Below are 538,434 nucleotides of genomic sequence, written 5' to 3' on the forward strand. Positions count from 1 at the left end.
TTATACATACTGTCTTTCACCTTTTAAATCGATAAGACGAAAAATGTACCCTAGTTCGTGATTTCTGTTTTGTATTGATTGAAAAATCTCGTAAAACAAGATATTCTGACATCCCTTTTCGATGTTGGGGGGGAGGGGGGGGGGGTAAGGGGGAAGCTTTTCCGCGCTTCCTCCTAAATTGGGGTTAACACAACAACCAAACAGCCATACTAACCGAAAATTATCTTTTATTTGTAACCTTTTGATTTAATTAAGTCACCAATTTCTTGAAATAAGTTACAAAGCGGGTTCTACGATAACGTGTGTAGATAGTTTTAGAAAGGATTGATACGTTGTTAACATGCAACGTGTTTTGAGAAATACCCTAGACTTTCGTGTTCATTTCTGTCGGTGATGTCAAGCGTCTGCTTACTCCAGTCGTTGGACCGCCTTCGACTTGCGTGATATAATTTTTTTGCTTTCTTCTGGACAAATTATGATTGTTTAAAAAAACATTAAATGTACATTAGTAGCCAAAAAAATAATAAAATAGATTGGTGTCCCTAACAAACAATTAGTTACCTACTTTAGTTATCATTTTTAAAGTGTAGCGACAATTTTTTAAATAACCTGGTTTTCACTAGGACCCAAACGCAAAACAAGTGAAAATCGGTCAAAAGTAAGTAATTAAGAACCAGTTATTTAGAACATTAGTAATTATTTTTCAAGCGGATCTCATTTGCAAAAGATTGTGAAGGCTAACAAAATATATCACATAAGTCGTTTCGCCAATGTTGAAACGGCTATACGATGCTAAATCACACCAGAGTCCCTAAATGCGTTTCCCTTAGCAAGAACCATATATATGCAAACACCGTTCATTACAACTTAATTCACACTATTACACCAATCAGTTGTAGTGCGCCTCATTCCCGAGCATCCAAAGGGTTATGATACCCGTGAAGGTTTGCAAGCTTCCTTGTAAGCCGTTCCCCTCATATTGCACCCGGTCCGTGCGAGCTCCACTCGATTTATGGAACAGACGACGTGACGAATATCAACTGACTTCTTGGATGGAAGCGCCCTCGACTTCCTTCGACCTGAATGAAAAAAAAATAAAAATATGTTTTATTGAAATATGTATTACAGTGGAGCCCCGTTAGCCTGACCCTTGCGTTGAACAAGAAACATAGGCGATTCCAGCTATAAGTGCGCTCGCTCGTTTTCATTCAGAAATGCCTAGGCCCTTGCGGTGAACAAGAAACATAGGCGATTCCAGCTATAAGTGCGCTCGCTCGTTTTCATTCAGAAATGCCTAGGCCCTTGCGGTGAACAAGAAACACAGGCGATTCAAGCTATAAGTGCGCGCGCTCGTTTTCATTCAGAAATGCCTAGGCCCTTGCGGTGAACAAGAAACATAGGCGATTCCAGCTATAAGTGCGCTCGCTCGTTTTCATTCAGAAATGCCTAGGCCCTTGCGGTGAACAAGAAACATAGGCGATTCAAGCTATAAGTGCGCGCGCTCGTTTTCATTCAGAAATGCCTGGGCCGACTACCACAACCGCCAGAATGCAGCGCGCGAGTTTGTATAGTTTGTTTAATTGCTGATTTAGACAGCATGATTTAGTTGTATGCAACTTGCCTGCAACACCGCCACAATTTGAGTTGCAGAGTGTAAATCAGCCTAATACTCCGCTACGACGTTCAGCTTTAAAAGTCGTAGTGTGTAATTTACAAATCAGCCTTAACAAACCTACCATAGTAACCGACATGCCGTGCGCGCGTGCATAATAACTCGAAACTCCTACTGTCTTCAAGTTCCCTAGAGACTAATTTTCAGTCATGTCTACTCATATCACTCGAACTCCACATCAATTTGATCTGCTTTCCGTTTCTTGATGGAGAGGGGTACTTATGGTGACTAGGTATTTTCTCTTATGGGAAGCCGTAGGGGTTATCTATATTCTCCTAACATAGATTATGGAGTTTCGTGTACTTGTCTGGTGAGGCGGCAGGGTCTTGCTTCAGCCCCGTGATCAGACCCATGAGCTGAGAGATGTCCACTTGGTCTGGTGCCTCGCCCGCAGCCTGCACAATACACAATACACAACCAATCAATACCCACTAAAATCCTGTTTGACAGGTTACACCACAGACACGAAACAACCAAGCAAACGTGCTTGAATTGTTTACATCGTTACACAAAACACGATTGACATCCAAGCAACTAATTTACATGAAAAGCCGGATTGATATGTACTACCAAACAATGAGTCACAAATAAAGTTTTGGCATTTGTTGACTTACCCTTTTGTTCTCTGCATCCTTGGCTACCTTGCTAGCAAATTCATTTAACTGAAAAAAGAATAAGATTTTTTCAAACAGGAGCCCCTGCAAAATACCCATTAATCAGTCCAATCTTTTGTCTGTCAGTCTTCGGCAGGTTCCTTGAAAGCAGGTTAGCGCTGACACACGGATAAATACGGCTATCTTGAGATTTGATGGGATAAAAAAAAGCATTCATCCCTGGGTTAGCGTGAACCTGCCCGGTTTGGTTTGTCTAGCTCTGTCTGTCAAGTGCCAATCTGCCACACATCTCGGGACAAAAACCTACCCTTTTCTGCATAAGTACGGCCTGTCTGGTACACTGCCCTAGGAAATCTGAGCTCTCTTTCGTTCGCGGGTCCTCTTCACCAAACTGGCAACAAAGACATCATGAAACACATTCAAATTAGCAGGAATATGTTTAGTGGCCATACAACGGCACACAATGGCAACAAACGTCTTCGGGGAAAAGTGAGACAATATGCGCTAACCTGAGCTCAGTAAAATCAATAAACCCCTTAAATGATCCAAGTTCGAATACAACTCGACCTCTCACAAAATTTATCGGACATTCAAATTGTGACAAACCAGTCTTTAAACAAAAAATACGTATGGTACCACTATAGATAGCTACTATAAAATAAGTCACGATGTAGATAATCCAGGATTTTAATAACCTATATATATTTCATACAAAGCTTTTTAAAGCTTTAAAATTAAAATTTCTTCCTCCAATAAGACTGACCTTATCCTTATACACCGAGTAGGCAGACTTCTCATTCATCAGAGCGGCTCGGAAGTCGTTGACGCACGCCTTAGCACGGGCAAGGAGATGATAGCTGTAAGGAAGTCAATGTGTTAATTTGAGAAGCTCACCAGTCGGTCAAACCAAAAACACAAAGCTCCATCCAAACAGTAAAACATAGCCCAGCATTTGCTGGCAACGCTAGGCTCGGTTGACAACAACATAATAAGAAAATGATGGGAACAAATTCACTGTACCTCCCACCATATGTCAAAACAGTACCAACATTGCCGGGTCCAGTAGTGCACAAATTTAAAAATAAATTCACTTTTAAAATATGATATAAAAATACTTAAAACAACATAAGATGAAATGGAGATACACCTACCTCATTGCGGTTTGTGTGCTGTTGTTTCCGTGATACCTAAAACGATACAGACACTACGTTCAATTCAAAGGCGTGGAACAGTGAGATTTGCAAACAGTCAACTCAACAAGTCTCAGCGCCTGAATTCTCTCTTGTGATTCGTCAGATGTCTACAAACATCCCACACATATTTTGGGTGTTACGGTTTTATAGGGAACGCTGTAAAATGTCAGAGGCACTTACTTCAGTTGGACGTTAAGTGCTTTCTCCATGAACTTCTCAGAGATCTTGAATTCTCGCTGTCCATGCAAGATGAGTCCGATGTTGCTCTGTGTGCACAGATAAAAAAAAGTCAACTAATGGGCACCTTAAAGAATGTCGATCACCCACTCCTTTGTTATTGTTTATCATTTAATTTTAATTTAATTTTTTTAATTTAATGACTTTGCCCACGGAGAAAAAAAAATACACATACATAATACGTTATACATGAGAAACAGAACATAAATACATACAATAACGAAAGGGCAGGGTATCCGCCACAGCTAGGCCAATTACGGCGGACCCGAGTTTAAAATGTGTAAAAGTTACAAGGTCACAAAAACTAAATTAGAAACAACATGAAATTTGGTGCGTTAGCACCCTGGCCCGATTGCAAGTGAGGCAGACAGATTTCCATGAGCGCGGATCCTCTGGATCGTAAGTTATCGAAAGAGCATTTAAGTAGTAATTTAATAAAGCGCGCTTGAAAGAAGCATGGTCAGAGTAGCTAGAACTATTTAACAAATTAGTGAGAGTGTTCCATATTCTTGTACAACGGTTTAAATATGATTTTTGAAAAGCAGAAGTTTTGCATTTGCGAGCGAAGAATTGTGGTGCGCTTGAGTTTGTAGATGATCTAGTAGGACGGACTGAGCGAACTTTGGGAACAATTGATGGATTAATATTGACAAGCCCATTTATGATTTTATAAAAGTATGACATGTCCAAATATTCGTGCCAATACGATAGTGGCAATAATTTAAGTTGAATAAGTCTTTCTTTGTATGTTTGGCTGCATCTAAATGGGAGTCCTAACATGTACTTGCTAGCTCGTCTTTGGATTCTTTCAACTCGTCTAATCAGGTCCTTTGTCTGCGGTGCCCACAGTTGTGTTGCGTATCCTAGGTGAGGACGTACTAGGGCGAGATACATCGATCTTCTTATGTTGGTTTTCTTTATGGATCTTGAGTGTCTTCTAACGAACCCCAGCGTCCTGTTGGCCTTACTACATGCCTCGTCAACTTGCTTAGTCCAAGAGAGGTCGTCTGACATCCAGACGCCGAGATCCTTCTCCGTCTCAGTGCAGGCTAAAGGCAAACCGCCAAGCGAATATGTTTTGAGAACTGGTTTACGCTTTCGCGAAACCCGCATGACTTTGCTCTTTGTTTGATTAAATGTCATGCCTGTCGATGCCGCCCAGCCATTTAGACTGTTCAGGTCAGCTTGTAACACATCCGTGTCGTCCGCCGAGTTGATAACATTAAAGACCTTAGTGTCGTCTGCAAATGTCGCAACACTGCATGAGCAAACTGAATCTGGCAAGTCATTTGCGAAGAGGACGAACAGTATAGGACCGAGAATTGACCCTTGCGGGACGCCGGAAGTCACAGGTTGACATGTTGAGACCCCCCCTGGAATAGCTACGCGTTGGCTCCGATTGGTGATATATGATGTAAACCACTTCAACAGATTTCCGCCAAAACCATATTGGACTAGTTTCCGTGTTAGCATACGGTGGCTTACTCTATCGAAAGCCTTTGACATATCAAGGTATACAACATCAATTTGGTTCCCATTGTCTAAGTGAGAGCCAATAGTGTCAAGGACTTCCACCAGCTGGGTGACACAAGAGCGGCCTGCAATAAACCCATGTTGACACCTCTGGATGAGGCAGTGCACCCTCTCTCTTATCTTATTAAATACACAACGTTCCATAATTTTCGACACAACAGACAAGAGTGATATCGGTCTGTAATTTTCAACTTGTTGAGCAGAGTCTTTCTTGTAAACAGGAACGATATGAGCAATTTTCCATTCAGAAGGAAATTTGCCAAGCTTGATAGACTTATTGAAAATCTGACAAAGAGAGGGAGCAATCACAGCCGCGGTCTCCTTTAGTAATCTGACGGGGATGTTATCTGGTCCAGAAGCTTTACTGGCGTCCAGCCCCCTGATAACCGATAATATATCATTTATATCGAATGAAATATTAGATAGCTCGGGTACAGGGGGTGCACAATGTTCCGGGTCAGTGTTTAGGTCTTGAAGAGAATCTTTTAAAAACACTGAAGCAAAGTATTTATTAAATAAATTTGCAATTGCTTCCGGATCATCAGCTGTGGTTCTTAGTGGCGTGGGGTCCTGGGAACCAGTGGGTGGATTTACGGTTGTCATTGAAAATACAGCGGTTTATTCGCAAGGAAACTTCAAAATAACAATCTTCGAATGAAATCTGAAATGTTATTGACGATATTTGATTGAAAATATCTTTGTTACTTGCTTGAATTGGCCGATAGAAATGGATGCTTTGTGTGACTCGCCATTGAGCGAGAGCATAAAAATGGCGGCGTGATTGGCTTTCTTTAAAAAGTCTTAGCCTAGCAAGTACGAAGCCTAGAAAAGCATCTGCTTTCATCGGCTGATTTGGGAAAGCGTAAAAAATTCGATTGAACTTTGTAAACGCAGAATAAACGTTTTTTTTTTAGATATTTCGGGATCTCGTAATATTAATTTGCTTTTCAATGTTGAATATAAACCATAACAAAGGGGTTAGTTGATAGGGTTATAGTCTGTTTGTTGAACTTCAATAAGGCTTAAATCTGCAGTCAAATGTTAGCCAACACTCCTTCACTCCCAATACAGGCTGATAGTGGTGCTGGGGCCGTCCCATATAACCTTGCTTGAATTCTAGCAAAAGTTTGAGCAGGGTATTTTACACGAAATTTTGCAAAACAAGCTATTTATTTACACTTGCGATGAGTAAATAAATAGAGCCTGACATGAGAGAAAATAATAATGAAACACTCAAAGCATCTAAAGGTTTTACTGTACTTACATCAAACGTCGACATGTCTGGGTGTCCCTCCCCAAAGACTAGCAGGGCAAGGTAGCGTGCACGGTACATCAGCTTCAGGGCGACCGACGCCAGCCCTGCACTGTGACAGTACAGAGCAAGGTGCACCTGGGATCACATGTACGTGTCAGATAATGGTAGAAAGGAAGCAAGTCAAAAGGAGGGAAATGAATCAACGGAGGGTGGAGTATGGAGATCAATCCACTTTAATTATTGAAATAATTGTTTGCCTTTCTAAAAACAGAGTTATTCCGCTAGTTGAAAGGAAAACTGTATTTCTGGAAATCAGAGGAAAGAGATATTCGATTGGAGTAGACGTTATCATGTTAACACACCTATTAACACCATAACACCATGTGATAACACATTAACACCATAACACCATGTGATAACACCAATTTCAAGACTGTCGTGTGAGAGTCTATGTATTTAAACCCATAATTCATCACACGTAAATGACAAAATCTCCATCTTCAAAAAACACATAAGTTTTGAAACCTGGATAAATAAAGCAATCACATTTTGTTTATTCATAGTTAATACATGGATTTTAAGTGTACCCTCTCAAATTAGTGTACAGACTGTAATGGCCCTGATTTGCTTTACTTACAAAAGCAATGATGGTCTCCGGGTGGTCAACTCCCAACACTCGCTCACAGACAAGCACTGCCTTCTTCTGGTACCCAACAGCCTAGAATTGATAGCATAATCAACACCTGAACATCTCAATAATTGTATCAGGCAGTCTACTTATGAAACAGGCTATGTTGTCAACAACACAATTATTTTACCATAGTTGTTAACATGTAGTAAACATGAAATCTAAATAGTTATGGCAGCTGTTTTACTCACGAAACGTCCTATTCATTGTCTTAAACTTGTTCTAACCTGTGCAGCATCATCAGCGAGGTAATGAACTCTTGCAATTGCCCTTCAACACAATAACAACAATGAGCTTATTCATCAATAATTTTACTAGTCCCCTTTGCATGCCCAGATTTTATATCTATTAGGTTTTCAAGCCATGAGCACATGAGCAGGATGGAGTGTTTGGATTACAGTCTGACCTTATCAGGTGTTTTGTGGGCAGTTGCCCATGTAACTTTGGCAAGTAAAAAAAATGTCTCGGCGGTAGACTTGATGGAACAAGTACAGGATATATAGATGCTTTGCAAGCTATGAGCAACATGGAAGAGGTTTTTTTTACTCTAGATTTTCCTGCCAAAACAGGAGAGATGCATAGACTTGGTGGTTCATGCCATGAGCAACAAGGAGGGGTGCAAGCCAGGATTAAAGGCTGACTTTAGCAGGTTGTTGCCTACCTGTAGCAAGTTGCAATGTCTGGGTGGAGCGGTCCATACACTTGGTGGAACAGATTCAAAGACTCCAGCATCAACTCATGTGCTTCACCAAGGAATCCTGATCAATTCAACACATTTGAATTAATAAAACATGGGTTATAGAATGTCATCCAAGGCCTTTAGCTCTGGTAGATCAGTTGGTTGATCAAACTCCAGACATTCTCAAACTGCTTCAACGAGGTAACAAGTACAAAACTATAAGCCAATCCAGGCATGCCCCAAGGATTTGCTAAGATAGGTGCATAGTCACTGAGTGCAAACTTAAAAGTGTGAAAGATTAGTTGATAAATAGTACTATTTTGTACAACTTAGTGAAAACAGTTGAACTGGAGCACTACTATTTTCTAAAATAGTTGGACCGTGACTTTGGCTTTCTTTTGTCTCAGAGTTTCGGTTGAGCGGCCACACTACATATTTTGTGACGGAAATTGACAATTCACTATTTAGTAATTGTACAAACTAGTGCAATTTAGTTTTACCAATTTTTCAAGCTTTTACTGTTTGCACCCTAGGTATCATTATGGAAAAAGGAAACCATTTGACGACCCTCCAATAAGAAATAATTCACTTAAAGGGGAGTAGGGACTTGCACATCCTTCGCACTTCACTAGGTATGACATGCATGTAATCAACATATTCCCACATGAAATAGGTCTGATGAACCCAAAGCAAAGTGTCTATTAATCAATACAATTCTTTCATAGGACTGAATGCAGGGGAAAAATCGATACAATTACTTTTCTTGCTTTCTTACCAGCCTGTAGTCTTTGTTGAGCTGCCTCAAACACTGCCGCAGCATCAAATGTCTATTGAGAACAGGAAAGCAAATGTATTTGCGCATGCCTTATATAGATTTATCTCTTTGACATGTTAGCATCATGACGCCATTTTAAACTCACGCTCTTAGGCACATTCTTATGCTTAGGCACAATAAATGATCTATTTCCATCGGCTAATTCAAGCAACCAAGAAAATATTGTTACTCAAGTAACAGACTTCAATTAAGAATAGTTATTTCAAAGTATTCTTGCAATTAAACTGCTTTTTTTCAAATGTACACAATAACAAATGACTGGCTGACTTAAATCTACTAAATTTCTGTACACAGATCAATTCATACCTTGGGGTTGGTGTGTTTAACAACAGGGCATAAGTTCATGATGTCCTCATCCCTGAATGTGGCATGTTTCTTGCTTTCAAAGTCGTACTCACGGAGGAGAATCTGAATACCTATGGACAGAAAAAACCTTAACACACTTGTATACTGATGATTAGGCATTTCATGTGTATTTCAAGGAATCACTAAGGCATTCTTTACACTATATATGAAGAAGCTATCAACAAACAGCAGAAATGCCGTGGCTTTTGTCCACCATTCACTCAACAAAGAACAAACTGTTTTCAACAGGAGACCACAACATTCTCTGGAGGACTACTACAAACGTACACTATCACTATTTCATAGCCAACATAAATTCAATTATCTGCACTAAGGTGGTATGATGTCACGATGCTTACCATTTCTGATACAGAACGAACGAAGAACTGATATCCTCTGTATTGAGTACCTCTCAAAGACTCCATCACAGTTGTCTCTGAAAAGTACCATGATAATGATACAATGTTTAGTATAAGCATGAGCAGCAAGTCTGCTTAGATAATTAATATGTTTCAAGGTGAATGTAACCACACCCCATGGGTAATCCACTATTTATATGTCTAAGGTTAGATAATGACCACAAGTGTTCTATAGGATTTAAGACATGGATTAAAGCTGCATTATCACCAGTTTACTTCCAGTCGCTTACGCAATAATCTCTGATGATTTTTAACGGAAAACACAAAAAGTATTTCAAAATATTGAAAGCAATGTGTCTATTGCAAGTGATTGATAATTTAGAGCAAATGGCTGTTAAATATCTAAGATTCTAATAGATTCTTTTGTCTTTTAATGAGGTTTCCATTGGACTATGTAATTGCTAACTACATTTCCACTAATTCCCTATTGTTGAATGCCCCCTCTGTTTGACATAATGGAGGGCACTGATTGCTTGCATTGCAGTGTTCATTTTCAAACTAAAGAAAGGGGGCCTACCCTTCAATCTGGTATGCAAAATTAGTGTTCACATCTTCAATGATGGTCTTCCAGAGCTCCTCGGGTGTCAGTGTTGCCCACGCTGTAATATTAGCTAAGAATTCCAAAGAAAAGGTTGCAGATTTAGCTGAGAAAATAGTCGTTGTAATACATACATACACTACAACAAACCAAAATAACTGCAGAAATAGGGCTCAAGTAGTCCCTGTGAGCCACAGCAGTTAATCAATAAGTACCTCCGTTGGCATGTACATGTTTTGACTTCTTCTTGCTTTTCTTCTTCTTGCTTACAACCTGATAACAAAGATGATGTGTTAACAAAGCCGTAGTTTTGAAATGCCTAAGTAGTGGTGAATCTAGTATATTTAATATGGGATTCCAAAAAACAGTTGAGGGGGGGGGGGGGGGGTGGGGATTTTTCTTCTGTTTAGAGCAGTATCCCTAAAAATAGGTTGGTCTATGCCTAGATTTATGGATGAGAAGTTTCCAACCCATAATGCTTTCTATTTTAAGCTACCAAGAAGACTTTTTTTTTAAATGCTTAGAGATTAAGATAAAGGCAAATCATCCACACTGGGTTTAGATTCACTTTCCCTAACCTCTTCAATTGGAAGTTGTGGTTGTGGTGTAGAATATGAGCTCTGCAAGGAAATGAAGAGGGAAAAAGGTCATTAGTACACTATAAATAATAAATACTGTTAAACAATTTTGTACACAATGTACAGTGGAAATTCTATATAACAATACTCAGTATAGTGATATCCTTGGTCCCCATAACCAAAACATATATGGGGAATCATCTCAATTTTTAACGATTTTCTGAAAATATAAAGATGAAGTTGTTTCCTCTGATAAAAAAATGTAGCGAAGTTCTGATACAACTATTTTTTTCCTGAATTTTAAACTCACCAACTGTATACATGTTGCACTTCCAAAAAATTGTGCTAAGCAAATCAGGCCTTCAATGACATTGATTCCACAATGCAAAGCTTTTATCAACCTACAGACGAAACTCACCAGCAAACAGTTAAGAAAGTGGCTGACAGCTGTCGACAAGGTGCGTAAAGATGCTGCAGAAACAAGCAATTTGGGATTTTTAATCCATTCTGACTAATTCGATAAGTTTCAGTCTAAATCAGCTTGTTCCATGGGTGTCCATAAGTGAAATGTGCTTGTCTCCAGGCGAGCTTTATATTTACTGTTTAAAAGTCAAACTTTATAAGCAACAATGAAAGAGCCATAACATTTCATTCAAGAATGGCAGAAAGCTGTTGGAGTTAGATTTGTTAGCAAAGTGCCTATTTGACAGAACTGCACCTACCCCCTTGCATGTGTACTCGGAACAGCTGTTTGGCTGTGCGTATGATCATTTCACTAATGCATAGTTTCTGCAAGAGATGAAATAGTAAATAATCAAACAAAAATAATCTGATTCCATACAGCCTATAGTTTTGAAATGATATTTGTTGTAGCACAGACCTACAGGACAAAAAGTGAGTAGGAAGATGGTTATTGTCTAAGTATTTAGGTTCATGGTTCTCACTATTTGATGCAAGCAGAAACATAAGTTCAACACAAGTGAGAATCACTTAAGCATAATCACAAGAAAATCAAGCACTTGTGTCCTCTGTGTGTTCCAGTAAGAATCAGAAAATAACGTGTGTAGTGCTTGCTTTGGGCTGATTTGGAATTTCCAAGTACTCCACTACCCCTGCAGCCATACTCACATGGACGTGCTCTAGATCACTCCTAGTAGACACAATGGCAGCTACTGTGCCGAGGTATCGAAGGTTGATTCCCCTGAAATCAAAACCAATGATTTACTATCATTCGACAATGTCTTGATTTGATTTGTAGAATGTATATTAAACATACAGTAACATAAATGTAACTCAACAAAATGGTCTCTGATGATTCAAGAATTCTACTCATGATCAAAATGCTTTGCTTATATAAAGAAATGATTATGACATTGTAGCTGAGCAATTAGGAGTCAAATAAACCAGTGATAATATGATTGGCACACAATACTATTAAGCAAACTGGTTGACAGCATACTGTATTTTACTGTTTGAAAACATTAGGACTCTGGCGGCGAAATAGTCCTAGAAATGCTTGAGTTACCTGCTGTGCATGATTTCAGTGAGCTGTGAGCCATCTAAAGGGGTCTGGGTTAGAGAGATAAAGTCTTCAATCTGTGGGTCAAAAAAAAAAAAAAAAGCAGCGGTTAGTCTATACAAATAATTGTTTTTTTGGCAATGGCCATCACTGTACAGTACTATGATATTCATTATTACTGAGTCCCATTATAAAGAGATCAATAAAGACATACCATCTTAATGACAACAGTATCAATGAGGAAATTTGAAGCATCCTTCACAAGCTGTTTATCAACTAACATAGTCTCCTCCTGCAAGAAGCATAAGCACTGATGTGAGTGCACGGAAAGGATTTCATCAAGAATACCAGGACTAGTACAGCATCTTAGGTCATTCCAACCTGACAGGTTCACTCACCTCAGAAGATGAATGCGTAACACCTGGAGTGTGCACATCTGGGTTAAATTTTACTTCGAATTCTGTAAGAGTAAGAGGATTTTTCCATCCCTTAAATTAGTACGTTATAGTATTGGTAGCATCACACCAAGAATAGACACTGGCACAGCCCATAAGGCATATAAGAGGAAATGCTTTGGGGAATAGGAGATGTCACTGATAAATTACCTGTTTCTGACAATGAACCAACAGCTTTAGCAGCAGCTCTGAAAGCTTCCAGAGATGTATCCTTGCCTGTGTGATGGAAAGCAAAAGACACAAAAAATCTTAAGGAGGCCTAAGGACATGTGAACGATAAAACAGTAGTTGTTTCATACCTAACAAAGAGGCAGTCGCTTTGTTTTCTGATGTGTCAGTCTTGTTTGTTTTGCCAGCTGTGTTGCCACCATTTTCCTGTGGTGCCTTAGCTTCACCTTCACTCTTTATGGCTGCATCCTCCCCATTTGTTTCTGCCTGCTGCTCAGCCTTCTCCTCTGTCTTGCTTGTCAGGCATTCTTTTGCTTTCTCTTCTGCTGTTTCTTCATTCTCTTTTGTGCTCTTCTCTCCATTTTCCTTTGCCTTTTCTTCACTTGAACTCTGGAAACAGCAACACCAAAATGCCTGTTATTACCTTGTGGACTATGGAATGATGAGTAAATCCCTCTTCTCTCTTATAATCTTGATAACTATCTAATCATTATGAGTATGATGTCAGTGATTGTATGTACCTACCTGTGCTTGTTTTTGCTTTGCAGACTGCACATGCATTGCAATAAGCTTGAGAAATAACACATAACAGTATCTGAAAAGAAAAAATTGTTAGTAAGTACTGTAGTAAGAGCAGAAAAACCCTTAAGAGAACATTGAACTGTTGGGAATTTCTATTGTCATTGTCTCTATTGAGAACCAAAAGTGGACTTTCGGCCATTGTAGGGGGTGCATTCGCACCCCCTGCACCCCCCCCTGGGTACGGGCCTGATATTGTAACTACTACAAATTTCTCTTTAGTTTCTCTATCAGCAATTTCTCTATTTTCTCTAAGCATGCACACTCCTGCCACATGCATGTGATGTCTTTGCATAAGCTCAATGTTATGATAACCTCTTTTAGCCGCCCCAGGGAAGAGTAATTTAAACATTTAGCAAAGTGCAGCAAACATTATGAAATACTTTATAAGCAGCATACAGAAATAATTTCTCTGGCTGTATGCTCGAAACAATCCACTCTTTCATACAATTAAATGGTTAAAAAAAACTATTGAACTATACTCACGTCAAGAAAGATTCAACAAGTTCTGGCCGAAGACAACAGAGTTTATGCTTGAAACTTCGTGGATAAACTGATTTGGGGTCCTTTTCTTCAGCTGCAAAAGAAAAAAAGGTATAATTAATATTAGAAAAGAGTAATTTGTTAATGACAGGTAGGTGAGCAAAATAAGTCAATACAGTAGATCTCATGGATAAGGTGCATGGGCCATGTAGGGACATATGGACCTGATATTTTTTTCCCATTTTTTATAGCAAATAAGATGATGAAGATATTTGTTTGTTATTTTGAGAAAATATTAAATAACAAAAAAAAAATGATTCTGAGCCGGTCAGGGTTAGGTCAGGGTTCTACAGCCAACTGATGAAAGAGAGCATGAGTATATACAGTAGCACTGTAGCTGTCTAGTAAACTGTTTTATTTGCTAACAACTTACAGCCCAGGAAGTTGACATCAGGAGGAAAAGTCCTGAAAAGGTCAAGGATGTAATGTCTTCCATCAGCACCAATGATACCCTGGTAAGGACAGAAACAATGCATCACATGCCTGACAACAAAATCACATTTTTACAACTTTGAGTGGGAGAGGGGAGAATTTTGAGCCTGATAAAAAAGGTCATGATTGGAAGATTGATTGTGGGAGGGAGAAAAGTCAAGAAGCCAGCCATGCTCCACCAAATGAACTGAAAATTTCTTGACCTGGCTCCCACTTAATGTGCAACTTGTGAACAGACACAAACCTTGCACTCCACTGAAGAGCAGAGGATGACATCTGTGCCATCAGAGTTTGTCACCCTGTAGAGGACAGCAGAAACTCTTATTGGTTCAATAGTGGCATCCTGTCCGCTTGTCAAAGGGTTGCCAACTTTGATGTCCATGTTAATTAAAATGTACACATTCCGCTCAGCTAACTTTTGATTAGCTTAATTTTGAGTATGTGGCAGCATTATCACTTGTCAAACTAAAATGGATTATATTTTTACTTACTTGTGGGGTCGTATTCTTAAAGTCTTCCCAGCTGCTTCAAGCTGTCAGAAATGTAAGGCATATATTAGTTTGTTTCTAGAACAATCCCAATGATAGCTCTTTCGAGTTACTTAAAAAAATGTCCCATTTCTAAGAGCCATACTTACCAGTTCTAGGAATTTATCATGTGTAGCTGTAGTCTTGCCAGAATCAATAGAACCATAAACCACAGACTGCTCCTGTTCCCTTTGAAGAATTCCAGGAATAATGGACTGGGCGATGACCCTGTATCCTCTGTAGTCTACCAAGACAGTGCCAAGGGTGAACAATCCCTAAGAAACCATGATAATCACTTGGTCAGATTAATAAGCATAAAATAAGTTTATCAGAATAAAGGACCAGGTGATGATTCTGTATCCTCTATAGTCTACCAAAGACAGCGTAGAGGGTGAACAAGCTCTAAGTTGCAAAGAAAATTGTTAAACCAGAAAATTGCACAGGATGAACGCTCTATGTCCTTGGCTAGTAGACTGAAGGCAATGAGAGGCAATGATGACCAACAAAAGAACTGAGCAATTACAATGACAATGTATATCTTTTTTTCAGCTCTGTATAAAAATGTATAGTTTGCTGTACCTTGACATCAGCCCGATTATATGCAACTACACCCATCAAATCGCCATTCTGAAAGATGGGAAACATGCAGCTGTTAGTCGATAGTAGTACCCCCTTGAAAATTGGTATCTCGCAAATGCTCTCACCGTTGCGGCATGGGCTGCATCATCACCTAGACATGACAATAACAACATAGAGTTACGCTTCAATAAAGAACTTATAACAACACAGGCCTTGGTTAAAAACATCTATAAACAGGGCTTCTGAAATTTTTTTTGTTTGAAATTATGCGCAAAATTTTGGAAAATTATGCACCAAATATCGCAAATTATGCGCCAATTATGTGAATTGTGCAATACTTTGTAAGATAAAAGTGCTTCAATTAAACTTGCAAATCAGTGAGTCATAATGCAACAAGACTTCGATGTTTGCTGTTAAGCATGCATTAAAAACGATTCTTCTACTTTTAACTTGTGTTGCTGCTAAAAGATGCATGTCGAGAACAGATTTGCATCAATGATCCACTACAACGTTACAAGCTGAACAAAATAGAAGATCATGTTCAGCATGAAACTTTCCAGGATATTGGCTTGCCCACTCTTGAGGTGTTACTTTACATTTCTTTGTTTGATTCTTGGAATTATTGGGTGTCCTTGTTACAAAAGAATCCATTTTCGAAGCGAAAACACAAGAAGGAAAGATGTTTCCCGCAAAAAAATCAAAGTGAGGTGCTATTTTCTTTCCAAAGCTGTGATTATATTGTGGTTATATTTCTCCCAATAATGGCGCGTGGTACATAACAAACTAGAGCACAGGCACCAGTGAATGCCTGGTTGTTTTGCGAAGTTCAATCTTGTTTACAATAAAGCACTGTTAAAACACCAGCTTTTTGCTGCAAAAATGTACGATATTTACTGGGAAAAAAGTCCATGTCTCTCTCAAGGTATGAAAATACATAGTTTTTATTAATTGTTTTGTCTAATTTTTCACAAATTATGCACCATTATGCGCTTTTTCAGAATTGTGCAAATTATGTGCTTAGAGTGAAATTATGCACTATCGCATCAGCGCATAATCCCAGAAGCCCTGTAAAAATACAGTATAACCTTGTTAATAAACTGAAGTAAGACAAATTAGGCTCATATGTAATTATGATTCACCTCCTAGCTCATTGTAGTGATCTCTGCTGTCAAAAGCAAAGCTGAAAAAGATGTTGTTCCATAAAAACATCCTTTTCCTGGGGAAGAAAATCTCCAATAAATAACATGAATTAAAGTTTTTCACTCCACAGCAGACTTCTTCATGCAATAGAAACATTCCATTTGGATAAATTTAACACAACCATGTGGTATATATGGCTATTGGTTGCTTACTTTTCATCTTCTCCAGGATTGATTGCCATCACGTTTCCATCCACAACCGCCATGGCACCCTTGGTAGCCGCTGACACAAAATCACTTGTAATCTGGAAATGTCAAGTCAATGGAAGTTTTCCTTATGAGTAATGACCACAATCATCCCTAGCAAAATTTAGCACCCTTGTGGTAAATTACACATACTACATGTCATAAATATTTAGAAATATTTAGTTTTGACTGTTTACTTTTCTCCGAGACTATATGTTTATTTATTCACATAAGTTTGAATGTCTACATAAACAGCTAATTGCGTTAATCAATGAGCAATAGCAGGCGGCTGTGATGAGTTTTGCCTCAGTGTGTACATATAAATGGTATGGTACCAAGCAAGTTCAAGCAACAAATGGATGAAACCCAAAAAAGACTACTACAAGCAAAAGTCAGATAACAAATTCTTTTGAAATTTACAGAAGTCTAAAGAAGACTACAGAATACTTTGATAAACATTGGGAAGTAAAAATTAAAAGAAGGGGTGATGGAAAAGCATATATAACCACGGTTCAAAATAACCCTGCAAAAAAGCCTGCATACTCAAAATATTAAAAGGGGATACAGAAAAAAGAGCCGTCAAAGACCAGAAAACAGCTTGCTATCGCCGGCTGATGACCAAGATTTCAAATCCATGAAAATACTTTGTAAACTGCATTTCATAATATGCACAGTACCTTGAAGATAGCCCTATCTCTGAGCAATCTCTGTTGAATGTTATCCCTAGGAAGCTCCCTTGCAGACTGAAGTTCCTCATTCCAGTCACGCAACTACAAATTTGGGGTGAAGACAGACTTCAATTAGTGCATAGTGGTAGGTACTTCAAAAGCAACAAGACAAAAAAGGAAATAGAGAAGTGATTCATTTGTAATTTAGGCAAAAGAAAAATCTTATGGTTCCTAGAGTTGAACAGCAAACAAATTAAAGACATTTTAAACACTTTTAAGACCGTTAAAGATGTAATAATATGATGAATGAACGCAGTTTTGATATTGTGTATTTCCGTGATTTATTGCCTTTTTGATTCTGGTCTCAATGCTTTTGGCTATGCTATCTGATCTAGTAATCACATGAGAGTTCAAGCTGTCAATAAATTGGGTTCTGTGACCAAGGGTCAGGTACAGCCGATATTGTCACAAAAGAACTATAATTTCAAAATTAAAGACTAATTTAAACTTGCACGAACATAAAACTTCATTAATAACAACCTCCTCCCCCCCAACAAAAAAAATCAAGCTAAAAATTCAAAAATATTTATCTGGAATTAAAAAAAGACCATTATCAATCATCCCAATTCAAGATGTCTTTAGGTTAAATCTCACCTGGCCAGGCATATGTTCCTCATATCCAATCCTGACAGCGGCAGCTAAATACAGAGATGATTGGCATGTCAGGTTGTGAAAAGACGGGGCATTGGAAGGATCAATAAATAACACTCACCATCTTCAGCTCTAAGAGTATCTGCAGTATGCTCAACTTTTGGTATCACCCAGGGAAACACTAAAATGGAATCAAATTAATTCAACAAACTTTGAATGCACCAATTTTGGAGTTAACTTTGGGAAATGATCAGAATAAACACAAGAAACAGGTGAAAAGAGAAGTGATTACCTTGGAACGGGGTTGGGATGACCTCAAGCGGGTGCCTTTTCAGACTAAAAAAAATACTTTAATGTCAATTAAACACACACTCATACCTGTCAACCTCCGGAAATCTCAAGGCTTAAGCATTTTTGGGGGGGACGGGTCGGGTATATTCATTTTTTATGGGGGAGGGGTGGGTTTAACCTTGCAGGTGTTTGCCGTATAGTATCTGAGGGTGTTAGATAAATTGAGCTACACAAGGAATTATTGTTTCAAATATTTTAATAGAATAATTTTCTATAGAATCATTTTTCTGAAGCAATAAAAATCACTAAAAAGCGGAAGATTTGGTGCTTAACACGGGAGAGCGGGAGAAGGGGTCCAAAATCTTGAGACTCCTGCCTAATGCGGGAGAGTTGACAGGTTTGAAAACTAGCTACGGTACATCCATCCTGCTACCATCATACTATGGTACATGGAAAACTATATTCTATTTCCTAAATGTAAATTTTTTTGTTAAGAAAACATGGGCCTTCTGGAGCAGAAGAATCATATGCAGGTCGGACTCACCTTGTCTTCTGCAGTAGGACAAAGTTCTTCCTGAACAAGGGGCTGAGCTGTGGAAGAATCAGTAGCTTTAGAAATTGTACTGGAAACTCATCTCGGCAGTATTCCACTGAGTTAGAAGCTGCACAGCTGCATAATAATGTTTAGATTTGTTGAATGGCTTGGACTATAAAGCCTTGTTTTCATGATCGCAGTTAACATAAACCAGCATAGTACAGGCTAGACAAGTTATTATATATACTGTGATATAGTATGTAGTCCACTGACCTGATTTAACAGTCCAACCAGAGTATGTGATCGGCAAGGTTCCCCATGTGGCTGAGGGTTGAATACCCCGTCACGCGTCCTAGTGGGTGTCAAACAAAGTGATAAGTCGGTTGTCTAGAGTTTAAAAAAAGGAAAAACAGAAAAAAAAAACTGATATAGCAAAGCTCAGTACAAGGTATTTTTAGGTGTTCAATGAGCACAACAATACTGATGTGTAAGTACAGTGTTTCTATGAGGATGACAAGAGCTTATTTAATACTGCACATTTCTTTGCTTTTGTTTGTGCTTAATCTTTAAACGATCTAAGCAGAATCTTTCCATTCTTAGCAGAAAATAACCAAGAAACAAGTCACGATGGCCTGATCTGCGAATTCCGCGTAGCTGTGCAAGCTGTTGCGAAATCAAATACACAAGAAGTAAGAGAACAAGACAGCCTAAAATTTGTACTTTGGGATGTTTTGATGCCGATTTTTTGTTATACAGATTTTTTTTATAGATTTATACCTATCCACATAAAATTTGAAAGGATAAAAGAATGGACTATTTTCTAAGTTCCTAGTCTAGCCCGCAAGCCAGAGTTTTTTACAGCGCAATTACCGATTTTATGTGTTACTTAACTTACTAACAATAAATTATGGGCTAGGCTAGGATATTAGATTCTTTTTGCAGATCATGATTACGTCCATTTTGAGAGGTTTTGTTTAAATCCCTGTTTGACTTTGCATTTCTCCCAGAAAAACAGTTGTTGCTTTAGTGATCAAGATGATGGGCAACTTATAAAGGCGTTGCTTTATATGTTGACTTCGTTGTATGGAACGTGGTAAGCACTTAACATTTAATGAACATCTTTTATAATTTTTCAAAAATGAACCCTGAGAAGGAAAGGAACAATGCCGAGCATACATTTGTCAGTAAGCTTCGTTTCATTCATAACTGTGATTCCACTGTGAGCCAAAGTAGGATCAGACAATAACTCACTTGTTAATAAAGAATCCAGATGTTGATGCAGTGATGTTAACATGTGTGTCTTCTAGGGTTACAACATCTATATACAGCAAATCACCTACAAACAACATATGGAATTTTGTCAAACCAAATTCAGACATACAGACAGATTCTCTTGCTACTGTAATAGGAGGAAGATTCTAAGAGTTGATGCTATGTTGTGTCCAATGTAACATCATACAAAATACTGATCACATGAGCCTTGTCAGAACTGGCAGAGGGTGAGAGGGGGGTGTGCGCAGTCATAGGTGTTAGAAGTGGACCATTTCTCTGATCCATTGTTTTTGTGTTTTTTTTTAATTTCAGTTACTGTAATCATTTTATTCATTTATTCAGTATTCATTTTTTTCATAGCCCATACCTGCAAGCTTCCTGTATCCTGGAGGTGGATTCCAGTTGCTGGGGGAGAGGGTCTTGAGGCACTTCGGGACCTTGGGCTCTGAGTTGCGCGGATAGAGAGGCTCAAGCAGAGGGAGCAGCTCATCCGACCCAAACACCTGCAAGGGCGGAGTACAGTCCTCTGTCGACACAGTGCCTTGATTACCCTTGGCCTTGACTGCCTCTTCTGTTAAAGTGAAACATTACAGGTGAACAGGGGTTTGGTTATGAACCAGAAAGAGCTAAAGAAAGAAATGGCAGAAAACTATTTCAAAGAAGCTCATTTCATATTTCGTAAGGCATAGAATTCCTGTAAGTACTTAGTGAGTAATAGCAAACAAAATATCAAATGTGAGATGCTTTTCACAGTTTATAATGAAAGCATTTATCTACACTTGTCTACCTTTTTTCACACACACCCCACTTAAAACATTGTGATTTTTTCTCTCTCCCTTTTTATGTTGTTCCGGCGGTGACAAATCATAATTTTGAGCATTCTCTACTAGTATGTGAAGAAAATTAATTCACATTTTTCAAAACTTTAATGACATAGTCAAATTATCCTACAGTAAATCAAAACACTGTTAAGTTGACTTGAATGAAATCTCACCTTCTACATCTATTCCAGTCACAGCAGACAGGAATGACAGAGACAGATTATCTATAGCAGAGTAGGCACTAGCTTGAAAGGTTGTGCTTAGCAAGTCCTTTAGCCTCCTGAAGTGAATCCGAGCTTCTCTTACTGTGTACGGCTCTGGAAAAAATAAATAAGCAGCAGCAATTGTAATGCTAAATCAACTTTAACCCATAATGATGCTTCTTCCAAAAACTTAACATGTAGGAGCTGCATTTTATTTTTTTAAATTACTATAATGAACAAGCAACAAAGTAAAACACAATTATAGTCAGACAACAAACCTAAAAAAAATAATGCAACATATAATATGGTTTGGTCTCAGAGCTTCATACAGTAAAGAGTGCATTGTACTCTAGCATTGTAGTATTAATCAAAATGTTGTATTAAGGAGAGTTTAATTTATAATTTTTTTGTAGGAAACCTCTTGCTGTACAAACCTTCAACAACTTTGATAGTTGCATTATCAGTAAGTCCCTCAATGAGATGAAGTTCTGCAAAATCATCCAGTCGGGTTCCATCAAGTAGCAGAGCAAAGCAGGTTCTAAAGCAGCTCTCCGGCCGATCCAGAACGATCTGTCGCATATCCTGGACATTATCTTGCAGTGAGAACTGAAAACACAAAAAAAGCACAAACAAAAACACATAAGAAAAGATATAACCTTGATTACTGTAAACGCTTCAAGAGGGGGGGTTGCTTTAGTAGAGAGGAGGTGCTAAAAATCCTATGTCAGCTACACCTTTGTTATTTGAAGAAAAATTATTAATAAATCACAAAGAAACCACCATTGGATTGAAATCTCATTTACCAAATTCAATTTAAAACATCATGACTATAGAAAAGAGCGCTTTCTTGCACAATGGATAACAAAATGGAGACCTGACAGAGGCCCTTAATTTCCTTTTCCTGTTTTTAAACAACAGAAATTTGTAACTCTTTTAAAGGCTCAGATGCTATAAGAGGGGGGCTTAAAAGCCAGATTCTTGGATAAAAAGTTGACCCAAGCAGCATCGGCAGTCTCATTTCTCACTTTACTGTTGTAGAAATACGAACTCTGTATTTATCAAGCACTAAACTTTGTGAGATAATAAGCCTTACATTTATTGACAATGAACAACTATACTACCTTATGTTATTGTTTATACAATGTGTTTTGTACTTCAACACATATTTCAATTTATGCACATTTTAGCGACCAACCAAGCCACTAACTGTGACTTTTGCACTCATGGTTGACTGTGCATGAATTTTGAAACTTTTTCAGAAAACACACAAAATACCAAAACTCCTAAGATTTTTTTCTCCATACTAATCAAGGATATATGAAATAGCTATACATATACACTGTATATGTTCTGTTTTACAAGAAACTGTCTTTGAAAAATCTCAAACCAAAAGTTTTCAAGACAATCTTATTCGTGCCAATGAATGGTGATAATGAAATTTGGGGCGGTCTACTTCCTTTTACAGGAACATCAGGTTAAAAGAAAGCTTTTTTGGTAGACAGAGTTAATTAGACGAAACACAAAAATAATATGAAGATATAGATAAAGTAATAAGGTAATAATTAGCATAATAAACTATTTATTTGCTGCCTGAGAGAAAAACAAATAAAAATAAAAAATCCAAAGGAAACCAGCATTTATCACTTTAATTCAACACTTTGATTTTATAGATACAGGTATGGTTATTTATTTTGCTTGGAAATATTCATTGCCATAGAAATGCATTGCTAGCAACCTATTATGTCTTGGGCAATGTAACTATTTTTTACTTATTATTTTTGAAAATCTAAACAGAAAAAGCGCTAGAGCATGACAGTACAATCCAAAATAAATAGACACATATCTATCAGAGCTTATCATCTTCTGCATCCGTTTAACCACATAAGTAATGCAAGAGTATTTCAATTTTATGTCAACCAAACTTTACAGAGCTCCTCTGAACAAGTGGCAAAGGACTCATTTCACATCTGACTTTACTTTGTTTTTTGAGAGATTAAATCATACTTGATATTAATCATTCATGTTGAACAATTACAGAAGTACATGTGAATGCTGTGAAAGCTTAAAAGTAAGTTGTGCCTTAGATTTGCACTGCAAAAAATATTTACATAATATTTAACTTATAAAACTGAGTGCTGGTGCTAGATTTAGCATGCTTTGGAAACACTGGGGAGATTTAGAAAATAAAGGAAAATATTTACAAAATAATGGAAGAGGGATTAATGCAAATATAAACAAAACGGTTATTATTATGAATATGCTATTTACATTTCTATCAATAAACACTTACTGTCGCTTGCACGGGTTCGCTAGTACCGGGAATCAAAAATTGCAGAGTCACAGTACCCAGAGGAATGTTTTGAGAATCATCTTTGTTTTCAGCGTTCTCCTCAGACTCTGCAAGACAACAATGACGGCAGGAGGTCAAAGCATTGCAAGCTTATATCTAAAATACAATAAATCATTAAAACACAATCACTTAAATAGCCATCATGGTAGCAAAAAATCCTACCGGGAAATTTGAGACAAAGACACAAAGACAACCAACACCGTAGCGTAATAACAAACCAATAATACGTAATTAAATTTTATTGTCAAGGTAAATAAATGACGTACTTTTGGTGTCCTGTTCCGTTGGTGTTTGCTTTTCGTCGGTTTTCGTCGCCTCTTGGATTTCGGATTCAGATCTTTCCTGCGCTAGTTTACGCAAATGTGGACAGACAAGTTCTGGGTCTGCTCCGTTGGAATCAGCCACTGGCATTTTGAGAAATAGCCACTAAGATTCCTCAAAATATCTGCGAACATGCACAGCAATACCACAAAGGTTAAAAGGAATTGTAAAAAATCCGACGTAACGCGCAAGCTAAATCAGGCGCAAGAACTGGAGGAATGGGCTTTGCGTCATTACCGAATAATGATTAACACTACAGCGAAAATATCTAAATTCTGTCAATGAAAAAGTGCGCTTTCCGGTTGTGAGTAAATACCTTTCTTCCATGGCAATGCACATGAGATCGGGTATTATAGAAAAAGAGAAATATCTGATAATAACCGGCAAAATGTTAAGCGCACGACACGTGGAAAACGTAACGATATATTTCATCAATTGCAGCTCGCAGCTGAATTGTAGCAAACCACTCGCATTACCTGCCCTGATTGACTGACCTTAGTTTGATTTTTGCGTATAAGGACCTAGTTGTCAATGTGATGTCCTTATTTTGGATTCGTAAGGCAGGAAGGACAGATTATGGATCCGAGATTATTAGGCCGCCGGTCACCTCACTTTACCACCATTCACGTGGATGGCTTTGCTTCGTTACGCAATGCAGCTGTTCAGCGGTAATACATCAGCTGGTATGCGTAACACAGGGGCCCCACAAGAGGCGTGTTTTTTTCTCGGCCGCCAAGCAGGCTAGAGAATGTTTAGCTGTGATTTTCGTTTTCTCTCTCTATTTTATGGATTCAAAAAGAAAGGACTATTTAGATTGGATCAGGTTGGTACAGAAATTTATTCAGTGCACTGCACCGTAGTTTATTGTTTTTTTTTCTTTTTGTAAGGGGAGGGGTACAGCGCGAAACGAGCGCGAGTGTAGCATAAAATTATCACCATAGCGCGATCATGTACAGGCACCCTCCTTCAGCCTACAGGTCTAAATTAATGCTTTTCAAATTATTTGCTTCCTTAATCCTTACCCGCCCTCGCAACCCTAAACACACACTCCACCCCTTCAAATCCGTTCCGGGGCACAAGCGTGAAGCCTTGAGAGACCATTCAAGCAAATCCTCCTCTTCTCATGTTACAGGAATTTGAATCCAATCGCTTCTAACTGATCACAACAACGTTGTAAATCAAAGAAAAAAGATTTTTTTAAATGACGGACGCAACACCCTATTAGGGCTGACAGGTTCATTATGATTCATTAATATATCACTGAGAACTTGTTTTGTTCTCTCTTATTTTTTTACCTTGCCACAGTTTATAACTTCTGTAAAAAAAAGGATGGCAAAAATTGTGCGCGTGGTCTTTGGGATCTTCTTGTTTTCGTCATTTACAGGTGAGTGTTACTATGTATGGAAAACTCTTGCTGCTGTCTTTTTTATATGTTGTGCTCGTTTGGAATGATAAATTATAATGGTGAAACTTTTTCTCGTGTTGGTGCGGTGTGAAATCCACCTGTACCCTAACAGGTCTTCGCGTGCGCTGTAAAAGCTGTGTTATGTCTACTATATATTTAAATGATCGACATAAATAAAATTATATACTTCTTTAGAAGCTTACAAGAAGTGAGACGCGATAGTTTCAGAGAGAAAAAAAGAACTTCTAAACGCATATGCTGATGTGCTTCTAAAAAAGAAGCTGCCCATTGTTGCTGAACTGCACGGGCAATAGGATTGTACCACCAGCCGTTCCGTCAGGTGTATCAAACTAGCTTATCTGCTTATGAGTTCAAAATCAAATAGAATAACACTGATTTCCCCCATTCACTTATAGCCCTAATCTATAACTATCTTCACTTATAATTATAAAGCAGGAATCAACGGAAAATGATCGACATCGGCTCCACCAGGTCCTAGAACACTACACCATTTATTAACGTTTCGAGCCTTTACACACTAACAAACTCCAAGCACTACATTTGACCTTATATGCTGTCAGATTTTCTCGAATTACTCTAACTTGATTCCCTCAAATTCAAAGGGGATAATTTAAATCTACTAACATCTAACAAACATTTTCTTTAGGTTTTATTGAAAGAGCAGAGGCTCGGCCGAGACGACATAAATTCCAACTATACCAAACGTCACAAAGCCCCATCCCTCATATCATATCTGAAAACAATTCCCACAACACCTCCCCGCAAGGGAAAGTGTCACATCTTAGGGTCGAGACGGGAATGTCACGTGGTTTACACTTTAGACCGACTCCCCAGCGGTCGGGAGAGGAGCTTGCAGTCAAGAAATCCGATACGAGGTTATCATCGTCTTCCGAGCAACGCATGCGCACTGAGGAAACCAAGATGGCAGGGTTGCGGAGCACTCTGACACTCAATAAACGAGCAGAAGCTGATATAGAAACTTATGACCAACAAGCACATGATCCAATTATACGTCCTGTAAAAATCGAAGCGGAGCCACCCATGCGCCGAAGTGCAGAAAGCACATGGGAGATCCTGGCCGAGAAGACGCGCCCGCAAGACATGGAGTCAGAGGAGAATCTCATTAGCTCAAAGGAGCACATAGGCGAAAGTAGCTTATCACAAAGCCCCTGGTACAAAAGATCTGTGAAAGAAAAACAAAAAGACAAAACAGGGACGATAGATGTCGCAAAACGTGAAAGCTCAGAAGATTATAGCAATTACGATGATTTCCAAGAAAGCAATTCCAAAAAATCGGACTACGGCGATGGCGACGAGGACGAGATGTCTCTGTACACGGGGAGGCATTCCGAGCCAGCCTCGGATGACAAGATGCTTAAAAATCTCCTAGATCAGGGCGACGGGACCTTGGCATTTGGTACGCCACAGGAAGCCAAAGAAGAAGATCACCTGATTAAAGAGATCGAGGACATGTCCCGTCAGAGCGCCAAACTCCCCAAGGGCCTCCACCTGCCATATACGAACGGTCCCCTCGATACACCAGGCACGAGTTTTTCCAATATGGACGTGTCTATAGGAGGAATACCCGGGCAAGATGATTCTGAGACTATCACTAAGTATGCAGGGGATAAAGGGGAAAACGACCCTTCATATTTAAAGCGGGACTCTATTTTGGGGCACTATTGGGAGTCTAGGAATAGGGATATTGTCCCAAGACAGGAGATTGCCAATCCTGGTGAGAGATTTCCTGCAATTGAGCGCTTTCCTTCAATAGAACCTCCTCAACTCGAACAGTTTAGACGTCTTCCGATGTTTCCCGCCATACCGCCAGTCTTCCAGCCCGTGGGCGCCCCCTTCCGAGAACCCCAAACCCTCGACGAGGCCCCACCCTTAGATGAGCCCCCTCCGATGTCCGAATACCTTCCGGTGGACGAGCCCGCGCCGATATCAGAGCTTCCGTCCATTCGGGAGATCCCGCCAATACAAGAGCCTACCCACGCAACTCCAAAGCGACTGGACCCTAAGGAGACGTTTGGCAACAAAAAGTCCAAACTTAAGCCGAAAAATTGAAGAAGAAGAACAACAGAAAACGAGCGTACTCACACCTCTTCCAAATAACTAGATCATAAGAAGACGTCTAGCAAAAAGACTTCCAAACGCTGTTATATATGATGTTATATGATATAAATTCCGAAATAGATGCTAGAATAACATATTAGAATAACATGGATCTTACATTCGCTACATATGCTTACATGGATATAAATCAGAGAAATGACTGAGAATGACTAGATAAACACTAGTGACTTGACAGTAAGTGATTGCAGGGCAAGAGTTTTACGTCACCACAAAAGCACCACAAAAATGCAAGCCGCTGTAGCGGGTTGACCAACCGGTTTTGCAGGTTGAGCCTCAACCGGTTGCGGCGGGTTGAGAACATTCAAGCTCCTATAGTATACTATGGTCCCCAAGCCGCTGTAGCGGGTTGACCAACCAGTTAAAAGCTAACCCGCAGTAACGGGTTGAGGCTCAACCCCTGCTATAAGCTATACAGTGGGTTGGCTTCTAACCGGTTGGTCAACCCGCTACAGCGGCTTGCTTTTTTGCCATTTTTATTCTCACCCTCGCCGTCATATTTCGTCTTTTACATGTCTACCTCACCTTCATACCCCCTTTTCTTACTCAAAAATCACCAGATTTTACATCTAACAAAATATGAATACTTCCAACCCGATCCGTGGTCAACAAGAGAGCTCCCTCTGACGCACAAGATACCCGCCGGAAAAAAAAACTAGTGGAACAAAGGTGCACAAAACAAACTCGAGTTTTATAACGGACGCGTGCAACATTCGCGTTTTGAGATGGATGTAAAACCGAACATATTGATGATGATGCAATTCCAGTATTGGTGATATGATCCTGAGGTGATGATAAAACAAGAGGGAAATGGGCTTACGAAACTTCATCTACGACAAGCAGATAGCTATATTTGTAAACTTATTATTGATCCTCGTACAACAATACATGAATTAATAGCTAAGCTACTTATATCACACATAGATACATAGTGTCGTTGGGTAGTTCGACTTTTCGAGTCCACACGGCGTTATGGCACTTATTCCTAGGATTTGCCTGTGTTTTTTAGAGCACCGGCGCCCGCACCATATCCGTATCCTTTCGGTCCAAACTCTTTCCCGTAGCAGGAGTTGCAATATATCGTACCTGAACGAAAAAAGAAAAAAAAACAGTATCAAGTCAATATCTTAATGAAAAGTTTTCAAGGGTTGTAAGTGGAGAAGTTCTACTCAATGATCCAGGCGGCAAAATGAATGCGAACAGCATTCAGGGCATCGCAATTCTTTGGAGCCTGGGTGACTCCTGGGTGGCTGGGTGACGAATAACAGAATAGTGTAGGGGCGGTGGAATGGTCCAAAAAGAAGGGACCAGAAAGTGTGTGTGTGTGTGAGGGGGGAAGGGAGAAGAGAAGCGCCCCCTGCCCCTCACTGTCCGCCCCCCTGCAGTGTCTGTGCTTTTAACTCTGTTTCCTGTTTCGATTAATAATAATAATAATAATAATAATAATAATAATAATAATAATAATAATAATAATAATAATAATAATAATAATAATAATAATAATAATAATAATAATAATGATGATGATGATGATGATGATGATGATGATGATGATGATGATGATGATGATGATGATGATGATGATAATAATAATAATAATAGTTTATTTCAACTACCACTATCGCAGGTGATACTGAATTAGGTAACGAACGGTTACAAACTCATTAAGCCTAGAGGTCATTCCTTGAAATGTATCAGTTCTCTGTGTACCCGATCTCAGAGAGTAGCCATGGCTTATTGTATCGCCTCTAGAAAAAACATAGCTCAGAGGAGGAGACGTTCTAGCTTTGATCGCAAATGAGCGACATAGGCAATCCCGGCGTTCAGCAAGGGACCCTAGTCCAGAGCTGTGAAGGGCGGTGATATACTCGACCTGCGGGAAGATGATGCGCATCGCCCTCCTCTAAACTGTTTCAAGCATGTCTGAAAGATAGGCAGGAAGCCCAGCCCATACGGGCGCGGCATATTCAAGGACAGATCTAATTAGTGAACAGTATATGCGCACCAGATCATTGGGCTGGACACCAGCCTTCTTAATTAAGTGATCGTAGCGCATAAAGGCGTTTGTTTGCCTTCTAATGATAAAGTCGACATGCACATTCCACGTGAGGTCGCTACTTATATAAACCCCAAGAATCTTATAGCTGTCCACTTTCTTTACAGGAGCTCCAAAAATGTTCAATTGGACCGGGCTAGCTGGAATATACTGCAGGAAATTTATCTCTAGCTCCCTATATTTCTTAGGATTTAAACGCATACCACGACTTTCAGCAAAGGAACTAACATCATTCACGGCGTATTGCAAATAGCTAGGACTGCAACGTGGTACTACTTCGAAGACGGTCGTATCATCTACATACTTCAGTCGCGTAGGCCAATTTGAAACTAGCCGATTAACTAAGATCGCGAATAGTATGTGAGCTAGTTTGGTCCCCTGGGGGATTCCCCCATTAGGGCGCACGGGCGAAGACAATTAACTGCCAATTCTAACATATTGTGGCCTGTTGCTAAGGAAGGAGCATAACCATCTAATTAAGACAGGGTGGACATTTAGAAAGCGCAGCTCATTCAGCAAGGAGTAGTGATCAACCAAATCAAACCCCTTGCTGAAATCAGCAAAGGAAATCCTAATGAAATTCCCACCCCTGTCATGTGCAGCTAAGATAACATGTAGCATGTACACTAAGGCGTGCGTCGTACTTTTTCCACTAACTGAGAACTGCTTAAAGTCAAGTTTAACTAAGACATCAGCTGTAAGCAACTTCAGAGTAAACTCCTCATGGATCTTGGCTAATGGAGACGTCAGTGTTATTGGTCTGAGATCCTCTTTGACTTCCTTGGGGGGCGAGATCTTCGGCACAGGAGTCACAATGGAGTGCTTGAGGCGCTCAGGGACTTAACCTTCGATCAAAGAGCTGTTATATAGGTCGGCGGTGACAGGGGCCAACTCGAAGGCAAATTCCTTCCAGATACGGGACGGAATCAGGTCAGGGCCAGGAGATTTCTTTGCTTTGATTGAACGGAGGGCTGCAAAGGCTCGGTGTTCAGTGACGAGGAATTAAATCCTCTCTCAAATCCCCTTTCTACAACAACTAATAATTGCAATCCTAAACTATGTTCCGTAGTCAGACATGTATTTCAAGCTACATTTAGACTCCCCAAAACTCTCCAAGCAGCATAAATAAACCCTTTGAAGATCCTTTCTTCTAACAGCCTGCTAAAAAGGGTACATGCGTGAAGAGATCACGTGACCTTTCTGGGTGCCAAATTAAAAACAAAATAATCAAATAAAAAAATCAGAAATGACTGCGCCAGTCACACAAGAGAACGACTTAAAAATAAAATCTTAAAATGAGAATAATCCATTTTGACAAAGAATCGTTATGGCTGATTCGTAAGCGCTGAATGAGTTGCTTTTTGTTGCTGTTATTTTGCCGCTAAAAGCCTGGGGCCGGTTCCTGAAAAGCCGATTTGCGCTAACCCAGGGTTAAATTAACCCTAACCCACGATTAAATTTTTACCCCCAGATTAGTTCCGTTCCCGAAACGCTGGTTAGCGCTAACTCTGGGTCAGTTTGAAGGTAAAATCTAACCCTGCTCGCGAGGTGGGTTAACTCGCTAACCCACTGTTTAGTTGGCGTAACACAGGCCTCCCAAACTTTGTAGTAGAACTAAAGCTTCATAAAATAAAGTTGTCGACAAAAAAGACGTTGCACAAAACAATGTGGGGATCAAATGTCCTAACATTTCGGTTTATTATGTGACCTTCGTTGCGATGCTGACTTTAAAATTGTGCTGGGACAGACAGAAAGTTACATGAAATTTATACTTGAAATGAATCTGTCTCGCTAGTGTCACGCACCAACTCGAATCCTGCAAATGACACTTTTTTGGCCATGAAATGGAGGTAATTACAGGTGATGTAGAGGTGTTTTGGGGATTTTCTACGAAAATAAAATCACCAAAGGTAAATTTAAGTTGCTTTCTGTTGATATACTGGGTACCCTGTGTGAATTTTACTCCTCAAACCAGTTTTTCACTCGTTTAATCCAGGGTTAGTAATTCGGGGGATTACTTGGCTTTCGGGAACGGTGAGTTATCCGTCGGTTAGCTAACCTACGATTAGCGAATTTTAACCCGGGATTAGGCGCTGATCGGCCTTTCAGGAACCGGCCCCTGAGCTCGCGCTAGTTTTCAACCCAAACAGTCACGTGATCTCTTAGCGCAAATCCGCTATTGCTTTGCGATCGTCGTCAGGACGGTAAAAAGGACCCCAATTATTTTTTTCTCTCATCTTACCACCCCTGTCGGCTACAGTAGTGCTGTCCAAGGATTTGTTACAAGTGGTACATGTAAAGCATCTTTTGTGGAAGGTCATCCCGAGCAGTGCCTGTCCCTCGGCCGAGTACACGGTCTTGTCACACTTGGGGCACTTAGGCCCACCACCGTACTTTGAAGACATGCTACAGTAAATAGAAAAAATATGAGTTACACTTTAAAGAAGGCCAATTACGCCGCCATTCTACTATGGAAAGAAAGAGGATTTTAACAAATTGCAGCAAGAGACTCTTGGTTGCAGTGAAAGCATTCAGAAGCTGTATGAGGGCTTGGCCTCTCATCCCGCATCTCTGTGAAGATTTCATAGCTCCCGCTTTTGGGTTTGAAATCGGCGTCAATGCGTCAGACTTTTGAGAATATTTCACCATTCTCTGTCATCCGCGTTCTGAAATAGGACTTTAGTCGTCGCGTGGCACTGAACGACATAACAATATGTTTGGAAATCATCTGTAGACTACCATGATTAAGAAAATTATAGTTTTTATCCTCATCATATATATAACAGTCCAGTGACTGCAGGAATAGGCTGCGTACCCCCCTGGGACATGATCGGATATTGTGTCCAAGTTTCTCCCTGCTCGCGCAACTCTTCGCAAATTCCAGGCAAATTCGCGAGACTTTTACCACAAACGAACCATAAAGAATCAGAGAGGACTCTCTTCCTCTTTCTTTGTTGGGGAAAGTTTTCTCTCGAAGGACTAAATACCTTTCTGCGCCACAATTCCCCTTAAAAACACACGAGGCTAATACAGTGATTTAAACTAGCTTTATTCATGAAACAGTGAAGACACAATTTCAAATTATATTTTAATGGCCCGAAGGATCACGAGTGACTGATTCTTCGCCTGTGCTTTTAACAAACCGAGTACAGGCTTACCATCCTGAGGTTGTGTGTGAGAGGAGTTTTAGGGGATGAAGTATGGCTATTTTTTTTAAAGCCAATATTTCGAAAGCCCCCTAAAACTCCTCTCAAACCACCCCAAGACCTTCACATTTGTACTGTTTATTGATAAAGGGAGATAAAACAAGACATTTCTCATTCACTCTGACTTTATTCAGGCTGGTAAAAAAGGGTTTGGATCAACCGAACGAAAACGGAAATGACTTTTTACGTTTCACGCACCGAAAAATATTTTTAAATCGTTAAATCACGTTTCACGTCGAAATGGACGATTTCACGTTCCCGTAGGGTGAAAAATGGCCAAATCTCGTTACACGAAAATTCTCTTTACCACCCTGTTAATTGTAGGGCAATTTTGCCTCAGGAACCAGATTTTATCGGACGGATAGCTATCCACCGCTAACCAAATTCACCCTACGGATAACTCCAATCGGTTATTTGGCCTTTCAGGGGCCGGCCCCTGGGCGTCTTTCACTCCTCTTTCTTTCTCGCGCGCTCCCTGTGTGCCCGAACTCCGCGACGCCCTGTGGGTCCCCGAGAATGGTAGAGTGGTCAGATAAGGGCTTATAATCTGTACTACGTGATGTACTTTTTGTGTACCACGTGACTTATTTTTATTCTACTCCCCGAAAGTTTTACCAGACGGCGTTCCACTTGCGCGCGACGACTTGGCTCGCAAAATTCGGGTTTTAATCAGTTGAATCTCTTTCGGTGATGGAAGCGTCAGACCTTGATCTCATTTTCCAAGGCCATCAGAGGCCCGAGCTTGGACAAAACGGATTGCAGTATGCTCCCGCTCAATACCGAGAGCCACACAATGCATCTATTTCCATCGGATAATTTTAAGAGAGTAACCAATATATATATTTTCAATTAAATTATAATAGAAAACGTATCAGCGTTCATCCGCAGATTGTTATTTTAAAAATTCCTTGCCAATTAACCGTAGAATTTTCAATTCTACATAAAAATACAAAGGAATGGTTGGTCGAAATTCTAGCCCCTTGCAAACAAAGCCAGCATCGCTGGAGAGACTCTTATAATATTATGTACACCATGTTACCATGTTATGACTGGCTCAAACTTTTATTGCGCTTGCGCATTGCCTAAGAATACAGTTATTTAATATGGATATGTGTTCTTAAGTATTATTATTTTGTTCTCATATCTGAACGTGAGAGAACAAGCTAAAGGGCTGGTTTCGATAAAATCGCACACGATCGCAACTAATATGTGACCGTACTTCGCAACCCTCGCATCTCAATCGCAAAGTGGTTTCCATACGCTCGTACATGACTGCACTCGATCGCAGGGTGTGTTTCCATATAAATCGTGTGATCATACCGGATTCTATGCAAGTGATTCATATGCTAAATCTGCAATGCAAACATCCTTAGGCGACATGCTGAGAACACAATTTTAGAAGTATAGAAAGCGTAACAAGAAAGAAAAGAACGACAAAGTTTGCCTTCTTCTCGAGTAGCCTATGAGCCGTTCTTCATTTCCTCTGTGCAGCGGCAGTTATTAAAAATTATAAGCAATGAGGAAATTATCCTTTTTATAAAATAGAATAAACTAGGTCATCCCGTACATAAATGGCAAAAGAACATGACAGGGGGTCTCAAGTTCTAGAAAATTCAGAAAATGTCTTTTTAGATTGCATCGATAGTCGAATAGAATCACTTTAAAACAACCTCCCTTGTAATAAGAACGTTCTAGGTCTAGCTAGACATCTACCAAAAAGATACACAGAATTTCCCATACAACTCCTGACAACTCCTGACAACTTGAAGTTTCAAGGGAAGGGAAAGTAGATCGAGTTTTCAGGAGTTTGAGTTAACGAGGGTGTACACATTACTTCTTGTTAGCAGGATATTCAACTTATCAATGGTAATAAAAGTATAACGAGGGTGAACACATTACTTCTTGTTAGCAGGATATTCAACTTATCAATGGTAATAAAAGTAATACTGATTTTAAAGGCTCTATTTACATGACTGCTTTTGCGTCCAGATTCCAACTCTTAAGAGTAAATATTGCAAGTTTATTAGCTTATTAGACGCTTATTAAAGTTGATTGATGTTTCCAAGAAAGAGGAAATATCTCTTTAAAAACAAGTATTGTGTATTGAAGTACACAGTCGTATCTTACCTTTCAAACGATAAGCCCGATCTGATTGCTACAGCTTGCTCGGCGTCTACATGAGAACTGACGGGGAATGTAGCCTGCTAATTTTAAAAGCACCATCGCCTCTATGTTATAACCCCCATATATGGCTTTTCAATCAGCATTTTTACCTTGTAAGCATAACAGCCACGCTTGGTATAACTTGTTATTCAGTGGCATCAGTGTGTGATTTGACCAGCAGGGTACCTCTAATAAAAACATAATTAGAAACACAACAAAGAAGATAATAGATGGAGCTCATCGGGAGCACAGTGTTGAAGTAGGATGCAGAAACCATAGTCACGCCCAGGACTTAAGTCTCGATTATATAATCTTCAGTCAAATTCTATTGGTGAAACCTTGGCTAGTGGACGACACCATAAGGACCATAAAATATTGTATGCCCCTATATCGAGCTCAACTGTATGAATTAACTTTGAGACCATCAGCAAAAGCCATAAAATATTATGTCTTCTTTTTCGAGTTATTCAACTGTAAATATAATTCAGGCAGACAGGGTAAGAGGAGGAAGTGGCGGAGCCGTAAAACAACACGCTTTGACACTAAATAAAAAAAAGTATCATTTTTATTGAAACAGCTACGAAAATACAGTATAGCTAATGTGATAAAGAGTCCTTTTATCTTTCGTGAAATCGTATAGTCTTTCAAAGACCTAGTATAGAGCATTGCGAGTCAGCAACGCGGATATCCTTGCATTTTTCGAAAATACAAGGCTGTGATAATCTACAGCAACCAAATTTGGCATGGTGAATAATAGGAAGATATAGGAGGAAAGAGGATCTGCACAGTCTGTTGCCATGGAATCAAATGTGCATATATTTGCATATAAATAAGAAAAAAAATCTCATGCGCACCCAAAAAAGCCCTCCCCCCTCAAAAGTCAAATTGTTGGCCCCTAAGTTAATACAAATCTAGCTGTGGTTTCGCTAGATAAAGAGATAAACAGTGCAAATCTCCTAAATACATCCATGCGCGTTATAAGCTAGATGCTAAGGTGATTTCAAGTTAAAATCCCATAAAATCCTTTGCAATCTGTCACGACTGCAAGATCTATCATGGGTTTCAAAAGCGTGAACCTGGACGATCAGAGTAAAGCTTTTAACTCGCGAATCTTTTTCCTTGCTTGATTTGAAGAACCCAAGCTGATATTTGGCTGAAGCTATTTATTTGCGACTCTTTTTCCTTCCCTGATTTGAAGAACCCAAGCTGATATTTGGCTGAAGCTATTTATTTGCGAATCTTTTTCCTTGTTTAATTTGAAGAACCCAAGCTGATATTTGGCTGAAGCTATTTATTTGCGACTCTTTTTCCTTCCATGATTTGAAGAATCCGAGCTGATATTTGGCTAAAGCTATTTATTTGCGACTCTTTTTCCTTCCATGATTTGAAGAACCCAAGCTGATATTTGGCTGAAGCTATTTATTTGCGACTCTTTTTTCTTGCTTGATGTGAAGAACCCGAACTGATATTTGGCTTAAGAGTTGTTATCACCCTGGTGGGACGCATATCTTCAAGAACATTTGTCCCTTAGAGTAATGCCTCAATTTCTTGACCTCATTTATGATTTTTTTTTTAGCTTGTGGATACTTCTCACGGCCGGTACAGGCCGGTTGAGGGGGCAACAGGTTAACACAAAATAGTATTCCTCTTATACACAATCTTTCTACAAAAATTTCGTTAAAACCCTTTATTACATACAAATAAATTTACATAGATCTGCAGTGTTGGTACAAAAGACGAGGACACTTGATTACAAGGATTGGAATTCTTGGTTTGCAGCAGGGCAGCACTGGCCGCCATGTTTGGGCTAATCAAGAGAATGTACATTTTTCCTTGTCGGGTTCTCCACCATTGCAAGCAAGTATATTGCTGGTTGATATTCAAATGTGGCAAACGAATTGTCAATATCTGTAGTTTCGAGTACACTTTGACCCAAGTAGTTCCTTATTTGATAAAAAATAGCTGTAAACATTGATTGTAAAAATCAACCCACCTCAAAAAATGGCGGACGAGAAATATTATGGATATAAGTTAAAGAAATGTTCTGATGCTAAGATTGGTAAGTATATATACGAAATCAAGCAAAAACAAATTCTAAAGAAATGTATTTCTCTAGACTAGTATCCAAAATTCTGTTGAACGTAGTCATTTCCACGGATCCAATTCCCAATTCACAAATACAGTTTAGAGACTAAAATTTGGGTTCTTGTGAAAATGAATTCTAAAATTAGACGTCTCATTAGAGCTCAGAGCGACGAATGTTTCGAGTTCGAAGTCACCCAAGGAGGGGTGAGTTCCTTCTGACAACCTGCATATTCAGGTGCCAATGGCTTCTCGATATTTGCTTCAAGTGTGTTTATGTCTTATAGGAAGTAGTCTGCAGATGGCTTCTTGGCGATCGAGGGCGTCCCTCGTACATCTTGGGGTGCGGCTTCAAATATCGTGAATTCCCTTTTCAGGTGTTCGTCAAGTTCCAGGATTGCTGCCACATTGCCGCATCTGCAACAGAATAGATAAAAGGTAACCTCACTAACCTCATTATCTGAACTGCTTGTGTTGATTTTATTTAATAACATTGACAGCTTTTGCGGCTGAATTACAGGTAGGGTCAGGTATAATAAATAATATAATAAATAATTTAATAAATAAATAAAAAATTCCTTATAATAATTTGGCATATTTGGCCGTGAAAAATTGTTGGAACCTGTAAGTAGCTTTCTTTAGAATGTACACTACATTCCTTGACACAAACCCTGTCTTTTATTAGCGGATACAGTGGATTGGCCTTCATGTAAGTAGGAAACGCTTGCACGTACTTTCCCGAAGATAGGTTCATAACAAGCTCAATCTGATGACAACTACAAGACACAAGTAACTCAACAACAGAAATTTAAAATCATGTTTTATATTTAAAAAGTATGCTGTTGAAAATTTGAAGAACACGAAAAAGTGTAAGTGTCACAAACACTTTTTCGTGTTCTTCAAATTTTCAACAGCATACTGACTTAGTTGTTGTTTCTGTGAAAATGTGGCTCAACAAGGGTTAATGGGAGTATTAGTTACCTGTAACAGTAGTTAGGAGCTGACCAGACAGTAAGAACAGTCTCGTTAAAGTGCCATTTGTAGCCTTCCATAACAAGTTGATGAGCTCGGCAAATCAGGTCAATGTCATTGGCTGCATTGTACTGAAAATCAAGCAACGCGTAAACAATCTCACAATCCCATTCGATAAAAAAGAATAAGTAATATGTCTGGTTGTTTACAATTTTGATTTATTTTAACGACTTTTTTGCGATATTGTAGACCAGTTCGCGAAGTTTCATGATGAACTGCCTATATTCTATGTTTGCTGATGGTACAATGGCAAGATTTTCAATTTCTTGCATCCTAAAATCTTACCTGAGCTACTACATCACTGCCGAACAGGTAACCTGCGCCTCTTGGACTAACGCCCCACCCCTGGATGTCTGCAGAGAAAATAAAAATAGTAAAAAAAAAACAGGTTGTAAGGCACACTTAAGCAACAAAAGTACAGGAAAATCTGGTTAATGTAAACCTCTATACTGAAAAGGTATAAACTTCAACTTCAGGCATGCTCTGATAAGATGAGTTATTATTTTTTTAGTTGTTCCCCCTACTCTGTGAAATATGCGAGAACGAAAAGCTACTGTAAATTCGCCAAACTTCCATCAGAAACTAAATTGAAGGAGAATGAGGACAAAGTCAATGTCAATCTAAAAAAAACACCTGAGTCTGTCTTCAAAAATGGCCAAACATTTGAGGTTTGTCTAAGAGATCCAGCCTACAGTAAGACAACTACTCTTGTTATGTATGGCAGCCATACTTACAGTATGCCTATCAGGCCCGCACCCAGGATTTTTCATGGGGGGGGGGGGGGGTGTGCAAAATCCTAAAAAGTGGACATAATTTTTCTGGGGGGGGGGGGGGGAGGGAATGAGTTCTCAGATAAAGATCTGACCATCCCCGAAAGAACAAAAAGGGATTTTTCTATGTGTTTGCAGTATCTCCATGGGACATTTATTGTCAGATCTGGCTACATACCAGAGTGATCTAGCTTATGCTTTATAGTTTTGTCTATAAATAGCAAGTCCATTGGAAACTGAAAGTGGACCCTCGCAGTTGTGGGGGGTGCGTTCGCACCCCCCCTGGGTAAGGGCCTGCTTATCACCTACAGTTGTACAATATTACTGTATTTACAGCGTGACCAGTAAAACCATGAACACCAGAGATACCTATTGAATATTTGTTCAGCCCAATCACTCATGAGATATTTTGAGGGTCAATTAAAGGTGTGTCAACCAGTTTCAGTGTCACTTGTTTTACCTTCAGGGTCAGACCATAACAGGTCACACATAGGGCCATCATGGGGGACCTCCTGTTTTCTGTCAATGCTGCGAATCTGAAAAAAATAACAGAAAAAAAAATTAGTGCAGTTTATCAGTTGGCTTGGGTGCCACCATCATGCCCATGGGGCTGGTCAGAACAAATCTTGTTCTAAACCCTCCCCATAGTATACAAAACATGACTATTTCTTATTCTTCTCTAACTTATTCTTATAGTCTATGCTTTTGTTGTTAAGATGACCATCTTGTCCCATTTTTCATTTTAGTGTTCATTTTGTTACTATGTTTTTCTGTGTATGTGTTTGTCTGTTAGTACTTCAATTTTGTATTTTTTTTATTTACTTTGATTTTCTGACCTTATCCACTCAGATTAGTTCATTTAGTTAGATAAGATTGTCGCTCTTACCTGGTCCAAAGTGCTTATTGATGGCGATAGACCACCATGTACACAGAAGACCTAAAATATAAACAACATGGTGTAAATACAAAAACATTAACAAACTCACATCCTAACAACATCACTCACTCTGTTGTCAATAATGGCCGATAAGCTGAGGTAGTCAAAGATTTCTGCACAGTATCTCCACACTGTTATTGAGCCATACTTCTTTAGACATTCATCATAAAACCCATAAACCTGTAGGGGAACATAAAATATGTAATAAGCAGTTAAGCATTTTACTAACTTATTAAATCATATTTGTTAATATCTAAGTTTTTTTTACCTGTGTAATTTGTCTGCTTTCATGATTTCCCCTAATAAGAGTTATTCTGTCTGGATAACGAACCTATTCACAAACGAAATCTGTTAAATTAATTTACTTTACAAGTGCACAAAAGATGACAGATCAATAACAACAGGAAAAAATAGGGAACAGGTTACAGACAGACCGATGGACATACAGCCTTACCTTAAGTGCTAACAGAAGTAAAAATGTTTCAACGCTGTAAAAACCTCTATCTACAAAATCGCCCATAAAGAGGTAATTTGTGTCTGGAACATCGCCTCCAACCTTAAACAAAAAAAAAAACACCATGGTGACACAGCAAACAAACACAATATGCACTTGTATAATGCTGTATACTGTACCTTAAAAAGTTCCTTTAAATCATAGAATTGCCCATGTATATCCCCACAGACCTGTGAAATACAATAACAAGGTATGTTTTAAACTGAAACATACAAAATGTACAATTGCACTCTTTGACTTCTCTCATGCCAAAAAGTAATTGCAATTTCATGAGCAGATGAATGAGGTGACATAATCACAAGAACCAATTGTCTAGTCATTCTTCAGTTTTGGTTGAACCAACTACAATAAAGAGATAGCTGCCAAATGATAATAGGGTAACTTTTTAGTGTAAAAATTCCCCCCAAATCCCTTTAGCTCGACATCCAGTTATTTAGTGACACAGATTTTGTTTGTTCAACCACTGAATTCTATTGTTTTTTCCTAAGAAAAAAAACTCACACAAAGATGTAAGAAAAAGAAATGTAACATCTGTAACAAGATGCTCCCTGGTGTGGCATTGTGAGGGAAATGCCACTGAAAAAACATAAGATCATGGTACCTATGGTACCTCACCGATGGTAAGATTTACGCTAAAATATCTCACATACTAAACACAGTTGAATCTTAGGTTTTACAGCTAGAAAACACTGACTATTAAACATAATAATTTGACCTAGATAATGAAATTTTGATGGTTAAGTCCGAGAGAAAACAATGGTTAGTAAGAAGTGTTGTGAAAACCCTATTATCAGCTGCTCTTACCTATTTTGGACACTCTGGCCCTATTATTATATAGCAAATTTTTTCGCAAAAAATAACAGGAAAATCATGCTTCATTTTCACTAAAATACAGCAGGCAATAATTGTTGACAAATGTGCTTTGCAAAAAGTCACAATAGAATTTAGTTTGAGACTTGTTCCCCGCTGTAGAAAACTATTTGAAACACATGCATCACGTACATGTTACAAACTGCACAGCAAAATGTGCTTTTGCATGGCAATCGCTCAAATATATGTTCAGTGTTTGGTGCCTTCAGGAACAGCAGTCAAACAGCATCCTGGGGAACCAACAACAAAATGGCGGATTCACCCAGCGACTTTCATTATTATCAGTGAATCTTGGATTTATTTACAGCCTCTTTTCCTCGCCTATCCAAGTCGAAGAGAGGATTTCAATCGCCATTTTGTGGTGCATCAAGAGTAAATTATTTCTAGTTTTGCAAAATAATAAACACTCGTAAAATACTTTTGAAAACATGTTTTCGGCATCTTTTCCTATTGTTCGAGATATTTATGATTTGTTTCGAGTGTCAGATAATAGGGCACTGTCTGATATAATAGGTACCACTACCTACACTAAAGTGTTTGGTGCTTACTCTTTAGTTTTATCAATTTTAATCTAAACATTTTGGATACATAATATAGTTATAAATCCCCTTTGAGCCACCCTGAATTCAACCTATCCTACTATAAAAACTGGAAGCAATTAAGCAAGCCAATCAAAGGTTGCTATGTAAGTAAATTCTTATATAATAAACTTACTGTAACTGGTGAGTCTACTCTTTGTACATTACTTTCTTCAACTAGGATTTCTCTGCAAACAACAAGGAACAACATAAAATACCATATATGTGTTAACATGGGTTATAGTGTGTTATGGCCTGGTTAAACATTGAAAGATGTTTATCACACATTGAATTAAACTTTGGCCTGAGCATGTTTGACGAGTTGGAAAAAATGTCAAAACATTTTGATAAAACACGAGAGAGCACACTTTTTCCCATTATGAATATGCGAGAGATCAAAGTGGTGCTTGTCCAGCTCTGATTTGATAAGAGAATGAAGCGTGCATAATATTTTGTTTAATGGCTGGCTTAACATCTGGATGTATTCTGGAAGCCAATAGAGTGCCTTTTTAGAGGAGCTAAACGGACAACATGCATATGTCAGATGACAGGAGCAAAAAATGGCAAAGTTCAAATTGTAAGGTCGTGTTAGCTTATATTCGCTTGATTTTTTGCATAGATGTTTTTTTTTGTAATATAAAACAAAATAAGCTTTAGTATTTTTTTTGGTAGATAATCTATTCTTGTGATATTGCAATTTTAATACTTTTGATTTTTCCGAAACTGCCAAATTTGGGCGAAATTGTTACTTTTTTCATGATCTATGACAACTATGCTCAATCATATCTCAAGAACAGATCATCTTCCAAAAAATACTAAAGCTTATTTTGTTTTATATTATGCAAGGAACCTCTAGGCAAAATATTAACAAAATGTAAGCTAACACAACCTTACAATTTTAATTTTGTCATTTTTTGCTCCTGTCAATGTCAGATGTGTGCTATAATATGTTATAATGTGTAAGTGGGTTACAGTATAGTGTTTATAGTTGTTAGAATGCCATGATGTGCTATTTTGTGCTCTAATGTGTTATAACATATAAGAATGTGCTATAATGTGGCCACTAAGATAATTAGTAGTAAGAAATTTACTCTATCAGTTTTAATTGATAATGGAGAAAACATAATGTAACAGTATTTTAATAAGTACCTGGCTTTTGCACATAGCTGTTTCACTTCCTTTTCTGTGATCAGTTCGCAGTTCCTGAGCTTTTCAATTTGTCTATAATCAGAAAAAATAATTCATTAGTCCCAATATTTAGTACTATGTTATGTAACAGTTAGTAGTAACTTATACTTCAAATTTCAGTTAACTTTTTTGTTGCTTTGATTGACTGTAACCCGTGTAAACGAAGAATTCACAGGGGCTAGTGATGGGTCCTTCGCCAAGACTAAACCAATAACCTTATACAACAACTGTCATCATTTTTCGTTTTACTCCGTTAACTTAAACCCCCGCTAACTCAAACTAATTTTCGTCTAATTTCAGATGTCGATTTGAAAGACTGGTTTGGACAACTTAAGAAAAGCTTAAACTCAAAATAAAAAGAAGATTCCATCTAAATTCCCATGTGAAAAACAGCAAACAACATACCTGTCCAAGTCGCTACAGTCCGCCATTGGTGAATTTATCCTAGTAATTTAGCAAACCACATGAATGCGTTAGTAACTTGACCAAACAAACTCTGAATTTTGGGAATCGCAAAGATGCGGTCAACTAATTTCACGTGGAAAAGAACCACGTTTCACGTCAATTCGAATAATTAAGAAGTAGACTTACTGTAATATTCTGTATTATTCTTCAGTACTATTAAGTTGTACAGTAAGGGCGTTATTTAGGCGTAAATAGTTCGCAATCTCTGCACGTTACATATAAAGCCAGGCAGCCATGATACTTCCTGTTCGCACATGCGTACTACCACCGACTACGTGCTCCCGCCATCTGCACGTGACGTCATCGGGAAAGTTTTGCATATTTTCAGGACAGAGGGAAGATAATACTTTTCTTGTAATAACATTTATTTTATATGTTTTACATGATTCTACATCCAATAGGACTTTTAGGGTCATATTTGTAATTTTCTTGATAGAAGAAAATATAATAAATTATTTAATCGAAATTTCAAATATGTGGGGTCCCTGTCTATATTATGTACCGCGCGGAGACAAAGTATCCTTGTTCGAAATGTATCGCGCGCCCAAAGACACAAATACAGTCGCTCACTGACCTAGACGCGGTCTTACGATGATTTAAGGCACGGATCTTTCGTAGTAAAATTGTGTGTTTATCTTGTGTCTGTGCACTGGTGGAAGTTGAGTGTTGTTCAAAATGGAGAGCAAAAGTTACACGATCCATGGAGTGAAAATCGATTTTCCTTGCCAGGCTTATCCAACTCAGCTATGCATGATGGATAAGGTAGATCCCGATCTTATTCTCTAGTACTACTGATTTCTCTCTAACTTAGATGACCTTCCGTAACACATACAGATAATGCGAGGTCTAGAGGGGCAGAAGAACTGTTTACTCGAGAGTCCTACCGGCAGCGGGAAAAGTCTTGCATTGCTTTGCTCCTGTCTCGCTTGGCAAGCGGCCGAGTACGGTAGGTTTTTTCAATAGAAGATACCGTAAAAGCTCTAACAATGCCCCAGGGGCTAGCGCACAAGCAGCTTGTAGGTAAATCAGGCCTTATAAACAAAAAGGGAATAGAGAAAGGTGGACAGAAGGTTCGATGGGTCAGTCATAAATTCATTAATTCGGTGTTAACCCATTGAACCCTCAATAGAAAACTGGGTGGCAATCTCACAACGAAATAAACGTAAATGGGTAATTTTGGGGCCGGAGTTGACAAATCTAAAAAGCTATACAATGTAGAGATGATGTAATTTCTTAAGTGTATTTGTTTTACAGAAAGGATAGCCAAACTAGAAGAAGAACAAAATGAAAAACCAGGTAAGTGTGTAAAGATAACTATGTACATAATAACAAAATACCATCCCATTTTTAATAATATTCTTACGCTACAGGCCCTAATGATTGCTGTGAGGTCACACCCACTCTTTCAATGGATTTACCAGAGACAACCATGGGCCTCACATCCTCCAGCTCTCCAGAGATGCATCATCCACAGATGGAAGAAGATGGGCCAAGTGAGATTACTATAGAACCTGCCGCTGATGATGATGATGACACAGATGATGACTTCAAGCCTCCTCTCAAGCGCTTCCGCACCCCTGGACCTATTCAGGTAACTATCATAATTTGGGATAAAAAGAGGAAATACAGTAGATGCACAAACAATTTAAATTAGTAGGAAATGCACATAACGGAAAGTTAGACTTGCTAGGCTTGTGTTCACAACTGCGGTTTGAGGGTTAAATTGGGTAAAATTCCAACTGAAACAATGTCCCATTCTCTACTCGGTCAGTGTTTAACTGAATGCTCCTTCCGTTATCGTTGTTGATGTTGTTTTGATAAATACTGTGCCAATCTTGCAGCCTGTTTCAAAACTAAGTGAAAGAAAAAGTCAAAGTTCTGGTAAAAAGGAACAAATGGACTGTGACCCTCCAAAATGGAACATGGAATTGACAAGAAATGACAGCTCCTCCAGTGAAACAAGCAAAGAGGCATGCTCTGATGATGTTAAGAAAAGCAAGGGGACACAAGCGCAAGAGAAGTAAGTCAGATCTGCTGAATAAATAGCTACATGTACTAGTGTTGAATGTTTTTAACATAGACTGTGCCTTTTAATAACCATTAAACATCTTGGTATCTCTTGGAGGAATAGACACCACCTTCCTTTTATGACTGTTAATCCTTAGAATTACAGAACTATCACCCCAAAGTACCCTCACCCTGATTACAGTTGAGCACATACAGTAAGCCCTACTCAGAGAACGATGGCCCTGTATAAGAAATGTTTGTCTTTTGAAGCAAGAAAGTCATGCAGGGGGGAATATTCTCGTCCAAATTATACAACTTTGGGTTGGCATAATATGGATGTGGATGATTTATCCACAAACATTTTATGCCCACCCAAAGTTACCGTATGTGTACTGAAGTTTACTTCTCCTGGCCACTGAACTCATACAGTGTGTTTGGTTTCATGTGATCAGGGTGCCAAAGATCTTTTATGGCACTAGAACACATAAGCAAGTGAGCCAGATGACAAGAGAGCTCAGCAAGACAGCATACAAACATGCCAGAATGTGTATCCTCTCCAGCCGAGAGCACTCCTGCATCCATCCACGTGTCTCGCAGAACAAGAACAAAAATGATGAATGCAAGAAGCTCAGAGATAACTCAGAGGTAATTTCTCAGGGACCAGTAGATGCTTGAATGACGGAAGAGAAAACACCATTAAATATAAATAACTCTTTCCATCTAAATGTGTGTATTGGCATCTGAAGATGATGTGATGGTGATTTTTATCATGAGAATGGTGATAGAGCTGGTGATGATGATGGTGATTTTTATCATGAGAATGGTGATAGGGCTAGTGGTGATGATGATTAATAGTAATAGTGGTGATGGAGGAAGTGAGATAATGATGATGAAAAATTATGGTGATAGCGCCATATATTTCATATTCTTTGGTTTCCAGGGTGAGTCATGCAGATATTATCACAAGGAAAGTGCAATTGGGTCTCAGTCTCAAATAAAGCACTTTGGCCTTGTTCAAGCTTGGGACATAGAGGATCTTACAAGGCTTGGAAAAAAGCTAAAGGTAAATACTTCTTTTTTTTTGTCCTACTTGTGACAAATGCGGATGAAAAACCCACACATATAAATAATTGTTTGTTTTACAGGCTTGCCCATACTATGGGGCCAGAGGGCTGATGAAAGATGCAGACATTATCTTCTGCCCATACAACTATCTTATTGACCCCAAAATACGAAAACAGGTACATAATATGAATGTTGTCGTCATTGGGGACCTATGAGGAAGACCTATAGGGAAATAGACATTAATAACTTGTTTTTTTAAACTTAATTTGTTGTTTTGTTCCCTAGATGGAGATAGATTTAAAAGATCAGATTGTGATTCTTGATGAAGCTCATAACGTGGAGGACTCCGCCCGAGATTCAGCCAGCCTGACACTTAGCATGACAGAGTTACAGGAGACACTGGATGACCTTGATAAACTAGGTAATGTTACGATGGCAACCTTGATAAACTAGGTATTGTTACCATGGCAACCTTGATAAACTAGGTATTGTTACCATGGCAACCTTGATAAACTAAGTATTGTTACCATGGTGGTCATTAAGAGGCACATTTTAATAATTAATGATTTACTGGGTTTTTTTTCAGTTTCCATGGGAATAATGCCTGATCATCACAGACCATTACACATTATGGTAAGTTGCTTTACATCAGCTATCCATGGTGCTATGTAGTATTGCTATGTAATATCACTTTTTAGAACATAAGAGGATTTCATATTGCTAATAAGTTTTTTTGTTGTTGTTGTATAGGTTGCCAGTATTATGAACTGGGTACATCATAATGAGGATAACATGACTGGAAGGGAGTTTGAAAGAGCTTGCAAGATCCTCTCTGGAAATGAAATCATCAAAGAACTGGAGGGGATTCAACTGACTGCTGCAACCATTCAGCTCTACCAGGTAATACAACATTGACATAAGATTTACCAGGTAATACAACATTGACATAAGATTTACCAGGTAATACAACATTGACATAAGATTTACCAGGTAATACAACATTGACATAAGATTTACCAGGTAATACAACATTGACATGAGATTTACCAGGTAATACAACATTGACATGAGATTTACCAGGTAATACAACATTGACATAAGATTTACCAGGTAATACAACATTGACATGAGATTTACCAGGTAATACAACATTGACATAAGATTTACCAGGTAATACAACATTGACATGAGATTTACCAGGTAATACAACATTGACATAAGATTTACCAGGTAATACAACATTGACATAAGATTTACCAGGTAATACAACATTGACATAAGATTTTCCAGGTAATACAACATTTACATAAGATTTACCAGGTAATACAACAATGAAATGAGCTCTACCAGGTAATACAAAGTGGCGTTGAGATTTACAAGGTATACAACATTGACATGAGATTTAACAGATAATACAACATTGACATGAGCTCTACCAGTTAATACAACATTGACATGAGATTTACCAGGTAATACAACATTGACATGAAATTTACCAGGTACTGCAGTACAGCATTGACATAGGCTCTACCAGTTAATACACTATTGACATGAGATTTACCAGGTAATACAACATTGACATGAAATTTACCAGGTACTGCAGTACAGCATTGACATAGGCTCTACCAGTTAATACAACATTGACATGAGATTTACCAGGTAATACAACATTAACATGAAATTTACCAGGTATTGTAGTGCAGCATTGACATGGGCTCTACCAGTTAATACAACATTGACATAAGATTTACCAGGTAATACAACATTGACATGAGATTTACCAGGTAATACAACATTGACATGAAATTTACCAGGTACTGCAGTACAGCATTGACATAGGCTCTACCAGTTAATACAACATTGACATGAGATTTACCAGGTAATACAACATTAACATGAAATTTACCAGGTATTGTAGTGCAGCATTGACATGGGCTCTACCAGTTAATACAACATTGACATGAGCTCTACCAGGTAATACAACATTGACATGAGATTTTCAAGGTAATACAACATTGACATGATATTTACAAGGTAATACAACATTGACATGATATTTACAAGATAATACAACATTGACATGAGGTTTACCAGGTAATACAACATTGACATGAGATTTACAAGGTAATACAACATTGACATGTGCTCTACCAGGTAATACAACATTGACATGAGATTTTCAAAGTAATACAACATTGACATGATATTTTCAAGGTAATACAACATTGACATGATATTTACAAGATAATACAACATTGACATGAGGTTTACCAGGTAATACAACATTGACATGAAATTCACCAGGTATTGTAGTACAGCATTGACATGGGCTCTACCAGTTAATACAACATTGACATGAACTCTACCAGGTAATACAACATTGACATGAGATTTTCAAAGTAATACAACATTGACATGAGGTTTACCAGGTATTGTAGTACAGCATTGACATGGGCTCTACCAGTTAATACAACATTGACATGAGATTTACGAGATAATACAACATTGACATGAGCTCTACCAGGTAATACAACAATGACATGAGCCTTACCAGGTAACAAAACATTGACATCAGGTTTACCAGGTAATACAGCAATAACATGAGCTCTACCAGGTAATACAACATTAGCTCTTCCAGGTAATACAACATTGACATGAATACAACAGAACACTTTTAATCCTGTTTTTGTCTCATTTTAGGGACATTTCCAGACTGCTTCAGACCCACAAAGGTAAAGATAATATACTAGCGTAAAACATCAGGTTAAAAGCCTTCTGATACTTTTTTGTTTCCAACTGGTTTCCAATAATTTAAGGTCATTTTTGAATTTTGAAATCAGTCTTTGCTGTTTGTATTGCTTTGAGTTATTTGGGTATCATTTCAGCTTAAAAGCCAACCTTGCCATTAAATTGTGTAAATAAAATTGATGCAAGGGGCAGGTCTTATTCCATTTTGATGAAATGTGCATTGCAGTGGTGCAAGTAATGTGTTGTCTCACTGTTTTCCACCAGGACTCAAGAGTTTAATCTTTCCATGACATCACACACAATCACCGTCCTAGAGGGGCTGTTTCTCATGTTCCAGTACTTGTTCAGTAATGGTCAGAAGTATGTAGGGGATTACAGGTATGTCCCTCCCTTAACTTGTGGATATGGATGGGAGAAGTCAGTTCCTTCACCTGTGACCTGTTTTGCAGTGGTTAGAATTATATTGGATAAATAGTGGATTATGGCCATCCTATCATTTTCCAATTTGTGACAAAAGAAATACATTCCAAACTTGTTATTATGGTAAATTTCTGTGTTTATGTACTGGTACCATTTATCCTTTAAAGGGTCACAATTTTAAAGACTGCAGAAACTGTGCGGGATAATAACTTGGTGAGTCAATTGCAATAATGCCCTAATCTATATCCCTAGTTTGAAATAATTTTAACCTACAACCTATAATCTACTAATACTATGTTATGTTGGAGATACAAGTCTATGTGTTTAAAGCAGCTTTGCTGGTCCCTGTTGTCCTGACTAAATCTCCTTTTCTCTGAAAACAGCCAGGAGGATGGAGGAGATCAGGCGCTAGTGAGTACAGCAACTTGTACAGTAGAACTACTAGTCACTGTACATAAATAAATCTTTTAAGTATTTTACTTACGCAACTGGTGACTGAAATTTGACATTGATTTTCGCTAGGTTTCCGCAAGGAATGGACCTACTCTCTGAATTTTTGGTGCTTCAACCCTGCTGTGGTAGGATAAAAATATTTATTCATTTCATGGTCCATTACAATGACTCTCTGCAAGGCAGGTAAAAAAGAGTCCAGTTCAGTGTTCTATGCCCTGTTTGGAAAAAGTCAACCTATAACAACTAGTTTTAAGTGGTGATCACTACATACAGTAAATGTATGTAACAAATAATATTTCTGCTGCTTCCTATCATACTTTTCATACCAGGCAAATAAAAACCAGGTAGAAACCCCAGGAAAAAGAGAATCCTGCAATGGGCACACTCTATTTAAACTTATTTTCTCATTACTAATTGCATTCCAGGTGTTCTCTGAAGTTGGTGCAACCACCCGTTCCATCATCTTGACATCTGGGACACTGTCTCCCATGGGTTCATTCGCCTCTGAGCTTGGTGTGGACTTCCCCATCAAGCTTGAGGCTAACCATGTGATTGCAGACTCACAGGTAAGAGATATGTCACACTAGTGGCTCATCCATCTTGCCTTACATTACAAACTGTCACCCACTGATTTGTGTTACTGCTGTGCTGCAGGTGTGGGTAGGCACATTGTCTGTTGGCCCTACTGGATCTATTGTTAATGCCACTTACAAACATACAGAGGTACAGTAACCAGCTCAGTTATCACCATCTTCATTATTTGCCGTCATCATCCCCATCTACTACTATCTACCAGCTTTACTGTGATCGGTACTGTAAGGATATCTACCTGCTCTCTTACCACCACTAGATCACTATTATATCTCCAACTATGTTGTTTTTCATAGTTTTCACATTCCTAGACCTGTTTCATTGACACTCTTGCCATGAGTGTTACGATCACCTCAGCCTTTGCTTCCACATTTATCATTTTGTTCCCTTTGTCTTGGGGCAGACCTTCTCATTCCAAGATGAAATAGGAAGAATCATTCATAGTGTCTGCCAGGTGAGTAAAACTTCTGGTATCATTTTGGTTGCCATGCACTCCACAAGGATGCATATCCTGGTCTAACTGGCAACTGACAGAGATCATCGCATTGAATTTGACAAACAATGTCTGCTTGCTCATTTCTGTCTGTTTTCAGAATGTCCCACATGGTGTTTTGGTGTTCTTTCCTTCATACAGTATGATGGAGAAACTCTGCAAGCGCTGGCAGGTATGCTAGGTCAGGTCACTTGCATCAATTAAATGGCTGGTCCATGATGATGTTTCTCTTTTCCAGTCCACGGGTCTGTGGCGGCAGTTGTTGCAGCTCAAGGTGGTGGTCAAAGAGCCTCGCAGTGGTGGAAAATCAGGTGAGACCCCCTCCACCCTCTCTTTCATACCCTGCAACCCTCCCCATCCTCCCTCCCTGCAACTCCCTGCAACCCCCTTCACCCTCCCTACAACCCTCTTCACCCTTTGTGCATCCCTTCCCCAACCCTCCCTTTATCCCTCCACCCTCCCTCAATGCAACTCTACCCACACTCCCTGCATCTCCCTCCACCCTTCGTGCATCCCTTTCCCAACCCTCCCTTTATCCCCCCACCCTCCCTCAATGCAACCCTATCCACACTCCCTGCATCCCCCTCCACCCTTCGTGCATCCCTTTCCCAACCCTCCCTTTATCCCTCCACCCTCCCTCAATGCAACCCTATCCACACTCCCTGCATCCCCCTCCACCCTTCGTGCATCCCTTCCCCAACCCTCCCTTTATCCCTCCACCCTCCCGCAATGCAACCCTATCCACACTCCCTGCATCCCCCTCCACCCTTCGTGCATCCCTTCCCCAACCCTCCCTTTATCCCTCCACCCTCCCGCAATGCAACCCTATCCACACTCACTGCATCCCCCTCCACCCTTCGTGCATCCCTTCCCCAACCCTCCCTTTATCCCTCCACCCTCCTTCACTGCAACCCTATCCACACTCCCTGCATCCCTTTCCCAAACCTCTCTTTATCCCTCCACCCTCCCTCAATGCAACCCTATCCACACTCCCTGCAACCCCCTCACTACAAGCCCTCCACCTTTTTTTCAACAAGTTTCTTCACCCTCCCAGCAACCTCCACCACTCCCCTTCTTTCTGGATATATATTGGCATCCTCTATTGGGAATGGCAGAGATGAAGCCATGTGGCTACCCACTCACTACTGCCTCAGGAATGGGTCCCCCATATTGTCTCAATGCGTTATTAGGGGATGCCCTGTTGGTAAATATAGTCAATTAAGCTCTAGTTTGACCATTTTGGGTGATAATATCAATGTTCTTGTTTCAGTCTGTAAGTGCTCATCGTAAATTATATTACCTCTTTCCACAGAATTTGACAGCACCATGCATGAATTCTATAAAGCCATCCGGTTGAGTGAAGGCTCTGAGGAAGTTGAACAAGGTATATTCGTTACTTGCTGTCTTGCATGTCATGTCATGTTTTGCTTCTTCTTCTTTTTGTATGTTGTTGTCAGTGTGAATAAACATTTGTTGTTGTTGTTGAGAGCTTGTGCTGGTGGGAGAGAGAGGGGGCCCTGATGACTTTGTTATGTTTGCTGTGTTTGGGAGAGGGTTTCCCTTGATACAGTAATAGGATTATAGGGTTGATATCACCATTACTTGCTGCGTTACATAAAACTTTTGCTTTACCCCTTCAGATTCTGATGACTCAGATAGTGAGGAGAGTGGGAATGGAGCCCTGTTTTTAGCTGTTTGTCGTGGCAAAGTCAGTGAGGGGCTGGACTTTGCTGATAATAATGCAAGAGCCGTTATCACAGTAGGTTATCGTACATTTCACCAGCATCATAAAGTAATTAGTTATAGAGACAATTTCATTTTGTTTATCCTTTCTATTTTTTTTAAATTTGACAGGTTGGAATTCCTTTCCCAAACACAAAAGATATCCAGGTAAGAACTAAGTCTTGGTTAGACACTGATTATTTGGATGTTTTGATATCATTGATGGCAGTGCCCTGCATCTAACATCCCATTAAACCCTGCTATTACTAACATGGCTCAAAATTTTACATAAACTGTAGCCATCAACATGAGCAAAAAACGGCAAAGTTCAAATTGTAAGAACGTGTTAGCTTATATTCGCTTAATTCTTTGCATAGATGTACCTTGTGTAATATAAAAGAAAATAAGCTTTAGTATTTTTTGGTAAATAATCCGTTCTTGAGATATTGCAAAGACTGTTGTAAAACTCTTGATTTGTCTGAACTTTCCCAATGTGGGCGAAATTGCTTCTTTTTTCATGATCTATGGCAACTTTGCTCAATCATATCTCAAGAATGGATCATCTTCAAAAGAAAAACTAAAGCTTATTTTGTTTTATATTATGCAAGGAAAATATAAGCTATCACAACCTTACAATTTTAATTTTGCCATTTTTTGCTCCTGTCGTAGCCATTTTAATCAATATTTATTATTTAATTGTCCTACTGTGTCCGTGAATGTAGGTTGACTTGAAGCGCAAGTTCAATAACCAGCATGCACGCACAAGAGGTCTTCTTAATGGCAGTGAATGGTATGAAATCCAGGCCTTTCGTGCACTCAACCAGGTACATTAGTGGTGGTTATTAGTAAACGGTTTTATTCCTATTTGATTATCCATATATAAGCGGGTTATCAAAATTGATAAACCTAAAGATTGTAATTTTTAAATTCCAGGCTTTGGGGAGATGCATCAGACATAAGTAAGTAGTACCTTAAATATGAACATGACTCAACTTTCTGGTTACCTAATGGAATGAATTTCATAGGAAGGACTGGGGAGCCATTTTATTGGTGGACGAGAGATTCAGCAAGTCAGAGAGATATAGCAACAGTAAGTTATCTCCATTCTCCTGATGCAGCAGCAATTTAAGTTCTCCTACATTTGATGTAACTTGTAATGTGATTCTAAGTGTGCAGCTGGAGTATGTAAATATTCCATAATTGCTCAAACAAGTGCGTCCTTTGAATAAACACCTTTGCCCAACCATGTTGCACAGCGCTTATTCAAGTAGTTAGGGTCTATTATATAGTGGCTCGGCCTGTTAGGTGGCGATTGGCGAATGGCAGTTAATGGATAAATGGGCAAATAGCAGTTAATGGATAAAGGTTACCAATGCTTGGCCCTGACATTGCTGGACTCTATTTAACACCTTTAATTTTACGAATAGTTAGTACCCATAAGCCATTTACCACCATTCGCCATTTGCACTGATAACCTTTTGTGAAATAGGTGTATATTAATGGGTTTATGTTATATAATGGCTTCGCCTGTTTCAGGTATATCCAAATGGGTTAGGAGACGTATCAAACACTACAATCACTTCCCTTCAGCACTGGATTCACTCAAGACGTTCACAGAAGCTAGGAAACTCGACCCTTTTCCAGACAAATCTCCCTTAAGCTTAAAACAGCCATCGACTCCAGCGTCTAGTGGCCTTCACATGGTGGACAATACCAGCATGCCGTCAACACTAACGCCACTTAAACCAGAGCAACAGACACCATCAGCTAGAGCCATTTCTCCAATAGGTTTAGCCATCAAGTCAGAAGGCTCTCCTTTTGTTGGTACAGAAGCACAAAGCCGACAACAAACCAGCACACCCCTGACATCTAACATCACGAGTAAGCTCCAGGGAAATATCCCACCTGTAAATCAGGCCAGTATGCATGAAGGGACAGTGCAGCATAAGTATTGCATAAACCAGATTCAATCACCCCTTGCCGTCAATCCAGGTCAGCTAGTAGTACCGAGGGCTGAAGGCATGGTCCAACAGATCACACAGGTGGTGCAGAGGGAGCCGGCAGGAGCGACTATCCGACTCCTGGTGCCTTCATCCATGATACAGAATGGTCAAACGATTATCTTACCCCAGGTAGGAAATCAAGGAAGACCTGTGATGTTGACTCCACAGCATGTTGGAGGTCCATATGTCCAGGTATTACCCGGAAACAAGGCAGGTACTTCTGGTAGCCTACAAGTTGCACACACCATCTTGAATAATGGCCAGAAAATACCATTGCTTGCTAACCAGGTAAAACCTGGTGTAATACCATTGGTCAATCAGACAGGACCTTCAGTGGAGACATCTAACAACCTGCAGGGAGTTAAAGAAGAGCAAGTGGTAGGTACTACAAACCAAATGGGCACCCGAGCACAGTGCCATGTAGCAGCTCCAGCTTCTACAGCAGTGATTACAAATCCTCTTCAGCAAGTGGGGACAGAGCCTGCAGTATATATGCAGAAAGGTACTGCAGCCCAAAGCAGAAACAGTTTAGTTGGGAGCACGAATACAGCTAGTAGATCAGCATCAATTACTGGGTCTCAAAGTACAGTTGACAGATCTGCATCGACGGCTAGGTCTCATATTACAGTTGACAGATCTGCATCGACGGATGGGTCTCATATTACAGTTGATAGATCTGCATCGACGGATGGGTCTCATATTACAGTTGATAGATCTGCATCGACGGCTGGGTCTCATATTACAGTTGATAGATCTGCATCGACGGCTGGGTCTCATATTACAGTTGACAGATCTGCATCGACGGCTGCGTCTCATATTACAGTTGACAGATCTGCATCAACGGCCGGGTCTCATATTACAGTTGACAGATCTGCCTCAATGGCTGGGTCTTATAGTACAGCGGGCAGATCAGAATCTCATCTTACACAACAATCCACGCCATTATTTGAGGCTACCCGGTATGTCCCAAGACATGAGGCAGAGGATCCTGAAGACATTGAAATGCAAGATGCTCCGTGCCCTTCGTCACCTTCATTATTCTCAGAACCTACCTCTCCACTGTGTGACGATGACACTGAAGTTGGTGTAAAGAAAGAGAACCAGAAAACAGTAGTGAAGAGAAATAAAACATTTGGTGGTTCAACAACACGAAGTATTTTCCGTAAGACAACACCCACACCATCTGAACATGAAAACCAAACAGAGAAAAGTGAAGTCGCCAAGAATCTCCACCAAGGAGAGACAAATAGTGTGATGAAGCCTAACCTGAGGAGAGCTACACGAAACACAAGGACAGCAGCCAAAAGAAGAGCATTGGATGCGACAGAAGAGGGAGATGTGAGTGAGGCGGGGGAGTCTACATTGTACTGTTCGTATTGTGGGTCACTTCTTTTAAAAGGTAAGAACAAACGATAATAATGAAAAAAATAAGCAAAAGTATTTACCGAATGAGTTGTTCCAGCTTTTTATATCAACACAGAATAAGAAAGCCTTAAAAAAAACACGCCACAGGATTCCTGATGATTAAAAGCAAAATATTTCCTGCATACCATAAAGATCTAATCGAAAAACATTCCTCATGTTGAGATTTTGTTCTATAGGTAAAATTGATAAGCAAACCATTAATCAGAAGGAAATCACAAGCTTGTGTGCTGAGCGGGCACCAGCCTGGAAAAAACGAAATGGAAGCAGGAAGAGACGTCGGGATTCGGGCGGTCATCGGGAGATGTATATTGTCTCGGATGCTGATCAGATCACTTTGCGCGCACTTTTACCTGGTCAGGAGCTCAACAATAAATGTAAGTATACCAGGTTAATTAATATCATTAAGCCTATTAAATTAACTTATTGGCTTGTACAATGAAGTAGTCCTATCTTTTGTTTCAATCACTGGACCCACAAGACTGGAATTTCCGAGTGGAACCAGCCCTATTGCGAAAAAAAAAATACTGAACCTTGGTGTAATGGTAATGAAATGGTTCCTTTCTTTGTTGTGCACAAGTGGCATAAAATTGATTTTGGTCGCAGTTGCATTATAGTGGAACCTTCCCATTTCAATGGACACAGCAGCTTTTGAGAAAGTGTATTGTGGGACATCTCGGCCTGGAAGATGGTGACCAGAAATGTACAGTTGCTCATTCAAATCCATGCTGATTGCAGGTTCTGGTATGAACGCTGTTTATTTAGCTGGAGCGGGCATGCTGTATGTTCCTCAACTGTGCAAAAGCTGTCCTGAAAGTTCTGGCCACCCAGTTGGATTAGAGGCTATCTCTGTTCATCATAATTCTGAGAATGTCCCACCGTCAAGACAGGTAAGATGTACAAGGGTGACTGGTTATTGGCAACCATCTGAAGTCCTTACAGGGGCGGTAAGGGTTATTTTTGTGATCCGTGAACGGCTTTTTTTGTTTATCGTGAATCGTGAAAAGGATAAATTGAAAACCGTGATCCGAGATTGCTTATACCTTGGCCGTGATTCGTGAATGGCGAAATTTGATCAGCGTGAATCGTGATCTATGCTCTTTAAAAATTGTGAATCGTGATTTCCGAGTAAAGATTGATCCTTGTCGTCAGTTTGTCAGTTTATCGTTAAACGTGATTTCCGATTTTTAAAAATCGTGAAACCTGCAGGGACCTCCCTCCCACTCTTACCGCCCCTGCCGTAAGGCAACCTGTTGACGACTTGGGATGGTTGCTTGATTATTCTTTTCATAAATATAGTTTTCTGATATTGTTTTCAAAGTCTGCAGAGAAAGCACATCAAAGAAATGTATGGATCTATTCTGCACGGAAATCTGATTTGAGTTTTGCGAACAAAGCAATACTTCCGCTGCAATCGTATTAAATTGGTTACATAATAGCCACATTCCTGTACAAGCAGAGATGTGGGAAATTTTTGACAAACAGAGTAAAAATAAAACATGGCCTGCGCAATTACTAAACTTGATTTCCAGCTCGTTTCCATGTGCCCGGAGGACAATGAGGCCTAGCACCTTTTTCAAATAGAAAAAAAATCCACTTTCTAATAATCCCATTTTATTGAAAGCTCTATTTTCAATAAAACAAAATTTTTCTCAATAAAAAATACTTTACTTATACTAAACTATCAATACATTTACTAATAAATACTTTGACAGAATATTATCATGTGCAAGTATTGAAGTTTTTTTTTTCTATTATAGATCTGGCTGTTTTGTGAGTCCGTTCAATTGACCATGAATGACTGATTCAATGCAGAAGGCAGTGTGGATCAACCAATAACCTTGGTTCATTTGCATTGCAGATCAGATGATAACTACAAGAGCCAATATGAACAAAAAAATCATTCTTATAAAAGTCTGAAAAAAGTATTTTAGAATAGATAAATGATGTTGATTTTTATCGGTTATGTACAGCTTAACAAAAAAATCCTATGAGATAGCATTTTATTGAATAAGACTAAAAATACAATAAGTGTTAATGTTATGAAATTAAAAGAAATGGTATAATGTTAAGGAACACCAAAGTTTCTTTTAGAATGTAGTTGGCTCTTTCTGTATAATACTAATGAGTACTTTACACAACAAGTAAGGGCCTCCCTTCATTTCACCCAAAAGGGTATAAAAAGCTTACATCAGCCCTCCCCTCCCCTGGGTTATTTAACCAGTACACCAGCCCTCCCCTCCCCTGGGTAATTTAACAAGTACAGTTCACCCCCTCACCCCCCCCCCCCCCAGGTAATTTAACGAGTACAGTACACAAGCCCCACACTCCCCTGGTTAATTTAACAAGTACACCATCTGTCATATCTGTCTAACATAACCTCACTTGTGAGCATGTTTTTTTAAGAAATCAGTGACTAAATTATTGAACTCGTGCTCGTAGCGAAGGTGCAGGTTGTGTCTTCCGTCTGGCATCAGGTGGAGTGTGGACCCTGGGATGTGCTTGTGGAGATACTCGGGGTGGAACATTGGCACCAGAGGGTCCTTCACGCCATGCACAATGAGTGTTGGGCACCGAATCATTGGGAGGTAGTCTTTACATAAGTTCCCACCCTTTTTGTTGTAAATACGTGTGAATGCATCTAGCCAGCCAGACCACATGTTTTTTAGCCCCTCTGCACCATATACAGCTGAGAATAAGGAAAAATAAAGCCTGATGCACACTGGCAATATAATGACATAACAAGATAGGCGCGCGCACTTATGGCAATAACGTCGACATAATAACGTGGAGATAACGACATAAAAGAAAAAACATGTTTTTTCCCTTATGCCATTATGTCAAATTCTTATGTTGTTATGTCGTTATATCGCCAGTGTGCATCAGGCCTAAGCAGGTAAAAGCTAAAGCAATGCAGAATTTTGATGGCACATACAAATCAACAGACTCTAGTGGAAGATATTGACTGAACACCATGATTTTAAGGAGGATGCTATGAATCACATTCCATTTGAAGGATTTTTTCAGTGTAATTTATAGTTAAGCCTGTTTCTGAGCTTTGCATTGTTTGATCATTGTTTAATTTGGATGTACTCCTACGATGTGTGTGTATGTGCTCTTGTCTGCTTGTATGTTAAGTGCTTTTCACCACTCTTATTGGTTGACAGTCTAACAGCCACTATGACCTGTAAAATGGAGTATGTCTCCATAAACCAAGCACAACTTGGAAATGAACACAAGGTGCATATGTGGCTGAAAATGGGTAAATGCAAAAAGTCCAAATAAGTTGTTTTCAGGAACCAAAAGAATGGATACAAAACACCAAAAACTGGAATTCAACTCTGCCAAATTTTCGTCTTTAATAAGACTTCTTCGGGGCAGACTTATTAAAGACGAAAATTTGGCAGTCTAATTCCAGTTTTTGGTGTATTGTGGCAGAAAATGGGTATAATAGAAAAAAAATTATAATCATTCCTGCTAACCTTCCAATGGATCTCTCATTTTTGGATTCCAGGCAGAAGTATCCCTGGTTGGTTCCAGCATGTCCAGATCTTCCTTGGTGATGTATGAGTTTGATCCCCACACCACCATACTTTGGACATTCTTGGGGTTGGTGTATGCGAGGATCATAGCGGCAATGCCACCATCACTCCATCCAAGAAGGGAATACTTAGAATAACCTAAATAGGGAATAAGTTATGGATTAATTATAGAATAACCAAAAGGCATGGGTAGGTTATGGATTAGTTATAGAATAACCAGAAGGCATGGGTAGGTTATGGATTAGTTATAGAATAACCAGAAGGCATGGGTAGGTTATGGATTAGTTATAGAATAACCAGAAGGCATGGGTAGGTTATGGATTAGTTATTGAATAACCAGAAGGCATGGGTAGGTTATGGTATAGTTATAGAATAACCAAAAGGCATGGGTAGGTTATGGATTAGTTATAGAATAACCAGAAGGCATGGGTAGGTTATGGATTAATTATAGAATAACCAGAAGGCATGGGTAGGTTATGGATTAGTTATAGAATAGCCAAAAGTCATGGGTAGGTTATGGTATAGTTATAGAATAACCAGAAGGCATGGGTAGGTTATGGATTAGTTATAGAATAACCAAAAGGCATGGGTAGGTTATGGATTAGTTATAGAATAACCAGAAGGCATGGGTAGGTTATGGATTAGTTATAGAATAGCCAAAAGGCATGGGTAGGTTATGGATTAGTTATAGAATAGCCAAAAGGCATGGGTAGGTTATGGATTAATTATAGAATAACCAGAAGGCATGGGTAGGTTATGGATTAGTTATAGAATAACCAGAAGGCATGGGTAGGTTATGGATTAGTTATAGAATAACCAAAAGGCATGGATAGGTTATGGATTAGTTATAGAATAACCAGAAGGCATGGGTAGGTTATGGATTAGTTATAGAATAGCCAAAAGGCATGGGTAGGTTATGGATTAGTTATAGAATAACCAAAAGGCATGGGTAAGTTATGGATTAGTTATAAATTAACCAGAAGGCATGGGTAGGTTATGGATTAGTTATAGAATAACCAGAAGGCATGGGTAGGTTATGGATTAATTATAGAATAGCCAAAAGGCATGGGTAGGTTATGGATTAGTTATAGAATAATCAGAAGGCATGGGTAGGTTATGGATTAGTTATAGAATAACCAGAAGGCATGGGTAGGTTATGGATTAGTTATAGAATAGCCAAAACGCATGGGTAGGTTATGGATTAGTTATAGAATAGCCAAAAGGCATGGGTAGGTTATGGTATACTTAATGGTTCAATGAAACTGATAAGGCCACTTTTATTCACCAAAAACGCATTTTTAAAAACCAGAAATGTTGGCACTATGCCAGAAAAGTAGATGGGGGTTATAAACTTCCAACCAACTGCCATCCCTTAGGGGAGGTTGAGACTCTTCTGATTTTGCATTCTTTTAGGGAATAAAATTCTATGGACATTAAATTGCTAGTCCTAAGGGGGTGTTAATGTTTAAATTACAATTCTTACAATTCTGAGTTAACCCTTTAGTCAAGTGGGGTGTTTTTTTTTTCTGAACCCATTGAACTTCCTTTGGCTATGAGTCTGTGCAAGCAATGATGGCTGATGTCAATGCTGTTCACACTTTTTTTGTCTTGTGTCAAACCAAATGGAAAACAAAAGACACCAAATCAAATTGATGCATGTGATACTGGGTGTATAGGGGGCACTCTGGTCTGCGCCTGTTGCTTTTTGTCCATCTAAAAGAGCTGATATATGATTTTTTTAAACTCTGAAACGCCTATACAAACTCTGTTAGATGTTCAAACCATGCGTGTGGGCTAGGATCTTGAGGGCACGAGCCACTGTGTCCAATGTTAAGCCAAAGGAAAAAGCCACACTAATGGGGAATTAGCCACAACTGAGAAGCTATAGCGAACAATTTAATCAAAATACCTTATTGGTCTCTTTAATTTCGCGACATTTATTATATTTCCACAAACTTTAATATCGAAAAATTCAATACTTTTTCCGTTTTGTTTCCTTTGTTTTTAATGACAACCAGGACCAAGATGATTTTAAAAGAACTTATGATTCTTAACTTTTGTATCACAGCTTCGATGTATGTAAATGTGTTAGAAAATAGCCTGAAGCACAATATGTTTTCTACAGTTTTGTTTTGTTGTAATGGTTTAATAAAATTCTCTGAGAAATGCGTTTTTGCATTTTTTCGAAATTGAAAATGATTTTGCACCCAAATTGCAAAATCTTGTGAAATATTAAAAAAGTGGACATAGTTTTTCTGGGGGAGGGGGGAGGGAGTGAGTTTTCTTATAATCTGACCACCCCTGAAACAACAAAAAGGGATTTTTTTATGCCTTTGCAGTATCTCCACTGGACGTTTATTGTCGGATTTGGCTGCAAATAAAGTCTGGCTTATGGGTTAATAACATACCAGAGTGATCTAGCTTATGCTTTATAGTTTTGTCTACGAATAGCATGTCTATTAAGAACCGAAAGTGGACTTTCAACCGCTGTGTGGGGGGCGCGCTCACACCCCCTGCACCCCCTCTAGGTACGGGCCTGGGATCCCTACCAAACATTGCTCATGTGACAAGATGAGTTGGACTCCGGTTGACAACTTGGCCGGTAGTTAAGAAGATGGTTAATTCTACTTGTGCATTTGGTTATAAAAATTTTCTCGATGGATCTAGTGAACTATTACCATAGAGCTAAAGAAACTTATGTAAAATTAATTGATACATGATCAGTGATCAGTGAATAACTATTAGACACAAACAGAGTACAATGCAAAACCATTAAGAATATATTGGAGGGCACGTGCCCCCAGTTTCCCCCCCCCCCCCCCCCCATTCCCTGCTATTGTCATGGGGTCACATACCAAGTACCTTCATCAGCATGCCTGCGTCAGACGCATCTCTAGGGAAGAATTCGTCTGGAAAATCTCGCACAGGCGGGATGGACTTGCCGTATCCACGAGGATCGAATGCTATAACCGTGAAGTCCTTACATAGGCCCTTCAACTGAGGTCCAAAGTCACTCTGAGTAGACCCAAGAGCGCCAGGAATGCATAACAGAACGTGATTCCCACAGCCAGCTTTCTCGTAATGCAAATTTACTCCGTTGACTAAAACTTTTGCAGATGTCGAGCATTTTCGTTGCTTTCTAGTTAAAGAACTTCTAAGGATCCAAGCTTTTGGTTGCTTAGCGAGGACTGAAATTGCATTTCTCCACAAAACAAACATGGCGGATCAAAACAAGAATTGGGGTTTCTGTGGTAGGCTGCTACATAGGGTACCCAATGTTATTGGTGCGTTTTGTTGACTCATCTAACCTAGGAAATAAAGAGGAGGGCATTACTGTACTTTAGACATTTCTTTAACTAATGGAGTTGAGATAACCAAAAGCGACCACACGGCCATGCATTGATTTTCTTGACTTGATTTCGCCGCTCAAACAAACAGAACAGTCAAACAATTCAAGGATTTAGCTCCATGAGTATATCTACTACTTGCTTGCTTAAGTTAGCCTTGTATTCTTTTTACGCGTCATTCACATAATTTCTTTATTTTTATCGAGTTTTCAAAACAACAACACGCGAACCGCGGGGGTGGGGAGGGGGGGGGTAGGGTGAGTAAAAATGCTAAAAATAGAAATGATCGTCATTGATATGCAGACCAAAGAGTCCCTCTCATTTTCAGGCTCTCTTGAGTTTAATAACTTATAACAAAAATGCTGTTTAAGAAATAAAAGGGAAGTAAAGGACCCTCTTGTCGTCATTTTACGCTCCAACACAATACCAAGTCAGATTTTTTATTTCTATAGCCTATTTCAGGGGAGTAACAAAAATAAATCAGACTTCACTCGCAGATTACAAATTTCCCATAGTTTCGTGGTATCAGGGGCGGATCCAGGATTTCAAAATATGGGGTGGATAATTGCCGGATAGACAGCTTATAACTGATCCAGTGGTTCTTGGTAGGTCACCCATACATACTTCACACTGAATTGGATTTGTCGCGTTAGCAAAGTAAAGCAGGCGAAGGCACATGGACTGTAACTTCCGCCCCACAGGCATTTATTTTCTTCGAACAAAGTGACTTTTCAATTTTTACTAAAAAGAGGGGGGGTGGATATCCACCCAATTCACCCCCCTGTATCCGCCTCTTGGTATGTACTCTTATACACCACGATATTTCGTCTCATGATCAAAATGTTGTGGAGTCACGAGGCGCGTTGATTAGCAAAATTGAAAGCTTTAGCTTCAAAATCCTACTCGCTTCGTTACTTTTAGTGACCTTTTTGTAAGGACGGAAAATACATTTTACTAGAAAAGGTTGAGAAACAAATTTCTCGAATTTGAATCAAGGTTTTTCGTCTCTTTCGCCTCAAGTGAGCCTGCGAGAATTGTGTGATGACGAATCCCGTGGTATGTCCTCTGATTTAACGTAGCTTACAACCAATCAGAAAGCAAGATAACGCGCAAGTGTTGTAGAAATGATTTTGCTTGTTTTTCCTGGTATCTTTTCCGTAGAAACAAGGGGAATACATGCTGTGCGGGCTGCGTCGCGATAGACAGTGTTGTTTTCTGTCTGATTCGTGACCTCAACAGCGCTTATAAACAATGACGCTAATGCGCTTACTCGCTTTCAACAATTAGCGGTTTTGGGAATAGCGCACTCTATCAAAATAACGACATGTTCTTGCGCGAAGAAACTATTGGCACAAAATGATTGGTTATATAGGTAAAACGAAAAAAAGAGAGAGAGAAGGGATATATTTTCTTCTTTCTTTGTTGTAATATTTCCTTTGCTTTGTTTATTTCCATCTGAACGAGGTCAGTCGTCATGTTTATGGTAATCAAGGGGAGTTGCTACTAAAATATTCCAACCCACCTGGCTCCTCTTTGTAAAAGCAGTCTGAATGGAAAATCAAATTTTTTTGGCAAATATAAGTCTTGCAGTGATAATATATTCGTCTAAATGGTGTGAAATATAGCATGGTGTGAAATCTAATGGTTTTCGTTTCCCCCTTAACGACGGAAGAAAATAATGGAGCTAAGAAAAAAGATGAAAATGGAAAAACAACTACAATTTTGATTTAACAGAACATGTATACAGATTCAGTTTTACACGTTTTTTTAAAAGCGTTTTTCTTTTTTTATTAATTTATACAAAAATAATGTACAAGCGGATCTAAAAATAAAAGTCAATTTGTTAACTAATTAAACTACTCTACCAGAATATTAGTATAGCCAACATTACTGGTTATACGTTATATTAATTGTGGAAAGAGTTATAAGGTGAGTACTTGTGGCTTCCAAAAATAAATTCACTCGACAGGGAGTGGGCTTTTGTCGATAAAATATCGAAAAACTTTGGTTATCCATTAAATAACCGTCTTTGTCCATGCGGAACAAATAGCAGCGGGGCAGAAAACCCCATTTGGAAATTCCAAACAAACATTCTAGGGGTCAGTGAAAGCACTTAATTAGTTGAGGAAGTACCTCGAAAACAGCAATATTAGGGGAAACATGTATTTCATTTTCGTGACATTTTGGCCACTCCTAGTACTAAGAAAATACTTAAGAGTTTTATTTTTAATTATATTATAAAATCGGTTGGTTATTTCAAGGGTCATGTGTCTTTACTAAAGTAGACACTTACGCCCACTCATCAGAGCTTGGAATTTTCCTGACTAATTGGGGAAGATAACCCGAAATCTCGAATTCCCTTACGTTAACAAGAATCCAATAAATGTTTTTCTTGACATCTATATGTAATGCCATGTCAAGATTTCCTAATCAATAATGTTGTATTTTTTTTAACCCGGCGTCAATTTTGATTCAAGTCTATTTTCTTTATTATTTTTTCGGTAAAAATATATTAGCTGATCGGTCAAAATTAAAAAAGGTGGCCTCAGCATAATTGCGTCACGTTAACCTGTGAATAATTGATACCCGCGCCGTTTATTTCACAATGCGGCTTTTTAGCTCCAATGCTAGTCAAGGTGGCTCAATAAAAGATTCATGGTTGTTTTTGATTAGTTTGTGCTCATAAAACGCCTTTGCAGATAAGCGCTTGTTGCACTCCAAGCCACTGACGAAGGGGAATCAGCCAAGCTTGACAATCACCAAGATGTGGCGCGAACTGATTCTTCTGGCTTGCCTTCTCGGGTTAGGCTGTGCTGCCAAAAAATCTCAACACGAATCCACGGGTGAGATATCATATATTTTTAAGTTTCTAGGTGAAAATTATGCAAAAAAAAAAACTTCAAACAAACTTGATGATACTATTCATCAGTTTCTTTATCATATTTGTCATTTATGGAATGAAACTTTATCTATAAACCACGATTTTGCATTCGTCTTACTTTTACGTAACGAAAATTGTTCTGCAACAAAACTTGGTCATAATGTTAAGAATAATTTCAACTTTGTGGAAAGGGTTACTGGCCCGTATCCTTTTCACGAATATAAGAAGTAAAGTGAAAAAGCTTTCAGAATGGAATTTCCAAGTTTTTCTTGTGAAGAGAAGAAATTTGAAGGCGAGAGCAGCTGAAATATGATAAAACAAAAGATCACAATAGACTAGAAAAATAAGTTGGATCAGAAAAATGAAAAAATACTTTGCGAATACTATATGCAGAATAAGTAAAAAATAAAAAAAAAACTACTTAACTTCGTTAAAAAAGCAGCATATTTCACAGAAAATACTGCTGTCTAGAATTATTTTTTAAAAATCAAAGAACTGAACTAAACTGAAGAAAATAATTCGTCTGCGGGAGACGACACACGACACGAGTTAAAGACTAAAAATGCATTTATATGCAAATCTGCCATCGTTATTCAGTTTTTGATAACTGAATCCAAACATACCTGGCTTCTAAGAAAGTCAGGCCCTGTAGCCTTTGTATCTTATTATTTGTTACTTCGTTTATTTCCAACTTTTCAGGTCCGTTATATAGGTATTTTCCTGGCCTCAAACTTCTTCAAATAAAATCCTTTTTTTCCATAAAAAATGGTCATCATTCTCCATGAAATAAATACAATCGGTAAATATTCAATCTTATGCCTTTTATTATTCTCCTCAGACGATGCCGTGAAGCGTAGCATTGCTATGTCTTCTAAGTCACTTTCTGACGCCAGAGGTAAACTGCGGGAGGGGCTTTGAGGGTTGCAAAGGGTAACACTCCCCTGGAAACTAGTCTAGAATGCTTCAAAACACCGAAATCCAATCCTTTATGTTTCGAGTACCACACATTTTCCTAGCTGTTGAGATTGCTTTCAGGTGCTACGAGATTTAGGCTTGAGATCATATCAAATCGGTAGAGATGGATATCTACCGTCCTTGTCTGTTGTAGCCAGCATTGATGATTAACACTGTGGTTGTAAAGTGAACTTTAAAAATCCTTCAAAGTCAATGTAGCCTTTATCAATTCTTCTTTTTCTTTGAAATAAATCATGCACATATTTTAATTCGCAATTACATAGGATCCTTGATTGAATCAAAGGATTTTGACATGACCCTAACATTGGACTCATTTTAATCAAAATATTTTTGTTTGTCGTAACACTGGATTCTAGATTTTCCCTCGAATACAGCCGAGTGCTTGTTTTTTTTATTAATGCCCAAAATTGCTTTTTTTTCGTTCTGTTTTGGGAAGCCGACCAACTGTCGTAATGTACACATCGTTTTTTTTTTTACAGATGACGACATCGATCACTACACAAGAGGTAAGAGGAGGTAGTCACGGACCCCACCCCTACAAGCCCACTCCTAACCCTCTCTCCGCCCTGTTAGCCCACACACCCTTTCTTTAGTATTCTCCTTCGCAAAAGAGACACTAACATCTAGAAATATTAGATTGCTTTTATTTATGCTAATGTCATCCTCGGGGAACAGCCTCCCCCCTCTGCCGCCTTGTTCGGCCTCGTTACGCTGACCTCCGAGCCCTATGTTCCTGAAGGTCAATATTATCGGAATTATTTCCATTTTTCTAACGGGAAAAACGCATCAAGCCTCCCCTTCACTACCTAAAATAGACAACCTTGACATCCCGAAAAAGGCGTGAACTGGTTTGAAGGCATCTGAAACGCTTGGTGGCGTCTAAAGTGGATTTGCATGCATTCAACCTGGCTTTTTCCGTTCTAATTCTTTTTGTTAATGGTCGCATTTGTTCTTAGACGATGCATACGCCGCCCTAGCGTTTTACGACTACATAATGAAACGTGACTCCCAGTTGGCGAAGCGAATAGGTAAGTCCATTGCCAACGACTTTAATGTACTGAGTGGTAATGTATTCAATTCAACCGAAAAAAGGTTTGGAATATAGTGGAAATAGCCAGGCGTGTACACAGGGGTTTGCACAGGGTGCGTCGTCATTTCTTATTGAAGGAACGTCAAATACTATCCTTTTTTCATATCCTATTTTCATATGATATCTATATGACTGCGAATCCACCCCCCCCATCCCTCAGCCAATTCTGGGTACGTGTCTGATAGCTAATAGAAGTGGTCCGATAACATAGCTAATGTCTGGAAGATAGTGGGTCGATACCATAGCAATTGTCTGGAAGATAATTGGTCGATACCATAGCTAATGTCTAGAAGATAGCTGGTCGATACCATAGCTAATGTCAGGAAGATAGTTGGTCGATACCATAGCTAATGTCTGGAAGATATTTGGTCGATACCATAGCTTATTTCTGGGAGATAGTTGGTCGATACCATAGCTAATGTCTGGAAGATAGTTTGTCGATACCATAGCTAATGTCTGGAAGATAGTTGGTCGATACCATAGCTAATGTCTGGAAGATAGTTGGTCGATACCATAGCTAATGTCTGGAAGATAGTTGGTCGATACCATAGCTAATGTCTGGAAGATAGTTGGTCGATACCATAGCAAATGTCTGGAAGATAGTTGGTCGATACCATGGCTAATGTCTGCAAGATAGTTGGTCGATACCATAGCTAATGTCTGGAAGATAGTTGGTCGATACCATAGCTAATGTCTGGAAGATAGTTGGTCGATACCATAGCTTACGTCTGGACGATAGTTGGTCGACACCATAGCTAATGTCTGGAAGATAGTTGGTCGATGCCATAGCTAATGTCTTGAAGATAGTTGGTCCATACCATAGCAAATGTCTGGAAGATAATTGGTCGATACCATAGCAAATGTCTGGAAGATAGTTGGTCGATACCATCGCTAATGTCTGAAGATAGTTGGTCGATACCATAGCTAATGTATGGAAGATAGTTGGTCGATACCAAAGCTAATGTCTGAAAGATAGTTGGTCGATACCATAGCTAATGTCTGGTAGATAGTTGGTCTATACCATAGCTAATGTCTGGAAGATAGTTGGTCGATACCATAGCTAATATCTGGAAGATAGTTGGTAGATAACATAGCTAATGTCTGGTAGATAGTTGGTCTATACCATAGCTAATGTCTGGAAGATAGTTGGTCGATACCATAGCTAATGTCTGGTAGATAGTTGGTCGATACCATAGCTGATGTCTGGTGGATAGTTGGTCGATACCATAGCTAATGTCTGGAAAATAATTGGTCGATACCATAGCTAATGTCTGGTAGATAGTTGGTCGATACTATAGCTGATGTCTGGTGGATAGTTGGTCGATACCATAGCTAATGTCTGGAAGATAATTGGTCGATACCATAGCTAATGTCTGGAAGATAGTGGATCGATACCATAGCTAATGTCTGGAAGATAGTTGGTCGACACCATAGCTAATGTCTGGAAGATAGTTGGTCGATACCATAGCTAATGTCTGGAAGATAGTTGGTCGATACCATAGCTAATGTCTGGAAGATAGTTGGTCGATACCATAGCTAATGTCTGGAAGATAGTTGGTCGATACCATAGCAAATGTCTGGAAGATAGTTGGTCGATACCATGGCTAATGTCTGCAAGATAGTTGGTCGATACCATAGCTAATGTCTGGAAGATAGTTGGTCGATACCATAGCTAATGTCTGGAAGATAGTTGGTCGATACCATAGCTTACGTCTGGACGATAGTTGGTCGATACCATAGCTAATGTCTGGAAGATAGTTGGTCGATGCCATAGCTAATGTCTTGAAGATAGTTGGTCCATACCATAGCAAATGTCTGGAAGATAATTGGTCGATACCATAGCAAATGTCTGGAAGATAGTTGGTCGATACCATCGCTAATGTCTGAAGATAGTTGGTCGATACCATAGCTAATGTATGGAAGATAGTTGGTCGATACCAAAGCTAATGTCTGAAAGATAGTTGGTCGATACCATAGCTAATGTCTGGTAGATAGTTGGTCTATACCATAGCTAATGTCTGGAAGATAGTTGGTCGATACCATAGCTAATATCTGGAAGATAGTTGGTAGATAACATAGCTAATGTCTGGTAGATAGTTGGTCTATACCATAGCTAATGTCTGGAAGATAGTTGGTCGATACCATAGCTAATGTCTGGTAGATAGTTGGTCGATACCATAGCTGATGTCTGGTGGATAGTTGGTCGATACCATAGCTAATGTCTGGAAAATAATTGGTCGATACCATAGCTAATGTCTGGTAGATAGTTGGTCGATACTATAGCTGATGTCTGGTGGATAGTTGGTCGATACCATAGCTAATGTCTGGAAGATAATTGGTCGATACCATAGCTAATGTCTGGAAGATAGTGGGTCGATACCATAGCTAATGTCTGGAAGATAGTTGGTCGACACCATAGCTAATGTCTGGAAGATAGTCGGCCGATACCATAGCTAATGTCTGGAAGCTAGTTGGTCGATACCATAGCTAATGTCTGGAAGATAGTTGGTCGATACCATAGCTAATGTCTGGAAGATAGTTGGTCGATACCATAGCTAATGTCTGGAAGATAGTGGGTCGATACCATAGCTGATGCCGGAGGATATTGGGTCAATACCATTGCTGCTGTCTGCAAGATGGTTCGATACCACAGCTGATATCTGAAAGATAGTGGGCCGATACCATATCTTGTCATGTCTTGAATTCAAGATCGCGTTTTTTGTCGGTGGTAGGTTAAACTGAAAGATTATAGGTGACTAGTAATTTGCTAAGAAGTGTTTTTTTCTGCCCACAGAATGCAAGGACAAATTCCCCGTGTTTTGCCGCAAGGCTGTAGCGTTCTGTTTGATGCCCATGTATAAAGTACACGGAAATGGCCGGTTACGAAGAAAATACAATATCGCGCGCAAGTTCTGTCCCGTATCCTGCCATAACAACGGATGCTGGTATGTATGTTCCCACCTGTCCGTCCGTCCGCCCGCCCCTGTCTGTTTGTCCGTACGTCCTCCCCGATCTATTTGTCTGTCCGTCTTTTTGTCCTTCTTTTATCTGAAAAATTAGATTAAATATGCGTTTCTGTCAGTTTATTACAGTGGAACCTGGATTTTTCGATAACCTCGATTTTACGATGACGTTCCTTTCTCCTAGCAGAAATACAGTAAAATGTATAAGAAATTACCTGGATCTAACGATATTGGATACAACAATATTCTCGATTTTACGATACAAATCTGTCCTCCCAAGCGTAGTTTTGACCTCAACACAACGATCTTATTGATTCTATCAACAAAGAGAGAAAAACTCAAGACACCACACACGTGCAGTACAGTTAACCGATATTTTTACTTGACAGATCTTGTTAAATATAGATGACAGTATTACAGAGAGTAGCTGTACAGTCTTATATAGAGTACAGATTATTAACTCAACCTCGCTACAACGATATTTTCAATGGAATTTCCTTTAAATCGTAAAATCGAGGACCTCTTTGCAACGACCTCGATTTTACGATACATTTTCTTTCTCCCGAGGCAAATCGTAAAATCCAGGTTTCACTGTAGCTTTAATCCAAATGTTATTAATCAATTATTTTTGTTTTAATTTGTTTCAGATTTCTGTCTTTAAAATCAACTCGAACTTGATCTATGCACTCTTGGAAAAATAATCCAAGCAGAAAAAATAATAATAGCAGAAAAGATGTATTAGAAACAAGAACCCACAAAAACCTTCATTTCTTTAAGCAGATCTTGTAAATTGATATCTCATTTTATCTGAGTCAGATTGTACAGCATGTATTATTAAAGTAGATAAACAATATGCACTGAGCCACAGGGTTCATACTAAAGTGAAGCCTCGGGAAAATAGCCATCTTTGTGTTTGACATATTGTATGTAGATAAATCTTACAAAAGTAATAAAACGTAGCCAATTTTTTGTGAGTATGAATAAAACGATCATTTGCATCCAGTTTGAAATACTTGTCAGTACTCTCTCTGCCTTCCGAACAATTTAACTCGCTGCCAAGAATATATAATCGAGACCCCACCTCCCTCGCGGGTAATTGTTTTCAAAAATTCGTTAAAATTGAAACCCGTTTGGTAGCCCCTTCAAAGCGTGCGATCGATCTGATATTTGGCAAACATAATCACCAATGCTTCTAGTTTGTAAATTCTGAAATAAAAATTAGATATTAATAATTGGCGAGGCACGACGCACGTGCAAATGAAATCGCAGTTTAGGGGGTTCGTTACAGAATCTCAAAATCTGTAGTTGCAAACAACTACATTTTGCGGATATGAAGTCAGTCCAACTTGATGTCTTATATGACAACCGAACCACCGAATCCTTTACTTTTACTTTGTGAAAATATTTAGGGGGGGAGGGCACGTGCCTCCAGTGCCCCACCCCCTGCTACGGCCCAGTAGAACATGGAAAGACTATAGCCGCCAGGAATGGCAAAGTATTAAGGCCCATTTACACGGCACGATTTTGGCCTAAGACTTGTAGTATAAGACTTTTCTGTAACATTTAAGTGCTTATAAGCAAATTTTAACTGAGCTACGGCTAGAAGATCCTGAAAACTATCGGAGATATCTTCGTATGGACACGGCGACGTTTTCGCCAGTACGTTTCTCGTGGTAGAAGTCCAACGATCGTAGCTGAATAACACATTGTCTTAGAAAACATAGATTGCTGTTTCAACTTGTCTTTTGTCATTAAACAATGAAATAGTTTGTGATTCGAACCCGGCTATCTTTTTTTTTCGAGCCTCATGGATAAACTCGCAATTTGATTGGTGCAAATACTAGTCCCAGTCTGAATTGGAGAGAATCACGTCATTGCTCATAACCCTACTAGAAGTCGTGAGTCGCGTGCGACAGTCGTAAGCAAGTCGCAGGGGCATTTACACAGCTCGACTTGAAGTCGTATACTACAAGTCGTAGGCCAAAACCGTGCCGTGTAAATGAGCCTTTTTATGTGGCGTAGGAAAAAAGAGGGGAGAGGGGTCAGTCTATACAGCTCAAATATGCACTTCCCCCAAAAGAATACCCAGAATAAACGCTCTTAACCCCCCAAAAAACATTTTTTTCCCATACCACACTTTACTTTCATAGTATTACCTTCTTTTACTATACTGCCATATTGTCATGAGATTTACCTGTGCGTTTCCGAGAAAGGCCTCTCTGTTAAGCCCTCCGGTTAAACTATGGAATTTCTAAAGCCAGAGGCGGCGGAGTGGTCCCATAAGTGGAGGGGGGGTGGGTGGGCGAAGTTGGGGGGGGGGGGGGGGGGGGGAGGGTTGGGTAGTGGTTTTAAGGGGAGGGGTGGTTTCAGAGGAAAGGGGTGGGTGGTTGTTCCAAATCCTATTTATAAGAACGCGGGGATTTTAAACTGAAAAGTGGGGGAGTGCTCGCTTTTCAGAGTGAGGGGGCTGGCGCCTCCCTGGCGCCCCCCTGCCCCTCCCCTTCCGCCGCCCCTGAAAGCATATAATATATATATATATACATATCTTTATTCATCAGTATAGATTTTAACAATTTTTGCTCCGCTTTTAAAATATATATCCTTTTTTTAATTACAGTTGTTTTTGTGGGTGAAACTGTAAATCTAATTTGGCGCGTGACCTCTATACTAATAGATGCAAAGATGATGTATTGGCTCTCGGTTACTAGTCGCTAAATTGGGCGGCCAATATTGATCACGGATTATTCACAGCCACAAAGTAGCCTATGTTGTTGTGTATGGTACAGAGAGTAGATGTGTTGGAATAGAAAAATGGTATAGATGTGTTGGAATAGGAACAAGGTATCAATTGGGAATAGGAATATGGTACAGGAGCCGGATCCTGGGAAGCAGGTTAGCGCTAATCTAGGATGAATGCTCCTGTTATCCAATCAAATGTCAAGATATTTACCGTATTTATCCCTGGGTTAGCGCTAACCTGCTTTCCAGGAACAGGCCCCAGATGTGTTGGAAATGGGACATGTTACTGATGTGCTGGATTAGGAAATTGGTATAGATGTGTTTGCAACACAGGGTAAAGACGTGTTAGTATGGGAACAGTACCGCTAACTATCCTTGAAAGGTAAGCCGAGAAAGACTGGGGTCTTGCTTTGCGTGTAGAAGAGTGGGTTTGATCTGTAGAAGTCCACGATTTCTTTTAGGCTTCCGAATGCATGTTTCCCAATCACGAACCTTTTACTCGGGGTCAACTCGATTGGAAAATGTCGAATTCTAAAAATAATCAATTAATCATAATCAAGAAGGTATGGTATGTTGGTTGTAGTAGTGGTGGTGCTGATAGTGGCGATGATGATGATGATGATGATGATGATGATGATGATGATGATGATGATGATGATGATGATGATGATGATTATGATGATGATGATGATGTTGGTGGTGGTGATGATGATGATGGTGATGATGATGATGATGATGATGATGATGATGATGATGGTGATGACGACGACGACGACTACGACGACGACGACGATGATGATGATGATGATGACGATGACGATGATGATGATCTTAATGTCGTCTACGCACCAAAATAACATATACACGTAAAGAGTTTACAAAGCCTTGCGTCCTTCCTAAGCTCTTATGAATTTTACAAAATGAAGCGGTATGGTACTCACTTTCCAGAGTATTTTACTGACAGCACAAATGATGCAAACTGAGAATAAATAAATAGAATGTGTTAAGGTTTATTTGTAAAAAGTTTTTCCATAGTTTCGTACCTTTTGTTGACTTTCTCGTACAAGAAACTCGAGCTCGTTGGCGTGCTAAATAAAATGAAAAAAAAATGAATAAAAAGGGAGGTTAGGTGATCCTCTTTTCTGGTAACCATCAGTTTAAAAATGGGTGACATTTGCTACCCCTACAGCAACTTTCCGTTTCTACCCTCTTTCCTTTACCTAAGTGTCTCAGTATCTATCATCGACCCACAACACCCCTACTACACTCTTTCCCGCATCCATATAATTTTCGGCTTAACACCCTTTACCTATCTCCTGCCTTCACTCAATGATCTCCCTCTCTTTGCCCTCGCGACCCCAATGTCCACAATTCCCCCTCACTGCCACGCCTTAGCCCCCTCTACTCTCCGAGAAACACCTCCTCGAGAAAGGTAAGAAATGATAGGTCATTTCCGGAATAGCAGTCATCGCGCTATTCGATCTTTTTATACCTTAAGCATTACATCTTCGCAATCCCGCCGCTTCATCTTCCCATGGAACCATGTTTGAGTACCTAATAAGCACAACGGAATTAACACTGAAACGGTTCAAAGGGCCAAATGATCACTTTGCAATAATAATTTACCAAACTCTATAAACAGTCAATTCCAAAACTCAAAATATTAGTAATAAGAGGTCACAAGTGGGCGTATATGGGAGGTAGCTTGGGTTTGTTGGAAGTGAGGCAGTGATGAGGGCTGTTTATGGAGACAGCTTGGGGTAGCTGGAAGTGAGTTGCTGGCTAAGGGCGTATATGGGGATATGGGGGGTAGGTTGAGCGGTAATTGAAAGTGAGGCATTGGTGAGAGGTTTACACGGGAAGGCACAATATTACAAACCAAGCCATGTTTAAATCATAACCTGCAGTAGAAACCTAACCTTCGTTTTTGGCCGAGAAGGCATCCATCTCCTCGTACGGAACCTCTGTCATACCGACGTCAAAGGAGTGGTGACGAGGTGCATCGCACTTTTTCCTTGTTGTTGGCGCAGGCGCCCGGGCGTGGGCTTCAGGCAGTCTTTGGTCTTCTGTAATCTCGACTATATGAGAGTGTAGGTCACTGACGCTACGTGACCTCCGGTGTCCTGGTAACCAATAATAATGAAATTACGTGGTGTATCGGGTGGGTCACATGATGTAATTACTTGATTTAGATAGGTATGTTAACTTGGATGAATTAGTGATAGCAAACTCTATGCTCGATTCACTTTTTAAATTCACGAGTCTATGTATTATTCAATTCAAGACTGGAGCAAACAATTTAGGTATGCTCACTTTGTGCAGAAAAAAAAAGATAAAAATGCTTCACAAAAATGATGCCCGATTTACATTGAAAGTTGTTTCTAATAAACTGAGACTGACTTCGTAGTACCCTTTACATCGACATTTCTTGTGCACTTTTATGTGGTCACTGCCAAACGCACCGCTCGTTTTAGTTTTCTTTTTCAGTACGTAATCTGGTACCCAGCCTTGCCGAGACGGGAACTCTATTGTAGACACGAGATAGAAAGGGCCATCCCGACTAAGCGCCCGCACAATGATGCCCCCAGCCAGACTCAGGTCTTCAGGTCTATCGGCGGGCGCCTTATAACATGTGACAGTCTCATAGAGATCAAGCATCTGGAAAGGACAAAGTCTAATCACTCAATTATAGCCCGCCTTTTATTTGAAAGTTGGAGCCTATAAGTGGGTGTAGCCCAAATATGTGAGAGGGTGCCTATATGTGAGAGGGTGACTAGATGTGAAAGGTTGGTGCCTATATGTGAGAGGGTGACTAGATGTGAAAGGTTGGTGCCTATATGTGAGAGGGTGACTAGATGTGAAAGGTTGGTGCCTATATGTGAGAGGGTGACTAGATGTGAAAGGTTGGTGCCTATATGTGAGAGTGTGACTAGATGTGAAAGGTTGGTGCCTATATGTGAGAGGGTGACTAGATGTGAAAGGTTGGTGCCTATATGTAAGAGGGTGACTAGATGTGGAAGGATGGATCCCATAAGTGAAAAGGTGGTGTCAATATATAAGAAAGATTGTGCCCATATATATAAAAGCGGTGCCCGTAAGAGGGGTGGGGCCCAAATGAAAGTAGTGCCCATGTGGGTGGAGCCTCTAATGAGGGAGTGGTAACCTCTTTTATTTAGACGTACCACGTCTAGACCATGTGAAACGTTTAAGTAACCATGGCTACCGACAAAGCCATCATCGCCTTGAGAACGACTCCGCTGCCACACGCTTTTCTGGATTGTGGTTCCATCGCTGTCCTGCGGGTTGACAAGGGGAGGAGGGACCGATAGAACACTTTCGGCTTCCTTCTTATCTTCCACCAAAGCATCCGTCCTCTTTTTTCTATATAAATTAAAATTATATATTAGCATCAAACATCTGTTGAGTGACTAAATCATCTAATTATCAGGGCGGATATCAGTCACCTCGTGTTGAAGTGCGGTAAGGGTAACTAGCCTTAGCAGATTAGTAGGTTGAATGTACCTTAAATGTTTTGGGATAACTGTGGCATATTCAGGGACATTTTCATTGCTGCGGAAGCAAAATACAAATTCTTGTTACCTATACGCTATTAAGAAAACAATTGAAGAGCGGCCAAGCTGGGTAATCGTAATTACCACTTAGCCATCGATATTTTAGGTCGATAATTTCCATACTCTATTCGTAACAAATTGAAACCTTTTTGAATAGGAGGGAGGCCCTTGCAAGATCTCCACAGTGGCATATGCGACGACACTTTCATCTAAAAAACACAAGGCCAGGCTGTTAAGTATTAAGCGTCATACATATCCAGAATGCTTTGTGAGAATTACGACAGTGAATATTAACAACAAGAATAGAGAATAAGTATGGTGGACAGATCGACGTTTTGGGCAAATTAGACAAATTAAAAGAAAAGTTATCGTGTCCAGTCTATCACCTTTGCGCGGTTGTAAGCGGTTGTATTGCTAAGGGAATCTTTAATGCCTCTAAAACGAATACCTCGGTCGGAGGGCTGCTAAGCACAGTTAATTAACAGGTAGACAGAACATGGACTATAGCATACAGGGTAGCTGCCATATATGGACATCCCCTAAAATTGTCTCCAGCATGCTGTTCGCTTATCAACTCGACCCAATCCCCCGCGCAACGTAAGAGTGGCGAACATCTGTCTTAATTTTGAATGTTCGTATTGGTGGCTTGGTGGGTGGCCTGGTTCGAGTGTTTCCTTACCATTGCTCAGCGGTGGGCGTGAGACCACATCTTTCTTTCTTGACGAGTCTCTGTCAATCAATCAAACGTGACGTGTTTCGTTTTGTATCGACAAAGCACAATAATTGATGATATTTCTAAGAATCTCAAGCATCAGTCATTCCTTTGTTATTTTGAAATCACGTGACCTTTCAGGCCCGTAGCCAGGGGAGTAGGGGTTCGGACCCCCCCCCCCCCCCCCCCCCCCTCGACTGGCAAGTCCGCTTTAATAAGGAAAATTAAGAACCACTTCCAGGTTGGACGAGCTACCTAAGAGAAAATGGTCCTTTTTATGGGTAAACAACCACCCACCCAACCCCACCCCTGCTGAAAAACCTGGCTACGGGCCTACCTTTCGAAAGGAAAACTCTCACCTGACCCACCCAAAAATAAAATCAGACGTGGCTGCACCCATCAAAATAAACATTTTTAGAGAAAATTAAGCCTCTTATGACAAAGAAATTTCCTGGCTTATACGTAAGCGCTGAATGTGTCGCTTTTTGTTGTTGATATTTTGGCGCCAAAAGCCTCAACGCGCGCGAGTCTGCCACCCTAGAAAGTCACGTGATTTCTTAGTTCAAGTCGCTTATTAACAACTGACCGTTCCTCAACCACTGCTTTTAAACATGGCAGTCTTCAGATAACTGCGTGTAAAAATGAAGTACTATCAAGGGGCATTACCTTCGTGGCGGGGGCCTTTTTATACTAGCGTAGATAGGACTCGTTACCGTGAACGACGCTACCTGAAAGAATATTAACCAACAATAAACCTGTCAAGGCTAGTTTTAATGTCAGAGACGCAACTTGCGCAGACTCAAGAGCTTGTCCTTACCCTATCCCTGATTGTGGCGTACTCGACCTCTGTGGTTTCCGCTTCATCTTGTTTAGGTGTTAAGTTTGACGCGGGTGTAACTCCTACTTTACCATGGCATCTTAGTTAGAAAAAAAATCACATCAAGCGTTGTGCATCCAGCTGCTCTTTAAAACCATCTATCCACCACGATGCAGCATCATGACATTGATTATGATTACAGTGAAAAAGATGTGAGGAGAATTTTTAGTGGTGGTGGTTGGGATTTTTGTCTGATAATTAGAAACATGTGTCCAAATTTACCTTACTTTCCACCAGCCACAGTTACTGGTTGCAATGACTTCCATCTCTTCCCCGATGCCGTAACTGACTTCATCCTCACTCTGCGCCGTGTATGCCTCAATAGACCTCCAAAGCCCTGTGGCTCGAAACAAACAAAAGTTACATTCAAGGGCCGTAGCAGAGGGTGGGACACTGGGGTCCCCGTACCTTGTAATGCTTTCATAAATCATAAGGAAATGAGCAGTAGGGGCGTGGCTGTGCCCCAAAATATTTTCTTAATGTTTCTGTATGTCCCCCCCCCCCCCCCCAATATTTTGAGGTCTGCTACGATAATGCATTGTTTGGCACGAGCCAAACAATATTTACACTAAAAGGCCTGTAGCACAAGCAAAACAATAGTTACACCCAAACCCCAGTGCTGAAAAACACAAGACTAGTTCCAGTACCGCGCGGTTAAACCAGCCTTTTTGTTTTGAAATGGCAGCGTTTTACCGGCGAACTGTCAGATTTTGGTGAATGCTAAGAAAACTAGACCAAACCTAAGGCTATAATTTTCTTTATAACTCCCTCATTATCAAACAAGTCATCTTTTGTACATTATGGTTTTAATGCTGTACAGTTAGTCAAAACAAGGACTGAAGTCATCATTTCGTACCTTTACTCGAACGAGTCAACACTGAGATTTTGTTTGTCCACTCAGAACACGTGCATGCGCATACGTTATTCAGCCCTGTCCACCTAATCACAAAGACGAAGGCTGCTGCTTTACCATCGAGGGAGTAGTGTGACCTGTACGCTAATATACTCACTCGTATCTCCATCATAATCGACCCATTCCTCCGCTTCACAAGCACGCGTTGGGTCTAGCGGGTCGAGGAAGGTGGCAGGAGCGAACCCGTGCTGACCGCGATCATTAGCGACAAGCCACCATCCTAGCAACGGGGAAAGGTAATCAGTAAACTGGATAATGGCGACGAAACTCGGGGATTTCACCACTTCGCCCTTTCTCTCTCCATTCACTCACTTCTTCCCTCCCTTTTCTTTCTCCCGTTGCCTTTCACCGCTTATTCCCTCACCTACCCCTAACACTTCTTTTAGAACCCATAACTAATCCCTCATCCGGCCTAGCCCCACTTTACCCCTCACCCCGCCTAACACCTCGCCACCCCATCTAACCCCTTATCTAGTCCACACCCCGCCTTACCCCTTAGCCCGCCTAACCCCTCACCTACTCCTCATCCCGCCTAACCTTTTTCCTACCCCTCATCACGCCTTACCCCACCTAACCCCTCGTCTACCCCTCATCGGGCAGAATGGCTATTGTTTTCTGGACATCATTAAAAATTGCGCCTAGTTCTCATAAAATATTTATGACTTCTTAGTTTGAATGTGATTGGTTAAGCTTAATGAATGCTTTGAGATTGAGCTCCCATAGGTCGTTAAACATTAACGACCTAATGACTAGGTGTCTAGCGGCAAGTTTAAAATATATTGTGATGAGTCACCCCGTCTAACCCGACACCTACCCCTCAACCCGCCTAACCCCTCAGCTACTGATCACCCCGCCTAACCCCACACCTAGCCCCCACCCAGCCTAGCCTCTGACCTACCTGTCAGATTTTTTTCTATCACTGTAACCACCTCGCCCTCGCCAAGAGTCATCTCTCCACTGCTACTGGCCATGTACCTCGCCACAGCACGGTACCTCTCAACCACATTATCCGTCACGTGATCCAACACGTGCTCCTCGTGTTTGTCCTTAGATTGTCGTGCTTGTTGAGTTCTGATGTCATGGAGACAGGATGCAATGCAATCAGTCACACATCACAACTGCGCAACTTAGCGCTGAGCGCACGAGGTATTTTTTCTGTATAAAGTTACACCCATCACGAACTAGCGCAGCTTAACAGTGCTGAAAAACGCAAGACTATTTCCAGTACCACGCGGTTAAACCAGCCTTTTTGTTTTGAAATGGCTGCTATTTACCGGCGAACTGTAACATTTTGGCGAATGCTAAGAAATCTAGACCAAACATAAGGCTATAATTTTCTTTATGACTCCCTCATTATCACACAAATCTGTCATCTTTTGTACAGTATGGTTTTAATGCTGTACAGTTAGTCAAAACAGCAACTGAAGTCAGCCTTTCGTACCTTTACTCGAAGGATTCAACACTACGATTGTGCTTGTTTCAGAGCACGCGCATGCGCATACGTTATTCAGCACTGTCGCGCAGCTTGGCATCGCTTCATATACTGCACAGAGCAAATGATACATCACTCACCGGTTGTTGGGCGACTGGTTCTGATTGTTCACTGCATCTGTACCCCATTCACTGAAAAACTTTAGCACTATTTCAGACGCTGATACTGTACTCGGTAGATGGATGATTCTCTGTGAAGGAAAACGGGATTACATTTTATATTTATAAACACACAAGTGTAACAGGCGTTTTGCAGTATATATAAATTCTTGAGGTCGATGCTCAATAATTATTTGAATCGTTGGTTTTTATCACTCTACAAGCCGTAGCAGGGCTCTCAATATTCGGAGGGGGGGGGGTGGAATACATGAACATTAGGAAAATATTTGGGGGACAACTTCTCCCCTACTGGTCATTTCCTTATAATTTTTTAAAAATATTGGGGGGAGGCATGTGCCCTGCTCTAGCTGACCCATACCTGACAAAACTCCTCAACAACTCTGCATTCCTTCTTGGCTACTGACGAAAAGAGGGCGCGCCCAGGAACTTTGGGAACTATGAATTAAACCAGCAAATATACATCGTTATTTTTCATGGAATGTTGAAAAGCGGCACAGTAAAAAAAATCCGCGTATAAGAGCCAATACGAGAAGCTATTAGGCTAAGATATTCTAAGCAACTTCCAATAGCAAAATGAGTCTAGGCTAAAATCCGAAAACAGGTTTCTAAAAAGATAGATCATTACAGTGCATCAATACAGACAAAAAAACGTAACAAGCTAAATAGGATGAAGTAAGAAAAAATGCAATAGAATGAAGTCGTCGCCACTGTTTATTTAAAAAAATAATAATTAAAAAAAGAACATGGTACCATAAATTCTAAACTCCCCATTCATATAAAAACCTTTGGATGATAGCTTGAAATTAGGTTCTTATACGCGGGTTTAAATTTTAGTTGAAATTAACATCCCCTCTAAAGCTATAATCTGATAATGCACCGAAAAAGAGCCTCGGGCCCATTTTACTTGACCAAATCTACCTGGTAAATCTTACTTGACCAAGTCTACCTGGTAAATCTGACCAAGTCTACCTGGTAAATCTGACCGAGTCTACCTGGTAAATCTGACCGAGTCTACCTGGTAAATCTGACCAAGTCTACCTGGTAAATCTGACCAAGTCTACCTGGTAAATCTGACCAAGTCTACTTGGTAAATCTGACCAAGTCTACCTGGTAAATCTGACCAAGTCTACCTGGTAAATCTGACCAAGTCTACCTGGTAAATCTGACCACGTCTACCTGGTAAATCTGGAATGGCTACTTGGTACTTGTCTTGCAGAATGAGTTTGAGTCCTTCCTGTAAATAAATGAATCTGGGAAGAATGGCTCATTACTGATATAGGGAAGAGTCGAATTCATTACGAATCCCCCCCCACCCCCCACCCCCACCCCACCACCACCACCACGACCACCACCACCACCACCACCACCACCACCGCCGACACCCTAGTGAATTCAGATCTTAGATGATGCTCAACACACAAATATGTTGCAGGCTTTAAGGACATGGGGGATTTTTTTTTTTCATCGGTGCGTTTGAGCAGAATTTTTATTTTCGGGAGCGCCGTGCAATCGTTTTGGCGAGATGGCGCCCGATCACCGAACGGAGAGGGTTTTCCGCGATGATAACACCGAGTACCACCTACAAGCAGGCTATTCTAATCCTGGTTCGCCTGTGTTGCGACCTTTCAAAAGACGCGCTGTGCAACCACCGTCACCTGGTAAATGAGTAACTCGACCAGCTCGACCCCCAGCGGCGCGTTTTTTCTCTACCGAAGAGCAGCAGGAGCGAAACCAAGGCAAATACATCCAGTCAAGAAAGGAATACGTGCTTATTCAACACTAACAAGACATTAGACTTCATATCATATAGCCCGTATTGATGCTATAAAAAATCCCTCAACTACACAAACGTTAGTAATACTGCTTATCCTGAATAAGTACACATTACAAAGCAATGAGAATTTATTGTGACCTTTATTCTATGATATAAGAAAATTACAGGACATTAATTACAGGAGGTGATCAATCGTGAAAATATTCGAGCTAGGTACTGATTTACTGCGATTGACTGGAGACTGAGAGGTTGGTAAGCCTGTGGTACGTCTGGTGCTGAATAACAATGCATTTGTTGCGTTTCTTTTGTTATCTTGAATCTTTCCCTGTTCATCAATTAATTCTTTATTGCAAAAGTCATGGTCCGATAGTAAAAGACGATGTATTTGGTAAAAACATTTCCGCGAGGATCGGTCTTTTAGCAGGGCCGAATAATAACTACCATGCAACTAAGCTGTGCAATCGAATGGCTTTAGCTTTAATACGGAAAACCATACAAAAGCAGCAATTGATTTATTTAAAAAACCGCTGAATGGGTTCCTGTCGTGACATCAAAGTGCATGGTTCCATATTATATCGATAGTTTCCTGGCCTTTTGCCGATTGAATTGAGTCAGGACTTGTCTATACACGCACTTACCCAAACAAAACAACAACAACAATTATAACTGAGCCATGTTTCTTGTGTAATCCGTTTGCTAATTGCTACTTTCTATCTGTAATGCATTTGTGGACAACAAAATAGATGATAAATTTTATCACTAACAAGTGTGTAACTACCGCAATAGATAAATACACAGATAACAAAGCACTGAATGGTTGCATTTATCGTAAGGTTTCTATTTCCTTAACTTGGTATCAAGGACAGTTTATAAGGGGAAATCAATACTTACCTGAAGGTCAAAGAACATGCTATACTGACGATATATAATGTTCTCTACTCCACTGGACCAACGAACGCTCAGAACAAATTCCTAAAACAACAAAACGCGAAAAAACATGATTTACATGTTTAGTTAAGCAAATTTACATTTAACTGTTTAGTTAAGCAAAAACTGAAACACTATTACATCAGATTAATCACCATCAGTATCAGCAATGATTTGAATCAGTGTTAACTTACAAAGTTTTTGCTGCCGTGGCGTTTGCGCTTCTCTACCGAAGTGACTTTGACGTCCTCGATTCGTAGTTGCGAATTTGATTCTTGCATCGTGTCAAAGATTTCAAGCCTTGATCTTTGTGGTAAAAGTGTGTTCGCAAGTATGGCTACGGTATCCGGGCCGCATAAGGCCTAATTGTCAGATTGTTATTTTACATTTGGCTGTCGAAGAAACTTGGCGTGAGTTTCGCGATGAGTTAATTGTTGATCACTGTTGGCAATAAATAACCTTTCACAGTCTACTGCTCTGAATAGCCGTGCTACAACAGCTATAGTTGCTGTGCTGTTATTTTTTAAGCACTTAAAAGATGTGTAAAAATAGACAGCATGATTACTAAAGCAATATCCTTAAGACCGCTCTGAAAGACGTCACCATTGTTCTTCGGGCAGTGAACCGCGTGCAGTGCTAGGAACGAAACGGCTGCGTGGATCAAATTAACGCACGACTTGAATTTTTGCCTCATGCATATTTGACGTTGTGCTTTGTTACTTGCATTCCAAATGGGAGAAGAAAGAAGGTAATGACAATAGCCAAAGACAGATCCCTTCCGCTAACATACAGACATTGACAGAGTAATGTTCCTCGTTTGCCAAATCACTTTATCTGTTTATTACGTAAGCTTTACCGGGGGTAGGACTGTAAAAGTACTACCATCTGCTATCCCTTAGGAGCGGGTGCATTTACTATTCAGTAACAACAGAACTTGAAGACTGGATGACAGCACCCTTATTTTCTCTTCTCTTATTTTGCTCTTCTACTTTAGAATTTTTCGACCACACCTAATGTACTTTTTTAGGGGTTTATTGGAAGGATTATTGGATTTTGTCAACCTCATCCCTTCTGTTTTAATGACCCCTACCCACACGAAACGAAATGGAAAGCTTAGAGCCTGAAGCCACGGCCGCCCGGGAGATTACATTTTGCTTTCGTAAGCGTGACTGCTTTATACTACCCTAATCATCTGGAATGACATAAATAAATAAATGTTTGAACCTTGCACAATCTGATCCGCGATGATTTGCCATTTTCGCATGAAACATGATTTTAAAAAAAATCTTGCTTTGGTTAAAGATGACGCTGTCATGTCGCGCAATACCAGACTCGTACCCAGTCTTTATTTGCTGCTTTGCGCACATCCACAGGAACCCAGATGGAAAAAGTAACAAAAATGATTCCGGTCCGTCACTCAAACCGCATCCTGACCGTCATGCACCGTGCACTTCTCCAACCTCAAAATGCATTGCGCGGCGTCTGTGAACGAGACCGTCGCAATACTCGGCGTAAACGTGCACCCGCTAATAATCCGCCTGCAAGCTTACATGTTAGGCTTCTCGTACAAAACAATAGCAACAGTGGGTTGTTTGTTTTTTTTATTAAGAAATCATTTGCAAAATATACCATTTACCACTGATGAACAGTGCCTATAAATGCTTTAGAACGGACTTCCATCTTGGATGTATCAAAAAATCAAGTTGAAAATTGTGAGCAAAACGGATGAAATGATCTAAGAAATGGGATATGGGCTAAACAGTTCGGGACTTCATTTAACATACTCCTCTTGTAAGAAGTCACAGTGTCAAGAACGCATGAATATCTCATTCAAATGTCAACTACTTGGTGGTGGTATCCAACAAAGTGAAGTCCATATAAGACTCCATGGAACAACGGTCAACACAAGTGGCGATGGGGAGGACCTCTACTAAGTAGTGCCTTTACAGGAAATAAAGCTTGTCTGCTAGCTTCAGGCTTGGCTCCTTATGGAGTGACTGGCCCACCAGGAATGCCAGCTTGTGGGCGTACTGGCATGGTGCTGGTACACGCACGGTTCCCTGATAAGAAACAATGGTAATGATCACAGAGAGGGGGTTAGCAATGAGAATATTTTGAAATTAATCTTTTTGGCTATAAAAGAAAATGGTGCAAACTGGCTTGTGATGTTGCTATCTATGCAGATATTCATGGGATGAGATCAAGTTTGCACAATTTTAAAATAAGATTGGAAACAATTGATTGGGTAGGATGAGGACGCTTAAAACACAACTACAGACCAGCATAATGGAACCTGAAGATTTGAATCATTACATCGAGAATATTGTTTGATTATTTGGACATACCAGAAATGGCTACCATTATAATAGAACGTTTTTCCGTAAGCAAGGTTTGAGATGCTGATGAGCTTTCAGGGCTCACCAATATGGCAAAACAAATAATTCACAGCGCATTTCTAATTCAAACGTGTCATGAACGCGCTTATGGGCAACCACGAAAAGTATTTCAAGAAGTCAAGAAGTATTTATCGTTCTACTGAATATCCTGGAAGTTTTAAATCGATAAATTTCAGCAAAAATCTCAACCTGCAATCCTGATTACACTCATCTACTCATTTGCATATTAGTGAGCCCTGAAAGCTCATTAGCATCTCAAACCTGGCTTATCGGAAAACTTTCTAATGTATGACAGGACATCTCATTGATAGTATAGTAAAGCTTGAAACAATGCTATTTTATCTACTCTTGTGTGACTTAGACAGCTGGCACATGTTGGCATATTTTCACAGGGTTTTCTAGTACAACATTAATTGCCTAGAAGAGGGAAACCTACCGGCCAGTTGTAGTAGAGATGAGTGAGCTTGTAGGAGAGCTGCTGCCAATGGTCTGGGCGCAGTCCAGTGGTATCATGGATGACATTATAGTGAGTGGGGGACACTGTTCCCTGTCTCACTGATTGACTCACAATAAAGAAGTCAAACCTAGAGACCAAGATGATACAGTTATGAGTGCGTGTTCAGGTTGATTATAACAACACCAAACACACTTTGGCCAAATAAAATACCAAAACCAGGACTAGGGCATGTTGACAAAATGCTCAGTCAAGCTGAAACATACCCACAATGCAAAAAAAGGCACTTTTTTATTACTTCTTTGATACTATTCATCAAAGCCCTAATAGTTTATCTCTGTCCAAAGCTAGCTTACCATTCAGATCGGGTGACTTCCTTGTCAACAACTGTGCCAGGGGGTGGGTTCATTAGGTTGCGCATGTCAGGGTCTCGCGCCTCACGCATGAACAGCCGTGTCTGGATTCTCTTCTTCACTACAGTAAAGCCAAACTTTGGACTGAAAAAAAAAATAAATAAAATAAATCAGAGTTACACCTCTGCCAGACAGTCATCATCATTATATAACATTATTACACACTAAAGGTTACTCTTACATAACTCAGTCACTTTCTTGGTATTGCTCACGTGTTTTACATCTGATAACAATATTAGGGTTGAGAATTACTTGAATAAGCCATGGCACGCTTTTTGACTCAATATTGTACAAGAAACTATACCTAATACCCAACATCAGTGTACTTACTCATAGCCATCCTGGAACTGCTTGAAGGTAGAAAGAATCTGTGGAACTTCATGCTCAATGACAGCACGTAACTGGCCATCACCTACACCATCTCTGAACACTATGATCTTGTCTGGAAGGACGCCATTGATCTGCTGCCACTGACGCAATGCAGCTGTAGATAAGAACAACAGTTAGAACTAAAGTGCAAGTTGCATGATATTCTCCCACCGGTATGATTATTTACATGATATATTAAAAATACACATTATAAAAATAATTCATATTAGATAACAATGCAAAGGAAATGGCTAATTCCATGTTATCAATTTTTGCTAAAACTGAAATCAAGAACAGATGACAATTCTCCATCAAATGCTTTCCATTAGCACAGAGCAAAACTTTCAATTGCGTGTTCAATTTTGCACTAAGTTCAATGGTAAACAAAAATTAAAGCACATTATTGAACACATATCACATTAGAATACTTTCTGATGCAAAGATCTAGGTAAACAATGGCACTTACCAGTCATGCACACCTTCAGGCCATCTACCAGCTCCTGTCCACTGTGCTGGAAAGTACATCTTGAATAGTACCTAGAACCAAAAGCAAACATTAAAAAAACAAGATTTAAACCGTCCTGTACCAGCCTTCAGAAAAACCTGCTTATTTCCCTGAACAAAAAAAAATCTAGCTCCACATCCCAACGAGTAAAGCTTTTGCAAATTCAGCTGTAGCATGAAAAAGAAGTGACCCATCAAATGAGCTCTTTTGGGCATCTCCTAGCAACCGAAAAATAGAACAATGCCTTGTAGTGAAATCACTTGTCCTGTGCGACCACCATGTTGAATTCTTAGAGACCGGGTAGTGCTTTCAAGGCTTGGTAAAGAAAGATAATTAAAAAACTTGACATGATAGTTCCAGAATTTTGGAGTCTCACAGTGGAGATTTTGCCATGTTTCGAGAAGTACACTCCCTCTTGTCTGGTGAGAATGAATTATCTACCCACTATAAGCCTGCTGTATGGATAGAGACTTCTTATTTTTGTGATAACACCTGTATAATAATATTTAGTTTGGCTAAATCAGGCAGGGTTGAATTCAATAATTTGACCATGTGTGAATTTACATGGTTGCTCTCATCTCAAAATACTCATTTCAGGAGGTCAAAATGATACAAAAATAACTTTTACTGGATCATACAACATCAACTAGGCAACAAGGATGATTAACCCAAATATTTTGCATATTATTTTGCTTCTTTGTAAACAATAGATTTGACTAACAAAATCCGTGAGACCGATTTGAGTAAATTCTATATTCCTCCATTCTTGGTAAAAAAATAAAGGAAAATCAACAAGTAATCAAAACTTTCAGTTGATAATACATTGAAGATGTTGTGAACTAATTATGAGTTTAGGAAATCCACGGAAAGCACCAAGATTGTGTTCTCTAAACATGAAACATCAATAGAAAAGTTCAACCGCTGCTGTGTTCAAAACACACACTTTGAAATCGTAAAACTGGTTGATAAAATGTGTTTGTTGAAATAAAGTCGTGGAATAAACTCATGGAAGGTTTTCAGGAATACATTTATTTCAAATATTGTATTAATTTGTGTATTTATTAAAAAAAAGTTTTGTCATAAGAAGTTGTGTTATGTTTCTTCTTTCTTCACTAAATTTGAGCTGATTTCAATAAACTTGTTAAATAATAGTCTAGTTTTTAATTTGTCATAGTTGTTTACAGATAAATTTGTACACCATCGAATTCCTCATCTTTTTTCTGAATAAGATGCACTATTTGATTTTATGTAATATTGTCTCGCAATTTACTACGCATATGTGTTTTTTTTCTGCTAGAGCGAATTTGCAAAACTTGTGAAAGCTCCCAGGGAGAGGGCAAATCACGCACGCTATTACCCCAGGAGCGAATAGGTTAATTTTGGTGCAACATTTCCATGCTGCTAGCCTTAAAAAAAATTTTTTCAACACTTGCATTTCATAAACACAATTTTTCGTAAAATGTAGGCTGTTTTCAAATTGAAAATCTGCTTTAGTGAGATTTGCATTCCCCAACAAACCAAAAAATATCTCTTGTCCAGAAAAATAACTCAAAAGTCAAGATCCCATAATGTAGTCTCCTTAGTGTTGTAATTACACCAGTTTGTTCTACTTGCCTTGTGCATGGCTTATTGAGACTAGCAACAAATCCTCCGACTGACCGTCCCTTCTGTGATGAGTCATGGTAAGTGTCAATACCCACAATCATCAGGTTCTTTAGCTGAAACACATACAAAAGAAAATAATACATTTTAATAGAGCCTTGATAACTAATTTCTCTTAGTAAGGTCAGATAATTATTACTAGCTTCACAATTTCCCAAAAAACCTTCAGAATTTGAAAAAAAACCTTTGCCTGATGTAGAGATAGCAAAACTTACAGGAATGTCGACAGCCCAGGCTTCCCCACCAAGCTTGCAGTTCAGCTGTATACCAATCTTAGTGCACACACTCATCAACATCTGCTTCTTGGACAGGGTACGGCTAACCACAACCTGTGATGGGACTAATAACACAAGTGTGATTAGGGGTATATAGGAATCATTTTTGCAAGTAAGGAGTGATCATCACACCACGATCAAGCCATGATTGTCAGACTCTTAGTTAGAAATCACTTTTGTGAGTAGGGAATTGAGGGCTTTTATAGGGTGAAATAGGATGCCCGTGGTACCGTGGTAACCTAGACTCACATGTGAAGCACATTTTTCGTATGAGAAAGTGCGCTATACATGACCAAAGATTACTTTTTTTTAATTGATAGCACAAGGGTGGGTGCTGGGGGCTGATCATATGGAAATGTACAAAAAAATGACTAGCTTTCTACCAAGGAAAAAAAGGAGGCTAGCTTTCTATCAAGGAAAACTGGAAGCACATTGATTTCTAATATTATATTTATTTGTTTAGTATAAAGATAGAATTGCATTATAAGAAGTTGAGCCCTAGTATATTCTTGTTACTAAATCTCAACCTACCTCCTTTCTCAAGACAACACAGCTTCTTGATTGAGTCATATCTGTCTTTGCGGTTGGAGGGCACAATGGTAACTACAATCTGAGGGAAGTCTGCCTGAATCTCATTGCTGAGAGCCTTTAAGTAACTGTCTGTTCTGTCGTCATTCAGTGGGACCCTAAAAAAGTATGTGTGAATATTTCTCATCCATACAACCATAGGAATTGCCTGGAGATAACAACAAGATACTCTTCAAGCAACAGAATAACTTTCATGTACATTTTACTTTTTAAATGCATCAAGCTACTTACATTCTTGGTTTCGTTGTGTTGATGCCCATAGGGCCACAGACTCTGGCCAATGTCTGCTGGAAGTCAGTAGCAACACCAGAGTCTCTGTTTGTGTGCACAATGACCCAGTTCTCAAGATTAACAGTGCTGTGAAGAGGTGCACCTCTAATCTCACGGGACCAGTCTGCAGACTTGGGATCATAGTTGGACTATGGGACACAAACAGTTAGTAATTATTATGTGTACTGCTATAACAAAGAGAGCAACAGTGTCAATTTACTTACTCCTTTGTTTTTCTGGAAGATCTTTTCACCAGGCAGGATTCTACCATCAAAGTCAAGCAGATTTCTTCCAAACTGAAAAAAAATAAAAGGTATTACATTGAGACCAGCCCATTGACCAAATTAGTTTTGCACCTGATGAGCGCTTACCCTGAGTCCCCAGCCTGAAAGTTCACCAGATGCATCTGGGTTGCTGTGACAGAGAGAAAAGCCTTGTTGGAAATTGTTTGTTAAATAAAGGATTGCAAGTATTCTCAGAGTAAAAGCCCTATTTCTAAAACTCTTTATACTGTTTCCACCACAAAAGCAATTACTTACTTGTTTATCTCAGAGATAAGCTTATTCAGGTCTTTGCTTCTGGCCTTGGGGTCCAATCTGGTGTGTACAGCCAGATCCTTCATCACGCTGAAGTCTGCTCGCATATCATCCGAGAGACCTGAAAAAACAACAGACCAAAATCAACAACAAACGCTAAAATATGATGACCTGACACTAGGCAGAGGGAGAACTTTTAATATGCATAATGTGGAGATTAATTGTTTACCTGTGAGGAAGCACAGCTCAGGTAAAAGAAGGACGGGGTCATCAGCCCCCTTTCTCTTGTCCTTGGGACCACCAGGCTAAAAAAGCAAAATTTGCAAAGTTAAATCTTCCAAAAACAATCACAAATCAAAGGCTGTCTGAACCAACTCATAAATGCAAATTTATTTTTCTAGTGTGCATAAAAAATATACAGGATACTAAACAAAGCATGAACACATCCAAGATGCTGAGAGTTTATAAAAATGTGATCAATAGCACAATCGAAGGGTACAATAGTGTAACAAAGACAAAAAAATAAAACTTCACTTAATTTGCCCTTTATTAACGGGAATACATTTATTTTGCTCACTAACATTGATGCATCATCAAATTTAATCATCCAGAATGAAAATACCATTAATTTGCACAAAATATTAATTACCCAGAATTCAATGCGTGTGTGGCCATTCATAGAATATACTTTGTACATTGTAATTATTGCAACGTGATGTAAAAATATAAAAAAAACTAAGGCCATTATTTTCTCCATGAAACACTGAATATGGTGAAGATTCCATCGCTAGAAGTTCTATAAAGTATGATGTTTCGCGCGGGTTGATTCCACGTGCGTTTGTAAGTCACGCAATATTCCGTTACGCAACATTAGAACTTCCTCCTTACCGGCCTCTCTCTATTGAGGTTTTCTATTGTTTAAAAGCCCTAGTTTATTTACGGGTCCACCCCTAACATTTTAGCAAAGGAAAGTCTTCGATCGAACAAGAAATGGCTGCCCTAGGGCACCTCAACCGCCATGTGTTTTTGAGCCATTTAACTTCGGCGCTGGAGCAACATAGTAAACTGACACCACTAAAACACAGAGGAAGCAAGGATGCAATAATTTTGTGTTCGGGGTTCTATAAATCGTGTTTTTTTTTACCGTTTCATGGCTTTGAAGCGGACTCACTTCGTGCCACACGGAAAGTCAGGATATGAGAACCATTGTGCGTGTGTTGATTCGGTCATGCGGGACTTTATTTTATTTTGGTGATTTGCTTTTTGGATATATCTGCCAACAGCTTTGAATAATTTAAGAGTGCAATTTGGCGTTCGGGGTTGCATATTCTCTGTATTTCTGAAGTGACGTTAAATCGTAGAGCGCTGGAATTTTTAACGATGTAAGTAAATCCTATGAGAATTATTGTAATTTTTTTTCTAGTGGAAATCCAGCAAATTTCCGCTTCAAACATCCATTTGTTTTTATTGGGCCATTCAACAATTTGAAAGCGTAACATGCATTGTGCTGATTTTATTTACCACAATAAAGGCAATTTGTTGCATTTGTCTACCTTTATTTTATTGTATATATGTAGTTTAGATTTAAAAATATTACTTACCTTGGAAATTACTTGATTTATGTTAACTTTTCCGCAGTTTCTTATATAATGCTGAATGATATTATTGTTTGTGTGTTACGCGTAACATGCCATTTAGCGTGAAATTTGAATAAGTTGAAATCGTTGAAAAAATTACAAAGCAACAAATCCTTCTAATATTTTTCATAAACATTGATTAGATATATACAAACATTTGTGCAAAGTTTTATTTGGATATTTCATTCCTTTCTGCGTTTTTTTAGTGCAGAACGACAGTAACCACTACTTGTCCCTCTCAATCGTGCTATTGATCATGTCCTTATACCTTTTTCTTTTCAATCGCAAAATCTTTAGCGAGGTCATGCGTTCGAGTTTTGTTTAGTTTAGCTGATTGGGAAGAATTGTGAAAAATTAATTTGTGGAAATCTATCCTCTTCTATTTTGTCCTTCTAACAGAGGCTGTTTTATTACCCTGCTAACAGAGGCTTTTTCCTGTCCCAGTTTTGGCTAGTCGCTTTTTCAGCACAACAAACAAACAAACGCGAAAACAAGGGACTCGAATCGGCAAGAACTAAAACAAAGAGAATTAACACAGAGACCCCTAAACTGTCCTGTACCGGCCTTGAGAAGTACCCTCAACCAAAAAAATTCCTAAATGCAAACTAAACACAACAAGATAAAGATACTCAGGCATCAGTCTAAGGGATAAATGGTCTTTAAGATATGCATCCAACCAAGGTGATAGCAACTACTCTTTAGCCAAGGTTCTTTGACAAATTTCAAATCAAACAAGGAAAGAAAAGCAAGAGTCACCCTTTTCAACAAAACGCTCAAAATACCACACAAGGAAGAGAGATCAGCAAACACAACTAAAGACACAAATAGATACCAATATTCTGATCCTCCAGGTCGATTTCCATAGCCTCAAAACACAATGTCCACTCCTTGTGAACAAGCTTGTGAAACCACTTGAATGCCATTATGGATTGCAAAGCATTCTGGGAGATCCGGGGAAAATTTCATAAGGGGAGGGCCAGTCAAAACTCCTCTCTCCTCCTCTCCCCAAAGTTAGATGGTTTTTTCACCCCGAAGCCAAACAAATCAATTCCAGGTTATACGGGTCCAGAATAGCAGTGTAAACAATTTTGGAACCAATTTGGTTTCAGAAAAGACAGCATTTAGGAGAGCGGTGGGATTCATCCAGGGCTTCTGGAATTACGTGGGGAAAAAACTCAAAATTACGCGGGATTCTTTGCTAAATTAAGTGGGTAAGAACACTAAAAGAACCAACAGCTGTGCACTTAAATGTTTTGTCTTTTAAAATTTAGCCAAATTAAGCAGGATTACGTGGAAATTTGTGGATTACGCAGAGAAAGCCAAATTACGCACTGATTCCAGAAGCCCTGTTCATTGGAAAATTATTTTCTCATCCAGGCAAAGCCAAACAAGGATAAAACACCACGAATCCACCTTTGCTTGCAAATATCCATAAGCACATCACTCAATTATGTCCTAGGACACTCTCCCAATATTCTCATAGCTGTATTTTTTATGAGAAATACAAGCAACAATCCACTTGTGCTTGCCACTGCGAAGCAACAAGGGATTTGAGATGTGACAGCAAAGCACTATTGGAAAGCTAGGATAACACTGACTAGATGCAGCTGTGTTTGACTTTAACAGGCTGTAAAAAAAAAACTCAAAACAGGGGGGAGGTATCTGTTTTCAGTCTTTTTTCACTCGTGTTACGAGTTATTGAGGGACTTCTGTGTCACACGATCGTCGGATCGATCATCCGTAAACTTTTTGTGGTCTTTCTGTGCTTTTGTAACACAGCAATTTTTAGATCTTCCTGTGAACTTCGGTGACCAACTTCCGGTTAAATCTTAGTACTATAAAAGAGCCTTGTCATCGACCTGTGACCTCTACGGTCATTACGTGTTATAGCCTTAAAGTATATAGAAGCTAGTTTTTTACAGAAAAGTCTTCGATGTGGGTTGAGCGTGCGCATGCGCCTTCGTCAATTGACGTCAATTGATCTGCTACGGTTCAGTTTAATTCAAGTTGTTAGTTTACAAAATAAGTAAAATGCTAGCAAAGCTTTTAATTCTCCTTCTTCTAGTACTTGAAGATCTCTGGGTTTTCGCGTTATTTGTCTGAAAGAGTGATTTTGCGCTGAAAGAGCGGATAGCCAAAGCTGCGACTTTTTAAGTCAGAGAAACACAAGGGAAAAGCCTCTGTTAGCAGGGCCTTTCTTTGCAGGGTAATAAAAGAAAGCCTTTGTTTGCAGGTCAAGAAAAAGTTGTTTTTTCCATAGTTCTTTTTTTATGTGCTAAATATCAAACAAAACTCGTTCAAACACGCTTATTCACCAAGAAACAATCAATAACGATTTTGTGAATTTCTAGAATGTTGACATGCTTAAAATACATACGACTGTAGCTTGATTAATTATGTCAGGTATTTAACTTCTGTTTCCGGAGAGAATAGGGTGAAGTTTGACATGCTAGCAAAAGCAGTTCGAGCGGTGAGATACCAATTAGGATAAAAACTAATTTTACTCAATGCCTCAGTGGTAAAGTGGTTCTGTCACCGAAGTTCGATCCCTACTTGTGGCATCTATTTTTTTTTTTTTTTTTACTTTTTATGATAATAATAAATAATCAAACTGTTCTTGGTGTTTTATCACATCAAAAAGAAAGGACATTGTTATGTACTCCAGCATCTTGGATGTGTTCATCCTTTGTTAAAAAATTGATCCTGTATATGTTTTATGCACACAAGAAAATAACTAAAAAAAACAAATTTGCATTCACGAGTTGGCTCACAGAGCCCTTTGATTCTAAACTCAGCTTAAAAATAGCCAGGAGTCAATGGGTTAAAAGCTTTGCTAGCACTTACTTTTTTTGTTTGCAAACTAACAGCTTGAATAGGACTGAACCGTAGAGGACTGACTGATGTCAGTGACGAAGGCGCATGTGCATGCTCAACCCACATGGAAGACTTTTCTGAAGAAACATGCTTATATATACTTTACTGTATTGCAAAATAACGTCCGTAGCAGTCACAGGTAGATGACATAGCCCTAATAGTACTAGGCTTAAACTGGAAGTTGAACACCAGAAGTATATACATATGATGTAAGGATTGATGTGTTGTATTCAACCATTTAACAAAAGTTTACACACATGAAGTTTACACATGAGTGATCTGACGATGTACCTCCACCAACACACCGCAATAAAAAAGGCACCAATGCTTCAATAAAATTTTGGCTTGTATCTAAGAATGAATGAATTTTTACTTACAACTTTCTTGGGCTTGCTGAAAAGGAGAGGTTGCTCCTGGTCTGTTATGGTAAAGTCATAGTTCTAATGAGAAAAATGAAAAGGCAAATCAAAAACAAATCATTAAAATGTGTTTTGCAGAAGGAGGTGTTCGCCCTCTGTGCAACTTTCTATTTCTTATGAGTCAATCTGTAAAATGACCCTTGCTATAGCATATCTTGCCTCAACTGTGCATCTCTATATGCAAAAGATTGAATGACGCCCTATTCAACAAATAGCTTAACTGTTTAACAAATGGATTGAGTATATACTTGGCAAAGGAAGTCAAGGATGGACAAGTACCTTCTTGTAGTAGTCATTGAACGAAATCTCGCCCTTTGGTGTGGTAAATGTACTGTTAGGGCGCTTGTTCCAGTCAATATCATCAACCCTGTAGGTCTTGTTGTTGTACCTAAATAAGAGTTTCTTCTATCAAACTCTACACTCCACATAACTAACCCAATGGCAGTTTTCAACTCTGCTCTATCCACATATTGTACATGGGTGGAATGCAGGGAATATCATCAACTAATTTATTACCTGGTAAGCACAATTTCCCCTACAAGCTTTTTGGCTGCCTCATCGTGGAAGTTGCCACGTCCTTGCATTTTGTTGTAGAGTTCATAAAGAAAATCCAACACTGTCTGCTTCCTGAGGACTTTGTGTGACACATCTGCACCAAGTAGGATGCTGTGTTCATATTTCAGGATGGATGTAGTGTAACCTGGCCACAGCTCAAGCCTGAAAAGGCAAATGACTATGATGTAAAAGACTAAAAGTGCTATAAATAAGGATAAAAGTAATAACTATGAAGTTCATTTCAACTTTTGCAGCTAAAAACTAAATGAATGTATTAGACCACCATATTTGGGTGTTATGTGTGAACCCACCCTGTGCACCTTTGCGCAAAACCCAACCCAATGTCTAAGCCTTACCCGTGCTTGGGGATGGCAATTGCATTCTTGATGTAGTAATAATTCCTTCCCACTTGCTTCATGTCAATGTACTTCAAAATCCTGAAAAGATAAGAAATTGCTTATTACTGGGATACCTGTGGTAGCCCAGTGATAAAATGCAACTGTTTTTGTACCTACTGCACTTAGTGTGCAGTAGCTACTATGTTGTCGTGTCGAAAAGGAAAAAGTAAGAATACGCCTGTGAGGTATGCTGGGAAAATTAGTCCTCGGATATATTTCGGGCTAAGATCATTTCGAAGCGCTATCACTTATAAAGGAGCAAACATATAAATAATCTAAAGTTTTTGGGTTCTTTCAAACAATCCCTACATATTCGCTACATACAAATTGTGTAAGATAGCTTGGATAAATAAACTCGAACACCGCTGTGTTTGACTCATGTTCATGCGTGATCAATTGTTGTGGGTATTTTATCTTTGTAAAAGAGAAAGTAACTGGAATTCGACATGCTCGACGTGCCCTTTAGAACGGTTCTATACAAGCAGTAATAAGATTAATTTTGTATCCCACTTTGCTAGCGTTGGCTTCATGGCTAAGTGGTTAGGTCGTTGCATTTGAATCCGTAGGTTGTGTAAAGTCATGGGTTCGAATCCTCCCCCACTAAATATTTTCTTTTTTTTCCCTTTTTTTAAATATATTGGAGTCTTATACCGTCTATACATTTAATAGTATGATAATAATAAGAAATAACATAGAAATGTATGATAACATTATAGTTGCATATAATTGCCTGCATTAGCTACATGCACGTTTTACAGGCCTATTTTTTTCTGCTCACGATATGGCCAAAGTTGCACAATAAACCAAGAACCTTTGTGCCATAGTAGCAGTTTTCATCAATATTTGTAAAAAAAAAATAGTGTATGAAGTAACTCAAACTTTTTTAGAGGTAAACATGTCAGTAGCCATGTGTAGTGTAAGATATGTAAAACTATTTTTGTATTTTAGTGCTGTGCGGTGGTGTTTTTTTTGTATTTTGGTCCTTTAGATAATTTATGTTTTCTTCTAAAATACCTTTATCCCTCATTGGATGTCATTTTAGTTTTATGGATCATTTTCAATGAAATCTAGAGCATTGAGTTATCTTTCTAGTGCTGTTAATGATATGTATATCAGGTGTGCACATCAATTTTTACACTGCAAAAGATAGGACAATCAGCCCCATCTACTAAAATGGAGCACACCTCAGTCCACCCCCACCTCAAGAGACTATGCTTTTTACCTTTCTTGCCCCAATCAGTGTTGTGATATGGCATTTACAATAAAAAAAAAGATTATACATATATTTTTATTATATCCAAAGGTGGTGGGCAGTAGCATCTTTGTCATACATGTCACAACACAGGGCCCAAACAAATTGCAGATCTCAGGTAACCCAATTAACCCTGCGCGCAGGGTCTATTTAGAGAAGAATGAACAACCCTTTATGAAGAGCAGATCATTGAAATATTACACAAGTTCAAACCACCTTTAATTCTAAGCAACCTGGCACAAAGACTAGAGAGAAAATCTGAAATCAGATATGATTTTGGCTGAGATTACAGAATTTTGGAATTGATGCTAAAAATCTTGGTAGTGAAAAACGTGGATAGAACTGCAATACCACAAAATATTTATGCCTAGTTTTGTTACTTTTCACATTCCAAAACAGTTCACACATGGGAATAGAAGAGTTTTGATTGTGTTGTTATGTTTACCTCTTGAGGATGATGTTGAAGAGATGCAGACATGTCGGACTATCAGCGGGTAACTCGTTTGTCAGAGTTATTGTGATTTCAACAGGCTCATCAGGGGTCTCTCGGCGAGTTCTCACGGCCATAATCTTCGTCACTTGATCCGGCAGCTTCTTTGGCAGGAAAAGCACCATTCCGTCGAACGCTCGAATATTCCCAAGGAGCTCTCTCTGCTCTCCGATGAGTGCAAATCGTGCTTTTTTGAAGTCCACTTCAGGACTAAAGGACACATTATACTGATAAATGGCGGCTTGGGGTCTCGTCTCCAAGCGAAAATAGTTGGAAACTATTCCTACTTTGGTCCCAACAGAACCTTCCTTGTTGAATCCGTCTCTCCTGGTTGTAGGCTCGGATCCGTATTCGCGCCTCTCTCTGCGCTCTTCGGGTTCAGCCCCACGTGGTTCCACTGACATCGCCGCCATTTGCTGAGTCGGTGGGGCTACTTGTTGTGGAGGAGGCTGGGGTTTCGGTGGTCCGACCCCCACAGCACCTGCTGGAGGTCCTCTTGATCTCCCTCGGCCTGGGGCAGGCTGGGGTTCTCCTGGTCTTCGCGCCGCATCGGCTCCTCCAGGCTGGGCGGCTTCGCTTCTTCCTCGCCCCCTTGCTCTCCCTCGGGCCCTTCCAGTCATGACCAAAACTTACCTAAAATTACACTGTAAAACCAAATTTAATTAGTCCATGCACACAAAACATACTGAGAAATGCTGTATTCATGTTTGAATCCTCATGTTTATTCATACTTCCTGGGATAACAGGTCCTTGTTGGGACAATTGAACGTTAATGGACACCACGGTTCCAATATGGCGGACGTGTGTTGTTTGTTTTGATCAGTTAGGTGCAGTGAGTAGCAGGTCTTAAAAACTTCCATAAAAGCAACAGCATTCTTTGGCTAACATATATTTGTAATGACAAAAGTTCTCAAACAGAAATAAACTATAAAATAAGTAAAAATAGCCATTTATGTTTTTACCACGAGCGAGACTAACGTTCACATTCAATAAGCAGGAAAATGGACGCAAGAGATGCGGCCAAAAAGAAAAAAATATAAACCAATAAAGGGTAAAACTATGAATAGCTTATTATTTTGATAACTTGAAGGGATTATTTCCCTACTAAGGAAAAACTGAATTCAACTCACCAACTCGTTGTGATGTCTCTCTCTCAAACGCTCTGTCTCTCACTATATCTCACGACTGAGAAAGACCACGAGTCAAAACGAGGAATCACGTGTTAGCAATACTCGCGTCTGATTGGTTTGTACTCTTTTGTGGTGTGACATTGTGACATGAACTGACGTGAGAGGGACAAACCACAGAACGACGCGCTGGAGAATAACTCAAAGCATGGTCTCTTGCTCAAAGTTAAATCCCTCCGAGAAGTAAACGAAAAATACATAGACTAGCTAACAGTTGATATCCGTCACACCAATGCATAGGAAAGGCGCTGTTCTAGACTAATGCGCTTGAAATTCCTCGCGGTAGAAACTAATTACTATGTGGCGGCAGTGATAGTATTTGCCACTTTCTGATTGGTCCGAAGGTTTACAAAGACAACACAAAAGCTACTCAGGCTTTTTACACATCACTTCTTTTATAACAATTAACAGTGAAATATATCAAGCTTCATATCCACAAAAGAGGTCACGGAAAATCAAATTTCCTGCATGTTTTACCTTGCAGTGCTAATCTGCTAATGCTAAACTGCGACTTTAGTTTTTTTTAGGGTTCCCGCTATTTTCTTGGTGGTCTTGGAACTCGTCATCACACGATCGCAATGGACGCTGGCTACCCCAAGAACAATAATGACATAACAGACAATGGGTAATAACATAATTAATAAATGCAAAATAAATAAAAAAAAAGTAATAAATAAACGACTACAAGACTTCACGATTACACGTAAAAAAAAATAACGCGCGTACACGACCATTACCATATAGAAGATCTAGCCTAGATGTTTAGTGTGTATCGCGCAAAAAAGTACAGCAAAGAACCAGGCTAGTCTACCCTGGTTTCAGAGCCTCGAACGTCTCTGTATTTAGTAGCCAGCGAGGAGAGGCTCTGGAACGAGGGTAAGGCTCGTCGTGCGACAGAGTATTTAGGGCGGCTCTAAATAATACGGGTTTCAGTTGCCCAAGTTACCCGTTTCGGTGGCGGATCCAGGCGTGGTGACGGGGGTGACATGTCACCCCCCCCCCCCCCCCCCCTTTTTGGGCGAAAAAAAAAGAAGCATTTAAGGAAAAAAAACATAAATCGTTGCAAATTGTTACAGTCGAATTTGATGTATCGTGATGCTACGGTATGCACCGGACGCAAACCAGACAAATCATTCGCGACAGGAAGCCAGCAGGCCACTGAACTACGCGAAACAGGGCACCATTATAAATCAGAAAGGTCTGACTGGCGGAACAGAAAAGCCGAAACCCCCTAAGGGATAGCTTTTTTCAACAACATTTTTTCACTTTAAAGATAGCACATTGGGTGTGGTCGAAGCAATTTATAACCATAGGCTCTGAAATCACTGTGAGACCCCCTAAAAGGGATGGCAATAGCGAAAGAATTTTATAGGCATTAGTTGAATTTAATGCCCTCAAAGATAGGGAGATCACTTTGTCGTCTACTTTTATGGAGAGCCCCCTGGCAGGCTTTGCTACACATCAAGCTCGGCTGAAACGGATCAAGATGCGCCTTACTTATTTTTTCAATTTGAATATCTATCTAGCATTCTTTAAAATGTAATATGATTACATTCTTATATATTACCACACGCTAGACGGAGCGCAAAAGGCAAATTCATGGACAAGGACATGGGTATGGACAGTGGACAAGCAAACTGAAGCTGCGAGGAACTCATAAACATGCCCCACTGGCAAATCTTTTGCAAAACGCTACAAGAATCCCTGGCTAAAAATGAGATTGACTTGACCGACTGCCGCGGGCATTGAGCTCATCAATGTGCTCGAATAAGAAAGTAGGTTATGTAGGAATAGATAAGTCATCATCGGATGCCAAATATCGAGATGCTGCCTTCTTTCACTAAGGGAGCGGTCATTAATTACTGGGGGGAGGGGGGGGTCGGCATTTTTGCAAAACCCTGGACTCAAAAATCGTGACCCCTCCCTTCAAATCCAAGCCCCAAGCCCCAAAATCGTGACCCTTCCCCCCCTAATCGGAGGCCCAAAAAATTGCAACCTATCCCCGCCACCACCACCATTGTCTTTTGAAAAAAACACAGAAACATGATATACTGGGTTTATTAAAATATAGATCAGCTAGCATGGCAATTTTGTCCTATTTAAATCTCCACTACAGCTAATTTAAGAGTGGCACAGAGATAAACAACTACCGGTGTCGCTAGAAAAGGACTACGTCGTCGACAATTTTAACAAAGACATCCAGTCCAGGTTTTTGCGACATTTTAAAGTATTCGTTTTGTTAAACTGATAAGAACGGGCAGCTTTGTCTGTCAATCATGAAAGGGATTCTCAAAATTTATTTATATAAAGACAAGAGTGTGAGCTACAATAGTAGTAACATTGTGAGAACTGAATAAAATTAACATTTAATCAATAAATTCGGCGCCCAAAAAAATGTGACCCCTTTAATGAAAGCCCCCCCCCCCCCCAGTAATAAATGACCGCTACCTAATCTAGTCATTTGCCACGCCTGCAATATAGTACGCAATGTGTTGGATCCTTGCCATGGGCTTTTCAAGTTTTTTGACAACTCGCCTGCAGAATTCCTTAAATATTGTGTTATGATTGATGCACTTGCACCCGAAAAAAGAAAGCGCAAACTGGAAGATTTTCGCAAAATTTGCCTGGGTTGCTGGGGTTAGGATAAGCAATACTTTGGATCGACAGGATGGAGGTGGTCTGTAGGCGTTTCATGTCAGAGCAACCATGGCGGATGGCGTTATCTTCTTTTCTAAGTATTCCAGTATTCCTCCAGAGAATAAGAGCAGCTGTTAAAACCAAAAGCATAACAGCCCAAAGTATTCGTGAAATTTTGTAGCAAAATGTGCAACATATCTTCCTTAAAATCTGAAAAAAATAGCGACAGTCAAAAAGGTAACCCCCCTTTCTAAATCCTAGATCCGCCACTGCTTTTATTGCTCATAGGAACAACCTTAAATATCAAGGAACCTACATTAAACTTTTTTTTCGGTAACAAAGTCCTTTCAGCCACCTAGGGGCAATGGCTAGCCGGTCGGGGCTTGTCTAGAATTGATATTTGTACATCCTAAACAAATTTTCACTATGCTGTCTCTGACGATGAGCGCTTATTGTTGATTCCATATATCACATGACGTCAGAATAGTTAATTAACCTTTCGCGCGCGCTTTTTTACCACGTGAGCTTGTGTCCAAAACGTTATGTTAGGAGGATCCGCCTAAAGTGAGAACATGGGCTGTTCCCCTAGCTACCCTCTTTCGAGGAGCCCTATGCTTTACGAGCCGAAAGTCGCATTCGACGTTACTGGTAAGTATTTTGCTATGCGCGCAAAGACATGACCACGTGCATTATTCTTCGCTTCCCCTGGCTAATGCAACAGCATTCTGTATTCTGTGATCAAACTGTATGATATCCTATTTAAACATAGATAAAAAAAAATGGTTCCTTATTCGGGTAAATACCTGCAAATATGCTGAGTGACCTTATCCTCGTTTTTCGCTTTCTACCTCCTGTGAAAATCCTGAAGCCTCAACGGAAAAACCAATGGTTTGACAGATCTCTACGGCGTGCAATCAATCAATACAGCAGCCGCATGGGGAGCCTATCGACACCAGCGTAAATTTACCACCAACGCCATAAATTCAGCCAGGGACAACTTCATTTGCCGCCTCCTAGATGAAAACTAGTCCCAGCCAAAGAAATTTTGGAAGTATATTAAATCGAAGAGGCAAGACTCTGTTGGAATACCTGCCCTGCGGTCAAATGATACTACCACCCTAACGGCTTCAAAGGAAAAGGCAGAAGCTTTAAATGGTTACTTTCAATCTGTCTTTAAGACGGACGCCCCAAACGAGCCCCTTCCTGTCTTGTCTGTCTTGGCTCCTAAGGACTTACCACCTCTTGGCGAAATCTGTGTGACTGTAAAGGGAATTGTCAAGCTTTTAAGTCGACAGAAACCCAACAAAGCATGTGGCCCGGACCAGGTGTCTGCACGAATTCTGAAGCTTGCTCCAGATGAAACCGCAGTAATCTTGAGGGAAATTTTCTAACAATCTTTGAGCTCTGGCGCGGTGCCTAATGACTGAAAACATGCATATGTCGCTCCAATACATAAAAAGGGCTCTCGGTCAACTCCAGCAAACTACAGGCCTATCTCATTGACATGTATATCTTGTAAGCTACTGGAGCACATTGTAGCAATTCACGTGATGAATCATCTGGAAGCCAACGGCCTTCTCTCTCCCTTCCAACATGGTTTCAGGGAACGCCATTCCTGTGAAACTCAACTGCTTCTCACTTATAACGATCTGGAACAAACAACAAACTGATCTTCTACTTCTGGATTTCTCAAAAGCCTTCGACTCGGTCTCACACCCGCGTCTTTTAATAAAACTTCAACACTATGGGATTTCTGGTCAAGTGTACTACTGGCTGGAGGATTTCCTCAAGAACAGGACACAATCAGTTGTTGTTGACGGGGAGCACTCTTCGCCTGCCATTGTAACCTCAGGCGTGCCTCAAGGGTCAGTGGTCGGTCCGTTGTTATTCCTCCTTTATATCAACGACCTTCCAGATGGAATTAACGGCAAAATAAGACTCTTTGCTGATGACTGTGCCCTCTACCTCCACCTGACATCCGATGAATCTCCCTCCCACCTTCAGCAACCCTTGAACAAACTCGCCGCATGGTCTAAAACTTATCTACCATCTACGCAGATTACTTCCTGTACGGGTCCAAGCTGGAGGAGCGAGAGAGTCATCCCTACCTCGGTGTGCAGTTCTCAAATGATCTCAAATGGAACAGTCACGTAGACCACATCACTCTTAAAGCATCTCGCACTTTTAACCTAGTTAGACGGAACTTTTATAGTTGTTCTAAAGTAGTAAAAGCCCGCGCCTACTGTTCCTTAGTGCGCCCCAAGCTGTCCTACGCGTCAACTGTGTAGGATCCCTACACTCAGAAGAACATTAACAAGATCGAGATGGTCCAGAGGTGCGCAGCCCGTTTTGTATATAGTAACTATTTTCGCTATGTTAGTGTTAGTGCTTTTATCAGTGATCTCACGTGGCCAGAGCTCTACCTTATAAGGAAACAGGATCGTCATTGCATGTTGTATAAAATTGTAAATGGCCTTGTACCTATATCTCTCCCTGACCACCTTAGTTATTGCTCGTCCGTCACTCGTTGTAATCACCCGTTTAAACTTAATGTTTTTGCCCCCCGTACAGATGCTTACAAGTTTTCATTTTTTCCCAATACTGTTCTAGATTGGAACAGCCTTCCGGCACACGCCGCTGGTGCCGGTTCATTGGATTCATTCAAGACCTTAGTCTCTCAATAGAGCTGTGTAGCATATACATATTTGGGTACATATATATATATATATATATATATATATATATATATTTACCTTGGTGTAATGCAACTCAGATTAACCGAGCATTAAAACTGAAACTGAAACCTCCAAATATATATTATCGTTCCTGGTAGCCCAAATGCCATTTCTGTGAGCTGAAATCCCGTCTGTTCAAAAAGAAGAGAAATACCTATTCCTGTTTTAATTGCAGAACTTTGATATCTGCAGATAGAATGCACGTGTTGTCTATATGATTTTAGTACTCGAGACAAATGTCACTGCACTTGCAATGATTTTAAACATAGGCGAGAGAAGGGATCGCGAGTTCCCACTCAACGACAAAGAATTCAAAACCATACAGATGCAATACTGGTCGCACTTGGTAGAAGACAGAAAAAAAGCGATGGAAAACCGACGCAAATTCCAAGGTAGAAAATAGTACTAGCCTGATTGAAAGGTGTCTTTTTTTCTTTCCGCTAACTATGAAGTATACATACCACAAACCTTTTGTATAATTACATTGTAGAGATGGACAACAAGGATTACGAAGAGCTAAAGGAGATGTACCCAAAGTTTGAAATTGGCGATATCATCGACCTCAGACTCCAATATCAGACATTTGACATCAATCAAGACGGAGTTATAGACTTCTCCGAGCTGTAAGTATGCAGGGGCGTTAAAAGACTCTCTGTGTCTCTGTCAATCTCTCTCTGTATCCGTCTGTCCGTCTCTTTGTATCTGTCTTCCTGTCTCTTTATGTCTGTCTGTCTCTCTGTGTGTCTGTCTATCTCTGTGTCTGTCTGTATCCGTCTGTGTCTTTTTGTCTGTCTCTCTGTATCTGTCTGCTGTCTATCTATGTCTGTCTGTCTCTCTGTATCTGTCTGCTGTCTCCTTTTGTCTGTATCACTGTGTCTGTCTGTATCCGTCTGTGTCTTTTTGTCTGTCTCTCTGTATCTGTCTGCTGTCTATCTATGTCTGTCTGTCTCTCTGTATCTGTCTGCTGTCTCCTTTTGTCTGTATCACTGCGTTTGTCTGTATCCGTCTGTGTCTTTTTGTCTGTCTCTCTGTATCTGTCTGCTGTCTATCTATGTCTGTCTGTCTCTCTGTATCTGTCTGCTGTCTATCTATGTCTGTCTGTCTCTCTGTATCTGTCTGCTGTCTCCTTTTGTCTGTATCACTGTGTCTGTCTGTAACCGTCTGTGTCTTTTTGTCTGTCTCTCTGTATCTGTCTGCTGTCTATCTATGTCTGTCTGTCTCTCTGTATCTGTCTCGTTTTGTCTGTATCACTGTGTCTGTCTGTATCCGTCTGTCTTTTTGTCTATCTCTCTGTATGTGCTTGTTTGTCTCGCACGGTATTACAATCGTTACAAAGTCGAGCCAACCCACCGATCTGCATTCTAGGATGCAGGTGCTGGATGACCTGGGCGATAGGTCAGATGTCTCTGTTCGCGAGGCATACTTCCACCAGATTGACATGGATAATTCAGGAGCGATTGACTTCGAGGAGTTTCTAACGGTTAGTCAAATTAGGGAGTTCTTTAGGAGGGTCCAGAAGTTAGTCAAAAGAGCACCATTGGAATTGTTAAGTCAATAATAAATGTATGTAAATATAGTAGATGTGTTACAGGAGCGGATCTAGATTTTCGCTAATGGGGGGTTTGGCTCAGTGACAAGGGGGGGAGGGACAAGGGGACCGCGCGAGTAGAACGTAAAAATAGGGAAAATGCCGTTCGAGTCACGGACGTCAACGCTGTTTTTCAGCTATTCGTGAGCGCGCGCTCCGTTTGATGCCGTTCGTGCTGACTTGCTTAAGTTCTCTATTTGTCGTCTACACAACCGCGCAAACATGTGGAAATGTACCTCACTTTTGAATCGCAATCCTTCTCAGCTGATTTACAAGCTTCGACACTCAGATGATGAATTCGGCAGCTTGGGTACCCTGTGGCGCCAAGGGACAGATAACATACGACGGGTTCGAAAACTGAGCGTCGCCAAGCAGATGCTTGCGGGCCTGTTTTGAAGCAGCGACAGTTGGGGTTTAAGAAGAGCATGCGCTGATACCGGACCCAAACAGGAACACTCTTAAGATATATAGGACATGCTAACCATTGGTGCGAAGCGTTTATTGTTCTCCGCGAATTATTCTGTAATAAATGCGCTATCCCCATTGGACGACTTATATCTTGATATATTTACAACTATTTTTTGCTAACGCGTTTTGCTAACAATTAATTGTGTGAGCAAAAATGACAAGAAAACTACTAATCACAAGGTCCTATGGGGTGGGTATGGTAGTTCCGATAAAAGAACCGCCACTTGACATTTAGAATTTGCATTGATAACATTTTTTTAACAGGATATTTTACTATCAACACACGAATCTTTTGATAACGTTTATTTCAAAGATTCGCGCAAGCAAAAACGGTGCGCATGCTATAACAATACATGTCAACAAAACAGTCTCATGATGCCATTTACCAAACCCTATCAAAAATATCACAACAGCTTCCCTAAATCAGCCGAAGGAAATAGATGTTTTCTCAAACGTTGCTTGGATACCAAAACGGCGGCTAGCAAAGGCTCTTTAAGCTGCGACTAAACAATGGCACAGAGTTGAAGAAGCATTTCTTCCCGCTCGCATGTTTACATCGTTTCCCCTATTTAGCCACGACAGAAAATATCGTTGGTAATACGAAAGTCTTCCCATCAAATCACAGAAACATGCACACCAGAAATGCTGCTTCAACAGAGGACTTGCGTTAAGAGATCACGTGACCTTTTGTGCGGAAAATTCATTAACTGCGCCGGTCAAGTAGCTGAGCTAAATAAGTGCGCGCTAGTTTGCCGCCTAAGCGTAAGTTGCCTAATGCAGGCGCATATCCCATGCGAACACGCCTCGAGTGTCTGTCTGGCCGTTACTAGAACGTACATAATGTGCCTTCCTACCGATTAATCTCCATTTGATTCACTAATTACTCCTCTCGCAACCTCCACATAACTGCCAAGAGAGAACCAAGCCCAGCCCTTACATCTGGCAAACTCCATTTCTCTCCATCTCAAAACTCCCATTCACGTCTTGGGCACTGCGCGTGGCTAGCTGGCATCTGCTCACGGTCACGTACTCGACTATTCCGTCCAGGCATTCCTTGAGGTGGAGAAGGTTTAGGGCCTGCTCTCTTGTGGGCGTGTGGACCTCCTGTAGGCGCTCCAGCACCTTGAGTTTGGATCGCACCGCCTGTAGCGCCTCGTCGTACGCGATTGCACTCTGCAAAATGTTAACGTTGAATGAGCATAAATAAGGAACGTATTTTCCCGAATAAGCACCGGGGCGGTTTTTTTTAATTTTTCATAGTATTCGAGCAATCTCGGTACTTTAACATAAAAAAACTCCGGACTTCGGACAATCAGATAATTCTGACGGATGTTGTCTGTAACAAATTTTAAACACTAAGTTTTTTTGACACTTGGTGCGAATCGCTCTCCAATTCAGATGGGGTAGTGCTGGAAGTGAAATTTGCTATTGAAGACGAGGGTCAACGATATCTTTTTCTTCTTCGTTACTTGAACTGCAAGAACAGTCAAGAGGAAGCGAGCGGTGCAGAGGAAAACAGCAGCAGCACCAAAGAATAAGACAAAGAGGATTTTTACAGTTCCAGGGACGAGATCATGATGGAAAAATGAGTTCAGACCTTTGCCAACAAGGGTGAAAATTGGCCGCTGTGTTTTACAATACTTCCTGCAAAAATTACAAACATGCATCCAGGGGGTCTTGTACCTCAATCTCGTCCTCAAGCTCGTACTCGCTCTCCGGCCTGACAAGCTTCTTAGGCTCCGTCTACAAACAATTAAACGAACATGTATACACCTATTTTAATTAAGTTTGACAATAAAAAATGGAAAATGGAACAAAGTTTGACTGACAATGTTGTTTTCTTGAGCCCCATTGGAAGCCTAGAAAGGCTTACTGAATGTCATAAACAGACACAGTATCTGTTTCTTCTAAACCAGTAGTGTAAGGCATTTGGCATTCTCCAATTTCTTATAGTCAACATTAATTGGTGGTGTATGGTGCGATTATATAAATTATTGTAATGTGTATAAATTGCAGTAGAAACCCGTATTTATCTTTTGTGCTCAGTTCACTTGTGTCAGTCACTTTTGCAAACAAATGTTTTGCATGTTGGTTGTAGGCATATGAAAAACCATGCGTTAAAAATTGTGCGTAGAATTACCTGCCAACCCCGTTTCAAGGGACCTATGGGTAATTTTAAACGTCCATTTATAAAGAAAATTGAGCAACCACTATTTTGTTATTGTTTACATTTGAAATTTTAACGGTTACAAGAAACCTTCAGGATAGCCATTCACAACTAAAGTGTGATGCTCTGTAACTATATCATTGAGAATCTTCCAGACGCTTTATGTCTCGATGGGTTTGAGAAGTAGCGTAAAACTCACAGGCTCACCATCTTAATGTTGTTATTCGCACGCCGGGGTTAGTTGAAAAGAGAAGGGATGTCAGAATTGTTTGTTAGAATAAGGGTAAAATAAACACTCATTGCGTTTTGTTTCATGTGTCTTCTTTCTCGACTGTTCTCCCCAAAGACACGTGAACTAACCCCGTGCGAATAACAGCATTAGGATGGTAAGCCTGTGGTGTGGTGTGCCTGCGGCGTGATGAGCTTTCTTCAAGATAGCCCAGTCCCCCAAGAACTTACCTGTTTGCGACTCGAGCGTGAAGAGGGTATACCACTAATCATAGGAGAACGTGTTTCGCGAGCAACATCTGTCTTGGCGTCGCCTTTGCCGACTTGCGTGCCCTGTGGTACGTAATTTTTCTTGTTCTCGTAAGCATTCTTTACAGGGAGATCTTTACACTTCTTTGTCTTGTCTAGTGCGTCCTTAGACTCCGTTGCCGCGCTGACCTCTTTCTTCACAGGGTCCGGGACGAGACGTTTATTCTCGCGGAGATTATGCCTTGATAGGATAATGGCATCCCCCGAGTTCAGCACCTTCAGGATGTCCTCCATCTCCCACCTCTGAGGCACACATAACACGTGGTGGGCCTTTATGGCACTAGGGCTGCCACTGCCCTGGGGCCGGGACTCGTGATGGGCCAATCGCGCAGTTCTCGAAAATGGACCAGCCGGAGACATGTGAGGCCCGGGTGAGGGACTTAGGGTAGGCTCTCCGTATCTGTAGGACTCAGGGGGCGGTGAGAACACGCGCTGTCTCTTGGCAGGGGGCGGGGCGTCCACCGGGGGTGACATGCTAGAGTTGACAGGCAGCGCTACGAGGGAAGAAGGTTTGTGATGGATAACGATACTGCCATTTAGAGACTGGGTGTTGGTCGGGGAAGCGGTCCCGTTGGATTCGATTTTGCGTAGTGCAGGGGGTGGTCGGTTGGCTACTCGCGAATACGGCCGCGCCGACACGCTAGGCAGTAACTGCTTCGTGTCCATTGAGTACTTCACTGCCGGATTGACGGTTTCGTCTGTATCCCTGTAGCATCCACTACTCTCCTGAGCGCCACAGCCTCCTTGCACCGCCTGGAAGAGCACGAATGGCGAGGTGTACCTGAGGGAGTGGTTAGTGTACGGGTGTGGCAGATTCCCCTCGGCTGCGATGTCCTTCATCAGTCGTCCCAAGGTGTTCTTCCCGGTCGGCTGAGGCGTGTACCACACCCCTGTCTCCTTGAAGTGTCGGTTAGGGGTGTGGAAAAACGCCTCAGTCCCCTCGTCATTGCGCTTCTGGATGTAAAGTTTAAGTGCCGCTACCGGGCATTGACGGCTCCCGGGGATACCAAATAGCCGGCGGTTCGCTTTAGTCGCCTTCTTGTTTTGATCCGCGCCTTGCCCCCTGGGGTTATACTGCACGTACGGCAACCCCGAGTTCTTGTCCACGTCGAATTTGAACATGGAAGGCTTAAGGAGGTGGAGTCCGATGCGAGCGGTGATTCCAAAGTTAATAGCGACGATCATGAAGGCAAAGCGGTGTAACGCCCTCGGGTTGTCAATACCAATCACGCCTCTGTTCCAGAGTTGCCTAATATCGTCGCTCGTCAGGGGCTTCGCGCTTTCTTTGCTTTCGCGCGTCCCAGTCGCGTCAAGACCCAGCTGCTGTAGCTCCTTTTGGCGTTCATTAATGATGCTGTTCGCCTCGCGGAACTGCTCGTCGCGTGTGATACTGATGGTGCGGTTAAATGGTTGGCTTTTCAGGTGGAGATTTATGGCAAAGCGGATTATTTTTAAAGAACTTGGCTTCCACTCGATGCCATCTTTGCGACGCCCATCTCTATAAAACTTGAGCAGCCAAGAGCTCAGCTCCTCCGCGCTACAGTACTCGAAATCCGCGGGTAAACCCTCCGAGCGCAGCCAGTCTAGAATTGTTAAAAACGAAACGTGTATTACAGTGTATAGAGGAAAAAAGCTTGTATGGCAAACAGGGTGTAGGGCAACCGACTGGTCCATAGCGAACGCCAGAAAATACTACGAGTAATAATGAACTTTTCGCCACTTATTTTGTTAACGGGCAAATACAAAATTTAAGGGATCATAGTCACATTGATCACACATCATTCACAGATCACATAGTCAGTGTTCTGTACTTTAAATGTTAAAATACCCCCAGCCCCCCCCCCCCCCCCCAAAAAAAAAAAAAAAAAAAAGATGTTGATATGCATCTTTTTAGTCTCGGAAGAGCTTCTCCGATCCAGAAAATAATTAGAAAACGGGCATTGAATTGTTTAGATAGTGCCAATTAAACCCTATTCCCCCCTGAATGAGGACGGAAAATAGTATATAGCCTAGCATTGTGAAAAAATACATTTTGGTTTATTTCCGTTTTTTTTTCCCCTGGGATGATTTTTATCAATTGAGAAACCTTCTCTTCAAGCACTAATATAATATTTCAAATAGTTTATTTGTCAACAATTCTTCGCAAACTATGCCATCTCGGATAGTTAAACCATCCGATGTCCATATGTCGCAAAAGACACATAAATAATATATCGCTTCATTTTTAGAGCATCCATCATTGAGCAGGTATAAAAAGTACAAACAGCTTAGACCGTGTTATACATTTAGTCTCTTATAAACAGGTTTTCTTTTGTTTTGATAAAAACGTGGTAGTATTATGAAAAGTGAAAAAAATTCTTGTGTGATCACTTAGTTTGTTGATAAACCATTTCGCTGTTTTTTAGTCTATCATTTTTTGTTCTGACCAATAGTGATGCACCATGACTTGGTTCGTCCAATAGAATTATAGTAACTAGGCGCTAGTGAATTTAACCCGGCCATATACTTCCAAACAAGACAGGAATTCTTTAATAATATATTCACGACCTTCAAATCGCTTAGTACCCTTTTCAAAATCATGGCCCGTTTAAGTTTATTACTGCGTTTAAGTTCGTATTTACGAAAATATAAGTCGACAATATAGTTTTAATTACTTTTCGGTTAAAACGCGCGCTTTGAAAATGCTGTAATTTTGTGTTGGCACCAGCAGTTAGTTATTGGGCAGTTATTCTTATAAACTGAGCTTAGAAACAGCCACCAGTTCGCCAAACCATTCCGTAACCCGCTGTACAAGCAATGGCTATTGGTCCGTTTTGATGAAATGCTCGTGGCATTTCATACTCTTAACTAAATAACGCCAAATCAAAACAATCAAAGATGTGGAGTGATTGTAATTGACAAAACTGACTTGTTCTTTTTGTTTCTGAAAGTCGTACAAAGTATCCATAGCCCCTAAAAAGAAATGTGTCAATTCTTTTTTCATAGATAAGGTTGGAAAACGTTATCGTCTTAGAATTATTTTGCCGGGGTCTTCATAAAGTAAAGAGGACGTAACCGTTTAAAACTCATTAATTATTTCGTTATATTCAATTTTGTTCAATATATGCCCTTAATATTTGCTATTTCTTTCCTATTGTTACCCAATTCGCTCTAGGATTTTATTTAAACCAGCATTATCTTAGACGGTAAATTTTGTTCTAAAAAAAATTCACACTTGCTTTTACAGCGCTTTTACCGTGGTCTCTATCCGCCAGATTTGTGAACCAAAACTTAATAAGGCGAGATAAAAGAAGTGAATAAAAAATAAATCAATCCTTTTCATTTCTTATTTCACTATTTATTACTTCAAAGTTATCCCCCCTTGCGAAAACCTATCTTTTCTTCATCTAATTCGTCAAAGAAAAAGGCAGTGAGCATTATTATCATTTGGCGGTTAAAGCTGACGATTGCAAGCTTTGGACCGGGGGCCAAAAATACCTCTGAAAAACAGTACAAAATATATGGCAAACCTAACAAACGAATTAATACTCCAAGAAAATTGCGATTTAGGTTTACCTAGAAATAAAACTTAGTGGATAACTTACCTTTGAATACTCTTACATGCGACTGGTAGGTCTTTATCGTTTTCGGGTTCGCGGACGCATTTCCTAAACGCTCTTTATTCGCTCTGTCAGTATCTGGGCCCTCGGAGAATTTGTCTTCATCAAAACTCGATAACTCGTTCATGTCATTATCCTCAACCTCTGAGCCTAATGATTGCTCGTCCGCTGTCATGTTCGATATCTCTTCATTCATGGCGCTATCCGGTTCCTGTTCAGTTATCTTCGGGGACTGAGGGGCATGCTCTACTAAATGCCGGCCGTAATCCATTTTTCTAGTCGGGTCAAACCCGTTGCGAATTTCACACTGCATCGTTCTAAACCAAATCGATAGATTCTTTCAGAAGTTATAGTCCGACTTTGATTCACCTGGGCATAACTTAATCAGCCCGTAATGATTGTTTTGAGTCAATTAATCGGAAAAGAATCGTTTGACTTTTTATCTATCTAAAAAGTTGTTTTTCGACAGGTGGGTGCTTAGCGACCAGGCCGTTAAGTGTACCACAGGCGCCCTATTCTGCACCGCACAATATATCACCAAGATTGCTTCAGTTTAGTTTAATTTTTATTTAACCATTATACCATTTCCATTAAAGCGGAAAGTGGCGAAATATCTACCGACAGCCGAAGGTCCGAGGTAGATAATTTTAAAGCCACTATCCGCAGAAATGGAAATGGTATAATTGTTTCAGTATAAAAAACGAGCTTGAGAGCAATTATTTTCTTTTCGGAAACACTTGCAAATCGGCTTTTACACCCGCCATTTAGCCTGCGTAGCGGCCTCCCCTTCCCTTGAGCCGCTACGCAGGCTACCCGCCATTTTGCTTGATTTCGGGGAGCAGGAAAATTTCCACCTCCTAAGAGGTTTAAATTGCATTTTATCCCGAGTTTCTCAACCAATCAAGTTCTTGCGAGGTTCCCGAGTTTTTTATACTAAATACTTTTATATCTACTCATTCGTATGAAAAATCAACCCACAATTCTTTGAAATATCTTACATTGGAATTTCTAGCGACGCTTATTTTCTGGGTCAGAATTCACTTGATAAAGTCTGATTTAGAATATCCAACGCATCGAATACTGTAAATGAGGTCATTATATATCTCCTAGCGCTTTTTTCCCCTCCGCCTTTGGAAAATGGGATCGGTTATATTCTAAGGCTTCTAAGATGAACATTTATAAGAAAAAAAACCTTTCCTCTCTTATTTTTCGAGTCTAAATGCGTTATTCAATTGGTGATATAGAAGTTGTGTACAAAATTATGAGCGTCGACCTTCCAAATATAAATTCTTTCTATATTTGCATGATTTTTTTTTTTCATTCAAACAAGTTTATAGATTGTGGCGGGGAAAAAACGCTCACTAAGGTTTGGGCTACCTGTGGTATAACAGACCAAAAACAAGATGGCGGAGTGCATTCCCGCAACAGCATTTCTTACTTGTTTGATATTTGTTCCTTTTATTGTAGCGTTTTCCTGCTACTTTGTGTACAAAGAGGGGTTTTTTAAGCAGTTGAAAGGCAAGAAGATTCTATTTTTCACCGCTCATCCCGACGACGAATGCATGTTTTTTGCGCCTTCCATTCTAAACTTGTCGAGCGTCAGTGAGGTGTTTCTGCTGTGTTTGACAACGGGTAAGTTAGGAAAGCAACCACAGGGTTATTCTTCAAAAAATACTTTTACCCCCTTAAGTACATATTTAGGGCGGTGGTGTGCTTGAGAAAGCTCTGACTTCAACTCAAATATTTAAAATGGTTATTTGCTGTAGGTGATTATTATGGACAAGGCGAAACAAGGAAAAAGGAATTGCAAGAGAGCTGCGCTGTACTCGGGTTGAGCTCTGATCATGTCTCCATTGTCCAGGACAGGTACCTAAATAAATACAGAAAATCTCACAATGACAGGGATGGTTGAGACCTATGTAAATTTTGTCCATTATATACAAAAATCCATATATGTGGGAAATTGATAAGAGGAAGAAGGAATAGCAGAGACATGGAAATCTTTCCAGTATATGCAAATAAACCTTTCACATTCCATTAAAGTAAGGGCTAATTTACGTAGACAGGAATGTTCTGCAAGGCTTCAGCTAGATGCGGTGATCGTCTAATACAAGGAATGGCTGGTGCTTGCTCTTTCCTCTGATAAGTTCCCCCTTTCCTCTGATAAGTTCTCTAGCTTGCTGCCATCTACTGCTTGCTGTACAAGTATGGATATATTAGGATAAATCATGGATATATTCACTGAATACTTTATACTATCGTTGTCTTGTAGGAGGCTACCAGATGATCCAGAAGTAGAATGGGACCTCCGTTTAGTGCAAAACCTTTTGCAGAAACATATATCAACTTATGACATTGACACAGTAGGTTAAGAAGTTGGTGTTTGGGTAGAGGAGACCTGAGTCTTATTTGTTTTACATTAATTTTCTTTCTTGGCCAAAACTCCTATCTATCCTTTGCACAGAAAATTGAAATTACACATATGCAAATATAAATATTTGGATGGCTTTGTTTTAATTTGAAGATGCTTGCAAAAGCAGATATCAAAATTAAAAGAAATCCTTTATGATCATCAAAGAAGCAGAGAGCCTCTAATATACTTTTTGTAGCCCTACTATATATCCAGCCTATTTCTGTTTCATGGAGGTGGGGTTACCCTAGCCTCCTCCACAGGCGACACTTTTGCCAAGAAAGCAGCAGCAAAAAAACAAGGCCATTTGGGAATCATGTTGTGAGGTGATGAGCTCACTAAGTAAGAAAGTCTCTCTTTATCCAGCCCCCTGAGGGGCCAACCATTTGAATTTTGACAGAGTGGTGAGCTTTTTAAAATATATCCTGCACGGCCCAAAGGGCCGAAAAAAATATCCTGCACTAATTGGTGGGCGGAAAGAAATATCCCACATCAGTAATAAAAATCCTTGTACACCAAATGCTTTGAAAAAAAAAATCTTGTGCACCCAAAAAATCCCACCCCCTTGCTCAAATAATCAAATGGTCGGCCCCTTGGAATCTGTTCACCACAGGGAGCCCTCATAACTATTTCTATTCATTCTCATTTTTCCAACATTTAGAGACGTCTGCAGGGGAGGCTAGGGTTACCCCTCATTTGAATGTGTGGTTGTCCTAATAATAATATGAGATCAGTGTGAAGAAATATGACAACTAGTATTTGCTTTGAACATTTTCAGGTGGTTACCTTTGATGGGTATGGTATCTCAGGCCATAGGAACCATATTGCTCTTTACAAGTCACTAAATACCCTGCCAAATGGACCTGAGGGTAAAGGTTTACACATTCCAATCTACACACTAGAGAGTGTCTCCCTTGTAAGAAAGTATATCTCTTTCTTAGATCTGCCATGGAGCATATTTTCAAGGTAAAGACTTGATAACTTTACCCATTTGCAACAAACATTTCTACCTAAAAAACTAAAGCCTCACTATGTGAAGGTCATGATATTTATTACCCAACACATTTTCCCCGAAATTACTCTGGTAAATGAAATGATACTTTTCACTCATCCTAATTAAAACATGTTGCACTGTGCTACCATGACAATTCTTATAATTGTCATATAGCAAACATTGATTCTAGTTCTGTTCCTTGTTCAGAATTGTGTAAGGTTGTTGGGCTGTGATGACCACGATAGAATGTCAATCAGCCCTTTATTATTAGTGTTTACATTTGAAAATGCAACAATCCTTTTACAATCCACAAGTCTGATATTTGGTTTACATTAGAGACTTTAAGCAACGATGACAGCGACTGCAGGGAGAATGTGACCCCCCCCAAAAAAAAAAAAAATAATAAAGGGGCTTTCATAAAAAAAACTATAGTAAAGCCTAGAATCTTATTTCTAGCAAAGCGAACAAGGATAATCTAGTTTTCAGTGCACATATTCCCGCCCTTGCTACACCATGAAACTTGGAGTTTTCAAGTTGTTGTTTAAAGAAAAATGGCTGAAATGTATCAGACAGACATTTTAGAGTATATTTCAGGTCTGGTTCCTCAAATTTTTTTTTTTTGCTGCTGTCGTTCGTGTTGCCGTTGCTTAAAGTTCCTATTATTTGATTGAGAACTTGCTTGAATTAGTCAATTGAAATGTATGCTTTGTGTGAATCGGTATTGGGAAGGAGCATCAAGTCCAGGTCACTTGCCTTCTTTAATTGTAGTCTTTGCATGTTATTTGGTTGGTAAACATTTTTTGATTCATCTTTTACTTGCCATCTTTCAAGTAGAGCTGTAAGGGATATATCACAAACATTATCATAAACAAATAGTCTGTATAGTTAGAGAATTGAGAGAATTTTGTCTCTATTTATAAGAGCATACAAACTATCTACCTCACACTCATTTAAGTTTTGAATTCTATGCACATTTTTTCTTTCTTTTCTCTAGCTGTTTATTTCTCTGCTCTGTTCAGGATTATTTTAAAGCACAGGTGAGTTTGCATGTTTTTTTTCTTTTTATTCAGATCGAACCTTTCCCTTCCTGGTTTCACATGGTTGTATATCATTTCTCTGCAGAGGGCTATGGCCACACACTACAGCCAGTATGTTTGGTTCCGCCGACTCTATGTAGTATTCTCAAGATACATGGTAATGAATACACTTCTAAGAACTCAAGGCTCCAAGCCAAATAGAGAATGATTTAGCCAAGGCTACAATCATAATTTATTTATTGAACTATGTAATTACTTTCCAAAAGAAAAACGAATACATTATACTTTGACTTTTGTAATGACTTCAAAGTATATGAAGCTGTAATTGATAGCATACATGGAAATTAAATACAGAAGATTGCATAAACTGAGCAGAGGTTGTACATATAAAGAATGAAAATCACAGGTTGAAACTAGCTCGGAACTAGCAACTAGACCATGAGAAAAGACCAGTTGTCCATGCATTGCTCATTCAATATTCCAGATAATCTGGATCTTCTGGATCATCCTTTGTTTTAACAGCATCCAATAACAACACATGCTAAAAGTTCATTGATAGCATGGTACATGTGGAGCCATGGTATGTTATGTCACCATTTGAAGGCAGTTTTTCCCCTCCTCTTCTTGTTTCCGAGCCGCTTCATTGTCTTTTTGCTTTTGAACTTTTTCTTTTTAACATATTTTGATTTAGTAGTCACCCTCTTTTCCTCGCCCATGTCAACATCACCTGGAATAAGGAAAAGGTCATTATACAGCCATAAACCTTTAATTGACTTTTGTAATCAAGAAGACTATTTAAAAAATTGCTGACAATTTTACTGAAAGTAAAAAAAAGGTTTCTTGATGTACCGTTACCGATATTAAATCAGTGCCTCCCCAACTAAGCACCTCCCATAATCCCCTAATAAGTGCCTAAGATAAGAAATATTAAAAACAGTGCTTTCCCTAAATAAACACCTCTCCCTAATAAGCACCTAAAATGAGAAATATAAATAAGTACCCGCCCTAAATAAGTTCCTCACTTAGTAACAAACCTAAGTAACCAGAACTGATAACTGATTGAAAGCATGTTTTGTTATGGTTCTGGGAGAATTTTTGCTCCATGTACATTGTAAAAAAAACTTTTTTACCTAGAAATATTAAGGTTTTGAAAGAAGTACCTCACTTGGGACATGAAAAAATTACAATACATGTTTCATAGATGTAGTTTTGCTCTTAGTTTAGTGGGGGGGTGAATAGGGGTATGTAAATCCGCCGATCTGCAACATTTTCGGGGCAAATCCGTGGATCTGCAGATTTAAAGATCGGTATGGTTTGACAGATAAACAATAGCATCGATTGAAATTCATTAAAAATCCGAAATTTGACTGTCAAAGCAGTCAAAATTCAAAATCTGTGCCCAAATTGTCAACAGATCCGTGATCCGCCATATTTCCAAAATTCGCCAATCTGCTGAAAATAATCATAAAATCCATAATCTGTGAGCATTTCAGGGCTGAATCCGCCGATCCGCGAAGCTATTCACCCCCCCTTTAGTACAAGGTATTTCTTAACAATTTGATAGATATAGTGTTGTATTTAGCATAGGGCTTCTTACCCATTTGATAGATGTATAAAAATGTTGTTCTTTGCTAACTCTTGATCACAATGGAGAGATATCATACTTATGACACTAACACTCATGATTTTGGCAAGACATTCAATCCCTAGCACATAGGAAATGAAGAAGATCACCTCTTAAACTATAAATACAGTAGTGTAGCCACGCTTTACTTAAAAACACCCAGTTTCATGAGCACTTGTGTTCCAAAAATTATTTAATTTGGTGGACTAAGCGCACATGTCATGGTTTCTGGCCTTGAAAAAAGAAAATGTTTTGGCTCCCACCCAATCAAAACTCAATTGAACACACATAAAGGTCTCTAGACCCCAAGACTGCCCTTACCAGCGCTGTCCATCGCCATGGTTTCTTCGTTGTTCGCTGTGACTTTCTCCACGTGTTCTATGTTGTTTCCCTTAACATTTGATTGCTTCTCAGGCGTTGAGGTATTTTCCGCCATTGTAACATCTTTGACGATATCAGTAGTACCAACCATGTCCAGAAGTTTCTGTTTTACCTTTTCTTTGTTCTTTTTTCGCTTTTCTGCCCGCATTTTTCGCTTCCATTTTGAACGAAGGCTTTTCGCCATTTTGAATTGTATGATGCAGTCTCGTTGTTTGGGTTCCCTGTGTAATATTCGCAAAGAGCGATGGGAAGGGTCGTTTCCAGGGCATCAACATCGTACCACAGGTCCAGATTGTCCCCCACAAATCTTTCAAAATTTATATTTATTCTTTTATTATTGAGGATTTTTATTAAATTTTGCAAAGCGTTAGACAACCCGCTCCCAGCTGTTAGCTTTTGTTTTTTTTTCTCGACGCAGACTACCAACTTCCTCACATTTTGTATTATATAGGTTTCACGGTGTTCCTAGGATCAGGCTATTTTTAGACGCGCGGATTAGCCAATCAGATGCGAACTTGGTGCTTACGTTTTGGCTGAGCTCAACTGCACGCGCTGTCTCAGACAAAAAGCTATGTTTCTATCTTCGGTACTTTGACTTTTGTTGCTCTCTTCTTCAATTATGAATCCAGTTTTACCTACGAATTTAAATTCTGGCTCACAATTCTTTTGTTGAACAAACAAAACCGACGGATGATGGATAAAGAAATATTCTTCCTAACTGAAATTTGCGCGTGCAGCCTCAAGTCACTAGCGCGCGCGACCAACGTCAACGTAGCTGATTGGCCCGTTAGTGCGCGCGTCTAAAAATAGCCTGATCCTAGGGAACGCCGTGACACTTATATAATGCAGATGATTGCCCCTACTTATGAGCACCCGGTATACATTAAATGTATAAAAAAAAGTCTGTATAAATTCAGGTCAAACTAGATACTCTTTCTTGTGTTTTTATTAACAAGTGAACCTTAGTTTATGCTGGCTGCGGGCAACTCATATTTGCGTTACGTGACATCACATGCCTCATGGGAATGTCACGCTACTTAGTCGGGCTGGTTACGTGTAGTTTTTGGTACGATGCTGTTATTTGTGTTGATTCACAAAATTGCAGAATTCCGTTGACTTTATATGAGTGTAACGTATCTAGAAAGTAATGTCTCTCGGACTTAAAAATAGAACCTTTAAAAGAAAAAGTCGACAACAACGCAGATTTATGTTTTTAGAACAATATTTCGGCAGGCCAATACCTACCTTCGTCAGGTTAAAAATGAGTTACAGTAGCATATTGCAGCTAGTATATGTACAAAGCTCATTGATGATTAACTAACAAAAGATAAAAATAGTAATTGAGTAAGGAGTAACTTATGGAAGATGGTGAATAGGGTGGTGTGGATTACTAAACAGCTAAAAAGGGCTGTTTTTCAAACAGGGCGTGATATATATTTTTTCTATAGAGTTGCGTTACATAGAAGGCGTGACATGCTGTTCCAATGGCGGTGTCACGTTTGTCGCGAGCATCTCGACGCCATGCTTGTCTTCTTGATTGGTATGAGATACTGGCTGCACCTTACCATTCTTCTTTCGCCTGAAGAACAAGATGAAAAAGATTGGTTTACGACATACCTTACTGCCGGACTATATTTAAAAATGTCACTTTAATTTTTCGCAATTAAAGAGACGCGAAATTTGATTTCCGAACTTACGTTATTTATTTATTTTTTTTATTTATTTTTGTTTCAAGGCTTCTTTGTAGCGTTTTGGATTTTATATTTGCGAAAGAAATAGCTTTGCCCCTAAATCACGACATTTAAGTCTCGAGAAATACGCCGGCCCTTTTTTCGCGAAATTAAGTACCCGCGAAATAAGGTGCGTCTTTTTTAGTCTCCCACTCGATCAAGCGAGTCATCCACAGCAATGCAATGTCCAGCTTTCCTATCCAGGCCCGTACCCAGGGGGGTGCAGGGGGTGCGAACGCACCCCCCACAACGACCTAAAGTCCATTTTCGGTTCTCAATAGACGTGCCATTTGTAGACAAAACGTCAGCTAGATCACTCTGGTATGCCATCAATCCATAAGTCAGACTATTTTGTAGCCAATAAACGTCCCTTGGAGATACCGCTTAAAAAGGCATTAAAAAAATCCCCTTTTGTTCTTTCGGGGGTGGTCAGATTTTTATCAGAAAATTTACTCTCTCCTCCCCCCCCCCCCCCCCCCCCCCCCCCCCCCCAGAAAAATAAGGTCCACTTTCGGATTTCTCACTCCCCCAATCCCCCAAGAAAAAATCCTGGGTACGGGCCTGCTATCTGTTGCATTGTCTGGCATTTAACACTCAATTTGAAATAATTGACATTAGACTCCAAGCTATTCATGAGCATAATCAATTTATCTTACCAATAACAAAACCGCAACACTACAGCCAGAATCAATACCAACACGCCACCGCCGATAGCTAGCGCCATGGTTAAGTATGATTTTTCACGCTCCGCGGACGACAAGGGTGGAGTTGTCACGTGACTTGTGGGTGTTGGGATAGAGTATTTTGTCACTTTGATAATGGAGAAGCCGAATGCTGATGAGATGAAGCTTGTTGATTGATTGACGGCGTCGAGTAAAGCGTTCTAAAAAAAGAGACAGTCTGTCAGATTGAGTATGATTTGCTGTTAATTTAAAACAAGAGACCATGATGTAAGAGAACGAATCCCCCGTATTAGGGTATGTCCCAATGATGACGTCCGTGAAAGCTATTTTTAGAACAACCAGTTATTTTTAGATAGGCCTCTGATTGGTCAGCGCTCATCGGCAAAGGCTGCTATGGAAATCTTTTTGAACGAAAATAAATTCCTTTTTTACGAGCACTGTGAAAATGATTTACCAGAGAGTACGCTAGATTCAATCAACCGTTTCTCGGACATTAAAGACATTATAATGCATAGAGTGCGTGATTTTAGGCGTGGGGAATAATTTCCCCAGTAAACGTTTTCACAGCTGATTCGCAATATAAAACCACAATCAATCAGAAATCTGTGTTTACAACACACAATTCTCTTCCAATTCCCTTTTAATGAAAAAGATACATCCAGAACTTAATACCATTATATTCACACCGATATTGTGGTTATTAAGACATGTATTTCACAAATAAAAGATTTCAAGACCTTATAATGAAGTAAATCTTCATTCCAACAAGGGTTTCTTGAGTGACGTGATTTTTGAACATTTGCTTGAAGAATTGAAGTTCATTCATCTAAAAACATTGAAGATCAAAGAGCCTTCTTGTATTAAAATACATAACATAGATTCTGATAATGCCTAGGATTCTACATCTCACCGAATTGCAGAGATAAAGAACTTTTTAGGAGTCAGCCCGATGCATCTTGAATGAACTCCAAATTCGCCGTCTCCTCGGCGTCTTCCCGTTCAATTATTTAAACAACATTTAGATAACTTAACATCAGGTAACTTTACACATACCAGTTCACCACCCTACGAGTAGCATTGTGATCATGAGCTATGAGGGGCAGCTAAAAGGATAAAACAGATAGCGAAAAAGTGCAGAGGGAAAAAAGTTTGTTGTGAAAATGTACTAGCTCGCGAGGTGCCCATAACCAAATATGGCGCGACGAACCATATATAGATGCTATGATTGACAAGCTCGCGCAATCTAAAAATAGCTTTCAAGGACGACATCATGGGCCACGGGGATTCGTTCTCTTATATCATGGTCTCTTGTTTAAAACTATTTGATAAGAATTACTCGATGAGTTTGTTTGCACATAATACTCATGAAAGCGGGGCGTAGAATTCGGTTTTATGTGAATGATGTGCGGTGCGACTACACCTCCTTCTTCGTCGTCTGTTCTTTATTTTCCACTCAAACTTGGCATAACAAATCCGCCCGAGCTCCAACGAGTCCCTCTCGAACCCAGGACCCCGGGGTACTTGAAACTCTGAGAAGTTTTGGCCATCCACTGTCAAATAATGCTGCGATTTTCACGAACGAAAAATTTTTCTTCATCAAAGACAGACATTCACAAATTGTACAGAATGGTCGGAGATTTATTGTTCTCTAATTTTACTCTGCCTTATGGTTAACGTCCAGAAGAACACGAAGGGTACAACAACAAAAAACACTATTATCAAATGTAATTGACGGGGCACTTATACTAGAAAGTCACAGGCTCTATGAATTAGAAAACTTGTATCCTTGGATATAATGCGAGGCTATGTGAATTGAGACTTGCATGTGGCGATTTGCAGATATCAGTGTTAGAAAGCGTCCATCCATATGCTTAACCGATTTTGTGACACACCCCTTATTTCCAAAGCTGCATGAGAGCCTCCCTCACACATATTTATAATGGTGCGTTTTTCAGGGGCCCGGTGTTAATGTAGCCGTGAAAGCGAGGTTAGTGTAGCCGTGAAAGCGAGGCGGATCGGAGTTTGCTTACAGCCTAGCAAGTTTTTAAACTTTCTGTAATAGCGGTGGTTTACCTTGTCTGGTCGAAGATTTTCAAACGTGACTTGCACAGTCTGGGCTAGCTCATCACTTGTAGGAGTTCGCGGGGGCGGGGGAGGACCTACAGAGATGTATAGCATTGTCACGCCATTGTCATGCAACACACTCTTCTTCACGCACTAGCTCTCCCAAACTGCTTCGTCATGTCACCGCTAACGCGCGGTGAATGGCTAGATCAAAACCACCCGTGTGATATCACACCATAGTCACGTGCTACGTAACGTAATAGTCACGCAACACGCTGTCCTTCGCATCACCTGATATCTTTCTGGTGTAAGGACGTTTATTCCATCTAGTCAATTCCGCTAAGATCTGCTGTGCCCATTGGTCCAACTTGTCACGCATGTACACACGCACTCGCTTCCCTTTATTTATCTTGACAACAACCCATCTTGTCACGCCAATATTCTGTCACGCACAACTCTACTCACCTGCCCGGTCTTGTCTCGCCACCTGGTCACGCACTACCCACCTGTTCCGTCTTCTCATAGCCTGCGTAGCAAGCGTTCCCGTGTGGAACGGAAATCCAGAGAAACTAAAAACAGAGGAAACATACGAGAAGTTCGATATGCCTCATTTTGGCCCCCCTCCTTCCTTTTTTGCGCTCGCCCCAATTTTGGCGCTGTCAAAATCTCGCTCATCGAACTTCTCGTCGGTTTCTGGGTTTCTTTGCGCTCAAAACAAACGGGAACGCTTGCTACGCACGCTAGAATTCTCAACGCTCCTCGTCACGCACTATTCTACTCACCTGTTCCATCTTGTCACGCCACCTCGTTACGCACTGTTCTACTCACCTGTTCCATCTTGTCACGCCACCTCGTCATGCACTATTCTACTCACCTATCCCATCTTGTCACGCCACCTCGTCACGCACTATTCTACTCACCTGTTCCATCTTGTCACGCCACCTCGTCATGCACTATTTTACTCAACTGTTCCATCTCATCACGCCACCTCGTTACGCACTATTCTACTTGCCTGTTCCATCTTATCACGCCACCTCGTCATGCACTATTCTACTCACCTGTACCATCTTGTCACGCCACCTCGCCATGCACTATTTTACTCAACTGTTCCATCTTGTCACACCACCTCGTCACGCACTGTTCTACCCATCTGTTCCATTTTGTCACGCTACCTCGTCACAAACTATTCTACTCACCTGTTCCATCTTGTCACGCCACCTCGTCACACATTGTTCTACTCACCTGTACCGTCCACTGTGTAGGAAAGCACGAATCCTCTGGCGTTGCCGCCCGCCTCGTCCGAGTGGAACCTGACCACCATCTGGTGTCCGGTAGAGACCACCTGTTCCCTGGTGACCAGGTAGCCGCAGTACTTGCCACGTGACGTCCAAGTACTTGCCAAAGCCGTCCAAGAATTCCAGGTTATCACCGGAGCAGTGTGCGCTGTAATCCAACTCGAAGTACGTGAACGTTACGTAGATCTGGTAGCCGAGCTCGTACGAAATCAGCCAAGAGCAGTCGTAACCCTTCGGGTAGAAGTCGGGATAATTCGGAGACTCGACGATTCCCGACGCGTTAGTGAAATTGCAGGGACAATCTGAGGGAAATAGAATACGAATAACTGAATATTTTACTCCTGAAGGGTAAGATGGGGACTGAAAACGATTAAAGAACAGGTGCAGAAGTTGAGGTTAGCAAATTACCTGTTTTATGTAAAGTATAGCTAATATCAAACCCTTCCCTAGCCACTCTGCCATTCGTCACAAACTCCACAAACATGACATTCCCGGATGTGACCACGCGACGCTTGACATCCTTGTCCGAGCAGAACTTTCCAAGGGACTGGGAACTATTATCAGGTCCGTCGAACACTTCAACGTAGTCGCGTGAGCAGTTTATCGCAAACTCCAGATCGACAGTTAGGAATAAGAGGTCGACTGCGTAACCAGGCCGCTGCTCTATTTGCCATGCGCAGTACACGTTGTTGGGGTAGTTGTCTGGGTAAAGGGGAGACTTGATAGAGCCGCGACTGCTGTTCAGATACCCTCTGCACTCTGGGAAACCAAACATGAGCAAAGTATTCTTAGAAATATCTAATTATCAATCAGAGGGAGGTAACAAACTTCGTTTTCGCCACAAACACATTGGAAGACAATTCTATGTCATAGGAATTCCAGGGATGGGGACCTTTGACAATTTACACAATGATAAACTTTTCTTTTACCCACCAAACAGCAGCGACGTGTAGTGTATCTGGAGACCAGCGTTCGTGAGTCCCGATGTTGATTCATACTCCAAGCGCACTTCATCGGTTTTGGAGTAGATCAGCTCCCCTTTCTGGTAACCACAGTAACGACCAATCACCGAGCCGCCTTCTTTGATCACGAGGTGGTCACGTGAACAGTTTTCCGTCTGTTCCAGGTAAAACCGGTCAAACAAGATCGATATCACGTGACCAGCGGGTGCTTGAATGGTCCACGTACATTTCGAGTTTCCCATGGGGGATATGAGGCTGCCCTCTTGGTTGGTTATAGTAGAATTGCACGCTGCAATAAAAGTAAAGAAAATATGTTTTTCTCCGTATTCTTTACTGTACTATTGAATTGATCCCATCAATTTCACGCTTGATTATTTTTCTCTGATGTCATAATATTTCTCTCCCATCAACAATCTGATCATTTTGTTAGTTTGTTTTCTTTTTTTTATATAAAAATATCATTTTTCAAGTGAATTTGTTTGGCGTATCCCATCTTTCCTATCTCTGTTTTGATTTTTTCTCTGCAGCCCGTCACCTTTTCCCAGGACATATCCTGATTACCTAGCCAACGACATGGGCTACTCGCCCACAGAACTTTGTACCACACCAAGTGTACCACACCCTTTGTACCACACCCCGTGTACCACACCCTTTGTACCTACACCCTTTGTACCCACACCCTTTGTACCACACCCCGTGTACCACACCCCTTGTAATCACACCCCTTGTACCACACCTTTTGTACGCACACCCCTCGTACGCACACACCGTGTACCACACCCTTTGTACTACACCCCGTGTACTACACCCTTCTTACCACACCCCGTGTACCACACCCTTTGTACCACACCCCTTGTACGTACACCGCTTGTACGCACACCCTTCGTACGCACATCCTTTGTACCACACCCCGTTTGCCACACCCTTTTTACAACACCCTTTGTACCACACCCCTTGTACGAACACCCCTTGTACCCCACCCCTTGTACGCACACCCTTTGTACCACACCCCGTGTACCACACCCCTTGTACGAACACCCTTTGTACCACACCCTTCGTACCACACCCCTTGTACCACACCCCGCGTACGCACACCCTTCGTACCACACCCCTTGTACGCACAGTACCTGATTGTACCGCGCGGTAGAGAACTTTGAAACCACGCCTCGTTTCCGTCAGGTCAGACCAGAACTGCACAGTCAGCTCATTTCCATTAGACTGCACCCACTGACCAATCATGTAACCACAGTATCGACCAATCAGCGCCGAGCTCCCGACTGGCCCGTCCCAGACTTCGAGCGCATCATCACTACACGCGGACGAGTACGCTAGATCCAGGAATTCTATGGCCAGTGATACCAATTGTCCAGCGGTCACCTGGATGCGGTATGTGCAGTTCACGTTTAGCGGATAGCTGTCGGGGTAATACGGGGACTCGATGACTCCGCTGCTGCTAGTCAACGTTTTATTACACCCTGTGGGAGAAAACAGTAAAATCTTTAACAATTTGTCAACATTTCTACCTCAATTCACATCATGGCTTCAACTTACCTTCAAACTCCGAGTACGTGATGAGAAAGCCTCGGCCCGACTGTGTCGAGTTGGAGCGCATGCGTACTTCCACCTCTTTACCGCTAGTCACCAGACTCTCTGGTCGCTCCAGGCTCCCACAGTACTCCTTTAGCCTGGTCTGTACACTAGACCGCGCGTCCAAGACCTCTAGAGAGTCCTTTGCGCATGCGTCACTCAGCTCGAGGTTTAAGAAGCTGAAGCGGAGAGCCACCCTGGAGCCTGGTGCGAGCGTGATTCGCCAGGTGCACGTGCCGATATTGGGCATGTCACGTGGGTAGTTTGGGTGCGTCAGCTGACCAGTGGAGTTGGTGAGATTGCCGCCACATCCTGGCGAAAGATAAACATTTTAAGATGATTCGCATTGTATGTTGATGTAAATATATTTTTCACAAAAAAAACATAAATTATTATTAAAATCGTCAGTTATTATGTGAGTAGATTTATACTTAAACAATTAGACTACTCGTTCTCGTTTTCTATGAGTCAAATAGTCAACTCGGCTCGTTGACTATCTATTTACTCATAGAAAACTCGAACTCGTAGTCTAATTGTTAAATATATATAATGGTATATTATCGAGTGTAACCAGCTTGTAGGGTTTTGACGTGGGTGTGTGTATGTGTTGTTGGGCAGTATAAGGCGTTGCATTGAATGGCGACCACTTCATCTTGCTATACGTCGGGCGAGTTAGCCTGCTTGCAGGCTGTACTCGGTGTTATTATTGCGGAAAACCCTCTCCGCTCGGTGATCGGGCGAGTAAGCGCCGTATGCGGCGAGTGAACCACGGGCTTTAGGATAATTTGACTCCGAAATGAAGTCTAATGTCGTATTTGTGTTGAAAGCACTTATCCGTACTTAAACTGAATGTATTTGCCTGTGTTTCGCTCAAACAGCGAGCTCTGTCCCTACGAGCCTGCGACACCCTTTCAAACGACGCGCTGTAACCGCCGCCGCAACCTGGTAAATGAGTAACTCGACCACGAACCCTTCAACCCCCAATATAAAGTTACTCATTTTCCAGGTGGCGGCGGCGTACACAGCGCGGTCCTACAGGTTTGTAGGACACCAAGGCAAATACATCCAGTTGAAGTAGGGATACGTGCTTTATTCAACACTAACACAAGACATTAGACTTCATTTCGGAGTCAGATTATCCTATAGCCCGTGAGTGGAACTCAAAGTAAACACACCACGCAAACGCCAAGTAAACACGGAATAATAAGCCAGGATATTCAGGTCTGTTTACTGTGCGTAGCTAGGGGCTGACTGAACGGGCGCAAGTAACTCCACTCTCCTTCGTCAGCCATAAACATACCGATCTCTCTATCGAGGAATAGCCAAATCGTAGCTAACCCAGGGATGAATGCCCTTTTAACCAATCAAATTTCGAGATAGCTGTACTTATCCTGGGTTAGCGCTAACCTGCTTTCTAGGAACCTTTCCCTGATATCCATAACTCTTACCTGTAAACGAAGTCACCATAAAGCTTGGAGATGCCGCAATGGTGTAGAGTGTAGCTGAGGGATCGACATCCAAAGTGTTATCCGCGAGGGAGGTGTAGTAAACATATGCGCTGAGGCTAGGTGTAGGATCGATGCTCGTACATGAAGAAACGCCGAATACAACCACAGAGAACAGCGCCAGGTAATTCCTGGCCATACTCGCATGCATCGAGGAGGCAACGGTTGAGACGATTGAGTAATCTAAACGATTAAGTAATCTAAAATTTAACCACCAAATTACTTTACATACATTGCCTTACGATCGTTCATTGATGGACTTTGTTGAGTACCTTTAGCTATGTTAACGTATTCACGCCAGAGTCATTTCCTTAGAGAGGTTTATCAGAAAGTTTTGATTTACGGCATTGTCTGACATGCCAGCTTATTAGCCATTAATTTCTTTTGTATTACAACTATTAAAACAAAAGGATGCCAATTTGTTTGATGGTTGAAAGATAAATGGCTAATTAAATACGCTTAAATAGTTTCTGAGCAGGGACCCAAAGCTCAATTCATCGGAGTCTGTTTGCTTGTTAACGCTTTTTCATCTCCGCCATTTTACTCCCACTAGAAGATACAACAAGTTTCAAGTAGTTTGCCATTATTTGCGGATAGTATTCAAAAGCCTTTGTGAGTCTATTCTTAAAACGACCGAGGCATAATATAACTAAATATTTCTCGCTAAGACCTAGGATTATGCTTTAATTGTTTGGGGCTAAATAAAACGAGGGAGTTGTTTCTAGAAAGCCCTTTGAAGTTCATGGCCACTTGTTCCTATCGTCATTATGTAACTGTAGCTGGAATTCGAAGTGAAAAAAAAAAAAACTTTAGCAAATGATTTCCTGTATTTCACTTGAGCAATCTATTTTTTCCTGGTAAATGAATACTCGATAACGGACCAATACTCGTAAACGAACCTAAAGAAACCAGTATCATGTATTTTAATATTTTCTAACAATCTTGAATAAAAAGCTACAAGCACAAACTTGTGGTTTCAAAAGAAACATATGTGCCTACTAAAGCCGCCTTTTCATAACAGAAACCTGCATACTCGAACACCTTCACGAAATGCGTGACGGACCATTAGGTACCTAAGGGGGAGGCACAAATTAAGGTAATTCACTTGAAATAGTTCTACAACCCAGAACTTTTTAAAACTTGGCATAAACAATATTGAAGTTAAGGGCTTCCAAAAAAATGTAATAAAAAAATGGGGGTACCGACCTCGTTTTCACAACAGAGGAGTGTAGAGTTGACGCGTTTTTACTGATCGCGCAAGGAAAAATCCCAACTCTTTTCAAAAAGAGTGCATATAGTCTTTAGAGCTCTACGTGAAAAATAAAAATCGTGCATACAAAGTAAGGTGTGGTCGCATCCCTCCTCCCTAGGCCCCCTAAAATATCAAATGGTCCGTCCAGACTCACCACCTATTTTTAAAAAAGTTTTTTGGTTGTCTTTAAAAAAAATTGCACGAGAGTCTTTTTGCTGACACCGTGTCAAGAGGTTAGGGTGAAATTCAATATACTCGAAAAGCAAAGCACTCATCTCTAAATAGGTTCAGAGAATCAAGTAAAAAATAAGACACATAGCAATTGTTTTAAGATAGCTATGCGCACTTTAGAGAGTTTTAGAAAGTTTTGCCTAAAGACATCGTTTCTTTTCTCGTTTCACACGAGTCAGTAAAACAGTGCGTCACTATCTCTTACTCCATTTCCTAGAGATAAATCTCTTAAAGAAGAAAAAATGTTATGAATTTACATGCAATAGACTGTAGCCTGATGGAGTCATAACATGGTTGGGATACTTTAGCTTTTTTTGTGTCGCTCTCTCTGCTTGTATTTGGAGACCATGGTAAACTGTAGCTTCTTTGGTCTGTTGGTCGCTCTCTCTGCTCGTACGAGGCCTTGTGTATTTGCGAAGAGATTCCACCAATACATTCAAGTGTGTACTCTAAAGCTTCTAAAAAGACTCTGATTTCAAAATTAACTAAGCAAACAACGTAGCCATCAAAAAAAATCTAAAATCCCATAATTTATGAATTATGTTGAGCCGGAAAATGTCAGAGAGGCGTTAGTAGTACATGCATTTGACCTTTACGGCAACAATCGAAAGAAGAAGTGCCTGACACCTGATAGACATCAAGATTCTTGGCTTTTTAAGCCGAAAATGAACAGCATTCCGTCAAAGGGTATATCTGGGTATGCAAGGAAACCTAAAACTGTAACGGGAGCTTTCGCGCATTTTCTTGCGCGTGCTTTCAGCTGAACATTTAATGCGGTTAGGGTTATATTCACAATCTCGTTACTTTATAAGAAGTGAAATATTTTTCCAATGTGAAATGGGGTATAGACATTTTCTTGCTGTTGTATCATTCGAAGATGTGCTTTTGCAATTTTGTAAATTTAGCGGCAACAAAGCGCTCAAATCGTCGTCGCCGTGAAGCTCGGAGCCTCTAGTACCCAGGGTACAACCACATTAAAATAAACGATACCAATATGTGATCTCTCACGTCATCTACTTGCGTCATTTGTCAAACTGACGTTTCCTTTTGGCGCTCAAGACTGATGACAACTTGTGAAGCTCTGACAGGTTCATTAAGCCTCGCCAAATACTTGTTTACCTAACTATGGATTACAATTATTAGCCGGCAGGGAGAGTGAAGTTATGCTTAATTCTTTATGAGATGTTTGTATAGTGCGCGCTTCGAGTGAAAGAAATCGCTGCACGATCAAATGTATTAACGTTTTCAGCGGAAATACCGCCAAGATCACCGACCACCAAGGATCAAAGTCTAATGCAAGTATTGAAGCGACCTCTAGCTGATACATTGACGTTTCTTGGTAAGTCGTGTTGCGCAAAGAACTTAGAAGTTTGTTGATAGGCGTTTTAGCGTGTCTGTGAAAGAATATCAGTGTGATATGAAACTTCTGCGTTGAGCTTTTGAAAGATGTAAGTAGCTCTTGCAAAGACGACCGGACAGGAGTCATGACATTTGTAAAGGCTTCGTGAGGGAACAATCCATGACAAATTGTACAATATCAGTAAACAAAGGCAATTTGAAGTACAAAAAGATTCGGCGCTATCAAGCTAATAACGGTGGCATACTCGATTTTGGATTTCCCCTATTACTCTTGTCTGATACCACACGGATCTGGAGGTGTATTGTCTATTATTGTATGTGAGCTATTCAAGTTGACTGATTAATAAATCTAAATAAATCTTAAACGGGGTAGGAATGTTGGGAATAAAATATGATTTTTATTACATTTATTGGTATTAATTACATTAATGTTAAAGAAACTAATTTCCATTAACGTTCTTTGGATGCTTTGACGACATTATGGCTTAAAATCTATCTCGAACAAAAAACAACAGATCTATTATATCACTAAGACTTTATTGTTATTTATTATTTTCACTATAATATTATCACCTGCTCACTTCACCTCACCTCACGTCACCTTATCGCACCACACCACACCACACCTCACCACACCACACAACACCTCACCTCACCACACCACACCACACCACACCACATCACACCACACCACACCACATCACATCAAACCACACCACACCACACCACACCACACCACACACACCACACCAAACCACACCAAACCACACCAAACCTCACCACACCACACCACCTCACCACACCACACCTCACCACACCACAGCTATCCAAACGTCCTTCTAGTTATCTTATCCATCTTACCCTATATTTAACATAATATTCCCTCTTTTCCCTCGTTTAATCTTGTCTTTCGTCTAACTTTTCCTTATCACGCCTAACACCCTTTATTCTTCACTAGGGGCGTTACCCAGCATGCAACTCTCGCTTCTGCTCATCATCGTGGCGCCTGTAGTCCATAGCCTCGATCCCACGCCGTCCATTACCGATGACATCATGTATAATTCACGAATCCCTGAAGGCGTCAACTTAAAACCATCGACTACTGCCGCATCCTTCGCCTTTGGGTCCTCTTGGGCAGGTACAAACTAGCGTAGATGCTCGTTTTGAACTCATTACGTCGACAATTTACTGGGTTGTTTGAATAAATTGAGAACAGTCGGGCATTTAGTCCATTAAGGACCTTTCCCGATCGTCAGGCATATAGCCAAAGCGAATGTGTTTGGCTTACCAAAGGTTTGCTTTCTCGACGCACTATAATAAAAAGCCTCGAGCTTCCTCACAAACAATCTTGATGGAGCCTTAGTTACAATAGTTTTAACAATTTTAGACAATAGTCTCTCTATCACTTACAAATAAGTATATCTATCTTCGCCAGGATGTGGCGGCAATCTCACCAACTCCACTGGTCAGCTGACGCACCCAAACTACCCACGTGACATGCCCAATATCGGCACGTGCACCTGGCAAATCACGCTCGCTCCAGGCTCCAGGGTGGCCCTCCACTTCAGCTTCTTAAACCTCGAGCTGAGTGACGCATGCGCAAAGGACTCTCTAGAGGTCTTGGACGCGCGGTCTAGTGTACAGACCAGGCTAAAGGAGTACTGTGGGAGCCTGGAGCGACCAGAGAGTCTGGTGACTAGCGGTAATGAGGTGGAAGTACGCATGCGCTCCAACTCGACACAGTCGGGCCGAGGCTTTCTCATCACGTACTCGGAGTTTGAAGGTAAGTTGAAGCCATGATGTGAATTGAGGTAGAAATGTTGACAAATTGTTAAAGATTTTACTGTTTTCTCCCACAGGGTGTAATAAAACGTTGACTAGCAGCAGCGGAGTCATCGAGTCCCCGTATTACCCCGACAGCTATCCGCTAAACGTGAACTGCACATACCGCATCCAGGTGACCGCTGGACAATTGGTATCACTGGCCATAGAATTCCTGGATCTAGCGTACTCGTCCGCGTGTAGTGATGATGCGCTCGAGGTCTGGGACGGGCCAGTCGGGAACTCGGCGCTGATTGGTCGATACTGTGGTTACATGATTGGTCAATGGGTACAGTCTAGTGGTAATGAGCTGACTGTGCAGTTCCGGTCTGACCTGACGGAAACGAGGCGTGGTTTCAAAGTTCTCTACCGCGCGGTACAATCAGGTAATGTGCGTACAAGGGGTGTGGTACGAAGGGTGTGTTACAAGGGGCGTGGTACAAAAGGTGTGCGTACAAAAGGTGTGCGTACAAGGGGTGTGGTACACGGGGTGTGGTACAAGGGGTGTGGTACAGGGGGTGTGTTACACGGGGTGTGGTACAAGGGGTGTTGTACAAGGGGTGTGGTACACGGGGTGTGGTACAAGGGGTGTGGTACACGGGGTGTGGTACAAGGGGTGTGGTACACGGGGTGTGTTACAAAGAATAAGCTGAGGGACAAAGGATATGTGGATTTGTGGTAAGCTGAAAATTGCGAAAAAACGTGATTTTGCCCTTTTTAACCCAGTTCTACCTTTTCTTGTCCCAGGATGTAACAAGACTTTAAACGCCGCTATCGAAGGCACTATCCTCTCCCCTAAACAAACCGGAGAAAACTGTTTCTGGGTCCTACAAGCGCCAGCTGGTCACGTGATTTCGATCGTGTTTGACCGGTTTTACCTGCAGCAGACGGAGGACTGTTCACGTGACCACCTCGTGATCAAAGAAGGCGGCTCGGTGATTGGTCGTTACTGTGGTTACCAGAAAGGGGAGCTGATCTACTCCAAAACCGATGAAGTGCGCTTGGAGTATGAATCAACATCGGGTCTCGCGAACGCTGGTCTCCAGATACACTACACGTCGCTGCTGTTTGGTGGGTAAAAGAAAAGTTTATCATTGTGTAAATTGTCAAAGGTCCCCATCCCTGGAATTCCTATGACATAGAATTGTCGTCCAATGTGTTTGTGGCGAAAACGAAGTCTGTTACCTCCCTCTGATTGATAATTAGATATTTCTAAGAATACTTTGCTCATTGTTTGTTTACCAGAGTGCGGAGGGTATCTGAACAGCAGTCGCGGCTCTATCCAGTCCCCCCGCTACCCAGACAACTACCCCAACAACGTGTACTGCGCATGGCAAATAGAGCAGCGGCCTGGTTACGCAGTCGACCTCTTATTCCTAACTCTCGATCTGGAGTTTGCCGTAAATTGCTCGCGTGACTACATTGAAGTGTTCGACGGACCTGATAATAGTTCGCAGTCTCTCGGAAGGTTCTGCTCGGACAAGGATGTCAAGCGTCACGTGGTCACATCCGGGAATGCCATGCTTGTGGAGTTTGTGACGAATGGCCGGGTAGCAAGGAGTGGCTTTGATACAAGCTACACTCAGTACAGAGGCGGTAAGTACATGATGATAAAATTCCTCGGTTTTTGTTATTACAAAGTCGTTGCCTTTTCGCAAGTTTATTGCCTTAAAAGGAGATTTTATACCATATTTGGAATTTTATTTTAATCATGTTCTTGCACTTTTTGCCCCTCAATTAAACGCTGTCTAAAAGTCACCCGCAACTTGTTTACTATTGTCTTTTGTGGCACCGAAATACACATCCTCGCCCCGATCTCCAATGAACCATCTAGACGGAGCACACATATGTTTGATATGAATTTTTTTCATCTCAGATTGTCCTCGCAATTTTACCAACGCGTCGGGAATTGTTGAGTCTCCGAACTATCCTGACTTTTACCCGAAGGGTTACGACTGCTCTTGGTTGATTTCGTACGAGCTCGGTTACCAGATCTATGTAACGTTTACGTACTTCGAGTTGGATTACAGCGCACACTGCTCCGGTGATTACCTGGAATTCCTGGACGGCTTTGGTGTCAACGCCACGCCACGCGGCAAGTACTGCGGCTACCTGGTCACCAGGGAACAGGTGGTCTCTACCGGACACCAGATGGCGGTCAGGTTCCACTCGGACGAGGCGGGCGGCAACAGCAGAGGATTCGTGCTTTCCTACACAGTGGACGGTACAGGTGAGTAGAAAATAATGTGTGACGAGGTGGCGTGACAAGATGGAACAGGTGAGTAGAATAGTTTGTGACGAGGTGGCGTGACAAGATGGGACAGGTGAGTAGAATAGAGCGTGACGAGTAGGCGTGACAAGATAGAACAGGTGAGTAGAATAGTGCGTGACGAGGTGGCGTGACAAGATGGAACAGGTGAGTAGAATAGTGCGTGACGAGGTGGCGTGACAAGATGGAACAGGTGAGTAGAATAGTGCGTGATGAGGTGGCGTGACAAGATGGAACAGGTGAGTAGAATAGTGCGTGACGAGGTGGCGTGACAAGATGGAACAGGTGGGTAGAATAGTGCATGACGAGGTGGCGTGACAAGATGGAACAGGTGAGTAGAATAGTGCGTGACGAGGTGGCGTGACAAGATGGAACAGGTGAGTAGAATAGTGCGTGACGAGGTGGCGTGACAGGATGGAACAGGTGAGTAGAATAGTGCGTGACGGTGTGGCGTGACAAGATGGAACAGGTAAGTAGAATAGTGCGTGACGAGGTGGCGTGACAAGATGGAAAAGGAGAATTTAAAAGTGCGTGTCGACGTGGCGTGATAAGATAAAAGAAGCGAGTTAAGAAGTGTGTCGAGGTGGCGTGACAAGATGAAACAGGCGAGTGGAAAAGTGTGTGACGAGGTGGCGTGACAAGATGGAACAGGTGAGTAGAGTAGTGTGTGACGTAGTGATTGCGTAGGCGATTATAGTAGTGAGTGGCGGGAAGCGTGACAGGATGACACAGGAGGATAGAGTGGTGCGTGACCTGATGATGGTGTCATGATAGAACAGATCAGTAGATCAGTGCGTGACTGGATGATTTAGTCAATTGCTTTGTGCTGTGTTTTTGTAGCAAGAGCCCCCCCTCCACGAACGCCAAGCTTAGAAGACATCGAGCAAGCAGTAAAAATCACCTTGAAAGATCTCACAGAGGATAAGGTGGGAACTTACAGAATAGCCCTGACGACGCAGAACATCGCTCACACAACATGCGCGCAAAGAAACCAGCTGTAGATTTAATTGATTGAGGCTTATATCTTTATCATTGTGAATACTTACCTTTTCTCTTTATATCTATATCTGTAGTTTGCACTGTGAGAATCGTTATCCATAAATTCGACTTTGGTATACACAAAAACTAGGCCTTATTGATATTATTACAATATTATTCAATTATCAATATCAATATTATTATTAATTATTATCAATATCAATACAATATTATTAAATTATTAATGTCCTTTTTGCTTCATCAGTGGATCACAAATAGGGATATCTTGTTCCGGAAGCTGATAGCTAATGCAACTATTATCTATTGCGCCAACGAGCCTAGCAAGTGTAAGGCTGTCAGTCAACATCGAGAACGGTAAGGTGTAAGCCTTGACCAACTATCCACCAGTCAATAGGGACTGTAAAATACGAGTACGGTTACGAGTACGGCGACGGTAGTAAACAATGAGTTTAATTTGAGAATTGAAAGGCTGCACGTGAAAATGCGTTCTGTCTGATAGATTTCCAACCGTTCTCCGCCAAAACACGACGTGAAATTCCAAGTTTTATGGTCTGGCGAGTACGTGGCCGGTTGGAGAATAAATTCACCTCTGTTTCCTATTCTAGAAATAAAGTTTACGCGGTTAATTTCAGATTGTTCCTGAATATAAAGTCTAGGTAGTTTCATCATTTGTGGAATTTGTCGCCAAGCGTATAATAAGTGTTATCTCGGTCACTCCGCCCTAGCCGTAGCCGAGACCACTCGGTCACATTTTAAAGTCCCTAATATCGAGCACGGTAAGTGTAACAATAGCTTTGACTGCTACTATCCGCCGGTCAATGTCGAGCACAGTGTCACAGAGAAAACCCCCTTCAGTGAAAAGCCAGATTCGACCCTGTGTAGTGAGATAATTTGCCTCGTGGTCAACCGTGAGGCTGTGCTATCAATAAAAGGATGTGACGGCTGTTTATATGATTTTAAATCAGCATGTATTCCTTGATTGTTTGGACCTGGGATATGTAGCCATGGGAGAGTAAGAGGTGAAGCCGATCTCTGACACAATTGTCTTCAGACCTGTGACTCTATATATCGGTGAATTTTGAAATAACGCAGGCTGCGCAGACATAACGCGCAATATTTCAGGCAATCACACATTCTTTGACACGCCTAAAGAAAGGCTAGTGGCACTCACTACATGGTGTCCTTATTAAGCGGATTTAGATTTATAAAACCTATGGAGCTTTTGTCTGAACTATAAAAACTGTCCTTAATAACGAGTTGCCCCTATAAAGCGGAGGCCTTTAAAGCTTAGATTCCTTAGACAACTTTGTTACGACATATCCAATGTCTTCCAGGAAGTCAATAGACGTCGAGGTTAACATTACATTCCGCCAAGTCCACCTGGTTCCTGATTTTCCCATTCCGGGCCAAGGTCGCAGCCTCGTTGTAGTGTTGTATGTGTTGTATCCTGTCGGTTTAAGCCTGGACCCAAGTAGGAAATCCACAGCTATCCCGCAGGTAAAAGATAAAGAGTGTTACTCATGTCACGTTGCTGTTTGAAAACACATTTCCGAATAATCAGCAAAGAATCCCTTCCCATTGGCTTGACATATCACTTACTTCGACTCCAATCGTGGATGGGTTGTTAAAATTATTTTTAAATGAAACATAATACAAACAATCAACAAGATACCTTTTTTGGCATTTTTGCACATCCTTTATATACTCCGTACCCCTTGCATACTTTCCAGGATTAAATACGAGAACGTACATTTCAATGTGACTTAAAATGCTACAAATATCTGCATGACAAGCATGCAAGATGTCCATTTTGGGGTGGAGGGGGGGGGAACAAAGTGTTACCTTCCCTAGTAGAAGACCTTAATGGCATCTTATTTTGATGATCTTGCCAACAACGTCTAACAAACTTCTTCTAGATGATACAATGTCTTAGTCGGTCACCCTTTGTTGTTGTTTTAATTCAAACTAATAAAAGACAAACTATATAGTGAAATCTCCAACGTTTTATAGTTCACATAATTCATTCGAAAACATCGCAATAGCTTACCCCAAAATATTCGATGGAAATAGAGATGCTATCTCACAGCCACCCCCCCCCCCCCTCTTTTCACCCCCTCTAACCCCACCCCCACCCCCCCTCCCCCCTCACACACACACTTGGTATTTAAAAGACGCTTTCTTGTGCTTATCCGTGAATCCTAGTTAAAGCTGTGAAAGCGTCTGTGGACTATATCAGCGCGGCTTTTGGTTCCACCCCACCCCCTCCCCCCTCACACACACACTTGGATTTAAAAGACGCTTTATTGTGCTTATCAGAGAACCCTAGTTAAAGCTGTGAAAGCGTCTGTGGACTATATCAGCGCGGCTTTTGGTTCCACCCCCACCCCCTCCCCCTTCACACACACACTTGGATTTAAAAGACGCTTTCTTGTGCTTATCAGAGAACCCTAGTTAAAGCTGTGAAAGCGTCTGTGGACTATATCAGCGCGGCTTTTGGTTCCACCCCCACCCCCTCCCCCCTCACACACACACTTGGATTTAAAAGACGCTTTCTTGTGCTTATCAGAGAACCCTAGTTAAAGCTGTGAACGCGTCTGTGGACTATATCAGCGCTGCCTTTGGTTGGGATATCATCTCAATCGAACCTTACACATTAGATACCAGTCCTACCCCTACCCCATGGGCCGAGGAACGAGAGACTGGTGAAATCGCGCTCTTAATTGGTCTCTCCGTCGCTGGCGGTTTGCTGTTAGCTGCTTCGCTGATAGCAATAGTGTTGTACTCATGGTAAGTCTAGACAGACCCCCAGTCGGTATAAGGACATCGCAAGGGCGGATCTAGGGGTGGAGTAGTGGAATAGCCTCCCCTCCCCTGTGATCTTTGATAACTTGTGCTGCAGCCCCTCTCCTCCTGGATCCGCCCATGCCCCGGTTAGAGTTCAGAGCTATCCTCACTAACAGGTGGGGTTCCAATGTAAATGGAAGCACGGGTGGCCTAGTGTGTTAGCGCGTCGGCTTCTCACCGCTATGGCCCAGGTTCGAATCCTGGCCCAAACTGGGGATTTTTTCGGGTTCCTGCCTTGATTCGAATTTGTGTCACAAGTGAGTTGAAATTATTCTCCCGTGTTTACATTCTCCTCGGATAAGGACACTAAACCGGAGGTCCCGTCTCTTCAATCTGCACTAATCTAACCTGAACCGAAGGGACGTTAAAGAACCACTGGGGACGCAATTAACCCTCTGGCAGTGACCACCCCCAGTGACAGTGCTTACAATGCTCAAGGGGATACTTGATTTGGAGCCTAGCTCTGTTGTACCTTACGCACCAGTATAACTGGTGGAATGTGAATAAATAAATAAATTTTTGGGATAAAAAAAAAAATAAGAACATTTGTAGGGAAAACAGGTGTTAGCTAAACCATCGACGAGCCTGTAGCAAATTCTACCCACTAAAAGTACATTTTTGACTTCCCCATCTCTAGGCGGAAGAAGAATCGCGGAAAATTCCTAGTTCACAATTGTGTAACGCCTATTGAGTTCGCCGACGAGAAAGTCGAGTTAAAAGCCACCGCTGCACAGAGGGCGACTTGGACGCTGTCACCTCGGCGGCGCGCATCTACTCTTAAAGTGTGCGACTTGGAAGATAACGACGAACACGCGCAGTAGAATAAAATCGACTTGGAAGATAACGACGAACACGCGCAGTAGAATAAAATCGACTTGGAAGATCACATCGAACATGCGCAGTAGAACAAACTTGACTTTGAAAATAACACCGAGCATGCGCAGTAGAACAAACTTGGCTTGGAGAATAAATTCACCTCTGTTCCCTATTCTAGAAATAACGTTTACGCGGTTAATTTCAGATTGTTCCTGAATATAAAGTCTAGGTAGTTTTATCATTGTGGAATTTGTCGCTAAGCGTATAATAAGTGTTATCTTGCAGTAGAATAACTCTTGTGGTATTACTTATAACCCTATCTCAAGCTACTTGTGGTAATCAAAAGACAGCTCGGCTCGTTAGATTATCGCCATATGTTCATATATGGCTGACACCCCCCCCTTTCAAAAATGCAAGATGTAAGATAAGAACAAGATGTAGATAATCATAAAATCAATTTAATTCACCATAATCAAATGGAGTAGTACACAAGTAATCTAATCAAACTGATTATAATGGATATTTTGGTAAATTTCACATCACAGCATATGCTAAAAGTAGTGTATTCTCGATATTTTTAGTAAAATGCAGACTAGGGAGTCCTTGTCTATATGTGTTAGTCTCCGTCCGGGTGTATAAGGTTTTAGCCACATTGACTTTAAACAGGGTTTGCATAAACCTCATATTCAACCTTATTTCCAAGCTCTTCGTCAGTAATATTTTTATATATGTATATTTGATTCATCTATAGAGCAAGACCATTGTCTTGTGGTCGTTTTTATTGGCTCTTTAAATAACCTTGTCAGCCGCATATTTGTATTTGTCTTCATCGGTTTTCATAAAAAATTGGAGGACAAATTTTCGGGAAAATTAAGTTTTATACGTTATCAGCCAACCTCAGTCGGAAATTTCGAAATTACTGCCCCCAATCATACGATGAAATTAATTAATGCTGTAATACTTAGTATTTTGCTGGGAAAGACACTTTAACTAAGCCAACAAATCCTCATTCTAATGGCTGAAGGGCCGTGAAGCGAAAGCCAGCTTGAATAAACCCGCATGATTCCTTTAAGGGTTTCCTCGTCATTCATTCCTCTCATCTTAAAATATCATACACGACCAAGCTGCGGAATTGTTTAATATCCCTTTAGAACTTAACTTTTATGTGTAGGGTAATGGCGGGTTAAAGGGTATGGTCTCGCTTAAGCTGGCTACACTCCAAATGTTCTAATTATTTTTTCTAAGGATATTGGTAAGTTAATTGAGATGTATTTGCATAACAGAACTTGTCTTTTATAATTATGTGCAATCTTTTTTTTCCATCTCGACTAACCTGCCCTATCTAGCAGCTCTTCTCTTGTTCTGAGCCTACGATCACCTATTCACCAAATCATGCTCTGCCTTTTGCTCATCGTACTCATACCGTTCATCCTGTCCAGCGGTCGCGTCTCTGCCATGCGCACATTGGACGCTCTTCTGACGGGCTGAATGGGAAGGACCAGCTCGATGGCGGGGACGTTTTTCCGCAGGTCCACTCGAATGGTCCTCTGGATGGTAGGGGAAGCAAGATTGGTGGTACTTTTCGAGCGCTGCCATTTCTGCATTCTCTGCGGCGGAAGTGGCGGAGTCGCTCGGCCGTTTTCGTCACTACTCGCGTCATTTCCGTACAAGGAATAATCACTTCCGCTACACGACAGACTGCTAGAGGACTGGTACCCACCGGAAGTGATAGTCATAGCGCTATGTCGACGACTCTTGTTGACGTACATCCTCCTCTTGTTCCTGGCTTCGTCGTGGACGTGATATGATTGGCTGTTATTGTGAACAGGAAGTATATCTTGCCTGTACCTCGTGCAAAGTGAGGGGTCACTTCCGGTTTTTTCATTGCTCTGGAGGGGTTCTCTTCGAGACCATGAGCGTTGACGAGAATGGTTGATATCTGGAGACAAAGACCTCGGGCTTTCGACGCCGTACCTCATGTGATCACTGCCATAATGGTAATTTGACGGGAGAGCACAATTACTTCCGCTGTACACAGGAAGCGAGTGTTTATTTCCGGTATGCATGTTGATTGGATCTGGAACATACAGCTGCGGATTGACGTCATTTCCGGCGTAGAATTGATAGTTGGACGGAAGTGAGTTATCGTTCTCGGTATCTTCGATACAGCTGTCGACGCCATTCAGCGAGGAGTCGCTGCCGTATGGAGATGCGCTGTAGCTGTAATACCCGCTCACCTCCGATCCCAGGCTCTCTCGATTCTGCCACGCTTGCTGCTTCCCTTCAGGCCTCGTTCTCACGCTGCTGTTGCTTTCGTCATATTCGCTTCCGTCAGAACCCAGGCTCCATTTTGTTGCTCGGTCGTCGTATGGTTGCATGGTCGTGTCGGTGTTCGTGGTTGCTATGGTGTCGGCTTCTGACACGTCGGAGAGGTCGGAGAGCGAAGTGGACTTCTCGAGCTTGAAGTTCTGTATGCTGGAGTTGAGGGCTAGCAGCTGGCTCATCAGCTCCAAGTCTTGCTTGCGTAAGGAATGCTAAGATCGTAACCGAAACCACAGATTAACGAGGCTGGCTTATTTTGGGAGTTGGACATGAGAATCAAGGACGGGGGATGACGTTAAGGGGGGGGGGGGGGGGTGGGTGGTTGAAAGGGTTATGCACCCATGTTTATTACTATTGATTATTATTAGGACTATTATTTATTCATATTCAACACGCGCGGGCGCGACAGACCCCCCACGGAAAACCTCTTTCTAAACAATACCCGTAGACATGGTATTCTTGCAAAGGTGGCGCGCCGAGGTTGTTTTGGCTAAACAGCTTTTACTAAGTTCCCTATATTAGACTCATTTTCGGCCCGATTTTCGTGAATTTTTCAGATTTTATTAATACATCTATGCTTTGTCAGATGCCGCAAGATTCACACTTGTTTGAAATCAAATTAGTTTTTTCATGCAAGGTAAAGGGGAAGCAATATTAAAATAAAAATATCGAAATCTGCGCGATGATTTTTTTTCTAAATTCACAGTAACACCTAACAATACTCCAGCTTGAAGCACACGAATTTTTGGCTTAAAACTGACCTGTCAAACTTCGCGATTGATGAATCTTTATTTTACGCCAAAATTGTCCTCGCAATCTTTGAAAAAATAAATGCACTCTTGCCTACAAAGATCCATCCCCCGAAGTCCACACCCTAAGGCAACTTGTGTGAGAGGGGCAAGAGGACCAGTGTTGCACAAGAATAAATTCCAGATGAGTTTAACCAATTCGAGAGTATTTTTATTAAGTTAATTTGAAAACTAAAGAATTTATCCCTTTTCAACATTTGAGCCCAAGCCGCGCCTCTTCTAAACTATTACCCGACGCTATGGCTAAAATAGGCCTTACCGAAAGTACTTGCTTAATGCAGTTGCCTGTCGAACCTGCGTTTATGAGAAACTAGAATCGAAAGTTGAGGATATGAACGCGCTTCAAACGAAGCCCAGGCCAGCGTCACACATGGACGAGCTGCCTTGTTTATTTCACATGTGACAAATTTGCACGAGTGAAACTGAGATCCCATGCATCCCGGGTTGTGCATTTCATACAGATATCTCCTATTCTATTCCATTTGGTTATGCCACCGCCTTTGAACTCTTTTTCTAGACTCCACCCGTTTAACCGTTTCGATTCTTTCAAATAAAAAAAAACATAAAGTAGAGAGAGAGAGAGAGAGAGAGAGAAGAGAGAGAGAGAGAGAGAGAGAGAGAGAGAGAGAGAGAGAGAGAGAGAGAGAGAGAGAGGAGGAGAGAGAGAGAGAGAGAGAGAGAGAGAGAGAGAGAGAGAGAGAGAGAGGGAGAGAGAGAGAGAGAGTCCAGTGAAAAACTTAAAAAACGTAGACAAAAAAAATACCGTGCGAAATAACTGTCAAAAAAACTGCGAAATTGCAAACTTTTTGATAACAATGTTTTTTTTTAGTGAGAGGGGGTTATGTGTGTTTTATTCTTATCTATAGTTTTTCATAGATTGACAAATTTCATCTTCAAAATATATACCCGTAGCAGTTCTTTTACATTCTTCCGTACTTTAGACTGTATAGAGTGTTTCTTTCAGCGTTCACATCTCCACAGTAAGCGTTCTCACAGAATAGAGATATCTGGACGAAATGCACAACCCGGGATCTCAGTTCCGCTCGTGCAACTTTGTCATATGTGAAACAAACAAGGCAGCAATCGTCGATTACCATGTGTGACACTAGCGTGGGCTTCGTTTGAAGCGCGTTCAGATACTCAACTTTTGATTCCAATTACTCATAAACGCAGGTTCGACATACAACTACATCAAGCAAGTACTTTCGGTAAGGCCTATTTTACCAATAGAGTCGGGTAATAGTCTGGAAGAGGCGCGGCTTGGGCTCAAATGTTGAAAAGGAAAAATTCTTTAGTTTTCAAATTATCTTAACAACAATACTCTCGAATTGACTATCTGAAATTTATTCTTATGCAAAACTGGTCCTCTTGCCCCTCTCACACAAGTTGCCTTAGGGTTTGGAGTTAGCAGGGGGCGTAAATTCGGGGATGGATCTTGGTAGGCAAGAGCGCATTTATTTTTTCAAATATTGCGAGGAAAATTTTGGCGTGAAATTAAGATTTTTTTTAAGCCAAAAATTCGTGTGCTTCAAGTTGGTGTATTGTCAGGTGTTACTGTAGATTTAGAAAAAAATCATCGCAGATTTCGAGATTTTTATTTTAATATAAAAATATTGCTTCCTTTTAACTTGCATGACAAAAAATAATTTGATTTCCAAGCAGAGTGAATCTAGCGGAATCTGATGTTTTAATAAAATCTGAAAAATTTACGAAAATCGCGCCGAAAATGAGTCTTCTGTAGGGATCATAGTTTATAAGCTGTTTAGCCAAAACAACCTCGGCGCGCCACCTTAACAAAAGCACGGTATTACTGTTCGTAAAACAAAAAAAAATTGCGAACAGCCCTCAAGTCACAAGCGGTGACAATCTATGCACATGTATTAGGTTGTGTTTACTCTCCCTGAAGAACAATCAACAAATAACATATTCTATTCAATTTTTACTCACTCACAAAACACTCAGGGAATTTTGAACTAATGAGTCGTCTTAGTTTGATCAAAGGCTTTTTTTGTTTGGTGTTAGGAAGAGTCGGGAAGTATTTGGTAAATCCGTTGCCGCCTACAAGCTCGCGTGAGCTATGTACACGTCTTTCTCATTAAAAAAACATAACTAGCTGTGATTGTAAAAACAAAAACACTAACTCAGTCTAGCTTTCTTTAATTTTATCTACAAGAAACACTCAATAGACTTTTTGTCAGATCTCAGTGAAAGCTATTTTCGTGAACTAGCGCGGTTAACTATTAAATCCTTGAACGAGAAAAACTACAGTTTTGATGTCATTCATCCATTCCACGGCGGCTTATGTTTAAAAATGACAAACAAAAACTCACTTAACAGTTAATCCGTCGTTCAAAAAGGTTGTAAAAAGCCGATTGAAAACCAAAGCGTTTTTGTGGCATCCTTCATCATTAATAAATCATTAAAGGTTAAGTGCTAAATCAAGCGTATTGGACAGGGCAATTCGAGAATAGAGTACTTTAGATGCGTTTCAGTTTGAAAGTTTCTACACAACCTTTTCGTGAAAGAGTATCTGATACACCGATATTTTAGGCTATCGTTACGCGCGTAGTTGCACGCGCGAGTGTTTTTGCTGACTCATAACAGGCGTGAGGCAAGATTTGTTTGCGCTTTGCTGACGCAGGCAAATTTTCCTTGTAGTTTATTGTGTACCACAGGATTCCGAACATTCCACTTGTTTAGCACATAGTTACTTACTTTGTATCGAAAACAAAAAAGTTAGCGCTTGCAATGCATTTTAATTCTCAGATCGTACTTTCTATCTGGTTCCATATTAAGGTTATCAAATCAAAGGTATATCATATTCTACAGTCACAGATTAAATAAAAGGATCAACTTAAAAACATCTTTTATCAGTTAGAAGAAAAAGAAAGATCAGAGCACCCCCACGCGCTTCACATCATACTTGAAAATAAACTCACCATTTCTCGACGTAGCTCTGCTAATGAACAGTCAATTGGAAGCTTTTTGCGTTCAACACAATCGTCGATGGTCCCACATTCTTCTTTGCCTTCGTCTTTTTTGCTTGTCTTTGCATGCTCGACCTCTCGTTCTAATGCCTTAGGAACCTTCAACTCTTCTGTTTTTATCTTTGATTTGCGGACTTTGTTATCCTGTGAGGCTCTTTCGGACGAAGCATCGACTTCTTTTTCTGATTTTTGGGGTCTTAAAGTTATAGTGATCATTTCATCTGCCTGTGTGTCACCACCGCTTTTCTTTTGAGTTTTCTCCTCGCTTTCCCTTGCCTGTTTTGACTGAGTTGCCGGTAAGATATTTTTTTCAAGCTTCAACGAAACTTTTCCCTTTGATGGCCCGCTTTTTCTTTGTTCCGTTTGACGATCTTTCTCCTGAAAATCAAAGATTGTTATCAATTCACTAACTGGCCTTGATGTCTTTCTTGACTTTTCCGTTCTCTCCATATTTGTAACTTGTTCTGTAGGAACCAGGTACTGTTCCGTCGTCTTTCTTGTGCAAACTGGAAAAAGTTTTAGGCGAGGTGGTGCATTTCGAGTGTTGACCCCCAATATATAATTCTGCTTGTCCATTGGTCGAAATCTTAGAAGTAATTAAGCAATATAAAGATACACGCACGTGCTAAAGGAAGTTTTTAATTGACCATTTTAGCCATTAGAAAAACATCCGGATATAGGTATCCACGAAAAGGACAGAATCCTGAAGACACTTTAGCTCATGATACAGGCTTCAGCATTTTAGTACCAATTGTTTATAACAAAAAGAATTAGGGTTCCATTGAAATCAAAGTCAAAGGTAGTTATAAAACGAGTGATATGCCGACTTTGCCTTTTCGCACCTTCGCGCTGCTACATCGTCAAAACAGAATTAATCAAATTCTTTTCATTTTTTCATTATTAATCGATCAAACACGGCGCAAACAAAGAAGGGTGGATTCGAGACGCATCTTGCACAGACTTGCGAATGACACAGACTTCATTTTCTTATGTTAAAGTAAATTGCTTGCATTCAGTCACGTGACTTTCTTTTGTTGGTTAGCTAAGTTCACAAATTAACTTACTAGTACTAGTAAATGAAATGGAGCAACTGCAGAACACCCGAAAATGCAAATAAGTGCACGGGTATTCTGCAGTTTAGCCAATGAAATTTGGGGCGAGAAAGTTTAGTGGTATTATTTTGAAATTTTATAGCATTTTAAAATTTAAAGTTAAAAACATACTAGTAAACAAAATTTCGGGGCGAGAAAGCAATCGGACAATTCGCCCCGAAATTTGGTTTACTAGTATAATAATAACTATACTATTAAATGAAATTACGGGGCGTAAAGCAAAAACGACAACTCGCCCCGAGATTTGGTTTACTAGTAATAAGTAATTATAATACCGATAAATTACGGGGCGTAAAGCAAAAACGACAACATCCTCGAGATTTGGTTTACAAGTACTAAGTAATTATAATACCGAGAAATTGCGGGGCGTAAAGCAAAAACGACAACTCTCCCCGAGATTTGGTTTACTAGTATAATAATAACTATACTATTGAATGAAATTACGGGGCGTGAAGCAAAATCGAGAACTCGCCCCGAGATTTGGTTTATTCACGGGAATTAGGATACTTTGTCAGCGATTTCTTTGTAAAATAAGGGACGAGGTCAAAACAATTCTCCAAACTAGGGACCCCGAAAAGGTTGATGGGTTGCGGGTAATACCCCCCCCCCCCCCCCCTCACACACACACACACACACACACAACCAAACACCACCAAGTGGTGGTAGGAACACCTCCCCTCCGATCACCCATGGTGACGGGGAACCATCCAAACTAGGGACCCGACTTTTGAAAAAAGGTTGATGGGTGGCGGGTAATACCCCCCCCCCCCCCCCAGGCCCCCCACATGGTGACGAGGAACCATCCGCCAAGCTAGTGACCCGACTTTTAAAAAAAAGGTTGATGGGTAGCGGGTAATACCCCCCCCCCCCCCCCCCCCCCACATGGTTACACCATCCAAGCTAGGGACCCGACTTTTAATCTTTTAAAATAGGTTGCTAGTGGCGGGTGATACCCCCCCCCCACACAACTTCAGTGGTGGCGGACTGTATAACCCCCCTCCCACACACACACACACAAGTTGTTGCAACATACACTTGATACACTGTCTATACGAGCCAATCACAATCCGTATATTTGGGTCGCGAACGTTTCATGGTATATAGTCTCCTTTTGCAATACGAGATTTTGTAAGTCGTTGAAGCCTTTAGACTCCTTGCTGATCAATTAAAAGATTAATTAAGCTACAAGTTGAAACGGTAGGTCGGAATCCCCTCAGAGGAAATAGGTGCGAAAAACGTCATTCAGGATTAATACATTGGACAGCGCTTTTGCCATTTGATACACGTCCAACAGATTAACGTCATCATCGTGAAACCAACAATTCTTATACGGATGCGGTGTGTGTCATAAATTTGGCAAAGTTTTTCCATGATTATTCGTTTTGTTAAAACAAAAGATTAATTCTCAAGTATGAAACGAACGAGCGTGGGGTCCCGGGAGAAGAGAGGAGCGGCAAACGGCAAAGACTGAGAATCGATCCGTATCGCTAACAACATTGGCGTCTTTACTTTCGCTATAATACCCTGGGTACCAGAGGCTCCAAGCTTCGCGGCGACAACAAATCTTTCTCGCCGCGAAGCTCGAAGACTCTGGTACCAAGGGTACCGCTCTAATGACACTCTAAACGGGAAAAAAAACATGTAGAGCTCTGAAATACGTTTCATCTTCATTCACTAAAAATGAGTCAATCATGCCCCTTAGCTAACTAAAATAAAGTTTCTTACTCCCTGAGTACAAATTTTAGATTGGCAAATTTCACATAATTCAGGAGGGCTATATAACGATAAAAAGTCCTTTGTGTCCTATTATTGATGTTGAACTAAGCTTTAGTTCAGCTCCAAAGGCAAAAATGCTTGCTAAGACGGAGATGATTAGAGGAAATTGATTGAGATCACAATGGCTTTCATCTCAATACATGTGTTGCAAGTGCAGGAACACAAAAATTATCGTTTCTCCAGCAAATTGTCAAGTTATTCATTGACCGGACTTCGGCGAACTCACGTGCGACACCGTGTGCCATTAACGAATGCAACACAGAGATCAGACTGATTTTATAGTTAAATTCAAAGTGTCATTCTTGCCTTCAATAAAATGAAACAGGAAAGCCCCGTAAAAGTCAGCTAAAGCATTTTATCAAATAGATTCTCTGCCGCTTTTGTGTACATTTCCCTTGTGAAGACAAGTCTAAAGCAGTCCCAGCTGAGGACGTTGGTGGTTGGATTTGTTTTGATAAGGTCGGATCCGTCATCACTGTCCCTAGTAACTTGTCTTGCCTACTCTATTATTTTATATATGGGGAAGGAAAAAAAAAACGCGCCGCTCGGGGTCGTGTTAGTTATTCACCAGGCGGCGGTTCATAGCGCGTCGTTTGAAAGGTCAAAAGCGCTTTTTTATCTATAATCACGTAAGGTCTAATTCTCTGTTATACTTGGTTCCGAGGGGTAAACCTCTTTTCCACGGAAAACCGTCCCATTTATTTACAGTTATAATGACATTGATTAGTATGATCAATCATAGTGAAGGCGAATAGTATTCTACCAAAGCAGACAAGGCTAGCATAGCTGACACCGGACACTTGCGGTAATAGGATCCTGGCTCACTGAAAGGATGCGAGCGAGTTCAGGGCGACTCATGGTTGAATGATTATGTTTATTTCGGGACAATACGCGACACGGCCCAAATTTTAGATATTTTCAGCTGAGCTTTAAGATATCTACTATAGATTTTATGTAAAGATTTCCCAGGACAGCGACACTCTGCGGCAACTCTTATCGGCAATTATCGCTTTTGCGTTGGGTGCCAGGCATAATCCGTGGTTTTCTTTATTTCCGCTGATGGCTTTCGTTTGTAAGGCTCATACACAATAAATAGAATGTTCAGCAAGAATTTTCCCTTCATTTAGTATCGATGTACTATTTAAAACACGTGCAGTAGTAGCAGTGTTTGATCGGGTATAAAATTTCGTACCCGATAAAACACGTCATGCGAATGTTACGTGCGACTGGGAAGCCATTTCCAGAAAGTCGGTGCTAAGTCCAGTGGTCCAGTTTCACTGTTACGATTAACTCATCCAATTTCAATAGGCGCTTTGACCAATCGAGGTGGAAACACAAAGTCTATGTTCATCAGGGAATCAAAGCTAATCCATTAGTGAATTAAAAATATACTCAAGAGCACTCAATGCCTAAAATAGTACTTCATTGATTAGATGAAAAGTCAAAAGTATGCATGTTGCGTTCCTGGGAATCCAGATAACTACAGTAGACACTGAAATGAATTCAGGCATTCCTCGAGCGCAGTTGAGTTCACAACAACATGCCTCCGAAGTCGCAGTTTATACCGCCAAACTCCTGAGACTGAAGATCAAAAATACTTTGGAAGACTGTGTAATCCAAAGTCGATCAGAAATTACACGAAATGGCAAATAGTAAGAGAAAATAAGGATCCGCAATTGATTTAGAGAAAGTGCAAGGATTTGAAACTGATTCGGACAGTTATATCGCTGGGGTCTTGCCTATGTAAAAGCCTTCTCACGTGTCTAAAGAGGATCATCCGATTGGTCGAATCACCTATTGAATATGGATGAGTTAACAGTAACAGTGAATGAACCCAGTACCGAAATCTGGAATGGCTTCCCAGTCACAAGTAGAGAATGTTGAAAATCATGTACTGTCTTTACTGTGGTTTTCGATTATCTAACTAACAATGAATTTCAGTTATCACGAAAAGATATGGGAACCAATCTCGGATCAGGCTCGAAATTGTGTCAGTATTGTTCAATCAAAAAGAATGAGGAAATAACAGCTACTTTCTTTGCCTCTACCCTTAGATTCTCTATTTGTATTGCCGCAAAATAAAAATAGTAATTCCTCCATGAGTCGCTCTGAACTCGCTCTCACCCTTTCAGTGAGCCAGGATCTTTACCGTTTCCGGCTAGGCTAGCCTTGTCTGCTTTGGTAGAATACTACTCGCCTGCAGTATGGTTAATCATACTAGACAATATCATTTATATCAGTTAGACCTTATTAGACCTTATGTGATTATAAATAATTAAACTCAGGTGTAATTACATATGACATGGCAATTTACAAGGCCATTATCTGGACAACATATTAAATTTCCTGACGTGTAGCGCAACTGGCATGCTGAGCCATTTTCTACGATGGCCGAGAAGGCTCACAGTCCAGTCTTATTTTTCGACAGTTTCGACAGTCCAGTCTTAGTTTTCGACAGTCCAGTCTAAGTTTTCGACAGTCCAGTCTTAGTTTTTCGACAGTCCAGTCTTAGTTTTCGACAGTCCAGTCTTAGTTTTCGACAGTCCAGTCTTAGTTTTCGACAGTCCAGTCTTAGTTTTTCGACAGTCCAGTCTTAGTTTTCGACAGTCCAGTCTTAGTTTTCGACAGTCCAGTCTTAGTTTTCGACAGTCCAGTCTTAGTTTTTCGACAGACCAGTCTTAGTTTTCGACAGTCCAGTCTTAGTTTTTCGACAGTCCAGTCTTAGTTTTCGACAGTCCAGTCTTAGTTTTCGACAGTCCAGTCTTAGTTTTCGACAGTCCAGTCTTAGTTTTTCGACAGTCCAGTCTTAGTTTTCGACAGTCCAGTCTTAGTTTTCGACAGTCCAGTCTTAGTTTTCGACAGTCCAGTCTTAGTTTTTCGACAGTCCAGTGTTAGTTTTCGACAGTCCAGTCTTAGTTTTCGACAGTCCAGTCTTAGTTTTTCGACAGTCCAGTCTTAGTTTTCGACAGTCCAGTCTTAGTTTTTCGACAGTCCAGTCTTAGTTTTCGACAGTCCAGTCTTAGTTTTCGACAGTCCAGTCTTAGTTTTCGACAGTCCAGTCTTAGTTTTCGACAGTCCAGTCTTAGTTTTCGACAGTCCAGTCGTAGTTTTTCGACAGTCCAGTCTTAGTTTTTCGACAGTCCAGTCTTAGTTTTGTTTTTACAATCTGGGATACCTGTGTTCATGTAACATGGCCTTTCCTTGTAACCTGGCCAATTCCGCCATTTTGATAGAACAGCAGAGACACAGTACTGTATAACTCCAGATGTCAACTTGAGTGAAGAGGATCTGGAAGACTGGACTTTCGAAAAATAAGACTGGACTGTGAGCCTTCTCGGCCATCGTAATTTTCATTGTATCAACGTCAAAGTTATTTGGTTCGTAATTATATGGTTGCTGGTGGAGATGTGCATTTTTATCTTGGCTATGGGCCTAATTGCACTAGGAGGACAAAGTTTGTCTGGCTGGGACGACAAACAGCCAGCCAAATTTTGTCCTAGCCGATCGATTGTAAATCGCATTCGCACTAAGAGGTCAAACAAAAAGCCGACCGCGGCCCAAACGTCATTCAAAATTAGACTCGGATTTCTCACGCGAAAAAGCCGAGTTGCAGAATTTGTTTACGTTTGATCACAATGCTTCCTTGGAATATTTTTGCACAACTCATCGCCTTACTGGTAGTAAATTCATTCTATGAATATCAAGAACAACAACTTCTGCTCAAGTAAAGCTTGGTGTGAATTGAAAAACTTGACGTTTGACCTAGGTCTGGCCGCCTCCAGAACAGGCCAGCGTAGCCTTTGAAGATCGTTGAAAATTGTCCTGGTCGAACAAACGCATTCGCTTGTTCCCGCTAGCGTTGACAGTTTTTTTTTTTTGTCAAAACAAACAAACATTTGCTTAGTGCGAATAGGCCCTATGCATGGAAAGTTGCCTCAAATGGGAATCTATTTGCCAGTGGAAGCGCTCCATACCCTCCCTGAATTGGTGTATCTGTCGTAATCGGCGGGCTGCCTTCCCCCCCACCCCGTCATCACCATCGGTCGGTCTCGTAAGGTTGTCATATACCCCCCCTTTCCCGCCATCACCGGGTCGTAAGGTTACCGGCGGGCTTCCATACCCCCCCATCCCCAAAATCGTGGGTGGCGTTGGGTCATACCCCATCCCCCTAAATCGGGTCCCTAGCTTGGCCGATTGTTATGACCTCGTCCCTTATTTAACATACATTGGGGATTCATTTTTGTTTATTTTATAGAGAATTCGCTGACAAAGTATCCTAATTCCCGTGAATAAACCAAACCTCGGGGCGAGTTGTCGTTTTTGCTTTACGCCCTGTAATTTCTTGGTACTAGTAAACAAAATCTCGGGGCGTGTTGTCGTTTTGGCTTTACGCCCCGTAATTTATCGATATTATAATTACTTACTACTAGTAAACCAAATCTCGGGGCGAGTTGTCGTTTTTGCTTTACGCCCCGTAATTTCATTTAATAGTATAGTTATTATTGCTGTCGTCGCGAGGTCGCTTGAAGCGACCGAGCGGAGACAGAAACTCTAATCAATGAAATGCGGGCTTCGAAGGACAAACTAGGCGCGCGAGCGTTTCTGGTCACACTTTGAAGTGCGCGCCTGCTTTGCGCGGTTGCAATCGTAAGTGCGCATGCGCCAGCTGGCATGAGAAACAAGATCAAGATGGCGGTCATTAATCGCACGGACAATATTGGCAGTTTTATTGGAAGGGAAAGCATCTTCAACTATAACGAAGCTTCTTAAAGTAGGTTAGAGTGTATCGTTTATTGCTACTTTCTACCAGCTTGAGATTTTCTTTGATTACTACTGAATAGGAACAAAAATGACAGGAATTACCTGCTAGAACCGAGCAAATAAATTGAGACCTCGATTGATTAGCTTCTTATTAAGGAGAGAAATACAACAAATAATATATAGATTTAGGCACTGCCTAAAAGCGGAGCCAGCAATGTTCTCCCATTCTAAACTAGGGGTATGTCCCCACCCCTGCCCCAACCCCGACAAAGACCAAACTTCAGGAGGGACAACAACAGGATACTACACTTTGATTTTGCTTCAGGTATCCCATCTCCCTAAAATCAACCCTATCTAAATGTATAAAAATACATGGCTTATAACTTTTACTATTATTATGAAATTATTTCCTCCCATTCTCCCCAAGAGAATACCCAGAACAATGACACTATTTGTAATTTTTATTGACATTACTCAGGATAATATTTGCATAAAAGAGGGATTATTTGAACTCTTACGTAGAATTGTACTTGATAGACAATTGATACAGAAAATATATTTATAATTTGGTATATTAAATGATCTTGCTAAATTAAGCCCTATTTATTTATGTCTTGTTTCATTTATTTAGTATAGATTTATTTAGTAAAGATTTTTTTTTCAGAAAAAGGGACCCTCAAGTTTATGTGCCCCTTGAATAAATAAGAGAAAAGTTGATATTATATATAGCTTTTAAATTCTCCTGAAAAAAAACATGACAGAGTTTAGGCATTCAGTATTACAGCAGATTGGGCTAAGCATAATTTCGGCTACCTTGAAGCAAGGGGTAATGTTAGGCTATAAATATGGTGGTATGGACCGAGGTGCTGTGGCTGGATATGGTTGCACTTGGTAATAGACGAAGTGGTATGATTATAGATTTGTAAAGAGTGCTTAAAAAGATGATATTACAGATGTTTTCATGTCTTTTTTAGTGTTCTTTGCAAGTCTATTATCATACTACAGGGCCGTAGCAGGGGGTGGGGCACTGGGTGCATGTTCACCCCCAAAATTGTCAAAAATTATAAGGAAATGACCAGTAGGGGCGTGGCTGTGTCCCCAATTGTTTTCTTAATGTTTATGTATTGTGCCCCCCAATAACCACCTCATATAACTACAAATCTTTGATAAATCAAACAATCCTTTTAATGTACACCATCCTTTCTCTTATATCCTGTATAAAATCCATCTTCCATCTAATAACAAACAACAAATATTTTAAATATTCAAAGCCCTCTCCCCTGCCATTATTACATATGAGTCTCTCTTGAACCATGTTCATGAATAATAAGCAGTCATGTAGAGGGCCAAGCCATTTGAGCAAATGCATAGAAAAATTACAAGAAAAAAACAATGTCACATTTGCTAATAACAGTGTAGCCAGCTTTTTGTTATATATGCAAATAGCATTTATTGTTGTTACCTATGCACATGAGAATAATGCAATCAGTTTAGTTAATTTGTAAATATGTTAATTACAGTTGCAGTACGTAACTTTGCAGTTGAAGACCTGGTCTTCAAGCATCAGAAATCATAACATGGTCAATAATTTTGTTGTCAGTTTAAGACTATATTCACACAGACTTTAGGGAAGTATCAACAGAGCAAAAGCAGATTATGTTGGCTATAGGGAAAGAATGTGTGTTGATTGAATATAATTATACTAAGCAAGAAAGGAATATGAAAAACGTTTATTTACATCTGCTTTCATTTCAGCCAGCCTATAAAGACAGATATACTTTATTTTCAGCTTTATTTATCTGAATTCACCTGAGAAAAAATGGTATCCTTGTCATTTCATAGCTACCTGGGGTGGGGGGGGGGGGTTGTTAAAGGGTTTATTTAATGTTTTTTTTTTTCGATTCTGCTATCTCTAAGGGTTAAAAAATTCCTTCTACCCCACCCGATTTGCTATCTCTTAGGTGCTGACCACACCCAAGTTGCTCTCCCATCAACAATCACCCCATCTGCTTTTAGCGGAGTCCCTCCCCCGGGACCAATATATCCTTTTCATTGCTATGCAGCTAAATCATGTAATTACTAAGCACGTAACTTGGCCCTAGGCAAGTGTAGTGATATGTGTTTAAGAATCACTAAGAACTGACTTTGGACCCTGTTGGTCAGGACAATAATTATTATTGTGTATTGTTAATATATTATTAGTGTATTATTAGTTTGGTCAAGGCTGTAATTTCATGTAAGCGTAAGAACGTTACAATTTAAAATATAAATTTTAATTGTTTTGGTATCAACCAAAACAGACACAGTAAATCTCAATAAAGATTTTTATTGAGTGATAAAGGCACATTTTCGAACTCTAGAATCTTAAAAATAAGATCAAATCTATAGAGAAAGAAAATTGTTTTTAGATGCCTTACTGATTGTGAAATATTAAGCTTATGTTGTTAGCGAAAACATTCGCTTTCTACTATGTGATTGATTGCCTGGTATAGTTCTCAATCGATTATTTATCCAATACAACTGAGCATTTTTTTTGGCCGTTTAACTCCTCCCTACCTTAACAATATTAGCCTTTATTTGTAGAAGGAAGAATTTAAGTTTAACTTTTGACAAAACAATTGTGTTCACAAATTGTGTGAACAATTTAAGTATGTTAGGCTACGGCCAGAAAACGTTTTGTTTTGGTGTAAGTTTTCAGTTTAATTGCCCTGTTGAATTACAATATGATAACATTACCTTTTTGCTTTGATTTTGCTTCATGACGCATTTGTGAGAATACAGTGTTGAGTCTGAAGTCCTCTTTTTATCTGCTATGCTGTTTTCAATTGAAGAAGAACGAGACGGGCGGATTCACGAACACTCGGGTAGATTTTTGTTGTGTAATATTGCCAACAGCCACACCCTTCCACCAAATCCACCCAATCTTCTAAAGATTCTTATAAAAAACTGGCAACTTATCACGGATCTCAGCCTCATACGGCTAGAATCTTTAATGAACCTATAGTCTCTTATAGAAAGGAGAAACCACTTATAGACTTTTAAGTCAGAGCCACAATCTCCCATAAAGGACTAGGTATCAAAGCAGATTTATTTACAATTGTGGCGGGTGTGGCTCTTGGCAATATTACACGGATCTCAGCCTTATACGGCTAGAATCTTTAATGAACCTATAGTCTCTTATAGAAAGGAGAAACCACTTATAGACTTTTAAGTCAGAGCCACAATCTCCCATAAAGGACTAGGTATCAAAGCAGATTTATTTACAATTGTGGCGGGTGTGGCTGTTGGCGATATTACACATCTGACATTGGTAGCTGTCTAACTACAATTTCTTTAAGTTCTTAGCAATCATAATAACAGATAATGAATAGATGTATACAATTCAATACAGGTAATAGAACAGGTATAGACCATATGCACACAAATATTCCAGATTAGTTTGTTGCATGTGAGAAAAACATCTTTCTCTGATCACAAACCCATTTTTCTTAGTTGTCAATCATCAGAATGACATATCTTATATATTTAAATTGATAGAGTAGTAAAATTTGTATATGTGTTTCCATCCTGAACTGCCAATTTGGGTACTACTGGTTTCCATAGTAGAAAATGAAATCAAACAGTTAGAGCCAATGTTGTAGTTCCCAGAGCATATTAGTAAAGATAGGTATCCTTAAGTTGTCTTTTTTGTGCATTTTTGTTTCAATGTTCCCTCTTTTCTTTCAGGCATTAAAGATGTGACACCCTTAATGGAATGTTTCAATTATTACAGTCTTCGAAGAACAAGAGGAGCTATTAAAGAAATGAACTGCTTATGGAAAAGTTGGAACAGAGAATACATATAAAAAAGACAGGCCAGGAATCGGACTGGGTGACCCCAGCTGTTTATGACGCATTTGAAGCATATTGAACCACTAATACACTACATGGTCATTACAAAGTGAAAATGCTGTTTTGTGACAAACTAAACACACACAACTGAAAAATGTTGTTTATGATAAATTTGATCCCCTCCATTGATCCCCAACATTGTGCATACAAAGACACAAATTCAAAATCAAATAGAGAAGGCTAATTGAGCAAGCAGTATCTGATGATGTTGCCCAGCATTGCATAGAAAAAGCCACAAATACCACATGGATAGCTAACAGTAGCAGAACTGTAGAAGCACTGTTTTATTTTGATGCTGCCAGACTTTGAAAAAGAACCTTTCTTCCAATACAGTTAATACTTCTGTTTCAAGTTAGATTATATCAACTGCCTATATTGAACACAAGTAAAAAATTGAAGAAGAGCAAAGCCCTTCCTCAAAATCTTAAATAAGGAGTAATTAAATAGTGAAAAGATAAAATAAAAAATATTGCTGTGATAAAACTACAGTATCATTACTCTTCATTCGTTAATAAGTTCACGTACCTCACACTTTGCAGTGCAGCTGCCTAATTTTTGTTATTTATTGTTTCCGGTGCTTCATGTAGTGAAAATCATTTTCCTGATGACCAGTTTCTAATGCTCGATTCTTGAGTGACATTGATAAAACTTGAAAGAGAAGGGAACCTTGCCGAAAATATATTTGATACACACATGCACATTTGATGGAACAATAACAGACAAACATTTTTTTCAAGGAAGAGAGACTGTTTCAAAGTAATGCTTCTAAGTAGCTATTGCTCGATATCCAACCGTTTCTATTTTCAACTTTTATGGGTTAACAAGAAAACTATTGAATAGAATTACAAGGACAATACATAAACTTGAAAATAGACAAGTGACCATAAAAGCTCAGCTAGAAATCGGGTCTGCTCATCACTGACCTGTAGTGACAAATATTACAACGGCAGCACTCGTACCGTATCGGTAAGCTAGTTATACTAGTAAACCAAATCTCGGGGCGAGTTGTCAGATTGCTTTCTCGCCCCGAAATTTTGTTTACTAGTATGTTTTTTTCTATAAAATTTTAAAATTTCAAAATAATACCACTAAACTTTCTCGCCCCTAATTTCATTTACTAGTAAGTTAACTCATTGACCCCTCAACCGGCCTGTACCGGCTTTGGGAAGTACCCACAACCCAAAAAATTCATAAATGCAAACTAAACACAACAAGATGAAGATACTCAGGCATCAGTCTAAGGGATAAATGGTCTTGAAGATATGCATCCAACCAAGGTGTTGGCAAATACTCTTAAGCCAAATAATAGCACAGGTTCTTTGACAAATTTCAAATCGAACAAGGAAAGAAAAGCAGAATCACCCTTCTCAATAAAACGCTCAAAATACAACACAAGGGAGAGAGATCAGCAAACACAGCTCAAGACACAAATAGATACCTTTATTCTGATCCTCCAGGTTCATTTCCATGGCCTCAAAACACAATGTCCACTCCTTGAAGGCTTGTAAAACCATGAAGATGCCTTTACGGATTGAAAAGCATTCTGGGAGATCCAGGGAAAAATTCACGAGGGGAGGGCCAGTCAACACTCAAAATCAAAATAGCCAGGAGTCAATGGGTTAATTTGCTAACTTAGCTAATATATGAAATATATGAAATTCGATCACCGGAATGTTTGACCACGTTCATGCTCGCATATTTAATGAGGCGCTTGTGACGTCACTTGAATACAAAGAATTGCTCAAAATTTTTTGGCGGGCTTTCAGTGGGAGAAGCCTCGTTCCCAGGCTGCGCGGCCAGCTTTTGATTTCTCATTTGCTGCTCCAAAGCTTCCGCAATTTTGAATCCGAATGAGCAGATCTGCCCGAGAGTACCCTGGGGAGAAGGCTACCGTGGGAGCAAGAAGCGGTATTTTTACTCTATTGAATTTCTGGCTTGCTTTAGAAAAGATAATCGAGAATGAACAGCGGAAATATGACTGAGATAGAAATAAATAGAAACTAGAGGATTTAGAATTTATGGTGGTCAAGAGAGCATAAGATAAGAGGGACCCTCTGGTATTACCCGTGCGCCTTGTCGATTCCTATCCTGGCTATTTTCACCACTACTGGGCGTGAGAATTTTTACTCACACTACCCCCGCGTTTTGATATTTTCATTTGGTTGTTTGCCGCAGGTTTTTTTTACTTGAAAAACACATGCTCTCTAGGGGTGGTTCATTTATTGATAATTATAAGTTCTACAATCTCCCAATTGTCAGAGGTGGTTCTATTTAACACACGGAATTATCCGTTGATTAGTCACTGGAAAGGAAGGCTTATAGGTTTGTGTTTTAAATTATGCCGACTGGGGTTTGTTTTTGTGTATGTAAATACAAGTTCATCTTTCATTCATCACGGTTGTCTCTCGAGCCGACGAAGACGATACGTTGAATCTCATCTTATTTGTGGACACGCATGTGGCTACGAAGACCAAAGTCCGATGCACAGATGCGGTTGCAGATGGGGCATGGGACGCCAGTTGTCGGGACAGAGGCAGAAGCGGCTCGGTGACGCCGGTGACGTGCAGCCGTAAGGCGACTACGACGGTCACCCTCAAAGGACTGCACCGCATTACTTGTGAGGGCACGCCAGCAAGTTCTATTGGACGCCGCCGCCTCGAGCTGTCGAGGTAGGAGACTTGTCCATTTGAGGTTGGATTTGAGGTTGTCTTTGTACCTCTTCTTTGGGCGACCCTTCTTGCGGTAACCAGACGCTAGCTCACTGTAAAGCACCTGCCGTGGAATTCTTGACTCCTCCATGCGAATGACGTGGCCAGCAGACCAACGAAGCTGGGCTTGGAGTATCTTGGCTTCAATGCTTGTGGTGTCAGCTCTGTCTAGGACTTCGAGGTTTGTAATGCGGTTCTGCCAGCGTATGCGCATGATTGCCCGCAGAGAGCGAATGTCCTGATGTTGTAAGACTTTGGTACGGAGTTTGCCCAATGCATGGCTCGCTTTCTGGATCCTGGCCGCAATCTCTTTGTCCAGTGTGTTGTCGTTGGAGATGGTGCTGCCCAGGTACACGAATGAGTCGACATTATTCAGCTGTGTGCCATCGATGGTTATGCATGGCTGCTGGGGGATACTGTCTGGTGCGGGTTGAAGGAGAACTTCCGTCTTACTGAGACTTATTGTCAGGCCGAACAACTTTGATGCTTCAGAGAACTTGTCCACGATAGTCTGTAGATGATTCTCCTGGTGAGCCATCAGTGCGCAGTCGTCGGCGAACAGGGCATCAAGTATAAGCCTTTCCATGGTCTTTGTCTTGGCCGTAAGACATCGCAGGTCAAACAGTGAGCCGTCCAGCCGGTACCTGATGTAGACACCAAGGTCAAGGTCTCGCACAGCGTGAAGCAGTACCTGGGTGAAGAAGAGATTGAACAACACTGGAGCAAGCACACAGCCTTGTTTCACACCGTTGGAGATACTGAAGCTCTCAGAGGGCTCACCATCGGACAGGACTTCACCCGTCATGTCGTCGTGGAACAGCCTAATCAAGGTTGTAAACTTTGCAGGGCATACAAGCTTACTGAGGATAATCCACAATGCTTCGCGGTTGACGGTGTCGAAAGCTTTGGTGAGGTCGATGAAGACTGCGTAGAGGTTCATATTCTGCTCAATGCACTTCTCCTGGATCTGTCTTACTGTAAATACCATGTCAACTGTGCATCTACCAGGGTGGAAGCCGCACTGTGATTCAGGGAGGTTTTTCTCTGCAACGGATGGAATCAGCATGATGCGGGCGAGGATTTTTCCGGCGATCGTGAGAAGGAATATACCCCTGTGATTTTCGCACACTGTGCGAGTGCCTTTGTTCTTGTACAGGGCGACTATTGATGCATCACGTAGGTCGGCAGGCATTACTTCCTCGTCCCAGATGCTGATCAGGACGCTGTGAAAAGCGTGCAGGGCCTCATCGCTAAGGGCCTTGTACACCTCCCTTGGTATACCGTCCTTGCCTGCAGCTTTCCCAGATGACATTTGCTTGATGGCCTTCGTGAGTTCCTCCATGGATGGGGGATCGCTGAGTTCCTCGATTAGTAGCTGTTGAGGGATTTGGTCAAGTGCAGACTGGTCTACTGACGACGGGCGATTGAGAAGTTGACTTAAGTGTTCTCTCCACCTCATGTTGATTGCAGTTTTGTCCTTGATGAGCGTGGCTCCGTCTGCTGACAGCAAGGGAGCGGAACCAGATTTCGATGAACCGTAGACTGTTTTGAGGGAGCTAAAGAACTGTTCCGAGTTGTTAGAGTCTGCAAAGCCTTGAATCTCTTCGGCCTTCTTCTCCCACCACTGGTCACGCATCGTTCTTATTTCCTGCTGAGCCAAGCACTTTAAGGACTTAAATCTGTCTTTCATTGCAGCGGAGCTCGGATCGTTTTGCCATTCCATGAATGCCTTGTTCTTTCTGGCAAGTAGATTTTCAATTGCTTTGTTGTTCTCGTCGAACCAATCCTGGTGTTTCCGCGTCTTTGGGCCAAGAGCTGTCTTTGCTGTCTCGGTGACTACATCTCTGAACTGGTTCCACTTCTCCTTTGGATCTCCAGACAAAGGCCCGTTTGCAGTCAGCTTCTCATTCAGGCTCTTCTGGAACTTCTGTAGGTAAGAAGGCTGTTGGTGTCTGGCTGTGTTGAAGGGCGTGCGCACAAGCTTTGGACGCTTTGGGTGACGTGGCGCAATGTGAAGTTTCAGAGTGCAGCGGACTAGGCGGTGATCTGTCCAGCATTCCGCTCCTCGCATGGCTCTGGTGACGTGGACATCCTGGATGTCACGCTGGCGGACGATGACAAAGTCTATGAGATGCCACTGTTTTGATCTTGGATGCATCCAGGTCGTCTTGAACTTGTCTGCCATTCTGAACACAGTGTTGGTGATGACCAGATCGTACTCCGCACACTTGCTTAACAGTAGGAGGCCGTTGTTATTCATCTTGCCAACGCCGTGTCTTCCGAGCACTCCATCCCATCGTTCGTAGTCCCGACCAACTCGGGCGTTTAAATCTCCGAGCAGGATGATCTTATCACCGGCGGGAACAGAGTTCAGGATGAAACTGAGGTCGTCATAAAACTGCTCGATTGTCTCCTCTGGGCTCGTGAGGGTGGGAGCATATGCGCTGATGATTGTTGCATAGCGCTTGTAACAGAGAGGTAGACGTAACTTCATCAGCCTTTCGTTGACACCTGTAGGTAAGTCTGGAAGTTCTTTCAGTAGACTTGTCCTAATAGCCAGTCCAACCCCGTGGATCCTGTCTTCGTGTGCGGCCTTCCCTTTCCAAAAGAAAGTGTAACCGCTGGTCTGTTCTGTAAGAGAACCTTCATCGGCGAGGCGGGTTTCGCTCAAAGCTGCGATGTCGATGTTGTAGCGTGCTAGTTCTTTGGCAACTAGAGCTGTTCTCCTTTGGGGTCTTATGATTTCTCTGTCCATAAGGGTACGGACATTCCATGCTCCTAAGAGTAGTTTATTTTTTCTTCTATCGCTTCGACCGCATAGATGGATGATCTACCAGCCGCGGCTTGCTGGCCAGATGCAGTAGGGCAGGCAATGTTTAGACCACCTTTTCTAGGTCCCTTCCTAACTAGGGTGAGCAGTGCTGTCCTGAAGAGGGCTGCTCTGTCGCCATGGATGCTGCCGAACTTGTCTGCTGCCCTAAGTACAGAAAAAGAGCGACCATCTGTCCATGGCCGCCTACGTGCAGGTTTTTGACTACAACTCCCAGTGTTCACCTCCACCTGTTGCTTTCGCCAATCACCCATCGCCGTAGGGCTTATTGGAGAAGTAAGATGAAGAAAGATAATAAGATGAAAGTACAACGTAACATGTGCGAGAAAGATATTATAGTGGAAAAGCCGTTGCACAGGGGCAATCCCACTCTCTCTGCCGCAGAAGCCAGAATCCAGTGGTACGAAGAGTCGTCACGGCTGGTGACTTCCTTAGCCGCAGTGTGATGGCCGTGACGTCTTTAGTGCTCTGTCACGCCCTAAGCATTCCACGGTGCCTTGCTGCAACGCCTTCCCAGCCATTTAACCCAAAGTGGGCATCTTCTGCCTGATCCGCCATAGCAGTCTTTTCTGTGATTCGGGTGAGCAAATCCCTAGATGGATTGCCTACCAAGGCTAACAGGCTCCATCTGCCCAGAAGGGAATATACCGTCCCTGGTTCGGTCCCTGGAATAACATTTTGTCTAAGACAGGTGCACCACGTAAAGGTAGTTATACAGGGATTAGGTGACCAGAGCCGTGGGGAGTAGTCACCCTAAGTTCATCTTTATTCAAACCGCAAAACACTTGTCTTTTTAGAAATCTAGACGCAGGATCCCATTGACAACCAAACGAGGCAAATTGAGGGGGAAGGGGCTTCGGTTCGAAAAGGGCATTTCCTGAGGGGACGACTAGCACTATATCAATGTTTGGGAGAGGATATGCTGTGCCGTACCCAAGTTCATTTAAGGTCTGTTGAACGGGCGACGAAAAAGAAACGGAAAAGAGGTCACCGCAACAAAAATGACCGGTTTATTTTTTTGTCAACTGGACAAGAGGTTGCGTCTAGAGCAAAAGAACAACACATGCATCAAAATGTTCTCTGAATTATCAAATTATTATTATTATTTTTTTTTTTGGGGGGGGGGGGGGTATGTGCTTCATGGTTGAATGCCATTATAGGGTTTTCGTTTATAGGGTTGTCGCAAGAGACCTCATATGAGAGAACGAATCATCATGGTCTCTTGGTTGTCGTCTATAAGCCCGGAAATTCAAATAAGCAAAATAAACAAGAGATCAAGATACTCTTGCATTAGTCGCAATAGTCTAAGTGGGGTAAATAGTCTTAAAAAAAGTGAATATTGTAATTAAACAGTCTAACAGCTTGAGTTTTGGACAACTTTTAACGTAGGAAGTTCGTAAGGCTAGAAAGGGAAACAACAAGCACGCAATAATATTCGGGGGTGGAAAACAAATTTATTAAAACCATTTTGGCATTCGTGCTTGAGACCTAGACCCTCATTTGCCTTCAACAACAGCGCAATAATACAAAACACGGCGAGATGCCTTAACACAACGCGGCCACGCAAGTAAAACCGGCGATGTGTACAGAATACAAGGGCCAAGTGCGTGAGGTGACAACAGACCAAAGACGGTCTTATCAGAGCCCAAAACAGGTCAAACAAATCGTGTCTATGATAGAAGTATGTCAATAACTGGACTTGACACAAATACACACATCTAAACCGCGAAAAAACACTATCGCTATTCTTGGACGGTATATAAACTATAAACAATACTTTGACATTTGGATTGCTGAAGGGTAGCTCAAAAGCGGTGTTGTCGGGCCTATATACTGTAGAGAATACGATGAGCGTACTCCTGTATGTAGCCATCTGTTACAAGAAACCAATTTTGACTGCTTCATGGGCGGAGAGTGCTTGATAGCAGGAGCAGGGTGTTCAGTATTCTTCTTGTTCGAAGTCCCCGTTGCCTTCTGCGTCAGGGCTTGCGAAACCGTCCTAAGACAAGAGAGGACAAGGGTTAAGACAGTTTAACACAGACGAAGCTTGTGCCTAAAGTATGGCGGGGCAATTAATGGGGTAGGGAGAGGTAGGGGGACAAAATCCTCGATATCCCCTGAACGATCCCCCCCTAAACCTATAACCATCCCCCCTGAACCTATAACCATCCCCCCTGAACCTATAACCATCCCCCTAAACCTAAAACCATCCCCCCTGAACCTATAACCATCCCCCCTGAACCTATAACCATCCCTCCTGAACCTATAACCATCCCCCTGAACCTATAACCATCCCCCTCCTGAACCTATAACCATCCCCCCTGAACCTATAACCATCCCCCCTGAACCTATAACCATCCCCCCTGAACCTATAACCATCCCGCCTGAACCTATAACCATCCCCCCTGAACCTATAACCATCCCCCCTGAACCTATAACCATCCCCCCTGAACCTATAACCATCCCCCCTGAACCTATAACCATCCCCCCTGAACCTATAACCATCCCCCCAAACCTAAAACCATCCCCCCTGAACCTATAACCATCCCCCCTGAACCTATAACCATCCCTCCTGAACCTATAACCATCCCCCCTGAACCTATAACCATCCCCCTGAACCTATAACCATCCCCCCTGAACCTATAACCATCCCCCCTGAACCTATAACCATCCCCCCTGAACCTATAACCATCCCTCCTGAACCTATAACCATCCCCCCTGAACCTATACCCATCCCCCTGAACCTATAACCATCCCCCCTGAACCTATAACCATCCCGCCTGAACCTATAACCATCCCCCCTGAACCTATAACCATCCCCCCTGAACCTATAACCATCCCCCTAAACCTATAACCATCCCCCCTGAACCTATAACCATCCCCCCAGAACCTATAACCATCCCCTCCTGAACCTATAACCATCCCCCTGAACCTATAACCATCCCCCATGAACCTATAACCATCCCCCATGAACCTATAACCATCCCCCCTGAAGCTATAGCCATCCCCCTGAACCTATAACCATCCCCCTCCTGAACCTATAACCATCCCCCTAAACCTAAAACCATCCCCCCTGAACCTATAACCATCCCCCCTGAACCTATAACCATCCCTCCTGAACCTATAACCATCCCCCCTGAACCTATAACCATCCCCCCTGAACCTATAACCATCCCCCCTGAACCTATAACCATCCCCCCTGAACCTATAACCATCCCCCCTGAACCTATAACCATCCCTCCTGAACCTATAACCATCCCTCCTGAACCTATAACCATCCCCCTGAACCTGTAACCACCCCCCTGAACCTATAACCATCCCCCTCCTGAACCTATAACCATCCCCCTCCTGAACCTATAACCATCCCCCTGAAGCTATAACCATCCCCCTGAACCTATAACCATCCCCCTCCTGAACCTATAACCATCCCCCTGAAGCTATAACCATCCCCCTGAAGCTATAACTATCCCTCCTGAAGCTATAACCATCCTTCCTGAAGCTATAACCATCCCCCTCCTGAACCTATAACCATCCCCCTGAAGCTATAACCATCCCCCTGAACCTATAACCATCCCCCTCCTGAACCTATAACCATCCCCCTCCTGAACCTATAACCATCCCCCTGAAGCTATAACCATCCCCCTGAACCTATAACCATCCCCCTCCTGAACCTATAACCATCCCCCTGAAGCTATAACCATCCCCCTGAAGCTATAACTATCCCTCCTGAAGCTATAACCATCCTTCCTGAAGCTATAACCATCCCTCCTGAAGCTATAACCATCCCTCATGAAGCTATAACCATCCCTCAAGAAGCTATAACCATCCCCCTGAAGCTATAACTATCCCTCCTGAAGCTATAACCATTCCCCTGAAGCTATAACTATCCCTCCTGAAGCTATAACCATCCCTCCTGAAGCTATAACCATCCCTCCTGAAGCTATAACCATCCCTCATGAAGCTATAACCATCCCTCATGAAGCTATAACCATCCCTCATGAAGCTATAACCATCCCCCTGAACCTATAACCACCTCCCTGAACCTCGAAACTGGCCATTTCAAATAAAACGCCCCAGTCATGTACTGCTCTTTTATATTGGTTATAGGTCTTCACTCAATTATGCTACATAATTAGTTTGCAAATCTTGTTTCTCTACCTGTTCAAATTTATATACAGACCCTTTCTTGATGAACAGTCCACATAAGCAAAATTTATCCTCATAATCATATGTAGTTTTGATAATATGAGTATGTCATGTTCATTAAAAAAATACCTGGCTGACTTAATAGGCCATTCCAGCTATAAGCCTGCACATGCATTACAATTTAAACCTTTTTTAACTAACAGAAATAGCTTCCACCAAACAAAGCGTGCGCTGCCTGGCAGTGGTTGAAGTAGGTTTCCAGGTAGAGTGGTTGCATATGCTTATAGCTTGAATGGCCTATTAAAATCTAAAGTATCTATAACAAATTGTACCCTTAAAATATTTTTTTGCTATTAATGAAAGGCAAGTTCAATAAATCAACAGGATTAGCATAGCTTATTTCACTGCATAAAACTGTTGTCTGGAACTTTTTCTAGATAATAATAATGATAAATAATACAAATGTTAAGGAAAGCATTTCGAAAGAACATGCAAAGTGGCATATAGGCAAGCGGGCAATGGTGCAATGAGGCATGGGGGATTTCCAATGGCATGATTTGGGTATAAAAAATTAAAAGAACAATTCCTGGAGACCAGGGCTTACCCCTTCCTGCCAAGACGAGTGAGACAGCCAATCGGATTATAGAAACAAGCAGAGAGAACCACACATTAACACACATTCTTTAACTGGATGAAGAAGTAATAGCGCATGGGTATGAACGAAAACATGTTTTATCAATGACATGAAGTCAGTTTATAAGAACTGTTTGCTTGTTACTTGTTGAATCTTAAATGTAGCAGTATTATTAGTATTTTTAAACTCTAGAAGTTGCAGGTACTTGTTACTCCTTTTTATTATATGTTAATTGTTTTATGTTTACTTAATCATTTTAGTTAACTTTATCATTTTATTAGTTTTGTCATAAAGTACATGACATGACATGAAATTATTACAATACTAATGAAGAATGCAATATGTTACAGTTACAACTGCTACCATTTCTACCATAAACAGTATAGCCCTAGAAGCCAGTATTTTTTACCTATAATTACAAGTCTGGTTTATACAACATCTGTTGTAATACCTGAATTTTGGCAATACATTGGCCAATTGTTTAAAACTTGATCAATGAATATTCTTTTTAACGAAAGCAGTAATTTCTGCATAAATGATAAAATCATGCACTTCATGAGTTCAGTAAAACCAATGGAAACCCCAAGCCTTTTACAGCTATGCAGTGAAGGGCAGATTCTACAGTATGCAACAGTGAAAGGTGTTTCCACAGCAGCAGGGTAAATGTGTTTTCTATAAGAAACCAATATGTGGCTACTTTCATCCAGATCTGTTTTAATACTGGACAATGTAAAAGCCCAAAAGGCATGCACAAACTAGTCTTTTCCACTATTAACTTGTGAATCATTTGAGATGATTAGTTATATATATAGATACTGTCCCATAAATAAATTCCTACAGTTGAACGCTTTGAGGAAATTGAGTATTATAAAGTCTATATTATGTTAGAGTTTGAGTGTTAGAGCTCCATATAACAAAGACAGTGACTTTTTGTATGCTGTAGCAAAACCAATGCAGGTAAGAAGAGGCATTTCAAATGATAACTCTGTGTTTTTGTTTCTTATGGTTAGGGCTTATTCTTAGGGTTAGGGTGCAGGGGAAATGGAGCTTTCACAGTATGGCTGATGTTAGGAAACAGAACGAATTATCAATGGCCGCAAGTATGTACACACTACAATACTAATTGGTTTTCTCTAACATACCTCAGTGGCATAAAGGACAGCCAGAATTCTTTCAATGATTGGTGGTTTTTCAACGCCTTCTTGATCTTGACAGAGAACCTCAATATCTCTCAGTTTACCAAAGTAGAAATCCCGCTCTTTTTCCAAGCCTTCAACTGTTGTCTTCAGTTCGTCAATCTGTCAAAATGAAAGAATGGGTGGCGAGGTTTTTTTTCCTACCAACTCACCCAAAGGTTTCTGGGTGGATATAGCTAGCTATTGAGATGAGCATCTCCTTTACACAGGGCTTTATGTCACACACATCAAATAAACTTTTTATTTTCCTATGCTAGCCAACATCAATACATATGCAATGACAATAATATATATGGACTGTTTTTCCATGTGGGGCATAGACAGCTATGTACAATAGTTACAGTTACAAAGGACAGGGTATACATATAAGATATTAATTGGGTTATTCTGCCTAGTGTAGTCCCTCAGATTGGAAGACTCTCTAGATCGCCCACTTAAATTCCGGTAGAGTTTGAGACTCTTTTTAGCCTCCATTATTCCAAAGCGTGGCATGGATATATTGAAAACTTGATTTCAAGAAATTCGTCTGCGGCCTTGGAAGTGCTAGGTTTGTCTCAATGTTTCTTACCTTATACCTTTTATCACAATTTATCACAATCATAGCCATTTTAAGGTGAGGTGCAGCTTTGTCATTCAAAATTTTATACATTAAGATTCATTTTGCCCGTCGACACCTTGTTTCAAGTGATGGCCAGTTAAATTTTCTCCATAATTTCTGTTGACGGCACTTCCTATTCTAAGCCTGTAATTATTCTGGCCTTGGGTTGAATAAAGAGGCTTAAACAAAGGAATAATCTCTTTGTTCTTACTTCATTTAACAGGTCTTTATTTGCTTGTTTTGCAGCTGATCCTGGAGGCGGCTTCATTCTTGAGGCGATTCCGCCTGCGGGTGCTGCTGCAGTTGCTCTACTTGGTGCAGTAGGCTTTCTTGCTGCTGCAGGTTGTTTGTCTAATGTTCATATTAAAAAGAACAGAGCTAGGGATTATGAGCCTGTTAGCAGGGGTCCATTTTTAGCACATGATGCGTAACAGTGGCCCTTGAGGTCAGGTGTTTTCTCCAAACCTCACTTAAAGCCAAGGGACATGGGGTACAAAGATTAATTTAAACATGAACGTGCACTATTAAAGGTTGGTTCTCAACGACGTAGCAGTCTATATAGATACCATCTTACTGAGGTAGCAGTCTATACAGATACCATCTTACTGAGGTAGCAGTCTATATAGATACCATCTTACTGAGGTAGCAGTCTATATAGATACCATCATACTGAGGTAGCAGTCTATAAAGATACCATCTTACTGAGGTAGCAGTCTATAAAGATACCATCTTACTGAGGTAGCAAGATACCATCTTACTGAGGTAGCAGTCTATAAAGATACCATCTTACTGAGGTAGCAGTCTAGTGTATATAGATACCATCTTACTGAAGTAGCAGTCTATATAGATACCATCTTACTGAGGTAGCAGTCTATATAGATACCATCTTACTGAGGTAGCAGTCTACATAGATACCATCATACTGAGGTAGCAGTCTATAAAGATACCATCATACTGAGGTAGCAGTCTATATAGATACCATCTTACTGAGGTAGCAGTCTAGTGTATATAGATACCATCTTACTGAAGTAGCAGTCTATATAGATACCATCTTACTGAGGTAGCAGTCTATATAGATACCATCTTACTGAGGTAGCAGTCTATATAGATACCATCTTACTGAGGTAGCAGTTTACATAGATACCATCATACTGAGGTAGCAGTCTATAAAGATACCATCATACTGAGGTAGCAGTCTATATAGATACCATCTTACTGAAGTAGCAGTCTATATAGATACCATCTTACTGAGGTAGCAGTCTATATAGATACCATCTTACTGAGGTAGCAGTCTATATAGATACCATCTTACTGAGGTAGCAGTCTATATAGATACCATCTTACTGAGGTAGCAGTCTATATAGATACTATCTTACTGAGGTAGCCATCTACATAGATACCATCATACTGAGGTAGCAGTCTATAAAGATACCATCATACTGAGGTAGCAGTCTATAAAGATACCATCTTACTGAGGTAGCAGTCTATAAAGATACCATCTTACTGAGGTAGCAGTCTATATAGATACCGTCTTACCTAGGGAGCTTCCAGAACCTACAGCTTTTCTCTTCACCACATTCGGACCAGCGTCTGTTTGGCCATGGCGTGCTTCTACAGCATTATATTCCTGGCCTCCATAGTTTGCATCAAAGAACTTTTTGAACCATTGCAAAAATTCAAAATTGTCTTGGAATCTTCCTTTTACAAGCTTGTCGACAGGGATGATCTACGAAAAATATCATTACATAGTTCAAGCAAACTTGAAAACTTTACAGTATTTCATGATGCATGAGAGGTGTGACAAAAAAAACTTATATAACTAAGATTTGCCATGTGTTCAATTTTTATAAAAAAGATCTTTGCTGTTTCAGGGTATCAATAGCTATAACCCCCTATATTTTAAGATAGAAGGAAATTATATAAGTACAACGAATCCGGCCCCCAGTTTTAAAACCCTTGCTTCGGCTTTGTTTCTTGGTGTTCTAATCAATATATTGAATAACTCATGTGGTTTTATCCATTAACAAGCCAAAGAAAAACTTAAAACTTTATCCAAAAATGCTGATATAACCCGTTTGAGCCACTTCCGTCTCCCATTCATAAATAATGCCACGCAAAAATAATCTCACGTCATCCTCAATTATAATTGTATGCAGCAGAAACGAAGAATTTGCCATTTCCAATCTTTACAAAATCTGAATGATAAAATTATTTCTTTGAGTATTTCCCGCAAATGAAAAAGGTTAGACTAGGGGAGGGGTTCTTAGCAAGTACACTTACTTTATCGCATCCACATTTCTTAAATGCACTTTGTAAAATCTTGAAATTCGCGATGTATTCGTGTTCTTGCTTCGCACCAAATTTGACCTTCTTCAAAGGAACACAATCTGTTTAAAGATAGATAAAAACTTTTACATATTGTAGTTTCTATAGCTCATTAATTTTAAATAAATTAACGTTACTATGGGTTCAAACCAAAGCATAAGCATCGTACGATGTATAATGTTGCCACACAAAAATTGACATTTTGAAAGTCTTACTTTCAAATAGGAGATCCATAAACTGACAATATGCCGCCCCTGTAGTAAAAAAGATAAAAAAGGCAAAGAATGAAATCTGCCTCACAAATGTAACGCTTTAAATCATCGTTTAGTAGCATGATATTATGCTTCAAGTCCACAATATGGAAGCACATGGGATAAAACACAAGATACAACCAAAATGGCGGGCGAATCTATCTTGTACTTCCTACTCACCGGTGCAAAGTTGCTCGATTTTCGTGTAGTTTAACGTCAAAGTATCGTTTACCCAGGCAATCAAATCATGTCTACTAAGATTATCAGAAGTAACACTTGTGGAAAATACGTTTACGGCCATAATTTTTCCGTTTTTGGCCGATTTTTGTTTTGCTATCCCCGCGTATCACTCAAACTCTCTTGATGGAAATTTCGCAACGGAAACTCGGTCCCAGACCTTCGAAAGTGGGAGAGGCCGGAAGCCGAAGATAGAGAGGGGGGGCTCAAATCTAAAATATTTTTCCAGACACTAGACCCCTCCCTCCCGCCTACAAAAGTCTCAGATCTACATTAACAATGAAATGTAAATGCCTCTTTTTACTTTCAAACTAAAAATGTGAAAAAGACAGGGTGAGGGCTAAAAGGACCAGACAGACATATCGTTTGGCCACAGTGCGCAGGCGCGTCCCAAGGATTGGCTGAGGAGGTGTGCACAGTCACAGGAATTATATGGAATAAGCATAGAATATGGAATAAGCATAGAATTTTAAAATTCCTTTATAAAAAAATGACCCACTTTTTGGCCGCCTGCGCACCCCCTGTGTACGCGCCTGGAGCGTAAAGCGAACGCATCTATCTGCGCATTGATGCATGCCTTTAGTTTGGTCAAGCTCTATCAAAGTAAGTGTTAAATTCACTAGCGAATAAGGGAGGTGAGAGCTTATCAGCTTATGTTTGTAAAAATATCCAGATTTTACACATTTGCGTAATTTCTGTGTAATTATCTTAAACCAAGAGACCATGATAGGCTCTTGCTTAAACGCTGTTTACGCAATTCATCCCATCTAGGGCTGCCCCAAAGATGCTCGGCAACTTTTGAGCAACTTTTAGGATTTGCGGCAACTTTTCTCTTTCCGGGCACTTTTGTTAATGTGCGCAAATTTGCTGCTTTTTGTGTTTTTTTCTTTTAGGGATATATTTAACTCAAAGGTGCAAATGTTTGCTTTTTTCTTGTTATTGATATCAGACTATTGGGCGTTAGCTATATACGAGCATGCAGTTTTGTTAGTTAGCGTTCCTCCCTACGATTTTTCAGTGACGTATAGATCAGTAGCGGAACCAGGGGTGGTGACGGGCTGACATGTTACCTCTTTCCCCCCCCCCCTTTTGGGCCCATAAAAGGAGATTTGAAAAAAAACAAAATAATAGTAATGCCTTACATGTTCTAATATATATTTATTTAGACCTAAAAAAAACATTCGCAAAAGAGGCTGTCAAGAAAGCATGCGTTGTTTTGTTGTTACATGAAGCCTATTTCATTGCATCATAATTAACTTTTATTTTAAAAATCTTGGAAAGAATAGTTTCTCTGCAACTTTGTAAAATGTAGTAAATTTAATGGCAGCTTTTAGTACACTTGGGACAATTTTTTCGGCAATTATCGCTCTTTTTTGGAGCATCTTTCCGGCAGCTTTTGCACAAGTTGTGGCAACTTTTGCAATTTTTGGGGCAACTTTTGGCAACTTTTTGGGAGTTTTGGAGCATCTTTTTAAGAAATTTGGAGAATCTTTAGGACAACACTAATCCCATCCCATATCCCCCAACCCCACCCTCTCTACAAATCGAACTATGCTGAGTTGTAAAGGTAAAAAAAAATAGATAAAGTACAATACTTCATTTTATTTACACGACAATACGAAAATTTGGTTTCTGGGCCTTAGGTTCGTTTTTAGATGAATAGTGCTTGACTATGAGTACAGAACTCATACAAAGTGATATAAAAATCAAGCCAAGAATAGCATTTAATAGAAACATCCAAATTTGCTGGTCTATTCTATCAAAGAGTGACAAGCTTTTGGCTAAAATATAGGAACAGGACCTATAAATGAGGCTGTATGTTGTCCTTCTAACACGCTTGAAGCTAAGTAAAAAGAGGAGCAATGTAAGACTGCTAAGGATGGCATATGTTATAAGGTAGCAATATCTCTCTGGGAGCTTCAGGACAGATACACGGAATTGTCCACGCAAGTCTGTATCTAGAAACAAAAAACAGCAAATATTATTTTCCAACATTGGATTTTGTTGTTGTTGTTGTTTTCTTTGTGGGGGTGGGGGGCGTGCAATCATAGTGTCAAAGGCGGAGTCATATCATCTGAAAATGGATAGCGAGGATAGGAGGCCAGGGGATGGCCGGCCTGTGACGTGCCTGTCCAGAATTACACTATTTTGGTCACTCCATACGTACCAATAATACCAACACCAATTCCCATATTTTTGGTACCCATTCGGTAGCTACAGGTTGGCATGACATGCTCCCAAAAATGCATAGGGGGATAGCGCTGTACTTTATGAAACACCTCAAGATTCTGAGAATGAACAAAAGTAATCAGTAAAAAATGATTGGCACAATATGGAAGGAGTGGATTCTAGGGGCGTGGATTAGGTTGATATCTACCCCCTCCCACCAAAAAAAATTGCTGAAATTCTTATATGTTCTTTGAAAAATACATTTCTTTTAATGTTCATTGTCTTGTTTGTTCACCTCACAACCCCATCCAACTAACTTCTCTATATTTTCTTTCCGGGAACGAACCGATGAATATGGAGTAGGTTTTTTTCCTTGTCCTAGACAGGATATTTATTCTAAGCCTCTATGTCCTGAACAGGGTCTTGTTTTTTAAACTTTTATCTGAAATGTCAAGTAGAATGCCATTCAGAATCATGAGAATACTGAGGTTAGGGTGTCTTCCTGATTTCTGCGATTGTTTGCCCTTTTTTGTCCTAAACAGGGTATATTTTAGGGTTACAGACCCTTGGAGGCACCCCTATAACCAAACAGGGAAAAAGGTCCCCTCACCTACCAAGGGAGAATAATGTTGGGTCCTGAATTGTCAAGTAGAATGCCATTCAGAATCAAGAGAATCCTAAGGTTAGGTGGTCTTTCTGATTGCTGTGATTGTTTGCCATTTTTTGTCCTAAACATGGTATATTTTAGGGTAACAGACCCTTAGAGGTACCCCGTACCCAAACAGGGAAAATAACAATGGATCCTTTACAACTAACCATATGTAAATGTCCTGACACTGCGCCTTTGGGTTCAACTATTTGTAACAGCTGTAAAACACAAGGGTTCATTAATTTATTTTTCATGGAAAAAAAGTAGCTGCATGTGACTGAGAATTGCAAGGCCGTGAACGATTCGTGAGTTACCCAGAATAGGGTTTCAGCTTCAGGATTTGAAGGTCAACAGTGACAAGGGTGCCCAAGAATATTTGTATTCTATCTGGGTTTCCTTTGACAGTGGAGCCCCATTAACATGAACACTGAAGGGAAACAAAAAAAAACAGTTGGAGGGTGGGGGTTGAGTTACCCAAGTAGAAATGGCCAGAATAAAAAAGGCTCTTAAAGGAAATTGAAGTCTTTTAGAGTCAGGGGGGAGTTACCCGAGTAAAGAGTAAGAGGATTGTTCTATCGTATGCCAAGGAAGGGGTGTCCCCTGGGGCAAAGTATGTTGATTGATACTGTCTTCTTTAAAGGGGCCTTGCAGTGGAAGGGGGGGGCACTGGGGGCACCAGTAGGGACATGGCTGTGCACCAAATTTTTTCTTAATGTTTCCGTATCATGCCCCCAGTTACAGTTTTGTTTTACATTTCTTTTGTTTTTAAGTACTTACCTTTGTATAAAGAGGTTTTGGAAGGTGTGGGAGTGGGGCATGGGCTAGGATAATTTTCTTTGTAGTCTCCTTTAGAAGCATAGGCAGTTCTTTTTCAATGAAGTTATAAGTATCATTCTTGGCTTTCTTCTCTGTATTTGTAAAGGGTGTATATCTTATAAAACTTGCAGTATTTACCTAAAATAAATACAACAACATTGTGCTGTTTTATTGCATGTTCAGGGGCAATGTTATTGTTTGTTTCAGCCTGTTTCAAAGCTAAGGGTTTGAATACATTTTTTAGATCAATTAAAACAAAAATCATGTGGGATTTCAGCCTACTAACTTTTCCCCTGTAAGCATGGTGGTAAAGGGGGGTATAGATCACATTTCATGGAACGGGCAAAGTGGCTTTTTTCACGTTTCATAGACCGAAAAATGGCCTTTCAAGAAATCGTTAAATCATGTTTCTCAGACATTGAAATGGTCAATTTTCTGTTTTATGACAGTTAAAAATGGCCTTTCACGAAAATACACTTTACCACCCTGTCAAAATGGCAGATCCAGAAGAAGGACAAGGGGGCCCTGGGCTCTAGGACCAAATATTTTTTTAAGAAATGCATGGGAGAATTTACCTCCAAGTAAATTTATGTTTTATATATTGATAACCCTCCTTTGGCTTGGTTCTCCTTTTTTTTTTAAGGGATAAAAACAACATAAATAATCGGCCGAATCCAAGTAGAACAAAAAAAAAGAGAATTGGAAATGAAAAATAAAGAAAATATCAGTAACCTCTAAGCTTATTAAACGTCCAATCAAATCCTCCAAAGGATGATAACACCTCTGATTGTTTTACTCTACCTTGACGAGTTGAACTGATCCAATATTGACAACACCATTTAGAGGACCAAAGTGCCTGATGAACCTGGACACTACACTTTTACTCATAACATCAAAGTCTTCTCCACCAATATCATTATCCCCAGCAAGGACAATAAAAGGCAGGTCTTTAGCAGACTCAAAGATCCAGTCAAACCTTCTCTGTAACATAAATATTATACAAATAGCTGTAAATGCTTGTTCTTATTCAATTTTTGAAGCATGAACCACTTCTTTATGCAACACGTCTCATGTGTTTGTTTTGTAAGGGGATTTATCAGTTGCGCTGTTAGGGGCCCAATCTCGGATTATGAAGTGGATTATGTTTGTCAACAGGGTCTTTTTCTGTATAATGCCTAAATGCTTTTTTAGGCTTTCCAAGGCTCTGATGCACTTTGTGCATCTTTCGTCGGCACATCCAATATCTACGGGCAGTCTGTATTAACCAATGAAACGAGCAGAGACCCTATTGACAAACAGGTAATGCATTCTACAGGCAGGGTGCTTACTCTAAGTAGGTGCTTATTGTAAACAGGGGGCTAAATAGGGTATAAGGGTGAGGGTATCCACCCCCTCTACCCCACTATGATAATGTATCCTTTGAAAGGTCTTTAGCTGAGTCAAAGATCCAGCCAAACCTCCTCTGTAGTATGGGGATATGTAGATGTTTGTAAAAACAATCTTATACATAACACCAACACCTACTTCAATTGTAGTATGGGGATATGTAGTATGGGGATATGTAGATGTTTGTAAAAACAATCTTATACATAACACCAACACCTACTTCAATTCGAGAACCTACATCAGGGTCAGATCCAGAAGTTCCAAAAAGGGGGGCCGAAGCAACCGTTTCTAGAAAGGGGGGGGGATTCTTTGTTTTTCCATGTATTTCCCTATATTTCTTGATATTTTTAAGCCAAATATCCGAAAAAACAGGGGGTCGGGGCATGCCCAGCTAACCCCTAGATCCGCCCCTGTACATATCGTAACTCACAGTGCTTTATGGGTACGAAATAAATAAGTAAATCAGCATGAATAAAATACAAATACATGTTTCAAAACTGTAGCATTTTTGCTTATGTCCCTATAAACATTCACTTGGCTTTCAGAGGCCAGGTTTTTAGTAATTTATACATTACCCATGAGCCACTGGGAGTTAAGATGGTTTTCAAGAGTGCAACCTCAAGTCCATTACTTCTGTATCCCTCTTACTTCTGTATCCCTATTACTTCTGTATCCCTCTTACTTCTGTATCCCTCTTACTTCTGTATCCCTCTTACTTCTGTATCCCTCTTACTTCTGTATCCCTCTTACTTCTGTATCCCTCTTACTTCTGTATCCCTCTTACTTTTGTATCCCTCTTACTTCTGTATCCCTCTAACTTCTGTATCCCTCTTACTTCTGTATCCCTCTTACTTCTGTATCCCTCTTACTTCTGTATCCCTCTTACTTTAGTATCACAAAATTCTTCATCAGTAGCTGTAAAACCTTCATTAAATGCATCACCTAGTACGAACATAACAAAGTTGTTAGCAAAAAAGATAAAGATATCAGGAGAGTGATAATGGGTGGGTAGTGCACCCTTAAAAACCTTAAACCAACAATTTAATAATGATTATAGTCATACCTAAAACCACAATAGCATCGGGTTGGACATGTTTTAGAGCTGCGTTGAAGGACTTCTTGATGTATCTATCAGAATCCCAACGGACTATAGAAGCTAAAAAGGTCGATCCTTCACCAATGTATCCCTGTAAAAAAATAAAAATAATAATAAAATTGATAAATGAAAAAAAAAGAAATTGCAATTGCACCCGCATATGTCCAGCCAAGGGGGCCTAGGATTGCAGTGACCACACCCTTTTAAAGTGTACATATTGTACCTGCATGGGCGGATACAGGGGTGGATTGTGGAAATCCCCCCACTTCTTGAGAAAAAAAATTGAAAAGTACATTTTTTGTAGAAAATAGCTTGACTCGCTGATGCGACAAATCCAATTTGGCATGAAGTATTGTATGATCTTGATCAGTTATAAGCCATCTATCCGGCCATTATCCACCCCCCATATTAAAATCCTGGATCCACCTCTGACCTGTTATCATGTTACAGTAAAAGAAACAAAGATTTTATGTTGATCTTTACTATTTTAAGTGTTAATTTTGTTGGGCAAACATTTTTTTATTGGTCAAGCGGTATGACATAATCAACCTGTACAAGGTTTTGAACGAAGAATTCTTGCAGGCGCCATTTATTGAAAACACAGAAAAACATTCGAAAACCCTAAGAAGTATTCTGAAAACTTGCTAACTGTGCAGGATATCTATGCATTTCGACATGAAGCTCCTCTGAAGGCGGTCCTTAGTGTAAAGAAACAGACAATGTTTGTCTATGATGGGGAATATCAATGGAATCAAAATCGAAGCTTCGCCAAGAAAGTATAATTTAAGTTTGGAATGGGGTATGCTTAGGAAGCTTATTCAAGTTCCTGAATATGGACCATCTGAGATGTGTCTGATAATACAAATGCAGATTTAGATTGGGTTGCTTGGGTTGAGAAAATTTAAGCAAAGACATGTGGAGACAGGAAACTGATATGTTTTCGCTTTGACAAAAACAAAGGAAGAGATCTCTTTGCTATAGAACTAAAATTCCTTTAACTGCATGAGAATTATGAAAAAGACGTCATGTTAGCTAGGGTATGCTCAAGGACGTGGCTCTGGGATTTTGGAAATGTGTCTGTCATAATTTGTTCCCCTGAGTTAAGAAAGATGAGCAAACACATGAAACGTGTAAAAGGAGGGCGCACAGATATGGAAAAAGTTTAAAGAGTGAAAAAAGTGGAATACAATGGGCCATTTTAAAAGATAAACATACAGTATACATCTAAAAATGCATGCCAAATGGGAGAGGTTGACCCCAAACTTTTTGTCATTATTTTACCTTTTACTGTAACGATATTGGAATAAACATACACAATAAAACAATAAAAAGGGCAGCCCAAGGGGGGTTTAAACCCCCTTTACCCCCTTTCCAGTAAATCTGCTACTGGATGCAACAAAAGTTTATTCTTAATCTTGATGATTGTAATAACTAGTAAGCATACCAGAACTTGAGGATCTCCAAGAAATAAGAAGCTGACAGATTTATCATCCAGCTTCTTGGGAACTCTCCATGTTTGGGAAGCTCTATAGAAACTCCCAATGTCACCGTGGATGTACGCCATAACAAGAAGAATGAAGGAGACCTTTGCAGGGGAAGGTTTTTTCAATGAAAACATCAGGCATCATACAAACACTTGAACAGTATTCTGAAAATAATAAGTTTATCAGATACTTTTGCTTTGCAGCACCTCATGAAAATTCTATCTATCTTGCCATTTGCTAATATTTTGGCACATGGCAAGATAGAGTTATAGACTATAATCTTTAATATTTCCATTACTATAACGCCCCTGTATGCCCGTAAAATATAAGGCCCAACTCCAATCAGAAATGCAAACTAAACATCACCAGACCTAGATACTCATGGATTCATCCAAGGTATAGATAACCTTCAAAAGCACATCCAAGCAATGTCATAGAATTGACTCCATTGTCAAAATATCACCCTTGATTTCTGACTAATCCATGTAAGAGAGGTGGATTGAAGGTAGATTCTTTAAACTTCACATTTGCATCAAGGACAACACAGACTAACCACAAGGTGAGTTTCGTGCAATTCTTTTGAGAATTTCTTATAAATTTTGAGGTTTAAATATCCCCTATTTAAGCCCTAACTATAGTTCATTGCAGTCCATAAACATTATGCTTTGGCTACCTGTGATTCCAAAGCCGCTGAACGTACTTTTTGGTTCGTAGCAGCGTTAATAATATTAAATGAGCAACCATTGGAATATAATAAGTACTCTTTGAAGACTTGTACAAACAAGGGAAGCGTACACTTCCCTGAACAAACAAAACGATGCTATAACACAAAGCATTACTTATATACCGTATTATAATTAAATAAAACAGCCATACATAAAAAAAAAACATTAAGTTTTTAGCACGTGTTACTGCGAGTGTCTACGGGTGTCTATACATTATAAGTATTTGACATTTTTATGACTCCGAGCGGACGGGATAGAATTTTCAAGATCGCAGTGTTGATTAACCGTCGTCTTCTTGTGAAGGCGGCGATATCCGGATTATGCGCGAATCGTAAGGAAACACGTTAAATTTTTTTAGATTACGAATTTCTAGAACACTGACAAACTGAAGCATAAGTTAAAAGCAAGACAAACACCGATGTTCAAGTACTTACATACCCAGACGGCAAAGTCCCTGTCGATCTTTGGGCAGGACTCTGTGTATATATTACCAGGCGTTCCTAGTTGCACAGCAAAGAGTCTAGAAAATGCCAATCAACACCCCTAGAAATAAAACCAAAATAAAACCTACCTCACTGAAAAAAAATATATATAACAGCAATATGGACAAAAGGCAATCTAAATTTTACTGCTAGCCACTTCGGATATATTTTCAACGTATTTGAACTTTAAAAAATGAAAAGAGAAAAATTTAATAAACTCTATAACTTTCTTTTTTTGTGTTAGTTTTGTTCGTTACAAAATTCGTGGGAAGATCCCGGGAAACCAGTACGGAAAATAATACCGGAAACGTTGCCCAGGGGAAGTGAGAATTCGCCAAGGCGTTACCATCTTATTACCGTGGAGAGCTCGGCCCTAGTGGCGGAACATGAAAGTGTTGGAAGCGATATGGAGGAGGAAAGAAGTGGTAGCAAAGATGCCACTAGTACATACTTAGCTACTTTACCCAAATCCTACCACCCTAAACTAACGAGAGAGAGATCAAACAGTGACCCAGGGATAAGGGATACCTTGGTAATGAACGGAGGAAATGCCCTGACTGGGAATAACAGTAGAATCGGGTTTACTTCGTCCACCGTCGAGAGAGAAATACGCACTCCTGCGGTCTCGACTCCTCCGCCGATGAGGAAAAATAAATTCGCAGCGAGCATCGGCAAGTTTTTAAGACCTTGGAGATGGGGACGGAGAAAGAAGAGTGAAAAGTTTATAGCTACCTCGCAGAGTAAGTCGATTTTCAAGTCATTTCCGCTCGTCTTTGTATGTTTGTTCGGATGAAATGGCCATGGTACTTTTTCCTCTGTGTAGTAGCGTTACTCAATTCACCATGTTTACTTTGATTTTCCTAAGTTTGCAAATGAACTTCGCAGCTTACTTCTATAGATATATATATCATCTCTAGTTAACTGTACATATATGATAAATATATTGCATTTCTCTCACATTATTTACAATATGCCAGACTTTAAATTGTATATTTGTGAACAGAAAAATCTCAGATCCTCATTTTAATTTTTTTTCATCAAGAAGATAAGCTTATGTATTTGAATTTTTACGAAGAAAAACTGTTGTCTTAGAGCTAAAACTTCTGATGTATCTTAAAATGGAAATTTTGATCAATGTCCTTGTCATGTTGTTTTCAAAACACGTTATTTTATGCAGATTTTTATATCCAACCTACGAACCGGGTAGGGATTAAGTAATATCAACTGTTCGTCACCAAGTAGACCAAAATAAAATTTTTTGTTATATTTTAATATTCTTCAAAAACATAACATTAGTATGTAGTATCTCTTTTTACTGAACCGATCCCTTGTATTGTAAAATATTGTTTTTAATATTTGCTACATGCATTTTCTTTTATCATTGAAATGTGTTTACGAGGGGGCCACATTTTCTGAACTACAATACAGCAATATTCTTGACACTTGACAATACAAACGGTCTATCACTTTCCACAATAATTCCTATCACTTCAGTTTGTGTTACATGATATTTTTGAAGTCACGACAACCCGGTCTATAATTTTCTCCTCCAAAACCATTATACTTAAAGTAAAGAGACTACAGTATATAAAATGCATAAGTAAGTATACAAACTGCTGTGTAAATTGTCAGAACCCAGATCATATCTCGCATCCTAAAAGCAACGATTTTAAGCAATTGCCAATCTCACTAATTGTCTAATGCTGTTCTGAAATGTGATATATTTTTCATACAACCCTTCGGCAATGATTTCACTTCAAACAAACTTGATACTGTTCCATATCTACATAAAGTAACACCATAGCCAGCAGCTACTGGATGGCAAATACTTGTAACACTCACTTGACTTTTACAGATATCAATATTTGATTCTAGCCGCCTAAACTTTCTTTCTCTTTCTAGGTCAATCCCAATAGCCCAATCATATTGTTTATTGCAAAATATGCTAATTGCTCATTTTCTAGCTCTTTCCTTTTGATAATACCAGAGAAGTAATTTAGGGTTCCATTCACAGTCTGATGATTATTGTGGTATAGATTATGTTTAAATACTTAGAACTGATGTTTTTTGGTGGGAGCATAATCTTTTTCATCTGCTAGACTGACTAGTAAGTTATAAATAAGAGTATTAATTGTTAAATTTTGTAGTTCTGGTTCAAAAAATCATAAACAATTTGAATTTTGAAATCCAACTGATTTTTCCAAAATGCTTTATCAAAAAAATTGGTATCATCAGGAACTGAGAAGGTTGAATTTTATATTCATGGTAAATGCTAATTGAAATAATTGATGTTCATAAGAATTTTTTTTTGTAATGGGATTTTTATATCTTAATGATTGTCATAGTATGTTCTTATTTTTGCCAAGTTCCTGTGATAGGGTATATTTAAAAGTGTATAAGATGATATGATGTGTTTGTAAAAGCATTGTGGTTTTCCCACCAACCGACTGACTGATAAACTGACTAAATGACCGATTAACTATCTGACTGATTGACTGTCTGTCTGACTGAGTGATTGTCTGTCTGTCTGAGTGATTGTCTGTCTGTCTGACTGAGTGATTCTATGTCTGACTGAATGATTGTCTGTCTGTCTGACTAAGTGATTGTCTGACTGAGTGATTGTCTGTCTGACTGAGTGATTGTCTATCTGTCTGACTGAGTGATTGTCTATCTGTCTGACTGAGTGATTGTCTGTCTGTCTGTCTGACTAAGTGATTGTCTGTCTGTCTGTCTGTCTGTCTGTCTGTCTGAGCAATTGACAGTCTGTCTGACTGAGTGATTGTCTGTCTGTCTAACTGAGTGATTGACTTTCTGTCTGACTGAGTGATTGACAGTATGTCTGACTGAGTGATTGTCTGTCTGTCTGAATGACTGAGTGATAGTCTGTCTGACTGAGTGATTGACTGTCTGACTGTCTTATTGACCAACTATTCTTAATTCACGTTCCCAGGAGGATGAATTCTGCTTAAAAGAATATCATAAGTCCATTGAAAATATCATTAATCAAATGCAGCAAAGAACAGTTGTAACAAAAAAGTCTTAATGTGCTTATGTGGACTATGCTCACTCATTAGATGCTATCCTTTCGAGCTAAAATTTATTGTCTTGAAATCCTAGGAAATTAAGAGATATCTTGTGGTTTATACTTACATTGCTGCAGCTCTATAACCCAAAATCTTCATCTTGTGTTGTATCAGTACTGTAATACAGCTCTATAACCCCAAATCTTTGTTGTGTGTTGTATACACCTATTTCAAAATACGTTGCCAGCACAAATCACTTGTGTGATTAGTTTACCTTCTATGTACTCTTAGAGGTAATTATTCCTTACAAGCCACAAACCTTTATTGAAATACATGAAGGTGTATACATTGCTGCAGCTTTATAACCCAAAATCTTTATCTTGTGTTGTATCAGTACTGTAATACAGCTGTATAACCCCAAATCTTTGTTGTTTGTTGTATACAACTATTTCAAAAAAGGTAGCAATTTGGTTATCTAAGATGTGTGTGTCGTAGCCCGCGGTGTATCATTAGATCTAATTTCAGACAGGCTGGATATTTAAATTTTGTAGCCGTCACATTTTGTCTCAATTTGCCTCACAGTTATAGAATTAAGGATGTGAAAAAGTTGACAAATGTCAGTGAGTGGAAACAATTGCTACTTTCGCAACACAGTAGAAAATTTGCGGAGGAAAACTTGGAGATTGATTTTACTGGGATCCAGGAAAGACTAGAAAGACAGGTGAAATTGTGGCCGTAATTTCTTGTGATTCATTTGTCCTAGAATATAAAAATAATCAGAAATCACGATTTTAAACAAAAGAACAACTGACTGTGCATTCGCAACAACAAACAATTAATTATTATAGTGTTGATGAGAGAATCAATTTAAGTGTATGTAAATACGCGAAGTACATGTTTGTCGTAAGTAAAAACTTTACAAAACTAGATTAATCCAAAAACACTAACCAGTATATCTGGGTAAAACATAATGATGTTTGCTCAGTTATTAGCTCTCAGTTCTTCTTGTCTTTGTAGAGCTATTTGTCTAATCTAAAATTTGATAGAATTAAAATATTTTGAGCATAGACGCAAATGACTAAAATTACCCGATATCACTATAACTTTACCTTTTGCGCGTCATACCAATTCATTTTAAGCAGTAATGGATTAAGGATTGAGACAATTCAGAGCCTGTGCTTTTGTAGATGTTGTCAGCACTCTTAGCTAAAGTCGAAGTCAGATTTTCTAAGATTGACTCCAGCACAATAAGCTCTTCATGTTCCTAAAACTTCCAGTTCCCAACTTGCTTCCCGTACAAATTGTGCATCTAGGGCTATGTTACCAAATTTTGCGAATGTAGCCACAGTGCCCACTTTGACCCCCCATATAAATACGCAATTAATAGAAAAGCCTAGCAAATATCTCATCAAAATAACCCGGTACCTAAGATCTTTGTTGACTACGATGCAGGCATTTTTAGCACTGTTTGGCTAGCACACTTAATTGGCTCCCATGGTTCTTTGATCTTTAAATGGTATAATTGCATTTAGCTGAGGCTAATATTTCCCTCCAGTTATGACACACATCTGTGATTGCAACCTTTTTTTAAATAGGTATATACATTGTTGCACCTCTATAACCCAAATCTTCAGTAATACAGCTCTCTAACCTCAAGTCTTCCTGTTTATTGCAGATTTAGAGAGACAGCTGTCAGTCAGATCACGGAGAGAGGATTTGGTAAAAAAAGGCATTATTCCTGAAAGAAGCCTAGGTAGGTATATCATATTTACCGGCGTATAATGCGCACCTGCGTATAATCCGAACCCCAATTTTCAAGGCCTTTTTTAAAAAAATTAAAAAACCCTCATATAATACGCACCCCAATAGAAAAAGAAAGGAATTGAGAAACAACCAAAAAAGAAACAAAAGTATCAAAGTGAGATAAATATTAAATGTTCAGATATACAATTCATTTTATTTATACATAAGTAGGGTATGGTAAATGCTTTTCTATATCAGAACTTGAAGGTGATAATCACTTTGAACCTCTTAGGCATAAGCAACACATCTTAGCACAACTGTGAAGCTGTTACTCTTATCGCTGAACATTAATTGTATTTTCACATGGAACATCAAAATGCCAGCTTGTGTTCGTTCATTGCAATTTCTGCCATTTTGGACGAGGTGCAGAGAGACTGGGTCGAGTAAATTCCAACATGGCAGACAAGAAAAATGCAAACGAAGCATACATAAAAGCCTGGCGTTTGCCCGGTGTTTTATAGCGAATAACCAGCTTTGAGCGATTCAAGATGGCGGGCACGAATTGCTCGAGGCTGGTTTTTCACTATAAAAACACCAAGTATGCAGGCTACATAAGTAATTGCTGTTTTTTCTGGTACGTTTTTGGGCTTATTTTCTTACAAAACACACAATGAGCAAATTAAAATATTCTTCGTTTGGAATACCTTTTACTTTGTTTGTAAAGCGACTTTCTTTCTGTTTCTCACCTTCAATGGGATTTCCACATTTTCTTTTTGATTTCCGTTTTTTATCATACTGAGAACAATGGGTTCCACATATAATACGTACCCCGTTTTTCAAGGCCATTTTAGGAGTAAAAAAGGTACATTATACAGCGGTAAATATGGTACCTCCCATTCTCAGTGTTGTGCAGGGGAAAGGTACTCAACTTTAAGCATAAGGTTTAACGACTTTGCCTAGAAAGACTTTTTGGTACTTTTTATTGTCAAAACATTCTTTCCAGTGTCACTGTTATAGCCCACAGACTGCAGGTAATAAGTCAACCATAGGATTCTCTAGTTTAATATAGTTCTTTCGTTGATGTAATATATTTTTTCTATTTCAGAACCATGCCCAGAGCAGAATGGCAGTGTGGTCGAGGGACCTTGTGGTACAGACTCCCCACGCCTACCCCCCTTGGTGGCTCCCAAACCCATAAGAGACAATAATAAGCAACTGGTCAGCATACTCAAGCCCTCCCCCCTGCCAAAACCTAAAGCCGATCACGATGAGGTCACTGTAAAACAAGTGGATCAGAACAGTATGATGAACCAACTGTCAATGGAATTTGGTGAGAATTATTATTATTCCAGTATTTCATTTATCTGATACATTTACTGTAATCTGAGTATTTCCGGATTACAGTCAGTCTTGTATGCTTGCGCAATTTTAAGACAAAAAAAGTTTTTTTTTTTTATGTATAATATCCATCGTTTATGATTATTTGTTACATTTAAAGTGAGGTTAATTGATTGTATGAAATAGATTGATATGGTATCAGAAATGATCTGATATTTTCCTTGACAATCAGAACATTTATTGAAATTTTTTGGGATCTATTTACTGTAGACTGTGGTCGTGAGGTGTAAAGAAAATTCACAAAAAGGTCTTGACAACTCAAGACCAGGCAAGTGCCACAAAAGAAAAGACTTTGTAGCTTTGTGGAATACAGCTACCGTATACCACAGAATATATTTTGACTTTTTATGGGGATGGTCATTACCTTTTGTTTGTTATAGCTAAGCGTGGGACGCAACCCAGTCCTGCAGTTAGAAAATCTAACAAGGGCCAAGTGGCAGCTCAGAATGGAGCAAGGTTAGTCCTAAGATTAAGGATGTGGTATGGATAAAATCTCAGTTCAATGTCATTTTAAATTGTAAAAGTTATGGCCTTTTGTTTTAGATTTAAAACTCAATATTTTTTGTCGAAGTGGGAACATTATGTAGTTATTATAAAGTGCTGCGCAACATTTCAATGCTTAAAACGTGTTTTGCCTATTTTGCATGTTTTGCCCTATCACACCTTTTTTGCCCTTTTTGCCCTATCACACACTTTTTTTGCCCTATCACACTTTTTTGCCCAATCACACCTTTTTTGCCCTTTTTGCCCTATCACACACTTTTTGCCCTATCACACACTTTTTTGCCCAATCACACCTTTTTTGCCCTTTTTGCCCTATCACACACTTTTTGCCCTATCACACACTTTTTTGCCCAATCACACCTTTTTTGCCCATTTTGCCCTATCACACACTTTTTTGCCCAATCACACACTTTTTGCCCTATCACACACTTTTTTGCCCAATCACACACTTTTTGCCCTATCACACACTTTTTTGCCCAATCACAAACTTTTTTGCCCTTTTTGCCCAATCACACACTTTTTTGCCCTTTTTGCCCTATCACACACTTTTTTTGCCCTATCACAAAAAAAGCAAAAAAGGCGCTATGGGCAAAAAAGGCAAAAAGGGCGCAATGGTCAAAAAAGGCAAAATAAGGCAAAAAAGGTGTAACTTAATTTGACGTTTTGTGTTTTCTATTGTCGATAAAAATTCTAACACTGCTTATCGCTCCCATCTATTCACATTTCTTTTCCTCTCTATAAAAAGGACAGAATCTTAAATAGAATTTCAAGAGCATTCCATTTATAATATTGATCAAACTACAAAGCAAAATGTTACTTTTCAATCAGCAAAAAAAAAAACGGAGCAATGTTCATAAAAAAATTGGCTTTAAAACGGCTGTTTTTTATGGCACTGTTTTGATTTTCTTTGTTTTTAAACTGTTTTTGAAATTTTTACTTTGAATCTCTTACTTTGAATTCGAGGTGCACATTAGACAAACGTTATCCAAATAAAATAGAGTGTAGCTTTCTCAAGATCAAAGTTATAATCATAAACCTAGCGTTATAATTTTTGTTACGCTCTGATGCGCAACCCCGTCCGCAATGCCTTATAAGGCTCAAAAGATACTGTAATTGAAAGTAAAATATACTGTATGTTTCATGTTTTACATGAAACATAAATGCATGGAATGTACTTTTTCGTGTTTTACATATACTGTATGTTTCATGTTTTACATGTTAAAAGTGTTGTGCTTGTCTGTGTGCTGACGTCAGATATTCTGTGTTTATTTAGGCCACAATTTTTTTTTGAAATCTCCTCTTTATCCACAGGGTAATGATGGTAAAAAGTGCTAGTGATGAAGCACAAATGAACTATTATGACGATAGTGATTCTGATGAGGAACATGTTAGGTGCATGCCTTTCACTCGGACAAACATCAAAAGGGATTCAAATCGGGACAAACCCAGGGTTCCCCTGGCACAGTCAGACCCGGAGGCAACGGACTCGGAGGAGGAGGAGCATGATGGGGTTGTTACAGGTCGGTACAATTGGGTGTTGTTACAGGTGGGTACAATTGGGGGTTGTTACAGGTGGGTACAATTGGGGGTTGTTACAGGTGGGTACAATTGGGGGTTGTTACAGGTGGGTACAATTGGGGGTTGTTACAGGTGGGTACAATTGGGGGTTGTTATAGGTGGGTACAATTGGGGGTTGTTACAGGTGGGTACAATTGGAGGTAGTTACAGGTGGGTACAATTGGGGGTTGTTACAGGTGGGTACAATTGGGGGTTGTTACAGGTGGGTACAATTGGGGGTTGTTACAGGTGGGTACAATTGGGGGTTGTTACAGGTGGGTACAATTGGGGGTTGTTACAGGTGGGTACAATTGGGGGTTGTTACAGGTGGGTACAATTGGGGGTTGTTACAGGTGGGTACAATTTGGGGTTGTTACAGGTGGGTACAATTGGGGGTTGTTACAGGTGGGTACAATTGGGGGTTGTTACAGGTGGGTACAATTGGAGGTAGTTACAGGTGGGTACAATTGGGGGTTGTTACAGGTGGGTACAATTGGGGGTTGTTACAGGTGGGTACAATTGGGTGTTGTTACAGGTGGGTACAATTGGGGGTTGTTACAGGTGGGTACAATTGGGGGTTGTTACAGGTAGGTACAATTGGGGGTTGTTACAGGTGGGTACAATTGGGGGTTGTTACAGGTGGGTACAATTGGGGGGTTGTCACAGGTGGGTACAATTGGGGGTTGTTACAGGTGGGTACAATTGGGGGTTGTCACAGGTTGGTACAATTGGGGGTTGTTACAGGTGGGTACAATTGGGGGTTGTCACAGGTGGGTACAATTGGGGGTTGTTACAGGTGGGTACAATTGGGGGGTTGTCACAGGTGGGTACAATTGGGGGTTGTTACAGGTCGGTACAATTGGGGGTTGTTACAGGTGGGTACAATTGGGGGGTTGTTACAGGTGGGTACAATCGGGGGTTGTCACAGGTGGGTACAATTGGGGGTTGTTACAGGTGGGTACAATTGGAGGTAGTTACAGGTTGGTACAATTGGGGGTTGTTAAAGGTGGGTACAATTGGGGGTTGTTACAGGTGGGTACAATTGGGGGGTTGTTACAGGTGGGTACAATTGGGGGTTGTTACAGGTGGGTACAATTGGGGGTTGTTACAGGTGGGTACAATTGGGGGTTGTCACAGGTGGGTACAATTGGGGGTTGTTACAGGTGGGTACAATTGGGGGGTTGTCACAGGTGGGTACAATTGGGGGTTGTTACAGGTGGGTACAATTGGGGGTTGTCACAGGTGGGTACAATTTGGGGTTGTTACAGGTGGGTACAATTTGGGGTTGTTACAGGTGGGTACAATTGGAGATAGTTACAAGCGGGTACAATTTGGGGTTGTTACAGGTTGGTACAATTGGGGGTTGTTACAGGTGGATACAATTGGGGGTTGTCACAGGTGGGTACAATTGGGGGGTTGTTACAGGTGGGTACAATTGGGGGTTGTTACAGGTGTGTACAATTGGGGGCTGTTACAGGTGTGTACAATTGGGGGTTGTTACAGGTCGGTACAATTTGGGGTTGTTACAAGCGGGTACAATTGGGGGTTGTTACAGGTGGGTACAATTGGGGGTTGTTACAGGTCGGTACAATTGGGGGTTGTTACAGGTGGGTACAATTGGGGGTTGTTACAGGTGGGTACAATTGGGGGTTGTTACAGGTGGGTACAATTGGGGGTTGTCACAGGTGGGTACAATTGGGGGTTGTTACAGGTCGGTACAATTGGGGGTTGTTACAGGTGGGTACAATTGGGGGTTGTTACAGGTGGGTACAATTGGGTGTTGTTACAGGTAGGTACAATTGGGGGTTGTTACAGATGGGTACAATTGGGGGGTTGTTACAGGTGGGTACAATTGGGGGGTTGTTACAGGTGGGTACAATTGGGGGGTTGTTACAGGTGGGTACAATTGGGGGTTGTTACAGGTGGGTACAATTTGGGGTTGTTACAGGTTGGTACAATTGGAGGCTGTTACAGGTGGGTACAATTGGGGGGTTGTTACAGGTGGGTACAATTGGGGGTTGTTACAGGTGGGTACAATTGGGGGTTGTTACAGGTCGGTACAATTTGGGGGGTTGTTACAGGTGGGTACAATTGGGGGGTTGTTACAGGTGGGTACAATTGGGGGTTGTTACAGGTTGGTACAATTGGGGGTAGTTACAGGTGGGTACAATTGGGGGTAGTTACAGGTGGGTACAATTGGGGGTTGTTACAGGTGGGTACAATTGGGGGTAGTTACAGGTGGGTACAATTGGGGGTTGTTACAGGTGGGTACAATTGGGGGTTGTTACAGGTGGGTACAATTTGGGGCTGTTACAGGTCGGTACAATTGGGGGTTGTTACAGGTGGGTACAATTGGGGGTTGTTACAGGTGGGTACAATTGGGGGGTTGTTACAGGTGGGTACAATTGGGGGCTGTTACAGGTGGGTACAATCGGGGGTTGTCACAGGTGGGTACAATTGGGGGTTGTTACAGGTGGGTACAATTGGGGGTTGTTACAGGTGGGTACAATTGGGGGGTTGTTACAGGTGGGTACAATCGGGGGTTGTCACAGGTGGGTACAATTGGGGGTTGTTACAGGTGGGTACAATCGGGGGTTGTCACAGGTGGGTACAATTGGGGGTTGTTACAGGTGGGTACAATTGGGGGGTTGTTACAGGTGGGTACAATCGGGGGTTGTCACAGGTGGGTACAATTGGGGGTTGTTACAGGTGGGTACAATCGGGGGTTGTCACAGGTGGGTACAATTGGGGGTTGTTACAGGTGGGTACAATTGGGGGTTGTTGCAGGTGGGTACAATTGGGGGTTGTTACAGGTGGGTACAATTGGGGGTTGTTACAGGTGGGTACAATTGGGGGTTGTTACAGGTGGGTACAATTGGGGGTTGTTACAGGTCGGTACAATTGGGTGTTGTTACAGGTGGGTACAATTGGGGGTTGTTACAGGTGGGTACAATTGGAGGTTGTTACAGGTGGGTACAATTGGGGGTTGTTACAGGTGGGTACAATTGGGGGTTGTTACAGGTGGGTACAATTGGGGGTTGTTGCAGGTGGGTACAATTGGGTGTTGTTACAGGTTGGTACAATTGGGGGTTGTCACAGGTGGGTACAATTGGGGGTTGTTACAGGTGGGTACAATTGGGGGGTTGTTACAGGTGGGTACAATCGGGGGTTGTCACAGGTGGGTACAATTGGGGGTTGTTACAGGTGGGTACAATTGGGGGTTGTTACAGGTGGGTACAATTGGGGGTTGTTACAGGTGGGTACAATTTGGGGTTGTTACAGGTGGGTACAATCGGGGGTTGTCACAGGTGGGTACAATTGGGGGTTGTTACAGGTGGGTACAATTGGGGGTTGTTACAGGTGGGTACAATTGGGGGTTGTTACAGGTGGGTACAATTGGGGGTTGTTACAGGTGGGTACAATTGGGGGTTGTTACAGGTTGGTACAATTGGGGGTTGTCACAGGTGGGTACAATTGGGGGTTGTTACAGGTGGGTACAATTGGGGGTTGTCACAGGTGGGTACAATTTTGGGTTGTTACAGGTGGGTACAATTGGGGGTTGTTACAGGTGGGTACAATTTGGGGTGGTTACAGGTGGGTACAATTTGGGGTTGTTACAGGTGGGTACAATTGGGGGTTGTTACAGGTGGGTACAATTGGGGGGTTGTTACAGGTGGGTACAATTGGGTGTTGTTACAGGTGGGTACAATCGGGTGTTGTTACAGGTGGGTACAATTTGGGGTTGTTACAGGTAGGTACAATTGGGGGTTGTTACAGGTGGGTACAATTGGGGGTTGTTACAGGTGGGTACAATTGGGGGTTGTTACAGGTGGGTACAATTGGGGGTTGTTACAGGTGGGTACAATTGGGGGTTGTTACAGGTGGGTACAATTGGGGGTTGTTACAGGTTGGTACAATTGGGGGTTGTTACAGGTGGGTACAATTGAGGGTTGTTACAGGTGGGTACAATTGGGGGTTGTTACAGGTGGGTACAATTGGGGGTTGTTACAGGTGGGTACAATTGGGGGTTGTTACAGGTGGGTACAATTGGGGGTTGTTACAGGTGGGTACAATTGGGGGTTGTTACAGGTTGGTACAATTGGAGGTTGTTACAGGTGGGTACAATTTGGGGTTGTTACAGGTGGGTACAATTGGGGGTTGTTACAGGTTGGTACAATTGGGGGTTGTTACAGGTGGGTACAATTGAGGGTTGTTACAGGTGGGTACAATTGGGGGTTGTTACAGGTGGGTACAATTTGGGGTTGTTACAGGTGGGTACAATTGAGGGTTGTTACAGGTGGGTACAATTGGGGGCTGTTACTGGGGGGTACAATTGGGGGTTGTTACAGGTGGGTACAATTGGGGGTTGTTACAGGTGGGTACAATTGGGGGTTGTTATAGGTGGGTACAATTGGGGGCTGTTACTGGTGGGTACAATTGGGGGTTGTTGCAGTTGGGTACAATTGGGGGTTGTTACTGGGGGGTACAATTGGGGGCTGTTACAGGTGGGTACAATTGGGGGTTGTTACAGGTGGGTACAATTGGGGTTTGTTACAAGTGGGTACAATTGGGGGTTGTTACAGGTGGGTACAATTGGAGATAGTTACAGGTTGGTACAATTGGGGGTTGTTACAGGTGGGTACAATTGGGGGTTGTTATAGGTGGGTACAATTGGGGGTTGTTACAGGTGGGTACAATTGGAGGTAGTTACAGGTGGGTACAATTGGGGGTTGTTACAGGTGGGTACAATTGGGGGTTGTTACAGGTGGGTACAATTGGGGGTTGTTACAGGTGGGTACAATTGGGGGTTGTTACAGGTGGGTACAATTGGGGGTTGTTACAGGTGGGTACAATTGGGGGTTGTTACAGGTGGGTACAATTGGGGGTTGTTACAGGTGGGTACAATTGGGGGTTGTTACAGGTGGGTACAATTGGGGGTTGTTATAGGTGGGTACAATTGGGGGTTGTTACAGGTGGGTACAATTGGAGGTAGTTACAGGTGGGTACAATTGGGGGTTGTTACAGGTGGGTACAATTGGGGGTTGTTACAGGTGGGTACAATTGGGGGTTGTTACAGGTGGGTACAATTGGGGGTTGTTACAGGTGGGTACAATTGGGGGTTGTTACAGGTGGGTACAATTGGGGGTTGTTACAGGTGGGTACAATTGGGGGTTGTTACAGGTGGGTACAATTGGAGATAGTTACAGGTGGGTACAATTGGGGGTTGTTACAGGTGGGTACAATTGGGGGTTGTTACAGGGGGGTACAATTGGGGGTTGTTACAGGTGGGTACAATTGGGGGTTGTTACAGGTGGGTACAATTGGGGGTTGTTACAGGTGGGTACAATTGGGGGTTGTTACAGGGGGGTACAATTGGGGGGTTGTCACAGGTGGGTACAATTGGGGGTTGTTACAGGTGGGTACAATTGGGGGTTGTTACAGGTGGGTACAATTTGGGGTTGTTACAGGTAGGTACAATTGGGGGCTGTTACAGGTGGGTACAATTTGGGGTTGTTACAGGTGGGTACAATTGGGGGTTGTTACAGGTGGGTACAATTGGGGGCTGTTACAGGTAGGTACAATTGGGGGTTGTTACAGGTGTGTACAATTGGGGGTTGTTACAGGTGGGTACAATCTGGGGTTGTTACAGGTGGGTACAATTGGGGGTTGTTACAGGTGGGTACAATTGGGGGTTGTTATAGGGGCTTGTACAGGACCCGAAATGATCCCAGGACCCGAAACGATCCCAGGACCCGAAATGATCCCAGGACCCGAAATGATCCCCAAAAGTACCCCAACTGATCCCGGGACCCGAAATGATCCCCAAGAGTCCCCGAAATGAACCCCAAGGAATTGCAGTAATGGACAAACAAATAGAATGTGGAAGGATTGGCTTTCAGTTTTAAAAACATATGAAACATTTTAGCGTCATTTTTGTCACTATCCAGAAATTTGAATTAACTAAAACCATAGTATTAAGATTTTTATATACGACTGCACGGGAAATACAGCTTTCGACAGGCTTGGTTGAGTCAGCAATTGGGGTCAAATAAAAATTCCCGTGATGGTAATTTGAAGAACCAGGCGTGAATAAATAATTTATACATAACAAGCCATAAACGAATGTCTTCACAGATTAGACATGCCTCTGCTTTCCCGTAGGAAAATGTTTGTTTGTGTTCGGTGAATGAAAGACCTATCATAAAGAGAGAAAGAGAGAAATCATGCAGTGGTGTACGCACTAAAACATAAGGAAATTCAAAACTCACATATTGCTTTCAACAAAAGCCACATCTCTTAATATTTTGCAACGGTAGTAAAAGGGTTGTTCGAGTGCATTACTCAGTGTGCTTTTGTCATTCCATCTTCTTGGCCAAACCGGCTGTCTGTAAATATTTGCTCGTGTGAACATGGATTTCGTGGTGAAAAACACGTTTGGTTGTCAAATGAATATAGATTTTTAGGGGTGATGTTTACCGGAAACGAGATTTATAGTGTCAGAGTCATGTGTTGGAACTGCAAATGTTTCGAAGGTCAAAAGTTTGGTTGTTCTGAGCAATGCTGTGTTTTGGCTGTGCTATGTTTATGTTGTACTCCTTTCAGTAGCAATTAAAAGTTGTGTATTTGTTTTGGGATCTGTTTATGGGTTTACCGCCGGGGCAATGTAATAAATAGAAGTATTGTATTGGAATTTAAGTTTTTAAAGTCATGTTATTTAGAAATAGATTCGCTGTCAACCCTTAATTATGCTTTAATTGGAAGTGCTTTCTTCTGCTTTCCCTTTGTCCATTACCGCAATTCCGTGGGGTTGATTTCAGGGACTCCTCGTTATCGTTTCGGTTCCCGGGATCAGTTGGGGTACTTTGGGGGATCTTTTCGGGTCCTGGGATCATTTCGGGTCCTGGGATCATTTCGGGTCCTGGGATCGTTTCGGGTCCTGGGATCATTTCGGGTCCTGTACAGGCTACAATTTGAAGGGGGGGGGGGGGGGGGGGGGGTTGACATTACATGTGGGAACATTGCAGGATACCTCCCTGAAAGTCAGTTCTTTGATCTAGAAGAATTATGTTATTGTTTAGTATGTATTGCAATTTTCAATATTGGAAACCTGCATCTTTCACTTTTAACACCACTTGCAAACATTATTATGCTCAATGAAATATTTATAGCTGAAAGAATTTACTGAGGGGCTAGGATATAAGCTAAAAAGAACAGAATGTCTGATTTTGATCTTGTCATTCATTCAACAACTAAATGCCTTTATTTCAGGACTAGCATCTAAGCTAAAAAGAACCGACAGCCTAGCATTAAAGCTAAGGTCACGACCAAGCAAGGAGGAGCTTGAAGAGAGGAACATTTTACCTAGTGAGTTCAAATTTCTTATTTTCATGACAAAGGTCTGTTGAGAGTGGAAGACATGCAAGTCAACACAAATGCCATAAATGATAGAGGGTTGACTTGATAATTTAATGGTGGATTTAAATAAATTTGTCCAAAATGCATTAGATATTTCTTTATCCATTTTCATGTTGTACACATGCTGTCACAAATATCACATGCTCACATAAATCAGGGATAAACTGATGTATGTGAGCATGTGGCCTAGTCTTGATTATGCTGTTTGTTTTTTCTCTCTCAAATTTCTAGAAGACTAGAAGATCAATTAAAAAAACACTGATAGTTTATTCTTAATAATGTTTTCTAAAAAAACAATTCAGCAATATCTTATACATCCTCTGGATAGCTTACAGTAACCCAGTTTCAAGATTTGTTCTAATTTTGACCTCCCATAATAAAGATTATTGTATTGTATTGTATTGTCCCATCCAGGCAGGTTCCGCCTACCCCATTTTGATGATCTCCAGCGGCGTAACCATCGTTTTTAACAGGTGGGGGCCCAAAAGGCCCTCTCCAGGCATTTTCTGCTGTATTGTAGATATTGTCTCCTACATTTACCATATTTTTGGGTTCTAGAAGGGGGGGGGGGGGGGGGCCCTGGGGCAACCCCTGGCTACGCCCCTGATCTCAAACACTTGAGTTAGTTTGTGTTACCCATATTGTGTGACCCCTCCCTGAATATTTCATTAGCATGTTCAATAGACATTTCTCCCTGAGCCTCAGTAGCTTATCACATTGCAGACAGATAAATTAATGATATTATTCTTGCCCTTGGCCATAACAATGTCTATGGATAATTTTTTTTATTCAAATCCAACCTGCCTCAAAACCAATTGTGTTTGTGATAATTAATGCTAGATATTCCTGCCCTAGACAATATAACTGTGCTTGACTAATTTATCACATAAATGACAATTCTCGCTTCTTAATACATACTGAGACTACTGTGGGGTAGTTTTGTATATTTTAGCATATGTGTATAAAAGAGAAATAGTTTCCCATAGACTCTACTGTATAGAGATAGATACTCTCAAATTGCATATTTGTGTATCATTCAAATAACGTATTTGTAAAACACTTTCCTGAGTTTTTTTTTGTTCAAATATTCTGAATCTCACATTACACCTGTCTGGATAATAGAATATTCATTGTGTAACAATTAAATTCTCTTCCAATGGACTGCAAGTACATTTTAAGTGTGAATCACATAATGTAAATATGAAGGTTTTCTTCTCTTTCTGGCCAAAATGAACTCCAAATACATGAGTTCTTTCTGAGATATAATAATTAACAGCACTTCCAATAGTGGGTATCTAAGAGATGTTATTTCTGCGGCAAATTATGACACTGATGGGTCCACAATTAGCTGACAATTTTGGACTTTGTAAGTATTCATATTCTGTTTCTACATTATCTTTTTGCTTTTGAGAACTTGTTATGAGTATTTATGAGCCAAATTACTGATTGATGGTCTTTGCCATGCTTGATGAATTACTATTTTTTTTCTAGCTTATTCCTCCTCCAAGTGTTATTGACTATTTAGATAAGATCCTATAGTAATTTGATTTTCTTTGTGTACTTGATGTTTAAGTTTTTGGACCAGCTTCATAACACCTCCTGGAAAACGTTCCCTTTAACAGGTGTCTGGGCTTGTGATACAGTTATATTTTTCTTATTTGCCATCCATGTTTACCCTCCAATTTGGAAAAATCTTCATTAATTCAGGCCAATATAGGCTATATCTTTGTTGATAATAGTATTTCATGTCCTTGAGAACGGTGCAATCATTATAAATTAAGAGATCCCATGATACAGTCTATTCTTGTTTCTCATTAGTAATATATATTTTTTTCTGTCACACTAAACTTTTTATCAATTATCATCATTATAACCAATTTAAAGCCAGTCCTCTATGCTTGATATTAACCACATAAAGCATTCCTAATATTTACTGTATAAAAGAAGGTTTCAATCTCTGCCAAGGTATTAATTCTTCTAAAATCTAAAATAATTTTTGCCTTGTCTTGAAAAACTCCGCAAATCTCTTTTAGATTGCAGAAGTTTATGTACACATTCCTCCCCTTTTTGGTTTATTTTTTTTATTAAAAAGGGTATCACTTAAAATCATACCTCTTATTGTTTTTTAAAGAGGAAATTTTTCAGGATATTAATTGCTAAAAAGAAGAAATGATTTGTCTCTTGGCTACAGATTAAAATAAAAAGCAATTTAAGTATTGATTTTTATTTATTCTATCCAATGAAGTGGTTTAAAGTTTTGACCTATGTTATGTTTTGTCTGGGTGAATATCAATTGTGTTTTTATATATTAATTTTTTTTCAATTTCTTGTATTAGGTAGAAGGACTGGGCTTGAATTTAAAGAAAAAAATAAATATGACTTTAAAATCAAACATGGACGATACGAAAATAAAAGCTTTGAACTAAATATGCACAATTTCTATATTTTATATTTAATGATATTCTACTGAGGCACTATAAGGCTTATCTATACTCGTTAATTTTTTGGTTACCCATATTTTTCGAGAGAAAAAAAGTTTTTTTAAATGATTTTGTTTCATGTAAAAGACACACATCTGCCAAGTTAAATGGTACTTTATTGCCATGGTAACCTGCCTAGTGAAATGCTACTTTGTCATCATGGTAACCTGCTACAACTTTGAAAAGGCAAGTTGAGAAAAACTTCTGGTATATCTATGTTTTTTTGCAGCAAAAACAGAAGAGGAAATGCAAGAACGTAGGGCAGTACTCGGATCCAAGCTTGTCAGGTATGGTAAAACGATTAATTTAATAGCGCCAGTATAGCATGTCTAGGGTACTCTTATATCGTTATTATTAATTATTAATACAGGGATTAGCATGAAACACTATGGAAAACAAATGGTAACTGCCTAGGCAAACCTATGACACTCTTCTATCATAAATATTAATGATTATACAGGTTTTGTGTGCCTTTTTGTACGGTGCGTACCGGCTGACCTCAAATACATAAATCGTGAAATTTGCAAAATGCGTCACTTTAGTGACATCACCGCTTTAGTGATTTTTGCCGAATGCGTCCCATTGCCACTATAAACGCACAGTTTCAGGGCTTAGCCTGCGTAGCTGGCGGTTTTGTTGAGTTTCAGAGCAGTTTATTCATCCGTAAAAAACGCAAAGTCGTTCGTAGTTTGTTTTGCTAGCGACTCTTTGCCTGCTTTTTTTCACACAAGAGAGCTTGGGCAAGTAGCCCAAGCTCGCTCTCTCGCGGCCATACGAAAAGCTAGTAAAGCAAACTGCGAACGATTTCGCCTATAAGCGGATAAAAATATCTGCTCTGAAATTCAACAAAACCGCCAGCTACGCAGGCTATTTATATCTCTATGGTACTCGCACTGATTTCATCGCAGTGACGTCTTCCATAGCAAGGCTAAACACCACGGGGAACGTCATAACAACGCGTGTGCTTGTGGGTGCTCTTAAGTCTGATACATCCGCATATGAATACCCATCTCACGTGCAATAATCTTATCACACAGCTAAGGACTTCACAAGTAAAATAGATCCCGCGAGGAAAAAACGTTCAAATAAACTTCATGCGTTATTGCATACACTATCAGGATTATTTTTTTTTAATTATTTGATAAATACGTAAACCTTCTGGCTCTTACGTGCAGATTTCAAGTTCATGAAATCTGTGAGAAGCCACTAAACTGCTGAGATCGAGCACGCACTTGCCTCTGATTGGTCGGTCATGCCAACCTGTTATATTGCGGTTCGGCTATGTTTTAAGTCCATCCATTGAATACTAACCTTGGTATAGCTCGCCGCACAATTACCTAAACTATCGCGACTACTTTCTTTAAAGTCAGGCCATTTTCAATAACAAAATTTCGAAGATGTCTTCCTTAAACCGAGTACTCTAAGGGAAATATATGATTTTTGTCTTGAATTTTGTTCCGGCTTGGGTCTATCCGCGCAGGTGGTTTTTATAATTAGAGTCATATTGGCTTATGAATTTTCCATGTAAGAAAACCTGCCTGCACTTCGTTAGCTACGATAGAGAAGCGATTTAACCACGACAGATCCTCTTCTTAATGAACACACCAGACGGGTAAAATGCATCATGTCCTACATAACTTTATGGACTGTTTTCTGGATTGATCGCTGCGTCTCCAAATTGCTGTTGTTTATGCTCCAAAATGCAACCTGCACTATGCTCTGTGATCTTGTTTGGAACGTGGAAATCGCACTTTATTACTTCATCTCCAAGTTTGTAAAAGCGCTGTAAGTATAAACCGCATTTTTCATAAAGCAATCAGACTGTTTTATCTGCGATAGATAGCTAGTGCGTTAAAGTATCGTCTCGTATTTTTCTAAGTTAACCTAAAGTCGCAACCTCGATGTCATTCTTAATGCATTTCTAAAACACACTTTTAATACTTAGTAAAACAATACATTTAGACTGCAATTTAGTTTTTTTTTTCGCTTCCACTTTGAATTGTTATTGCAATTTATTTGATCTATTTTGTAATTCCAGTTGCAGCCAATTTTTACTATTGTAGTTTAATTCCAGTTTTATTTATTTTGAATTTTCTGAAATGATTAAAGAAGCCCTTTGAAAAAAAACAATGCAGCGCTTTATGGGTCGAGAAACCCCGCCGAAATAACCGTAGTCTGCACATTAACTCGAGAAAAGGAAAATGGGCCTGAAAAAACTACCATATTCTCTCTCATTTTTTTTCTTTTTTGATGTTTGCATGCATAAGTGTGTTTTAAGACCGTTTAACTCGCTTTCTATGTATGAAATTCAGTTTTAGTTTCTGTTTTTTTTCTCTCTTTATGTTTGTAATTTGTTTTTGCGTGCTTGTCATGTCTTGTTAAAAAACCCTCTTGTGTTCACTTCACGTTTTGTAGAGGGAAGGTCATAGCTGATTCCCGCTAAGAACACGACCACAATCAGTGTCAAAATAACGAGGTATCCGTGATAACAAGCTTCCTTGTTACGCCTGCCTTTTCCTGCCCATAACAACTAAGTTCCCGTAAAAAGATTACTTAAATCGTCATTCTAAGTTATACTGTCGCCAACTCCATTTAAACTCGTTAATGCCATCAGCTGGGAGCATTTGCATAATGTTCATAGGAGATGCGCCTTTCCCTGGAAATTAGATCTAACATTTGATGTCTATTTAACCGGACAAAATCCTCGTTTATGTACGTTTTTTTTAAAGATATTCAAATTTATTTTTAAAGAGATATTTGGCTTAACTGAATGGTATATATACAGTGATTTTGGATCTGTTTTTTCGTTTATAGAGAAAAGTATCTATAATAACTCAAAAACCCTTTCCGCAGTATATCCGATTGTTTTGTTTGTTACTAGAGATTTTAAACTTCAAGATTTCGGAGCGGCAGAGTGGTTGCGAAAGTGACGAGTTGGGGGGTGTTTGGAGGGATTGTGGTTTAGGGGGGGGGGGGGGGGGGTGGGGGTACCTTGGTTTGACAAAAAAAAAACACGAAAATAACTTGGCAAGTATAAGCCGGCACTCTAACTTAGAACTTAGAAACAGGAAAATAAAGTATCTTAGATGTTTTTCTGGAACGCACAACAGATAGATTTAATAAGTGATTTCCTTGTTCTCAGACGGCTGAGCTCAAGACCGACCGCACAAGAACTACTAGAAAGAAATATCCTACACAGTAAGTGAGAGAAATACCCTACACAGTGAGAGAAATACCCTACCCAGTAAGTGAGAGAAATATCCTACACAGTAAGTAAGAGAAATATCCTACACAGTAAGTGAGAGAAATATCCTACACAGTAAGTGATAGAAATATCCTACACAGTAAGTGAGAGAAATACCCTACACAGTAAGTAAGAGAAATATCCTACACAGTAAGTGAGAGAAATATCCTACACAGTAAGTGATAGAAATATCCTACACAGTAAGTGAGAGAAATATCCTACACAGTAAGTGATAGAAATATCCTACACAGTAAGTGAGAGAAATATCCTACACAGGAAGTGAGAGAAATATCCTACACAGTAAGTGAGAGAAATATCCTATGCAGTAAGTGAGAGAAATACCCTACACAGTAAGTGATAGAATTATCCTACACAGTAAGTGATAGAAATATCCTACACAGTAAGTGAGAGAAATATCCTCCCAAAAAAGACATGCCCTGATTGGTGTAGCCTATGCTACTCATCTCTCTTTTGGGGGCTATCGGGACTTGATTGTTGAGAGCGGTTTGTTTCATACTCGGGTAGCAAGTAGCGCAGAGAAATAAAAAATTCTCGTGAACAAGTATTTCGTTTTGTTAATTCTCGATCATCCGGGGTCTAGTCCCCCGCGGGGGCATCTTGTTGTACCGGGCTCCCTGAGGCTTGTGTCTGATATGACCTCACTCGAGATCTCCCCATTCCCTGGCCCTCACTGCCAATAACAGGATTCCCAAACAGAAGATCGAGGACTTAGTGCTAACACCAGTCACTATTACTGGCACTTTTGAGGCTTAGTTGACCACAGGCCCGTTGCCAGGGGGGGTACGGAAGAACCACCCCACTGGACTATAAGGTCGGCTTTAATGAAGAAAAATTGAATACCACTGCGAGCTAGAGCGAGCTATCTAAGATAGAGAAATTGGTCCGCTAAATGGGTAAACGACCCCCCTTCCCCCCAGCTCAAAAATCTGGCTACGGGCCTGGACCACAACACTTCACTTCACAGCACCTCCTAACATGGTGTGAAAACAGCGCCATACTTCTGTGGGTGTGCTGTTTTGGCCAGCCATACTTCTGTGAGTGTGCTGTTTTGGCCAGCCATACTTCTGTGAGTGTGCTGTTTTGGCCAGCCATACTTCTGTGGGTGTGCTGTTTTGGCCAGCCATACTTCTGTGAGTGTGCTGTTTTGGCCAGCCATACTTCTGTGAGTGTGCTGTTTTGGCCAGCCATACCTCTGTGGGTGTGCTGTTTTGGCTAGAAATGTTAGCGCTGTTCACACAAGGCATTACAGTGTTCGACATTCACTGCCATGTAAAGAAGCTATTATCAGCGCGCAAGTTTTTTTTTTATCGCTGGCAGGTTTCGTTCCGTTCCCATTCTATTTTAATTCTGTGCTGCGGTTGTTCCCTGCCTCTGCTAGCAGGGAACTGCGGTTGAAACTTTGTCCTTATGTACGCCCCTGCGTTGAGCTCTTGTAGTCATTAATATATTTCAGGGGTGGTCAGGGGCGGTTTGTCGCTCACTGTTGTTTTAAGCTGCTGTTTTGATCTTATCTCCCAAGTCCAAGGGAGGCGTAGGTAGGACGGAGTTTCCGCAGTCATCCTGTTCACACGTAATACTCTAGAAACATGCTTTAAAAGCTTTAGCAACTTTTAACACACTCTTTGCTAGCTGTAAACTCTCTAGGGACAAAGAACTGATTCAGTTCTTCTTTACCTGTGGACCGCGTTTGTGAGTTTTGTTGCTCAAAGGGCAAACTCGTCACAAGTGTATAGCACTTTCAAAGAAGAAGATTAAATGAGACGATTTTTAGTCCATTCTCACGTTTTGGTATAAATTACTTTCTCATGTGCTTTTGTGCGGATCAAGTGATTTGGCCATTTTACTAGAAGTGTAATTAGATTAACACTATGTGCTAATGAGACGAGAATAGCCTTAAAACAATAATTAAAAACTTATCGTCACTGTTTTTATCACCGCCTACTGCAAATCGCCCTCACAATTGACCCAGGCCAGCTGTGACGTCATCCTCCTCTCCCGACATGATTAAAACAGCCAGGCTATTTTAACTTGGGTTTATAAGCCATGGGCACGGGTACCGAAGCGTTCCTCTCAATAACTGATACTTATATAGCTATTTTATTCTCTCTAGCCTCGACTGAGCAAGAAGCAAAGGAGGAGAAAGAGGAGAAAAAGAGAGTACTCACGAGAAAGGTAGGTTTGGGTGAATTAAGCTTCAAAAACTACAGTAAAAACTCGAATATTTAGTGTTTTTTTTAAGAAGCCTCTTCAAGTTCTTATAAAAAGGCACATATTGAGAATCTAAGTGCAGGTTCATATTTTTGATTTTCTTAATAAAAACTGACGGTCGCTATGTTATCAGCAAAACATTTTAACCATCACCTTCCTATTTTGTTGTTTGCTGTTGTTGCTGTACTTGGTTATTCGTTTGTGGGATAAAAACTTTGCACGATCTATATTTCTAGAACAAGATCCTTGTTTTGTTTTGTATGGAAATTTTAATTTCTTGCTGGGTTCTTCTATACTCGTTTTTTTTTTATTTACTTTATTCAAAGCCAGGTCGTCTTAAACTAGACTCTTGGGTCTATATTATTTGAGCGCGCTTTACCAACTAATTATTACTAGCCTTTACTTAGTAAATGCCAACCACACCACTTCTTTACAAGCAACGGACTCTAATCGCTCACCGATGGGACTTCCGTTATTGCTGATTGATTAAACTCCCATTTTACATTGGACTTGTTTTTTCTGGTTGCTATTTTCAAGTTTTTTGGCAAATGTAGAATAATTATTTTAAATATAAACAAAATTGAAATGATGTTTCAGGTATAAACCACCGCTATCCGCTGAATCCGCGTCGCAGGTTCAAACGGTTCTAGTTATTTCTTGGAAGATTCAGGAGACTGCGTTATGTTTAAGGTGTATCTTTCGATTCTACCTTTTAAAATAAGCAATCGCGCGCCAACTCTGATTAAGCAAGGTTTATAGTAGGCTCGGTTTCCAGCCGGGGTTTCGTCGCGCTCCGCTCCTCCACTGGAATGAGAGAGGATCGCGGGCGCACCGTAACCACCACGGCTAGAAACCAAGCCTGGGTTTATAGCGCAATTTACGACAGTTTGCCCACTATAGTGTGTTAGGGGTTTTCCTCGAAGTTATAGGATTCTAGGTTGTTTTTTTAGTCGAAGATGTCGCCTACCCTTACTGGTTATTTCTTGGAAGATTGATGAGACGGCGTTAGGTCTAAGAATATCGTTTCATTTTGAATCGTAACTGAACGTCAAACAATGACTTTTACAATTTACTTCTTTTAAATGTGTTCTATTTTTTCAGCGTTTGTTTTCGCTTTTGTGCATGTTATATTGGCAATGATAAATATCGCTATGAATAGCAAGGAAGTGCTTTAAGCTTAATCTCTTCTTGACGCTTTTGATGTGTGTTATATCTGAGTTTACTTATAAATGTCGCTATGTATATATGAAACAAGTGCTTCTTTCGTTGCATGTAATATCGGCGCTTACTTATAAATATTGCTATGTGTATAAAGCAAGCGCTTTAGGCTAACTCTCCTTCATCCTGTTGTGCTTTACATCTCACGCGAGCCCACACTCTCTAGTGATGCCTTTCGTTTTGTTCAATACATCCACTCTATACCTACGTCATTGTCATGTTAACATAGCAAACATGCACCATTCAGTCGGACCACCTGCTTTGCTGCCAAAACGTAACGTGACATTTTTCACGTCACTCGTCACGTGAACATAGCAAACAAGATTCCTTCATCACACCACCTGTTTTCCCACTTTTTTCCAAAATTAGAAGTGTTGTTTCCTCATTGACGCGACCCACACCGCTTCCTCTAGCCATATGCTGTCTTCCTAGGGATATCATACTGAAGGGGAAAGGGGTGGGGTTTCACGACGCCAAACGAGGCCGAACACGCGTGGTCTAAGTTTAGACGTGCCTTGGTTTATCCTATTGACGTTATTAACCGGTAATTGTACCAGGGGACGAGTATTCCCGATTGGTACGGCGTTAATCACCTTTATTTGCCCATCATGGGTCACAATTATCTTATGAATCCTGGCCAACTGCTGCGATTCTAGATGAGAATCGACTTCAATAGAGCACAATTCTCAGAAAGTCCTTAAGAAATCATCTATTACCATCGTCTGATCCAGTGAAGCTGTGATATGTGCTTTTGAGTTCGCTAAATGAAATGATAACAAAGGTGCGGCTGTCTGAGTCTCTTTAATTTTTTTAAGAGTTATTATTTTCCAGGACCGGTACACCCACATTATTCTCATCATGCTATTCTAAATGAGGATCCTGCGGATCCCATTTGAGCAAGATTCTGTTTCAATTTGTAACCAGTAGTGTCATAGCTCAAAGCATGTATACAGTAAATATATCTTTTAAAAACGCTTTTATTAACCCACATCTCAATTGCCGCACAGCAGTAACTTATATAAGCATACGATATTTCATTGATGAACAATTTAAGGTTACAAGTACTTCTTAATAGTTACGACTTAACATTGTAGGTATTACCGTCGTCCTTCTTGCGTCTCGTTCGAAAAAAAAAGAATCTGTTGGCTCTCGAGTTTAGTCAAAATTTTCTCTTAAAGCGTCTACGTTTAAAGAGACCAAACTCTATCGCGTGCTATCTAGATAATTGAACGAAATCAAGCCATCCAATCTATGTAATAATAAGCGTGGGAAGTAGACTTAGGTAGCATCTCCCTTGGAAACCCACAACCTCTCTTCATCTGTCTTTGAAAATAAACGATCGCGCGCTGACGCTTATTAACCAAGATATTAACATTTATAGCGCATTTTAAGGCATTTGTTGACAAAAGGGTTTTGCTCAAACTTCTTGGATTCTAGGTTATTTTTAGTGGAATATGTCGCTGATTGCTAGCGGCGAGGTGATATGGAGAACAACGGATGCGGATGATCGATTGCAACGTTGACGAGTCTGACGTCTTTGTCTCATGCATTATTCACTTGTCTTGACAATTGGGATCAGTGGCGTAGTTGAATGAAGAGGAAACCTGCTTTTCGTGTACTTTGCGCGCTTACAAGTGACCTCTCTGCTCTCGTGAATCTGTCGCTATAAGAGTAGACACAAGTCATAGTCAGCACTAAGGCTAAAACGCGCGATATCCGCGGATCTGGGGGACTCAACCTGCAAGTGATGCACTTTGAGGTTTCAGCGGAATTATTCTTTTCTAAAAAGAAGAAATACCCAACCGCGTGGGGTAGTTAATCTGCGTCGGTCGGTTCAGGAGTTAGAGATTCTTCCTCTGATAAGAGCCAAGAATTATATGGGTCGGGTACGGTTGTTCGACAAGTACAGAGCTCTGCGTTTTCTCAAGCTTCTTCTAACAGCTGTGAGTACCTGTATTTTTATTTTGCCCATAAATTTTCTCCTTTTTTAAGTATTTATCGTCATCTATCGTGTTGTTATTGCGATACAAGGCCAATACGCCGCACTGCCGTCCTATAAGATCTTTCAAGTGCGCGCGAAAGACTTCCATCTACAGCTATAACTTTGGGGGATTTCTTTTCAAACTATTTACTTTTACAGTTCATTTTGTTCCTAGTATCGTAAATTGCTTAGAGCTATTTCGGCATATTTTAAGGCTTTCTTTTTTTACAGCCCTCTAAACGAAATCTTGAATCGATTGATCTAATCTTCTAAGTCATTTACATGGAACTTGTCGTTGTCAAGTGTAATGTGTGTAGAGTGGACAAGATGACTGCGCTCAGGACCCTGGGTGGAAAATCCGTTTTCCCGACCACTTTTGTTCTCAATCCCTTCTTTCCTGAGAAAATGACCTAGCAATCTCGCGTGTTTCTCTGATCCCCTCTTCCCAGCCTCCCCCCCCTTCCTTTGCATTCGGCACGACTTATGCCATTATTTATGCCTCAGATTTATCAGTTTTAACAGCGGTAAAACGCTGTACATGAGTTATAGCCACCACCAGGTTAGCGTATGGACGTTCGTATTACCCAGCTGCATATCACCCAAACATTGTAGACCACACTAGCAATTTGCCCGTGATAAACTAGTTGTGATATACAGGTTTTCCTTATATTTGAACGTGCTTTGTGTTTTGGGTGTTTACGCAAGATATGAGCATTGCGCCAAAATTCAACCTATTTAACTCCTTGCAAATACACACTTGGCTTCTAAGACCGGTAGCGGTAATTTTTTTTATTTACTCTATAGCGGAATTATTGCATTCTTGCAATAAGTGCGTGGGCCTAAAAAAAACTCACTTTTTGCTTGCCTAACCTTGATATCATGTTACTTTCTCCAGAATTTAAAATATATTTTTTATATTTCAGCACAATTATCGACATTTCCGTAGAAGTAGCTTGGCTGATCGATGTTCGCAGTGGGAGTTTTTTTTTCTGCTCAGTATATTTTTAATGCAGCAGAAATGTTGAAAGTCTGTTTGAAAAAAAGAGCTTTATGCGCTCGATTAAAATCCCGCTGTCACGTTTTCCTACAAGTAAATCATCTTTATTATTTCGCTTTTCTCATATTTCTTAATCCGCGTCTGCGAAACAGTGGTACCACACTTAAACTATCAAATTACTGTCTCTTGTTTTCAATACAAAAGTTCTTCAAGAGGACTAGAATTAGACGCATGACCTAATATAAATGCCCTTCTCGACGTGCGCGAGTCGCTCTAGACATGTTCAAGCTGTGCCAGTACTTCCTTAAACAGCCAAACGATGGAAAACAAACCACTTCTAAGTTCAGAGTTTGCCGGCATATGTGCACGTTTCACAAACACATCGATAAACCACGCCTTTGTTATGTTTTTACTCAATATTAAAGCTAAAATATCTGAGTAAATCTCAAATGAACAATCAAAAAACGTAGCTTTCTCCTTCGGTTACCGAATCCAATCGAAGATATCACAAAAGCTTTCCCGAATTGGCCGATGGAAATGGATGGTTTCCCACACCTGGTATTTTGCTAGGATGACAAAATGGCGTCTGACAGATAGTCTTAAATATAGCTATGGCATGAATGATCTTTCATCGCAGCACACGGGTCTGCCTTTTTTACTAGTCCATCTATCAGTCGACTATTAAACCTTAGAACACTTGGCGTGTATAACTTATTGTACAGCAGCAGCTATGAAGCAGCTATTTGCGATCCACGGGCAACGCTTTGCGTGGAAGTCTAGCAGAGAGTGCCAAATTTGCGGTGAGAACCGACAGCAAGTGCGGAAGTGGTGTTGGAGCTCGTTTTATGTAAGCGCGTGCGTTTTGTGTGAAGTCTTTGTGTGAAGTATTTTTCTCACATGACTCAAAGGATGATTTTTTTTTTCAAACTTAACGGATTTTTTACGCTCTCGAGTGGATTCGCATGGCCTGTGACTTGTTTTTACCTCTATGAAGAGCTCAATTTCGTCGATTTATAGGCGCTAACACAGGTGCATTCTGTTTTTATACCAGCGTCCTGTGACTCCATTTGTAACGGCGGTGTTGGAGTTTTATTGTTTCTTTTGTTTTATTTATTATTTATTTATTATCAACCGTAGTATGTGCATGGGTAGTTGGTACGCTGCCCCTCATTGCCGGATTAGCTCGCTAGTGGCAATTATTGTATTTAAAGGTTAAAGGTTTAAAGGTAAAGGCAGTCCATTTCTCGGTCCCATCACGGTATGCTAAAGGTGGTAGAACCTTATTTTAAAACGTTCTTTTTTTTTTTACAGTTAAGTCGGCGGCCAACGATAAAAGAGTTAAAAGAGAAGAAAATTTTGAAATTCAGCGAATATGTGGACTGTATTGAGTGCCATGAGTACGACAGAAGGTAAGTTTACTTAGTTCAAGAAAACAAATTTGTATTACGCTTTTCCCCATTTTTTGCTAAAGTCGCACATAGGGGAATTAACCGAGGCTGTACACATTGTAAAGTCAGTAGAACATCCACGGGAATTCTCTGCATTTTTCACTACTGTAAGCCTTTCAACAGCCTTTTAAAAAGGAATGTCGATCATCTCACTTCCTCGCTGGCAAAAGGATGAGTTCAAACGTCGTATTATTCATGAGCCGTATTCAATGCAAATGCATGTAAATGAAGATGAAACAATCGACTCTATTCGTTTGCATGTATTTGCATTGAATACGGCTCATGGATAATACGACGTTTGAAGTTAACCTAAGACTGAAATAGTTTGCCTACACCCACTCAATTACGCACGTCTCATTTTTACGCAACACTTGTATATTGTTTGATTCTTTTTCTCTATACTCTAGATATTTCTGCTTCCATTTAAGCTACTCTGGTATATAACCGCTACATTTTTCCGAAAGTGTTTCCTTTTTTTGTTTTGAATGCGAACTTTAGTAAAATATTTTTGCATTCTTTGTTTAAAATTATAAATGTGACCTGTTTTTTTTTTTTACTACAGAGCCGACAAACCCTGGACTCGACTTACACCAGAGGATAAGGTGATTGATATTTTTTTAGTTTTATTTTTTATGTGGGGTATTAACTTATTTTGTGGGGTGTATGGTTTGATGCATGGAGGAAGTATGTCAAATGTCAGAGCATCTTCAATACTTGATTTACAATAAGGTGTATCATAGCATGGGCTGTTACTCATTTGTTTCGGTTTTACTGTTCAAAGGCTGCCATCAGGAAAGAACTTAACGAGTTCAAGAGTACTGAGATGCAGGTACACGAGGAGAGTAAACAGTATACAAGGTAAGAACACTTCCATCGTCATATCCATACGTGCGTTCATGCTTGACTATCTTCTATTTCATGCACAGTACCCCCCCCCCCCCCTCAAACACACTTTGTATAGCCACAGTATTGCAACCCCACCACCCCCCTTCCACACCCATACTTGCACCCATGCTCACCCATACGTGCACCCATGCTTGACTATCTTCTATTTCATGCACAGTACCCCCCCCTCAAACACACTTTATATAGCCACAGTGTTGCAACCCCACCACCCCCTTTCCACACCCATACTTGCACCCATGCTCACTCATACGTGCACCCTTCCACACCCATACGTGCACCCATGCTTGACTATCTTCTATTCCATGCAACCTCACCCCCCAAATATACCTTGCTGTATACGATATGAACAAGTACCACCCCATGATATGCATAGACCCACCCCTTGAACCCATCCACACGTATTGAGGCACTGATAATAACCCTAATATCCAACTTTGTGATTTTATCTGCTTTCAGGTTTCATCGTCCCTAGTTTTCTACTTTGAATTTAGAGCATTTTACAAAATGATGTTGACTGACCTTCACAGCCCAGGCGACAGTGTTATTTTTGTTGGTAAAAAATTCAAACGAATCGAAATTCGAACTTGTACAGTGGCATGCCATTATGCCTATGTTTATGTATATACTTTGATGTATAGTAATTTTCTATCTCTTATAGAAGAATTGTACATAGACCAGATTGAGGTTTTTATATGGCCGTTTGCTGGATTAATGATAGCAGTTGGTTTGAGACATTCGCCTTATCACCGTATCGGAAAATCATCTGTTGTCCGTAGCATTCTTGACATATTAGTGAGAGTAATAACATCAGACAAAATACTTTTTTGTTGTTTCATAATTCCCAGCATTTATAATTAATCATCCTGGCGCTTTGTTCGGGGTTTCTCTGTAGTAAATCAACAAGGTTGAAGCACAGGTAGCCCAAGCTCTTTATTTGACCCTATTGATTTTACAGGCGAAAAACAAAATTAGTGAAAAATATTTAAAAAAAACTTGTTGAATAGACGTGTGTAGTGTTGTGTTTATATTTGCTTTTTGCCGTATTAAAGCGCCTTCGTTCGTTTAAAATTTCAAATCGTGAATCTTGAATCTTGAAATAGTTTTTGCCCTTTGTTTACCGTAAAATCAATGGGACAAATAAAGAGCTTGGGCTACCTGTGGTCGAAGAGGCATGTTTTACGCCTGTGTAAAAACAGAGCCGTTTTTATGACGTTCCGAGCGTTTGCCCTTCGTCAAACTAAAAGAAAAGTGGCTGGGTTTCCTGTGGTTAAAAGTCGGAACGGATTTGAAAGGGCTAACAATTTCGGTTGTCACATCATCCATCATAGGAAACCCGAATTACCACAAGAAACCCGAAAAGAACGATAGTTTTAACCATCATGTTATCAAAATCCAGCAAACCTAAATCAGTTATCAAAATCCAGCAAACGTAAATCATTTGTTGTTATGGCAACACCGTTTATTCTCATCTGCAGGATTTTTAAGCCTGGTTTCCACGTGAATCGCTTACAATTCTATAAGCTCGCAGGGACTTTTTGTGAACACAGGAAAACTAGCTAATGTGCTATTATTGCTTTTCCACGCAAATGTTTCTTACTAGGGACGGACCATCGGATCTATTCCAAAAGGGGTGGGGGCATTTACTGAATTCTTCGCCCACGGAATTTTCAGGAAAAAAAGCTTTCATATGTATGAAGCCTAAGGATTACAAATATGCGCATTATTTGCGCACTTGTGTTCATTATTTATTTATGCTCATAGCCGTAGCAGGTCTCAAATTATTAGGGGGGCTTAACAATGGGGGCACAGCCACGCCCCCACTGGTCATTTCCTTATAATTTTTGAAAATATTGAGAGGCACATGCCCCCAGTGCCTCACCACCTGCTACGGCCATGGTGCTTTAGCCTCTAAATATCCAATGGCCCGTTCCTAAGAAAACCGGGTTCGCGTGATGTGGACTTAGCCTCCTCCGCAGGCATCTCAAAGACCAGAAAAAGACAAAAAAAAGGATTGGGTTTCCTGTGGCAAAAAAAAGTGACAAACTTGTCTCCCTCCTCCGCAATTTAGCCACAGGTAACCCATTCTTTCAGCTCTTTTCATTAGGAGTTGCCTGCGGAGGAGGCTGATGTGGACTGTGGGTATGCTCCGGTTCGCACGTGGTCTGCTTTATCCGTGGCACAGTTTAACGGGACCTTGATTCTGTTAAACGATTTGTGCGCAAGTGGACTTAACATTCTGCTGATATTGCCAATCGAGACTCTGATGAGCAAATCAGTCTACACAAGAAAGACTACAGGGCGTGACGCTCTTCCGTGACAGTCACGGTTATACTGTCTGTCACGCAACATGCACCTAGGCACTAGCTGCACTGCTTTAGAGTGATGCCCGCAGCGGGCCTTTAAGAGTACACTCTGTGCATCTCGGAAGGTTAAAGGGACAGTTAAGCCTTACCCTTAATGCATTGCGCTAGTCATTTTGATGTCAAGAAAGCTCAGAGATATTTCAGTGATGCAATGCATCATGGGTAGAGTTTAGCACACCTTTGTGTTCGTAGGAAAAAGGATTTTTGATTGCGTTCACGTTAGTGGTCTGCCATTTGATAGCTAACTGTTAACTCCACAAAATGAATTTGACCCTGTCAAAACCTCCAAATTGAACATGCAATCCTTGGCTAAAAAGCACTGAAAAAAAATCGAGCAAGCAAAAAAAATGGCCAAAAAAATCGTGAAAATCGAAAAAAATCGTGCTGGAAAAGTCTGTCTACCCCAGTCAGATATCAAATGGTCGATTACTAAGACGGTTTTCTGACCCTGGAACTATAAATTTGAATATAATTTTTAAAACAAGGTTAGAAGAAATGAAAAAATATATATTTAATAGAGTCTGTAGTTCACTGAATGCACATACACTCAGGCTCCGGCTCGCACGAACATGCTTGCTGGGATTGGTTACAAGCCTGTGTTTCAGGCCATCACGGCCAATGGTTTACCACAGCTATGCCGGCTGTAGGTTATTTTAAGCAGTTTTCTATTTGGGAGAGGGTGACGGCTACCTCAGTTACATTGACAGGGGGTGGTATGAAGCCGTGCTTTAATAATTTTGTACGTGCTTAATTAGGGTCGATATAAACTTAGAAATTATACAATATAATTTCTTTAGGCAATTCACAATAAACACATTAACTGTCCCATGCTGTTGATTGATGTTGTGGACACAAAATTGCAGCACGAGGAGAGTTGCATCATCCACTCTCCGCCCCTTCGCCACTCCGGTGTAGAGGAGAGGGGGTGGGAGGGGAAAGAAAGGGGAGAGGGAGAAGACGTCTTTTCGCTCCTAAACCCCCCTACCCCCTCCGCCGAACTTGTTCCGTCATCGGAGAAATATGGTCAACCCCTGACCTGGGTTCCCGTGGATGTAAAAATGCCAGACACAATTCTACATACGCAACAAAATCAGGGGCGGATACAGGGGGGGGGGGGGGGGGGGGGGAGATTGGGTGGATATCCACTTTTTGAATAAAACAAATTGAAAAGTCACTTTTTTCGAAGAAAATAAATGCCTGAGCGACGGGAGTTACTGTCCATGTGCCTTCGCCTGCTTGATCGTTGCTGACGCGACAAATCCAATTCAGCATGAAGAATAGTAAGATCTATGTAATGACCTACCAAAATAATAAAATATAAATAAAACATAAAATAATAAACAATTATTCCTATATATTTAAAACTCCACCCACCTCGATTAGCTACGCTATTTGTGGGTTGAGTAGCCATTAATGTAAAATTGGAAAGAAATTAAAAAAAAAAAGAAATGAAAAAAAAAACGTACTTATTGGCAGTACGCGCGTGTCCCGTGGGCGTCATGAAATGCGAAGGTCGAGAGTTACATCCTCTCCAAAAGCACAATTTTTATTCTCTATTATAGTATCTCAAAATAAAAGGTTTGTAACAAAAACCACTTGATCAGTTATAAGCCGTCTATCTGGCCATCATCCAACCCCCATTTTGAAGTCCTATCAGTATTCACCGAGAATAAAAAACACGAATACAGTAGTCTCCCGCGCAGCCGTTCTTTGTGTCGGTCACGCAACGCTCCCATCCCCACTGAGCGTTGCGTAACCGACACAAAGAACGGCTGCGCGGGAGACTACGAAAGCAGTAGTACAGTAATGATGATCAATTTGCATCGTTTCATAACCAAAACAAAGAGCGCTAACAAAGCTACAATCTTTTAAGGCGACAAAAAACTTCTTCAAGAGTTTTAGATATTGATTGATATTTGATTTTTTTCCTATGATTCGTCAATTGAATATCTTATATAATGAAATGTTGAAACTGAGTTATGTAAAATATACAAAAGTTTGTGGCATTAAAGTCATCATTGTGAAAGGGCAAAGCAGGTTTGATTGGCCCTATTACTAGAAGCCCTTGTCAAAAAGCTTGACATCTACTCCCCCTATGTAGATATTATCTTTAAGTTTATCGACACTTCCTTGCTTGCGGGCTTCTGGAAGTTATGTTGTCAGACACAAAAATACTATTTTATTCGTTTTTTTTTTTTTTTCAGGACGCCTTTATTAGTTATTTGGGCCCTTTTAATTTTTGTGATTCATCCACAGTATTTTATAACAGGCGATAAAAATGAACTTGTTTTCCGTTGTAATGAATAGCCCGATCCATAAAGCAATGAACTCACATGCGATCGGAGCGATAATATAAAAACAACTCTTGAAATGTTCTAAAGCGATCTGTCCGTATCGCGTGTATAGGCTAGGAGCTATCGTGGTGATTTCCCCCGCGTTGTGTGACCCAAGTGACATAGTTAGTAACGCACAATATGCTGACAGATTTGCATAATATAACAGCCACCGCCAACACGTTTGCTTGAGGGTGTGCCGCGTTGTTGACTCTTCAGCTCTTTGTGAGACGACCAGAGTTTACTGCTCTTTTAGCCGCTATATCTTACCGCATCTACCCACCACTACCTCTTCAAAGATGGCCAATGATTGGAACAATGGTCTCTTCGGCTGCTTCAACGATTGTGGAACCTGTTTGATCACGTATATAGCTCCGTGTTATACGTTCGGTAAGAAACTTTGAAACTTTGAAACTTTGAACTTTTACTCCTATAGGTAGCTTTCGCTAATACTAGGAGACCGATTCCTCGGTAAGTAAGCACTGATAAGTAAGTAAGCACTGATTCCACTGGTAAGTAAGAACGCCGAGGCTGTGGGAGATAGCTGTTTGCTATGCGGGCTGGCTTTCTTTGTTCCAGTGGTCGATCTTATAGTGATGTCCAGCGTCCGTGGCAAGATTCGTGAACAGCATGGCATCAGCGGTTCGTTTATTGGTGATTGTGCTGCGACGATCTGCTGCCCATTTTGCTCTCTAGTTCAGTCTGCACAACAAGTCAAAGGAGCGCCCGGCTCGCAATCTATCGCTCGCTGCTAGATGTAGTGGCAACAGAAACTTTTCACAGCTTCACTGGATTTTTACTCAGCCTGAGCCCTCTATTATTGTCTTATCCTTGGAAGAAAGAAAATGGAGTGATCTTGTACTCTGAGAAATTATTCTCCTGTGCAGAAGAACAATTTTTACAGCGTCCAAGACTTCCGGTGTAGCCCTCCACCGTAGGACCTGAACAAAATTTAAGATGACTAAATGATTTTATTTAGATATTAGCGTCAAAGTGCCCACCTATGTTATGTATTATAAATGTAACAACGGAGGAGTTTAGAAACCGTATCTCCCTTTGGGTTTTGTGTGTGGGGGGGAAATTATCTTGCGGGTGGCTGTCATATCGGCACACATTTGGGACGAAAAAGAAAAAGGTTAATCACAAGCAACAACAACAACAATCAAGCAGTTGCGTTCTTGGGCTGGCTAGCATTGCTTTCTTCCCGTTTGTTTCTCACAGTTCATTTTGTTATTTTTTATGGTAATCCAATATTTATTACCATAGGAAAAGAAAAGCACTCCAAAATAAAAAAAGTAATGCGCTTGTTGATTAACTTATCGAATTCAAAACCAGAACATAAAACCTGAATAACTCGAACACAAAACCCGGATAACTCGAATACAAAACCCGGATAATTCGAATACAAATCCATCCTCGAGGACCCAGGGCGTGGCGGAGATCGGGGACGCAGGAAGGATGACACAAACCCCTGATCACTCGAACACAAAACCCGGATAACTCGAACACAGAATTCGGATCACCCGAACACAAAACCCGGATAACTCGAACACGAAACCCGGTTAACTCGAACACAAAACCCGAATAACTCGAATACAAAACCCGGATAACTCGAACACATACTCCTTAATTAGTTTATTACAGTAACTGCTTAATCTGTGAATAATGATAAGAAAGCAAGTTTACAAATACATTAAATAATAATAAATTTACCTGGAGTGACGTCTCCAACATAACCATCTGCGTTAGCTATCATCGACAGAATATTCCTCGACATGATTGCAGCTGCACTCTTGCATTAGAGTCAAGCAAAAGAGTATGGTAGTATGGCCGCGCTTTGAAAGTCGGCAACACAGCGTATATCCCTCGCAGCTGTCCTGTAAACTTGCTTTCTTTGCTTTCTTATCATTATTCACAGATTAAGCGGTTACTGTAATAAACTAATTAAGGAGTATGCAATTTTCAGGAATGTGTACTGCGTTTGTATAAATGATAAAGAAAGGGAAGTCTTCTATCATTATTGCGTACATATCCAAAGACTTTGGTCTGGAGTGGAGGTAAGAGTACCTTTCTCATTGACTCGTTTCATTTGTGAAAAACATTCGCCTGGTCACTATAACATTTAATCCAATACAATAAGAAAATGCTAAATTATGTTTCTAAAGTAATAAAGGGGGGGGGGGGGGGGGGTGTTGAGTTTTCTGATAACAATTTGACTATCCCCCCCCCCCCCCCCCCTGGGTACGAGCTTCAGCTCGCTATGTCGTTGTTAAGTGTTTATTTTCTTTTTATCCAGATGCAGTTGTAGAAGAAAGCCAATGTAATTTTGATTGATTTGTGTATTATTTATTTGTGTATTATTTCTGTATTATATAGATAATTTTTTTCTCTCCAAACCTGACATATTGCAGAACGGGAGCATTACACCATAGTCTTTTGATAATTATAAGATCAATTATTTGCTGAGTTTGATCGCTAATATGTCTTAAAAACTATAGGATTCCATTTGTAAAAACATTATAAGCTATAGCCTTATTAAAATTACACGTTAATAGTTGTTGTGTTTGATATCATCTTGCAATAACAATTATCCTCAACATAACTTTAAGAAGACACCCGAATTTCTGAAAATTGCCTGGGATGTGAATTTATGTTATTATAGTTGGTGCAATCATATAGTGCAATCAAAATATCAAATAAGCCCCACCCCCCCCCCCCCCCGCCCTCCCAAAAATAGAAAGAAAAAAAAAGAGAAGTTGAAATGCGAGTGTTTAATTTCTAAATTCTAAAGTAATTGCCTCGCTTCAAACATTCCACGCTCCGATTTAGCCCCACCTATCCCGCGCTTATTTTCTTTGTGCTCAGCGTGCAAAGTCAAATTAGGCCTAGATACATAATGCCGTGTTTTTTTTCGGGATTTTTAGAGTCAAACGGGATTTTTAAAAGATCTAAAGATTTTTTTAAATTTTCAGGATTTTAAGAAAACTATTTAGGGTTTTAGGTAAAATTCCTACCAAATGCTGCCGATTTTCGGTAGAAATGTGATTTTTTTCAAATAAACCGATCGTCAATAACCCTGTCAATAACATTGCTTGATACAAAAGTACCGGTCAGCGGCTTTGGCCATATTCCCAGAATGCCTTGTTGGCTTGTTTGCTTCACTGGTAGGAGAGTCAGTATTTATATTAGAAATTAGGTTAATTTGTAAAACATGTGTAAATTGTGGAAAGTTATTTTTTTCGATGCGAATAAAGATATATTTCTTATAATTAAGGGAGGAATGGCATATTTATGGAAGAAAAACAATAAGAAAATTCGAGATTTTTATGGGAGAAATCGGGATTTTCAGACATTTTTGGCATTTACGGTAACTATTGTGGGTTAAGAGTTGTAATTTGGAGATGAAATACTTTAAGTGATTTGAGGGTTGTATTTTGAAGATGAAAAGCGAGTTTGATTTGAGAGTTTAATTTTGAAGATGAAAAGCGAGTGTGATTTGAGAGTTGTAATTTGGAGATGAAAAGCGATCTTGGTTTGTGAGTTGTAATTTGAAGTTTTAACTTAAAAAGCGAGAGCAATTAGAGAAGTTGAAAATCGAAAGCGTTGATTGACTTGCGAGAGTGACTTGCTAGCTCAAAAGCGAAGGCGCAATTTTATGTTGACTAAAAAATAGAGCGACTTGGGAGTTTGTTTTTGTTTTTTAAGTTGTAGCCCGATATTGGAGAGCGATTTCAAAGTTAGAATTCGATAATAGACTTTAATTTGAAAGTTGGAGTTTGATAACAGATTGCAATTTGATAGTTGAAGTCGCAAAGTGAAATTCAAAACTAAACTTCACTCGTGACCGGCCTGGGCTTCCGTACAAATGTCCTAACATTTCGCTTTGCTATGCGATCGACCTTCGTTGCGATGCTGACTCGAAAATTGTGCTGGGGACAGACAGAAATTTACATGAAATTTATACTTGAAATGAATCTGTCTCGTAGTGTCTCGCGCACCAAATCTAATCCTGCAAATGAAATTTTTGTCAATGAAATGGAGGTAATTACATGCGATGTAGAGTAGTCTTTTGGGGCTTCTCCATGAATATAAAACCACCAAAGGTAAATTTGAGTTGCGCTCTATTAATCTACTGGGTATCCTGTGTGAATTTTACTCGTCAAACCAGTTTTTCACTCGCTAAATCGGAAGATTACTTGGCTTTCGGGAACGGTGAGTTATCCTTAGGTTAGCTTACCTACGATTAGCGAAATTTAACCCGGGATTAGGCTCTGATCTAGGTTTAAGTTAATCGGCCTTTCAGGAACCGGCACCTGATTGTAAGGGTCACCGTAACACGGCAAGCGTACAACCACCACAATTAATGCTAAAGCCGATCTCGGGACGGTTCCTGAAAGGCCGATTAACTTAACCCTAGGCCAGCGCCTAATCCAGTGTTACAAGTCGCTAATCGTAGGTTAGCTAATAACCTACGGATAACTCACCGTTCCCGAAAGCCAAGTACCGTAAATGACCTAATAAACGCCCCCTATCTAAAGGACGCCACCTCTAAGCTTACAAGTTTGCAATGAACGCCCCTCTCTATTAAACGCCCCCCCCCCCTCCCTCCCTAGCTCCCTTCCCTGCCAATTTAAAAACAAACGACATAGGAATTCCGGAAATATAAATGGTAATTTAATTGCCATCTTGCTTAATCAACACTGGTGAGCAACTTCATTATATGAAACTTTAGTTCTACTACAAAGTTTGGGATGCCTGTGTTACACCACTAAACTGTAGGTTAGCGAGCTAACCCACCTCGCGAGCAGGGTTAGATTTTACCTCCAAACTGACCCAGAGTCAGCACTAATCAGCGTTTCGGGAACAGAACTAATCCGGGGGTAAAATTGAATCGTGGGTTAGAGCAAATTTGACCCTGGGTTAGCGGCTTTTCAGGATCTGGCGGCCCCAGACAGTTTCTCATTAAAAATCCATCGGCTATGATGCATGTTTATATATATTTTGTATATTTTAAGTGTGCTGTCGGTTCCGGTAAGGGAGAGCTCAACCAGAAAATTATAGTGTTGCTATCACCAATCATACGCGAGAAAACGATGCTACAGTCAGTGGCGGATCTAGCTTTTTGCCAAGGAGGGGGGGGGGGGGGGGGGGGGGTTTGACCCAAAAATGGTCGTCACTACTTTACCTTCGTGACGATTTTAGAAGAACAGAGACAATGAAAACAATAAAAAGGCAGCCCAAGAGCAGTGGGGTTAAAACCCCCTACCCCCCCCCCCCCCCCCCCCCACCCCGTAGTTCCGCTTGACAGTTCACGTGAATGGTTTAATTTCAAAGTAATTAACATGCGGTCTTCCTGTGGGAGCCGCCAAGCAGATCAACGTTGTAGTAGGTTATAGGGAGAATATCCGGCGAGTTTGCGACTTAAACCTGACAAGTCTGGGTGACAAATGCCTCTGAGAACTATTCACGAGCAGCGGCGACGGAAAGAAGGTGTTTCCTCGACTGAAAAAGTATGCGGTCCAGCTTCTGCTAAGCGTGTTCATTTTAAAGATGAGACACCGCAGAGGAAAACAGATGAGAAAATCGACTGCGGTGGGGAAACTCCTCCGTTTTCATTAAGCGAGGTGGAACGAAGAGAGAAACCTCTTAGACAGAGAGAACGGGAAGTGGAGGCGACTATAAAATGGCTTTATTTACAAATAGTAAGTACAACTATGGAAATGGATGTCATTTAGATTGGGTAAATGTCTGATGATCTCTGGTTGAATCTTGTAATTAATGTTTTATTATATTTGGCCGCGGTGCGTTAAAGTAATGTCACTAAAAGATTCAAATATGACGAATGTATAAAGCTTTGAACCAATTCATCCTCAGATCCGTCAAAACAAGAAGGCCACTTATGAATGCATCAAATCTGCAAATTTCCATGCAAATGTCTATATTCTTATAATTTTTAAAAGTGAAATCTGAATATGATAAAGATTTGGTATAGGCTGAAAACACGACAATATAAGTATTTGCAGGAGACTCTAGCACCTGGGACGAGAATGTCAGTAGAGGGTGTTTATCTCCAGCTGTTTCTTTTATTTCGCATGAGAATCACGACTGCAGAGATGCTCGGGTCATATTTACTTGACTAGACCACCTTTTTTGAGCAAATTTAGCCTAGTTCACTGCCTTTTACGAGTTTCCTGTGATTTTTCGGGTTTTCTGTGGTTGATGATGTGACGTCATTCCATCGATGTGGTCAACCACAGGGATCCCGAGAAAACGTGGGGTTCTAAGGCTTAAGCAAATTGTCCTCTTTAAACAGAAGATACTACAGCAACAAGATCAGGATCTGATGCGTCAGTTCACGCATGTGCGTACAATGCTTAACGCGGTACAAGATCTTCCCTATTCCACCCCTGCCGGGCGCAAGATTAGTCTCCCTGAAGAAGCCATCACGGCGTATGGCGCGCGCCGGCTGTCAGAGAGTACAACGGAGCCCACACGTGACTACCGCCGCCGATCTTATTCGGCGTTTAGCGAGCGGATCTCGTTTTTCTCGTCTATGACGTCACCATCTAGCATGGAAGAGCTCAAAGAAATTTGATGATCAAGTGGAATTATGGGCAATACAACAAATAAGCGACAAATGAATAAGCAGCATGGAAAACAAACAGACAAGCAAACGAAAAAAGAAGGAAAACAATTGAATCACACAATTTTTTTTTCACTTATTCATTGTGCCAATAGTTCCCTGCTTCTTTTCTCTGTATTTCGCTGGGCTGGAGTTCACGAGGAAAAGATACCTCTGCCATGGGTCGCAAGTTCGTTTGATCAAACCGCCGTCCACGATCGTGGACGAGATCCAGAGCGCATGCTCCGTTCATTTTAATTAAAATTACTGGCCACTATTTGAGCCCACAATGACTAGCGCATGCATGAAACGTGTATCCGCTGCGGGATAATAAGCCCGCATTCGAAACGGCGTCCTCCGTAGAAATATCACGCGACGAATTATAAAAGAAGCCATTCAATGCCTTATCTTCATTCAGAATTTTCTCTCTTTTGACTAACGAGTCAATCTTCCGTTTACAAGTTTTGCATATTCTTCTGGGAATAGCTGATCTAAGTTTACCAAAAAGTTTTGTAACATTTTCTTCGAATCCAACTGTGCGATATTTACATTGAAGAAACTCGCCTGCCCAGATGTCTTGAAATTAATCCCACAAACAAGACAAAACTCGTCTTTGCTGCGTTTGTTGTTCAATCTTTTTAGTGACGTTTTAGGTGATTGAAATTGAACAGTTGTTCAGAGGAGAACTAACCGGAGTTTGATTCATGATTTCCGACTAAACCCATGCAAAGCATATTGACAGCTTTCGCGCGATGGTACGGGTTTTGGCACGTCAGTCGCTTATTAACGCTCACGCATGCGCAACAGAAACAGTTTCGACCTATGGCAGAGGTATCTTTTCCTCGCGAACTCCAGCCCAGCGAAATACAGAGAAAAGAGGCCTCTGCTAGCAGGGAATGCCAATAGTAAAGAAACACTAATACATCCAAGGGGACCGGACCCCCCTCTTGATCTCTTTGTTGGAAGTTGGTCCGCCCCTAAGGACGCCTGTGAAGAAGTATACATTTGTATATATTTGTTTTTGTTAAGAATAAGTTTCTGTATGAAAAGGGATCATGTCGAACGTATAAAACATTGTATGTATATCGCTTTGTGGATTTACAGCTCCACCACTGTTTTAGAAGTTTATTTCCATTTGTTCCTGTTAACTGATAATAAACTGTTTCGGTAAATCAAGAGGGCTGTGATTTCAACAGTTCAACCTTCGCCATACTCTTAGCCGTCCTCGTATCAATAAAGTCCGCTGGCGTGAAGCTGGACCAGTAAGGTTCTGGCGGGTGGTGGTGAAATTTTGATTGAGGTTTAACTTTCCTTGGTCTCGTTATCAACCGAGCGCAGCCCAGAACCAGGTTTCACTTGTCTGTTTGCACACACACGAACACAGCTGTTGGATGTTTGGCGCCCTCCTATAGTATAGCCTTTATTGAAAAGAAATACTGCCTTACAAAAAAATTCAATACATTTCGCAGAAAACGTATTTGGGACTGAAATGTATCATGTTTAACAGGACCATGATCTAATAAACTCCCCCTATCTAAAGAACACCTCCTGTCTCTAATACCCCCCCCCCCCCCCCAAGCTTTACAAGTCTGTAATGAACGCCCCTCTCTAATAAACGCCCCCGTTCTATTTAACGCCCCCTACGCTACGACATAGTAATTTCGGTAAAATCAAATTCAAATTTCTTAAATTAAGCAGAATTTGGCTTCTACGTGAGACTTGCTTGATGTCAACAAATGCTTGCTACGTAGGGCATGACTTGAATGGGGACTTGACGCCCCCGTTCCATTTAACGCCCCCCCTATCCTACCTCCCAGTCCAAAACAAACGACATAGTAATTTCAGTAATATAAATCAAATTTAATTAAGCAGAATTTGGCTTCTAATTGGCGACTTGTAACTTAAAGGAAGAGCGTCACGCCTTTTATAGCCTTCCGAAACTGGTAGCCAGTGCCGTACATTACTATTTTTGGTTATATCGATTTACCTACTTATTATGCAAATATTCAAAATGGCCGCGCGGAGTTTGAAACTTGAATTTGTTTTGTTAGCGAGACGTCGCATCGCAAAAATCGACCAAAACAGCAAAATATCCTGCTCTATACCAAGTTTGATATTTGATTGATGAGTTCCTGTGCTCGAAAGTAAAATATCGTTTGGGAAACCTTTTCAAATTGAGCGCTTTAATTGGAGACTGCCGTAAAATCGAACTCTTTTCGTAATGTTTACGTTTAGAAAAAGAGAAATATGAGTGTGATGGACCAAATTCTACGGCTTAGAACCTTGACAGGACTAAACTAGGATAAATGAGGATCATGGCATACTAAAACAATTTTCACCACAAGCCGAAACGAGTGCCCACAGGGTATGGTGAAAGTTGAGGAGAGCGGAGGTTGAATTGTGAGGACGAAGGTGCGAGTCAAGGCCCAACGTCTATACAACAGGGAAAAATCGCCGAAGAATAGGTATGAAAATTCGTGTCAACATTTAGCCGAAAAGCATTTTACCCTACCCTTGTCTCTCGGGGGTTCGCTTCTTATCATTCTTTAGCTAAATGTCTTGCCCTGCGACCACCACAACAACATGGGGAGGGGGGGGGGGCACTCTAGCTGTAAACATGACTGTTGGTTCCGACAGATACGAACATTTTATGCCCCCAAAAGAATGGAACCGCGCCACCCCTAAGAATATACCTGCATCTGAACTCTATACCTAAAACTCCACCAAGAATAGATAGCCCCCCCCCCCCCCTTCCCCTTTAAAAAAGTAACCCAAATCTGAGTTCTATTCGTAAATCATACAAAAGCTTGAAACTTGCCAGTCCCGTAAAAAAGTTTTAGAAGGAAAATTTGCTTATCAAATTTAATTTTTTTTTATTCCCTTTTATAAAAAAAACTCTATCCTCCTCACCTCCAAGACCCTAGTCATCAAACCCGGTACAATTTTACTTCCTTGTCTTCGCACATTTTGTGAGCACACCACATGTGACATGCCCTCAGTCATCACAACCTCACTCCCCTTACCATGCATTTCTCAACCTTTAATTTTACACTCTATACCTTTTCCTATTTGTCTGCACACACCATAAAATAGCCTTCATTGAGTAAGCGCATTACATAGCCACTCAAACAAGTGCCCCCTCTAAAATCTAATGCTAGAGGGGCATAATATGTTAAAATTTGCGATAAGAACTTTTTGATGAATTAGCCCCCCTACTCATCCTCAAAAATACCCAAACCTGAGTTCTATATATAAAATATACCAAGCATAGAAACTTACCTCCCAAATAAATAACCAAACCTAAATTCTATAGCCCAAGAATACAAAATCTTGCTATAAGGGAGCTTCAACTCTCAGATTTGCTTATTATATAAAATCAATTTTATTCCATTTCTATAAAAAAGACAACAAACAAACTCTGTGCAATAGGCACTGAGATCAAAAATGCTCCTGAAGTATCACCAAATATAAATATTTATTTTCCATACAGTATGATATCTATGACTGCACAATCATACTCCTAGAATCTCCAAGGCCTAGTAATCAAACCTGGTACAAGAGGGGTTAAAAGAAGGGCATAATATGCTAAAATAAGCATTTGCGATAAGGACTTTTTGTCAAATTAGCCCCCCCCCCCCAAGAAAAAAAACCAAACCTGAGTTCTATACATAAAATATACCAAGTATAGAAACTTACCTCCCAAACAATTACTTAAACCTATATACCCCAATTCTTAATATCACTGTAGTTTTAAAGGGGAGCTTTAACACTCAGACTTGCCTATCAAATCAAATTAATTTAATTCCCTTTTTAAAAAAAAAGACTCTTTGCGCATATAATAGAGACTGGCGAGAAAAAAATAAGCCTGAAGTATCACCAAATATGAATAGATATTTTCCATATGATATCTGCTCTAGTGAAGCTTGGAGCCTCTGGTACCCAGGGTATGACTATACTCCCATTCTCCTAGTATCTTCAAGGCCTAGTAATCAAACATGGTACAAGTTTACTTCATCTTCACAACCTGTGTCAGCACCCCCAATTAGACATACCCTTAGTCACCACCCCTTTGCCCTTACCATGCCTTTTCCTCACCCTAGTTTACACTTTATGCCTTTTTCCGTTTGTCTGCACACACAATGAAATACACCCTCAATGGCTCTAACTTGGTGTTAGAACCTGTGTATTAAGCACGATTTGTGTCACAAAACTTCCTTTTTTTAATAAAATGAATCATGATGAAAACAGAGCTGGATACAATGAAGTCCTTTGGGGATGGTTCTGACACTGAGGTATACATACACCCCTCATTGAATAAGCACATAACATAGCCCCTCAAACAAGTGCCCCCTCTAGAATCCATTTATAAAAAAAAAACCATAATGTGAGCATTTGTGGTAAGGACTTTTTTTACAACGAGTAATAGCAAACTAATGCAGCAATTAATAATGACTGCCATCCCTGAGATTTACTGATCATAGCAAATCGATTTATTCCAGGATCAAATATAAACATTGAAACAGTACTTAGTGTCTTTTAATTGCATACAATAAACAGTGACTCGCGGCCAATCTGTATACAATTTAGCTTCATTTTTTTTAATGAGACTCGCTGCCATTCTGTATAAGATTCATTTTAGTTTCAATATCCCAGCTAAAATTTTTCTTGGAGTGTCTTCATTCCGAGTGCGAAAGCAAGATAAATCCAGGGAAATTTTGTGCATTTGTATGACTTGATGAAACGTACAACTAGATAATTGGTGATCAATGTTATAGCCTGCTAGCAGTGGCTTACCCTTCCGCGTTCATTACAGTACGATTCGGTGAAGTCGTAAAAATAACCCTGCAAATGAGGTCTATTGCCGATGAGAAACAACACAAATAGGGTATATATGACGCACTGAGTCGGTGAAATCCCTGCTTAAACAGATAAGAAGAAATCACTGCTAGCAGAGAGTTAAAAAGCGGCGTTCAACATGATTTTCCCGATTCAACGGAACCGCCATTTTGTTTTCCCACTCTGAGTTGAGGCGTGTCCGCGTGAGACTGGGCATAGTAATACTCATCTCTGATTGGTTAATCAGATTGTTTATCAAATATAACCAAAAATGGTAATGTTCCGCACTGGTAGCCCGGATCGATCTCTAAAGAAGGGGGGAAAGTGCCGTTGATAAATCTTCAAAATTCTCTCTGTTTTTTTTTTGTTTTTTTTTTTTTTTTGTCGAATGCGGTCACATCTATATAGGGAATGTAACGAATTTCTTATTTGGTATACCTGCAACTTGCAGTGAGCTTAGCGTGTATTGTGGCGACATCTCGGGAGCTTCGTAAACTATTTGACTTCGAATTGGAAGGGGAAAGAAATAATAATTATGACTGGCTTTGGGCAATTAATAGTCCTTCAATTCCATAACGCTTTCTCCATTTCCATTGAAGATTTTCCATTGTTTCCAACATAAACGGATACCTCCTCCCTCCCCCTTCCCCTTCGCAAAAAAAGCAAAATTTTGACCTAAGGCAAAATGATGGACGGCCCGGCCAGATAACAAAAAAAACTTAAAAGCAGTCTTTGAAATCCCCCGCGATGATCATAAACACGATTTTTTATTTTATTTTTTTGCAGTCCATATAGACATCTGATGGAAGTTGACGATAAGTTAAGAAAAAAAACAAACAGCAACGGAACCGACTCAACATACAGCGAAAAATAATTTACAAACGGGTGGTTATCTTTCTATTTCTGATAAAACTTCCTGTCTATCCTCAGAATCACTTATCACTTACTCTCGGGGGAGTTCATAAAAACGGGGATGACCGTTTCTAGGTTTAGTTTTAGTATGTATGTAAAACCCCTTAGAAAGGTCGTCATTTCTGCTTTTATTTTTTTGCACATTTACCCATCAAAAAAATTCTTGTATATCCTTAGAAGGAACACTTTCTCTTGGAGGTGTATACCAAAACGGGAATATCTTTCTAAGGATTTAGTTTTCGTCTGTAGGTAAAACCCCTCAGGATAGTCATCATTTCGTATTAACTTACTTTTTCTACACATCTAGTATGGGTGTAATTCCGAGGTATATATTAAAACAAGGATTAAAAGAATGTTTTCTTTCCGTGTTAAACGAGTGTCTTTTGCACACCTCCGCATCTAGTGAGGTTCAAAAATAATTAAGAACGTGTCATTATGGAAGGATAATTCACTGCAATATTAGGGAGAAGTTGCACGATTAATTGTGGTCACGAAATGAGGCTTAAAGGATCAAATTTAATAAAGGCACGAAATTCCGTCACGTTGATCTGCCATAAACCGGTCGATGTGTTTCTTATGTTACAAGCAAACAAATATTCATCACCTGAAAAAAAATCAAATCAAATAAGCCTTATAACCACGATTCACACATTGCTGAGAATTAATTAAATGTTATTGTTCTAATAAAACCAATGACGATTACGCGTTTTTTATTACGCTGTGTTTTAATTTCATATAGAAAAGTAAGTTTGATGTCTTCGTACAGAAACGACTTGAACATTTTTAACGAGTTTTATCTCTTGAGCTCATCAATTATCTTTTGTACATTAAGAATACATTACAATACAGAAAAAAATTGTATTATTGTATTATGTATTATTTGTGGAATAAATATAGCTTACGCCAGAAAAGAAAATTTATATGCATATATGTATAAACTTTTTATGAATGTGAGTCTGTTCGGTTTCTTTTTAAGTGAATTAAGAATAAGAAGGTAAAAAATTTAGAGATAACGACTGTATCGGAGACGGCAAAGTGGGAGAGTTCTAGCAATTTGTCACCACAACTTCCATGAAATAAATTACCCTCGCGAACTTTGTATACAAAGCTATTATTTCCAACAGATCATTAAAGCCACACTTTCTTTATCGGAATATACATCTTCAAAGAGGCACGAACAAGAAATTTACATACCTTTTTAGTCAAAGTAATCCTAGATCTCTAATAGTCAAAGTAATCCTAAATCTCTAAGGTTGTGAACGAGCAAAAAGTCGTCTACTTGTTTTGACTTTACGCGACAAAGTGCCGAACGTCGCCGTTTTTCTCGTACCGACATTTGCGGCATTTCCAATTGCTCTTTTGGCAATTCCTCTTTTGCTTTATCTAGGGAATCGATTAACAGTTGCATCTGAGGAGAAGCTTCGTAAGTGTTCACATTCTCTTCATGGGAATTATTTTCATTTAGTTCAGGCGTTTCGATTTGAATAGAAGGTGCTTCTAACGCAGTTGTTGTATCGTTAGTAACCAGTTCTAATCTGTCGCCGTCGTTTGCTTTTACTTTAGATAAATTCTTATCCGCACCTCCGGGAAGGTCGCTCATCTTAATTTCGATGTGACAACGGCTTAGCGGACGGGGAGATCGTGTTCCTTCTCCCATTTTTTTATTTCCATTATCAGCGCTCAGAAAAGCACTGCTCTTTAACCGCCTCGTGCTTTCCGTCCTGCTGCGGCTGCCTGTGTTATTACTGCCACACAAGCAGAACTTTCTGTCTGATTTTTCCACGGAGATAATTGTCGATGAAGTGTCAGAATTAAATCGTCTTAGGTTTTGCCCTCTTTGGGAGACCCCAGGGATATTCCAAAGATTTTCCATGTTCGAGGTAATTGAATCTCGCGATGGGTATTTTTTTCTTAGCACAATTTCACCGCAGTGTGAACACACTGCCTGTCTGCTCGCGGGGCTAGGCATACTTGATGGTCTACGTTGCGGACTTGTTTTGATGCAGTCCAAACCATCAACAACCAAACCCTCAAATTCAGGTCCTGTAAAACTCCTACCTACAATAGCTAAAGAATTTGAGCTGGATATTCCGTAAGGCTCTTGTTTCATTCCTGTTCTTACGTTTCTCGTCTGAAAGCTGTCTCTTCGTTGCTGGGAGTCCAGACTACTTCGAGAATCTTTCAGTTTGTCAAACATCTCTGTTCTAATGTTCGAGGGCCGCCTTGTGTTTCGGAAAGCTTGTTTTATTGATGGATCCTTATCCCGAATAGGTGGTAGAACGGAAAACTTAGTGAACGCTGCACTTTCATGCCGTTCTTTATCGACCGCATGCTCTCCATCTTTTTGGAATAAATCTCTGCTTTGGTCACTTAAAAAAATACCATCGACTTGAGCGTTCTCTTTTCTCATTTTCCTATATTCCACGTTAGAGCCATTTGCGAGTTGAGAGTATTCCAATCTAGGTAAAAGAAGTTTTCCTCCGCGCGGATTGGTTGAATTACCCGAATCCATCGCCTTTGGTGTTTTCTATTTTGTATTAATCCCTTTAAATAAAGCAAAACCGACGTATTGTTTTGCTCAGACTTCGCTTTTGCTGGCTGTCCATTCATGAAGCATAATTTTGGAAGTAATTGCTAGATCTGTCTTTTCAAAACAGCAAAAATTAATATCCCCAGTTTTAAGCAGGTGTACCATATAAGGAAATAAGATCAAACACGGTCTCCCATCAGGATGACAGATGCTAGGAAAATCTGTCGGTAAATTGCGAGCCTTTATCTTTTATTTCACTGACCTCAAAATTAATGGAAAATAACATATAATTTATACTAAGATTACCAAGTTAAAAATACCACGGTTTATTCTGGTAGTGTTTTTAGAAATGTCAAACAAAGGGACAAATAACAGGATAAGGCCGCTATGAGTTGTGTAACCTCTACAGAGAAAATAATTTATTCAATTTTTCGGGGGAATATTTAAACAGTTGGACTCTATCATACTATTTATATATTCTAGAGATCATTTGGTGCCGAGAGCACCAAGTTTTTATTAACCATGTAGAGTGGTTCGTTTTCTTTAAAAGGATTTTTCAAAACAGTCAACTCAGGCTCTGAGTAAGCTTGGAAATTATAGAGAATTAATTTGAATATTGCCTGTGTCTGCTTGCGGAAACTCCCGCGATACCCTAAACAAAATATTGCTATGATACGCACATATTGAGGGGAGCTTGCCTTTTCCGCAATATTTGTTCCGCTGTAGGTACAAATACCCTGATTGATAGTATTCTTACCGCATTTGAAAATAAGATAGATAGGAAGGCACCTAGATTGTATCCTTTATTTGACCAACTTGGAAACGTTACAGTTAGGAGCAGCAATACAAGAAGCCAAATGAGAAGACATTTGTATCGCTGAACCTTTTACAACGTTTTACAAAATCTAAAGTGCAAGTGTCAACACTTCCTTATAAGAAAGAAACACTCCTACAGGATATTTTAAGGACACTTAGAGTTAATTGATTTGAACCATCTCCACAAACTGAAGTTTATTTATCGCGCCAATCATTATGAAGTGTGTCTTGCAAACCTAATCGCGATATAAATCCGTTATGAACGACAACAAGGCGAAAACATTAGAAAATGCCCGCAAGTGAAACATTAGGGAAGGGCTTGTTTTCCTTAATAATTTAGGTGATATACTTTTTACAATTTAATTAAATAAGGTACTGGAAATTCTGAAATTTTTAGGGTTTACCATTGATAAATTTCAAAACTAAAATCGACGAAAGCATTACACTTGATTTGATCCTATTATTAGAAATGACGAATGCCGAATGAAGTAGCTTTGATTCCAAATTTGCGGTAATGTATCACAGCATAGAAAAAATAGAAAAACTTATTCTACATTTATTTATTTAATTATTTATAAGGCTTCTACCACTAGGAGAGGGGTAGTAAGTTGGCCTGTCTCCTGATCATTCATTTCCTGGGTTTTCTGTGGATGTTTGGACGAGAGGGACTCAGTAAAGGTTTAATACTCGAACACAGGCTCTAGACGTTCATTGCATAACAAGTGTTGGTAGCTGTGTGGGTGCTGGGTGAGCTGGATGTGAAATAATTCAAATATTTATTTGTATTTTGATAAATGAACGCCAAGATGTCCTTAGGAAAACCATTTCATTGTATCCTTCGAAGATCTATGCAGAGGTTTACCGGAAACTCGATACAGATTCGGAGTCTATCACGGGTTCAAAATTCCAGTTTGATTCCTCAATCTGTTCTAACACAGCAAACGAACTTTACTCGAGTTGTATTACCTGCTTCCAAGCCTCTAGTAGCTGTCAGCCGATACAACAGCACTTTGCCTTCCCCGAAAGACATTGAAAAGAACTCTAGGAGTGTATTTGTGGGAGGTTTAGCGTCTGGAACTGACGAGGAAGGGTTGAAGGATTACTTTGAACAGTTTGGCGAGGTAGAGAGTGTGCGAATCATGAGGACTTTCTTGGGATATTCAAGAAATTATGGTTTTGTTCTTTTCAAGGATGACGGTCCGTCTAAGGAGGTTTTAAAGAAAAGCCATGTTATCAATGGGAAGACGGTTGATGTGGGGAAATCTAGGAATTTCCGTGTGATTTATGTGGGGGGTTTGCCTTCTCATTTCACTGAACAAACCGTCAGGGAGCACTTTAAGAAATTTGGGGTGATCGAGGCTGTGAAGTTTATTGAAAATACGAGTGTGGGTGCAAAGACAGGATATGCATTCGTCACATTCTCTTCATCCGAAGAGGCAGCGAAGGCCAAGGTGGAAGAAGACCAGGAAATACTTGGATGCCCGGTGACAGTAAGAGCAAGGTCTGGAAAAGAATCAAACGAGGACCTTATGGCTAAGGTTATACAGTCCAAAAAACTAATGGTCCAGGACCTTGATTTTGACACAACCGTTGATGAATTGAGAGAGTATTTTGAAAAATGTGGGGAGCTAACCGGAATTGACTTGCTGATAAATTCAGAAAAGAGAACATGTGCTGCTATTGTTTTCTTTAGAAATCTCAAAGATATTAAGAAAGTTGTGGAGGAAAACCACACAATTAAGGGTTTAAAGGTGAGAACAGTTCAACTCCCAAATGAAGAAAAGCAAGGCGTCAGAGAGAGAACATTGTTTGTTGATAATCTATCAGAAGATACGAAAGAGCTTGATGTTTTGCGCTATTTTAGGCCATATGGTCAGGTTGCCAAGGTTCATATTCTTACTGACCGCGAGACTGGTAAGAGTAAAGGTTGTGGTGTTGTTAAACTGCGCCACCCTGGAACAGTTAATAAGATCCTGGAGGAACCAGTTCATGTTATAGGCAAGTCGCAAGTTAGGCTTAGACGTCGGGGACTCAAGATACGACCAACCCGTAACACTGATGATCTTAGTCTTATGAACTTTTCATTGTCCTTGGGCGACAAGAGATGAGAAAGGAAAACCACAATCAAAGAACTTGCTAGTATAGTTTTTATTTTCTCTGATTTTGTGTAAAATGAAACATTTTATTTGGAAATAGAATAGTCATGTTTGAAGCCCTCCTCAAGATTCATATGTAGTTCAACATCATTTCCCTCCATAATGTATGATTGTATCTACTTTTGTTTATATTATAAAGTATTGAAGATGTGGTTGTAATTTGTTCGGTCATTTCTATGTGATTTTCTGTTACCATTTTCCAAAGAACCATCTAGTAGAATTCTTCACCTCTATGATTAAGAATGACTAAGCGATTTTGTTCAACACAGGCATAGACTGACTCAAACTTCTCCTTGCCCAATCCAGTAAATTAGAATATAATTAGAAAATTTAATGTTTTTAGTTTGAAAATGTTGAGTTTCTGTACAATGTCTTGAAATTATTACTCAAATGTGCTTTTTTACATTCAAATTCCTTGTCTGACACCTTGGCTTGACAGCTTCTTGTAACAAAAAATGCTTAGTCATGGTGAGTCATTGCAGGGATAAAAACCGACACAATAACATTTGAAACAAAAGACGAAGTCACCATGTCAAATGCTGACTCTGGCAAAATCATAATTTTTAGTGATTTCTCATTATTACTAATTGAAATATATACGGGTTGCCTGAGTTGATTATTTTTACAAGGCGTTCCTTGCCGCACCCTCGCGGAGGTCCAGCGGATTTCCCCATGGGTAAGAAAGAAAGGAAAGCCACGTTGGAGGTTTGTTGTCAAAGAAAGTTTGCCTTCAGAGCCGCAAATATCTACAATCATGGCTGCAACTACCCTAGACACTACAAATTTCCCCCTATACGCTGTCAATGTGCTTGACAAAGATCATATCCTTGTGGCCGGGGGCGGAGGCGCCGCTAAAACTGGCGTTCCAAATGCAATGGTAAGAATAACAACAATAGAGTTTGTGATTTGTGAGTCTTTATGACTATCTTAATTAATATGATCATGGTGGAGTGTATAAGTTCTTGGGAATACTTTAACTGCTAGTTTGTTGGTTTAAAGCTGTCTAAACGGTAAATAATCACTGTAATTTTGTAGGGGGAGGGGTATGCAAAATGTTAGAACTCCCCTTTGAGATTGTCAGTAAGGAACTGAATACACAATAACGAACAGCAAATATCAGAAATAAAAACAGGCGTTTTGAATGTACCAATCTTTTGCTGGTATTTTGTACGATAATACCTCTGCATGAGTGGGAGAATGGGATGGGAGGCTTGTCTAGGGGGGTGGCTCTTGGAAGGAGATACTTATTACAAAGAGAGTGTGAAATTAATATTTTGCTGCATATTACAAAATGAATATTTGTTTCAACATTTTTTATAGAAATGATTAGAACAATCATGGTATTTTTTTATATTTTAGAATATTTACAAACTTGGAAGAGAAAACAACTCCCTCAAAGCCATTTTAGTACACAAGTTTGATGCTGGCAGACGTGCAATCATGAACTGTGCTCTGCACCCCACAGAGAAGGTGATGGCAGTGGGCATGGATAATAAATGCCAAATTATTGAATATTCCTCGAAGGAAGAGGTCAAAACTATAACAGAACAGCAGGGCAAAAACAAAGAGAAAACAATTAAAAGGAAAATGAGAACATTTGAGTTATTAGAAAAGCAATCCCAAGTTACAGTGGAACTGGACGAGAAAGACGAAGATGATTGTGGGTTTCAAAAAGTTGTAAAGTTCACGTCTGATGGAAAGTTTATTATAACTGGTGGGTCAGATGGGCATGTTAGAGTTTTAAAGGTAGGTGGTACTCAACCTCCTGATACTCAAACTCCTGATATATATCTTATCATTTAAACTTAAATATTTCATAGTATTCTTTATACTGTTTTTATCCTAAATTAAATGCATATTGTATAAAGGACATAAAAGTTTTACTACATTGTTATTCAATATTTATTTTGGTTGATCTTTATACTGTATTTGACCCACTATGACATTAAGTTATATGCCTTAGTAATATCATGTCATAATTATCTATAAATATTGTATTGTTTACATTTTTATGTAAAATGCTTTTCATTTGTATTCCAGAAATTCTGTGTTTGGTGAACCTTTTTTATGTTCTTTTATAGTAACAAATTATATGTGTAAGGCATGTTTTGTTCTTTTCTCTTCTATCAGATGCATCCCAATCTTTTCCCAGTCTTTTTTGGAGTGGTGATAGCAATAAATACTTTTTTTTCTGATAACAGTACCCCTCACTAGATTGTGTGCATGATGTGGTTGCGCACAGAACTGATGTCGATGACTTGGACATTCACCCATTTGGCAAATATGTAAGTACTATATGACCTACTGTGTTATTCACCCATTTGGCAAATATGTAAGTATGACCTACTTACATGTAGATATTAACACCCATTTGGCAAATATGTGAGTATGCCCTATTTAGATTTGGACCCATATGGCAAATTGCTTTCCTTTCCTTTTTTTCCCTTATATATGCACAATGCTGATATCAGTTGACAACCTGCTTACAAAGCAGCAAAAATCAGTGCCTATGTTTAATCTAAAATCAAACATAAAACTTAAAATGATGGGCTATGCAAACAAAAAGTAGGCAAATAAACAACAAGCTAGTGCCTTTAGATTGCTCCATCTAAAGCATTTCTACATTATGTTCTTGCCTGCTTTGGTAGGATTTGCCACAGTAGGAACCTAATAATTAGAACTCTCTGAAAACACATAGACACTACATTAGACACTATTTTGTCATTTCCTTTGAGGTTTTGACTTAACTTCCTTTTGACTGTATTTTCTTATATTTAGAACTATACATTATTTTGTCACATGTTAAACAGCCCATGTAACCTTCGAATTTGCTTGTAGTTTGTAACTGTGTCGAGAGATACAACAGCGTATGTTTGGCGGATAGATGAGGGCAAGAAGGAATTCCAACTTTACTTCTCAGGCGACAGGGAGGAAGGATTTTTTAGGGTCAGAGCTTGCAGGTAAGTGCAACAAAAATACCAAAAGTACTATAATAACAAACTTCATACAGTGGAACCTCGATATAATGATAACTCAATATGACATACCCAATTATAACAATACTTGATATAACAAAACTAGCGAAAAAACTATTTCAGATGTGGTATTGGTTTGTAGATTTGGCGTAGATGAGTTCAAAGAAGTCCACTTACACACCATCCATGTGCTATCATGTAATGTTAAACTATTGTTAATGGGTATTGTAAATGTGATATTGGTTTATAGATTTGGAGTGAGTGAGCGCAAAGAAGTCCACTTATACACCATCCATGTGCCATCCAAGTTCAATAGAAAGAACCCCACCCCGTGTTACATTGTCAAGTGGGATACTAAAAAATGGGTTCCTGGTCTTAGCCAGGCAGCAGGCATGGAGCCCTTGACACAGATGGCTGTAAGGTACGTACATGAGACTTAAGTCTGTCAATCAAGAATCAGTAAAGCACAACAAAAACATACAAAATGGAATTCCTGTTCACAAGCCAAAGTTACTTATCAAATGTTACCATCAAAACTAGCCAATTTTCATAGAAAGGGACGAATGACCAGCCAATTAACCTAACCATCAACCGATAGAAAGTGTTTAGGGAATTTTCGAGAAGTCAAGTTACAGGATCCATCGCCAACAACAATAAAAGAACTAAAGAGGTACCTCCATTCTTGGTGAAATGTATCAGTAAATACATTACAGGGACTTTTTTAATTCATTTTAATTCATCCCAAGCGCATAAATTGTAATAAAGAACAAAGACGGCCACTCTGGCTATTGATTTTTCGTATTCACAGACTACAATAAAGTATTTTCATCATATGCATCACTATTCATGCTGCCGTTTTGTAAGACTTGTTTTTTTACTCTATTATAAAAGTGCACGAACATTTTGATCCACCCTGTATATTTTAAATCCTAATATGTAAATATTGGGGCCGAGGAACACAAGCTTCTAGAGGCCCAATTCACTGACAGGCTTATACACTGCAGTGGCGTAGCCAGGATTTTTAACAGGAGGGGGCCCAAAAGGTCCATTCAAACACTTTCTCTTGTGTTTTAGATAATGTCTCATTCATTTACTGTATTTTTGGCTGCTAAAAGGGGGGGCCTGGCCCCCTGGCTACGCCCCTGTACTGGGCTCGCCTGTTATTTTTAAAGTAACAATTATGTGAACCAGAGATCCTGTTATTTATTTATTGTAGATCACTAATGGTAAGTTAGGTGGGCCCGAAAAAAAAACATTGCCTATGGCCTTAAAATTTCTATTAATAATAGTTACCTCCCAGATTAGCATCTTATTAGCATTATATATTTCGTATCAAAGCTAGGTATTTTTTTTTATTATCACTGGTATGATTATGCACCAACAATAATTCTCAGAAAACGTATTAAAGCTGGAAGCAAAATAATTACTTCAATGTGTGTAGAACTGTGTGCCAGCCACCAATATTCATTTGGAGTTTTATTGTTTTTTAAATGTTGAATGAAAGGACAATATAACATTTATTAGTATAAATCCACTCACATACTATCACAAATCTCGCAATTTTATTGGCTCCCGTACTCACTGTTTATTGAGCCATAGATAGTGAGTAGCGAAAAAGCTGTTGCTTTTCGTGACAAAAGCGGTTATTTATTTCTCAGAATTATTTAAATCATCATTAATTTGAGGGTAGTTTGTGAGTGGATTTATACTAAAACAATTAGACTACTCAATCTCGTTTTCTATGCGTCAAATAGGCAACTTGCCGCTATGCGCCTCGTTGAGTCTAATTATTAAATAGAATATATCTTTACTTTCCTTATTTGTTTTTTTAATATGACTATAATTTAACCATTTGATATTGCCTTTTTGCTGATTTCACTCCTTCAATCTTGTCATCAATCCTTGATATCCATTCTGTTTTTCTTGTTTGACCATCTGCTAGGTGTGGGTGTTAATTCTCCGATTATTTCTAGAAACCACAATAAGCTTTTTATTCAATCAATTTTCTCATTAGGAATTACATAGACTTACAGTGTAAGTGATTAAAACAAGGCTCAAAGTAGGGATATTTTGTTTAGTCATGAGATTTATTGAGTTTCTTTTTGTAAATATGATTTTACTCACTAAAAATTTATGAGAGATGTATTTTTATTGTTTATGTACTCACCAAATTACTCAAAGTTCATATATTTTAAAAAAATAAGAATAAAGAGCTATTGTTTTTAATGTAATGCAGTATTATCATAATGTTCAATTATTTATAATTTTATCTAGATTAAGTGATCCTTTTTTTGCGTTTGCAGTCCTAATGGAGTTTATCTGGGCGTTGGCACCTCTGAGGGTGGAGTCGCAGTCTATATCTCTTGGAATCTTATGGTAAGCCTCTAAGTCTATGTAAGCCATTAATAGAACAAAAAATGACTTGCCTGTGTGTTTTTAGTCAACTTTCTAATACTAATTCGTCTTTTGAAAAGACAGAAACTTAGTAATCTCATATATTGGAAATCTTTTTCTAAATACCATTTTTGGTTCCCAGAAAACTACAAATTAATACCATTTGTTACTTTTGTAAGCTTTAACAAAAATATTTTTCCTGGGTTTAGACTTCATTAGCTAGTAATCCCCCAACTAAGGAAATCACCCCCTTCCCCCTAGAGCACTAACATCTGCGGATGAGTGACTTTGGAGTTTCTGGAAACCTCGAGAGCAGCAGATGAATATATTGAATACAATAAGTGATGAATACAATACATTTAGGTTTTGATGGTCTCACATCAAGTGGAATACCTTTAATTTGTTTCCAGCCTATACTGACTCTGCAGGAGGTGCACAGTATATTTGTGACTGGTCTGACATTCCACCCCGGATCCCAACTCATCAATAAAGACCTCAACAAAGAACTAGCGCTCATGAGCATATCAGCTGACGACACGTGTAAAGTGACAACAATAGCAAATAGAGGTAAGGGAATATCAGCAGATGATACATGTAAAGTGAGAGTAAATAGCAAATAGAGGTAAGGCTACATCAGGTGACAACAATAGCAAATATAGGTAAGGGAATATCAGCTGACGACACGTGTAAAGTGACAACAATAGCAAATAGAGGTAAGGGAATATCAGCAGATGATACATGTAAAGTGAGAGTAAATAGCAAATAGAGGTAAGGCTACATCAGGTGACAGCAATAGCAAATATAGGTAAGGGTATATCAGCTGATGACACATGTAAAGTGAGAGTAATTAGCAAATAGAGGTAAGGCTACATCAGGTGACAACAATAGCAAATATAGGTAAGGGTATATCAGCTGACAAAACATGTAAAGTGAGAGTAATTAGCAAATAGAGGTAAGGCTACATCAGGTGACAACAATAGCAAATATAGGTAAGGGAATATCAGCAGATGATACATGTAAAGTGAGAGTGATAGCAAATAGAGGTAAGGGTATATCAGGTGACGAAACATGTAAAGTGGGAGTAAATAGCAAATAGAGGTAATGCTATACCAGGTGACGAAACATGTAAAGTGAGAGTAAATAGCAAATAGAGGTAAGGGAATATCAGCAGATGATACATGTAAAGTGAGAGTGATAGCAGATAGAGGTAAGGGTATATCAGGTGACGAAACATGTAAAGTGAAACATGTAAATAGCAAAAAGAGGTAATGCTATATCTGGTGACGAAACATGTAAAGTGAGAGTAAATAGCAAATAGAGGTAAGGCTACATCAGGTGACAAAAATAGCAAATAGAGGCAAGGGTATATCAGCTGACGAAACATGTAAAGTGAAAACAGTAGCAATTAAAGGTAAGGCTATATCAGGTGACAACAATAGCAAATATAGGTAAGGGTATATCAGCTGACGACACATGTAAAGTGACAACAATAGCAAATATAGGTAAGGGAATATCAGTGGATGATTCATGTAAAGTGACAACGGTAGCAAATATAGGTAAGGGAATATCAGCCAATGATACATGTAAAGTGAGAGTAAATAGCAAATAGAGGTAAGGGTATATCAGGTGACGAAACATGTAAAGTGACAACAATAGCAAATATAGGTAAGATTATATCAGTGGATGATACTTGTAAAGTGACCAGGCCTGTAGTCAGCATTTTGAGCATGTGGGGTTCGTTTACCCATTTAGCCAACCATTTTCTCTTAGGTAGCTTGCCCTAGCTTGCAGTGGTACTCAAATTTCCTCCATTAGAGTAGACCTTCCAGTCAAGTGTGGGGGTTCGTCTGAACCCTCCTGGCTACGGGCCTGAGTGACAACAATAGCAAATAGAGATAAGGGTATATCAGCTGAGAATGCTTGTTAAGTGACAACAATTGCAAATTGAGGTAAGGGAATATCCACTGACAAGCTGCATTGGGAAGTGTCCACGATACATCTGCAAGATTTTGGCCAATTGAGAGATATTGTAAATACAATTTTTCTAAAATTCTAGTGATCTCTGAAGCAATGTCTTTGTTATTTTTACAGGTGAATACAGCGTTTGGTGGATAGCAGCAGGCTTTCTGTTCCTTGTATACTGTGCATTCACACTCCTAGCCTACCTTGAATTTGACTTTTAATCAACAATTTGAGAAAATAGTATTGTCAATTGAGAATGTAATATCTTGATTTTACAGACAAACAGAAATAAGGTACTCAATTTTCCATTCAGACAACATAATTCAACTGATTGATAATGGAGGATTTAATTGAGAATATATCTTTTTTTCTAATTTGCTGGTACAACTTGCAATATTGCTCATTTTAAAGGGGCAGCGTCATGGTACTGTGCATGTCTGGAGTCAGTGTTTATTGTAGGCTTTTAATTGTCTGCCTTGTTTAAGCAATAAGGCAATATTTTGTTGTGGTTATTTCCTTTGAAGTTAAGTCTCCCACATGTACCAAAGGCTCATAAGTCAATATTAGAATTTGACTAAAATTCATTGTGTCTAGGCCGGAAAGCTATTGCAAAGCTCTAACCATGACAATGCCCCTATGTGCACAGGGTTTTTAAGGGGACAATCTAATTAACAACAGTTGATCGACCAACTTTGATAAATCCCCAAAAATAATAGGCTACTAGTAATTTCAAAACTCTTCTCTTTCTAGGGAAAAACTAAACCAGAGAAAGAAGGTATATTTTCCCCGTTTTATTGAATAGTATGGAGCCATACAGGAGTTATTTTATGACAACTTCCCAAGGCTAATTGTTGGACAACCCTTGAGCTGCATTCAATGTAAATGATCTTGTTTCTTCCTTCTCTACATACATTTGCATTAAGTATAGTTATGGAAAATACGCAATTGAAATGCAAAGTGTAATCTTTATGCATAGACTATTCAGTCATATTAGTTATTTATTGCTAAATTAATAGATTGATATTTGAAATATAGACAACTAGAAAGTTTTCACGTTAAAAACAATCAGCAAGCCCATTGCCCCTTTGTAATTTATACACAGGTGTTTCTTAGAGAAGAGCAACTATTACTGTATCTAAAACAGACTTTTATTTGAAAAGTTTATCTATAAGGGGTTATCTGGGTGACTATTCGGATGTACATTTAAAGTCTTTTAGGACATATAAATAAAAAAATATAAGTTATTGAAATATGAAAATGTTGTTTTTATTCATTTAATTTGGTTCAAATGTTATGCCAAGAATACAGTTTATAACTACTGGTACTATAAGTTCACCAAACACTTATATTCAACTCTTTTTAACGATTTTGGTCATTATTGAGCACAATGTTCAGGTTTAAACATTTGCATAAATTGTAATTCATGTATAATTTTGAAACACAAGGAAGTATAATGGTTCATCATTGTGGCTTATGACTAAAGGCTCACAAGGTATATTGTTTGTCAGGATAGAGAGTTCTTTTCACTACAACGACAAAGTGAGAAATGACACTCTTTGGGTAGGCCCTTAATACCAGAACCTGAGTTTTAAGACTTCCTCAGGGCATATATATTTAAAAATAACAAATAAAATGATTATGAAGATGATTAAGTCGTGGTGGATCTTTTCAATATCATGGTTCAAGATCTTGGAGATTATAGAACACACATTTAGTGGGACATATATTCTTTATTGGCATCACTTGCATCATAATTATACATAACTACACATATTCTGACGCGGATGTTGAGAAGCTGAGCCCTTACCCAGCCCAAATACTGTCGAAATGTGCCCACATGACTATCATCTATTTGGATTCAAGAAATTATAATTCACTAATCCAAAACTGTGCATGCATGTGAAGAAATCAGTGTTCTTTGTACTGCAATTTGTTATCTCCTTTACAATAAAATAACGATCTGATATCTACTGTATATTCTTTGAATTTGTTACCGCTAAAATATTGTAAAACATGTCCTGCTTGTTTACATTTTCTTGTAAACCCCAGGATTTTACAACACTTCTTGCATCTTATAATTCCTGTAAAACAACAAATTGTATTCAATGGTAGAATATAGAATAACTTAATTTCTACAAGAATGAGCAAGGGGATTGGAGAATAGTAGTATCCACCCTAAAAACAAAATTAAAGAGCTCTAGCAAGCCACCTTTGTTGTTGTTTTTATTCAATATTGAAAGACACAATTTTGTGATGAAATCTATACACAACCATCTGAAAATAAAATTTATATAGAGGTTTTGCACGGGTCACGTGACACCATAGCAACGGTTACTACGCCGCCATCTTACATGCTAGGTATATAGCTATTTCAAGAAACTTTGTCCATATGAGAGCGCGTAAGCGTACGCGCCAAGACCGCGAGGGAAAATATGTTAACCTGCCAATATTCTACAAACAAAATGATTTCGAATGCATTTAAAACATATATCTGCCTCTTTGAAGACAGAGCAACATGTTTAGACTTCACCTGTATCCGGGCGAAGCCGCGTTATGGTCTAAACGATTCGTTTTGCGCTGCTGCGTTGCGGTATGGGCGTGTGTCGCTCTGGACAACGTTTTTTGAAATAGCTATAAACAAAATGGCAGCAACAGTTCTCCCGAACAGCTAATGGAAAAGGACTCAGGCTTGGTGACATTATTTCTTTCTTGCTGTAATGACATAATGGCTACCAGAGAATCTTTTAATTGCCAAAATAAGCCAAACAACGAACATTATCTTACCAAGCCTATCCACCCTCATGAAAAGCCAATAGTTGAATAAACATTATTTTGTGCCAAGCCTATGTATCGATATCTACCCTTCTTAAAATACTTACATTTCTTTCAGGTTCTTATTAATGTCTGTTGTCCTTTTCGCTGCTAACGCTTCTCCCACCGCGGGGGCCCATTCCGGTACTTCGCCCTCCTCTCTGTCCCTGCCTAGCGTCTGCTTGTTGTGCTCCCACGGCGTTTGTGTTCCTTCCTCCCCTTGGTCCTTTATTTGCATCTCTTCCGCCCCTAGGTCCATCATTTGCATCTCTTCCGCCCCTAGGTCCTTCATTTGCGTCTCTTCCGCCCCTAGGCCCATCATTTGCGTCTCTTCCGCCCCTAGGTCCATCATTTGCGTCTCTTCCGCCCCTAGGTCCATCATTTGCGTCTCTTCCGCCTCGAGGACCGTAAACTGCACTACGCCCTCCACGGGGGCCATCATAGCTTCTCCCACCTCTAGGCCCTTCTTCATACAAGTCTCTTCCCCCCCGCGGTCCTTCCAGGTTAACTTCCCTTCCACCACGGGGTCCCTCTTCGTAGAGGTCCCTTCCTCCGCGTGGTCCTTCTAGGACGAGGTCCCTTCCTCCGCGTGGTCCTTCTAGGTAAACCTCCCTTCCACCACGGGGTCCCTCCTCGTAGAGGTCCCTTCCTCCGCGTGGTCCTTCGACAGCCCTTCCTCCTCGTGGACCTTCCTTGAAGCTTCTGCCACCACGTGGCCCATCAATCTCACGTCCTCCCCTGGAGCCCTCATACGACCGTCCACCTCGGGGACCAAATTCAGTGGCTCTGCCACCACGGGGACCATTTTCCATGGAGCGTCCTCCACGTGGGCCGTCATAGGACCTCCCTCCTCGAGACCCATCAAACGAGCGACCCCCGCGGGGACCGTAAACTGCCCGTCCGCCTCTTGGGCCATCTTCGGACGACCGACCACTCACTGCAGACCTTCCTCCGCGGGGGCCGTCCATCTCTTCCTCTGGGAGGGACCTCCGCTTCCTGCCACCGCGCGGTGCCTTCTTCTCCTTGTGAATGGCGTCCGACTTCTCAGCAGACCGTCCGCCTCTTGGCGCAGAGCGACCTCCGCGTGGTGCCGTCAGCAGTTCAAGGATGGAGCGTCCTCCCCGAGGGGCCTCTACGGATCTTCCACCGCGAGGGGCTTCCAGAAGCTCAATAAGGGACCTGCCGCCGCGAGGGGCCTCCAGTAACTCGGCAAGGGACCTGCCGCCTCTTGGTGCCTCAATGGACCTCCCACCCCTGGGTGCGTCGAGTAATTCGGCTAGAGATCGTCCTCCCCTGGGTGCGTCGAGTAAATCGGCTAGAGATCGTCCTCCCCTCGGTGCATTTAGTAGCTCGGTTAAGGAACGTCCACCACGAGGCGCATCCCTCCCCCCTCGAGGGGCTGCAAGAAGGTCCAGTAAGGATCTACCACCTCGTGGGGCGTCTAAAAGAGATCGTCCTCCCCTAGGGGCGTCACGGCCGCCGCGCGGAGCCAAGAGATCAAGTAAAGATTCTTCATCCAGATCATCAGCTTTCTCTTTCAAAAGTTCCAAGACGATTGCTTCGTCTGCCGCCAACTCTTTGTCAAAGTCCTTTTTGCTCAATTCTTGAAGTAGCGTTGACTTTTCGGATTTTTCCTCGTTTTTTTCACCTGCAACATAATTTGTTGACAGGCATAGAACAGCTAATACAAAAGCGCAAAGAGTCCATTTGAAATAGGCCATTTTAAGACTGGGGAACGAGATCCGTTGGGGAAAAAGCGAAGCGTGCGCGTCGAGTGGATGTCGATTCGCGCTTTGTGCTTCACATATGTGACCGGACCAAGCAACACGCAAGCCCTTTATTCCTTTCCAACTCAACCAAGCAATTAAATAGTCCCGTTATCAGCCCGTTATCGCGATGACAGCGCTTAATTATTGATTAACTCCACGCAAATGCAGAAAATAAATGACCCCTCGCATAAAACATATGTACTCTGCCTTTTCATATGCGCAAATACTTCGACCGCAGATATTGGCACTGAGAGATAAGAGTCATGTAAAACAACTCAAATCTTCTTGAAGCCGATTAGACCCTTTCGAAAAAATGCGAGTCTTGTTTCGCTAAGGGCATATAGTTGAGATTGGTGTTGGTATGTCGGAAGGGCCGCGTTTGGGAAGTTCCTTGGCATTCTGAATACTCGTGGGTGGTGTGTGTCGTTATGCTAATATGGTGAAAGCAGCTTTGATTGTGGGGTGGCTCCAGATGGTGTATAAATTCAAGCTTAATAGAGAAATAATCATTTTGGTGCTCCGATTATCGCAAGATTTCGATTTACGTTTGACTAGATAATTTCCACATAAACAGTTTGTTTTAAAATGTTGTATGGGTAGCAGTTTTGGGATACGAGTGGAATAGGGATATTGACTATAAGGGCATAGGCGAGAAGTGTTAACTAGATCAAACCATTTTTTCCTAAAGACTAACGATCTACCAGATGTTTTACGTAATGAACAAGGTTATTGGAGTTAATGTGATTAAATGAGCTGGTAATTGCTCTTTATGTTTGCCTAACTGTGTGCAAGTACTTTTACAAGGTCGAAAAGCATTTTTTTCTTTTTTCTTTTAGACTTGATATGGAATTCATTTGTACAAACAACTTTATAAATTATCGATGAGAACGAATGGAAAATCAATGCAAGAGTGAAACTAAATATGTTGGTAATTTTATTAGAGAACCAATTCTTGCAAATGGCCCCATTTACCAAGAATGAATAATTTCATTAATGTGTCCCGTAAAATGCACAAAGTTTATTTATACTATTGCATAATTTACAAATATTGTTTTCTCTACGACCTCTACAAATCAAATCTTAAGTTATATATATTGTATGAGCAATTAAATATATGACCGGGGAGTCATCCGATTTTTAGCCACATCGTTTGGCACCACAACTTACTTTTCTTCTGAAATTCAATATTGAATGGGCACTAAAAGTGTGGGGAAATAGAAAACTTGTCCATATTGACCACATTGCCTGCCTGGCTTTGTTTCTTTTCTTTCTTTTCTTTTTTTGCATCCGCCCCACTTTTAGTCCAACCGAACTCTTGCTCAGTCGAACCTTCCGCTGAAACCCACGGGAACACAAAGGGTAGGAGGAACATAGAGTTTGTAAGGCTAAATTTTAAACCACGAAATTCTGTCTTATACGCTTAACAGCGCCTTGTTTTGCGACTAAACGGGCACATTTCGGGTAGCGCGTTGGAGACTGTTAGCTCAGATCACGCAACGTAACTTGACCGTTAGCGTCAAGTGCGTCGCAAAACAAGGCACAATGTCAAGGGGTTTTTTGTGGTTTAGAATTTAGCCTTACAATGTCTGTTTCTTCTGCCCTTGGTAGCGCTTGCTATTTGCAGTTCCCGCCACCCCCCTATGAAATGCTCTCTAGACCCAGAACGACCCTGACTACGTAGCAGTTTGTTAGATTTGGGCTTGCTGAAGGAGCGGAGGACGACAGAGCAAAAAAAAATGGCATTAAATTTTCCAATTCTCAATATATAAGCTCAAGATTCCGCTTACAAGGAGTTTCTCTGACCAAAAGCTTAATTCAAATTTTAAAGAAATTAAGAAGATATGAAATTTAGATATTAGCGAGCAAAGTTGGCTTAATTTCTGATCAGAGGCCGACTTCTCCCTAAAAACGAGGATAATTCATACTTTGAACATTTAAAAATTGCACTTTAAGCCTCATATCTCGAAGACGAATCCATTAGAAAAAAAACACTTTTTGATATGTTGGTTTACATAACACAAGGAACCTCTTTGCAAAAATTCAAGCTTACCGAAGTTAACTTATTTTGGAAAAACTTGCCCTTTTTTTGCCCTGTCGCGGAGGACACCTCTTCCCGTCCCTTGGCTGGCTGTGACAAAACTTGGCCCTAGTCCTCTCACACTAACAACACAGGAGCCCTGATCTGCTTTGTCCGCGTTACCCTGGTACCGAGGATAGGCAGTCCCGAGATGCCGCTGTGGCACGGGAATCAAGCGGTGCGAGATTGTGTGCCAATAAATATTTGACACCGCCTACAACACCCTGCCTACAACACCATGTGCATATACGTCGATCAATTACAGCGCAACACTTGATACAGGTATGGCAATAAAATCCGATTTATTTTAATGTAGCAGTTATTCAGTCGTAGAATACTATTACTTCGTGTTTGAGGGTTTGATGCCTTATGCGGAGCGAAATTTAATATTTCAAAGATAAGGGCTTTAGCTTGATAAGGGCAGATTATGACGACCACCTTCATGCTATTTCTAGACTTTTCTGCGATTTCTAGGCAAAAAGGTTCAAACTATGTTGCGCAAGCATCTGCCGCTTAAACTATAATGGCCGAAATAGCTGCTTCCCACAATTTGAGCATGTATTAACTGACAAGAACTGCCTTCGAAATAGAGGGAACCATGTGTTTGTCTCAAAACATGATAGCCTCACTTCGCTGCACTTATGGATGCCCGCGCGCAACATCGTAAATAAAACTATCTATTGTATAATAAGGGCAAGAGAGAGCATGCTTTCTTGATAATGGTTATAAAAAAAAAACAGAAATAAAGTGATATCTGTAGTTAATCGTGACGATCCTTATCGCCCTCCGAAGTCTTGGTTTATACATAAAACTTCGATCATTCTTGTTAATGGTAATTATATAAAAACACTTAACGTATAATTATTTGTTTTGGCCAGTTTAGGGCCAGTTTTGGTGGAAGAAAAGGTTGTCTTTCGTTTTATTTTTAATCAAAATTTATTTGAGTGTTGTTGGCTAAACCGCACATCGAAATCATTACCAAAAAAACTTTAGTACGGAGAACGAATTCAAATGCATATCTACGTGTAACCAAAAAAGCCACTTCAGTGCTCTGTTCAACTGGTGAGAATATGACGTCAACCAATCAGGTATCGCCAAAGATATCAGCACGTGCGTTGAGCGTGCGCCAGAAAGTTTGACGTAAGCAGTGGTTGTGAGCAGTTGTCTACAGACTACGCGGTTATTATCAATTTAGTCAAACCATGGGGGCGTTGGTATCAAGGAAAAAAAAAGTCAACAAAGTAAAACAGTATTTAGTGGCAACTTCAAACACACGAAATTTAAAACAAAAATTTATATGAAAAATGGCGTGGTGATGCCGTTTGTCCGACAAAAACATTTTCGCATTCCCCTTCTAACAGACAGCTGCCTCTTTTCCCTGCATTTCGCTGAGCCCAATTCCGCACTAAGTCCGCTTTACAAATTGCTTTGCACACATAGAAAATTTCTTTTTATTGTCGATACACTCTTTTTAATAAGAACTTTTTTTATAAGAACGTCCAGCCTGAGATTTCACCAAATTTTAAGAACATGCCGAGGCTAGCATAGGATAGCATAGGATAGCAGAAAAATAATCTTTTTTAGTCCTGATGCGTTGTAAAATGCAGAATTAAATTGTGCTTATAGTAACAACCTTATTATTGCTATTGATCAATAGTGTAATTATATTCCTAATAATTCATCGGGTATTATATTCTTATATACACTAAAATATAAGAACATCGGTAAGAACATATTCGGCCTTAAAATGTCCCAAAAATAAGAATGGCTCAGCCTCAACTGAAAATTAGACGTTCTTATAAAAAAGAGAGTAAAAAGTAAAAAGACCATCAATAAAATAAAAAGCCGTACTATTGTACCTAAATTATATTGGTGCCAGAGTCTGGGTTAACTTCTGTTTGGATTGTAGAGAAAGCTAGAAGCTAGATCATATACAGTATATTAGAATAGTTGGCTCTTTTGCAGGTCCGTAGCCAGGGGTGGTTCGGGGGGGGGGGGGGGGTCGAGAGATGGTCCACTAAATCGTTAAACGAACCCTCCCCCGCTCAAAATCCTGGCTACGGGCCTGTTTTGAGTATTTGTATCTAAATATATCGGTGCTATAGATCTGTCTGTGTGAATTGTCTTTTTGTGACCGTACGGATCGTCCGAGTAAGCCAGATCATTTGTTCCTAAATATATTGGTGTTATAAATCCGTCTCATTAAAGTTTCTGTAACCTTGTAAGCTAAATCATATATTAGAATTGTATATTAACAATTTGTATCTGGGTTAACCTATAGATCTACCTCGGTTAATTATCTGTTTTCCTGTAACCATTTGGGTTATTAGCTTGCCACCTCCAGGAGTCCTCACCTGTAAATAAAAGCAATCAAAATTCCACTGTAAACATACATGCAGTAAGACATGTATATAATTTCATGAAGTACTTGGGCCGTTTCCAGATAATGGCTCAGGCAGTACAGAGTTTGTTAACGGCTTTTAAATTTTAAGCATTTCAAGCACGTTTAACTAAATGTTTAGCCCCTTTATTGTAAAACGCGTAAAAAGTTACAGAACACTACTGCAAACAAAATTTGACCTCCCAAAGCCTCGCTTTCAAGCTCAAATTACACATCAAGTGTGAGAAAGCTCGGCTAAAGCTCGGCTGTTTAGACAGCGACATTTTTGTTTGAATGGTGGATGGTTCATATTTCATTACCTTTAGTCTCCCAAAATAGAACGAAAACAATACAATGGTAAGGCTGAGTGGGGCTCTTTAGTGTTTTCTATGGTACTTACACATCTCGTTTTGAGCTCTTGTGGCTTTCCAGTTTAACTCTTTTGCAGCGAGGGAAGGGTCGGCATAACATGAAGCAATGTCACCTGCTCTTCGATCAGTAAACTTGTATGGAATCTACAATATGGAGAAAATGTATATATCGATTCGGGGATATAGGGAGAGGTTACAGAATATTTCGTAGATAACGATGATGATAATACTCAGTAGCATAAAACTCAACAGGGCAACAGCAACATAAACAAAAACAATACAAATATCGATGGTTACGATTATGATTACAATGATTGTTGTGATAATGATGATGATAATGATAATGATGGTAATTATGATAATGATGATTGCTTTGATGATGATGGTGAGAAAACCATGGTTATAAAACAAAGGGGTTTATTGTTAGTGGAGATCTAAACCATACAATGCAGCTGCAATGGCAACATGAAAATAAAACACATGACAGAAATTACAATACCTCTTTGCCAGATGCTTTTTCCACAGCTTTGACCATCTCTAGCACAGAGTACCCTCTGCCAGTCCCAAGATTATAAACCTGAAATAGGAATATAGAGCAAGTACGTTAAAACATAGATTGATATACATCAGGAGCAGATCCAGGATTTCAAAAAAAAGGGGGGGAAGAGCTTCAAGAAAGGGGCTAAGATTTATTGTCTGTTCGTGAATTTCCTTATATTTGTTTTACTGTTTTTAAGCCAAATATATGAAAATAAAGGGTGGGGCCCACAAGCCCCTCCTAGATCCTTTCCTGTACATGAACTGAAAAAAACAATAGCATATATGGGACGATGGCTAGAGGCAATTATAAGAAAGCTTTTTAAAAGTTAGCGGGCAATAGTTGCATTTGTGTCTTTAAAAAATTCAAATTTAAATTTGTCAGATTTGTGTGACATCCCCTATAGAAATCCTGGCTATGCTCCTGCTAGCCCCTCTCCCTTAAAGTTTTTCTAGGCTCTTGGTGCTTTTTGAGATGTTCTGGATAACACCCCCGAGCCCCCATTGAGATGTTTGGATACCCTCCTCCCCCCTGGTAAGGTCAGGATTACAAACCCTCACATACCTTCCATCCACACTTCTCTTCAACCTTTTTGAGTGCAGCAACATGCCCCATGGCCAGGTCAACCACATGTATGTAGTCTCTAACCCCAGTCCCGTCAGGGGTATCGTAATCTTTGCCAAATACATTTAGGTGTGGCCTCTTGCCAACTGCAACTTGGGTGATGTATGGTAGTAGGTTGTTGGGGATGTCCTGTCATGAAATTACTTTATTTATTTATTTTTATTTGAAAAAAAAAAAAAAAAAAATTAATTGATATACATTGAAAATAACTGGTAGAACATAGAATGCTAAGTGGAGGGGGTACTCCTAATAATGTTGAAAATTCCAAGAATTCAGAAATGCCAGAAAATTTGACACAAAGGGCAAAATGTCATCTAAATAATACCTTATGTTTATCTGATTTTGCGATGAGAACCAAAAGACACTATACTATTGAGAAGGTTACTCATACCGACATCAACACTAATAATAAGGCTTTATATAAGCAGGTGGCAGAAGAAATGGATTCAATCATGATGAGTGATAAAGCATAAAACTTACCTTTGGGTCTTCCCCTATCTTCCCTGACTTGTGGGCACCAACTGGATTGAAGTACCTCAAAGACACAATATTAAACTCCTGGAAGAATCATTAGCAAACACATGATTGGTCAAGTATGATGGACAGATCTGTTTAATCCCCCACGTTAGGGAAACGGAAATTTTATCACATGTTTTTCCAACATCCATTAACCACATTTAACACCAGACAGTATCATTCATCAGAGAAACATCTTGAAATGCATTGGACCTAGCCATGTTGCATACAGCGCATCATACCGTACATACATGCATCACTGTTTGACCAGCCATGAATTTCAATGTGTGTACCTTTTCCGCATAACATAAGTCTTTAAGCATTTCCTCAATGAAATATTTTGTCTTTCCATAAGGATTGGTGCAGCCCCCAGCTGGGTGTGACTCAGTTATTGGAAGAAACTGAGGGTCGCCATAGACAGTAGCGGAAGAAGAGAAGACCAGATTATGCACTCCATGCTTCTTCATACACTGCAAAGGAAATACAGCCAAATGCAATAAGCTATTTTTTGTTTGTTTTTGGTTGAAATCGGGTATTCGTACCAAGGCACCTGGGGTGGGTGGATGAAAAAAAGGGGGAGGGGGGTTTGTTATTGGAGAAATGATCTCCAAGGGATTGTGGAACATGGATGGTGGCGTGGGATGGGCAAGAATAGGGATGACAAAAACAGCTTTTGTAATCATTGTCATAAGTGCCACAGTCATCATCCTATCACTATAGTTGTCAACATCCCGGCATTATCATTATTATCAGCATCATTATCAACCATCATACAATCATGATAATGATAACCATTATCATCATCAACATTACAGGATCAGAGTCTCAACAACCTATTATCAGCACTGTTGGCATTGTTTGCTTTGGGTTATATATTCAGTATAACCAAGCACTGTTGGCATTGTTTGCTTCGGGTCATATATTCAGTATAATCACCCATTCATTTTTTACCTCTAATAAATGCAAAGTTCCTGTCAGGTTGTTGTGGTAGTATCGCAATGGTATTTGAACTGACTCCCCAACAGCTTTTAGACCGGCGAAATGGAGGACTCCATTAAACTTGTGCTATAAAGTAAGAAAAATAAAAGATTATTGAAAAATTATACAACAACAAGGTAAAGATGTAAAAATATCATAATTATAGCATTTAAGCTGCTATTTTAAGTAAGTCTTCCGATGTTTCAATCAGTTTTTATTATCATGAAACCTGTTTGATTTGTAACACTATTAGTATTTCATGAATCTTTTAACTAACCTTTTTAAAAATATCATCTAAAGCTTCTTTGTTCAACAAGTCCTCAATGAAGAATGGGACTTTTTTCCCTGATATCTCTTCCACTCGACGTACACACTCTGCTAGGCAAAAGAACTAAGCATGATTTACAAGTTCACATTATAAAAGTGTTTATTATCTTAATCTACCTAAATCCTAGATTTTTTAACTTATAAGGGATAGCTCCAGATAACCTACAATGATGAAATTCATTGCAGTGAAGCAAAAACTTATATTATTGTAACAAACACCAAAATTGTGCTTCACATTGGGACATACAAGCATACAAAACACCTTGTTGTTATAAGGACTTAAAGCAGCTACTTGTATGCTATGTTGCTCCTGGCTATTTGCTTGTATGCAGTTCTAATACCTGTTCACCTGGAGAAAACGACAGGGTACACAGCCATCAACCACTTCCCCCCCCCCCCCCTTTCCCCAACCAACCAACCACCTGACACACACACACCTAGATCCCAAGAGGGCTGGAAAAACCCACTTACCAGCATCTGAGTTGGAGAGGTTATCAATGATTACAACTTCATAACCAGCATTAAGTATCTCAACCACACAGTGACTGCCGATGTAGCCTGCACCTCCTGTGACGAGAACCTTCTTCGACATAACCATGACAACTGCTGTAAGAAGTCAAGAACAAGCATAAACATGACAAGAAACAACTTCATTGAAAATAGTAACTGAGATAATAGGAAGTAAATAAATTGAAATTTAGTTTTATGTGAGTCTTGTTTAACCAAGCTTCACTCAACTTTGTGCTCAATGTATAAAGTGGCCCCCGGGGGGGTTCTTTCCATGTCGACCTGATAGGGATGCTCGTCATATTTTTACTGGTCAAAATCAGGCCTCAGGTATTTTTTAGGGGGTATCAGAGGAAAAATAGGCTTTTCTCTTAGAATTGGTATTTTTAGGGCCCCCAGAAGAGGCCTTTACAATCTGCAGTGACAGTGCTTGCACAATAATTCACACACATGATCGTAAACTGCATAAAACAGTCTGTATTTCTGCTGACAGGTTGTCATGTGAATGCAGGTGGGTGTACAAAGACAGTTAATTGTGCTACAGAAAACATTTTTCAAAGTTTTGTAAAAAAAAGTGCATGCTGAATAGAACTATTTTAAACCAAGAATGTTATTAATGTAATACCTTTATTTGAACATTTGTAAGTTCTTTCTACAGGGGCATTAGTGATTGATTGAAAATAGTGATTTTGTTATTAGCTAGAGGCAAATGACATTGCGACATGACCATCACCATGGTAATGATCTTTACCCAGATTGAAATATTCTGGATCTTCAACAAGATATTAAATATGAGATAACACTAACAAAATGACTACTGCATATTAAGCAAATGATGCATCTTCATAGGGGCAGAAAATTGATGTTTAGGAAGAACATTGGTATACATTTACTGATTTCAACCACCACAATAAATATTTTTTCCCCACTGACTGCTTCGGGGGTATGAATTGGGATGACTATTATAACTAAATATTTGAACTGTGTGCCAACGATCAACATCTTTTTGATAATTTTACCATTTTAGCCACGTCAAAGGGTAGGATGGACAACTTAAAAGCCGGACAAAATAAACCTAGGACACACCACAAAAAAACTTATAATATACACATTTATAAGTAACTTTAAAAAAGACTAGTTAGCTTAAAGGCAGACTATATATAGTCAGACTTTAAGCTAACTAGTCCTTTTTACTAATACTTGAATCGTCGATGAAATATTTAACTTTCAGCCCTCAATATTTCATCCATTTATGTCAAATTCGAGTAGTACTGAATATTAATTCGAGATTAGGGCATTACCTTATGCTTGTAGGTGTCTAAATGATGTGATCTCAAGCAAATCAAGAGAAAATCTACTTTTTTCTCGCAGGAAGTAAACTCGTTGTTTGAGCAGCTTCGAGTTTCCGACCGAGTGAGTTGAGAACTGGTAACTAGTCTATCACAATGGACAAGTCAAGATTAGCTAGGGAGAGGTGGGGTTTATTTAAAGCGAAAAATATATGCACTTTCCTCGTTAACAAAACGCTATATTTTTAAATTGATTCTTAAAAACATATTTTGGGCTTTAATGATGGTCTTATGAATTACAAAAGGCCTTGTTCGAAAGAGAAAATACTAAAATATATGGCAAACATTTTCCCGTATGTACCCCCCTTAATATAGTGATCTCGTTCATAGAAACGAGGCTGGTTCGTTGTCAAAACAGTTGAGAGCGCTAGATACAAACTCTGCTGTAATATCGGGAAAATATAACGTCTGAAATCTCATCTTTGAAATGGTGAGTGCTACTTACATATAGTAAGAGCAATTGTGATTCAGTATTCACAGTTTTTTGTTATTTTATAGTCCGGTTCAGACGAGAGGTTTGCGTTTTTGGCTGAGTGGTATGATCCTCAAGCTGCCCTCACGAGAAAGTATCAACTTCTTTTTTACGCTTCTGATAATTCCGTGGAAATGGTGAGATCCTTGTATTTCAAACCATCCGCATTGGTGGCACTTGTGGATTTTTTTTTGTATTTAAAAGTTTCTGTATTCAAAACAGAGAAGATTGAACGCGTTTGCTTGAAACACGCAGATACAGATTTGGCATGATGATGATGATGATGATAACGCACTTATTGCATTTCTTATTCCCACAGTATGACATAAAGAATCGCCGCCTTTTTCTAAAACGATCAAAGTGTGATCAATACAAAGCAGATGATTTCTACATTGGTGCAATTGTGAACATTCACTCAAGACAGGTATAAGTAAATATCATGATTCTGTCATCTTTCGTACATTTGATGTTTCGTATGTATCAAAGCTGACTTACGTTGATGCTCTTTTTATAAACAGCTCAAAATCACAGATTATTGTGACAAGCATACAACCAACAGGCTAAAAAATATCAATGAAAAGTGAGTATATAGTATATCATGTCTTATATATGTTTTAGGCTTGATATATACGTCAATCTCCTGCCATGCTAAACTTAATTGATTCGGAGTCAAATTGTTCATGTAACCAATCCGAACAGTAAGATTGAGCATGGCAGAAGGGGGAATGTATGGATTTGTCCTTAGTGTTGACACACAGATGATGTCACGCAATTTCATGAGCAAAGATATATGGCAAGGTGCTGTTAGTTGTGTATTGCCTGTTTTTATAGAATGCTTTGGTGACATCATGAATATGTATCTGTTATGGGATTTGGGCTTGGGCAAATTACCTTCCGGGATAACTAAAAAAAGCACCATCCAGTGCAGCTTTCAAAGCTGCAAATGCGCTCACACTATCTTCCAATGTCAAGACTCAGACTTGGTTTTCAATGCATTTCATCATGAATATTATCTGTTTTCTTATTGATAATTATTGTAATTTGATTGATGTTTTTTTACAGAGGGCCTCAAGCTACTCACACTTTTAAGTGTTATCCTCTTATAATAAAGCTACTATTAAGCTACTAAACTACTACCACTACCACAACTACCTTAAGTACTAGTATTAGTACTACTCTTGCTGCTGCTGCTACTACTGGTTTACAGTCACTTCGTCCACAAACCGTGTCGTCCACAACCATTTCGTCCACAAATTGAGTCAATTCGTCCACAAGTAGAGTCAATTCGTCCACACATAGTTTTCACAAAAATGTTGCCTCAAAACATAAGTGTTTCATATAAAAACGTCTAACTGTGGAAAAGAGTCTTTTTAACTTCATATGCACAGTTATTCGGAACACCAATTCGACATAAAACATTGCATTAAAACGAACCCTTACGAAACTCTACGTAACTAGCACCGAATTAATCCGCTTCGAGACCATTGTGTTGTTTAACAAGAAAACACTGCCGACACACATTCAATATGAAATTTCGCTCTTATTCCTTTAATACATCACGCACCCCTACGTAACTAGCACCGAATTAATCCCTGGAATACCTATATTAAGGATTGTGTAGTTGTTTTTGTGCGATTTTAGTGATGCGGCTAAGATTAGTAATTTCTTTCACGCCGCTTCGAGACCGTTGTGTTGTTTAACAAGAAAACACAGCCGACACACATTCAACACGAAAATTTCCCTCTTATTCCTTTAATATATCACGAACCCCTACGTAACTAGCACCAAATTAATCCCTGGAATACGTAGATTAAGGATTGTATGCGATTTCAGTGAAGCGGTTTCTTGTTAAACAACACAACGGTCTCGAAGTGGCATGAAAAACATCGCTAATCTTAGCCACATCACTGAAATCGCACAAAAATAACTACACAATCCTTAATCTACGTATTCCATGGATTAATTCGGTGCTAGTTACATAGGGGTTCGTGATGTAATAAAGGAATAAGAGCAAAATTTTCGTGTTGAATTTGTGTCGGCAGTGTTTTCTTGTTAAACAACACAACGGTCTCGAAGCGGTGTGAAAGACATCGCTAATCTTAGCCGCTTCACTGAAATCCCATAAAAATAACTACACAATCCTTAATCTACATATTCCAGGGATTAATTCGGTGCTAGTTACGTAGGGGTTTGTAAGGGTTCGTTTTAATGCAATGTTTTACGTCGAATTGGTGTTCCGAATAACGGTGCATATGAAGTTAAAAAGACTCTCTTTTCCACAGTTAGACGTTTTTATATGAAACACTTATGTTATGAGGCAACATTTTTGTGAAAACTATGTGTGGACGAATTGACTATTTTTGTGGACGAGTTGACTCTACTTGTGGACGAATTGACTCAATTTGTGGACGAAATGGTTGTGGACGACACGGTTTGTGGACGAAGTGGCTGTACACCCTACTACTATATGACCCCCAAATGCCATGATAACTGTAGTCTCTTGAGGGATGTGGGGTAGGCCATGGTACCTATCAAACTTGTGTGTCAATTCATGATCAAATCTTCTCTGTCTATCAGAGAACCCATTTACTAGGATTGTTGTATTACAAATGGTTTCAATTGACTCAATTTCTGAATTATTTTCTATTTCCTTAGGACACTTGCTATGATTAAACCTGATGCTGTTGGGTGCTTGGGAGGTATTATGGAGATGATAGACCAGGCTGGCTTCAAACTTTGCAGGGCCAAGATGGTCAGACTCAATAGGTACCTCCCCTCCCTCCCCACTGAGTTTTCCTTACTACTTGGCTGTTTTTCCTTAGAAACAATTTTATTAAAGGTAGCAGGGATTTCATTAGGCACCGGCGGCCTCCGGAAGCGCCAGCTATTCTCCACCCAGTGCCTACTAAAGTTTTATTTGAACTAAAAAGATAAAATAACTTCCACCCCTTACTTATCAATTTCCACCACCTTCTCTGGAAGTTTACGAAAGCCCTGGGTAGAATTTATTAATCTTGCCATTGGTTGGTTTGAGGGAAATCTCCCACTTGCCTCTAATTCTTCATGAATCAATATCAATTATGAAAGCATTACACAGATGTACAAGGTAATCCAGCTTTTCATTTTATTGGAATAATGAGAGTATTTTCTGCCACCCGTGGAAAAGAGGGACCCGTTTTACATGCCTGTTATCACCTCAACTACTTTTCTTCACCCAACCAGGAACGTGTAGAGAAAAACGCAGGGTGGGTTCCAGAGTGATAATTCACTGACCTAAGATCAATTAAAATTCAAATCAGCATCCTTAAATCTGGTAATAGGTGACTGGATGAATGTAGAAACTTTTATATCCAAAACACACCCATAAAATTAACCACCTTTCTTAACTACCAACAAAAGAGGTCAACCGGAGTGCAACTCATTTCGTCACATAAACTGGGTGGAATCCGGACCCCTCAAACCCCCCTATCTTGACACACGCCTGCAACCTCCTAACACAACTGCCCATCCTTTCACCCACAAAACTGCCCTGGAATTCACCCTGTCATTGAATCTTGCGATGCTAATTTGTTTAGGAAGGAGGCATCTGATTTCTACCAGGAACATGCAAGTCAGCCATTTTATGAGTAAGTTTTGTTAATGATGGTTATTGGTAAGGGGGAGCTTTAGAGTTTAAAATGCTTCACATTTAGAGGGTTTTAGAGTTATGCTCCCTCCCTCCCTCCCTCCCTCCCTCCCTGAAAAAAAAAAGACATTTTGGAATCACTGAGATACCTTTGACCAAAGAGTTGTTCAAATTCAACTCAGATGAAATTGTTTATCTTTCTCTTTTTCCTGGCCAGTCGTCTTGTGGAATTCATTTCAAGTGGTCCGGTGGTTGCCTTTGAACTCAAGGGACCAGGTGCTGTGGATTCATGGAGAAAAGTTTTAGGTACTATTCTATATTGTTCTTTTTAGTTGTCATTTACCAAGTCGCTGTTCTTAGTTTCTCCTTTTCTATCTCTTTAGGACCTACAGACTCAGCGACAGCTAGAAACCAGGCACCACTATCAGTCAGAGCGAAATTCGGAACAGGTGACTTTTATTGACAGAATAACTCATAAAAAAATTGAGGTTTTATTTATTTTTTACTTTTTGTTTTTACATTTTTTAAACATTTTTTCAAGACTAAACTGTAGAAACAGAAGCCAAGTCTTTATTATCTTTTTTTAAAAGATTAGGAATAACAATTTTTATTAAAAGAAACGAAGCACAAAATAAATTCTTTCTCAAAGAGAAAGTTCTCTCTGTCAAAAGAAATCATTATCATTTTCCTGTTTCAGATAACACAAAAAATGCTGCTCATGGTTCTGACAGCACTGAATCAGCTGAAAGGGTAAGCAGTTTGTTTAGTTTATATTTCGTCTTTAGGGCTGTAGCAGGGGGTGCGGCACTGGGGGCATGTGCCCCCCTAAAATTTTCATAAATTATAAGGAAATGACCAGTAGGGGCGTGGCTGTGCCCTCCAATATTTTCTTACTATTTCTGTATTGTGCCCCTCCAATATTTCGAGGCCTGCTATGGCGCACTGGTCTTTAGATACCTCAGGGGAGCAAAAGATACTCTTCTCCTGTCTTTTCAAGGATTTTGTACCCATGTGTGTCTGCCAGATACTGAATATAGACTGTGTATCTTTTTCTTTTTCAGGAGGTTTCTTTCTTCTTTGACAAGAGAAGACAGAATACAGCAGTCCTGAACAACTGCACACTGTGTGTAGTAAAACCACATGCTGTGGCAGATGGTCTTAGTGGTCGGATAGTCTTAGCCATACAAGACGCTGGATTTGAGATATCTGCCCTACAGATGGTAGGCTTACAGTATTAAATTTGTGCTTAGAGACTTAGGCACCAGAAATTAAAGACTCTGGATATGACTTTTGACAAATCTTCTGCTAAATAAAATAACAGCTGTGCAAATGAGTTGTACATATTTACAGTAGCAAACAAAGGCCATTTAAACCACCTTGAAATTCTCTCGATCCTGCTATAGCATTGTATTTTCCAAAATGATATTTGATATTCAAAACGAAATCTTTGCATGAATGCTTAGCTAACTAGTATTTCTTTCTCCTAGTTTCATTTGGAGAGGGCCAACGCTGAAGAGTTCCATGAAGTCTATAAGGGTGTGGTCAATGAATACAACGTAAGTAAATAGTATTATCTCCTCAGCACCCATTAGCCTACATGCAGGCATTTTGTGTGTTTTGATTAGAAAAAAAGCACAAGAAACAAGGGGAAGTGACAGGAAAGAAGCCCCTTGATTTTGTACCAAATGAAAGATGGCGACTACGACCGCTCTGGGCTATAGAACCCAGTTGAAGGTGTGGTCTCCATCAGAAAGTTACTAAGAGCTGTAGCAGTTGGTCAGGGCAGAGGCTGTATCCCCAATAATTTTGAAAACCTGTAATTTACATCTGCCAAGCAGAGTTTTTTTCAAGAGTTCAGAGTTTTTTTCACACAATGGGGATTCCCTTCCAGTCTTCATGATACAACACTGTTTAAATCACCTTATTTGTCTTATAGAGCATGGTGGAGGAATTATGCAGTGGCCCTTGCCTGGCCGTAGAAGTCAGAGGCCAAGATGTCACAAAGACCTTCAGGGACTTTGTAGGTCCAGCAGACCCTGAAATAGCAAGACACTTGAGACCCAAGTCTCTGAGGGCCAAATTTGGCAAAGACAAGATCAAGAATGCTGTTCACTGTACGGATTTGCCTGAAGACGGCCTGTTAGAGGTATGTATCTTCTCGTTTCAGAGCCTCGAATGTCTCTCTATCTGGCTTGCCACTTAATAGAGACGTTTGAGGCTAAGTTACCAGAGTAAGGTATGTGACATGTTGCAAATGGCTGTTTGCGAAATTCCTGTTTTATTGTTAAGCACTAAAAGTCATTGAAAGAGGGAGACTTTTTATTTATAATAAGAGAGCATTTTATAAGCTGTATTAAATTACAAAAAAAAATGAGGTAACAGGAATAATATATATTTTGGTTGTGGGCTGAGGGCCCAGGAAGGTTGTTAGACATTGTACGCATTTTACCTTTCACTTTGAGGAGTCTCTTTGAATCAAAATAAGACTTTCCTCCATTTCACTTGTAAGCATAGTACCTTTCCCTTTGAGAAGTCTCAGTCTAGGTCCTATACTTACCACTGGTGTTTTATATTTGTCACACCACAGGTTGAATACTTCTTCAAGATACTGGATGCCCTGAAGTAACGAGTGGCCAGTTCAGTCATCAGTAACTAGTCTTATCATCTTTTGTACAGTGTAAATAGTCCCTTGATGAACCCACGCGTTTCTAGCCGGCTGACATCTAACAATAAATATGGTTAACATTAATTAAATTGTATTATTTTTTGGTAAAAATTTCCAATTCCTATGCCTTATTCAGAGATAAATACTTCAAAATACAGGAAAATTATTGTTTTGGATTAACATTCACCAATATAAGATCATTAAGTGTATCAACTTTTTGAATTGCCTCATTCTAAGTACCAGATGATCGCTGTGTAGGCTCTATATCTAGCTACCGCTTGGCAGGGGACAAATTGCAGGCTCACAGAATCGTAGGAGCTGGAAATGGATCCCATGGCTTCCCTAAAACCAGATTATTTGGCAGTCGTAGGAAGTTCCTACTCCCCTCCCAGAACATTCCATATCGATTGTTGGAAAAGAAATGATCAACACAAAAAGCACTAGGATGTTAGCGCAAGCGCAAATGGAAGCACAACACAAGTGTGAATTAGTGAAACACAAGCACAAGAAAATCATGCAGTTGCTTTCTCTTGCCCTACTGCTTGCGCTTATGTTCTAGTGAGAATCGGAAAACTGTGCGTTCCGCTTGAGCTTATGTCCAATACAAGTGAGAACCAACCTTAAGAATTAGAGACAGGAGAAAAGATAACCTCATTTTTTAAAACTAATAAATAAATTTTATTCACTCTTTACCATATTACTTGGTGTTTGGTGAATTAGTGCACTAAGTGCAATTACAACAATTTCACATTTTTTTCAAGCCTAAATTACTAAGTATTCTTCCTTGCAGCCGTTCTTGGTGGATACACAAGGCTTCGATTTTTTAATTTTTTAAATAATTGTGGCATACCATTGATTTGATATTAAGATAATCAAAAAGCCAGCTTCTAGAAATCATCATAATAAATATTACAAATTTACTGATTGGGTTGTAAATTAAAAAAAGTTATAAAATAAAATTTGACTGTTTTCAGTGAAGTGCAACCCTTGCACTTACCCCTAGCTTTGAACCTGAACTTCTGTCTAGAACTCAGTAGAAAAACTGCAACCAGAGTAGGCCCGTAACCAGGGAGGGTTCGAAAGAAAGCCCTCACTCGACTGGAAGGTCTGTTCTAATTAAGGAGAATTAACCACCACTACAAGCTGGGAAGAGCTACCTAAGAGAAAATTGTCCGCTATATGGGTAAACGAACCCAAAGAACCCCCACCCCCCCCCCCCCTGCTCAAAATCCTGGTTACGGGCCTGCAGAGGGTTGACCAAAAAGAGGAATGAATTAAGGCTTTCTAAGCACTAATATTGTAGGCCAATACATTACATATATAGGTTAGAACAAACAGTAGTTCCACATACAAACTTGTACAAACAGTAGTTCCACATAGGGTTTGGCTAATCTTTTATAAGAAATTATCGGTTATAGTGGCTGAGGGGGGTTGTCGCACCACATGCTTCCACCCCTAGCTACGTGCCTGCACTAGGTCAAGTTGGAATGAAAATTGCTCAATCCTCTTGCCCACTCACCAATCAGTTACTTTTTTCTTTAATAGAAAATTAAAGTCACTTGTAATTTTCCACAATAAATGGTCACCTATTTAAACATCATTTGGAATAAAATTATAACAATGGTCTTATGTTGATACTTTTGGTGGATTTGCCCGCTTTTGCATTTGTATCATGAGCATCAGAAATCTTTGAATGCTGCGTAGTCTCTCAATGGTGGATTTCATCGCTAAGATGATCAGCTTGGGTTTGTCCTGTAGTGGCAATGCAGCCAACGACCACCACACCCACTCTGGACCATCCTGTTGCACATGCATATTCGGGTCACAATTTGGCATGGGTCCGATTGCATCTGTAATGCACTTCTGCTGCTCCTCATTCAGACTATTGAACCAGAGTTGCAGCATTGCAAAACCAGTCAGGGTTGCTTTCTGGATTTCTGCTTTCTCTTCGACATCTTCCTCTACATCATCTTTGACCCACTTGACTTTAGCGACATAGTACCCATCTTTCATGTTGTATGATTGCACACTAAACCTCCTTGTCCCTATAGTATTGATGATGGACCGACCATCCTGTAGATATTGGACATCCTTTATTTTGAGCATGGTTCCAAAGGTTGCAAATGGCTTGGATGGGTCATCACCAGCAGTACACATGCCAAATCGCCTGGAACCTGACTCAACACACCGACGAATCATCAGACGATACCTTGGTTCAAAGATGTGTAATGGGCATTGGACTGTGGGAAATGCCAGAGTACAGATGAAGATAGGAATAGTGCCACTCCCATCAATGCCCCTGGAATAGAAAAAAATAATTTGTCAGAGTAATGTTAACAGCAAGTCATGTGTGTTGCCATGGCTACAAAGAGAAAGTTAGCCAATAAGGATGCGAGAATTACACAAAAACCATCAAAATACATAAGTTGCAGGATTCTGTCATGTTTTAATGTACACTGAAGGACCTGAAGCATTCCTTTCCCTTCCCTTTCACTTCTGTGAAACGTGAAACAAAGTAATTGGCAGGCCCATAGCCAGGATTTTGAGGGGGGGGGGGGGGTTGGAACACACCACTCCCCCCCCCCACAACGGCCGAAGGTCCACTTTATGTTCCCAATGGATATACTATTTGTAGACAAAACTATAAAGCATAAGCTAGATCACTCTGGTACGTAGCCAAATCCGACAATAAATGCCCCGTGGAGATACTGCAAAGGCATAAAAAAAAATTTGTTTGTGTTCTTTCGGGGATGGTCAGATTTTTATCAGAGAACCTATTCCCCCCCCCCCCCCCCCCCCCCGGAAAAACAAGGTCCAAAAATCCTGGGGACGGGCCTGATAAGATAGCATGTTCCTAGGCATCCTTATTGGCTTACTTCCTAAAACTGGCAAGCTGTCCATGGTAGCATGTGTTGCACTGTAAAAACCTCCTTATAAAATAATCACAGTTTTTAGCAGCAATCTTTAGAAATGCTGTATATCTCAGGGTGGTAAAGGGGGGGGGGGGGGTAAGGATCACGTTTCACGAACCCCAAAAATGGCTTTTTCACGTTTCACGGATCGAAAAATGGCCTTTTCACATTTCACATTTTCAAAAACCGTAATATCGCGTCCAAAACTTGCGAATAATGTAATATCACTTCCAAAAATCGCCAATACCGCATCCAAAATCCGAAAATATTTGTATTTACTGCATACGACAATATATATATCTTTTTTGGAAAGGTCACATGATTCTCCGTTCAAAACACAACAAATCTTGGTTCACGTAGACTTGAAACTTTTAAATCACGTTTCACAGGAAGAGTTAAATCACTTTTCACGGACGTCGAAATGGACGATTTCACGTTTCTCGACAGTCGAAAATGGCCAAATCTCGTTTCACGGAAAAACCCATTACCACCTTGATATCTGGGGTCGGCCGTGATTTACAGTGATTTGAATTCCGTCGCCCATCCTCCCTACGCCAAACCACTGTAAAGCCAAGGTTTTGGTCCTTGCGTGAGAGTTGCCGAAACATATTTTGGGGATAGTTCATTCGAATTGATGAATATTCAAAACTCGCAAGCAGGTTTACTGAACAATATTTCTCTGTTCAACGGATAAATGCCCGATGAAAAGCCCCATTTGGAAGCCACCAAACATCGTTTCCTTCTCCTCCCTCCCATCGTTCCCTTCTCCTTTTTTACAATTCCAATTTTCGTAGGCAACGAAAAAAGGCCGGCCACTTAAGCTATGTCTAAAATGAGTTTGCTACTATAATCATGTGACATAGCGCCGTTTCCGAAATGTTCCGGATTTCCTATCTCCCAAGGGCATGCGACTTTCTTTCACACGCTAAAAAAACTCATCCTCTCTAAAAGAGACCATAGAGACCTGTAAAATAAAGGGAAGAATCTGAAAAGGCGACAAATGTTTCGCTTATCTGCGTTATTCATGCTACTACCGTTTTCTGGAAAGTTCTTTTCAAAAGACGACACGGAATAAATGCAGGAGCTGTTGCCACGAAATCGTTAACGAAATATCACTAAGTACTAGTAAACCAAATCTCAGGGTGAGTTAACATTTTTGCTTTACGCCTCGTAATTTATCGGTATTGAAATTACTTAGTATTAGCAGATTAGTAAACCAAATCTCGGGGCGAATTGTCGTTTCACAGGCGCCTCAAGTTCAGTGGTCTTCTCGTGTGGTGCGCTTCAAAACTAAAGTTTATATAGACATAGCAGCGTATTAAAAAAAATAAATAACAGAATTGGTAGTTGATTGTGCCGTTTTCTACACCATTTGCGCCGTTTTGGTGGCTCAAGGGAGGGTCCGCCCAAGCCTCGGGGCGAGTTTTTAGATTGCTTTCTCGCCCTGAAATTTTGTCTACTCAAATTTTAAGAGAATACCACTAAACTTTTTACTAGTAATTTAGCTAGTATCTGAATTCCCTATACACGAATATATCTAGCTTCGAGGTTTAGCTTCGACAGTTTTGCGATGAAATAGAATAGGATAGTGTGATTTTTTTCTGAGGAAATGATAGTAAGGTCCTCAGATTAGATTCGGTTTTGTTATGTAAGCAATAAATGTGACCAAAAAAACGTGAACATATCAACAGCCTTTATTACCGGTCCCAGTAAGTGTTTTTTTATAATCGAAAAGTTATACTGTCTTCACTTTAGGGCCTAAAAGTAGTTTAGAAACGCGATACAGAAGGGACACGCTTCAAATTATAATTAGTTCCGTAGTGCTTAAGTATTACATAACAAAAAACTTGTTATATAACAGACTCGAAACGACGAAAATAGCTATATTAATTACAGTCTTTAATATAAACTCTATACCCTCGCTGGACCCAAACTATTACTATTATATTTTAGACGCTTCGACAGATGTGACACTCAAATGGTTTCTGAATCTAAAATTGGGCTCCTAAAATTATAAACAAATACATTAAACTCACCTCCTCAGTTCTTCCATTTCCGCGGCGTAAAGGTTCTTTCGCTTTTCGTATTGCACGGGGAAGAAATCCTTTATCATTCCGTCTAGTACAGAAGTGACTGCCTGCCTTCTCTCGGCTAGAATCTTCGTCAATGGTGCCCTACAACATGGACATTCTACTCGATGATCCAAACTACGATACAAGCAATCGCGACAGAAACTATGCCCACACGAGCTTGTTACTGGCTCGAGCAAAAGATTAAAACACAATTTGCACTCAAAGTCGTCCAACTGTTCTGTGTTGCTAGCAGGAGAACGGATATCCCCGTTCTCAAGGTTTTCAGAAAATAAATCATTGCAGTCTTTTGTTGCTCCATTGTCTACTTTCGGAGATTGAGTGCCATTCAGTTCACTCATTTCTTGTTCAGGTGAACTAGGACTTAGGCAAGATTTCTCACTAGAATAGGATTCCCTAGTGAAATCCACGGCCATTTCTTCATACTCGTTTACAGGGGATTCAAATTTAACCGAGCTTAGTGGTCGTTTAGTTTCTTGACTCGCTGCTATGTTACCATCGGTCCCAGATTTGTTTAAATTCGAAGGGGAAGTACATACATCCCCCGTTCCCGTAATAAGTGCAACGTCAATTTTAAATAGTCGATGAATCGCCTCCTCCAATTCACTAAGAAGTATTTTATTCTCTGGCTCAAGGGCACAGCACCGAAGCAGAAGAATAATCACCTGCTCCGTATCCTCAGTGAGTCTCGAAAGCACCCTTGCCTTTCTGTGAAGAACGCGTAAAAGGTCGGGACGCGCTGCACTCGCTATTTCTATATCCCTCAGAGCAATCTCCGGATAGCCTAGCTTTAAAAAACAGTCCGACCTCCAGCATCGAGAATTCAGATCCTGTGGAAAATTTCGTAAAATTTCGGATAATTCCGCTATTCCTTCCTCGTATCTTTGTTCCAAAACAAGTTTCCATGCGCGAGATTTTAGAGAACCCAGTTCAGAACAACTTGGAAACCACTTGGAGATTATATTACATAACAGGATATTAACAGAGTTACTTTCCTCGGTTATTTTGAATCCACATTTCTTACAGTTTTTTCCCGTAAATTCATCCTTAATGCAAGCCAGGCAGTATGTATGTCCACAGAGTATTGTTACAGGGTCGACGTAAAAGTCTCCACACAAACCACACTCGAAAAATCGGGATCTTTCAACATTCGCGTTTCCATCGTTAGAACAGCAACGAACAGCCATTTTGTCATTATGACAAGTCTCACTCTGGACTCTTAATAGATCGGATACGAGGCGACCTAGTAGCGCTTTGTCTGATACACCATGACTAAAAATCTCGGAGTAAACTTTGATAGCGCTGAAAACATTGCCATCCTTCAAAAGCTCTTCGCCTCGTGAAAGCAGCGCTCTCTGGTGGCTAGATAGCCCAAAGTGCTCGTTCGCCCGAATGCTAGGCCACATGGCTCATTTAGTCAGGCTGACTCCGTCCATTACACAACAAGTCGCTGAAGCGCGAGTAGTAAAGTAGTCGTTATGTAATCCCATTATTTCCTTTCCTTGACGGAACCCCTGCGAAGCTATTCACGTGCCCAAAAGCAATTACATAACAAGAAAACGTGACTTAGAAATCTATGTCACGCATACTCACACGCGAGTCTAGAATTGTTTGAGAGATCTTGCTTTTTATTTTCGTTACACAAAAGCTAGTCGGCGGGACACATGTTAGGCCTAGATTAAACGGCGTGCTCGAGTCGCACCGCTCTGTTTAGATTATAGAGGTTAAAAAATAACCGTCCCGCGGGTATTGATATGCAGTAGTGTAATATAAGAAAGTCATAGGGCGGGCGGAGCAATTTTACAAAGACCTGTCACAATTGTCATGCAAAGTAAATTCTCACCTAATTTCTGCCGTTTCTGTTGTGGTACTAGGTATTTAAACCAAGAAATAAATTTGGGTCAGTACGCAGCTCTTAAAGATAATCCACAATATGGAGTAGCAGTAAACAAGACAATGATCGATCTTGTAGATGATCACAACCTTTCCCAACTTGTAACTTTTCCAACAAGACAAGAATCAGTGCTTGATTTGGTATTAACAAGCCATCCAGATCTTGTACATAGCCTGTCAAGTGTTCAGGGTATCAGTGATCACTCAGCTGTGTCGTTTGCCTTAAATTTATCCGTAAAAGTCAACAAAAAGAAGCCACGTATAGTCTATAAGTTTGCTAAGGCTAATTTTACCGATATACGCAAGGATGCAACAATCCTTAGTAATGATTTCTTCGAAAGACATCCAGAGAATATAAATGTTGAAAGTAACTGGCAATTTTTCAAGTCAGGCTTAATGAACATTCTAAGTAGAAGTGTACCAACCAAGAAGTGTGGGTCATGGAATAACTCTCCCTGGATGACGAGAGATCTAAAGACATCCCTGAGGAAGAAGAAAAGATTATATAATAACTATAAGAAATCAGGGAAAGCTTGTGATAAAGAGAAATATCGCAAATTCCAAAAACTGTTTAAAATTAAAATGAAGAAGGCCCAGGACGAGTATATAGCAGACACCCTCAATTCTGACTTGAAAGAGAAACCAAAGAAATTCTGGTCGTATATTAAATCGAAAAGACAAGATCAAGTTGGAGTTCCTCCATTGAAGGAACATGGTATAGTAAAGACGGACAGTATGAGCAAGGCAGAAATCCTAAGTAACCAGTTCCAACAGGTATTTACTCAAGAGGATGTAGCGTCTATACCAAGCAAAGGACACGGTGAAATCCCGATGATGGGTTCAATATCATTTAATAGAGATGGCGTGGAAAAGCTACTTAAGACCTTAAATAGCAAAAAAGCAAGCGGTCCTGATAAGATACCAACTACATTACTCAAGGAAACTGCATCAGAAATAGCAGATGTCGTGACATTCCTTTTTAATCAATCATATAGTTCTGGCCAATTACCTGAAGACTGGACTAAGGCACAAGTGGTTCCAATATTCAAGAAAGGAGTGAAGCACGACCCATGTAATTATAGACCGGTGTCTTTAGCTACAGTATTATGCAAACTTATGGAACATGTCATCTACAAGAACATAATGGAGCATCTTGAGAATAATAATATCCTATTTGCAAATCAACACGGGTTTCGCAAAAACCATTCATGCGAAACCCAGCTTCTATTAACAGTTGAAGACCTGGCACGAAATACGGATAACGGTGGTCAAATAGACATGCTGATACTTGACTTCAGTAAGGCCTTTGACAAGGTCGCACATGGTCGCTTGATCAGTAAATTACTGTATTATGGTATTCAAGGTAGAACACTTGCATGGATTAAGTCATGGCTCACCAATAGAACACAAAGAGTCGTAGTGGACGGTGTTTCATCAAAACCAGTAGACGTAACATCAGTAGTGCCGCAAGGCACTGTACTTGGTCCATTGATGTTCCTCCTGTTTATTAATGACATGCAGGAGAACTTGGAATGCACTTTAAGGCTATTTGCTGATGATGCCCTGCTGTACCACCAAATTACACATGACGATGATACCCTAGTCTTGCAGAGGGACTTGGACAGAGTGGGGCTATGGGCCGAAAGATGGCAAATGGTTTTTAACCCTACCAAATGTTACAAAATGTCAGTCTACAGAAATAAATCACCAGTACTGAAAGATTATACTTTATATAATCAGAAACTCTCAGGTGTTAAACAGCATCCCTACCTGGGCGTTTTGCTGTCTGATGATTTACGGTGGAATTTTCAAGTAAACAAGATCGTAAACAAGGCTAACTCAACACTTGGATTCATAAAAAGGAACTTGTATTCATGTTCTGAGGACACCAAGCGTGTAGCCTATGTTACACTTGTAAGGTCACATCTAGAATATGCAGCTGCTGTATGGGACCCTTATAGACAGGATCAAGTGGACAAGATTGAAGCAGTCCAGCGACGTGCGGTGAGATTCATAAAGCGGGATTACGACTGGAACTCTAGTGTTACAATAATGAGACAATCCCTTTCTTTGGATCTGCTGAGTGAGAGGAGAAAGGCTCACCGTGTAAAAATGTTTTATTTATCAGTAAATAATGGCATTGCATTGCCGATACCTAATTATTATCAACGTTCAATGCGTCATACTCGAAGTTATTCAAGTAATACATTTATACAGCCTAAGGCACGTCACGATTATTATTTATATAGTTTCTTTCCCAGAACAATCAAAGATTGGAACAATTTATCAATTGAACTTAGAGAAGAAAATAGTTATTCATCTTTTTGTAATAACGTAAACAAGTTCATCGCCTAATTTTTATTATCATGCTATTTTTATTGTTTAAGTATTATCTTATTTTATAATTTATTTTAATTTTTATTGTATATAGTAAGTCGACTGAATTTATGGATTACCTATTTATTATTAATTTATATTTAGATTTATATATATTTTGTCATCTTTTCTTGATACGAAAGTGTTGAAAAGTAATAAAGTAGAAGTAGAAGTCTTACAAGCTGCAATTTGATTGGGCAAATGAACAATATCCCCACCTCGACACAAAGAACGAGAAGAATAGAGACAAAAGAACTCCTTTGTAGAACAAAGATAATAGGAGACAAAGAAGTTGCGTACTTACTCATAAATTTACGTGGATATTCCGTACCCTCGGTACCAGAGCTTTCAAACTTCTCACGCCCAGTATGGCTGAGCGTCACTGGACGAGAGAAGTCTTGAAGCCCTAGAACCCAGGGTAGGTCTGCCGAAGTTCAGCTCTAAAAAGCCTTCGTCAGAACACGGTGGAATAGGAAGAGAATGGCTTTATTTCATGCCGTAACAGGTACAATACAGAAAAGGCTATATCTATACGCTAAACATATATTGACGGACATTAGAAACTTGATTGGGTGGGAGGTGGGGGGCGGGTGGTGGCGGATTTCTTTTCTTGGATGAGTTTCGGTAGGATGTTTTTTTCTTTGCTTTCCCCCATATACGATATAGCGCGAGTTATATGAACTCTATAATTATGCACAAGTAAACCTCCAATGACAACTGTTGGTATTTTTGACGATTTATGTCTCAATAAACAAATATAAAACAACATAATAATATTACAATACATAATATAATAAAGATGTAAAACTACAGAATAATAGTAGCGCGTGATGAGTCGAAGAAAACAAGCTTTTCGTATCCCTATTCCTCCATAATCTCGGCTTCTTCGCTGGGTTTAGCGCTAGACTCTTCTGCCGGCTCCGGTTTTGCTGGTTCTCCGTCTACTACACAAACAAACAAGCATTCAGACGTATTCACGGGTTCCCTGTTAGCAGAGGCCTCTTTTCTCTGTATTTCCCAGCGAAATACAGAGATATACATACATAATATTGCAAAGTTAGCAAAAAAGTTTACTAGCACTAGTAAATGAAATGGGAGCGTAATAGTTTATTTGTGAAAATGAATGCACAAAGTTTTTTGTAACTAAAAGAAAGCGCACGTTGATACGCACGAGCTCTTATGGTGTTGTATTGTAAACAGCTCAGGTTTGACCATCGTCTTTGCGCCCCCCTGACTGATGTGTGCATTTCCAACACGCTCTCGATTTGCATACCGCTGTGAAATCAACAACCCCGGCCACCACGAAAACACAACCCGAGATAGTCCCTCACTTTTAAAAAATTCCCCTGCACCAACAAAGCGCTTCTATGTAGTCTAGTAGATCATAGAAGTTGTCTAAAGGACCGAATTTTATAAAATTCCTCTAAAATTCCATGGTTGATTGTTGAAATATCGCGGAAAAGGTGGTTTTATCAGTTTTGCGGAAAGATGTTCTAAAATGGTAGTGTTTTTCAAAATGTTACAGCTTTTTTCTATTGATCTCAGCCAAACCAAATTTGACATGAGTTATCGTACACAATTGGCGGTTGTATTTGCAAAAACCCGGGTAATAAAGGTTAACATAAACGCTTTTCGAAAGGACTGAACTTCGCTGTCAATTTTTTGGGTCGGAATTCTAAATATATATCTAACTTTTTTTATCTACCACAGATTTTTTTCTAACTCTTACAGAGGCTGTATAACAACATATTGAACTGATTCGGGTAGTGTCATAAAAAAGCTAACGCTCAATTTTGCGTCAGTCTCAAATAAGTGCAAAAAATGTTGTTTACTTTTTAAGTGCTACTACATTATTGCGTGTAAATACAAATACAATTTTTAAATGTGTGCACTCTCCATACATTGGGTCATCTTTGGTAAAAAAAAAATCTAGAGCAATCGCACAAACATTGACGGTTTTGTGCGAAGTTTAAAATTGATAACGCCCTCTGTTTATGATCTGCTTATTAACGCGCGAGCGACCTTAAATTGTGAAATTACTGTTTCCGTGGTCCCGGAATTCATGTTTTGCGAGCCACAATGGCCCGAAACTCCGAAAAGATTTCCGAATAAAACGACTAGAGTGCGGGCTAGCCGGCTATAGCAGTACTATTAGTAAAATAATTATCTAATTTAGCCTATTTGTTATGCCCCAACACACACATTCATTTAATGCAGTCCAGTGAGCAGCCAGGATTTTTTTAGCAGGTAGACTGATTGAAAGTTAATGCGCAGCAAACGTGGTGCTTTACTGGTGCTCCGGGGGGAATCAAACAATCAAACCCTCGACTGCTGTGCAACTTATCTGTCGTACAAAAAAGAGTTGAAAGGTTGAAAACAGGCAAATGCAGCTCTTTACCACTATTCAAAATACATTCATATTTTATACAGCAGATTATTTTTCTAGGCTTCAGGATCAGTAGCTTTCTTCTAGCTTAGAGATTTTCAAATGACACTTTTTCTACCCCCATAGGGCGGAAGAGCACGCTTTACCTGTAGGTGAGGTCGCTTCCGGTTTGGCAGTTTCTGGTTTAGATGCTTCGGGTTTAATCTCACTATCAAAGGAACACAAAAATCATGTCAATCATGCCAAATGTGCCTGAAGTTTAAGGTTGAGAATATTGCCAACTGCGCCTCTTCCCGACTAAAGTCCACGGTACAAGTTAGCTGAATAATGAGCATACCTTGAGGGTTCTTTTGCAGGCTCTGGCTCGGAGGTGTCCATTTGTTCTGGTTCAGCTTCCTCTTTGGCTGCACTCGGTTTAGGGGCCTCGGCCTCTGACACAGGGCTATATTAAAAAAAAAACGATAAATTATTCTTCAATACAAAATCAATCAATCATTATCAATTAAAAACAATCAATCAATTGTGAGTTTAACAAACACTTTTGCAGATCTTAATTGCAGTTCATGTCAGCAATACAATTATTACAAAAAATGTCATGTATTCCTTCCATTTGATTTACTTCTCCCTTAAACCTTTTTACAACTGTAAGGCTGTTTTATTTGAAAATGATTTACCTTGTCCCTAGCAACTAAGAGCACCCTTTCAAATAAGCAGAACCTTGTCTGAAAAAACCCTATTACTGCTTTAACAACTAGCCCTATTTTAAACAAAGAGAGGAGTAATATTTACCTTTTCCTATTGACATCTTGGGCAGGGCTAGCCTGGGCGGTGGTGTCAGCGGCTGTTGTGCTACCAATAGTCTTGGGCACACCCTCCTTAGGTGTGCTAGTCCCACTGGAGCTCTTGGGCTTGTCCTCAGCATCAGGAGCAGGCTTAGGAGCAGGGGTATTACCAGAGTTTGAGGATGTGGATTTTGCCTCATCACTGCCACCATTGGCATTTTCTGCATTGCCATTGGTGACCGCCTTGTCAGAAGCATAGCCTCGAGGTCGTTTGTGTGGCCTGTTTTCCCGAACATCCCGACGACCCTCACCTTCGTCCTCAGAATCTGAGAACTCCTCTTCACAAGCAATTCTTTTGTCAGAGGCTCGGACTATAAAAGAAAAGTAAAAAATAAATAAATAAATAGGCTCTAAGTAGAGTAAGTATTTGAGGGTCATAGACTCAGCACCCCTTTAATGATGACACAACATCAAATGACTTGTACTCTTCTACAAACTAGTTAGAACTATTAAATTAGAACATTTTGCAGACCGGTAGCTAGGATTTTAAGCTGGGGGATTTGTTTACCCATATAGCAGGCCATTTTCTCATAGGTAGCTAGCACTAGCTTGCAGTAGTACCCAATTTTCCAAACCTTCAAGCCGAGTGGGAGGTTCTTTCAAACCCACTGGCTACTGGCCTGAATTGTCAACTGTACAATAAATATGTGCAGCAGCTTTGTCAAATTTAAGGAATTAAAGAAATCAGTGGGAGCAGTTGAAAAGAGTGACAGGTGAGACTCTAAGGCATTGTTTTTTATCTTTCCATCTGGTCTCTATTGTCCCAGGGCAAGTTAAACTCTGCAGAGAATAATTTGAAGCAAACTGCAGTTCACTCTGCATCAGATAGCTCCCTGGTCAGTAAAAAGTTACTAGTACTCACTGCTTATCCTCTGATTTGGGTCTTCTTCATCTTCATTGTCACTCTCTGCTGGAAAGGCATCTTCAGGAATAGCTGCAAACGATAAGATAACATAAGAAAACAAGAAAAATTTGCATTTTTTCAGTGGTGACAGACAATTTTGATATACACGCTCAACAAAAACATTCAAACTGATGTGTATTCTGATGCAAGCAAATATCAACAAAGCCATATTATTTCTCCCTTGCAAACATCCCGACTGGTTCATTCTGATGTAGAACCATAGCAGAGGGAGGATCCAATGGGCTTGCCCCCCTCCCAATATTTCTGCTCCACCCAATGATGCTTTGCATATGTTATCTAAACCATATTATTTGTTAACTTACGTTGCATCTGAACACCAGGAGCATGTGGAATCATCCTCAGATTCTCAAACAGTCTTTGCCTACAAACCAATGCACATTGTCAGATAATGTATGAGCCTGGTTACCTACTTTTCAAGGAAAAGGGTTGTACTTTGCTAAAACAGTATTTGCCTGACAAATCAATGCACATTGTGGGATAATGTAAGAGCCTTGCTATCTACTTTCCTAGGAAAAGGGGCTGTACTTTGCTAAAACAGTCTTTGCCTACAAATCAATGTGCATTGTTAGATATTGGACTAGCAATCAACTTTTTTTTAGGGAAAGAAGTTGTACTTTGCTAAAACAGTATCTGCCTACAAATCAATGGGCATTGTTAGATATGAGACTAGCTATGTACTCTGTTAGGGAAAGAAGTTGTACTTTGCAATAAGCAGTCTTTGCCTACAAACAAATGCACATTGTGAGATATGAGCCTACTTTATATATTTTTTCTCTTAGGGTAAGAAGTGGTTCTTGGCTATAAAAATGACATACATTTCACACAAAATTAACTAGTCTTCACTTTTTAAATATTGAAACTTCAAGCATAAAGATTTAGGCCAATCTTTGCATTTCTCAGCTCACATGTTGTCTCATGCTCTCCTGTTGTTTCAAGCTATTACTTTTTTCCTCAAATTCATGTCCATGTAGAACTTTGTGAAATGTTGTTTTCTTGTTTAGTGTGTGCCTCATGAGGAGATACTCTAGCATGTTCATTTGTAACTTTAGTTAAGGTATGCTATTTAAGTGTTCACTAGAATTTAGGTTCAATTGCATCACAATAAAGTCTGTCACTGCACTCAGTCTTTGCAGCTGTTGCAGATTGTTATGAACAGGAATGGACACACTATTTACAGCAATCAACCTACTTGATTTTATCCAGGTAATCGGGTGTGTTCTGATTGGTCATGTTTGACGGACTGATGTGTAGCTTAAAGTCAGGACCGAAGTACTCAAAGTAGTCGTTGTATGGCAACTCGTTGGCAATATCTGAGTCCAGGGCCACTGATGTCTCGTAGGTCCAGCAACGAGCAACATTTCTGATGGTGTAACCGCCACCACCGAGGATGAGTAACGGCAGGTTGAAGCTCTTGACAAATTCAACACACTTTGCATGGCCTGGAGACAAGTATCAAAATGAGCTGTTTCTAAAATTCACAATTTTTAAACTGGCATAATGAATTATAACTCTCATAACATTCCAAGCACGAACTATTGACTAACCTTTGAGGGAGAGATTGAAGCAGCCAAGCCTGTCGCCAGCCAGGGAGTCAGCACCACACTGCAGAACTACAGCATTTGGTTGATAGATCTCTATCACTTTAGTGATAATCTAGCAATCAAAATCATACAAAATAAGTAATTGAATAAGTAATTATTCATTATGTAAAGTAGAATTAGAAACTAAAATGGCTTCGGATCTATTGACAAATTATATCGTTTTTTGTATGCTTAGTATGTAATTATAGACCCATCACAAAATGGTTACGGGTTTTTTGGTGATGAAAAGTGTACTGCAGTTTGTTGTTTGGAAATGTCAGTATAAATTTCCAAGTATATTATAGTATACAAAAAATCACCCGGTGTTTTGATTGAGAAAATATGGTTAGGCATCATGTAGGAGAACCAGGGAGACAATCATAGGTATTATGGAAAATATATATGGAAAAAGGATAGTATTTGACATTTCTACCACAAGAAATTACCCACCTTTAGGCAGACAAAGGGAGTGTGTGACACCACAGGATGGAAGACACTATTGAAATGTTCTCCAGCAAGCCTACTTACAGGTTGAAAGATTTGTTGGTACGACTCGTCTTCAATCCCATCTCGAAGAGGAAAGTTGACGGCATAGTACTTTCCACGCCCTGCTCCAATATCCTGGCAAAATGGGCAGGCAATTGGTGTTATTCTAGTGATATTGCATTTAAGATATTTAAGAAATAGAACACAGGTTTCTATGGTGTGATGGCAGCAGCACTTGTTAAAGGTTAGGAAAACAACTTAGGCTGTTAGACAGTATGTCTTGACACAAAGAGGAAGGCCATAATGGTAATGCACCAAGCAGAATCATAGCAAAACACTGCTCAAACATGCTTAAGTTGTCAACAAAACTAGCACTGCTTGCAGAAGTCTTAAAAGGACATCAGTATAAAGACCACATCTCCCTGAATATTTGACTCCATGGTACTATATGTCATTGGTCAGGGCATGAGTGATTGCATAGGAGTAGCAATAATTATTATTATAATAATGGTTGTTTTCTTGTGTTTTTATTGGGTCACATTGAGATACTCTTGTGTACTTAACAGATTAACAAAATATATAAAATTGTAATTATTTAAGGTTACAAACTCACCCTCAAGTCTCCAGTCCCTGGGAAATACTCGCCGTACTTGTGGAAAGATACTGTCATAACCCTGTCAGTGGTGTAGAACGCTTCCTCCACCCCATCGCCATGATGAATGTCTATGTCTATGTACAGCACACGCTGGTGATACCTAGAACAATAAAAAAATGTGGTTACCAGAAATACAAAACAGCTACTGTTAACAAGTAAACAGATACAGTTAACATCACATATCTAAACTTTGTAAAGCTGTCTCTGTATTCTTTTTTAGATTTTAGAAATTTATGCACAAGAGTGAGGGCTACAAAATTTCAAAAAAATGTTTCCTAATTTTTGCTTAATCAATTGTCAATACAGACATTCACAAGTGACTTTTTTCCATGAATAAAAAAAAAATTCCCTCGATTTTCAGCTCAATTCAAGAGGTTCAAATGACCTCTTATAAACTTATTTCTGGTTAGATGAACAGGGGCAGGGATAGTATAAACTTTTTTTCTGGAATCCCACAATACAAAGCAGGCTTGTGAAGGATAATTCACAATTGATATTATTCTGGACACAGTTTTTTTTTAACCTAGCTGGACTGAACGAATTAAAAAATTGTAGCATATAACCTACTTGAGCAGTTCTAAGATAGCCAGCACAATGTCGTTCACATAACAGAAGCCAGAAGCCTCAGACTTCTTGGCGTGATGCAGGCCTCCTGACCAGTTTATAGCGATATCTGTGTGTTGCTTATTGAGCTTTACTGCACCAGCTGAAAAATGTAAGAAAGATCAAAACAAAAATTTTAAATTACACTGGATGAAAGAGAATGGCATAAAACTCAAAAATTACAAGCTAGAAAGAGATAGAAATTAGGGTTGGATGCAAAAACCATACTTCAGTGAAATCTCTTTATAAGGATATAACAAGGAATAGAAAACTGCAATGAAATTGAGGTTCTACTGTTATGGCTAAACAAGAATGGAGACATAACATTTTAGTGTCAAACAACAAAAAAAAATTCAACAAATGTGAAATAATCCTGAGCATTTTATCTAGGTGACATGACAAGAATACAGGACTGATGTAGACTTTGGTTGTATAAACTAAATTACAGAAAACTAAATACAAAATTACATACATTATTCAAAGAAACTAAAGTAAATAAGGCGGATTATCTAAATAAAGAGAGGCATTTGTACTTATGCAAAAATTCCAAGACATGTCAAAGGAAGTCACGCAAAAAATAACCCATCACGTTTTATCAGTGATGTCATTAAGGGTGTCATTAAAAAAACATGTAATAGAACATGCAACCAACAACATAGAACGACTAGGACCACACAATGCATCAATAATAATAAAATATTAATTATTATTATTATTATTACATGAAAATATATAAACATTAAATAAATGTGATATTTTATAAATATGAAAAATAATAACTTAGTAGTTAATTAAATAATCTTACCTATAGAACCTCCAGTTGATAGTTGACAGAACTCGTACAGTCCATCAAATACAGGGCAATCCTCACCAACATTAACTAAACAAAGGAAAATTTATACTATCGACTTTACATCCAATACAACCCTGTCGATGATCGATGAACTGTTTAGAAATATGCTATACCATAGCATGCAGTGATACTCTAAGTGTTACACCTTTAACCCAACATAAAAAATGAATTTGTTATCCTAAGCTGATCACAATACGCAGCTAAACTTTACATCAAGATAAAAATAAAATTTTAAGAGAATTTGGTAAGGAACTTTAAACAAGAAATGGAAAACTTGTGCTTTTGATATCAATATCTTACGCGCGTGAATAGTGAACTCTTGGATGAGTCAGTTAACCTTTTATTTCTTCGCTACCGCTCTACACTTAATCATAAACATGCATTATGAATATAAAAAATAAATGCTGATGTTTTAAGTCCTCAAATGACATTAAATTTATGACGAGTCGAGCGGAAGGCTGAAAATACGTAACGGAAGTAAAAAGTGGGAACGAAAAATGTGTACACTGGCAATAATTGGACAACAGAAACGTGGTTTGGTAAAACTTACATCTTTGCATCTGCTTCGTATAGTCGGACATGTTGTCCGGACGGATTGATTTAAGAAATTTAATGTAGTCATCTGAGTGATATCTGGTTATTTCTTCCATCGCAGCCTTGTGAGGTCGCTAAAATTCAAGGAGAGAGAACAAGTTTGAAGTTATCAACATTTCAACTTTTCATTCAAATTGACAGCCAAGAGCGATATGATTGCATCTTTACTGACGCAAATCTCGGGGCAAAAACACTCAAATCACACACTATGCATACTTACGTATATCTCCATCTTTCTGTACAAGCCATAGTTAAGCAGAAGGTTGTGTGTCATACGAATACGATGCGGTTTCATGGGATGCCCTTGGCCATAGTAGTAGTTCCCGATGTCACCTATTGTAGTGTGCACGAAATATAAGCGCGTATTATAATTGGGCAAAACTCGACTCTGGCACCGAATTACGCCACTAAACTTCATAAAACCAATCTTTAGTACTTTATCTACATTCCAAAGGGGTTATAGAGTGAAAAATTACCTTACCATCGTAATAATAGCAAACTTTTTTCTTGCCGCCAGCCGATGTGTACGCCATGCTAGTGAACTATTCGAAATTTTGATGACGGTGATTGACAGGTTTCTATGTCACATGGCCAAAAGAGGTGGAGCTTAGGTTGAAAGAGCCAATCAGAGAAGAGAGTGTTTGATTCTCCCGCGTGCAAATTTCTTTACGACGCCGATATCGAAGAGAAAAAGTCTTATTGTGGCGACTCGGTGATCTTCAAATTGATAATATTTCATGGTCTTATAACAGTTTGAGAAGCTACAGCGAATGAAAGAGCGGATCCAAAACACAGAATTGGACATCAATTTTTATTTCTAATCAAGTTACCATTTTTAATCGACAAAATTGATCAACAAACCTCTCTATTTTTTAAACCATCGTTAAGATATCCATGACCGAAAAATACGTTCTATATCCTGTTAGAGAGAGGTAGATATTTATTGTTCGAAAATCGAGTGATGCATTTCAGGAAATCCACACGCAAAACGATCGAGTAAATTTACCATGATCCTTTGCGGACTGTCGCGTCAATCATCAACCCCCTGACTCAGCATTTGTTCCAGAATTTTTAACAGCGTGACGCTTGAGGCTGTTTGAATTTAACTCCTTTTATCACAGCCCTAGTAGCAAGCAGTCGACCCTTAGAGTTAGCAGTGACAATACTGATATTGATTGAGCCAGGAAAATCCCTTCCCCGCTCGTCGGGAAATTCGAAAAATGCCCCTCAGAATACCTGCACACCGAAACTTACTACCCTAAAAAAATACCCCAGGAGCCCTAAAAATACAATTTCTAAAAATCCTACTTATTCTCAGAAATACCTTCCCTGAGGTCCGATTTTGACCCCTAAAAGATACGACGAGCATCCCTATCAGGTCGACATGGAATCCCCCCCAGTCCTCGGAAATTCGATTTCCTCTTTCGGCCGATACTCGGGCTATATCATATTTTAATACAACCTCGTCCCCATCTTGGTAATTTTTAATGTTGTATTTTCCAATAAAAATCGACAAAATTGTTGATAAGCTAAAACAGACTTGTGTTAGCCTAAATGTAGCCGAAAGGGGAGGCCTGGCTACATGTTCATTGATCACATGATATTACCACCAAAAGATGTGTCGCGTATCACCATAAATACCATGTTTTTTTCTACACGTAGGCTAGACTTGTGTATTCTCGAATTTCAAAATTTGTGTGACCACGAAAAACCAAAAGTAGCACCAGCTGGCCGTCGATAAGCTTTTACAAAGAAAATGGGGGATCCACGAGTGGCGCGAGTATTGCAATAACTCTTTTCTGTGCAAAGCATCTTGGGAAGCTTTCGCACCATTCTACGAATGCTCAGAGACGTGCTTGGCCTACGGGTCGGTAAGCTTGAAAACATTCAGCAATATATTAAGCTCTTTTATTAACTAAAACCAGTACAACAAGGATTTCAATTCACGTCTGATGTTGAAAAATATACCAGATAGGCTTGACACCTCATAATATTAACTTAAGATAATATATATTAGATAATATCCTATCTTTATTTTATCTGTTTAAACTGATTGTTTATCAACGACTGAAAAAAAGTTTTGTTTAAAGGTCTAGACCACTAAAATAATTTAACCATTATACCTTTTCTACTAATCGATTCATATTCTAGGGTTATCAGTATGAGAAATCACACTGGGAAGCAAGTCGCCTATTCTATGAAGCTTGCAAGATACAGTTACAATAAGGACAACCAATAAATCAGCGTAAGCCTGGGGTCGACACTAAAGGAGACACTAGAGATTCTCATTGCGCAAGTGACTTGCTTTAGATCGAAAGACTATGTTAGTATGAGCCCTATCCAGCGGTAATGTTGAAATCGAGTATGCGCTATTGATCCCTATTCTAAGAAAAAAAAAAACTCTGTAGCCTAGATTACAACTCGTCGTGCTCTGGGGTCTCGCCGTTATCTACGAACACCGACGAGTGCTTCAGAATCTCCTCCATGGAGAGCTTGCCATCTTTATTGTCGTCGGCTTCCTTGATCATGTGGGCGGGTTCTTCCTTCGCCATGTCATCATCTGGGAAGAGCCAATGACGGATCTCTGTCTGGTCCAGTTTGCCATCCTTGTTTTTGTCGAATGAGGTGTCGAAGTCCTTTTCGAGTTCAATTTTGGCGTCGTTGTTGGCGTCCGAGAAGGTGGCTACAGGGAAAGGTAAGATAAGATCCAACCTACAATATAATACGGGGTGTGGATCGGGTGGATACCCAGCTCCCTTTTTGTAAAAGCTTTGTTTCGATAAAAAAACAAACCAATAAAGTATCCAACCCTCGAATGATAATAAACCCTCGTCGGATGATAATGGTGATTTGAAATAATCAAAGTTTTCAATACCTAAAGTAAACAAGCAAGTCAAAGGTTTATGGTCTTTGGCTATAAGGATCAGGATATGAAAAGAAAGAGACGTACCCATATATTCAGACTTGGAGATCATTCCGTCTTTGTCTGTGTCGTGTTTCTTCAGAGTATCTTGAATAACCCATGCAGACATACGCTCGTCATCCTGAATAACGAAACCGTGTATAAAGATTATTGAATTAACATGAAAAAAATTAACATGCCACCGTACACAGCACCACAGGCGCCAGACAACCGCGACAACCCGCACAGGAACCAGCAAACCGCGGCAACCCGCACAGGAACCAGCAATCCGCGGCAACATGCACCGGTACCAGACAACCGCGCAACACAACATGCGCCAGACAGCCGCGGCAAGACGCGCAGGCCCCAGACAACCGCGGTAACACGCGCAGGCGCCAGACAACCGCGGTAACACGCGCAGGCGCCAGACAACCGCGGCAACACGCACAGGCGCCAGATAACCGCGGCAACACGCACAGGCCCCAGACAACCGCGGCAACACGCGCAGCCGCCAGACAACCGCGGCAACACGCACAGGCGCCAGATAACCGCGGCAACACGCACAGGCCCCAGACAACCGCGGCAACACGCGCAGCCGCCAGACAACCGCGGCAACACGCACAGGCGCGAGATAACCGCGGCAACACGCGCAGGCGCCAGACAACCGCGGCAACACGCACAGGCGCCAGATAACCGCGGCAACACGCACAGGCGCGAGATAACCGCGGCAACACGCACAGGCCCAGACAACCGCGGCAACACGCGCAGCCGCCAGGCAACCGCGGCAACACGCTCAAGTGCCAGACAACCGCGGCAACACGCACAGCCGCCAGACAACCGCGGCAACACGCACAGGCGCCAGATAACCGCGGCAACATGCGCAGCCGCCAGACAACCGCGGCAACACGCGCAGGAACCAGCAATCCGCGGCAACATGCACCGGCACCAGACAACCACGCCACACCACATGTGCCAGACAGCCGCGGCAAGACGCGCAGGCCCCAGACAACCGCGGCAACACGCACAGGCCCCAGACAACCGCGGCAACACGCGCAGGTGCCAGATAACCGCGGCAACACGCGCAGGCGCCAGACAACCGCGGCAACACGCGCAGGAACCAGCAATCCGCGGCAACACGCACAGCCGCCAGACAGCCGCGGCAACACGCGCAGGCGCCAGACAACCGCGGCAACACGCGCAGGAACCAGCAATCCGCGGCAACACGCACAGCCGCCAGACAACCGCGGCAACACGCGCAGGCGCCAGATAACCGCGGCAACACACGCAGCCGCCAGACAACCGCGGCAACACGCTCAAGTGCCAGACAACCGCGGCAACACGCACAACAGCCAGGGCCTCTATGTACACTAAGTAACATAAAAGTTGGCTGATCTGGCGATAGGTTTAGAGATTCTTCTTAATCGTTACGAGGGCGGAAGAAGGTTGCAATATTTCCACACGTACCCAGGATGGCAGAGGAATACAATAATTTCACACGTACCCCAAGGGGGTGGTAGAGGGATACAATACTTTTCCACGTACCCTAGGGGGGTGGTAGAGGGATACAATAATTTCACACGTACCCCAGGGTGGTAGAAGGTGACGTACTCGTGGAGGTCCAACATACCATCTCCGTTCACGTCAGCGTACTTGAATTTGGCCTCGTCCTCCGCCATCTGTTCCTTGGTGGCTTTGTCATCTTCCTTGCCCTCGGTGTGGGTGAAGTGGGCCTTCTTGAACTCTTCCCATGATACCTTGCCGTCCTTGTCTGGGGAAGTGACCGGATCATTACTTAGGACCCTCTTTAGGGACCTAGCCATGGGTGGGCACATGAAATGCGCGCATTCTCCCCCCCCCTTCCCTTAGACCGCCATAAGGCAGTCTTTCCTTATTGAACAGTTGCCAAATCTTGGAATTGTTGTACAATATATCTACGACCGCGCACCCCTAAGAGCAAGTCCTGGCTACGCGCTGACTCATAGTGTCGTAAGGAATTTTCTTAGAAACATTGCTGTGAATTCAGAGTATTTTTTTTTCCGGTAAAGATAACCCAGATGAGATAACACAATGTAAAACCGCTGATTTTACTTACTGTCGTCGTGGAATGTGACGGTGCTGTTGACTTCGGTCTTCCTGTGTTTTCTGCTGGTGTTGAGGAGTCTGAGTCTGAGTTCGTCTTCCGTCACGAATCCGTCCTTGTCTAGGTCAACCTCACTCTTCACAAGCTGTTCAAGCTTTTGTTTGGTCTCCTCGGCACTCAGACCTTTGAAATCCTTGTGGTGGTCGCCTGTGTAGAAAAAAAATAATAGTGAATACAATACAATACAATTATATTCATTCAGTGTATAAAATAAAGTGAGTAGTAGTTACCAGTCTCCGTGAGCTCATCGCCCCCACCCTGTATTTTTCTAATTATAAGGAAATAACCACAAGGGGAGAGGCTGCAAATTCACCCCCCCCCCCCCTCCTAATACAAACTGCGCTAACTAGACTACTTATTTCAATGAAATACTTCCTCGGGGACCCAGGGTGTCGCGGAGATCGGGCTCCCTGTGTGCCAGATCTCCGCGCCGCCCTGGGTCCCCGAGGATGAATGAAATAAAATACACCAGTTTTTGGTGAACGCGACTATTTGGGCTTTTTGCATTTATTCCTATTACAATAAAAGGCTTGCCCCATGACAGGTTCTCCAATAGGGTTTTGGATTCCGGATCCTAGTGTGTGAATTCCGGATTCCATGTGTTTTTTTTTTTCCCGTGGATGCCGGATTCCATTTTTGTTTCCAGGATTCTTGTATTCTGGATTCCACCTTAAGTCTTGGATTCCGAATCCTACGGTGTGGACTCCGGATTCCAGTAGCATGGATTCCGGATTCCAAGTCTTATTTTTTCATGGATTCAGAATTACCTGTCATGGGGCGAAAAGGCTGTCAGCGCGAACGGCGAATGGCAATTGCCAAATCAGGCGTGTACATAGAGGGGTGCGCAGGGTGTGCGCTTTTTGCCAATTGCACTGACGTTTTTTGAAATGAGTGTATAAGCTTCTTTGGCGACGAACAAGCAATTTTCCATTATATATTTTTACTACTTATTTTTACTTCAAACTTATTAGGATTAAAATCTTATGTATCTTTATTTACAAGGTGCCCAATTAAATATATTTTTGCTATGTCTATAATTCCGATTCCCGTATTTGTGTGCCTACGGCCCTGCGGGGGAAAAAGCGAATGGAAAACGATTCTTGGATACTAGTTTTTTTCAATTGTAAAATGGGTAACATATTTCTCTAGCCTTTTAATTATTCACGACATAGGATCGACATTAACAAGAGCACAATAGTCTAAGCTGGTATTATCAAAGTGTCTTGCCAAACATTTGGGGGTACCTGCTAATTTGGCAAATTGGACTTCAAGCAATAAAAAAAAGATGTGACTGAAAAAAAGAACTCTCCCATCCCCCACTCGACTGGAATAAGGTCCGCTGTTTTGAAGGAAAATCGAGTACCACAGCGAGCTAGCACGAGCTACCTAAGAGAAAAAGGTCAGCTAAATAGGTGAACGAACCCCCCGCTCAAAATCCTAACTACGGGCCTGCCGCATTGTCAGGCACGTCACATATACCATATACAGCACTCATTATACACACGTACTAAAGGTCTATTTTACAAAGGGAGAGGAGATACAGTAGAGAAACAAGACGTTAGATGCTCTATACCGCGCGAGTGAAAATCAGCGCAAAAGACTTAAGCGGAAAAGGGAAGAATAGGAACGGCTCTTTCTCTCCCTACTCCGTCTCCACTTGAAACCCTTACATTCGTGTAATTTCCCCCCCGCCCGTTAGCTCTTTAGTCTACTTCTTCTTTTCCTTCGCCAGTAAGAAGCCGAGATTGCGTAGGACTTTAGGTAGGATATGTTGTACTTACCGAGAAATGCATCGTGCTCGGTCTGGTCGTGTTCTTCGTTATCACCACCATCGCTTTGGTCCCCCTCGTCATCATCCTTATCATGGTCTCCCTCATCATCGTCAACATCTTTCTTGTCATCATGATGGTCATCATCTTCGTGATCATCACCTTTCTTTTCATCATGTTCGTCTTCGTCATGGTGATCGTCTTTATCGTCACGGTGTTCGTCTTTATCGTCATGTTGTTCGTCTTTGTCGTCGTGGTGCTCGGCTTCTTTGTCGTCTTGATGGTCGTCTTTTGACGCCTCTTCATGTTCCTTATCATATTCGTCTTCGCTATGACCGGGAGGAAGTTTATCTTCCGATACAACCAGAGAAATTACAAAACCTAGAAGCAGTAGCTGTAACAAGTAATTCCTAAACATTTTGATCGAATTCTAAAGCGCGGATGAAGCTAAGATCGGCAAGAAACGTAGAATGGAAAAGAAAAACTGTAAGCTTCCTTCAACTTTGAAAGCCTTTTGTTCAGACCGTATTTAAAAAAAACAAAAACAAAGAGTTGATATTTTATTGGCCAAGCTAACATGTCGTGAAATAGGAGAATTCGTGCCGCTACATCAGTGGATACATTTTTTTAAACATAACAGGTCGAAGGTAAAACGTTCAAGTACTTTAATGTTCTGCTTGCAAAAAGTTTTCAAAACAAAATAAACCGGAAGCAACAGGTGGTCTACGAAGATATTTGGCGGTCGTTGATTGGACAAAGTCTCAAACAAACACAATTCAAAAAATGGCTTGCTTATTTCGTTATATTGAAAACCAATTTAATAAATAACGACGTGATTGTATGTTATCTAAAAACAACGTAATTATATGCATTCTTGCAAACCGACAACGTAAATATACGTTGAGGGGGGGGGGGGGGGGGTGCGCAGTCATAGGTATCATATGGAAAAAGCATAGTAATTGAAGATTCCTAAACACATTGACCCCTCAACCGGCCTGTAACGGCTTTGAGAAGTACCCACAACCCAAAAAATATTTAAATGCAAAATAAACACAACAAGATGAAGATACTCAGGCATCAGTCTAAGGGATAAATGGTCTCGAAGATATGCATCCAACCAAGGCAACTACTCTTATTAAGCCAAATAATAGCACAGATTCTTCGACAAATTTCAAATCGAACAAGGAAAGAAAAGCAGAATCACCCCTTTCAAACGCTCAAACTACCACACAAGGGAGAGAGATCAGCAAACACAACTCAAGACATAAATAGATACCTTTAGTCCGATCCTCCAGGTTCATTTCCATGGCCTCAAAACACGATGTCCACTCCTTGAAGGCTTGTAAAACCACTTGGATGCCATTACGGATTGCAAAGCATTCTGGAAGATCCAGGAAAAAATTCACGAGGGGAGGGCCAGTCAACACTCCTCTCCCCAAAGTCAGATGGTCTTTTCACCCCGAAGCCAAACAAATCGATTCCAGGTCATACAGACCCAGAATAGCAGTGTAAACAATTTTGGAATCAATATGGTTTCAGAAAAGACAGCATTTAGGAGAGCTGTGATGATTCATTAGAAAATAATTTTCTCATCCAGGCAAAGCCAAACAAGAAAAAATCACCATATATTCACCTTTGCTTGCAAATATTCATAAACAAAGCACTCAATTATGTCCCAATAGACTTCATGATGTCCTGAGACACTCTCCTGATATGCTCATAGATGTATTTCTGATGAAAAATACAAACAACCATCAACTTGTGCTCGCTTCAGCACAACGACAAGGGATTAAAAGTGGGGACCGCAAAGCATTGTTGGAAAGCTAGGATACCACTGACTAGGTGCAGCAGTGTTTGACTTTGACGGGCTGTACGCGCCTGGATAGGGAAGGGCCCAAACTCTCCATAGAAAAAAGAATTAAGAAAAGCAACGCGGCTTATCCCCTAACTGTCTCCGCGGCCATTAAAAGGTTTGCGGCTTTGAGAACATCTCACAGACGATAGTGAAATCATTTAGAAAAGGTTTAGCGAGCTACAAGACAACTCAAATCTCCTTAAATCGTGCCGATAAAAAGCAATGCTCAGTACACAGGTAGGCAAAGACGTTGGTATTTTAGCACTAAAAAAAGGCTTGGAAACTGTTAGAAGGAAGAAGGAAAGTGATACAAGTTATCTAAGAGACATCTGCTGAAATAAAGTAATATTACGGTTCTTGTTGGAGATATCTATAGGTATAACCATCACTAACTACTCGCAGATTACTAGATACATTACAGGCATGGACACAAAGAAACCAAGAAAGGGATACCCTAACTATTGTATTCACCCATGTATTTATTTTCTACCATCACATCTTAGATATATATCAGACAATGAGAAAAGATTGCCTTTGGAGTACAGAAGGCGGTGATGTATTTACTCTTTCATCTGTCACCACATTTTAGATACATTATACATTTCAGGCGAATAAGAAAATATTGTCATGTTCGGGGTGACAGGCTTAATTACTTATTTCCAGTTTCACTGGGAGAAGAGGGTGCTACGTAGCTATGAGCATTTTTTGAGGGGGGATATTATAATAAATATAATAAAAATAAAAATAATAATAATTACATAGTTTATAAGCACTGATTTCCGCCAATGGACTAAATTATCATTCTAATGCCTTTCATGGCTATCATGGCTTTTTGAGATTTATTATTATTAGAAATGACCCCCCCCAGCTGGTTCAACAAGAGGTTAGAGATGTATGTTAATTCTCATCTGTTTCTTATAAAGCACCTCATGAACTGGTTGCCTAACAGCTACTTAAATGCAGGGCCATAACAGACATTTACATACTACGGGCGCATGATAAAAGAAACATTAAGAAAACTGTGTGGTCATTTCCTAATTATTCGATAATAAAACTAGGGGGAAGGCCTCCCTGGCCCTTAATAGGCATTATGGCACTGGGATGTCAACAAGGTTCTTACAGATCCAACAGGTTCAACATGATGACCTTGCTACTTAAATGTCAGCCAGGTTCTTGGGTTGGCAATCTGTATCTTGTCAATCTGCTCCTGTGTGACTCCCCTCATCAGCATCTTAGGGACAATATCGACCATGATATGCGCATACCCATGGCCACCATACTTCTTGAGCCTATGCCTTGTGTGGATATCATGAGCAATCACAATCTTGTCTTCATATCCTTCATCAAGTAAGAACTTGATGTCTTGGATTCTCTGTGAATCAGATGGCATGTCGGATGCAAGGTTTGCCTGGTAGAATAGAGTCTCCATTCCAAAGAGATCCCACTCAACATAACAACCTGTGGCTGCCAACTCCACTAGTTTGCTCCGGTTGAATATTGTGCGGTCAGTATGAGACATGACAGTTCTACTTATATCACCACCAGCCTCTTGAAGGATCCGGATGATTTCCTCTGGTGCACTCTCGTCACGGCCTGGGTGAATGATCAAAGGGGCCCCGGTCTCTGCTTGGGCAGCGGCAGATGCCTGAAGGGATTTCTTTTCAATTGGGGTGAGTGGCCATGAGCACCCTACCTCTCCAATGACTCCACACTTGATGTTAGTTCCTTCCACACCTACTGTCAATTCATTAACCATTTTCTGTAAAAAAAAGTCCAGCTTAGCTTTCAACTCTGAATGAAAATATTTGTAATGATAACAACAATCTTAAATGATTATGTCCATTGATGACCATGATTAACAATGTTAATAGCTGCCGAAAAGAGGATAAAAATACTTCACTTCCAGTGTCAAGAGCAGGATAACAGCACATGACATAGCATAGCTTTTTGAGTGTTGTCCATAAATTAAATCACAGTTGCTCCTCTATCTGAACAACAGCTTAAAGTTAAGAATTGCAAAATGCAGTTTCTTCATAGGGCTAAGTCCAAAACTATGTCCTAATTACAATCAAACCTTGATTTTTCAACTGAAGTAAATAAAAGTTTGGAACAACAATGACAAGGGTACCCAATTGAGGCACATCCATGTGGTGGCTCTTCGCCTGGGGGCGAGAGCAACTTGGAGCAACTCTCTGCTCTTACGAATGGCACATAGCACGAATTATCATATCTGTGATAATCGTGTGGCTTGGCTAATCAACATATAGATATTAAAGGACTACCTGTACACCAATGCAGAATAATTAATACCTGAGTCAGCTCCTCTATTGGAGCATTCTTAATCTCAGGTGGTAGGGTGTGGTCAAGATAATAACCAGTCCCACAGATAATATTGACATCTGTTGCCATGGAGATCTTCTTTAGAGCCTCAACATTTCTCATAATTCCATAAGTTGTGTTATCAACAATGGTTGAACCACCCTCTTTTTTAAACTCTGCCACTTCAGCGATGATTTCTTCAAGGGGCTCATCGCCAAGACTTAAGTTAAAGGCATTACTGTAAGGGTTTTGTCTTAGCCAGTACAGGTTCTGCATGGTGATCTCTTTTTTGCTGCAAAGATGAAGATCTTGTTCACGGCTTGGCTTGAAGTAGCAGCTCTTATAATCCATGACCATATGCTCATGCGTCAAAGTGCGCCCAAGTTTCTGAGGCTGAAGTAGTCCACAGACGGTTTGAGCCATTCCTGAAGTCATGATGTTATTTTCTGTAAAAAAAGGAAATGTTTCACTTTCCTATGGTGCTACTGTATATGTATTCTTTGAGGCAAATATGCAAAATACAGGCCCTGAAACACTAAGGGGCATGATAAAAAGACAATAAAAAAGAGCGCACCCCTGCTATGGTTATAGGTACTAAGGGTAGAAAAATATAGGGAACCATTTGAAAACAGTTGTATTTAAATTCTTTGCAGACTAAAATGAAAAGCCTGTTAGCTGTCGATTTCCATAAATGAAAAATTCCGTTTACCCAAAAGAGTGGTGTTCTCTTGCTGAGACCCCCCCCTCTTCTCTGATAGAATACAGATCTTTCGTAGTCTTTGCCTGGTTTTGGGTACTTATCTTTAGGTAGATATGCAGCCAGGGATAATCAACGAGCTGTGAACGAGCTGCTTATTTGATGTTTGATTTCAAAATTATTCTACGATCAATAGTTTAGGATACTAACCGGAAAGCTGGAATTCTGAAGAATCCTGTTACGCTATTGCCTGACAAAAAGGGGTTTCTAAGACCTGTCCTTTGTGGTAAGTGTTTGGGTGCAGAATTTGATGGAACAGGTCGAGCGTCCATGCAAAACAGCCAACTCGAGTGTCACTCGCACGTTCGCTCGTAATGAGATCATAAAGCACGTGACCTATGGGCGTCTGTTTAAAACAACAGCATTACGAGCAAGAAAACTTGAGACACCTTACAGTTCGAATGATCTGGATTAACGTTTTATTTTTAGAAAAAGAGACGCGCCCGAAAATGGTTTGAAACTCTTTTAGACTTTCGCGCTTCTAGGATATGCGGGAGCCCTGTGGAATCTGAGTCACCAATGCGCAGCACTAATTAAATCTCGTTCTTTTCTGCGCATTTCGAACTTTCCAATATGGCTTCTTCCGACCAAAATATAGAACTTTTTATAAAAAATTTGGACAGTTCTACCCATTCAACAGTGAAGAAAGCTTTATTTTCCATTACTAAGTTAACTAAACGTCATAACTTAGTCAGTACATTTATAGAAAATGGAGGTTTAAGAAAAATTATCAGGTTTCTTCAAACGACCAACTCGACAATTGTTGACATGTCGATGAGCGCTGTTGCAAACTGTTGCATGTTTGATGAAAGCAGGAAAGAGGTAAATTAGATTCTAGTGTGACTAGCCACAGTAATTTTAGGGCCGCTTTGGCCTAGTTTCATATCATAACTAGGTCGTCGCATGTTTAATGAATAATTCATATTTTTGCGGTCGTTGAAGAGATCTAGACAGAGAGGGGAGGGGGGGTATGGGGAAGGGGCTAAGATTTTTTACTGCCATTTTTTCTGCATTAGATATTGACGGGCCAACTGTCCGAAAACAGTACATTACAGGATCCATGTGATAAAAAATCATTTTTCTCATTTTTAATCTCACTTGACCTCTCCTGCACTATATTGCCCTTTATGTCTTATGTGTTTTTATTGATTTCAGGTGCGGAACATAGATGGAATTAAACCAATAGGTGATACATTTTTTACATACTTTCTAAAATAGCTTGGATTATTTTGCTACAAATAAGTAACTACTTTTTTTAACATATTTGTTTTTCCCTACATAACTAATTGATAGAAATTGATAATCAAAGGGCAATTGATGAATTTAATAATAAATGGTATAAATTTACTTAATTAAATTGTTTTCAATTATTAGCAATTAATAACTATTGATACTCACTCAATGTTTTTCCTGTTATCAATGGTTTTTCAAATTATTTCAATCATCATGAATTGATTCAGCGCATTCCAGCTTAAAATTACTTATCAATAGGCCATTCCAGCTATAAGCTTGTGCACATATTACTGTAGAAACCTACCTCATGTGTATGAGTCATGTAAAATGTCTGCCAAACATCCTTCAAAACACTAGAATGTTTCTAGCATTTTACTGAAACAGTACTTTTACTTTCAGTCACTGTCTTGAAGAACTTGACATCCACCAGTATCCTTAATAGGACAGCAAGAGCCTTAGCAAATCTGGCAGAAGACGAAAAGAATGCAATCGTTATTGAGGAACTTGGAGCTATCGAGGAACTCACCAAACTTTTAACTGATGCTTCTGACACAGAATGTCAGGAATCAGTGCTAAGGGCACTTCTCAAAATATGCACAACTCCAGAGAGAAAGAAGATTGTCTACAATACTGGAGGAGTTCAAACAATGGTCAAACTTCTGAAATCTGACAAAGAGAGCTTAAAACATTGCTGCATAAGGACTATTTGCGAGTTCACAAAGTTTTGCTCCAAGGAAGTTGCACAAGCAGTTCAAGAGTATGACGGAATTAAACACATAGTTGCACTCTCAAAGAGTGACAAACCGGTCATACAACGTGCAGCTGTGCTGAGTATTGCAAACCTGTCTGCTCATGCACAAGTTAGAGTGTGCATAGGGACTGAAGGAGGGATCCAGGAACTATTTCAGCTGGCAAAGCTAGATGAGCCAGCCCATATCAAGGTCAAGATGTTGGAGGGGCTTTGTTATTGCTGCCGAGAGGCTGTGAATAGGAACAAAGTGTTTGAGTGCGGAGCTCTAGAGCTGCTTATGCAGCAGCTGCTATCTTCACAGCATCATGTACTGCATCGCAAAATCATAGCGGCATTCTGTTGCTTTTACTACAACGATCATTGTCTGGAGTTTCTTCTCAATGCCGGCATCATACCAGCTCTAGTTACACACTTGAACAAGATAATTTCTCACTGCAGGAGCACTGATGATCATGGTGATCACTCGGAACATGATTTTGTTTATAATCATGCTGACTTCTCATCTGATTTTTCTAGCCCACCAAGTGCAATCTTGGCTATTGACACTTCTGGAGATATCTCATTGAATGAGTCATTTCTTGAGGAGGCAGAGAATCTCGCACTTCAAGTAAGAGACTCAACTGATAGTAATCGTTTGCTGACTTTCAAAAGAAAGCCAAGAACAAAGTCACAGAGTAGCACATCACCAACTTCGGCTAAAGCCATTGGCTTGTCACCAGGCATGTTCAGCTTTTGTGAACTTGGGAGCTGCAGAGTAATTGAATCCGTCAGGAGCTCACTAACGAGTGTCAATACCAGGACAACTGCATTACAATCAGCTCCCGTGGGCCTAGTGTGTTCTTCTGTTGTTGACAATAGAGCTAAAAGTCAAGAAATCTATGATGTAAGTTTTCAGTCTTCCACTTGTATATCATTGATTGATGAAGATCATGTAAATGTCACCACTCCAATGGAAATGGCTGAAGAGAAAGACTCACCAAGTGGTGCTATTGTACAAAGTGCTTCAAAATCCTCTGGGTTCACTGAAAGACTCCAGGAACAAATGGGATCCCCTGTCAAAGGCTTTGAACCTCCATCACCTGCCACACCCAGAAAACACACCACACAAGATGGCACCCAACAGAACCATGGACCTGGCCACACTGCCTTAGGCTTACTGTCTCGCTTCTCTCAAATGAATGATCAAACTAGTGTCTTTTCGCTGCTCACTAAACCATGCATTAAATGTTTGCTTGATTATGTTAGCTTTGTATCCAAACCAAGCCCAAAGTGTGCAAGACTTCTCTCACGGCTCACACGGGACCCCCAATGTTTCGAATTGCTGGTAACAATGGGAATACCAAGTGATATTCATCAACAGTTATTATTGGGCTATGTTGATCCTCTTCATCCTGATATAGAACCGTTTCATGATGATGATGCCGAGTCCCAAGATGCAACAGGCTCTTCTCAAACTTCTCTGTGCAAATCAGTGGGGCTTCAGTTGTTAGAGAACTTGTCTTCTTTGGCCCAGGTTCCATATGGCAAGGGGATCCTGATGCATTTGCTGTCCAAAGGGTCTGGGACAGATTGGCAAAATTGTGTCCTCAGTCTGCCCTATCTTTGCAGGTACTACATAGAGTTTTTAAGTTCATCTATGTACCCTACCAGTACCAGATAGAACAATAAGCACCTTCCCTGAACAAGCAGCTTGCCTTGGATGAAAAATAGGAATATGTGCATCTTCAAAATTCTTTGCATTCCAATTATAAGGGAGAATGTAACAATGGATGTACTACCCTAACATTTTATTTCTAAAAGGTTGTTGTGTGATGGTTCTGTGAGGGCTTTTTTTTCATTCCCAAGTTGTTAAAAAGTCCCCCCCCCTGAATAAGCTATTGTTGACTGGTTGTTGTGTATTTTGTCTTAGTTATCTTGGATTACCCTGATTTATGAAGCCATCTCCCTTTCTATTTTTATGCAACCTGAACCCGTCCTTGGTCCATCAAAAGCACACCTTTTGCCCCTAAAGGGAGGGGGAATGTCAGGGGCAGGCGTCGGGGGAGGGGAAGAAGGAGAGTCAGGGGCAGGCGTGGGGGGAGGGGAAGGGGGAGAGTCAGGGGCAGGGGACAATCAAAGACAATCAAATAGGACATCTATTTCGTAATATGTGATGTTTAAATAATAATCTATGACTTTTTATCGCAGATCAAAGTCTCTACAGCAGCAGGTTCTGTTAAACAGACAAGGACTGCAGATGCTGGTCTCCCTCCTGCAGGACCCTCCAAGCAACAGAGTGTTTGTTGCTGCCATTTACTCCTTGCTTGAACTCTGTTCACTTACTGAGCTGTCAATAAATGTTCCTGATACGCACCCCTGTGAGCCAAAAGTTGAACTTGACTGTACTTTTACACTTAGCACTGAAACAAGGAAGAGAAAGCATGTGTTTAAAAGTGGAGATAGAACAGCAAAAAAAAGAAAGCTAGAAGATAATGATCATGAGAAGATTAGCACACAGGTAAAATGTCATCAAGCAGAACACAATTCTGACAGTGACTTTGATGTTAAGTTTGAGTTGGATAGCGGTCATGTTATTCCAGCACACAGAAAAGTCCTCCGTCAAGCCTCAGACATGTTCTCAGCAATGCTCTCCTCTTGTTACAAGGAAGGCACTCTAGAAGTTATTCCCCTACAAGATGTCACCATGACAACACTGAAATGTGTCATTCACTATGCATATGGTTGTCACTTACCTTGCGACGAGCGCTCAACTATCTGTCCTGAACTCAAGAATATCTTCAGCTCTGTTAGTAACCCCGAATCAAAATTTGAGTTCCTTTTTGAGCTCTTAGCACTTGCTGATAGGTTTCTGATGTCAGAGCTCAAGGCCAACTGCGAGGAGCACCTTCAGCCACTTGTGACAGCCAGGAATTGTTTGGCAACCTGTTATTATGGTCTTCACTATCATTCCTCTTCTTTGTGTAATTTTGGGATGCGTTACTTGCTAAGCCAAGTGTCTTGGCCACAGGGGCAGTGCCAGATGCTCCAAGAACTGCTTCGCTCCAAAGAAAAGCAGAGACTGGTGGAAACAATCTACCGTCTTTTGCTACAGCAGTTGAGGAGTGTTTGCTAGAAGTCACAATAAACTAGACAGTTGTCTTGGAGAAAAGCAATAAAGTGGATTGGAATAAAGTTGTATTTTTTTGAGCGGGAAACAGCTACTTACCAAGGATTTCAAAGGGAGTTCACAGTCATTTAGAAAAAAAAGATATTGCATTATAGTCCAAAGATAGGTGTGTACACGCCCTATATAAAGTGGGTTTGTTTATTGAACATCTTTGCCTTGGAATGGGAAACAATTTGCTTCTGCTTAAACAACCAAATAAAAATCTTATATGTAAATTCCTTTTTTTAAAATTTATCATAAAAATATAGCCCTTATGTACCGTTTTGTGATTGCATTGCATAATTTGTGTCTGGCTATTTGTTGATCTCGTGGCCACTTTCAAAATTACTTTCAACTTCATGGTCACTACCTCATCCCCCTTCACCCCCTGTATCATAATAACCAACAAACAGGTATTTTGACAATTAGAAAAATTGAGGCAGGGGCGTAGCCAGGGGGAGTGGCCCAGAACTTCCTTCTAGCAGCCAAAAGTACAGTAAATGTATGAGACATCTCAAATACAGGAGAATATGCCTTGAATGTTAAAAAACCTGGCTACGCCGCTGTGAGGATTATAATTGCCTAGGCTCTCAGTTCGGCTAGAAGTCTATGACCCTTGACTTTCGTGTTATTCGGTGGCTCTAATACCTGGTTTCCTAACAGTCGTAGGAGTCGTTTGCAAAAAAAAAAAAAAAAAAAAACCTCGCGACCATTACGACTCAACATTTTTTATGGAAACACTTTCAAGCGACAAACCACAGGACGCTTGGTTGTTGTCTCCAAACTGAAACAATCGGTGTGGTGTTTTATGGAAGAACAGTGTTTTGAACAATCCTAGCTGCTCCTTCCTCTGGGAAACTAGTCCGGACTCAAATTCTGTGTATGGTCTTCGACCTTCTCTTTCTAGGAGTAGCGATGGGTACCTCGAAATTTTGAAAGTCTCGGAATCTGAGCGTTTTTTTTTTTATGAAAGTCTCGAAGTCTCGTTTTTTTTCTTTCAACATTTTAGGGGTCTCGGAGCCTCGTTTTTTTTCTATCACGGTCTCCGGGGAGTCTCGGATTTTTAAATGCGATCTCGAAGTCTCGGATTTTGTTTTAAAACGCTAACTGTTTTATGTTGTTTACCATGCTCTTGTAGCAAGATGATGATGATGATGATGGTGATGATGATGTTTATGAAATGCCCCGAGCAAGTAATCCGAAAACAAGACCCGCGAGGCTCCGAAACCCCTAATCATCATGCCCAAGGACATCCAGCTTGCGAGGAGAATTCGCGGTGAGATTAACATTTCACTGTTTTTTTTTTTTAAAGGGTTGTTGGGGAAATTTATATTTATGAAAAAAAAAATATCTTATAAAATGATACATAACCCTATTAGCGGGTTTCAAACTCTGGAACTCTCTATATGAGCATTTTCACCCCGTAAAACGAAATAAAGCAAGACTTGTACACAATATCTTACAAAATGGTACATAAAAACACTACTAAGCGGGTTTCAAACTCCCTATATGAGCATTTTCACCCCGTAAAACGAAATAAAGCAAGACTTGAACACAATATTACAAGATCTGCTATTTCATTTTTAAACAATATTTTTTCGGACTGCCTGTGGCGTCACGGTTACCCTGTTTTATAGATGTGATGGGTAGTCCTGGTTCGAGCAGGTCTGTCGCACGAGGTCGAGGGTTCGCGTCCTTCATGTTCTCGTGTCCTTCGTTCTTTCTCGCCATCTTTCTTCAGGATTTCAACCTAAAGAACAATTCTTTCACTAACTATTACACACTCCACTGATGGGAGACCAAAACTGTGAGTAATTTTCCTAATTTTCATTATCACAGAAGCGGAAGAGCCGGTTTTTATCGCAATTATATGTCATATAAGCCGCCATCTTTGATTGCTACCATGCAGACTTCTTTTCGCATAGTATCACTATACTGTATGTTTAATGTTCTGAACATTTATATCCGAAGTAGATCATACGAGTTCATGGTCATTATTAATTCCTGGAGCTGAGCTTTTGCTCCACTAATAGTTTAAATTTATAAATAAAAATAGAATTCAAAGGAAGACCACATTTAATAATGTGTATTTAGATAAGATAGTTTTATGTCTACTAAAGTTTGCCAAGAACCATCAAAATTAACTAAGGAAGCCCTCAACTAAAGCATGCCATAAATTCAACAAAAGTCGTTTTGTGTATTACAAGTAATGGTTACAGATGAACCCAGTTAAGGCAGTACAAAAGGAAGACAACTTGCCTTCAAATTTTAACAGTCGATTGCATGTAAGACTAATCTAAAATCCAGAAAATTTGAGCGTCTTATTTTATATTAAAGCTTTGAAAACAATATCCATCAAAGTTGACCCGTTCAGCTAGTTTGACACATATTGACTAAATCCCCTTCCCAAAGTCATGATTCCCATGAAATGATGGAAGTTTATTAAAAGAAGTTCTCTGATTTCATATATTACTGCTGTGCCACTCACCGCTCGCGCAAAACAACAGTGTGTTCGATCTTCTCGATCCTTCCCTGTTCTCTTAGAACTTTACTTTGTCTGGGGAGTATAAATTAATAGAATTAAAAAATTTGTTTCGCATTTTACTAACAGAAACTGCATTTGAACAAATCTGCGAGGTAATAAAGCTCTCCAGGTCATGACCCGAGTGCTAGACTCTATTGTTCTCTGTGACAGTTGCTATGCGGTGTCTCCAGAATGGCATCTGATTGGTTTCGCGGGGAAAATAGAGCTTCATATATGGTCATTTTAGCCGTATTAAGTGTGTATTTTGAATGTTTTTCCGCTGTTTTCAATACAGCAGTGCCTTTCGTACCACCTTAATGCAAAATTGTATAACTCAAAATCCCTGGTATCTCAAACTGAGTTCGACTTCCCTGGTATTTGGGCCTACAGTACTGTCCATTCATTTACTTGGTTAACTAGAACTCTAAAAATTAGGATACCTTTGCTACAGTATATCCCTTCAACTAATCTTCAACTTATCGGTACATCAATTTCCTCAATTTTACTGCACATCTCACTTTTCTCAGTGTAAATATGACCACAATACTTTGACTTTGTCTTTTAACCCATTCGCTCCTGGGATAATAGCGCGCGCGATCCGCCCTCTCCCTGGGAGTTTTCATGAGTTTTGCAAATTCGCTCGAGCAGAAAACAAAACACATATGCGCAGTAAATTGCGAGACAATATTACATAAAAGCAAATAGTGCATCCTATTCAGGAAAAGATAAGGAATCCGATGGTGTAAAAATTAATCTGTAAAGAACTAGGAAAATATAAAAACTAGACGATTATTTAACAAGTTTATTGAAATTTTATCAATTTAGTGAACATGAAGAAACAAAACGCAACTTCTTATGACAAAATTATTTTTTAATAAATACATAAATCAATACAAATTTTAAATAAATGTACTCACAGTATTACTGAATACATTCCGTGAGTTTATTTCATAGATAAGATTTCTAGACTTGGTGAAACAAAGACATTTTATCAACCAGTTTTACGATTTCAAAGTGCGTGTTCTGGACACAGCGGCGGTTGAAATTTCTATTGATGTTTCATGTTTAGAGAACACAATCTTAGTGCTTTCCGTGGATTTCCAAAACTCACAATTAGTTCACAACATCTTCAATGTATTATCAACTGAAAGTATTGATTACTTATTGACTTATTATTATTTACGGAGGAATATAGAATTGATTTAAATCGTTCGCACGGATTTTGTAAGTCAAATCTATCGTTCTCAAACAGAGCAAAAATAAAACATGCAAAATATTCAGGTTAATCCATCTAAAAAACCCTTTGTGACATCCTTGTTGCTTTGCAGATGTTGTGTGATCCAGTAAAGGTTATTTTTGTACCATTTTGACCTCATGAAATGAGTATTTTGAGATGAGAGCAACCACACGTGGTCTAATTATTGAATTCACCCCGGCCTGATTTAGCCAAAATAAATATCATGATACAGGTCTTATCACAAAAATAAGAAGCCTCCATTCATACAGCAGACTTTTAGTGGGTAGATAATTCATTCTCACCAGACTAGACGCAGTGTACTTCTCGAAACATGACAAAATCTCCACTGTGAGACTCCGAAAGTTAGATTTCGCTGTCAGAATCCCGCGTGAACTCAGATGTCTTTATGCACTATTTCCCGTCATTTTTCATTAAAACGATCTTCTCATGGGCTGTAATTATCCTCTCTGGAACTATTGTGTCAAGTTTTCTAATTATCTTTTTTTACCAAGCCTTGAAAGCGAGAAAATAATGAAAATATTGCGATTTTCAAGCGCTGCCGGGTCTCTAAGAATTCAACATGGCGGTCGCGCGAGACAAGTGATTTCACTACAAGGCATTGCTCTATTGTTTGGTTGCTAGGAGATGCGCAAAAGAGCTCATTTGATTGGTTAATTCTTTGTTATACTACAGCTGAATTTTCAAAAGCTTTACTCGCCGGGGAGGGGAGCTAGAGAGGTTTTTCTCGCGCGCGCTAAAAACGGCCGGTACAGGCCGGTTCAGGGAAAAAAGCAGGTTTTTCCGACGGCCGGTACAGGCCGGTTCAGGGGTCAATGGGTTAAAAGAATAAAACATAAATAGGAAAAAAAAGATGCACTTCGAACAAATAATGATAAGTAAACAATAGATCACTTAACCCTTACAGGCCGGTGAACATCATTTGACGTTTTCCCTAGTGACCTTCAAAAACTGACCAATAACTCTTTACCACTTCCTTATATGGGGATGCCATGTGCTTCAGTAGATAGAGCGTGAAATTTCACACAACTTTCTTATACAACTTGCGATCATTCAAACAATTCGAATATTTTGAGGGCTTTGAAAGCCAAGAAATTGGCGGTTCAAGCTCGGATAGCTCTTCCGAAGACGAAGGCCACAAAAGGGAAGACATTGAAGACAAGATTTGTCGAGAAATTCTTCGGCGCTCTCTATTCCTGACTTCACTCCTAGATGCGGCCCAAAAAACCTACCTGGAAACTTGTCTCCCCTATCTTTCTTTGAGTTGTTTTTCAAATCAGAGGTGATAGAACTCATTGTGACCGAGACTAATATGTATGCGGTTCAATGCAACACTGACGAGTTTGACGAAGAAGGAAGGAAGAAAGCTAAGGACGCGAATTGGTTCGACAAAGAGGGAAACATCAAACCTCTAACAGTCGAAGAACTGAAGGCGTTTCTCGGCATCACCATCATGATGGGCATTGTTGACCTCAGCGATCAGCATCGCTCATACTATACGGTATCCTCGAGACGACACATGAAATGGTGGAAATATTTATTTTATTTTTACATGGACATCTCAATAATCAACGCATGGCAGCTCCATGGCCAGAGTGCTGAAGCGAAACTTACTAACTTCGAGTTTAGACTTGCACTCGCAAAGAGCCTCATTGGAACTTACGAGGGAAGACAGCGAACCGGACGTCCGCGCGTTCTCCTGGTTTTCGCGGATGTCGAGCACTTTTCGGAGAAATTGGCAGACAAGGCGAAAGCCTGTAAAAACTGCCAATCTAAGAACAAGCGCCTAAAAGCTGGAAATAAGGCAGTGAAACATGCAAAGGAAACGCGAAACGGGTGCCGAAAGTGTGATGTTCACTTGTGCGTGGGAGACTGCTTTCGTGAATGGCACCAGCAGCGCAGAGACGACAACAAATAAACTGAAATACGGACATTCCCCTGCTTGAGGAAAGGACAGCAATAACATTAGAGCTTAGTTTAATACTCCATGCCACTGAATTCTAGTTTCTATAGCTTTCTGCTTAGGTATAGTAAATTGTTCTCTTGACAAAGACTGTACAATAGGTGGATTAGTGGCGGGAAATTCAAAAACATGATTTTCATTGCTTTGTAATTCTCTTAAACCAAGCTTGTTTGACCCCATTTTAGGCTTAAAAGAATACTTATTATATGGGGAGTAAGCAATTTCTATATTGTTAGCTACAATAATCAGTAGTTTCCTTACAATAAAGCAATGTTTGAAGGTGACTATAACTTGAGTTGTGTGAGGTTAATTAATTCAGGACAGGGGGTCATTTGTCAGCTCTGGAAACTTAGGCCTGAAAGGGTTAACAATAGCCAAAGCTAATACTATGGAAAATGACTTGAATTATTTTTTTTCTTTTTTTTTTTTTTTTTTGCTACTCCAGTATTTATCTTTTCTTGCCAGTTTTGTACAAGCATACAATAGCTAACACCGCCTTGGCCTTTTCTTGTTGCAGATTCCTCTGGCTATAGCCAAGGAGGCTATGGATCCCAGTCTGGGGGGTATGTATAGTGTGAAATCTTCCACAATTAGGGTCTCAAGTATTAAGAGAGGAAATGAATTCCATTGCACAAGCTTTTTTATTGTCAAAGAAGTTCAATCATGGTGCCATTCTATGCTCCCACAAGTTACACAAAGTATGCATTTCAATTTTCTAATTGAAGGGAGTAACTGAAATATTTTCAATCTAATATCCTTGATAATGTTAGACTTCGTTTGTAAGCCATAACAAATGAGTTGTTTGATCGGCAGAATTTGAGTGAGATGAGTGAAAATAAGATTGTTCTGATACTTTTATTAGATATACCAGTGGTGGGTATTCCCAGTACCAGCAGGGAGGCTATCAACAACCTTCAGATACAAGCAAGACAGAAGGTAGTTCATATGGCGGCTACCAAAGCAGCAACACGTCATCCTACTCCACACCTCAAGATAACTCTGGCTACCAGGCCTACCAACAGCCTGGGAGTTATCAGGCAGGTTCTGGCTACCAGCAGCCTTCCTCAGGCTACCAGCAGTCAGGGTCTGACTCTAGCGGCGGCTACCAGTCGGGGGGGTACCAGGGTGGCAGCTCTGACAGCTTCCGAGGAAGTAGAGGTGTTAGTGGTGGAGGCAGCTCCCATGGTAGCAGCAGTGGTGGCTCCTATGGTAGCGACCGGGGCAGCTCCTATGGCAGGGACAGAGGCGGCTCATATGGCGGAGACAGGGGAGGTTCATATGGCGGAGACAGGGGCGGAGGTGACAGAGGTGGTGACCGTGGTGGCAGCTATGGAGGGTAGGTTGAGCTTAGATTTGAAGTGTCTGTGGCTCTGTCCTTTTTTATTTCTCTTTTTTTTTTTAAAGGACAGATAATGTGTTTGGATAAATTTTGTTGAAGTCTTATAGTTGAAGTAACTTGATACTCATGCTGTTTCTTTTTTGGCATACATATATAGGGTGGTTCATGATTTTTGTCATTCGAATCCTTTTATGTGTTTCTTATTTTTGTAAAAGTATATTTTAACAATGATGTGCTTCCCGGTACCGAGGCTCAATACCTTCCTTGACAAAATAACAGAATTCCAGATTATGGTGGTATCTTATCGTTAGAAAGTTCTTGCTGCTATGGAAAAAGCAGATATGTATATTTATCTCGGGTATGTTTGCTGTTACTGTTTTTGTCAGCTTGTGCAAACTGACTGAAAAAAACTGGTGTAATTATCTTTCTAACAATTGACTTACCGAACGTTAGCTACATGGTTGCAAACTTGGTTACTTTTTTACTTGCATTGGAAGTTCATTGTCAACTTCCTACATCCAACAAATTCCGACAGTAACAAGATAAATTGTGCAATAAGTCTGAGGTTTTCTGACGTGTCTTCCAGGTTCAATAAACAAGTTGTGGGTTATATCTTTACTTGCACCATCTGGTAGCCACTATTCAAAAAGAGTTAAATGGATAACCATGTGAAGCACTGCAGAATAGATTTCATAATTATTCTTCTATTCTGTCTAAATGAATATCAAAGTTTGATATGGTCTCTGGTAAGACGGGTCAGAGTGTTTACTAGCCAGAACTTAAAGTAAAAATAAATTTGGGAAGCAAATTGCCCTCCTTGCAGTTGGAATGATTACAAAAGCGCAGATGCAACATGTGAAGATAAAGGAATAGGCAATCACCTTAGGCAGCTACCATTCAACTCTTAAACACATTTATCATCCAAATTATCTGCTACCTACTTTCTTGCCACAAGTTAAACCCTGGCTCAAGAATTTACTTTGTATTTATTATTGGTACAGTGACACATGTTTGTATTTGAAAACCCATCATATTGGTTTGGCTGAAACAACGTTTATATTTACACCACTAAAACAGTGTGCATTATTCATGGAAAAATGAAGTATAATTTATGTTTGGATTATTCTTTTGTTTATTACCAAATACTTGCATTTTTAGTCTTTTAACTACCTAGAATATATTTGTCTGAAAGATATCAGGGGAATCTTTTGGAAACACTTAAAAAAAATGAACATTTTTCAGTGAAATACATGTGTTCTTTCTTAAGTGCTTAGTGGTAAAATGGTAGTAAAAACGACTTGATCAGTAGCAGAACTGCTGCTCCTGTTATACTTGCTTGTCCTGTGGTGCTACTAACGAATTGGCAGTGTGGTTCAATTACAACTCTGAAATGTGTTCCTTAAATGAGCTATTGGTCAACAGTGGCAGCGGTAGCAGACCAGACCGCAGTGGATACTCAAATAGTGGTTCAGGTTATGGTAAGTGGTGTATACAAACTTGCGGCAATGTGCTCACAGGCTCTGGTCACCTTTCAAGCTGGGGGCATCATTGGTTTTATCTGCTACGATCTCTCCGATCTAGAACAATCTCCTTGCTACCACTGATTCAACTACTGGTGTCGGTTCAATAATATTGTCAACATGGTTTTCTTTCATAATATTTTCATAATCAGTTTAGAAATGAGTTTTGAGGGTTGCCGAGGCTTGACAGTATAACATAAGTGGTTAAATTCACAAAATAATTACTTATGGTAAAAAAGGTTTCACAAAGGTTAATGGGTTGGTTTGCCGTGATCCAAACAGTCTTGAAGGTTCCTGACCGAGAGCAATGTTCGTCCATAATAAGACACTTACTACTAATACCTCCCCCTGCAAAACCGATATAGAACAGGTATACACCACAAAATGGTTTCATAGAGGTATTTATCTCATATATATGGGTGGGAAATGGAACTGGAAAGGTGCATGTTTGGTCAGGGTTTGTTTTCAATAATATAAAAATAAACTGTTTAAGGTAAGTATAAGGTTTGCCATGGGATAATGACCAAGTCAAGGGTGCAAAAACTTTGTTGCAAAAATGCAACATCTTTCCCTTGTTTTTAATATGTGTTATTCTACATGTTACAAGGTAAATGCTGCTCATATATTCAAAACTATAACAACTACTTAATAATGTTGCTTTAAAATTTATTCAAGGATCACAACAGTCATGTACTTTCTTGATATGGCTTACGTGGTCATCAACACAGCAATGTTGGTTTGGTTTGGCTGGGGGTGGTTGAAGGGAAGGGGGAACAGTGCCTATAATATGTTTTTAAAACTGTTTTTTTTAAACAGGCGGTAGAGGAGGTGGAGGAGATGGTAAGTGATTTGTGAAAAAGTTTTTGTGAGTTTTTATGTGAGCGATTTGTAAGAAAGTTTTTTGTGAGTTTATATATAAGCGATTTGTTTTTGTGAGCTTTTAAATGTGATTTGTAAGTGATTTTTTTTGTGAGTTTTGATATCACAAAGATAACCCTTCACCATGGTGTTTCAGATCAAAAGCAATACTCCCAGGACACAATTTTTGTATCCAACATGAGCCCGAATTCAACAGAGGAAGACATCAAGGGACTGTTTGGCTCAATAGGAATTATAAAGGTGAGTGCTGGCAACCAGTATGGACCTTTGGCAACAATGAAAGCAACAGACGTCAATGGCAGAAAACAATGGAATTGGATTGCGTGCAATAGTGCATGCTTTTTGATAAATTTCAGTAGTTTATTTTTTTTAAGCCGTTTAGTCACCAAATTACTTGTTGTTTTATTATGCATGTAACAAATGTATGTATGACTAATTTCTTCTCATTTGAACAGATTGACAAAAAGCTTCAAAAGCCCAAGATCTGGATCTACAAGCATCCAGACGGTTCATCAAAGGTGAAAGTGAAAATGATATATTATGTTTATAATATTTTTTTAAAATAAAGTGCACTATGGCAGACATACCTGTAATGATCATTTTTACCTTAGCTCCACAGATAAATAAAAAATAATTTCCCCATATGATTCCAGATCCATCCATCCCTGTCAAACCAACTAAATAACCCAACTTTTTTTAAGTTGTTCAGTATGCACCCATTCTCATTTGCTTTTTCTGCTTCCAGGGAGAGTGTACGGTCACATATGAAGACCCCCCAACAGCCTCTGCAGCTATTGAGTGGTTTAATGGTATGTTATTAATTAGCCAGCAAGCACAAGACATAAAATTAACAAATAAACGCTACATCTGTGACTAGATTTTTGTAAACAAGTGACCAACACAGAAAACATAGGCATTAACAATACCGTAGACCCAAATGGCTTCATTTTGGATGAATTATTTTTATTATGCCATTCGATGACAATAGGCACACTCTAGATGTTAGCAAAAATACCACCAAAATCTTAAATACTCCGCCAGATATTCAAGAAAAAACAAATTCGAACGAGTGTAGCGTTATTCTCGAAGGCGTCAGTAATCCAATAATCCTGTTTGCTTAACTCAATGTCCCACGACAACATCCGGGGAACTTAGTTTTAGGCTTTTTCCTCTAATTAGCATACAAGCACGTCTGTATCATTATCAACGTTTTATCCGAGATTTATCCGTATTTATATCAATTCTATATGCGTTTACTCTAAATTTTGCATAATTGTAAACTACGCCAAGATTAAGTAAGAATCCTTGGCTTCCTTCGAAGAAGGCCAAGCGAGGAAGAAAGCCCAAAACATAGAGTTGTCTCCGTTCGCGGTCTTTTTAAGTTTTCCGCGCTCTTCTTTTCTTCGGTACAAGCTCGCTTCGGTCTAGGCATCTTCCTTCACTTGCACAACTAGCGCTATGACATTTGAGCACCTCAGAGTTTTCCCGCTGCGTGTAGAGCGTGCAATGTGATTGGTTGCCATACGTGGCTCTATTTGCTCTTCGTCTGTCATAACTGTCATGCTGCCTGTTTACAGGCCATTCCAGGGACTATATGATACTTTCAAAATGAAGAAAATGAATTTTTTTGCTATTTCAGCCGCCGTGTAAAATTTCGCGATTTATTTTTTCATCGTTTTCTTATCATAAAATTAAGATACCAAGAAACACTCGGGTTAACCTTGAGCTCCATTGAAGGGTTGAAAGTAAGGGATTAAAATTTTTGAAAATGGGCATTTCAAGCTCCGACTTTGCGCTGGCTCTTTGTTAAGACAAATTGCTTCGTTTCAGGTTTTGTTGATTTCATGACTTGTTCTTTTCACATTTTTCACGTGCTGACTTCACACGCCTGGCTGCTTTTAAACTTTTGAGTGATCGTTCATTATTCCTATCGTGTGTTGAATGCTTTAAAACTAATGAATCCACACAGAATCCACGCGCGGAATGTTAAAACACATTTAGTATGTACTGTAAAAACAGCAGTGTAAACAAATGTTATATTTTTATAAAGCTCATCCCTAGCTGCATGCAATAGCCAAATCGTTTGATGATCCGATCCCTGTAGCAGAAGATACGAGTTGTGATTGACAGGATGGTTGGGACTTCGGGAAACTGTATTGAATCTCCTTAAAAAAAAGAAAGTGACAAGTATTGAGCCCTGGTGCATGCTAACTTTGATTGCTGTGTATTGTGTAATTACTTTCTTCTTTGTCAATCATTCTTTACATTTTATAATTAAAATTACAAATGGTTTGCTATTTTTTTGTTTGCCTGGGATTTGCGAAAAGAGAAAATTTCTGCTTGCAGCATCCTTAATGATTTTGGTTCTCAAAACAGGTAAAGACTTCATGGGACAAAGCATCAAGGTTGAACTTGCTGAAGCAAGAACTCCCAAGTTTGGTGCTGCGGGTGGAGGCCGAGGTGGAGGAGGTAGGCGATATTGTTTTCCCATGCTAGCGTGCCAGTATGGCCACCTTGGCTGTCTCAACCAGTGGCCGCACACTAGTGTGAATGCCTTGAGTGTCTGACGCACACAAGTGTCTATGCCTTAATTGTGTGACACACACTAGTGTGGATGCCTTAAGTGTGTGACGCACACTACTGTGGATGCCTTAAGTGTGTGACGCACACAAGTGTCTATGCCTTAATTGTGTGACACACACTAGTGTGGATGCCTTAAGTGTGTGACGCACACTAGTGTGGATGCCTTAAGTGTGTGACGCACACTAGTGTGGATGCCTTGAGTGTGTGACGCACGCTAGTGTGGATGCCTTAAGTGTGTGACGCACACTAGTGTGGATGCCTTAAGTGTGTGACGCACACTAGTGTGGATGCCTTAATTGTGTGACACACACTAGTGTGGATGCCTTGAGTGTCTGACGCACACAGGTGTGGATGCCTTAAGTGTGTGACGCACACTAGTGTGAATGCCTTGAGTGTCTGACGCACACAGGTGTGGATGCCTTAAGTGTGTGACGCAAACTAGTGTGGATGCCTCAAGTGTGTGACACACACTAGTGTGGATGCCTTAAGTGTGTGACGCACACTAGTGTGGATGCCTTAATTGTGTGACACACACTAGTGTGGATGCCTTAAGTGTGTGACGCACACTAGTGTGAATGCCTTGAGTGTGTGACACACACTAGTGTGGATGCCTTAAGTGTGTGACGCACACTAGTGTGGATGCCTTAAGTGTGTGACGCACACTAGTGTGGATGCCTTAAGTGTGTGACGCACACTAGTGTGGATGCCTTAAGTGTGTGACGCACACTAGTGTGGATGCCTTGAGTGTCTGACGCACACAAGTGTGGATGCCTTAATTGTGTGCCGCACACTAGTGTGGATGCCGTGATTGTGTGACGCACGCTAGTGTGGATGCCTTAAGTGTGTGACGCACACTAGTGTGGATGCCTTAAGTGTGTGACGCACACTAGTGTGGATGCCTTGAGTGTGTGACGCACACTAGTGTGGATGCCTTAAGTGTGTGACGCACACTAGTGTGGATGCCTTAAGTGTGTGACGCACACTAGTGTGGATGCCTTAAGTGTGTGACGCACACTAGTGTGGATGCCTTGAGTGTGTGACGCACACTAGTGTGGATGCCTTGAGTGTGTGACGCACACTAGTGTGGATGCCTTAAGTGTGTGACGCACACTAGTGTGGATGCCTTAAGTGTGTGACGCACACTAGTGTGGATGCCTTAAGTGTGTGACGCACACTAGTGTGGATGCCTTGAGTGTGTGACGCACACTAGTGTGGATGCCTTGAGTGTCTGACGCACACAGGTGTGGATGCCTCAAGTGTGTGACGCAAACTAGTGTGGATGCCTCAAGTGTGTGACGCACACTAGTGTGGATGCCTCAAGTGTGTGACGCACACTAGTGTGGATGCCTTAAGTGGGTGACACACACTAGTGTGGATGCCTTAAGTGTGTGACGCACACTAGTGTGGATGCCTTAAGTGTGTGACGCACACTAGTGTGGATGCCTTGAGTGTGTGACGCACACTAGTGTGGATGCCTTAAGTGTGTGACGCACACTAGTGTGGATGCCTTAAGTGTGTGACGCACACTAGTGTGGATGCCTTGAGTGTGTGACACACACTAGTGTGAATGCCTCAAGTGTGTGACGCACACTAGTGTGGATGCCTTGAGTGTGTGACGCACACTAGTGTGGATGCCTTGAGTGTGTGACGCACACTAGTGTGGATGCCTTGAGTGTGTGACGCACACTAGTGTGGATGCCTTAAGTGTGTGACGCACACTAGTGTGGATGCCTTAAGTGTGTGACACACACTAGTGTGGATGCCTTGAGTGTGTGACGCACACTAGTGTGGATGCCTTGAGTGTCTGACGCACACAGGTGTGGATGCCTCAAGTGTGTGACGCAAACTAGTGTGGATGCCTCAAGTGTGTGACGCACACTAGTGTGGATGCCTTAAGTGTGTGACGCACACTAGTGTGGATGCCTTAAGTGTGTGACACACACTAGTGTGGATGCCTTAAGTGTGTGACGCACACTAGTGTGGATGCCTTAAGTGTGTGACGCACACTAGTGTGGATGCCTTGAGTGTGTGACGCACACTAGTGTGGATGCCTTAAGTGTGTGACGCACACTAGTGTGGATGCCTTGAGTGTGTGACGCACACTAGTGTGGATGCCTTGAGTGTGTGACGCACACTAGTGTGGATGCCTTGAGTGTGTGACACACACTAGTGTGGATGCCTTAAGTGTGTGACGCACACTAGTGTGGATGCCTTGAGTGTGTGATGCACACTAGTGTGGATGCCTTGAGTGTGTGACGCACACTAGTGTGGATGCCTTGAGTGTCTGACGCACACAGGTGTGGATGCCTCAAGTGTGTGACGCAAACTAGTGTGGATGCCTCAAGTGTGTGACGCACACTAGTGTGGATGCCTTAAGTGTGTGACGCACACTAGTGTGGATGCCTTAAGTGTGTGACGCACACTAGTGTGGATGCCTTAAGTGTGTGACGCACACTAGTGTGGATGCCTTAAGTGTGTGACGCACACTAGTGTGGATGCCTTAAGTGTGTGACGCACACTAGTGTGGATGCCTTGAGTGTGTGACGCACACTAGTGTGGATGCCTTCAGTGTGTGACGCACACTAGTGTGGATGCCTTAAGTGTGTGACGCACACTAGTGTGGATGCCTTGAGTGTGTGACACACACTAGTGTGAATGCCTCAAGTGTGTGACGCACACTAGTGTGGATGCCTTGAGTGTGTGACGCACACTAGTGTGGATGCCTTGAGTGTGTGACGCACACTAGTGTGGATGCCTTAAGTGTGTGACGCACACTAGTGTGGATGCCTTAAGTGTGTGACGCACACTAGTGTGGATGCCTTGAGTGTGTGACGCACACTAGTGTGGATGCCTTGAGTGTGTGACGCACACAGGTGTGGATGCCTCAAGTGTCTGACGCACACAGGTGTGGATGCCTCAAGTGTGTGACGCACACTAGTGTGGATGCCTTAAGTGTGTGACGCACACTAGTGTGGATGCCTTAAGTGTGTGACGCACACTAGTGTGGATGCCTTAAGTGTGTGACACACACTAGTGTGGATGCCTTAAGTGTGTGACGCACACTAGTGTGGATGCCTTAAGTGTGTGACGCACACTAGTGTGGATGCCTTAAGTGTGTGACGCACACTAGTGTGGATGCCTTAAGTGTGTGACGCACACTAGTGTGGATGCCTTGAGTGTGTGACGCACACTAGTGTGGATGCCTTGAGTGTCTGACGCACACAGGTGTGGATGCCTTGAGTGTCTGACGCACACAGGTGTGGATGCCTCAAGTGTGTGACGCAAACTAGTGTGGATGCCTCAAGTATGTGACGCACACTAGTGTGGATGCCTTAAGTGTGTGACGCACACTAGTGTGGATGCCTTAAGTGTGTGACACACACTAGTGTGGATGCCTTAAGTGTGTGACGCACACTAGTGTGGATGCCTTAAGTGTGTGACGCACACTAGTGTGGATGCCTTGAGTGTGTGACGCACACTAGTGTGGATGCCTTAAGTGTGTGACGCACACTAGTGTGGATGCCTTAAGTGTGTGACTCACACTAGTGTGGATGCCTTGAGTGTGTGACGCACACTAGTGTGGATGCCTTGAGTGTGTGACACACACTAGTGTGGATGCCTTGAGTGTATGACGCACACTAGTGTGGATGCCTTAATTGTGTGACGCACGCTAGTGTGGATGCCGTGATTGTGTGACGCACGCTAGTGTGGACACCCTAGTGTACACCAATTGGAGACCGATTAGCAAACAATTTAAAAAATTTGGACAAATCAAATCACAGGAAATGAAATGTTACTTTTTGTTGTTTTTTGACCACTAAACAATAAAAAAGGCAGCTTATTTGTTTGGCGTGTCTATAGTTTTTTAATTTTGCCATGTATATTGTCAAAAAGGCTATTGTACAGTGTCAATTGTTCATTTGTCCAATTTAAAATTAATTTCCACACGTGAGTTTTTCAAAAGCTCAAATTGCATTGGCGATTCTCATGCATATTGAGAAACTCTCTTGTGCATATTATTTCCAAATTGAATCCGCAACCATTTGATTATGTATACTTACTAGTGTCGTGACACATGCTGGTGTGGACACCTAGTGTCTATCGCTAGATACAAAGTATGATATTTTCTATATTATATTATGTATTTTCCCAGGGCGTGGTGGCTTTGAACGTGGTGGTTTCCGTGGTAGCAGAGGTGGTGGCGGCAGAGGAGGTGGTGGTGGCGGCGGCGGAGGAGGTGGAGATCGTTCTGGTGACTGGGACTGTCCATCGTAAGTCATTCTGCAACCAAAACAAGGATTATTACCGGTAGTGCTCTGTCACACAAAAATATACCTGTATGGTGTACCATATTTCCCGGCTTATAATGCACATCTGCGTATAATCCGCACCCTAACTTTCAGGGCCTTTTTAAAAAAATATTCGATGGCCTGCATATAATACTCACCCCAATAGAAAGAACAAGGAAATGAAAAACAACCAAAAAAGAAACAGAAATATCAAGATGAGATAAATGTTCCAATCACAATCCATTTTATTGATACATAAGTACGGTAATTGCTTTTCTACATCTGAACTTGAAGGTGATAATCACTTTGAACCTCTTAGGTAAGCAGCACAGGGTCAATGGAAACCTCAACCGACAAGAGAAAAATAATCTATAAGAATTCCCGGTGTTAAACAGGCCATCTGCTCTAAATTATTAGTCACATCTTCCAATAGATACACTGCTTTTTCCATTTCGAAATATTTTTTACGTTTTCCATTAAAAATCATCGGGGATTGTTACGTAATCGCCTGTAAATGAACTGGTGACAATGCAGCTTTGGACTGATTTATGGACCCATTTTGTGTTACTTGACCCAATACATGAAACTGTTACTTGAACACATATGTACAGAAGCTGGTGCATTGTTGCTTACATTTGTTATTCACCATTGATAGGTAACTGTTCCTGATTGTATTAATCAGTTCACCATTGATATTAACCAGTTCACCATTGATATTTACCAGTTCACCATTTTTATTTACCAGTTCACCATTGTTATTCACAAGTTCACCATTGTTATTCTCCAGTTCACCATTGTTTTTCGCCAGTTCACCATTGTTATTAACCAGTTCACCATTGTTATTCACCAGTTCACCATTGTTATTTACCAGTTCACCATTGTTATTCACCAGTTCACCATTGTTATTCACCAGTTCACCATTGTTATTCACCAGTTCACCATTGTTATTCACCAGTTCACCATTGTTATTCACCAGTTCACCATTGTTATTCACCAGTTCACCATTGTTATTCACCAGTTCACCATTGTTATTCGCCAGTTCACCATTGCTATTGATCAGTTCCTCAATAGTTCGACATTGTTATTAATCAGTTCACCGTTGTTATTCACCAGTTCACTATAGTTCTTTATTGTTATTGATCAGTTCCTCAGTAGTTCGACATTGTTATTAATCAGTTCACCAACTTGTTTTATTTTGTTACAGATGTGGTAATATGAACTTTGCCCGACGTGATCGCTGCAACCGTTGTCAGGAGTCACGCCCTGGTGGTGGTGGAGGCGGTGGTGGTGGCGGCTATGGTGGTGGCCGGGGAGGAGGAAGAGGCGGGCGTGGCGGTGGCGGCGGGTACAGAGGAGGCGGTGGTGGTGGATATGACAGGTTTGTATACTCTGTTTACTATTTCTGCTGTCTCGGTATCCCGATCCTTGCGTGTTATAAGGGGATTTACAGACAGAAGAACTGTCAAGCTCGGTTATTTTTTAGTTTTCTTGGAAATGAACTGTTGTATTTTCAGTTATAAACAATAACAAAGGAGTGGTCTATCCACTTTCTCTTAAGTCACTTACAAGCAAGCAGCACATGTACCTGTGCATTGTACCTTTCTAGAAGCGATCTACTGTATGGTTCCATACTAAAGGAATTGCCAAAATACCGCGTTTGTATGACAAAAAAGACAGAGTACCCCCCCCCCCCTGGAATTACAAAAAAAAACGTGTATTTGCATGGAGCTGAGAGATTCCCTAGCGGGCTGTGAGGAAGTGTATGGAGCCCCCATCTCTGCTGTGCACCCTACTGTCGGTGCGTCTTGCATATGACACTGGGTGCCGCACAGACCTCGTCCAGCAGCCCGAGATTCACATGAGTTTTCATAGTCCAGCACAGATAACGCTCGCTCTTGCTGGTTCCACTAACTCGTACACTGATTTTTTTTTTTACTTGTTAGCGCCTGTAGCCTCTTTACTGTGAATGCTCTTGTTTTGTTTAGTACGGCAGGGCTCTCGATTGATCATGCCTAAAGAAATCCGTAGAGCCTGAGCAGTCAGAACTAATACTTTGTCCTACCTTTGCTCAGACATACATGAGTGTATGTATGTCTGTAAACCCTGTTAAAGTAGAAGCCGCCACTTTACCACCCTAATGAAATGCCAATAGATCTCTGCCCATCTATAGGCATGAACAATCGCGTTTACGAAATCACTCCGCCAATCACTCCATTTCCATCGGCTAATTCAAGCGAGTTAAGATATTTTTGATCAAATTTCATCAATAACATACCAGACTTAATTAGTAGATTGCTATTTTGAAGTTTTCTTGCAAATATACCGTTGTATTTCCAATGATAAACAATAACAACGAAGTATTTGATCGACATTCTGTAACTCGTTCTTCTCCTTAGGCAAAGTGCCCGTCAAGACAGAAGAGATCGGCCATATTAAGCACACCCTGCCTTGCTCCTTAGCAACCCCCCATGTGTTTTGTTGTCCTGCACAGCACGTCTGGCCGCCTTACGTAGATGAATGCACGAGGACATCGATGTAATCTTTGACTCCAAGAGCAAGATCACATAATTCAGCTCGTGTTCCTTAGAATATGTTTTACAGTAGTCAGTGTAGTTCGTCATAAAGTTGCAACTTTTGACCAGGGATTGGGCAATGACTTTCAGGTTTGACGATGTTTCGGTAGCAAATCATATTAAAGTTGGCTCCCCTTAGATATAAAATAGTCAGGAAGCAGCGTAGTTACATCGCATGCTTTTTATAGTTCTAGCTAACGGCTCCCATAAGTCTTTGTGCTTTTTTTTGTTATATCCTGATCTCTACCACGATGTCTACCTGGCGACAAAAACCTTATTGAAGCCGTTTTCTAGGGACGGTTTGGACTCCAGGCGTAAAACGAACTAAAAAAGTGTTTTTGTTGGGGCGGAATTTTCCTGGACGAATTTCCCCATTATTTGACCTTGCTACTTTGGGAATTTTTAAAATGTAATAAATTGGAACTTTTGTTAACTTTGTTTAATAAACCTTTGATTTTAACGATCTCCAGGAATGTTTAAACCCAACCACACCCTACCCTACAGCCTCGTATAATTGGATCACTCGAAGCTTGATACGAAAACATGGACATTCTCAAGCTAACAATTAAACATTGTGGCTCGTCTGCGATGGTTTATTTACAGCCTATGGTCCATTTAAACTGCCCGACAATGCTTCCCTGAATATTCTCATCTTCTGACTTTATAATGAACAGTTAAACTCGATAACGTGAATGTTTTTTCTTAGAATTGCCCATCGAACTATAAGCTTTACTGCTTGGAAAAAAAAAAACAAAGCTTTAAAATATCTAGTCATCTTTGCTCCCATTTCATTTATTTTTTAAATGGCCTGATATTATTATGACAGGTTCCCATTATCTTGTAGTGTTTTTCTGTGTGGTTTGGAAAGCTTTTTACCTACTTGTTACCCGCTCTTCATTTACACTGTTTTATTAAAAAGCTGTCTGTAAGCTTATTTATCCTTGAGATGGCTTTCCTTTCGCCATTTGTAATTGGATTGACAATGCACCGAATATACAAAAAAAGTTAACTCGTCTCTTGCTGAATCTCGAATTCCTCTTGGACCAAATTCTACATCCTTGAAATTATGATTCTGTGGCTCTATATCCCCTGAAAGTGATGATCTAAGGCAGCAATATCAGTCACTCATTTTATTAACCTCTCGAGTGTTTGCTTGACGAATTTTACCTCAAAGTCCTTCAGAACTTTTTTCAAGCCTTTGTTTAGGTGGATTTATTTACTCTGTTTAACCGCTTACTGAAAGGCGATTTCCTTTCTTGGTTGGTCGAAATTGGCCACAGTTTGAGCTTGTCATTTCCTAGCTGTCTGTCTAGTCATTTCATCTGCTCGTTTACAAGGTTGAACCAATCAAGCGTCTGGTTTTTGACACAAGTCGAACTGTCTTTTGTGCTTCTTCGGAGTGGCTAATGGTCTAGCCGCACCTAGGGTTATGTGAGCGGATTATATATAAACGCAGATAAACTGAGAAAGCTCAAAACCACATGGAAGCTTGATGGTAGCTGCTGAGAATCAACAAAAGTCGCAGTGACCATGGCCCTCACAAAAATTACAAAAGTGCATTGAACAGGTCAGTAGTATTCTTGTTAATTTTACCACCGATCAGCTACAGGAAATTATTTAATTGTTGTATTGTGTGGAGTAAATGAATGTTTTTCCTTTGAAAAGATGGACACCTGACAGAAGAAGACAGGAGCTTGTCTCACTTCCTGTTTCAATACTCCTGCCAAGACAAGCTCTTAGTACTATAACAAGTTGATCCTGTCAAGAAAGGATCGTACTACCGAATACTACCAAAAGTTGGTCCTGCCAAGAAAGGATCGTACTACCGAATACTACCATAAGTTGATCCTACCAAAAAAAGCTCGTACTTCCAAATACTACACAAGTTGGTCCTGCCAAGAAGAGCTCGTATAGAAGGTGACCTGAGCGTTGTCATTAATTCCAAGTAAGTGATACAAGGTTTGTCGTCACAAGTTCTCAGTTATTGCTTTACTCTAGTACTGGATATTACCTTGTAACGATATCAGTGATTCATCATCATACGTTCACACCTTATTGCCTTATTTTAGTACTGGACTCACGTATTTGTTATCACAAGTTCGCACGTTCATTGCTTTACATATATATATAATATATATATATATATATATATATATATATTATTATTGTCAATTGAGGCAATTTTCGAATTTATTATAATAGTTGTTTAAGGAATGCATTTTTGTTTCTCAAAGTGAAGATGGCCGATAGGTCATATTGAGTTTATATTTAAAAAATGTTGCCTCTCTTGAGTTTTTGTGATTAAAAAATGAAATACCAATCAAGCTGCCACCATAACGTCTGTTATTACCATGACAACCATGGCAACGCTTGTCTGAGCGGCGATCTCTTGGACAGAAACATTGCCAGCATAAACCGCCATCGGGAAAGTCTTGCGATCGAGGTCGCGTGACGCCCAGATGGTGGGGATGCTCATCGAATGCTAACACATCCTCGGTTAAGTAAAGATCGCGAGACAATTAGGCGTTTCAGGCTTGCAAACTTACTAGTCTAATACCATAATGGACTCTTAATTGGACCTGCTTTAATGTAACGAAGCTTTTAAGGGCACCCTTCTACAACCTATCGCACTTTTATCTTATGCTCGCGCTCGGAGGGCATGCCGTGTTGAACACGTTTCGTACCGAGGTAGTATTAGCGTAATATTCTCCAACTTTACGATTAGGCTGTCACCGAGGTGATAAACTGCTCTCTCGCGCTAAGCAGTACTGTCACCCGGTTGATATTGTGCCGATCTTGACTTAGAAATAGTGCGTAACAACGCAACTTGAATCAACTAACGATTCCTTTGACACCTTACCAAGTTATGCACTGCTTTCGGAAAGAAATCTGATGTCGATTATTAAGTATTCTTGATAATGACAGAAGTGGATTTGAGTTTCAAAAGGTATGTTTGCATTTCATAACTGTATAGGGTTGTGAGTGTTAGACCACTTTTCTTTGCACTGAAACATACATTAACATACATTACAAACATACATTACATTTCTCTATTCCTATCTACATTGCAAAGGCTGTCTAACTAGAACATCCTTCCAAACCAGTACTACGTCAATCCAGCTCTCCTATCAGTAGCATGTTTTCCGACTTCATTTACAGGCTATATTTAGACGTGTTTATTGAAATCAATACCGAATGTTATGCTTGATCGTCCATTCCGCTTTGATGTGTTTTAAATACTTCGTCTCAAAAAGGAAAAACATGATAACGGAAAACAGGCGCTGTTTGAATTCCGGCAGGATTGTTTTTCTTTTTTTCGGTGACTAAACAACAGAACACAATGGGTTCCTTTCCACTTCCAAGACCCACCTCCCCTCCCCCAGTGTTTATTGTGCAAACAGCACTATGAATCATGGCTTTTATTGTGTGTGCAACTCTTTAGAAGTGTACTATTTCGAGGGAATTGCATAAATGATCATCAGTCCCCATTGTTTCATGGTGTGCTAGTTTTCTGATAAAGCTAAACTCTGGGATTAGTCTATAAAACACTAATAAACCCTGCGGTTTATTACCTAATCTCCGAAATCCTGGAATCAATTATTGAACATGCCGTAATGTGTTATCGAGTGCACAGTTAGAAGCCTTTGCGGGTTGTCACAATAGGAGGTATGTTATTAATACGACCACACGTGTGCTATGGTGTTCCCAAGAACTCCCTCATAGCCCTTTCCTGTTCTGTGTATTATTGTTTTCATCCGATTTTCTTAACAGTTCTGTGTGTTATTGTTTCCATCCGATTTCCTAAACGAAACAAATTGCGGCTTTCGATGTAATCAACAGACATAAAGACTAACATTGACGCTTTACATCAAAGAACAAAGATGGGGGATGTGATATTTATTATTTTCTCTCGGAATGAATCGCCACGTCGGTTGTGAACGTGTTAAGTATGTGTTCTATTAAGTTCATTAAACTGTTAGCTATCGAAGAAGAAGTTCGTGGAGCACGAATAGTAACCGTCTGTATACAAATCTACGCAATGTTCTGTTAGAATTCAATCAATGCTTATGGACCGATAGCGAAGACGCCAACATTGCTAGCTCGCGGATATATTAGGGTTCTTGTGGAAAATCAAGAAAATCGGTAGCTTTGCCTAGTACCGCGTTGTTGCGTTTCATCATATCGTCATCAAATGTTATTAAAACTTATGTGCCATACGCTTGTGCAAGTGTAAGATCGCCACGGGAGTTGTGGAAATTTCCTGAGGCAATATCCAGATTCTTGGCCAAACCGCAAAAATCGTAAAGGTCGGTAAACGGCGCCAGGCACTGCTACGCTCGGTTGACCACAGGACAAAGTAGGTGTAGTCGAAGTGCTTCACACAGCATCTCACAACATGGTGTACAAATAGTACCAGTAGTACTTGGCCAGCGTCTGACAGCTTTTTAGGCCGGCCCAGCAATGTTTGCGCTATTTACACCAAGTTTTAGTCCCAGCAATATTTGCGCTGTTTACACGAAGTTTTAGGCCCAACCATGTTTGCGCTGTTTACACGAAGTTTTAGGCCCAACCATGTTTGCGCTGTTTACACGAAGTTTTAGGCCCAACCATGTTTGCGCTGTTTACACGAAGTTTTAGGCCCAGCAATGTTTGCGCTGTTTACACGAAGTTTTAGGCCCAGCAATATTTGCGCTATTTACACGAAGTTTTAGTCCCAGCCATGTTTGCGCTGTTTACACGAAGTTTTAGGCCCAGCAATGTTTGCGCTGTTTACGCGAAGTTTTAGGCCCTACTAGTTGAAAATAGCAAAAGTGTGCAAGGACTACAAATCCAAAACTTAAAAAAAAAAAGATAATATAAATAGTCATATGACCATAAGCAGTGCCGGATAATTGTTCATTTTACTAACAGGGTTTATCCACGCCTATTACTTTTCTTTCCCCCTTGAGTCTAGACATAGCCCAGCAGGATAGGTTGTGAATAGTGCCATTTTGGTACTTCCATAGAACATGTTTTCAAAAGCATGTTCTTTAGCACCTATATGATACCCACCTACTTAGTGGCGATTGAACATTCTAAGCCCCTTATAATCGTGCTATTTTTCCGAAACCTCACAAAGTGGTATTAACAGAAGAATTTGATGGAGGAAAAAATAAATGGCGGAAAGAGAGTTCGTTTTTTAAGTAGAATAATCTTCATTTTCATTGAAATAAGGGGACGTGTGGTTAGAAAAATAAAAGCCTTGCAAAGACAAATAACAGATTATTTGATTTGTAAAATTTCAAAGAAAAAAAGCTCAAATTTCTAGGATTTTTTATTCGGTGATGAATATTCCTAGTTCACCGGCCTTTTGTTCTTGCTTATTGGCCAATTAATTCAAAACTCTATCACCAAGTCTGAAGTGTTTTTGTGGAGTAGAGTAGTCGGGGTTTGTTTGGTCATAGTAATAAGGAATAAGTCTGTAGTGTTCCGCCATTCTGAAAACCGAAGTACCTGCGTAGTAAAGAAGCCGCTGTAACCATTCGCTAAAAGTAGTTGTGGGTGATTTTGTTATTAATGTCATGAATTTTTTTTTAGAAAAATATAAGTCAGGTGTGTTAAATGCCCAAAAAATTGAAGTGGAGCGAAATGGCCGTTGAATAAATGTATCTTATTGGTGTAAAGATATTGTATTATTGTTTTTATCAAAATAATGTCGACAGTTTGGAGGCGTTAGTAGCTTTCATTGTATGAGAGAAGTACTACATCTAGGGATTTTAATATGAAATTATTGATACCGCTCGTTGTGTAGAGGGAATGCCAGAATTTTTTTGTCGTGTTTTCATTAACATGTTTTCTACTGTCGTATTGCACATTAGCGTGTTGTCACCTTATAGAGGGTATTTTCTTATGTAAACCTTTTTCTATAACTTGTGTTCGCTTCATAGAGGGACCCTTTTTTTAATAATACCCTCTTTCTATGATAACAGGTGTTTATTGAGGGCTTTATTGAGGGTGATTTCTTATGATACCCTCTTTCTATAATTTCTTATGGTTGCTTTATAGTAACTTGTGTTCGCTTCATAGAGGGTACTCTACACCCTCTTTAATAATAACTTATGGTTGCTTTAAAGGGGGTCTTTTCTTAAGATACCCGCTTTCTTTAAAAAATTATGGTTGCTTTATAAAGAGCCTTTTTTTATAATACTTTCTTTTCTCGTTGTCTTTTTTACGGAGGGATGCGTATAACACATATTACTTCAATAAGGGACTCGAATACTTAATAATGCGCCTGAAGTCATTTAGATGAGAGCATTCTCTAGCCGAGTGTTCTTGACCCTTGATAATGATAGTCATTATGGCTTCGTGCTATGGCCTAATCAGACTGTGATCAGTGCAAATGAGCACGGTTTAGCACCAATTTATCATGTCCACAAAACACTTGTCTAGATAACGCAGACTAGGCGAACCACGGCAAGCGAATATACGAATACGGTTACTACAAAGAAAAGCTTGCCATATTCCCGCTTTGTATGTACTCGTTATATTCGCAAGAGTAAATAAAATCGCAGGTGGTCGAAGTGCGGTTGTATGTGAAAGATTGGTGACAGAAAAAGATTAGGGAGTGAGCCCTGAAGGGAAATATTTGCTCTCCTACTTGTCATGTTCGATCGCCTGTTACCACCTCACTCTAAGCTCTTGTCATAGATGTCAATCACGTATTGATTCCTTCCGTAGCTTCATTCCTTCTGACTTTTCAGGAATCTGAACCCTAAAATACTATCACATCTGCTTTGGTGAAAGAAATCTTTAAATCCTATTTGGATCATCTAGTGTTTTTGTACTGATTGTTATATCGTCGAGTATCTATGTTCAGATCCCCCACCAGCCCCCCCTAAGGCTGTTATGTCCTATTACTATCCGACTTTTCTAGTTCTCCATTAGTGAGAAAATTAAGGCATCATAGGAATAATCCTTGAGAGAGAAAATAAAAAAAAAGAACAAAATGCTATATGAGTTCATATTCTGGACTGTCTTTCAAGACTACTTTTTTTTTCACGGCGCTATCTATTAAAGCTGTCGAGAAAGAACCTTCTTCAGAGTTTATTCATGCGGAATTAAGGTTGAATTTATACAAGATGTCTATCTTAAAGTCGATGTTTTTATATGGTGCCATGAATTATAATTCTTGATCATGAACAGAGTTGATCCATGTGGAATAATAATGGTAAATATTAATAACGCTGTCGGAATTCATATTCTAGATAGTTTTTACTTTTAAGACTTTAGAAGTCGATGTTCTTTTCGATGGTACTCAAAGTGTAATAGTAAAGGATATGTGAATTTATCTTCCAGCGTGTTTTTAAAGTCGAGGTTTTGCCGTGATGGAAAAAAGAGGAAGGTCTTCAAGTGATTAATGACCTCGTTATCACTCTCTTTGAGATCACATGGTGGCTCGTAGTGAGTCCTAGTCCAAGATGATATTGATATTATCCTAGGAACCCGACTCATGGGCTTAAATGATTAGTATTTCTGTTGTCTATGATAAGCGCCCGTATTCAAAGGAAATGAAACCAATAAATTGTGTTGACACGCTTTTTTAGTTCATGCTATCTTTTCCACTTTTTTTAAAAGAAACCCTTTGAATTTCTTGTTTGTTTGTTCCCTATAGATTTTATCATTGCTTTGTTTAAAATAACTCAAAAGTACCAATAGTTCTAGTGCCAAAGTATGGAGAGTTTTTAGTATTTCTGCTCTCGGTTGAGTCATCGTCCCTAATCTACCTTTGATCTTCGTGTGCTCTTGCCTTAAGCCCTTGCCAAACAACTCTGAGTGAATTCCATCATTTTAGCCCAACAACGGGCTATCGTGTCAGCCCGAGAAGAGGGTCTCAAGCATTTATTAGTCTCCACGAAACAGCATAAAGGACAGAATGATTTACAATGTCTTAGAGCCTCAGAGCCGTACAGTTCTCAAAGGCTGGTGATACGAGAGGTGCTGTTAGTTATATCGTTATTTTATCCAAGGAAGTTGCTGGACGTTGAACCCATGATTCGCCCCAGTGAGGCGTTCATCCTCCTGAAAACATCAGCGCTAAAGGCATACACAGAAACGTAGAACCGTATTTTGCTTCGTTTTCCGGCCATCTGAGGTAGGGTTATGTTTCTTCTTTTTGCTTAAATTAAACTTACCAGTCATTGTATTTGATTATTCTGAAATGGTTTAATCTTTATTATCACCGTATGCTACTTCTTTTGAAATTCGGTAAAAGGTTTTCTTCCTTTCGCTCAAATCAATTCTTATCAGCCGGAATGCGATAATTCTGGAATATTTTAAGAAATTGTCCTCTTCTAAAGTGTTGATCGTCGTGACTTTATCTTTTGCCTGAAATGTAAACTATCATCTGATGAGAATATATTAAGCTTTGGACCGCTAACATATTTTGAAAAAACACTATTCCGCCAAGAGTTGAATCAAAGGATATAAACTTTGTTGCATTTGTGCCATATCCTTTAATTTTATTTCTGCACTTCCAGTTTGATTTGGCGGAAATTCAGACATAAGTAATATTATTAAAACATCGATAGACTCTTAATATTGTTTTTTCCTATTCTGATTTTCCTCCCTAGAGAATTCGTGAGTAATTATCACAAATATCCACATGGCGTTTTCTAGACACATAAATCTCTCTGGAAGGCCTACGAATCGTCCTCACACGCTTTACCGCACAACTACTATTGAACCACAAGAGGGTGATAATACGAGTCGTACAGCAAGTATTAATACAACACCTTTGAGGGTTACAGAAAATCCCCAAACACGCTTCGCCAGATGATTGCGGTGCCATAGCAACCATGAATAACATCCCCTCGTGCCCAGTCTTCCAGTATTGACTCTCGTGCTCACTTGATTTCAGATTACTGTACGACCCGTGATTCATATCCCGAGGACTTGTTGAGGAGTGATGCTCTATTGAAGACCAAATACCGGTAGTTCTAATCAAAACTCGTGCGCGCAGATAAGAGGAGGGACACTAACTGAAGGGACAAACTTCACACAAAAAGCGTCAAATCTCGCACCAAGCAACGACAGTTAGAGTCGCGGAGACACGGAAGCCCGCACACAAGGTAATCAATTTGTATTCCAAACGTTAACTTTTACACCCTTTCAATCAAAATCCACGTGAGATGTCAAGCAGTTTTTGATATAAATTGCTTCGTTTGTGTCGCTGCGATATATTTGAAAACATCCCCAGCATGTGTTCCTTTAATCAAATTTTCCCCTTTTTAATCCGCCATGCATTTTTCATTGAGTTAGCGATTGTTACTAGCACGGGAGTGATTGCCGTTAAGTAGCATCTTCGATAATACTGTTAATCAATACTGTTTCATTTATATAAGGATTTGGGAAATTGCGTTTCCCTGGAATCATGGATGGATTTTACCCTCCCACGGCCGTGCCTCTTTTAAATAAAAGGGGAAACGAGGATTTTATGCACCTGCACATTACAGTTTTTAAGCATTTTTCATCTTTACTTTAGAATCAATATCCAGTCGTTCATAGCGCCTTATCTTATTTCTATTTGATAGATCATTTAGTGCACACTTTGTCAAATACATACAATAATCTCAAAGCGCGCACAAAAGAAGCCGAGCTTTCTACCAATTTATTTGATTCCCATAGATAAGCTAGAAATTAAAAGAGGCACCCCGATTTAATTGGATCCATGTTTCCCACTGATAGCTTTTCCTTTCCGGGCGTCGCGCGATTGTGCACAAGATGCAAGTTTGTCAACATATTCCTCACTCATGAAAAGAAAACTTTATCTCAATCAAAACGAAATGATTGCGTCTTTCAGTTTTTAACTTGCTTTTGTTCATCTGTCTTACTTGACAAATCAAGTATCGACCGCTATATCACAATTACGGTTAAAAGAAAAACACCCCGCGTGCTGCCGCACGCACAGACCTTATTATGTTGGCGTACACGACGTTTTAGTTATTTTTAGTGTGCGCGCCTAGAAAAGAGCCATTTGTAGAGGCTGTTTAGGGGTGATTGTATCGCCGGATGTTAGACCATTCTACTTTTATACTGCTGCGAATCTGTACAATTTCCGCCGGGAGTTATTTTTTATTTCAAAAGCAAAGACTGTATTTATTTTGTCGAGTTCGCATTATTACCGATGTACTACTTACATATTACGATCGACTGCTAAAAATGATGTATTGTTATTTCTGTTTAGTATGTGTGGTAATGAGAAATATGGGATTAGGATAATACATTATCAGGTTTAAGTAATAAGAAATATGGGAGTAAGACAATACATTATCAGGTCTAAGCCAAATTTAATTGTGGAAATGATACCTTTTTGCTAAAATATAAGCCGTAAAGCAAATCACAAAAGTTTTATGCGCCCAAAGATATTTACAATTTTTTGGGGGCGTGACTGGGAAAAAAATTATGGAGAATTCCATGTTAAAGCACTCGCAAAGCTTTCCAATTAAGTATTTTTAAGTCTCAAATTTAATAATAAGTAGTGCAACATAAATGGATCTCTTTTAGCCTTTGGAGTTTTCTGTAAATCATGTTAAACATTAATTAATTAAGTTAATAAAGTGGTCCAAGAATGGATCACAAGAGAAGCCATATCAGACGTGTTATTTCAACAAAAATTGATCTAAAATTGATATTTTTAGCAGGAGTGGCCAATAAATAAATCTCCAAAAGAATGCTATATAAAGTATAAAGAATGTTATAAAAATTATCAATGTACCTTTTTTATAAGTACGCTTATAAAAAGTGGCCCAAGTATGGATTCCATTGGAACGCCAAAACAGGCTTCCCCCATAGCACTTAAAGTAGCATGTTTTAGATAACGTTTTCCCATAAAAAGTACTGGAACATGGTGCCATGGTAATAAACAAGGGATTGTTGGTAGAACAATTGCGACCTGACTTTTGATATTTTTGGTCAAACAACAGGCCCGTACCCAGGGGGTTGCAACGGCCAAAGGTCGAAGGTCCACTTTCTGTTCTCAATAGACGTGCTATTATTTGTAAAAAAAACTATAAGCATCAGCTAGATCAATCCGGTATGTAGCTAAGCCGACAAAGGTCCCGTGGAGATACTGCAAAGGCATGGTCAGATTTTTATCAGAGAAATCACCCCCACCCCCGGAAATATTAGGTCCACTTTTTTGGATTTCGCACCCCCCAAGAAAAATCCTGGGTTCGGGTCAGAACAAGGAGTTTCAAATCCAAGAATCGAACGTTTAAATGAAGTGTTTGTCTGAACTTTATTTTTACTTGATGGATATTATTTACTTTGTATGCCTAGTGTCTGTTTCGTCAAATAAAAATCATTATTAAAAACCTAAAGTCATCGCTGTTTACCTTGTTCGTTTTATTTAAAGAAAAATAGAAGACAACATACATATTAGAAAATAGATTTTAACTTAAAACCGGCGGCTTTTTCCAAAACTGTCTTAAGGTGGGTGTAATGATTGCCTTTTTTGTATTTCTATTTCTTTCGTTCCGCTTGTTTATATACAGTATGCGCTACCCTAATCGGAAACTCATTTAATCATACAAATTTTATACGCATTCACTGCTATATTTGAACGTTTTCACACCTTTTCGCTCGATAGTTTGTTCCTAAATATCTGCGTCCTTCAGCAAATCAGTCCATGTCACGCATATAAATGTCTATAAGTAAACTACTACAGTTTTAACTTCGCCTCAGTTCTGCCCCTCATATTCAAGACGTGTCTATTTCAGAGAGGTGTAATGTCATTTTTTATATATATTCACCACTAACGAGTGACACATGTTATTAATACATTCTCTTGGGGTTTTATAAAAGTATTGAAATGATTTCAAAATAGCAACTATTGAGAAAACCAAGAAAATTTCGCGAAACCAAAACGGCTAAGTGTACACAAACAAAAAATGTTATATCATTTCTTCCTTTTTTTTGCTATTTGCATTGGTTTTTCGAAACACAAAGGCTGACCGCTGTTTAACTATGTCAATACTATTGTTTTACCTGTCTGGAACAATCAGTTTGGCAGTTGATATAACTAGTTCTATGGACCTGATGAGGCTGTATTATTCTACTAAAAGCATACACAACTGAGCTGATCACGAAACCCCTCTCTCGCCTTAATGGGGCACTAGCACGCTTGATCTTAAAAAGTTCAATAAAATATGAAAAAGTGTGTAACAAAACAACGCAAAATCTTCCTGATTACTTCCTGATTACTTCGGAGTTAATGCAAAGTATCTAGTTGGTTTAATTATAAAATTTGAAGGTTTAAAGAAACCGTACAGCCTGTTCCGGAGTTCTTTTTTTTAAATCCATTTCCATCCGCTCGATGTGAGGCATTCAAACCATTATATTCTATTCATATGAACGATCAAAGGTTATTTAATAAACCTCGATAGTTACTTCATTCCGTATGATTTCCGTATGACTGTTTTTGATTTCCGTATGACTGTTTTTGAGATAGAACTAAAATCACACTTTAACCGTTCAGCAAGTGGCACTTTAAACTATCGAAGCAAAACGGGCATTGCTCGTCAAACGGCTATATCACAGAGCGAATGCGTAGTAGTTGTTCTTGAATGAATACTCTTGTTTTTGGAAGATGATCATTGAAGTCGTATTGATAGAACGGTAGATGTGAATGCAAAATATCCTTGTTTAAAGATGTTGTCGGAAGTATGCCAAGTGAAATAAACAGTAACGTATCCACAAGAGTCCAGTATAGCGTGTAAGGAGGGGGGGGATAATATCTTGTGAGTACATAGTGCATTCTATTGTTTGTTGTGGCGCTATGACCCCCCTCCCGAATAGCGTGTCAGAGGGGGCGAAGAGCGTGTAATGTCATCTTTGAGCACAAAATTTGTACTGTTTGTTATGACGCTATCCCCCTAGAATGCTTCCAGTGAGGGCGTTCCTTATAACGTCTTGTGATTGTCTCATAGTTTTGTTCATTGCGGCGCTCTAGTCCTCCCGCTGAATTGCGTCGGGCACGTCACCGTATATCCATAATTTCTCTTGACAATGAGGTCAGTTGTGGGTTATGTAACGATAAACCTACCAAATCCTTATCGGCCCACCGCGTTAACATTCTCAACCCACAATCTCCCTTATGCCCTGCCCCTCCTCGACACAACAGTATCTATGCAAACATCAATTGATATTATTAACAAGCCGTGTACGATCGTCACCATAGGGGCTTGCGCAAAAGAATATTATTAGGGTAGCTAAGCGGAGTTTACAAAAAGCGTTTACGGTACTTCAGAGATTGAATGTCTAATTTCGGAAGTCTTTGAACTAGCTAACATGGTATATTGACACCATATGTGGCCTAAACGAGAGATTTAAAATAAAAAAAATATTATTAAGAAAGCTAAGCGGAGATGTTAAAACGCTTTTACGGTACTTCAGGGATTAAATGTTTTTTTTTTCAATTTCGAAGTCACTGAAAAATTTTGTAAAGCTTCTGCCATAGTTTGACTTGCACTAAAAATACTTCTAACTTCTAAATATTATTAGAATAGCTAAACATAGTTTATAAAACGCCTTTCCGCAACTTCAGAGATAAAATGAATTCTAAATTTTGGAAGCCTCTGCGAACAAGCTAGCAACGTACTGATGACTTTGTTTCACTCTCTGTGGACTCGTAAGTTACCAGTATTGCTAACGATCCTTTGAGTGTACTTGACGTGTTTTGTCGGCTCGCTGCTAACATCCTTCTTCGGCCTCTTTGACACAAAATAACAAAACTGTATGGGAAGCTTCGTTCGAGTTTACCCGCTAACACAAGTAATTGATTTCAAAAGGAGTCCTCGACAAGTGACAGGATCCAAAATCGCATTTTCTAGCAGTTGGTCGCGAGTGCGGCGAGGTTTCGGAAATAGCATTTCGATAACCTTCACTCTGATTCGTGCGTTTGGCCTGAAAGAAAATGAGAGAGCCAAACCCATTGAAAGCCACTTTAGCCTTGTTATGTGAGAGAAATAGATATCCTCTCGGTTTCGGTAAACAAAAAAGGTCTTTGTACTCAAGCTTTGAAGCAATACACTCGTTTCCCGCCAAACCAAATCATCAGCATCCCAGTTTCCCGCCATTTTTGCCTTTCACATTTCGCAGTCGCGAGAAGGTAATCTGACAGTGTTGTATTGAGATCTAGTAAGCCGCGTCGTGTGATTGGTCCATTCACGGCTCAAAAAGACAAAGAGGAAATCTGCTGCACTTTGGGGTAAATACCATCAACTGATAATAACGCGCTGTTAACGCGACAAGCGTTTCCCTAACGGGAAAGTTCGCCCGATACTGTGGCTCAGTGCGTCCGTCTCTTCATCACATTGTGTTCACGCTTAATCTGGCGGTAAGTAACATTAGCACGACTTCGAGTTCACCTGCGGTTTTTTTTCATATTTCATTTGCGCGAACACCACAAATCACGGAACCGACACCAACGCACGAGACAAAATATACCCCTTAATTCAGTGCTAAAAAGAAAATTATGTTTAGTAATGTATACTAATAATGGAATTCGTTGCGAGCGGGGAAACTTTTGAGGATGCATGTTTTTGTTCTCTTAAAGAAAATCCACTTTGATGGAGTTAAAATTATGAACTGGTGAACGTGCCTCGATTCAATTTTTTTCTCGTATTGACCAAATTTAAGCTACTTCGCTTTTAATTATTGATCATTGTGAGCAGTTAAGTAAATTTAGAGTATCGAAATCGTAAGTTGTACTTTGTGAGAGCGACTAGTTAGGTATATACTCGCTGTCGTAAAACTAAATCTCGATATTTGTCGAATCCAAATAATCTTATGATTTCTTTTGAGTTGTATCCCTTGTATAGTTACTTAACGGTTTATCGTGCGAGCGATATTGGTCTGAAGTCAGCCATAGATAAACGTCTTGCATTTTTTTTTTTACTCTTTATAACTCGTCTGTTTTCTCGAGAACAAAGAGTAATCACAGAGCTAGATAGTAGACGCTGTTCTTTATTATTTCTGGCATATTTATCAACGATGTGTTTACCGATATGGGTAGACAGTCACCGTCACTGAAATCAAAGTTGAGGAAATTGAAGTCACCTTTCACGTCGCGAGATGGCATTTTTTTAAAACACTGTTTTCCTCGGTGTTGAGACAATAAAATCTTATTCGTCTGTTTGATTCTAACTCGACTCTTTCTGTCACCATTATAATGTGTACGTCACAGGCGCTTTAGCTGATACACCACTCAGAAGATTTCGTATTTAACAATTCCCGAGTTATCGCTTGCATCGGAACACTTGAGGGGCTGAAGAGCGCGCGATTAAACGCCACGAATAAACGCGCGCTTGGCTGTGCCTTAGGGAAGGCCAGGTCACCTTCTTAACACGTGCTTTCATCGTGAAAAAATGCGGGGGAGAAGTTGACAGGGGAAAAATAATATGCGATTTATTTATTTATGAAATGATACCTTTAAATCCGATTCCAAAGCTTTTATATAGCTCGATCATGTAAGAATTAATATTATTTAGATATAAGCCTTATTGTGCCCCTCTATACCGCATACTCCCTACTGTATGCGGTACATCAGGTCAGACCGAGTGCAGAACAGGGTTATAATCACTTCAAAGTATTCATGTTTGTTCAAATAGACACGACGGGACAACGATAGAAATTCGAAGACGCTCACTTATTTCAACACGTGATAAATACAAACATATTTCTAACAATAGCAGAAACATGCGCGCGAGAAAAATATGTCTTCATTGTGTTATAAAGTTGCCCATTCGTAGAAGCACTCTAGTCTCACTCTGTGTGTATATTCTTGTCATTTCTCTACATCACATTTCTACTATCGTTATTTCCCTTTTCTAACCCTACTTAACCATATAAACACTGCTTAGCCCCTTGGAGGCGGTTTAGATTGTAGTGAGACTTGTTTCACGGTAGTACCCGAACCCTGATATCAGCCGGATTTTCCCGAGGGAGGGAAACAGGCAGAAGAAAGTGGAGACTTTCTTATGAAAACAAGCGCAAGGGGAGCAGGAAGAAAAGGAAGGATTCTTTTCCTTCCTTCTCCTCCGTCTCTTTCCGAAGTCTTTAGGATCGCTGCAAACATCCCCAAAGTGTTGGCTGTTACTTGCTCTGTTTGCCGCCATGCTGTGAGGTGTCGCCAAGAATTTCGACAACATTTTCTTTGTCTTGTGTTCAGCCGAGCGTAGCGGAACCATCTCTGCTGGTCGATGCCGGCTTTGCTTGCTCGTGGCTTAACATCATTTATTCAAGATTGTCTGAATATGATCTACTTCCATTCATTTAACCTTTTTAATGTGATCAATGTGGTGGAAGTTCGTTGCTAGTATATACCTCGGGGCTAATTCAAGACTGTTTTCCCGTTCAAAAATTGAATTTCCCGATGCCTCTAACCATAAAGGTTGCATTTAAAATAAATACAATGTTTGCCTAATCGAATTGTGCACTCTTCGTCATAGCAAACACGTTTAACGTTCGTTTTAAAAATAAAGTAAATTACATCGCGCCAAAAATATGCTCTCTCCCCTTTCAATCGCCATGGAAACGCAAACATTGGAAAAGGAAAGTATTCACTTATAGTGTAGCATTGAATTTCAAATGACATAAATTTTCACTTAAAAGAGGTAACGGGGTTATATTCAAATTTCTAATGAAAAGGTGACCGTATAGAAGAGAGTTTATTATGCTAAGGTGCCTTCGAAGAATGACCTCCATTAAACCGTGTTGAATGGAGTGAATATTGAGCTCAATAACACTTTAATAACATCCATCCGGACTGAAGAAATGGATATACTTAAAACCTCCGTAAAAGCTCTAGACCCGCTATTGTTTATGTACGAATATTGAAGTCTAGTAATACTGGAGGTAAGAAAAGTCTATCTCTTTAACATTTATGTATTTGTTTATTTGTAAAATGAAGCAGATTCAGAGATGATCATCTTCGCCAAAATGTAAAATGTATCTTTTTTTAATGTATACTTAAATTTCCAAACGATTTATCTAAAAATCTCATCTTGCTACACTAGTGAGCAAGGTACTCGCGGTTTCTTGCGAAAAGCCCTAATTTTATCGAGATAGCACGCACAACGACGAAAAGGCAAGACTGCATTAATTGTTTCTATAACTGCCAAATTCGCCATGCAACCAACCAATATCTTCACCACTAGAACCTTGATTCGCATCAAAGGTCTAGAAAACTTGTGTATAGAGAGATAATAACGATACGTAGAGATAGTTATAATTACGCCGAGGCTTGTTGTAGACGCTAAAAGAACATATTGTGACTGTTGGATTCGCCAGTAGTAGATAGGGGTTTGTCTGACGGAGAGAATTGCACTAAGAAATCACGTGACTTTGTGGGTGGCGATTTCGCGCGCGCTCCAGCGTTTTGGCTACGAATCAGCCGGGAAGTTTCTGTCAGAAAGGGTTTATTTTCATTGGATGGTTTATTTATTTTTTTTCGTCGCTATCTGGCATGACGGCCTCAGCTATGTCGTGTTTGGCTTGGCGTGAGTTTGCCACTCCAACAGTCACGTGATTTCTTAGTGCATGTCGCCTTTTTCTGTTTCCTGCTTATAAACAATGATAGCAAAATGCAATAATCATATCCTGGGATGAAGTACATATAATTAATCAGATTACTGCTAGATAACTAGATTAGAAAAAATATGCGTTGTCCACTTGTACGTGTTAAGTTTACGGCCTTTAAGAAGGCCAATAACGCCGCCATTTTATGCTCCCGCTCAATGCCGAGTCAGACAAAGCTGAGAATCCATTTCTGTGGGTTAATTCAAGCGAGTAACCAAGATATTTTCAATCATATATCGTCAATAATATATCAGACTTCATTAGTAGATCGTTATTTTGAAGTTTCCAAAGAGTGGGTGATCGATATTATTTCAATGGTTGAAAGTGAAGGGATCAGCAATAAACTACAAACAACATCAGAAAGATTCCATGTGCTTTCTGTTTAAGACACAACCCACAACGTGACACACAGGAAACCCCAATACACGTCAGTATCTTAAGAAGTTTCTATCTATCCTTAGCATAAATGATGAGATGGGGGGGGGGGGGGGGGGGAAATGGGGAATAATCTATGTTCGCTTTTTACTTTATTATTTCTAGAGGGTTTTCGCCAGAACGAGTGTTAACCAGAATAAACTTATTTGAAAATAGATGAGTTCAGAACATACAGACTATTTTTTTGAAAGAAAGAGAGCGGAGACAGACGAAAATCACATACCTTTTTAGTGGAGTAAAAATTTTGACGCCGGATGTTTATTCATCAATTATCGACAAACGTCCTTCCGCAGCCTTCGGAAGGAGTTTATTTATTCAGCTGAATGTACTGATCATAAGCAGTTTTCTCCTGGAAAGAAAAATGCGGGGGTGTTGACTTTTAGTCGCTTATTTCTGTCAGAGATGGCTACGATATTAAACGGTCTCAGCGTCCGTTGTTTTAGTTAAAATGGGGCTGCATATTACGATTTCAGCCCTATTTATTAAATATTGAGCTTTTACGATCCCAGAATCCTTAAAAGAATACCGGTCAACCACTTCTTTTTTCTGGGAAATGGTTTTTTTTTAATAAAAAAATATTCATGAAGCAAGCGTCCGACCCTTTATTGGCGATATTTAATTGAAATCATATCAGTTACTTGGTTGAATTAGCCATTGGAATGGGTGCTTTGTAAGACCTAGTATAGTGCGGGAGAGTAAATTGGCGGCGTGATTGACTCTGCCTTGTGACATCTACCTCTAGCAGCAGTTTGCAGAGATTGCGGCAAACTCCCCGTATATATCGGTTGCATGTCTGGATAACTGTGTTCTTGGTTAGGTCCAGTTCACACTATATTATGAGAAGAAACAAAAATCAGAATAATATTGTGTGTGAACCGGCGAGATAAAAGCAAAAGCTGAAGTCGATGAACCGCGAGCAATTTGCGTACGTTCTTATATTCGTGTTTATGTTTTGTCGGTTCGCACACAGGAAAGTTATCCACATAGGCGGAAGACATAACAGAAAAAAAATATGCCTTTGACTACAGAAACTTGTTTATGTCATAGTTATAGTAAATGTGGTTCTGAGCGTCAAGGATCGGGGTCTTGTCACACCCAGCATAAAGCAATCAGATGCTATGTGTACCGAATGGCGCGTTTGATATTGACTTGCTACTTCAACTTCAAACACGCTCCAATAACACGTTATATCAATACTTATCTTTATTTCTGCAGATATATTACTTTAATCACTTTGCAAGGGACACAGCCAACATCTAGGCAAATACACTCGCCATAGAACTCTAAAACTTCCGTCACTTGAATCCGGCTTTTCGAACCTGTCGTTCTAAACCTGTCGTTCTATGTTGTGTCTGCTTCGGGGTATTGGCGTTTGTTTTCGCAGAATTTAACTGAAACACAACACTGATACATGAGACGATTAACAAAGGGGAACGCTTTTAATAACGACGGTGTTGTAAAAGTGCTGTCACTTTACTGCTACCTGGTAAGCAAGAGGTCTGCCTTTACCATCAAAAACATTTTTCGTGTTTTTTTCTAAAACGGCTTAGGTGTGGTCTGCGCGACAAGCAAAAGTATTCAGTCAACAATTCAGAGGCAATATTACGGTTGAAATTGTAAAAGTTCACCGTAATTAAGAATTATTTGTTTAGATTTTACTTTTTTCCCATGTGTCTTTTTTTACGCAAATGAAAATTTCAGCTAGAACATTTGTAAACTTTGAGCAACTTGCAATTTTTCTGCAATTTTGTTTTTCTCGTTGCAAGTTGGAAGATCAGTTTAGAATTTTTTCCTACTTTTCGCAACATTGCGAGAACAACCGCCCTATCATGTTTTTGAAACCTGCAATTTGTTTTTTTTTTTGTCATAGTTGCATTGCAAGTTGCAGGAAATATTGCCTTATGTAAGAGACCATGTTAAGGTAATATTCTAAACTTTTGACTTTCTCGGACAATTTCATTCGTTTGCTTTCATTTATGCGCCCAATCTTTAGAGACGAAACGCGATCTTTATCCCTGAGATATAAATTAGCGTTTCCCAGAAGAAACTACCAAGGTAAACAGTACAGTGTGAATCAGCCTACGACTTCGCTACAATGCTTGACTGCGAAAGTGATAGTGTGTCATTCAGGGCCATGACTTTAAGTAGGCAGGTCGCATTCCACAAAACCGTCTAATTCAGCCTATACACAACTAGCTTACTTGCGCCTGTATTTTTCGTAGCAGCATTCTAGCGACGGCTACGCGTGCAATCTTTCTGATACATTTCTTCGTTTTCCTCCAAACTCACCGTCTATCGAGAACGAAAACGCTTACGCTGTTAACCCAAATTTCTTTGTTCAGAAGCAAGTTATTAATTAAGATTTTTTCTTTTCCTTATTGGAAATTTAAAAACGAGTTAATCAAGCCCTCATTATAAAGCATAATCGGGTCATGCTCTAAATGCCGTTTCTATAGGTGTTAAACTCTCTTCTAAGGGCGTTTATCTATTTCTGACTGCTGATCTGAGGCGGGTTGATGCTTGTTATTCAAGGGTTTAGAGAATTACATTATTATTAGACTGCATTAAAAGCCATGGCAGTCTTACAGACATAAAAGTGTCAAACACCCGGGAACCACTTGGACAAAACGGTGTTACCTCATCCCTCGCTACTATGGGCTATGTTTCTATATCTGTCATATCCCTGCTATGCGGGGAGTGCTTGGTAATTGAGGCCTTAGAAAAGTCCGACATTCAACTTGTTAGGACTACAGGAGATTCCATAAAAAATCTCAATTAAGCCTTTTTGACACCGCTATCACTAAAAGAAGCATGCACCGCCGATGGTTGACTGTATTCGGACTTTCCCTTTCGCGCCATTACTGATAGGTACCATTTGAGTGTGATTCGTTCGTTAGTGTCTCGTGAATGCCGGGCTCACGTAAGTCAGTAAAAGACCCACATTCTAGAACGCAAAACCGATAAACTCCAGTATATTTAATCGTTCTTCTGTCAAATCCCTCTCTACGTGAGGAGCTTATAATTGATCTTAAACCGCGGCTGTCATAACAGCGATACAGAATTATCGCGAGAGTACCCTGAAGTTACACACAAGCGACGCCTTCAGGCCTTACGAAGAACTCGCTTATTTTATCGCTGCTTTAAGTCTTTGTTTCAATTTCAGGTCGGTAATATCAATATCACTACGTGCCTAAGTATTAATTGATCCTTTGCGTCGATAACGATTTGTGATCAAAATAATAGTTTTATTTTCAACGCATTTCCCTATATAATCTGTTGGTATTTTAGTTATCCAAATCAGCGCGAAACGTCAATAAAAGAAGAGCTTGTCAGTCATAAATATGCAACTAAAACTGAATTCGTCAAATAAGTCAAAAACTGTCTGTAAAACTGCTCGAGCGCGTCTCTAGAAACATTCAGCTCGAAAAGTTTTATAATTAAGTCGTAGCTTGTGTTGTCTTGGAGTCCTTGTAGAACAAACCCCGTCAAAATACTGCGTGCGATTTCACTACATAAATAGTCATCTGCGATGTTAGTTCCTCCCGCAGCCGTCACGCTAGGCAGCGCTTGAGCCCAAGTACCCAGTACTGACGAGCCCAAAACGAGTTCGAAGGAGGCGATGTTAGTCTCTCTTTTTATCAGGGCGACCCCCTCCCCCTCCCCTTCTTCCCTCGTCCACTGACTTGAGACGTAGTAAGGATACAATGGTTGTTCATGGTCAATGTCAGGTGACATCGTGAAACTTGTAATAGACATACAATCCTTCTATCCTCACCGGTTTTCCTACCTATTCTCTAGCCTATTCCTAAAATATTCTCTTCGATTTGAGCATTATCAAGCCAGATCGCATTTAATGAATTCCCAGCGGAAGCTGTCGCTGTACTAAAGCGTTGAACATATCAAATGAAGGAAGTGCGTATAAGAAAAACCCAGGTGCAGAATCCATATAATCTCTAGAATCTTCCGTCCCTAACCGTGCCATTTCGCGTGCCCAGCCAATTCGTGTTATTCAGAACTCAGGTCAATGCATTGTTCTATTTCAATTTGATGTAATAAATGCCCGGTATAATCAGGTTCTCTTATCTAGGGAATACCAGCTAGAGTAACATGCCTCGTGCTCACGTTAGCTTTAGAGAGGGTGGGATAGCGGAGATCATGGCTGATAATCAACGATAATTACTGTTAGTTTTAGTTCTAATCTGCGTCAAAACGCTCACGTTTATACAGCTTATAACTATTAAAATTCATTTACTTGCGAGTACGCGTTGTAAATTGATGTTTAAATGGCGCCGTGGCTTGATCGTTAACTTGTTGTTGTAAGTATTTGTAGACATCCCTTGTGCCTGGCTCTTTTTCGTCCTGATATGCTCGCAATTTTCGTGTTTTATGTGTGTGTGTTAATGTGCTTTGCGATTCATGCTGAAGGGAATGGAGTCCATTTCGCAGACTTGTCTTTGAATCTCTGGCAACGATTAAGTCTCACGTTAATGAAAAAGTGTAACAACACCCCAAGTCGATTGTGCTGTCGCTTTTGGATAACGAGTTATTTATGTTGGCGTCTTAGTTTGATCAATTTCGGGTTGCTTGTAGTCGAGGGTTCTGTTGTGGCTGGTGAATCCCATGTTTCTCGTCTGCAAGTGCGTTTTGAGTATATTGTGAGAATAATATCTTAGGGCGTATATCGACGTTCTTTATTTCGTTAAGAAGATCGTTTTGAGTGTACTGTCTATATATCTGATACGTGGTTTTGGTTTAATTGGATTTTGTGTTCAGTAGCGTATCATGTGTAAATAATGATTATTTCAGATCGCGATTACGCAAGAGATTTAGACCTTGATTTAAATGTTTACTTTTTCCGTATACAAAGATACCCCTTAATCACGCAAGTTACAACTTATTTGTTATATCTTGTAGATACCACCTGGACACCAGAGAAAAAAAACGACCAAAAAATAAGAAAAAAAGGACAGAAAAATAATACGGTAAGTCTTACCAATATGAAGGAAATCTGGAAAAATATGTAGGAAATCTGAAAAAAATCACGCGCTTGCATCATTGGAAAAAATTATATTCAGCCGTTCAAGTCGATGTTTCGTAGATGACCGGATCGATTTTTTTTGTAGCATTCGTCATTAGAGGTATTTTTTTCTGGTCGTTGGTTTCATGATGGCGAAAAACACAAAACGAGTTATTTCGTGCTTAGTTTTTTGACGATCGGGAATAAATTAATCACTTTCAAATACTCGAACTAGGCCAACTTTTATCAACCTGAACATGAAACCTCCTGCTACCACCCTGGAAAAAATGAGAACCCATCAGCAGGACATTTTTTTTTTCTAAGAAATGTAGATAATAGTAGTAGCAATAGAAATAGCAGTAGCAATAGCAATGGTAATAGTAAATAATAATAAACATAAGAATAATAAGAAATAGCGAGAAAATTATGGGTTATATTGTCCTTACACTAATATGGCAGCATAATTTGCATAGCCTTTTAACCGAATCTTTTACAAACCGTGCTATTAGTTTTCAGGCCCGTACCCAGGATTTTTCTTGGGGGGGGAGGGGGTGCGAAATCTGAAAAAGTGGACCTAATTTTTCCGGGGGGGGGGGGGGGGGGGGAGTTCTCTTAACACCGTGGAAAAAAAAGGATTTATATACCAGAAAAAATATAGCTTATGCTTTATAATTTTGTCTACAAATAGCACATCTATTGAGAACCGAAAGTGGACGTTCGGTCGTTGTGTGTGTGTGTGTGTGTGTGTCGGGGGGGGGAACGTAGCTTAGTTTATTGCTTTCAAAAACAGATGTTATTTCCGATGTAATGCGGGGGCTCGTAGATCTCATACCTACTTTTGAACCCCTCTGTCATGTGGATTTTTCCATAAGCCCAACCCAGGTCTAGATATAACTTCTCAGAGCATCTGTCAGATTTTCAAGGTAAAAATAGGATAGTCTCTGTCAATTTTTCAAAAAGCCCTACCAGGTCTAGATAAAACTTCTCAGAGCACTTGTCAGATTTTCAAGGAAAAACTAGGGTAGAACCTCACTCGTGAAGACCTTCCACTAGCTCCCTAATACATAACGATTCCCCGGGAAATGGTTGAATGTGTAGTCCAATTCTAAGTTCGCTCTGAAAATCACATTTAAAAAAATGCAATTTTATGTTCGCTCTGAAAATCAAGCTTTGTGAAAATGCAACGATAATGCCATTCTAAGTTCGTTCTGGCAATCACGCCTTCTAGAAATTCACCTTCTAGAAATTCACCAATTGGCCGCAGGCTGTCTGTCTTCCTCATCCTACTTCGTAATGGCGGCTTATTTCTGTAGTTTCCGCGCAGTTTTGGGTATCCCCAAGGGTATACAATGCTGTTTTAAAGATTAGCAAAACGTTCCTTTCTTATTTATGTCATTGAAAGCGTTTCTAGAAAAAGTTTCAAGGATTTTGTGAAAAAAAATTAAGTTTGTTAGAAAAATACTTTTAAACTTAAGAGTTTGTTAGTTTATCATAGAAATTTCATTTACTGAAGTAAACTACTTCCGCGTAAGCAATTCTTGATAAATAAAAGCAACCAGGGGCGTGCTAGTACCCTATGCAGCCTTCCTTAGTGTCAGTCTCGAATCATTCGAAGCTGACACTGAGGGCGGCTGCGCAGGAGACTAGAAGCGTGTTAACGGGGGACACGCTTTAATGTAAAAAGCAAAGTACGTAAACATTTTTATGTTATAAATATTTTTGGTAGATTACCCATGTGCAGTATGCCTTGTTTGTTGCGAGTTTATTGGTTTTGTCGATTCTTGTGTACGCGAATGGTAGATGTATTGGTTTTGTCGATTCTTGTAAACGTTAATGGTATGGTGTATTGGTTTTTCATGTAAAAACTATGTCTGGTTTGTCCTCACGTCTTCCCCTGATGCATATCAGCCTTGTATTCAACGTTAGATATTCAATTATAAGTGTGATAAATGTCAAATTAGATTCCGTTATTTGGTTTTGTTTGTGAACTTGCTCGCAGTTTTCAGATGTGACTGGTATAGCAGAGGGAGGAGGGAAAGGGGATGAACTTTCCACCCCTCTCCCCCTTGGGTAATTTTTAGTACTATGCTGGTCTATTGAATTGAACTGTATCTACTAATCAATCGTCAATCCGTTTTTTTTTAAGGTTGAGTTCTAACAACACCGTAAAGCCACCAGGCCGGCTTTAAGCGTTATCAGATTTATTTTCTGATACAAATCTGTCAAAGTGTTATGATTGAAATCCCTTTTTCTAATACTTTCAATCAGATGGGTTTTAGCGTAATGACATTTTTTAAAGATAAATTTTATCAGGATTACCCAGAAATAACCTTTTTAATTTCGATAGATTAAAGAAATAAACGTTTTGTTTTTTTGTAGATTGTATCTCCCACATTGTAAAAATTATGATATCCCATTTTCAAGAAAAAGTAATTAAGATATCATTATCATTTTAGCGAGATCAGAAGAGCGCTATTTGACACAACTATAAATGGCATACAAAAACTTGCGCTCTTATTTTCGCTAGAGGAAAAAGCGCTTGAGGTACTTATATTTTGTTATAATTGCATCAAGAATAATGGTTGTAACACTCGACATAGAGCGCACACTTGAGGCTAATAGGAAAAGTCACACCCTTGCCATGTTTTCCACTTTCTGTCTACCCTTCAAATCTCAAATCGTTTACACGGTAACCGTTCTAAATTGTTTCCTTTGGATAAAGAGCCTTATCGATAGTCCTCTTTTCGCTTTCAAATGATAGTCACAATGTAAGCCATATGAAAATCTCAGCAAATGCATGTCGAGTAGACTCTTGACCCAAGTCTAGCAGCAATCAATCAAACTCATTTCTTGTCGGTACTATCCATTTCTTTTTGAACTATCCGTTTTTTCAAACTATATATTTTGCATACTGGATGTGTGGTTGTATTGTCCTGTGATGAATTGGGAAACTTTTCTTTGCATTTTCTTTCCTTGATTCAGCCAAATAGAAATTAAACATAAGATAATAGATATTTTCGATTACTTTTTATTTTACTATAGCCTCTTAAAATAGTCCATTAGTCAGATAATTTCATTAGCTTTATTGGCATAGTGTTATTGATTGATTCTTGTAAACCGCTATGAGCTTTTTGTATCAGCAAAGTGCTACTTAAATAAATTTTCTTTTTAAGTCCGTATAACCTTCCAGCATTGATAGATTTTGTCGATTCTTTGTATTTTCATCTTCCAAATGGTATGTGGTTCGAATGAATAACTCGAATCTGCAATTTTGCGTTATTTTTATCAACCTTCGGGAAATTAGCCGTAAACTGGAAATAATTTTAAAGAATATTAAGGAAAGCGCATTGTTTTAGGTTTTCTCGCCAAAAACAGGAAATTATACACTCGATGCAACAGCCTTTCTTGCGGCCAAGAAATTAAAAAAAAATTTCAAAATTCAATCAAATTCAGTTCCCTTTTCAGAAATTGTAAGCTTATCTCTATGCTTTCTTTTGGTTAGATTGCTATAAGTGAAAGGTTATAAGAACTTTAGTAGCTCATTTCTATGAAACAATATCTCAATACTTTTGACGAATCAGACCTAGTGATCAGTTTATTCTATAAAAAAGTCTGTCTGTCCTAACCAAGTTATTTGACATATCTTATTCTACAGTTGCTATTCCATACGGTCTATTTACTTTGAAGTCCAATCACTTTTATTAAATGTTTGCAATAGGTGAATGCCAAACGTATTGAGTACATCGCATTCTTAGTCCTTTTTCCATCCCAATTAATCTACTGTTTCTGAATTATCCATCATTTGCACAAATAAAAAAACCGCCTGCCCGATTTTATTAAAGAACCGCAGTTTGATAGCAGTAGATAAGATTTAATTGAAACAATCAGAGCAATGTGTTATAAGAGCAGACAAAACGCCCGTTTTGCACCAACAGATTACCCCAACCTAGAATCCCATTATACTTGACTTCTGTTTCGCGCAGCAAGAGTTCAAGCATGAATAAGCAGGAAATTTTCCATCTAGGGCAAATCAACGCTTAAGAATACTAGTTTGCAAGTCCAAATCGCCCTGTACGTAAGTTGTTTTAAGGTGCGTGATGTAGTATTTGACTTTGCTCTACACAGCTAGATTTGAAACAGGAACGAGCCAACATCCCATCTTTATAAGAAACCCAACACAGAAAAAAAACAGTTTACGTGCCCTAATACCTAACGATTTTGTAAGGTCTTTTGGAAATTAGGGTTTTGAGACTCAGAAACACGAAGCCAGAAATCCCATCTCAAAAGGCACTACAGAACAGTTAGAAATTTCCACTTGACCAAATTTCCCTCAATGAGGCTCATGGCGTGCCGAGTTAAGACCGTGTTGGGTTTAGAGCGTGGTGTAGTGTTTAACAGTCTAGAAGCAGCATCAAGTGGTAAATGTGCTTGAGCTGTCTTGGGCTGTCCGTCATGAAAGCCCCTGTACCCATACACTCTTGATAATGTCTCCGGTTTGTCAAATCTCGGTGATATAAATTGTCTTTTGCAGGGTTCGGTAGAAAAGTGCTTCAATAACCGTTGCAAGACACTCAAGCGTTCTTTCACACTAAAGGTACATATAGAACTTTAAAACTGCCTTGCGCTTTAAACATAACACTTTTTTTAAAACCTAGCTCTTTTCATTCGATGTACGCGGCGACTTTATTACCGTTAGGTAGTCGAGCTTTTCATGGCCTTTATAAGTGTAATACAGTTTTGACCGGGGGCAATCTGAATCTGTGACTACAAATATATGTAATAGAGATATTTTATTATTAAATAATGAGGCAACTAGTCTCTCCGTAAGCCTTACAGAACTCCTTATAAATCACGTTAGCACCCTCTTCAAAGCACTGGAAGGCTTTTAAAGTTGGTGCGCTTGTTGTTGTTTTTTATTTCTGGTATGATTAACAAGAATCTGAAGTGCATTTTTATCATCCATAAAAAAGTATGTGTAATCATATCTCGCTGGTATTTTTTAAATGTTCGGTATACACTTTCCAACCAGGATCGATAACAGCATTTCTGAATGGAAACGCCCCCATTTTTATCAGGATATTTTAAAGAGCTTTTCGCATTTTCGTTTTTTTATTGAGCTTTTTTCTTATCATATTTCCTCTGGATAGTGTCTATCTTAATCTCTGAAATCTTGATCATTTTGAACTCTTACCCAGAAAAGAAAAACATGCATCATAGAGCATTTTTCTGCTGTTTTGTAAACCTCGCTATCTCGTTATATGTGAAAATGGATAAAACAAATTAAATGGGTAGTGATGAATACCTCTTAACTGGCACAATGTTCCTCTGTTCCGGAGCACACTACTATATAAAAACAGTATTGAGTGGACTCTCAGATTTTTGTGTCTGTAAAACACTGCTTTACAATTCCTTAAGTAGTTTGCAAGAGCACTTGATATACGTCATTACTTGCACGTTTGCTGAAAAACCCTGGTAAAGCCTCAGTGTAATCATAACATCACCGCTGCTTTATACTTTACGATGATAAGGCGTGGCGTCAGATGCTGCTCGGATCCTATCAGTAATACATCCAAACGCTTTTATATCACGTGAGCATCTCGAATATACTATTTGGGAAATCGAGTTGAAGGCATTTAAGGTGGGCCAAATGGACTATAAGTCTAAGACTTTTCAACATTTTGAGAGTTTTATTTTTCCAGCACTTTCAGAGTGGAACCGAGCTGGAACACAAAACTACAGCCTCTTTTGATTTCGAGATGGAGGCGAGGCAATCGATATTAAATAAGATTACACCAAGAGGGCAGTAAACAAAGATTTAATTCTTATTATTTCTTCTAGATGAATCCTTGTTTTATAACATTTTCAAAACATGATTTTTACTTTGAGTCTGTCTAAATTCGCCAATTATATCAACGACAACCTTGCTATGATAGAATTCATATTCAAAGATGTCGAATAGTATTCTATTTGTCTTATCAAGAAAGTTATACATAGCATTCCGCTATAATAATAGCATTCCATCTGTCTTATCAAGAAAGTTATACATAGCATTCCGCTATAATTACACGCGCCACGTTCCAAGTTCCACGCATTCTAGACCCGAGCACGCTTGTGCCTGTTCGCGTCTTGTTCCAACGCATCAACCGTTTGTTTATATGTTAGGAGGCGCGTGTGAAGTAGTTCTGAGTGCCTCAAGCCACCAATCGTGTGGGAATGTGATAGCTAAGGCTGGCTTATATCCTGTGATAGCTAAGGCTGGCTTATATCCTATGATAGCTAAGGCTGGCTTATATCCTGTGATAGCTAAGGCTGGCTTATATCCTATGATAGCTAAGGCTGGCTTATATCCTATGATAGCTAAGGCTGGCTTATATCCTATGATAGCTAAGGCTGGCTTATATCCTATGATAGCTAAGGCTGGCTTATATCCTGTGATAGCTAAGGCTGGCTTATATCCTATGATAGCTAAGGCTGGCTTATATCCTGTGATAGCTAAGGCTGGCTTATATCCTATGATTGTCAAGCGGTGTCGAGAACTGCTGGGTGCGTGTCACAAGTGCTTGTGAAGAGTTGCGATGTTCGTATAAAAAAACCGAAAATGCTATAATTCTGGACTTAGCAGAAAAAAGATCTTAGTTCACATTAAAACCTCAATTTCAACCAGAAAGTATTTGAAACCATTGACTATCTAAGCGTCTCGGTTAACTTATTAGTTCGTCTGCCCGAGGCTAAATCATCATTCTTCAGTTCGCTCGCTAAATCTAATTACAGAATTCCCTTCGTTCCGGGAGAGAAAAATCATATGGATGCTTCCACGGAAGTTTGTCAGGGAGTCAGAATAACCACGTTGGGTTGTCGCCTTCTGTAACTTCAAGGGGGGGGGGGGGGGGGGGGGGAGGCGCACAGACCTTCAAGCGAAGAGGGAAGCAGAGGTTTTCAGGGGGAGAGGGAGGGGGGGCGAGTGTTCTAGGGGGAACGGGTCTAATGTCGGATTCTCTCAGGTTTAAATTCAATGGAAGGCGTGCAGCATGGCTTAATGGGGGGGGGGGGGGGGGGGTCCCACTTGCTGTTAGAATAGAGACCAATCAATATATGCATCCTTTCACTTCAAACAGTCATCACTTAAAAATAGAAAAAGATAGATTGTTATCCTACTTTTTATCGCCAAGTGTATAACAGACGCATGTCGCACGATTGTTTTCTGTGTAGAACTTATAAAGGTCACTAGGGCAAAATGGAGCGCGTTGGAAAACATGTTTTTATAACCACGGGAATTAGGATACTTTGCAAAAAAAAAAAAAAAAAAACATCCCCAATTTATGTTCCCATGATATAACTCCTCCTTGGAGGAGATTTCATCACGGTGATACCACGGTGATGCCTTACTGGGGATATCACGTCTTTATTTCATGCCCTTAGATACCTTGGCAGGCCCGTATCCAGGGTTCCCATTAGTCCTGCTATTTGTAGACAACACTATAAAGCATAAGCTAGATCACTCTGGTATGTAGCCAAATCTGACAATAAACGTCTCGTTAAGATATTGCAAAGGCATAAAAAAAATCCCTGTTTGTTTCGGGGTTGTCAGATTTTTATTAGAGAACTCACCCCCCCCCCCCCAAGAAAAATCCGATTTCGCACCCCCCCCCCCCCCCCCAAGAAAAATCTTGGGTACGGGCCGGCTTGGTACTATTCTTATACGTAAGACTAAAGGCCTTTTGTCAGCCATACCTTTGTTATTGTTTCACCATCTAATGGAAAACAAATTTGTGGTGAAATCTCGGGATAGCTATTTTATAATAGAGCATTATCCTTAAGTTAACAAATTTAAACAAAAAATGCCAAAAGCTTCTCTTCATCAGCCGATGGAAATGCATGCTTTCTGTCACTTCATGTGGGTGTCGCGCCTCGTGTTATGGTGGATGGAAATGCATGCTTTCTGTCACTTCATGTGGGTGTCGCGCCTCGTGTTATGGTGGATGGAAATGCATGCTTTCTGTCACTTCATGTGGGTGTCGCGCCTCGTGTTATGGTGGATGGAAATGCATGCTTTCTGGCACTTCATGTGGGTGTCGCGCCTCGTGTTATGGTGGATGGAAATGCATGCTTTCTTTCACTTCATGTGGGTGTCGCGCCTCGTGTTATGGTGGATGTAAATGCATGCTTTCTAGCACTTCATGTGGGTGTCGCGCCTCGTGTTATGTTGGATGGAAATGCATGCTTTCTGGCACTTCATGTGGGTGTCGCGCCTCGTGTTATGGTGGATGGAAATGCATGCTTTCTATCACTTCATGTGGGTGTCGCGCGTCGTGTTATGGTGGATGGAAATGCATGCTTTCTGTCACTTCATGTGGGTGTCGCGCCTCGTGTTATGGTGGATGGAAATGCATGCTTTCTGTCACTTCATGTGGGTGTCGCGCCTCGTGTTATGGTGGATGGAAATGCATGCTTTCTAACACTTCATGTGGGTGTCGCGCCTCGTGTTATGGTGGATGGAAATGCATGCTTTCTGTCACTTCATGTGGGTGTCGCGCCTCGTGTTATGGTGGATGGAAATGCATGCTTTCTGTCACTTCATGTGGGTGTCGCGCCTCGTGTTATGGTGGATGGAAATGCATGCTTTCTGTCACTTCATGTGGGTGTCGCGCCTCGTGTTATGGTGGATGGAAATGCATGCTTTCTAACACTTCATGTGGGTGTCGCGCCTCGTGTTATGGTGGATGGTCTGCGTGTGTACCCACTAGGGTGTTGTGTGTATGTGGTCAGGATCAAACTACGCTTTGTTATCGGGCTCGGGTCACGAACTCGGCCGGTTCATATTGATCGATGGATGCGTACTGTTTGCAAGTTTCGCCTAAGCCTGCGAAAAGCGCACCAGAAAAGCCGTTTTATCGGACGTAGCACTCGGCCAAAAATGAGCTCGGCTTCTCCGTTTTTTTTTTTTTAAAGCTTGGCTTACTAAGCTCGGCTTTTCTGTCCTTCACGCATCTAGCGCTTGTTTAAGCAGTTTCTTCTTTTTCATGGCTTTTAGGAAGTCCATTGCAGTTTGTGTTGAGGAATTTCACGCTCTTTCCTCCCATACCAACCGAGAGCCAGCCCTTTTATTTTTTATCTCTGTATGAGCTTTTATGTAAGGGTTAAATACCGAGGACGGAGGCAGTTCGCAAATGTAATTTGCATAGACAGCGTAGCCCCACACCACCCTTGACCTCTTTCGTCCCTTCTCCACGTCGACAGTCCGCATGTACTCCCCATAGCTGTACAAGTTACGTTTCACAATAACTCTCAATTTAGAAAGTTAGTGAGGAAACTGTGAGAAAGACAAGTCGGGTCTAGGGTGGTGTGGGGCTACGCTGTCTATGCAAATTACATTCTAAGGATGGCAATGTCCCGATCATCGACGGAAAGCTAAAATTGACGTTCAAAAAATCATTTCTCGCAGGTTCTGAGGCGGATTGCTCACAAACTCGATTCGGGGATATTTCCATCCCTGTCCCATCTTGTACCAGTGTCAGTGTTTTCGTACTGCTTTAAATTCCGCAGAAAATCGCGCTGAAGCTGAGGTAGACGGAGTTTCATACGTACAGGCCCGTAGCCAGGGGGGGTTCGGACGAACACCCCCCCCCCCTACCTGGCTTGAAGGTCCGCTTAGAGCAAACAAAAAATATATAACATTTGGCTGGATTACCGTGCACATAAATATGTCTTTAAAATGACTAAAAAAATCTATTTTTTTTAACTAATCATCTTGATTATTATCGCTATATGTTAAAAAGCACCCTATTAATAGTGCTTTAAAATACATTTTAAATACAAGATTGAATTTATTTGAAGTATTGATTGCCTAATGTAATCAGGCGAGGGGAGGGGTATACCGGAATTTGGTCCGCTAAAATGGAAACACGAACCACACCGCTCAAAATCCTGGCTACGGGCCTGACGTAGTATCGACTAAAAATCGAGTCAAACTTGTATCGCTTTAAACTCGTAAATTGAGCTTCTAGGGAAGAAAAAACACCACAGACGGATACATTTAGATCCAAACTAAGTTTATTTCATGAATTAGAGAATGAAGATATAACTTAATAGATTTTTTTTGCGTGAATTCGTGTGTCTTTAGAAATCCTTTACTGACGCGGTTGGGAAGCCTGTGCTCAATAGATCAAGGGCTGCTCAATGCACGTACTCAATTGCAAAAACAATTGAAAAGGTGTCTATCATGTAATAAATGCTTTTATACGCTTTGCATCTACTAATGAAAGTGTATGCAGACTTTACGCAGATTTGTAACAAACTTGGATAAATCTAAAACTCGGCAAACAGCTTTGAATACGCCTAATCTCGAGGCATCTAAAAACTAATGCTCAGAATGATTAGAGTAACGAAAGTGACGACAGCCCTTTTGCAAAGTCAGGCGAAAAAATGGTAGAATTGCAAGTGTCTATTTTATGTACTGTAAAAAAAATACAAGATTCGATGGTTTGTATAGTCACTTTACTGGTGTTTATATATTCTCAAGACCTGATTTTCAGAAAATCTAAATTATTTTTAGTATGAATTTTAGATCAAATTTCCTGAACGGTAACTATTCATCACTATCTCGTGATAGTAAGTTTTTGCACTTGGTTTTCATTGGTTACTTCTCTTAATCTGGAAATCCAATAGCCCCACATCATCTTAGCAAAGTATTTTATCTAAATTTATTTCAGAGAAAATATATAAGAAAGATTTAAGGATAAAAGCAAGACACACAATTCTGTTTCCGCAATTCTGTCCTCTTTCAAGCGTTGGCATGTGTCATTCTTATCATCTGTAATATTTATTTTGCTTTTATGCCAAGAGCAATAAATTGCAATTCACGGGTAAAGAGTCGCTTATTACTGATAACAAAAAAAAACTCTTCAAAGAAAACATGTAATTATCAAAGCAGCTTCGCTTCCGTTTTTTCGGGTCGCAGAAAGGGTCTCTAATCGCCTCCTCTATGTGGCTTTTGTATTTTTTAATGCTTTTAATTAGAAACGGTTACTGCGAGCTGTACTCTTTGTGGGGTGATATCGAGCTACGGCGCGAACTCCATTATCATCGCTGCTCTAATTGCTGCACAAATTACGGCGACGAACAGTCACCAAATAGCATCATTAAGACACGATCACCCAGATACCATAATGATATCCACTTGACAGACGTCCTAATTGTGCCTAACTCGTTATATTTTATTTATTTTTTCTATCAAAAAGTATCATTCCTCAGAGAGAAATACTTTGTGTCATCGTATAAAATGACGGAAATTGGCACTCGACGGAAGTGGGAACCACGTTCACATGTTCTAGCACCCTCGGAGATCCCTGACTAAGGATCAGGTGATCTTTGTACATGCTCTAATCATAGCCTCTATAAATGAAGGTCTTTTGTAACCTTTTGTGTATGTGAGCAAACAAACTAAACTGTTCAGGTATCTCTCAGTTATTCTCAGTCCGAATTCCACTATCAAAAACCGGTTGAAGGAAATTTTGGTTATAGATGTTTACTTTGAGAATTTCCCTTCTATAGCGTCGAGAGAAAAAGGGAAATTAGAATCGCACAGTACAAATAAAGAGTTCAATAATTAAAGCGTTTTTTCGCGTGATTTGCCCAAGATCCTGCTGATGATCCGGTGATGGATTGTGTTGTTTGCCAAGAAGACATCACCATATCCTGGAACGCATTTCTTCCCCGCGGCATAACACACACAAATCACCGTCTTCAAAACTGACTCGATAAAAAACAAACTCCACCCTGAGGCCACGACAATCAGAGGCTCTTAAATGCAGTCTATCAAAATTGCATTATGCCGCACTGTATCTCAATATATATTTTCTGTTTTTCGTTTTTCAGTTTGATTTAATCTGCGAAGGACGCTCGCGGAATCCGATCAAGTTGAGAGTTTGGAAAATCGATCAAGAGGAGTGAATATCTGCGAAGACAAGCGCCTTTCAAGAGCTAAATACTCTGACGACTGAATTGCGGATTGAATATCACATCAACACACAAAGTGGTCGCGGCCTGTAAAGCATCCGTGGTAATTAAATACCAAGTCGTGATGGTTGATGTCTTCACCGTCGGTGTACGACCTTAACATGTGACGAAATCACCTCTGATGATTAGCATTAGTACCCTAGTCAATCACGAATGCTTGAGTTTATTTAGCGCAAAGTGCTCTTCACAAATCAAGCATCGTAAAGAGCTTTGAGGATTGGTTTACGAGAAGATAAACAGTGAAGTGTGAGTATGGTGTCCATGGTGAGCATCAACTCAACGAACTTAACTCTAGACGACCAAGTGATCGTCGCGCCTTTGGACAGAGTTGAAGGAAAAGTTCAACTCGCTGTGTATGTACTTACGTTTCTTGTCGGCTTACTAGGGAACGCTCTCGTTTTAATCGTCGTCTACGGAAAGCATTCGCGTCGGACCGTAAACGATTTGTACATCATGAATCTAGCCGTGGCGGATCTTATCTTCATTGCATTTTTGCCTTTATACTCATTCAACCTTTTCCAACGCGTCATTATGTACACGCCAGTCTGTAAATTTGTCCTCCCCGTCATGACTATGACGTATTTCGTGAGTATCTACACGTTAACGTGCATGGCTATCCACCGATGCATAGTCATACTGAACCCCTTCAAACCGGAGATGAGCCATCGGAAGGTGTACTTATGTATCTTGGTCATTTGGTTTATATCCCTGGTGTTCGTGTTACCCATGTCTGTGGTCTCCATCGCAGATGCTACAGGTCAGTGTATCGAGTCGTGGCCCTCGCAGAAACACAAGCAGGCTTACACGGCCTCGCTATGCATGCTACAGTACATTTTCCCTCTATCCGTTATCACAGTCGCGTACATTCGGATCTGCTTCGACTTGAACCACGAGCGAGCTCCGAAACACGAACGCCACGCACAGCATCACCAGTTCCACCGCGAGAACTTACAGATTATCAAGACTCTGGCGACCATAGTTATCTTATTCGCGGTGTGTCTACTTCCTGGCCAGGTGCTATGGATGCTCTTGGACTTTGGCAGCAAAGACGAAAAGAGTCTGCAGATGTTGTTTAGCATGAGCATTATTCTGTCCGCAGTCCACAGCTGTCTGAACCCCATCGTGTACGGCACGCTCACGAAACAGTTCCGGCGCGAGTACATGCGTTACTTGTCGTACATATGCGGGTGTTGTGAGTGCAGTGAGGGCTGGAGGAGGCCAAGGCTCGCGAGCGTGTGGATGTCAATCAGCAGTGAGCACCACGAGAACAATAACAAGGGGAAGCACGTCGAATGGGAGACTAAAGCTAATGGCACCACAATCCTAGACAGGGAGTCAGTAGTTTAGCGTAATGAATATTTAGGACCTCCCTTTTGGAAGTGTACGAGCGAGAGAAAAGTGACGTGACGCTAATCGTGACCGTGCTGTTAGGTGCGTGACCGTAGTGCTGTGCCTCTAACGTGACCGTGTCGCTGCGTGCGTAGGCGATGCCGTGACGCTTCGTGACCGTGTCTTGGCGGCACACGACTGCTCCGTAATGGTGTGACGCTGTGCGTGATAATGCCGTGACTATATCGTGACCGCACAATCACATCGTGACGACAATGCTGTGACCGTGTCGTTATCGTATCGTGATCGTGCCCTGACCATATCATAACTGTGCGTGACTGTGGTGTCGTGCGTGACTGACGTAATGGTGCGTGACTACCGTGATCGTGAAGGTGCGTGAGTGTCTCGTGATAGTGTATGACGGTACGTGGTGCGAATGGTGAATATAGCTAGATCATCGTTTAGGGGAAGGAACTGCTATCGTCCGTAAACAAGTTTTGGATTACACAATATATTTTATTTCAAGCTGGCAAATTAGATGTTTTTAAACAGCTGTTAATAAACAATAGCAACAATTCATATGTATTTGGCCAAATTATAATACCACAAACCCGCCTTATCATTATAACGTTCCTGTAATTCCACGATATAATAAGACCCTTAGAAAGTTCTGCAAGTACTATACATCTCCTCGCAGCGCTTTTTGGGTGTCGAGCAGACAGTTGAAGAAAAAATGTCGCCCATCGGAAAAACTAAGAGACGAAAGCAAAACTTAAACCCTTAAAAACTAAAGAAACACTGCAAAATAATCTAGAGCAAATATTTTTCCTCGCCCGCCATAAATATCCTTTGGTCCGTTTAAACATGTTTCGAGTATGCCTGATAGTAGCCACATTTATCACATATGACAGGTTAATTAATGTTTCACGTGTGAAAGCCGTATACTCCTTAAATAGATGCGTTTATGTACTAACGATCTTCCCTCATCGGTATTTTCCGCATAAACCAAACCAAATGTGCATGAATTGTACAAAGGATTAAGTTAAAAGGGTTAATATCGCTGCCTTGTGATTATCATCCAGTTGAGAAGTGTACTAAAGGCAAAAAGGTACAAGGTAGAAAAGGTGCCAAAATTAACCTGAAACTACTTTGGCCGGGGGGGGGGGGGGGGGTGGGGGGTATTTTCGGCCACCGTTTACACAGTGCTTAATGCCCTTGTCACATATGGCAAGGCACACGTGTTAAAATTTCGAAATAACCATCTAAAAACAAAGTTTAATATTTTTTTGCCAAATTCAATCGAAAATATCGCACTGGCTTTCGAAAATCAGCCGATGGAAACGGATGCTTTTGCACAGTTTGTACTTTGCTAGGATGACAAAATGGCGGCTGACATAGGCGATAACCATAGCGAAACCCACAATTGAAACCCATAATCAATTATTGTCTGTTACAGAATGTTAAAAGGTTCGGAGGTCCGACGGAAACCTCAACCGTTAAAAGACAAAATAATCTATTAGAATCCGAGATATTTAACAGGCCATCTGCTCTAAATTATCGATCACATCTTCGAAGAAACTTCCAATAGACACACTGCTTTCAATATTTTGAAATATTTTTCGCGTTTTCCGTTAAAAATAATCGGAGATTGCTGCGTAATCGACCGGAAGTAAACTGGTGACAATGCGGCTTTAAGCCATCATCCCATTTTTCTCATGAATGCACAGGCATCATTCGTATGTCATTTCCGAGATGACGTCACTAAAGTCAAATATCTCTATGTATCGCGTGCGCAGTTTGGAAACTCCGTAGGTTTGCCAAATCAAGCAAAACAAGTGGTACAAAAATGTGCTCATAAAAACTATGCGGAACAACATGCATGCATAGGAAAAAATTAGTTCAATAACAACCTTTAACTTTTGTCTTAATGGTTTTAGATGGATGTTCTTTGAATACTGATCGAGCCTAGGACCCTCTTACAGGCAATTGTTACGTGAAGGAGTGACAAGGGAAAGGTCATTATTTATCGGGGGGTGGGGGGGGGGAGGGCTGCTAAATTGAATTATTTTCTGGTTTAAAAAATGCGACCCTTCCCTAATCTAACGCACAAAAATGGCGACCCTCCCCCAAAAAAGGCGACCAAAAATTAAGGTCCTCCCCCAGAACAAATAAAAAAGAACTAGAATTATTGTGTGTGTGTGTGTGGGGGGGGCATGCCCATAAAGTGTAAATAATATTGTAATATTGTATAGGGGGTCCGGGGCCATGCTTCCCCCTGAAAATTTTGCTATTTTCAAATTTATTAAATGCTAATTATTGTTACATTAGCTCCTTCCCAACTGAAATCTTATTTAAATATATACCACAAATACCACCAATCTAAAAAATTAGTAAGGGGGGGGGGGGGGGGGCTTGACATGAATCGAAATTCGTAAATTCATTCATTCACGAAAGTCATGAAAATGCAAACAGAAGGCGCATCACATTAATTTGTCTATTTTGTAGGGGGTCTGGGGCTCTCCCAAATTAAAAAATAAAAATGAAATTCAAGACTTTTAGGAGGCTCGGAAATTGACCAGAATACCTGTTCAACAAATAAAGCACTCCCCTAAAGCCCGTATCGATGCTCAAAAAATAGCAACCCTTCCCCCAAACATAGCAGCCCTTCCCCCAAACATAGCAGCCCTTCCCCCAAACATAGCAGCCCTTCCCCCGTTAAATAATGACCCTTCCCCCAAACATAGCAGCCCTTCCCCCGTTAAATAATGACCCTTCCCCCAAACATAGCAGCCCTTCCCCCGTTAAATAATGACCCCTCCCTAATCAAGATCGGGCCTGCAAGATGTCTCAGATGTTTTTTTCTTCTAAATATCGGTCGAGCAAGAGGAATGGCTAGTTTGTGTCCTAACGGTTTTAAATGGGCGTTCTTTGAATACTGACTTATTATTCGTCTTTCAATATTGGAAGACGAGAATCATGTGAAAAATTACCACCTCAAAATAAAATCTTGTCTTATTTACCAATTTAGTTAAAAAAATGTTAATAATCCCTGATAGGTTCGAAACTTCGAAAAAGTTTTTTTGATAACTTCTAAAGAAATCAGATATCCATTCCATTTCATGAAATTATTCCCTAGTACATTTTGCTTGTCATTTTTTACTAGTGACAACATGGGAGCCATGATTACTGTGTCACCCAAACTAATGTAGACTGTATATTGTAAATCATTATAAATTGTAATAAGTTTCTTGTGTTGCTACCAGTCTCACACCAGACATCGATACGTCTTTTGTTCCGCCATCCCAGTCCGCCTCCCCTTTTCTCTCAGCTAAGGACTGGGTACGAGTCTGTTATTACCCGTGAATGCCACAAATAACAGGGGCCTAAGGGTTGCGGTGGAAGCCATTTACACCTTGAACCTTCCCTCACTAATCAACCGTCGCCACACGGCTCCATCCGGGAACTCGTACTCTTCAAGGGACTGGGACTTCATCTCCGCGCTGTACCCAGGGGCCTGGAGTAGAGAGATATTAGCACCGCGTTTAGTCTGCGTACGATGTTCATTTTCTTTCTAAAAACTTTTTAAAATTTCTTATGGCCTTCTAAAAGACTCTACACAAACATCAATGCCAGATCGCTTTTAAAGATGTTATAGTTAACCTTTGATTCTAGCTGTCTTTTCTCGGTTTTAGAAGAATTGGCCTCAAAAAAGGTGGGCAATTTCTCATCTTTCCACAACTGTGAACCCCTCTTAAAGCCGCAATGCCACCAGTTTACTTCCGCTCGATTACGTAACTAATCTCCGATGGTTTTTTTTACGGAAAACGCGAAAAATATTTCAAAATAGTGAAAAAAGTGTCTCTATTGGAAGTCTCTTTGAGGATGTGACTGATAATTTAGAGCGGATGGCCTGTTAAATATCTCGGATTCAAATATATTTTTTGTCTTATAACAGTTGAGGTTTTCGTCGGATCTCCGAAAGTAAACTGGTGATAATGCGGCTTTAAATCCCGTGCCTATTTTGTTTGAACTATTTTTTTCCTGTTTACCCCCGTGCTCTTTTATATGATGGATATATTCACGAAGCTGAAAGTCTGATTTAACAGCAAAATATTTTCATTTTTGCACGCTGTCTTAATTTTCAAGCTCTTCAAAAAGCAGTGCAAACAGTAAAACAGTATATCACAGCGTGCAATCAATTATTTTAATGCAGCGGTTGTTCAGTAAAGAAAGGGTGATTTTTGTTCGAGTGTCTCGACGATCGTTTTGCTGAAAAAGTAGGCCATCTTTAACTTTGCTTCGTTATGTTTAGCAAACGATTCCACAAGCTTGTTACCAAGCCATCTCAGTGATTTAACCCGGTCCCTTACTTGCTGAAGTCATGTGTCTGAGGTTATCACTATATAGAGCATGCGCACCACTCACCATGGGTACCTTGTAACTACCATTTGTGGCGACTACTGGATGGACAAAGTGCTCGTGGAGATGGTCTGCGAACTCGGTCACCCTGTGGGGCAACAGGGTTTCAAAATGTCATTTTTTGTCGAAATTTGGTTGGTCATACTTTGCCTTGTATTCATTGCGCCCCAAGCATTAGAATGGAAGCAAGGTCAATCTTTTATTGATTCGTTTATTTATTTATTTATTTATTCGTTTATTTATTTATTTATTTATTTATTTATTTATTTATTTATTTATTTATTTATTTATTTATTTATTTATTTATTTATTTATTTATTTATTCGTTTATTTATTTATTGATCCGTTTATTTATTTATTTATTTATTTATTTATTTATTTATTCGTTTATTAACTTATTTATTGATCCGTTTATTTATTTATTTATTTATGTATTTATTAATTTATTCGTTTATTTATTTATTGATTCGTTTATTTATTTATTTATTGATTAGTTTATTGATTGATTCGTTTATTTATTTATTTATTTATTTATTTATTTATTTATTTATTTATTTATTTATTTATTTATTTATTTATTTATTTATTTATCGGAAGGAGGGGGTCGGGCTTGGAGGGGGAGAGGCAGTGATAATTGATAATTAAGTATGTGTAAGGCTGACATTTTCTAGCATATAAAGATAAGTGATTGGACATTCTCGCATGTTCCCCTATAACGCTCTTATCAAACGTCGATGAGAGTTCCACTCTTTCTAGCCTTCACGTGGTTGTGATCAAACTCTCATCAACTCTTTTGTCGGGTTTGAACAATATTCAAAGTCGATAAGGGTCAACGAGAGTGCGCGGTAAACACATTAGAGTTGAAACTCTAATCTCCGTTTGATAACACCGACTTTTAAAGCCGCATTGTCACCAGTTTACCTCAACCTCAACCGTTAAAAGACAAAAGAAGTTATTAGAATCCTAGATATTTAACAGGCCATCCGCTCTAAATTATCAATCACATCCTTAAAGAAACTTCCAATAGACACACTGCTTTCAATATTTTGAAATATGTTTTGCGTTTTCCGTTAAATATCATCGGATATTGTTAGGTAATCGACCGGAAGTAAACTGGTGACAATGCGGCTTTAAGCTTGTTGGGATAATATTTTGCGAGTTTGATACCTGTTCTCCAGTGATGCAGACACACATATATAGTCAAACATGGAGATGTGCTGCACATATTCGCAGAGACCGACTCCCCCAGCATGGGGGCACACAGGGACTGCAACAGAGAAGATGACAACTTAACAAAAATAGGCCCACAAGAAGCGCAATGCAACAGAGGAGATGAAAACTTAGTGTAACAAGAATAGGACCACAAGAAGCGCAATGGAACAGAGAAGATAACAACTTAATGTAACAAGAATAGGACCACAAGAAGCGCAATGGAACAGAGAAGATAACAACTTAATGTAACAAGAATAGGACCACAAGAAGCGCAATGGAACAAAGAAGATAACAACTTAATGTAACAAGAATAGGACCACAAGAAGCGCAATGGAACAGAGAAGATAACAACTTAATGTAACAAGAATAGGCCCGCAAGAATAGCTGCTATAATTAGATCACTTTAAAAAAATGTTTACTGTGATTTCTACACAGTATACTTTAGCAATATCAGAGTTCCAGCACTCATTCCTTCAAGTTTGTCGCTTTATTCAGCAATATTTTGCACTAAGAAATTATTTTTGGGTGGAAAACTCGAGCGCGCGCTCTCCGCCTTTAAGCGGCAAAAAAAGCTACTTATACAGCATTTACGAATCAGCAAAAAAGTTGCATTGTAAGAAAGGGCCTATTTTTATTTCGTCGGTCTAGCGTGACATTGTTTCTTAGTGCAAGTCGCTATGATGTCGCAAGAGTGTCTGCTATAGTGACCATACGTGGTTTCAGTGTTACCTTATATCATATAGACCAAACGTGAACCACAACATGTGTATCACATATCATACAATAACGTTAATAAAACGGGAACTCTGATTGGTTGAGAGGAGATGTAGCCTGCGTAGCAAGCGCAAAGGGCTTGGGAATATATAGATTTAGGCATTGCCTAAAAGCGAAGCTCCAAACACACAAATCTTTGCTCCATTTTCGCTTAATAACTTAAGAAATTTTAAATATTATTATTATATTTCTGTTTTTGACGATTTCAAAGATTTCACAAATCACGCGCCCAATTTGTTAACCTCCCCTTCCCCCCACATAACACACACATAACAAGTTTAGTTGTCATACGATGTTTCGGCGTCAGGGTAGTTTTACTTTTAGTGACGTCATCGATGACGTCACAAACCACGTGACCACAGTTTTGCACCTCCCTTGACACATGACACCTGCCAAGTTTGGTTGTCATACGATGCTAATTGGGGACGGACGGACATCGCGTCACCAAAACTCGAGTCGATGGGTTACCAATATTTGTTACATTATTTTTCTTATATACCACTTTTTCTTAGGTATGGGGCGCTGCGTGGGAGCTCCGCTAAAATTAGGGATATCGCGCACCTGAAGAGAAGGATTGAGCGAATGTCTCTTTCCCTCATCCTATCCTCTCCCTAGCGCGCGCGCTCCGTCTCCTCTCTTCTTTTTCAACCCTTTGGGCCTTCTACGCAGGCTAGAGGAGATGTTGACATCATTTTTTCATTGTACCAAAAATAGATTTAATCATTTATGTGTCGATCATCCAAGAATACATTTAAAACGTTACACAAACCGACTCCCTGTGATGCATCCATGGATTATTAGAGGACGAACGCACGCAAAAATAAGATCTATTCTTTTAGACTCTTACATACCTCCAAATTTGGCTGCCATCAGAAGAATCGCAATAATCTCGTTAAGCCCCCCGACTCTACAGCTGTCAATCTGACAGTATTGGAAGCCTTGAGCTTGCATGAATTGCTTGAAGATCACGCGGTTCTGACAGTGCTCCCCTGTGGCTACGCTTATCCCATATGGGGCAAGCGCTTTTGAAATAGCAGCATGGCCTTCAATTGAAAAAAAAATCACTCATGTTTTATCTCGGCATTGTCAAGAAAAAGAGTAACCAAATCCACAGCTATGAATTGTTCTCACTCAAGTACTAGCATGTTATGTGGTAGGAGATTTGTATTGTCTTTCTAACATTTAAATCTATGTTTAATTAATCCTTAAAGAAAAAACAATAAATTAACTCAAAAGAACTACATCATTTTGTTGTCTGCGTGATACAGCTAATTTCTATAGTTAATTCAAGAACTGAAAGGAGCTATCGTTGTCCGTGTATAAAAGCCTATTGCAATTGCTAAATAAAGTCTATTTTCCCTGTGCTGATGAGTGGTGTTCAAGTACAAGTACAAGAGTACAAGTGAGGTTTCAACTTTCAACCTGTCATAGTTGTCAGCCTCGTCCCAGGCCTTCTTACCAGGTTCCTGACAGGCCCCTTGTGGTTTGTAAGAGTTGTGACATCACAGAAAAATGCTCGCCCAAGAACCCAAGCTGCCTCACGGTTCATCACATGGACAGGAACCCCGACAAGAACATCTAGGGCTAGGCTGGTTTTATGTTTTTTTATTGCTACTGACAAAACAAGAGCTTGAAGACACACCTAGGACATCATCAGGAGAAGTAGGTTCCTCAATCCAAACTGGTTTGAATTCTGCCAGCCCCTTCATGTACTCAATGGCCTCTGGCACATCCCATCTTTGGTTTGAATCCATTGCCTATGTGCAGGAATAAAAATATAGTTGTGTGTTAATTTCATTGTAAAATCTTGCGACAGCTCTTTCTCTGCTCCATTGTATCCTGATACCAAAACATACACGAAACAAAAAAAAAAGTTGGTTAGCTTGCATTCTCCCCCAACCCCAGGGTGGATACATGCAATGGTTTGGGTGGATATGTACCCCACTTTTTTTAGTAAGAAATTAAATGTTTTAACGGAGTATCAAACTGATAGTACAGCAGGCCCTTCAACCCCCTTTTTAAAGGGTTTAACCTGGTTACTATGTTACTAACATGTCTTACCAAAAATCTGTCTGGGCCAATAGTCTTCCTTATGATGGCAGCTCGGCGCCTGTCATCATCCAGATCATTGCCAACCTTCATTTTAAACCTTTCAATACAAAACAAGGGCATAAAGCCTTTCAATACAAAACAAGGGCATAAAACCTTTCAATACAAAACAAGGGCATAAAACCTTTCAATACAAAACAAGGGCATAAAACCTTTCAATACAAAACAAGGGCATAAAACCTTTCAATACAAAACAAGGGCATAAAATCTTTCAATACAAAACAAGGGCATAAAACCTTTCAATACAAAACAAGGGCATAAAACCTTTCGATACAAAACAAGGGCATAAAACCTCTTCACAATAATAAATGGTATCTAGCGAAAGCAATAAGGTTGCACAATGTAATAATCCATCCATGGCTACAAACTCACTGTCAATCAGAGTATCAATTTTATTAGCGGTGCTATAATGTGCTTTTGTTCACCTTGTCCAGCCAGCACTTAGATACTTGTTACAGAGATCTTCTATTTGCTTGTCTGTGTAACCAAGCCAGCCTGCTGAAGTGGTGTATGCTGGGTACCCCTCTAAGAAGAGCTTTTTGACTGAAATTGAATACAAGAATTTTAAGCACTGACCAAAACAGAATAAAAGATAATAATATAAACATATTCAGGCCCGTACCAGGATTTTTCTTGTGGGGGGGGGGGGGGATGCAGAGTCCGAAAAAAAGGACTGATTTTTCTGGGGGAGAGGGGGAGTGACTTTTCTGATAAAAATCTGACCACCCCTGAAAGAACAAAAGGTTTTTTTATGCCTTTGCAGTATCTCCACGAGACGTTTATTTTCGAAATTGCCTAAAATACAAGTCTAAATTATGGATTAATGACATACCAGAGTGATCTAGCTTATGCTTTGTAGTTTTGTCTACAAATAGCACGTCTATTAAGAACCGAAAGTGGACTTTTGTTGCAGGGGTGCCCTCCCTCTGGGTACGGGCCTGGTATTGGAGATTGATAATTGATAAACTATCTTACTTCTTTCTTCTTTTGTTGGAGCATTCTTTTTAAGAATTTCTATTAAAAAAAACAATATAAATAGTAAGATGATGTGAGAAAAAGGAAACAATAAATGACAAAATTTACAAACCTAATGCTTCCTCCTTGGTCAATGCATCGGACCTGTAGAGCAATTAAATTTCTTAAACAGCATCAACTGCCTGTTTTAAGACATACAATGTACACTGCTACTGAGGAATGGGGCATATGGCACAAGCGGTGTGAATTGTTTGAAATAGCTCTGTGAGGTTGTAGGGGATGTTATGAGGGAAGGTTTGGACAGGGGGCATGCCACAAATTGTGTGAGCTGTTTGATACTGTATAACTTGTTTTGGTTCATGTTTGGTGTGTGAGTCTTTATAGTTAAAAATAAAAAAGATATAATGAAGTTACAGTTTTTTATAAAGCAAAATCAAGTAAAACAAGCTACTTACAAATAGCTGAAGTCCACTGTGGAGACTAATTTCTCTGGAGACTAAAAGAAACCACATTCTAAATCCAATTGATTTTTTATCACTTTTTTCATAAGCTAATGACTTCTAAAAGGAGCATACCTGTCAACCTCAAAAAAATCTCAAGGCTTGATAATTTTTGGGGGAGGGGTGGGGTATAACCTCGCAGGTGTTTGCCATATTAAAAGCTCTCGCAAACTAATCCACTTATAGATCTCACAAGGGTGTTAGATAAATTGCGCTACACAAAGGAATTATTGTCTTAAATATTTTAAAAGAGAGTTTGCAAAATGACCCTTATTTTCCGGAAGCGATAGAAAATCGCTAAAAAATGGGAAGATTTTGGTGCTCGACGTGGAAGAGCTGGAGAAGGGGTCCAAAATCTTGAGACTACCGCCTAGTGCGGGAGAGTTGACAGGTATAAAGGAGGGAGAGGGGATGGTGGGGACAAGCCATCAAGGGGGGAACAATACAGGCCTGTAGCCAAGATTTTGAGCGGGGTGGTTCATTTTTCTATTTCAGTGGACCAAATTTTCGATATACCCATCTCCTCGCCTTAATACATTAGGCAATCAATACTCCAAATAAATTCAATCTTGTATTTAAAATGTTATTAATAGGGTGCTTTTTAACATATAGCCATATGCTATATGTTAAAAAGCATATACGTTATATGCTTTTTGTTTGTTTCTCCCTGAGCGGACCATCAAGCTGTGTGTGTGTGTGTGGGGGGGGGGGGGGGGGGGGGGAGGGGTTCGTGTCCAGTAATGTAATTTCAGAAAGGCTATTATTACCTCTGATTGGTTGATCTTAATATTCACAGTTTTTTTTTATACTGTATGCCATATAACTATGCTAAGTATATATTTATTTTTAATTAGACATATCTACTTACCATATCTGACAAAAGTCTCCATACAGGCTGAAAAGAAAAAAATAAAATGAATTTTTGAATTCACAGAAAAACTACACATGTACTGCAACTTATAATACGAATAACAACAAAACATAGCTTAAATTTTTTTTTACATTAAAAACTTTCAGGAAACAAATATGTTACCTTTTCTTCTATCCTTGCCCATAAATCCCAAAGTGCATTTATTATTGCTGCAAGTGCCAAATGGATGACTCCTTTCTCTGGCCCAAGCTGTTAAAGGAAACAAAAAGGAAAATTAAATAAATTGAAATAATGAACTGAGTTTTCCTAGAACTTCAAATTAATAAGCACTCATAAACAGGGTTTTAAAGATTTCTAGTCGACACTCCTAGTAAGTCATACCTTTTTTATTGTTTGTTGTTGTTATCTAAGGACAAATTTTGTGATGAAATTACAAGCTATATAATTTAATCGAGAATATTGTAAAAGCTTTCCCAAATCAGCCAATGAAAATAGATGCTTTCCCACACTTGGTACTTTGTTAAGATGACCGTGGCTGTTTAAGGAGAGGGACTAACCCATCTTAACTGCTCTTCATGAGCAAGCTGCCGCCATATGGAGCCAAAGTCATTGAAGATGTCTTCCACTGACATGCCGACAAGCATCTTACCATAGGCTTGGGCAGCACCCATAACTATAATGCAAAATGTGAATGGACTCAGGTTTCTGATGGAGTTTGTTAGAAGGGTGTGGTATGCTTTTGGGAAATTTTGAAAAGGTAAACTTAGTTCCTTATCAATTCTTCCAAATTAATCACTAATTTTCACATCACCATTCCCTAGCCTTCCCCTGTCTGGTTTAGTATAGATTGCTTATGTACAGTAATTGTTACCTATTTCATTCCCTCGTCCAATAGTGAATGTCAAGCCATAGCCTTCTCTACCACCTGGACTGTCTGTTTTAATAGTCACATACATGGCTGAGTAGTCAGGGTTTTTATGCTGAAAGACAGTTCACATAGATGGTTTGTGATTTTTTATAATCAATACAATAAAACCTGGTATAATCAATTGATAGAACCAATAAAAATAATAATTAATTCCAATCAATTAAAGTTGTTTCTGCAATCGTTTATAATCAGTAATAGGGTGATGGTGTCCAGCAAAAAATGCAGGGTGGGGCCCAGAGTTGTACTTCAGTGACCACGGATCAATTAAGTTCAAATAGACATCCTTAGGTAATACTGTGTAGGTCATTCTCTGGTAATAGTTCACTAGATCCACCTAGAAACTTTTTTCTATCCAAATACACACATAAAATAAAACTGGACCTCTTGCACATAATAAGGTGGGAGTCTCAATATTTTGGACCCCTTCTCCCGCTCTTCCATGTTGAGCACCAAATCTCCCGCTTTTTAGCCATTTTTATCGCTTCCCAAAAATTGTTCTATAGAAAATCGTCATTTTGCCTATTTTCTATTAAAATATTTAAAACATTAATTCCCTTGTCTAGAGCAAGTTATGTAACACTCATGAGATCTATAAGTGGACTTGTTCGCGAGAACTTTCTATACGGCAAACGCCTGCGAGATTATACTTACCCTCCACAACCAAAAACTAAAATACCCCACCCCTCCCCCAAAAATATTATCAAGCCTTGAGATTTTCGGAGGTTGACAGGTATGCAATTCTGATGCGTGCTGATATATGCATCGGGTTTAGCTACTAAATCTTTGTCTGTTAGATAGTAGGTTGATAAGGTATTCACGGTAGCGCGCGTGGCATTGTAAAATTGAATGACAAAATATTTTCGACAGTTTTGTGCCGCTTGTTTTAATTAGCCTACGAAACACAAATGACCAATCACCTACCACAGCATCGGATCCATGTAATTCTAGGGAGGTGGGGAAGCGGATATCCCGAGCAGTGACTTCAGTAATCTTCATGATCAAAAGTTCCTTGAAAATGATAAATTCATTGATTTGTTGTTCTTGTGCCGAATCCCAAAAGTCACATGGCTTTCACGTGCGAATAAACGAGTGGAACTGGAGCGAGTTATTTACCACCGCTGGCCAGAAGACCGTGGATTCTGAAATATAAATAGTCGCGGGAATAACATGGCGGATGGTGTGGGCTGTTTTGTCTATAGAATCATTCCCTCCCAACCAGATCCTCGCTATTACAGCGGTTATACGATCTTGTGAAACAGCTATCGAGATCGAATAGGCGCTGTACTAGCCTTAAGGTATTTTAATCCTCCGTTAGTGGAAATTTTACTTTGTTTCCCAAGAACCACCGTCTGCCGTTTGTTGTCGTTGCTGTATGATTATCAAGTTCCGCGTTTGACTTCATCCGTTCACGATGGATCTCGACGCTACACAAGCTATAGAATGGGACGGCTGCGAAGATACTGATGACACAGCCGAACTAGATAGGACTAGAACTAAAAAGCTGGTACAGTATGATTTTTGTATCCTTTATTGAGCAATGAATGAATAGTTTAATAGCTCCGGGGTAATTTCGTGGAGTATTCTGTAAAATATATTTATTGTCGCCGCTTCTGTCGGAGAAGCGTATTCAGCGGCTTTAAACATATAAATGTGACATATATTTTATTTTAGAATAAATAATAAAACAATGAATGATTATTTTTGGCCAGTAAGACAATAAGCAAAAAAAAAAAAAAACCTAGGAGAAATATAATTGCAATGCTCAAATTCTATGCATATCAAAAAATCTATTTATTATTTTTGGAGCAATAATAGTCGGAAAATATCCTCTTTTACTCATTATTTAATAGCTTTGGGCTCAGACATAAGAGCATTTGATAGCAACCAAGAAAAATGGAAACCCTAAATGAAATTATTCAATTGACTTTTTTAAGAGAAGAGGGTGAGGGGATCACATTACAACTTGCACCACATAACAAGAAGCACCTGTATCACTTCTAGTCCTAGATGTATGTATTATGGCTTGTATAATTCACCTAGTCTTCATTCCATGTTTTTAGATTGGTCACTTGAAGGTCTTTCAGCACCATCAAACTGAAGAAAAGATATTTGAGATCTATGAAGGTTGGTTGTTGTTTATCATGATAATTCCCGATCCTCTTTTGCTGTTTTATTTATCCGTGTTTATTTTTCTTTACAGGAGATAATTTTATTGGAAGAAGTGATTGTGAAATAACAATCCCACAAAAGGTAATTGAAGTGATCAAGTAAACTACAATTAATGCCTAAAAAAAGATGTCTAATCTGTGTTATTTGTTTCAGTCTTTGTCTTGAATCAGCTGTTTAATCAGTGTTATTTATTTCAGTCTTTGTCTAAGAAGCATGCTTGCATTGAAGCTCATGAAGATTTACTTTTGGTTTATGACAATGGCAGCAAAAACAAGACTAGAAAAGATAAGGTACACTAGCATTAATTCAATAGATGTCTTTTTATCAATAGATATTTGATTATTATTATCATTAGTATTTTGTGATTTTTTATTGATTTTTTAAACTAGTATATTGTGTTACAAAACTGTCAAAAAATGTATTGTGAACATTGATGTGTATCCCAGAAAATGAAATTTTCTTGGATATTCTTTTTTTAGTGGTTAAATATATATGTTTAAAAATACCTCTACAATGTTGAAAATACGTCTAAATTGTGGCAAAACTATTTCGTTGAATAAAAAATTGAAACTGCTGTCATTTACATTAAACATCATTCAACTCACATCCAATGAAATCAAACACAAGTTGAATGGCTTGTTGAAATATTTCCTAGGGCCTTAAAGAACATTTTGATGACTTGTCTTTTTGTGTAGCTTATTCTAAGACCCCAAGTTAGATATCAGCTGAATGACAGCGACATGCTCACTTTTGCTGACGTCACTTGCCAGTATCTCCATGGCGTCCTGCAGGTTTGTCTTATTACAGGCATTGTTTTATTGCTTTGCTCTCTAATAGTATTTATGTAAGAATTGATTGTAGCCTATGGTCTTTGCATAGCATAAAGGTGATCTTAAGTGCTTAACTTCCTTATCTGAGGGATTCACAGTCCCAAAAGTAGAGAGCAAGGTTTTAACAGCTCTGAATAAAATCCACTTACGTGTGAGACAAAATCTGTACCACCGAGCTATCATGCCACTGTCCACAGGTCGATGACAATGATGACACTGGCTCAGAGACGGGCTCGGAGTCTATGTTGCCCACAGACAGTGAGCAGCAGAGGGCAGGTGACGACAATGGGCGGGATTCACGAGATGAGGACATGACATATGCTGCCGACACCGAGCCTGATACTGATGATGAGGGACAAAAGGGGGAAAAGGCTGAACTAAATTGTAGAAAGGTTTCTGACAAGGATAACCAACCAGCTAGACCTGTCATTCCTGCTGTGTTGTATGACTCAGATCAGGAACTGCCCACTCCTTCCCGACGTAATCAGACCACGGTCCTGGAGTCGGCATCGGACAGCGAGGAACCTGCAGGTTGGTGATAAACTAATCTGTGATAATCCAACACTACCTATGAAAAAGACAGGTTGGTGATAAACTAATCTGTAATAATCCAACACTTCCCATGAAATAGAGGATAACTCCCCAATAACTTAAATTAAGTTAAAGTACCAATTTAAATCATGTCTTTTTGTATAACTCATTCCTGCTAACAACTTTTTTTCTATGTCTCTTGATGGTTCAAGAAAATGAAGTTTTGCACATAAGTGATAATACTAATTAATACCTGTTCATTGAGCCTTTTGCAGTATAAAAAATTACACTGAATTACAGGTTCAATCAGCAACATTACATGGGCACTTTGGGTTGATTGGGTTTGTGGGCAGTTTGAGTTATCAGAGTTGACACATATGCTCAACTGTTTGATTAATTGGGTATAACACATTCCATATAAATATTCTGCAAGCTTTTAACTTTCAAACTCATGTACTTGGAAGCATTGCAACCTATTCAATGGTTTACGGTATTAGTTAGTAGACACTAAATGATCTGATTCTTTTGCCCAGGTCATTCTCTTGATAAGCACAGTTCAGTTCCTGCAGCACCAGAGAGAACCATTATCGAGTAAGCACATACAGTACATCAACTTTTTCATTTTATTCTAGCAGTTTTGTAATCACTTTATAATTCATCTACTGTAATCACTCGGGCTCATATTATGTGCGTCGCTTACATTGATGTTTTAATGCTGTCATGTAGCTGTTATGTGATAAACCCCTTAATGTCATGGTCCTGGTCCTGATGTCATGCTTCAACTGTGATTTATAATTTTTTTGGGAGGGGGGGGGGGAGGTAAGATTGAAAGAGAGGGCAATTACTTAAAAAATGCACTGTGGTTATGTAACACTTTTTGGGAAAATATTGTTAATTGTTTTAGTGAGTTTTTTAATGTAGGTCTACTTTATTTTTCAATTACAGGGCAACTCCAGATAGACCTGAAGCTACCCCCCTTACTTTAATCTACAGCCCCGACACGCCTACCTCCCACCACAAACTGCAAGGAGTAACCCAGACTCCGAGCTGCCCACCAACCCTTGTCTATGACAAAAATTCCCCACGAAAAAGTATTGGAGAAATTATGCCCTCATGTCCAGCTACTTTAGTTTATGAAAAATCATCACAACAAAAAGGTTCAGAAGAAACACCATCCTACGCACCAACTCAAATGTATTCATCAGAACATACAACAGGCTCCTTGCAGTCAACACAACCAACAGCGGAGCCTCCCATTGATAAGACCCCATCAAAAACACCCTCTAAGGTGAAGCCCCATGGAGTTGGGGACCATGTAGTCTATGCTCCCAACACCCAGGGCTTTTCGCCAGGCGAAGAAGAGGAATTAGGACTGGAGGCAACACTGGCCTATGCACCCAAATCACCTGTTGATAATCCATCCGTGATGCAGCTACCTGAGAGTGGGGATGAGGGAAAAGTAGGCATTGATGCGAGTGATAATAGTGCTACCCAAGAGTACAGATTGGATGAAACCAATGAAGGTGCCGTATGCTCACTTTTGATACAAATTTTACAATGAGATTGTCGGTACTTTTCACCCTTACTCCAGGCTGGGTATTGTGGGAACTCTTGGCAAATGCTGAAATGCCTTCTAGTCAATACTTGAGACAACTATTTACAGTTCCATTGGATGATCAAAAGCGATCTAAGTGCTGACCTGACAGATTAGGCCCATGCACAAAGTGTGTTTTTAAGTGTGATAGCGTGCTTTAGCAGTTGCCAAGAGTTTGCTTTATACTCAAGGCATAAATTTTAATCTGATTTTAAAATCAGATATTAAAACTTTGACATTCCCCTTTGAGACTATTCGATAAAGGGTGTTATTGATGTTTTCTCTTTCTGTGTAGAAGAAGATGAAGACCTGGCTCTCCTTCCCACCCAAGCTTACCTGGCTAAAGATGTGCAGGACTCTGAGAGTGATGAAAACCTCTTTGCAACTGAAGCAGCAAGGGACATGCCTTTTGTCACTAGCAAAAAGCCACCCCCTCGTGAAACTAACAATAATAAGGCTGCAAAAGATAATGAAGATGATGATGTCACTGATGATGATGATAGTGATGATGCTAATGATATTGGTGTTCAACCCACTGTCCCGTATAATATTAGTAATATGGCAATTCATGCATATGAGGCAGTAATAGGGAGAAGTGGTGATGATGGTGATGATGATGGTGCCACCGATGATGATGATGCTGATAATATTGGTGTTCAGCCCACTGTCCCATATGATATTAGAAAAACCAAAAAAAACCCAACAAATGAAGATATTAAGAAGCAAACAGGTCTATCTGCAACAACTGCAACAGTACCCTATGGAGGTGAAGCCGCAACTCAGGCATATGGTAATGCAGATGATGATGATGAAAAAAATACAAATCAAGCAGAAACGTCTATACAGGTTCAAGCTACTGTGCCGTATGGAATTGAGATGGAAACACAGACTTATGATCCTGCTACTGGTCATAATGACGATGACATGACAGATGATGAAAATAATAAAAATTTCGCCGTGGCTGCAACAGTGCCTTATGATTTAGAAACACAAGCTTATGGTGTTGCAGATGATGATGATGATAAATCAGATGATGAAAATGACAAGATTACAAAACCCAACAACCCATTGCTAAAGCGTGAACAATCTGCCATGCCCTCAACTCTGCCATACGATATTGAAATGGCAACACAAGCTTATAGTGCTGGTGATGCGAATGATGATGATGATACAGATAGTGAGATGGATACAAATGCCAAACGCACCAAAACTTCCCAACCCAAAGACGGTGAAAATACCCAAAAAGGTGAAAATATTTCACCAACCTTACCTTATTGCCTTGATACACAGGATTACGGAGATAACAATAGTGATACCAATGATGAACTCCAAGAGGTTAAACGTCTGTCATCAGAAGAACATGAGGATAATATTGCAGCTTCCATTCTTCCAGAGACACAGGCATATGGGGTTGATGTGTCTCCTGCTGCAGATGACGCTGACGGTGAAGATGATCCATCTGGTGATGGAAATGAGTCTAATGATATCAGTGAGAGCGATGGGCTGGGTGATACTCAGCCGTATGGAGCCGATGAAGACATTATACCTCCTTCAACAACAAAAGAGGTATATTGTTTTTATTTATGTGCGTATTTTATTCAAGAAAATTAATTATTCATTTAACTTTTGAGGGGGACAAGCAGGATTTTAGTATTAGATTTAAGTTCGTTTTTTATCTACAGTACAACAACCGTACAAAACACTGAACATCACAAGTCTTTGGCAAGATGTGTGTGTATTCACAATCGAACGTACGCAAGTTGGCATCTTGTTGACAGCGTTGCAGATCTAAAACACCCCTTTTATACAATGGTGGGAACCTCAATCTAAACTCCCATTCCAAAGAGATTACTTACACTTGCTCTTCCTTCGCAATTCCTTCATGGTTTCTGTAGCCTGACCTTTTTTTTAGATCATACCTGATAGCCAGGAGCCAGGAACCATGTCCCCTGTTATCCCTTTCAAGGGTAGGGGATGCTCTACCAGAGGGAAAAAGCCAGCTGCTCGGGTTTCATTTGCTCAAATTGCTGAGGAGGTAATCTATCTGAGATCCGATAAACTAAACGTTACACTTATTACACACGAAACCGTGCTACAAAATGGTCTGTTCCAGGTATTATTTCTATCAACCACCGAACAGACAAGAATTGCTATGTGTGATTTAAATAACAATATAACCATTCTCTTTTGTGTTTGAATGATTAAAAGATGGCATTAAAAAGGAGTGTGAAAGAGAGGGCTGTAACAATGCTTTAACAATACTGTTGGCTCGTAAAAATTGCGAAACAGAGACAATGTTTTAATTGATGTGCAGAATTGGTTCGTCATTTGAATTCAAATTTGTCAATTGCTAGCATGTATTTTGCCTTTATAGCGTGATTTTATGTTGAACTGGAAGCTGTCTTGAAGTAAAATTGTCATACCAGCTTTCAAAATACATGTGCTATCTTAACGTATCTCTACTATTTATCAGTTGTATTCTGTTGAGTACAAAGTTGAATAATATTCTTATTTAATATGTTATAACGAAGACCACTGAGGCTGAGGAGCTGGATTTCCCTGTTGCGACAAGACTTACTTTCGGTGAGACTGACGATAGCGAGGAAGACTTCCGCAAACCTCAAGGGAGACAGAAGAAGGTGAGTGTTACACACGAGGGAGGATAAGCCATGTTACGGTCTTTGCATCCGTGTAAGAGATGATTTGTTACACACGAGAGGGGATAAGCCATGTTACAGTCTTTGCATCCGTGTAAGAGATGATTTGTTACACACGAGAGGGGATAAGCCATGTTACGGTCTTTGCATCCGTGTAAGAGATGATTTGTTACACACGAGAGGGGATAAGCCATGTTACTGTCTTTGCATCCGTGTAAGAGATGATGCAGTCTCCCGTCTGACCCTGAGGGATCCTGGCTAGCTACTCGATAAGTCAAGGAAGCCATCATTCCCTGATTCAATCTCTAGGGACACAGCGATCCCTCTACAAGATCTACCAAGTGCAGTGTTAGACCACACTGTGTGGAGAGGGATTGTGCCATCTCATGGCTTACAGATGCTACAGTATATTCTTTCATATTTCAAATAAATCATTTTGATCCTCATTTTAAAGAGTTTTAGATTTTGGACTTTTATGTTAATTAATTTTAACTTTGCTCCTAGTACTGGCAAGGGGAAAGGAAGAGCAAAAAAAAACCCAAGGAGAATTGGAGATCTCCAAGTTTATCACAAACTTCTACCTTGATGGACTCAACTCAAATTAATACGGGGGTAACACCTCGGGCTAGATGGTTTGACAATTCGATAAAGTTATTATCTTATCGTTTTTAGGCTAACACAATAACCACTGTCCCACGGCGGACACCGGCAAGGAAGAACAAAGGTAGGCCTGCCAAACGCCTGGATGACGAGGAAGAAGAACAGTCCACAGCAATGGCCAAGCGTGCAAAACACTTTGATGTTGACGTAGAGGAATCTCCTGCGTCTTCAACAACAGAGACCAGTAACAGGGGCAAACCTGCACAACACCAAGACAATGAGGAAGACGAGCCAGAAAATAAAGTGAAAAGAAACAAAGGCAAGCCTGCGAGACTCCAAGATCATGAAGAAGATGAAGAACCTGTAGCTAGTACTAGTGCAACCGGTATAACCAAAACTCCTGGAAAAGGTCCAAACCCTAAGAGTGCGAGAAGTACCCGAAGTAGCAGAAAGAAGAAGAATGAGAAAGAAGAGGAAGATGATGATTTGAGTGTACCTTCTGGTGAGTGTGAGGACGAGAAGGGTAAAATGAACTCAATGATGGCCAATAAATCAACAGCACGGCGAAGAGCGAAGAGAGATCATTCTGAAAAAGATATTGTAGAACAACATGATAATGACAGTGTTACTGGAGACCTGGAAACAACCAAGAGAATAGTCAGAGCAAGGATGACACCAGCCACAACAACGAGAAACAAAAGGTCTGCTTGTTTACAGGATGATTACAAGGAAGAGGCTGTCATGGGACAGGATTGTGGGCGGAAATCCTCTGCGAGAGGTGGTCGAGGCAGAGCCTCCAAAGGGAAGGATAATAGTGAGGCAACGAATTTTGTACAAAAAGATGTGACGAACAAAGACAATGTTGAGACAGAGAAGACAACATTTCTCACAGGAAATGAGAATGGGCCACAATCCTCAGGGAGAAGTGGAAGAGCCTTTAAAGAAAAGAATAACAAGGAGGTTAAGGCAACGACTGTTGAACAACAAGAAGAAAAGAAACTCCCATCGAGAGGTAGTGGTAGAGGAAAAGCAACTAGAGGGAAGAATAACGAGGCAACAACTGCGGAAAACGTTGAGGAGATGACTAAAGAAGAACCTGTTGAGGAAGGGACAACCTCACTCACAGAAGATGACACTGGGAAGAAATCCACAAGGAGAAGGGGTCGAGGCAAAGGAGCTAGTGGAAGACATAACAAGGAGGTAACGACCACTCATCAAGAAGAGCAAATAAATGAAGAGGAAAGTGACGAAGAAGAGGTAGCCTCTCCCGTGAAACGAAAAGGACGAGGCAAGGCAAGAAAGTCACCTCAAAAGGTACGTGAGTAAATTTGATGTTACTTTACTGAATTACCCTCGATAGTTCCTCATTTCGGACAAACAGGTGGCCATGATTATACTAACTGTGTATTGTCGCAAAGTTCCGTCTGTTTGTGAAATGAGGCCACTTTGTCGAAGCCTTTACAAGTTACAAGAAACTTTTTACATAAGTAAGGGTTGACCAGGTAAGACGTGCCCAAGAGTAATCCCTTGACAATTACGAATTGTGATACGATTAAGTACTAGCCGGACATTGTGACTCTTGATTAGATAAGTGTCTTCTAGATGGTCATAGTGATAACGAAGAACAATAGCAACGCAAAAAAAACAAATTCCTTAAACAACCTCCTACGCCCTTGCTTTTAGATTACATCCCATGGCACATCGTCAACACCTGCGCCAAACTCTACGCCCGCAAAGCGAACCAGGGGGAGAGGAGTAAAAGTCAAAGACGAACCTGAGGTTTGTTTGCACAGACTTTATTTAGACATGAATTTCAAGTGAGGTCTATCAAAGGTACAAGAGGGTGTTTGTCGAAGTTAGAAATGACCATGTGATGATGATGGTCACCCTCTGAAAATTCATAGGATAGAATCAATATTCATTTGCCACAAATAACGTATTACAAATAAGAATTTCAAGCCTATTATAAGTGAGTGTCAGAGACCCATCCTAAGTTAAATAAAATGCATTTTTTTTAATATTAATATTTTTTTGCGGTTCCAACATATCTATTCTGCTTTTCTCCTAAACCTACTGTATACGAAACCTAATCTTCCAAGCCTATGACAAAGATGTTCTTGTTCCTTAGACCCCGGTAATATCTTCTTCAAGTGCCACCTCACAGACGGAAATGTCTTTACCGGATGTCACGCCATTGATGCCCATATTTGGGAGACGAGGTCGTGGACGAGTGACGCTTTCTAGTGAGGGCCCTGAGGTAAATAAAACCTTTAATTATCCCGACAACAAACTAGTGATTCCCATATTTGAAATACGAGATAGAGGCACCTACTTGTGAAATTTAGCAAAAGCGATTCTGAACAAGGGACAGCAACCGCTTTTACGTTGTAAGTTTTTGTTGACAAGTTGGAAAATATTATTCTCATCCATCATCAAGAAACGTCTTTGCTTTTATATTAAATTTGGAATAGGGAACAATTGACATAGATTAGGTAGGGACCTCAGGTAAATAGACCTATGAATACTGACCAACTACCGGGAGTATTGTATTTAGAGATAATTGTGATATTTAATCCATCTGTTCCCATTGCATTTTTCTCCCTGAGCCATTTGATCACAATAAGGAATCTATTGGAAGTAGTAGAGTTTTCCCAGACAAACATATCTTTTATCCATTTTCCCCTAGCTCCCTGAGCCATTTGATGACACCCCCACCCCGTCTAGACCTGAGCCAGGTCCTCTCTCAGTCGTCAAGGCTATCTCAAGGCGGGGCAAGCGCGGAGGCCGGGTGGTCAAGACTAAGGATGAACTGGTAGGTGCTGTCAATAGAAGTTACTTTGACTGGTTAGAGGCTCTGTAAGCCGCGATTTTGACATCCTTGCAAAAGTGTGGAAGCATCCATTTCCATCGGCTGATTTGAGAAAGCTTTTGCATATGAATTTGTTGAATGAAGTCTAAACAAGGGAGCACGGCAGAATGTGATTGATATTATTACGAAAAAAAAACACTTTGTTATGCAACGCCTCATGTGTGTTTGTTTTGTGGGAGTCATCAATTGCGCTGTTAGATGTTTGTCAACAGGGTCTTTGCTCCTTTCCCTGGTTACAGACGGCCCGAAGATATCATACACGTAGTGTCGGCACGAAGTGCCGACGAAAGATGCACGAAGGGCATCGGATTCGGGCATTATACGAACAAAGACCCTGTTGACAAACATAATCCACTTCATAATCCGAGCCCTACACCCCCAACAGCGCTACTGATATCTCCCCTTACAAAACAAGCACAGATGACGCGTGGCTTTTTGGGTACACTCAATAAGCAGTTGTATCATTTCCCTACAGTTGCCGGACTCCTCAGAGACGTTAGACCTGAATGAAGACACGAGAAGTGAGACACCAAGCGAAGCAACAAGTGAGGCAGCCAGCGAAACCCACAGCGAGCCTCCCCAGGTATTCACGACAGCTTATACCCGTAAGGGGAGGGGTAGGGCAGGCAAGGACTCCCAAGCCTCAACAGACTCTACTCTGAGCACTGGCGGGGGAAAGGGAAGAGCAAAGAAACCCAAGGAGAATCGCAGATCTCCGAGTTCATCACAAACTGCCGATTCTACGTTGGTGGACTCACCTTCTGCACAAGCAGAAAGACCGAAGGGCGGAGTGGTTTTGAAAAGGGATTCGCAGGAATCACAGGTAACGCTACTATCTGGTGGTACAAGTGGGTGATCGAATGAATTTTCTTTCAAGAGCCATAGCTTCAGGTCGGGTAGGAGGAGGGGGTGTTGATATGGAAAATCTGTTTTGGAGCAGGATAAGTAAACCGAATGCAGTCTGAAATTCAGCCTAAGTCGCTTAGTACTTTGTTTCGCCCTTTGAATTTCTCTGATAGAAAAAAAAATATTGCATAACAAGTACATTTTAATATCATAAACCGTTTATTCATGAACATTTAAGTTCACTCAAACATCAACCTACCCTCCTGCGCACAGCTTTCTGTGTCGCTCGTTTCCTTTGCTCCACATCGACCCAAATTGCACTTCAACTTATTTTTACACAGGAAGTCCAGGCGACGCCGGCAAAGAAAGGGAGGCGTCACGAAGACGGTGCTGCTGAAGCACCAAGCCCGTCACTACGGGAACGCAAACCCGAGGGCAAACCACGTGTCATGTTCACTGGTCTGGTCGACAAGCAGGGAGAGAAGGTGAACTGAAACCACGTACGATCACGTGCATGTATGATCACGTGCGGCGTGTAGTGAAATGAAGCCGCGTGCACCACCATGTGTTTGTATAGTGAAACCGCGCTTTGATTATGTGCGCACTATTTATGATGACGTGTATCTGTGTGGTGAAACTGCCTGTGGTCAGGTGCTTTTTTGTATTGAAACCACGTGTGATCACGTGCATCTGTTTGGTGAAACTGTGGTCGCGTGCGTTTGTATGATGGTGACGTCTGTTTGTTGAAACTGTGGTCACTTGACTTTGAATGGTCAAACTACGAGTGATGACGGGCGCGTTTGATTTGTTCTGCAGGTCGTCACAAGTCTGGGTGGTTCCCTTGTGAATTCCGTTTACGAATGCACTCATCTGGTTACTGAAAAGGTGATAATTTAGTGATAGGTTTTCGTAGAACAAATATGCTTCCTTACTCACACTATGAGAAATATTGAAAATATATCTTTTACCATCGTCCCTTGAATTAAAAGTCCTCTCGCATCCCTCAAATAAGCGCCAGACGTGTTACACTTGATAGATTTCGATGACGAGGGGGAATTTACGGAAGAAATGGAGTAACGAAAACTGACTCATCATTGAAAGCTTGTTTTGTTTTTGTTCTGGGAAACCTTTTACTCCTGGACCCTTCAAAAGATCACTTTTTATCAAGAGACAAAGCGGATTTTGAAATAAGCGCCTCCCGGAATAAGTCCTCGCCTGGGTTTATTCGACACTGCTGCTATACTATAACGACTTCCTTGTGTACTTCCTTGTGTAAAGGTCCGCCGTACGGTCAAGTTCCTGTGCGGATTAGCCAGTGGTCAACTCCTCGTACAGCCCGCCTGGCTTGAGGCGTGCAAACTCGCCAAGACCTTCGTAGGTACGCTGCCACCAGCTACTGTATTATGTTATTATGTTAACATTATATCGCTAAAATACCACGGCCAAACAGTTGGGCTTACTTTTAAACAATCATTCATCTTCTTGATGCTGAGGGTTTGCTGTCGTTTTGTTATAGTAATGAGCTAATAATAATAACGTTTGAACACTTTTGTTGTTTTCAGACCCTTCGCCATTCTTTGTCCATGACAGAGCTGCGGAGAAACAGTACAATTTTAAGTTACACGAGTACGTGCATGAGAAAAATAAAAGTACCACCTACCCTGGTTTACCCACTCTTTCATGCGGCATACTTGAGAATGCAGAAGTTTTCGGACGATCTTATCCATTCCATGTTTTATCAGGTCACACCAGCGGGCGCTTGAGGGAGGACTTTTGCAGGGCTACCGTGTCCACGTGACCAAAGGGGTCAAGCCTGAACCTTCACAAATGAAAGGTATGGCCGAATGCAAGGTGATAGAATTTGGGTAAAAGCATTTTCCAATAGACCCGCAGATATTGAAGGAGAGTATGTAAATGATAATGTAAATATGTAAATGCTTTCCATAAAATATTTCTCAACAAAAAGTGCACTTGCCCGTAAGAAACAATGGAATATTTCTAATTATTGAAAAAAATAATCCTGCTGAGATATCTCAACGACGCGGACTTCTTCCAAGCGCAGGGGCGAGGGTTCAGTCTAAGTGAGCTTGGAGTAGGTCTCTACATTAGTGACTGGCCTGTGCCCATAAGGCCGATTAAGACGCTACGATTTTTGCCTACAACCATCGCATGCGACATGACTTAGCTCTGATTTAAACTTTTGTAAAAGTTGTAAAATCGCTTACAACTTTTGCGCTTTTTACCCGTGGAGGACTGGGACCAACAACAAAAAACATGGCGGGCCGTCGCACTTTTGCAGCTGCAGCACTTGCTGCTGCAATTTTACGCCGTAAACAAATGGAAAAAGACGAAGAAGGGTCCGAGAGAAGGAATGGCTGACAATATGGGTCATTTTGTTTATTCTTGGAGGAGCGACGTTTGGCCAAAGATCCACGCGATTGTCGACGATCGTATGGATTTCCGTCATATTTGCAAACCAAAACGGTCGTCGCCCTCCGTCTCTACCCCTGAAAGGGAGATTCGCCTCAATGCTTCCGTCATTTTACCAAATATGGGCACAAAGTCGTAGAGTTTTGAAACATGTTTCAAAAAGCCTACAACTTTTTCGTGTCGTAAGCTTGTGTCGTAGCGGAGTTGTGAAGCTGATTTAGACTTTGCGACTTGAGTTGTATGCTGACGCGGGCTGCACAAACTATGATATAAACATAGGCCCGCCAGCTTACATGTAGCGACAAAATTAGTATGAACTACTTGATAAAGTACCGTTTTGTATTGCAGACATCATCAAATGCGCCAAAGGGGAGGTAAGAAAACGCGCCAGTCAAACATGTCGCCATTTTCCGCTCCATCCAATTCCGAGTAACTAAACGAATCCATTTTTATCGGCTTATTCAAGCAACAAACAGCAACAACAACAAATATCGGTAAAAAGTATCAATAAAGTTTTTAATCGTGGATGGTTGAAGTTTTCTAGCACATAAACTATTGTATTCAATTGTAAACAATAACACAGGAGTGGTTGATTAACATTATTTAACCTTCTATCCCATCTGGTAACGTGAAAACACCTCCTTGTACCCAGGTTTTGCCGCGCATGCCTCGCGCTAAGGATGACGGGATATTAGTGATCTCGTGCGAGGAAGACCACCAGGCTTGCAAGCCCGCAGTTAATGCTGGGGTACCGGTGTACTCTGCCGAGCTACTGCTGACCGGTATACTGCGCCATCAACTAAGCCTGGACGAGTATCCTTTCATGTGTTACATAAGTCTGCAATTTGTACACCGGGCACTGTGAATCATCAAAATTTAGCCAGAAATTGTCGTTTTTGCCAAACGAGGTCACTTCCATATAAGGAAACTAATATGTTCCTTATTTGGAAAAACTGCATGATTCTTGTCATTTTAAGGTTGGCGTACTGCAGGTGCTTCGCAAACTTTATGACTAAGATTCCTCGGTACCAGACCCCCAAAATGACAACGTTTTTTTCATATGCTTACGTCTTCTCTGACGTAAAATCGGAGTTCCCGTCTCTCACTGCACTTCATTAAATTTATAGGGAGGGAGTAAAAGAGCCGCTGGGTACGCTGGCCCGTGGCACCACCTTACGCAACAGTGTTTGCTCACTTACCCACACTCATGCTTGTTAACTTCGTGACGAGTCAGTCACTTGTGACGCGCATTATGTCATGTCTCGCGGTGTCGAATTGCGCTATACAAATACAGAACATTTCATCATTTCTGATTTATCATTCATATTATCTCACTTATCAATTAGCTAGTTTGGCACCAATGTGCTCAAAAGAAACCCGCTTTACAATGAACGTCTAAAAACTTCCCTTTTAGAAGAATGAATCCCCGTGAGTAAACTTTAACCCGCTTACCTCATAAGGATCATGGTTAATGGGGAAAGTTAATATAGGTGGTGGTGAGGGTATTTGCTTTGTTAACCTAAGTTTAACTTAACGTTTTCCAGAAATCGACTTTTTTCTGATGGTAGTGCGGAGGAGAGCCCATCAAATCAAACTAGAAAACGCAAAAACGATACTCACTCGGGAGATGCACCGCCCAAGACCGCCCGAGCATCAAGACGGAAGAAGAAATAGTTTAAAGTACGAAATACATATTATAGGGATTAGGGGTAGGGGAGTTGAAATATGTAACTGACGGGGGAGGGGGAAGCGAATATAACTATGACGGAAGGGGGGCTACCTGTTTGGGGTTTTAGGTTGTTGTCATCAGAGAATTTTGGGAGTCAATATTTTATCCATCATTGGAAATGAAGTTTAAGCAGTGAATTGTTAAGTCAACGTTAGATACTTTGAAGCAGTATGCACCACGCACTTACGAAAACAGGGTATCTGTTGAGGCAAAACGGACATAGGAACTTCACCAGCCTAGTCACAGGCGTTCTTACCGGGTTTCCTGTGTTCAGCCTAGTCACAGGCGATCTTACCGGGTTTTCTGTGTTCAGCCTAGTCTCAGGCGTTCTGGTTGGGTTTTCTGTGGCCGGTAAGAAATGGACGTCACTGAAACCCAACAAAACTGTGGGGAACTCTTCCCCAATTCCACGCTTGCTTACGGTTTTTTCACGAGCACAGGATACCCGGTATGCAAAAGTGACTATGCTGACTAGTATGGTTTATGACGGTGTATAAAGAAGGGTTGAACACCATATAACAATGATATTGTAGAATTTTTAAGTAAAATATATCTATGATGTATATATGATACACGAAGTCCGTAAGATTTTACCCAACAAATGTATCCACCACAGAAAATTAAAGTATTAATGATAGGCGTTGTGCAAGCTCCGTCATTCTGTGCGCGTGTGCGAGTGTGTTTTTGTACAATTCTGGGTCATTTGTTTCCCTTTTTGGAGGCCAATTAATCATACGGCCCTGTTACACTAGACATACAATGGAATTTTGATTAAACAATATGGCAAGGCATCGATGCCGAGATATATGTTTAATCCTAGTTATATTTCAAATCGACACTAGTTTATCTAGTATCGCTATATCGAGTATCGTTATATCAAGTATCGTCATATCTTGTATCGTTATATCAAGTATCGTATATCAAGTATCGTTATATCGAGTATCGATATATCTTGTTATATCAAGTATCGTTATATCGAGTATCGTTATATCGAGTATCGCTATATCGAGTATCGCTCCAACGAATAGCACTACCGAGTATATCGAGGCTCCATATCGCTAAGAATTTCTCTCTCTATCCGTAGCCTCTCAGGTTGGCATGAAAAGCATGAAAGTCCCCAGAGCAGGTTTCGAAAATGGTATCTGGGTAGACTGATGCCACATTATAGTCCGTTGTGTTGTTGACTACGACGATCGATCTTGTCGAAGTTGTAAATTTTGATGTTGCCATGGTAGCTATTGCTAAGGCTGTTGATATGGTGGTGGTGGTGTTTATGTAAGGGAGAGTGGTTTTTGAGAAGACTGGCGTGGGATGAATACTGGTAACCAGGCCTGTCTTAGGACCTGAACTGTATGATGGAATGTTAGAGTCAGTCTACATTTCAATCAACATTACATAATACCACTTTTGAGATTCCCTCTCAATCATTGTTTTGCTTTTTTGTCGCCCTAGAACTGTGTATGTCGAGAATTTCCAAGTAGACTTGCAGGAATTCACGTTAACTACGATTTCGCCGCCATCTTTTAAAACAGGCCCAGACCCCAGTGTTTTAGAATATCACAGGCTTCCCGTGCTCGCTCTCTCCCAGGCTGTTTTTGACTATTAGAAAAAACACGCAGACATTGATTGATAGTAGAATGCTGCTAAATTGAGCTCGGATAATTTGAATTTCTCGTTAACTCGAATGGAGATTGATCTTTGTATTTGAACCCAGATTCCGGTGATTATTACCTTGCTCACATAACAAGAGGGTTTTTATAAGCGTCGGGCCAATATAGTCCACGAGGTCAGGGTGCCGCTCTCCGCGACATTAACGGCAGGCACCTTTCACGAACACCATTGCATCTACAGCACGCTGAGAAATTATCGCAAAGTTATGAAATGCGAAGTGTTATTTATATACCAGGACCGTATCGCGCCCCCATCCCCCAATAATTCAAACCTTAATGTCCAATACTTTATGTCCATATTACCCGTCATCTCGAACGCTTCTAGGGGCCTTGGAGAATACAAGTAAATCACATTCATTATTGAAGTCCATTTTTTATTTTGCTTATCTATTTTCTTCTTTTTTGTGGGGGGGGGGGGGGGAGGCTAGAGGAGGCGTAGTTGATGATATTTTGATAGAAATCAAACGCAGAATAATATCTTGAGTAGTTATCCTGAGTAAGTATGAGGAGGCATCCTCCTTACCCTTCTCTCCGCGTTTGTATCGAAATTATCACAAGCACGATAAACAAAACGTTCAAGTTTAGAAACAGGCGCGTACCCAGGATTGCCTGAGGGGGTATGCGCAGTTATAAGTATCATATGGAAAAAGCATAGTATTTAAAACATCCCTTAATTACCCTGTGCGCCCTTCCCCCCCCCCCCCCCCCCCCCTCCCCCTGTGTACGCGCCTGTTGGAAACAATCTATAGCTGTCGGTATGCTCTGGACATACCAAAAGCTTAACAAACAAATAAGTAGACGCGATAGGGGCGCCCTGATTAAGAAACAATTGTGACTATTGTTCTTAAAAGAACAATAGTCACAATTGTTTATCAGATGGTTTATATCGCCAAACAGACAGTACTAACAAAACATTGAGAAGAAACACTATAAAAAATGGAAGGGGGATAGAATGAATACTGGATGAAATGATGTAATACTGGTTAAAAAGATGTATCAATACTTACTGTTAATTCGAATTTGGATTATTTTTAATTTTCTGGGCGATTTTTGCCAATTACAAAGCAATGACGTTAGAGAGATGATCTGCCGAAATTTAGTTCAAATTGATGTTTTCGCCACAGTGCGTGTTTGTGATAAACATCATTTGAAATGAAGTAAAGCAGTGAATTATTATGTCAACGTTAGATACTTTGAGGCAGTATGCACCACGCACTTACGAAAACAGGGTATCTGTGTGAGGACATAGGAACTTCACCAGCCTAGTCATATTGGGTATTTGCCACTTGTAACTGGCCCAGTAATTACCATGCCGAATGTTAATTATAATATAAGCGAATATTAGTTGATTCTCAAGTCTTCTATGGCGATTGATTACTGTATGCTGAACTCTACCAACACCATACCATCTATAAATGTAGGAATGCATACGGAGCAATGTATTCTATACCATCGTTATTAAACTACTACATATTTCTAATAACATACCAAAAATAGAAGCAATCGTTTTTTTTTAAAGCCATTTGGGGGCTGTTAAAATAAAGAAAATGAAATTTTGCTTTTTTTAGCCGCCACGGAAAATTTCTCCGATTTTTTTTTTGTCGGTTTCGTAAATTAAGTTATGATATTATTAGAAATTATTCGAGGTTAATCAACTTTGAGCTCCAATGAAGGATTTTTGAGTAAGCGATTTTTTCTAATGGCCATTTCAAACGCCGACGTTGCGCTTGTTGCTTCTGAGTTTCAGTTTCAGTTTATTTGCTCGGTAAAGCTAAGTTGCTAAATACCAATTGTTGGTATTTAGCAACTTATTGTTCGTTTCATCTCGTTGTTCTATTCGCTCCATTACTTAAACCTTTAACGGCTGGTAGCTTTTGAATTTAATGCGCGTAAGAAAGAGGCGCTCTGGCCAAGGCTAGCACGGGAAGAACGACTGCGCAATTTACATAAGCCCGACAAACTATTCCTACGGCCCTTGAAACTATAACTCAAGTCCGTGTGGCAGACTGGGAACTAGTCTTTGCGTTTTCCCGCCGAAAAATAAAACATCCGCCATGACTCCATCTTGGAATCTTTGTTTATGACCCTTCGTGAAAGCAATTGTCGTGAAAGTTTTCGACTACAAAAACAAGCATTTGTCGACATATTGCTAAGCTTTAAAGCAAGATGTTTGTCGAAAGACTAAAGGAAGAAGTGTACGATGTTATATTTGAACAGGTAGGCTCAAGCTTGTGAAATATGGGGCAGACTGGTTTGAATTGTGTACAATTTTGTGCGGATGTTTGGAGGGAATTTACGAATGTTTTCTTATCTGAATACCGAATAATTGTCTGTAGAGAATCTTGGTGCTTGTTGCAATGGATGTCGATGCTTTGTGTGCCTGCAAGATTTTGAAGGTGAGCCGAAAAGACAAGTAGAAACATGCTAGCTTTTATTTTACTTGGCATCGGTAGCGAGTTCGAATGTGTATTGCGTACAAGGCCTGCGTACAATGTGATGGATTTTTAATGATATCACCGTAGAACATAGAGCAGTTTACTAACCAAGCAAGTACGAAATTAACCGGTAGTTGATATGCAAAGTATAGGGGAACATGGGATAAATTAGTTTGTTTTGCAACACACATTGATTGTTATCTGAGTATAAAAATGTCTATAAATTCGTCTACACAGTTTTATATTTACAATGATCTTTTGGCATTGTTACCATTGTTACTCTTAAAAGAGGCACCACTGCGGGAAGAGTACTATTTTTGTGTTGACACTAGCTTTATAACAAAGTGTCAATGCATATCCAGTAAAGATCATGTACAATGAAGAATCCAATAAAGAACGAGTCTGAACTTTACTGTCTGTGAACATTGAATTGTTTGATGAGAGTTTACAATATTTTGTTATGAAAACTTCTATGTATTCAATGTCAACTTGTAAACTTTATCCCTGTTGTTTGTTTCAGTGGCTTTTTAAATGTGATAATATCCAGTATACTCTTGTTCCCGCCAGTGGGAAAGAAGATCTTGCCAGGGCTTATCTTGAACATGCAGAACAGGTACATTTTTATTAAGTCTCTGGTCATTCTTATTATTCTTGTTGTTGTTGTTGTTGTTGTTGTAATTGATTGTTATGCCATATAAGTATAAGTATTAAGTCTCTGGTCATTCTCATTATTCTTATTGTTGTTGTTGTTGTTGTTGTTGTAATTGATTGTTATGCCATATAAGGCAAAGCTTACACATACCTTGTTATAGTGCTACACTCACTATAATGATTGTCTCAGTAAAATAATATAAATGCACGTACAAGCCTTGATATACTGTAGTGTTACACTCAATATAACGCCCCTCTGTAACCCAGCGAAATCTAGATTTCTGTCAGGATTTATTTTGGAACTCACTGGTTCTAAATTTTCCCACTGGGTCAGCTAATTTTTATTAACCCCTGGTCACTCGACTTACTTGCCGGGTTAGAAAGAAACTGTATGGGTTGGTAAGGAAATCTCTCTAGGTGATGATATCAATTTGAGGTCCCACCAACCATAAACTATGTTGGGAATAATCTTGATTGAACTCTATAATCAATATGATAATGCTGGTCCCTTGCCATATCATTATATTGAGGTTCCACTGTATCAGGAATACAAAATGAAGATTAGTCTGTGTTATGTATCAAAGGGAGCAGTATGTCTTGTATGCACAAGTATCAATATTCTGAAGGTAAATGTTTAAATGATAAGGTGCTATTGTGATAAGTGATTCAATGTTTATATTTTATTTCTAGATTAAGCATATATTTTTGGTAAACTGCGGAGGGAACATCAACCTGCTAGAGACCCTAGAGCCAGACGAGGATGTGACATTCTACATCGCAGACAGGTGAATGTCAGGTCATAAATACTCTAATCCTACATCTTAGCTGAGCTATTGTATAATTATACAATAGGGTGTGTTGAGAGGCTGATATGCTATCTTGGTTTACAACAGAAAAAAGGCAAATTATTTAATGTACTTATTGTTCGAACAAAATTTAGCATTTACTTTTGATTAGAAAAATGTATAGCATTTGTACGTGGCTTAAATTTAGCAAGAAAATTTCAATTTCAGAAAAGGTTTTTTTTCATTGAAATATTTTTGTCACCCTGATATGATGGTTGCAGTCTTTTTCTCTGTTTATTTTGGCATGAGTTTACCATTCAGAAAGCCTGTGATCTATGTATTAGTGCAAGTAACCTATAAATCTGATGAGGGTGATTGTATGAAAACTAGCTATTTGATCACTTATATCACTACAATAAATGAAAGTTTTCAAGTGCATCTGCTGTGAAGCATTTCATTTTCTTATAATCTCCTTATGTTGTATGACTACAAAATGCCCCAAGTTTATCTTGATCATGTTGTTTTAGCATCCTATTAAATAAAAGTGATGTTTGGGGCTGGTCGAATTTGTGTTAAGAACAAGGGCTGATATCTTAATGTTTTTCAGCCATCGTCCATTGGATCTGGATAATATATACAACCAAGATCAGGTAGGGAGTCTCATTTGAACTCCACATGTTTTAATTGCATTTTTAAAGTAAAATTGTCATTCATTTTAATTGAAGGTGAAAATTCTGATGAAGGAGGGCGAAACACTTGAGGTTCCAGATTTTGACGATATATACGCTCAGTCAGAGGTACAGTTGATGGGTAGGGGGTAACTTTGCTATAAACATGATGAGGACGCAGTCAAATGTACAGTAGTTTGGGGGGGTAGTTGTTGTGAACATGATGGGGTGCTTCGTCAGAGGTACTGTTGATGGGGGGGGGGGTTACTTTGCAATAAACATGATGAGGGGGCAGTCAAATGTACAGTAGTTTGGGGGTAGTTTGCAGTGAACATGATATGTGATGCTCAGTCAGAGGTACTGTTGATGGGGGGGGGGGGTTACTTTGCAATAAACATGATGAGGGGGCAGTCAAATGTACAGTAGTTTAGGGGTAGTTTGTTGTGAACATGATGGGGTGCTCTGTCAGAGGTACAGTTGATTGGGCTGGGTTACTTAGCTAACATGATGGGTTTGGGTGGTAGTGGGGGGAGGGGAGTGTTAAGCCCCAAAAAATACCAAGGATAGCGACATTCATACTACTCAATTGTGGATTGTGAATCCCCAAAAATAACAGCAATATACACATACCTGACAACTCTCCCGCATTAGGCGGGAGTCTCAAGATTTTTTACCCCTTCTCCCGCTCTCCCGCGTTAAGCACCAAATCTCCCACTTTTCAGCAATTTTTATAGCTTCCGAAAAATTCTGAAAAATTATATAGAAAACCATCATTTTGCCTATTTTCTATTAAAATATTTTAAACAATAATTCCCTTGCCTAGCACAATTTATATAACACCCTCATGAGATCTATAAGGGGATTTGTTCGTGAAAGTTTTCTATACGGCAAAAACCTGCAAGGTTAAACCCACCCCTCCCCCAAAAAAATGAATATACCCCACCCCTCCCCCCAAAATAATTATCAAGCCTTGAGATTTTCAGAGGTTGACAGGTATGTATACATATGTAGTAATTTCCCACCACCAATCCTTGTTTAAATTAGGACAATTAGCTTGATTTTTAATCTCACTACATTTTGGGGATGGAAAAGAACTAATTGGTCATTGGCCTGTGGAACCATCTTCAGTGGCCCTTGATAATTACCTATTAGAGTAAGCTGTGTGTAGCAGCCTATAGCTAGTGAGATATACAGCATTTGTATACTGACATAGCTATACTGCATCAATCTTATAATGCACTGTACAAATACTAAACATTTACATTTTTTTATTATCCTATTCCTAGGATTCAGTTTATTTTCCTTTTAGCTTTGGTGGGAGTCCTATGCTGTGCTATTTCCTTTTTTTTTCACAATGCTGAGAGAAGATCATAGCATTTTTTTTTTACTTTCTTTCAACTGTCTGGTTGTTGTACTTGTCTCACTAACTGATTGTCATTTGTCAGGATGAAGATGATGATGAAGATGATGATGATGAGGGTAACGAGTCAGATGAAGGATCAGAGCCATCTAACAAGAGAAGAAAAACAGAAGATGGCAGTGATCATGTGCGTTTCCATTTCTTATTCTGCATAACAGAAAAATAGATGCTTGAAAGATAAGATAAAAAGAAAGATAAATGCTTGTTTCAATTAAGTTAATACAAGTTGCTAAAATACACACAGTATGCCAGTATTTGTGCAGAGTTATGGATTGCTTGTTTTGAGTGTGAATCAGGCCCTGCCAGGGGGGTGTCCACACGGGTCATTTGTTATTGAAAGATTAAGAAATACTATCCCTTTTCCATTCTGTCAAATCTGCTGCCCCTCCTCAACACATTCTGGGCATACAGTATGTGACTGGCACAAAGTTTTAAACTTATGTTAATGTTTCAATGTCAACTTCCAGGAGCACCCTCGAAATGCAAGAGCCAGAAGAAAAATATGGGAAAAGAAGAGGTAACAGTAATTGCTATTATTGGTATGAAAATTATGATAAAAAACAACAGAGATATTCTTTCTCATTGCAGACAGGAAATACTTTACAGATATCATGAATTTGCTTTTTACGGAACATCTGTAAGTAATGATGTTTCTTTTTTTCTTTTTTTTTTAAATTTACGTTTAACTATATGGCACACTTGTTTATTTTCTAGTGTTCAGTGCTGATGTATGAACTAGCATGGAAAATGAGCAAAGATTGTAATGATCTCCTCTGGTATGTATACATTGTCACCTTTTCTGCAGCATAGACATCTTCGCTTAATGCTTATCGGATAAATGCACACAAACAACAACACATCAGCCAGAGTAATATTTTTCAACCAAAATAAATGGTGAAAACTAAATTTAAAGGGAATGAGTAACTAAGAAAAAAAGTAAGCTATTGATAAGGTAGCTGAAGAAATCAAATCAAAACAAAGCAAAGTTGATTAGATACCAGCCATGAACAGCAAAATCCAAATCATGCGATTTTGATTTTCAGGGGGCGGCAGCAATCTCCACAACAGTTCTAGACCGTGCCATTCAGTGCAATCATGTTTTATTAGAGCACCCTGTAATAAGCCACCCATAGATAGACTCCAAAGATAGGGGCAGCTCTTTGAAAAGAAACGACTTTGGAAAAGTGTGACAGAAAAATTGTACTATTGAGAAGAAATTGAGAATGCTACAGTACTTTGTATGTTTTATGTCATTATGTCAACATTTTACCACCACATGTGTTGGCATTTTATCACTTTGATTGCCTAATGTTGTGTTTGTTTGTTTCTAGGTGGGCTGCTGTTGGTCTCACAGATCAGTATATAAATGAACGAATTGACAGGTAAGTTATTCCTTTCTTTCCAAATCTGACAAAGCTTGTCTGCAAACCAAGTTAATCATTAGTAAGCTTGGCGTACTCTGATCAATAATTAAATGAGTGAACACTGTGCTAAGTATTTTCCAGGGCTCATTCCATTGTCACAAGTTTTACCAAGCTGTGCTGTATCCAACGGCAGGTTTTCCTAAGTAGGAGGGCAGGGGGGGGGGGGGGGGGGGGTGGTTGAGCAGGCATAGATCCTACACTATGAGTTGTACAAAGGTGGATCTATGTGTCTAACAGGGTTTTTGCCCTCCCCAAACCCCCCTCCATTCTCAGAGATTTTGCATAAAATATAAAAAGGAAGCCAATAAATAATGTTGAATCCAGCACAATTTTTTTTTCCCGATTGGACTTTAGTCCTCCCCATTTTAACCTTTATATTTATTTCTATAATAAAGCACTCCTTTTTGACAGCCAAGTAGGGGAATTTCTGCCAAGTACCTTTGTATCAACTAATTGTATTTCTGAATCGTATTTCACAAGTGAGAAGTATGTGAGTGATGCAGAGAGCTTACATGAACATGTAATGAGACACAACCATGGTGCAGATGAGAATGGCGTATCTATTAACTGCATGAAGATCACTTTTGACTATGAGTATCCTTGCATATTCTTGTGCCCAGTTGCTGTTCCAGTGCCATATTAATGCAGGCATGGAGATAGGGGGAGGGTCAAAGTGATGGCCTTTAAAGGTCCTAATGTTACTGTTTTCAATTGAAACAATCGTTTATTTGTAAGAAAACTAATCACAAAATAACAATTCATGAATGAAGCCTAAAGTGGTATTGACCACTGGCTTTAGGATAGTTCAAACCCAAATAAATTAAGCAATGTCTTGTTAGTGTTGAAAAAATATTCCTCAACTGGAGGTATTTTTTATTCTTCCTCAACTGGAGGTATTTGTCCTGTTTTCGTTCATCCTGCTATCTCTGTTTTTATGTAAACCTTGTTCAGCCTTAAAGACAATGGGCTACATAACCACTACTTGGTCAATGAGTAATTTGATCCCCAGCAACACATTTTTTCTTAGCTGGTGGAAATTGATGCTTTGTGTGGCCCAGTAATGTGTGAAATTGTAAAATTGCGTGATTGGCCTTTTTTTACCCACACCATAGTAATACAGCATTATTGTTATTACTTCTTTGACTTGTGTTCTCAGATTACGACTTGCACTTTACAGACATTGGTCCCTGTTTGACAGTATTTGGCATTCACACTACACAGCTTGCAGGTCAAATCACTATTTATACTCCATTAGCATCATTTATGAATACTGAATTATGATTAAGTCAAATATTTGATTATTAGAATTTGGTGTAGATTTCACACCATGGAATATACCATGAAACACTTACAAATACAGTACTTCATTTAATCTGTGTGTGCGTGTCTTTTTAGATTCCGAGTGTGGACAATGAAGGGGAAGCAGAAGCTGCATGAATTTCTTGCAGACATGGGGTAAGTAAAATCCTTCAATACAAGTTGACCCACTTTTTGACAGCTGAGAGGAGGGGAAGCGCAAATGGCTCATTTCTTTGAAATACTAGTGTGCACCTGGGATTCATGGGGTATCAGGGGAAGTCATGAGTCCTGCTTTTACGATTTGCAACAGGGAAGTGTGCAGTCATTTAGATACCATAGATAAAATTTAGACAGTCCTTCTTGTGGTTGAGGGAAGGGATGGGCGTACACTCCTTAGCTATGCATCTGAGATCTAGGAGCCCTTAGCTATGCATCTGAGATCTAGAAGCCCCTAGCTATGCATCTGAGATCTAGGAGCCCTTAGCTATGCATCTGAGATCTAGGAGCCCTTAGCTATGCATCTGAGATCTAGGAGCCCTTAGCTATGCATCTGAGATCTAGGAGCCCTTAGCTATGCATCTGAGATCTAGGAGCCCTTAGCTATGCATCTGAGATCTAGAAGCCCTAAGCTATGCATCTGAGATCTAGAAGCCCTCAGCTATGCATCTGAGATCTAGAAGCCCTTAGCTAATATGCATCTGAGATCTAGGAGCCCTTAGCTATGCATCTGAGATCTAGGAGCCCTTAGCTATGCATCTGAGATCTAGGAGCCCTTAGCTATGCATCTGAGATCTAGAAGCCCTTAGCTATGCATCTGAGATCTAGAAGCCCTTAGCTATGCATCTGAGATCTAGAAGCCCTTAGCTATGCATCTGAGATCTAGAAGCCCTTAGCTATGCATCTGAGATCTAGAAGCCCTTAGCTATGCATCTGAGATCTAGGAGCCCTTAGCTATGCATCTGAGATCCAGAAGCCCTTAGCTATGCATCTGAGATCTAGAAGCCCTTAGCTATGCATCTGAGGTGTAGGAGCCCTTAGCTATGCATCTGAGATCTAGGAGCGTCAGGGGGGATGCTTGTGGTCAAGACTGCTTTTAGAACATGTCATGTTGGAAGATTTCAGCTCATATTGATATTGTTCTTAGCGTTCCCTTGGTGCAGAGCAGACAAACGTTTTCCAATATGGATGTCCAGCTGAGGAACAACCTAAAGGAGTGGGTTGAGACTTCTGCACAGAAATTTGGGTAAGAGCCCATCAGCTGTCACATTTAAGGGATTTTCTTAAATAATTTCATATATACAAATTTTTTTACGCATATTTCATGTCACTTGTTTTTTTTTGTTTTTTTTTTTACATTTTGGCCATAACCAAACAAGACACGATTTACGGAATTTTCGCGACCCAACAAGATTAAAATGACGCGAAAACTTGTAATGTAAATTTGATGAGGTAGTTTATAAAATGATCACTTTCAGTATATATTATATTCAGTAAATATCTCTTATTAACTATGGCAGGGGATGTCGGGAACTGATGGAGCAAAGAATTTTCCACTTTTTTTAAATTCGTAACTCCATAAATGCTAGTATGGCTCAAACTAACCACATTACTAATATATTTTTTACTATTTTATCTATATGGTGTTCACATTCTTTGTTTGGTTAGCATGGAGGAAATGTCATATGGATCGTTCAACGTGCAGTATGGATTCCGTAATAAGGTGAGGTCCATGCATAGGTGAGAATCAGGCAGGGGGTGCTGAGGCGGATCTACCTTTTTGCTAAAGTTTGGCTTAGTGAGAAGGGGGGAGGAATTTTTGTTGTTGTTGTTACATATGGCTTCCTGGCAGCCCAAAGGGGGGGGGGGGGGGTAAACCCCCTAAACCCTCCCCCTATTTCAGCTACTGGGGTTGCTGGAAATAATCAAAATTATGTGATGTTCGTTTACAAATGCTCATGGCTTGCTGTCACGAGAGCCAATGGCAAGAACAGAAACAGTATCAGGATAAAAATGATGCGGGATTGGGCAAAAAAATGCCCGGGAATACGGGATCAAGACCCCCCTCCCTTCCAGACCCTGTGTGAGAACTAACTCCTGTGTCTTTTGATGTCAACAGCTCTGTTCAAGTGACGTGGTACATGCTGTGAATGCTCTTCTAGAATCTCCGGTAATTGCTCAAGGAGAATTATAGAGCCTTTGTCAGCCGTCTTTTTGTCATCCTAGCAAACCACCAAGCGTGGTAAACAGTTGTGGCTGATAAGGACTCTTTAAGTGGATTATTGTCCCTGATCCCCTCTTCCTATTTAATGTACAAGGCTCAATCGTTTATTCTTGCCATGTATCCATTGTAATGGAGTCATTGCTTGCCTTGCAGTCAGATGAGAGTAAATCAGAGAAATTTCTGGACGCATTAGATGCTCTATCAAGGTAGGTCCTGTGATTTCAAAGGGATTTCAAAGTTGTATACAATACACATCCAAGGGGACACAAAGTTGTATACAATTTACATCCATTCCTGTAAATCCAGTGTCGTCAAGAACCATATTTAATTAGTGACGGTTCCAGAGAAGACAGTTAAAAAAATAGGCCCGTAAAACGTGCATGTAGCTACAATGGTGCCCCCCTCTCGAGACGTCCTGTATCCGACGCTGCTAATCCTCTTGTTTTCCATCCCAGGTCTAATTCTAAACTACTTCTCGATGGAATTGAAATGGCCAAAAAGCAGGTATATATTCGCCCTAGAATATTAACATGCATGCATCTAAAAAGAAATAGAAAGCCAAGTCATTTGGTATTCGAATTTTTTGCTATTCGATTTCTTTGGTATTCGATTTCTTTGGTATTTGATGTTTTTTTGTAGAGAGTATGTTAGTATTTTTTTTTTGTAGACCTTATGTTTTTCCTGTGGAGATGCTGGAGTTTTAAAGTGTTATTATAGTTGTGAGCCCTTGCATTGTTACATTTTTTTTGCTCAGTTGATTGCCCTGGTCACCCAAGTCCGGTCCCTGATCGACATGCATCAAGTAGTATGTGCTGGACCATTCCTCTACGCTTTCCTCCGTGAGGTTGGAATCACGTTTGCTTCGGTGACGACCTTTTAACTTAAAGCGAGGGTTCGCTTTGGAGGGGAAAAATATTTGACCTTCAGCCCTAAAAGAAATTATGCATCGTTTGACCAAAGCAAAAAAATATGTTTCATAACAAAAAATATCCTATACTCCAGTTACCGTGAAAATAAATCTTGCTCTACAAAAAAAGCCACTCCCCCTTCCCCTCCCCTCAAAAGTTAAATGGTTGACCCCTTATATCAACATATGCAGCATGTGTTGCAGGTGATAATTATCGATGATTATCGCGATTTTGCGCATAATCTAGAAAGGCTTTAGAATTCTATCCTTCAAATTTCAGATAAAAACTGAACAGTCCCGCTAGATAACACTGTCACCTTCATCCCTATTATTGTCCAATCCGATGTAACGCGACGCCGCATTTTCAAAACATCGATTTGTTTTTGTCTTTTGGTATTTTCTGTTCCGCCAGTCAAATTATTCTAAGCCAATTAGACTCTTGCCATCTCTCGCCCAGTGCAAATGCCTGGCTTCCTGTCGCGACACTGTCTGGTTTTCGTCCAGAGGATAGCCAGGGAAGTGCACAAAGCGAGACTGTGATTGGCTCAGAACGGTTTTACTGACGGAACAGAAAACCAAAACAAATCGTGTTTTGAAAACTCGGGTCGCGATACAACGGATTCGACAGTAAAATTGCGATAATTAAAGGTTACATGCTAGCCTGCGAGCGGCGCCTGCTTAAAAACGCCTGCGAGGGAGGCTAGTTAGAAGTATGCCGTGTAAAAATGTGATTATGCTTGTGATTTCAACAGTTTCGTTATACACCACTTTCACATTTATTCCTGTGTACACACTGGTGCATCAACATTATAAACCCCTATCACACAATTGTGATAGTTCACTGTCGATTCCTTGTTCATCTACTACTAACAGTTTAAGTTTAGATCCATTGAACTATCTAAATTGTGCATATATTGCAGGGCACCCCGGACTTGAAGATGTTCAGCAAACCAGTAGTCCTTGGCGCTCTTGCACGTTTCGTATTGAGTGCTTATGTAGTCATGGTATGTTTTCTCTTTTGTTCGAGTTCTTTAAGATCCCATTTCATTGCTTACTTTCCTTACTTACTCTCTTTGTTTTTTCGTTGAACTTCTGGTACCTTGCTTTCCAACTAATGTTTTTTTTTTTTCATTGTACTTCTAGTACCTTCCTTACTTAATTTACTTATATTTCTTCGTTGTATTTCTAGTCCAAAAATAAAAGAGCAGCGGCCTTACCATTTGTCCTTGCTGCCCCCTTAGATGCTGAGAAAGGTAAGGCTATCCAGACCCTCCCGGTGTTGGACATTTTCCATAACTCTTTTTCCTTATTTAAAAACCATCAATAATTCTAAACGCAAGCTTTATAAAGGATACCGTGGAATAGATTTTTTACATTTTGTTCATTTAGTAGAATTTCGCATGAAAGCAGGAATAAATATTTCCCCAAATAATTTCTTTCAAAGCTCAAATCATTACTTTCATCGTGTAATTTCCAGTGAAACCAGAAATATTTTTCTTGTTCTCGTGGTTGGCCGGCCCTAAAGGGAGTGTTTACCACACTGTTTCATCTCTCTTTAATTTTCATGGATTTAGCGGGCTATAACTCTGCTTTGAGTTTCGCTCCAATCTGTATGCTTTAATAAGTTACAGTATCAACGCAAATCATAGTTGAGAGCTCATGTTTGACACATTAGTTCATATCTTTCCGAGATTTTTTTCTTTTTGAGAAGTTATATAGTGTTATGTATCGAAGATTGGGTATCAAAACGTCACATGAAACCAAATTCGCGACTTTGGTGCCAGTCATACTGCGATGGATATTACGTGGTTAACCTAGCTTCCCGTGATAACGGCATGCTACTTAAATTTACCATATAACACCACTTTTTTAGTCAATTTTTGGGACGCGCTTCATACATTTTGAAAAAAAATCAAGACTCAATTATTTACTGAATTCATTCGAAAATAATCAATTGAACCGATGGAAATGAAAGGTCTCTTATACATTGTTCCTTCCTGGGAAATCAAAAAGACAGCTGCCATATTTTCCCAAAGCACTTAACGGGAACTCAATAAGAGCATTCACAGCATGTTACTACGTTACTAGAACAAAAACTTTCGACATCAAAATCAACCCGAATTAGAAGTGATAAGTGAGGGTAAGATAATTTCCGCGAGTGCGCTATGAATTTTTATGAACCAATTTATAAAAAAAAGCGATTGCAGCGATGGCTTTTGATAAATCTATCACAATGACATTGAAGACATAGCATACAGTGTTTTGAGAGAAAAAATCGCAAAGTTTTGCGTTGCTTATAAGAAGGGAATGTACGGTCCGCTAAACAACCAATGTGAGCGCACGTATTACGCTAATCAACCAATGAGAGTGCGCGCGTAGTATGCTAATCAACCAATCAGAGCGCACGTAGCACCGTTGCTGTATCATAAAAACTGAAGTCTTATTTCAATACGATATGTCTGGGACTATAAACTCGCTCTGCTTTTGACGCCTTGTAGACGCGATAATCGGAATGTTGACATTCGCACTGACCATCTGGACATCATGAAGTTTTTCTTATTTTATGCAATGATCATTGAGGAGAGTCATAAAAGCTCTGCTTTATTTCCGCTTTGTGAGGAAATGGAATCTTTAAACGCAGCAGTGTCTTGAAGCACCTTAAACCTCCCTGCTTGGATGATGCATTTAGCATAGGAAGCACAGAGCATAGGAAGCACAGAGCCAACTCTATTTGCTTTAAAGGTAAGGGTTCTATTCTATATGTCCAACAAAGCACAAACTTTTTTAGCATTCTATTCTAAATTAAGATTTCATTTGATTGTCTTTTACCGTTGTCCCTATTTACCAATCATAAAGGTATTCGTTCTGGCAAATTCGGGTTTAAGTGCAGTTTAAGTGGCAGTGCCTACACTCTGTCACTCATGATTATAAATTACCAACTGCCGATTAAAGTAGGATAAAGCCAGTACCATTTCAAGAGCATTCGATCGCTATACAATTACTAACATTTTATTTTTCTGTTAATTTACAATTCAAAATTTCTCAGTTCTGGATTATTATTTTCATAAAAATTTCACAGACGAAAATGCTTTCTGCAAACACAACGCTAGAAAACAGCACCACGTCTGTCTGTGCATCATTCGGGGAAATCTTTCTTAAAAGTGGACACAAATCGGATGACGGTACAAGGCGCCTAGTGGAAGGACACCATGAATTGGCAGTTTTCCTACTTGCACTAAACGTCTGTCTGCCATGCCTGTCTATACTGGGAAACGCCTTGATTCTCTTTACCGTGTGGGCATACGAGGAGCTGCGAGTCCCCGCCAACCTGCTGCTCGTCAGCCTGGCCGTCGCCGACTTCCTCACGGGAGTTCTCATTCAGCCAATTATGGCAGACAATTTGTTCCGAGGTATTACAGACACGTTCAGAGTGTGCAGCCCGGACTATCAGGTGTTCGTTGAGCTTTTTGGCCATATCACAATCACCGCTAGCGTCTCTACCCTGGTGCTTATAACCCTTGATAGGTTTATTGCAATCATCTACGCGCTCCAGTACGTTACCATTGTGACCCATGGACGCACTCTTCTGGCCATCGCCCTCGCGTGGGCGTTCAGCGTTTTTTTTTTCTCTCTGCGCATATCTGCTTTCTCCATTCCTGCCTGGAATCCATCTGATCTGGATCCTCTACCTGTTTAGCTCCTGTATGTTTATGTTCGCGCTTTACATCAAGATCTGTCGCATCGCTCAGCATAAATCCAACGAGGTTACAGCCGAGATTGAGTACTTCCAACCGGGCCAGCAAACCAAGAAAGAGCGCAAAGGATTAGTCACTGTCTCCATCATCACCACCAGCTTGTTTTTAAGCTTTGTTCCCTTCACCGTGACCAAAGCCATGACAAACACACTAGACCTCGCTGGAACAGAAGTGGAAGTGCTACTGCCAGTGTTCTCCATTCTACTTCTTATGAGCGCGAGCCTTAATCCGTTTGTCTACTTTATTCGGTCGCGCAAGCTTAGAAAATACACTTGGAAGCTCATTGTTAAATGGACTCTGTAAAGCGGCTCTTTTAGCCGCCACTTTATCATCCTAGTAGCTATGCAAATCTCGGGTCGTGTTGCATTGTGGGCACGCTCCAAAAGATTACATATCGAGTGCGAACTCTGAGGATTTAAATGGGAGTCTACATTTCTATGCACCAATTACTTGCACAAATGATAAATAACAACAGTATATTTGGTCGCTAGTATTTGATAAAGTACTTTTTTGGTTCTCAATAGACGTGTTATTTGTAGACAAAACTAAAAAACATAAGCTCTGGTATGTAGCCAAATTCGACAATAAACGTCCCGTGGAGATACTGAAACTGACTGACTAAGCTTTCAGTTGAAGTCAAGTTTTGGCATTGTACTTCAAGCTTTAAAGATCTGTAATAAAGCTTAAGACCTTTATTTTGAGCTTTTATTAGCTGATACATCTAAGGAAATACACCGATTTCACAACGGTTGTCAGTGCAAATGGCGAATGGTAAATGGCTTATGGGTACTAATTATTCGTAAAATAAAAGGTGTCAAATAAAGTCCAGCAATGTCGGAGCCAAGCATTGGTAACTTTTAATGGATAATTGTTTCGATTTATCCATATTCTTCGAGACGCATGGTTACTTTCGGTCGTAGAACTGCTATTTGCCAGTCGCCATTTGCCATTTGCACTGACAACCTTTATTGAAATAAGTGTATGTAAAACATCTTGTCCTGGCTAATTTTGTCCGTTTAAATAATAAGCTTTGCAGTATCAGACTGGCAATCTGCTAGTTAGTTCTTACATTTTAGTGTATATAAATGTATATAAAAGTAAAATACCCAATAAAGTTTTAGAAGAGAATAACACAGATTATCAATAACAATAGTATTTAAGGTAGCTTTTTCGAACACTAATAAAACAATATTTCGCTGCTACCTGTACCTCGGCGTGTACTTAGCATGTTTAAAGAATATGATGAAATCTTAGACTGGACGTTCTTATAAAAAAAAGGGTTACAGTACTTTAGATAGGTAATTGAGTATATCTGAGGGAAAAGAGACAAAACTCAATAATAGTTGACTTTTTTGGAAGAAAAAAACTAAGTTCAGGTTATTATTGACCTGCAAGAAAAGACAGGAGAGTTTGAAAAGCTCATCAGATCAATACTGTACACAATCCAAATTAACATTTAGACAAAGCGGGCTGCTCCATGCACGGACTAAATCCCCAAAGGTGGAGTTGAATTGCACAATTTTCGTAACTCGGAGTTTCAGTGTGAGCACCATGCGAGAATGGAGCTCACTGACAGCGAGGAAGAGCGACTTATTTTACGCCAAATATATATTTTCAAGAACTGTTATGTCGACGTCAGTGTGAGCACCCTGCAAGAATGGAGCTCACTGACAGCGAAGAAGAGCGACTTTTTTTACGCCAAATATATATTTTCAAGAACTGTTATGTCGACGTCAGTGTGAGCACCCTGCGAGAATGGAGCTCACTGACAGCGAATAAGAGCGACTTATTTTTTTACGCCAAATATATGTTTTTAAGAACTGTTATGTCGACGTCAGTGTGAGCACCCTGCGAGAATGGAGCTCACTGACAGCGAAGAAGAGCGACCTATTTTTTTACGCCAAATATATATTTTCAAGAACTGTTATGTCGACGTCAGTGTGAGGACCCTGCAAGAATGGAGCTCACTGACAGCGAATAAGAGCGACTTATTTTTTTACGCCAAATATATGTTTTTAAGAACTGTTATGTCGACGAACAAGCGGAAAAAGTGAGTAGAATACCTCAGATAGCCACACCACAGCCTAACTTTGCTGGTGGAATAATTACACATAAAAAATTGGCTGGACTTGTTGAATTTCGAAGGTTACAAATACAAATTTTGCCTTCATGACAATTAAATCGATGCATTGTTAATATTCAATCGTTCTTGTTATCAAATCTGTGGCGAAAGTGGTGTTTTTTGCTCATTTCTACTCAAGGTTTAATATGATGGTCCTTCATTAGTATTCACGGTTAATATCTAATTTTTAACCTACTCCTCATTAGTATTCTAATAACACTGTATAATAAATATCTTATTGTTCTCGATTGCTGGTACGTAGGGAACTTATGGATTTCTTCCAACGTTTTATGGATATATTCAATATTATTTTTCTGGTCCAGGTTCCCGTGCGGCCTGCCCTTTCGGTCAAAAAGGCCTATGTAGGCCATTGAAAGCGGCATAAAATAATACCCTTAACTCTAAATTGTTGAATTGATAGAGATCAGCTAGAAATTGGAATTCTGGATAGTATACCGTGTAAATGTAAACATACAGATTGTTTACTTAATGTACGAGAAATTTTTAACGCATAGCTATAACTCATCTTTGTTTTAATAATAATAAAGTCTCTTTAGATAAAAAATACCGAAGAACCTGCTAACATGAGCTCGAATAACCTCGCTACATCTATCTTATAACTGTCTTCTTCGTTATTCGGGCACTTTTATTCACGACGTGGCTCACAGAGCTTTTTTTTTTTTTGTCCAATTTTTTGTTTTCGGGGACGCGCACTTTTATTCACGATTTGGCTCACAGAGCCTTTTTATTTCTAATTATCTTTTTTTTTTCTGTCTTATTATTCGTTGTCGGGGACTCGCCCTCTCATTCACGACGTGCTTAAATTTCAAACTGTCAAATTATTCGTTGTCGGAGACGCGCACTTATATTCTCGAGTTGGCTCGCAGAGCCTTTTTATTTCTAATTGTTTAGTCATTTGTTGTAAAGGACGCACACTCATATTTATGAGTTGGCTCACAGAGCCCTTACATTTGTCTCGTGTATCATTGTCAGGTACGTGCCTTGTGGTTGGAGTCCCTCCCATCGCCGATGAGTCAAGAAAAAAGTGAGTAAAAGCAAGCTAAATTTTTTTTACGCTATGCCTCTTGGAATGCCGTCATGCCTTTTTTTATGACGCGGTTGAACTTAGCAAGTGGTCCTTTTCACTGTTTTCAGTTTCCTTGGGCGTGCATTCGAGCTAGCAGCAGAAAAGACCAAGGCGAGATCCACGCATGATTGTTTTGACCCAGCAGGTAAGGTGCAATAGATAAATGATAAATCCTTACTTATACTTAACACATCTCTTGTTTGTAAGTGTCTCTTTGGTAATATAGTCCCATAGAGTTTATGCTGTAGAGATAGTGTAACGTGTCCAGAACAGCTAGTAGGCAAAGGAACTATTGAGGTAGGAAATAACCCCCCCCCCCCCCCCCCCCTTAAACGAGGAAGCTCTCTTTTTCCCATGCACTAGGGCGGACCTCTTGGGTTTAATTTCCTGACAACCTTTTGTGCTCTCTGTTGTAGTAATGGAGATGAAAAGTGAAGACAAAGAAAAGTTCTTCGATGCCTTGTCCGCGCTGCTGTTATGATGACCGCTATATAGAGGGTGCTGGCCGCATAGTTATTAATATGACAACTGCTCTATAGAGGGTGCTTCCACACAGCTATTATATAGCGACCGCTATAACATGGGGTGTTGTTCACACTGCTATTATGAAGACCGCTATATAAGGGGTGCTGCCTCTGCCATTATAATGACCGCTATATAGGGGCTGCTGGCCACACAGCTATTACGATGACCGCTTTATACAGAATGCAATCAAACGAACTGAATGCGGTCAAGGAATTCGGACAAACCAGAAATGGTAATTTTAAGCTAGGGGCCTGGGGGTTTCTAGGAAAATTCATGGTACAAATTATCTGCTAGGTTATAATGAAGGAATAACAAGAATAACCCTAGTCTAGTACCAGGCACTTTTACCGGTCTTACAGGCTTCCTGTTGTTGATAAGAGTTGTGACGCCACAGGACACCTTGTATGGGTCAGCTCGTCCCAGACCCCAAGGTGGCTTATGGTTCATCTCCGAGCGCAGGCAACCTGGTAACAACCCCATATACTAGGATGAGTCGATGAGAGTTTCACTCTTTCTAGCTCTCACAGGGTTGCGATCAAACAGTCTTTGAGAGTTGACGAGAGTGGTCAACGCACGCGCGCACGGCATGTTGGTTGGGTTGACAGTGCTGAATAACGTATGCGCATGCGCGTGTTCTGGCGAAACAAACAAAATCTCAGTGTTGAATCGTTCGAGTAAAGGTACGAAAGGCTGACTTCGGTCCCTGTTTTGACTTACTGTACAGCATTAAAACCATACTGTACAAAAGATGACAGATTTGTTTGATAATGAGGGAGTCATAAAGAAAATTATAGACTTAGGTTTGGTCTAGTTTTCTTAGCATTCGCCAAAATGTGACAGTTCGCCGGTAAAAAGCCGCCATTTCAAAACAAAACGGCTAGTTTAACCGCGCGGTACTGGAACTAGTCTTGCGTTTTTCAGCACTGTCGGTTGGGTTTTTGTGGTAGATTTGTCGAATAAACTATACAAACGCGCGCGCTGCATTCTGGTAGAGTTGTGGGAAAATGAAATTAGCACGCGCACTTATAGCTGGAATCGCCTATTATTTGATTTCTGGGTTCATTTCAGGAATGTGTGTTAAATTTCACTTGTGGAAACTTCTGACCATAATACGGTTATTAACCCTGGTACACGCGATAAAACGGTGCCGACAAATCTGATCAACTCACATATCGGTTTTGATCTTGGTTTAAGTGAATGAGAGTGCACGGTCAAACGGTCTCTCATAGATTGTCATCAATAAACATTCGTTGGACGGTGTGGTGTTGATTGCATCGTTTCTCATTTCACGAAATAGCTTCGTGGGTTGTTGGACTAACTGAAATGTAATTTATTCTAGTACAGGTATGATCAAAAACAATGTGTACTAAATGAAAGCATTAATTTTGTAAATAAATTGATTTTTTTACACGTCTATTTTTTCTTATCATAAAATAATGCGCTTGCTTGCCTCGGCTTGTCGGTAAGATATATGAAAAAAAAATTGTGTTTACTAACAAGTGCCCACAGGAACCACGCGGCTCAAAATACAAGATGGCGCCCGATCATCGAACGGAGCGGGTTTTCCGCGATGAGAATACCGAAGTACCGCCTGCAAGCAGGCTCTTAACTAACTAGCAGGGATGGAGAAAGCCTCCTTCGCAGACTTCTCTAAACGTTGGAAAACCGGGCATGAAATGGAATAGCTTCCTGGCATTCTGTGTTGAACAAATTCCCATGTTAAAGGGGGGGGGGGGGGGGAAGAAGACAAATGCATAAACAGTAAGTCACTCGTTCTCAGCTCCTCGATCCAAGGTGCTCGTTGCATCGCCACGTTTTCTTTTCTGGTACTTTCGTGGGCAAAGGCAGTTCTTGGGTTAGAGGGTTGAGTCGAGGTTTCTTTGCGAGTGGTACGATCGTTGACGGGGAAGAGATCCTTGTGTAGTCCCCCCTGGGGGCGGGGGCATAAACGTAGGGAAAAAATAATCTTTAAAAAGTTTCTTTCGATTCTGCTATCCACTTGGGGGGTCTTCAAAACACAAATTAAGTTATCTGTTTAAATTTTCGGCTTTGTTGTTGGTAACCAGGGGCTCATATGTGGTAACTGATTACTTGTGCTACTTTTAAAGGTTAAACATTGCTGTTAACCACACCCAAATAATTATGCGCAAAATGCGAACCGTGTGAAAGACGTGGACTAATCGCGCACTAGCTCGCTCTAACGCGCTCTCTGATTGCCGCGAGCGCCCGCAAAGAAAGCTGGGTCTCTGATATTCGGCTCTCTTCAGAACCATTTCCCCTCTTCTCGACGACGGTTTCGCGTATCCGCCTTTAACCAATCCTTTTTTCTAGCTGTGATAAGAGTTTCATATTTCGTGAGGTACTCCTATTGATTTTCCGATACCGTGTGTCAATCATTACATTGTTATCAGATGCAAGTTCCGGATCCAATGCTTCTACACAGGAAGCCCAACCCTACGACGAGAATTTTATCTACCTGCCGATGAAGCTTCGGGAACCTCACACAAAAAACTACCGTTGCGATGCATAGAACGAAAAAAACTTAACCTGGGGCAACAATGAAACCTTTTAAGGAGCCATTTAGATCGTGCAAACACTGAGATTAAGTTTCACTGTGAATTTAGAGAGAGCAATTTGACTGGATTGACGAGTGTGAGAGGTCAACATATTCCAGCCTTACAGGTAGCGGTCGTGGAAGAGCTCTGATAAATGGGCGAATTGTACAAGGTATGGCTAAAATGGCTATAAATTCTACAATATTCCTACGTCTTATAAACGGAGAGTATGGAGTAATTATTGTTGGCATTGTTAGGTATTATTTTGAGGCTTTTCTTTTAAGGCAAAGAACGTAAACAAAGCGGCATTTCACTCAAAGTCAAATTAGCCAATTCTCGTGCGAAACTGAAATCAAACTCTTGACCAAACTTTTGTGCTAAAGTGTCACTTTATCAGTTTTTATTGGCTTCACTTAGAACGCTCTGTTCCAATATCATGTCAAGGTTTATAAAAATCAGCAAAAAGAAGGAAACCCACAGTGTCTAAATGACTAACAATCCTTTTACAAGCGGGATTCAGTGTGTGTCCGGAAGCAAAGTTTACCAACCTTTCTTTGTCACTGAAATCTCTATTTATTTCATTCGAAATGTTTTAGACTTTGTCGTTCCAAGTTATTGAAAATAGTTTGTATACCATTATTATTACGGATAAATATTTCAAATTAGCCCTTGTTAAGACACAAAAGCGAAAAAGCCGTCAATATTTAACACTGTGGATTATAAAAGACGGCATTTTGAGGCATTTATCTCTAAATCTCCCCATGAATTATTCGGCCTTTGTAAAGTTCGCTCGCTCGTGCGTTCGATGGTCTTTTATGAATTCTCTATTTAATTTAGTTTATTTATGCTGTTGTTTCGTTACTGTCTAGTTGCAGAGTATAATCGTTTTTACGTTTAGCATCCCCTACTTATAATAATGTAACTACCATGATAGCGCAATTGCGTCGTCGAAGAAACGGAGGGATTCTATCTAGTCATACAAAAGATATTCTAAATAAGTAGAGTCATTTGTTCTACGAACAATATGCAGAATAAAACTTAACCTCTATTTAGTTTTAAAACAATAAAATTCAGTATGCTTTGAAAAACATAAGTAAATATCGATAAACGCTCGTCGTTGATTGATTTTCGTGACAGAAACTAGACAGCTAACACGGAATTGAGCGAATTTCATGCTGGTTAACATTAATGGTGTCACACAATAAATTGAATAACGAAAGCTTCTTAGTATACAAATTATGGACAGGTAAAAACCGCAAATTACAGACCTGTAATCGCCGTTGATTAATATTAAAGAGATCTATAAGAAATAAAATTGATTATGGATACATACAACCTTTTTTTTATTTTACTTTTTGAGAAATCCCTTGGAATAGATATATAGTAGATAAACAAGAATATGGAATTATTTAGATTTTGATTATTGATTTGTGCAAGTGACCTATAATTATATTCTTTGAGTACTCAACTTTTAGAGTTCACCATAAGTTTTTATGGTGGCAATTTTTTTATATTAATATTATCTTACTATCAATCCCCTCCCATCCATGGCAAATAGTCACAAAATACAACGTTCATTCAAAAGTGCACTTTGTCTAGGTGCTAAAATACCTAAAAGGGCATCTGATAGGACACAAACTGTCTGCCAGAGTTTTACTTTATCGTTATTGTACCCCTCCCCCCTCAAATATGATAAGTGATCAAGGCTAAACATTTATGTAAGAGGAAAAGTTTTTCTTTATTTCAATTGAAGAAATTAACTTCTTAAAAAAATTGTGTGGCTCGCAGATTTCGGGTGTTGGATTTCACATTTTCCCATGGATTGACTCGAAAATATTTTCCCTATAAACCTGAATAACTTCTTTAACTTATCCTGAAGTTTCATAGGAATTCAGCTTTTTGGGTAGAAGATGTCACAGCTCAAACTTGGTAAACAATTTCCAGAAAATAGCCTCTGGTAGTACCTTGATTAGTGTGTCACATTATCTAATTAAATAGCAAACTATTGTAAATTTTTCCTAGGAAATATTATCATAACAAATCACCACTGTTACCCTTGTATTCAAACTTCCTAAGCATTTAACAGACCCAGGCATGATGCCTGTTCATCACATCACTAATTCATTCAAAGTATGTTAATCCTCTGGTAGTCCCAATGTGCCTTTGTTTCCTTTGAAGAAATCACAATAGGCAACTTGGATGACTACACTGAGAAGCTAACAATGGCGTTGTTTCATGTTCACTCAACCTGAAGCAGGGAGGCCTTGGTGCAAACCAGATGTTAGGAATCCAATGCAAGGATTTTAGCATAGCAATGACTTGTCAACAGTAAAGGTCACACATTTTCCTATGCCAAAATTCTCTGTGTTACAGACCCATGGCTCCACTCAAAAACCAACTTGAACCCAGACAACTACACATTCTGCTATCATGCTGGTTAGGCTGCTTCATAATGTTTTATTGTATTAGTATGATGTGCTTGGCACATATAAGGTGAGGTCATGTGATAAAGGCATTGTCTTACATTAAGCTCTGTTATAGGATTAAATTGTTACTAGTATTGTTATTGCTATAGTCCACTGCATGTTTTCTAAAGCTGAGGTGTGGTACAGAGGTCAAGCTTGAGATTAAAGGACTGTATGTATAGCTTGACTGTGTTCTAGAACAGTTGATCAGCATTCTAGAACACTCAATCAAGCAAACAAATGTCAAGGCTTTCTCAGTGAAAATGGCAGGCACTAGTGTAAAGGTTGATCTGGGAATATCCCACTACAAGAAGAGCTATGAGTTTAAGACAGATTGGTACCACCAAAGGCCGGGCTCAGGTTTCTTCAAGGATTTATTGGTAGGATATTGTTAACCTCTATGCTCTTCATTGCCTCTCTTTTACAATGCTCCAACCATAGCTAAAAAAATCACAGATATCTGCTCTTTGTTGTGGTTTGATGGCATTTGATGACTTAAAACCATCTTCTAAATGTTTGCTTTTGGTAGTGGATTTATGTATTCTTGCACTGTTATAATTTATCAAGGTCATTACTATGCATGTGATTATGCAGTTGTGTACACATATGCATAGAGGTCTCTCCTCTTGACTTAACTTGGCAGTGGAAATAGAAATCTGTTCACTCCTCTGCAGGACAGGCACCATCTAAACACCACTAAATGTGCATATAGAATTCATGATATATTTATTAATTCACTGCAGACAGGTTTATGATATTTTGGTGTTTAATGTTCATGGTCGTGAATTATTTATTTTTATTATTATCATTTATTTGTCTAGCTATAGGGCTTTACTTTGCTTGACAATTTGATAAGTGGTTTTTGAAAAAAAATATTGCTTTATATAGTTTTAACTTAAGGTATACCTCCATATTTATATCTATGTTCTTAGCAAAGAGACTCAAAAGTACTTTTGTTGTTTTGCTTTTTGAATTTCTAATTTTTAGTTGCTTGATAACAGAAGAGCTTGAATTTGATATGTCACTTTGGAATTTGGTCTGCAGAATTATTTGGTATTATTGTTTTCTGGACAATTTTACCACATGGTGGTAATAGGTACAAGTAACCTCCTGCAGCAGATTGTATGTTGTTGCCATGATATGTCAGTGTTAGGTAAGAAAATCTTGAGAACCTGACAGAAGTTTCTGTCCTCTCATTTTCCTTTGCGCTTGAGTGCCAATGTATGCTACCAAGATACAGGTCTTCAATCATTTATTTGCATATAATATAAGGTTACAATGTTAGGAAGAGCCAAGGTTAGTAGCATATAATGGTAGGAAATTGTTCAAGATGAGCTATTGTAGTCTATTCTAAAGAAATTTAATAAGACTGTCTCAGAAAAAAAATATTAAAAAATCTGATTTGTTAACCAGTCAATAATAAAATTCACATACTTAATCAACAGTAATTTACATACAGCTGTATTAATAAAGATCTGCATAGAACCATAAAAAAGAGTTTGTAAATGCATTTCTACAAAGAAGACATTGCACACAGGCTCATTGAGGAAATCCATGGAAAGAGCCGCCCTTTCTTGAAAACCTTGCTTCGGCCCCCTTCTCTAAACTCCTGGATCTGCCACTGGTGCCCATTTATTTACTGAAAATTTGATTGATTCTAAAACATTTCCCATTTCCTTTGCACCTTTCACTTGGCTATTGATTTGCAAAATATTTATTATTATGTGTAGCTGCCATTGGCCATTGCTATGATGCTAACTGGCATGTTAGTGTTGTTTAGGGGTGAATAAACAGTGAATTTCGAATGTCTTTCATGTGTAAAAGTCTGTGTCCTTGATTTGTATAAAATAATTAATGTCTTTAACTCTTGTTCCACCACTCTTAAAACCCGTTTTTGACATAATTAGCCCACTCTTTATTAACCTGATTTTTTAGGCTGATGAAACAGCCATGGATGATAAGATGAGAGGTGAGATTGATAGTGTACTGGGGCTGCTGGACAGACTTAAAGATGAGAGAGAGAAGGAGTTTGACTCCTCGCAGGTCAGTGCACTTTTATGAGCAGAGGGGAGAGGGGTTAATACCCTATCATGACCTGGGGGGATGGGTTAATACGCTATCATGAGCTGAGGGGGAGGGGTTTAATACGCTATCATGAGCTGAGGGGGAGGGGTTTAATACACTATCATGAGCTGAGGGGGAGGGGTTTAATACACTATCATGACCTGGGGGGAGGGGTTTAATACACTATCATGAGCTAGGAGGGATGGGTTAATAATACACTATCATGACCTGGGGGGAGGGGTTTATACAATATCATGTGATGAGGGGGGAGGGGTTAGTACACTGTTGTGACCTGGGGAGGAGGGCTGAAGTAGAGGGGTTAATACACTATCATGAGCTGAAGTAGAGGGTTTAATACGCTATCATGAGCTGAAGTAGAGGGGTTAATTCGCTATCATGAGCTGAAGTAGAGGGGTTAATACGCTATCATGAGCTGAAGTAGAGGGGTTAATACACTATCATGAGCTGAAGTAGAGGGGTTAATTCGCTATCATGAGCTGAAGTAGAGGGGTTAATACGCTATCATGAGCTTAAGTAGAGGGGTTAATACGCTATCATGAGCTGAAGTAGAGGGGTTAATACACTATCATGAGCTGAAGTAGAGGGGTTAATACGCTATCATGAGCTGAAGTAGAGGGGTTAATATGCTATCATGAGCTGAAGTAGAGGGGTTAATACGCTATCGTGAGCTGAGGGTGGAGGGGTTAATACACTATCATGAGCTAAAGTAGAGGGGTTAATACGCTATCATGAGCTGAAGTAAAGGGGTTAATATGCTATCATGAGCTGAAGTAGAGGGGTTAATACACTATCATGAGCTGAAGTAGAGGGGTTAATTCGCTATCGTGAGCTGAAGTAGAGGGGTTAATACACTATCATGAGCTGAAGTAGAGGGGTTAATACGCTATCGTGAGCTGAGGGTGGAGGGGTTAATACACTATCATGAGCTAAAGTAGAGGGGTTAATACGCTATCATGAGCTGAAGTAGAGGGGTTAATACATTATCATGAGCTGAAGTAGAGGGTTTAATACGCTATCATGAGCTGAAGTAGAGGGGCTAATTCGCTATCATGAGCTGAAGTAGAGGGTTCAATACGCTATCATGAGCTGAAGTAGAGGGGTTAATTCGCTATCATGAGCTGAAGTAGAGGGGTTAATACCCTATCATGCGCTGAAGTAGAGGGGTTAATACGCTATCATGAGCTGAAGTAGAGGGGTTAATACACTATCATGAGCTGAAGTAGAGGGGTTAATACACTATCATGAGCTGAGGGGGAGGGGTTTAATACACTATCATGACCTGGGGGGAGGGGTTTAATACACTATCATGAGCTAGGAGGGATGGGTTAATAATACACTATCATGACCTGGGGGGAGGGGTTTATACAATATCATGTGATGAGGGGGGAGGGGTTAGTACACTGTTGTGACCTGGGTAGGAGGGCTGAAGTAGAGGGGTTAATACACTATCATGAGCTGAGGGTGGAGGGGTTAATACACTATCATGAGCTGAGGGTGGAGGGGTTAATACACTATCATGAGCTAAAGTAGAGGGGTTAATACACTATCATGAGCTGAAGTAGAGGGGTTAATACGCTATCATGAGCTGAAGTAGAGGGGTTAATACGCTATCATGAGCTGAAGTAGAGGGGTTAATACGCTATCATGAGCTGAAGTAGAGGGGTTAATACGCTATCATGAGCTGAAGTAGAGGGGTTAATACACTATCATGAGCTGAAGTAGAGGGGTTAATACGCTATCATGAGCTGAAGTAGAGGGGTTAATATGCTATCATGAGCTGAAGTAGAGGGGTTAATACGCTATCGTGAGCTGAGGGTGGAGGGGTTAATACACTATCATGAGCTAAAGTAGAGGGGTTAATACGCTATCATGAGCTGAAGTAGAGGGGTTAATACGCTATCATGAGCTGAAGTAGAGGGGTTAATACGCTATCATGAGCTGAAGTAGAGGGGTTAATACGCTATCATGAGCTGAAGTAGAGGGGTTAATACGCTATCATGAGCTGAAGTAGAGGGGTTAATACACTATCATGAGCTGAAGTAGAGGGGTTAATACGCTATCGTGAGCTGAAGTAGAGGGGTTAATATGCTATCATGAGCTGAAGTAGAGGGGTTAATACGCTATCGTGAGCTGAGGGTGGAGGGGTTAATACACTATCATGAGCTAAAGTAGAGGGGTTAATACGCTATCATGAGCTGAAGTAGAGGGGTTAATATGCTATCATGAGCTGAAGTAGAGGGGTTAATACACTATCATGAGCTGAAGTAGAGGGGTTAATTCGCTATCATGAGCTGAAGTAGAGGGGTTAATACACTATCATGAGCTGAGGGGGTCACCTATAGTTGTTGGAGGGTGGGTGTCACTTATAGTTGTTGGTAGGTGTCACTTATAGTTGTTGGTGGGTGTCACCTATAGGTGGGTGTCACTGATAGTTGTTGGTGGGTGTCACCTATAGGTGGATGTCACTGATAGTTGTTGGTGGGTGGGTGTCACTGATAGTTGTTGGTGGTTGTCAGTTATAGGTGTGGGTGTGTGGATGTCACTTATAGTTGTTGGTAGGTGTCACATTTAGTTGTTGTTGTTGGTGGGTGTCACTTATAGTTGTTGGAAGGTGTCAAATTTAGTTGTTGTTGTTGGTGGGTGTCACTTATAGTTGTTGGTGGGTGGGTGTCACTGATAGTTGTTGGTGGGTGGGTGTCACTGATAGTTGTTGGTGTCACTTATAGTTGTTGGTGGGTGGATGTCACTTATAGTTGTTGGTAGGTGTCACATTTAGTTGTCGTTGTTGGTGAGTGTCACTTATAGTTGTTGGTGGGTGGATGTCACTTATAGTTGTTGGTGGGTGTCAGTTATAGGTTTTGGTGGTAAACACATAGCTGTCAACCTCGTTTTAGGAAAAATCTTGAGAAATTGCAGTGAATGTATCAGAAGTACCAAGAGATAGCTAATGCAGGAGATACAGTAAATGTATGGATATTTTTGAAAAAAAAATTAGGCTTGAGAAAAGGTTCAAAATCTTAAGTCTCCTGCCTAATGCGGAAGAGTTGACAGCCATGTATACACCATCATGAGCCGAGGGGGAGGGGTTAATACACTATTAAGAGCTGTGGGGGAGGGGTATTGAACTATCATGACCTAAGTGAGGGGACATGTTCTAGCAGACTTGCCATAGCTACACATACTTCCACCCCTATAACTTATGAGACAACTGTCTTAACTGATAAACTTTCACCTTTCTATCGGTAACTTTGTGATTTGTCATAATTTTGTAAATGATAAAACCAATCTTCCCTTAAGGTAATAGTAAAATAAGTTAAAGTTATTTACAATGTGTTTTTAAAGTGAATATAATAATACTATTAAAATAAATAGGTTTAAGCTTCACAAACTAGTATAGCATACATCCTTGCTGATATAACTAACTGCTTCATTCTGATAAGGCAGAGGTGAAATGAAATTCAGTTCTGTGGGACATTGATATAGTTTGATCAATATGACAATCATATTTCTATAATAATGATTTTGAGTTCTGCCAATTGTAAAATAAATGTTAGGTAATATAGATTTGACACATGACAACATAATAATGCTGTTACCCATTATCTTGCCATATCATTCTATTGAGAATCTACTTTAAAGTTAGTTTATGATATGGAGTAAAAAAAAATTGCACCTCAATCAAACACCCCTCCGTCCTACCTCTGACTCTCCTAAATAGTTCACATTCATCTCCTAACACTTTGATGTGGATAATATGTCTACCAATGTCCTAATGTAACATGCTTCATTGTGATCATTTGTCTACGCTGTCCCATTTTATACACCTATTTCAAATAAGGTTGCACTCAGTGAATCTCTGGTAACCCACAGTGTGCCAGGGGTATCAAATGAAAAGTTGTAGCATCCTTGTTTATGTGCCTATAAACATTCACATGGTATTAGAAGACCAGGATTCAGCAGTTACCATACACTGTATATGTAAGCTGCTACACCTTGGTCTTGATGACAACGTTATTTGAAAGGTTTTGCTCATTTGTCTCCATGTGTAGCAACATGTGAGTACATGTGTAACCCTCTCACATATTCCATCTGTCCAGGAAGCCAGACTTAATAGATTAGAGTTACTAAAAGAAGCAAGAAAGCGTGCTGGTGAGGTGAGTGCTTGAGTCGATGCAGCAGGCAGTACACAATCAATCTTCAATGCTGCCCCCAGCTTCCCCCTATGCCACCCTCAGCCTCTTCCTATGCCACCCTCAGCCTCTTCCTATGTCACCCTCAGCCTCTTCCTATGTCACCCTCAGCCTCTTCCTATGCCACCCTTAGCCTCTTCCTATGCCACCCTCAGCCTCTTCCTATGCCACCCTCAGCCTCTTCCTATGCCACCCTCAGCCTCTTTCTATGCCACCATCAGCCTCTTCCTATGTCACCCTCAGCCTCTTCCTATGCCACCCTCAGCCTCTTCCTATGCCACCCTCAGCCTCTTCCTATGCCACCCTCAGCCTCTTCCTATGCCACCCTTAGCCTCTTCCTATGCCACCATCAGCCTCTTCCTATGCCACCATCAGCCTCTTCCTATGCCACCCTTAGCCTCTTCCTATGCCACCCTCAGCCTCTTTCTATGCCACCCTTAGCCTCTTCCTATGCCACCATCAGCCTTTTTCTATGCCACCCTCAGCCTCTTTCTATGCTACCCTCAGCCTCTTTCTATGCCACCCTCAGCCTCTTTCTATGCCACCCTCAGCCTCTTTCTATGTCACCCTCAGCCTCTTCCTATGCCACCCTTAGCCTCTTCCTATGCCACCCTTAGCCTCTTCCTATGCCACCATCAGCCTCTTCCTATGCCACCCTTAGCCTCTTCCTATGCCACCATCAGCCTCTTCCTATGCCACCCTTAGCCTCTTCCTATGCCACCATCAGCCTCTTCCTATGCCACCATCAGCCTCTTCCTATGCCACCATCAGCCTCTTTCTATGCCACCCTTAGCCTCTTCCTATGCCACCCTTAGCCTCTTCCTATGCCACCATCAGCCTCTTCCTATGCCACCCTTAGCCTCTTCCTATGCCACCATCAGCCTCTTCCTATGCCACCATCAGCCTCTTCCTATGCCACCCTTAGCCTCTTCCTATGCCACCCTCAGCCTCTTCCTATGCCACCCTCAGCCTCTTCCTATGCCACCCTTAGCCTCTTCCTATGCCACCCTTAGCCTCTTCCTATGCCACCCTCAGCCTCTTCCTATGCCACCATCAGCCTCTTCCTTTGCCACCATCAGCCTCTTCCCATGCCACCATCAGCCTCTTCCCATGCCACCATCAGCCTCTTCCTATGCCACCATCAGCCTCTTCCTATGCCACCATCAGCCTCTTCCTATGCCACCATCAGCCTCTTCCTATGCCACCCTCAGCCTCTTCCTATACCACCCTCAGCCTCTTCCTATTCCACCCTCAGCCTCTTCCTTTGCCACCATCAGCCTCTTCCCATGCCACCATCAGCCTCTTCCCATGCCACCATCAGCCTCTTCCTATGCCACCATCAGCCTCTTCCTATGCCACCCTCAGCCTCTTCCTATACCACCCTCAGCCTTTTCCTTTGCCACCCTTAGCCTCTTCCTATGCCACCCTCAGCCTCTTCCTATGCCACCATCAGCCTCTTCCTATGCCACCCTCAGCCTCTTCCTATGCCACCCTCAGCCTCTTCCTATGCCACCCTATGCCTCTTCCCATGCTACCCTCAGCCTCTTTCTATGCCACCCTCAGCCTCTTTCCATGTCACCCTCAGCCTCTTCCTATGCCACCCTCAGCCTCTTCCTATGCTACCCTTAGCCTCTTCCCATGCCACCCTTAGCCTCTTCCTATGCCACCATCAGCCTCTTCCTATTCCACCATCAGCCTCTTCCTATGCCACCCTTAGCCTCTTCCTATGCCACCCTCAGCCTCTTCCTATTCCACCCTCAGCCTCTTCCTTTGCCACCATCAGCCTCTTCCTATGCCACCCTCAGCCTCTTCCTTTGCCACCATCAGCCTCTTTCTATGCTACCCTATGCCTCTTCCCATGCTACCCTCAGCCTCTTTCTATGTCGCCCTCAGCCTCTTCCTATGCCACCCTCAGCCTCTTCCTATGCCACCATCAGCCTCTTCCTATGCCACCCTCAGCCTCTTCCTATGCCACCCTCAGCCTCTTCCTATGCCACCCTCAGCCTCTTCCTATGCCACCATCAGCCTCTTCCTATGCCACCCTTAGCCTCTTCCTATGCCACCCTCAGCCTTTTCCTTTGCCACCCTCAGCCTCTTCCTATGCCACCCTCAGCCTCTTCCTATGCCACCCTCAGCCTCTTCCTATGCCACCCTCAGCCTCTTCCTTTGCCACCATCAGCCTCTTCCTATGCCACCCTTAGCCTCTTCCTATGCCACCATCAGCCTCTTTCTATGCTACCCTATGCCTCTTCCCATGCTACCCTATGCCTCTTCCTATACCACTGTCTGTTACAGTTGCCACTGTTGTGCATCTTTATAAAGGATGTGTACATATTAAGAAATAGGTACACTGTTTCTAATTTGTATTTTAAGAAGTACCATAATTACAATACTAAAGTTAAAGGTAAAAGTTAAATATCAAAATAAATAAAGTACCTTACTAACTAACTTGTAAAAGTAAAATGTAATGGCTAGTGTCATAGTTAACTATGATAAGTTAAAGGGTGTTGGAGTAGTTTAAGGTTAAAACAAGGTTCAACAACAGAAAGAACTCTTAATGTCATTGCAATGCCAGGTAACTGTCTGTTAACTGTCTGTCTGTCTGTGTAGTGTACTGTAATTTTTGTAATTCTTATGTGCTGTCATGTCTCAATATACCTTTTTGACTTTTCTGTATGTATCATTCTGTATTGTGTCTCAAATTTATCATTGTGTTTTGTGTTTCAGGAGCTGAGAGGGGACGAAGATAGGGCTGTGTTTTACCCGAAGAAAAAAGGAGAAGGTAAGATGCTTTCTTCTGTTCCTTTATTTTTTTTTAGTGCGTACTAGTCACATAGCCAGGGGTGTACATAATTAGTAGCTACCCTAGCCCGGGGTGGACATAATTAGTAGCTACCCTAACCAGGGGTGGACATAATTAGTAGCTATTCTAGCCAGGGGTGGACATAATTAGTAGCTACCTTAGCCAGGGGTGGACATAATTAGTAGCTCCCTTAGCCAGGGGTGGACATAATTAGTAGCTACCCTAGCCAGGAGTGGACATAATTAGTAGCTACCTTAGCCAGGAGTGGACATAATTAGTAGCTACCCTAGCCAGGAGTGGACATAATTAGTAGCTACCCTGGCCAGGGGTGGACATAATTAGTAGCTACCCTAGCCAGGGGTGGACATAATTAGTAGCTACCCTAGCCCGGGGTGGACATAATTAGTAGCTACCCTAGCCAGGGGTGGACATAATTAGTAGCTATTCTAGCCAGGGGTGGACATAATTAGTAGCTACCCTAGCCAGGGGTGGACATAATAATAGCTACCCTAGCCAGGGGTGGACATAATTAGTAGCTACCCTGGCCAGGGGTGGACATAATAAGTAGCTACCTTAGCCAGGGGTGGACATAATTAGTAGCTACCCTGGCCAGGGGTGGACATAATTAGTAGCTACCTTAGCCAGGGGTGGACATAATTAGTAGCTACCCTGGCCAGGGGTGGACATAATTTGTAGCTACCCTAGCCAGGGGTGGACATGAATAGAAGCTACCCTGGCCAGGGGTGGACATAATTAGTAGCTACCCTAGCCAGTGGTGGACATAATTAGTAGCTACCCTAGCCAGGGGTGGACATAATTAGTAGCTACCCCGGCCAGGGGTTGACATAATTAGTAGCTACCCTAGCCAGGGGTGGACATAATTAGTAGCTATTCTAGCCAGGGGTGTACATGAATAGTAGCTACCCTAGCCAGGGGTGGACATAATTAGTAGCTACCCTAGCCAGGGGTGGACATAATTAGTAGCTACCCTAGCCAGGGGTGGACATAATTAGTAGCTACCCTAGCCAGGGGTGGACATAATTAGTAGCTACCCTAGCCAGGGGTGTACATAATTAGTAGCTACCTTAGCCAGGGGTGGACATAATTAGTTGCTACCCTAGCCAGGGGTGGACATAATTAGTAGCTACCTTAGCCAGGGGTGGACATAATTAGTAGCTACCCTGGCCAGGGGTGGACATAATAAGTAGCTACCTTAGCCAGGGGTGGACATAATTAGTAGCTACCTTAGCCAGGGGTGGACAGAATTAGTAGCTACCCTAGCCAGGAGTGGACATAATTAGTAGCTACCTTAGCCAGGGGTGGACATAATTAGTAGCTACCCTGGCCAGGGGTGGACATAATTAGTAGCTACCCTGGCCAGGGGTGGACATAATTAGTAGCTACCTTAGCCAGGGGTGGACATAATTAGTAGCTACCTTAGCCAGGGGTGGACATAATTAGTAGCTACCCTGGCCAGGGGTGGACATAATTAGTAGCTACCCTAGCCAGGGGTAGACATAATAAGTAGCTACCCTGGCCAGGGGTGGACATAATTAGTAGCTACCCTGGCCAGGGGTGGACATAATTAGTAGCTACCTTAGCCAGGGGTGGACATAATTAGTAGCTACCCTGGCCAGGGGTGGACATAATTAGTAGCTACCCTAGCCAGGGGTGGACATAATTAGTATCTACCCTAGCCAGGGGTGGACATAATTAGTAGCTACCTTAGCCAGGGGTGGACATAATTATTAGCTACCCTAGCCAGGGGTGGACATAATAAGTAGTTACCCTAGCCAGGGGTGGACATAATTAGTAGCTACCTTAGCCAGGGGTGGACATAATTAGTAGCTACCCTAACCAGGGGTGGACATAATTAGTAGCTACCTTAGCCAGGGGTGGACATGAATAGAAGCTACCCTAGCCAGGGGTGGACATAATTAGTAGCTACCCTAGCCAGGGGTAGACATAATTAGTAGCTACCCTAGCCAGGGGTGGACATAATTAGTAGCTACCGTAGCCAGGGGTGGACATAATTAGTAGCTACCCTAACCAGGGGTGGACATAATTAGTAGCTACCTTAGCCAGGGGTGGACAGAATTAGTAGCTACCCTAGCCAGGAGTGGACATAATTAGTATCTACCCTGGCCAGGGATGGACATAATTAGTAGCTACCCTAGCCAGTGGTGGACATAATTAGTAGCTACCCTAGCCAGGGGTAGACATAATTAGTAGCTACCCTGGCCAGGGGTGGACATAATTAGTAGCTACCCTGGCCAGGGGTGGACATAATTAGTAGCTACCCTAGCCAGAGGTAGACATAATTAGTAGCTACCTTAGCCAGGGGTAGACATAATTAGTAGCTACCCTGGCCAGGGGTGGACATAATTAGTAGCTACCTTAGCCAGGGGTAGACATAATTAGTAGCTACCTTAGCCAGGGGTGGACATAATTAGTAGCTACCCTGGCCAGGGGTGGACATAATTAGTAGCTACCCTAGCCAGGGGTGGACATAATTAGTAGCTATTCTAGCCAGGGGTGGACATAATTAGTAGCTACCTTAGCCAGGGGTGTACATAATTAGTAGCTACCCTAGCCAGTGGTGGACATAATTAGTAGCTACCCTAGCCAGGGGTGGACATAATTAGTAGCTACCCTAGCCAGGGGTGGACATAATTAGTAGCTACCCTAGCCAGGGGTGGACATAATTAGTAGCTACCTTAGCCAGGGGTAGACATAATTAGTAGCTACCCTGGCCAGGGGTGGACATAATTAGTAGCTACCTTAGCCAGGGGTAAACATAATTAGTAGCTACCTTAGCCAGGGGTGGACATAATTAGTAGCTACCCTGGCCAGGGGTGGACATAATTAGTAGCTACCCTAGCCAGTGGTGGATATGAATAGAAGCTACCCTAGCCAGGGGTGGACATGAATAGAAGCTACCCTGACCTGGGGTGGATATGAATAGAAGCTACCTTAGCCAGTGGTGGACATAATTATTAGCTACCCTAGCCAGGGGTGGACATGAATAGAAGCTACCCTAGCCCGGGGTGGACACAAAATTTCCCCTTTTTCCAGTGTTTATATGGAAATACAACCCCAACCCTTGCTGATGTGTTTAGGGATTCCCCCTCCCACTCCCTCTACCATCATCATTGACTTGCTTGATTTTGATTCCAGAAGCGAGGGTGATGGATTTCTCAGTAAAGAACCAATCAGGTTCCTCCTCTGAACCACTCCCAAGACGCCCTCCCGTACCAGTCTCCTACGAACTCCCAGCATCTTACCAACGCTCAGTCCCAGTCTCCACGTCATCCTCCACCCCAGTTTCCTCACCGTCCAACTCGACACCCTCTACGCCCATTCGCAAGTCATCCTCCGTCACTGTCACGCTGAACAGGCGCATTTCTCGGGAATCCTGCGGGTCGGGACGTGAGTCGCGCGACTCAATCGATGCGTCTATGAACGAAGAGGGGGTGGGTCAGCGTGATGGAAGGCGGCGGCCCTCTCGGGAATCCCGCGGGTCGGGACAAGAGTCACGGGATTCTATCGACTCGACAATGTACCCAGGAGGAGAGGTTGAGACGTCAGGAGCTCAGGAGGGTGGGGTCGGGAGAGTCGTGGTCAAGCGGAAGCAGCAAGACATGGTTGCTGAGATACACGAGAAAGCGGAGGTGAGTTGATGAATGACCACCGTCCCTTGTTGTGGTCTTACTGTACGACGTGTGCTATCATCTCCTTTGCATTGCTTTTCTCCCCCTGATGAAGCGCAGAGTTATAACATTTTTCCTATGATGGCGATAGCCTTTTTTCCATGGTACAGCGCAAGGCGATAACCCTTTTCACATGATGCAGCGCAAGGTGATATCCCTTTTCCCATGATGCAGCGCAAGGTGATAAAACTTTTCCCATGATGCAGTGCAAGGCGATGGCCTATTTTTCCATGATGCATCACAAGTTGATAGACTTCTTTCCCATGATGCAGCGCAAGATGATAACCCTTTTTCCATGATGCAGCGTAAGTTAATAGCCTTTTTCCCATGATATGTGGCAATGTGGTGCCTTTTTCCCATGATGCAGCGCAAGGCGATAACCTTTTTCCCATGATGCTGCGCAAGGTGATAGTCTTTCCTTCTTATAGGTTATCAGCAAAAGCGCCCGCAAGGGTCCCGAGGCGGTATCGTCCAGCGTCTCGCATGCGCGAGACATAGAAGATGACCCGGAAGTGGTGAGTATTAAGATATTCCCGGATTCACGAATCTTAAAGTACGTAGACCCGACTTGCGTGGCAATGTTGTTTTTGTTTTTAAAACTTTTGATAACTCAATTTTCTGTGTATTACTTGATACTTTAAAATTAGAGTCAAGCTGTGATAATTGTAGAATGGATTTAAATTCACGGTTATTCAAACTGAGATGAACATCTGATTTGTGGAGGGTTTCATAGCCTACGAAACCCCGCGTAACACAAGTTTAATAAACTGATTTAAAGAACACTAGTCATGTCATGCGTATGTTATTGTTTAATTCAAAATTCGGTGACAAGAAAGAATTTTGAAGCAGCCTTTCATTAATTACATTTTAATTGGTGAATTTTAGCAAATGCTTTAGAAAGCATTCAAACTTTTAGTTAGGGACGCCTTTTTTCGCCATCGGGTTATATAACGGCACCTAGAGGAGATGAGATAACAGTGAGTGTGCAGAGGTCGTAAAACACAATCAGTAGCTTGACTGTGTAAGAAGTAGACAGTTTTCTAAATTCGCCACCACGTTTTCATCGCGCTCAGGGAAGAGTTTATAGAACTTGAGTGCGTAGAAATGACCGGCGATATTTTTTTACCCATCATTAGTTTGACTGGGTTAAGTAGAAAGAGTTTCTAAGTTTGCGCTACGATCCGATTAAAAGATTAGATAAAACATACAAAATCAAAGAAGGTTTTTTTGTAGTCTTGCATGCGAGGAATGTACGAAGTGATGGTATGGCCGATAAAAGGTCGACTTAAGCAATATAAATACCTCTTACTGCAAAACGTCTTTCACGAGTTGATATTACATTGAATTTCCTGCCAATAGAGGCGATCAAAACAAGCGCAAAGCCAAGGCAGATTTTTAACATTTTTCCATTTTCCTCTGAAAACTGTTCACTCAAAGCGCATAATATCACAAGCTTTTACTTCAAATGCTTTTAGAAACGAATGCTCTGCTTATTAAGGGCGCTCTGTAAACCGCCATTTTGTCATTCTAGCAGCCTTTTAGCTGCTATAAAACAGTTGACAGATGTAGGGGAAAAAAACATTTGCATCGGTGTAAACCAACGATTTTGGTGTGTTTTGGGGGTAGTTCCATCTCTAGATAATGCACAAGTTAGCGATAGAAAAGGAGCTACTGAGTCTCTTTGAAAATATATTAAAAATTATAAAGCATATCGCATTTAACTGAAGTGGGCTGTGACCGCTGGTCAGTAGGCTCAAAGGCGCATCGTGAATAACGGTAATTTATCGGTGAATAACTAGCGATATTTTCTTTCTGCAGGCGGAGTATCTTCGTCGGATCCGCGGCGTCGCTGTGCCGTCATCTGGCAAGGTGAGAAGCTGTGGAAAATCATAATTTTGCCCCCAGAACAGACTCTATTGAAAAACAGATTTCATTCGGTTGCCAATAGTTAACAGTCCGCATGGCATGGATTTTTTTTTTAATCCTGCCTCCTGAACAGCTAAGAGTCACGGGTAGTAATTCGGCGTTGATTCATTAGGCAGTTATTATGTCCAGAAAGAAGCACACGTAAAAACAGATGTATAATTTGTGTTCTTATAGAAATGAATATTTATATATAAATTGAGAAAAACTTTAGTACGATGGGTCATGATATTAGCATAACGTAATTATTCCCTGATAATTGTTTTTGATATTTACAACGTACGTTGTAATGTTGTAGACATCACTAGAACGTAAGTATAGACCAGCATATAAATATTTCCCTTAACAGACTTGAATTCGTGTTGCGCTTATTTTTAGTGCATCAAGATTTTTATGCAACCGGATCGCCTCGCTGCGTTATCTTTAAAGTGCTTTACTCGAACCTGAACCACAACATTGTAATTTGTGAAATCCTCTATTCGAAAATAAAACAAAAAATTAAAAAATAATTATTATGAAAAACAGATTCCAAAAACTTAACGTAACGTAATAATACAGTAAGCACCCTTCCCCCTTGTTATAACATTATAACATGTTTTTTTCTTTCCATATATTTGCAAAATTCTATAAAAAATAACATTAGGGTAATTTTCTCACCGACATATTTGTTTGCGCATTATTCTTTAATGTTTCTTACATAAAATAAACAATAATTAACACTATTATCACGGAACTGACGTTCGAAGAACATGGGGCCGCGCGCACGCCTTCCCAATGTGACGTCACATCGATTATGTCATCAAATACCATTGCAGTGATTGTCGTTATCGATAAATTAGAACTCCTCGAGCTTGTTGGAGCTGAAGACTTCTGACCGTTCTTAATTGCGATTGATAATGGATATCAGATAGGCGGCTGGTTTGAATTACCCTATGGATGATCCGGTATAGGGGTATATGGTAAGGCACGTAAGGGCGGTAGCCCTGAGATTCCTTATGTATTTTTTTTTTTTTGCCCTCGAATGTGCCATCTTCGTCGTTAATGGATTAATGGAAATTTTGCTGTACATGGGATATTACTTTTCTCATGTACGCTGGAAAAAAGTTATGCCGTCACGGTATAATCGTGATACTGTCACGGTACAATCGTGATACTGTCACGGTACACTAACGATACTGTCACAGTACAATCACGATACTGTCACAGTACAATCACGATACTGTCACAGTACAATCACGATACTGTCACAGTACAATCACGATACTGTCACGGTACGATCGTGATACTGTCACGGTACACTTACGATACTGTCACAGTACAATCACGATACTGTCACAGTACAATTACGATACTGTCACGGTACGATCGCGATACTGTCATTGTACAATCGTTATACTGTCGCACGGTACGATCATGATACTGTCACGGTACAATCGTGATGCTGTCACGGTACAATCACGAAACTGTCACGGTACAGTCACGATACTGTCACTGTACAATCACGATAGTGTCGCGATAATCTCACGGCATGTTACTCATTTGATCTGTCACGATGCAGTACACACTTGCTTCTTATATTAATCCTCTGAATTGCAATGTTGTAGGCGGAGCCAGACAAACAAAAGGAAGATTCTCGCGACAAGGCGATCGAGTCGGTCCCCACGCCCAAGGTACAAGAAGGAGAGGAGAATTTTAACCCTTTGTCCCTTCCCTCCCTCAGGGGGACTTGTATTGTTTTGAGATTACATACGGTATTTTTTTTTTTTTATTGCTAAGTCAAACGGTTTCCCACACGATTAGTCCATATGTGGTCCTTCCATGAATTCAAGAACAGGGTCGTTTCTGTACGCGTGACGGTGGTAAGGGGGTTCCTTGATTTAACCCCAGGATGTGTTTATGTGTGTATTGTACTTGGATAGTATAATTATATACTTCAAAGGGAGGGATGGGCCTAAATTTATCGTCCACTGTCCTTTCTTGGGGTTGAAAAGTTTGCCTGTTTTTTAGGTAGAAGACGTGGGTATTTTGTTATCCCATCGGCCGTCAGGACCTTGTATGATTCCCCTCGTGATATTTATAGCTAATTATCCCTTCCTACCCACCTCCTCCGGTCTTAACATGTTTTGAGGTGTCTTCTCTGATTCTGTATTCAGACCGTAAGCGTCCAGCTTAACCTTGACCTTCAAAAGTCGCGCATTTCCGCTGCCAAAGCCGCGCCAACCCGACGGAAGCCAACCGCTGACCACAGACGTAGTTGGCGCCTGAGTAATGATGACACGCTAGACGAGAAGTTTGCTGAGTGGGAAAAAGAAAAGTAATTATACTATAAACAATAACAACAACAATAAACAATAACAACAACCACGAAGGCAAAACGTAGCAGCAACGGCAATAACCGCACCAACCGCGAATAGCAACAGCATTAACAGTAGGTAAACATATAATAAATATAATAAAAAAGGAGCAACAGCAACCGCTTTTACCACAACAACAACAACAACAACCGCAACAACCACAAAAACAGCAGCAACCGCAATTACCACAACAGCAACAACAAAAAGAAAAACAGCAGCAACAATAATAACAAAAAGCAACAATACCAGTCAGCAGCAGCAAACCTTATCTCCATGTGTAATCCAAACTTAAATCTTCTTTTAGTATCGAAGACGTTGAAGGCCGTCAAGACTCACAAATTGAGCCTGAAGTGTCTCCGATGGCGTGCTCAGCGGTCGCGTCTCATGTGATGGAGGCGAGCACGCGGGAGTACCCTAAGCCGATGCTCGCAAGGCGCGGCAGTTCCGACGACGTTTTACCACGAACCCATCCAAAGGCCAAAAAGCCTGCATGGAAGAGTAAAACCTACGGGGGGATAGCGTTACCCGCCTTTGATGAGGCTGTTAAGAGTGGTGGCACCAAGAAACTTAGGAAAACCAGCACTGAAGCTATGGTAAGTTGGGGTATCACTTAGAGAATGACCGACACCAAGAAACTTAGGAAAACAGCACTGAAGCTATGGTAAGTTGGGGTATCACTTAGAGAATGATCTTAGGAAAACCAGCACTGAAGCTATGGTAAGTTGGGGTATCACTTAGAGAATGATCTTGGGCCGAAGTGTATTACATGCTGACCTAGCCCACGGGCAGTGTCGGCGTAATTGGCTTTCTTAAAGTCCAGTTACTCTCCGTTAGATTGACATGTATCTTGATGTTTTGTTCAATTAAAATAAACAGGTATACGTTATAAATATCTTACCCCTTTTGTGAACCCGAAAGTCGAGTTTTGTCCCAAAATCTCAAAATTTACACATCGCGAAAATTTCACGGAAATCAGGTATTTGATTTCTTGTTGATATTTTCTTACAGCTAACTGCGGACGTCGTGAAGCAAGCGGCCCTAGACAAGCTCAACAGAGCAGCCAAGGAGGACAGACCGGAACGGGAACCGGAAAAACCCGCTTGGCTAGTGGAAGCCGAGACGCGCAGGAAACTCCACGATCGACGCCGGCACGCGGGTCCCAAGGTAAAACCAGCTGAGGAACCAGAGCCGCAAGGCATCCCGGTCCAGCTACGACGCACGGGCGCAAAACTGACCGAGGGGCAGGATGTGAGGAAGGAGGAGGAAGATGAGGAGGAGCCAGAAGAGATGGAGATCGCCGTCAAGCTCAGGCCGACAGGTAGGATGATGGCCAAGGAAGTCCAGCGTGAACCAGAAAAGGTCGAATTCTCGTTCAAGCTGAGACCAACTGGCATCCAGCTTGTAGATAAAGAAGATCAGGATGAAGATCGAGGTGAGGAGTCAGCAAATGCCGTTATCCCTGTCCGGTTGCGTCCGGTCGGACAGCGGGGCACGGCCAAACCTAGGCGGGATGAGCCGCAGGAGGAGCCTGAGATCGCGGTGAAGCTGCGCCTGGCGAGGGAGAGACTGGACGCCCTTGACGCCAAGGAGGAGGAGAAGCGGAGACAAGAGGAGCACGTGCATGTACCTATCCGGATGGAGAGGAGGTATTGCCACGCATTAGTAATAACTGAATTCTTTACCGTTTGCTCATCCCATCCGAATGGAGAGGAGGTATTGCCACGCATTAGTAATAACTGAATTCTGTAACGTTTGCTCATCCTATCCGAATGGAGAGGAGGTATTGCCACGCATTAGTAATAACTGAATTCTGTAACGTTTGCTCATCCCATCCGAATGGAGAGGAGGTATTGCCACGCATTAGTAATAACTGAATTCTGTAACGTTTGCTCATCCTATCCGAATGGAGAGGAGGTATTGCCACGCATTAGTAATAACTGAATTCTGTAACGTTTGCTCATCCTATCCGAATGGAGAGGAGGTATTGCCACGCATTAGTAATAACTGAATTCTGTAACGTTTGCTCATCCTATCCGAATGGAGAGGAGGTATTGCCACGCATTAGTAATAACTGAATTCTGTAACGTTTGCTCACCCTATTCGGATGGACACGCACTAATAATAACTGAAAGGGATTCTGTAACGTTTGCTCATCCTATCCGGATGGAGAGGAGGTATTGACAAGCACTAATAATAACTGAAAAGAATTCTGTAACGTTTGCTCATCCTATCCGAATGGAGAGGAGGTATTGACACGCACTAATAATAACTGAAAGGAATTCTGTAACGTTAGCTCGACCCATCCGGATGGAGAGGACGTATTGCCACGCAATTATAATAACTGAAAAGAATCCTGTAACGTTAGCTCATCCCATCCGGATGGAGAGGAGGTATTGGCATGCATTAATAATAACTGAAAAGAATCCTGTAACGTTTAGTCATCCCATCCGGATGGAGAGGACGTATTGCCACGCATTAGTAATATCTGAATCCTGTAACGTTTGCTCACGCTCTATGATCCAGCGCTTTCTCATTCGACCGTGCAAAACCGAGAAAGTCTAGAGACCTTTGGCAGCGCCTGGTCTCCGATAATGTCCGTATCTACACACGAGAGACAAGAAGTCAGTCGCAAGTGAACCGCGCAATTTGATTATGTCGTGCGATGTCTTTATTGTTTTGTTTTTGGTATTGTTGTTGTTTTTTACTCAGAATCTCATAAAGAATCCTTTATCGAAAGGTACTCTACGGAGAAACCCAAAACTGAAGCAGCCTCCAATCTACCAGTTAAGCGTCCGTCAAGGGGCGAAATTCACGCCGTCACACTTAGCCAGAAATCCATGGAGAGCGCACACGTGGTGAGCCCAATGCCGACACGCACTACAGCCGAGAGCACCCCGCCCTTAACTCCCACCACTAGGACACCCGGCAAGGCAAGCTATAAGGTGACGCCCGTGCATGATAAGTTTAGCTACAGTGAACCAACATGGGGTGACGACTTGACTTACGGGGATAGATATGTAAAGAGTAATGGGCACGAACTTGCACCAAGCGACGGCATGATTAACGGGGATAGATATGTAGAGGATAGACGGAACTTTAGTCAGCACAAACCCGTGATAAACGGAGATCGGTATATAGTGGATAGACGCGACTTCAAACAGCACGAACGTGCACGAAGAGACGACTTGATAAACGGAGATCGGTACGATCGACCCGACTCTGGACCGCAAAACCTTGCACGCAGTAACTCGCTTACTAGAAAGACTAGTGAGGACACATATCCTACAAAACGAGCTGAACACACCTACGATCACCCTATACGAGCTGACTCTATCACTAGGAAACCTAGCGGGGATAAGTTTGTCCAAGAACGAAAAAAGGATACTTACGGCGTTATTATTCGTGCGAAACCAGTAAGTAGTTTGCAGAACGGGGAGTTAATTGCACGAGACGTGACTAACGAATCGATTGCGCCTGTGCGTACTGAACAGGACGACGGCTGGGCGAGAAGGGATGAGCGCTACCCTGCGCAAGAAAGGAGGGCTCCCGCGCAGGACAGAAGGGAGCCTGCAGTAGACAAGAGGGGGCCTGCAATAGACAGGAGGGGACCCGCACAGGATAGGGGGGAGCCTGCGCAAGACAGAAGGCAGCCTGCGCATGACAGGAGGGAGGCCTATGGGAGGAGCAGGACAGAGGACTACGGTGCATCAAGGGAGAAGAGAGAGTCATATGGTACGAGGGAGAGGAAAGATTCGCGAGGTTCATCAGGAGAGAGGAGAGAGTTGTACAGTAAGCCGCGCAGAGAGTCGCTCACAATTACCACCGCACGGCCTTACCAAACACCGACCAACGCTAAAGCCAAACCCTATCAGGCTTTATCACCATCCTATCAGACACAAACTAATGCCAAAGTTAAGCCCTTCCAGGCCTCTGGGCCATCCTATCAGGCCCCAAGTAACGTGGAATCGAAGCAATCTCAGCCAATACCTGCAATGACGTCCGTGTACTACACGCCACCCTCATCCCCGGAGTCACGCTCATCCTCATCGGGTACCAGGGCGTCGCAACACGTAGGGGAGAGGCAGGTCTCGCCAGTTAGGAGCTATGTCATGGACACCGCACCAAGCTGGGACAGTCAAGTAGATGGGGCGCCTAGAGATAGCAGGACACGAGTGACGTCACCATCACGCAAACCGGAAATGGAACCAGTCCGGGTAACCGCGCACATCGATGGCTCGGAGCCAATCAGGATCGAGCAGGAGCCACCCTCTAGGCCAGCTCGGGTCGCCCTCGCTGAGGCAACCCCGCAAGGGCGTAGCACGCCAGACCAAAGGAAGACCCCCTCGCGGTCTGCTAAGATCAAGGCTCGGCACTTGAGTAGCGAGCGGTCGAAGACGGTGACGGTGACGGCGAGTGAGGTGCCGCAGGTACAGTCGCAGAGACGCGCAAGCGCCGAATACCCGCAGTTCATGATAGGCCAGCGCACGCCCGAGTACCCCAAGATGAGGGTGGAGAAAGTGGGCAACGGGTGAGTACGGTAGTACCTATTGTACAGCAACGCTACTCTAACTAGTCGGCCTTTTATTAGAGTACACACGAACGTTCGATTTCTTAACCCACACACGCCTGCAAAAATCCAACTCGCGCTGTTTCTAGAATTAGTTTTTTTTTATATGGAACAAATAGATCCTTATTTTGTATGCGTTTATCCTCTGATAGACGCACAGTAGACGTCAAGATCGGCGTCTCATTGATAAATGTTTGAATGACTGTAGTTACTGCTATAGGTAGTAGTAGGTTACCCTTTAATGGTAACTCCCGGTTACTCTGTATTCCATTGAGAATAGCGGTATGAAGGACTCTTTTGCTAACAGCACTGACGTGTCTTCCGATCTTACTTTGTCAATTAATGGTGTTGTTAATGTTGTCTTGTAGATATTTAAAGCACGCTGCGGTAAGCACCGTGGTAAAAGCCAAGCACATTCCCTCCTCCGAGCAGAAAATACTGGTCAGGACTCATCGACATGAACCCGGTAAGTCCTTAAACTCTGATGGGTGAAACAAATGATCATGTAAAGACAAATTTGGTTATTATTAAAAGGTGCTTTTGTAATCTGGGCGCCCATAACATGTTAAGACTTTTGCTTAAAATTAGTACGTACGTACGTCTTCATGTGGAACTAACGCATGTAACAGTCGAACGACGGTAAAAAGCTGTTGAAAAAAGCTTCGTCAATGTTATAAATGAATTGACTTTTCGTCGCCGTTGACGCTTGTTTGAAGCCAATTCATAAAATGTGTCTTGGCAACATGATCAAGCAAGACCTTATTCAAGCAATCGACTCCTTCCATTGTCGCAGTAGTTCCATTGTCTTGCCTCAATCGTTGTATCTACATTATCGTACTTATTCAATTGTATGAAAACTATACAGATAATCAGCAGCTATGGCGGGGGGACGCCGACGTACGCCAGGGTGAGCCCCAAAGGACCCAGGAGGTCGAGCCCCAATGGATGAAGGACCTGAGCGAGAAAAGGAGAAAAGGCCAAGGACGGAGATTCTCAGCGGAAATTTTGGTGAGGCTTAAGTTACGCTCGCATGAGCGTTTTCAATCGCCAGCGAATTTGGTCTCCAGTATCGGAAGAATCAGACGTCTAGATATCGGCGAATTCGCCGCCGCCAGACAGACCTGGCGATTTTTAGCTGGCGATTGATATTCGTTCGTACGAGCGTACAAAATCGCCTAGAGTGTCCTTGGCTTTAGGAATACGTTGTTATCCAGAAAGTGTTTTACAGGACCTAAATGAACTGACTTTACCTTAGAGGTACAACTGTTTGTCCTTTTTTGTCTCATTCTCTGGATACCAATGGTTGGACGCGAGGCAAGAGAACTGGGGAATTTCAGGTGACGACATACCAACCACTGAAAACCCGAAATACCCGCAAAACGATCATGGAAATAGGGTGCCTTCGTGTGTACAGTGTAGTGATGATAATGTAATCCACCTTTCTCTCCGTAGTCTGCAGATGAACAGTGCCAACCGACACTCTCGCGGGATGACGAAGTGCAGAAAGAAGTGCCCGGTTTTCTGAAGGAGTTTGAGAAGAAGAGGCGAAACAAAGGACCAGGTACTGTATTGCTCACGGGTTGAACAAGGAAAGATATCCAGGGCTCAAACATGCAAAGGAAACTAACGTCTTGGGGGGGAGGGGGGATTTGGTGATGAGGAAATATATCCAGGACTTAACCATGCTAATTAAACTAAGGTGTCTTGGGAAAGGGGGGATGCGTTAGGTTGTGAGGGAGTGGAGGAGCGCGTTTGCTCGCGAGAGGTGGGGGGGGGGGGTGGCGCGTTTTATCGGTGCGCGGGAATGTAAGAGGTCTTTGAGCAAAGTTGCATACAAATACTTTGCTAGAGGTCTTTGGAAACCGAGTGTTTGATAGAAACTGTTGCACAGACGTACACATTGAGCTTGAAGTATGTAAATTTTCTGGCTGTTTCTGACCGACTTAGTGAAACTCATGTGTTCTCCCTAGCTCCCGAAGTGACGCAAGTTATCGATCGGCCGATCTATCTACGAATAGAATTGCCGGGTAAAGGCACTTATCGTGCAATATATCCAACGCGACATCCTACTATCCGACATTATCCCAATCGCGTCATCGTAACACTCGTGCATTATACCAATCGTGTCATCGTACTACCCGTGCATTATACCAATCGCGTCATCGTACTACCCGTGCATTATACCAATCGCGTCATCGTAACACCCGTGCATTATACCTATCTCGTCATCGTACTACCCGTGCGTTATACCAATCGCGTCATCGTACTACCCGTGCATTATACCAATCGCGTCATCGTACTACCCGTGCATTATACCAATCGCGTCATCGTAACACCCGTGCATTATACCTATCTCGTCATCGTACTACCCGTGCGTTATACCAATCGCGTCATCGTACTACCCGTGCATTATACCAATCGCGTCATCGTACTACCCGTGAATTATACCTATTTCGTCATCGTACTACCCGTGCATTATACCAATCGTGTCATCGTACTACCCGTGCATTATACCTATCTCGTCATCGTACTATCCGTGCATTATACCAATCGCGTCATCGTACTACCCGTGCATTATACCAATCGCGTCATCGTACTACCCGTGCATTATACCAATCGTGTCATCGTACTACCCGTGCATTATACCTATCTCGTCATCGTACTACCCGTGCATTATACCAATCGCGTATCGCACTACCCGTGCATTATACCAATCGCGTCATCGTACTACCCGTGCATTATACCAATCGCGTCATCGTACTACCCGTGCATTATACCAATCGCGTCATCGTACTACCCGTGCATTATACCAATCGCGTCACCGTACAACCCATGCATTATACCAATCGCGCCATCTTTCCGTATAGTATACAAGCCCCTTATACACAAACCGCCTGTTAAACAAAACTACTCTATCCATATCTTTTTTTTATGTCCAGTCATAATATCTATCTTTGTTTGATTACAAAACTTTTTTTGTTTACATATTTTGTAGCTAACGTGTTCCCGATTCCCGATTTCAGGCCAATCCCCAGGTTACCGACGTCCAGGTTCAAGCAACCAGAGTTACGTCTAGTATAGTCACGTGACCGTGACGTGACCGTGACGTGACCGTGCCACTTGACTGTGTAATAGATGTTCCCTCAGGATAGTAATGTTGTTAGTAGATATTGTATTTTTCTAAAAAAAAAAAAAAGTCATTATATGTCTCGGTAGAAATGCTGGTTAGTTTAGTCCCGTATTTAGCTGTAAAATGAAACAAGAAATTATGATACGAATTACTTCAAATTGACTTCTGATATTTTTCTTTAATTGGTATTTCTCATCGGCTAAGGTGAATAAGTAGGTCTGTATTTCAAAGCACTATATATTTTGACACCACGAAGAATGTCTGACTTAAACTCGTAAGAGTTGATAAGATTTACAATAAATTTAAGAAAAAGTCGTATGTCTCATTTTTGCAAATTTTTTGTAGTTGTTGGTTTAGAAACAGTTCACCGTTATTGCCCAGTGTGTACAAAACATTTTTTTCAGCTCAGAAAATCTGCTCAGTTAATCTGCGACTCTGATATTTAAGGAGCCCCCCCACTGAAGTAGTCTAGCGGGGATGATGACTTGGACCTTAATGCCTGGTTCTCACTAGGCTGATAGCACAAGAGCAAACACACGCGCAAGCTCAACACAAGTGAGAACCGGTCAAGAACAAGAAAATCAAATTATGTGGCCTGCAATGGCGTAAACCCGGTGTTTTTAAACACAGCCTCGAAAGATTCGTAGCCGCCATCTTGGATTTAGATTTTTTTTCATTTTACTTAAAATCCAAGATGGCGGCCACAAATCGCACGAGGCTGCTTTTCGCTATAAAAACACCAGCATTGCAGACTACAAATTCTGTGACCGTTTCCTTCATTAGTGAGCATTGGCCTTAAGATTACTATTATAAGAAAATCGTTTATGGTGCGACTGCAATTATCAATACAAATGACTAGGGCTACTTGCGTGTCAATTTTCACATTCAGCAGATTTAAACTTCCGTAAACGTGAAGGAAAGATGGTGTATTTCTTCTACTCACGTGATGTGCAATCGCATCGTTACAAAATTAATGTTAAGAAAGCGTTAAAAAGTCCGATATTTTGGGGTATAAAACTCAGATAAACGTTTGGGCTCTGTCAAAATGCGTTAGACACGCGTATGTTCAAAAAAAAAACATTTGGATGGCAGACAAGGATAACATTACGTGGACCGATAGGTCTGCTTCTATCCGATAACAAATCAAAGATATACCCCATTTATGTTAATCTATTTGTAGATAATGTTTTATTAAAAAGGCGCTTGAAACATGGCCCGAAGTTACACTGCTAGCAGAGCTTTTCTTCCTGTTTGAACTGATAGAAACAAACAGGGAGAAAGCTCTGCCCACAGGGTACCCGAAGGTCGCCAGTACTTAGCAAGCTATAAGTCTACATGGGTCCCTGAGGCCCATAGCCCTAATGATAACAATCTAGACAAATTACAGTTTCTCTTGTGATAGTGGAATAAATATTTATTTGCCCTTGAGACTACTTTTAATTACAGTGTCAAGGAAAGGCGCTGAATTCATATCTGAAAAAAATAAAAATGCCGCTAGAAGATAAACAAAGCCCTCTTATCAGGGGCCCACCAGGGAAGAAGGGGAAAGTAGCCACGCCCTCCTCAAAGCGCCAATCAGTACTACCCTGTTAAAGGTGCCAAGGTAGGCCAATAAGATCGAACCCACTCGGGGAGTATAAATTGCACACTATAAAGGGTTTCTAACGCATTTGCTTGTTTTATCCATACCAGAAAAAAAAGAACGAATCCTAATCAAATTAAATAAGCATCACTATCTAGGCGGTTCGAAGGTTCCAGTCTCATTTTTCGGAAGTCTTTGCCGTGTAATAATCAGATCCTCCAAAAAATCTTCATATTTAGTGCGAAGATCTTTATATTTAGTGCGAATATCGGCCAATGAATGCAATTATGTAGGTGCGTGCATTTCGCTGGACGCCAAGACCCCGATAAGCAGCGTAAATGGCTACTCATAGTTTCGAAACACAAAAACTTCAAAAAATAATTTATTAGCTTTTTGATTATTATGATACATTAATAAAGCGAATAAGCTTTACTTTAAAATGTCGCTTTTATATGAGCCATTAGATCAGATCCATTTTCTATCATAGCAATAAGGAAATATGAATAAGCGAATGAGTCGTTAAAACGTTATTTTCGTGTCAAAAAAATAGAAAAATTAACTTCCGTATTGCGAGGGAAGTGGAAACCGATAGGAAGTTCTTTCGGATCTTTATTGCATCCCCGCGGATATCATCCAAAGCTAACTTTATTTTTTGTTATGAACCGAATTCTGCCTCAGGGCCAGGAAGGGAGATAACTTGTAAATACTTTGAATTTCAAACCATTGAAACCATTATATTTTCCTTTTATAATGATTCGTATATTCGAGGGCATACCGAGTCCCCCTTCCCGAAAAAAATGGCATATTTCGTCGTTTAAATTTGTTCTGATGCCGTGGTAAGGTATTTTTTTTTCCCAGCCTGCAGTGGTTAGCCATTTAAGCATGAATATACCCGTATAACCGGTCGGGACGATTTTTCTCCAAAAACCGCTCCAGCGCCCCCAAAAATTTTCCAGAACAACTAGTTCGACTCCACAAATTTGCCAGCAGTACCATTCGGGACGATTTTTCCCCAGCAACCGAGGGGTCTAACATATTTCCAACCAGCAAAAAAAAAGGGGGGTTCCGAAACAAATATTTTGTGGAACAGATTTGTTTTGTGCCCTTGGATATTAGCAGCGTAGCGCCTAGCCCTGTACCCACCGCAAATAAACTAAAAGCACCCGAACAACAGCGCCATGTCTTAGACTAACTTTACCCTGTGAAGCGAGTTTCCTATGTATTTCTTACCACTAGAAAACAAAATCGAACACAAAATCTTTTTTATCAGTGTCGTCAGAATGCACGATTTCAACAAGCGCTTGCCAAATAGTTGAGAAATGCTTATAGTTATTGTTTCATTATTCCTTGACATTAAAAAAAAGTAGAAGTATAAGTGAAATAGCATTTTTTTTTCTATATTTATCGCAAGAATTATAATAAAACGCACACCTGCTTTTCTCTATCATAAAATGCGAATTTTTAAAATCTATTTGATCTTTGTTTAACTTCATTGGCTTTCATACTCCACTCCTTTTCCCATTATTGTAGACTAGAGAAAAAAGTAATAAACAGAGCTGAAAGAACGCATTATTAAATAAAATACATTTATACAAAAAGTTTTGTTTAGTCTTGTGTGAACTGTGTTTTGACCGTGAGTTCTTTATACGGTAAATCACTTAATTATTATGTGACTGGACTTTTATAGCCCACACACAAATGTAACTAGATTTTTGTCTTTGTAGATCAAAATGCACAACCTCTGACAAATATGCACGGGAGAAAAAATAGTCAAAATTTCAATATGCAATAAAAAAAAAAAAGTCCGCCGCAAGCTTATGAGTTTTTTGATGGACTTTCAATTAAGAAGCTGAGAAGATGCTATCTTTCTTTTTTAATGACACCACTGAAATCTAATTTATTTGAGTTCTCTCATTTTGATGATATCGCGGGAGACGTAGAGTTGAAAAACGCGTGGTAATTGGTCTATTCTGAGGAAAACGCAATATTTTATGCTCAGGTTTAATTATTGTCTTATAAGTGAAGGGCAGAGAGGGAGACGATTTAAAAGAATAAAATAAAAACAATAGTACAAGACAGAGTCGAACGATGGGGGTGGGGGCAGGGGTAACTTCTGCTTCAGGCTTGTCTGGAGAGCATGATATCCATTTACAGCTTGTCTAAGAAAAATAACCGAATAAGCGAATCACAAATCTCTCTTTGACCTACATTTGGGGAAAAATTCTTATCTTCTTATCAAAAAATGTTTGGCGTTTGCAGAGTACCTTCTTTGGCCCATATTGGAAAAAGGCGATTCTAATTGGCGTTTGTATATATTTGTTTAGTGTTAAATCTTATGAAAGGCAATATCTTTATTCTCGATACTGTCACGAGAAAAGGTGGTTACAGGTTGACAGACAACCCTTAGACAACTCACAATAAAGAACCTATCCTCTCTCCTCAAACCCTGACCACACTCTGATTCAAACGAAAATCAGATCTATTTAACCAACCCAAACACGACGCCAACAGGAATTTCCATAAATTTTGAATAAGAGATGGGAGCATTTATTGATTGAAATTAAAAGATAATGCTGAGAAAACACAAAGTTGCAGCCCAATGTTATTTTATTCACATAAGTTTAATTAATATTACACAGAACTTTATTAATTTCCCGATACAGCCTCCCTTCCGCAAAGGATTATAAGCCGGGGCTCAATATAAGAAAATTTCTGTAGCGGAAAAATCTTTATACAAGATATAATTTCTTGTTATTCAACAAAATTCACAACAACTCTAAGTTTACCGGAACAAAAGGTTATATATAGAGGATATACAGAAAACTTGCCCAATTGATTTTTTTTCTTTGAATTAATTGCTTGCTCTAGAAAAAAACATTGAAATTTATATCACCGCTAATGGATTTCGTTAAATGTTTACCTCCACAATAATTCGATATCGCAGCCTCTGTCTTCGCCGTCATTAACAATAAGGCTATTTCTAGCATCGGTTGAAAGAAATAAAAGTAATGGTCAACAGACCTTTAAAAAAGCTGATCCCAGTACTTTTTGCGTTTTACTTTTATTGGTGTAAAATGGAATGGTTTGTTTGCGCGACATACCTAAGTAAAAATAATAGTGTATTGTAAAACAACGCGCGACCAGCTAACACATGCGGCGGTCTCGTTTATGCCCGCCCCCAACACCCCAAAGGGTAAGTTAAAAAAAAATCAATTCCCTACTTTACCCGGGATCGACTAACATGACGACTTAACAGTCTGATCTTTTTTCCTAAAGAACAGCAATAACAAGGTTTCTGTAGGTAACTTACGGACTCTTCTATTCAATGAGAAGATCTAGTAATTAAAACTTCAAGGTTATCTAGAATCAAGAATACTTTTGATAATAAATCCCAGGCAGTCATTGCTAGGTTTTTTCTTCTAAAATTCGATATCTCGTGTTGCGTTTTTTGAGACGCGCGATGTTGTCGTTGGTTCTTGTCGCAAATCGCCGACCTTTAGCTCAAGTGATGTCGCCGAGACACCGCGAGTCTTTGGAGATCCTTTCTTCTTTGTGCGACACTCGCAGCGTAGAATCTCTTTGCAAGCTTTTCGATATTGTCGACTGAAGAAACAAAAAATAAAGGGATTTATTGCTGCCTGTGTGAACACGAAAAGCTCGCAAATACGCCACAATGTTCTCCAAAGTACGCTGGTCCCAGTCAGTTTGAAGTATTTCAAAGTTCTCACTGTAATATAGGGCGAGTAACACAGGCAGAATGTTGCTGTGACTGCTACGAGCATTCGTGTAAGTTTGCGCTCGCTTTGGATCATAAGTGGCGTGGAAGTTCCTTTACGAAATGAGGAGTGTTTGGCCAAAGCTCGGAAAATCCTGCAATGCGCCCAGATCATGAACAACAAGGAAAACGTGTACAGGAATAAGGACTGAATACCATAATAGATTTGCCGCGCAATGTCCCCGAGTGCTGTATTTTCACACCATCCTATCTGAGACGTGTGAAAGAAAAAGATTAACGGAGAGCAGATAATAAGCGAAATTAGCCAGAGCAGAAGAGGAAGCCACTTTCGGAATCGGAATCTTCTCACCCTTGCAAGAATAGGGCTTGAAACCACTTGCATACGCTCATAACTTATAAGCACAAGCACAAGAATGAGTGCTGTATAGCAAGTTTCTGTCAGGACGCCTTCGACCTTGCAAGCCATGTCACCGTGCGCAGCAAAGTGGATACCAGCATCAAACGCGGCTAAGAGGACGAAGAGTAAATCAGCCACAGTTAGACTAGCAAGACAGCCGAGGAGAACGGACGGGTTTCGATGATAAGTCTTACTGCACGCCGCGAGAGCCAGCATGTTTCCCGCCAAAGACACGATCAAAACCACGACTCCATAATAGCCGAGCAGCAGCGATAAAAAGCGCGGGAATTCAGAGCGCTGCGTGAAAGAAGAGTTCACATGGGTTTCGTTGGAAAAATTCCCGTTCACTTTCCAGTCTAGGCCATATGAGTAATTCCTCATCGTACACAGAAGACTGTTTAACGCGTCGAAGCGGTTGAGAATGTTTGAGGTCAGAGGAGCGCTGTCTACTGCTAACACCGAGGATAACAATCAGATATCAATAGCTCGAACAGCTGGTATTGGCAAACACCATGCCCCCGTGTTTAGACGGAATTTGCCCATCACACACTATCCCCTGCCAAGCCTATTAGCATTTCCCCCGTGCATATTAACTCGCCTCTGGCGTCGGCCTGTCATTTGAATACGAATAATAAAATGATGTTTTCTTTGATTGTTCCTTTTGACAAGTGCACCGTGGTTGTTTTATATTTTTCTCAACAGATTTATTCATACAAGAGCAAAACGCCAATTCTCAAGAATGTGTAATGATAGGAGATCATCCAAACAGATAAAGGGACTCTCAGCTGCTGAGAGGAAATTCCATTTATTGGTTTGGATAAACGGGAATCCCAAAATTCAATAAGCGCCCTTAGGAGCTAGCAAAGAAAAATTGTTTGCAACGTCAACATTTCAGTTAACTTTGCGTTTAACTACATTATCACTTTCAAGGATAGTTTAAAAAGGTGACTGACCCTTCCTTAACTAAACAAAAATATATGTTTGAGCTTTACCTCTTTTTATTACGTACTGCATTCATTACATGCATCTAATTGACATTTTGTATTTACTACCGTCTACGTGTGAAAGATAGACGTTCAGTCGGAGGTACCTCTTTAAGATGTTAAGGTATTGATATTTCAAGATTTACACAAGCGCGCACGTTTCGGATAAACTTGTTTGGTTAACAGTGTATTAAAAAATATTATTTGCAAAGGGGCTCAGATTTTCTTGTATTTCTTGTTATTCGGATATCAACGACCCATTTAAGAAGGCCAATCACGCTATTTTACACTCCCGCACAATATCGAGTCCTAAACATCAATATCCATCGGCTTATTTAAGCGAGTATTTGAGATGTTTTTTATGATATATCGTCAATATAGTGCCAGACCGTTTATCCGGGCATCATTGTTGCTTCTAACAGACCGTTGTATTTCCGAATGTAAACAATCCTTGATTGATCAACATTTTTTTAAAGGTCTGCAAGATTTGTAACCCGAGCATGTTTTTTTTCTTTTTCGTGTTTGGTCAATTTTGATCAAATGTTTACTAACCCAACATCTTAAAGCTCACGATTTCAAGGTAACCGAGATGGAGGAAGGAATTTCACTTTTAACTCATGTCGGAACTTTCACTTAGAAAATGTCAACACATTCAACGCGGTAATTTCATTAGATCTGCAAAACTTGAGTCGGAGAGATGAAAGAAAAATCATTAATGTTTCAGATATAGATGTCTTCATTCTTGCGCGCATGTGCGAAAGGCAGAATTCTGCCCTTATCCGGCGGTTATCCTTTTGTAACGCCTTTAGGTTAAGTCTACAGCACACTGCGATGGCTCCAAACCTGAAGGGTTTAATGTAAAAAGTGAGTGATTCTTGAAGACTTGTGGAGCCTGACGCACCAAGTAATTGAATAATTTATCCCTTCATCCCCCCCTACTTATAGAATGCAGACGCGTACACAGCACAGCGCACAACCCCCCCTGGGGGGGCCCTTCAGCAAATCCTGTGTACGCGCCTGAATTCCCAATTAAGCCATCGCTCCCCGCAAGATCCAGCCTGGCAGAGCTAAGTGCAGCAGATAAGTTTTTTTTAACCCTCATGAAATTGTCAACCCTCACTACTTCTCATTTTAGCCACAGTAAACCGACTAAGCCATCATCCCCTCAAGTATCATCAGATTGTGATTGTGTGATATGGGAAAGCTAAAATAGATAAATGTGACACAGATTGGTGAGTCAGGTGAACCAAGTACTTCTCTCTCCTCGCTTCCCCAATGGACAAATAGGTTTCCCCATTTGCTAAATCATCATCCCTACCTTTGGGAAAGGGAAAATATATAAATAAATAAGAAGAATTAATTCAAACACCCTCCTAAGGCTTTATATAGAGATCGGATTGTGATAACCATTTCTGGTTTTTCAAGAAATAACAAGCCTATTAAAACATTTTATTTTAGTCATTCCTTTTCGATCAATGACGAATTTGTTTGGCAAGAAAGGTCGCGGTTTTAGTTTGATGTTATGTATTGGTCACTGTTTTCAGAAAAACATTTAAACCTTTTTCGCAAAATATTTTTTTTATGTAAACTATGTGCTGAACATTTGTGGTTATAATTGTGTTAACTGTTCCCACGCTTTTTAATCAAATCTCTACTGCTATAGAAACCTCGCCTTCGTTAAATCGATAACTGTTGAGTACTTCTAACGAGTTTGCCCATAAAGTAGACAGCGTCCATTTAAAAAAAATAACCGCAAACGACCCTAGGCGACATGTTTACTTGAAAAACAGCCAGGAGCCGTCTAATCCACCCTTATCTGTGCTTGATAACGTATCCTTAAAGCTAAAGATTTTTTTTACGATCAGCAGATGCCGTCGGAAAGGGAGCTGTTTTTAGTCATAACATTTTAGTGTCGTCCAATAGCCGTTGTCGTTTCCAGAGCATTCCAATCGCATGCCAAGCGCCTTCTGGTAACCCAGGATGCAACGCACGCCACCTAGCAGCGAGACAATCTAATCAAGGCCTGGAGGTTCGAAATAAAATTTCATTTCATTAAAAAAAGATATAGCAATTTAAATAATGTTGTCACCAATCTACACAATCATTAATTTTGTAAACGAAGTTATCAGTCTCATATAAACACTGCGTCACATTTATTTACAAAAAAAAAACGTGTATGTAAGAACTTTATTTTGCTAGAGACATTTACAAAACAGTGTTGTATCTGATTTATTTCATGCTTAAAATGCTATTAGTAATGAAATAGCTGGAGGTTTTAGCTGACTCTCAGAGGAAATTATTTACATTTTTTTGTCGTGTTTTCCTACACGACATATTTCCTATGTCGGTGCCTTATTCCGTGTGCCCCACCCTGTTCTGACATGACCCAGCCCTAAGGCGGAACAGGAAACAAGTGTTGGGTGAGCCAAGTACAGAAATAAAGTATATTTCTTATCGCAATCTCAGCTTCGCTAAAGCGAGGAAGGTTATTGATCATTTGAATGCTATGGGCATTACAATTTGAATGAAGCTTCTATGTGAAATAAAATATAAACCTTTTCTACCATTTCTAACTATATATAGTTATAGTTATTAGAGAAAATTATTTTTGTAGCATGAAAGTGTATATGTCCATGGGGCCATAAAAACTTTTGTGGGACTTCCAAGATTAGCATCCGGCTTCTCTTTTATGGTAGTTTAGTGAATCGTGGCCCTCGTGAAACCCTAAAGCTGTTTCGCTGTTCACGCAAGGCCCAAGCGCAAGCACAAGAGAACGCAACTGCTTGATTTTGTTCGCTTGCTTTTGTGTTTGATCGATTCTCACTTGTGTTGCGCTTGTGTTTGACCGATTCCCACTTGTATCGCGCTTGTGTTTGGGTTCTATTGAAAACAAACATTACAATACTCAAAACCTGTGTACGGTTTGAAAGCGTCGAGCGAATTCATTCTCCTGATCGTCAATATCAGCGTAGTAGCTGCTACTGCTCACGCTTCCCCCGGATTCGTCATCTACTGTTACGATGGTTCCGATGGGGTCACTGCCGCTGGAAGCATTGGACGCTCGCCGGTATGACCCTTGCCCCTCCCCGATGGAAAAATCACGGTGCAGCGCAGAGGACTGCACCTTCACTGCCTTATGATCACGGCGAGAGAAACGCCCATTTATCAAGGGCGGGCTCCTATTGGTCGAAAACGAGTTTTCAACGGCAATTGTCACTCCGTCGTCAGAGTCGCTATGGAAACCGTTGGCCTGCTTTGAAGTGTTGGTGACGACCCCATCCAAGCCGTTGGTTTCAGAGCTGTTGCGTGATTCGCCGCTCCCTGTAGACGACGTTTTGCTCACCTTAAATAAAATACACACCTCAAATGAAACTTTTTTTTGTTAAAACATATTGATAGAGACAAAGTTTTATTCAATGAGTAGACCCCTGAATAATAAAGGATGCAGATCAGACACCTGTTTCTTATTTTAGATTAATAAGTGTTTTTAAAGCAAAATTGAGCATCTCAGCAGGCCGTAGCAGGCCTCGAAATATGGGGGGGGGGGGGGGGGGGCACGATTTAGAAACATTAAGAAAATATTTTGGCACAACCACGCTCCTACTGGTCATATTGGGGGCACGTGCCCCACCCCTGCTACGGCCCTGCTTAGTCACTCGCTTGAATAAGATTATGGAAACATATTGACTTGTGTGCTTAGAAAACTTTAACAAACAGCATGTTTATCTCAAGATGACGGACCATAACCGGTTTCGGATGTTTCCTGTGACGTCACAACTCTTACCGACCACGGAAAACCAAATCAGAAAAAGTAAGAGGCCTGGGACTAGGCTGCCCATATCTTGCTTACATTACCGACATGGGTGACCACATGGGTACGATACACACCTTCCTTAACTGCTGACGCGCCTCCTTCAATTGTCTGTTCAAAAACGGGCTGGGAGGGGGTACATGTCGCGTGGGTTCATTCGATAATGTCTCCTGCCCTCCCGGCTCCAGCATGCTACCTGGCCTCAACTTTCGGATCTGCTGCTGCAAAATCACTTCCGGTTCCGCCGTTAGCTTATCGCCGCGAGCAGGTGTTGCCGTGGGGGTGGTGGCTTTCTCTATCTTTTTCGGGTTTTCCTGTCGATGGACGGCCTTCTCCACCAAGATGGCTGTGTTCTGGGAGACACTCGAACCGTCCAGATCAGGAATAACTGATTTTGAATCTGCAAAGATTCATAGCATCATGGCTGTCGTTTTCCTAAATGGTCTAAAAGAGGCTGGAAACAGGGATACCTGTGATATTCCAAAACGATGGGGTCTGAGCCAAAGATGCCAGCCAGCAAAACTGCGCAAGCTAGAGCTGAAATTTTGGACGTGCACAGTTCTGTGCCGGTGAAATAAAAGCGAAAAATAGATCGGGGGTCGGCAGTATATGGCCATGCTGTTGCGGCTACCCCGCCTATTGTGGCGAAGCTAATAAAATAAAATAAAAAATAAATAAAGATTGATTGATTGATACAGGTGCGTAAAAAGTGTTTACCTATCGCCATGGTGTGTTCGATTATTTTCCTCGCGTATTTCTTCCATAGCATCGTGCCATGGTTGATATTCTTCTCTGGGGAGTCTATAGGCAGCGCATCCACCTCATCAAGGGATATCTCCAAAGCAGACAGCACAATATTCCTGTCGCTGCCACCAGTAGCGAGAAGGGTACCGTCTGGGGAGATGCTAAACGCCTCAACCTAAATCACAAGCCACTTCACATTAACCACAAATGGGGACATGACCCGCCTTTGGAGAAGGTAGAGGAACTTACTAAAACACCTTAGAAAGTGTCTGGAAACTGTAACATCTCACCTACTTATCTATCTTACCTCGTCTCCAGCTTTGTGCGGCTTGATACTCTCCAGTTGTTTGCGCTTACGGAATGGATGCCACACCCGGCACGCCCTCCCTCCTGATGTGAACAGTACAGGGACTGAGTTCGTCGACACGAACGGGTAGAACTCCACGTGCGTCACGGCGTCCTCGTGAGCTCGGATCTTACTCAATGCTGTACCAAGACGAGGCTCCCACAGGGTGACCTGCGATCCAGGGGAGGAAGGGTATTACGTTAATAAGATAGCCCTTTGAGATTATTTCCATATGATTACCTATGCGATCCTGGGGGAAGAAGACTGTGCTACGGTTTTTTAATTTTTTATTCAGTGTTATCTGCGATCTCAGGGAACAAGATACAAGATAACGCAAGGAGCTGCTTGTTTGTACACAGGGCTACCAGTAATTCGGGTCCACAAAGTGGCATTAATTACTTGTCAATCGCGGACTACCAATCAAAATAAAAGAAAAAAAGCAAACCCATTAAGCTTACGGACGAGCAACTTGTTGAGAAGCATCAATCACCCACTCGAACAAATTATGAATTAATTCACTAGAACAACCTTTTAGCCCAAATATATTTGTAGGAAAAAAACACGCGGACTACCGTTTCATCTCTACAAGCCTGTTTCGTGGTTGCCCACTCATCAGGAGATTTATATATATATATATATGAATACATATTAATATATTTATTGAAAATAAAAATTTGGCATGCTCTAGAAATGACATGCTTGTGGCGAGAAACGTGAGCATTGCACGCATGAAACACCAAGGACCCCTATTCGTGCGAACAGGGGGTCTGATCCTTTTGGCACAAACATATCCTTAAAAATGTACAATTCATTTACCGACCTGTTTGCAAATTTACTACCAGCTGGGCAAAATGAAGCTTCAATAGACAGCGACATTCACAGGCCCGTACCCAGGGTTTTTCTTTGTGTGTGTGTGTGGGGGGGAAAAGGGGGGGGGGGGCGAAATCTGAAAAAATTGATTTAATTTTTCCCGGGGGGGGGGGGGGGTTCTCTGATAAATATCTGACCACTCCCGAAAAAACAAATAGGGTATGTCTTTGCAGTATCTCCACGGGGCGTTTTTTGTCGGATTTGGCTACATACCCGAGTATCTAGCTTATGCTTTATAGTTTTGTTTACAAAAAGCATATCTATTGAGAACTCTGGACGTTTTTTTTTTCTTTTGTGCGTTTTGAGATCTTAACCACAAAACAGTGGCAGTAAAAGAAAATTCTATACTTCTCATGAAGTAAACAATCTAATAATGCGCCATCATCCAGACTTTCCTCACGATGCCCTTCACTGTTGTGGGATTGTTTTTTTTTTTTTTTTTTCAGGGAGAAACTTTCCCTTTCGGATGATGAAGCTTGACGTGTAAGCTGGCTTAACTATTAGTCACTCTCCAAACTTAGAAAGGCGTTACACTGTGCAATGCAACCAACGCAACAGTGTTTCCATGTAAATGTTCACTGTCTCATTATGGTACCTTTTGTTTTTAAAATATTCACCTCCATATAACTCTTTAGAATGGTTTATTTCTTATCTTATATTTTAAGTGGAGAATAATGCGTTCTCAGTGTAATTTGTTTTTATATTATTTTTCAAAAAAACGCTGGTTAAGGTTTCAAATTATTCAATTCATTGGTGAATATTCTAATTTTAATGAGTATTATTTGCGCAACACAATTCGTAGCAGGTCTCCAAAAATAATAATAGGCATTTTGAATAACTTGAATTGTCTTAGAAACACCTATATCGATTATTGGAAGTGTGGATTAATCGAAGTGATAATCCCATCGCGAGACGCAGGGATTTGACCTTCTGTTGCTAAAGGTCTTTATTAGCTGTTGGAGGTTGAAGAGTGCAAGAAGTTTCTAAGACGACAGTTTTCCGGTATATAAGACTTTTCCACTCCAATGACTTTTAAAAGCTTATTCCAGACTGGTCGAAATCGCTGCTCAAAAGGAATTAATCAAAAATAGATAACTATCAAATAACATTTCTTCTTAATAACTTCATAAAAGATAACTTTAAGATGACAATGTGGTGGTAGAATAGTTAATGTTGGTGGCAATGAAAGTTGGTCCAAAAGACGGTGCTAATCTAAACCAATCGATGTATTCATGTATTACGAAATTATAAAAAAAGATATGCGTATATCCTTTTATCAGTATTTCTATAAAGTGTGTTAGAAAAAAAAATTAAACCATTCCAAAAAAAAAAGATACCAACCCTTCCATCTGCTGAGCTGGATGCAACGTATTCCCCGTTAGGTGACCACGCACAACTCTTAACTCGGTCGTCGTGCCCACCAACAAGCGACATGACCACAGAATTGCTCCGAATATCCCAAAGTTTCAGCGAGCCATCATCAGCTCCCGAACAAAGAATGTCCCCGGTCCGTTCAGGATTAAACGCACAGGTCCATACTCCTGTAGTATGGCCCGCAAGAGTGTTCACGGGCTTTCCAGTTGGTACATCGCTGATGATAACAAATTTATCCCAAGAAGCCGATGCTAAGAGTTTGCCATCATTGTTGAAGTCCGAGCCGAGAACCCAGCTACTGTGGTGTGTTAGGTTATTGAGTAAGTTTCCATTATCGGAATTCCATAAAGCGACGGTTTTATCTGATGAAGTGGTCGCTAGTATTCCCAGTTCTGATTTTGACGTCAGCTTTTGCCATGAAAGACTTGTGACGGGCTCTGTGTGGTGTCTAAACGTCAACGATGGCTCCAACGTGCAAAGATTCCAAATAACCGCAGTCTTATCCCAGCTTCCCGATGCTAAGAATAACCCATTAGGGCTAAATTCCAGACAAGAAACATTCCACTTGTGACTAGAAAGTTGAGCCTGGTGTTGTACCTCGACACTCATATTCAAAGCAAGTTCCTGTTATCAGCTTTTGCGTTGACTTCTTTCTGCTGAAGAAACAGAAAGTTAGAAAGGTGCATAATTTGAAATACAACAGGAGTGACTTACCTTGTTTAGGGTTTTAGTTATTCAACTTTACATGATTAGAATTCTATATGAGAATCTTTTTAAATCCTGTTTTTGTTTTAAAAAGTTTGAAGATGTTCTCCTCCAGTGGACTTAATCTTTGAGATAAGTGCCATGAAAAAGGCAGGAAAACGGTATCCCTCCAATTCAAACCTCAATGTTGAACAATATCTCCTCGATATGTCTCTACTATGACATCAAACCAATTTCCGACAGTAATTCATCGCATATTTGCGTTAGTAATCAGGAGAAGTTGGATCATCCCACTTGCAGAGTTCAGTAATGCGATTGGCCATCCGTGGTCATGTGATCAAAACTAATTATTAATTCTTGAGCTTTTGTCGACGTCTCTATAGCAATTAGCTCATTTTGAATAAGTCATTTTAGCCTTTCTTGTACATGTCACCTATCGCAAACTGAGCCATAACAGTGATAGTTTCAACTTCTCGTCTCTATAAATTGACACAGAATACTGATTACAAAAGAAAAAAAATTGAAAGCTTCAGTTTAATCAGTTAATACTTTTATTCTAGCCTGTGAATATAAGCATATTTGAAAGTCCTTAATTAAGTGAAGTAATTTATTCTTTTACTTGAATTATGTAGTCTGCTGCAATAGCTAAAAGAGCTTATCCTATTTTATTTGTTTGAATAGCTCTTTATTAAGGCAGGTGTAATGTATGCAATTAATAAAACATCATTGCAGTTAAACATGCAATCTCAACAGACATACTTGTACCAACATCAGCATTATAATATTTTTAAAAACTTCATTGCTTAAAAAAAATCCGTTTGCACACAGTATGTGCATTCCAAAACACCTATTACTTTAATCAAACCTACAGAAATAGAAGCTTTTAATTCTAATGTACAACAAAGACTAATAACTTAATAGGAAATATTTATTCGCACCAAAACAAACACTATGACCTATCAAACTTAGCTAGTGGAAAAAAAGAAATATCAATTTACACCACCAGGTGTTAACATACACACTTAATTTAACCTCACTGAATGTTATTAAAAGATTCAAGAATTGTTTTGACATTTATCATTTTCTGTTTTCATAATACAGTTCTGTTTCCTAGAGGATGTTGAGATGGATCACAGCACAACAGGGTAGCAGCTACAAACCATGCTAACCTAACATTCAGAATAAACGGGGGGGGGGGGGGGGGGAGCAGAACATGTGTGCAATCACCTAAAGGAGAAACAACAATAGATGGGGCATAAAAAAGAGAGTTCCATTTCTTCATGGCCCAATCTACAGTATGCTCATTTTCTTTGTTTGGGCCTGAAACTTTATGCAAACAATAGGCCATTCTGGCTAATGAGCACACCATGGAAACCTACCTGAACTACTGTCATGCAGCACAGGCTTTGTTTAAGTGTGCGCTGTATTATGGTAGTTGAGGTAGGTTTCTACGTGTTCCAAACTTATAGCTGGAATGGCCTATTGGCTCCACGCATAAGAAAAGAGAGTTCCAGTCCTTCTTTGCCCCATCTATCATCATTTTCTCTGTTTGGAACTGAAACTTTATGCAACCAATAGGCTATTCCAGCTATAAACATGAGCGCTCACTCATGGAAACCTACCTGAACTGCAGTCATGCAGCGCATGCTTTGTTTAAGTGTGCGCAGTATTTTAAGTTGAGGAACTTGTAGCTGGAATGGCCTATTGGCTCCACAGGTTTTACCAAGAAAGACTTTGCATAGGAGAATTTTATAAGTGGAATAACCTCTGCTTGTCTGTATGTGACCATCCTACTGGATTTGCATTATCTGTATGTGATCACCATCAACACATCACTCACAGGGTCATGAAATCCATGGCCGTAGGAGGCCTTGAAAGATTGGGGGGAGGGGGGGAATACAGATACAGATTATGGGGCACAGCCATGCCCCTACTGGTTATTTCCTATTTCCATATAATTTTTGAAAATATTCGGGGGAGGGCGTGTTCCCCCAGTGCGTCACCCCCTTCTACGGCCCTGAATCCCTGCAGTGATGGAGCAAGCTGTACTGTAGACTTTGCGAAAGTCAAACAAGCCTTCTTGTTCACAATTTATTCATTCTCCCAGAACTAGTAACAGTCATACCACCAGTATATCTCAGACCCAGACTGCAAACACTTGTATGTAGATTTGATTGGCACAGTAAGACAGGCAAGTATTTTATAAGCACATTGTAGATACCACCAACGATATTCAGATAGTCTGGCAGATTGCAGCGCATTATACTTCCTTCTCAGAGATCAAAGTCATTATCAATATAACATATTTATATTAAGCAAACAGTGCCTTTCCCATTTCACGTCATTGTCAGTCAAATCAGGCTTTCTGCAATAAACATCATTTAAAAACAAACTTGAGAGCTCACAACATAATGTATTAAGTAATATCACAACTGAACCACGTGAGCAAGCTTATTCGTTTTCATTCACTGTGCAATAAACTTTCGCCCTTTTGCTCTTCTTCTCGCCAGTACTTTTCTTCCATTTCTTGTACTCATTCTATGCAGGAACCCATGCTTTCTTTTTCTTTGTAGAGTCTTCGGTTGGTATTCCATACCGTACCGTATAAACCGAAATGTTTGCAATGTAGGCAATCGACAACCGGTGAATCTTGACGTCGAATTTAGCAACCCAGAAACATTTCCAAGCGTACAAGCCCCAACAGTGCGTAGAGCACTCATTCCTCTAGTGATCCAGCTCATTTTGGGGTGTTTCAGTCAACCAGTGATGGCAAATTTCTAATAGTAGTACATACTGCAATTTTTGTAGTTTGGAAGTGAAAAAAAAAATGGCGACGGTCGAGCGTGGGCTGGGGAGAGCTCTCCTAGGGGTCGCTGGAATACAACACAAACATTATTCTCTTGTTAAATGCAACAAGATATCTTTCAAACAAAAGCTCTTCCCATATGCATTTTCATATTTTCAGGGCGCAGATATGTGTTTAAAAATGCTTTCATGACTCGACTGGTGAAGACAAAGGTAAAGTTGCCATCCTCCCTACCCCACACCCCTTAGTTAGCGATGTTTGCATATTGCGGGCGCTCTCTCATCTACCCAACCGGTTGATTTTTAGCCAGAAAGTTTCAGAAGAATGCCGCCAAAAAGGCGGACAAGAATTACTCCCAAAAGGGCTAAACGAGCGACACGAGCCGCTGCTTCAGGCCGAGAAGACGAACATGCTTTGCAGCAGAACTTTTCAGATGAGCAAATACAACACGAAGATGTTGAGAAAGCCACTACCAGGAGACGAATGTCAACTGAAGAAAAGCGCGCGAACAACAAGAAAGCGAAGGTAAGATTCCAAGATTCTGGATGGATATGAACCATTGAAAGTACGTATCCTAAAATAACTAGATCTTCACTGACTTCTATTGCACATATTATACACATATTATCAAAAAATTCATTATAAATGAAAATTAAACACAATGAGATCAAGATATAAGTCATTTCTAAGGGATAAGTTAAATGATCTTGAAGCAACTAATGAACTGTTCAGCCAAATAATAGCAAATGGGACGAGTTTGTGTTTGGGGGGGTGCATCCATACTCCGCCCTCCCCCTAAGTGCGCGCCTGATGTTTGCTTGATATTGCTATGTTGATGTTCTACTATTAAACCCTACTCCCTTGTTTCAGGCAGAAAAAGTGAAATCATCTTCAACACGAGCCAGCAGTTCTGAAGACATAGATAGAGATCACGCAACAGGTAGATTATACCAAGAGCGAAAAGTTCAGCCAGTCTCTTGCTTTTTTTTTTTTGGGGGGGGGGGGGAGAGGGGTTTCTGTTGGGTTTCCTGTGGTAGATGGTCTGATGTTTTGCCTCGCTCATAGCCAAACACAAGAATACCAAAATCTTGTGCATGGTTGTTTAAGTGACTCTTATGCTATGTATGCCTGAATGTTTGAGTTACTCTAATATTATGCATGGTTGTTATACAGTCTCAGCTCTGGCAGGTAATGTGTCTGAAAGAATAAGGGACATAGAAGTGAGCAAGAAGACTTATGACAAGTGGCAACCATTATCCTCTCCTTCAAAAGACTTCATCAGACAAGTGCTTGAACAAACAATCCCGTAAGACAGCAGATTTGTGTGTCATTGCAGAACTAGTTTATTAGCTTTCATAATGGAAGCACGGGTGGCCTAGTGTGTTAGCGCGTCGGCCTCTCACCGCTGTGGCCCAGGTTCGAATCCTGGCTCAAACTGGGGATTTTTTCCTGGTTCCTGCCTTGAGTCGAATTTGTCACAAGTGAGTTGAAGTTATTCTCCCGTGTTTCCAGTCTTCTCGGATAAGGACACTAAACCGGAGGTCCCGTCTCTTCAAGCTGCACTACATTAATCTGAACCGAAGGGACGTAAAAGAACCACTGGGGGACGCAATAAACCCTCTGGCAGTGACCACCCCCAGTGACAGTGCTTAGAAACCCAGCCAATAATCCTCAAATGTGAGGGGTAGGCTGTAATTGGTAAATAAATAAATAAATAAATAAATAATGTGGAAGGTAATCATTCCCTACCAACATCACGTATGTTTAGGACAGCATTTTTCATAATGTCTCATATGTTCTTGAGGATGTGACGCTGTTGTTAAACAGTGTGCACAAGGGATCTAATGTGCTCAAGCTGGCATTCGATGTTCTAGATCTTAAGCACTTTTTTGTTTCAGAGTTTAGAGTCTATAACAAAAAGTGATCAGTGGCTTGTACTATTTAGACCCTTTTTTTCCTCATAGGAGTATTCTAAGCACATTTCCTGAGAAACACAGAGAAGAAATCCAACAACATCTGATGCAACTAAATAAAAGTACTTCTCATATGCTTGATGATTTAAAGGCTCCAAAAAGTAAAAGCAATTACCATGGGATTGAGGCAAAAAGTGTGAGTATTTCTTGCTGTAGTAGCCTGGAGGCTAGCACCTTCCCCACCAAACAGCTCCCTTTAACATGTCTTGAGTCAAAAGGGTGACTAAGTGTAAAGCCGACTTGTAGGCCATGAATTCCTTTTTGAATCAGATACCCTTATTACACTTAGTTTTCTCCTCACTTTAATTTCCTGAATTTCATAAAAATAATGTGACATGAAAATTAAGTGTCATGGAAATTAGAATGCACAAAAATTAAGTGAGTACACAAGAAGCCTTTGTGGGAATATTGGCCGTTTAATAGGCTTTATGGAAACACTTTGTCTATTTAGTCATCTAATGTACATAGAGTATGGTAAGGGGTTGAGTTGGACTTGTATTTATAGATTTTTATGAAACTAAACTTAGCCCACGCCTCTTTGTTTCAAATTGTTCCAGTTTTGATGATTACAGCACATTTAAATTCCACTTGTTTTGCATGGTTTTATTATCCCATAATCGCGAAATCTCGAAAATAAAGTAATCTGGTTTTTACGAAAATAGGAAAATCGCAAAAATAAAGTGTCGCGAAATATCGCCATCTCAAAATGGCAAAATTTTGATGCACGAAAATTAAGTGTAGTAAGGTATACATTTCATAAGTAAACTAAATGGGAAAGCTAGTTTTGATTCTCTTGCTCTTAGTAATCGCTTTTTTAGCATACCCACAATCTCTGGCCTGTCACCCATTCCCTGCTAAACTGTCTTTTTTTCTTAGAGAATCTTAGAAAAGGAGTTGTTATTGAAAAGTAGTCAATTGGCCTTCCTTGAAAAAGAGCTTGAAGAGCAACAAAGGTATGCACTGGCCATTTTCTTTAATTATTATTTACAAACCCTCAGTGATTAATTGGTTATAACATATCTTTTTGCTTCTCTTAGATTGCTTGAAGAAGAAACTAAAGAAATTGATTCTTACTCAAATCAGCTTGTTGATGAGAATATCCATACTCAGGTATATAAGTGAAAGTCTGATTCATGGAAAGATGCTTCACTCCCCTCCACTCTCTCCCCAATCTAGATTGTCCAGTGGGTGAGGGTTTTTACAGTGTGTGTATTTGCAGAGTGTGAAACCCTGGTTTGTGTTTTATTAAAAACATTGTGTGCACCACCATCATTTTATGTCTCTTTTTTCTTATCCCATCAACAGCTGCATCCTTTCCTACAAGTTGAGCCCATCCAAACACTGAACTTGCCATCACTACCTGAAAAGTCAATCAGAAAACCAGTTTTACAGGTTAGTATGTACATGTATGTTCCCTTGTCTTGCAATAGCTTGCCTATTGATGCTTAGAAAGGATTTAAATTCTAAGAAATGTGCATAATCACCTAACTCTCAATTATTTTATCTCACTAGATACCGTTAGACGCAAAGAGGGGATCCGCTGCAAGCCTAACCCAGGCGCTGGTGACACTGAATGACCAAGTGAATCAGCTAGGAACCCTCCAACACTGGTTAGAAACTGTCTCATTAGTAAAATCCAGACTTGACAGACAAGCTACCAATAACGATGGACTTACTGCTGATGATTGTGACCTCATCATCTGAGATGACGTCATAAACGACAGTATCGGGTAGTGATGTTACTGGTGGCAATAATAATATCACCACTGTCATGTGATGATGTCACGTGGACGTGACTCGGATGACTACAGTCCCTTCTTGCACATCTCGCTGTAACCAGCCTGTGATGTGGGACATTGAAGTATACCACTGTAGAAGGCAGTGTCTATTTATAGTGTTGTACTTGGACGCACAGCCACAGGGGGAGTAATATACTAACACTTCTCTTGTTCATGTAAACTGCATGGCAGCATAGTGCATCTTACATATGAATCGCAGTGCGTCTTATGAATCACAGTGCGTCTTATGAATCACAGTGCGTCTTATAAATCACTGTGCGTCTCATGAATCGCAGTGCGTCTCATGAATCAAAGTGCGTCTTATGAATCACAGTGCGTCTTATGAATCACAGTGCGTCTTATGAATCACAGTGCGTCTTATAAATCACTGTGCGTCTCATGAATCGCAGTGCGTCTCATGAATCAAAGTGCGTCTTATGAATCACAGTGCGTCTTATAAGTCATAGTGCGTCTTATGATTCCTAGTGCGTCTTATGAATCACAGTGCGTCTTATGAATCACAGTGCGTCTTATGAATCACATTGTGTCTTATGAATCACAGTGCGTGTTATGAATCACAGTACGTCTTATGAATCACAGTGCGTTTTATGAATTACGGGGCGTTTCATTTATCACAGTGCGTTTCATGAATCACAGTGCGTCTTATGAATCACAGTGCATCTTTTGACTCACAGTGCGTCTTATGAATCACAGTGTGTCTTGTGAATTCAAGTGCGTCTTATGAAACAGAGTGCGTCTTATGAATCACAGTGCGTTTTATGAATCACGGGGCGTTTCATTTATCACAGTGCGTTTCATGAATCACAGTGCGTTTCATGAATTACAGTGCGTCTTATGAATCACAGTGCGTCTTATGAATCACAGTGCGTCTTGTGAATCACAGTGTGTCTTGTGAATTCAAGTGCGTCTCATGAATCACAGTGCGTCTCATGTATGACAGTACGTCTTATGAATCACAGCGTGTTTTACGAATCACAGTGCGTCTTATGAATCACAGTGCGTCTTATGAATCACAGTGCGTCTTATGAATCACAGCGCGTCTTATGAATCACAGTGTGTCTTATGGATCACAGTGCGTCTTATGAATCACAGTGCGTCTTATGAATCACAGTGCGTCTTATGAATCACAGTGCGTCTTATGAATCACAGTACGTCTCATAAATCACAGTGCGTCTCATGAATCACAAAGTGTCTTATGAATCACAGTGCGTCTTATTGATCACAGTGCATCTCATGAATTCTAGTGCGTCTCAGTGAGTCTTATGAATCACAGTGCGTCTTATGGATCACAGTGCGTCTTCTGAATCACAGTTTGTCTTCTGAATCACAGTGCGTGTTATGAATCACAGTGCGTCTTTTGAATCACAGTGAGTCTTATAAATCACTGTGCGTCTCATGAATCAAAGTGCGTCTTATGAATCACAGTGCGTCTTATAAGTCATAGTGCGTCTTATGATCCTAGTGCGTCTTATGTATCCCAGTACGCATTTTTAATCCTGTGCAGCATATCGCTACAATTCTGAATAAAGTTGCTACAAATTCCATCGGCCAATCCCGGGACCGTGAACGGTGGCCGCTTAATAGAGGTAGCCATAAAGTAATTTAGAAAGGTAGAAATTGATTTTTTGGGACTTATCCGTTTAAAAAAATTACAATTACAAAGGGGCTACAACTGGAAGAAAGAAGAGATAGTTTTTCCAAGGCGCTGGAAAAGAAGCACTCGAACGTCTTTTCCGCCATAGTCCTTATCCAACAAAGCAAGATATCATCTCTGCGCAGGCAGAAAACCTCGGGTAAGACAATAAAAAGCTCACGAGGTGGCTTTATAACCAGCGATAGAAACCAAAGAGACTGTTGTTAGAGTTGTAGTGTTATGGTCGCCGACGCCTCTTATAGCAGGGAAAATGCAGAAGATTTAGATTTGTTCTGGTTGAAACAGTCGTATTTAAAATAAGGGATAAATTACTTCAGAAAGAAAATTGATGCGGTTTTTTCTGTCTAGATGAATTTGCCGCTGAATAACCGCTTATAGTAAAGGTACCAGCATGTTCAGTAGGTTCTTTGCATGTTCTGAAATTCTAAGTGAATTTTATTCTGTTCTAATAAAAAGAGCTGCGATACAAAGAAAAGGGTATATTGCACCAATCACTTAGACATGAACCCTTTAAGTTCAATTTTTCTAATGGTCGCTTAGTGCGGTAATGCCGGGGAACTAAAAGTCAAATGAAGCCTTTTTCTTCTGTAAATATAGAATGAAATATCTGACAAATGCGATAGATCCTTCCGATTTCTCGCATCTTTGTCACATCTAGTACAAACAGTTTACGCATTACTGAGTTAAAAAGTGCAAAGAGCTGTTGAAATGTCGTGTTTCGCCGTTTTAATAATGTTTTAAAATGAAAGGGTTTAGATTGAGCTTGCTTTAAGGGAAAACCTGTTTCCATATATATTACATCGACATTGGGTACAACAATTATAGATATTGCTTTTCATAATTAGCGCTCTTTAGACATATCGACACACCTTTGTTATTTATATATATTTCTCCATCCTGCGTTGACACCAAACCCTTTCCTTGGCAACAATTTGAAAAAGTATTTAAAAGTTCAAGTTTTTAACTTTAAACTATGAAAATATCGCGTATCTCTAAGCCGATCTACTCCTGTAGCTATTATCTAACTGGATTCATTGGTTGCGATAGAAACGGGAGACCGCGGCTGGAAATTCCCAACGTTATATAATCCACTTCCGATCTTAACATTTTTAATGTCATTTGTGCATACATTCTAGTAACAATCAACCCTGAAATTATTAGGACTTCAACAGCATCGGCTTCAGCATCTCATTGTCCGAATCAATGAGTGAAATTGAGTGGAAACATTTTTTAGGCATATCTTGACCAAAACTGTGTCGTTTTCGCCAAGGACCGACTGCTTTAATCTAATTGGTGTCCTGTTTGTGGGTGCGGAAATGTTGCGAAAAATCAGGTAAGTTGATCTGAAGTTCAAACTATTTAATACAACAAAAAGATCTCTACTCCTGTGTATAAATGAGAGAAGCGAATAAGACCAGTTATCCAATCAAACAAGTTTTTTTTTGCTGAACTCAAACGTTGGTCGTTACCATATAAACATTATTCCCTTTTCTTAAGATTTTGCGAAACAGTTTATTACTTATATTAAATTAAGAGCAGCGCTTAAGTATTATGCTAAAGCCTGATCTTTGCTTTGGCCTGGGTCGTTTCGTTTTTGCTCGTTTCTCTTTTTAGAAAATTAAAATAATTTGTGTTGCTTAGCGACGTTAATTTTTAGAGACACAAAACCGGAACAAGAATTATTTTTATTGAGCCTAATCGTGGTAACTGTACCTGGTATTACAATAGTGTTACAATACTGTGAGTGCAGTGTTTAATCGTGTTACAATCAAAATAAGAAATATGTGAAATAGGTTTGCGAATGTCACTGAGGTTAAAACAATAGGAAATTTCATAGCTTCTTTGATTGATCAGTTCCTGTTACACTTCTAAAATGTATTTGAATTTAGAAAAAAAAATCATTTTTAAGAGGATGAGACCAGAACACAACAATAAGTGAACAACAGCTGGGGAGGGGAGGGGGATGCGCATGCCTCCTGCGCCTACCCCTAGTTAGTAACATGCTTGAAAAGGAGTGTATATCAGAAATGATGTATAGCTTCCACCAACCTAAAGTCTACCAAATAATAATGAAAATGCGCAATTTTTTTCTGCTACTTATTACCATCTGCACGACTTCCTGTATCTTAATTAAATTGAATGTGAGTTACTTTAAAGCCTCAATAACAGGTATATATGCATGTTATTCTAATCTATTTTTGATTGGTGATTTTGTTTGCGGGAATAAAATTGCCTAATAAATATAAAATGTTTTTATATTAAATATTAAGTTCATTTCGCCTTTGTATAGCTTACTTTTAGAACGTGCCGAGTTTATCATTTCTGTTTTATGGGTCAATATATAGTGCTTTGATTATTGCCGTTGCCGGATCACGGCTTTAAAGATAGGCGCTTTGATTACAGTTCGCTGTTGATTCAAGTGACCAATGACAGGTATATATTTCGTTACGTAAAGAAGCAAAAAAAAGGCTGAAAGTCCGTTTTTCTTATGTCTAGAAATACAAAAAAGAGGAAAGCTTAGGAAGTACGTGGTGTGAACGTGATGCGCGAGTGTACTGGCTTGCTATTTTATACTCCTGCTCAATGGCGAGTCACACAAAGCATTCATTTCCATCGGCTTATTCAAGCAAGTAACCAACATATTTCAATCAAATATATTCAATAGCATATCAGACTTCATTGGTGGATGGTTATTTTGAAGTTTCCTTGAGAGCAAACCGCTGTATTTTCAATGATAAACAAAAACAAAGAAATGGGTGATCGACATTCTTTATTAACATTGTTATTGTTGTTATAGGTCAATGAGGGCAGTAGGTTTTTTATCAGCCCTGTTAATAAGCCTGTCTTCAGGGTTATTCCGTACCGACCAATCACAGTCATCCTTCTTCAACATCCGGGACCATCATAGACTCCTTAATCACGTGATCGCCACTCTTCAGACTTCGGACATCTTGTCATGCGCACACGCATGTCTTTTGAATGCCAAGTGCTTGTCGGTAAACTTTGAAAACGGAGGAAACCAAGACGAGAATTTATGCGAAATAAACGACGCCACCGTATCCTTGGGGAGTGAGGATTTTGCTCTTATTAAAACCACTGGATTCATGTTCGCAGTCGTGGTCAATCTAAAGCTCCAAACCTTCACGTTTACCAGCCTTGGCGCAAAAGGTCCATCAGGGCCGCCCTCAGTAGACGGGTACAAGGGGACTACGCTTGACGGTGAAGTCGTCCTTAAAAACGGAATACAGCATTGGGTGGTTCCTCGTACAGGGAGCTACACCATAGAGGCGTTTGGTGCTTCCGGCGGAAACGGAACCTGCCTTGGTTGCCCGGGTTTGAAACGAGGAGGTCTGGGCGCAAGGATAAAGGGAGAGTTTTGGCTTACAGAAGGTAACGTGTTGCTGATTCTTGTAGGACAGCAAGGATTTTGGGTAGACTCTTTTCCTGATCGTCCTGGTGGGGGTGGTGGCGGGACCTTTGTAACATTGGCATCAGCACTTACACCGTTGGTCGTAGCCGGAGGGGGTGGGGGTGCGGGGATTGATTCTCCCGGTTATACAGACGGCGATCCTGGACAGACAACGACACAGGGATCCCGTCACGGTGGGAATCACGGTCTCGGAGGAAGCGTGCGGAACACGACTCCGCTTAAAACAATCCTTGGAGGAAGCGGTGCGGGTTTCTATGGAAACGGTACATCGTTTTATCCCGACAATGAAGCACTTGCGTTTCAGCATGGTGGAAAAGGTGGATGGGAGAACGGTGGATTTGGCGGAGGGGGTTCAGCTATGGCTCACCCGGGCGGTGGCGGCGGCTACTCCGGAGGCGGAATTGAAGGGAGCGAAACTACGGGATCCGCTGGAGGGGGTGGTTCATTCAACTCTGGCTCCGCCCAGGAAAGTGAGGCTGACGTCAATGAAGGGGACGGCAAGGTTATTATAACAATGCTCAGTTAGACTACATTTTCTTGCGTGCAAATGTCGCGAGGGACTGTTTGTGTTAACAATCAAGTGACTTAAAAACTGCGGCTAAACCTGGCGGTTGTCTTTGCTGAGCATACGCTTCCGTTATCGCCATGAGTGTTGCTACCGTGACGGGTAACATGCGAAGTTAAGATGCGCGTTCTACTGTGAACTCTCAGTCCACATGTTTACAACGGCATGTTAAATTGCGTCCCCTGAAATCTTCCCAGCATGCTTTTCGATCATCAACTCGACCCAATCCTCCGTAAACGAAGGAATCGCCAGTCTCGGGCGAAATACAAAGACTTAATTAAAAGTAACTCACGATTGCTCGCTTATATTGACTCGCTTCTATTGCCTCGCTACATTGAAGCGTCGACTCCACAATATCGTTCTTTAACAAAATAAGACACGTATATACAACACTGGCTGTTATGCGACCCAAATTGAGTTTATTAAGATCTGTGTCTATGCTGAGTATGTAAATAGCTTGATCGTATCAAGTAGTCGATAGATTGTTGTAAAGCGAGCCGCTATTTCCAATTTTGTGGTCCATGTATAACCGAATGAAATGAAATGTTTCAAATGACTGATTCAATTGATAGATAGATGTACGGCAAAATAAAGGTGTTATATTTATGATGAGTTTGAAGGCTGATAAGGGGCTCGTCAGTTTAGGGATTTAGCGACGGATAATTCGGCCCGGACTCTCGCCAGTTCCGCGTGCTGTTTGAGGCGCTCGTGGCGTTCTTGTTCAAGCTGGCTTTCGAGTTCCGAGGCCTGAAAAAGAGATGTGAAGAATCATTTCAATATGGGCATATAAGATGATATTTTGGAAATGTTTCTTAGCACCAATAGGATTGCGCTTACAACAGCAACGGAGACGATATCAGTGAAATTGTCTTGAGTTTTATACTTGAGAACCATACTTAAAGGGAAAAGGAAAGTCTTTTTCTGATATCAGAAATGGAGCCGCAGGTTCCTTCTAGATCAGCATATTGAATAAACATAAGCTAGTGTACACCTATTTCAAATAAGGTTGCACTCGGAAAATCTGTCTAACGTAACCCGCAGTGCTTCATGGGTATAAAGTAAATAAGCAAAGAAACGGGAGGGTATCAATGAAACAACAAAGAAACGTAAATGAAATACAAATCCAGGTTTCAAAAGCTGTAGAACTCTTGTTCTACCGCGGGATAGTACACATGGATTCTCGCATGGGTGCAGCCATTTTTGAAATAGGTGTATACATCTGAAATAAACTGGGCTTTAACTTGTTCAAGATGCTTCGCTTCAAATGAAGATAGCCTTAAGAACTAAAAAATTAACCAAACTTCACCGTCCCATCGTAATTTAAGGTGTGAACAGACTATAACTTTGTCTAAGTACAAACTAACGATTCGTAAATGGAAAAATTGCTGCCCACCTCTGGTCGCATTCCATGTCTACTGCAAACTAAAGCCTGGTGTCCATCTGTCCATATAGTGTCCATATAGTCGTAAGGGTCGTATAAGTCGTCTGCAAAAAATTCATCGTGACCCTTACGACTATATGGAAACACTCGATGGGACGACCTTTACGACATATACGACCAAAACGACGGTTCGTTTCACGGTCGTGAAAATCAGTTCTATCCAGTACAAGCGATCGTATAAAAGCCTCGCTTTCGTCCTCTACTTACCCGTTTCTGTGCGTTGCGAATCTTATCCAAAGAAACATTGTCCATGTATTGGCGATCTCTGTCTGTCTCCACCCTTCCCTGGCCAGCTGTATCCCTATAAAAACATACGACACAAGGTCTAGCCAACTCAACAGCATTTATTTCTATGGACACTTTGAATCCTGGCTAGAAAATACCTTATTTGTTAAATGGAATATATTGCGAATATTTTTACTGGAGCTTTAAGGGGGCATTGAGCGCAAAATTCTGAGTCAGCAAGAATGACTAAGATGCGTTCAATCACACTTCAATTGTGGATTGGTATTTTGAAGTTTCTGCAAACAGACCGTTGTTGTTTTCAAATATAATAATACCAAAAGAGTAGCTTATTAACATGCTTTTTCCTAACCGTCAATAATCACTGTTAGGTTTTATTTGTTCCGCTCGTATGAATAAGTATAGAATCTGCCACATCCAAATGCCTCCTCCCTGTCGTGTATGTGTCATCATATTGTCCTTGCCACCTGCTATATTTACCTCGATCCAGGCTGATAGACGTTAGCTGACGGGCGATTTTCTCTCTTGGAATACCTCAGCTGAGCAATCTCCATTTCAAGCTCGTGATTTCTGTCAATAAGTATTATATTATGATTTAGATCTACAACACCTGTAACAGAACCGCAAATAATGCTTGAGATGTAAGAATGCTGGCGTCTTGTCGCTGGCGTCGTGGATATAATTTTCCCTTATATTACTTGGATGGTCTTTATAAGCTTCCTAGAGACCCTGTACTGTAAAAGTGTAATGATAGATAAGGGATCACAATGAAGTTCACCGTGTTTAGAAGTGGAAAGTCTGTGTTTTTTTTTGTCGTAATCGTTGTAATTTTGCTATATACTTTCAGTCATGGTGCTTAGAGGTTTTACTTCTTTGTTTTTAGTTGTTGCTGTTAATGTTGTTGATATTTTTGTTGGTTGTTGCCGTTGTTGTTAATGTTGTTGATATTTTCTTTTGGTTGTTGATGTTGTTGATATTTTTGCTAGTTTTTGTCGTTAATGATGTTGTTTTTGTTGCTTGTTGTTGTTGTTGTTGTTGTTGTTGTTGTTATGAACTCAATGTTTTGTTGCTGTTAATGTTATAACCGTTGTTGTTGGTTATACCTATCTTGTCTTTGCTTTATATTTACTTTCTCTAGCCATTAAGCTTTGAGGTATTTATTCCTATTATATTTTGTTTGTCGTTTCGTTTGTGCTTTGGCAGAGGGCTCTATTGTTAATGTTGCTGATTTTTGGTGGTTGTTGTTGTCGCTGTTATTATACACTCGATGTTTTGTTAATGTTATTACCGTTGTTATTGTTATATTTGCTTGTTAACCTTGTCCTTGCCGTATTCTTACTTTCTAGCCATGGTGCTTTGGTAGAGGGCCTCATTCTTGATGTTGTTGTTCAGTTCATGTATCTTCATCTCTGCATCCCTCATCTTCTGTTCAAGGTTTCCATTCTCCAGCCTCAGGCTAGAGAGCTCAGAGGTCTTCTCGTTCAACATGTTTCTGTAAACATCAAAGGTAAAGCTATTGAGTGCTTAAATGAATGCTGATAGCTTCCACTTTCTTATGAAAAAACTAATACGAAAACAAGATCTGCAACAATACCGAACATAAGTGTTTGGGTTTTTAAATGTAAAAGTCCATGTCCTCGATTAAATCATCAATTTTTTTAAACATTGTTGTTTCCGTCCACGGAAATATTGTGATTATCATTAAGGTCGTTGTTATCACTACTTCGCAGTGTGCATACTCGAAGATCCAGCGTACTTTGCGTGCGCTACCAAAGGTCAGCGCCGCGTAAGAGCGTACACTGTGGTAAACCTTGGAAGTGCCCGCAAAGTACGCTGGATCTTCGAGCATGCGGAGGGGTAGTGCCCCCTTCCCCGTTCCAAAAAACCTGGGTTCGCACCTTTTCTGTCTTAAACGTACCTCAAGTTTGAAATCTCGTTCTCAGTCAACTTCAGTCGCTCGTCCATTTTGCTTTTGGTCTATAAGATAGAAAAAAATATTGAACATGCATAAAATGTATGGAAGAAGTTTATAAATCCACGAGTATCTATGAAAACTGCTTACATCTGCTTTGTTCTCTTCAAGTTCACTGATCCTGGATTGAAGAGAGGCGCACTGCTGACGTTCGAGGTTTAGCTTGTCTTTGAGGTGAGCGATAGTATAGCCTTGTTTGTCCAAACTCTCTAGAAATGGGAGAATGAAGTTAGATAAAGTATAACAGACAGATATGTACACAAACAGAAGGATATTCTGACAGGCAGACGGACAGTCATCCTGACAGATAATAAGAAAGAAGGAAAGAATGAGAAAATAGAAAGAAAGAATGATGCACGAAAAACATTGAACGCGCAAACCCTTTGTAGTGTAAGCATTTTTGTCGCGTGGTACGACCTGATTTTCATCGCAACACCGATCGCACTTGGGGTCCAATTAAATCATTAAAAAAATTGTAGCTGATGCACGACAAAAGTTGCTTGTGTTAACATGGCTCAAGGGACGTGCAAAAAAAAAAAGACTGTACACACCTTCTTTCGCCTGTAGTTTCCTGACCATGACCTCCATGTCCCGCACCACGCCCTTCAGACCCTCGTTGTCTTGCTGCAACTGTTTCTTCTCCTCGTTGGCTGTTTGGACACCAGCTTTGAATGACATCAAGGAATCCTCCAGGTCCTTATTTAAAGTGTTCGACTTCTCCAGCATGTCTTTGAGCTTCTGCGCTTCCTCCTTCGCGTCCCGTGTGAACCTTTCACACGTTTGGAGCTCTTTCTGTTTCTGTGCGATGTGAGCTTGAGCATTTTTCAGTTCTTGACTTACTCGAGAATTTTCCCTCTCAAGGTCATGGATCTTCCTAAGTTGTTGGTCTAGCTGTGCCTTCAGTTTTGCTTCAGACTCGGTACTTTGATCTCTCATTCTTTCTCTTTGGTCTCTTTCCTTCTCCAAAGCAGAATTCAGCACTTCAATCTCTTTGACTCTTTCGGAAAGGAATTCTAAAGAAACCTTGGATGCCTGAAGGGAGCTGTTAAGTTCCATCTTCTGAGAAACCAGCTGGCGAATTTCCTCTTCAGCAGTTCTCACTTTCTCTTCAAGTGAAGTTTTATCTTTTTCCAAAGAACCATTGTGTGCTTCCATTGTCTTGATGATGTTTCCATAGTATTCTTTATCCTTTGCCAATTCCTTCATTAGTTGATCTCGCTCTCTTAACGCGTTCTTCTCTCTGTCATTTTTTCTTGCAATCTCGTCCCGAGATTTTCCGAGTTCAGCCCGCAAAGTGTTGATTTCTTTAGTCTTAACTTGGCTTAGCTCCTCCAGACTTGCGCGAAGCTCTTGACTTTGGACTCGAAGTGTGGTGGCTTCTTCCTCAAGTTCTTGTGTCTTCTTGGTCTGACTTTTCAACTCATCTGAACTCTTTGTCAGCGCATGCTCGTACTCCGCCTCCTGCTCTTTGTGCTTTTTCAAAAGCCCCTCAAGCTCTGCGATATCATTTGCCCTTTCGTTAAACTCAGCGACGACCTTCTTTAGTTTGCCTTGGGTTTCTTCCTTTTGGGTTAACAAGTGTCGAATCTCCTCGGCATTATCCGCTTTAGCCTTGTTCGCCTTCGCCACTTCAGCTGCCAAGTCTGCCTTATGCTTTTCCAGCTTCTCTTCTAGATTGCTACATTCCTTCATCTTCATCTCGAGGCGTTCTTTCAAGACTAAGCTCAAGTTACCTGCCTTTGCGTACTTCTGCTGGATCATCCTAGATGCGGACATCAACTCTTGGCTCTTTCCCTCCAACTCAGATACCCGCTCTTGTAGCTCTTGTCTCTCAGACAACACTTTGTCCAGCTCTCTTTTTAGTCGGTCAATGTTTTGATGCATCCCTTTCTTGTCATGTTCGAGTGTTCTGATGTAACCTTTGCAATCCTCTAGCTCCCTTATGGTCTTAAGGCAAACGTTCTTCTGCTCTTCAATTTGTTGTTTCGATGAACTTTTCTCAAGCTTTAATGTCTTGATAAGCTCATCGGCCTCCATCAGAATCTGATTTTCCTTCTCGAACTTCTTGGAGGAATCGACCAGTTGTTTCTCCAACTGCTTCCGCTGGGCTTGTTCTTCCTTCAGGTTGTTCATGACATCTGTAAGGTTCTTTTCCTTGTCGTTTAGTATGTTCTCTATATCGTGTATAGATGCTTTTGATTTCTGTCGCATTTTGTGCATCTCGTCTTGCAATTGCTGTTGCTCTTTCAGGATAAGCTCCTTTTCCCGATTATGCCTCTCGCTCATGTCCGTAATTTCGTTTACCTTTTCCGCAATTGCGTCTTCGAGTACCTTTATGTCCCTACGCAAAATCTCGATGTCTTCCGATGCTGTTTTTAAGGATTTGTTTAGACAATCGATTATCTGCTCCTTTTCCATTATTGCGTTTCGGTGTTTTATCGCCGTCTCCTGGACAAAATCCTTGAAACCATAAATGATTTCCTCCTTCTTTTGTAGCGATTCCTCAGAGCACTTGACCAACTTCTCGATCTCTTTCTCCTTTGATCGTAACATTTCGAGCATCGACTTCCGAACATCTTCTTTCTCGGCTTCGATTTTGTCCAGCTCTTTTGAGTGAGAAGCGTTCAAACTGTCGATGTTAGCTTTGAAAATGTTTCGAGCATTTTCCATTGCTTTCCTCTCTGCCATTAATTCATATTCTATCTTACGCACTGACTCTTTCAGCTGCTCTTCAGATTTCCTCATGAACTGAACCTCGGCAGCTCTGACCTTCAAATCCTCTTGTTCAAGAGACTTCAAGGTCCTTATTTCCAGTTCTTTGATCTCCATCACTTTCTCTAGTTTGCTCTCAAGTTGTGCGATCGTGTTGTCTTTAGCTGCAAGACGTTTTTCGTTTTGAACCAAAGTCTCTTCTCTTTCCATTTGCAGGCGCTCCAACTCGTTGTCTTTTTCTCGGATGTTTTCGTCAAAGGCTTTCCTCAGGATCGTCAACTCTTCTTCCTTCTCTCGGATTATATCTTCGTACTCGGTCTGCAAATCCATCAACTCGCGTTCCTTAGATTTCAACGACTCGTACACTGCAGTAAGCCGTTTCTTCATCTCGTTGTCCTTTTCTCTAATCATACCATCTAACGATCCCACTACCATTTCAACCTCTTTGCTTTTCTGGGAAACCAAATCATCTGCCGTTCTTCTTATACGATCGACCTCTATGTCTTTGTTCTTTAAGGCTTCTTGGAAAGAGTTATTTAAATCTTTCAGCTCCTTATCCTTCCACTGTGTCTTCTCTTCGAGAGACCGCCTCAAGTCAGAAATGAGTATTTCCTTAGCGCTTATCACCTCCTTCAAGTAGGCTACTTGCTCATCGACTTCAGTTTTGCTCGCCGTGCTAAGTTCTACGTATTGTTTCTTGAGTGCTTCGAGTTCTTCTTCTTTCTTTTTAAAATTCTCCGAGTACTTCTTTCGCTGTCTGTCCAATTCTATTTCCTTTGCATCCAGGAGATCGGAGTAGTAGTTCTTGACTTCGCCAACTTTGTTGTCTTGTACGATTTTTAAGTTCGATGCTTCTTCTTTTAGTTTCTCGTATCTCTTACACAACTCATCCATTGTGCTCTCGGCTTTATCGTGGCTTTCCTTCTCCTGCTCAAATGCATTCGAAATTCTTCTTACCTTCGCTTCGAAGTTCTTCTTGTGCTTCTCTGCCTCAACGAGAAGCGCTCTAAGTGACACGACTTCTTGTTCTCGCTCTTCTAACTCCATTTCTAAGTCCTTGATTATGTTCTTAGCGTCCTCAAGGTTTGCCTGTAGATCCAAAATCTCTGCTTCTTTGCCCCGCTCTTTTGCGTCCCATTTTTCTTCCTCGATGTGTAACAAGTCGTTCGTTGTATTGCACCTACACTGCAAGTCGTCAACTTCAGCTTGACTTTCCTCCAGTTCTTTCTCTAACTCTCGTATTTTCTCCTGGTAAAATACATTCTCCTCCTTCAAGCACTCCTGTAGCTCTTTTAGCTGCGAGATGCACGCTTCTGTGCCACTCAACTTATCTTCTGTTTGGCTGTTTCGACGTGTTCGGTCTGCTAACATCTGCCTCAATGTCTCTATCTCGTCATCAAACGCATTTCGTTCCTTGCGAAGGTTTTCCGCAGATTGGGAAGTTCTAGCTAGCAAATTTTCCTTCTCTTCCAGCTGAAGTGACATCCTTCTCACTTGGTCTTTCAGCGCGTTGTTTTCTTTTGCATATTCTTTCTCCTTTGACAGCTTAGCCAAGAATTCCTTCTTATCCTCGATTGCCCTTTTGGCGTTTTGTTCCATGCAGAGGTTGTCAAACCTACTCCGAAGACTATCCAATTCGCTCACGAAATGCTGCTCTGATCTTTCCTTGTCGTCTCTGAGATTTTTCAAAATGCCTTCAAGGTTTGATACTTGTGTTTTAAGAAGTTCCTTCTCTTCAGAAAATTCAGCAGTCTGCTTTTCCAACCGCTCTTTGTTTTCCTTCAACGCTGCTTTTGCTTGTTCTGTCATGTCTTCTAACTTCTTGTTGTCGCTTAGCGCCGTTTCTAAACTCGCTCTGAGCTTCTCTAGAAATCTGGTCTTGTCACGCATCTCCTCCGCAGCCGCTGCACGTTCATCTTCAAGCTTCTGTGTCAACGTAGCGATCTGTGCGTCCTTCTCTTCGTTTGTGCGACTAACACTTTCCGTAATCTTGTCCATATCGGCCGTTAAACCTTCAAGCTGTGACTGTAAATTCAGCTTATCTTCTTCAAAGTTTGCTTCCTGTTCTCTGAGCTGGTGTTGATATTTTTCTCTTGATTCAAACAGCTCGTATTCTTTTTCTTCTAAAAGGGCACGAAGCTTATCTATGGTGGTATCATCTACTTTAACAGCTTCTTGAAAATTAGCGGCAGTTTTTCGAACGCGCTGAAGCTCAGCTTCCTTCATGCTTAGCGTGTCAATAGATGTTCTTCTGACATGTTCTATTTCAAGCTCTAGCTGTTTTTTCTCTTCACTAAGCTCTGACTTCAGCGCCTCGATCTCTCTATCCTTGTACCTTATTGCCTCTTCATTAGCCTGCTTTAAGCGAAGACGCTCCTTCTCACAGAAATTTTGCGCCTCCCACAAAGACAGCCTCAGTTCTTCAATTGTCACATCCTTCTCAGTCAGGGCTTTTTGCAAGGAGGCGTTCAACATTCGGGCTTGATGGTTTTCTTCTTTTACTCTCTCAAGGCAAGCGTTGAGTTCCAGAAAACTCGCGCTGACACGCTGCTCATCTTCAAGCACTACAGCTGAGCGCAAACTCTCAATTTCGCGTTCTTTATCAGCCAGCATGGATCGGTACGTGTTCATCTTGCTCAGAAGCTCGTTCTCAGTGCTCTGCGCTTCTCTCACTATCTCTCTACATGAAGCTAACTCTGACTTCATTGTTGCAATCTCCGACAATAGGCTAGCTTCTTCTGACTCACCTCTCTTTGGACGCGCAACCATCTCCTTCAAAGATCTTTTAAGCGCAGAAATCTCCTCCTCCTGCTCCGCGATTTTTTTCTCAAAGCTACTCTTAAGTATAAACATTTGCGCGTCTTTAGACTGCAATGCATCCTCAGAGGAAACCATTAGCGAGGAAATCTCACTCACCTTTTGCTTCACTTCGTCCTCCCAGTACCCCTTGATGTCGTCCAGATCTTTCTTCTTGTCCTTTAGCGACTCCTCCAGGGCTCTGTTGAGGTATGACATTTCCTCATCCTTCTTCTGCAGCCGCTCCCTCGACTTGGCCAACGCCTCCTTCGCTGTTCCGATCTCCCCCTCTTTCTCCCTCAGCAGATTTTCCATTTCGCGGAGTTTGTCCTCGATTGTTTTGTAGGACATTTGTAAGCTTCACGAAAGCTTCATTTTTTTAAAGCTTTGCGAACTTTTAGTCAACCCGCGCTACATTCTTGCAAATAAAAATTTGCTCTCGTTACGAATGAGGTCATGTATTAGAATTGATGACGTGATAGCGCGCGCCCTTATAGCACGTGCAAAAGAGTTTAATTAACCTTTTCATTTGTTTATTTCTCTGAAGGGCCTGGTTAAAGGAAATGCGATAATTTGATCAAACAATGATAAAAAAAGGATAGCTTAAATATCCCCAGCCTGCTGCTAAACGGCATTAGATGTCCTTGTGATCAATTGCAATAGGCGCGGTACTAGATGTATTGTAACTATTTGCAATAGGCACGGTACTAGATGTCCTTGTGATCATTTGCAATAGGCGCGGTACTAGATGTATTGTAACTATTTGCAATAGGCACGGTACTAGATGCATTGTAATCATTTGCAATAGGCGCGGTACTAGATGTATTGTAATCATTTGCAATAGGCGCGGTACTAGATGCATTTTAATCATTTGCAATAGGCACGGTACTAGATGCATTGTTATCATTTGCAATAGACGCGATCCTAGTTGCATTGTAATCATTTGCAATAGGCACGGTACTAGATGCATTGTAATCATTTGCAATAGGCGCGGTACTAGATGCATTGTAATCATTTGCAATAGGCGCTGTACTAGATGCATTGTAATCATTTGCAATAGGCGCGGTACTAGATGCATTTTAATCATTTGCAATAGGCACGGTACTAGATGCATTGTTATCATTTGCAATAGACGCGATCCTAGTTGCATTGTAATCATTTGCAATAGGCACGGTAATAGATGCATTGTAATCATTTGCAATAGGCACGGTACTAGATGCATTGTAATCGTTTGCAATAGGCGCGGTACTAGATGCATTGTAATCATTTGCAATAGGTACGGTACTAGATGCATTGTTATCATTTGCAATAGGCACGGTACTAGATGCATTTTAATCATTTGCAATAGGCACGGTACTAGATGCATTGTTATCATTTGCAATAGACGCGGTACTAGTTGCATTGTAATCATTTGCAATAGGCACGGTACTAGATGCATTGTAATCATTTGCAATAGGCACGGTACTAGATGCATTGTAATCATTTGCAATAGGCGCGGTACTAGATGCATTGTAATCATTTGCAATAGGTACGGTACTAGATGCATTGTTATCATTTGCAATAGGCACGGTACTAGATGCATTTTAATCATTTGCAATATGCGCGGTACTAGATGTATTGTAATCATTTGCAAAAGGCGCGGTACTAGATGTATTGTAATCATTTGCAATAGGCGCGGTACTAAATGCATTATAATCATTTGCAATAGGCGCGGTATTAGATGCATTTTAATCATTTGCAATAGGCACGGTACTAGTTGCATTGTTATCATTTGCAATAGACGCGATCCTAGTTGCATTGTAATCATTTGCAATATAAAAGAACGGTACTAGATGCATTTTAATCATTTGCAATATAAAAGAACGGTACTAGATGCATTGTTATCATATGCAATAGGCGCGGTACTAGATGCATTGTAATCATTTGCAATAGGCACGGTACTAGATGCATTGTAATCATTTGCAATAGGCGCAGTACTAGATGTATTATAATAATTTGCAATAGGCGCGGTACTAGATGTATTGTAATAATTTGCAATAGGCACGGTACTAGATGCATTGTAATCATTTGCAATAGGCACGGTACTAGATGCATTGTTATCATTTGCAATAGGCACGGTACTAGATGCATTGTTATCATTTGCAATAGGCGCGGTACTAGATGTATTGTTATCATTTGCAATAGACGCGGTACTAGATGTATTGTAATCATTTGCAATAGGCGCGGTACTAGATGCATTGTAATCATTTGCAATAGGTACGGTACTAGATGCATTGTTATCATTTGCAATAGGCGCGGTACTAGATGTATTATAATAATTTGCAATAGGCGCGGTACTAGATGTATTGTTATCATTTGCAATAGACGCGGTACTAGATGTATTGTAATCATTTGCAATAGGCACGGTACTAGATGCATTGTAATCATTTGCAATAGGCGCGAGGTACTAGTTAGTTAGTAAGCTTGTGTAGCCTCAGAAGATAGCGTGACGCTGCGATTGCTCAGATCAAGACAAGTTAATATGCAATTTCGTTGTCACGCCTTGAGTACGCGTTTGGTTATGCCAGCTTCTCATTTGCCGTGCTAGACAGTGGAACAAAAAGGTAAACTTTACTTACAAATTACGATACATTTAAAATTATGTGCTTTTCTGATTCTTCTCGTATTTTTCTCCGTTTGCCAGCTTTACATAGTGGGAATATTCCTACTATTGATTTTTAGATACGGTCATACTTTCCTGTGTTGCCTTCCTGGTCGTATTCTTGTTGTTTATTTTAAAAATGAGATTATATTTGTCTTCGTTTTTTTTTACCTGAGGCGGGGTTATAATTATTATTGTATGTCGCTTTCTGGATGTGTTGCTAGCCGAACATCATCGCTAGTTAACAATCAGTCATTTTGTACACAAAACAAATTCAGAGAAATAACTATATTCAGTAGGAAAAAATAGTGAAAAAAAAACACAAAACCTCCGCGTTCTTATTTTACATTTATGCTATATGTTCATAATCAATGCTGTTTTTTTTTTTTTTGTTGTCTCGGAGAAAAATACAGTACTTGACCTTATGGAAAAATGTTGCTTTATCTGGATCCGGAATCCATTCGTTGATCTTACGCAGGTGATGGTCGCACCGTGACCCGATGCATCATGGGGCGAAGCCGATCGGCGGGGCAAGTCATTTGTCGAGCGCACTCGTCCGAGCAAGGTCTCCTCCTCGGAATCACTCGCGCTTTGTGCACGGTATCACAGCCATTTTTCGCTCGTCGCTATTTTCTTTCTTCTTGACTTAACTTCGCCGCTCAGACAAACAAAACAGTCAAGTTATTCAGGGATTTAGCTTTCTGTGAGTATATTTGCTAATCTTGCTTGCTTAAATTAGACTTGTTTTCTTCTGAGTTATTTTTCATGATATCTTTTTATTCCTATCGAGTTGTTTGTCATTTTATCTAGAATCATTGACTTTACGGAAAATCGGCTTCAAACTCCCTGTGTTTTAAGAATTTCCCGCCATAATGATTTTGCAACGCGCGCGACAATTTTAAGTTGCTAAAAGTTTATTTGGGATAGAAAAAGGCAGCAAATCGTCACTTCATACGAAGAAAAACGACAAATCACTCTAGGAATTTAGCTGCATAACCAGCTTAACGTATCCACATTCAAGAGAAGTTCTTTAGTGAATATATCTAATCGTCTGTGGAGGATTTAAAGCAAAAGAAAACATTTCTACGATTAATTCGAGTTGAAAACGACGTATCAATTTGGACTAAAATTGTTGGTCAAAACCCAGAGAATGTCTTCTTTGGAGGTTCTGTATTTCTGGATGATTTTAAGCGTTGTGTGGAAATACAAAATGGATTTTTTTGAATGATCATGAACGAAAACAATCTTCACGAACATGGACGAAAGTCAGAAGCGAAACTTCGCCTCGTGCAACCATAAGCCCGTAAGGTTAACAAAGTTGGAAATTCTATTGAGGAAAAATATAAATATGTTATTTCCCACCTAAGGGTCGGTCCGTATCGTGAAATACCGTGACCTCGGCCTCCTAGCTGGTAAATAACATATATGTTCCTCTCTTATCTTATGTTCTCTTGTATGAAGCCAATTTTGCGATTTTATAGTATGCCGAGAAACATGAAATGGTAACAAGAGAGTCGCGATAAATGTGTTTGTTTGTCGTCGAATAAAATATTTATTCTGGTCTTGACCTTCAAAGATATTGCATTAGTGAAATTTTATCTTTTGAAGAGTGTTTTCGCTGCTCATATGAGAAAAATTCGGGTAATGACACACTTGGTCATTCTTGAAAAAAAAAAGGCGACTGTCCAGTGCTAAAAAACGCTAGACTAGTTCCAGTACCGCGCGGTTAAACCAGCCTTTTTGTTTTGAAATGGCGGCGTTTCACCGGCGAACTGTCACATTTTGGCGAATGCTAAGAAGACTAGACCAAACATAAGGCTATAATTTTCTTTATGACTCTCTCATTATCACACAAATCTGTCATCTTTTGTACAGTATGGTTTTAATTCTGTACAGTCAAAACAGCAACTGAAGTCAGCCTTTCGTACCTTTAATCGAACTATTCAACACTACGATTGTGCTTGTTTTCGCCAGAGCAAGCGCATGCGCATACGTTATTCAGCACTGTCGAGCAGAACCACAAGCGACAAACAGAAAGCGACAAAGAAACCACTGCTAAGGTGAGTTTCAGACGACGTATTGTATCGAGAATGTGACATTTAAGTTATTGTGCTTTTTTGTTGTCCTGTTTGTTTGCTTTGAGAATGCGTGCGTAAATAAAAATCAAATAATCGAATAATTAAGTATAATATACAAGTAATGTGAGCATAACACCTCCTTTTGACATTCTTGGTTCTATCTCTATTTTTTGATCGTGTTGAGATATTTCATTAAGGCTAAATATCGTCCTGCATTTGTCATATAATGCTAAAGAAGACCGTTCTTATATCTTGTGTTCTTTACTGTACTTGCTGTTAATGACCTAATAAACGCCCGTGGCGTTTATTAAATTCCGATGGTTCGAGGGGGGGGGGGGGGGCGTTCATTAGATAGGAGGCGTTTATAAGAAAGGGGGGGTTTATCAGTCATTTACATTATTGTAATTTACAGTAGTCCTGTGAAGATACAGCAACTTTTTTCAACTTACAAGATAAATTTTTCATATCAAGGATAAAAAAAAATGCAACCCCTATTGTCTAATAAATTGTTTTTGTTTATATTGTTTGCATCTTGCATCTTATGTGTTTATTGTTAATGGCTTGATGATAAGAAGAGTTTTAAAAGAAATAATAAATAATTGTTTTTACTCTTTTTTTCAACCAGGGACTACCTGAGGGCAAGATGAATTTGAATGCTAAAGACTAAAAGACATCAGAATTGATAAACATGTCTTAAAGATAACAGTATGGAGTTCTTATGCACTAGTGATTTGATACCCCCACACCCATGGTCCCAGGAAAGGGCGAGGGATTAGACCTTAAACAACTGTAATAAAAGCCTCATATGAAACAAATTGTACTCAATTGCCTCTACCCCTTGTGGAAATAACTGTACATTTGAGATGATTTGCCAACAGAAATGAGCTGTTTATGTCTCTCAAAACGTTTTCATATATGTTGAATCGTATACCGTATAGGTATCAAGAGAGAGAGAGAGAGAGAGAGAGAGAGAGAGAGAGAGAGAGAGAAAGAATTTGCCTTCCTTACACTTCATATAATCTGCAAAACATTGTTATCTATTCCCCTGATTGTGTTTTATTAGATAATGGAAGGCTGTTTCCAATTTTGTTTGCTGTCCTGGCTAGGAGAGACAAGTCTAAGAGTCAAAGGGGGAAAGGGTTAGTTATATGAAAGTACTGAATATAACTATTGCATCATTGTTATATCATTGTTATATAAGAGTCATATTTATTTCTTTTTTTTCTCTCCCTGTTGACTATATATTAATGAATAGATATAAATGAACAGATTTGGTTTAATAAGAAATTTTTATTTAGCACTTTCACTTAGATCTTTTTAGGATTTGCTTTCCAAATCAGTCTGTTTCCTATTGCATTTATTTGGTAGTTAAAATGGCTGGATCCAGACTTTTTCTGAAAAAAAGAAGCAGCAGGCCACCATGCTGAATGGTGGGTGCACCAAAATATAATGCATTTCTTTATGTATATTTGTGGATTTTAATTTCCATGGGCATGGAAAAACCACTAAGTCGTACATGAAAACTTCAGTATGGCATCTAAAATGTGTCCAACTATACTATTCTATCTTTTTGATGCTGTTATACCCATTACTTGTTCTTCCAACGACAAAGCTTGTCAGAATGCAGCTTTGATACAAATGTATTTTACCAAAACTTTTATGAGGGGAAGGGGTTTTGAGGGCAGATACTTAAATTATATAACACTAGCAATAACCTTGTGCTTTTTCAATAATAAATCTGTAAAGAAAACAGTTTTATATCAACCTTAAGATAATGGGAAAAGTGAAATGTCAAGAAAGTGCTCAATCCAAATATTTGCATTACTGTTGTATTCTTTTATCAAACCTTTCAAGTGGAGTCAATTTCTCCTTTTCCCTCTCCCCGTTGACTTTGTTTAATGCAATTGATATTATTTGCTGTTTCCTATATACCCAAACATAGATTCATGAACTGGTTGGGTTTGAAATTAGAAGTTAGCGTTAAGCACTGTCAGTGATGACTAAGCTGTATTTTTTAGAATTTGCTTCCAAAGTCAATCTGTTTTTTCTCCATTTCATTCATTTTGAAGCAGACCAACAACAGGCCACTAGATGGTAAAGGATGGGCGCACCAATATGGTAAAGGATGGGTGCACCAATATGGTAAAGGATGGGTGCACCAATATGGTAAAGGATGGGTGCACCAATATGGTAAAGGATGGGCGCACCAATATGGTAAAGGATGGGTGCACCAATATGGTAAAGGATGGGTGCACCAATATGGTAAAGGATGTGTGCACCAATATGGTAAAGGATGTGTGCACCAATATGGTAAAGGATGGGTGCACCAATATGGTAAAGGATGGGTGCACCGATATGGTAAAGGATGGGTGCACCGATATGGTAAAGGATGGGTGCACCAATATGGTAAAGTATGGGTGCACCGATATGGTAAAGTATGGGTGCACCGATATGGTAAAGGATGGGTGCACCAATATGGTAAAGGATGGGTACACCAATATGGTAAAGGATGGGTGCACCAATATGGTAAAGGTTGGGTGCACCAATATGGTAAAGGATGGGTGCACCAATATGGTAAAGGTTGGGTGCACCAATATGGTAAAGTATGGGTGCACCGATATGGTAAAGGATGGGTGCACCAATATGGTAAAGGATGGGTACACCAATATGGTAAAGGATGAGTGCACCAATATGGTAAAGGTTGGGTGCACCAATATGGTAAAGGATGGGTGCACCAATATGGTAAAGGATGGGTACACCAATATGGTAAAGGATGAGTGCACCAATATGGTAAAGGTTGGGTGCACCAATATGGTAAAGGATGGGTGCACCAATATGGTAAAGGATGGGTGCACCAATATGGTAAAGGATGGGTGCACCAATATGGTAAAGGATGGGAGCACCAATATGGTAAAGGATGGGTACACCAATATGGTAAAGGATGGGTGCACCAATATGGTAAAGCATGGGTGCACCAATATGGTAAAGGATGGGTGCACCAATATGGTAAAGGATGGGTGCACCAATATGGTAAAGGATGGGTGCACCAATATGGTAAAGGATGGGTGCACCAATATGGTAAAGGATGGGTGCACCAATATGGTAAAGGATGGGTGCACCAATATGGTAAAGGATGGGTGCACCAATATGGTAAAGGATGGGTGCACCGATATGGTAAAGGATGGGTGCACCGATATGGTAAAGGATGGGTGCACCAATATGGTAAAGGATGGGTGCACCAATATGGTAAAGTATGGGTGCACCGATATGGTAAAGGATGGGTGCACCAATATGGTAAAGGATGGGTACACCAATATGGTAAAGGATGAGTGCACCAATATGGTAAAGGTTGGGTGCACCAATATGGTAAAGGATGGGTGCACCAATATGGTAAAGGATGGGTACACCAATATGGTAAAGGATGAGTGCACCAATATGGTAAAGGTTGGGTGCACCAATATGGTAAAGGATGGGTGCACCAATATGGTAAAGGATGGGTGCACCAATATGGTAAAGGATGGGTGCACCAATATGGTAAAGGATGGGAGCACCAATATGGTAAAGGATGGGTACACCAATATGGTAAAGGATGGGTGCACCAATATGGTAAAGGATGGGTGCACCAATATGGTAAAGGATGGGTGCACCAATATGGTAAAGGATGGGTGCACCAATATGGTAAAGGATGGGTGCACCAATATGGTAAAGGATGGGTGCACCAATATGGTAAAGGATGGGTGCACCAATATGGTAAAGGATGGGAGCACCAATATGGTAAAGGATGGGTACACCAATATGGTAAAGGATGGGTGCACCAATATGGTAAAGGATGGGTACACCAATATGGTAAAGGATGAGTGCACCAATATGGTAAAGGTTGGGTGCACCAATATGGTAAAGGATGGGTGCACCAATATGGTAAAGGATGGGTGCACCAATATGGTAAAGGATGGGTGCACCAATATGGTAAAGGATGGGAGCACCAATATGGTAAAGGATGGGTACACCAATATGGTAAAGGATGGGTGCACCAATATGGTAAAGGATGAGTGCACCAATATGGTAAAGGATGGGTGCACCAATATGGTAAAGGATGGGTGCACCAATATGGTAAAGGATGGGTGCAATAAATATGGTAAAGGATGGGTGCACCAATATGGTAAAGGATGGGTGCACCAATATGGTAAAGGTTGGGTGCACCAATATGGTAAAGGATGGGTGCACCAATATGGTAAAGGATGAGTGCACCAATATGGTAAAGGATGAGTGCACCAATATGGTAAAGCATCGGTGCACCAATATGGTAGAGGATGGGTGCACCAATATGGTAAAGGATGGGTGCACCAATATGGTAAAGGTTGGGTACACCAATATGGTAAAGGTTGGGTGCACCAATATGGTAAAGGATGGGTGCAATAAATATGGTTAAGGATGGGTGCACCAATATGGTAAAGGGTGGGTGCACCAATATGGTAAAGGATGGGTGCACCAATATGGTAAAGGGTGGGTGCACCAATATGGTAAAGGATGGGTGCACCAATATGGTAAAGGATGGGTGCACCAATATGGTAAAGGTTGGGTGCACCAATATGGTAAAGGATGGGTGCACCAATATGGTAAAGGATGGGTGCACCAATATGGTAAAGGATGGGTGCACCAATATGGTAAAGGATGGGTGCACCAATATGGTAAAGGATGGGAGCACCAATATGGTAAAGGATGGGTGCACCAATATGGTAAAGGATGGGTGCACCAATATGGTAAAGGATGGGTGTACCAATATGGTAAAGGATGGGTGCACCAATATGTAATGCATGAAAGGACAGGGGCGGCGGGGTGGTCCCATAAGTGGAGGGGGGGGGGGGAGTTTGGGGTGAGGGGTGGGTAGTGGTTCCAGGGAGAGGGGTGGGTGGTGGTTCCAAATCCTATTTTATAAGAACGCTGGGATTTTAAACTGTTTGTTGTTGGTTGCATCTATACCGCTTAAAACCCGTTGGTTTAAAAAGACGTATATATAAAGAAACATCCGCTAGAAAAGTGGGGGGCCCCTCCCCTTCCGCCGCCCCTGCAGGAGATGTATTTGCGGATTTTAATTTCCACACATATTGAATAATCAGTCCAATGAAGGATCGCATCTAAACTGTCTGTAACTACAGTATATTCTTTGAAATCTTGTTACATCCATGACATTTCTTCACAAGGGCAAAGCTTGAAATGCTGTTACATCCATGACATTTCTTCACAAGGGCAAAGCTTGAAATGCTGTTACATCCATGACGTTTCTTCACAAAGGCAAAGCTTGTCAGAATATTGTTTGTATTAAATTAATATTCATAATGGAACTTCTATGAAGGGACATAAGAATTTACCATTAGACTCTTGACAACATTGACAGCTATATCACACCAGGAATTGTGTTTGTTAAATTTAATGTACTCCATAATTTATATTATTGAATGATGGCTGGATCCATTTGGTGGGGCCAATAAATTTTTAACTACATGTATGGCTGTAGTTACAAAGTCTGAATAGCGTACGCATTCATCGTAACAGATTTAAGATTTTTAGTCATTAAGTCGTTTTTTGTTTTTCAGTCTGAAAAAACAACGATAAGAGAAAATATAAACACAGTAAAGAAAAAGATAAAAACAATGATCAACATGATATTTTAAACAATTAAAATAAGCCTTCGATAAGACCCGAGATAAGTACTTTAAAGGGTGTGGCCATCGGTTTTGCGCATAGCCTATACCAACAACGAAAAAAAAATCATGAAGGAGAAGCCAGACGCATGAAGCGTCAGGTGTGATTCTGCACGCAAAGCATCGTGGAGCTGACAGTTAAGGGAGTAGCCTGGGGTGACACGATTTGATTGCCCTTGAGCCCCTGCGCATGACTAACCAAGCCACGTAGAATGAAATATTTGACATACTCGCACATTGTTTGGTATTAACAAAAAAAATGTTAACGCAAAAGAGTTCTTTCGAGCACTTTGGCGGAATATTTTCTTTTAGAACATTTTAAGGCCAATATTAAAACCATAGAAAATAGAGGGTGGGACTAGAATGACGGGGTACGTCATTAATTATTGCGCTGGGGGTAGAGATTAATAGTTTGTTTGTTTCCTATAGAAAAGCTAAAGAAATAAAACCAGTGGTCACCAAAGCGGAAGAAACAAAATTCCTATATTTGCATAGCTATCCCCGAAAAAAAAAAGATTAAAGATTTCGCGACTTATTTAGTGCGACGTCTGAATCAACTTACACCCAATATGATACAAATGTTATTTGTGTCGATACCAATAAGATTCGGCACGGCAGGAGCGCGATGTATAAATCGGGCCTATTAACATTGCAAATCGGGCGATTCATACGTCGCGCTTTCGCCATGCCGAATGTAATTGTTTAGAATGGCAACATGGACAGATCGACGTCGAAATCAATTCAGTTTAACACGGCATAAGTTCGGCACGGCAATAACAGCGGCTGCGAGAGTCATGCTGCACGGCAAAAGCAGGACACCGATTCAAACGTCGAGCTTGATGTTCTCTATACGCAGTGGCTAAATGAGGGGTAGCCGCTCAAGGTCTTGCAAGAGCTAAATGAGGGGTAGCTTTTTATTTTTTGAATAACGCGAGAAAATGCTACCTTGACGAACAAATTTAGATAGAGGAGACATTTATCGATGTATTGATGTCTTTGAAATAAAAAAATTCCCCTTGCCTGTGTACAGTAGGACAACGCTACTTGGGTGGCACTTTAAATGTTTGAAATGTGCTATGCATATTCGAGTAAAGTAGTAAGCCGGTTACACAAATTTTAATATTAATATATAGATTTAGGCACTGCCTAAAAGCGGAGCCAGCATTGAACACCTTTTGTGTTGACTGATCGAGGTATTTTTGGGGGATCTAGGATCCTGCTCTTTACTGAGATTTATTTATTGTACCAACCAAATGGATCCAGGCCTTATTCAATAATTTAAATTATGCAGTACATCAAAGTTAACAAACACAATTCCTGGTGTGAATATGGCTGTCAAAGTTGTCAAGAGTCTAATGGTAAATTCTTATGTCCCATCATAGAAGTTCCATTATGAATATTTTTTTTAATCAAAACAATACTCTGACAAGCTTTGCCCTTGTGCAGAAAATGTCATGGATGTAACAGCATTCCAAAGATTCAAAATAATATATTTAGACTGTTTAGATGCCATACTGTAATTTTTATGTATTGACTTAGAGGTGATTCTCTCCTTCATTGGACTGAATATTCAAAATAAAGTCTGGAAATTAAAATCCAAAAATATATCTCCTTTTATGCATTACATATTGGTGCACCCCCCTTTACCATATAGTGGCCTTGTTGTTGGTGGCCTACTCCCAAATGAATGCAATGAAGAAAAAACAGATTGATTTTGGAAGCGAATCCTAAAAAAAATATCCAAGGCATCACTGACAGTGCTAAAATGCTAACTTCTAATTTAAAAAAAAACGAAATCTATGTTTGGGGTAGAGAGGAAGCAAAGAATATCAATTGACTAAAAAATAGTCGACGGGAGAGGAGATATAAAGTAAATTGACTCAACTTGAAAGGTTTGGTGAAAAAAATATAACAGTAATGAAAATAATTTGATTGAGCATTTCTTGACATTTCCCCTTTCCCATTATCTTAACCCTTTCACCAGCACAGGCCTCTAAAGAGGCCATCTCTATGCTATCCAAGCTATGTGAACAGAATTCTATTATTGAAAAAGAACAAGGTTGTTGCTAGTGTTATAAAGTTTGAGTATCTTGCCCTAAAAAACCCTTCCCCTTAATAAAAGTTCCATTAATGTACATTTGTAAAGCTACATTCTGACAAGCTTTGTCCTTGCGAAGAACAATGGATGAAACAGGATTTCAAATATGGAATATAGTGTCATACACAATTTTAGATACTGAAGTTTTAATGTACCATTTTAAGTGGTGATTTTCCATCCCCATGGGAATTAATATCTACAAATACACATCCAGTAATGCATTATATTTTGGTGTTTTGAGAAACCCTGGATCCAACTATTCCAATGAAATAAATCTAAACCTCTAAAATAAATGTAATGGGAAAGAGACTTAGAAAGAAAATCCTACAAAGAAGATATAAGTGAGAGTACTAAATGAAAATTAAAAATAAAATCTGTTCATTAATTTATTTTTGATGTAGAGGGGAAATAGCAAAGAGCATCAATTGCATAAAAATAGTCAACAGGGAGAAGAAAAAGGAAAAAATATGACTCTTTTTTAAATGTTTGAAAAAAAAATATAATAACAATAATGTGATAATTATATTCAGTACTTTTCTAAAATATCCCCTTTCCCATTATCTTTAGGTTGATAGAAAACTGTTTTCTTTACAGATTTATTATTTAAAAAGCAAAAGTTTGTTTTTAGTTTTATATTATATAAGTATCTTGTTCTAAAAAAACCTGTGAGTGTGTACTGCTGAATCACATAGTAATGAACTAGTCATTTGCGCCCCCTCCCTTATGGTCCCGCAGAAGTCAGGGGTTAATGTGGGGTTCTAGACCACTTTTTAACCAGAATATGTCAAGAGAGGTGGTGGTATTGACTGTTTTTGACTCTTAACTTGGAAACAGGCTTTTATTAAAGTTTAATCCCCCACCCTTCCCTGGGACCATGGGTGTGGGGGTATCAAATGACTAGTGAATAAGAACATCCTACTGTTCTCTTCAAGACATGATTTTTAATTCTCATGTCTTCCAGTCTTTAGCATTCATCTTGGCCCTCGGGTAGTTCCTGGTTCATAAAAGAGTGAAAACAATTATTTATTATTTCTTTCAAAACAATCTTTTTATCAAGCCATTTATAATCTAACTAATTTTCCACAACTATTTGAAAAAAAAAATAAACACATGAGATGCAAGATGCAGACAATAACAACAATACATATTGAAAATAGGGGTTTTTTTTATCCTCGGTAAGGAAAATTTCTCTTGTAAGTTGAAAAAGCTGCTGTATCTTCTAAGGATATGTATCTTCTTAGGACTAAGAGCACAGGATATGAAGACAAGAACGGTCTTCTTTAGCAGTATTTGACAAATGCAACACGATATTGGTTAGCCTTTATGAAATATTTCCACACAATCAATCTGCCCTGAAGAAGTCTTATTAAAGACGAATTCCAGTTTTTGTTGTATTGTATTTTATTCAACACAATCAAGAATATAGATAAAACAAAGAATGTCAAAACAAAACCTGTTATGCTCAAATAATTTGATTACTGAGTTAAGTGCTCGCATTCTCAAAGCATACAAAAAGGACAACAAAAAGCCTAATGACTGTCATATCCTCAATAGACAATACAAATCGTCGTCCGAAATTCACCTTGCATTGTTTTTTTTTTTTTTTTTGGTCGCTTTCTTGTGGTTCTGTTCGCTTTTTAATGTGAACTGTTACTTGCTTAAATTTACTAGCTAAAACCAGATAAATCTTGGCGTGAATGAATGTTAGTAGATCTCCTCTAGTTGACTTTATCCTTAAGTCACAAAATTTGAGGCAAAATAAATAATCATCGCATAATCGACAAGAACTTTTTCCCTTACTCCGTGCTTGTATTTAGTCGCCATTCCGGGGCCGAGTGGGGCCTGGGAGTCGCGCGGCTGGCTGGCTGGCGAGTGACACCACAGGGTACCCGCGCGACGACCACAAAAACAAAGTCGCATACCTATACCATATTTCTATGCCTATAAGGCTACGCGCGCGGCCTGCGGCCGCGCTTGGCTCCGCTATTAGTCCAAAAAATGTTAATCTTCTTATAATAACAAAATGGCAAATTACAAAATATTACGTGCCTTTTTATTTACCCTCTTTATTCTCTGTACACAGCTAAAATCCCAGCATTCCTGTAGAAAGAAGTTTCGCGTGAGGCCCGTAGTTTGTTATTCTCATAAATCATCCAAGCAAATAACACCTTAAAAAAAAGTAAATAAGCAAAATTATTTCCTTGTTTAGAGATAAGAAGCGATTGTTTTTTATTTGTTTGATTATTCAGACCCTTTCCGTTCTCTGTAAAGTCTGAATCAACGTTGAGCCCAATGTATTTGTATCGACACAAATAAACAATCAGATTCGGCGAATGAATTATATGCAGAAAGGCTTTGTTAAAAGTAACAATGGACGCAGCACGAATTAAAATTTAGTTAATTAACCTTTTTTTTAGTAATCTTTTGTGTGCCAAATCGGTAAACTTGTTTGTGCTTAAAATAAAACAAAATGTGAAACAGCTTAGCCTACTTTGCTGAAAATTGTTACCCAGTCTTATTCAGTTTTGATTTTAATCGTTTTGCTTTAAAGCAAGCAAGTCCATTATCCGAATCCGTGTATGACGTAGCCATGCAGGTATGTAACCTATGCACGACCAACTTTAGCTGGATAATCAGTTTTAGAACAGAGTAGAAAAGGTTATTTCTCAAAGATTTCTTGCGCGCAAAAATCTGATGGAAAAGAGAAATGAGCTTTTGTTTTGTCACCTTAGTTACCCGATCTTTATAAGTAACAAGATCTCTTCGTGAAACTTCTACAGTTCCGCCAATATGCGCACGAAGCAAAGGAATCGTTTGACGACAGTCATTCAGTCAAGCGTACCCCTGCCGTCTTATCTCATAAGCCCGTAAGGTTAACAAAGTTGGAAATTCTATTGAGGAAAAAAATAAATATGTTATTTCCCACCTAAGGGTCGGTCCGTATCGTGAAATACCGTGACCTCGGCCTCCCAGCTGGTAAATAACATATATGTCCCTTTCTTATCTTATGTTCTCTTGTATGAAGCCAATTTTGCGATTTTATAGTATGCCGTGAAATATGAAATGGTAACAAGAGAGTCGCGATAAATGTGTTTGTTTGTCGCCGAATAAAATATTTATTCTGGTCTCGACCTTCAAAGATATTGCATTAGTAAAATTTTATCTTTTGAAGAGTATTTTCGCTGCTCATATGAGGAAAATTCGGGTAATGACACACTCTCTGTTGACTATATATTAATGAATAGATATAAATGAACAGATTTGGTTTAATAAGAAATTTTTATTTAGCACTTTCACTTAGATCTTTTTAGGATTTGCTTTCCAAATCAGTCTGTTTCCTATTGCATTTATTTGGTAGTTAAAATGGCTGGATCCAGACTTTTTCTGAAAAAAAGAAGCAGCAGGCCACCATGCTGAATGGCGGGTGCACCAAAATATAATGCATTTCTTTATGTATATTTGTGGATTTTAATTTCCATGGGCATGGAAAAACCACTAAGTCGTACATGAAAACTTCAGTATGGCATCTAAAATGTGTCCAACTAAACTATTCTATCTTTTTGATGCTGTTACACCCATTACTTGTTCTTCACAACGACAAAGCTTGTCAGAATGCAGCTTTGATACAAATGTATTTTACCAGAACTTTTATGAGGGGAAGGGGTTTTGAGGGCAGATACTTAAATTATATAACACTAGCAATAACCTTGTGCTTTTTCAATAATAAATCTGTAAAGAAAACAGTTTTATATCAACCTTAAGATAATGGGAAAAGTGAAATGTCAAGAAAGTGCTCAATCCAAATATTTGCATTACTGTTGTATTCTTTTATCAAACCTTTCAAGTGGAGTCAATTTCTCCTTTTCCCTCTCCCCGTTGACTTTGTTTAATGCAATTGATATTATTTGCTGTTTCCTATATACCCAAACATAGATTCATGAACTGGTTGGGTTTGAAATTAGAAGTTAGCGTTAAGCACTGTCAGTGATGACTAAGCTGTATTTTTTAGAATTTGCTTCCAAAGTCAATCTGTTTTTCTCCATTTCATTCATTTTGAAGCAGACCAACAACAGGCCACTAGATGGTAAAGGATGGGCGCACCAATATGGTAAAGGATGGGTGCACCAATATGGTAAAGGATGGGTGCACCAATATGGTAAAGGATGGGTGCACCAATATGGTAAAGGATGGGCGCACCAATATGGTAAAGGATGGGTGCACCAATATGGTAAAGGATGGGTGCACCAATATGGTAAAGGATGTGTGCACCAATATGGTAAAGGATGTGTGCACCAATATGGTAAAGGATGGGTGCACCAATATGGTAAAGGATGGGTGCACCGATATGGTAAAGGATGGGTGCACCGATATGGTAAAGGATGGGTGCACCAATATGGTAAAGTATGGGTGCACCGATATGGTAAAGTATGGGTGCACCGATATGGTAAAGTATGGGTGCACCGATATGGTAAAGGATGGGTGCACCAATATGGTAAAGGATGGGTACACCAATATGGTAAAGGATGGGTGCACCAATATGGTAAAGGTTGGGTGCACCAATATGGTAAAGGATGGGTGCACCAATATGGTAAAGGTTGGGTGCACCAATATGGTAAAGTATGGGTGCACCGATATGGTAAAGGATGGGTGCACCAATATGGTAAAGGATGGGTGTACCAATATGGTAAAGGATGGGTGCACCAATATGGTAAAGGATGGGTGCACCAATATGGTAAAGGATGGGTGCACCAATATGGTAAAGGATGGGTGCACCAATGTGGTAAAGGATGGGTGCACCAATATGGTAAAGCATGGGTGCACCAATATGGTAAAGGATGGGTGCACCAATATGGTAAAGGATGGGTGCACCAATATGGTAAAGGATGGGTGCACCAATATGGTAAAGGATGGGTGCACCAATATGGTAAAGGATGGGTGCACCAATATGGTAAAGGATGAGTGCACCAATATGGTAAAGGATGAGTGCACCAATATGGTAAAGGATGGGTGCACCAATATGGTAAAGGATGGGTGCACCAATATGGTAAAGGATGAGTGCACCAATATGGTAAAGGATGGGTGCACCAATATGGTAAAGGATGAGTGCACCAATATGGTAAAGGATGGGTGCACCAATATGGTAAAGGATGGGTGCACCAATATGGTAAAGGATGGGTGCACCAATATGGTAAAGGATGGGTGCACCAATATGGTAAAGGATGGGTGCACCAATATGTAATGCATGAAAGGACAGGGGCGGCGGGGTGGTCCCATAAGTGGAGGGGGGGGAGTTTGGGGTGAGGGGTGGGTAGTGGTTCCAGGGAGAGGGGTGGGTGGTGGTTCCAAATCCTATTTTATAAGAACGCTGGGATTTTAAACTGTTTGTTGTTGGTTGCATCTATACCGCTTAAAACCCGTTGGTTTAAAAAGACGTATATATAAAGAAACATCCGCTAGAAAAGTGGGGGGCCCCTCCCCTTCCGCCGCCCCTGCAGGAGATGTATTTGCGGATTTTAATTTCCACACATATTGAATAATCAGTCCAATGAAGGATCGCATCTAAACTGTCTGTAACTACAGTATATTCTTTGAAATCTTGTTACATCCATGACATTTCTTCACAAGGGCAAAGCTTGAAATGCTGTTACATCCATGACATTTCTTCACAAGGGCAAAGCTTGAAATGCTGTTACATCCATGACGTTTCTTCACAAAGGCAAAGCTTGTCAGAATATTGTTTGTATTAAATTAATATTCATAATGGAACTTCTATGAAGGGACATAAGAATTTACCATTAGACTCTTGACAACATTGACAGCTATATCACACCAGGAATTGTGTTTGTTAAATTTAATGTACTGAATAATTTATATTATTGAATGATGGCTGGATCCATTTGGTGGGGCCAATAAATTTGTAACTACATATATGGCTTTAATAAACTTGAGAGGAGAGCAGTATCCTAGATCCCTAGCTCCCCTAAAACTACCTTAATCAGTCAACATAAAAAGTGTTCAATTCGGGCTCCGCTTTTAGGCAGTGCTTAAATCTATATATTAAGAAAATGATCTGTAGGGACCTGGCTTTGCCCCAATAATTATTTTATTATTTCTGTATCCCCACCCCATCTAGAGTCTGAATAGCGTACGCATTCATCGTAACAGATTTAGGATCTTTAGTCATTAAGTCGTCTTTTGTTTTTCAGTCTGAAAAAACAACGATAAGAGAAAATATAAACACAGTAAAGAAAAAGATAAAAACAATGATCAACATGATATTTTAAACAATTAAAATAAGCCTTCGATAAGACCCGAGATAAGTACTTTAAAAGGGTGTGGCCATCAGTTTTGCCCATAGCCTATACCAGCAACGAAAAAAAAAATCATGAAGGAGAAGCCAGACACATGAAGCGTCAGGTGTGATTCTGCACGCAAAGCATCGTGGAGCTGACAGTTAAGGGAGTAGCCTTAGGTGACACGATTTGATTGCCCTTGAGCCCCTGGGCATGACTAACCAAGCCACGTAGAGTGAAATATTTGACATACTCGCACATTGTTTGGTATTAACAAAAAAAATGTTGACGCAAAAGAGTTCTTTCGAGCACTTTGGCGGAATATTTTCTTTTAGAACATTTTAAGGCCAATATTAAAACCATAGAAAATAGAGGGTGGAACTAGAATGACGGGGTACGTCATTAATTATTGCGCTGGGGGTAGAGATTAATAGTTTGTTTGTTTCCTATAGAAAAGCTAAAGAAATAAAACCAGTGGTCACCAAAGCGGAAGAAACAAAATTCCTATATTTGCATAGCTATCCCCGAAAAAAAAAGATTAAAGATTTCGCGACTTATTTAGTGCGACGTATGAATCAACTTACACCCAATATGATACAAATGTTATTTGTGTCGATACCAATAAGATTCGGCACGGCAGGAGCGCGACGTATAAATCGGGCCTATTAACCTTGCAAATCGGGCGATTCATACGTCGCGCTTTCGCCATGCCGAATGTAATTGTTTAGAATGGCAACATGGACAGATCGACGTCGAAATCAATTCAGTTTAACACGGCATAAGTTCGGCACGGCAATAACAGCGGCTGCAAGAGTCATGCTGCACGGCAAAAAGCAGGACATCGATTCAAACGTCGAGCTTTTGATGTTCTCTATACGCAGTGGCTAAATGAGTGGTAGCCGCTCAAGGTCTTGCAAGAGCTAAATGAGAGGTAGCTTTTTATTTTTTGAATAACGCGAGAAAATGCTACCTTGACGAACAAATTTAGATAGAGGAAACATTTATCGATGTATTGATGTCTTTGAAATAAAAAAAAATCCCCTTGCCTGTGTACAGTAGGACAACGCTACTTGAATGTTGGAAATGTGCTATGCATATTCGAGTAAAGTAGTAAGCCGGTTACACAAATTTTAATATTATTAGTCCAAAAAATGTTAATCTTATGATAACAAAATGGCAAATTACAAAATATTACGTGCCTTTTTATTTACCCTCTTTATTCTCTGTACACAGCTAAAACCTCAGCATTCCCGTAGAAAGAAGTTTCGCGTGAGGCCCGTAGTTTGTTATTCTCATAAATCATCCAAGCAAATAACATCTTAAAAAAAAGTAAATAAGCAAAATTATTTCCTTGTTTAGAGATAAGAAGCGATTGTTTTTTATTTGTTTGATTATTCCCACCCTTTCCGTTCTCTGTAAAGTCTGAATCAACGTTGAGCCCAATGTATTTGTATCGACACAAATAAACAATCAGTTTCGGCGAATAAATTTTATGCAGACAGGCTTTGTTAAAAGTAACAATGGACGCAGCACGAATTAAAATTTAGTTAATTAACCTTTTTTTTAGTAATCTTTTGTGTGCCAAATCGGTAAACTTGTTTGTGCTTAAAATAAAACAAAATGTGAAACAGCTTAGCCTACTTTGCTGAAAATTGTTACCCAGTCTTATTCAGTTTTGATTTTAATCGTTTTGCTTTAAAGCAAGCAAGTCCATTATCAGAATCCGTGTATGACGTAGCCATGCAGGTATGTAACCTATGCACGACCAACTTTAGCTGGATAATCAGTTTTAGAACAGAGTAGAAAAGGTTATTTCTCAAAGATTTCTTGCGCGCAAAAATCTGATGGAAAAGAGAAATGAGCTTTTGTTTTGTCACCTTAGTTACCCGATCTTTATAAGTAACAAGATCTCTTCGTGAAACTTCTACAGTTCCGCCAATATGCGCACGAAACAAAGGAATCGTTTGACGACAGTCATTCAGTCAAGCGTACCCCTGCCGTCTTATCTCATAAGCCCGTAAGGTTAACAAAGTTGGAAATTCTATTGAGGAAAAAAATAAATATGTTATTTCCCAGGGTCGGTCCGTATCGTGAAATACCGTGACCTCGGCCTCCCAGCTGGTAAATAACATATATGTCCCTTTCTTATCTTATGTTCTCTTGTATGAAGCCAATTTTGCGATTTTATAGTATGCCGTGAAATATGAAATGGTAACAAGAGAGTCGCGATAAATGTGTTTGTTTGTCGCCGAATAAAATATTTATTCTGGTCTCGACCTTCAAAGATATTGCATTAGTAAAATTTTATCTTTTGAAGAGTATTTTCGCTGCTCATATGAGGAAAATTCGGGTAATGACACACTTGGTTTTCATTCTTGAAAAAAAAAGGCGACTGTCCAGTGCTGAAAAACGCTAGACTAGTTCCAGTACCGCGCGGTTAAACCAGCCTTTTTGTTTTGAAATGGCGGCATTTCACCGGGCGAACTGTCACATTTTGGCGAATGCTAAGAAGACTAGACCAAACATAAGGCTATCATTTTCTTTATGACTCCCTCATTATCACACAAATCTGTCATCTTTTGTACAGTATGGTTTTAATTCTGTACAGTCAAAACAGCAACTGAAGTCAGCCTTTCGTACCTTTAATCGAACTATTCAACACTACGATTGTGCTTGTTTTCGCCAGAGCAAGCGCATGCGCATACGTTATTCAGCACTGTCGAGCAGAACCACAAGCGACAAACAGAAAGCGACAAAGAAACCACTGCTAAGGTGAGTTTCAGACGACGTATTGTATCGAGAATGTGACATTTAAGTTATTGTGCTTTTTTGTTGTCCTGTTTGTTTGCTTTGAGAATGCGTGCGTAAATAAAAATCAAATAATCGAATAATTAAGTATAATATACAAGTAATGTGAGCGTAACACCTCCTTTTGACATTCTTCGTTCTATCTCTATTTTTTGATCGTGTTGAGATATTTCATTAAGGCTAAATATCGTCCTGCATTTGTCATATAATGCTAAAGAAGACCGTTCTTATTTTTCTTATATCTTGTGTTCTTTACTGTACTTGCCGTTAATGACCTAATAAACGCCCGTCGCGTTTATTAAATTTCGATGGTTCGAGGGGGGGGGGGCGTTCATTAGATAGGAGGCGTTTATAAGAAAGGGGGGTTTATCAGTCATTTACATTATTGTCATTTACAGTAGTCCTGTGAAGATACAGCAACTTTTTTCAACTTACAAGATAAATTTTTCATACCAAGGATAAAAAAATGCAACCCCTATTGTCTAATAAATTGTTTTTGTTTATATTGTTTGCATCTTGCATCTAATGTGTTTATTGTTAATGGCTTGATGATAAGAAGAGTTTTGAAAGAAATAATAAATTATTGTTTTTACTCTTTATTTCAACCAGGGACTACCTGAGGGCAAGATGAATTTGAATGCTAAAGACTAAAAGACAGCAGAATTGAGAAACATGTCTTAAAGATAAGAGTATGGAGTTCTTATGCACTAGTGATTTGATACCCCCACACCCATGGTCCCAGGAAAGGGCGAGGGATTAGACCTTAAACAACTGTAATAAAAGTCTCATGAAACAAATTGTACTCAATTGCCTCTACCCCTTGTGGAAATAACTGTACATTTGAGATGATTTGCCAACAGAAATGAGCTGTTTATGTCTCTCAAAACGTTTTCATATATGTTGAATCGTATACCGTATAGGTATCAAGAGAGAGAGAGAGAGAGAGAGAAAGAATTTGCCTTCCTTACACTTCATATAATCTGCAAAACATTGTTATCTATTCCCCTGATTGTGTTTTATTAGATAATGGAAGGCTGTTTCCAATTTTGTTTGCTGTCCTGGCTAGGAGGGACAAGTCTAAGAGTCAAAGGGGGAAAGGGTTAGTTATATGAAAGTACTGAATATAACTATTGCATCATTGTTATATCATTGTTATATAAGAGTCATATTTATTTCTTTTTTTTTTCTTTCCCTGTTGACTATATATTAATGAATAGATATAAATGAACAGATTTGGTTTAATAAGAAATTTTTATTTAGCACTTTCACTTATAGATCTTTTTAGGATTTGCTTTCCAAATCAGTCTGTTTCCTATTGCATTTATTTGGTAGTTAAAATGGCTGGATCCAGACTTTTTCTGAAAAAAAGAAGCAGCAGGCCACCATGCTGAATGGTGGGTGCACCAAAATATAATGCATTTCTTTATGTATATTTGTGGATTTTAATTTCCATGGGCATGGAAAAACCACTAAGTCGTACATGAAAACTTCAGTATGGCATCTAAAATGTGTCCAACTATACTATTCTATCTTTTTGATGCTGTTACACCCATTACTTGTTCTTCACAACGACAAAGCTTGTCAGAATGCAGCTTTGATACAAATGTATTTTACCAGAACTTTTATGAAGGGAAGGGGTTTTGAGGGCAGATACTTAAATTATATAACACTAGCAATAACCTTGTGCTTTTTCAATAATAAATCTGTAAAGAAAACAGTTTTATATCAACCTTAAGATAATGGGAAAAGTGAAATGTCAAGAAAGTGCTCAATCCAAATATTTGCATTACTGTTGTATTCTTTTATCAAACCTTTCAAGTGGAGTCAATTTCTCCTTTTCCCTCTCCCCGTTGACTTTGTTTAATGCAATTGATATTATTTGCTGTTTCCTATATACCCAAACATAGATTCATGAACTGGTTGGGTTTGAAATTAAAAGTAAGCGTTAAGCACTGTCAGTGATGACTAAGCTGTATTTTTTTAGAATTTGCTTCCAAAGTCAATCTGTTTTTCTCCATTTTATTCATTTTGAAGCAGACCAACAACAGGCCACTATATGGTAAAGGATGGGTGCACCAATATGGTAAAGGATGGGTGCACCAATATGGTAAAGGATGGGTGCACCAATATGGCAAAGGATGGGTGCACCAATATGGCAAAGGATGGGTGCACCAATATGGTAAAGGATGGGTGCACCAATATGGTAAAGGATGGGTGCACCAATATGGTAAAGGATGGGTGCACCAATATGGTAAAGGATGGGTGCACCAATATGGTAAAGGATGGGTGCACCAATATGGTAAAGGATGAGTGCACCAATATGGTAAAGGATGGGTGCACCAATATGGTAAAGGATGGGTGCACCAATATGGTAAAGGATGGGTGCACCAATATGGTAAAGGATGGGTGCACCAATATGGTAAAGGATGGGTGCACCAATATGGTAGCGGATGGGTGCACCAATATGGTAGCGGATGGGTGCACCAATATGGTAAAGGATGGGTGCACCAATATGGTAAAGGATGGGTGCACCAATATGGTAAAGGATGGTAGCACCAATATGGTAAAGGATGGGTGCACCAATATGGTAAAGGATGGGTGCACCAATATGGTAAAGGATGGGTGCACCAATATGGTAAAGGATGGGTGCACCAATATGGTAAAGGATGGGTGCACCAATATGGTAAAGGATGGGTGCACCAATATGGTAAAGGATGGGTGCACCAATATGGTAAAGGATGGGAGCACCAATATGGTAAAGGATGGGAGCACCAATATGGTAAAGGATGGGTGCACCAATATGGTAAAGGATGGGTGCACCAATATGGTAAAGGATGGGTGCACCAATATGGTAAAGGATGGGTGCACCAATATGGTAAAGGATAGGTGCACCAATATGGTAAAGGATGAGTGCACCAATATGGTAAAGGATGGGTGCACCAATATGGTAAAGAATGGGAGCACCAATATGGCAAAGGATGGGTGCACCAATATGGCAAAGGATGGGTGCACCAATATGGTAAAGGATGGGTGCACCAATATGGTAAAGGATGGGTGCACCAATATGGTAAAGGATGGGTGCACCAATATGGTAAAGGATGGGTGCACCAATATGGTAAAGGATGGGTGCACCAATATGGTAAAGGATGAGTGCACCAATATGGTAAAGGATGGGTGCACCAATATGGTAAAGGATGGGTGCACCAATATGGTAAAGGATGGGTGCACCAATATGGTAAAGGATGGGTGCACCAATATGGTAAAGGATGGGTGCACCAATATGGTAGCGGATGGGTGCACCAATATGGTAGCGGATGGGTGCACCAATATGGTAAAGGATGGGTGCACCAATATGGTAAAGGATGGGTGCACCAATATGGTAAAGGATGGGTGCACCAATATGGTAAAGGATGGTAGCACCAATATGGTAAAGGATGGGTGCACCAATATGGTAAAGGATGGGTGCACCAATATGGTAAAGGATGGGTGCACCAATATGGTAAAGGATGGGTGCACCAATATGGTAAAGGATGGGTGCACCAATATGGTAAAGGATGGGTGCACCAATATGGTAAAGGATGGGTGCACCAATATGGTAAAGGATGGGAGCACCAATATGGTAAAGGATGGGAGCACCAATATGGTAAAGGATGGGTGCACCAATATGGTAAAGGATGGGTGCACCAATATGGTAAAGGATGGGTGCACCAATATGGTAAAGGATGGGTGCACCAATATGGTAAAGGATAGGTGCACCAATATGGTAAAGGATGAGTGCACCAATATGGTAAAGGATGGGTGCACCAATATGGTAAAGGATGGGTGCACCAATATTGTAAAGGATGGGTGCACCAATATTGTAAAGGATGGGAGCACCAATATTGTAAAGGATGGGTGCACCAATATGGTAAAGGATGGGTGCACCAATATGGTAAAGGATGGGTGCACCAATATGGTAAAGGATGGGTGCACCAATATGGTAAAGGATGGGTGCACCAATATGGTAAAGGATGGGTGCACCAATATGGTAAAGGATGGGTGCACCAATATGGTAAAGGATGGGTGCACCAATATGGTAAAGGATGGGTACACCAATATGGTAAAGGATGGGTGCACCAATATGGTAAAGGATGGGTGCACCAATATGGTAAAGGATGGGTGCACCAATATTGTAAAGGATGGGTGCACCAATATGGTAAAGGATGGGAGCACCAATATGGTAAAGGATGAGTGCACCAATATGGTAAAGGATGAGTGCACCAATATGGTAAAGGATGGGTGCACCAATATGGTAAAGGATGAGTGCACCAATATGGTAAAGGATGGGAGCACCAATATGGTAAAGGATGGGAGCACCAATATGGTAAAGGATGGGTGCATCAATATGGTAAAGGATGGGTGCACCAATATGGTAAAGGATGGGTGCACCAATATGGTAAAGGATGGGTGCACCAATATGGTAAAGGATGGGTGCACCAATATGGTAAAGGATGGGTGCACCAATATGGTAAAGGATGGGTGCACCAATATGGTAAAGGATGAGTGCACCAATATGGTAAAGGATGGGTGCACCAATATGGTAAAGGATGGGTGCACCAATATGGTAAAGGATGGGTGCACCAATATGGTAAAGGATGGGTGCACCAATATGGTAAAGGATGGGTGCACCAATATGGCAAAGGATGGGTGCACCAATATGGTAAAGGATGGGTGCACCAATATGGTAAAGGATGGGAGCACCAATATGGTAAAGGATGAGTGCACCAATATGGTAAAGGATGGGTGCACCAATATGGTAAAGGATGGGTGCACCAATATGGTAAAGGATGGGAGCACCAATATGGTAAAGGATGGGTGCACCAATATGGTAAAGGATGGGTGCACCAATATGGTAAAGGATGGGTGCACCAATATGTAATGCAGTGGAGGGGGGGGGGAGTTTGGGGTGAGGGGTGGGTAGTGGTTCCAGGAAGAGGGGTAGGTGGTGGTTCCAAATCCTATTTTATAAGAACGCTGGGATTTTAAACGGTTTGTTGTTGGTTGCATCTATACCGCTTGAAACCCGTTGGTTTAAAAAGACGTATATATAAAGAAACATCCGCTAGAAAAGTGGGGGGCCCCTCCCCTTCCGCCGCCCCTGCAGGAGATATATTTGCGGATTTTAATTTCCACACATATTGAATAATCAGTCCAATGAAGGATCGCATCTAAACTGCCTGTAACTACAGTATATTCTTTGGGATTTTTGAAATGCTGTTACATCCATGACATTTCTTCACAAGGGCAAAGCTTGAAATGCTGTTACATCCATGACATTTCTTTACAAAGGCAAAGCTTAAAAAGCTGTTACATCCATGACATTTCTTCACAAAGGCAAAGCTTGAAATGCTGTTACATCCATGACATTTCTTCACAAAGGCAAAGCTTGAAATGCTGTTACATCCATGACATTTCTTTACAAAGGCAAAGATTGAAATGCTGTTACATCCATGACATTTCTTCACAAAGGCAAAGCTTGAAATGCTGTTACATCCATGACATTTCTTCACAAAGGCAAAGCTTGAAATGCTGTTACATCCATGACTCATTTCTTCACAAAGGCAAAGCTTGAAATGCTGTTACATCCATGACATTTCTTCACAAATGCAAAGCTTGAAATGCTGTTACATCCATGACATTTCTTTACAAAGGCAAAGCTTGAAATGCTGTTACATCCATGACTCATTTCTTCACAAAGGCAAAGCTTGAAATGCTGTTACATCCATGACATTTCTTCACAAAGGCAAAGCTTGAAATGCTGTTACATCCATGACATTTCTTCACAAAGGCAAAGCTTGAAATGCTGTTACATCCATGACATTTCTTCACAAATGCAAAGCTTGAAATGCTGTTACATCCATGACATTTCTTCACAAAGGCAAATGAAATGCTGTTACATCCATGACATTTCTTCACAAAGGCAAAGCTTGAAATGCTGTTACATCCATGACATTTCTTCACAAAGGCAAAGCTTGAAATGCTGTTACATCCATGACATTTCTTCACAAAGGCAAAGCTTGAAATGCTGTTACATCCATGACATTTCTTCACAAATGCAAAGCTTGTCAGAATATTGTTTGTATTAAATTAATATTCGTAATGCAACTTCTATGAAGGGACATAAGAATTTACCATTAGACTCTTGACAACATTGACAGCTATATCACACCAGGAATTGTGTTTTTTAAATTTAATGTACTGTATTATTTATATTATTGAATGATGGCTGGATCCATTTGGTGGGGCCAATAAATTTGTAACTACATGTATGGCTGTAATAAACTTGAGAGGAGAGCAGTATCCTAGATCCCTAGCTCCCCTAAAACTACCTTAATCAGTCAACATAAAAAGTGTTCAATTCGGGCTCCGCTTTTAGGCAGTGCTTAAATCTATATATTAAGGAAATGATCTGTAGGGACCTGGCTTTGCGCCAATTATTATCTTATTATTTCTGTATCCCCACCCCATCTAAAGTCTGAATAGCGTACGCATTCATCGTAATAGATTTAAGATTTTTAGTCAATAAGTCGTCTTTTGTTTTTCAGTCTGAAAAGACAACGATAAGAGAAAATATAAACACAGTAAATAAAAAGATAAAAACAATGATCAACATGATATTTTAAACAATTAAAACAAGCCTTCGATAAGACCCGAGATAAGTACTTTAAAGGGTGTGTCCATCAGTTTTGCGCATAGCCTATACCAACAGCGAAAAAAAAATCATGAAGGAGAAGCTAGACGCATGAAGCGTCAGGTGTGATTCTGTGTGAGGCTTGTGACACGATTTAATTGCCCTTGACCCCCTGCGCATGACTAACCAAGCCACTTTGAGTAAAATATTTGACATACTCGCACATTGTTTGGTATTTAAAAAATGTTGACGCAAAAGAGTTCATTCGAGCACTTTGGCGGACTATTTTCTTTTAGAACATTTTAAGGCCAATATTAAAACCATAGAAAATCGAGGGTTGAACTAGAACGACGGAATGACGGGGGTACGTCATTAATTATTGCTGGGGGTAGAGAATAATAGTTTGTTTGTTTCCTATAGAAATAAAACCAGTGGTAACCAAAGCGGAAGAAACAAAATTCCTATATTTGCATAGCTATCCCTCCAAAAAAAGATTAAAGATTTCGCGACTTATTTAGTGCGACGTCTGAATCAACGTACACCCAATATGATACAAATGTTATTTGTGCCGATACCAATAAGATTCGGCACGGCAGGAGCGCGACGTATAAATCGGGCATATTAACCTTGCAAATCGGGCGATTCATACGTCGCGCTTTCGCCATGCCGAATGTAATTGTTTAGAATGGGAACATGGACAGATCGACGTCGAAATCAATAACAGCGGCTGCGAGAGTCTTGATGCACGGCAAAAGCAGGACACCGATTCAAACGTCGAGCTTTTGATGTTCTCTATACGCAGTGGCTAAATGAGGGGTAGCCGCTCAAGGTCTTGCAAGAGCTAAATGAGAGGTAGCTTTTTATGTTTTGAATAACGCGAGAAAATGCTACCTTGACGAACAAATTTAGATAGAGGAAACATTTATCGATGTATTGATGTCTTTGAAATAAAAAAAAAATCCCCTTGCCTGTGTACAGTAGGACAACGCTACTTGAATGTTGGAATTGTGCTATGCATATTGGAGTAAAGTAGTAAGCCGGTTACACCAATTTTAATATTATTAGTCCAAAAAATGTTAATCTTTTTATGATAACAAAATGGCAAATTACAAAATATTACGTGCCTTTTTATTTACCCTCTTTATTCTCTGTACACAGCTAAAACCTCAGCATTGCCGTTGAAAGAAGTTTCGCGTGAGGCCCGTAGTTTGTTATTCTCATAAATCATCCAAGCAAATAACACCTTAAAAAAAAGTAAATAAGCAAAATTATTTCCTTGGTTAGAGATAAGAAGCGATTGTTTTTTATTTGTTTGATTATTCCGACACTTTCCGTTCTCTGTAAAGTCTGAATCAACGTTGAGCCCAATGTATTTGTATCGACACAAATAAACAATCAGATTCGGCGAATGAATTATATGCAGAAAGGCTTTGTTAAAAGTAACAATGGACGCAGCACGGATTTTTCTAGTAATCTTTTGTGTGCCAAATGGGTAAACTTGTTTGTGCTTAAAATAAAACAAACTGTGAAACAGCTTAGCCTACTTCGCTACTTCGCTGAAAATTGTTACCCACTCTTATTCAGTTTTGATTTTAATCGTTTTGCTTTAAAGCAAGCAAGTCCATTATCCGAATCCGTGTATGACTCAGGCATGCAGGTATCTTCCTTAACCTATGCACGACCAACTTTAGCTGGATAATCAGTTTTAGAACAGAGTAAAAAAGGTTATTTCTCAAAGATTTCTTGCTCGCAAAAATCTGATGGAAAAGAGAAATGAGCTTTTGTTTTGTCACCTTAGTTACCCGATATTTATAAGTAACAAGATCTCTTCGTGAAACTTCTACAGTTCCGCCAATATGCGCACGAAACAAAGGAATCGTTTGACGACAGTCATTAAGTCAAGCGTACGCCTGCCGTCTTAACTCCTAGTGTGGCTATTGGTATGTGGCACTATGTCATAGACGAAGACAGAAGAAGTGATTTCACTATTAGGGACATCTGCTCAGAGGCTTTGAAGTCGCTGGCACGCTCGCACAGGTAAAGTGGCAAACTTACATAGTCAAATAGTTCTTTCGAACGTTTAGATCTGTTATATTGAAATGAGGAACACGCCTCTCAATCGTGTTTAAGAAAGCCAGACTATGAGGTTATGAATTATCAATACCGTTATGTAGTTTAGAACCCTGTAACCTGCTGCTTTTATATAATTAAACCTCCCACCCACTTGGTGATAAAACCCAATATCGCCAACTGCCAATACCCAGAGTTTACATCTTATATCTAATACGCTAAGGAAAAAAATGTGTGCCATCTCTCACGGACAAAAGGAGCAACTAGAAATATTTCAAATTGACGGATGCAAAAAGATGCCGATGGAATGGAAATTTAGTGCTGTGCCATTAATAGTGTGTTTAGTGTTGAAACGTATTTAAGCAGAGCTTGTGCCATAACTGGCGCGGCTGCGCTCGGTTGAACACAAGGCAGATGAAATGTTGTCAGCGCCTCAAAGCATTGTGTCCAAACAATGCTTGAATTGCTAGAGCAACATTTTAACCACTCGCGCACCAGCAGTGCTGCGCTGTTATCACGGGGCTTAACACAAATACACGTTTGCTACTTTTTCATGTTGGGCATTGATTCTTCTAGAATGTTTGGTGAAGCACTGTTGAAACATTTTTTAATATAAATTGTCATTAATAAGACAAAGGGTCATAGCCATTGCGCCTGTCTGAGGGTTTTCCATAGACCCCCGACCATAAAACTTGCCCCCCTCCTCTTAACACAGCCGAACCCCAATTCTCTTAATATTATTCTTAGACCTCTTTATCTTACATAAACTAAACTCCTTTATAGTTTCAAAATTCGCCCAAACCCAACATCAACCATTAACTAAGCCTAACCCCCACTAAGACTTTACCCTAACCCCTAAATAAACCTAACCCTAGCCCCAAACTAAACTTTTCCCTAACCCCACCTAGTCATATCCATTAAACCCCAACAATACTTTACCCCAATCCACACTTCGTCTTTAAGTCTTTCATTACTATTACGCCCTGAGACGCCTGTAAAATATAGGCCCAACTCCAAAACGTCAGAAATGCAAACTAAACATCACAAGACCCGGATACTCATGGATTCTCCCTAAGCATAGACGCATCTAAGCAATGTAATAGAATTGACTCTTTTGTCAAAATATCAACCTTGATTTTTGACCAATTCGTAAACAAATGTTTAAACTCTTCTTACCACAAAATTCCGGACTACAAATAGAGACAAGCAAACAGATCAAGTCACAAATAGATACCTTTATTGCTCTCCGTCATGTCCCATTATACAGCAATCAGTCACAATCAATGCTAGAACCTCATTCAAAAATTGTTTTCAGGCTTATTCTGAAAACAATCAGACAAGGAATTATTCCATTGAATCAACCTCAGCGTGCAAACATCCATAAGCACAGCATTAATTATGCCCAAATAGACTTTTATGATGTCCTAAGGCACTCTCCAGACGTGAAAAAGCTGTAATTTTTAAGCAAATTACAAGCAATACTGTTGTAAGCAATAGGCTGTAGCAGTGCCGTCCCTAGAAAGAAAAGGCACCGCATTGCATTGTTGGAAACTTCAAGGCATACCGTCTTGGGTAAGCGGTAGCTTAACTGGTAGTGTTGGATTTGAAATAGGGGGGGGGAGGGGTTGTTGTATTTTCAAGCTGTTTTTCTTACAATTTTGCTCAAAAGTACCCAGGAGTGAAAGGGTTAAACGTTAGCCCCCAATTTAACCTAACCTTAATCGATTCCTAGCCTTAGCCCAAACCCCACCTAACCTAACGCTAATTCAAAACTCAACCCCAATATGCCCCTTCAACCATTCAAGCTTTAGCCCCTTAAGTAAACAAAGCTAACCTTTGTATTTTCCCTTACAGAGCTGTTTGAGACGATGTTATACACCAAATACCTACTCTTCCTAGCCGTTATAGCAACGGTTGAGCGCATCTCTGCCTCGTCCATCAGCGAGCCTGGACAATGCCTGAACTACTCGCTAAACGCCACTTTTGCTGACATAACCTTAAACGATGCCTTGAAGACCGTCCCCGGATCACCAAGCCTGTCCACCGTAAGCATGCTTCAACTGCTAGAGGCCGTCTTTGCATCCAAAGGTGTAAACGGAACGGTATTTGAATCCCTTGGGATACCGATGGCCTGCCAGTCTTACCTCAGATTGTCGCCATACGAGCTGCTTTACACGCATAAGCTCAACCCGACATACCATATGGAGAAAACGCTCAACGAGACCCTGCAGATGCTGTTCACAAGTGATACTAAGGGTTTGATGGACACGATGCAGCTATTCAACTACAGTGTGGCTTCAGGTTTGAATTCGACTGTCACCCTTGGGCAGATTGCGGAAAAATACAAGTTCAATCCCGAGCTTGATTCCACGCCTCTGTTTAGCATTCTGCGCGCTCTCACACCTGGTACGCAAGACGATACAGTGATACTCATGGTATTTGGCTTTCTAAACAAAGACAAGCAATATCTAGAGATGACGTTCCGCCAGTTTTCTGACCTGTTTGGAATCTCACTGCCTGCACTGCTAGACCAACCAATGTATCGAGTCATGCAGTTTGTACACACGTACCGGTACTTCTACCTCGAGGAATTAAATTATATCCCTGATTTAAGAAATGAAATGCAGCGAATCAGGTTTAATATCAGTGAGGATACAGTGAACACCCTTCTGAATACCTACCTCACAAGATCTGGTGAATTCAGAGACAAGCTGTTCGACTGCAGAATCCTCAAGGATGTGAAATTCGCTGAGGTTTCCCGTGTGACTGGGATATCTTTGGGAGATATCGAATCACAGCTGAATCTATACAGCCTAGGAAGACTCGTTTGCAACATCTTGGAAGGAATAAGTTTAGATAGACAGTGCAAGCAAAGAGGGCTTACCCTCAGGCAACAAATACTCGCAAAGTACACAAAGATAGGGTTCACCTTTAAGCAGACAGGCTTCAAGAATGACATCGAGTTTGAGAATGCCGTTATCCAGTCGTACATTCGACACTACGCCAACTACACTAGCACCACGATTGCTGACATTGCTAAGAGAATCAACATGACTGAAGATGAAGTCGCCAACGCCACTGTCAAGAACGTCGCCGAGGTAATGTCCAGGGTTGCAGTGCATAAGCTTTTAGAGAAACTAGAGGCCTGTAAACCGTTTGAAGGACTAAGCTCCATGACCAGCGAAGAACTTGTGCTGTTGGCCAAAGCCCGAGAATACTTTAAAGAAGAGTGGCAGCCGATAATGAACAAGAAAGCCTTATGGTGGGATAGTGCTCTTTGTTATCATCTCAGGGTTGATATGCCTTTTGATAGTGTTCTGCGTATGACTCTGGAAGACCTCTTGGTAAAAAACCTGGACATCGACAAAAAGTCCATCCCTGAATACTTCGATATAAATGACAATCTGACAGCTTCGTGGGATGACGTCTTTGGCAAATACAACCTCAGTGACATTGCGAGAATTCTTAAGTTTCGCGAGTACGAAATATTCGGGCGAAGCGTACACGAAATTCTAAGACGGTGGATTGGCCTCTGGATGAGCGGTAAGTTCATAAATTGATCATATGATGTATGTTTGTATATGTTTGCATTACAGGTATCGAATTACTTTTCTAAAATAACCTGCTTTCATAGATGTATCTTGACTTCCTTTCATTGAGGCAATATTGGAATTTAGCATCATAATTATATTGTATATTTGTTTTGAAAATAACCCAGATAAAAATGAGTGTGCTGAAGCGACGTGCTGGAAAGGAGATAAAGTTTCTTGCCATAAACTGCTTGGAAGCTATCGATGCGTCTGCCCAGCGAACAGCGTAGTGATGCCGAGAACTTGTTATGGTATGTGCATACCCAAAAGAGTCCAATCATAGCGGGGGGGGGGGGGGTGTAGAGAAAAATAATAATTACAGAGGAATGGATAGGAGGGGCGAAAGGTGGGATACAAATACCTTTTACATGAGGTGACGAAAATTTGTAGATTTTTTCATACATTTCAAGACTTTTTTTTTTAATAATGTCTAAAAACTACCTTTTTAATCATTTTATTTCTTCAAACATTATAGATTATAGATTCCTACGAATATTTTTAGCTTTGCATTAAAGAATGTCAATCACCTACGCCTTTGTTATTGTTTATCAATTAAAGATTGAGAATGAAGTCTGATATGTTATTGACGATATTTGATTGAAAATGTCTTCGTTATTCGCTTGAATTAGCCGATGGAAATTGATTCTTGAGCGGGAGCATAAAATGGCGGCGTGATGGCCTTCTTTAAGTATTGTATTTTAACATGAAAGTCTCTCTGTGTGTTTTAGATATTGACGAATGCAGGCGTAATATCTATGACTGCCCTGCAGACAGTCAATGCATTAACACCTATGGAAGCTACAAGTGCAGTTGCAAGAGAGGTTATGCTCACAACGACTCAAATGTGTGCGTAGGTAAGGCAACAAAATTCCTGTATATGCTGGTGTGTGCTTATGACAGAACAACGCCTATGCTTTTCTTACTCGTTGGCCACGCTACGTACAGGCAGAGGCAATGATGATATGTCGTCCTTTGATATGTAGAACACACAGATGATTAAGGCGGTTTTCCGTGGGTCACGTTAAGTACTGGCACAACCCTTTAAAAGACACGTCTTCGAGACAAAGATATGTGGTTTCTATAAAATACATTGAGAAGTGAACCAGATTTCAAAGTCGTGATGAAAATCTATTTGAAATATGTGTGACTTTTTTAAGGATTGAAATATAGCGTTTTATGAAAGATACATTTATAAATATATATTTTAACCCTCTGGAAATCGGAATTGAAAGACACTCCGACCCCAACAACACGGAGGCGATTGGTCATTACCGGTCGTATGTATCTTCTCTGGAATCACACAATCCTTTTTTTAGATGTGAACGAGTGCACAGAGACCCCGTACGTCTGCTTAGGCGATAACAGTATTTGTGAGAACACCGACGGCAGTCGGTATATTTTAACCCTCTAGAAATCGGAATTGAAAGACACTCCGACCCCAACAACACGGAGGCGATTGGACATTACCGGTCGTATGTATCTTCTCTGGAATCACACAATCCTTTTTTTTAGATGTGAACGAGTGCACAGAGACCCCGTACGTCTGCTCAGGCAATAACAGTATTTGTGAGAACACCGACGGCAGTTTTAAGTGCTCCTGCAAATCCGGATATACGCCAAAATTCTCAGAGGCTGTTGGTGATGCACCTGCAAACCTGACCAGCTGCGATGGTAAGACTGCTGTTCATAGAAAACTTTTTAGGATAGTAATAAGGTAAACTATTACACCAGGGATCGTCTGCTTATGGGCATGGGTTATCAAGACACAGTGTGTCCAGTCTCTTCACCAGCTGACGGGAAAGAAGGGAATATGTCTTACGGGACGGTACAGAAGAATAACAAGTAGCGGTTCACAGGGGCAGTAAACGAGGTTAGGGGTTCACAGGGGCAGTAGACGAGGTTAGGGTTTCACAGGGGCACTGGAAGAGAGTTGGTCACAGGGGCAGTGGGAGTACAGTGGAACCTGGATTTTACGATACTGGATTTTACCTCGATAGCCTCGATTTTACGATACATTTTCTTTCTCCCGAGACATCGTAAAATCCAGGTTCCACTGTAATTGGGGACGGAAAGGGCGATATGGAAGAGTAAGCTAGTAAGAGCTTACAAGAGCAATGGGAGCGGATGGGGTTTTAAATGACAATTCGGAAGGGACTTGTCGTGACTGTGGTGTAACTTTATTGGCGCTGTAACCCACAGTGGGGGAGGGGGGAACGGGCTGCTTGAAGTGTAGGAAGGTTTATGTACAGGGGCTAACGGGGGAAGGGGTGATATGGGACTAACTTGCGAGTGGGGCTGACAGGGGTTGTTATGATGCATTCAAAATGATTTGGGGAGGGGGGGGGGCATAGCTCCTCAGTGCCCCTCCCCCTGTCACGCCCAGTTGATCTCGTTATGTCTCGACTCAGATATCGACGAGTGCGCACTTGGTGTCGCAACATGTCCTGCAAGCGCTGATTGCGTCAACAACGATGGTAGCTACACGTGCAGATGCAAGCGAGGCTATACACTCAATAATAATACGTGCACAGGTAAGATTGCTAGGTGGAAAGGTAAAGAGTGCAGTAGGTGTGTTTGTGCTACTTGTCACGCATCTTTGTCATCCAAGCAAATCCTTCACGCCTGCCAGCAAGGTGGTCAGTCATTTCGAACTTTTTGCAAATTACAAATAATAAACTATATGAACTTTTGCAAATATTATTGATTCGTTTAATTCTCGCAAAAATCGTGAACAATCTATGCAAATCTTCGAGACAAGTGTTGGGACCACACAATTCTTTTTTTTAGATGTGAACGAGTGCACAGAGATCCCTTACGTCTGCTCAGGCGAAAACAGTATTTGTGAGAACACCGACGGCAGTTTTAAGTGCTCCTGCAAATCCGGATATACGCCGAAATTCTCAGAAGCCGTTGGTGATGCACCCGCAAACCTGACCAGCTGCGATGGTAAGACTGCTGTTCATAGCAAACTTGTTAGGAATGTTATAAGGTAAACTGCTACACCAGGGATCGTCTGCTTAGGGGCATGGGTTATTAAGACACAGTGTGTACAGTCTCTCAACCAGAAAGGGTTAATAATATGTCATACGGGGCGGTACAGAAGAGTAACAATTAGGAGCTAACAGGGGCTGAGGATGATAGGGCAATGGGGGTGGATACTGCCGCATTATAAATTAGCTAGTAGGGACTCACACAGGCAATTGGGGGGGGGGGGATGGGAGGGGTTCAAATGAAAATTCTAAATGGAACTGTTGTGACATTTGTGTAAGTTTATTGAGGAGATATAATTTACCCTGGGGATGGGGCGAACAGGGACACTTGAGTTGTAGCACATTCCTGTTCTAACATGTATGTCATACGGGGCGGTACAGAAGAGTAACAATTAGGAGCTAACAGGGACTGAGGATGATAGGGGCAATGGGGGTGGATACTGCCGCATTATAAATTAGCTAGTAGGGACTCACACAGGCAATAGGGGGGAGATGGGAGGGGTTCAAATGAAAATCCTAAATGGAACTGTTGTGACATTGGTGTAAGTTTATTGAGGAGCTATAATTTACCCTGGGGATGGGGCGAACAGGGACACTTGAGGGGGGCAGTTATGATTCATTCTAAATTATTTGGGGACGTGGTACAGCTCCTCAATGCCCTTCCCACTGCCACACCCTGTTGATCTCCTTATCTTTCGACTCAGATATCGACGAGTGTAAGTTAAACATCTCTACCTGTCCCGCGAACAGATATTGCGTCAACAACGATGGTAGCTACACGTGCAAATGCAAGCCAGGCTATACGCTCGTTAATAATACGTGCGAAGGTAAGAGTAAAGAAGGTGTGTTTGTGTTATCTTTGTCAGCATCTTTGTCATGCAAGCTTGTCTGTCACGCCCACCAGTTAGGCAGTCAGTCATTCGGGGATAAATAGTTCTCATTTTTTTTTTCGTATCACATATAGAAGATATAAAATTTTGCCTATTCGTGATTCCCTCGAAAATCGTGAACAATCTATACTGGTCTTTGAGAAAATAGTTTGCAGCTAAATCGCTCGTTTTCACAAAGTCATCCTGCCACATCCTGATGATCTCCTTATGTCTCGACTCAGATATCGACGAGTGCGCACTTGGTGTTGCAAACTGTCCTGCAAGCACAGATTGCGTCAACAACGATGGTAGCTACACGTGCAGATGCAAGCCAGGCTTTACACTCGTTAATAATACGTGCAAAGGTAAGGTCGATGTGACTTGTGACTTGAATGCAATTTGCAACATGGCGTTTGGTTTGTAAGGTGGTATGTCGTATGAATGTTGTTACTCCTCTTAAACCCAGAAATTCTTGCCGCACGTTTTTTTAGTTCTTTTTATTAACGTTTTCTTCACAACCCTTACTACCCCCTTGAACTCAACGGTAAAAGAAAGGTTTTAGAACCGGCTTGAAACCGTTTACTTGATTAAACAATTTATTAAACAGTGTTGACAACAAAAACAATTTTTTGGCTTTTGAATGACAAACCGGTCCCACCGATACGCCCAGTAAATTCAAATGAGCTCTCTGATTCGCCGTATATCATCAGGGACGGCTTTTTCGCGCGTTAATCTCTGAATATATAATCAAGGAGCACAACGTTTGTCCGGAATACTAAATGGAGTAAAATAAGCACCTAATGTTTAGCAAATTATTGAAACTTATTTGCTTTGGAAAGAGATTAATTAAAATAATTTATATAAGAAACCCTCTTCTTTGTATAGAATTTGAACCCTTTTGTTATAATTATGTTTATTGCGTCGTCCCCACCGTTGTGAAAAAAAGGTTTTCGGAGCTCCGGCTTTAGGCAATGGCTAAATCTATATATTGTCCTTTTATTGAGCATGCGTTTAATAGCGGCGTTCGCAAATATTTTCTTCATAAAAGTACTAGCTTTACGCTCTGACATTATGATGCATTAAAATCATAGTTAAAATTATAGTGCCCCCCTCCCCCCAGTGCCCCTCTCCCTACCACGCCCTGATGATCTCCTTATGTCTCGAATCAGATATCGACGAGTGCGCACTTGGTGTCGCAACCTGTCCTGCAAGCGCAGATTGCGTCAACAACGATGGTAGCTACACATGCAGATGCAAGCGAGGCTATGAACTCAATAATAATGAGTGTGAAGGTAAGAGTACAGAAACTGTGTGTGTGTGTCACGTAAATTCGTCTGTCACGCAAGACTGTCAGCTACAGTAAACCGTTAAATCTGTAGAAGTATAATAACGTTAACGTAAGCAACCCTTACTGTAAACGGTTTCCCTCCAAAAGGCGACCACAGCACGGTGCTGAGGGTGGCTTATTTCTGTACCATTGTAACTGCAGCTGTACCTCTGTTTAGCGACCCCAGCACGGTGCTGAGAGTGGCTTATTTCTGTACCATTGTAACTGCAGCTGTACCTCTGTTTAGCGACCAAAGCACGGTGCTGAGAGTGGCTTATTTCTGTACCATTGTAACTGCAGCTGTACCTCTGTTTAGCGACCTCAGCACGGTGCTGAGAGTGGCTTATTTCTGTACCATTGTAACTGCAGCTGTACCTCTTTTTAGCGACCTCAGCACGGTGCTGAGAGTGGCTTATTTCTGTACCATTGTAACTGCAGCTGTACCTGTGTTTAGCGACCCCAGCACGGTTCTGAGAGTGGCTTATTTCTGTACCATTGTAACTGCAGCTGTACCTCTGTTTAGCGACCTCAGCACGGTGCTGAGAGTGGCTTATTTCTGTACCATTGTAACTGCAGCTGTACCTCTGTTTAGCGACCTCAGCACGGTGCTGAGAGTGGCTTATTTCTGTACCATTGTAACTGCAGCTGTACCTCTTTTTAGCGACCAAAGAACGCACGGTGCTGAGAGTGGCTTACTTCTGTACCATTGTCACTCCAGCTGTACCTCTGTTTAGCGACCTCAGCACGGTGCTGAGAGTGGCTTATTTCTGTACCATTGTAACTGTAGCTGTACCTCTGTTTAGCGACCACAGCACGGTGCTGAGAGTGGCTTATTTCTGTACCATTGTAACTGCAGCTGTACCTCTGTTTAGCGACCAAAGCACGGTGCTGAGAGTGGCTTATTTCTGTACCATTGTAACTGCAGCTGTACCTCTGTTTAGCGACCTCAGCACGGTGCTGAGAGTGGCTTATTTCTGTACCATTGTAACTGCAGCTGTACCTCTGTTTAGCGACCAAAGCACGGTGCTGAGAGTGGCTTATTTCTGTACCATTGTAACTGCAGCTGTACCTCTGTTTAGCGACCTCAGCACGGTGCTGAGAGTGGCTTACTTCTGTACCATTGTAACTGCAGCTGTACCTCTGTTTAGCGACCTCAGCACGGTGCTGAGAGTGGCTTATTTCTATACCATTGTAACTGCAGCTGTACCTCTGTTTAGTGACCTCAGCACGGTGCTGAGAGTGGCTTATTTCTGTACCATTGTAACTGCAGCTGTACTTCTGTTTAGCGACCAAAGCACGGTGCTGAGGGTGGCTTATTTCTGTACCATTGTCACTCTAGCTGTACCTCTGTTTAGCGACCAAAGCACGGTGCTGAGAGTGGCTTATTTCTGTACCATTGTAACTGTAGCTGTACCTCTGTTTAGCGACCACAGCACGGTGCTGAGAGTGGCTTACTTCTGTACCATTGTAACTGCAGCTGTACCTCTGTTTAGCGACCAAAGCACGGTGCTGAGGGTGGCTTATTTCTGTACCATTGTCACTCTAGCTGTACCTCTGTTTAGCGACCAAAGCACGGTGCTGAGAGTGGCTTATTTCTGTACCATTGTAACTGCAGCTGTACCTCTGTTTAGCGACCACAGCACGGTGCTGAGAGTGGCTTACTTCTGTACCATTGTAACTGCAGCTGTACCTCTGTTTAGCGACCAAAGCACGGTGCTGAGAGTGGCTTATTTCTGTACCATTGTAACTGCAGCTGTACCTCTGTTTAGCGACCACAGCACGGTGCTGAGAGTGGCTTACTTCTGTACCATTGTAACTGCAGCTGTACCTCTGTTTAGCGACCTCAGCACGGTGCTGAGAGTGGCTTATTTCTGTACCATTGTAACTGCAGCTGTACCTCTGTTTAGCGACCAAAGCACGGTGCTGAGAGTGGCTTATTTCTGTACCATTGTAACTGCAGCTGTACTTCTGTTTAGCGACCTCTGCACGCCTCTGAGGGTGGTGCTTCATACCATTGTAACTATACAGCTGTACCTTTATCAAGTGACCAACCTCGCGAACTATACAGCTGTACCTTTATCAAGTGACCAACCTCGCGGCTTTTAGTAACAATAGCATAATGTAACTTATTTAGCGCTAACGTTTAACCCAGGAAGTTTCTTTTCCAGAAATGGCTTATTTTTTATAGATTATTTTGTCGAGGGCCTGACAGGCGCAGTCATTTCTTTGTTTATTTTGGCTTGAATTTATCTCTCAAAAAGTCACGTGATCAATAATTGTCGCCTTGAGATAAATAGAAAAGCAGCAATTAAACTGAAAATATTTAGTTTTACGTCAAATTTCTGTCATCTCAATAGTAACTTGTTTACTTATATTACCATTTTGTCAACAAAAAGGTCAACAAAAGGTTCTTAGAACCACTTTTGACCGCTTAATGTAATAGTTATTAGTTAAAGCATGGCATCGGGTAATTTTGTGATTCACATACTTTTACTAGTCATCCCGAGATTATTAAGCACGAAATGTTACTCATACCATGCTATAACTTTGTGATGGCATGGCCACCGAGGAAATAAACCACAACTCAAAAAGATTTACATAGTTAAAGATTTACATAGTTGCTCAAAAGCTCAACAGTTTTGTTCTGTGACGTCACTGACACGCATGCGTAAAGAAATTGCACATCATCCCATATGGATCCAGTTTAGTGTGATACCTTTGGAGGACCAATTTAATTACATGTATATTCCTCTCTGTTGCAGACGTCAATGAATGCTTGGATTTGTTTTTGAATACCTGCTTATTCAAGGGTCTTGATTGCATAAATCTGCCCGGATCGTTACAGTGCAAGTGTCCTGCCGGACAGAAATGGGACCCTGATTCCTTCTACGGAACAGGGGGTTGTGTAGGTGAGTTATTATAGCTTAAGATTCGGACCGGAAAGAAATGTGACCCAGATGTGTGGATCCGGATGTCTTCTATTTCTCCTACAGGACAGGGGGCTGTATAGGCGAGTTAAGATAGCTTAGATTCGGGCCGGACAGAAATATGCCCCGGATGTCTTCTATGGGACAGGGTTTGTATAGGTGAGTTATGATAGCTTAGATTTGGGCCGGACAGAAATGGGACCCGAATGTCTTCTACGGGACAGGGAGTTGTGTAGGTGAGTTATGCTAGCTTAGATTCGGGCTGGACGAAATATGACCCTGATGATCTGGTTGGGTTGTGTGTGGTAGCTTTAAATTTAAGTCTGACTGAAATGGGACCCATGGCCCTGTTTAAGGCAGAAAACTGTGCAGTGGTAATAGCTTGAATAGGTCCTATCGCAGTTTTTTTAAACATGTCCTGTTTCTAGATCTGAACGAGTGTGTGGAGACCCCGTACGTCTGCTCAGGCGATAACAGCATCTGTCAGAATACCGAGGGAAGTTTCACGTGCTCTTGCAAACCCGGATATACACCGACATTCTCAGGGTCTGTGAGTGATGGGACAAGAAATCTGACCAGCTGTGATGGTAAGTTATCCTTGTTGGACACTGGAGAGTGGAGCTAGAAGATGAAGGGGGGTGGATACTCGTCCGAGAGTGGAACATTTACCCACGCGCCATCCCTTGGGGCCTTTTTGAAGCTACTGCGCATGTGCGAGTAGCTACTATGTCATCACGCAGAAAAAAAGGAAAAAGTAAGATTTGCCACGGGGTTTGCTGGGAAATTTTGATTTCGGATACACTTCGGTATACGATCGTTACGAAGCGCCAGCCTGAATCGATTTATAAAGAAGAAAATATCTAAATAATCAAAAGATTTTGGAGTTTTTTAAACAATTCTTACATATTCGCTTCTATGGCAGCTTGGTTTGATAAACTCGAACGCGGATGCATTTCATTCACATTCCGTGTAATGATCGTTTAAACTTTAATTCAAGTTATTGATTTATTTAGAGTTTGCAATACGTGCCAAAACACACGAGCTCATGTAAACAAGCTCTCATTTGGTCATTTCGAGTATTTAAGCTCAAGTTTTTTTCGCCCGTATCCGATTCCTTTTGACATTAAATCATGTTGCAAAGCTTTATTGAGGTTATCTGTTGGTTCAAACATGTTATTTCGTACAAAAACATTTTTATCCTTGGGAGTCTTATACCGTTTATCAATACTTTTTATAGTATGATTATACTAAGAAATAATCTAGAGATATATGATAACATTGCAGTTGTAAATACTTGCCGCAGTAGCTACATATATGTTTTACGAGCCTATTTTTATGGATGTGTATCTTAGGTTAGTGCTGATAAAGAAAAAATCTATTAACAGAACATTGGTGAATTTAAAATATCATGAAATAGGCTCAACAAGGTAGAACTAAGTTTTAAAAAAATATAATGTCTCTGAAATTTCTATGACTCTGTCATGTTATGCTATCTCTTAGGGGTTTATCATTTTTGATCGAGGGAGACCTCGAGCTGTGACACAGAGATGTCATTGTAAGCGCCGACTTGGTGCGATTGATCACGACTCTGTCTTTCTTGTGTAGATGTAAATGAATGTGCAAGAGATCCAAGACCTTGTCACGAGAATGCTGCTTGTACTAATACAAAAGGAAGCTACTTGTGTCGATGCAACTCAGGATACACGGGTGATGGAAAAGACTGCAAGCGTAAGTAATAACTTCGGTATCTTTAACAGACGTTTTTGACTGGTTCTCGCGAGTGTTGGAGCTGGGGAGGGGGGTTGTCCCCATCTCGATAATTTGTTTCAGGGGAGGGGTGGGGCCACAAATTGCTGGTTATCAAGGCATTTTTTACTTTTATGTCTGGCTGTTTGGCTGGAGAAATTGCCGATCCCTCCTACTAAATATTCCCTTTCTGGATTCTCTCTTCGTGTTTTAGCTAAAAATATCATGCCATCCTTGCCCCAGTAACAAGGGTTAAATCAAGCCCCGGATTGTTATATAAGGCTCTATCAATGAATTAATACCAATCCCTACCTGACTTTACATCCAAGAATTCTATCATTCTAACCTAAAACCTGTTAACCCCTGCCAACCCTGTATCTTTCCTGTTTGACCACCACCTCCCCCCCCCCCCCCCCCACCCCAACACATATTCTGCGGGTCACGAGAAATCAAATCAGCATTCAAAAGTAACTAATAATATTGAATTTGATTTTCAACAGCCAAAAGAATGTTTGACCTTAATAGGCCTAGATACGTGTATTGCGAACGAAAAAGGAGATACGAGAACAGAGCACGATGTCCTGGAGGGTTCAACTTCTTTGGGAAACGTTACAATCACCTCTGGGTACGTGGTGTTAAACATTTTCCCATTTTCGGTCAACTGTTCCTTAGTCGCCCTACGAATTCCTCACAGTAGCCGTCATAACGCTACACCACACACCTCGACGCCCTTACAGGCGCGTACAGAAAGTGGGTCATTTCTTATTAAGGAATATTCAAACTTCCATAGAATACCTATGACTGGCACCCCCACCCCCCCCCCCCCCCCCTTAGCCAATCCTGGGTACGCGTCTGCCTCACTATATACAATAGCGTCAATTATATTAACCACCACCGACATCACTATCACTAATACTATTACAACCGCTGATTACACCTCACACCTACCAACTCAATCACCGTCTTATTCAGCCACCATTATTCCTAAGAGAACCACTACAGACACTAACAAACGCAAGCATTGCGTCTTTTAGTGGTTTAAGCCAATAGGATAATGTTGTCTTGTTGTAAAATAAGCTTTAATGGTTACCCAGCATTAATGGCCATTAAGAGGCCAATGATATCTTGTTGTTTACCGCAGTCTTGATTGTTAAGCCAAGACGAGTCTATAAATTTCTCGTCGCTTATACCATAGTCTTAAAAACTAAATTCCGCATTTATATAGCGCTTTAGTCTCTAAAAGTTCTAAGCGCTTTACAATGGTAGAATCAATAACAATTCCAGGTTCAGAATCCAAACTGAACGTGGGGAAGGTCAGCTGACTTTTTACCAGCATGGCCAAGGATTTGAATCCCACTAACGTATTGAAGGACTGAGAAAGAAATCCGATTAGTGGCCAGAGCAGACGTTCAACTCGGCATCGCCGGATCGCAAGTCAAATGCTCCAATCACTAGGCCGCGCTGCCACGAGGCTAATCATATATATTGTCTTTATCAGATTAACTGCAACGGAATGATGTCCGTCGAGAGACACCACTTCCGTAAGACGCCGAAGGATCTGACGCGCAAGATCCATCGCAAAGACATCATCTTCCCATTCTGGGCCGACGTCGATTACTCTCGGTACGCCACGGCACTGGATGTCCAATTCCAGGAGTTGGCCAAGGGTGATGAAGACTCGTCTGAACTGCTCGATAAAATTAACAAGATGGTGAATGAATCCACCGACCTTGGGGAGGACTTTGCAAGCTGTGCTATTATCGTGACGTGGAAAGACACATCTCCGAGATACCGCTACAACAGTTGGAATCCTTACAGAGATCAGGTAGCTACTGATAATGTTCAAGAACTAATACTTTAAAAAGCTGGCCTTTTCGAATGTGTCGATCAGTAATGACTGGGAAAGTGGGATAAAATGAAACAAAGCAGCGCCCTTGGAGTTAAGTTTGGGGTATTTCAGAAGTATGACTATCAGGAAACGGCCTAGTTGATGGGGTAGAGGGTACGAGTTATTTCCAGGTTTAATTTTTTCTGAATGATTCCTGCCTTTTTGTCAGAAAAATACCTTCCAAAGTGCCCTGGTATCCAACGGTGACACAACGGTTATCATGTTCCTCTACGCCAAAGACCAGATGGGCTGGCTTGCGGATCACGGTTTTAAAGCTTCCATGGGATGGGCTCGCAGTGACGGCGAATACTATCAGTTTTCTAAATCTTTCACCGATGATATTCTTCGCATCGACAGTCACTCATTCGAAGATCCCCAAGGCAACAAGCGCGAAGGCGTGTTTATAAAGGTGCTCGGCGAACGCCTAGAGCCGACGCCTGCAAGTATTTGTTCACAGTGGGTGTTATCAGAACGCAGGCGCGGAACCTTTTGGTATCCTCGGTGGAACTGCCCGTGCTCATTGTGGTCAGTGAGACGGCAGTTTTCCTTCCAAATATGGGGCTTGAATCAAGGCCCGGATTGGTGGTTCCAGGGTACGGGTCGTGACTGGCAAAGGGACGTCGCGTGTTATTCCTTCAGGCCGTTCCTGAGAGGCCCTAACAAGGCTTGCTGCTACTCAAGAAGAGGAAGAGATCGCGGTGCCCTCATCACAGGATCGTCATTGCGGGCCGGTCGAGTTTGTAGGTGAGTTTTCTGACATCTTAATAGGGACCTTGGGTCCTTAAGAGTTACCTAGATTTGTTATTTTGTAAATCTCCAGGTGGGTTTATAAGTAAGTTGAATAATACGTGTCTGCTGTCGTTAAATAAGAGGATATCAAAATTCCTTTTGAACAGAAGCAAAACGAATATAGCGTAGGAATATGGGGACTACCCCTTGCTATTCCTCCCTTACCACTCCCATTTCTCCTTGCCATCCCACTTGTCACTCCCCCTCTTACCACTCCCCTTGCCCCCTCTTCCCTTGGCACTCCTCCCCCCACCTTTATCGCAAAAAAGCAGCCCCTCCTTCGCAGTATCGTGAAATTTTACAATTTTTGGTATATGGCTGCGCAACCCCTCGACAAATCATTTTCGACCTCTAAATAGTGTAGTTGTCTTTGCCCTCAGGTATTCTCCGTTTGTCGAAGCGGATGAGTACTGGAAAGAAATGGGGATGCTGGACACGTGTTGCAGGGAAAGTACGGAGTACTGTAGTGACTATCTCGCCATACGCCCGGCCGAGACAGTATGCACACTACCCCCATGGTGGCTACGATGGAGGCCAAGGCCAAGGATACGTCGCCCGAGAAGAAGTGAGTACGAATCTGATCAAACGCAGATAACCTGTCCACTCAAATATACGACTACTGCAAGGAACGTTACTACAAACGGCTCATGCCAAATAAAAGATGGGTATTACCCGAGTAAAAGTAGGCGGATCTAGAAGTGAATAAACTGTAGTGATACCATTGATGGCCTGAAGCGAACTATCGTACTGTATATTTAAAAATATGTACAAATGTGAAAAAAATAGAACCCATGGTTTTTCCCCGTGGTAAAATTTCAACTTGGCAATCTACACTTAACGCTTGCGCTGACGTTTTTTTTTTTTGATACAGGCATAATAAAAAAAATCATCAAGGGGCCGGGGGTCTTGATAATGGCTGTTTTAGTCTTAAACATTGAATAGGGGACTTGTGCTAAGAGATCAGGTGACCTTTTGGGTGGCAAATTCAAGCCAAAATAAACACAGAAATGACTGCGCCCGTCTCGCCAAAGAACGACGAAAAAATAAAATAAAAAACCCTTACTAAAAAAATATTTCTGGCTTTATTAGTAATTGCTAAATAAGTTGCTTTTAGTTGTTGCTATTTTGCCAGTAAAAGCCTGAGCGCGTGCTAGTCTGTCACTTGATCACTTGAGCGCAAGTCCCCTATTACCTTGCATTTGAAAGCAGTGACTTTGTGAAGAGATTATGGCAAGTATTTATGTTCTTCTTGGCCAAGATGCTCCCGTATAACTAAATGTATCTTGTACAGCCTTCTTCTGGGGTGATCCTCACATCACTACTGTGGACGGCTTTGGGTACTCGTTTAACGGGCTTGGAGATTACGTCATGATGAAATCCACAAACAGCCACCGAATCCACACGCGCACTGCTCGACCCCTCGCCAGCAACGGTGCTCTGGCTAAAGCAACAGTCTTCTCTGGATTTGCACTTGCTGCCAATGGTAGCAATGTAGTACAGGTAAGGGCGCGATTACCCACCTACAAAACTTCAAAAAATAAGAGCAAAATTTATTGCCAAAATGACTGCGTTACGAAGCACATTAACGTTGTAGTCCTTCATCTCATGTGAAACTATCTTAATTTTATTTGGAACTAATCCCATGTACACAATCTGTATAAGGACCAAATAAAAAGTATGTATGTATTACCCGGGAGGGAGTGGTGGAGGAAGAGGGGGTGGGGGTAGAAATCAACGTAGTAGAGTATTTTTTTTCACTTTCTATTCCATCAAATGTTAATAAGATTAACCATCTTATATTTGTTAACAAGATGCCATAATATATCTATGTCTATGTCTAGAGGTGAGATAAATTCAACCCGCTGAAGAGGCGTTAGGGAATCCTTAGGGTAGCAACGTAGAATAATTTAAATTCTGATAGCTCGTAGGTGGAGGGAAGGGAAATCAACGTAGTGGGTAATAACGTAGAGAGTCTTAACCGAAACCGTTGTGGAGGTGGAAGGGGAGGGCTGTCTGCTGTAAGTAAATTAACGTAGTGAACGTAAGAGTTGGATGACTCGAAAGAAAGGGGACTACTGTCTGCTGTAAGAAAATCAACGTAGTGAAAGTTAGAGTTGGATGACTCGAAAGAAAGGGGAGGGGGTCTGCTAGGTTAGTCAATGCAGTGAATTCATGCTGTTATTGCATTGTGTTAAATGTTGTGCGCGAATGACAGCCATATGGTGATCTCTCAATTACCCTTCCGCTATCGTATTCCAGTTGCGTGGCGATAATGCAATCTGCGTACCGTTATTGTATTCCAATCGTGTGGCGATCGTGCCTTGTTCGTACCGTTTACGTATCCCAATCATGTAGTGATGTCGCCATGGCCGTACTGTTATCGTTTCTCAATCGGTGACCGTATCACGGTCGTACCGTTGTCGTAACCGTGTCGTGTTTTCGGCAGGTGATGTACGACACCTCTGTCTCTGGCAACATGAGTATCACCGTGACTAACAGCACGTCGTGCAGTCACATGACCGTGGACCAACTGTCAGCAAATGCACCCGCCGTCTACACTGGCTTGGCGCTCACGCGCAAGAACGCCACAGTAGTGGTGATTTTTGACTCTGGATTAACGTGTGAGATTTCCCCCGGGGTGGAGTCCATACAGATGGCGCTCACGGTTCCCGTCGAGTTTGAAAACACAACGCAAGGACTGATGGGCAAAATGAACGAGAACAAAGAAGACGATTTGGCCTTCCCCAACGGGACCATGATCCCAGTGAATTCGGACGAGAAGAAGATCTTCGAGTTCGGACAAACATGTAAGTGATTTACGAACAAGTCCAGGGGGGTTCTGTTTGGGATTTCCCAGGTACTGGGAAGAGCTCCTGTGACGTCACAACCCTTATCAACCACAGCTAACCCAATAAGAACGCCTGGACAAGCCAAAGTAATTTATACATGTTTACCTCTCCCAGGGGGAGAATTGTGGTGCATTGATTTGTTATCCAGTACCCATATAATTACCCCCAGTGAAAGATTGACTTTTAGTAGATAATTATTTGGAAACTGTAGGTGTAATTTGATCATTCTCAAACGACATTATAGCCTTGTTAACTGCAGAGCCGTTAGATCGTCTAAACTCTATAATACTTCCATTTTCTGGTCCACTTCCTGCCTCAGCTTATCCCTCTCCTTTACCTGTCTGGCGGTTTGGGAGGGCCACGCCACCCTGCTAATGCCGGCAAACAATAAAGAGAGATCTTGTATAATATACAGTGTGACTTGTCTAATTCATGCTGGCTTGTTATATTTATTGTAGAAATTATAAGCAAGTATCACTATATCCTCCGCTTAAGTACTCTGCTAAAAGAGAATATTAAAAACATATTAACGGACTGATACACTAACATCTTCGAATCTAATCCTTAGCCTTAGAAGTAAGATATTCTTAGGTATTGTTAATTATTGACAATATGCCCGAAGCCAGTTGATAAGACAGTAGCAAACTAAACCCGCCTGAGTTCGAAATTCAATTCTTAATTGATACCATCCTGCAAGACAAGACAAGCTTTATTTGCCATATCTTAGTTATTCAGTTTTCTCCTAATGCAAAAAAATATTTTCAGCCAAACTTGCAAGCAGTTTCTGCTTGTTGCTGTTGTGTCACGTTGGTGGAAAAAACGACTTGTCACACAAGTGAGAAACCTTGTCAACCCCCACGTATATTTTGGCAACGTTATGCACTGTGTCTGATCTAATCTTTTACCTAGGGCGTGTTCCTAACTCCGACCGTCTCTTTGTCTTCTCAAACTGTTCCAAACAACCTGTGTTCTTTGATGAGGCGTTCGAGCCAGTGTTCTTAAGTGATCTGAACATCACTGATAAGATGAGGGAGGCCTGTGGCAATGACAAGGGATGTCTGCTTGACTACGCAGCAACTGGAAACAAAGAACTGGCTGTCTCTGGTAAAAGTTACAGGGAGGAGAACCTCAAGGCTCAGGAAGACCTCGGTGAGATTTTGTCAGCTTCATCTGGCTGCTAACCATTTTTCCCTACGAAGGAGGGGAGGATTATTCTTTGTATTGCTATTTTTCCACATCAAACCCATTATCTCATTGTCGTACTCCTTTCTACCTACTCCTTATTCCTATCTTTTTATTCTCGCTCCTTTTATCTGTCCTATTTTCTAACTATGGAATTCACATGCCCTTTTAACAACAATTCCGTGTCGTTATTTGTATAACGTTCTAATCCGATGTCTCTTTTCAAAGATAACCTTCCACCTGAGATCGACTGTGACTCCATTTTGAACGCGACTATAGGAGAGCAAGTAACCTTCAAAGTAACCACAAGCGACCCTAACAACGACAAGGTGACGTTACAAGCGAGTCAGATGCCTGAAGGCGCCATGTTTAACAACAAAACTGGACTCACGTGGAAGCCCTTGCCTAGTAACAACAAATCCGCCATGGTGCTAGAGTTTGTCGCGACTGACGAGAAAGGTGAGAACAATTTTAAACTGCTGTGGGCCTAAATATCGATATTGTTACTTCTAGAATGTAAAGTTAGTCTACAATATTACATTTACCCAAATATCACGGAGTCATACAAAGAATTTATTACCGCTTTCCTGAAGCAAGTAACTACGTTGTAAGTTAGGCACCTAGCTTACGTGTATAGTTTCTAGATTCCTGTGAGCCACGCCAAGGGTAGAAGTTCTGTATTTTTCTTAATTTATGGCTTAGTCAGACTATGGAAATTTTGATAAACTGTGACCTACGAGAGACTCATGATACTACCACTACCGCTATTTCCCTATATGTTCCTTTTCAGGTGCCACTGCCGTTCAAGCGGTCACCATCGCCCTCTGCGATTGTAAAAACAACGGAACATGTGACTTTGACACGGTACTCAGCGTCAACAATGCAAGCAAGCTGCGCACTGTGGGTTGTAATTGCTCGGAGCAGTACACCGGAGACTTCTGTGAGAATGAGCCGGATCCTTGTTTGGACGACCCGTGTTACGAGGGCGTGACCTGCACGAGGGATAAGTCAGAAGAGCTGGGATACACGTGCGGTGCATGTCCAAGTGGTCGAACTGGAGACGGGGTCAGTTGTGCCGGTAAGTACTTTAAAGCCCATCAATACGACCAGCGCGTATCATCATGATACCACGATATGATATCGCATCGTATTTTGATCGTGATGACCGAACATATAGTTTGAGGCACTGCCTATAGGCGGAGCAAGCATATTTGCTTGCACTTTTTGACAGCCTTTTAAGGCTAAGTCAAATAAACAAAATAAGATTACGAATGTGACGTGTATGTACTGTGAATTGTCAATTGTATTCGATTTCATGACCGTTGTGGTGCTTGTCTATAACCGTTCTGCCAAGTACTTATTGTGGTCATGTAGGAGTATCCTGTGACCTTTGTCTTATAACTGTGGTTTATATCTTAGATATTAATGAATGTGCGGACCCCGCTGACAACAACTGCCCTCAAGAGTGCGAAAATACCTTGGGCGGGTACAAGTGCAAGTGTCGCCCAGGCTACATTTCAAGTAACAACGGCAGAATATGCACAGGTATCCCGACGAAGCTCATCCCACTCACTCATTCAGAAATCTTCAATTATGCCTAAACGTAGTCAAGCCTCAGTTAGGAATAGCGTCTGAATTAGGCTATTTTATCCTGGTGTAAGCAAAAGGCGGAATTTTGTGACGGAATTTTCACACCCTGAAATTGGCAAAAATGTATACCTTTTCTGTAAAGACACAAACTAACACAAAAGAATTTCGTTTATCCATGGTTCTTTTTTAAAGTTGTAACGAGTTCTATGAATCCTTTAGATATCAATGAGTGTGATCCAATACTGGGTAGTAATGACTGTGGCGCGAACACCGACTGTACTAACGGGCCTGGAAACTACTCGTGCACATGCAAGCCTGGTTACAAAGGCGACCCCAAGGTCAAGTGCGAAGGTGCGTTAACATTGAGCCACCCGATTAGTGTTGGTCAAGGTGATTACGATGATGATGGCAATGATAATGATGGTGGTTGTTAAGGTGATGATGATGATGATGATGATGATGATGATGATGATGATGATGATGATGATGATGATGATGATGATGATGATGATGATGATGATGATGATGATGATGATGATGATGATGATGATGATGATGATGATGATGATGATGATGATGGGAGGTACTAAGATATGGCTATCATGGCGAGGAAATAAAAGAATGATGCTGATGTACGCTGCCATACGTTGATTTTTATAGTGATGATTATTTGCTGTTACGTTTCTAATGATCGTGTACGTTATATAATGATCGAGTACCATTACGATTCTCATAATAGTATTGATAGATATTTTATATATTTTATTTGCCTTAATCTAAACCCTCAGATATCAACGAGTGTAATTATCCCAACGATTGTAGTCAAATGTGCAGTAACACTGCCGGTTCATACAAGTGCTCATGTGTCAAAGGATTTGTCCTCAGCAATGACTCAAAGACCTGCGCAGGTAAGGGAGGTTATTGGTTCTATGCCAATAATAAATTTGAATTCGTTAGTTATATCAGGGAAGTGCACTTCCCTGGTTATAGAAAAGGGTTAGAAATACTAGGTAGCAATAGAAAGGGACCCCCTGAAAGTAATTGACATGACATACTTTTGCAAAGGGGGCTGGGGGAGGGAATTGTACACGAGTTTAGTGTACTAAAGGATTTATTTTCCGCTAACACCCTGTCCCCATGTATCCGTTTTGGTTTGAAAACGCAACCGTTTTGTTACGGATTCGGGTATCGTCCAAAACACGTTAACGGAAAAACGATGTACGAAAATGACCAACTAGCAAACGCAGTCCAGAATGGAATAATCCGAAAACGATGCTTTGATGGTGCCGTGTGGACGGACAAAAACTGTACTTTTAAATAACGATAACGCGGAAGTATGTCAGAGCTGGGGTTATCTGTATGTTTGGTAGTATATTGTGTAAGCGCGCGAATATTCATTCATTTAATTGGGAACCTCATGAGGAATGCTAGCATTAATCGAACTAGGATAAATCCTACCCTTAATAGCTTTGTTTTAATTTTGCCAGATATCAACGAATGCGCCACGCCTGTTACTAACGATTGCGAAATGATTTGCGTCAACGTGAGGTCGTCCTACAAGTGCGCATGCCCCACAGGGTTCATCCTCAACAGCGACAACAAGACGTGCTCAGGTAATACAAAATCACTCCCCTTGTAAAGGAACAAAACACTTTCAGTGAAAACAAAGAAATAAAACAAGGCGACTCTTTCCTTTTATAGCAATGAAACAATGCGCCCCTACCCTCATAAGGCAATAAAACAAGGCGCCATTTACCCTATAAAGCAATCCGCCCTACCCTTATAAGGCAATGAAACACTGCGCCTCTTACATTATAAGGCAATGCGCCCCTACCATTATAAGGAAATAAAACACGGCGCCCCCACACTTATAAGGCAATAAAACTGGTGTATCCAGTGGTTCATGTTTGTTCCCATACAGTTGTTGAACTTTAAAATCGCTTAGTGAAGTAAGCCAGGGCCGGGTTCCTAAAAAGCAGGTGAACGCTTACCCCGGGATGAATGCTCCTTTTATCCAATCAAATGTCGGCCCCAGATGCATGAATAAACGAACCTGGTTCCTGTTGTTGACATGAAACAATACCCCTCAGCAAATTCTGCGTGACTATCTTCTTTTTGCTAAAATAGCCAACTTTAATGTCCTCCAGTTGCGAACTCCAGCAAATGCGACTCCACCAACGGTGGGTGTTCACACGCCTGTACAAACTCGAGTGGGATCGTCGGGTGCTTCTGCGACAAGGGATACGTGCTGGACAGCGGCAACAAGACTTGCAAAGGTACTCTTTGCCAATACTCTACAATCAACTAGAGCTGAATGAATGCAGTGATCATGTCAAACAGACGTGAATGAATGCAGCACTAGTTTAACGGAAGCAAAAATATTTGTGATTATTGATAGCCGGCTGATAATCTGAATATTGTTTCTTAAAACCTGCAACCCTACACCTAATAAAAATCATTAGAATTTTCAGCAAGCCGGCACCATAAATATGGCAAACACCTATTGGCTAGGCAAATTTATCTACAAACAATTCATCTTGAATTTCATTTTGGGGTGAAGTCAGGTTTCGTCTCCCACCCCCACCCTTCGGAGGTATATTCCGAATAATTCTTCCGAGAGAAGAATTGGATTGTGAGTATGGATTGTGAATGTTGTTAGCCGTTTTTGACGAAGGGTTTATTTTGTAGATATTGATGAATGCGCTGAGAAAACTAGTGGGTGCGGACAGCGGTGCAAAAATCTCGCAGGCTCATACGAGTGCTCGTGCGACCCTGGGTACGAGCTTAATGCTGACAAGATCACCTGTAAAGGTATATCACGCGATATTAACCTTCGTGCTCCTTAATAGAAATATTGCACGTTTACCGTACCTCTACACTTAATATTGACAAATACAGGCGTGATTGTAACTGTGACGACACATCCTCATTTTGCATTTTATTGACGCATATGATCTCACCCATACAGATATTGACGAATGTAGCCGCAAAACACACAAGTGTAGCGACAGTTGCCTGAATACTGTGGGATTCTACAATTGTGGATGCCCGCCAGGATATAAGCTGATGTCCGACGAGAAGACGTGCCAAGGTAGGAGTGAGTGGACCTACGAGTGCTTCCATTTCATTGGCTAGATAACAATACCTATTGTTAGATTACTATATTTAATAAAAATAAACAAATTTCTATCTTGGAAGATAGAGATTTCTTTCTTTATATAGCTATGTATTTAAGAATGTGCTTATTGCTTTATTTAATATCCTTTTATCGGTGACTTGTTCTTTTTCACTATGACTCTTAATTTCATATTTTTTCGAATCGACTTAAATCGTTTGATGTTGTTTTTCAGATGTTGATGAATGCGAAAATGCTGCTCAGCTGTGCCCCCTTGACATGGGCTTGCAATGCATGAACACCAAGGGCTCGTACATATGTTCCTGTCCTCCTGGCAGATTTGCCAAGAAGAAGAAGTCGGGCTGGATGAAATGCAAAGGTCTCAAAAATAAGCCTAAGAGATTTGTTATACATTCACAATTACACTCTACTTGATAGATGTTCAAGGCACCGATTATTTGGTACCTGACTGGCTGGTCACTAAATTATTCCACCTGTCGTAAGTCAAAATCCCCCCCCCCCGTTGCAAGTCAAAATTTTCGCCCCACCCCCCTGTTGAAAGTCAAAATATTCCCTTTCTGTCGCAAGGGAAAATCTCTACCTAAAAAATTCATCAAACAAAACTTGACCATTTAGCAAGGACCTTTAGCAAGGCATGTTTGAAGCACAAGCTTACCGAATCTGATATTTTACACATTTTTTCTAGATTCCAAGAAGTTCAAGTTGTCGAGACGTTTTATTAAGTACCGAACCACAGACCTGAAATTTAATGACAAACTCAAAGACAAGGGAAGTGATGAGTTCAAAAATCTTGCGGAAATGATAGAAAATATGGTGAGTGGTGTGGTTGTGGCATATCAACATCAGTATCATGGCCATTTTTACGGCTAAGAGTACACATTTCTCGAGGGGGGGCTATATAAAGCATATAAAGCGAGGTAACACCCTCAAAGCGTTCAATATACTATCTTAATATGATAGAAAGGCCTCGTACCATGCGATGCTTATTTGGTTCTCCTCTTTTTTTTATTTTTTCCCATTAGCTCGAAGAGTTCTTTCTTAGACTGCTGAAGGAATCGGTCGAATGCGTCGTCGTGGCCTTCCGGTATGTGTTACACGTTATGCCGATTTACACAATGTTTTCTTCCTTATTTCTTTTTCCAAGAAAATTATCTATATTTCAAATAAAGTTAATATAAAATCACTAAAAAAGCTTTAGGTAAGAGTCGAGTTGAAATGCGTAAGAGTGGGCTGGAATCAGAGCGGGTTAGGGCGGTCTAGGCGAATAGTTGTTAAGTGGCTTTTGTAAGCCTTCCTATCGCCTACCACATACCTTTGTCGTGCAAAATGCTACAGCCTTCACTTTTCGTTTTTTTTTTTTCAGAGATGGAAGCGTTATTGCTGATATGGAGTTGCATGCAGCCGCCAACTCCAGTCTTAGTATCGACGACATTAACAATGCTCTGTCGAACAGCTCCTCCATGGGAGAGTTCTCATCCGACCCATCGTACGGGAAAGTAGAAGGTTAGCAAATTTATTTATCTTATCGTCACTTAAGGGCGTAATTATCTTAAGGCGTAGTTAAGGGCGTAGTTATTTTTAGGCGTGGTTATCGCAACAGGGGGAAATGCTCCAAAAGATCCCAAAAGTTAATACACCAATAAAAATCCCAGTATAGAATCTCACCATCAAAAAAAAATGTGAATTCTGAAAATGTGAGCCCTGAACTGTACCCTTAATATCTGATTCTTTTAAGAAAATATCTGTTGTAATGACCAATTTCACAACAGCGAGACTGTATGTACGTGAGTTCAATAAAAATGCCGACTTCATGCTCTATTAGTGTCAGGAGATTTCAGTCAAGTTCGTACATAATAATTGGTTCAAAAATGTGTTATGGTTTCCTGAATTAAACACGCATGAGAAATATTAGCAGCTACTCGCCTCATTAATTATGGTTTTGAAAACTCGCTTTCAAAAGCAATGTTACAGCGATCCGTTAAAATATTTGTTACGCTGTTACCATACATTATGCCATTTTGTTTGTTATATGCAGATTTCAACGAATGCCTGAACAAGTCAGACAATGATTGCCACGAGCACGCAACATGTACTAACACAGCGGGCAGCTTCACTTGTGCATGCGCTAAAGGGTACAGTGGAGATGGCAAGGCTTGCGGTAAGTGGACTTGTCGTTACTTCTGCCTTTCTTTCTGTCTCTTTTTTTAATTTAATCACAACGTTTTCTCCTTTCTTTTTATAGAACCTGTTCCAGTACCCGGAGAGTCTGGACTGTGTAAGTATCAATTCCCATGTATCTATGTATGTGACAGACGACCCGCTTGTCTCTACCCATCAGACCCAATGACCTCATAATAACAAACAACCACAACTACAACTGTAGTAATCTAATATCTTAATGATTACGTCATATTAATCACATGATCACAAATATTGTAATCAGCATATAGCACATGTATGATTAGGAAGAGTTGAATCACACAGATCTAAAATAAACACGTACCGTCTTCAATCATGGCTTTCTGATAGTAGAACCACGATAAGGTCACAACAACAACGACGATGAAAACAACAACAAAATCAAAACCACTAACAACAACAACAAAGACGACGACGACAAATAACGCCAGCTCCAAACACTACCGACACGGTGACACCAAGAGCAAAACGGATTTTTTTTCTGAAATAAAAAAAAAATATCAATCCTGAAAATTAACATCTAATAATACACACAATATAGAGAAAAGGGGACCTTTTATTGTCAACCAGGATTATTAATAGACTTTTGTTTTGCAGCCACTAAAGAGCTGATAGCCATCATCGTGTGCGCCTGTATCGCTGGGCTGATTCTACTGTCCATCATGATATGGTGCTGCTGTTTCCGAAACAGGTACATCATCAACTGGGTTTCTTGGAAGTGATTTTTTTTTTTAATATTAGGTCTCGCGTGGAGGATTGGTTAACTTGGTCAGCGGTTGAGTAGTGTTTGTCAACCGCCATTTTGTCATGCTAGAAAAATACCAAGTTTTAGAAAGTATCCATTCTATTAAGTTATTAGAGATAGTTGTTGCCATATATTTTTTTATTGAACTTGGTCAATGAAGCATAAAATTCTGTTTTAGGATGGTTCTCTACATCTGGAAAACTGTGAATCCCTCGTCCTCTATACGGACCTTAAGCCGGGGGTCTACATTTTAAAAGGTATTTATATGTTTTATCTTCATGTCTTTTCAGGGTTAGCAAAAGACTGGACGAGAGGGAGTTCAATGAATTCCCCACGTACGAAAGGAACGCCTTGCAGAAAAATGACGTTCGCCCGTACGACGTCCCTGGTGGTGGAGACCCCGACAACATGTACCTCCCTCCAGAAGACGATGACGAGATGATCGGCAGCTATGACGTCGAGGGGGCCACTTTCGACAACAGTGGGGTATGTGCTGTGTATATAGTAACTCATCTTCCCTCCGAGAGTAAACACTCCGCTTCCCCCACTCCTCCCATGAAAAAAAACGTTGGAGTATTTCAATTTGAACAAAAAGGGTCAAAGCCATTGTCTTGCTCTTTCAATACGAAGTCACGCGGCCACCTCCCATCCATACTCCCTCCAAGATGATTTTCCAAGTCTGGTACCCAGTTTCTATTCGGACCTATATCAAAAGTTATTAAATTTGTTGTCTTGTCCTTCTAATTCTTATAGTTTGGGATCCCGCCGTGATGCTACCACGACAATTTTGGCTAAATTTTCTTGTATCCTCCGACTCTCAGGAATTTCCTTTAAAAATCAGATATTTTTTTTACCACTGGCACTTTAAAATAAATGATACCCAACGGGATTCCATCCTTGGGAGAAATCAGGAGGTATTGTAGTTTATAGGGGTTTTGGCGAGAATTTTATCGACAAAGGGTTCGACTTGGAACCGTTTTACGAGGCGAAAGCGAGAACAAAGCATTCTCATATGATCATATTCTCCATAAAACAAAAGTAATTTGAGCAAAATTTCTAAATTTGCAATAAACTGCATATTTGATAATCGGAAAGTGCAGTTAATACCCGCGAATGAGAGCCTAAAATTGTCAACATCAGGCTTAATAGGTTTTATTAAATCGGTTCAGTAACTTATGACAAATCAGTTTCTTAAATGGTTCTGATGTTATACACTGAACAGTACCAGGCACTACAACAATCAACGCTGATCACAAGTTATAAGCCAAGGTTGTTTTTAAACAGTATGCAATGCACCTACAGGGCCGTAGCAAGGAATTGGGCACTGGGGGCACGTGCTCCCCCTCCCCTCCCCCACCAATATTTTAAAAATTATAAGGAAATGACCAGGCGTGGCTTTGATCCCCAACTTTTTAAAAAATATTTCTGTATTGTGCCCACCCCCCACCCCCAATATTTCGTGGTCTGCTACGGCACTGATCTCAAATTTATAAAAAGTACTTTTTCTCTCTTTTATCAAACGAGAATCAGAATTTTGACAAAACATTTGAGTAATCTTACAAATAAGAACCTATTATTCCCACCGGGCTGATTGGGTTTTCATAAAAAGGGTACTTTAACATCCCAAATTTCAGCCTAGGTTCTTATACGCGGGTGGGTACTATTATGTAGTGCATAACTAATCTAACGCTCATATCTTTTTTTGCAGTATAAGAAAGACACCCCCATGTGAAGACAACGAACTGAGCTTGCAAGAAGTAATTTTCGTCTTTTGTTTTTGTGTGTTCTTTATGTGCGTGTTTGTGTGTTAGAAGAAAAATACATAGTATTTTTAGTCTATAAACGAGATTTATAGTGTAAAAGGAGATACCATGGCTTGGATTAACCGAAAGGTGTCCTTGCTAGGGGCCAGACTTGTAGCTTGTTCATTTTTGATGAACAATTATCCATCATATTATGTTCACCATAAGGCAAGTCTACAAGTGTTTGCTGCTACCTTGTAGAGAGTGGAGTGCTGTAATGCTGTAATGCTGCATCTATTTTTTTATACTTGTACACCAATTTTTGTAATTTCGTATGAAAATTTAATGACACATCGAGTGATCTAAAATGCTAAATGAATAAAATTCTTAGGTAATGGATTTAAGTAATTAAGGATGGTTTCATACAAATGGCTTGTTTTTACAATGGAAAGAGTTTGAGAAAATAAGCCCCGCCCCCATTTTCCAAAGTGAGAGAAATTCCAATATGGCGGCCATTACCGTTACGAGCCCAGTCAAGAAAGAATACCCCCAAATCTAATAATTTGATATCAAACGAATAAATTATTTCCCAAATGAAAGAGAAGATATGTTTGATTTGCACTTCAAGCCTTTCTTGGCAGCAAGAAATGCATATTTGTTTTAGAATTCGTACATTTACGGCGCGATTTTAAATCTCCCGCCTTTCCCTTCGACGCCATTTTTGGTATGCTTACCTTCTCGACTCTCCTAGGTAAGGATTTGGTGAGCTTGGGCCCGCAATGACCAGTTATTGCTTAGCAGTCTATCCTAAGGGATTATGCGTGCAACAGGGTGCAAACAAAGCTAAAGTTTGCCATTCTTAGCGTGTTTAGAAAACATGTTTCGTTTAGCGGTTTCGCCTCATTTCTTCGCACTTTTCTTGGCCGAGAGCATTCGTATTTCAATTAGACATTCGGTGAAATAATGAAGAGCATTGTACTCTGGAAAGAAGCACCTAAAATGGGGAGAAGAGGAAAGGAAGACAGGAAGAAAAAACAGTGCAGAAAATAATCTGTGTTTTTGTAAGTTCTGTACAGAATTAGCACACAAAAAAGTAGGACATAATTAAACATAAGCAGCAAACATCAGGTATAAAAAATCAAGATATAAGTCACTTTACAGCTGTAGTGTAAGAGGACACTTCAGTAAAACTCATTCTAGTGAAACAACAGGTGTAAACAAAAATGCAAAGTGTGCCTATCTGCTGTTGTACATATGTATAAGAATTAACCAAAAATCCATAAAGTGTTTTGACATTTACCTAAGCAGGAAGAAAATATGGTGTAGTGGGCAGGTCAGGGGATGTTGAACACCAGTCTACTTTGACAGAAAGTCAATTTGTCAAGATTGATCTTTTTACCAAATTTAATAGTTGATCAATACATGTTAACCATGATCAGGCTTCAGCAATTAACCCCAGTTTCATAATAAGATATTTCAGTGGCATCCAGGGAATGTGCAAGTGAAACTCTGATATATACATTATCTAGGGTGGTCATTACCTTCTTTTCTCTGGTGCCATCCTGACTTCTTGATCCAGAAGATAAAGAAAGGCTAAGGGAATTTGTCAACTTACCATCACCCGTCTATCATTTATAAGTATACTCAACAGAGTACTAGGTACACATGTTTGAATAGGGAGTATAGTGCAGTCAACTTGATTTCTTGGAGAGCATTATGTCATTAGACAATTGTGCCTACTTGCTAATTTATCAGATGCAGGGTTAAATGTAGGGTTTAGTTACGTCCCAATAAAATGCAACACTTACTATTTGTCTGTACGAAACAAGGGATTGGTATACATAAAAAAAAAAACATTTGTTTCAATATTTGTTTATATAGTGCATAACTGGCTCACCTAAACAGCAGAAAACCCTTTGTACAACGTCTCAGCTTGTATACTTACACATATGTACACCAAACAACTGAAGGGCTACTAAAGAAATGCCTGATATCCATCTAAGATAGTTGGAGCCATAATTGAGTCTATCTTTCTACTTTTTAGATCAGAATGCACCTGTATAATATTTTGTTTTTATCATGCAATCTATGATGACTACAAATGACTACAAATAATAACAATTGAATAAGCTGTGTTTCTATTTGTTGAAAAAGGGGTCTGGATCCTTAGTTTTATAAAGGGGTTGCCCAAACATGTGTTTTATACTTTATAAGTTAAATTATACAAAATAGAGACATGACTTTTACTGTTTTGATTCAATGGATATCCCTCCCCCTGTCTCTAAATTTCCTCTACTGTAAGAATGAGAAGTCTTGAACTGAATGGATAAAAGACAAGGCAAACACTTCAGTAACACATAAAATCATTTTGATAGCAACGAAACATGTTTCCTTTATAAAGGAATTTTTATGATTTAAAATCACAAGGAAAATGTAATACTGTATATGTCTATGTATTTGCTTTATCTTGAGGAATATATCTTGTTGATTATTCAGATGTCACTATGACTCGCTTCTTGTGTATAGCTAGGATGAAATCATATAATTAATTAGAAATTATATATAATAGATTCAACATTCAAGTTTGGCCCCCAATCAATTCAGAAAGATTTACTAAACTGTTTGGTTAACATTACTAGAATACAAATAATTGACTGCTTTCACTGTTGATTTATGTGTATTGATAGAAAGATCCCAACAATAAAAAACACTACCATTCACTACATATTTATACTTAAATTCCAACTTATAGTAGCTTGTAAAAAGAATTAAAACTTCACACACCACAAAACAATCTTGTCCGAGTTCGAGGCGATGTAAAAATAAAAACAAACAACAGGAAAGCAAGATTTGATCTACAAGCATCATCTTTTCTATGGAGGCCTGCATTACTTCTATCGGCAGTTATGTGGACAAAGTCAAGATGAATTTTCTAGCAAAACAGAGTTTCCCCGCTACTTTAAGTACATATAAGCTTTTGATGACTTATTTAAATCCTGTTTTTTTTAGTTTTAAAAATATGAAAAGTACATTTTAGGCATAAAATCTCACCTTTTTCGAGGTTTGCAATCGTTGTTTTCTGGTCATGCGTTTGCTCGTTTTTTTTTTTTGCGTAAATCACGATGGTTTCGTAGCTTTATTTCTACTGAGTTTCGTTATTTACACATTCTATCGGACTAGAAGGTAGAATTGGCATTATTATACACCAGGAAGCGCTTTGAAACCTCTCCCCTCTGCATTTTGTACTTGACTTTTGCCGCCATCTTGAATTTGATCCTCACTCCTCGGCGGTTGATTGACAAATGAGCCGATGCTTCCCTGGGAAGCGGCCTTTTACACCGCGCCTTCTAGTCTTGTCGCTTAGTGTTTCAATCTATACATAGCGGACAAAAGCACCAAACTTGGCATAAAGATAGCCAAGAGGATGCCCACCGGTACCACTTTAGGATTTTGTGTAATAACGGAATAAAAATTAGAAAAAAGCGTCAATCACGGGCTCGCTGTGGTGAAATTTTAAAAATCTTGTATTTCCAAAACTAAGGCGAAATATCTGATTTTTTTGGTAGGGGAAATATAACAGTATTTGTTAATATTTCAAGATAAAACTGTCGTCGGCTGCATTAAAATGACTTATTTATGAGAAAACGTTTCAAAGCTAGACCCAATCCCCCTCACGGTTATCCAAGATGGCGGCTTTTATTGGCACTGTATATGCTGTAAGTACCTCATAAGATCGCGTATTTTAGGTAAAAAAGCTCATTCTTTATGTATCAAGGACGTACAATGTCTATAACCTACTAAATATGAATTTTTGTCTTAATTTATTTCTTCTAAATCTGCGATTAATCGCAATTATCGGGTATTTTGACGTTTTATAAATAAAAAGAGGTAGAGATGGATTTAATAAGGGAGCTTTGTAAGTGTCTATCAACTAGACACCAAAAGCCAATAAGATGCTTTAGATATGCCTCCTTAATCAAAGTTATTAGGTTGTAATTCGTTTCTTGAGAATAGTAGAGGATTTGGATGTTCTGCAGAAGAAACATCTGTAGAAACTCTTTGTCGCAAATAACGCAAAATGGAACAGGAATTGTCACAAATTTGCGGTATTAATGCTCGAAGCAGTTTTTAAAAAAAGCTGACCAGCAGAGGCACTACGAAAAAAACAGTGCTTATTGCTCCCTACGTGTGCATCATGGTGATGGGGTTGAACGCATCGCATGCTTTTAAGAGGATAGCAACCAACCTCCAACGAATCGCCGCACCAATAGAGGACTATTTTATTATTCATATGTCTTAATGATGACCTCAGGGATGGAAAGGGCCGTGGAGCATAAGAAAAGGAAAGGTCTCCAGGAAGCGAGAAAGGATGATAAAAAAGTATAGAGCTTTTGTCAGGCTTATAGAATATATTAACAGAATATATAAGTGGAAGCTGTTGAAAATGGTACGTTCCTTTTTCTGATGTCCGAGCTCCACAATGTACATAAAACACTCTTGGGAGATTTTGGGAATGAGAAATCCTTTAAATGTTTTCTACTGAAGGACAGAGTTTTAGAGGCTTTTCCTAAGGCGCGGATCAGTGATCGGCGGATGGTATTGTAATGTAGGGAAAAAAGTTATTCTGAAAGAAACTGAAAGAGCCTTTTCAGAATGATGCGCGTACGCAAGCATGTGCCCAGGGTCCGCGGGGATTTCTTTTCCAAACAGAGGATTTTTCTTTGAGGTGCCGAAGAAACGACGGTGCTATAAACAAGTGTTCAAAAACTCTAGTGCTGACGATACTAGCGTCAACCTTAAGAGAGGACACGTTCAGCCCAAAACCTGACGTAAGCCAGAATTATTCTATTATTCTAACGATAAGAAGGTTTTGAGCGCCATATCTGTAGACGCCAGCCACCACTGCCAATCTATATTAGTTCGATATCCTTTTTTTTTTTTACAAAATGAAAATTAAAACATGGGACGCTATTAGCTTGTGTTTTTGGCTTCATACGACCGAGTGGTTGGAAGCCATGGGCGTCTGCCGGCTACCCCGCTTTGGCCTAACTAGCATGGGGTAGAGCGAGGCTCTCGCCTCGGAAACAGTTGTGATACTTTGATTTTGAAATAACATAGGGCCGTAACGAAAAGATAAACAAATGATCCAAGTTGTCATGGTATAATTTATCAACGCACAATAGGCTATAAAAAAATCCCCCTCATCGGCAGCATATTTTTTTCCTGCTAATGGGCCTATTAATACAGCCGCGCTGGTTAAATTAAAGCTTTATAGCCCTTAATATAATACTTAGAGAACTCATTGAAAAAAAATTTCATGTTAGCAAAAGGGATGTAAATAAAGTAGAATAATTGCTCTTTATCTATGGATCCACTAATGGTACCGGTGGCCACCGGTCACAAAATTGATTACCATCCTCTAGGCTATATTTGTACCAAGTTTGGTTGTTTTAGTGACCCAACTATTCCTTGCATCAATGACCTTCCAGCAGAAGAAGCCATCTACCATAGAAAATGTTTCCAGTATTTCATTGCTGGTAGATCTTTGTCGATGCTATGCGGCTTGACAAAAGGACAGCCTCCGAAGAAGCGAGGACGTCGAAGTATAGTAGAAGACGAAAGCAATAAGTCTGCGTCTGCACGTGCTTGAGTATCTAGAAAAGAATGACGACGAAACAGTCACTCTAGACGAGCTCCTTGAAATACTGAAACATAAAGCAGGTGATGATGGTGTGTTTGCAAAAAGAACACCACAGAGACAGTTGGAGACACATTATGGAAACAAGGTAACAATTATATCAGTGAAACAACCACCACTTATAGTCACACTCAATAACAACGTGAACAAAATTATCCATGATGCGCATCCGAAAACGGAGAGCTGGAAAGATATTGATACTTTGATTGATATCGTCAGTGAGTATATAAGAAACGACATAAAGAGTGCAGAAAAACACTCCCAAGTATACCCAGATGCTGAGAATATCAAGTCCATTGATCACAACCTCTCTGTCTTACCAGCATCCCTCCGTAAGTTTCTTGGTGGCATAATCAAAAGCAAAAATGCTGACTTACAAACGGCATCAATTAGTCAAGCCATGATGAGTGTCACGTGTCCTAGAGGCTTCCTATCCCCTTTACAAGTAGGTATATGTGTGACATTGGACCATAAGTATGGGCTCCGTGACCTGATTGATCTTCTCAGTAATTTTGGTTTCTGCGCATCGTATTTTGAAGCCACCCTTTATAAGAAAAACGCTGCCGTAACACAAGGTGTGGGCGTAGATACAGAGAACGCGTTACTTCATTTGAAGACAACGTGGACCACAACGCAAATACGCCATCAAGCGCAGAGCGGACACTCAGTTATCAGAGTCACTTTTTCTTCATGCTGTTAGTGTCTGTGATACCACCTTCAAGGCCGTATGGAATCGGGAAAGTCGGGGTTCTGAAGAAATATGCTGCCCTTGCAGAATGTGCTGCAACGTTTATGGCAAGCGAGTCTTCTAAAGTGGCCATAGAAACAGCTGACGAAAAGGCCCTTCTCATAATGTATGGAAGCAAAGTGGATGATCTGAAAACCGCAAGGCTCCAGAGGTTTCAAACGGAAGTGGCCACAGCAGCAGGTACGTACGTATGTACCCCCGGAGAAGCTTCCGCCGACATAAGACGCCGCCCGATTTCACAGTCACCGTGTCTTTTATCAGGTCCAGGCATGGAAAGGGAACGATGTTTCTCCTGAGGATTGGGGATTGGCGGTAACCTGAACAGGCCTTGTTCCTGTGCGGATGTCAGAGCCAGCAGCCAGCAGCCCCAGCGCAGCTTCTGCGAAACATCAAGTGCAATTGTGGTGGTCATTGTGAGACAAGATCATGCACCTGCTTCAAGAACGGGCTTCAGTGCACTCCAGCGTGTGGCCAATGTAAGGGCATTGCGTGCCTCAACTCTCCTGAAGTGGATCGTGAGGACTTTGATGCGATGTACACCTGGCATAATCAGATTTCCGCATTTTAAAGAAAAATCAAAAGTGATTTTTGTCTCGGAAGAGCTACGGCATAATATTGTATTTTTTTACCGTGTCTATACCGCCCGAGTGTGTGATTTCAGGAAAATTGGTCGCATTGAAAACAAGCATTGCGTCCTCGTAAATTGATTTTATCGCCTTTATTAAATCACTTAACGGCCATTATGCATGAAAAACAATATCAAGTTATCTAAGTATCTAGTATTGGGTGTTTATTTGCTATTATTTGAAATATGTAGGTAAAATTTAGCGTGAAGGCGATTCTATTGGATTTGGCGGCCATCTTGGATTAGAAATCTTAAAAAAAGAAATGTTTTGCAAGCTCAGGTTTCGATTTAATGCCATTTTTACATGTATCGAGATGCAATAAACATGTTGAGATGTTTAAATTTCTCATGTGTGATTGTGTGACTGTTTTGATTTGAGTTTTTGCTAAAAAATGGCGGCAATCTTGGATTTTCGTTGGTTGAAATAAAGAGGTTGCCATGGTCGGATTAGGGTGGATTTTTTTGTGCACTATTTGGATGCATATAAACAGAGTAAAGATAAATTGGCTTTGTTACAAATTTTGTAGAACGTAAATCATTCGTTTACTGGACTATAATGTGTTCTCAGAGCCTTCTTCGCGTTTCAAGCTAAATTGATATTTTCGTTTGGATGGGTACAGCTCAACGTCTCCGGATTGGGTTTCTTCGCAAGATTGGCATTTATGTCGTTATGCCTTTGAGAACTCAATCGACCCGACAAAAGAAAGGTGTGCTGGGGTCAGTACGCAGCTCTTACAAGCTGCAATTTGATTGGGCAAATGAACAATATCCGCACCTCGACACAAAGAACGAGAAGAATAGAGACAAAAGAACTCCGTTGTAGAACAAAGATAATAGGAGACAAAGCAGCTGCGTACTTCTCGTGTGCTGACCTCGATGCATAATTGCTCGGAGGCGAGGCAACAAAGTCCATTCTTGACAAGTAGTGTAGTTATCAGTTACCTCATAACACTTGTGACCCGGCAAGGGAAAACGTACACTAGCGATAACGTTTTAGGGCTAAAATAAAATTTATTTCGCTAAAATAAAATTTATTTCGCTAAAACAAAGGGACGCGAAAATGAATAAAGTGTTGTTGGGTAAAACGTTAGTCATTCAATAAGCTTTATGGAAACACCTTTTCTAACTTTAATGTACCAAGTACCGCAAGGGGTTGAATTCGGCAATTTTGAACTGTATTTATATATTTTTTTGGAACTAAATCTAGCTATGGCATGTTTTTGTTACAGTTTTGATGATTTTGCTTGATTTGGTCTTCAAATAGAGAAAATCGCGGACAGCCTCTATAAAGCGGACAACCTCTTTTTAGCAGACAACCTCTATCATAATGGTAGAACCTCTTTTAAACGGCCATTATAATCCTGATAATGGGTACAACAGTAAAAGATGTGGTTCAGACACATAAGCTGCGAGTGCGATTCACCGTAGCCTGAGTATCAGGCGCTTTTTTTTTTTTCAAAAGTCGGAGAAATAAAAGTACGTCCGACACAAATACTTCCGCCCCATTTCAGGCCATTGACAAAATACGTCGGCTGTCAATTTTCCAATGACTCGCGTGGTGGCACAATCAAATGCCCAAATCAAATTCTAAACAGAATTTATGTAAAACAAAACTACATTGGTGTTATATGCAAGGGTAATAATTTTAGTTACGACGAACCCCGGTTCGCTAAATGGGGGGGCCTAAATGATTTGAAACGCAAAGATAGTTCACGGCTCAGGAGATTTACGATATGACTACAGATCCACACATCACTAACTCGCAACAGGATATTCACATCACCAATTTACTACAGGCTTTTTCGTCTAAATAGACAAACCGCTTCT

At 40.4% G+C, this 538,434-nt stretch overlaps 43 protein-coding genes and 9 long non-coding RNA genes across 76 annotated transcripts; 25 read left to right on the forward strand and 27 right to left on the reverse strand.

Moving 5' to 3' along the window:
- Window positions 1-210: 210 nt before the first annotated feature.
- Window positions 211-24,541, reverse strand: LOC5522391 (clustered mitochondria protein homolog). The gene is made up of 48 exons (XM_032367590.2): window positions 24,380-24,541; window positions 23,831-24,009; window positions 23,505-23,611; window positions 21,649-21,820; window positions 21,185-21,328; window positions 20,558-20,761; window positions 20,170-20,254; window positions 19,192-19,270; window positions 18,928-18,974; window positions 18,385-18,428; window positions 18,214-18,273; window positions 18,096-18,139; window positions 17,451-17,543; window positions 16,741-16,832; window positions 16,528-16,604; window positions 15,514-15,539; window positions 15,389-15,436; window positions 14,920-15,084; window positions 14,774-14,814; window positions 14,527-14,581; window positions 14,224-14,302; window positions 13,794-13,884; window positions 13,254-13,323; window positions 12,860-13,118; window positions 12,711-12,776; window positions 12,504-12,565; window positions 12,320-12,397; window positions 12,112-12,182; window positions 11,715-11,787; window positions 11,309-11,375; window positions 11,005-11,057; window positions 10,587-10,628; window positions 10,224-10,281; window positions 9,988-10,081; window positions 9,411-9,487; window positions 9,013-9,122; window positions 8,647-8,698; window positions 7,854-7,950; window positions 7,420-7,462; window positions 7,142-7,222; window positions 6,514-6,639; window positions 3,660-3,745; window positions 3,438-3,473; window positions 3,050-3,143; window positions 2,594-2,677; window positions 2,287-2,334; window positions 1,976-2,067; window positions 211-1,079 (listed from the first exon to the last, which is right to left on the reverse strand). The coding sequence occupies exons 2-48, from the start codon at window positions 23,973-23,975 to the stop codon at window positions 1,037-1,039; spliced, it is 3,960 nt and encodes a 1,319-aa protein (XP_032223481.1). The 5' UTR covers window positions 23,976-24,009; window positions 24,380-24,541; the 3' UTR covers window positions 211-1,036.
- Window positions 24,542-24,602: 61 nt separating this feature from the next.
- LOC5522390 lies at window positions 24,603-28,351 on the forward strand. The gene is made up of 3 exons (XM_001642086.3): window positions 24,603-24,708; window positions 25,191-25,269; window positions 25,958-28,351. The coding sequence occupies exons 1-3, from the start codon at window positions 24,634-24,636 to the stop codon at window positions 27,379-27,381; spliced, it is 1,578 nt and encodes a 525-aa protein (XP_001642136.2). The 5' UTR covers window positions 24,603-24,633; the 3' UTR covers window positions 27,382-28,351.
- LOC125561896 (cysteine and glycine-rich protein 1-like) lies at window positions 28,296-34,994 on the reverse strand. The gene is made up of 3 exons (XM_048726693.1): window positions 34,837-34,994; window positions 31,746-31,909; window positions 28,296-28,533 (listed from the first exon to the last, which is right to left on the reverse strand). Exons 2-3 carry the CDS (start codon window positions 31,906-31,908, stop codon window positions 28,433-28,435), a joined length of 264 nt encoding a protein of 87 aa, XP_048582650.1. The 5' UTR covers window position 31,909; window positions 34,837-34,994; the 3' UTR covers window positions 28,296-28,432.
- Window positions 34,995-36,544: 1,550 nt separating this feature from the next.
- On the reverse strand, window positions 36,545-43,587 carry LOC5522251 (serine/threonine-protein phosphatase 4 catalytic subunit). Its single transcript, XM_032367767.2, has 13 exons — window positions 43,435-43,587; window positions 43,249-43,287; window positions 42,805-42,876; window positions 41,792-41,843; window positions 40,327-40,377; window positions 40,148-40,249; window positions 39,962-40,024; window positions 39,763-39,873; window positions 39,643-39,693; window positions 39,217-39,292; window positions 38,272-38,339; window positions 37,936-38,057; window positions 36,545-37,371 (listed from the first exon to the last, which is right to left on the reverse strand). The coding sequence occupies exons 2-13, from the start codon at window positions 43,272-43,274 to the stop codon at window positions 37,236-37,238; spliced, it is 930 nt and encodes a 309-aa protein (XP_032223658.1). The 5' UTR covers window positions 43,275-43,287; window positions 43,435-43,587; the 3' UTR covers window positions 36,545-37,235.
- A 227-nt stretch (window positions 43,588-43,814) lies between these two features.
- Window positions 43,815-58,304, forward strand: LOC116604833 (Fanconi anemia group J protein homolog). The gene is made up of 31 exons (XM_048726649.1): window positions 43,815-44,070; window positions 44,143-44,254; window positions 44,563-44,604; window positions 44,679-44,899; window positions 45,150-45,328; window positions 45,768-45,960; window positions 46,256-46,378; window positions 46,461-46,556; window positions 46,666-46,801; window positions 46,967-47,013; window positions 47,131-47,280; window positions 49,081-49,112; window positions 49,393-49,506; window positions 49,716-49,761; window positions 49,932-49,959; window positions 50,071-50,126; window positions 50,427-50,567; window positions 50,656-50,724; window positions 50,996-51,046; window positions 51,186-51,257; window positions 51,324-51,396; window positions 52,398-52,469; window positions 52,726-52,844; window positions 52,940-52,975; window positions 53,530-53,631; window positions 53,741-53,766; window positions 53,833-53,897; window positions 54,344-56,209; window positions 56,412-56,609; window positions 56,971-57,122; window positions 57,993-58,304. The coding sequence occupies exons 1-31, from the start codon at window positions 43,984-43,986 to the stop codon at window positions 58,035-58,037; spliced, it is 4,749 nt and encodes a 1,582-aa protein (XP_048582606.1). The 5' UTR covers window positions 43,815-43,983; the 3' UTR covers window positions 58,038-58,304.
- Window positions 58,305-58,514: 210 nt separating this feature from the next.
- LOC5522250 (valacyclovir hydrolase) lies at window positions 58,515-63,113 on the reverse strand. Its single transcript, XM_032367768.2, has 3 exons — window positions 62,630-63,113; window positions 59,715-59,912; window positions 58,515-58,921 (listed from the first exon to the last, which is right to left on the reverse strand). Exons 1-3 carry the CDS (start codon window positions 62,991-62,993, stop codon window positions 58,614-58,616), a joined length of 870 nt encoding a protein of 289 aa, XP_032223659.2. The 5' UTR covers window positions 62,994-63,113; the 3' UTR covers window positions 58,515-58,613.
- Window positions 63,114-65,805: 2,692 nt separating this feature from the next.
- Window positions 65,806-72,040, forward strand: LOC116604832. The gene is made up of 6 exons (XM_032367765.2): window positions 65,806-65,964; window positions 66,841-66,897; window positions 67,457-67,483; window positions 67,934-68,005; window positions 70,862-71,012; window positions 71,678-72,040. Coding segments are annotated over exons 1-6 (387 nt in total). The 5' UTR covers window positions 65,806-65,885; the 3' UTR covers window positions 71,679-72,040.
- A 1,522-nt stretch (window positions 72,041-73,562) lies between these two features.
- LOC5522247 (SH3 and PX domain-containing protein 2A) lies at window positions 73,563-84,486 on the reverse strand. The gene is made up of 20 exons (XM_048726650.1): window positions 84,350-84,486; window positions 84,120-84,200; window positions 82,631-82,688; window positions 81,813-81,889; window positions 81,416-81,525; window positions 80,742-80,914; window positions 79,941-80,063; window positions 79,153-79,267; window positions 78,871-78,970; window positions 78,720-78,781; window positions 78,021-78,070; window positions 77,487-77,550; window positions 77,292-77,339; window positions 76,952-77,150; window positions 76,232-76,427; window positions 75,689-75,892; window positions 75,262-75,323; window positions 74,813-74,857; window positions 74,711-74,748; window positions 73,563-74,300 (listed from the first exon to the last, which is right to left on the reverse strand). Exons 1-20 carry the CDS (start codon window positions 84,434-84,436, stop codon window positions 74,135-74,137), a joined length of 2,058 nt encoding a protein of 685 aa, XP_048582607.1. The 5' UTR covers window positions 84,437-84,486; the 3' UTR covers window positions 73,563-74,134.
- A 1,253-nt stretch (window positions 84,487-85,739) lies between these two features.
- Window positions 85,740-100,657, reverse strand: LOC5522388 (piwi-like protein 1). Its single transcript, XM_032367735.2, has 19 exons — window positions 100,379-100,657; window positions 99,204-99,892; window positions 97,465-97,545; window positions 97,070-97,270; window positions 96,833-96,941; window positions 96,512-96,574; window positions 91,853-91,928; window positions 91,627-91,744; window positions 91,459-91,501; window positions 91,312-91,383; window positions 91,049-91,236; window positions 90,761-90,915; window positions 90,170-90,294; window positions 89,907-90,010; window positions 88,254-88,324; window positions 87,749-87,902; window positions 87,362-87,502; window positions 86,988-87,135; window positions 85,740-86,215 (listed from the first exon to the last, which is right to left on the reverse strand). Exons 2-19 carry the CDS (start codon window positions 99,866-99,868, stop codon window positions 86,099-86,101), a joined length of 2,631 nt encoding a protein of 876 aa, XP_032223626.2. The 5' UTR covers window positions 99,869-99,892; window positions 100,379-100,657; the 3' UTR covers window positions 85,740-86,098.
- A 2,896-nt stretch (window positions 100,658-103,553) lies between these two features.
- Window positions 103,554-107,938, forward strand: LOC5522387 (EF-hand domain-containing protein D2 homolog). Its single transcript, XM_001642085.3, has 5 exons — window positions 103,554-103,720; window positions 106,077-106,199; window positions 106,298-106,430; window positions 107,173-107,287; window positions 107,660-107,938. The coding sequence occupies exons 1-5, from the start codon at window positions 103,645-103,647 to the stop codon at window positions 107,789-107,791; spliced, it is 579 nt and encodes a 192-aa protein (XP_001642135.2). The 5' UTR covers window positions 103,554-103,644; the 3' UTR covers window positions 107,792-107,938.
- A 213-nt stretch (window positions 107,939-108,151) lies between these two features.
- LOC5522246 lies at window positions 108,152-114,627 on the reverse strand. The gene is made up of 4 exons (XM_001641943.3): window positions 114,152-114,627; window positions 110,490-112,150; window positions 109,547-109,606; window positions 108,152-109,036 (listed from the first exon to the last, which is right to left on the reverse strand). Exons 1-4 carry the CDS (start codon window positions 114,477-114,479, stop codon window positions 108,797-108,799), a joined length of 2,289 nt encoding a protein of 762 aa, XP_001641993.2. The 5' UTR covers window positions 114,480-114,627; the 3' UTR covers window positions 108,152-108,796.
- A 905-nt stretch (window positions 114,628-115,532) lies between these two features.
- On the forward strand, window positions 115,533-118,970 carry LOC5522386 (N-acetylglucosaminyl-phosphatidylinositol de-N-acetylase). 2 transcript variants are annotated; one of them, XM_032367734.2, is made up of 6 exons: window positions 115,533-115,798; window positions 115,933-116,032; window positions 116,439-116,529; window positions 117,355-117,542; window positions 118,565-118,607; window positions 118,693-118,970. In XM_032367734.2, exons 1-6 carry the CDS (start codon window positions 115,570-115,572, stop codon window positions 118,813-118,815), a joined length of 774 nt encoding a protein of 257 aa, XP_032223625.2. In that variant the 5' UTR covers window positions 115,533-115,569; the 3' UTR covers window positions 118,816-118,970. The 2 variants fall into 2 exon arrangements, with proteins under 2 accessions (XP_032223625.2, XP_032223624.2); XM_032367733.2 differs by having other exon boundaries at window positions 118,565-118,970.
- On the reverse strand, window positions 118,617-120,849 carry LOC5522245 (protein LLP homolog). The gene is made up of 2 exons (XM_001641942.3): window positions 120,553-120,849; window positions 118,617-119,334 (listed from the first exon to the last, which is right to left on the reverse strand). The coding sequence occupies exons 1-2, from the start codon at window positions 120,794-120,796 to the stop codon at window positions 119,198-119,200; spliced, it is 381 nt and encodes a 126-aa protein (XP_001641992.1). The 5' UTR covers window positions 120,797-120,849; the 3' UTR covers window positions 118,617-119,197.
- Window positions 120,850-121,540: 691 nt separating this feature from the next.
- On the reverse strand, window positions 121,541-130,990 carry LOC5522385 (dorsal-ventral patterning tolloid-like protein 1). 2 transcript variants are annotated; one of them, XM_048726654.1, is made up of 10 exons: window positions 130,711-130,990; window positions 130,382-130,621; window positions 128,898-129,245; window positions 128,474-128,821; window positions 127,318-127,635; window positions 126,793-127,143; window positions 126,332-126,686; window positions 125,099-125,184; window positions 122,999-123,225; window positions 121,541-122,191 (listed from the first exon to the last, which is right to left on the reverse strand). In XM_048726654.1, exons 2-8 carry the CDS (start codon window positions 130,587-130,589, stop codon window positions 125,151-125,153), a joined length of 1,962 nt encoding a protein of 653 aa, XP_048582611.1. In that variant the 5' UTR covers window positions 130,590-130,621; window positions 130,711-130,990; the 3' UTR covers window positions 121,541-122,191; window positions 122,999-123,225; window positions 125,099-125,150. The 2 variants fall into 2 exon arrangements, with proteins under 2 accessions (XP_048582611.1, XP_048582610.1); XM_048726653.1 differs by having other exon boundaries at window positions 130,382-130,815.
- A 2,040-nt stretch (window positions 130,991-133,030) lies between these two features.
- Window positions 133,031-142,628, forward strand: LOC5522383 (bone morphogenetic protein 1). The gene is made up of 12 exons (XM_032367730.2): window positions 133,031-133,260; window positions 134,239-134,418; window positions 134,716-135,063; window positions 135,140-135,487; window positions 135,849-136,172; window positions 136,347-136,697; window positions 136,978-137,331; window positions 138,211-138,296; window positions 138,614-138,723; window positions 139,704-139,866; window positions 140,936-141,156; window positions 141,851-142,628. The coding sequence occupies exons 1-12, from the start codon at window positions 133,215-133,217 to the stop codon at window positions 142,032-142,034; spliced, it is 2,715 nt and encodes a 904-aa protein (XP_032223621.2). The 5' UTR covers window positions 133,031-133,214; the 3' UTR covers window positions 142,035-142,628.
- LOC5522382 lies at window positions 142,472-148,844 on the reverse strand. Its single transcript, XM_032367731.2, has 2 exons — window positions 148,100-148,844; window positions 142,472-144,563 (listed from the first exon to the last, which is right to left on the reverse strand). Exons 1-2 carry the CDS (start codon window positions 148,721-148,723, stop codon window positions 143,412-143,414), a joined length of 1,776 nt encoding a protein of 591 aa, XP_032223622.2. The 5' UTR covers window positions 148,724-148,844; the 3' UTR covers window positions 142,472-143,411.
- Window positions 148,845-155,665: 6,821 nt separating this feature from the next.
- Window positions 155,666-160,170, forward strand: LOC116604826. The gene is made up of 2 exons (XR_004291254.2): window positions 155,666-155,806; window positions 159,523-160,170. It is a non-coding gene; the product is annotated as an uncharacterized LOC116604826 (long non-coding RNA).
- A 6,489-nt stretch (window positions 160,171-166,659) lies between these two features.
- LOC5522244 (microtubule-associated protein RP/EB family member 1) lies at window positions 166,660-174,758 on the reverse strand. Of its 2 annotated transcripts, XM_032367625.2 has the most exons (8): window positions 174,556-174,757; window positions 174,340-174,378; window positions 174,080-174,186; window positions 173,336-173,525; window positions 172,011-172,150; window positions 171,148-171,303; window positions 169,976-169,981; window positions 166,660-167,224 (listed from the first exon to the last, which is right to left on the reverse strand). In XM_032367625.2, exons 1-8 carry the CDS (start codon window positions 174,674-174,676, stop codon window positions 167,165-167,167), a joined length of 819 nt encoding a protein of 272 aa, XP_032223516.2. In that variant the 5' UTR covers window positions 174,677-174,757; the 3' UTR covers window positions 166,660-167,164. The 2 variants fall into 2 exon arrangements, with proteins under 2 accessions (XP_032223516.2, XP_032223517.2); XM_032367626.2 differs by lacking the exon at window positions 169,976-169,981 and having other exon boundaries at window positions 174,556-174,758.
- A 1,436-nt stretch (window positions 174,759-176,194) lies between these two features.
- LOC116604754 lies at window positions 176,195-183,659 on the reverse strand. 2 transcript variants are annotated; one of them, XM_048726247.1, is made up of 9 exons: window positions 183,376-183,659; window positions 182,173-182,376; window positions 180,696-180,819; window positions 180,519-180,574; window positions 179,048-179,227; window positions 178,208-178,384; window positions 177,598-177,648; window positions 176,780-176,900; window positions 176,195-176,570 (listed from the first exon to the last, which is right to left on the reverse strand). In XM_048726247.1, the coding sequence occupies exons 2-9, from the start codon at window positions 182,344-182,346 to the stop codon at window positions 176,218-176,220; spliced, it is 1,236 nt and encodes a 411-aa protein (XP_048582204.1). In that variant the 5' UTR covers window positions 182,347-182,376; window positions 183,376-183,659; the 3' UTR covers window positions 176,195-176,217. The 2 variants fall into 2 exon arrangements, with proteins under 2 accessions (XP_048582204.1, XP_032223459.2); XM_032367568.2 differs by having other exon boundaries at window positions 183,372-183,438.
- Window positions 183,660-183,784: 125 nt separating this feature from the next.
- LOC5522380 (phosphatase and actin regulator 4) lies at window positions 183,785-216,751 on the forward strand. Its single transcript, XM_048726248.1, has 13 exons — window positions 183,785-184,159; window positions 188,118-188,195; window positions 189,291-189,515; window positions 189,964-190,039; window positions 191,399-191,607; window positions 198,914-199,009; window positions 201,770-201,827; window positions 204,683-204,738; window positions 206,916-206,977; window positions 212,521-212,618; window positions 213,220-213,259; window positions 213,439-213,515; window positions 214,020-216,751. The coding sequence occupies exons 1-13, from the start codon at window positions 183,826-183,828 to the stop codon at window positions 214,033-214,035; spliced, it is 1,425 nt and encodes a 474-aa protein (XP_048582205.1). The 5' UTR covers window positions 183,785-183,825; the 3' UTR covers window positions 214,036-216,751.
- A 1,361-nt stretch (window positions 216,752-218,112) lies between these two features.
- Window positions 218,113-218,919, reverse strand: LOC125556774. The gene is made up of 2 exons (XR_007307612.1): window positions 218,784-218,919; window positions 218,113-218,657 (listed from the first exon to the last, which is right to left on the reverse strand). It is a non-coding gene; the product is annotated as an uncharacterized LOC125556774 (long non-coding RNA).
- LOC5522242 (protein PLANT CADMIUM RESISTANCE 2) lies at window positions 218,521-220,978 on the forward strand. The gene is made up of 3 exons (XM_048726776.1): window positions 218,521-218,649; window positions 218,776-220,316; window positions 220,556-220,978. Exons 1-2 carry the CDS (start codon window positions 218,559-218,561, stop codon window positions 219,012-219,014), a joined length of 330 nt encoding a protein of 109 aa, XP_048582733.1. The 5' UTR covers window positions 218,521-218,558; the 3' UTR covers window positions 219,015-220,316; window positions 220,556-220,978.
- Window positions 220,979-223,619: 2,641 nt separating this feature from the next.
- On the forward strand, window positions 223,620-224,934 carry LOC116604741. Its single transcript, XM_032367541.2, has 2 exons — window positions 223,620-223,961; window positions 224,573-224,934. The coding sequence occupies exons 1-2, from the start codon at window positions 223,707-223,709 to the stop codon at window positions 224,852-224,854; spliced, it is 537 nt and encodes a 178-aa protein (XP_032223432.1). The 5' UTR covers window positions 223,620-223,706; the 3' UTR covers window positions 224,855-224,934.
- A 6,401-nt stretch (window positions 224,935-231,335) lies between these two features.
- Window positions 231,336-233,386, reverse strand: LOC116604752. The gene has a single exon (XM_032367566.2). The coding sequence runs from the start codon at window positions 233,139-233,141 to the stop codon at window positions 231,858-231,860; it is 1,284 nt and encodes a 427-aa protein (XP_032223457.1). The 5' UTR covers window positions 233,142-233,386; the 3' UTR covers window positions 231,336-231,857.
- A 1,170-nt stretch (window positions 233,387-234,556) lies between these two features.
- Window positions 234,557-236,290, forward strand: LOC116604751 (nucleolin). Its single transcript, XM_032367565.2, has one exon. It carries the CDS (start codon window positions 234,770-234,772, stop codon window positions 236,081-236,083), a length of 1,314 nt encoding a protein of 437 aa, XP_032223456.2. The 5' UTR covers window positions 234,557-234,769; the 3' UTR covers window positions 236,084-236,290.
- Window positions 236,291-236,786: 496 nt separating this feature from the next.
- LOC5522378 (prolactin regulatory element-binding protein) lies at window positions 236,787-244,720 on the forward strand. The gene is made up of 8 exons (XM_001642079.3): window positions 236,787-237,008; window positions 237,491-237,877; window positions 238,333-238,416; window positions 238,970-239,091; window positions 239,357-239,527; window positions 241,410-241,482; window positions 241,911-242,067; window positions 243,592-244,720. Exons 1-8 carry the CDS (start codon window positions 236,886-236,888, stop codon window positions 243,681-243,683), a joined length of 1,209 nt encoding a protein of 402 aa, XP_001642129.1. The 5' UTR covers window positions 236,787-236,885; the 3' UTR covers window positions 243,684-244,720.
- LOC125561833 lies at window positions 240,555-241,975 on the reverse strand. The gene is made up of 2 exons (XR_007307518.1): window positions 241,894-241,975; window positions 240,555-241,075 (listed from the first exon to the last, which is right to left on the reverse strand). It is a non-coding gene; the product is annotated as an uncharacterized LOC125561833 (long non-coding RNA).
- Window positions 244,721-245,172: 452 nt separating the features above from the next.
- Window positions 245,173-248,114, reverse strand: LOC116604750 (collagen alpha-1(II) chain). Its single transcript, XM_032367564.2, has 2 exons — window positions 246,342-248,114; window positions 245,173-245,543 (listed from the first exon to the last, which is right to left on the reverse strand). Exon 1 carries the CDS (start codon window positions 247,992-247,994, stop codon window positions 246,360-246,362), a length of 1,635 nt encoding a protein of 544 aa, XP_032223455.2. The 5' UTR covers window positions 247,995-248,114; the 3' UTR covers window positions 245,173-245,543; window positions 246,342-246,359.
- Window positions 248,115-251,048: 2,934 nt separating this feature from the next.
- On the reverse strand, window positions 251,049-257,804 carry LOC5522241 (UDP-glucose 4-epimerase). 2 transcript variants are annotated; one of them, XM_032367704.2, is made up of 10 exons: window positions 257,662-257,804; window positions 256,325-256,459; window positions 255,804-255,901; window positions 255,500-255,613; window positions 254,842-255,018; window positions 254,513-254,590; window positions 253,973-254,161; window positions 253,370-253,447; window positions 252,900-253,014; window positions 251,049-252,473 (listed from the first exon to the last, which is right to left on the reverse strand). In XM_032367704.2, exons 2-10 carry the CDS (start codon window positions 256,449-256,451, stop codon window positions 252,412-252,414), a joined length of 1,038 nt encoding a protein of 345 aa, XP_032223595.1. In that variant the 5' UTR covers window positions 256,452-256,459; window positions 257,662-257,804; the 3' UTR covers window positions 251,049-252,411. The 2 variants fall into 2 exon arrangements, with proteins under 2 accessions (XP_032223595.1, XP_032223594.1); XM_032367703.2 differs by having other exon boundaries at window positions 255,804-255,904.
- Window positions 257,805-258,039: 235 nt separating this feature from the next.
- On the forward strand, window positions 258,040-265,473 carry LOC5505855 (nucleoside diphosphate kinase 7). Its single transcript, XM_048726093.1, has 13 exons — window positions 258,040-258,139; window positions 258,208-258,318; window positions 258,501-258,605; window positions 258,700-258,761; window positions 260,837-260,947; window positions 261,757-261,807; window positions 262,024-262,112; window positions 262,190-262,255; window positions 262,504-262,556; window positions 262,868-263,026; window positions 263,294-263,362; window positions 263,743-263,952; window positions 264,394-265,473. The coding sequence occupies exons 1-13, from the start codon at window positions 258,137-258,139 to the stop codon at window positions 264,430-264,432; spliced, it is 1,128 nt and encodes a 375-aa protein (XP_048582050.1). The 5' UTR covers window positions 258,040-258,136; the 3' UTR covers window positions 264,433-265,473.
- On the reverse strand, window positions 265,126-271,101 carry LOC5522376 (LON peptidase N-terminal domain and RING finger protein 2). Its single transcript, XM_032367576.2, has 2 exons — window positions 269,420-271,101; window positions 265,126-266,770 (listed from the first exon to the last, which is right to left on the reverse strand). The coding sequence occupies exons 1-2, from the start codon at window positions 270,877-270,879 to the stop codon at window positions 266,098-266,100; spliced, it is 2,133 nt and encodes a 710-aa protein (XP_032223467.2). The 5' UTR covers window positions 270,880-271,101; the 3' UTR covers window positions 265,126-266,097.
- A 3,361-nt stretch (window positions 271,102-274,462) lies between these two features.
- On the reverse strand, window positions 274,463-283,245 carry LOC5522239 (probable histone deacetylase 1-B). Of its 2 annotated transcripts, none has more exons than XM_032367577.2 (15): window positions 283,148-283,245; window positions 282,887-282,999; window positions 282,623-282,740; window positions 282,025-282,099; window positions 281,184-281,322; window positions 280,575-280,716; window positions 280,004-280,096; window positions 279,440-279,548; window positions 279,085-279,334; window positions 278,198-278,256; window positions 277,833-277,904; window positions 276,918-277,281; window positions 276,466-276,570; window positions 276,275-276,336; window positions 274,463-274,683 (listed from the first exon to the last, which is right to left on the reverse strand). In XM_032367577.2, exons 1-15 carry the CDS (start codon window positions 283,197-283,199, stop codon window positions 274,604-274,606), a joined length of 1,833 nt encoding a protein of 610 aa, XP_032223468.2. In that variant the 5' UTR covers window positions 283,200-283,245; the 3' UTR covers window positions 274,463-274,603. The 2 variants fall into 2 exon arrangements, with proteins under 2 accessions (XP_032223468.2, XP_001641983.3); XM_001641933.3 differs by having other exon boundaries at window positions 274,463-274,686.
- A 1,314-nt stretch (window positions 283,246-284,559) lies between these two features.
- Window positions 284,560-289,987, reverse strand: LOC5522238 (calumenin-A). The gene is made up of 5 exons (XM_001641932.3): window positions 289,490-289,987; window positions 287,661-287,855; window positions 287,152-287,336; window positions 285,617-285,710; window positions 284,560-285,349 (listed from the first exon to the last, which is right to left on the reverse strand). The coding sequence occupies exons 1-5, from the start codon at window positions 289,893-289,895 to the stop codon at window positions 285,081-285,083; spliced, it is 1,149 nt and encodes a 382-aa protein (XP_001641982.2). The 5' UTR covers window positions 289,896-289,987; the 3' UTR covers window positions 284,560-285,080.
- Window positions 289,988-291,791: 1,804 nt separating this feature from the next.
- On the reverse strand, window positions 291,792-294,777 carry LOC5522237 (phosphotriesterase-related protein). Its single transcript, XM_001641931.3, has 3 exons — window positions 294,559-294,777; window positions 293,643-294,097; window positions 291,792-293,091 (listed from the first exon to the last, which is right to left on the reverse strand). The coding sequence occupies exons 2-3, from the start codon at window positions 294,084-294,086 to the stop codon at window positions 292,483-292,485; spliced, it is 1,053 nt and encodes a 350-aa protein (XP_001641981.1). The 5' UTR covers window positions 294,087-294,097; window positions 294,559-294,777; the 3' UTR covers window positions 291,792-292,482.
- A 79-nt stretch (window positions 294,778-294,856) lies between these two features.
- Window positions 294,857-299,812, forward strand: LOC5522236 (armadillo repeat-containing protein 5). Its single transcript, XM_001642077.3, has 4 exons — window positions 294,857-295,230; window positions 295,564-295,594; window positions 296,041-298,000; window positions 298,580-299,812. The coding sequence occupies exons 1-4, from the start codon at window positions 294,982-294,984 to the stop codon at window positions 299,502-299,504; spliced, it is 3,165 nt and encodes a 1,054-aa protein (XP_001642127.1). The 5' UTR covers window positions 294,857-294,981; the 3' UTR covers window positions 299,505-299,812.
- A 1,374-nt stretch (window positions 299,813-301,186) lies between these two features.
- LOC5522375 (RNA-binding protein FUS) lies at window positions 301,187-318,925 on the forward strand. 2 transcript variants are annotated; one of them, XM_032367683.2, is made up of 12 exons: window positions 301,187-301,344; window positions 305,797-305,842; window positions 306,142-306,615; window positions 308,041-308,096; window positions 308,955-308,978; window positions 309,154-309,257; window positions 309,473-309,535; window positions 309,763-309,826; window positions 311,394-311,486; window positions 315,754-315,871; window positions 317,094-317,267; window positions 318,286-318,925. In XM_032367683.2, the coding sequence occupies exons 1-12, from the start codon at window positions 301,329-301,331 to the stop codon at window positions 318,323-318,325; spliced, it is 1,272 nt and encodes a 423-aa protein (XP_032223574.1). In that variant the 5' UTR covers window positions 301,187-301,328; the 3' UTR covers window positions 318,326-318,925. The 2 variants fall into 2 exon arrangements, with proteins under 2 accessions (XP_032223574.1, XP_032223575.1); XM_032367684.2 differs by lacking the exon at window positions 308,041-308,096 and having other exon boundaries at window positions 301,188-301,344.
- On the reverse strand, window positions 315,442-354,028 carry LOC116604796. Its single transcript, XR_004291244.2, has 4 exons — window positions 353,911-354,028; window positions 337,250-337,904; window positions 336,737-336,862; window positions 315,442-315,881 (listed from the first exon to the last, which is right to left on the reverse strand). It is a non-coding gene; the product is annotated as an uncharacterized LOC116604796 (long non-coding RNA).
- LOC5522235 (RYamide receptor) lies at window positions 320,925-355,453 on the forward strand. 5 transcript variants are annotated; one of them, XM_032367685.2, is made up of 5 exons: window positions 320,925-321,409; window positions 327,359-327,569; window positions 341,428-341,495; window positions 346,062-346,124; window positions 353,405-355,453. In XM_032367685.2, the coding sequence occupies exon 5, from the start codon at window positions 353,798-353,800 to the stop codon at window positions 354,890-354,892; it is 1,095 nt and encodes a 364-aa protein (XP_032223576.1). In that variant the 5' UTR covers window positions 320,925-321,409; window positions 327,359-327,569; window positions 341,428-341,495; window positions 346,062-346,124; window positions 353,405-353,797; the 3' UTR covers window positions 354,893-355,453. The 5 variants fall into 5 exon arrangements, with proteins under 5 accessions (XP_032223576.1, XP_032223578.1, XP_032223577.1 ...); XM_032367687.2 differs by lacking the exon at window positions 320,925-321,409 and adding an exon at window positions 321,452-322,128; XM_032367686.2 differs by lacking the exon at window positions 320,925-321,409 and adding an exon at window positions 325,742-326,593.
- LOC5522234 (mitochondrial enolase superfamily member 1) lies at window positions 355,370-367,747 on the reverse strand. The gene is made up of 15 exons (XM_001641929.3): window positions 367,584-367,747; window positions 366,606-366,714; window positions 366,292-366,407; window positions 365,897-365,983; window positions 365,732-365,758; window positions 364,819-364,859; window positions 364,476-364,507; window positions 364,364-364,402; window positions 363,814-363,931; window positions 363,341-363,428; window positions 362,922-363,036; window positions 362,131-362,322; window positions 360,461-360,560; window positions 359,300-359,381; window positions 355,370-358,388 (listed from the first exon to the last, which is right to left on the reverse strand). The coding sequence occupies exons 1-15, from the start codon at window positions 367,656-367,658 to the stop codon at window positions 358,281-358,283; spliced, it is 1,329 nt and encodes a 442-aa protein (XP_001641979.1). The 5' UTR covers window positions 367,659-367,747; the 3' UTR covers window positions 355,370-358,280.
- A 42-nt stretch (window positions 367,748-367,789) lies between these two features.
- Window positions 367,790-383,557, forward strand: LOC5522233 (mediator of DNA damage checkpoint protein 1). Of its 2 annotated transcripts, XM_032367682.2 has the most exons (24): window positions 367,790-368,166; window positions 368,723-368,786; window positions 368,863-368,912; window positions 369,029-369,121; window positions 369,527-369,622; window positions 369,859-370,192; window positions 370,726-370,783; window positions 371,138-371,715; window positions 372,082-373,352; window positions 373,699-373,821; window positions 374,318-374,425; window positions 375,116-376,357; window positions 376,727-376,822; window positions 377,172-377,300; window positions 377,730-377,855; window positions 378,388-378,735; window positions 379,100-379,243; window positions 379,575-379,643; window positions 380,037-380,136; window positions 380,321-380,384; window positions 380,501-380,592; window positions 381,537-381,562; window positions 381,841-382,001; window positions 382,733-383,557. In XM_032367682.2, exons 1-24 carry the CDS (start codon window positions 368,074-368,076, stop codon window positions 382,860-382,862), a joined length of 5,595 nt encoding a protein of 1,864 aa, XP_032223573.1. In that variant the 5' UTR covers window positions 367,790-368,073; the 3' UTR covers window positions 382,863-383,557. The 2 variants fall into 2 exon arrangements, with proteins under 2 accessions (XP_032223573.1, XP_048582894.1); XM_048726937.1 differs by lacking the exon at window positions 373,699-373,821.
- A 3,043-nt stretch (window positions 383,558-386,600) lies between these two features.
- Window positions 386,601-405,300, forward strand: LOC5522373 (cell division control protein 45 homolog). Of its 2 annotated transcripts, XM_032367708.2 has the most exons (25): window positions 386,601-386,804; window positions 386,924-386,983; window positions 387,543-387,635; window positions 388,364-388,458; window positions 389,066-389,108; window positions 389,184-389,255; window positions 390,572-390,673; window positions 391,014-391,063; window positions 391,135-391,183; window positions 391,261-391,322; window positions 391,878-391,928; window positions 392,451-392,564; window positions 393,127-393,198; window positions 393,366-393,425; window positions 394,414-394,512; window positions 394,935-394,989; window positions 395,386-395,436; window positions 395,644-395,696; window positions 395,946-395,994; window positions 396,245-396,334; window positions 397,318-397,401; window positions 397,587-397,650; window positions 403,268-403,319; window positions 403,430-403,506; window positions 403,778-405,300. In XM_032367708.2, the coding sequence occupies exons 1-25, from the start codon at window positions 386,754-386,756 to the stop codon at window positions 403,840-403,842; spliced, it is 1,713 nt and encodes a 570-aa protein (XP_032223599.2). In that variant the 5' UTR covers window positions 386,601-386,753; the 3' UTR covers window positions 403,843-405,300. The 2 variants fall into 2 exon arrangements, with proteins under 2 accessions (XP_032223599.2, XP_048582746.1); XM_048726789.1 differs by lacking the exon at window positions 392,451-392,564.
- A 1,027-nt stretch (window positions 405,301-406,327) lies between these two features.
- LOC116604816 (actin cytoskeleton-regulatory complex protein pan1) lies at window positions 406,328-433,983 on the forward strand. 8 transcript variants are annotated; one of them, XM_048726287.1, is made up of 18 exons: window positions 406,328-406,613; window positions 408,620-408,934; window positions 410,842-410,949; window positions 415,089-415,145; window positions 417,909-417,963; window positions 421,162-421,655; window positions 422,123-422,209; window positions 423,513-423,563; window positions 425,222-425,287; window positions 425,771-425,931; window positions 426,276-426,564; window positions 426,980-427,617; window positions 428,709-430,499; window positions 430,907-431,004; window positions 431,404-431,546; window positions 431,991-432,099; window positions 432,509-432,565; window positions 433,562-433,983. In XM_048726287.1, the coding sequence occupies exons 3-18, from the start codon at window positions 410,857-410,859 to the stop codon at window positions 433,612-433,614; spliced, it is 4,242 nt and encodes a 1,413-aa protein (XP_048582244.1). In that variant the 5' UTR covers window positions 406,328-406,613; window positions 408,620-408,934; window positions 410,842-410,856; the 3' UTR covers window positions 433,615-433,983. The 8 variants fall into 8 exon arrangements, with proteins under 8 accessions (XP_048582244.1, XP_048582247.1, XP_048582243.1 ...); XM_048726291.1 differs by lacking the exons at window positions 406,328-406,613; window positions 408,620-408,934 and adding an exon at window positions 408,987-409,286 and having other exon boundaries at window positions 428,709-428,913; window positions 429,463-430,499; XM_048726290.1 differs by lacking the exon at window positions 415,089-415,145.
- A 3,856-nt stretch (window positions 433,984-437,839) lies between these two features.
- On the reverse strand, window positions 437,840-439,998 carry LOC5522232 (apelin receptor). The gene has a single exon (XM_001641928.3). It carries the CDS (start codon window positions 439,762-439,764, stop codon window positions 438,670-438,672), a length of 1,095 nt encoding a protein of 364 aa, XP_001641978.1. The 5' UTR covers window positions 439,765-439,998; the 3' UTR covers window positions 437,840-438,669.
- A 1,340-nt stretch (window positions 439,999-441,338) lies between these two features.
- LOC116604830 lies at window positions 441,339-442,418 on the forward strand. The gene is made up of 2 exons (XR_004291256.2): window positions 441,339-441,598; window positions 442,235-442,418. It is a non-coding gene; the product is annotated as an uncharacterized LOC116604830 (long non-coding RNA).
- Window positions 442,419-442,535: 117 nt separating this feature from the next.
- Window positions 442,536-450,208, reverse strand: LOC5522370 (katanin p80 WD40 repeat-containing subunit B1). 2 transcript variants are annotated; one of them, XM_001641927.3, is made up of 6 exons: window positions 448,226-450,208; window positions 447,479-448,164; window positions 445,229-445,438; window positions 444,895-445,096; window positions 444,255-444,577; window positions 442,536-443,709 (listed from the first exon to the last, which is right to left on the reverse strand). In XM_001641927.3, exons 2-6 carry the CDS (start codon window positions 448,118-448,120, stop codon window positions 443,272-443,274), a joined length of 1,815 nt encoding a protein of 604 aa, XP_001641977.2. In that variant the 5' UTR covers window positions 448,121-448,164; window positions 448,226-450,208; the 3' UTR covers window positions 442,536-443,271. The 2 variants fall into 2 exon arrangements, with proteins under 2 accessions (XP_001641977.2, XP_048582052.1); XM_048726095.1 differs by having other exon boundaries at window positions 447,479-448,167.
- Window positions 450,204-460,996, forward strand: LOC116604828. The gene is made up of 10 exons (XM_032367763.2): window positions 450,204-451,234; window positions 451,329-451,547; window positions 451,893-451,962; window positions 452,196-452,328; window positions 452,987-453,131; window positions 453,872-453,948; window positions 454,033-454,105; window positions 454,301-454,387; window positions 454,508-454,605; window positions 459,246-460,996. The coding sequence occupies exons 1-10, from the start codon at window positions 451,124-451,126 to the stop codon at window positions 460,402-460,404; spliced, it is 2,172 nt and encodes a 723-aa protein (XP_032223654.2). The 5' UTR covers window positions 450,204-451,123; the 3' UTR covers window positions 460,405-460,996.
- LOC116604827 (putative leucine-rich repeat-containing protein DDB_G0290503) lies at window positions 460,843-470,070 on the reverse strand. The gene is made up of 7 exons (XM_048726094.1): window positions 464,651-470,070; window positions 464,190-464,308; window positions 464,046-464,104; window positions 463,467-463,619; window positions 462,608-462,697; window positions 462,092-462,185; window positions 460,843-461,190 (listed from the first exon to the last, which is right to left on the reverse strand). The coding sequence occupies exons 1-7, from the start codon at window positions 469,956-469,958 to the stop codon at window positions 461,080-461,082; spliced, it is 5,934 nt and encodes a 1,977-aa protein (XP_048582051.1). The 5' UTR covers window positions 469,959-470,070; the 3' UTR covers window positions 460,843-461,079.
- LOC116604829 lies at window positions 463,495-464,413 on the forward strand. Its single transcript, XR_004291255.2, has 2 exons — window positions 463,495-463,634; window positions 464,211-464,413. It is a non-coding gene; the product is annotated as an uncharacterized LOC116604829 (long non-coding RNA).
- Window positions 470,071-472,961: 2,891 nt separating the features above from the next.
- LOC125561761 lies at window positions 472,962-476,139 on the forward strand. The gene is made up of 2 exons (XR_007307478.1): window positions 472,962-474,308; window positions 474,952-476,139. It is a non-coding gene; the product is annotated as an uncharacterized LOC125561761 (long non-coding RNA).
- Window positions 476,140-489,743: 13,604 nt separating this feature from the next.
- LOC116617867 lies at window positions 489,744-493,005 on the forward strand. The gene is made up of 2 exons (XR_004295911.2): window positions 489,744-491,191; window positions 491,837-493,005. It is a non-coding gene; the product is annotated as an uncharacterized LOC116617867 (long non-coding RNA).
- Window positions 493,006-499,679: 6,674 nt separating this feature from the next.
- LOC5522228 lies at window positions 499,680-531,378 on the forward strand. Of its 4 annotated transcripts, XM_048725998.1 has the most exons (38): window positions 499,680-499,934; window positions 501,822-503,510; window positions 503,686-503,808; window positions 504,286-504,411; window positions 505,070-505,228; window positions 505,966-506,088; window positions 506,345-506,503; window positions 507,252-507,374; window positions 507,659-507,781; window positions 508,586-508,708; window positions 511,506-511,652; window positions 512,099-512,257; window positions 513,276-513,398; window positions 513,917-514,041; window positions 514,915-515,241; window positions 515,474-516,048; window positions 516,474-516,658; window positions 517,385-517,593; window positions 518,540-518,900; window positions 519,852-520,091; window positions 520,353-520,583; window positions 520,915-521,202; window positions 521,544-521,669; window positions 521,934-522,065; window positions 522,503-522,622; window positions 523,202-523,327; window positions 523,862-523,990; window positions 524,403-524,525; window positions 524,683-524,805; window positions 525,065-525,208; window positions 525,536-525,663; window positions 525,873-525,934; window positions 526,214-526,353; window positions 526,886-527,008; window positions 527,093-527,125; window positions 527,647-527,740; window positions 528,085-528,280; window positions 529,503-531,378. In XM_048725998.1, exons 2-38 carry the CDS (start codon window positions 501,836-501,838, stop codon window positions 529,524-529,526), a joined length of 7,527 nt encoding a protein of 2,508 aa, XP_048581955.1. In that variant the 5' UTR covers window positions 499,680-499,934; window positions 501,822-501,835; the 3' UTR covers window positions 529,527-531,378. The 4 variants fall into 4 exon arrangements, with proteins under 4 accessions (XP_048581955.1, XP_048581957.1, XP_048581956.1 ...); XM_048726000.1 differs by lacking the exon at window positions 507,252-507,374; XM_048725999.1 differs by lacking the exon at window positions 507,659-507,781 and having other exon boundaries at window positions 499,681-499,934.
- Window positions 531,379-531,887: 509 nt separating this feature from the next.
- LOC116604755 lies at window positions 531,888-532,961 on the reverse strand. The gene is made up of 2 exons (XR_004291226.2): window positions 532,588-532,961; window positions 531,888-532,062 (listed from the first exon to the last, which is right to left on the reverse strand). It is a non-coding gene; the product is annotated as an uncharacterized LOC116604755 (long non-coding RNA).
- Window positions 532,962-538,434: the final 5,473 nt, after the last annotated feature.

Source organism: Nematostella vectensis, chromosome 4 (genome assembly GCF_932526225.1).
Source record: "Nematostella vectensis chromosome 4, jaNemVect1.1, whole genome shotgun sequence".
Taxonomy (NCBI): domain Eukaryota; kingdom Metazoa; phylum Cnidaria; class Anthozoa; order Actiniaria; family Edwardsiidae; genus Nematostella; species Nematostella vectensis.

Excerpts from the sequence above, each read along its gene's own strand:
- LOC5522391 (XM_032367590.2), bottom strand. The coding sequence starts at position 23,975 with ATGCCAGTGGCTGATTCCAACGGAGCAGACCCAGAACTTGTCTGTCCA. Across the intron at positions 20,762-21,184 it reads GACTGGAATAGATGTAGAAG|AAGAGGCAGTCAAGGCCAAG; the intron begins GTGAGATTTCAT and ends TCACTTTAACAG. Across the intron at positions 2,068-2,286 it reads AGGATGCAGAGAACAAAAGG|GCTGCGGGCGAGGCACCAGA; the intron begins GTAAGTCAACAA and ends TGTATTGTGCAG.
- LOC5522390 (XM_001642086.3), top strand. The coding sequence starts at position 24,634 with ATGTTTAGCTGTGATTTTCGTTTTCTCTCTCTATTTTATGGATTCAAA. Across the intron at positions 24,709-25,190 it reads GACTATTTAGATTGGATCAG|TTTATAACTTCTGTAAAAAA; the intron begins GTTGGTACAGAA and ends ACCTTGCCACAG. Across the intron at positions 25,270-25,957 it reads CTTGTTTTCGTCATTTACAG|GTTTTATTGAAAGAGCAGAG; the intron begins GTGAGTGTTACT and ends CATTTTCTTTAG.
- LOC125561896 (XM_048726693.1), bottom strand. The coding sequence starts at position 31,908 with ATGTCTTCAAAGTACGGTGGTGGGCCTAAGTGCCCCAAGTGTGACAAG. Across the intron at positions 28,534-31,745 it reads TACTGTAGCCGACAGGGGTG|GTACGATATATTGCAACTCC; the intron begins GTAAGATGAGAG and ends TTTTTCGTTCAG.
- LOC5522251 (XM_032367767.2), bottom strand. The coding sequence starts at position 43,274 with ATGGCGGACTGTAGCGACTTGGACAG. Across the intron at positions 42,877-43,248 it reads GACTGTAGCGACTTGGACAG|ACAAATTGAAAAGCTCAGGA; the intron begins GTATGTTGTTTG and ends TTCTGATTATAG. Across the intron at positions 38,340-39,216 it reads GTTATGGTCTGACCCTGAAG|ACATCCAGGGGTGGGGCGTT; the intron begins GTAAAACAAGTG and ends TTTTCTCTGCAG.
- LOC116604833 (XM_048726649.1), top strand. The coding sequence starts at position 43,984 with ATGGAGAGCAAAAGTTACACGATCCATGGAGTGAAAATCGATTTTCCT. Across the intron at positions 47,281-49,080 it reads CAACCATTCAGCTCTACCAG|GGACATTTCCAGACTGCTTC; the intron begins GTAATACAACAT and ends GTCTCATTTTAG. Across the intron at positions 49,507-49,715 it reads AAGTATGTAGGGGATTACAG|GGTCACAATTTTAAAGACTG; the intron begins GTATGTCCCTCC and ends TATCCTTTAAAG.
- LOC5522250 (XM_032367768.2), bottom strand. The coding sequence starts at position 62,993 with ATGTTTGTTTTGTGGAGAAATGCAATTTCAGTCCTCGCTAAGCAACCA. Across the intron at positions 59,913-62,629 it reads CATGCTGATGAAGGTACTTG|GTTATTCTAAGTATTCCCTT; the intron begins GTATGTGACCCC and ends TTCCCTATTTAG. Across the intron at positions 58,922-59,714 it reads AATGAGAGATCCATTGGAAG|CTGTATATGGTGCAGAGGGG; the intron begins GTTAGCAGGAAT and ends CCTTATTCTCAG.
- LOC116604832 (XM_032367765.2), top strand. The coding sequence starts at position 65,886 with ATGTGGCGCGAACTGATTCTTCTGGCTTGCCTTCTCGGGTTAGGCTGT. Across the intron at positions 66,898-67,456 it reads GTCACTTTCTGACGCCAGAG|ATGACGACATCGATCACTAC; the intron begins GTAAACTGCGGG and ends TTTTTTTTACAG. Across the intron at positions 67,484-67,933 it reads CATCGATCACTACACAAGAG|ACGATGCATACGCCGCCCTA; the intron begins GTAAGAGGAGGT and ends ATTTGTTCTTAG.
- LOC5522247 (XM_048726650.1), bottom strand. The coding sequence starts at position 84,436 with ATGCAAGAATCAAATTCGCAACTACGAATCGAGGACGTCAAAGTCACT. Across the intron at positions 78,971-79,152 it reads TGTGGCTGGTGGAAAGTAAG|ATGCCATGGTAAAGTAGGAG; the intron begins GTAAATTTGGAC and ends TTTCTAACTAAG. Across the intron at positions 76,428-76,951 it reads TTTCACATGGTCTAGACGTG|ATGCTTGATCTCTATGAGAC; the intron begins GTACGTCTAAAT and ends TGTCCTTTCCAG.
- LOC5522388 (XM_032367735.2), bottom strand. The coding sequence starts at position 99,868 with ATGACTGGAAGGGCCCGAGGGAGAGCAAGGGGGCGAGGAAGAAGCGAA. Across the intron at positions 91,502-91,626 it reads CTTATCTCTGAGATAAACAA|CAACCCAGATGCATCTGGTG; the intron begins GTAAGTAATTGC and ends TCTCTGTCACAG. Across the intron at positions 90,295-90,760 it reads GTGTTGTCTTGAGAAAGGAG|TCCCATCACAGGTTGTGGTT; the intron begins GTAGGTTGAGAT and ends TTGTGTTATTAG.
- LOC5522387 (XM_001642085.3), top strand. The coding sequence starts at position 103,645 with ATGGGCTGTTCCCCTAGCTACCCTCTTTCGAGGAGCCCTATGCTTTAC. Across the intron at positions 103,721-106,076 it reads AGTCGCATTCGACGTTACTG|GCGAGAGAAGGGATCGCGAG; the intron begins GTAAGTATTTTG and ends TTTTAAACATAG. Across the intron at positions 107,288-107,659 it reads ACTTCGAGGAGTTTCTAACG|CTGATTTACAAGCTTCGACA; the intron begins GTTAGTCAAATT and ends AATCCTTCTCAG.
- LOC5522246 (XM_001641943.3), bottom strand. The coding sequence starts at position 114,479 with ATGCAGTGTGAAATTCGCAACGGGTTTGACCCGACTAGAAAAATGGAT. Across the intron at positions 112,151-114,151 it reads GCATGTAAGAGTATTCAAAG|ACTGGCTGCGCTCGGAGGGT; the intron begins GTAAGTTATCCA and ends TAACAATTCTAG. Across the intron at positions 109,037-109,546 it reads AGCTTGAGGACGAGATTGAG|AGTGCAATCGCGTACGACGA; the intron begins GTACAAGACCCC and ends AACATTTTGCAG.
- LOC5522386 (XM_032367733.2), top strand. The coding sequence starts at position 115,570 with ATGGCGGAGTGCATTCCCGCAACAGCATTTCTTACTTGTTTGATATTT. Across the intron at positions 115,799-115,932 it reads TCTGCTGTGTTTGACAACGG|GTGATTATTATGGACAAGGC; the intron begins GTAAGTTAGGAA and ends TATTTGCTGTAG. Across the intron at positions 117,543-118,564 it reads CCATGGAGCATATTTTCAAG|CTGTTTATTTCTCTGCTCTG; the intron begins GTAAAGACTTGA and ends TCTTTTCTCTAG.
- LOC5522245 (XM_001641942.3), bottom strand. The coding sequence starts at position 120,796 with ATGGCGAAAAGCCTTCGTTCAAAATGGAAGCGAAAAATGCGGGCAGAA. Across the intron at positions 119,335-120,552 it reads CATGGCGATGGACAGCGCTG|GTGATGTTGACATGGGCGAG; the intron begins GTAAGGGCAGTC and ends TCCTTATTCCAG.
- LOC5522385 (XM_048726654.1), bottom strand. The coding sequence starts at position 130,589 with ATGCATGCGAGTATGGCCAGGAATTACCTGGCGCTGTTCTCTGTGGTT. Across the intron at positions 127,636-128,473 it reads CTACCGCGCGGTACAATCAG|CGTGCAATTCTACTATAACC; the intron begins GTACTGTGCGTA and ends CTTTTATTGCAG. Across the intron at positions 127,144-127,317 it reads CTACACGTCGCTGCTGTTTG|AGTGCAGAGGGTATCTGAAC; the intron begins GTGGGTAAAAGA and ends TTGGTTTCCCAG.
- LOC5522383 (XM_032367730.2), top strand. The coding sequence starts at position 133,215 with ATGCAAGTATTGAAGCGACCTCTAGCTGATACATTGACGTTTCTTG. Across the intron at positions 135,488-135,848 it reads CTACCGCGCGGTACAATCAG|GATGTAACAAGACTTTAAAC; the intron begins GTAATGTGCGTA and ends TTCTTGTCCCAG. Across the intron at positions 138,297-138,613 it reads AAGATCTCACAGAGGATAAG|TGGATCACAAATAGGGATAT; the intron begins GTGGGAACTTAC and ends TTGCTTCATCAG.
- LOC5522382 (XM_032367731.2), bottom strand. The coding sequence starts at position 148,723 with ATGGACAAGCAGAATTATATATTGGGGGTCAACACTCGAAATGCACCA. Across the intron at positions 144,564-148,099 it reads CAGAGCTACGTCGAGAAATG|CATTCCTTACGCAAGCAAGA; the intron begins GTGAGTTTATTT and ends TTACGATCTTAG.
- LOC5522244 (XM_032367625.2), bottom strand. The coding sequence starts at position 174,676 with ATGGCCGTAAACGTATTTTCCACAAGTGTTACTTCTGATAATCTTAGT. Across the intron at positions 174,379-174,555 it reads AATCGAGCAACTTTGCACCG|GGGCGGCATATTGTCAGTTT; the intron begins GTGAGTAGGAAG and ends TTTTTACTACAG. Across the intron at positions 171,304-172,010 it reads ATAAAGACCTGTTAAATGAA|ATTGACGAACTGAAGACAAC; the intron begins GTAAGAACAAAG and ends TCATTTTGACAG.
- LOC116604754 (XM_048726247.1), bottom strand. The coding sequence starts at position 182,346 with ATGTTTTCATTGAAAAAACCTTCCCCTGCAAAGGTCTCCTTCATTCTT. Across the intron at positions 180,575-180,695 it reads CGATGCTATTGTGGTTTTAG|GTGATGCATTTAATGAAGGT; the intron begins GTATGACTATAA and ends TGTTCGTACTAG. Across the intron at positions 176,901-177,597 it reads TGTCAGGACATTTACATATG|AATCTTGAGGTGTTTCATAA; the intron begins GTTAGTTGTAAA and ends GTTCATTCTCAG.
- LOC5522380 (XM_048726248.1), top strand. The coding sequence starts at position 183,826 with ATGGAGGAGGAAAGAAGTGGTAGCAAAGATGCCACTAGTACATACTTA. Across the intron at positions 206,978-212,520 it reads AGAGAGTACTCACGAGAAAG|TTAAGTCGGCGGCCAACGAT; the intron begins GTAGGTTTGGGT and ends TTTTTTTTACAG. Across the intron at positions 212,619-213,219 it reads TGCCATGAGTACGACAGAAG|AGCCGACAAACCCTGGACTC; the intron begins GTAAGTTTACTT and ends TTTTTACTACAG.
- LOC5522242 (XM_048726776.1), top strand. The coding sequence starts at position 218,559 with ATGGCCAATGATTGGAACAATGGTCTCTTCGGCTGCTTCAACGATTGT. Across the intron at positions 218,650-218,775 it reads AGCTCCGTGTTATACGTTCG|GTAAGAACGCCGAGGCTGTG; the intron begins GTAAGAAACTTT and ends TTCCACTGGTAA.
- LOC116604741 (XM_032367541.2), top strand. The coding sequence starts at position 223,707 with ATGCCTCTGAGAACTATTCACGAGCAGCGGCGACGGAAAGAAGGTGTT. Across the intron at positions 223,962-224,572 it reads AATGGCTTTATTTACAAATA|AAGATACTACAGCAACAAGA; the intron begins GTAAGTACAACT and ends CTCTTTAAACAG.
- LOC116604752 (XM_032367566.2), bottom strand. The coding sequence starts at position 233,141 with ATGGATTCGGGTAATTCAACCAATCCGCGCGGAGGAAAACTTCTTTTA.
- LOC116604751 (XM_032367565.2), top strand. The coding sequence starts at position 234,770 with ATGAACGCCAAGATGTCCTTAGGAAAACCATTTCATTGTATCCTTCGA.
- LOC5522378 (XM_001642079.3), top strand. The coding sequence starts at position 236,886 with ATGGCTGCAACTACCCTAGACACTACAAATTTCCCCCTATACGCTGTC. Across the intron at positions 237,878-238,332 it reads GGCATGTTAGAGTTTTAAAG|TACCCCTCACTAGATTGTGT; the intron begins GTAGGTGGTACT and ends TTCTGATAACAG. Across the intron at positions 239,092-239,356 it reads TTTAGGGTCAGAGCTTGCAG|ATTTGGAGTGAGTGAGCGCA; the intron begins GTAAGTGCAACA and ends ATTGGTTTATAG.
- LOC116604750 (XM_032367564.2), bottom strand. The coding sequence starts at position 247,994 with ATGGCCTATTTCAAATGGACTCTTTGCGCTTTTGTATTAGCTGTTCTA.
- LOC5522241 (XM_032367703.2), bottom strand. The coding sequence starts at position 256,451 with ATGGTTATGTCGAAGAAGGTTCTCGTCACAGGAGGTGCAGGCTACATC. Across the intron at positions 255,019-255,499 it reads GAACTTTGCATTTATTAGAG|TGTATGAAGAAGCATGGAGT; the intron begins GTAAAAAATGAA and ends TTTCCTTTGCAG. Across the intron at positions 253,015-253,369 it reads AAAAAGCATCTGGCAAAGAG|ATTCCATACAAGTTTACTGA; the intron begins GTATTGTAATTT and ends TCCATATTGTAG.
- LOC5505855 (XM_048726093.1), top strand. Across the intron at positions 258,606-258,699 it reads TGAACATTCACTCAAGACAG|CTCAAAATCACAGATTATTG; the intron begins GTATAAGTAAAT and ends TTTTATAAACAG. Across the intron at positions 262,113-262,189 it reads TTCATGGAGAAAAGTTTTAG|GACCTACAGACTCAGCGACA; the intron begins GTACTATTCTAT and ends CTATCTCTTTAG.
- LOC5522376 (XM_032367576.2), bottom strand. The coding sequence starts at position 270,879 with ATGTGGCCTAGCATTCGGGCGAACGAGCACTTTGGGCTATCTAGCCAC. Across the intron at positions 266,771-269,419 it reads GAAATGGAAGAACTGAGGAG|GGGCATTGATGGGAGTGGCA; the intron begins GTGAGTTTAATG and ends TTTCTATTCCAG.
- LOC5522239 (XM_001641933.3), bottom strand. The coding sequence starts at position 283,199 with ATGGCGTACACATCGGCTGGCGGCAAGAAAAAAGTTTGCTATTATTAC. Across the intron at positions 282,741-282,886 it reads ACAGAAAGATGGAGATATAC|CGACCTCACAAGGCTGCGAT; the intron begins GTAAGTATGCAT and ends CTTGAATTTTAG. Across the intron at positions 277,282-277,832 it reads CCCAAATCAGAGGATAAGCA|TCCGAGCCTCTGACAAAAGA; the intron begins GTGAGTACTAGT and ends TTTCTTTTATAG.
- LOC5522238 (XM_001641932.3), bottom strand. The coding sequence starts at position 289,895 with ATGTTTAGGAATTACTTGTTACAGCTACTGCTTCTAGGTTTTGTAATT. Across the intron at positions 285,711-287,151 it reads TCACCTTCTACCACCCTGGG|GATGACGAGCGTATGTCTGC; the intron begins GTACGTGTGAAA and ends TTCGTTATTCAG. Across the intron at positions 285,350-285,616 it reads CTCCAAGTCTGAATATATGG|CCACCTTCTCGGACGCCAAC; the intron begins GTACGTCTCTTT and ends CTTTCCCTGTAG.
- LOC5522237 (XM_001641931.3), bottom strand. The coding sequence starts at position 294,086 with ATGACTTCAGGAATGGCTCAAACCGTCTGTGGACTACTTCAGCCTCAG. Across the intron at positions 293,092-293,642 it reads CAATAGAGGAGCTGACTCAG|AAAATGGTTAATGAATTGAC; the intron begins GTATTAATTATT and ends TTTTTTTTACAG.
- LOC5522236 (XM_001642077.3), top strand. The coding sequence starts at position 294,982 with ATGGCTTCTTCCGACCAAAATATAGAACTTTTTATAAAAAATTTGGAC. Across the intron at positions 295,595-296,040 it reads AGATGGAATTAAACCAATAG|TCACTGTCTTGAAGAACTTG; the intron begins GTGATACATTTT and ends TTTTACTTTCAG. Across the intron at positions 298,001-298,579 it reads AGTCTGCCCTATCTTTGCAG|ATCAAAGTCTCTACAGCAGC; the intron begins GTACTACATAGA and ends TTTTTATCGCAG.
- LOC5522375 (XM_032367683.2), top strand. Across the intron at positions 309,258-309,472 it reads GCTCAATAGGAATTATAAAG|ATTGACAAAAAGCTTCAAAA; the intron begins GTGAGTGCTGGC and ends TCATTTGAACAG. Across the intron at positions 309,827-311,393 it reads AGCTATTGAGTGGTTTAATG|GTAAAGACTTCATGGGACAA; the intron begins GTATGTTATTAA and ends TTCTCAAAACAG.
- LOC5522235 (XM_032367685.2), top strand. The coding sequence starts at position 353,798 with ATGGTGTCCATGGTGAGCATCAACTCAACGAACTTAACTCTAGACGAC.
- LOC5522234 (XM_001641929.3), bottom strand. The coding sequence starts at position 367,658 with ATGAAGATTACTGAAGTCACTGCTCGGGATATCCGCTTCCCCACCTCC. Across the intron at positions 365,984-366,291 it reads ATGAAGAGCAGTTAAGATGG|CTTGGGCCAGAGAAAGGAGT; the intron begins GTTAGTCCCTCT and ends TTCCTTTAACAG. Across the intron at positions 364,508-364,818 it reads ACAGTGGACTTCAGCTATTT|GTCCGATGCATTGACCAAGG; the intron begins GTAAGTAGCTTG and ends ATTGCTCTACAG.
- LOC5522233 (XM_032367682.2), top strand. The coding sequence starts at position 368,074 with ATGGATCTCGACGCTACACAAGCTATAGAATGGGACGGCTGCGAAGAT. Across the intron at positions 368,167-368,722 it reads GGACTAGAACTAAAAAGCTG|ATTGGTCACTTGAAGGTCTT; the intron begins GTACAGTATGAT and ends CCATGTTTTTAG. Across the intron at positions 380,593-381,536 it reads TGAACCTTCACAAATGAAAG|ACATCATCAAATGCGCCAAA; the intron begins GTATGGCCGAAT and ends TTTGTATTGCAG.
- LOC5522373 (XM_032367708.2), top strand. The coding sequence starts at position 386,754 with ATGTTTGTCGAAAGACTAAAGGAAGAAGTGTACGATGTTATATTTGAA. Across the intron at positions 387,636-388,363 it reads ATCTTGAACATGCAGAACAG|ATTAAGCATATATTTTTGGT; the intron begins GTACATTTTTAT and ends TTTTATTTCTAG. Across the intron at positions 403,507-403,777 it reads TGATTGTTTTGACCCAGCAG|TAATGGAGATGAAAAGTGAA; the intron begins GTAAGGTGCAAT and ends TCTCTGTTGTAG.
- LOC116604816 (XM_048726283.1), top strand. The coding sequence starts at position 409,170 with ATGGCAGGCACTAGTGTAAAGGTTGATCTGGGAATATCCCACTACAAG. Across the intron at positions 421,656-422,122 it reads AGATACACGAGAAAGCGGAG|GTTATCAGCAAAAGCGCCCG; the intron begins GTGAGTTGATGA and ends TCCTTCTTATAG. Across the intron at positions 431,005-431,403 it reads GACTCATCGACATGAACCCG|ATAATCAGCAGCTATGGCGG; the intron begins GTAAGTCCTTAA and ends AAAACTATACAG.
- LOC5522232 (XM_001641928.3), bottom strand. The coding sequence starts at position 439,764 with ATGAGGAATTACTCATATGGCCTAGACTGGAAAGTGAACGGGAATTTT.
- LOC5522370 (XM_001641927.3), bottom strand. The coding sequence starts at position 448,120 with ATGAGTGTCGAGGTACAACACCAGGCTCAACTTTCTAGTCACAAGTGG. Across the intron at positions 445,439-447,478 it reads CCAGCTCAGCAGATGGAAGG|GTCACCCTGTGGGAGCCTCG; the intron begins GTTGGTATCTTT and ends CCTGGATCGCAG. Across the intron at positions 443,710-444,254 it reads CGCGTCAGCAGTTAAGGAAG|GTGAGCAAAACGTCGTCTAC; the intron begins GTGTGTATCGTA and ends ATTTTATTTAAG.
- LOC116604828 (XM_032367763.2), top strand. The coding sequence starts at position 451,124 with ATGCAACAAGATATCTTTCAAACAAAAGCTCTTCCCATATGCATTTTC. Across the intron at positions 451,548-451,892 it reads CGAACAACAAGAAAGCGAAG|GCAGAAAAAGTGAAATCATC; the intron begins GTAAGATTCCAA and ends CCCTTGTTTCAG. Across the intron at positions 452,329-452,986 it reads GTGCTTGAACAAACAATCCC|GAGTATTCTAAGCACATTTC; the intron begins GTAAGACAGCAG and ends TTTTCCTCATAG.
- LOC116604827 (XM_048726094.1), bottom strand. The coding sequence starts at position 469,958 with ATGTCCTACAAAACAATCGAGGACAAACTCCGCGAAATGGAAAATCTG. Across the intron at positions 464,309-464,650 it reads GAAACTACAGGCGAAAGAAG|AGAGTTTGGACAAACAAGGC; the intron begins GTGTGTACAGTC and ends TCCCATTTCTAG. Across the intron at positions 464,105-464,189 it reads TTGAAGAGAACAAAGCAGAT|ACCAAAAGCAAAATGGACGA; the intron begins GTAAGCAGTTTT and ends TCTATCTTATAG.
- LOC5522228 (XM_048725998.1), top strand. The coding sequence starts at position 501,836 with ATGTTATACACCAAATACCTACTCTTCCTAGCCGTTATAGCAACGGTT. Across the intron at positions 503,511-503,685 it reads GATTGGCCTCTGGATGAGCG|ATAAAAATGAGTGTGCTGAA; the intron begins GTAAGTTCATAA and ends AAAATAACCCAG. Across the intron at positions 518,901-519,851 it reads CTTCGAGTTCGGACAAACAT|GGCGTGTTCCTAACTCCGAC; the intron begins GTAAGTGATTTA and ends TCTTTTACCTAG.